Consider the following 509,254-nt stretch of genomic DNA (forward strand, 5'->3'; position numbering starts at 1 on the left):
GAAAGGTTTTGGGACAAGCTGCTTTGGCAGGGTGATATCTGCTGTATATCCATCCTCTGAAATTCAGTGGCCAGAAACGTGAATTGTGGCCTCCCAGTACCTGAAGGGAGACCACAAGATGGAAAGGGATTGTTTACAAAGCATGAAGTGACAGGACAAGGGAAAATGTCTTCAAACTGAACAGAGAATAGATTTAGATTGGATACTAAGAGAAAAGTCTTTTCTGTGAGGGTGGTGAGGCCCTGGCACAGGTTGCCCAGAGAAGCTGTGGCTGCCCCATCCCTGGAAGTGTTGAAGGCCAGGTTGGATTGGGGCTCTGAGCAAGCTGGGATATGGAAGGTGCCCACAGCAGGAGATGTGATCTTTAAGGTCCCTTCCAACCCAAAACTTTTCATGATTCCATGATTTCCCTTTTAGGAATTGCATTTCAGGCCTGCAGTGAGACCTTGCCTTGACTCTGAGCCCCTGAACACAGCCAGGGGTCCCTGTGTGGGGTTGTGGTCCATGGCCCAAGGGGTCCTGCAGCACAGCTCTGGCTCTGCTAGCTCTTGGGGTCTCCTTTGGGATCATCCTTCTAACAGTATCGCTGGAAAGGGCTGTGTCATGCAGTGCTGGGGTGTTTGGGGGTAGCCTTTCACAGATTCACAATGTCCCAGGCACTGTCTAAATTGTCCTAAAGTCATGGAGCAACTCAGATTTTGTTCATTAACATTCTTGCTAGACTAAGAAATGAATTGAATCCAATTCAATTAAATGGAAGCAAGATCCTGATACAAGAGATACTTTTGAACTCTCCAAATCTACAAGAGTTTTTTTATGTGTTCCATATGTTTAAAAACAATTATCGCACTTGAATAATTTGACACAGAGGGTGGCACCAGATCAGCCAGTACTTCCATTATGTCCCAGATTGTGTATTTTTTTGACCTGCTGTATTTGCTTTTTCTTTTTTTAAGTTTTGTTCCTAATCCTAGTTTTCAACTTATCTTAATGGCTGCAATAGGCTTTAAGGATGAACAGAACAAAAGAGTGTATGTACCAATGTTAAAAATGAACAATCCTAGCAAAAATTTGGGGTGGGGGAGGTGGGTAGAACCACAATACAGAAGGTAAATTATGACTCTATCAAGAGCAGAGTTAAGTCTGGGCAGTTATAGAAGAACATGTGGAAAACAAAATAAGCAACAGGTGGCACAGGACACAAAGAGGAGCAACAGAGGTATCTGGGCCAATGGTCTATCATGCTGTGCTGAACAGGGTGAATAATCCCTGGCATTAACTTCGTTCCCTTCCTGTGTAAATCTGTGCCAGGAGAGAAAAAGATGTTTGCAAGAGTGACAGGGAGATATGGTCAAACGCCGAAGAACAAGTGGAAAGGAGGGACAAAGGGAAAGGACTTCATCTTGTCTCATAATAATAACTGGGATTTGTTTTGGTTTGTGGGTTTGGTTTTTTCCCTGGGAGGCTGGTCTGAGAAAATGAGAACTGGAGCAGCTGGCATTTGTGCCTGGTCTGTGTCAAGCTCCTGCCTCAGGAACTTGTGAGGTTCAAAGCTGGGACCTCAGCACAGCCTGAAGTCTGACTGAATAAAACAAACCACAGTGTCCAGTTTTGTCTCCTGAGGTTCAGTGCATGTGCACCTCACAGAGGTATGAAGAGGTGTTTCACTACCTTAAAAAAGCAAGATCAGACTGTGAACAGTGTGTTTTACTGTCATTATCAAGCATAATTCATAGATGCCATAGGGCATGGCAGTGCTACAGTATAGGGTACTTAGCCCGTGTTACAGGTCTGGATTGGTGCCTCCCAGTGTTATGGGACAGTTTGTCGAGGTATGAAATTGTAGGAAGAAAATTACTTTGCACCCAGTAATTGTAACAAAGTTATCACAAAGACACCTTTGGCACTCAAGAAAAGCTAAAGCAGCACAAGGACCAAATTGTCCCTGTTCTCCACCTGCAGCCTGCAAGCTTTGTTCTTGCAAGTCCCATCCTGCATGAGTGCAGAAAGGATTATTTATGTTCAAAAGGACAAGCCCCTAGCAAATAATCTGGGACAGCTGCATGTTTTGGTACCAAGTTCAGTGGGATCAGTAAAAAGGGCATGATGGGTCAATAAAAAGCTTTTGGCTTAAACATCTGCATTTTACTCTTTATTTCAGATTCATATTGCCTTCTCAAGCTCTCCCATTCCTGCATCCATTCAAAGACAGAATATTTGCCAAATGAGATTCTTTATATGTCTCTGGAATTGCACCTATTTAATGAGTTTTAACATAATTTATTACCAGTAGAGAGCAGTCTGAGATTAGAATTAATATCAGACATTGCATGAGGAAAATACCATGGTTGAGCCATCCATACAATACGTATTGCAGAATTAAACTGTATAATTTTTAAGCATACATCAGATATATTTCTATTTTATTTTTGCCAATGTATCTTTAAAGAGAAAATATTTGAAAAATTTGTATATAGCATAAAGTGAAGGTAAACATGATAGTGTTCTTTCCAGTTTGAATTTTAAAGGTGTGACTGCTGGAGGTCACATTTCTGTCTTTGCCTTGCCTTGTTTAAAAACAGAACTGTTGTGAATAGTATTTGTGGTTCATGGTTTTCCTTAGTTTCTAAGCTTAAAACTTTCCTTGGTGGACAGTGTGTGTAGAGCATTATGTTCTTGCCTTCATTTCAATTTGCTTCCATGATTTTTAATAGTTTTCAAGTTACAAACATGAAGCCTGGTTTTCATCAGTAGCATCCTGCAGAGTGTTTAATTCATTCTGCTGAAAGATGTAAGAAATAAGAATCATTGCCAAAATCAATAAACTGAAGTATTGACTTTCAATCCTGTCCTGTTTAGAAGGCATTAATCTACATGGTACATCATGTCATCTTTGCAAATCTGGCCTTCTTGCAGTTTTCATCATTTTTTGGACCATGCCTTCTAGTTGCACTATTTTTTTGGGGTTTTGGTTTTGGGGTGGTTTTTTGGTAATGTAAGGGTTTGTCTTCAAATCCTTTCTTGTTTTATTGGTTCACCCTATATGTTAGTCAGTGCTCTAATTTTACTGCATTATCTAGCAGATATATGGGGCTGTTAAGGGTAGATCTCCCGAATCTCTAACTCCTGAGCTGGTTTTTCTGGAGGCCGGAGCAGCAGTGTATTTAGCTGCATCCAGAGAGAGATCTCCTTGTGGTGTACAGTAAGCCTCAGTGCCTGGAACTGGATCTAAACAGATCTGGGTTTATTTTTATTTGATTTTTTTTTCTTAGATTCCCACTCTCTTAGGATTGGACCTCACTTTTTGTGTGCTTTACTTGTGGTCGCATGGATGGACATCTTGTGCCAGATGGGGAAGAGCTCTCCTGCTCCCTCCTATGAAACACGGGCAGGGAAGGGCTCTGCCTGACCCTTCTGCTCCTGCACAGGGCAGGGCAGGCCCATGAAGTGCAGCTCAGCCTTATCACAGAAGCCTCACACATGTTCAAAGCAGAAATCAGTGCATGGCTGGGAGTTGATGTGTGGATGGTCAGGTGGCCCAGCAGGAGAAAGCGTGTGGGAACAGGGCTGAATGCAGAGTGTCAACACCTGTCTGGAGAGATGAAAGGGTAGGTGTGTCCTGTGCACAGTCATTAGTGTAGGAACAAAGAGGCATGACCCATCCCTCCAAATGTCTCATCCAAGCCAGCTCCTTTCATCACAGCCTTTAAAGACCTCTCCAACCAAGTTCAGCTTGCTTTCAACTCCACCAGACATCAGTAAGCCCATGTGGGTCTGCAGGGATCTTTTTAGGCATAAAAACTTACTGATAACACACCTTCATTTGCATGGAATCATTTAGTTCTTAAAGCCATGGAAGGTGGGTATGGCCTGATGAGGAGTTCTGTGTTTACAAGGCTTGGTGGGATAAAGTGATGTTTGCACATTTTATTCACAGACTTGGTGATGTTGAAATGGTGAGGGAAGAGTCCCAAATGAGGATTTGGTTTGTGCTCTGGCTGTCTGCAGAACCCCAGTGCATCTGTTTAAGGAACAGCATGGATTAGACATGTGTTGAATTGTATTATTCACTGACTTTTGTGGGCTGCTAGGAAACACACTTGGGGAGTGGCTGAATTTCAAGGGGATAATGAACAGAAGTTCTAAAGGAGTGAAGTTTATAATGAAAAGAAAACACAAAAATTAAGGGAACCAACCTGGCTTTGGTTTCAGGTTGAATCAGAATTCATAATTTTTCCTCACCATAATTTTTTACTTTATTACTGCATACCAAGGATGTACAGTGCTTGGTTTTTTTGTCCGTGTTAAATTGATACAAACTTGAGGTGTCAAGACCTTTTTGTCTTACTGCCAAAACTACTGGAGGGGCAGAGATACACTAAAATTTTTACATAATTTAACTGTGCCCATAATCTTGCACTACTGTGCTTATTAGCCTTTAGTCAGGAACTGGTTTCATCACAGTTTAATTTTGGGCGATTTTTCTGAATGTGCTAGGTATGCCATTGTTCAAAATCTATACAGCAGGTTAAATAGATAATCACCAACAATTCAACTCCATTATTGTTGTTTGTATAAATTAGCAGGTTTTCCTATTTGAATGCTATAAATAGCCAAGGCAGAGGCCCAGCCTGCAGGAGCCTATCTGGGTCTCCATCACGGAGCAGGAGCTGTCACTCCATGGGTGCGGTTCACTTGTTTCTTTCATGTATTTCTTGCTCTGGCTCAGCCGAGCCCCATCCCATGAGAACTTGTGGCTGCTGTTTTTCTCAGTGCTTCCTTATCTCAGGTTCCAGGGTTGGCTTTTTTTAGCTCTCTTGTTGTGTTGCAATCTCTCCAGGCTCCCTGAAATGCGGTGCAATAGGGCAGCTGGCGGGCATTGTTTGGCTCAGGCACATTTTACCTCTCTGGTTTTGTGCAGGAATTGATAATTAAAGATGAGAGGCTCATTGCTGCAGCATAATGTAGGAGTACTTTGGAATCAGAAGGCAAGCGTCACACTCAAGAGGAAATGAAAGTTCAATAATGTCCACATTATTAATCACTTGCATTGTTTCTCTCTGTGACAAAAACAATCTGTATTTTCTACAGCTCTGCATGAATATTTACATTAAATAAATCAGTGTGTTCTTTTAACAGTTTCCTCTTAATGGCACTCTTAGGAACTCCTGTATAGAAATATCATTTGAGGAAAAAATACTTATATCTAAATTCTCCAGAAATAAAATAAGTATATCCATTTGAAAATATTTCCCTAAATGTTATGTGTAATCTGTAGAATATAAATTCTTGGGGATGGAGATTGCCTTTTATTCTGTACCAGTAAGGTACCTAGAACAATAGTGTCATTGTAAGTGACTGTAGTTGAATAGGTATTGAAAACTAATATTTCAACAGCCACAGTACTCAAAATGTGTTTTGAAAGATGATAAATAACAGCTCTATTGCAAGTCTGTAGTTGGTAAACAATATAAAAATAAAAAATATGACACTTCTCTTGCCTCTCCTGTGCCCACATAGTCAAAGAAAATATAAAACCCTAAACCTAGGGAAAACAGCGTTACAAAATATTCTGCTAACAAGAAATAGTGTGTAGTAACTTGGCTTTATGCTTGTGTATGCACATCTTAATCCAGCCCTCAGTTAAGGCTGAATGTGATACTTCCTCTCTTGTAAAACACCACTGAAGTGTGTTTAGCATAGTTTTACTTTAAATATGGAATATAAATAGTGCATGTAAACCCAAGGGTGATGGCAAAAATTGCTGTTCAGAGGGCTGGGTAAGAGAATCAGCTCTGGGGATGGGGCAGTGGGGCTGGATCTCCATCTCCTGCTCAGGGGGCTCCTCTGTGGCTCCTCTGCTGCCTGTGCCCCTTTGGGGTCAGCATCTCCTCTGCAGGACACCAACACGCAACAGGGGGAAAGCAGAGAAGGAAGGGGAGCCAAGTATGAGGTTTCTGCCCTGGTGAAAGCTCCTGTTCCCCTGTGTACCCACCTGAACAGTGTGAGCAGCAGCCCTGGTGATCTGAGAGATCCTGTCAGGGCCCAGCAGAAGCACAGCTGCTCCATGCAGCCTGCTCCTCTGGCAGAATGGAGAAAACCCAGGAAGGAGCACATGCTGGATTTATTGTAGCAGTTCCCCACTTCCCTTCTTCGATGTCTGTCCTTGTCAAGGATGGCCAGCCCCTTTCACGGGCAATTGGCCTCAAGGGGACTGCTTGTCTCTGGGGAATTGCATCTGTTTCCTTCATCTCTCTCCAACCCACACTCGTCTATTTGCATGCCGATCAGCTTTTCCTCTTGGAGGGATATTATCTTTAAGGACTGCCCTTTTGTGCATGGCCCTTCCCCTTTCCTCTGGCCATACAGCCTTCCCCACATGGGTACTTTCTCTTTCCTTCCCAAGGAGTTTCCCTAAACAATGAGTAGGAACAGGAAGCCACTTGCAGTCTCTTTTCCCTTCCCTTTCACTGGAAAGCATTAGGGCTTTTTACACAGTGACCTTGAAGTAGCCTTCCTTTCCCAGCTCAAACTGGTCCTGGTGATTGATGTGCCTTTGAGGAGGGGGGGCAAAGGCAAAGAGGAGGTGAAATAATAAAAATGAAATAAAATAAAGAAAAAGAGAAAAGCAAATCTGCCCAGACTGAGGAATTCAGAGATGAAAAGAAAGGGGGAAAAAAAATCCAACCCAAAAAAGCAAGGAACCCAGTTCACCTGTATAGGCTTGAATGTCTGTGAATAGCTACCCCATGGAGGTGTGATTGCTCTGTATTATGTTCTGTAGGTCAGAGTCACTGGGTGACTGAGAGCTTGCAGTCAGATGCCTGGGGCTTCCTCTTCCCACAAAAGCAGTAGGAAAAGAAACAAGGATTTTTTATGAAACCAGAAAATTACAGTTTTTTTCTACGGGCTTATCTTAAAATGTTACTCCTATCAGCATCAATGGAAGAGGCTTGAGTAAATTATGGCCATTTTCAGGAGTGCACACTTATCCAAAGGTGTTCAGCTTCACTTTTTCCTTGAGTTCCTGCTGACAAAACTGCACTGTGTAATGGCTGAGTGTCAATCACCAGCAGATGCTGTCGTGTTCAGTGGAAAGTACTGAGCAGCCCTGAGAGGGGGTGTTTAAAACATGAGCAGCCTCAAGAAATAACCAGTGTGTCTTGCTCATTGTGATTTTGACTTTGCTTTAATACTTTATTTACTGGTCAATTTTACCCTCTAAGCTGCATTATTTAAAAAACACCTTTAATAAAATACCTGATTAAAGGTTATGGTAATAAGCACATTATAGAATTTCAGGGCATGTCAAGTATCAACATATAAGTCAGGTAGTTCACTGTGTCTTTGAAACACTAGAAAATTATTTCCCTCAGACAGATGAGGACAATGCTGACTAAATGACTTGCCAAAGTCCTCCAGTGTGTCCAGCTGAACTGTCTCCTGAGCTTGCCTCATAATCAGTTCATCACCTTGGTATGAATTTCTATTTAATAGAGTGTTCATTTCCTACAATGACATTTGAATTTTTCTGTTCACATCGAGTTGTGCTCATTTATCCTCTTATTTTTCCAGTATTACAAAAGTGTGTTTTACTGGGTCTGGCTGGTGTTTTGATGGCTCCCATCTCCTTTCATGCAAACAGGTGCATTCTGGAAGCAAGCAAAGAAGGAATGTTCCTTTTTGTTCCCAAAACCACAGAGATACAAAATCAACTGCCAAAAACATGTTTGCATGTGAAATTAACTTCTTGCTTGTCTTTGCTGTTCTTGACCTGACTCCATACTGGTTTTATTAATTTACTCTGGATTCTTAATTCGTCTGCTGTTAAGTCCCAGCTCTTCCACAAACGAGCTGTGGCTGACCCTGCTAAGCTGCTCCTGGACATGGCTGTCTGCAAATCTCAGAGCAGCACCCTGGATTTAAAAACAGGCAAGATGTGAGCTCTGATTATCTTCCTGAACTTAAATACAATCTGGTCTGTTCACATGCCTGTTACCAGTGTGAAGAATTTATTTCAATTACTGAAACTGGCTCCTTTTGAAATACAAGGAACATTTCTGTTTGTCATGAGACACCTTATTCCCTTTGCACCAAGCATTTTTTGTAACCTGCTTCATTATGCCAGCTCTGTGGAGAACCCTTTGGAGAACAATTATGTGATATCTAAGGTATCATGATAAATGCTGGATACAATAACTCCTGAGTCACAAAAAGCATGAATGCTGCCTTTCTTATGTCTTGTATTTCTTGCAGCTTTACATCCAGATGGATTTCCTCATTGTCCCTGCACGTTAAATTCAAACCCATAGGGATTTTTCCATTAGGCACTTAACTCTTTCTGGGTCAGTTCAGCAGGTATTTCCCTCCTGCAGCTTCCTCTGTTCCACTAGAGGTGTTTATCACTCCCATTAATTCAGATTCTTTATGTGGGATCCAAACCAAACAATGCTCTTTCCATTCTTGCGAGTTTACTCTCAGGGAGATTCTTTTCTGAAACCAGTGGCAAGCAGACCTCTCAGCATTCTGCAGAGATTAATGAATTTGTTTTCCCAATGTCCCCCAGAGGCAGGAAAGCTTTTCAGAAAAAAAAAAAAAAAAAAAGGAAACTGGGAATCCAGTGAGATAAATGGATGTGGTGAAGTTTACAGTAGGGGCAGCGGCACAGAGGTGCCAAACTCTGACTGAGCTCACAGTCCTTTCCTCACATAAGAAGTCATCTTGCCAGGAAAAATGGCTTTTCTTTTCTTAGGAGTAAATTTGCTGTTTAGCCTGGAATACAGCCCATGTGACTTTTACAAAGGAAAATAAGAACTCATCCATTCCCAAAGAAATATATCATTTAAGCCAATAGCAAATACAGAACACGAGAGGAGAGATCTTTATATTTACAGGTGTCCAGGGGAGAAGATGGGGAGGGTTGAGGTCCCAGTCCATGGATTGCTCTTGCAGACTCATAATGATGAACGAAATTTAGATCCCTGGCAGTATGAAGAGCTGCCTCTATGGAAGTTACTGATCTCCTGGTGTCTTTTTCAGACTTGGGTGTGTTGGGCCACCAAACATTGTGAGTAGGTGTAATACATTCACCAGAATATTTTTTATTCTTGCTGTGGAGGATAAGGCTGGATTTTGCTGTTCTCTGTGCACCTTTGCACTACTGGAACAGGTAGGCTGGAAAGATTTCTCATGTTTTTCCCAGGTTGATGTGCAAGTAAATCAGAAAAGATTCTTGAAGTAATAGAGAAGCAGGGTGTTTTTTACTCATACATGACTGAGCATGTTTTACTCTCACAGATTTGAAAGGTTTTTTAATAAAAAGGGACTCTGTTTTATCAGTTCTCAGATGCTACTGCATTGAATACAGTTTTGTACCCCATCTAGAAAAGGAATCGGGGGTTCAAGCTTAGCTCTGGCTATAATCTGTTTTGGCCTGCCAGCACATGCTGTGACCCTCTTTAATTACACATTTCCTCTTTCTGAGGGCTGAGGAAGCTTAGGAGCACCATTGTTTTCTGTGAGGGCAGGATTAGGCCCAAGTGATGCCATCTACTTTGTGGTGATTTTTTAATGACCTTTTCAAATTCCTCCAATTAATTAAATTTATTTCAACTTATCCTGTATCACTGACTGAAGTGAAGAACTTTATTTTTGCCTTGAAGGTGGAATATCTACTGAATAGTCTTTGCTGAAAGCTTTAATCAAAGCTGGATTCGGATTACCTTTCTTCTGTACTGCCAGAATTTTGTGAGTTTTTTTGTTTTAACCTTCCAAATGACCTCCTTTGCTTTTAACTTTATACCATTCTCCTTTTCTGAGGCAAATGCCTGGAAATTCTTGGTGCAGGTTTCTATGTCATACATAGAGTCATCTTTGCAAAGACATAAATCTGTCAGGCAAATTAAAGACCTCACTGAATTAAAATATAGGATTTAGAAATCAGTTACATATTTTCTTTAATTCTTTGGCAATTGGACTACTGTGAAGTAAAATTTCTCTATTCTTGGACTATAAAATAAGTGGCATTTTCTCTCTAGAGTCTGCAAGTGACTGCTCTAGCAATACCAATGTTTTCCTGCCAGATGCAGCATACTTAAATCAAGCATGTTTTTTATAGTAGTAAATATCAAGTCTATTAACTTTCCTGAAATGTAGATATGGAGATAGGTATCCTTATTTGAGGATACCATTAAGCTCCCCTGGTTTGTTCATCTCGTTAAGATTTATCAGGAGCAAATGAGGCCTGTGTTCAGAAGCAATTGCTTTATTTCCTGTGCCAGAGGCAGCTCCTTTGATGCTAGATGAGGTCACTCACAGTGTTGTTTCTGTCATCATCCCACACAGCTTTGCATGAGCAGCTCCTGCTGCATTAATCTCCTTTGGAGTTATTTCAACATTTAGGTTTCAGGTAGTTTTTATGCAAAATGAATTCTTCCATTTATGTAATTCCTGTACTGCTTTCTTATGCCAAGGATGCAAATCACCACCACACCCCACAGTCTCCACATTCTCCAAATTTACTTATTATTCTACTGATTTTTTTTCTCTAATGTTTTTTTAAAATATTTTTCTTGGGAGTTTTGCTTAGCTTAGTCAACTTGCCAGACTCTGTTCCAGACTATTTTAGTGTCAACCTGATCCATAAGGAGCTTTCATTCACTAGTTGTGCCGTCCAACACAATTAATTTCTCAGCCACAGCTCACCCTCTTTTCCACTGAGATTATAGATTTTATTTTTTTTCATCAAGTCCATCTTGCAATGAGGTTCTAGTGTACTTTGCCTCCAGCTGTCTTGTGGCTTGTCCCTATACCCTACTTTTACTTCCTCAAAAAAAGGCACAAACAAACTGTATTGTGCTGCTTGTGTTGGAGTGACAAGCAGAAAAAAAAGAGCAAGTATTAACTTTCATTTTATATTTCCCTTCAGTTTTGCCTCCCTGATGTTTCTTTCTCTTTGTGGTTCATTTTTCACCTGTGCTGTTCAGTATTTTAGTTTTTCCAAACGTGTCTCATGACAGGAATGACAAATGTGTTTTCTGAGCAAGGCCACAGCTGGAGTCAGCTGTGCAGGCACTGCCTGAACCACTGAAGGTGTGGGAGCACGGCAGGATTATTCCCCATCCCTCTCCCTGAGCCCATGGCCCTTGCAGGGACACTGTGCTGGTGGCACTGCTGGTGGCAGTGACAGCGGCGTGGCTGGTGGCATGGCTGGATATCGCCCTGATTTTTTAAGTTTTTCTAAGCCTTCTGATGTTTACATTCTTGTAACGAACTTTCTCACACACTTTCTGTAAATAACTTATTGTTTTGCATTCTTTTATGGAGGACGAGAAACTTGATGAACTGTTGGTTTGTCCAGTGTCATTGGAGAGGTGGCACTTTCACCCTCCAATCCACTGTCACTTTTGGAAATCCATAAATGCTAGAGTCAGAAAATAAGCTTCCCTTTTTACCCTGGGAGCAGCAGTGTGTGCTGGTGTCATTCCGTGTCCCGCAGTGACAGCGGGGGCGGCCCCGGGGCTGGCGCTGTCCCCGCCGGCCCGGAGCTGGCCGAGGTGCTGAACCGCGGCAGCCCGGCAAAGCGGCCGATGGCACTTTTAAAATCCAGGTTTTATGCAGAAAAAACCCAACAGGTGATGTATTAGATACTTGAAAACATTTCTCATAACTAGTTTGCAGAGTTAGTGAAGTGACAGGTATTTTGTTTGTTTGTTTGTTTCCAAAAGGATAAATCTTCCACCCTTTCTAAGCTTATAAGGTTAGTGAGAGCGTGCAACACCTGAACTGATATGCTGATATGCAATTTTTTAATATCTTCTCCCAGTTTTTCATACCTTTTTTTATTTATGTTGGTCAAATCAGGTGTATAAAGCAGAACATCAGTATGAGGAGTTTGACTTGAATGCGGATGAGTTGTCTATTAATTCTGCCAGCAGGTTCCAAGTCCAGTGCTATGACAGGGTTCTGCCATCTCTTCCCCAAGTTTGTTCGTTTTGGCTTGGCCAAAGGGCTACTACCAAAAATTTAGGCCCAGATCCTGCTGCCAGATTTTCATGTGTGGGATCCTATTGACCTCAGAAAGTTTTTAAGCAGATGCTAACATCAGACAGCCATGAATTTGTTATGAAATTGATCTGCCGGTTTCTTTCAGGAAACATTTATTATATATTCAGTGCCTTATGGTTTTTTTCAAGTATTAGGAGACTATTTATACTAATATAAATCTATCTGTAGAAAACAGAAACCTAATAGAGAATATTGAGCTGGATCTTCTCTTACTCTGCAAAACAGCCCTTCCATCATTCCAAAATGCCTAAGGCCACAAAATAATTCTGTAATACTCTGGAACAAGAATTTAGTATCCTAAATTCTGTAGAATATTCAGAAAGATATTGATCCATCACTCCTCGATGTGCTGTATCACTGGATTTTGCAATCCAAGAAGTTAAAAAACAGCTTGCCAACATTCCATTCAGCCAAGCTGAGAGGTGAGTGTCGATTACACTGTTTTTGCATAAAGCTGTGATGGTGACAGGAGGGTGATGCCATGACCTCCTTGTCAAGCAGGGGTGCCAGTGGAGTTAGAACACCTCTGTTTCACCCCCACCTTAGGTAATGTTGCCCACCTACTTTAAAACACATCACCTGTGAGCACAGTAGCAAAATGGGAAATAAAAGCCTGACTCTGAGATTCTTCTGCTTTACTAATTGCGTTTTCACTTCATAATAAAGAATGTACATGAGGGAGCTGTAATTTTCCCAGTCTAGCCAACAATTTTTTATTCTTGATGAGTGTATTTATTCAGCTACAATTCTGTCCCGAGCTTTTGTAATTTTATTTATTGCTATGCTTATTTGTAAAAATGAGAAAATCAATAGAGTATTGGGGCAAGGGAGGGGAAGGAAGAGAAAAAAACATCACTCAGAGGCACTACAATAAATTTGCTGCAGGATAAAAAACTCCAGAGAGAAAAAATAGATAAATGCCTGATGATAAAGACTGAAGGCAAAATCTGAATCACTCATTGATTCATCATGTCTTTTCTTCAGCATTTATAGAGCCAAACAAATAAGATAAAGGGAAGAGATAATCCCAGTAGCCTAATGAGAGTTTTACAGTCACCATAAAGACCTATCTTCTGAGGGCTGAATGCAGAGATGTGCTCTATAGATTTGTATTTAATAATGAGCTAGAGGGTGTTGTGGACTCATCTGGGTATTAGATTAGCTTAGCTGTCTTTTGAAGCTTCATCAGTTGTAGCGTGAGCCAAGTTCACCCTCTTGGTTTGTTTTGGGGTTTATGGTTTTTAAGGCTTATTTGTTTTAGAAATGAGGTTATGTGACCATGTGACAGAATTCCCCTTCTGTCCCACTTCTATTAGCTGGTTGTATTGATTATTGTAATGAAACAGAAGAGAAAATCAGCAAAGTCTGTGAGACATGGTTACTAGTTTAATGGAAGTACAGGGTGAAGAAGACCATGATGATTATCCCTCTTAAACAGGATCTGGATTCTGGGTTTCAATGACATATTTTCCAGAAAGGACAGGCATGTCAATGCCCCATTCCTCTAGACTGTTTTAGTTACAGGCTGTGTCTATCTAAGATGACGAATCCACAGGAAGCCAGTTGGCTTTGGCTCTGTTGGACGAGCAGTTACAGCACTCTTTGGGAAGGTTGCACGTGCGTGTTATTTTTGTTCATTGTGTTAAGAAACAACCTTATATTTTTTTAATTTTTGAGACTTGTCATCTAGAGAGTCACAGTTTTTAAGAAGGCCCAAATTCACTCTTTATTCGTGCACACAGCTTTTAATTGCAATCCACTGAGCTCACACATGTGGTCAAAAACATAGTAGACAATCCTTGCAGCTGCAGAGACAGCCAAAGTAAAGAAGAAAGGATGGGCTTCAAGAAATATAAACACTGTGGAGATTTCTAACCACTGTGGAAACTGGCGAGGTTCTGCTGGTGTTTATTGTTTGCAATGGACCACTGCCAAGTTATCGTTCCTTCTTGTGAACAAAACAAGAAATGAAATTTTTCCTGGCTGATGCAGAAGTGGGACTTTCCAAGAGGAGAAAGGTTGAGGATACTTGACTGAAGTTCACACTGCAGACCTTTTAAACCTTTCCTTAGCTCTTCTATTGCTATTCTGGTGGTTTCACTCCCTTGCAGAGCATATTTTATGCCAAGTCCTCACAGAGTATCTTTCAGCTTGAAATATTTTAATGGGCAACACCAGTAAGCAGAAATGTCAGGAGATGCTGCTGTGCTGGCCTTACTGTGAGCTGCTGTCTCTCCTGAGGCCCTGGCCCAAGGGAATGTGAAGGAAGGCATATCAGTTTCTCTAGAAAGGCTACTGTTTTGCATAGAATAGTTAATAACATCGAGCAAACCTCTTGGTCTCCCATGGATTTCTTTTTTTCTTTATTCTTAACATATTCTTTTTCTCATTATCTGTGCTTGGCTTTTATATAATAAAGTGTTACTAGTTTAGGGACTGGATCTAAAAAGACTGCTTATTTTCCTTGCCTATGCACACTGATTCTACAGTTGAACCAAAGCTCTTACTTTCCACTAGATTTAAATTGGATTTTTATTCAACAGCCAAATAATTTAGAAGGTTTCTCTAATCTCTGCTACTCTGGCTCATTAAGTGAAAAAGAATTGTCACTTCCACTCACCCTCATTGAAAAAACAGCTTTTAGTAACTTTGCATATAGCTTGAAGGCTGCTTTTGTTCCCCAAAATTAGTTTATGTTTAGCCTATATTAGTTATTCCCCTAGATGCTGTGTCCCAGGCAGCTTGGTATTCAGGAGTCCTTGCAAATACAGAAGAATAACACCAAAGACTTGCTACAAAGACCTCATTGTAAGACTAAAAGGATTTCCTGTGAATAAGAGCTACACATGGACTTAACACTGCTGGGAGCAAGAACATACAAGGAGAAACTAACTACACAGTGAAGCCAAGACATTACTGCTTTTTAATGATTTCTTTGTAGATAGAGAGAAGAGGTCTTTTTCCAAGGAGCTCATGATAATGCAGCGTATCCAAGAACACAAAGGAGAATGTTGTACAGAAGGAAAAAAGGGAGCCTTGAAGGAAGGGAGGAAGCTCTGAGCCTTCTCCATCCTTCTTTTCTACTCATTTAGATGAGGTGTGAATGTAACTGATAGGCAACGCACTGACTCCTCTGCAGACAGGGGCTCCAATGGGAGACAGTGATTCCTCAGTCCCACATTCTGGTGCCAGTTCCAAGGGGTAGCAGAGCACAGCTTCAAGGGACATCATCCTCAGGGCATATGCCACAGGACTGCTTGCTACAGCACACAATGAACCCCTGTAAGGAACCCCTAGTAACTGTTGCCAGAACCGTGTGGAAGGTGGTGTGTAATTTACACAAACTTCATCTTTAGATATAAACAAGTGGTCATGATAGAGGAAAGGAGTAGTAACTCAAGATGTTGATTTTGTTGAGCCAAATTTACAAATGCAATAAAAAACAAACAACAAAATAAAGTGATTTATCTAAAGCATTTTTTCCCCAAAAGTGTTCTCCTACCTTGGATAGCTTTAAAAAAACCCCATATTTGCATCAGGAGTGAACTCTATAGTTACCATACATCAGTGCAAGATAGGAGAAACTTCAGCCTGAAAATAAATAAGGGATGGAATTTGGGGGTCAGTCTTTCTCATATTGAATATTAATATATTTATGCAATTGGAGAAATAATATTTTGTTCAATACATTCAGATGGTAGAGGAAGTAGAGGAGAGGATGGAAATACTCTTTCTCTAGTGTTTTAAACATGAGATAAGAATTAGGATTGTATGTTCTGTGCAATCTGCTCTATTTGTTCAGTTGCATGACTAAAGTTGGCCAAGGGCTGATTTCTCAATCAGAGAGAATCAAGGAGAAGTCTTTTAGTCTTGGAGTATGAGAGGATTTGATACTCATTTTACTGAATACAGACACAGAGCAGTGGGCTTTGTGCCACCCTCACCTCTTCTCTGTGCAACAAAATATGACATGGATTTGCTGCAGAGCAAAGAGCTCACCTTGTGTCCTATCTCTGACCACAAGCTGTAGGGGATGATTAGGAGGAGGAGAACAACTGCACTCTTCATTTTGATCATTGTGCTGCTCAGGAGCTCCACAAAAGAGGACAGTGTCTACTGAAGTGGATTTTAATCACCTCTCCTTTTCTGTTCCACGTGTTCCTCATCTCAGTTTTGTCTCTAGCACGTGTTTGGTTGGAGCTAACCCTGGAGGTGGCATTAGAGCATTTCTGCAGTGTACAAAGGCCAGCTTTGTGTCTGTACAAGACATTTATTCTGGGCTGTACTTCACCAGTTGGTGGAGAAATTATCGTGGTATTTAGAAAGGAAGAGAGGCTCTGAGGATGACTTCTCTGTCAGCTTAAGGGCAGGACTGTCAGGCCATTTCATACCTCTTGGTTCTTTTCTGTTTTATCTAATGACACCGTGCTCATGTTTGCCCTTCCCTAAAGCTTTAGTGATGAATCTTGTAGCTGTTGGACCAATGTGATTACATGCTGAACCACACTGATCTAATCTTGCTCTTTCTCTTTCCTTGACCTTTCCACCTCTTTCCTCCATGCATTCAGCCTCTCATTTTTATAAGGAAAACCAAAAGCTGCTCATGCTCTAATCATAGTGACCTTGGAGTCTCAGTTGGTGAGAAGCTACCTCATTTTGCATTCTGAGCCATAATTAGTGTCAGTCAATGTCAATGGCATGAGAAACAGCTACAAGCAAGAAAGGTCAGAGCCTGCCTGCTCCTGCAGCCGAGTGCACAGTGGGAAAGGTGGGTGTCCACTCACAGAAATTTGTGTCTGGGAGTAATCTAACAGGATACTCGACCTCCCCATGCAGTTGCCAGGTACAATTTCAGATCACAGTTTTTCCACGTTGCAGTATTAGTTTTGATAACCATGCAGAGACAGATGGCATTTTGTCGGCTTTCCAAAGCAGAGGAATAATTTGCCGAGCTGTAGCTGGTGTAATGAGGAGCCAAGGAAGTTGAAGATGAGGTAAAACCAAAGCATCTGTCGGTCCTCGTGTGCCAGCTTTTAGATGCCGCATACAAACTAATATTTCCACACAAAAAAAAAGTGGTGACTGTTACAGATTTGTGTAAAAAAGATGGCATTTGATAACAATGCCACAACAGATGTCGTTGAGTCCATGCTTGATTTTTACTACTGCTCTGTGCATTTTTGGAAGAGATACTTGCTCTGCACAGCTTGTATGGAGTATGTTCATTATAAAATTTTATTTTTCAGGAAACAATGAGATGGAAATTCTGTAGCTAATCTGATATTGTCCTTCTTTATCATGCTTCCTTAGTGGTTAGGGAGGAAGAGTTTATTCTTGTTTGATTCCTTTTCAATCTCTTTTATGTGAGAGAAGTGTCTATACCTGTAACTATATGCTGTATATAATATAAAAATCTTAAAAGAGATCTCTCTATTAAAATACAATGAAAAATTTGAGGTTACTTGCATTATCCAATATTACATTTTTCAGCATGTGTCATGGAAAATGTGTAATTATATCTTCCCTATTCAAAGAAATCCTTCTCTTCACCTTAATCCTATTCTTTCTCATCTTCTTTGATGAGAGAACAATGTTTCAAAAGTTCCCCTTTAAGAGCAGAGCTTGTAAAAAGAAACCCATGGAATACTATAGCCTACTTGACTCATTCTCCTTGGTAATAGATGTGGCAACTTAATAAAAGCAGCTTCTATCTAGGTCAAAATTATTTGAGGCATGCATACTTCACCTAATATATATATATTTTTACTAAATACCTGCTATGATGTGGTATCCTCTGCACAGTCTGTGTTAGGAGTCTGAGGGGCTCAAGGGAGTGAACAAAGGGGGGCAAATACTCCTCAAAGGTGCGAACCTGGCAAGGGCTAAACATTTCTGCCCAAGCCTTTCTCAGAAGCAGAAAAAGCAGGTCCATGGGTCAGTGCAAGGAAGGCTGGGGAGAGAGGAACACCTTGGGAGAGAGGAGAGAAGGGAAGGCAGCTCCCCCAGGATCCTGCTGCAGGCCTGAGCGTGGCTGGGTGTAAACTTCAAAGGGACCAAAGCTAAACAGCTGCTTGTTTATACTGTGCTTCTGCTGGGTTTTGTTCCTGGGTTGTGAGTAGTGGTGCAAATGCCGCTTTGCTGGGTGCAGGGGTGGGAGCAGGGAAGGCAGGTGTAGCTTTGTGTTCAGCTGGATGTCTCGTTCCCAGGGAGCTGCACTGGCACGCTCCTGCCAAAGCCCGTTGGCAGGACTGAACCTCAGCCAAGAGCTACAAGTCCAGTCTGAGGCAAAATGGCAACAGGCAAACTGGACAGGGGTTGAGTCTGAGGGGCAAAGATATGATGTGTTGATTAAAGAAAGAGCAGAGGCTGACTGATTCTTTTTGGTACCTGGAGCCCCTAAGCAAGGAAGATGTAACTGGGATTATAAAGTGCTTTTGCCATGGGTTAGCAGATGCTCTCAGCCAAGGGAGTACTCTTAGACCTTGCCAATTCTTCAAAGCACTTTCCTTTGCCAACCAGAATTACCTCTGCCTTAGCCACGCTGCACTGAAGTCTCACATTCAGTTTTTATTCAGTACCAGATTTTTGCCAAGTATTGTAAGAGCAGACATTTTTCTCTCAGTAGATTAAATTCACTGACTTTCTCTCCATTTCATAGCATCCAAAGGGTGTTTACAATACAGAGTTAGAGGCTGAAATTGCCATATTTTATACAATTATCATAGAGTTTAAATTGATTATCCTAATGGAGATCTGCTATTTTCAAAATGTTGCTCTTTCTGGCTTTATAATGGTTATTGTTGATGCCTTATAACCCTTACACATTCTGTTTCCATTGTATTTTTTTCCTTATGAATGAGCATGAAACATTATCGAAAGCTTTGGGGTATTAAAGCCAAACCCTTTTAAGGACTGTGTTCAGTAACAAATATTAGTACACAGAAAGTGTGCAAGAATGGACTAAACATACTCGTGCTACATGAAGAGTGAAAAACAGCATCTAATATTTTACTTCTGCACCTGTACAGGAAAATCAGGCTCATTCAATATTCTTTATTGTGCTTGAATGTTCATTTATTCAATACCATCTGCAAGAGCTTTGCTTCCTCCCAGATACTCCACATAAAACCCTTCATTTGATAAAATTAATGCTGATAATATCTTTGGATCCTATCCTTGGAGACAGTTTGGGTTTCTCTGTATGAAATAGTTTTAAATGTCTGTAAAAGGCTAGAAATCCCAACAGCTTAAAATATTTGTATCTTTGCAATGTGAAAACCAAAGTTAAATGGGAAGATGAGTAGGGGTTTTCATGGAGGAAGAAATGGTGCTGTGTGTTGAGACACAGCCAGCTTGGGTTCTGCTCCCAGTCTGTCCCAGGACTTCTTACAGAATGTTCAACCTTTTTTCTCTTTGATTTCCCCATGTTGTATGAGTCTGTGTATGCTTAATTGGGAAGGGGTTTATCTTTTCTTTATGGCACAAGGCTTAAAAAACACTGACGGTTCTGAAAGACCCAGATCCAACAGGAAAGACTATGACAGCAGGATAGCAAAGTTCACTGTAACCTCTGTCTTTCAGAAATTATCAACATTGCAATTGAGTTTTAAACATAGATAACTAAAGACATAAGGGCAGAGGCAGCCAAATTAAATTATCATGCTGAAAATAAGTGGTAATAATTGGACTCTTGAATACAAAAATTGTAATACATCAAAATACAGATTTAAAATTTGCAAGTTTAATTGGTACAGGAATATTTTTAGTAGATAAGAAGATGAACACCAAATATCATACTTTAAACTTGGTGTGATTAAAGATGATCCAAGAAGCTAATGCATTTCTTCTGCATCACTTTCTTGAAGTACTATTTTGCTTTAATGCTGAGCATAATAGATGACTGTGATTGTGGTATATCATTTGTTAGAATAATGTTCTGATGAGCCACTTGTACAGTGTCAGCTTGAAGCAGATTTAATCCTTTTTCTTGAACTATCTGTTATTCCTCTGCATGCTCTCTGTACTGTGGTTTCCACTGACCCTTGTTTGCTAATGATACTTTTTATTAGTGCCAGTTAGAATAAATTGGTCTGTTAGGTTTAGAGCAAAGATGTTAATAATGTTTTCAACCTCAGTGCAATGCACATCACACAAATCACTCAGCACACTTGAAAATTCAGGGGCACTTCAATACATGCAGCTTTTGTAATTTGTGTGACTGGCACAATATTTTACAAAAATACTATTCATAAAACATTTTGGCTCCCAGGATGGATTGTTTCGTCTTTCAGATAATAAATTTCAGTTAGAGGAGCATCTTTCATACCAAGAACTAATTAGGAAAAAAACAAAGAGCAAATAAGCCAAAGATGGTGGAATGTACTCCAGTGGTCTTCTCTTTGCTTCAACAGGTGCCTGTGCTGGGACCAAAGCAAACACTGACACAAGAAAGGAGAGTCAGATCTGCTGCTCTCTCGTCACACATTCATGAAGTAGAGCAGTAATGTGAGAATGAGGATTGGGTCCACATCTTGTATCATTCTTCTGCACCCAGCAAAGTTATTGTGGGTTGATACAAATTCATAGGTAGCATACAACTTCTACTAATTTCTTTTCCCAGGAGACTAAACTGCTTTTGTGGGCACTGTGGGGATGTGCCATTGCACCTGAGGCTGTTTCAAAGCACTGGACCTAGCTGACAGCTCTTGTGAATTGGCATTAGCTGAGTTGTTGTTGGTTTGGTTTTGGTTGTTTTGGTTCAGTGGTGCCTGATCTATAGGTTGCAGTTCTACTGTTCAGAAAAGATCCCATTATCATTTTATCAGTTTGGGGTGTAGTTCATAGCTCTGAAATGAAATGTATTTAGCTGGGAAGGTTCTGCCATCTCTTTTGTCCCCTGTATCTCATTCTGGGGGTTGTGCTCAGCTGTCTCTCTGGCTCACCATTCTTTCTGTGGTTCATCCCCCCTCCTGGCAGGACCATGATCTCCCAAACACAGAGGATACTTTTCAGATTTTCAGAGTTATTTTAGGCCCAAGAACTGTATGGGTGTGCATTTTGTGCTCATTACCCTGGGATGACCCAGAAAAACATCCTTGTGGCAAGGAGGGCCAAGAGGAAAGGCCTGGACTGCCCGAGGCAGAGCAATGCCAGCAGCTCAAGGGGATGAGCTTCCCATCCCCTCAGCCCTGGTGAGACACCCCTGGAGTGCTGTGTCCAGGTCTGGCCTCCCAGCACAAGCCATGCTGGACTCACTGGAGAGAGGCCAGTGAAGGAGCATGAAGATGATTGAGGGATTGGAGCATCTGTCATAGCAGGGAGGGCCAGAGGAGCTGACCCTGCATCAGGAGCAGCTTTCCAGTCTGTGGGAATAGCTGGTGGAGGAGTAAAGAAGCCAGAGACAGATTCTCCTCAATGGTGCCCAGTGACAGGACAAGAGGCAATGGGCACAAACAGAAATACAGGATATTCATTTTCAACATAAGCAAAACCTGTTTTTCATTGTGGGGGTGACATCAGACACACGGAACAGATTGCTCAGAGGGTGTGCAGAGTCTCCATCCTTGGAGATACTCAAAGCCCACCTGGAATCAGCCTGCTCTAGCTGATCCCACTCTGAACAGTGGGTGGGACTGGCTCATCCCCCGAGGTGCCTTCCCACCTCAGCTGTCCTGTGATGAGACCTCAGACCTTGCTACTTTTGGCTTGTGGCAAATGCAGCACTGGATCTCTGGCATCTATCTGCTCCCTTGCCCATCTGCTAGAGTGGCAGTGTGCCCACTCAGAAGGTGCTATGCCAGTTTCAACAAGGCACAGGTGCCAACCAAACATAGATTTAGAAAGATACCCTGCATAAGATCCTCCTGGTAGTAAGTAATGCCAAATTAGGCCCACATGCTTCATTACGAGGGATCACATCTGTTGAGGCTTGTGGGCATTGTACCATCAATTACAGCCTTTATCCTCTCATTCTCTTCCCTGAAAGCTTTAGTGAATGGAAAGCAAAATTTATGAGCCAATCAAGTGCCTTGAGAAAATGTGGGCTTTTCCCTAGTGATCTCTGTCTTGAAATCTCAAAATTCAAGCTGCTAGTGTTTATTTCCCTCTGTTAGACATAATTCAGTATACACTAGATTTGCTTCTGAAGGCAATAGAAGAAAAAAACCCCAAAAACATATTCTTTCTTGTCACTTATTACCATGAGAGAAGGATTGTGTGCAATTCATTTGATACTTGTTAGACCCTGAAGAATTATTTGGCCTGGTAGATTCATTTAGTAGAAGAAAATGCATCAATTTGGGTGTTGTGCATTCTCAAGTTCACTTTGGCATGTAAAAGATCACAAGCCTCCATCTCTGCTGGCCACTGTTTTGTCTATGCTGTGAGAACTGGAGTTGTTGTATTGTTAAGCACATGCTATGAGAAGAACTCATAACCCACAAAAAAAAAAATTAAATGCTATAAAGCCCTCTAGCTTCAAGAAGGTTGGGCCTGTGTGGATAAAGAGGGGTGGCAAATGCTGACTGAGAGCTGCCTCTCACTCAGGAGCAGTTACCTGTGGCAGGCAGTGGGATATTAGTCCCTCACATCACCTGGGCTGGCTTTGGAGTTTGCTATGCCAGGAGGAGTCCTCTCATCCTCTCACTGTTGACCCTGAGACACCCTGATCTCTGCTCAGGGAGGCTCTTTCAGGATCTCCCTAAACAACAGCATATGATTTGCTATCAGGGAAATATTTTAGGAAGGACTGAGAAATGCCAGAGCAGGGGTAAAGAAAGCAATGCAAGAAACTGTCTAGTGAGGAGCAGTCAGGGTAACTGAGCATATTTACCATGATTTACCTTTGCCTGTAGCTGAGGGGAGGTGGGCACTGCCTTGCACCTGTCTGTACCTCATATCCACCCTGATGAGAACTGGCTTGCATTAATTGGCAGTCAGTTTAATTTGAGTGATGCCAGTTCAAGCAGCAGCCCCAGCAGAGCCCTGGGATGTGTTGGTGTGGGCTTGTCCCTGGCTGAGTCAGGAGGTTTGCAAGGAGAGGCAGCCCAGGCTCAGCCCTGGCAGCTCGGGGTGCTGCAGGCTCAGCTCTGGCACCTTGTTCCAGCCGTGCCTCCTGCTGCTCCAGCTGAGGAGCAAAGCAGCACCCCCAGAATACAAAGCAGCATCATTCTGATGGTGTTTATCCCATTTTTACATCATTAAGAGAAATATGTTCTGAAATACTGGCAAGTCCTGCAGACCGGTTTTATTCTTGTAATGATGCAAATATTGATATCAGAACAGTCCATTATTTATGCACCATTAGGAATTCTGCTCGTGGCATTTTCCCACATCTTTCCATCCCAACCTGGAAAACATGTGCTGTCATCTAGCTTGCCTATTCTTTAAGAGTTAAAACAATAAAAATAGCACAGCAGGATCTTGTCCATAAACAATGGAAACGTTGCTCTAAATTCAGTACTATTTCTGTTTTTATTATGTGATCACTTCTTTGTTGTTAATCACTTGCCCTACTTAATTCATTCATTATACTCAAAAGCTTTGAGATTAAACCCCCAGGCAGTATAGCTTCATATGAATCCTTTCTTTTTTATCTGTTCTAAGTTAGATTAAGTCTAGGTCCTGTTTAATGAGGTGCCACTTGCTGGCTTTTCATGCAGAAAGAATTCCTCATACTCAGCGGTATGTATATACCATATAAATTATAAAATATTTTACATTTTTTCCCTGAATTTCTAACTAATATGTCCTGCAGAAAACACTGTTATTACAAGTTCCCTGGGATATGGGTGGCTGGCTACTTCTGATTTGAATTTTCTTTTTTTTCTTTTAGCAATGAACCTTGCTGTTCATTTTTCAGTTATTTCATAGCATTATTAATGGCAGAGATAAGACTTCTTTGCCTGTGTCTGCAACTCACTAAGTCAATTATTGGAATGTCTTCACCTGCCATGCAAATGTTGACAGCCTGCCTGGCAGTGTTTGGTGTTTATGGACCTGTAGGGCCAGTGTGGTGTAGGCATGGTGAGTTTATGGTCAGCAACAGCTCAGGGAGAGTGAAGAGGCTCTCACTTCAGTCTGAGGGCTGAAGTACTTTAATATGGCCATGTTGACAGGGTTTGGGCTTTGTCATGGGACAGAGGTTGGAGTTTGTTCAAGGTTTGTACCTCTGCATCTTTACTGGGTTGTCTTTGTTGCACCACTCTGTCCTGTGGATAACAAATCCATTCCACAGTGGCAGACTCCTTGTACTAACAACACCTCCTCCAGGTTCATGGAGCTGCTTGTTCTGATCCAATTTGGTCTGGTAATTCCATGCTGGACAAATATATGTGCTTTTGGCTTTTTCACATTCTTTCCAATGCCAAAAAACTGTTTGGTTGAGAATGCCTTGCACATGTCATTCCCTGTGTCTATGTTCTCACATGTTGCAGGTTTCTTCATGCTAACTGTGAGTGTTGGTATTATATGGAGAGTCTGGTTACAGTGCCAAATCCCCCTTTTCTGAAAATTTGGGACATCCCTGTTTTCACCTGTTTTTATTTCAAGACAAGGAATGAGAAAACAAAGCCATAGTTCAGCTATTTTTGTGAAAGCCTGCTGCAGATAAGTGGTAGGTTATGTTAGTGGTGAAAGAGCAGCTTTGTCCTGCTGAGAGAAAGTGATCACAAATAGTCTCTATCATGAAATGGCTTCTAAAATCCCCTTTTTCCAGAATTTAAGACTGAAAACCTCACAGAAATGGATGGCAGCAACAATGTCCATCCAGAACAAATCATGGTCTCTGGAGAGTTTTTGTCCTCACATCTACCTGCTGAGTTTAAGGAGTTTGGTTACCTTGCTCCAAGATAAAGCTGCTCTTGGAATGTTATTCCAGTTATATCTGTTATTTTGAACTAAGCATAATTTATGTTGAACTAGTTATGCTATATTAAGCCAATTTAGGCAGGGGTTTTTTCATGCAGTTTCCAAATGTTTGTTCCCGTTTACAGAGAAGACAAGCTGTAATCCTCAGCCTGAATTTCTGGTGACTCTTGAATATTTCCCATGGACTAATGCAATGTCGTTCAAGGTCTGGGATTTAGGCCTTTCTCCAGCACTGGTTAACTCTGCTCTGCTGTGAAGAACCCTTCTCAACACCCTAAGTACACAAAAACTGTGGTTGTTCTGCATGCCCCTTCCATCCTGTCGTGCTCCCTGATATAAAGGTTTTGATTATTTCACCTTAAGGACAACTGAGAGTCCAGATTTAAGGAATTTTGTGTATAGCAAAAACAGAAAGCAATTAGCTGTTAACATTTTCTTCTGACTATGATTCGACTAGTTCTGCATATAGGAAGTGTTTTTATTGTTAGCAGTACTACTACTGATATTAAAAGTTCGAACCAAAGCTCCATAATGAAGATTAATATTCAGGAGAAAGAGGAAAAGGACTTTTTCTTTCCAGTTCTGTAAGTGGCCAAATTTGAGACCAGTGATGGATATTAGATGGGAGAGAATGGAGGAAACAGAGTTTAAATACATCTAAATATTTGGTGTAAGAAATGGCTTAAAATTAATTCTTTTTTCTGAAGGAAGTCAAAAGAAGTCAATACTAATCACTACAGAAAGGATATTTGACTCAGTAATACATTTAAGCATTTTTTCCACAGAATCTAATGTTAAATAACTCCATAATAGAAATTTTTATATCTATGAAAAATATGCAGAAGAAGCAGATGACTCAACATAGATTAAAATGGAATAATTTTGCATTTCTGAAATACCTATGGGTAGTCAAAAATTATGAAGGCAAGTACTGGTACATAAATATCATCTCTAATAGGTGATTGAGAGCCCTCTACCTTGTGAATTAATTAAAAAATTCTCTATATTCACATACTTAAAAAGTAAGAATTAAAAAATTAATTAACCAGTTGTTTTCCTTGCTTCTGCTCTCAGTTGCTAGGCTGTACCACTCATCACCTGTGAGGCATCCAGATCTGGAGCAGAAATAATAAAGGGAATTGCAACACTTTCAGTTCAAGGGACCAGTGGTGTTTCACAGTAGGCTTGCCCCCCACAGCCAGCTTTAGAGAAGAGATCCGTGGCTTTTCAGCTGCATAGTGTGATGTTATCAAATATTTTGAACTGTAATCTTGCAATTACTATTAATGTTGCATTAAAAGATTATTTAATGAAGGAGATCATGCAGGGAACAAGCAATATAATGGCTCCAAGCAGCTTGCCTCCCACATACCTGGAAAAACTCCCTACTGCTACAGAAGGAGGAAGAACAGTTAGTGCCAGTTCTAAACAATAGGTTTCACACTGTATCTGTTAAGACCTGTTGCTTTTGGCAACAAAAACTGACTCAAAGGCATAAATTTAAATTTTAAAAAGTGGTGTTTGGTGATTAAAGACAAACACAGAATATTCTAGCTTCTGCTGTGCATTGTTTAGCATTCAAAGGCAGTTGTGGAGGTGTTGGCTGTCTGGGTGTTCCTCTCCACCAGGCATTGTTTAACCTCTCTGTGCATTTCAGGACCAGGTCATGTTCTGACAAAATTGTGGGTGATCCAGAAGCAGATGCACTTGCTCTGCTGTAAAACTTGTTGGAGCAACTTACAAGCTGAGGCTTCAGCTGTGCCTCAGAGCTGAAGTGCATTTCATGCTGTAAATGTGTGTGGCTGTGCTGTGGTGCTCTGTTGGCAGGACCCTCATTTAGCAGATCTCCTGTGGTATCTCTGATGATGCTGCCTGGCACTTCCTTCAGCCCTCCCTTCATGTGGCTGCTTTTCTCCTTGCCACACTGAAAGCTGAGGGAAGTGTGATGATGTTAATGTGTGGCTAAATCCTGACAAGCCACTAGTTCCACATGGAGTCCTAGATCAGAGACACTTGCAGAAACTGGTCCTTTAAAGAACATGTGAAACACAGGCACATTACACAAGTTACAGCTATGATGGTCTAAGGACATAGGCAGGGACAGATTTGGAGGAAAACAACTCTTTATTTTTTCAATTTTTAAAAATTCTCCAGTACAGGATAATTGGACATCAAAAACTTGTCTCATGTTTGTAGATGAACATAAGGAAAATCCTCCAATGAAAATAAGAAAAATGAACATAAGGAAAATTCTCCATCCTCCAATGAACATGGAGCTGGAGCACACCACCATGTTTCTGGCTCAGCAATCAGCTCACAGGGGGCTGTGTCTGAAATAAGTGTTTGCTCTGACACCAGGGGCCAGGGTTTTCTCTGCAAGCTGAAGGACCAGGCTGTGACAATGTAAACATGCTCAAACACTGGTTGAATTCTTTCTGCCTTGCTTGTCAGTACCTCGCTCTATAAATCCTGAACAGATATCTGCAAAACAGCAGAGCTGAGAGTCTGCCCAGTTTTGGGTACTCATGGTTTGTGTTTTGCACCAGTGGGATTTTGGGTGATTCATATCTGGAGTTTCTTCATCTTCACAATAGAAGGTCACTCTGTCCTGGCTGTTCTCTTGCATTGCAGAATTTGGGCACGGGGTGTCTGAAATGGCCAATTTCAATCTGCTAGTGAGAAAGGCCAGGGATTTGAGCAGCCTTTTATTCTGCACCTAGAGGAAAGCTGGATGTTTTTTCCTGAAGTGCAAACACCCAGAAGCTGATGTAACCCAAAACCCAGTCTGGATTTCACCCTCCAAATCTCAGTGGGTTGCTGGTGACTCATCCCATAAAGAATTAATAGGAAAAGTCAATAAAAAATAAACACCTTTACCTCTGTTTTTCCCAGCATTTTTCTTGTTAATCTTTTATTCTGTTCACTGTGAGCAAAAGCCATGTGTGTAAAGCTATTTACACAAATTTATTACCATGAAAAAGAAAACCCTACCTCTGACAAAACCTAATTGTTAGACTGGAGATATGAGTGTTCATTTCAGTTTCTATACATCTTTAAAGTTCAGTGTTTCCATCCAATTCATTAAACCATAAGCCTGCTTTCCTCTCATCTTTATTTGTAATTGCACTTACAAACCATGAATAATTAGAAATAATATTTGAAACAAAGGCCTTTGGGGCTATATTAATCAAGGAGAAAAGTGTTACTCATGAAATTTTATGGGATAAGCACAATTATCAATAGAAGATTATTCCTATAGCACTAGTCTTTTTTCATTATTTTTTTTATTTTAAGGACTCATGACTACTTTAGAAATTTTGCAGGAAGAGAACAATATTTTCTCATTGCACAATGTATTCCTAAAATTAAAGTAATATTGTGTTTAGCCTTATAATGTCTTTGGGGAAAGACTGGTTTCATTCAACTCCTATTACATATGAGAAAGTTGCCGGAGTGATTTTCAGGGCATATGGCCTAGGAATGGAACTGCATGTCTTGAATGAGTTCCAGCAAATTTCATGTGCTCTTCTTTTACTGCATCTTTGTTGTTACAGAGGAAAAATTAATTCACTCTTCTAAGAAAGTAACTCTGAGTAGATTGAAAGAGTGCCTGACTCCTCCTCTCTAGTCATGATTTTCCAGGCTATCTGCATTCCACTGGACATTGAGATCTTCAAAAATAACCATAAATTCGTGAGCACATGAGGGAGTTTTCCTGAGAAGTGGACAAACCTTTGGAATACTTACAAGAGAGAGAAAAATATGACCATGAATTTCAATATATTGAAAAATACAGTCCAATTTCTTTTTGAATATTCTCTTCTATGACACATTCTTCTCAACAAACCACTGCTGGTCATGTGTAGTCTTCGTTCCATTTCTTACCTCTATAAATTAAACAAATGGAACAGAATAAGTGGAAAGGAGCAGCATACTGTAGGAAAACATAGAAATACATAGAGAAAGAGGAGATTGCAGAAGCAACCTGTCACAGAACAACAGCTTTCATCATCTGTTTGTCAATTCTCAAACTGAGGCAGAACACATGGAGCACACAGGAAAGAGCAGAGAGGTCCTTTGTGGGAGGTGCTGAATTTACCCAACAGCTGCCTTTCAAATGCAGTCCTCTTTCTTTCTGTCCTGAGCTTTAGAAGGTAAACATTTGGGTTTACAGATCTACAACCAGCATTATATGAGAGTGTGATTCTGCAGTATTTCTTCTGCTTATCAGCTCAGCCAGGAGGAATAGTTGGGCTTTTTAAAGGACTGTCTCCACTGCATTCAGTTTCTGGACACTGATGTATTTTTGCCTTTGTTTCTAAGCATCATCCAGTCTCCTAAATGCTTTTACAAATTAAGCTTGAATGCAAGCTTTCACCACTATCTGAAGTGCAACTTATTATTTCTAATGATTCCTCCTCCTTTTGAAATGCCACTCAACTTCTCTTTAGTGGAACCTTTAAATATAGCTAAACTAAATAAATAAATGAGAAGACTTATTTCTGGCATGCAACCTTGACAAATTTATCTGTTTATATATTTCAACAATTTTTCAGTTGGTAATGAAATGCTCATCTCTGTATCTCATTATGAAACTTTGTGAAGTTCCTTTTAACGCTGTTGGTGGTGACGTTACTGGGAAGCTTTGTTAACTAATGACTGCTACATTTATAATTTATTCTAAGCAATCTAAACTGTTGATGGAAAATAGTGTCTTCTGAAGCTTTATGAATATAGTTGCAGGTATATAAATAATTTGTAACTATCTATTTAGGGATCAGATAAAAATAATGGAAGTCTTGATACTCATTGTCATTGGAGTGACACCTGTTAAAAATCTCACTTTCTTTTTGAACCAGTTGTGATATAGACAGTAATTTTGCATGAGTGTTCAACAGAAATCCTGCTTCATAGCAAAGTGCTTCTTCTCCAAATCCAAAAGTATGTAACCCTTCTTCCATTCCTTAAATAAAAATATGCTAATCAGATGTTAATTAATTGCATTAAAATTTAAGAGGAAACGTAATTACAGTACACAGGTGCAAATTTATTAGCCAAATTTTCAGTATTATCTACAACTTGAAAACTGAACCTCTCATCATTATTTATCATTGACTGTGCAGTACTTGGATGCTTCCAGTTTGCTCTGTGTATTAGTGAATAAAAGCTCTACTTTCTGCTGCTGTTTCAATCACCCTTCTGTATTTTAATCTGTGATCAGGCTGTGTCCTCTGTTTTACACAGAGACTTTGTTCTCAGTTGTTATCCTGAAGATTTGTGGAGATAAGATGAGTAACTTCCAGCTACTGCAGGAAATAGAGTGTAGCAGGGAAAGTGAATTTCTCTGAGCTCTTGACTGTGTTGTTATGCCAAAAGAAAGCATTTGGCACCATTAAATTCCACACTGAAACAGGAATATGATTTTTATAAAGGAGTTTAGATACACAGGTTTAAGGGTTGCTGCTCTTGTTTCTTCAGGAAGTCCAAGTTCAATAATCACAAACGTTATATTTGGGTCACCAGTGCAATAATGAGATGGCAAAGGGTGGGAAAGGTTTATGGGTGGTGTAAAACTAAGCAACACTAATGTTTAGGAACACATTTTGACTCCTGCCCTCTGCCCGTGTCTGTAGAAGATTCAAGTAGGCAAGAGGACATGAATGGCAAAGACACCTGAGCAGTCCCACTCCTGCTTTTGGCATTCTCTGAAATCCTCAGATAGGATTCTTTTGCAAACAGTTGAAATTAATTCCAGTACAGTCATTAAAAATAATATAAACCAGGTCTGCTTGAAAAAACTCATCTACCTGGACTCAGCATGACCCTGAAGTGATGTGATTTATTCATGTTCTGAGGCTTTTATACCCATGCAGCAGAGTGGAGAATCATAGACAAACTTATTTTTCTTGACTTAGCATGTCTTGCACCTTTCTGTAAAAGAGAGAACATCTGGAGAATCACTGGCTGTGAGTGTTGCAAGTCTGCAAATGTACACATCTAAACTGAAACCTGAAACTTTCATTTCTTCCAACATGGCTTTTGGGAAGATCTGCACACTTATAAGTGCAGCTTCTTGTAATCTTTGTTTTGATGAAGTCAGTAAATGTGATTTTTTTTTTCCCTTTGTAAATGAGTAAATAGCTGGAAGAGCCAGGAAATGCTGCTCAAGTGGTTCTTTCCATTGGCATGCTCTGTGCAGCTTTTGCTTTCTCTGCAAACTCCCCTGCTGGCCACTGAGGTTTACTGAGAGAGTACATTCCTGGTGGTATCCAGACAGAGCTGCCCTTTAAACAAACTGTAGAAGCTTCTAGTTTTTGTGAGAAAGTAAGTAAAATTTTGCATGAAAAGCATTCTTATAGTATGATCCTAAAACTGGACTTGGGTGTCTTCTCTGCAGTCCTAGAAGAAATTGTGAGAGTGTAGGTTAAAATTCTGTACATAATATTGACCAGTCTGTTTGCTGATGTTTAGCTCATTGCCTTATTATTTCAGAGCCTGAGGCCTGCAATATTTCTGTACTTTCTGATCTGCCTTGTTAGGTCTGTCACAGAAAATTAAGAGCTGCTTTTTGCCCCTCTCATAGCTCACTTGTAAGATTTCTTTTGTCTCTCCTACTCTTCCTTCATCACTTCAATAGCCCAAGATGCATTTAATTGCAACCTAAGTACCTTGCATTCCCCTTGCACACATTAAAGAGTAAATTCTGAGTGATTGGACATAACTAGTACTTACTGTAATAAATAGCATATCCATCTCTTCCACAGTCAGACAATTTCATACTGTGCAACTTCTCTGCTTTCTGAAATGTCACCACTTAAACTGCAGCATGATTTTCCCATGAGGACACATTGAAAAGGCCTTTCCTGAAACACAGCTTGGAAATGTAACCTGTAACGTTATATTTAAACCAATTTTACAGCACTCAAAATTGGATGAGCAGGTACAATACCCACACTAGAGACAATGTATTATTTTTATTTTTTTCCTAGAAACTGGTCCTGAGTTTAATGAATTTTGAATTTGATTTTTATTTTGAAGTCACTTGCCTTCTGGGTGAAAGTATTTCTCTATTATTAGGCTTTGCAGCTGCAGAAATATTTACTTTTAGATATCTCTCTGAGATGATTTGCATCACAGCAAAACTTAGGTACTGCATGTGTCATTTCCTAACCTTGACCTAAACAGTACCAAAGTCATCCTGGTGTTTGATCAGGATCAGGATCATGACTTTTTAGGACATACTGGTGAAAGATGATGAGGTGTTTGTTTCACAAAGAACTCTGTGAAGATGGAGAAAGGGGAAAATGAATATTCATGTTTAATCTGAAATGTTTTTGATGCATTTGTCTCTGTTTATAAGTGAACCACGCAGTGATGTGTCTGCAGACAGCCAACAGAGCAGAACTGTCCTGAAAAGCCTCCACTCATTCTCATTGCAGTATTTCACAAATCCCAGAGAAACTACCAGAAATTGTTTGGAAAAACTCACTAGGAGGAGGAAAACAAATTAGGAATTAATTAAAAAATACATATTGAATTAAAAATACAAATTGGCCAAATTCTGTCAGCTTTGAACGTGGTTATTAAAAGGATCAGCACCAGATCCCCCCCAGCATGGCCACTGATGTTCCTCAGGGATAGAACAGGGGAGAAGATGAGACAACTTGGACAAAATGTGGCATCAGCTCCTGCCAAGTAAGGCCAGTGGGGAATTTTTCTTGAAATGCCTAAAGAATGTCTGATCATGCCAATAAAATAATTTCAGTCCAGAACAATTAATCATATGCAGGTCTTCTTAATGAATTTGAGTATATTTCTCCTGTGTAATAAAATACAGAAAGCACACACTTTCAATTATTTTTGTAATTAATGAAATGGAGCCACCATATTATTTTTCTGTAACGCCAAAATGGAGGAATGAAGCTGTGGTATTTGTAAACTTTCAATTGGATTCATGATTAGCACACAAAAATAGGACTAAGTTTGGACTGATCTTTCAGCTTCTTCGTTTGGGTTCTAAGTTGGTATCAGACAAAGGAAAATTGGCATTTTATAAAAACCATGTGTGACATTGCTCTTGTTTCTTATTTGAAGATGAGTAACATGTCATGTTACACACAAGTAGTAAGAGAGAAAAATCGTATATTTGTCACACAAATTACATAACTTACCAAGGCATGGCTAAATCACTAATGGTCTTTCATCAAGACTAAATCCTAACCAAAATGTGGAGACCTACAAAGGACATAACTGGTTTTATGTGGGTTATTTTTCCAGATTCCCAAGCTGCTGTAAATCCACGTGCCAGCACTGGCAGCTGTCTGGTTCCTCTGAAGGCAGCACTGCACAGAGAAACCTGCCCAGGCTGCTGGGCTGCACCCAGGGCTCTGAACTGGGGTCACCGGTGTGCCCTGACCACAGAGCAGCCACTGAAGGACACTGCAGTGTCACCAGGGTGCAGTTTGTGTCACACCATGGGCTCCCAGGGCAGCACAGAGTCACTGCTGGCAGCCTGAGGGGCTGAACCTCCTGGAGCAGGGCCAGGCTGGAGCTGCCTCTCATTTTACCTGTTTCCTTGGGTGGGTTGGAGTTCTTCCTGTTTGACCTCTCACATTGAGTTTCTCTCTTCTCAATAAAACCCAGAGATAAGTCAGATTAATGACTTTGGTCTGTTTGTCCATTTTTGACAGGAAGCAATTACAGCTAGTGAATAATACCTGGTGTCCTATGTGTGCTTTTACTCTGTGTTTATGGTTACCAAAGGAGATTTCCTCTCCACACACTTCCTTTCACCAAAGGAAGAACAGCCTGACATGCAGTTTAGTCTGGTTTAGTCATTTAACTACTGCCATATAGGACTTATTTATTTTATCTGGATTTATTCCTTCTCTCCTCTGTTCTGATGGCTGAATACCTCCAGTTGTGGTTATGTTTCATTAACTGGCATTCAAGCTGTAAGTGTTCATGGCTTTAATGGAGAATCCAGTGCTGAAAACAAAAGGGGCCTGTGATGTCCTTAGGAGTCAGGGGCTGGGAGAATTCTGAGATACCAGAGAGCTTCATGCAGGAATTTGTGGGAACTGTTGTCTAGCCCAAGGGTTGGAAGTAGGTCTGTATAACCATGAAGTGAAAATCAGGGGTGGGGCTCCAGAAACACTAAATCCTACTCAAAGCAAGAGGTATTTCTACTCTTAAGGCTCTATCTGCCATGAAATCCACCCAGCTTTGGTAGCATGACCAGGCACTTGTTTTGGGTTTGCTGAAGGCTATGTTTTTGGTAAACAGTCGGGCCTTGACGGGCTTGCCTAGTTCCTTTTACAGGTTTTAATCTTTCTTAGTGGACGCTCCTCTGTCGGGTTAACAAGATGGTTAATACTGTGCTTGTTTAATTTGTCGTATATTGGTGGTTTGTTAATAATGTGCGGATGTAAGCTTGCGTCGTAGAGGGGGGACCCTGGTTACTCATTCTAGCATTAATTCTCCTATTTAAATATAGGTTATCCTCTTAATAGGGAAGGAGTCATAAAGTTCTTATATTTTTGTAGTGTAGAGCTTTAATGCACTCTTTGTTGATGGCTGCTTGAGGGCCCATATAATATGGTATAATTAGTGTGCCTTGAGCTGACACTGAGCACCCACAGCTACAAAGGCTCTGAGCACCCATCAGTGGCTTGTCCACCAGAGTTTGTGATGGTGCATGGTATGTTGTCTTGCACCTTTGAGAATCTTCCAATCTCCCATGGAAATTTTGCCACCCAACATTTCCAAAGGTTCCTAGGACTGCCAAATCTTCCATACTCCTACTGTCCTACATGCAGTCAGATGAGCGCTGTAATAGATCCATAACCTCCTTAGAAATGGGTGGTGCTGAATTAAACCTAGGACAGATGAATTAAACCTTCCCAAGCCAAATCCCTTCCAGGGAGCCTGTTCTGCACTGGGATGTGTGTGACACCTTCTGCAGATCAACCTGCTCCAGGGAGCCCAGAAGCTCCAAGGCAGGTGGGGATGGGCACAGCTCTGTGTGTGTGTAAGGAGCAGCTCAGTGTCTGTGTAAAGGCAGCTCTGTGTGTGTGTAAGGAGCAGCTCTGTGTGTGTGTAAAGGCAGCTCTGTGTGTGTGTAAGGATCAGCTCAGTGTCTGTGTAAGGAGCAGCTCAGTGTCTGTGTAAAGGCAGCTCTGTGTGTGTGTGTAAGGATCAGCTCTGTGCCTGTGTAAGGAGCAGCTCTGTGCGTGTGTAAGGAGCAGCTCTGTGTGTGTGTAAGGAGCAGCTCTGTGTGTGTGTAAGGAGCAGCTCAGTGTCTGTGTAAGGAGCAGCTCTGTGTGTGTGTAAGGAGCAGCTCAGTGCACACCCACAGCCCCACAGGACACACTCAGGTGTGTGTCCAACACCAGCTGCTCTGGCAGTCAAACAGCCCAGCCAGAACCTCAGCAACTGCACCGTGGCTGTAATTTAAACAACAGACTCCAGCCACTTCAGTCCCCGCTGGATTTTTGTCACCCTGCCTAGGTCAGCTAAGCTGGGGTAAAAGCAGGAGTTTGTTAATTCACCCACCCCACCCCGCCTTGCCTGAATGCTGTAAACAGTGCTGGGAACAGCAGTAAGGGTTTAAATTACTCTGGTTGAAAATCCACTTCTGCAAATTACTGGGAGTCTTTTAAACAGATAAATAATGTTTTCCTAAGTGCAAATCTGTACTCCAGAGACAGAAAAGAAAGGATGTAGAAATATGTAGGTCTGATTTTGTTTTCAGTGTCACCTGTAGCAGAATTTCTGTGGCAAAATTCTAAAGCAGCTTGATGCCAACAGTTTGCATCAAGTGTGCTGTATTTGAAGCAATTGAGCTAATGTTTGAGATTCTGACAATCAGAAAAATAGGTTGGCATAATTATATTAAGATATCTGAGAGTGTCATGTACTTTGCAAGACTGAATTTTAAACTGTTGATTTAAATTAATGAAGATTCAAGAGTTTATAATTTGTTTATTTATTGAAATCAAATGCAGTCCATGTTTCTAACTAATTGAAAAGTATACTTGTGATAGAGAAAGTATTTAATTTGGGCAGGCAAGCTACCAGACTTCCAAATGAAGATGATGAATTGCAAATTCTCAATCTCAATCCCTGTAGGCTGACAGTTACCCCTCTAAAAGCAGAGTTTGAGTGATATACTATAGCTGGTAATAGCACACAGCTGCAGAGTAGGAAATCCCATTGATATTTTGCAAAGCTTTTGTTTTGCCTCATTCATTTATTTTTCAAAATGATACATTCCTTATTTAGAATAAAGAACTTTTTTTTGCCATTGTGAGTAGACTAGACCTTTAAAAAGCTGTTAATTTGCCATGTGTAAAAATGCCTGGGATCAGCTCTGAATTTTTCTCTTGCATGTGGCATTTTCAGAAGCACAAATGCACATGTGATTTTGCAACCTCTTCCCCCCTCTAAGAGTAAGTAACACATCTCTGTTATGCATCCCAACATTCGGCATACAAGATTAAATGTAAAAAGGTTTTTTTTCACTCTCTAATGTATAAAGCATGTGTCCAACAACAGCAGCAAAATCAGTGCCAGAAGAAGTAGTCCATAGGGAAGCAGTAATTTGTGTATCTGCACATTATTCTGTGTCTATGCACATATTAACCCTGGTATACAGTAAATTGTGTTACCATGGCAGCCCTCACATGGAAAGTTATATACTAGTAGGGTATCTCTAACAACCACCAACAGGAAATGTGCATGTTCTGGCAAAAGAATAAGGGTGTAGTTTCTCCCTGTGAGGAAACAATACACAATTATTAAGGATGGGAAAACCAGGTTGCAGAAACAATGAAAAAACACAGCATTTGCCCCAAATGTAAAAAGTAAAATAGAAAAAGGCCTCAGAAATCCCTCTCTCCCTTTTCCCATGCATCAGCACCACCATGGCTCTCAGGAGCTGGAACACTGTAGACTTTGCTCAGACAAAACTCCCATTAAATTCCTGTCTTATGGTTTTCATTCTGTATACTTTTCATGGAGGCTCTTACAGGGCACTCTGCTTACATTAGTTTTTGTGTCCGATTTTGAGATTGAACTTCTTTCTTTATGATGGAGCTGGTTTGTCAAGGGTGAGCTGCTACAGTTCATCAGCACTGCATGTTATCATATGCTGTGTTATATTTTTAGTTGTATATACAACTTTGCCAAACTTCAGCTCTATGGCTGACATTTTGAAGCAGATGCTATTTGCCTGAGTTGTTTCCTTTTTTAAATGCTGAAACAAAAAAAAAGAAAAAAAAAAAAAAAGGCTCAATCACATAGAGGAGTCAGATTAGAGGAAAAATGTTTTTAACCCCATTAGAAATGTTTGGACCATTCTCCTGGAACATTTCACACCTGCTGGTTTGAGTTGGAGTCTCAGCATTAGTGACACACAGATGACAGCATCACTCAGAGAGAAAGTACAATAGGAATGAGAGCCCATGTCAGTGCTCCACATGCAAAACTCAGCTCTGAGTAAAGGGTCAGCAGTTTGCATGAGTCATCAGTGGTTTAGGAAGAAGGAAAGAAAAAAGACATGACAAGATAGACACTCCCAAGAGCTACAGGCTTGTTGTATTGGCTGAAGTTTAATGGAAAAGCGGTGCTCCTGTCAGCTGGTGTACTACATAATAATGTTAACACCACTACAAACAGGTTGTGGTTTATTGCTTCAATTTCTTATGTACTGGCAAGAGAATTAACAAGATTGATGCATTAGGATCTTAGATCTCAGTCAAATTAGGTGACTAAGAGGGTGATGAAAAAAATGCCTGTTCTTTGAAGGAGCACAACTCCATCAGAAACTTGTTACATCCTAGCATCAGGCCATTTGATGAGCTGCTGATTTAACAGCACACTTAGCAGGCAATAGTTACATTGAAAGGGGCAACTACTTAATCAGTGCTTTAAAGATATTATGTTCAGAGTGATTTAAAGGGATATTGTGCTTTAGTAAGTGTGCCGTGAGTATGAATATTTTCTGCATGAAGTGAATGCAAAAATGAGGTTGCAAGTGTCATTTATATTGTCAGCTTCTTTATTTGGACATATGCTGAATAAAGAAAAAGCCAGCAAATACAAAAGAAATACTAGCATTTTGGAAATATATTTACTGGAAGGAAATAGGCATCAGTGGAGGAGAACAGGGGAAGAAAATAGTAGCTACTACATTCCATGGATTTCCAGAGCAGAGAAAGAGAGAAAATAAGGAAATTGTAAAATAGAGGAGAAATATTAGGCGTAAAGTGAACAAAGTGCTCAGTTTCCACTGTTGGAGTCCTCTGACCTTATGAGACAGGGGAGATTCAGATTAGAAATTAGAACCATTTCAGTGTTTAGGTGGTCAGGCATTGAAACAGGTTGCCCAGATGGAGTCACCATTTTTGGAGGTGTTTAAGAGGTGTCTGGATCTGGCAATGGATGCTGTGGTTTTGGTGCTGCAGTGGTGGTACTGGATGGATGGCTGGACTGGGTGATCTTGAAGGTCCCTTCCAACCTTGCTGATCCTGTGGCTTGGGACATTTCCCTCAGCACCATGAACCTATCCAGGAATGCTGACTGCCTCTCAATGCCTGCCTTGTGCAACAAGTGGCTCAAGGATTAAACCCTGTTTACCTTCCCAAACAAGGGCAAACCAGCCTGGTACAGAGGCAACTGTGAGCACTTTGAGATCTGATACTGCATTTTGTGTCTGATCAATATCTGTGGGGAATCAGCATGGGAATTGCTTCCTGAAGCCTCATGGACAGCATTGAAAATAACAAACAGAGAAAAAAGTGAGGCAGCACTATCAGTGTATTTGGAAAATCTGACACTGCAGGATGGCTGAGGTAAAGGGTGTTTCATGTCAAGTGAAACAGATCCAAGTCTGACATGACCACAGTCATGTGGGTTGGTGACTGTACTCTGTAGCTCACCTGCCTCAGTTTACCAGGATATGTGGATTAGAACCCCTTCACACCCCAGGGCCCACATGTCCAAGGCTCTGATTTAATTCTTCACAACCTGCTGCAACTCTCCACCTTTGTGCTGCAATTATCCACCTTTGTGCTGCCTGGATCCTCCCAGTAACCCCTGGTCGCTGCTGGGGCTCTGTGGTGGAGGGAGCCGAGCTGGCTCCAGCACCACCCAGGGTCCCACAGGTGGCTGTGGTACTGTGACATGATGGAATGGAGCTTTCCCTCAGCACTGAATTCACCAAATTTTGAAAACAGCCATATCTCTAACACCCATCACAGAAAGCACAAATGGAAAGGAAGGAAAATAAAAACAGGCTTTGGTTAGGGCAGGGGAGCCATTCATTTTGTTGGGGAGAAAATGAGGCAAGGCAGAGTCATTAGCAGGGCTCCTTATGAAAGCAGGAGTTGCTTGGGAAATTGCAGTGCCATTGACTAGAATACATGGAGCACAAAAGGGAGATATAATAAGAGGGAAGCAGTTATGCACCTCAGCTCTGAAATGTAGCATTACATCCATCCGGAGAGGTAATCATTCCTGTCATTACTAAGCTGTAAGATCACTCAGTCCTAGCATGGTAGAAATCCAGGAGCTCAACACATCACTCAGGTAGCTTTTCATAACTCTGTGCTTTGTGGCTCAGCTGGAGTTCAAAAAAAGCCTCAGATAGTGGCAATCACTCTTATGGCTGCTAGCAAATCTTGTAAGTAATAACTCATAAACCTTCTTAATTGAAATAAATTAAATTTTATCTTCATTACTGCTTTGCAAACTTATCTGAAAGTGCATTGTTTCTTGTTCAGGAAATGATGCATTGGTACTTGAATGTGTGGCTCTGGAACAAAAGATATATGTTATAACACAGAGTTCTGTCTTCTTTTAAGTCCCCACTGGTGTCCCCCCAGTTGCCACACCTGTGTTTGTAGCTGTGTGTGTGATCTGTATTGCGCAGCTGAAGCACATGTGTGTCAGAGACATCTTTTCTGAAAAATCCTTTCCTCAGGATTTTTCCTCCTGAGAAGCTGAGAGGCCTCAGGAACAAAATGTAAACAATGGTTATCTGCTGCTGTGGAATGCAACAGGTGCATCTGTGATTGGCCCATGTTGGATGTTTCTAATTAATGGCCAATCACAGCCCAGCTGGCTTGGACAGAAGAGCCCAAGCCACAAACTATTGTTATCATTCATTGCTATTCTATTCTTAGCCAGCCTTCTGATGAAATCCTTCCTTCTATTTTTTTAGTATAGTTTTAATGTAATATCTATCACAAAATAATAAATCAGCCTTCTGAAACATGGAGTCAGATCCTCGTCTCTTCCCTCACCCAAGAGCCCCTGTGAACACGGTCACAGATGTGTGCAGCCTGTGTGACAGAGGCAGCAGGGTGGCACTGCCACAGGGAGGGTGACAGCACTGAGGGCTGGTGCCTGCCTGAGCAGGGCACAGCATGTGCCTGCACCAGAGGTGGGCACAGAGCACAAACCCTCAGGGGGAGAGTTTGACCACCACGCTGTCTAAGCACAGCCACTAATGACTTGACCAGTCTTACTCTGAAATTATGTCTTGTTCACTGCCATAGAAACCATTCAAATTATTTCTAGTAGTGCCTTACAGGACCAGGACATGATATACTGGCTTGGAGAAAAGGTCCTGCACTCTATCTGTGAAGCAGCCAGCAAAACAGGAAAGTAAATGTTTGAGTTATTTACCACAAAGTTTGACAAAATGCAGAACCTTCTGACATCCTTAGAGGATTAAAAACTCTGGCAATCCTTGCCAAAAAGACAGTCTTGGAGAACAAGATGGAAAATCATATGTTTTGCTGAAAGATTCAAAGTAAAACTGTGACAGAAAAAATACTGCATAATGGTGCAAATAATTGAGGATTTCTCCCAAAAGATGCATAGGTTCTTAAAAATAGCTTGAACTACTGAGATGACCTTAAGATTACTGGCACCACAGGACCACAGACTTGCCCCCATTCATTTCTGTGTCCAGCCTTTGCTCTCATATTGTCAGAGAGAGCATCCCAGAGAATAGATACACTTAATGAACTCAGATGCTGAGGTTCCAGCTGTGGATGTACAGCCATATCTCTTCATTGTCACTATGAATTACCAAAAATATAAAAATTTCTTTCCTCTCTACATGAAAATCTAATTTCTGTGTTTCCACTAAAGCTTTTTTTCCCTAATAAGGATTCTTCTTCCTTACTTGGAGAGCATGAGTGAATCATCCACTGACCTTCTGTGGCATAATCTAAACAGACAGAGTTTCTGGAGTCTCCAACAGCAGGATGGGTTCTGCAGTACTGAAACCTTTGCAAAAATGTTTCTGGATCATTTCCAGCTTGTCAACAAGCTCCTAAAATGTGTGGATTGAATACTTAGAGCTTTACACTGTGTCAGAGGGCAATTTACTAGTTTCCTATTTGATGACATGTTCTCAGAGGAAGCATTAATGAATATCCTGGCTGTATCTATCCTTATCTGCTGTACATGCAGTACAGCTCAGTTTTCCAGTCACCAGAACATATAAGTCAAGCAGGCATCTGCTCCAAACACCTGCACCCCAAAACATCTGCCCTAAGCAAGCAGATGTGCCTGCCCATCTGGTGATAGATGAGCCTGTTCTTTTTTGAGTGGGACCCCTGTCCATCTCAGGCCATTTACTAGGGGGAGAGATCATTTACATTTTCCTTTCGGATTTGTTGATTGAGAACACTGAAATGACTGCTCAGCGGGGAAGGAAATGGTACTGAACCTCATCCCTATAAATGTTTTCCATCTTGGATGCTTGTCATCACTGCACATAGCTTGAGAGGGCCTGACCATCTGTGGAAGCTGGGAATCTGAACTGAAGGGCTAATACTGATTTGTAAAGGCAAAGATGGGCACCTCAGAAGGGTGTTCACTGAGCTGAAGTTACTGATACCAGCCCTCAACTGAGATGGTCAAGAATGTGTCTGAGCTCCCCAAGGTTGTGAGAGGCACTCTGTGCTACAAGCAGATCCTATATAATTTTATTCCATCCTTTCCAAAGATAATCCAATGTAAAATGTCTGAAAAATGTTGGGAGTATGGATTTAAAGTCCTGCCCTGTTTAAGGTATCTGAGTCACAGGTTTCAGTTTTCTTCCTTTGGAACAAGGAATTGGAAATGTTTTCCTGCACAGAGTTGCAGGTTCAGATTTAGGAGTGGGAGGTCCCAGAGCCCAGAAGAGGCACTGGTATTCTTGCACATGGGAGAGAGGGTTTTGGACTCCTTTTCCTGGAGGGCTGTTTAGCCTGGACCTCCTGTGTGCCATGCCAGAGGCTGAGCAGAGCTGGTGCAGGCAGGACAGACAGCAGCACCCAGCTGAGGGAGAGCTGCCCGCTCTGCTGGGCTTTTGTGTGCAATCCTCTGCATCTGTGCACGCTCAGCTTGGGCTGGGGGGCTGCCTCCAGCTCCTGCAGTGATTTGGACTGTGGTGTGACAAACTGGAGAGCCCTTGAGCAGATGAGGCACCAACTTACTGCGCTGTTCTGGGAGGGCAGCACTTCTTGACAGGCAAGTTAAATGCCTACGGACTTTAGAAATGCAAATTTGGATATCTGGGGACTCCAGCTAGGCTTTATGTAGGACGTTTTAGGAATTATGCTCTTCTACATAAATGCCTAAATTCCACCCATGTTCCACTTCAGGCTTATTAGTCCCTCTGTGGATTTAGGCCTGGGAAAATAAAAGGCAGGATGCAAGAAGCACTAGACTGTACTTAATAATGAATTTCTGAGCAGAGAACACACAGGCTTTGGTTTGAGGTCCAGCCAAAATTGGAGTAAAATAAGAAGAGAAAACACATGTCTTTGGGGATTGCAAATCAGCAAATTGGTGCTGAATAGAAAGAGAGCAATAGAAGAAGCAGCTGAGAGAGAGGAGAAACCAGGGACTTAAAGAAAATTGACCATTCTCTCAAAATCATTACCAACATTTTCTACAAGTGGGGCTATTAAAATACACACACTCAAAGATGTTCCTTTTTGTTTGGTTTGGTAGTGAACTTGAAATTGCAATTTTTATACATGATGAATGCCTGGTTGGAAACTGCCTTGTGACAGTGAAATACTTCACACCTGGATTTCATATATATTTCTTTATACAGCTGCTTTCCACCAGAATAGCTAATGAGGTGAAAACTTGGAACCTCCTCTAGAGTTAGTTTTATATTGTGCAAGGAAGGGAGTTTCCCTATCCAATGGAAATAGGGGCCACGGTCATGGCAAGGTCACAAGCAATGTTCACCCACTGTTTGGAACAAAGCAGTTGTAATCCAACTGTAAATGTCCAGATGCATTTTTTCATCTGGAAATGGTCATCTACAGTGCTTTTTTGCCCACTCTATACTGTCTCTGAATGTTGTTGCCTGCAGCTCTGGAGGTATCCTGCTTGTTCTGAGCTGGGGCTGGGAACATCCAAATCAAGGCTGACCTTCCCACCAATCCTCACCTTCCTCAGTCTTTTAAATCTAGTGAAATAATAATAATAATAGCAACAACAACAGTAATAATATTAGTAATAATGTAATCACCAACCTAAGAGCTTTGTTCTCACTTTGTGGAAGTTCAGGCTCAGACCGAACAACGCTTTAAGCTACAAATGAACTTGGATGAAGGTAATTGAACAGCAAGTGATTACTCAGAAGCCCTGTGGGACAGCCACCATCTCTGTGCTGTGTTTGCATAACACTTAGAGCACCAAGGTCCAGGGCTCCTCTGGGGGATTGCCATCTGTGCTGAGATAAACTCTAACTAATCTCTGAGGCTTAGTGCCATCAGCACTGTAGTCTGTTTTCTCTCTTCATTTCTCCTCCACCATTTATTCAAAGATCTTCAGTAAAAGCAGAGAGAGTAACAAACACAAGGTCACACAGGAGAATTCTCTATGGTTTTTGGGGGTGTGGATGTAAAGGAGGAGATCATCTTTAGCTCTGTGCTTTCAATACTCATATTTTTTTTTACCATTGGCAGAAACATAAGAGAACCTAAGATAGCTGGGCAACTTTTTCCTTTCATGACTCTAAAATTTAAGAGATCAGAAAAAAAATATTACAGAAATTGTTTCATTGCTTAGTTCTAAGAAGAAAGCAGAAATGTCAAAGATGTTTCAGGAAATAAAATGCTAGTTGTCTTGGTCACTGGAGAATAATTTAAAATCTATTTTGTTTTATGATGGCTTACTTATGTGGTTTTCAGTGACTGATTGAATGGCTTTTTATGAGAAAGACTGCATTTTTTTCCAACAACAATGTCACAATTTATTCCTTTTAACTAATAAAGATGAGTATGAATATTAGAAGCATTGAATCTTTTCAGTGTTTGGTGTATTCCCACTGTTTGCTTTGAAACTCTTCTGACTCTTATGGTCATAGATCCATAGATGCCATAATGCCAGGATACTGTGAAATTCAAATTCATAGGAGTTCTGTAGTTGTCCTGATAAATTCAGTTATGGCTGTTATGCACATGTTCTGGGGAGGGCTGGAACTGAATTGCTTGGGATGCTGAACAAATGTGGGAAAGGTGATTCCTCATCCTTTCTCTATGGCACTGTCCAATGAGGAAACAGAAATACTTTTTTGTGATTAAAATGGCCAAAAGACCAACCAAGTCAAATCTCAGATATTGTGTTTTGCAGCTGATCCTCAAAATACAAGATTGCAAACAAGATAATATATACACACATTGTCAAGTTAATTCAATTGAATAATTGGAGAAAATCAGTGTGTTTACACATGCTCTATGAACAGAAAGTGAAGCTGTATTAAATCATGTAAATTATTCCCTGTGAGCTGTTTACTCTTTTCCAGTAATGATGTTATTTGTCACCCCAAGCCCCTGTATATGTGGATGTAAACCAAAGCACATGTTAGAAAAAGGAAATAACTATGCACATACAACATGAGCTTTTCCTCTCTGGAGAAGTCTAGTGCTGCACATTTACTTTGTGGCCTTAATTAAGCAGTGATTGATGCTTATTTGGAGAGCTAAAGATAATTACTACCTTTCCCAATGTGAACTGGCTATCCCTTTGACCCCAGTATTTTAGCCAAAGAACATTGTGGGGAGTACAGTTCTTTTTTAATGCAAAATAAAAAGTGCTCTTTTCTGTTCTTGTCTTGGGTAAGTTTTGCTCCTGAGGACAAGACTCCTTCCCCTGCCAGGTGGGTGTCCTGGCTCCTGTGGGACACAGCAGAGGTAAAAGGTGCTTCAGGATGAAGGGAGATCTGCATAGAGGCTGTTCCCCTTTCAGGAGGGGAGAGAAGGAGCATCCCAGTTGTTGTCTGGTGCTTCTGCCGTGTGTTTGGTTGGCTGTCAGGGAAGACAGAGACTGCACATGGATTGTCCTTACAAGTGGCTTTCAAATTTTTTAAAAGTTGTGCACTATCAATTCTTTCAAAGAAAACTCATTAAGCATCTTCTCCATTTCCATTGTTGGATTTTTTTTTTCATAAATGCACAGGTGTGTTAATGTCTCACTTTTATGGCAAGAAGGAATAAGAAAAAGATTAGGAGCAAGATTTCTGCCACCATCTCTGCCCATCTGTTCGACTGCTGTCGGCAAAAATCAACTTCTCTCAAATACAATCTTCTTCTGTTTCCTCACTCTTTTCCTTTGCTGTTTTCCATATTGTCGTGAGGCCCTACAATGGCTATCTCCAAAACTGTTGAGCTTGCTGCCTTATCTTGATTTACATTGCATGCAGTTAAATGGGCTTTATTTCAAAACAACTGTCTGGAGAGATTTAGCCACCTCCAGCTGGCTTCATGCCTCAAATAAAATATGGCAGATACCTGGGCCAATGATGTGATGACACATTTTATCATTCCAATGGGCATTTCCCATCCTGATAACAAACAACTTCACAAGTGCCATCATGCCTCTGAGAGTGATGAAAAAATTAATTTGATTCTGATCAAAACAATGGATTGGTTTTTTGTACAAACTATAAGAAGGTTAATTGACTTCTGGGTGTCTTAAAGTCATGAGAAATCCTTGTGCCTGATATTTCGCTCCAGTGTGTGGTTTGTGTGCTCCCCTCCACAGCAGCACCTGCTTGCATTCCTGAAGTGCTGTGCTGACAGTCTAAGAAAACACCTCTTTTCAAAAGCACCTGGGGAGATTTCAAATGCTGTAATAAAAAAACTGTGGGATAGAAATTAGAAATCATACCCTAAGTACACAACTAGGGGTGATTGGAGGTCTGTGTGTATGTATGTGGTATCATTAGAAACTATTTGGATACCTTCCTGATATTGTTTTTTAATTCTGCATTCCTCACTGTATTCTGAAACAATTGGGAGCGAGAGCAGCAGATCCCATCCACAGTTAGGGAAATGCCATCACAGCCCCATATCACATAAGCAGGGGATGGTAATTGCATTTTACAAGCAATTAGAGGAACTTCTGGAGTTTCCACGTGCACTCTGTGATTTGGCAGCATGGCAGAATCTGAGAGATTTTAATGTTAGTGCTGAAAGATTGTAAAATCATGCCTTGTGATGTAGAAAATAGAAGTTCCTTTGAAAGCTGCATTAATGAGCTCATTTCACTAAACTTCATTAAACCAGCCATATAATCTGTGCAAACTTACTCTGCTTCTCAATTACAAGGAAATGGAGTGTGCTCTGATGAGTTAGGAGCCAGTGGCCATTACTGATTGTGTCATGCCAGGTAGACTAAGCTATTGCAGATGTCTTCTTTCATGATTTTTTTTTGAGGTGTAGGTGAAGGATTTGGCTGAGGAAGGTGGCACGTGGCTGTGGGTGGATAAAAGGCCTGTGGGACATGGGGCTGTTGCTTGTGTGGGCTGGGAGGCTGAGGCAGGCACAGCAGCACCACATCTGGGCTGGGGCTTGAGCTGGGTCACAGACAGAGGTACAAATGGGCCATGCACAGGGATATTCCCAGTTCTCATCAGAAATGAGCTTTAACCTGTAAAGGGGTTAGGAAGATCCTCAGGGAGGTGGGTATGAGTCAATGTATCACCTAGAAATAAAAGGCAGGCAAAACCTCTATTGGGCTGAACGCATCACTGTTTATCTCCTACCTACCCTATATGCTCTGCTGCTGTCTCCTGGTGTTTGGGGCAGGGGATGGAGAGGGGTCTGCTCTGTGCATGCCTGTGCAGGATCAAGGTCCCACAGATGTTATTCTCTTCTTTATGGGGGACTGTATGGGGTAGATGATTTGCAAGAAGGGTTTATTTCATTTCACATCCTCGAGAGATGCCAATCTATCAAATCCAAAATGTTTTGGAAAGAAATCCAGTTTTATGGAATTTCAGAACTCAAAACATTCCTGTCAAAATATATCCCTGCTACTGACAACTTTCTATTGTGAAGTTTGGGGGATTGACTTGAACTGAAGTAGAATGGAGTAACAGAAAAAGACTGAAATCAAAATATTGAATTAACCTTAGTCTTTATGGTTTTTCTGATTTCAGTCAGCAAAAAATTCTGGCAATTAAAATTTTCATCCCTTTCAAGGGATTTATTTAAAACCTGTGACATGGGAAGTATTGGAAAGAAAGCACTGAAAAAATCAGGTGCTTTGTGATGTATTCCAGCCTATCCCTATTGGCTAGCCAGATTAAATTTGTGCCTTGCACTTTTGGGTGGACTATTGTTCAACTATCTGTTTATTCAAGCTCTGTTCCAGACCTATTTTATGTATTAATCACTAATCAGCTAATCCAAATATCAGGAGCAGATGTGGCTCACTTGCCTGCTTTCCCTTTTATTGTATCAAAATGTCCTTCAAGTGCCCTGATGTTTTTGTTTTCTTTATGTACCAGTTGTGCCTTATTCTGTCCTGTGGGACACAATGTACTGTAACAATTAACACCAGAACATCAAAGCTGACTCAGCCTTTATTGGTGAGGGGATCATAATGTAAGTGGTAAAACAGCACTTCTGGGATACCCAAGATCTCCTCCAACCACAGTCACTGAAATCAAGGGACATAAAAGAGAGCTGGTGACTTGTTCCTTTTCTCAATGTCGTTTAATGTGACTTAAATAAAAATTGTAAATCTGATACAATATATATACTTTTATATACTACAAAGTATATAAAATTTTAAAATTACTCAATGGGCATAAAGTAGCTGAATTATCTAAACCAAGTTACTGGTTTACAGATCCTAACCTCAGGCACTCAAAAGGGAGGCAGCTTTTAGAGAGAGTTAAGCATCTGTCCATCAAAAAGTGACACCTTTGCTGTCACTACAGTGCTGAAATGATCTGTGCCCTCACCGTGGTTAGAGACATTGCAGAGTGGCTGATGACTGACAGGCCTGGTGGCCACCCCTGCACCAAACCATGGGCAGATTCACCACAACACCTCTAGCCAAAACAAATTACACATTTGGTACAGTCAATGTAGTATTGCAGCCTCCCTGTGGAGGATTATAGTTCCAATGCTGCATATGGTCTGATTATATCCTAAAAAAGGCTGTACATGGAGTCTGCTCTGAGGCAAAGGTTGGGAAGAGAGCTTGTGCTGAGGTTATGGAAATGAACTGGCTGTGCCTGTTCTGCCTGCATGGAGGGTGAGTGGGTTGAGGCGTTCTTTCCAGAGGAAAGGTCATCTCTTACTGAGAGCTTGCTTGCACACAAGATGCATTTAAGGACTCTCTGCAAAGCTCTGTGTGCTGTTCTCTAGGCCCAGGAGAGGCACAGCATTATAGTCACATGTTGTGGCATTATTCATGGCATTATTATTAGGACAGCAACAGCAACACTGGCTTTGGAAACACCTCAAGGCCACCAGGACAGGGAAAACACACAATATTTGTATTGGGACATTTTCAAATCCTTTTAAAACCAGGTTCCTGCACCTGGCTCAATGCACACGAGAGATTCAGGAAGACTGTTTGGGGAAAAGGGATGGAAGTGAAAGGCTGAGAGCTGGCTCCCAGGGCAGGGTGGCAGAAATGAGGCAACAGCAACTCTTTTTAAACCATTCCAAGGTTGCTCTGTGCCTGGCACAGACTGGTGTATGAAATGGGGAAACTGTAACTGGTTTGTGCTATTCCTCCAGGCCTCCAGGCTGAGCAGATCTTGTTCAGAAAATGTTCTCATTGAAGGCAGTAATTATCTGGTAATTAAAGGATGCTGTTGCACATGGTAGATTTCCAAAGCTGGATTGTTCTGGATTAATGGAAGCTTGTATATGAAGAAGGTGAGCAAAATCTTGCAATAAAATTTCCATGCACTTTTTTCTATGTGCCTTCTATAATATAAAGCCAATGTTAAATGAAACTGTAAAGTGAAACTATCAGCTATTTGGCAGTGGTTCAGGCAAGAAATACTTTTCAAGACTAAATTATATTATAAACATGAAACATCTTCTCGGAATGTCTGTGTTCAAGGAAAAACAATAGCTGTAAAACTAATAGCAATTGCATAAGAGGCAAAACAGCATTTTCAGTGTGAGTAAACTTCAGAAGCTGATGTGTTAGATACAGGGGTTGAGGTGTGTCAATAAGATATTTAAAATCCATCAGGAAACTTCTTCTCCATCTGCAATTTTTCACCTGTGCTTTTACAAAAAATATGTGAGACATATTTTTTGCTAAAATAAATTCCTGAACCCTCCTGGAATTTATTTTTTCTTTTGCAGCAGCAATAGCAGAAGTACTTGCATAGATTAATCTACAGACCAGGACATGTTAAGATCCAGGCTAGCAATTATTTTTGAACACAAAATGTAAATTTTCTTAAGGCAATGAGATGTTCAAAGACTGGCCTCAACCTGCCATTAGAGCATTTTTGGGTGGTTTCTAATTTTTACTTACTGCAGAAAGCAAGCACAATTTACATTAAGATTCCATATTAAATTTCCTTTTCTGTCCTTCCTGGTAATTAGTGCATCCAACTAAATCTTCTAATTTTTTTCTTTCTTTTTACCTTCTTTTTAAATTTTTTTTTTTACTATTTTTAACTTTTTCCACTCTGAAATATTGACATGATTTCCAGCACCATTGGATCATTATTTTGACAAAATCTGTGTGCAGATATAAAGTACTGTTCTGAAGTTCTGAAGGTCTGATATAAAGTCCTGAAGGTCTGAATCAGTGGAAAACACTGTTCCAGTCCAAGGAATGAGATGAAATGTTTTCCCCAGGGCCGAAGCCTCTCAGTGATGGGTCAGTTCTAGAGATGAGTCACTGGGGTTGAGCAAGGTCTGACCAAAGTACAGCCAAATCATGCTGCTGATGCAAAAGTGTGTGGTGAGTGATGACAATTTGGGTTAAGAAATGAAGAATGAACTATTCTCTAATCCAATTTTATTCCCAAAGAGCAACACTAAATATAAACCAAAAACTTTCTCAAGAGGTTTCTTCTGCTGTTCCTATCCAAAATAAAGTAGATATGTTGCTACTGAATAAAACCTCTCTTTTTCCTACATCCTCCAGTGCAGTTTTAGTATCCCAATCAATGCACCCCTTGTTCAGAAAATGTGTAATTTCTTCAGGGGTTCTTCATAGTTGTTTTGTTCTTTATCATCTGTGGAGCACAATCCTACTTCAAAGAGGTAAAAAGGTCCTCTGCAAGACAGTGGGGTGCATTCCTGCAGTTTCCCCTCTGTCATCATGCACTATTTATGAAGGCCTGGGTTTTCTGCAGGCTGATGTGGTGGAATATGGAATATGGGCAGGTTTTCAGAGTATTCAGGAAAGTCAGTGCCCACGGCCCCCAGCCTTAGAGGCTCCTGTTTATATCCCATATTGATTGCACCAAGTGGGGAAACAGGGAGAGGGCAGAAGGCCTGAGCTCTGCTCCCTACTGATCTCAAAACTCTATCAAAAGTCTAAAATCAAATTAAATACACTTTCCTTCTATATTCAAATTGTTGTCCACTTGGAATGCAATGGAAATGGATTGGTCTCCACTGGAAGCCTCCATTTCACCCAAAGGTCTTGTTAAAGGTCAAAATGCTTCTCTCATGGATCAGAACATTTGAAGGCAGATACTCCTCAAAGAGTATTTACACACCTCTGGTAGGAGCAGAGCTTCCCTGACCATCCAAATGGGTGGAGAGAAGAGGGTGGGATGTGGATTTTAAAGAGGAGGCATATTTGAGTCACACTCAGCTCTCTGTCAGAGAAACAGTTTTCCCTGGAGATTTAGAGAGATAAATTAAATTCTCTGTATTCCTTACTTCATTTGAAGACCGCTTCCTGATAGTCTATTTTGGCTGGAAAAGTGAATCTGTACAATTAATTCTGCTGCATTACTTTTGTTGTTCTATTTTCACTAGTGTAGCTTAAAAAATCTAGCCCTGCAATAAATAACAGCTCAGTGAGCCCTGAGCTCCCTGTCAGTGAATCTCTTTTAGTGTCACCTCTTTCATTTCTAAGGTTCCATTTTCTCATTGTGGCTTATTATTGCATTTAACTGTTCTGAAAGATGATGTAGGTAATTGTACTGGTCCCTTACCTAACTACAGATTCTTTTAATTTCTTAATAATAATGAAATTGCCATAGATGCCTTATAATCTTTTTCTTCAGAAATAAACATTTAAGTAGAAGTACACACAAAATAATCCTGGGCTGCCCTGTGGCAACAATTATAATTAAAATATAACTGTTTGATTATATAATTGAAATTTCTACCATTTGATTAGCTTGGATCCTTTCCATGGCCATACCCCTGTTTTTGAAGAACTCAGCCTCTGTAGACTGTGCTGCAGGAAATTTACTGCAGTCATGGGCTGAAAAACACCTGCCTGCTTCAACCCACAGGTAAAGAAAGCACTTGCATGTAAGAAGAATTGAATAAAATCTGGTTTGTGTGTAATTAGATGGCTGCACAGCTGTGCTAGAAATTCAGGGCCAAGGTTTAAAAAACCCCAAAAAGGTGAAGAGCAGAGTGCAGGTCTGACTGGTCCAGTAATGTGGTCAGGGAGTTGTGCTCTCCCTTGCTCATGGATGGTTTTTACTCCTGTGTGTATTTATCATGAATAGAGGTCTAGAGATAACCCTCAGAGTTCATCTTGTCCATTACTTTGCCCAAATGGCAGGAAATATGAGCTGCCTGGACTTCTTTCAGATCTGCCCTGAGAACGCTGGTGTGATGCAATGTGGCATGGCATGGCATGGCATGGGCTGTCCCTGCAAGGGAGCCAGGGGAAAGCATCTGCTTTGGTGCACTCCAGGGACCTTTAGGGAATGGAGAAACACAAATTTATTCCCTTCTGGGAAGCTGAGGCCTTGCTGGCAGTGGAGAACTTTCCCAGTGGAGCCCAAGTGGGCTTTACATTCCCCCTCACCAGCTGTGTGGTGAAAGTGTGTAGGGTTTAGATTAGGGGCCTGAATATAACTCACCCCAAATCATCCCTGAGAGCGGCACCAAAGGATAACTGGTGCTTTTTTACCACAGTACAAGTGAGCTCAAAAACTGTGAAAGGACACAGCATGTAGAGAGTCCTTGATTATTTAATTTACCCAGTCTGCAATCAAATCAGGTTTATCTGGTAGTAGAAACATAGAGCAGCTCTAAATATTGCTAGAAATGCACAGAAGGAATAAAAGAAATTTGACAGTATAATTACAGCTTCTCTTTATGATTCCATCAACATTATTTAAGTGCATATGAACCTGTGCTTTTACAAAAAAAGCTTTATAAAAATCCCAAATTGTATTGAAATTTGAAAGAAAAAGAGAAGAAAAGTCAAATTCTATGTTTTGATCATTTTATAGTGAATACAGACAGTCCTATGGTAGTGCACCGCATACAAAGCATGACAATTAAAGCATTGGTAAATGATTTCTTCATTTAGTGCCAATCATGTAAACAGAAAAGTTGGAACTTAACAAATTGAGTAAAGAACTGTGGAACAAATTTCAATTCAGGTTGAAAGCTAATGAATTGAAATGTCAAGTCAATCATTTTAAAAAATTAGAATTCAATAGTTTAAAATAATTTAATCATTTTTATAATTATTTTCTGACAAGGAAGGAGCAAGGGGTCAAAATATAAAACTGCAAGCATATTTTGGCTAATGTGAATATTGGAATGAATGGTTTAGTTGCGTTTCACCTGGAGTACATTAGTAACTTTCACAATGATTATTTTTCTTGCTTTCAAGGAAATTAAATAATCAACCAGCCAAGACAGTTCTAAAATAAGCAATTGACCCTTCACAGTATAGAAGGATTGATTATTCTATAGTCTTCATTTCACTTCACTAAATACACACCAGAGCAGAGGTGTCTAAAGGTTAGCTCAGATGTTTTGAGCCCAGCCTCGAGGCTGTGAGCACATTCAGCTCCCAGTGAACTTTATAAAAGTGAACCAGAGCTGCTGAAGCACCAGCCCTCACCCACCTGCAGACAGCGGGCACCACGTGGCACAGCTGTGTCAGGAGCCCCCAGGTCCCTTGCTTTGGAAACACAAATATTCACAGCCTTGCTAGGAAGTACAGAAATGCCAAACTGCTGCAAGAGTCACCAGGTTGCTTATTTTGTGGTTACTATCTTGTAAATATGAGAGGTGATTAATGGAGGAATGAATGGCTGATCTTCAGTGCAGAGTATGGGAGGAAATCCACGTCAGCAGCCTGGGAGCTCCCAGGTGCTGATGGCTTCCTGGTCTTCCTCTCACTAAGAGATGGAGCTCTATTTTTAGAGGGGACATTGATACCACTGCAAAACTTCTGGAAGTTTATTTGTGCTTTGCCAAAAGCATAGAGGTAATATATTCTTGGCAGAAGAGAGGGTCAGCCACAGAGGGATGTGCTTGGTCTGTGCTCTGCGTGCAGAATATCCAGGGAATTCAGAGAGAGATCTGAGAGGGGCAGCTGAGCTTTTTGCTTGTTAGGGCTCTCTGTGTCCTCCAGTATTCAGAGAATAAGCACTAGAGAACATCAAAACCATGCTTTAGTTTTGTTCTGTGTGGTTTTTTTTAGGAAAAAGAAAATGAGATTGTTTCCTAAGTAATATGATTTCTGACTGCAGTGCTTAGTGCTGGTGGTGATGTGGGCTTTTGTTAATAGTGGACAGCAGAGAAAACAGCATGCTTGCTTCCTGGGTACTGTGTGATATAATTAAGGATGTAACCACACAGAATAATTGTCATAAAGATGACTGGACAAAGCCAGACTGGTAGCATCAGTACCCCAGCACAGGAAAGCTGAAACGACTACCTGAGACGGCAAATGAGATGAACAATCTGAGAAAGTATGTCAGATACCATTCCACGTGGCATCCTCCAGCCCAAGACAGTCTCCAGTGTCACAGATGAAAATTAAATTCTATTGTACAAACCCACAGTGACCAATAGTCCCAGAACAGCTTGTATTTGTCTTGCTGTGGTCAGTTTTGGTAATTTGTGTATCCTCCACAAATGCTTGTGCTGTGTGACAGCTTACAGACTGCACCCAGGAATGACAGGAATTACAGATGGAAAGGAACTGTTAACCTTGCCCCCACAGGACTGCTCTCCACTTCATATTTTAATGCAATGTGCAATTGGCCCATTCCAGATGATCTGATATGAATGTTACTGTCACTTTCCCTCTTAGTCAGAAGAGCTCATCAATGACAATGGGATAGATTATGTTGCTGCCAATGGCAGCAGCAAAAGGAGAAATGCCTGCTGAAAATCTGCACCACGACTCCATAGGTTCTTTTCAAGGAAAAGGACTTAATTATAGGGCTAGAAAATTACCATGCAATAATTAATATGCTTGGTATTTACACTTAGGAAAGTGATTGTAAGGCATAAAATGCAGTATTAAATTGGAATTAGCTACACTTATTTCAGTTACTAATATAGCACCCTCCACACCACCTCTTGTGTGACCTCTCCAACATCTGCATGAAAAAATGAAACCAAATCAGCCCACAGTTTCTGCATGATCTAATTGTAAATCTCCAGTAACTTCTTGGGCTCTATCCAAAACAACATGAGCTTCAATTTTTTCCAGTTTTTCCTTATGCTGGGAAGTCAACCACCCATGTTATTACTGGGAAACATGACCCTATGTTATGTTCCCTCACTGAGGTCCTTGAGTCAATAATCCCAGCAGTGCCTCGGCGTTTTTAGAAGTCCTGTTCTCTTCTTTCAACATGCCTGACTCTCGACGCACTGCCAAATGTTACAACAAGTTTTTAGAGGTGCCAGAGTTATGATAATTAATGCTAAGAGAGTCGTAGAAAGGTTGTAAAAGCTCATACCTCAAAGTTTCAAACACTTTCCCACTCTTAGAGATTGAGATGAACCCATGGGGGGGCAGGGGGAGGGGCTAATTTATTCTCTTTTTGCCAGAACTGAGATTTCTTATGCCTTTAGCCAAGGGATCTGGTTCTGGCTGCTATCAGAGACAGGAAACTGGTCTAGGTGGACTCTAGCTCTGATCTCATCTGGCAATTCAAATGCTGGGAAATAAAAAAAGGGGGAACAGGCTTGTTCTGACCCCAGCTTGTGGTTTTTATTCACTTTAGCACAGAAATGGCCACAGCAGCTGCTTCCACAGAAGTAAGGGAAGGCTGTATCAGGTCACTGAGGTTTCCAGCCCAAAACTTTCAGTTTCACTTCAAAGTGTGCAGACCAGTACTTCTGAATTCCCCTTTTAGCCACATGTTTTGCATGTTGAAAAGGCTTTGCTCAGAAGACAGCAACCAAAAGTAATTCTGTGAGAAAAGAAACCCTGACTGCATTTTTGCACAAGTCAGGATCCTGTACCCCTTTTCCTCACCTGTAGCTGTGATGCTCTTTCTCTAAAGCCCCTGGGGTCTGCCAGCACAGGAGTTTGAGAAATATTCTCTCACCAGGACTTTGCTGCCTTCAGAAATGAGCTTCACATACATTTCATGTTTGTGTTTACCTTTTGTGCCTGTCTTGCCTTTCATGAAGCCCCAGAGCAGGTCCTGGTGATGATGCTGTCCTTCTCAGGGAGAAAGTGCCCAACGTGTTGTACCAGCCTTGGGCAGAATCAATGTGCACTCCATCATAGGCTGAGGGGGGTTAATGTCTTTGGAAGACTTTCATTTTATTACAGGGTGAGTTCCAACAGTTTTTCAGCATTGAGAAAGAGGTTGTGACCCTCTGACAAAATTTTGGCTGCAAAATGAAATTTCCTCTCCGTGCAGGAAACCGCTGGAGAGAATATTTCTATAATACTTCCATTTAAATAAATCCAGGTATTCCAGTAATTGTATGGTCTCCAGTAAAAATATCAAATAAACCTGTCAGAGGCTTTTCTCCCAGATGCTCAGATACAGTCTCCTTTCACTTGTGCAGCAGAACTGCAATGCCAACAGCCATCCAAGGGTACGCTCCTGTGGTTCAGGCTCCGTGGCTTGTCCTGGAAGGAGACAATGGTTTCACTATGCTCCAGGGGCTGCTCCTCAGCCCTGCTCCTGCCTGCCCACTAAACAAGGTCAGAGCAGCTCTCTCTGCTAATATCTTGGGTAACACAGCCTCTGGGAGAGTGCAGTTTGAACGTGAAGCAATCAAAGCTCATCACTATATAATTTAGTAACTTGCTTTGTAAGGCAAAACCAGCACGGCACAGAAAAGGTGTGCTCTGGAAGGAACACACAGCAGCCACAACGCTATAACAGTCTAATAAAATGTTTGTGCTGTTGGAAAGGTTTGCTGCAGAGGAAGATAAAAGACAAAGATCAATAAAATGTAAAAACCTTTACTGGGAAGCCTTCTGTCTTAAGAGGAGACAGGTCTGCTTAGCCAGGGTGCGGAGGGCACGTGCTCCCGTGGCTGCCTTTGTACTGAGCCTCAGATCTGGCTGCCTTTGCTCCCTTCAGGCTCACAAAATCTTGTCTTCACCCATGCCAAGGTCTTCCAGTGTCACACCCTGATAGAGCTCTCTTTGATAGAGAAACATTTAACTGACTGTTGGTCATTTGCTTCAATTTGCCTCCACAGCAGACCTCTCCACTCACCACCCAAATGCAGAAGGGCATTGCCAGCCTTTTACATGCAGCTCACAGCCTCAGCACAGCACCACAGTCTCAAGCCCCCCAAAGATTTTAAACAAACCACAGATGAAACACTAACACAAGCAGTAAATCTCGAAGACAGCTCAGTGATAGCATGTGCTGCTTTAGCTATGACATACAGTAGCTTAAAAAATTAGAATTAGTTACGAATAGTAGATTTCTCACACTGCCAGACTGTATCATTTATCTTACATAATTTACTATATCATTTTCTCTCATAAACAGCTCAGAAGCCAAGACTCGGTTAAAAACAAAACAAAACAAAAACCAGAAATGGATTTAATATTTAAGTGTTCCCTGGGGACCAAACTCATTCCTGATAGAAGAGAATGAGTTTGACCTACTCTGGGCAGTTCCCATCAGCTTTAATAAACTTTCCTCAGGGCTGGGCTCCACCCAATCTGTTTTTCAGCTCCTCTCTGGATGACATCCTGTTAAAATTAGAGTACCTTGACCTCAACTGGCAAGAGACAAAAGCCCAGTGTATTTTTCTTACTAATTGGCATAGCCATAATGACTTTAATTTCAATGCAAGGACTTTGGAAATATGAATTGATGGGTAGCAAAGTTCATTGATTAGCACTTGTGTACAGGAACCTTCCCTCCTGTACAGGTTTTGCACATAATCACTCAGTGGTAACCAGCATTTACTTATCAAAGAGAAATCCAGAAACATATGGCTGAACACCTACATGCAGGAAACATTTATCCAACCACATACTTGAGCATTAATTTTACATACAGGAAGAGGGATTCCCCTTTTGATGGTGATAGTTCCTGTAACAAAGAGATGGAATGGTTGGAACAGTTTATACTATTTATTATTATGAAATGGGCAGCAGAAATTGAGTGACCTTCTGGGTTAATAAGAATTTTGAGCAATGGTTTCATTGAGATATAATTCAGTGTTCTGGAGGCATAAGTCTTACACCTTAATTAATAATATAAAGATATTTTAAAATAACATTTTAGGAGTATTAAATCTATTATCACAATAAGACACTTCAGTGTGTGAACCAGTGTGAATTAATTCACACCTAGTTGTATGGATGGCTCTTAGCCCTTTGGCCCCATACTTGACAATATGTTAGGCTTGAATTAATGCACTGTAATTCACAGCTTGTCATGTCTTTCTGCTGAAGCATATCCCTGAAGTGGCTTCACCAATATATAGGCTGGCTTCACACTTCCCCATAGAAGAATGGCTTCAGCTCCTCCCAGTCACAGCTACTCCCCAAAGCTGTGACCCCTGAGACAGGCGTCACACGTCCCCCTGCCACCAGCTGCCATCCCCATTCACAGAGCTGCTGCTCAGGAGCAGGGCTTCCTGCAAAAAAGCAACAGATTTACATTCAGCTTTCCTGCTTCCAGCATGGACAGGCTGCTTGGAAAACTACAGACTCACTGGGACTGTACCTGGAGTGGGGCTCTGGAATGTACTGCATCAGCACAGGTCTGGCAAACCTGAGGGCTCACAGACAGGGCAGAGAAAGATTTCTCCTCCGTTCTTGCTGAACAGAAATAATTCTGAATAAACCAGCCAAGACAGACAGTGACTCATCCACTGCAGGAATTGCTCAAGAGAACTTCATTTTACAGTGTGGGAAACTACTGCCCCTCTAATATTGCTACAGACTGCAGCATCTTGATTTATCCTTATTCTAGAAGCACAAGTGTTATTTTTTTGCATCCACCTGAATGGTGGCCTCACATAACCTGCTTAGTTTTTTGCTTATTAATTTGTTTGGTCAGCTGGCTGCTTGGGTTTCAGATGCTGTTGATTCCATTTGACATTCCCAATTTAGAGCTTTATATGGAAATAGCAGAGTTGCTCCTGCACTCCAAAAGAGTTGAAAAGGCTCCAGTTTTGTAGTAAGTCCTCAGAAAAACAGCTGAGACAGTGAAGTTTGAGAAGGAAAAAAAAAAAGAGAGAGATAAAGAAAACATGTAAAAGCAAAGAGCTTGATAGGTGTGGTGATAAATCTGAATAAATAAATGAGAGTTGCTGCAAGACACGGAGGTAGCAGTTTTGCTGAGCTATGTTGGAAGAAAGCCCTGATTGTGTGCCAAAGCAAGAGAGCAGCTGTGAAATGCTGGGTGTGGGTACTCAGCAGTAATCTGGTTTAACCCTGTACTTAATGATATAATGCAGTGTCCAGTGCTAAAGCTCACTAAGTAGGTGCCACACAGGCATAAAATATGCATAACCTGTTTCTTCCCTTCTGCAGTAATCCACATGAAGCCAGTATTCATTTTTCTGTCCATCTTGGGAACCATGGAAAAATCAGGCTGAAGTTTTGGTGTGGTCAGATCCTCTCTCCACACCAGGTCACAGGGCTGTGCTCTTTCCTGCTGCTCTCCTCAACATTTCCATCTCATCTCACTAATAGAGTGAAGATATCTAAAAAGTTGTAAAATACAACTACAACAACAGAGTTGATTGAGTTGCAAATTCTACAGAAATATGCATTTTACCAGGGGGAAAAAAAAATCACTGTGGAGCTATTCAAATATAAGGGCATTTCCAAGGTTTTCACTTCTTGTTGTTGTTAAAATCTGTTTTCAAATGTTCATCTCTGAAATAATTTATTGGCACCTTGATATAGATGGTTTTATTTTGCCTCAACTGCCATTGATGTCACCTGTTCAGAAAAGACCTATTTTGTTAACAAAATTAAGTACATATTTAGAAAGATGGTATCAGATATTTTGCTTTGAAAGTGTTGTCAACATTGTTTTTGTTTCAAGGCACACCTCTGCTAATGCAGCCTGCATATACAAAAGCTGGTAAGTGACTATATACATCATGTCTGAATATATATACAAGTTCAATATTTCTATTTACAGGGTAAAGTAATGGAGTCGGTCTGATCTGAGAGAGCTTCTGCATGTAATTTCAGGGAATCTATGTTTAATTTAATAGGTCATGTATCTGTCTCAAGTGGGGATTACAGTATCTGGTTTAAAGTGATCTACAGTATCAGGCTTATTATGTAGCTTTTATTTTTAGCAAGGAATGGATTTAACAGTTGACAGTCCTACTTAAGTATGAAATACATCAAATTTACAACCCAGGCCAGGCTGCTGGCTGCATTACAGGCACCAGCTTACAAACAACCTTGGGACTTCCACTGGCTGGGTAGTTAGGGGCAGTGGGAAGTGGCAGGCTGGAGGCATAAAACCATCATGATCCTGCAGCAACCTGGGCTGATCTATGGAGCTGTATTGTTGGGGAGGTTGTAAAGCCGATTGGAGGACGGGTTGATCACTGCACTGGGAAAAGTTATGGAGCAAAACAGGGCAGAGGGAATCCAGAGTGAAAAATAGTTCATGCTTGAATGCCTTGAAAAAGTGTATCATGCATTCTGCTTTATGCCTGATACAGCCAGAGCTGGGCTGCAGTGAAGGAGAGGAAAACAAACAAGCAATAAAGAAATAACATGGGCATAAGATTTCTGAGGGCTGAAGGGGAGCATAAAAATGGTTGCGAGGCACATCGGGCAGAGTGAGAGTTTTCATATGATACTGTTCTCAGTTGCAACGTTTAAATGATTTGGATACAGCAAGAGATCAAAAGATTATAATATTTCCTGTGATGACTGGCCACTCCCTGGATCTCTCCTTGTCTGTACCTGTCTGTTCTTCATTACATCCATCAACGCAGCTGGTTTCCAGCTAGAAACCAGTAGCAGGAAGCTGAGTGCTGGTACAGTTTTAGCATAATGAGATGACTTTCATTTTGCTTGTGTAATAAGAGTGGCAAAACAGAGGTAAGTCATAAAGTGCTCATCTGTATTCTAATTAACTCAACTTTTGCTTCTGGCCAGGTCTGAAGGTTTTGTTGGCACAGGAATGAATCCTCTCAGGTGCAGAGAGAGAGGAGTGTAATATCTAGTCATTATAATTGTACCAGTGAAAGCTGCTATATAAACAGAATTATTCTGCTAAAATTGCACTTCTTCTAGTAAGCTTATCCTATTCTACTTCTGCAAGTGGCTTCACTGGAGTGATATGGAACTTTCCTTGTGTGGCCTGGCCACATGAATACTGCTGTGGCAGAACTGAGCAACTCTAGCTTGGCTGTATGAGCAAAAGGCTTAAATAGCAGACATCACTTTGGTCACTAGGATAAAGTTTAGGATTTTTTTTCCCCATTTATTTTAACTCATTTATATCCAGCTGGAAAATCAATATCTCATAATGAGAAATAGAGCTATAAAATTTCTAATAAATCCATTTTCAAGTGCAAATTCCGCTCCTGAAAATGACTCTGTAACAGTCATCACACAGTTCCATGTCTAGCACTGAACAAAAATTCTTCATTTGCAATTAAAATTCAGCATTTCTAGTTGCCAGCTGTAGCAGCTCTCTACCCAGCCCAGCCAGGGTCAACCTTGTTCACACATCCTTTCCTGCCACCAAGTAGCATTCTACACTGAAATAGTGAGAATGAATGGGACATGATTTCAGCTTCCACATCAGTTTTCTACAAAAGGGACTAAACTTGGTTCAAGTGCTTCATTTCTTTGGCTTGTAAGATTTATTCACTTCCATATTTACTCAGGCCCACTCTCTCCTTGGAATTGATTCTCAGGGATACCACAGACAAGGTGGCCTGACTGTTTCCATGGGATGGTCATTTTGGCAGGGTCAGTAATGGGAACAACTGAAATCTCTCTGTAGCCTTGCTCTTGTGCTCTCTGAAAGAATACAGCCCTAAACTAAACTCCAGTTTCCCATATGGGTGGCAGGAGGACACTGCCAAGTAGATGATGTCCAGGAAAGTTTAATTGGCTCCCCACAGGTCTCATACTTCCAATATCGCTTTTGTAATAAATCCAAAATGTCACTTGTTAAATAACCCGGGACCTTTCTTGTAATCACACAGGATTACATTAAAACATTAAATCAGACATAATTGGACTGTCCCATTTAGACATAATTTTAAGGTAAAAATAAAAAAATAATCAGACAGTAGTGTATTATATGTAATGAGAAATTTATTGTAGTTCCAAAAATATCTTCACTGAAAGTATAAAAGAATTTATGAGCTAATTTTTTTTCTGAATATAAAAAGAACTAACTAGAGTGTTTTAATCTACAGCCACTGAAGTAAGAACTCTTTCTGACACAAAAGGTTTGCTTTTACTAACAGCAATTAAATCTTTAGTCACCTGTAGAAGATAATATTCAAATGTTCTGTTCTTCACTGGTCTTAACTCTTTAACTTACACTTTCCACTTGTTCTTGAAATAGCATCAACATTACAGAATCACAGGATCACAGAATGCCTTGGGTTGGAAAAGACAAGTGAGATCATTTAGTCCAACCTATGACCCAACACCTGCTCATCAACTAAACCACGGCCCTAAATGCCATGTCCAGTCTTTTTTTGAACATGCCCAGGGACAGTGACTCCACCACGTCCCTGGGCAGATGATTCATTGGCTTGAATATTTTGACATATAATGAACCTCACAACTGATTTCTCAAATGAAGGGCTTAGAATTAAACTGGAGCCTGTTGAACTAAGATGTACAAAAATATCAATTTATTTTCTGTGAAGTTTATTGTTATTTATAGTCAAATACATTCACTATTAGACTTCTCTGCTGCAAAGGAGGTTCAGAACAGGCAGAACTGCTAACAGCATTGCCACTTTCCTGGAAATTCGTGTTGTGTAGGGATGTTCAGAGAAGGTTTTTACAGCGATATCCCACCTGAAAAGGGGAGGAGAATGATAAGGGGATAGGGAACTCCCAGACAGACAGACATCGTGCCCCCAGGGCAGCCCCGACACCGCCAGTGTGCCCAGATGTGGGCGAGTCCCGCAGGCTGGCAGCGTGTGCGGGGCCGTGTGCGGCTCCTCCAGGGCTGTCCCCGTGTGCGGCTCCTCCAGTGCTGTCCCCCTGTGTCCCCGCTCCCCCAGGGCTGCCCCTATGTGTGGCTCCCCCAGGGCTGTCCCCGTGTGTCCCCGCTCCCCCAGGGCTGTCCCCATGTGTGGCTCCCCCAGGGCTGTCCCCGTGTGTCCCCGCTCCCCGGGGCAGGAGCAGGGGGCGCTCAGAGCGGGCTCACCCTCCTCAGCAGGGATGTCCGTGCCCTGCCGGGGTAATGCCTTCTCATAGCTGTAAAACTAATCCGTCTGCGGGAGGCTTGGCTTCGGATCTGATGAAAATTAAACATGAGCTTGACGTTTTTGTACAGGGGCCAGTCTCTGCCTTCAAGCAGTTTTGTGCTAATATGGCTCTCAGAGAAAATTTGTGCTTCAGGGAGAGTACTGACACTTGAGTCTTTTTCTCATGCTTTCTCTTTTTGGTGTGCTTTGCATAAGTTTTAAATAAGGTGGTTTGGAACTTATGGATGTACTTCCATCTGTGTTTTATAGTCTGAAGGTTACTAAATGCATACACTTCATATTTATATCATAAATAAATATAATAACCTTGTGTTATTATCATTTATTCCAGCTTGACATAAATCAGGAGCCAAACGAAAGGGAGGACAGATTTTTTAGTGTTTAACTAGGTTGCTTCACATTGCTTGACATTCTCCATGACTTTATTTAAAAGATTCCCTCCAGCTTTGACAGGCAGAAGTTTAATATACATGTGCACACACATATATGTATGTATGTATTCATTTGAATTTGGGCTCTTTCCCTCCAGTCTCTGATAACTATGATTTCTGTCTGAAGAAATGAACTGTCTAAAAAATAACAAATAAAAGGCCATGAGAATTGAAAGCCAGTGTTCAGGTTCATCTAGAAAGAAATTAAGCAAATCAAGTTCAGGTTTATAAAGGGAAGCAAATTACCCTGGAGTCTCCACACACTGGACTAACTTGACATATTTAATTTTTTTGCAGGTTCCTGCCCTTCTAAAGAAAATTGCACCACTTTCATTACAGCCACCTGGGGAGGTGACAACGAGGTTATCAAGCAGTCTAGAACTGCTGCAACAGCTCCTTAAATACACTCAGCCAGGGAGACCTCCTCGAGCTAATGACACCTCCCTGTACCCACAAATGAGAGCCCAGCTGGCCGTGAACCATCCCACCAGTGACTGCAAACCCCAGCCCTCCACAGGTGTGAGAGGGAGGGAGGGGAGTGCTTCCAGAGGAGATAAAGGAATGGGAGGAGGCTGGCAGCCAGGAGAGCTGTGGGTCACTCCAGAGGAGATACAGGAATGAGAGGAGGCTGGCAGCCAGGAGAAGCTGTGGGTCACTCCAGAGGAGATACAGGAATGAGAGGAGGCTGGCAGCCAGGAGAAGCTGTGGGTCACTCGGGATGTGCCTCCCAGTGGCGGTGGCAGGCGGGGAGCGCTGCCTGCCCAGGTATGCCAGGAATGCCATGATCCAGAGGTGTGCACAGGAGGTGACTCAACACCGTGACCGTGATCCTACAAGCAGCCTGGGGATTTGGTCTTGACGGTGAGTTGATTATTATTTTATCTCTTACCAAACTGCATAATTTGCGGCAGTGTAATGTTTGCATGTTTTCCTTGTAAGCCGCTCTTGCTATTTCATTAGTAGCTGTGCTAGAAGAGAAACATGCCTTTCCCCCACAAAACTATTTACTCTCTTTCATGCAGACCGCTCCCAGCCTTTCTACCTCTCCACAGAACCCCGAGCCCTCTTGAAGGGTTGTGTTTCTGTAATCACTAAACAATCCATTTCAGCTGGATGCAGCAAACCATCTTTGATTTAAATTCCCCCTGAAGTGACTTAACTAGGCTCCCAGTCGAGAAAACACTTTGAGAGGTGTCTGGAGTGGTTTTCTGAACTCAACCACCCAGATGAGAAAGCCAAATTTAAAGATGTTTGTGAGTGTGCACAATATGCCCTCCCAAGCCCCCAGTCACCAGCTGCAGCGAGGGGTTGATTGCCAGCCCTGGGTGTGTGTATCTCTACTGGGCACTCTGAAACTCTGCAGCATCTCCCCCACTGCCTGCTGAGGTTCTGGCCTTGCTTTTGCCAAGAATTTGACTGAAGTAAATGTGTAAGTAAATAAATTATTGATGCAGCAGGTCTTTGCACAGTTGCCTGGAGTGAAATGAAGATTCTGGTTCTTTAAGGGTTTGATTGTGATACAGATTTTTGTGGGTGTTTTCAAGTTGTGACCTAAGGTGTTACCTGAAGCAATGCAAACATGGCCACTCAGGTAGTGACCTGCTTACCTTGCCTCAAGGAGAGGAATCAGCTAAGGTATGAACCTGTGTGTTCTCAGGCTGTTCAAGCTGCACTGTCACACTTCTCCTACCTCCAGTTAGTGATGCTGATAATATCATGACACCTTCTGTGAGTGTCCACACTGATAAATAGCACTTGGTAGTTATTTTGGCAATATTTGCCAGCATCCAAGGCCAGGTAATACTCAGCAGCAGTGCCCCTATCCTGCCACATGCTTTGGTCTAAGACAGAGGGAGATTTTTGTTGCAGTTGTTGCCTGTTTTGGCAGTTTTGCAGCACATGCAATAATAGTTCACAATTTAACATCTGAATGCAGGCTCAGAATCTGCCAGCTGGAGTACAGGTGACAGGGTCTGTACAAAAGGAGGAATGGTGAAGAATTATAACTACCAACTTTTGCTTGGTATTTTGGCAATACAGTTGTGGTAGAGCCAGGCTTTGAGCACAGCTTTGGGATCGCAGTTGTTTTCATGGAGCTTTCAGACTCTCAAACTGCACTAGGACACTGCATATTTTTTGGGCAGAATTGTACTTTCCTGAGCCTGCCTAGACTTAAGATGTCAAGGTCACTTTTTAAAAGCATGTGAAAACTCTCAGCCTATCTATCCAAAGGTAATCCACTCTGCTTATATGAGCACTGATGTAGAAATACTTTTTCTGAAGGAGAGTGGTAGTGTCCAGGCAGAACCAGCAGTTCCAAACAGCCTTAAGTATCTCAGGATAGTCATCAAAATTCTGTCTCCATTGAGGATTAGAAGCTGTTTTCAGCTCAGGGTTTGTGCCTTGACAAGCCATGGGGTTTGCTGGTGAGCCCAGCTGAAGTGTGCAGTTTGAAGAGGCTCACCCAGGTGTGCACAGTGGGCACTGTACAGGTCCAACAAGCTCGGAGGAGGGTGAGCAGGTTTGCCAGCTTAGCAAGTGGATTAACAGGGCTCATTTTGGGCCTGAGCACTGGGTGCAGCAAAACAAGGACTCTTGGCCTACAGAACATTGTCATTACCAGTAATGATAATCCACTACACTGTCCTGAGGACAGGCCAAATCCTGCTCACCCTCATCCTGTGATGAGAAACAATAACTGACAGCTGAGAAAAAGGCATGGTATGTGCTGCTTGCTTAATGGGAACATAATTTGGCTGAGTGACACTCAGCTGCTCCTGAAGGATTTGGAAAGCAATGCTGTGAATGTGCTGACTGCCAGGAAGGGTGGAAGGAGGAAGCTCCTTCTGAAAACTGGGCTCCTCTTTGCCACCTTCATCAAACGGCTGGCTCACATTTCATCTGGTTTTTGAGGAGTATTTCTGCATTTTCTTCTTTAAAAGTAAAACCACAAAAGCAGTAAAATAGTTGTATCTCATCAGTAAGAGCCATGTTCTGCTCAATTTGTTCTTTCAACTAGTCCCTTAAACTTAGTATTTACTGTATGCCCTATGAAATGTGTTTAAACTGTTCCCTTGGTTTTGGAGGGGTTTTTGTTCTGAACATTGCATATTTTTACAGCCACAGCTTGTGCCAGTTACTAGGCGTTCCTACTTTACTCACAAATGAGACTTTCACTTTCAAATTCTTTACCAAATTGTGCAATACACATTCTTTGAGACACTGAGTTAGCATTAAAAAAAAAAAGAAATTGGCAGTGGAAAGACCGTTATAGTTGTGTGACAAAATTCAGATTGGAAGGAAATAGCTCACAAAAGCATGAATTAAACATCTAATTAAAAGTGTTAAGTCTCATTTTAATTTTTTTAAAACACCAAAGACAGAAAAGCAGCTGCTTTCCTGAAGAATGTGGTATGATAGGAGCCAGTTAAGTATGAACACAGAACTGATGCAGAGTGCTCAAGGAAACATTTATGGAAAATGTGGGTTTTGGGATCCTCAAAAAACATGATTTATCACAAAGTAGATGTTTGTAAGGACTGCTTATGAAATGGGATCTGAAATAGGAGTGGCAGAATGATGTTTTTTCCTAACTTGTGGTGAACAAATATATATTTAATTAGCTTCATTTTTTTCAATTAGGGATGACACTCATGCATAATCTTACACCATGCCTCTAGTTTTGGAGTAATGGGTTCATAGGGGTCTGGCATAAATGTAAAAATATCAAGTAACTACTTTGGAGATATGTGGTTGTCTCAGGGTTGCAGTGTCCTGTAAGTAGTAGTTTGAAAATGTTGAGAAAAAAATTGGCTTATTCTCCTGTTAGAATTACAATTTGAAGCCAGAAGACAAATTATATAAAAGCCCCTGTAATTTTAGAATAATATTTTTTAGTATTTGTTATTATATGTCTTCTTAAATAGAACATACAGCGTGACCCAGGGTTGTTATCTATTGTTCAATAATGTAACTGGACAGTCTAATATTTGTTCTATGAATATAAAAATTAGAACACTAAATTGCTTGGGCCATTTTATGTGATTATGGGGAAAAAATCTCCTTGCTTAATTACAATTGTAATTCAAAATGTATTTTAAAATATTAAAAAGTTATCTGCGCTTGCAAGACTCAATCTAACCAGGAAAAAAGTGTACTTGTAACCTCCCTGAGGGCTGTATTCTGTCAGGTTCAGAGAGATGAGCAGTGGAGCTGTGTGAAATGCAGCTCTCTCCTTGTTCCAACTCCAAACTGCAGAAAGCCAACCAGTCCAGCCTGGACAGAGTCCAGGTGCTTTGCAAGTTGAAAGGCTACACTTGGATCTGCCCTCTAAAGTGGTTTTACACTGGGGCAACTGGAACGGAGCTCCTGATTTACACCAGTTGCAAAGAATTAAGAAATGGCTGTTGAAATCAAAGAATCTTTCTTTTTGAGCCCATTCTGATGTAGGGATGGCCCTGTGCTGAAATAACCAGTGCTTCTGAGGCAGCAGCACCAGCAAAGGCCTGAGCAAGGCTTTGGTGGGAGCCAAAGCACACATGCAGACTTACTTGGGTGCTCCTGTAATTGTGTGTGGTCTTTGCAGTAGGAAATTTCTTTTTTTTAATTTAAAAATGCTGTGTTTTGCTGGTTTTGTGTTGGAGATACTAAAGAAGCTTGTCACTAAAATGCTGGGCAGGTTGTTGGCACATCTGGGGGACACAGTTTGATCTCAGTTTGGAGGAGTGCATAAGCTTTTTTTGCTTTTATGTGATGAGAAATTGGAAGGCTTTGCATTTTACTTCTAGAAAATAGCTGATTAACTGCACATCAGTTGGTGCACAATTGCCACAGAACCTCTAGGTGAATTTTATTCTGTTTGCAGGCACTGAAGCCCAACAGGCCAGGTTCTTGGTTTATGCCTTGCATGTCTGAGAAGCTGTGCCCAGCAGTGAAACCACACAGTGGAACTGTTCTGCCCCAGTTCCTCTCCTCCCCGAGACAGTGATGCAGCTGCCTATGGCTGAGTGTTCCCACGTGTGGCTTGGGGAATCAAGCAGAGCAATACATGAATTTCAATAAGTGTGCCCCCCTTTCATGCACAGTCCCGCATGCCTTTCTCAATTTTGTTTCTGGTTGCAACAATTAATGTGCATGGGGTGTGTGAAGGCAGAATATGGGTGTAATTTAGCACTGCAGACACAGCTCTTGCAGACACGCCTGTCAGGCAGAGAATAAAATTCAGTTCTGTTATGAAGTTCCTGGGAAGAACACTATACAGCTAGAATACTTGCATTAAAATGCATTTAACATTATTGTGGGTCATTCTTTATAAATACTCTGATGAGGTCTGGATCTATAAGGTTGCCTTATGGTATAGGCAGGGAATACCTCATCATGCACGCCTTGGAGACAGAGGAGGGAGCACGGTGCTCTAAGAAAAATCAATGAAATATTTAAGTAGGAAAAAGTAATTTTGTCTCTTTGATTTCATCTGGTAGCAACTGAAAATACACTTTAGAAGCCTTTAAAGTACATCTAATTTCTCATTCACTGTCAAAAAAGAAATTTCTCTGGCTATTCATAAATACAAGAACAGTATGAAGTGGTTACTCATTTATTCAATATGTTATTGCACAACACTGTTCAAAAGTAAGAGGTTTAAAGGGGCTGGAAATACAAAGCATTGAAGCATGGCAATGGTAATATTAATTTGCAGAGGGCAGCTGTATATGACTGTAACAACTGAAAACAGGACAGGGGAAATGGGTTGGATAACAAGATCATTAGCTTATAAACTGAACTTTCCTCCCCCTTTCCCTCACTCCCTCAGAAGAAAAACCAACCAAAAATCTTCAATGAACCAGAAACTTCTGGAATTGAAATATCAAACCATAACCAAGAGAGGGGAAGGAGAGAATTGGCTAAGACAGGGCTGGAGAAAGGGGTAACATTTATTTCTGGCAGAATGATCATATACTCATCACCAGCAACACAAGTAAATGGCTGGTAAAATGGGATTGCTGCAACAGTTCATAAAATTATGATTTCTGGGAACAGACTGTATTTGGTTTCTGTCCATGAAGTAAGATGATCCTGATAATCCTACCTTTTCTCCCCACATTTATATAAAGACCAGTGATTAGTCACAATTATTAAAAAGGGAAAAAAAACCCAAACACAACAACAACAAAAAACCAACTAACAAAAAAACCCAACCAAAACCCCAGAATCAAATTTAGGCCAATCTGCTTTAACTTCTCATGTGTCTGTAGCTCTCCATTTTGTCTTGGTTGTTACCCAGAGGACACTACTCATAAATTGGATGGCATTTATGAGCAGGGTATTAGTTTTGTTAAGAGTTGCATACCTCATCAGAATTTAATTTGTTTTATTTGAAGTCTCACTTGTAATTAAGATGAATGAGCACAAACTTACATGTACTAGAAACAGTATCAGTGCAGACATTACTGTTTAGGAAACAACCAAATCTTTAAAGTGCTTTCCAAGCACTTGATATCTGCTCAAAAAAGGTGGCACATAAGATTAGGTACAATTTGACCCTATTATTATGTAAATGAGTATTTGAGGATTGTGGCTATTAATATATTTTTAATTGAGTATATGTTGACTAGGCAAGAAGAGAGAGGTTTGCAGAAATGCTACAGGCAGTCTTGTCTCCAAAGAGCATAAACCAGGAAAAGAGAAAAACTGGTGGCATAACAGTTTCATAATGTAGATTCATTTTGAAGTAGAACATAAAATTCAGAAAAAGCAGAAGCTTCTATTGCATTGTCTTGCACGGGCTGTTCCAAAGAGAGCAATGTAAGTCCTGGCCTGGCAAGGAGAGCAAAGGTGCCCAGGAGAATTCACCATCACTGTTGTCTCTTGTCTTAGTGTTTTAGTTTGTTCCCTAGCAGTAGCACCTTGTGCTGGCCCCTGCCCTCAAGAATACAGAAATATGAATATTTCTGTAATGTAAAGTGGTGTTTGGGGAGAAAGAGCAACTTAAATTAACCCTGACCCAAAAGTGTGTGGAGTCACTGGGCCCGACCTGCCCCCAGTTCCAGCAGAGAAATACCAGCCCCATGGGGCTGTGCTGCCAGAGTGCTTTGTCACAGCCAATAAACCTTAATGAGCACTGATGAGACACCTCACACACGTGGCTCATCCCCCTGGATCTGGGTTCCTGTGCCAGTCTGGGCTCCTCTGTTTTGATGTGCATTGCTCAGTGCAAGTACATCTGAGGTCAGGCTTTACCCCTATGAATAAACTTGTGAAGGATTTCTTTCCGTCATTCCACTTAAGGACTTATTTCAGTCTGCTTAAAGAGAGTTAAATGTGTTGCATATTGAACTTTTGTATCAATATATATGACAATAAAATCTTGATAACCACTTGTTATCTGTGTTCTAGGTCTTATACAGCATGAGGACATTACTGTTATTTCTTTTTAAAGTGTATTTTATTTTTATAACTATACTTGGCTGAGTAATTTTGGTTTTTAAACCATGACAGTTTTATATGATTATATTTTCCGGCCTAGAAAAAAAAGATGTTCAGTTGTCTCACAGTATAAAATAAAGTTACAGATAGGGCCACCCCAGAACACTGGCTCCCATTATGTTTGCTTTGGATTGTAGGAAAGGCAAAATTCCTGGTGAGGAGAGGGTTGACCCTGTTTCTGGATATGGGGGATTTCCCCAGTGTCAGGTGGAAGGAGGAGATTGCTATGTGGAAGGTGTTTGTGCCACAAAAGTTGGAAGATAAGCAAGGAAGCATTCTCCCTCTCCAGTGAAATAAAAATTCACCCTAATACTTTAAAAATTAGGCTGCAAGTGTGGAAAGTATAAGTGCTCATGGCAGAGTCTGAAGCTGCAAGGATGCAATTGTGACAGATATACCATAGGAGTAGGGAAAAATTATGATAAGCAGGGCAGAAAACGCCATAGCTTTTCCTTATAAAATGCTCATTTTCCCCTGAACCCTCCCATGGTAATACTGGATACACCATACCTTGATTTAGTTTCCTAAAGGGTTATGGACTTGCATTCTGGATAAGACAGTGGCAATAAAGTCAAGTTTCAAACTAGAACTGGTCCTATGATTCTTAGGTAATAAATCCACCTTAACACAAATGAAGCTCTGGACTAAATCTCAGCACATGTGAGCAAATGTCTTCTCTCAGTGTTGGGGTGGCTGCCTCCAAAACAGTGCAAATTTTGGAAGCAGTTTGATTTAGGAAGTTGGTGCTAGCTCTGCAGGAGGAGACAAGTGTGATAAATCAGCCCATATCGTTCTTACAAGGGAAGTGTTTATCCAAAGGATAACTTCTGCCTTTCACTGCTGGAGAAACTGGTCATGCTGGCGAAGCACTGATCCAGCTACAAAGGGAGCCAGGGTGGAGTGGCTGGGTGTGTTCAACACTGGGTATATGATAAAACTGAAAATGAATGCTTTGCTATGAGTTGTACAGCCCAAAATCAGAGTAAGAGTGAAATAGTGGTACTCAAGGGATACTGAAGTGGGACTTGAAGGAAGTAGAAAACTCCAGCAATGAAATAAAACATAATTAAGTAGAAGAGTGCTGTGTCAATGTAAAGAATACTTTCTAAATTGCCACAATATTTTGTTAAATGAGAGCAGGCCCATTAACAAAAGGGAAAGAAACCATCCTGGTTTGTAATTCCTGAGCTATGGGATTTTTATGAGGAAAAAAAAGGGACTGAACTTCAAGAGGGAATGAGGATAAGGAAGGAAAGTATTTTTATCACTGTGGAACTGCTCTGTATCTACAGCAGAAAAGTAGTTTCAATGTCATACCATTTGCTGTTTGTTGCCTAGGCTGTAGTGGTTCATATGCGGTCATATCTGCACTTTTCTGGCCTTTATTTATAAAGTGTCAGCATCTCAGTTGATGCTTCTGATCTTAAAAAAGCCTTGTTACTTTTTCTCAGTTCAACCTCTGTCCTCCTGGACCTGATTTGTCACCTCTGATTCTGTAATGTTAAATATGAATTTCCTGCATATCATTTGTGGCTTTTAATTACCTCAGGGTTAATCTGCCTCATAAAGAGAGGCCATCTCTGTTACCCAGACCATCAGCATGGAACAGAAGATGTGTTTGTGGGGCTGTTCCCTTGGGGCACTGAGGCAGGAGGTGCATGAGCTGTGCTGCTGAGGGCTCTCCTCCAGGAGCAGGAATTTGCAGGAACAGAAGCTCTGCTGCCCAACTCACCCCACTCTGCCTGTCCCAGGCAGCTGCACAGCCCTGCCCTGTCACCCACTGCTGGCATTTTACTGCTCTGTGCCTCTATCCTGGTCCCCAATGGCAGAAGGCAAGGTAAATGAGTTGTTAATTTTATCCCATGTTATGTGACTATGCAGCTAAAGAATTTCTTCACAGGAGATGCCATGAGCTAAAGGTCCTTCTGGGCTCCTTCTTTCCCATGAGCTGAATTTTAACACTATGTTTAGTTTTTTTAATCCGTGTAATAACTGATGGATTGGTTCTGGATAAGGCTATGTGGGGAGAAGCCACTTGCAATTAAAAAACTTCAGGATGCTGCTGTGATGAGAAAAGGTCACCTTGCAAAAGATTGGTTTTCTTCCCCACAATCCTATTCTGGGAAACATTACCTGGGTTTGTTTTTTCACTTGTTTATCCATTATTTGTTCAATGTAATAATTTCCAAAAGCAATAAGAGAGTAATGTGCAATTAACAATAGAAACATATAAAGTAACAAAGCGGTGCTAGTCAGAATGGTTAAATACAATTTGGCAACTCTGCTGTTACTATGGACTCCGTGATGCGTAAACCTAGGCATGAAGTTAAAAAACCAGTACCTTGATTTGCACTTTGTCACAAAAGCTTTTTCTCTCTAAGTGTGGCATCTTACAAGTGGAGTTAGAAAACTGTACTGTGAAAATGGTGACTGTGACTTTACATTACCACCAGTCATGTCAGTAGCTTCATCTCCCTAGAAGCAAAGAATTAAGTAGGATACTTGTAAAGTCAATCAAAATTAATTAACAAATTACAAATCAATCAATAACACCCCAAAAAGTCTTGTTATGACCTCAGTTACTTGTTTAAGCATAAACAAGCTAATTGGCTACATTTCCTGTCTAGAAATAAGATCATTGCCAATTAGCTTAGGACTTAATTAACTCTCTAAGGTACTGAACTTTAGATACATCATAAACTGTGTCTTAATGTTATTATTAGTTATTGCAGTGACTCTAGTACATTCTTGATTTATTGTTATTGTTATATAACTATTACATTTACACTTATGACACTATTAAAAAAAACCCAAAGCCTTCAATATTACATTAAAGTTAATGCCACATAAAGGACAGAGGCATTAAATAAAAGTGGAATTAAGCAGGATGCCATAAGTTTACATTGGGAACTCAGCAGTCCAGCTTCTGTTCTTTGCTAGGAGGCACCAGCATAAGAGATTATATATTTAAAGATTATACATTTAAAGATATCAATTTTCTTTTGCCCAGCTACAATTGCTCTTTATTTCTGGTCATGAGCTATTGGATTTGCCATCCATTTTGGCAGCTGAGAGAAGTCACAGTATGAGCACTGTAATGTAATCCTTACCTTCTTTTCAAGATCCTTCCTGATTGTCTCTTCTATAACAAAACTTGGAACAATCTTGATTTGGTTTTTTTTCTTCTCTCATGATATCCAAGCAATTTTTTGGTTTTTTCTGGCATCTCAGTGACCTGATTTTCTTCTTTTGCTTCTCTCTCTGTTTTAATAACTACAAGCTGCATGTTTTCCAAGGCTGAGAAGAATTTGTTCCAGGTTTGCCAGGGATAAACAGTCCAGCAGAACAAGTGATGTGTCTGCTGAACAGAAGAGAGGAAAAGTCAGATCAGCAGAGATATTTAAATCTGTTCCTCTGCTCAAAGTGGATGTTAACGTTAGTTTGGTGGCGTTTGATAAATGTCTCCAGAACATGGAGTGTCTGGAAATAAACCTGCACTGGGAGTGATATGCAAGTGTTGCTGTCTCCTTGGGGGCTGGCAGCAGCACCACCAGCACACAGCCTTGGGAAATGGGCATTCTGTCTTCTTTATGACCCTAAAAAAGTCACCACGAAAATATTCCAGCCTTTTATTTCAGAAATACTGTCACCTTGTCTATAAGTCAAATCCTTTTTAGGTGCCTTTATTCACTCTTTGCACCAGAAGGACTGTACAATCTAGTCTTCACTTGTGGCTTTGCCACAGTTTTAGCTGGCATCTAGGCTTTGGCTTCTTTACCACTCTATGACTAAGCTGGACAAATGAGGCTAGGAAAGCCAATGTACTTTTTGGCACTGATTACATTTACAGCAAGAGTAGGCAAACAGAAATATTTTGTTTTATGAAAGAATCATTTCAGCTTTAAGAAAAGCTCACATCTCCCAAGTGTATTACTTTGTGGGTTTGGGTTGGTTTGGGGTTTTTTTTTCTGTTTGTTTGCTATGTCCAAACTTAGGAAGTAAAACAATCTGGTGTCTGCTTCAAATCTGGCAACATAGACATAGGTGGATTTAGGATTTGAAGAGCTTGTTTTGAGACAGGAACAGGCTCACAGAAAACCGTTTGATAGGATTGACCCCACTCCTTTACAGTTTCTGAGGATCAAGAGCTTCCTTGTCCAAAACTCTCCTGGGGTCCCTGTTTGTGGCTGACAGTGACAGAGGCACACTCATGGTAAAGGAACTGAAGTTTCTGCATCTCTCCATCCACTGGTCCTAGGCTGGAGCTACAGTTAAGGTCTAGAACTCCACAGCATCCCTGAAAGGTGTTAATATATATTAAATACTTCATGCACATATTTTCCTTTAATTCATGTCTAGATTGGTGACATAATATTTTACCTGGATCCAAAAATAGACTCCTTACAATAAGGAGGGTATCTACCCAGGGAAGAGGATTTGGCATAATCTGCCAAATATAACAGGTGAGCTATTGTTTCTAAAAAAACTAAAGGAATCCAAAATGAGGTATTTGTGTCCTAGAATAGAAATATCCACCCTGGGAGTATCCTTTATGGAAGTGAGCCAGGAATAACTCCCTGGAATAATGCTCTGAGAGCTCACCCCTTTCTGTTGTCTCATGGGTTTTTCCTTCAAAATGTGAAGCAGTCAACACAAACCTAGTGCTGCACACAGAGATGTGCTTGATTATCTTAGCATACATTCTCTTCTCAGTTTCTCTCAGACTTGCTATTAAACACTGTTTCACAAAGCTCCTGGTGTTACCCAAATTCATTTCTTGAGTGTGCTTTCCACAGAGGCCATGCTGTTATTTCTTTTTTAGGAAAAGAGCAGGCAATGAAGAATGTATTTTTCTTTTCAGATGTAGTTCTAAGTGCCATAAAAAAGTGGCTAATTAGAGTAACATTATTGTGGGACAAATGGATCACTTCTCACATGCGTGTCTGCATTTGTTTGTGTGTGTGGGCTTGTTAGCAGCAACAGGGCTGGGAGAACACTGAGAACTGGTGGGGCTCATGCAGAACACATTCTTTAGTACTATCTCTCTTTCTTGTAGGTCCTTTGCCCTTTTCTCATCCGACTCTGAGGTAACGGTATCCATTGCTAACGGATCCCTCAGCCTCTGTTCTCATGCTCTGTGGTTCAGCTGCTGCTTTGCCTCAGCTTGGCCCCAACATTGGGCTGAGCAGGGAAAGCAGCTCCTGGGCAGGCTTGCTCATGGTTCCTGATGTTCAGGGAGAAAAGGATTATGTTACTGCCGTTGCTGGGTAGAGTGCAGAAGTATGAACATCTTTACAGGCATGAAAGAATTGAGTTATGCCCAGGCATTTACCAGCTATGCATTTGTTCACAGCCGTGCAAAGAGCCAGTTCAGAGATGGAACAGGGTACATCTACTCACACTGCCTCCCATTCCTGTGACTTAAAGGACACCCCTAATCATGACTTTATTATGCCTGCCACACTCTGCTTATATTCTGACAGGAGCTCAGCTGAGAGTACTGACATTTCTTAATGATATTTTGATAATTTTTCTGTAAATTATAATGTTAGGAAACATGCCATGAGGAATAGAGGAGAATGAATGGAGAATTTTATTTTCAGCTAAATTTGCATGGGTAAATTTATCCACAGCCCTGGGTGCTCAAGGTCCTTCCAAGATGTGATGAGGATATTAGGGGCCTCATTTGAAATTTTTACTGAATTTAAATAAACTTTGAGTTAGACCCTTGAATTATTTTTTTTTTTTAAATAGAACGTCACCATAGCGGCGACATGACTTCCTTTTGTAGCCTTTAGCTCACCATGTTCTCACTGCCCCATGAGCAAAATGATGTCACCACTGCTGCAGTTCAGAAGTGATTATTGTGCTGGGTACAGCAGCACGGAGTTTGGAGCTTAACCTCTCCATGCTGAGTGAGGAGGACGGCAGCCTCTGCTGGGAGGTCAGGCTGGGGGCAATTAATGGCCTTTTCATCATATTCAAGTACTTTGGTCTATTCTGGTAGCTGGTGGCTTAGGCAGGATAGATTAAATTTCTGGGAGATAAAATATAAGGGAGGGAGAAGAAAACGGGAGGCAAAATATGAGATGTGTGACACATTGCAGTGATGCAGTTATCTTGGCAGTTCATGAATGACACAGCAAATGACAGACACCAAGGTGTTGATTCTGTGGGCTGTCTGTGATACAGACTCCTCATGTTCAGCCTACCCAGATTAGAGGATCTATCATCAGCAACTGTCACAGACAGAAGCCAAATCTGTTAAAAACAATCTAACATCAATGGAAGGTAGGACTAGAGCTTGAATCAGTTTTGGAAGGTTGGTTTTATTTGTATTTTATTCCATGGTGTGTGAAACTGCATGGACCTAAATCTGAGGGTCTGTTCAAATTCACCTCTCCTACCCAGTGGTATTTAATCATGGTGCAAAGGGACTTCTGTCTGTAAGGGAGGGAAATCTCCACTGACAGAAACAGCTTTGCAAGCTGGAAAGAAACAACTGAGTCCTTTATCAATAACACACACTGGATGTCTGCAAAACCACAAACCTATCTGAAATAAGTCAAGATAATCTTTCAAAACCTCCTTCAGCATCACCCTGAGACTGGGATTTTATTGTTAACTTAATAAAATGGTCTTTTGTTTTCATGGAATGATTTACAGGGGAGACTACACAACCTCACTGGGTTTTTGGTTGCAGCCTGCATGGCCAAGTCCTCATTGCTTCCAGCCCTTGGTAAGCAGGCACAGCCTGATCAAACATGTTGGCCCATCCTGCAGCTCCACTTCTGGTTGCACTATGGGTCAGCACTTAGAATATGAAAAAGTTTGTTTTACCTGATGTGTTCCTAAATGGAGCAGGAAAAAGGTAATTCTTGACATTTGAATTCTACTTCCAGATGCTTTTAGAGAACTATCCAGCCCAGACAATCTTCTCCAAGTCATGTCTACTTAATGGCATTTAATTTAGGCACTTTTTTCCTTCCATAAGAAAATACTAAAGCTCTCAATTTCTCCCATGAGCACATTTTTGCAGAGTTCAATTCCAAACTAAAAACCACAAAAAGCTATAGCCAATTGCAAATCTAAGGAGCAGCTGGGAAATACAAAATAACTTCTGAATTTCCTAAGGGGTAACATAAGCAGGGGTACCACACCTGCAATTGTTCGATCTCAAGTCAATGTACCTATTGTCATTTGCAAGTAGTAGTTCAGCCCTTCTGATTCAAAATTCTTTAGTTAAGCTGATACATGCATAAATTGAGGTTACAGGAAACAAATACTGCCTCTCCAGTTTTACACCTTTAAACTCTTTAAATATTTCAGGTACATTTAAAATGGAGCTTAGCAGAATTCATACTGTTATTGGTGACTAGGGCCAAGCAATCAATCTTAGAATCATCCCTGGAGTGCACTAGCATTTTCTTGCACATGGGTGCTTTCAGAAAGCAAGTAAATTACCTGTTTAGAGAGATTAAAGTGAGTTGATGTACTAACCTGCAAACTATAATTTAAGGAGTCAAAAGCCTTTCTTTCCCCACCCTCTTCCACAGAAATTAACAACTCCAGTAGCATAATTTTTTTGTACTGCTGCTCTCTCTCCAGTAGAATATACTTTATTACTATTTGGAGGCTTTATCCCTTTATGACAACCAGTATCAAGAGTAATATTACGCCAATAACTTGGTTTGCTAAGTATTAATACAAGGGAAATTATGCTAAGAGCACTGTGTGAGTTTAATTGCAATTCACACTTTAATATTTTGATGCAGCTGTAAAAACGTAGAATGAGAAACATTACAATTCTATTAGATACTAATAAATTGTGTTGTGGAGGAGGATATGAGCTGTACTTGCCATAATGAAGCACATTCTACTTCCCATCCCTCTGTTTTGATCCTGCATGTGTATGATTTCATAGAGAGGTTCAGCAAAGGTTCTATAGAACAACTTAGAAATGAATGGAGGGTTGTGTGTTTTTATATCAAATAATCAGAAACAAAGTGCAAATAATGTAAATCATCTTGCTTATGAAGTGTTTATGTCAAACACTTCATTTTCTTTATATACAATGTGTGATTGTTTAGAATGGATCCTATTAGATTTAAATGTTGTATTCTTTTCTAGGCTTAAGATTTCCAGGTTTGGGTACATTTAATAAAACAGCATTCTGAGAAATATTCAGAGATTCCTCCTCCTCCATTTCTTCCTAATAGAAATGACATTTTTAAATTGCTGTGCTTTCTCTGCTCTTTCTGCTCATAATTGCAAGATGCAGTGTGGTAGTAATGCTTCCATGCAGCTGAATCATAGATTTGTTTAGGTTGAAAAAGACCTTTTGGATCATTGAGTCCAAATGTTACCCAAACTCTGCCAAGCCCATCACTAAACCATGTCCCTGAGGCCCACATCTTGTAAATACCTCCAGTGACTCCACCACTTCCCTGGGCAGCCTGCTCAATGCTTGACAGCCTTTTCAGGGAAGAAATCTTTCCCAATACCCAATCTGAAACCTCTCCTGGCACAACTTGAGGATCTTTCTTCTTGCCCTATTGCTTGATCTGACATTCAGACTGAAATACACAGAACTTTGTGATTTCAGGCAAATCACTCAAGTCCTTCTCAGCTTTTGTTTCAGTAGCTAGGAGTTAGAAATAAAAATCTTTCAGCATCCCCAGGCTATTTTTCTGATTAGGTAAGGACATGTATCCATTTTCCTCCTAGATTAGTCTATTTTCAGAGAAGTGCCTGTGCAGGTGGGAATGAGCCCACTGCCACTTAGGCACAGGGAATGTAGTCTACAGTAGCTACACCTTCCTTAATTAATCAGTCACAAGGATGAGATAGCCACAAATTATTTTGGTGTCAGCACTTTGGTGTGGCACTCCTGACAGCAATACCAGGCTTCTAAAGTGGAAGTCAAAAGCCCCAGTTCATCCCCACAGAGGCCAGCAGAGCACCACTAGAACAGATCTGCTGGCCAGCTGCATGCAGCTGATACTGAGCAGTGGTTTGCTCCTTTTCCTTTGAATGTATGTGAATCATGTGCAGGCAGGGGATGATGCAAGAGTGTGGTTAATTTGTTCTCCTTTATGAAATACGTATTCAGAGTGAAACCAGGGCTGGTCATAGCCACGTTTACCTTTTCTTATCAGGTTTGACTTTTAAAGGGCAGTGCTGTTTTTCAGTGGCCTCAGTGCATTTTTTTTTCTTTTTGGGGATGAGAACAATTTAAGCAAACACATATTTGTACATCACATTCCCAGCCTGAGTATTCTTACTTGCAAATTACAATCTTTAACATCTCCTTGCCTTTTCCTCTCCAAATGCTCCTGCCCCTCCTGATCTTGGCACTTTGTTGTACCTGGTTCTCTGCCTTCTGCCTGCACTCTCAGGCTGAGCACAGCTGACTGCACATTTCTCTCATTCTCAAATCTAAACCCATCCATGTGTCTTGAATGAGCAACTTGCACAGGGATCTTCTCAATTAAAATGTTCACAGAGTCATTAAACTAACTAATGGTGGAAACTTCAGTAGAAATGATGCTGTAATGAGACAAGCTTTCATCATCTTGCTGAGGAAAACATATTTCACTTGATTCAGATAAATTATATGCCCCCACATATTATGATCAATATTTTAGCAAGAGTTAGCATTTAACTATGTCACTTCTGAGTAATGAATAATCATGTCGAGCATATGAAAAATGAGTAATGACAGATATCACTGGACTGGTACGTTTTCTGCTTCTCAAAATGATATTTAAATTTTTACAAAAATGTTGTATAAAGGATTCAATGACTCCAACTTGTTCCTTCTAATGGGTATCTATCATTTAAAACTGTGACTGCTCTTGAAGTACAGGTTAGAATAACTAATTTTAAAATATGTTCAAATAGTTCTATATTGTGACAGAGGAAAATGGAACCCAGTTGTCAGGAAATGTATGTGATAAAACTGGATTTCAGAAATTGAGGACTTGAACTGGCCTCTAAAATTACTCTTCTTGCCATAGTGGCAGTAGTACTAGGGAGTTTGTGGCTTTGCTACTAATAGGAAATGTGAAAGGTATAAAGTACTTTTATCAAGAAAAATATCTAAAATAAGTAAAGATTTTTAAAATAACACGCATAAAACGACAGCATGACCCAAGCATGCTTTAATTTGTTTAGTTACTTGCATCTGCTTACTGTGTTATGTCTCTTTTGTGTACAGCCTTCCCACAGCCTCCTACCCTAATTTTTAAAACTTTTATGCTTGAAAATACATTCACAGACCAGGACCTAAGGAACTGTTTTGATTTTCCTCTAAAAATGCCAAGGCAGTCTCAAGCACCTACTTAAGAAAATCTTTGCCTCTTGTAAAGGCTGTTGAATGAACCATCAGCAAATGTGTGCAGGTCTTAGAAAGATCAGGAAGCATTTGTCACTGTAATCCAAAAGGAAACCTCTCTATGCATAGTATACTAATTTTTTCCTCAGTCAAGTAATCAGTCGACTATGTTGGTCTGTGGTTGACTTTTTTTTCCTCCCAACAATGATCTGTTATGCAATTTTAAGGTTGCAATTGGGGTGACAGATATTGTTCTATATTTTTAATACCCTTATGCTCGTAGTTGGCAGTTCTGCTCTTGATTGACTTTTTTTTGATGTCTACTAGGAGCCTGAAACTAATTTGCAAGTATGACCATTGACTTGGTGACTTGCTCTTGTAACTGGCTGTAGTGCTGCAATATTAGTCTTCCACCTTTCAAAAAACATAAATATGGTATACTCATGAATAACATGTTTCAGTTGCATTAAAGAAATACATCGTTGGCCCCAATTTTTCTTTCTGGGTCTTTAAAATTCAAACAGAGTGAAAAAGTAATCTAAGGGTCTGTCATTACCTAGGTCAATTCTTCCACCAGCTGCTCCTTGGTGATTTGCAGTGTTATCTGTAACAAACTGTTTGGTTTTAGTCACCTGCAATGTACAAAGAGTTATCTATTCCTAACAGTGGGGACAATAGGCTTTTCCGGTGTTGCCTCAGAGTAGCTGGCTGTAAGGTTTCCTTTCAATATTTAGCTATTTTAGCATAGTTTAGATACATTTCTAATGTTTCCATCATTTGATGGAAGAATAACGTCAAGGAGATCAGCTATAATCTCATTATATTTACATAAATACTATTCTGCTTTTAAACTCCTTGCCAAGTGTGGCTTTTCAACTCAAAGTGAAATTCTCCCTTTGTCAATATCAGTGTTTTCCTTAGGGATGAAACAGCTAATAATCTATACTATATAATAGGAAAATTCACATTAATACTATCAGAAGGATGATGATTACTGACTCTTACAGCATCAGTTTTCCACACTGACAGAATGACATTCTAAAATGCATTTTCCTAAATTAGGTCATTTAAATCAGTTCAATATGTAAGTCACGGTAGCAAATTTTTCACTTGGCAGCTCTTCATTATGTAGCTTGGATTAATTCTGATTTAAGAATTCTGTTTGGTTATTCAGTTTTTTCCTCAAAATTTAATTTTCAGTAAATGTGGTGACATCACAAAATGATCAACCATCATTTGGTGCCACTCCCCTCTTCTAGCTGTGGAGATAATTTCAGGAGGCACAGTTACTGTAAGCAGCAGAGTCACAAGTGAACCAGGTAAATGACTAGGCAATAATTTTTTCATCAGGAATGAGGAAAAAAGGCAAGTGGGAGTGGAATTGCACCCCAGACCCAATGAGGGGAGTAAATGGAAGTTATACTACTCACTTTTGGAACTAGATTTTAAGAGCATAAGTCATTTAACCACTTTTAAAGACTTTACTCTGGGGTGCCTCAGTGCTGTGCAAACACATGGTAAAAGACAGTCCATGCCCCAGTGAGCTTAATAGCCTTCTTGGTTTCCCTGCGGCAATGCCATTTCGCTCCAGCCCTCTTCTCTTGAGCAGGATGAAGGCCTTGCCTCCTCCTCCTGATTATTTTAGCAGACCTCTGGTTAGCACATGGAATGAGCCCTCCAAACTCTGCCGTCAGCACTACAATCCTTTCAAAGCTCACCTGGCAGGTTTCCCAGAAAAGCAAGACACGGTCGTTTAAGCTGGTTGCCAGGAAAAAGACTGAATAATGCTCATTCTAGCTATTTGTTTGGGATACTGGTTCTCACTTTATGGAATAAATATGCCAGACATTCATCTCTTGAATGAAAAGAAATTGCTGCAATGGTCTTGCACTGCTCTTGCACTGCTCTCAGCAGAACCTTTCCAAGACCTCTCAAAGGCCTTTGAAGGACCATCTCAGATGCTCTAATTCTGATGCTATTTCTGTATTGAGTACCAGTTGCACCAGGTCCTCCAGGGCTTAGGAGGAGTGCAAATGGGGAGTTCTATGCTCTTGTCTTCTAAGAGGGCCCAAATATTTTCTTAAGTCATAACTAGCTTATGTTTCTTATAAGAAGCTGGAAGGATATGAATACCCACAACCACTGATGGTCATGTACTGAGTTTGTCAAATGGATGTGTGTAGGGGGACACAGTATGGGTAAATGAAGGTAATGTAGAATGTAATCTTATCCCCCAATGAGTTGCAGCTGGACCCTATTACTAAAGATTAGGAGCAGGCTAGATGATAACAGGCCACACCTGTAGCAAATAAGAACTAGTGGTACAAAAGAGTGGATTGGTGGGAACTGGAGTAGAGAGAAGTCAGATGGCTGCTGCAAGGACCAAGAACAGTCAGTGCTTAGAGGAGCTGCCTGCAAGAAACATCGAGGGGGTATGAAACTCTGAGGCTATGGAATACTTGCACTATAATGGTCATAAAACTCTTGATGTATAAGACGACATAAAATGATAATAGAGCTGTTGTAATATATAAGACAACAGATATGTGGACTGATAGCCTAAAGGTGTGTTCTATACCATAACTTTTGTCACATCATAGCAAACTAGAATGTAACATCTGTAGGATCTATCCATTAATGGCCAAAATATTTGGAGGAAGCTGTGTCCATGGGCTGTGTCTGCCCATGGAAAGCTGACCCTTCTGATTTTCTTGCAACTGCCTCCCCACTGCCCCCAGCCCCTTCCCCAGTGCACCTGTAAAATGATCCACAATTACTGTGAATTTTATCAAATTTGTGAACAAAACCAGCAGGTATCTTCACTGGGAATGTATTTGTGAAAATACAAGGACCTTGCAATTAATTTGACATAATTTATTATTTTTTTTTTTTTACTAGAAAAGAAACTGTATTTATTGACTTCCTCTTGGGGGAAAGTCTCTTCTTATGAGTTTCAGTTTTGTCTGCCCTCTTCACTGCATTTGTCTCCCCTCTTCACATGGACATATCTATTTTATATATGTGGATAGTTTTTGCACTTTTTAGTGTTTTGTATTTATCATCAAATTCCTTTGTTTGATTTTAAATATGTAGACACATACCCAAGCTGTTGCTTGAATTATGTTGGCCCCTCGTGGTTATTTCTGAACAGCCACAGGATCTACTCAGAATATGTTTGTTAGCGATACCATGTTCTAATGTCAGTAGAAGACAGGAAAGTCTTATTTTCCTAACATAGGGTGACCAGAAAATTGAGGTTGAAATGGATGTATATAACAGAATGATCTTATCAGAATAAAAGAAGGGGAAAAGAGAAAGGAAACAAGATCAGATTTGTTGTCTCATATTCCACTTCCGTGCTAATGTTATGTGCCATATATTATTCTTTTTGTTTCTTTCATAAAAATGAAGCTTTGCCTACTGTTACATTTCTGTAAAGTGCATTAGAGAATATCATCATAAAAATCACTGAAGACAAGACAGTACTTCAGCAGCTTATGTATAGACATCATTGCTGTAAAGTGCTTCTGCCTTTTGAAAGCAGCATGGCAGAAAGAAAGAAACTTGATGTGAAAAGCCTTTTTACCATGTTTTTGCACATCAATTTTCTGGCAGTGTTAGTGCTTCAAAGTTGGTTTGGTAGTTTTGTTTTACACTGTGTGTGACCTTTATTTCCACTCATAGGGAACATATGGCTGTGTAATTGGTTAAAGCTACTACAGGGATTGTTTCTGTGTGCCGGGCTAGGAGATGGTGAGAGTCATGCTGAAGCTCTAAGCAATTGGTTCGGTTAAAGGGAAGGATTGCAACATGTGGCCAAGTCTTCAACTACTCCCTATGACCCATTGTTCACAATCAGTTGGTAAGCATGGCAAAGTTTTGTTCCTTAAATCTAGAAGATCGCCAGCTGCTTTAAATCCTGGTCATAAATGTCAAAATAACAAAAAAAAATAAGCAAAAGGGATGGGGGATGGATGGCAGAGAAAGATCAAACTGTGATGATTCTAATTAATTAATGAAATGTCTACTTGAAAGTCAAGTTGGTTTTGATTTTTTTTCTCATAAAGCCTCTGTACTTTTGGCCAGTGGTGCTCTCCAAATTCCTAGTTCTGTAATTCACCCTTTTGCTTTTCACAGCTGATTTGCATCTGCATTCCAGTAGATGTTTTTGGTTACTTGTTTGAAGTTACTTTATTGGAGCATTTGCTACAGTCTCTGTCTTGCCTGGTTTTGAAAGTTTAGACTATCCTGACAGTGTTGTAAGAGCTGCCTGGCTAATGTGCTGTTTGACAGCAGTGAATAGGAATCTTATTGCTATTGCCTTTTTTCCTCTTCACATTTCTGACAGTGGCAAAACATCGAGTGGAGCTGTGCCTGGGTCAGGAAGGGTCATACAGTGTCACAGTCTAAGCACCACAACACTTTGAGCACAACTGCTGAGTTATCAGTGTGCATGTCTTAAAAGCATTAGTTTGCAACCTGTATCAGGGAGGAGTTTCTCAGCACCTGAGTGGCATTCCTGGGGCTTTTGGTGGCATATGGTTGAGAAAGACAGGTATCAAAACAGACAATTGAAAAACCCCAATGGCCAATTCACATTTAATCATTGTAGGACCTTATAGTATCCACTGTGAGCCTTATAGGATCTGAGTGTGATGAAACTCAGTGTGTCCCGGCAGGTGCCTGTGGACACATTCTAACACAAGATATGTAAGAGCTTGCCATTATGAACTCCACTATAGCAAAAATGCCAAAATGCCATGTTTTCTAAAGGAGTCTCGATAAACTTACTGAAGGAAGGATTATTCAACAGGACACAAAAACATTCCCCCTACTTACTGTAAGAATACATTATCGATATATTTCTAGAAGTGATTATTGTTTTAAATTAATCTTGTTTCATAAAATAGGAGTAGCAACTCTAATAAGAATAGTTCTGCATAGTTAAATGAATTGCTCAGGCAGCACGGAGTTGATAATTACAATTAAGATGGTAGGAAAATTAAGATTGCCTATACATACACACTTGAAACTGAGTAACAACATCCTTTCAGTAACTAAAATCCTTATGTTTTTCTGAAGAGGAAATTTAGCCATAGAAGCAGAACATGATGGGTTCCTACTTTATGAATGCACATCTCAATGGTGGGGGTTTTTTTGTGATAGAGCAGCTTTAGTATATGTAAGATTTATGTGAACTCCTGCCTGTTCTCACAGAGTTGAGCTAAATGTTCTTGTGCCTACCTTCAAACAGATGCTAATATTAACTTAATTTTCAATGTATTAATGTAATCTGTGTGCTTTATCTAAGGTGTAAGTTTGTTCTCTATACATGTTTAGTTCTGTATGAATGAGGCACAGAAAGAAAAATCAATCATTGCTTCACAGAGAAATATGAACTCTGTTAGCTTCATTTTTCACACTGTGAAAATGACTTGACCTTCCTTTCCTCAGAAAACCAAATATCTCCAATCTGTATTCATAGCTAGGCACAAATTTTCCATTAACATTTTCTGGATAGAAAACTGTGATTTCATTATTCTTGTTTTGGGGGAAAATAAGCTTTTCTTTGGATAAAATGGAGTGTTCTCAGCAGAAAAGGTTTCTGTGCTGTCTCACAAGGGGTGCAGTTCAGTTAACTTGTGCCTCTCTGGCTGTGGACTGCTGGCCTCAGCCTGTGCCACCTGACCCACCATGGACAGTCTAATCTGTCCTCCTTCAGGAACAGGGACTTTGGGGCAGGTGGTGGCAGCTGCACTCTGGCCTTTGGAGCACTACATGGGCCTTGTTACTAGTTCACACTTTTCTCGTTGGCTTTGTACATTCCTTTGCATATAGATTACAGAAGTACCTTGGGTAAAGAGATTATCAAGGGATGTAGGTAGGTTTGAAAGAGAAAGGATGAGGCTGGAATGCCCCTTCCCTGCCTCAAACTCTCTTCTCCTCTCTTTGCTGCTGAACCTGATGAAGGAGGTGGGAAGTTTCACTGTTCGGGTGCAAGCCCAGCACCTCCAGTAACTTCAGTGTTTTCAGCTCGTGAGTCCACCCACACCTTGGCCAGAGCAGCCACCAGAGGGGTCTGGCCATTTGTGCCTTCACCAGAGGGACACTGGCAGGAAGCAGGACTCCTTCTCCTCTAAATGGGGACAACCACCCAAGCCACCCATGAGGAGCATTTTGCTGGGAAGACAGCCCTGGGCTGGTCGAGCAGGCCGGGCAGGGCCGGGCGGGGATGGGGCAGCAGGGCCGGGTGCAGGCCGGGCAGGGCCGGGCGGGATAGCAGTTGGCCGGTGCAATGGCAGCAGGGCCAGGCAGGATGGCAGCAGGGCTCCCGTCTGCAGCCTCGGCGGCAAAAGCAGAGCCTGCCCGTGCTGAGCCAGCACTCCCCTTTGTGGCAGGCTGCGGGGCCGGGCCGCAGAGCACAGGGCCAGGAGGCCTTGCTGATCTTATTATCCCCGTTCTGAGCTGTTGCAGGTGCTGGGAACCGCAGTTGTATTTTCCACTATAACTGTAAAAGAGGTCACGCTGAGGGCAGCTGAATTTTCTATTCCTAGCAGTTCGGGTAAATGAACCCTTCGCTGTGTGGAGGCAGAGCTGGGGCAGCCTCGTGCTTGTGTTTGCCCCCGAGCTGGGGCCTTGCAGAAGGTTCTGGATCCCTGTGCCGGCAGCCGGGCACTGAGGGAGCGGCAGCTACACCCGACATGTCCCCAGCCCTTCGCTCCTGCAGGCCAGGTCTGGGAGAGCAGGTTCGTGCCATTGCTGTGTGTCCAGGCCATGTGTAGCCAATCGTGGCTGCTGTGTCCCTGGGGACAGGGCTGGGCACGGCTCTGTCCCTGCACCCCTGTGGGAACAGATGTGTGTGGGGCACAGGGCTCCAGTGGAGCGTGGGCTGCGTGTCCCCACTGGTGGCACTCAGGTGCATCCTTGAGGGTTTGAAACTGACTGCAAAAAGCTGTTTGAAACTGACAGTAAAAAACTATTTGAAACTGACAGTAAAAAGCTGCTTCATTCATAAATTTTGTCACAGACCTGAGGGCACAGGGTGCTTGGGGAGCTCCAGGTGCCATACATGCAACTTCTGAGGAGATCCATTACCTCTGCTATTGCTTGTCAATGGGGACAGCAGGTTTGCTTGGTGATGAAGGATCTCCCACCCTTTTGCTGAAATGAGCTCCGAAAGCGTTTTCAGGATTTCTTCTGTGTATCTTTTGCTAGTTTCTGAGGAAGTAAAAAGGGTTTGCTTTAAGAAATTGAAGGTGCTTATACCTGGGAAGTGATTTTTTCCTTTCTGTTGGGTAAGAGCCCTTTCTCTCTTGCAGACTGCTTTGGTGCAGAGGTGGCCAGCTGGCAGCCAAAAGACCTTCTGAAAAAAATAGGAAGCAGAACTGCCACCTTTTGTAAGTCCCACTGCTTTTAGTAAGTCGTTTGAGTTTAATGGTTGAAGTTCAATGCACTGAAAATAGGCAAGATATTGAATGTAAGTGATTAGGTGACAGACTAGGCTTTTAGTTTTATTAATAGTAATTGTTTATTAAAAAACCTCTCTGTACCTGCATCTTGAGAAATGTGAAATTTTGAAAGTGTGACTCCACCTCCCATGTCTAAAGTATTCAAATTAGGATTTTGAATGGGGCCTTTAAACCAACATTGCTGCTAAAATGAGTGAACAGAGGGGCCCAACTCATGATATTTTAAAGCTTGAGGGCCAGAGTAGTGTGTTTGAGTCAGTGGTGGAAACAGATGCAAGAAAGGAAATGCTGTGTGCACCTGATGTTCCTGCCAGAGGGTTCACTGGAGCCTGTCTGTGGTGCCTGTCTGGAGTGCTGTCTGTGGCAGAGCTGGCTGCTGTCACCAGCTGTGTTGAGTCTCCTGGGGCTGGGACACAGCTGTGGAGACAGGTCCTCACCAAAATAAGGGTCATTTCAAACTTCACCAAGTCCTCAAGACTTGCTGGCACTCAGGAAAGTTCTGTGATTGGTTCTGTGGAAGACTGGAGTAAAAATGAAGATGGCTTTGGTCTTGTCTTTGCAAAACCAATGTATGCACTTGTTTGCTCAGTGGGTATATGTATTTGAAGTATTATAAATATGAAATGGATGTGAAAAGTCATAAGGCACTGGTTACTGTTAAGAAGGCAATTCAGATATGAAAGTGTGAATCTGGGTAGAGAATAATTTCATTTAGGGGAGGAAGGGAGCAGTGGGCCCCTTACTGCTTAAGTGTAGGGGCAGCCTGGGATTTGTGTTTGGCTTCTCCCTGAGATTGGTGGGGGAGTGGGGTAGATTCTGTAGGGAGCTCTGGGATGCTCCTGACAATGACCTGACTAATGCTCGTAGGTGAGCAGTGCCACTGCCCACCACAGGCCCAGAGGGAAGGGTCATCATCCCAGTGGGAGAGTGGGGTGCTCCCCTGGATCCAGACCTCATGGGGCTCGGGAGAGCTTTCTTCATCCCACCTTCCTGGGCTGCCCCAGCCTGACTCTGCTCTGACCCTTGCCTGCCATCCTGCATCTCGCAGTGCAGCTGACCCAGAGCTCTGGCCTTGCCATGTCCGTGCAGGCAGGTTTGTCCACACAGCCAGCAGGAGCTGGCTTTGGCAATTAAATGATAGGATTAGAGATGCCTGGTTTTGTGTGTGTATGTTTGGGGGTTTTTTTGTTTTTCTTTAAATTCTCTCCCCTATTCCCCCTTCTCTGTCCCCCTCTCCGACCCCAGGCAGGCGCGAAGCCGCTCCGCTCCCCGCATCCCCGCAGTTCCTCCTTCCAGCTAAACTTCCCCGCGCTCCCGGCGGGGGCTCGCGGCTCCGCCGGATCCCGGCGGTGCTGCCGCGGCGGCTCCATGCCGCGGCTTCGGGCCGCCCCGGCTCCTCCCCTCGCGGTGTGCGAGGCAGCCTGCCCGCCCGTCTGTGTGTGTGTGCGCCGGGCCGCCGCCGCCGCTGCGCTGCCTCTCCCAGCCGGGCACAGCCGCGCCGCGCTGCTGGCGGCGGCGGCGGCGCTCCGCCACCCCGGGCGGCTCCGCGCGGCCCCGCGGCGGCCGCCGCTCCCCGCGGCGCCGCTGCCCATGCGGGCCGGCCAGCGATAGCCGCGCCGGCTGGGCTCGGCTCGGCTCTGCGGGGCGGGGAGGGGGCACCACTTCTCTGAGTCTCCCCACCACATCGTTATGGACCTATTCGACTTTTTCAGGGACTGGGACTTAGAGCAGCAGTGGTAGGTTTTTTCGGGTGGTGGGTTTTTTTTTTTTTTCTTGGTTTTGGTTTCTCCCCCTCCCGCACCACCTCCCCTCCCCGTCTCTCCACCCCTCTCCTTCTTCCAGCTGCCTCCTTCCTACCCTTCCCTGCTCGCTCCCCCGGTGCCGTAGCCTTTGTTGAGGGGCGCAGCACCCGGTGCCAGCGGGGAGCGGGTCCGCGCTGCGCCCGCGGGCAGCGGGGCCGGCCGGGGCAGCCGGTGCCGGCCGGCTCCAGCCACGCTCCGCGGCCCCGGCTGGGGAGCAGCGCTCGGAGCGCGGCGGCGGGGGGCGAAGTTGGCCCGCAGGGCAGCGCCGAGAGGTGCCGGGTGCCGGCTGCGATCAGCGGTGGCAGCCCCCTCCCGAGCAGGGGCGGCGATGTTCCCCGGGATCGCGGCTTTGCTAATGTTGTGTTTACTGCTGTCACTGACAATGTTCCTTTCACGGGGAGAACCGCAACTGTAGTTTCGCTGTGTGGCACAGTTCGGCTGTAGCTCTGATCGGTGTGGGGGCTTCTGTTGCTGGTTTTGCTGGTTTCCTATTCTAGATGAAGCGTTATTGAAGTTAGTTTTGGAAGTGGCAAGATCAGTACCCGTGATATTATTATAACAGGTCTTTTTTTTCCTGCCCGTCTCCGCATAATTTTTCTTTTATTTCCATTTATTTTAAGAATGGAATTTTAGGTTTCTTTTTCTCTGCAAATAGGTGCACACCTTTAAAAGATCAGTGCATCTGTTTGAGTGCATTGTAAACTTGTTATCAAAGTGAATGTTAAGGAATTTTTGATGGGTGACAAGTAGCTGGGAAAGTTAGAATTTAGGTAGGTACTTAGTCACTTCTGTGGCTGGTTAATGAGATTATGCTTATTCTTTGGCTGGTTTTATTGGTTCTTTCTTTACTTTTCAATTTAGCGAATATAATTCCTTAACTATGCATGGGGAAATTCAGAGGTTGGGTACTGCTTTGTTAAATGCTTTTAGGCTGGAGTGCAGTTTGCTAAGGAAGAAAGACTAAAATACTGTATTTTGTGATCCTAATCTCTAAATGCCACACAGATTATATATGTGTATGTATGTGCATTTGGACCTCGTATTTTGCAGAGGGTTTACTTTACTTTGTTGATAATATAAAGGTATTCTAGGAAAAAGGTAATATATCTTCTTAATAACTATCATTTGGCCAAACACGGTCTAACAGCTATACTTGCAAATCCATAGTAATCAGAACCAAATACCTGTCAGGTTCCATTTTACAGCAATTGGGAGTAAATCCTCACAACCATAAATTACACTATATCAATATTAATCTGTAAGCAGGCGTTTTGGATCATGTGCATGTTTTATCAGCTCTGCATAATCCATTGTATTACATCTTTTTAATAATCATGCTGTTGTTATTTAAAAGTAATAATCACAATAAAATTAGTGCTCAATTAAATATTATGCTTCTACTACGCTATCTTTACTATGCTACACTAATTTATTTTGCAGACAACTGATAACCACCGTATTACCACTCAAATAATATTTGCATACAATTTGCCTAATTTATAATGTGGGTAACATTAATTTAATAGAAGCTGTTACAACCCAATATGTGGGTGTAGTTCAAATACTAAGCATTTATAGGTACTGAGTTTAGTGTTTGCTTAATAATTTACTTTCATTTGACCATGGTTTTATATGGATTTAGAGATGTGCATCAGAAAGAGGGGAACTCTCGTGCCTCGGTTTTTCCATAAAATATGAATATATTGCCTCTCATACTAAAATTCTATTTGCTGTTTTTTCTACTGTGAAATGTATTGTTTTTAGTGGTTTTAGGGTTCATGATGGGAGAACATTTTTACTTTGACTGTTTCTAACAGTTTGATATCTGCTCAAACTCTCTATGTGGCACAGGCGTTCACACATACTTACTGCAGAGATCAAGTTGCATTTAGCTTTTAGCAATCCCATTAGTATATGTAAGTGCATATATAACATGTGGGTACATAATCTACATGTCTACACAAATGTGACATGTATTTTATTATACATGTAAATATGTTTGTCTCTGACAAGTAGTTGCATAGCTTACAGAGAGTTAAATTTAGCTCTTCTGTCCACAAACACGTGTATGTATGTAATGTGTTGTACATACATCGTCTCCACACACCCAGGAATATGCAGGCACATCCATCAAGATTTATTAATTTTGTCTCTGTATCCAATATGGTGTGGTTGCTTTGTAATATTTGCAAATAAGTGCATATGACATGATGTGTGAATTGCTACTTCTTATTTCGAAGCTGCCCTCCTTTTGCCTGTGAGCTGGCCTTTGTAGAACGTGTTTCACAAGCATTTATAAGGCAATTAGGGACCCTCTTCTGCATTCCTTGCAAACCCAAAACTTCTCTTAATCTGTGCTGCAATCACTAAGAAGGCAAGCTCAGGCCTACTGTATGTGTGGGTGTTTGTATTATCTGTATGCAAAGTACAACAGAAACATCGTTAGCCTGAGAAATATATTAAAAAAATATTTATAGCTTGAGCAGAGTTTTTGTTTTAAAATCTGATTAAAAGATGTTAAGGTAAACTTTCTTTGCCTTGCCTTTATACCAGGAAATGACTTTGTGAAAGTTACTCGTTGATGGGAAAAATATAGTTAATTTCCCCCCACCTCCAATGGAGGTACATTTTTGTGTCACTTCTTGAAACATATTTTCTCAAGAGCTATGATTGTTACAGTGTGCAGTGGCACTGCACATGTGCTGAAATTCTCACCTGGCCTTCCAGATGATTAGTGGGAGCTTTGTCTTGATGACACAAACTGCAGAATCAGCCCTTTAGTTTCCCATATTAGGTGAGATCACAGTAGTACAAGAATGAGATGTTTCATTGACCCGTCGTTGTGAATGTGATTAGGAAGGTGGCTGAGAGTTGGTGTCGGGATTTTGCTAACATTGGGGTAAAATGTGTAAAATGAGGCCACAAATATCCTTGTGGATGTTTTGCCAGACTTGAAAAAAACTGAAAAATACCCAAAACAATTTAGGTAAATGTAAACTCAGGATGAGATGAAAGGGCCAAAGCTGAAGTCTGCTATGATTCCTGGATGAATAAGAAGTGTTCACCTGGGCTTGCATTTAATATGAGCCATTCTATGAGGGAGAAAGAAAGGGAGATGGATATAATGAAAAGCTTGAATGCCTGTGTGCACCAAGGGGACCACTTGCTGTTAAAAATCAAATTTCATCTTTTAAATCACTTTCCATGCTTGTCTGTGGTAACCAAGTAAATGAAATCTTGCTGTGGCCTGGGACCATGTGGCTAGATTTGAACCTGCTTATGGAGCAAGGTGGTGTCATTAATCAGCAGCTGGGAAACAACAAAACCCAACAAAGACCCAACCACCCTGGAATATATACTCCTCACTAGCACAAACAAAGGCAGAAAAATTCTTGGTTTGTTACCTTGATTGTCATAGGTATTAATATTTTTAAGCCCTCCAATCTTTAAAAAAGTGGAAGTTGAGAAAATACTTAGCAGAAAAATGCATATTGAGGTATGTAAATCAAAACCTGGCAAGGTAAAATAAGATGAGCAGGTAACTGTCATCTTAGCTGTGTGGTTGCAAGGAGGAAGGCTTAGCCCTGCAGAGAAACAAGCTTCTTGTTTTTTTCCTATGTTATATTATGTATCACAAGTAGCCTAATTACAGCAAAAACCAGCAAACTGCCAGTTATACAGGAAGAGGCTTAAACTCACTAAACTGTTATATAAATAGAAAGTTCAAAGGTCTGTTTGTGGCTGACAAAGCTGAGAACAGGCCATCTGTGGGCCAGGTTCCTCTCCTGTGTGAATGGAGAAACGCTGCATGCCACAGCAGCGCACTCTTTCAGCATAGTCCTCAACCTGGAGGGGGTGATCCTGCTCTCCAGACAAAGGTGAACTGTTTCAGTTCCAGCCCTGGCTATTTCTCCCTCTTCACCCACCCTCCTGCCTCCCTCTCTGCCTTGTGCCCCTGCAGAAGACCTTCTCAGTTACTGTTCTTTCATCAGGGATTGTAATAACTCATTAAATGAAAAATCTTCTAAATGTGGAAACTGTGTTGTGTTGCTGATGGGAATGTGTGAAATAGAGTAGATAAGCTCTTTGGGAGTTAGATTTAATTTTTTTTTTAATTTTCATGGGGTGATGGTGAGAGCATTAGTGTATAAAAAGGTCACATTTTGAAGGATTCTGTAAGATTTTTCTCCCTGTCCCTTTCTTTTCCCTAAGAAATATTACAGTTGGATTGCAGTTACTTTTTGGATTTGTATTACAGACATCCACGAGTAATTATTTGAGAATGTTTTGTTTTAAATTTGCTTTGAAAGTGTAAATGCATAGATTGTGTGGCCACTGGTGGGTGTGTGAGGGGGATTAGATGCTGTCAAAACAAGCAGCTGAAGAAGACCAAAAATAGTCCTGGGCCAAAACCTGTACTTGAAGTACATCCTGATTTAGTAATTGTTCCCTGGCTGATATTGAACTTCATGGAGTGTAAATCTTGAAAGAATTTGGCTGTTTGCAAACATTAAGCTCACATCTATCCTATGAGGCAAAATTACTATCAGTTTAACATCATTTGAATTGTTTTCCTAATGATTCATTCAAGAATTTAATGTTTTTTAAAATATACAAATTGGGATGGAGAGTAGATACTTCAGGTGCTGTTCAGCTATTCTGAAGCCAAGCAGAACTTGAGAGCATTTAAGCAGTTTGTACATGAATGCCAATTATATTGTTTGGGGTTTTCTTCTTAGTAAAAGATGGTACTATGATGCAGGTCCTTCAGTAAAGCAAAATTATTCCTTTTGTCTGACAAGAGTACTTCTGCAACCTGGAATTTTCTAAATAATTTAGAGTGGCAAATGTGACATTCTGCAAATTATTAACTTAAATATACTAAATTATGTTTGAGAAAATGCATGGGCACTGCTTGTCTTTTTATGCTTTTTAGGTCTGTGGCAATATGCTCCAGCATTGTGGAAGGAGTGTTGTGATGCTTTTTGTGTTACCGAAATTCTTCCTTTTTAAAGGCCCAAATTCTGTTTTTATCTAGGTAAAGAAAAATGTCCAACATTGAGATGCGATAAAATTTGTGCTAAACTTAGAAAAAGCACATGGGCCTTAATTTATCAGAGCCCATAGACAGGTATATGTCTTTAAGCACATGAGAGATCCTATTAAAACAACTCTGATTTCAGCTTAGGTTTCACCAGACTGCGTCCTTGATCACTCCCAAAATGCTCAATGTGTTTTACTAATGACTAAATCCCAGTTTTTCATGTATATGGTAGTGAAAGCAGATGTTATTTTTGCCTGTGCAGTACCCATCTATTTCCCTGAAATCTACAGCAGCTTTACATGATTGCACCAATAACTGGGCAGTCAGAAAGAATGCAAATATTAAATCTCATTAAAAAAAAATCTAGAGGAATTGAAAAAAGCATTTTATGCCTTAAACCCATGAAGCATTTAGAATAAGCATCTAAACAGATAGACCCTATCCTGTATTTTCCCTGTGCCTTTAGTTTGAGGTAATGAAATTATTTTTGTGTCGGGGACTGGAAGGATTTGGTTCCTGAATGTCTGTTAAATGCATATAGTCAATAAATGCCATGAGGAGTCTGTGTCTTCCTCCAGCCTTGGTGTGAGTCAGTGGCCAGTGATGCCAGTGAAGGAGCTCCCAGTTTACTGGAGAGAGCCCTTGATTTGCCCATTTTGGCCAAAAGGCAGACTTCTTTAAATGTGGAGCAACTCTCTAATGCCCAGATCAGCAAGGCTCCCTGCGCATGCCTAATACTATGCATGTAGAAAAACTCCTCAGAGCCCAATTCTGAACCTGTCCAATTCAAATTTACTGCCTTTCTTTTACGGAAAGAAAAGAAAAATGGAGGGGAAAGCTTGAATCTTTTCTCTTGATTGCAGTTAGCAGAATAGATTTTCTAAAGCCATCAAACATCTATTAACACTAAAAACTGAAAATGTGCCACAATTCTGGGTTTTGCAATGTTGCAAATTCTTTCTTAAGCATTGAAAAAGGTTGTAAATCAAGTAAGATGTCAAGTTAGTGTAACCTTCCATAATATAACATGGTCAGGAAGTCACAACAGTGACTCTAAAAGACAGCTCTTTCATCCTTTTATTGTTACTGAATGTTCTGTGTTGATGCTTTGTAACCAAAATATTTGTTTAAATTGTTCTAATAGCTTTGGTCAGAGGTCAGAAGGTACATTACTCCTGACTAATGGACAACTGTAGAGATTAAAAAAATGAGAGGAAGGATGTCAGTGTGTGTGTCAGGAGCTTTTAAGCTCCATTTTGAATAACTTCTAATGAGACAGTTGTTTGACCAAAGATTCTCACTAAGGCCATATGATGTTAAGCCTTTATTTGTGAGGAAATTGTCAGGGAATGAGCTCGAGGGCTTGTTTTCAAATACACTGTACTGGAGTCCAGTTTTGAAGAAACTTTATAAAAATTGTATATTGCTCCTAAATTTCAACAGGACTGCTATTGAGTGCAGTCAGTTTGATGGGTTTACAAGGCTGGGCTCGTAGTGCTGAAAAAGTAATGTGGAACAAGAGAGCTGAGGTAAGGGAATAACCCAAAACTTCCTGCAGTTAACTTCCCAGCTGTTACGAAGTGTTTTATCATGAAGAGACTATTTCTCAACTTGTACATAGCAGATCAATGACATAAATTGTTATGACTTTTAAGCAAATGTCTGTAGTTTCTTTGATAAAATTGTATATAATGTTTTAATAACATTTTATTAATATATTCAAATGAAGCCACTGAGAGAAGAAAACTCTCACTTGAAATATTTTTTCCTTGTGACCTCAGCTGTTGATCTGTGTCTTTTTGCTGGAGATTATAACTGAGTCCTTATTTCATGGAATTTGGGATGGTGAGTTTTAAGGAGAGTTGGAGATGATACCACAACTGGAAGCTGGTTTTCCTTGTAGGTGGAGCAGAGAATAGGGAATGCCATTTACTATGTGTGGTGTGTAAGACTTGTTTAGTGAGGAGCTGTAGTCAGCAGTTCAGATTCCTGACTCACATGCTGCATGGTGCTACCAGTTATAGTAAGACATGAATAGCCCACTCATAATTATATGTAGTTATAGGGGTGGGGTATTAACAACCAGCAAAGAAGAAAACAAGATAGAGCACCAAGTTAAAAATCACTGAGTTGTTCCTTTGACAAGCATTATAATAGCTATTTTTGTATGCTGTGGGTGTGCATGATGTTGTGGAATGAGTAAATTCTGTAGCTCTACATTGCCAGTGCCTGGGGCTCAAACCTGCAGAAGCCTTACTACTGAGACTAGTGCTTTTTCCATTTGGCACTAATTTACATGGACTGTTGGCAGGATTCAATTGTAGCTCAGAAGTTTTCTTGGACGTCCAAATGTAGGCTCTTTTGATAGGTGATAATATCTGCAGCCTGCAAAGTGATAGACACCTGAAAGTGACACTGGGTGAAAGCAGAGCAGTCCTTGGTGGCTTATGATCTGTGTTGAGAAGGTGGCTTCATAATGGAATGCTTTTTATTTAAAATGTTTTTATGTCTGAGGGTAACAGCATGTTATGTAAGTTTACTTGTTCTTTTTTTTGGCCTTTATTATTGGTTTAGGTCAAGATTTCTCTTGTGTGGAAAAAGAACATATAATTGTCAGTAGAGAAAGCAAATGCAAAGCTTTAAATATAAAGTCTTATTAAGGTCTCCCATTCCTATTTATTTCAGTCTCATGTCATGAGGGTAACTGAGTAATACAGTGTTTAGGTGATTCTGTTTCTGTGCTGCTGTCAGTAGCCACGCTTGTATTTGAGAATACTGTCTTGGAACATTATATGTCTGTTGGTTATGGACCTCTTAGTGTGCAGACATGCCAGAGTAAGAGATGTTTTCAGAAGTTTGCACATGCTTTAGTTCTCTGTCCTGAACTCTCAGGTGAGACCCCCATAGCTTGGGAGGCAGCCAGTTCATGTATGAGAGCTTTGGGCTGCTCTTTTGAATGTGGGGGTGATTTTTCTTCCAGTTTCTTTCCTGTAGAACAATGGAGTGACATTCTTCCTGGTGTTTCCTATGAAGAATAATGATGAGGAATTATCTTCTCTGTCTACAAGTGTTTAAAAACTCATTAGTTAGGGTCCCTGAAAGAGTTCCAATACAAGTCAGTGGGTGTGGTGAAGCCGATTGTCATGGGAAGTGGAGTGAGCCCTGGGGCTGGTGGTCAGCAGGGAGGCAGAGCTGTAAAGAATACTGTGCACATGCTATAGTAAGCATTTTTGTAGATCTCCTCTGTGGGAGAGGACAATGGCTTTGGAGCTCATATTTACTCAAAAAGCAGCCCTTTGATTTTCATGGCTTTCTGCTTGGTTGCACATTGGAAAGCCCATTTGTCTTCACCAAGCCCACCAAGCCTTTGAAGAGGGGTAGGTGAAGGAATTGAGGCATTGGCCAGTGGCTGAGGGCTAGTGGTTGCTTGGAGAAGGAACTGAGTTGCATTGCTTTTTTTTGGTGATACTGGAAAGGGTTGTTGTCATTTTTAAGTTTGTGAAATCAAGGTGAATATATCTTTTTAGGAACAGAACATGGATTCTCTCACTGGTACTGTGGCTAGCTACTTTACTGCCTTTGCAAAGTCATTGGAATCTGTCAAAGGTGAGGCAATAGTATTTACTTCTGTGGTGATTTGCCTTTTTATTTTTTTTTTTTTTTTGTTCAGGTGCAAAGCATGAGAGAGAAGGGCCAGCTGTGTAGTTACCTTTATCTGGTCTTTCTGCTCACTTTTTCATCTTCATGGGTGTCAGCTGGGAGCTGCTTTTGACATTTTCTCTACTATGAACTTCACTCTAGCTACATAGTCCTTCACTGGCTTGCTTGTACAGTGTTACCTACAAGAAAAGCAAATGGTGTTGATTGTGGCATAGCTGGTGCACAGAGATCCTTGTGTTGGATGCAACATTTGTGCTGATGATGTCAGACGCATATTTAGAAAAATGGGGTGATATTTCTAGCCAGAGACCCTTCAACCAATAATGATTTGTCTCTGCTTTACCTCCTTTTGTGAAGTGAGAAGTGTATCTCCAGTTTTTACTGTTAGACTTCCAGAGAAGTCATTGCTATCACCCCTCCTTGCACAGTGAGGAGTGGGAAGAGAGAAGTGACTTGCAGAAGGACTCGTTGTTGGTCAGGAGTGCAGCTGAGTTCCACTTCACTGCTTGCCAAGTCTGATGGGTATATTTTCCTATTCTGTGGGGGTGTGATGAGGTTAAGTCCCTTAATGTTTATGAATGTGTATGTTGATAGAGGAAGACAGAAACCTAGGCAGATATATTAGTAGGGGGAAGGCAAGCCTGTAAAGAGAAATGGTGGGATTTGGCCAGTGCAAGAGAAGATAATCAAAGCAGAGAACTCTTCTGAAGGGCAGAATTTATTTATAGTGTGTACACTTCATGTAATTTGCCCTGCTAGTATAGCTGGACAGTGAAGGCCATGGACTTTTTGGAGAGAGAACCATCTTGTCATTCCAGAAGACTTGTCATTTACCAGATCTTATAGCAAAGCTTTGTATATGCAGCTGTAGCATAAGTAAACGTCATCCCTTGGATGGCTCACTGAATAGTACATCCACAGTTTTTCAGAAGCATTGTTGCTCTTTGAGCCAGCTGCCTTTGTTTCTAGCAGATCGCTGCTGCTTTGTTGGTTAACCCTGGGCATGAGTTTTCCTCACATATGTTATTAGACTGAGCATATTTTCTATTTATACCACTTGGGGATACAAATTAGTGTGTTGCATTCAGCAAGCACGAGGAAAAGTACATCCTTGTGATTGGACAAAAAAAGAATACAGGGCAAAATTTTATTCTGAGGTCCTTTCTTTCAAGGTTCAAGGGAAAACAGGCAGCAAAAACAATTCATGGTCTTTTTTTTTATGTCCCTGAAATGTAGGAGGTATTTTCATATATGTGTTTTAATAGACTATGCTGGTGGAATTTGAATATGAAATTAACAATGTGTCTTTGAAGAAGGGAATGATTTTTGTTGAAATCCTGTGTATCATTTTTAGGCAGTTAGGGAGATGATTAGTGTCATACATACTTGGAAGCATTGTCTTTGTGGCTTTGATAGTTGTCTGAGGGCCAGTAAATTTGCACTAGAGGGCTGAGCTGGAGGCCATTGCAGCTGGTTGAAGTTTTTCATTGATTTAGTGAACTCTAAACCATACTTAGCCACAGCTTCCCTTTCTTTCTCATTTCATTTTGGGAGCAGATGAGCTTTACCTACTCTGTGGCAGAGCTCCAGAAATATTATGCAATCTATTGCCATGTTTTTGTTACTGCTCAGTCTTCCCTTCTCTCTTTAAAGAGCTCTTGCCCAAACTGACTGGTTTTTAATGTGCCCATGGAGGGATTATAGATAAGGGAATATAATTGAAGAGAGTTTTGGTATTTGTGTAGGGAAACACCTGTGCTCTCATTCAGAATTGTAGCTCTGTCAGCAGGACAGTGAGCATGTTTGGATCGTAGACCATGACTAGGTGTTATCCTCATCAGGATAATAAATAATACACTTCCCTGTCACTTCACTCTGCTGTTTCTTTCCCCATTACCCAAGACAAGCTGTTGTGTGAGAATTTTTCCTGGTTGTAGACTGCTCATGAATCTTGCAGTACGTGACATGCAGACATCTAACAAACATGACTAGAAACTGCATAAAATACACAGACATAACACAGAAGTCATATGTTTGAAAACACATTAGAGCTCCACAAATAACCTGATATCTAGGAGGCTTTTTTCTCCCCCCGTATATCTATAACCAAAAATATTCTGCTAGCTGCCTTTAAACCAGATCAGGGTTATTTTAGATTTTGTAATGATTCTCACTTGTGTAAACTCACACAATCTGCCTGCAAATTCAACTTCAATGATAAAAGGTCTCATCAAAAAATTGAGGCAGGCTAGAATGTTTGGTTAAGATTTAATATCTTTCTAACTAATTATAACGCAGTGTCTATATGCATTGTGGTATCTGTGGAAAGAAAAGGAACAAAAAAGATACTGTGCCATTGTACTGGGTCTTTTGTAAACAATTACCAGTTAGGTTGATGTCTGAAGCAAGGGTGAGAGAATTGATAAACCTGTTCTAAAGGGCTTGAAAAGTTGAATTGAATTCTAAATGTAGATTAGGAATAAATGATGACAGCCAAGCCAGCATTACCTCAGTTGATTAATTTATAAGGATACTGGTCAATGATTTTAACCAACAGCTATGCATAGTAGAATCCTAATGGGATCTGTCTGTTAAGATTACATAAAGTAGAGCATTTGATTTATTTCATAGCTTTCCAACGCGCCACTTTAACTTCATACAAATAATGCATTAGTCACACTGGATAAGATGGCGTATTGAATAAACTTGTGATTTTGTCTGCTTCTTATAATCTGATTTTATAAAGGATTAAATCTGTTTTAGTAGTTTATTCATATCATAAAAGAGATTGTTGGTTGAATGAAATCTTTACATCTGCCACTTTCTATCTCATTAGAAAAGACAGTAACATAAAGTTCCTCATTTCCTCCCCGTCTGTTTTATCCCCTGGTGTGTCTGAGTGTGTATATCTTCCCTACATGTTTGTATATTATAATGTCAGTGTGTTCTCAGAGTTGTGGTTAAGAATGCGTCACAGCTTTGGAGGGATAATACCAGGGGCTATAAATGTTCTGGCCAAGAACATAGCCAGCCAGGAGCAAACAGGGATGTGGGCAAAGGGTGACTGTCAGAAATCTGAAAGTGATGGCTTGTAGCAGCATGGCCACGTGTGTTTGTGTGTGTCAGAATTCAGCAGGTGCTCCAGTACCCCAGCCCCTCACTGTGGGTGTGCCTGTGTCACTGGGCAGTGAGTGTGCTCTGAAGGATGAGTGGGTGTTAACTCAAGGCTGATTTAAGGGGATGTGAAGGCTGAGCATTCCTCTGGACTTCAGTGTGAATTGTCACTTGTGATCAACTGTCATTCATCTGTCACACTTCCACTGGTTTTTAAAAACACTTATAGTTCAGATGCATGGTTGTTGATTTTATTAAATTAGCATTTAATGGAAATCTAGGCATTTTTTGTTCCACTGTTGCTGGGGGGTTTATTTATTGTTTGTGTATTTTATTCCTTTTGTTGAAATGTGTGTCACTGACAGGATGCTGCTGTTACAACTAGCAGTTGTAGACCTTCAAAAAGTAGTATCAGTAGATCTTTCCACATTTGTTTTCTTATTTGTATGTAAGAATCTTGCCATTTTTATTTAATCCTATTGAGTGTTTAGGGCCAGACTCGGTCTTCTGAGCATGAGGTTGTCTTGGATTCTGGTGTTGAACTAGAAGGTACTATCAAACTCTTTCAGTTGTCTTTTTAGTCAAGGCAGCTTCTGAGGATCTCAGTTCCCCCTTCTGAGGACTTGCTGAGGACAAAACTTCATTTACATTTTCATTGTTGATGCATGTTTTAGTTTTACTGTCTCTGTCATTTGAATCTTGGCTGCTTTGCCCACATACTTTGATTTGGTAGGAGCATTTTGATATAAAATGTGTGGTTAGGCTCCTTTCTGGGTCAGGGATCCTCCTGCAGGCTTTCCTTGCAGACACAGTGGGAGCACTGGGGTGGGAATGGGGCTTGTGCTGGGCTTGGGCTGCCAAAGAGTTCACACAGAACTATACCCATTTGACTCCCAGCACAGGACTGGGCCTGTCTCTGATTCCAGCAAGCTTCTTGAACAAGACTTTAAGACTCACATATTGTTCTTCATGCTTTCTTTTAGGAGAAGTGACAGCAGGGCTTAGCTCTGCTCTGCCTTGGCCAGTGTCTTGCAGCAGTGCTGTGCTCACTGCTGAGCCCTGCAGTCATGGCTGAGTCATTTTGTTCCTTACTGAAATTGAAGGGAAAGACCCTTTACTTTTCACGAAAGTGATTTGGTCATATGCATTCCCATGATGCAGAATGGTCCTCAAAAGGGCAGGAATGTTTGCTGAGGTGGAGAGTTTCTGCGGCCAGATCTGGGGAGTGTGCACAGGTTGGTTTGCTGAGGGCAAGATACAGGATACTGTACCCAAATGGAAACTTCCTCAGCTAAATTGAAGTATCCTCTGCTGCAGGGTTACTTACACACAATAAAGCAGCTCCAGTATCTGTGACCTTGCTTAAAAACTGGGTGGTCATGAGAAGCAGACACAGCTCCAGCAGCCCTGAGGGAAGCTGACTTTGCAGGGAGCCTTCCCCAGCCACCCTCCTTCCCATCAAACCTGCACTGCTGGAGGTGTCATCCTGAAGCTGGACAAGGCAGCAGCACACATCCATTGCTGCTATCAGAGAATGTCCAAACCTGACATCTGCTGTGTGCACTGATATTTAAATGGAAGTATTTGCCAGATTCCTTGTGTATATAGTAGCATCATTTTGGGGGTGAAGAGTGTGTGTTCCGTATGTGTTGTTCTAATGGTTACTCAAGAATGGACCCATAGTTTGGTAATACACTGAGGACTAATGTCACCTTCCAGCCTCCAGTTAAAAACTTACCCTGTGAGGTGGTTACAGCAATAAGACACAGCTTAAGTATTTAAATATGAAAGAGCAGTGCCACACTGTTCATTTTCAGTGAGGAGTACTGACTCTATCTCTGAATAAACAGAGAACAGCTTTTTATGAGAGATTTTTGTTGTATTTTATTTGGCAGCTGTCTTAGTAGGAATTCTTCAATAGTATTTATTGTATTTTGTGCTGGTAGGGGTGAGAGCCAAAGCGGAATCTGAGCAGTTTTACTTGCTTTACTCATGAACAATAAGAAAATATTGCTGTATTAATTACTTTTGTGCTTTATTGGCAAAAATAAAGAGATCCTATAATATGAAATTGCTAATATGAGAAAGGCTTTGATTTTCTCATTAGCACAGGATATTTTGCATCTGTTCTGGTTCACAAGTGCATTGTCGGCACTTAAATAATAATAATGACTCAGTAATGAATAAGAATAACAACAAATAAGCATGAGAGTATTCAGGCAGTCAGGCACCCTCCGGTGTTTATCAGTAGGTTGGTTTTGGAGGTCTTGCAAAATGAGCTGTTCCCATATGCCCATTCAGATTCTCTTAGATCATTGCACAGCCCAGAGATTCATTTTGCTGCTGACATGGCTGGGTTATATACAAGCACTTTTTTTTCATTGTATGTCAGTAGTAAAGTGCTAAAGTTGAGATGGGAAATGTTTCTTCCACTTAGAGACATTTAAGTCTCCATTTTTCCTCTCCATTTTTTCTTTATTCTATTTTTTTGTGTGTGTGTGAATAGAGTCTTAAGTATCTCATTGTTTTGAATTTGTGAAAATACCAGAGCACTGGATTGTTCTGCCAGTCTTTCAAGTATGTTCTTAAAAACATAGCCTGGAAACACCTTCACTAAAGTTCAACTCAGCTTGTATTAAATTGTCTCTGCTTCTGTAGATACTCTTACAAAAATAGAGAATGTTAAAATAATGTTTGCAGTCTATCTTGAACGTTAAAAAGCCCGGCCATCTAAAATGAAGGTTCAGTTTCTGATTTGAATTTTGGTTTATAGCACTGTCTCACCTTCTTTAAAGTCTCTTGCCCGCCTGTAGAATATGCCACAGTGCAATTTATGGATTTCATTTTTCTCCAGGTCTTATCTAATATCAAATATTTAAGAATAGTGATAAGTGAAGGATAGCACAATACTCCCTTTATTGTTAAAGCAGTGGCTAATTTTGTTAAAGTATATTAACTTTTAGCCTTATTCTCAGAATAATTTGGACTAATGATGTGGCTTCATGGTTATGAGTTTAAAAGGAAAGGAAAATTATCAGTTCAAGCTGGGGGAAAAAACCCAGCAATTATGCTTTGAGTAACTATTTTCTTAAAACACTGCTTTGCACTGTAAATTATACCCTTATGACCCTGCAGTTCAAGAGAGTCACAAAAAAGTGTGTATGTGTATAAGCAATGATGTGGAATTTGACAATTCTGATTAAATTCTTAAAGTTCTGGAATGGCAGGCAAGAGGGCATCTTCTGTGTGAGGAGTTTAAATTGTACCTGTCCTTTAATGCCATTGAAGGACTACCTTTAAAACAGGCTACCAAAAAGTGGCCTTATTGATTGCTCCAAGTGGTACTTGCTTAAAGAAGTCTGCCTATGTTAAAGTACACTTCAGCAATATATGTAAAGCAAAGGAAAGCAAAAGTTTATTTTTACTTTCCTTGTTCATTATAATTATTTTTGGTCCAACAGCTCTCAACTATTCATGGTAAAAATAAAACAGGAAAAGAAAAGTAATAAAAAATAAGAAAGCAAAACAAAATGCAAAATAAGTCCTCCTCCTCCAACTAAAACAGTTTAGCCTTGGATAAGCCAAAAGAAATTGATAAAGTAAGTAGTTTAATAGCACATGACCTGTAAAGTACTTAAAGTGATCTGTGAATGGAAGCTACCCTAAGCCTGCTTCTTGTCACAGTAATTTGTCTGGTTTAAGAGCAGGAAAAGTGGGTCTCCTTGGCAATACAAGAACAAGTAGATCACTAGGTGAGATCAGATAGGAGTCTCTGGTGAGACCCAACTACAACAGAGCTCTTCTTTGACACTATTTCTACTGCTGTTACTTCTCTTAGTAAGTGTGCTAATTATCATAAACCTGATAAGGCTTATATTAATTGACTGAACTAAGAGTAAATTTTGGTTAAATAGAGAGTAGTTCAGTACACTTGACAGGTGCTGATTTGCTTAACTGCTGTATTCAAAGTGATGGTATGCTTCAAAACAAAATAAATAATCTAACCCTTTTGGGGAGGCTTCAAATATTCAAGTTTTACTTCTAAAACAGAAAAACTCAAAGTTTTCAGAATATCTTCTGCCTTTCTCCCCTGTCCTGTGGCACTTTATGTGAGGACAGCTAATTCTTACAGATTTTGTGCTGCAGTGGAATCCCTCTGTAGCCATTTGTCTGGCACAGAGTAGTGTGGCCTGTTTGTCTCCTGACATTATTACAGTAGTAAATGTTGGGAAATAAATAACAGCACCAACCAGTGTAATGGGTGTAGGGTAGATGTGGAGTTAGAGGGTGCCCTGCTTTGGGTGGAACCTCTTGGGCAGATGACCTCTCTCTGCCCCACTCTGAGTGTTTGCAGAATGGACACTGGAGTACACACTGGGCTTTACAGACCCTCTGGGGCCTTGTAGTTGTGAAGATAAATAAAGACCTTTCAAATACAATTTTGCTTGGACATATGAAAGGTATCAGTATTAAAATGTTCTTCTTTTACTTGGGAGGAGGGAATTTCCTGGTTGAGAGCTCAGTATTACAAGTGGAGACATGGAAATGGACATGGAAGAAGCAAACATGATACCTCTTAGCAACAAATGTCACTGACATTCTTGGGCATGCTGGAATATTTATAGTATATTTTATGTCTACCATAGACATTGCCATTAGTGCACAGAACCTCTTCATTTTAATTGTCAGGAGAGCTGTCACACAATAACACGCTGCAAGAACAATCAGCCTTTATCATTTCACAGCTACATTTTATTACTTTGTAAGATATTTTAATTCTTTTTTCCCCATCTCCTTACTCATGGATAAGGCAAACAGCTCTGGAAACTGGTGTCCTCTGCCTATCAGAACAAGGTTCTCCCTCTGTGCTCAGGTCTGGCCACTTCCAGAAGGAAACTGGGGAATCCCTTATTCCTCTTCTTGAACACTGTCATCTCAGTCATGCTTCTAGGGACTGACTTCTGTATTCATCCTTGCTAGGTAATATTCTCCTTCCCAAAACATTCCCAAAGCAATCTCCAAGCAATCCAGAACAAGCAAATGTATCAAGAGACTTGTGCAGTGTCTTAGGTGTCTGTAAAGTCACTGAGAAGAGGGCTGGAGTGATACCTCAGAGCTGGTTTTGATGCACGTGGGATAAAAGTAGCTGAATGGTTTTCTGCCCTGTGCACGCCACCTGTTCCAGTGAAAAGAGGAAGCTTTAACTGCTTGTAATGGTCATGAAACTAGCTGCACTTTACTGAGACATACAGGTGCAAATAAAAACCCACAGTCTGAAAGTACATAAGGTAATAAATTGACTGTTGATAAATTAGAATACAGCTGCACTTCTTTGCAGGGTGAGGGTCGTTTATTTCTCTGTGTGTCCCCTTCTCCATTAATGCAGAGTAATTATCACACTTTAGTTTGGATTGCAAGATCATCACATGCTTTTACTGCAGGCAGTGCTTTATTGAAACTATCCTGCGTTATGTCTACAAAGGTTGAAAAAAGAGGGGGGGAAATAGAATTACTTCCTGCCTGAGGAACATGCTGCAGGGCTTTTTTATTTTTTTTTTTTTTTTTAGTTTTGTATTCACTAATTTGCTGTTTGTTCTAGAGCAGCAGTGAGTGGGAGTTAAACTTTAAGTGCACATTTGGCTCTTTAAAAAGACATTTAGTGTACAATTACTGCTGTTTACCATCTTATAATTGTTGTGTGTTTAGGCTTAGTCAGGCTTAGGAAGATGGGTATCTGTAATCTTTGAGGGCTACAACTCCCTGTCCTAGATTTTACAAAAGAGAAAGTAATTATAGATATTGAGATGGATACAGAGATAACATAACACTTTGTGCTGTGATGTTTTAGTGATTAGTGTAAAATAAACACATAGACAAAGAGAAGGGCTGTGGTGAAAGGTGCTGTGTGTGGCTGCAGTTTCAGTCAGTGATATTTGAGCATGATACTCAAATCGAGTCTGGGAATCAGGGCTGTTTGTCATGGAGTCCCCAGATTTGCTCTTCTGAACTTGCACAGGTGCACAGTTTATAAAAAGCTGGGTTTAAGAAAGGGGCTGTATTTGTAGTAACAACTGTACGTTACACCACATCAGAGTAAAAGTAACTGCAGTCATGCCTCAGTTGGCAGCCCGGTGACAGGGGAAGTGTCTCCATCAGCCTCTTTTGGTTGACAGCTTTGTTAGATAGGAAATAGAAACATGGATAACTGTATATCTGGGAAGACCCAGATCTCTGTGTTAAGCCTCGACAGGGCTTAAAGTGTAGTTTATGGGAGCAGCCAAGAGTCGGAAGGTGCAGCTCTCCCAGTCTGAAGTCCATCACAGGAAGAACAATTGATTGTTTCAACCTGCTATGTAGCTTGTTGCTCAGTAAAACTGTCTTTTCAATAATGCATGGACAAAGCTCTGGAGAAATATGGATGAATCCAGGTGTAAAATATGTAGACACTAGTATTTCCATTTCTCAGCCTTATTCCAGATCTCAGAGCTACTGAGATGTGGTCTTTGTGGCTTGGCAAAGGATACCTTGCTGACATACATTGTCTGGATTTTCTTCACAAGGAGATGCATCTGTGAGGAGCAGGCAGAGATGGGTATTCAATGCCTACAGTGGAAGTACAGGTGAAGTTAAATGGGTTGATCTTGCTTTGAACTTGAGTAGAAAAAGCATTTGTGTGAAAACAAAATGTGGCAAATATGTAACTGAAAATGCCATAGTATGAAAGGCATAAGAGCAAAAAAGCATCATTAGCTAAAACAGTATCTTGTTCTTTTATGACCCACTGTAATTAGAGTACATAGCTCCACTATTTTTCTTGAAACAGAATATTATTGGATTTCAGTGCAGTCATCTGAAAATTTTCACTTAAAATTAATGCTTTCAGCTTTATTTATCAGTAATGTTTTTGAATTACAGGTGCTCTAGAGAAACAAATCTGTTCGAGGGCTATTTTGTAGCTGAAAGCCTTTGAGAAAATGTTCCTATCATTCAAAAAAGATCTGAGGCTCTGAGTAGGTATTGTGACTGTCATATTAACTTTCAAACTTAGAATGCAAAGGACAACTAATCCTTTCCTCCTTGGTAGAAGTCATATGCTGCTTTTTAACTTTCTTTACCACGTTTTATTTTTAATGTAATTTTAATGAAAAGGTGGATCTGGCATTATAAAGTTGTTTGTTGCTTCTCTTCTGATGTTAGAGTGATAGGAATTCCAGCAGCGTTACTTTTTTTTTTTTTGAATAATATTATATTTATTCTGCACTTAAACTTTGATCTTGTGTTTAGTCCTACGTGTTGAAATCCATGACACTTTCTTTGGGCTTTATCTGTATCCTTTTAAAATCGAGTGATACTTTTTTAACAGGCTGTAATAGTCTCTGGATTGAGACCACAGAGCTGGAGTACTTGGGTGTTACAAAGGTGGAAAACAGGGAGGGAGGTGGTGAAGATCAAATCCACCCTCCCACTTGAAGGGTGGAGATAAAGCCTGATACAGTTCCCCACCTCTCCTTGATAAGGCTGCTCTGGCTGTGTTAATGCTGCTCCTTCTCGCCGTGTTGAACTTCACCCACTGACATTAAATCCTCTCTCATAAGTGATTGGTGTACAAGCCTACTCTGTGATTTCCAGGCGTGTCAAGGGATTTAGCTGTACAAGCTTTTTCTTGTATTTGAAATGCAACTTTTTGATAGTAATAGGAAGCGTGGATCAAAATGTATGATTCATTCTTCTCTGTACCCATAAAATCCTGTAACAATAGCCAAGCTAATTAATATAGTTAATTAATTTGTTCATAATAAGTTGTAGGAGAAAACCGACCACCCACAAACCAGAAATCCTACTTTTTAAGAAAAAAAAAGCCTTTTTTTTAATGTGTATCCAGTTGAGTTTTTTTAAGACTGAACATTTAAATGGGAAAATACGTTCTTCCATAAAGTATAAAATTTCAGCAATTTTATGTCAGTACTGGCAGAAATTTTTTTAATTTAGAAAAGGATCATTTTTGCCAGTGGAGGAGGAAAATAGTTTTGCTTTGAGAAATAAATCTGAGCATCTCTTAATAAACACTAGCTTTACTGTGGTTTTTATCTGTATGTGCTTTCATAAAAGGTTCTTTTTAGTGCAATGCACATTTGCTTAAATCCTGCAATACCTTAATGCCTTTCATGCTAGTGCATCCCAAGGCACTTTACAATCTGTAAAGTTAACATTAGAAATGCAGCACATAAAATTCCCTAAGACAATCCTTTTTAAAATGCTGAATAAAACATCTTAACTGTTAAGTTTGGATTAAATGGCCCAGCAGTTGGTGCATTTTTTCTTTCTGTGGAAAATATGTTTGAAACAAATGACTGAAATGAATAAAGGCTCTGTAAATAATATGACTTCAAATGATATTCATGGAGCCCAAAATCTGCCATTCTGCAGGAGGAAGTCTAGACATGTACAAAGTTCAGCTCTGTTAATTAAGAGGGAGCAATACACTGCAGTGAGTCAGAGCAATTTTATAATCCAAATGCTGCTAAAAGGGACTCTTGTCAACCTCAGAATCTTACTTGTTTTGTAATCACTGGGTAGGGAGGCTTGCTGGCTGAGGAGATACATGTCTCTCTTAGGCTTGAGTGCAGTCCAGCCTGGTAGTGACCAGAAGCTGTTGCCATCTGATAATTGTTTGTTAGGCTATGCTAAATAATTGTAGTCTCCAAACAGCTCCCAATGTCAGCGTCAAGAAAAACCCACCCCCACGCTTGGCACTAATGATTGCCCTCGCTGGCAGCCCCGGCGAGGAGGCCAAGGCTTGACTGTTGTTTCCCCTTTCAGTGCTTGCAGTGGTCCTGCTGAGAGTGTGTGTGTCTGGTTTGTGGTTAAACGGTGTTCGCTCGGTTTTCTGCAGGGCTGCCAGCCCCGTATCTTTTATAAGTACTGATTTTTATCATTATGAAAACAAGATCCTTCATCGTCTTCTCACTCCTTTTAGGTCTGCTGCAACCTGATTTTTTTTATTGATGCATTTTTTAAAAAAGAAAAACAAGCAGAAACAAAAAAAGAAGAAAACAGCTGAACAAAACAAAAGCTGTGGCGGATGTGAATTTGTTGTGCAGGATAACATGAGGCCAGAAAGAATCAGTGCTTTTAAAATAATATTTTTTTCCAAACTAAAAGAAATAAAATGTACACTGAAAAATAAAAACTGAGAATAACAGCCAGCTGATAGCAGTGGAATACATAAGAGAAAGGAAAAAAAACCAGGATTATGCAGCCTCAGAAAGAGCCAACAGATGTTCAGGGCGGGTTAGAAAAACAACATGATCAACAGGACGAAAGCTGCGACAGATCTAAACAAAACCCCAAAATAGATGCAATTCTAGAATAAGCCTGAAAAAGAGAAATCATTATAGGCTTTCCTCAGCACAGGCACTGGTCTCTGATAAAACAAGATTGAAACTTCTCAAAAAGGAAATTTATACTGACGTGGGTTTGCAACTCCATTGCTAGAGACTTCTTGTGCACCTCTGCCAGCGGGTAAATTGGAAACAGGCTAAAAATGAGCAGTCTGTTCCTGAGGCAGCAGAGGTGCCTGAAGTAAGAGCTAATAGCTGGCCCTGTAACAGAATGGTGTGGTTTTTAGGAACGGAGAACATAATTGCTGTATCACTTAAAATAATTTTTTTCCAGTTTACTGGATGATTTCAGGTGGAAGCAAGTCCACATAGACCATATAGTTTTATACAGTGGCCTCTTGCCCTTGGTGCAGAAAGGTGTGTTCCCAAAGCGATGCAAATGTGAAATGCGGGTGCAGCCATGTGTGTGTGATGAAGAATGATGATGAGGATGCCTTGCTGGTACAGCAGTCCACTGGGGAGCCAAATGTGGGTGGAGATGGAGCAGCCCTTTCTCATAAAACCTGTGGTTTTGGGGGCTATTCTGCTGCCTACCCTGAAGTGAGCCCACAGTTGCTGGAGGCAGCCCAGGCTTCCTGCCTGTGACTGTGAAGTGCTATTTTGAAAAGCAAGTGTGTATGGATCTGGTGAAGTTGTCTGAATTTTAGGAAGATAGAGCAATTTTCTATCTTTGTCATAACATTGAAGAAGCACCAGAACAAAGTACCTCGGCCGCATGATGTGGGAAGGACGTGGTTTGGGTGCCTGTGTGTGGACAGACCCCGTGGCACGGGCACCGTGTCAGGTGAGGCTGCCCAGGCTCACACCAGCCTTCCCTGGGCACCAGGAAACCCACTTGAAATGCTAATTGTTGAATCTACATCAATTTGTATAAATTATGCAAATCGGCAGTTGCCACCGCTGTGGTTTAGGTGGTTCTTGTGCTGTACTTACAACTTCACGTGGGGCTGACACAGGTTTTATTCGCTGTAGTGGATGGTTTTGCTGTAGAGGGTTGGGAAGGCAGCTCTTGTTGGGTGTTGGTGCCCTGGTGTGCAGACCTGGCTGCTCCCTGCTCATGTCCAGCCTCTTCCTGCTGTGGCACAAAGAGAGGAGCTGAACTCAGGGCATATGTTTCCAGAAGGAATCCAGCTCTGGCTTTTCAGATGAAAAGGTTAAAGACTTTGACACGAGATAATTATAAAAGGAAAATGAATCTTTTCTTGGATCAAAAATTATTGTGTAAAAGAGTGTGTAAATTATGGCGTGCAAGTTAAGTAATGGCTTTTATACTGAAATCTGGAATTACTGTGATGAAGGAGATGGTGTCAAACTGTGGTAATTTATTTCATTTTGGTTTCTCAGTTCTGCAATGAATTTAGGAAATTCAAATTTATAGCAAGTGGGTCTTTGTATGAATTTCTCTGCAAGAAAGAGGATACTTTGTTATTTCCACAGAGGTCACATTTATACCATTATTCTAGCTAGTACTTCCAGTTAGAAAGTTCCCATGTATGATTTGTTCCACTGGCTTCTGGAAGAGGATTTTTCAAACTTTAAATGTTACTACCTCATTTAACTTATATCACTGCTCTTCAGTGTTTGAACAGGGATATGGTGATGAGCATAATGCAGTATTTTGCTAATGAACCATAAAACCTTCCAAGCACTGTTTACTTTTTTTTTAATTGTGAAAGGTTTGGGATTTGGTAAATTTCTTTCCAAGCCGTGCATGACTGTAGTTTTTGTTACTGCACTAGAGTGCTAAGAGCTCAGTTTTAAGTTTCTCTGGACAAAAATTGAAGTTCTCAAGATATTAAGTCAGATGAAATACAAAGGCTCCATTTTATTCCCAGTGGAGGATGGTTATGAAATGGTCATAAGGATAATTCACCTGTGGGTCCCAGCACTCCATACAGAGAGCTGTTGGTGCTGCAGAGCACAAAGTCTGCCTTGTGCTAAATCAAAACCTGGGGTGCAGAGTCTTTCTGTGTTTGTTTAAAGAAAGAAATGAGCAGGCTATATATCTGCTGTATCTAAACCCTGCTCTTTTGTAAACAGAATGGCTATTTTTGAACCCTGAGCAGGATGTTTCTGGTGCAGGGATAATGCAGATGGATCCTTGCGTGCACACAGGCGCACTCCGTGTTTATCACTCAGGGAAGGGGCTGTGCTGTCGTTCATTTAACTGGCAATTCTTTTGTGGTGTCAGTATCATTTCCTAGCAAAATTGGCTAAAGGAATTGTTTCAAACACAATAGATGTTTTGAACTGGCCTAATTACTTACTCAACAGCCAATAACTTTGGGAATTGTTTTCTATGTGAATTCTAGATACAAATTGGGATATCATTCCATTTGTTTAAAAAAGATTAAGCCAATAGGAGAAAAAAGGATCTTTACCCATTTTCACTGAGCAGTGAAGTTTGAATATACAGCTTGCAATTGAAACTATTTTTTTCCCAAAGCCTTTGAGGGCTGTTTCTCAGTCTAGTGTAAACAATTTATTGTTAAAGTCCTAGAATATTTGCATTTTAATTAAAGACAATTTTAATTAAATACAAAACTTTAATCAGAAAAGCAGAGTTTAGGCAGATAGTGTACTTGCATGCTAACCAAGCTTACTCTGAGGGGACCTCTACTCTGTGTAAAACTGGTTTCTGTGGTAGTTTAAGCAGGAAAGTTGTAAATGCATCTTCCTTGCCTAACTTACCTACAAATTGTAATCTCCCTCCTGCATCTTTTAACTGCAGTAAATATTCTTTCTACAGGCAATTAAATGAAAGAGGGGGTGATGCAGAAATCTTAAAGGGGCAGGGAGCAAGAAAAAGTTCACTTGGAACTCCTAAGGATGCCTATAAAAGTAAATGTTAAAATTACTTTTGTGTATTTTGAATATTCTGCATCAATTACGTGTTCCATTCTTTTTTTGTTAAAAGCATAGGCAATTCTGGGTTCACTTAATGTTAGATAGTAAGTGTGGTATCTGGAGTGTCTGGCCTTGGTAATGCTCTAATGCTGATGCCAGAACAGCATCTGGAGTTGATACCCATTGGTTTTGCCCTGTTCTCTGTGCTCCGTCATAGAACTAATTAGGACCCTAACAGGTATTAGGGAAAGTTGCAGCCTGCCATGATGTAGTGAATTCTGAGGTCAGACTGGCAAATGTATTTTTGGAGTTTTCCTCCTTTATTCTGATGGGAATTTGCCTAGGCCAAGGTGGCACATCTGGACAGTGCGAGTAAATCCTTCCCTGATGAGCTGTGAACTGATCTGAGAGTCCCCCTGAGAGGTTTGGGGTTGTGGTTATTTTATGAGTTGGTTTTTATACATAAGGTTTTAGTATCCTAAGGTAGACAAGAAGTAGGTGATCTTCTGTATCCCTGCTAGCTACCTGTCTGTTGGAATTAATTTAATTCTTTTTACAATAACAACTAAGAACTGAAATGATAGAGAATATTTTGTGTTTACCCATAGCTACATATTTTGAAAGGAGTACCTCTCATTAAAGTCTCATCATTGACAAACTGCTCATAAAAAAAAAAATAGAATGCAGGTGTCACTCAAGATCTGTTTAGGACTGAGGCTTCTGTTGTGATTTAGTATAATATTGGCATGGAGTTTTAATTTGAAATGGATATATAGCGTACATACAGAAATATTTTCTCTTAGGCCTATGGTTACTTGCAGTAATGGCAAAGCAGTTAATATATTACCTTTGCTAACAGGAAAAGTGGTGCATATAAATATTTTCAGTCAATAATGTATTTTTAAAAAGGTTTCTCAGTGGGATCAGATTTATGTTGTCAGAAAAATTTATTCCGCTGACAAGTGCGGATACCCGGCACGTCGTGTGTGCTGAGATTTACAAAGCAGTTTCTTCCTGGACGTCAGTTGGATGTGGTTATGGCAGGGTTATGTAGAGAATTGGGGAATCAGTCCAGGAATCCTTTTGTGCAAAATCCTGCCTTAGATTGGTATGATCCAATAAAGCTCTGCCTCTACATGTCCGTAGCAGTTTTTGGTAGCGTTAGATACTCGGGTCAAGAAGGGGCAGAGCGCTGGAGTCAGGATCTGTGGTGTGGATCTGAGAACAGAATCTTGCCTGAAGCATTTGAGATTTTCCTGATATATTAAACAGACCATTTTCCTCTGCCTGTTACTTGTGTGCTGCTGCCAGCTGCAGTTTAGCAAGGTAGAAGTTGGAGCTTGCTCCTTTGGGCTCCACAGATAAAAAGTAGAGAATAATAGTACTTGTGCGTTAGATTTTGCCAAGTGTGCATGTTTCAACCACTGTTGTTAAAAAGCCTGCATGTTATTTGTTGTGCAAAATATGTATATAATGAGAAAAATACACTTGAGCAGAGATTTCACGTTGCACAGAGTAGCCAAACCATATAATGAGTAACCATATAATGAGTAAAAAAAAGCACCATATAATGAGTAAAAAAAGCACAGTGCTGCTTAAATCCAATTTAAAACTAACGATCACCAAATCATTTAAATTCAACTACTTGGAAAATTAAAAATGTTTAGCGTGTTTAAAAAAAAAAATCATAATTCCCGTTTGATTTTACAGTGCTAAGATCAGTTTGTGAACTTGTTGCATCAGGCTTGATATCTTTTGATGGAGATGCATTCAGTTACACTGAATTTTTTCCAAAAAAATTTTAATTGGTTGAATGGAATCTCTTCTCCCAGGATAGAGGCAGCTAAAGCCAAGATGGTTTTTAGCTGCTTAATTAACTTGGTTTGTGAAATGATTTGGTAGAGGGGATATCATGAAAAATGTGATACATCTGTGGTGACTTTGAGGTAATCTATCAGTTTTATCAAATAAAGAGCCAGAATTTTGGTGGATTTTTTGATGTATAGGTGTAAAGTAAGCAGATTTTTTTTTGCCCTTCCTTTTATGTCCATTTTGAGTAATTCTAGTTATCTAATCAGCATAAAATGTGCACTGCAGTTAAATAGCACTGCATGATTATACCTGATGATATACTTCTTTTTTAAAGGGAAAAAAATCTAATAACAGGATTCCGTATTGATTGTGCTGCTAATTCTGCCTTGCAGCCCAGACTGGCAGAAGGCAGGTAGCTGAATTGTATTTAACGGTTTTATTGTGATGTGACTAAGATGGATGTGACATGGTCCTCTATTATTCGTTTGAGAGTGTGGACACTAATGAAGCCATTAGCTGAGCTAAGGCAAGTGAAGAAAATAGGGAAATTACCATTATTCTGAAGCCATTAAGTTGTAATCTGCCACTTTCTCTCCTTACTCAAAAAGGCATCTTCTTTTTAAGGCCTCCCTGACTGTCCTTTAAAGATTCATTAATTCATTAACTTTCCAAAGGAGATGGAGGAAACACAATTGAAATTTTAATCAGCTCAGTGTGTCATATTATTAACATTTTGAGTGTATCTGTATTCACTGTTGCACCACATCAGGTTAAGGTTAAATAAACTACATTACAGCAAATAATGTTCTGTTTCATACTGTAAAACATAAAATGTTGAAGGCAGAAATTGGTTTCATGGTAAAATTAAATTACAATACAGAGCTCATATTATAAATATTGTCATTCAAATGTATGTTCTTTGGAGGAAATGCAATGCTATCTCCATGTTATTAACATTATTATTTTCAAAATATCCACAATTAGTCTAGTCTGTATGAAAGGTTATATAAAGCACTAAAAATTTTATTTTATACGTATCTGCTTTTACTATGTTCACACTTATGATCAATGCTTTTATTTTATCTTTTATAAAGTGAGTGACTTATTTTAATGTCTCTCTCCAAATGGGTCATTTAGACATTAAATACAATTACAGCTGCAAATTCTTCTGTTCGTTATTACTTTCATTTAGATGCTGTGTAGTGCCATTTTATCTGTCCTCACTTTTTTATTACTAAAAAAAGTTCCTTTTTGCCTCAGTTGTACTGGAATGTCCTGGAGCACAGTGGGCAGCTTCTTGTCTGTGCATTTGGACCTGATTGAGAGACAGCTCAAAATCCACAAGTGCTCTTTCTTAGATATTAAACTGCCCCAAATGTACAGAGGAGTGAGTGCCAGTCTGACTATGGGATCACTCAGTTTGATTCCAGATAACCAACAAGAACTTTTTTTTTTTTTTAAGTGAGGGGAAGCCTGTTTTGTTTTGGGCTTTTTAGTAGTGTTTTTATTAATGCCTCAGTGTAAAGAAGCCTGAGGTACAGAGACTTTGTGTGTGTTTTAAGGGCTTGAAACCCTTTGTTGCAGGGCTAGGACTCACACATGCACAAGGGTATGGAAAAAAAAGTGTGGGAGCAATAAACAGGGATGCCACAGCCTGCAGGTTGGAGGTAAGAGGAGGCATGAAGATGAAGGGGAAGGTACTGGAGGCCTGAAAGTGCTGTTACTTCTGTGAACTTGAAGTTCCTTTTTGGGTCCAGCAAATTTCTTCCTCCTCTAAGTTTTTGTTTGGAAACACTTTCCATTTGGTTTTGTAGTGTTTTGCCCTTGTGCTGTATCACACACTTTTAAGCAGTGATATAACAAAGCCTGCAAGCTTGATGTTAGTATTTATGCTAGGCAGGCAAGCCTGGTATAAATCTGAGGTGTTTTTCTTTTCTTTTCTTTTTTTTTTCCTAGCTGTGATAGTGTCAGTTTGATATATCACCTTTCATGTTGTGTTTGTACTTGAGGTCAGGAAACTTCTGAGTTGTGCCTATCATCAGCATTGTAAATACAAAGTAGCCTTTGGCACCTTAGTGTGGTGCCTTGCAGTGGATTTGTCAAAACAAAACAAAATCCCCTCTTTTGTTTTCCCCTGGAGTCAATTACACTCAGGATGAAGCAGTTAGTGACACCAAGGATAGCAGCTGAAGCATTGCAGGCTAACCTGCTTATCAGAAGTGCTGGCATTGGTATTTTCTAGTATCACTGGCCAGCTTTACTGGTCCATTGAGAACCTCTGCTTTCAGCGGGACTTGTAAAACTCATTAAAACGTCTTTGCAGATTCTTGAGCTTCCAGAAAGTAGCCACCTAAATAATAAACTGATTCTGCTGTGTCAGTGCTGGCAGTTCTGGGGGGCAGGACCTCTCCCCTTCTGCCTGTGGGGAAATCCTTTGGTCAGGGAGGTGGATCCAGCCCTGTCCTGCAAGCCCTGCTCCAGGGACATGGACAGGCATGTGCCAGCCCCATGCCATTGCCTGTCCCATCACTCTGGGGACACGCTGCACCTTTATCTGGGATACACTGTCCATGAACAGGCCCTGAGTGTGGGCTAGGGAGGGTTCTTGGGCTTTAGAGATCTCATATATAGCTCTGGAAATGTGTGCACACACCTTTGTAGCTGCTGGGATTGTGTGCTGTATGATATCATATATGCACTGTGCGTACATATGCATGCTGTAGGGCATGTATGTTACCATATCGTCTGTGTACAGTACATCTGTGTGTTCCTAAGGTGGTGATGCTTTGTGGCATCACACAAGATGATGGAATTGCAGCTGGTTTCTCCACACAGCTGGAAAATGGGCTGGTGTTCTGTGGTTTCCCAAGCTCAGTACAGCCATGGCATAGTAATTTAGCAGCAGTTGCTTTTTTGTGTCTTCGACTTCAAAATGCTCTCTCCTATGCTTAAGTGTGTATAACTCTGTAACATGAAATAGTGTAAGTAGACCTATTTCTGAACAAAGCTTTTGCTATTGTGCAGGAAAAGTTTGTTTTCATTTCCTTCTGAGATAGGTCAGCTCATTAATTTTGTTGCAGCTGCAGTGGCATAGGAAATGTGGCTCAGGTGTTCCCATATTGCTGTTATATGTCAGATACAGGCTGGCTTTTGTGAGTAGAATTAGATTTTAGTTGTGTTCTAAGGGAAAAAAAAATCCAATGGAGAAAAATTAGCTACATGCCTCCAAAGCAGGAGAATGTGCATCATGTGTTTTTGTTTGGAAGATAAATAGATGTTCATTAAACATCAGTAGGTTATAAAGCTGCTGTTGGCTTGGGATGGGGTTTCCAGATCTGTCTGCTGACATGTAAGGTTTGGGACCCAGTCACATCTGCTGTGACATGCTTTGCTTGAACAGAGCTTTCTTCCCATCTCCTTTTGCTGGCTGGAGATTTACATAATATATTCAAGTACAGTGAAAGGTCCAGACATCCTGGCCAACAAACAAAGCATGTTCTATACTTAATACTGCCTCAAATTTCTCATAACTGGTCGGTGATTATTCCAGTCACAAATAACCCTGGACAGCTTTGAGACAGAATTTTTCATTCGGTTATGAGTTCTTCTGTAAATAAAGCAAATCCTCAGGAGTGAGTGTGAGGAATGGTTGATCCTGAAAAATGAGGAATAGGAGTGTGTTTTGAAGCTGGGTGAAAAAATCCACATGTTGCAATTTATTTATTTACATCCATTACTCTGCACTTCTCTAAGCGCTGAAACTTGAGCAGAACACAAGAACTTATTGCAGATCTGCAAAGTCCTGTGCAGTGGGGACTGTCCTTAGTTATTGCTATCAGCAGCAATAAATGTAGTACACGTAATCCTCTCACGCCAGCCTAATACATCCCTCAATTTGTGACTTCTCCACCAGCCAGAAAATAGGTGAACTTTGCAGTGGGCCTGAAAAGGGGTTATCAGCAAACTCTGGATCTGCAGACTTGAGGAAAAGATCAGGTTTCAGTGTCCACATTCTATGTTGAAAATACTGTCATCAGGATCTCTGGAGTTTTTGGGGGACTGGGGTCATGACTGTCGCTGTCTTCCATATGAGGAAGGGGACTGGCAAAATCCAAACAAGCAGAAGTGTTAGGAGCTAAACCCAGTGTCTAGAAGCCTATATCAAAATTAGCCAGCCACCCATACAGACTTTGGAGCATCAGTAGCACTTCAGAAATAGCTAGCCCCAGGAGAGAAACAGCAGTATCCTGTTCTGAGGTGGAAACCACAAAGCATGGCTGCATCTGAAAAAAATCTGTGACAGCTTTCCTGAATCTTTCCAAAGATCCTTAGGAAAGCTCATACCCTGTGTGTATTCAGATGGTGTTTCCCTGTTGACCCCAGCATTCCTAACTGAGCTTCAACACCCATTGACCAAAGGGAGGTTCTGGGGTTTGGTTTTCTTCCCTCTTCCCTTGAGCACATCCAAGCAGGGATCTCAGTGCTGTGCCTGGAGTCCCCAAATATACTGAAGTTATGAACTGCCCTCCTTGTGAACTTGGTGTGAAATGGAAATGTCTGTGAATAAACAATGTGTATGATTCAATTCTCCCTCTCGTGGTCAGATGGGGCCCTTCTCACAGTCTTCAAGCACAGACATATTAGATGTGTCTGTTTGATGTAACTTGCATCTTTTAGAAGCCTCCCATGGTCGTAGTACAATCAGGATTTAGTGGGGAAGTTACTGATGGTTCTTGAAATACATATATTGACTTTTTGCCACACCTTGAGTGGACAGATTGGAGATGTGAACCCAACTGCGACATTCTGTGGAATTGTATTAACCTCTCCTGTACACACCTCCCCTAAGTGTTTCTAATTTGTCTCTGTTTAGGTGTTAAAGTGCTTCTGAAGCATAGCTCTGTTTATCATCCTCCTGGCACTCCTGTTGACTCCAGTGGGTGATACAGTGTGAGCTCTGTTGCTTTTCAAGGATGCTGCAGTGTCGTTGACTTTGACAGGAGCACTCCTCTAAAAAAACGAGAGGAGGATTTGCCTCTCTGTTATAAATCCCACTGTTTGGTAAGAAAAGTCCTGAGGATTTTGTTCAATGATATTTAAGTCTCTCCAGAAGGAACAAAACCCTATTTAAAAAAAAAATAAACAACCCTGCACAAATGTACAGGATTAAGCATTCCAAAATCAATTCTTAATTATTGTTTAATTGATTTCAGATATAAAAAAGAAATAGAAAAGAAGAAAAAATTTAAATATATTCTTTACACAGGGCTTAACAGCCATTTTCTGTCAATGTAGATGTTAGAACAATACCAAAATTCTGTCATGAACAGAGCCCCTGTACACCAACATGCCTTTTGTTCAGTTTTATCACTGAGGAGCAGGAGTTTTACTGTATTTGTTTTTCTGATTTATGTCACAAATATTTTCTGTCTCGTGCATCATTTTTAAGTGCTGTTTACACTTATTTTCATCCACTAGCATGGGAAAATAATTGCCACTCTTTAGAACTCCTGGTTAATTCTGAAGCAATAAGTTTAATTGCTTATTATGTATTTCTAAGTAGTTAGTTTCCTCTAAGAATTGGTTAAAGATTTTCCTTGCACAGATCTTGACTCAAAGATTGTCCTTTAGCTAGAAAATATTGATTAGCTTTTGTTTGGCCCCTGTGGAGAGCACCTTATCTCTAAGACTAGGTTTTGTTACTATGAGGGTTGACAGAATTCAGATTTAACCAGGTGAAGTCTGCCATGGTCAGTAAAAAGTTAAAGGATCGCTGTAATAAATTATGATATTAATCTTGTGAATTTTTTTTATTTAATCAAAAGAGATTTTGGGGACTTCAAGCTGACTGAAGTAATTCATGCTAATTGCCTCATCTGCTTAGTATGTCATTTGTCTTCTATGAATATCAATGCCTACATTCATTTAATCTAAAATAATTAATACCCAAACAATTAATAATGAGAGATAAAATCTGAATTAAAAAGAACTTTAAAAGACTTTGAAATATATTAATAATTTTTAAGACCAAATGTAAATACTGCATTACATCTCAAATTATATTATCAGAGAAAATTATATTAATAATGAATACAGGATTACATGCATCTTTTTCTATGCATGTGAATATTATTACTGTATTAGCAGGTGCACTGTGGCAGGTCAGGGGCTGGGTTTCTGAGCTTGTTCAGGCCTTGTGCAAGCTGAGCCCAGGGTCCTGCTGGCAGCAGAGCAGTCCTGGCTGTTCAGAGCTGCCTCGCTGATGTCAGCAGGGAGATAGGTGCCTTTGAAGAGTGATTCAGCAGCTCTCCGTGCTGACTAATCACTGGATTTAGCCACTAGCAAATGCAGGATACACGATGATGCCTGAGCTCCTGCCTTTTAGGGCTGGCACACGGCTCTGACTCAGGGCTGTATCTGCCCACTAATGATCTGGTGCCTACAGCCCTCTTCTGATGTGAGGTATCTGAGCCCATCTTGTCTCCTTGAAGGCAGCAAAACCCTCAGAGAGCGTGGCTGCCTTAATAGCACACTGTGGCTTTACTGTAATAGCCTGGTGGCAGAGAAAGCATGACTTTGGGACTCTCAGCACCCTGAGAGGACAGAGGCTGCTGCTCTTGCCAGCAAGAGGGTATCCTGGAGGAACCAGTCTCTATGCACCTGCCTGAAGATGAGCTACAACACAACCAAAAATGCAGCAGTCGCAGCACCAGAAGTAAGTCTGATCCTGTAGCTTTGTGGCCTGGGATTCACCTGGAGGGGATGGTTGGGTCTTTGGTTGGAGGTGTTTGTGTTTTCTGGCTGTAAAAATGTACAAAATAACCAGGATTCCTACTTCTCATGTTGGCAGACAGACGTGAGCTGCTGTTGTGCTGTGGGAGTGAACACGTTGCCTTTGAAGGGCAGCAGAACCTGGGTGGCTGTGGCTTCCTCACCATGGTGGGGTGCTTTGTGTCCCAAGCACTCCTTGCTTCCCTTTGTCACTGGCTGCTTTTAGCAGATCTTTCATGCTGCCAAGGAAAGAATGTTGAAAATGGGAAGTGGATTAAGTAGATGTGGAGGCATGAGCTTGAGGAAATGTCTCTGGCTCCCAAAACCTGCTGGCCTCACCTGTGCTCTCAGGCACGTGTGTGACCTGGTGATGTGAAGGGTTAACCAGGTGTGGCTAGTGGTGGAATATCACCTGACATACAATTTAAGCACCTTGTCTCTTGCTGCTGATACCTTCCTTCAGTCAACAGGGGACAGTACACCCTTGATCTCTTCCTTCTGAATGTTTTAGGATGCTGGCCTAGGATGTTCTTTCTCAGCAGCTTTCTGGTGGTCTCTGTACTTCAGAGAATCACCCTACCAAGCAAATTGATGGACTCTGTGCCTGTGCTGTGGATGTTAAATTTAGTTTTCCATAACTACAGGTGTGTCTACAGGCTGTAACAAAGTTTGGCCATTCCAGTTCAATAGCAATAGCCTGGTTGTGCTGCTGTTGCCTGGCACAGAGGACATGCTCATGTTTGTAGCTGTTGCAGTGATATGTTTCATGTGTGGTTGTCTGAGCCCCAGAGGTCGTTTGGATTTCCAAAGGTGAGAGTTGGAAAGCTTGAAAAGAGAAAGGGAATAATGAACCTTGGGTATTCATGTAATTGTCTTTAAAATATCTCAGCCTGGACACTGTCAATTGTAGGTGTGTTCATTGACTTTACATCTGACACATACATGACAAATGCTGTCCTGCCTTCCAGTGTTACCCCAGCCATGCATTTGTTCTGCCTGCCTTGTGCTGCTGCTGGCTTTAGGATGTCATGTTGTGAATCAGATCAGCTGAATGGTCCTGCTTATTCTCTTTTGTGGGGGTGGGAATGGGAGGGAGGGAAATTGCTTTGCAGCCAGATTAATTTCCTGGTCTATCTGCCTGTGTAGTTGCATGAATGCCACTGCCAACACAAGGAGTGGAGCAAAATTGCTGCTAAATTAAAATGTTTCTGGACTGCCATCTTTAGATATAAAATAATAAGTATGATTATTTTGTTAATATTACTTTGCTCTAGGTTTTGACACACTATGGTCTAAGACCATGTGCCTGTAGTCATTATTCACTCTTGAATTGTAGAATAGTTATCAGGCATATTTTGTGGCTTCTCTGAGTATGTATGTGTGTGCATGTGTACTGCAGTCCTCTTTGTTTACTAGATGAAATACATTTATTGGTGGAAAAATATGACTTGACTTTGCAGCACATCAACCTTTAGCATGAATGATTGTTTGGTGGTGCTTCTGAAGATGTTTTATCTAATTCTCACTGTTGCAACTCTGCAAAGGGTGAAGGTGCAGAACAACTCAGTGGCCACTACTGGCCCAGTTCCATGGCTTCTCATCTGGTCATTGACTTTTACTGTGTGTTTTTTTGTTTCTGTAAATAAATTTACCAAGCTCTACACTGAAGAGTCCAAGAGTTCTCCAAAGCAATGTACATGAATTTATCATACCAATTCCTTAGTAAAGTCACAATTATAGTAATCCTGCTGTAGGATTCTTCTTGGTCTTTATTCAGTGACCTGTATATGAAAAGTAAAGAATAAATAATTCTAGTATATATATTTTAATTTGGTAAACATAATCATAGTAGCTTGCTCACTGAAGCAGACAATTGCTTCAAATATAGCTTTTGTTGAAGTGAAGTGAGTTTATTCAGGATAAATTTATATCCATTATAAATTACTAGCTTCAGACAGATATTGTGAAATACTTAAATTCCTTCTGTTCCCATATTTTCTTATTTTATTAAGACATTATAACTTCAGTGGATGTGGGAGGCATTAGGAGAGAAATCTGAAATTCATGTGAATAAACAGGTTTCCAGACAGGATGCATTTTTATTTCTTTCCCTGTAATGTGTATTTCAAAGTATTAATTCACAAAGTACTTAATAACTTTGTGAATGCAATTAGTGTTTTATATGCCAGATTCCACTTCTTTCCTTTTTTTAAGCCTTTTACACAAAATTCACTCAGTTTACATGTATCTTTTCATAAATACCAATAATGCTTTAATTTATGGGTGTTTGCTGTTGGGCTTTGTTTAAATGAGTTCTGTCCAAAAGGAATCAGAGCTTTGTATTCTTGCAGAAATGAATAAACCACATGAGGTGAATTTTTATACAACCCATTTCAAACCTAGAGTTTTCAGGGTATAATTTAGATATTGCATTGGTGGTTTATGACCATATAAAGTGGAGGTGTGTAGGTAGGAGGCTAGATAGATGTACTTGTAAATGGCTGGGAGCAAGGAGGCTGAGTGTGGTCTCCAGCAGTGCATTTTTCAGCTCACAGTTTCACATCTCTATCCTAAGGCATTAGATGTTACTAATTCTCCAAGAGCCAAAGATTTGTTTTACAGAAGATTCTGATTTGATTAAGATATTGCTTCAAGACCTAATGTTACTTTAGCAAATCATGCCACGACTGGAAACGTACATGATTGGAAATAAACTGCATGTTATCTGAGAAACAGAGAAAGAGCCTCATGATTTGGAATGATGCTGCAGAAGCAGTGTTTAGTGTAATGACAGTACACTTAGATTAATTATAGCGCTGCTTGCAGGCGCCACTATACACTTAGTGTTGTGTCAGCACTTTTGCTGTTAACCCTGTGCTGCAAAAAATTCTAATTTGGCTCCAAAAAATGAAGAAATCCTCTGGTTTGAATACAGGCTTTGTGCTGTATGCACTGAATAAACTTCTAGTTAGGGCCTGAATTTTATTTTTGTATCCTTGGCTTTCCAAAGTATGTAGCTGTAGAAATAATAAGTTCTATTTAACATTGTGTATGTTTTCTGCTCTGCGTACTTCTGATGGAGAACTTAATTTTAGTAAATGCCTAGACTGTTGTGATCACTTCAGATGGTCTGAAATAAACCACTGAGATATTTAACCTTGAAACTGGAAGGTGCAAGTGTTAAGCCACCATTTCGCTGCTCAGTAGACGAGTTAAATTTGGCTTAATGTGTGTTTATATGATTAGCTGCAATAGCTCTGAAGGATTGTTAAAGTCTGAAATAAGCCTTGAGCATGGCTTAAAAGGCTGTTTACACACAAAAAAATTAGAAATACTCTACAGAAGCTGTTAGAATTAGTTATGTAAACACTGCAGAGTGATTTTTAAAATAAATACTGAAATATACTATAGGCAAAGAAGTGACAGTGGAAATTAGTAACTTTTTGACTAAGTCATCAGAATGCTCTTTATCCTCATTTGCGATTGAGAAGACAATAATAAATGCTGAGCAAATAAGCTTGCTTGTGCCTGGAACATGTTGTCCTGCAAGTACAGGAATCTTGACCCATTGCTTTTTAGCAGTTCTTATCCTCTCTTGTTTCTAATTTCCACTCCTAGATTGTATTTTACTTTTTTCTGAGTCGTGCTGGCAAGTGGCTCTTATCAAGAACAAATGATGCTGTAAATCAGGACCCAAATCAATGCTGCTGTGGGGTTCTAATAGTGAGATGTGGTTGTGTGGGCCTGAGTGTTTTATCTGCCTCTGAAGCCAAGAGTGAGGCCCTGGGTAGTATTCCAACCCTTGGCTTCTAACTTACTGGCAAGTGTATATATACAGCTGTGCTGTCTCAGTCTTAAATTGGAGATATCAATATAAAACTCCTGTTTTAATATGCCTTTTCTCATGATGCAAACAGTAAAAAGCAAATGGATGTTCATATGCAAGTAGAATTGCATGGGAATACAGAATGCCCTTAATCCCTCCACCCTTAATACCACTAGAGTAGGGTTTAGGACTGGCAGGGCTGGCTGGGATGCCTGGCAGCATGTACTGGCTCCCTTCTCCTTTGGAGCACACATTCTCTGTAGGTGCAAAGGACAGTGGGGGTTCCAGCAGCAGGATGGGTTCTCTCAGTTGGAGGAAGGTTTATTTGCCCAAAGCAACAGGGTCTTTAACATCATGGCTGGCCATTTTCTGCTGTAGTTACTGCTCTTCTCCATGATAGGTGCTAGTATAAACAAGGAGTGATTTGTGCCACTGGAATAAGGCCATGTGTGTTATGCCAAATATAAAATGAGAGGGCTGATACGAGTGCCTCTTGGACATGTCTTTCATTACCCTTTACGCTTCTCTTTCCTAATAGAATTTGGAGGAACCAAACACATGCTGGTTGCAGGGTTTTATTAGAGTGCTTTGCCTCGGGCCTTTAACTCCTTTAGCTGGTCATTACCTGACCAGTAAAGACCTCTAAACGGGTCATTAATGCTTAAGTAATAAACTGTTTCACAAGACTGTCTAGTACAGAACCTCTTCTATCATTTTTACAGTTACTGTTTTATAGATAAATCAATGACCAACAACTGGATATTCTTGTTTTGCTACATAATCTTGTAATAGCAGCCACAGCAAACAGGCAGAGGGTTCTTTTAGCTGTGTCACGAGAGCTGGAGGTGGCCCTGCTCAGGTGTGGCCTGGAGTTGTATGTAGGGCAAACCAGGAGTAAGATAAAGAATGAAGGCATGTTCTGCTATTCCCTAAACAAAGTGTATCACTGCATTTGTTTCTGAAGTTTTGGGGGTTTTGATGTTGCTATATTTTTCTACTTCTAGAAGTTGTATAATTTCAATAAGATGGCTTTTCTTCCACTGCCATATTAGGGACATGTGGGCCTCACTGTAGTCTAATGTTGACAAAGAGGGTCTCTGCACTTTTACAGAGATTTCTGAACTAACATAAGTCTTGCACTCCTCTACACTTTGAGTTTAGCATATATTAAATTCTTTCTAGGTGTAACAGTAATAGTTAGCTGTGCCACACATTTCTTCTGGTTCTTGGCATGAAGTTTTCATCCTCCCCCCTTTGACCAGTATATCCCTTACAATAAGTTTCTTTGCATGAAGCTCTAGAGAGCTGTTTCTCCCTGGAGAGACAGGAGGAGAAAGTCCATAGTAGGTACCGTATAATTTTTTGGTGGATTGCCAGGCATTCGATATTTCCATCGTTATTAATATCAGTGTATCATTGATGGACTGCTGAGTGCTGGAATAAGCCAGTCATATACGGCTTTTCTCATGTTAACTTTTGAGGAGTGCCAGTCTGTGCTGGAACTGCTGGAATTTTTTTGTTTGATTTTTGGCTTTTTTTTAATAAATATTAAAAAGTGGAATGAATACTGAAAATTATTCTTTATAGACACAGAATATTTTTCTATGGTGAAATGGAACAAAACCTCGGCAAATTTATGACTTCTAGCATGATTAGTGCCTATGGAGCAAACACTTCATAATTGTTTTTCCAAGAAATTGAAAATATGTTAGTTATGGGACAAGTTCTCTCTGGCAATGTGAAACAATTAATATTGAACAGCTGTTTCTCTGATAGACTGTTTTGAAAAAAAAATAACATTGGCATGCTTTTTTATTCATTACTTCTGTGTTGAATTAGTTTTGCATTTGTAGCTGCCATGTTGAATCTAACAAGAAAAAATAGATTAAAAAACATGAGACAAATTATTTACTGAAAGAGACAATAAAATAAGTGCATTTTTTTCCCTGAGAAAAAATGTCTTTTTGAGTAAGGACCTTCACAAGACCCACCAAGGGCTTTGAGGTGACTTCAGCCCTGCTCATTGTTGTGCTAGACCCTCAGAGCTGGTGCTGAAAGTCATAACATTATATATAGTGGTACAAGAATTGTGTGCTGACTTAGAGTTTAAGTAGGGAGGAATCTGACACAGCACTTTGTTCAGTTTACAACTCTCATAATATTCTTAGCACCTGCAGAAGGATTTTAACTCGTTTAAAGAAAAAAAAAGGCTAACATAGGATTATAAAACAAAAACCACTTCAAAGATTGCAGCTCCAGGATTGTCCCATTCTTATCTTTGCTGATTATCTGACAGTGCTGGTCTGGCAGCAACAGTAGCAAGCCCAGTGTTTGTACTGAATTCTTCCCTCAGACCTGTGGACAGAAGCTGTCCTGTGTGTCACTTTACTGTGTTAGTACGACATCAGGAATCAATTTGGTCCCATCTGCAATTGCCTGATATAATCAACCTCTATTCTGTTTAGCTCAACTCTCTACCTACAGTAAGTGATTTGTATGTGCATGAATATTAAACTTCCCAAGTAAACGTGTGAGTAAATATGAATTGACAATAAAAGAAAGTTTTATGTGTATGCTGAAATTGAGTGCTCATTGTTGTTTTTATAAAGTGACATTAAATTGCATCATCGTGGTGTGAATAATGATTATTGCTTCCTTTATTTTGTGATAGGAGAGAACAGTAGATCCCAAATAACATCTTTGTATACTCCTTTCACTTCTGGCTGTTGTTCTCTATTTGTTGTAAAGATTTTCTTCTCTAATTTTTTTTTAAGTCAAACCTGTGTTAGAGCAATTTTTCATGCCTCAACAGCCCTTATTTTTTTTTTATGTGACTGACTGCAAGTATATTTGCGTAATGATTACAACAAGGCAGATAGAATATTTACAAGCCATAGCAATTCCTGTGCAAATGCAGTCTCCAGAGAAGGGCAAAATAACAAAGCGAGCAAACATCACAGTTCTCTAAATAAGTTTCAGGCATTGGGGTGGTGACTCACAATGTGGATGGGAACCCTGGAGTTTTAGAATAATTTATGGGGATGCTGAGGAGATGGATTTCATTTAAATACAGTAACTGCTGAAATATTTCTAAGTTAAAAAGTCAACTAGTGGTTAAGTAAATATCCTCTTGACCCCTTTTAACTCTTGTGATGTACCGTTGTTTTAAACTATTTACTTTGAAATGCTTGAGTCATAAAATGACCCAGGAGAGATGGATTGACCACAGATAGTTAATGCATAGGATTTAGTTGCTTAAAATATAAACCCCATGCCCATTTTTTATCTAATCTATTGTTCTTTAATTGGACGAATTAGGTTAGAAATGGAGGGCTGTGAAATCTAAAAAATAAAATAAAAAAAACTTAGAAAAAAATTGGTTTCACACAGTCTGCAAAAAGCATTAGGGGAAAAATTTAGAGAAGAACAGAGGTTCCTTCTTGTTTCTATAGAAACCAATAGTGATCAGGAGGGGAGAGGATTTCTTTCAAGTGTACATTTTAGTGAGGCTGGCTCAGCAGCTCAGTGCTCCTGAGGGCCAGTGTGAAAACCCCAGAGCTGCTGAGGGTTGAGGTGCTGTGTCCCTGGGCCTGTGGAAGCAGCTGGAACAGGGATGCCACATCTCGGGGAGCCCTGGCTGGCACGGAGCAGGTGCAGGGAGCCCTTGCAGGGCCAGTCCCCGGGGAGCTCAGCCTGGCAGGAGGCTCTGCCGCCGAGTGCAGCCGCCGCCGCCGAACGCGCACGAATCCCATCACAGCAAGGGGAGAGCACAAAGGGGGGATAGGCTGGAGGAGAGTGTGTTGCTGTGTCAGAATTAGCTATGCTAATTGCCTTGAAGTAATAATCTCCTTTGGTTTTTTCGTGACAGAATCACGGCCACTGAAATAGCGTGTGTTCAAAGCATTGCAGCCAGGACTCAGTGACTTGGCATTTGAATCGTGATGATCTTCCTAGTGTACTGCATAATACATAATGCCCTCCACAACAAAATTATATTCTTAATTATGTTCTGTTTTCCTGATGTTACCTAAGTGTTGCCATAGAGAACAGACCAGGGATGCATTTGAAAACCAAATTTTAAAGCAAATCTAGGTCTTAATCAATAGTGTACCTTTAAAATAATTGCAGGATTCCTCTAAATGAAGTTCAGGTCACATGCAATGTCAAAAATAAGGCAGTTTCAATTTGCTGAAACCTGACAGATCCAAGGAGTGACTGAGGAATATCTAGTAACTGGCAAAGACACCTCTGTTTGACATTTACTTTGCATGTAAACAATGGAGCACTGTATATTGGCATCTGAATGTATTAGCTGGTGGTGATCCAAATCCTGGTATGAATTTAGATGGTTTTCCTTTCTGTTTATAAATACATAGCCTTGATAACAAGGGAACATTTACTGCAATCTTGCTCCGCAGTTGTCAGAGCAGAATGAATCATTTTGAAACATAAACCCCCTCAGATCTCAAAAATATCAAGAAAAACATAAAACATAAGGGAAAAGGATTATAAAATACAAATAAAAAAGGTTCTTAACATATTTAGAGGCCTATGGGCTGTAAACACTGTAGATTATCATTAATGAAACTCTCTGCCAAGTACACAAACCACAGTTCGGTAGCAGCTGTTAAGCAAGCATTGTTCAAAGCTGGATAATCCCTTGAACATTATACTTCGTGGCTCTGTACCTCTTCCTATTAGTAATCAGATAATTGCCTTGCATTTTCTGTTACACATTTTTCTTTTAAAATTCAGTTTCATTTCTCTTTTTGTCAAAAGGCTTTATCTTGCAGTCATCACTTAGGCAAAAATCCTGCAGAGGTCAACAGGCAAGGCTGTGATCTTTATTTTCGGGAAGTCTGGTCTAGTACAATTCAGCTCTGTGGTGTTACTTTGGCTTCACAGTGGTAAAACAGAGATGAATCCTGCTCCACAAATAAGACACTTGAATTCTTTTGTAACTCGGTTGCTTTTTGTTCTATAATATGGGTTTTTCTATGTAATTTTAGAATTAATTAAAAATGCTTTCTACCATTGAGTTTTACTTTAAAATAAGTTTGCTCTTTGATGTTGGGAGAAGAAGGAGGTGAGAGACTTTCTGATTCCATTTGTCCAAAAGTTCAGGCCTCATATGAAGGCTTCCCAGGACATCATATGTAAGTATCTTCCAGAAAGAAATTTGGAAATGATGGCAACTGTTTTTCTCCAGCATTAAAATACGAAGCCATTATAGTACAGAAATAGTGAGCCATAGCCCTGGTAATTGTGAGTTCCCTTGAGCTCCACTGGCTATTAGGGTTTAACCGAGAGAGTAGCTTATCTTGCACTTCTGGAATTTCTCACAACCCTACAACAAAGCACTATTGATTTTCCTCAGCTGGCAGGAGGGGAGGAGGGATTGAAGAAGGTCATATGTAAATGTGCTCGTCTGATAAACAGCTGGACCAAATATTACTGAGCCTAGAACCTCACCAATGCAAAGTAAATCCATTTTGTAACCCCTGAATTAGGCATTTGCTGATTCCTCTCCATTCACATATGGCGTCCCTGCACTGGAGTGTTCAGCCTTGCAGTATTTACTGACATGGGCCATTCAGTTTAAAGCCAGCACATCTCTTTGATGGGCACTGGCTTCACAAGCTGTTGGCATCAACTTTCTTTGTCCAAGATAGAGTTCCAATCCCCAAAATCAAAGCAGATGGAGACATAATTCAGAGAGCAGAAACTGTGATTCATCCTTAAACCTGCAGGTTGCAGGGGCTGTTTCTGTCTAGTACTTAAAATTATTTTATATCACATGGCATAAGCAGAGATTTGAGAGATGGTGTCATACCCCCCCCATGGGCAGGGAATAATGGATATTTTCTAGCTAACATATCTCTGTGGATGTGTAAGAAGAAGAAATTGACTTTCTTTTTTTTTCCCCTAAATTGCAACATTTTGTTTTCAAGAGAACTCTGTGCTTTCCGTTCATTGCAGAAGCAATATTATTAAATGCCAGTCGGCAGGAAAAATTAGAAAAAGGATGGCCTGAAAGACAAAAAAGAAATGCGTTTTTCTCCCATTTCCCCCAAAAAAATTACCAATGAGGCAGGAGCTGTCTTTAGGCAAGGTTTCAGGAGGCAGATTAGATAGCAAAATTATTTCCTTGTTCTAGTGAGAGGCAGTTTTCATTGAAGACACAAATTTAGGAGTATTTCTTAGGGAAAAGGTCTTGCAGCAAAACTGCAAATTGGGCAGCACTGAGGTAACTCATTGATCCTCCCAGCAAAGTAATACCAATTAAAAAGGCATCTGTAACCAACAAAGTACAGATTCACTTATCTCAGTTGCTGTGAAAGGAAGACATGTATGAAACAATATTATTATTCTCAAGTGCGGCTGAAAGGTGGAGAAAGTGTTCTTTGGTTGCTTTGTTGTTAGAAGCCCTACTTTGTGCAGAGTATCCGCTGACCAGTTTCTGATAGCATTCAGTTCTAGAATATTCTAGAAAAAAATGGCTCAGCAAAGATTCTAACTTTTGGATAAATTTACTGACATTAGGATGTTAGCACTGTGCATTTCCAGCAAAGCACTTTGACCTCTGTAACAAGGTTTTCTCAGTAGCAGTTTTTGTACCCTGTTTGGATACAGCTATCTGGGGCTTCCTTCCACTGATCCTTGGCTTCAGCTGAAAAATTTTTCCTTGCCCTTAATCATCTTTAAAGTTGCATAAAACTCTTTCAGTGTATCGGCAATTGTGTGTTGGTCTGGAATTGCATCAGAATCTGCCAAATTGTGTGTTGGTCTGGAATGCATCAGAATCTGCCAAACTGTCTCAGGAGCACTGCTGCCCAGGAAGGCCAGACTGTGTGATCAGCTGCACTTTCCTAGAGGGTTTAGTGTGCTAGTGGGATGTAGGGGTTGGGGGAGCCTGCAGGTAACTCTTGGGTGCAGAACATCAGCTCCAGTGCTAATACCACTGAACTGTATCTTCTGTTATGGCCAACTGCAAAGGTATCCTGTGGTCTGATACTTTCATTTTAACTTAAAAGAGCACATTAGTCATAAATGGTCTCTGAAGCTCAGGTAAATAGAAAATTTTGAGGAATTTTAATATTTGGGTGTTGGGTGTGAATTTGAAAATGAGCTACTTTGCACCCACAGTTATGAATTATTGATATTTTGCCTTCCATATGAGTGCAGAGGGAGGAAGAGGGCTGGTAAATGGGGAAGCAAGAAACAGGGACGAGAGCAGATCCCTTAACTATTTCTGTTGTAGAAAAGAGTAGACTAAGGGATTGAAGAGTAGCTTCTGTTCTCCACTCCTCCTCCTCTTTACCTGACCATATTCTGGGATAAACCTTGTTTCTCAGAAGTTTCAAACATAGCTGACTGAGTTGCCAGGCAAACAGAGTCTGAGACTTTTCTTAGATTTTGAAAGAAAATAAACCCCAACTGTTCACAGTTCCCCTCGAGTGGAGTCCAGGAATGCCTTCAGCATTTGACTCCAGATGATGGAGGGCTCACAGCCTCGACTAGAACCCAGTCATTGTGATTTGGGCAGTAGATTTTTGGGTGAAATGAAAGGATTGAATTACTTTTCCCCCTCATCTTATTTGAGGGGGAAAACCCATCATTCTTGTCCAAATATGGGGGCTTTGCGCATGGAGTTTTTATGAAAGGATTGTTCAAATAAGATAAACTGACTTCCATACTGGATGGAATTTGCAAAAGCAAGTAGCTGGAATTGAATAGAGTAGAACTTAGGAAGTAAAAATGGAGAAAATCCACAGTAAAATTAACATGCTGTTATAGGAAGGTGCAATTATTAAAAACCAAAACAACAGAACTATAGAAAAAATAAATCTGAAAGGAAATGGGGAAAAGCACTGCTTTCCTACTAATTTGCCCCCTTCGTTCTGTGTTTAATTTAGTAAAGCAGTCATAAACATTGCTAAACAGTCAAAAAATTAAATGTTGCTGTATAATTTATGGTGGTTACAGGATACATGAGAGTGCACTTTAATTAGCAAATTGCATGTTTATTTTATTTGCTTAGCATATAATTTAGATTGGATAAATGCGCTTTGACTGGCTATGGCACCTAGGTATCCTCATTTGGTATAATTTTTAATCACATTGTTTTGGAATTTTATTGCAACATTATACAGTTGATATAACAGTGCACAATTAAGTATGCTCAGTTCACACCTTGCTCTTGAGGAAATTACTTTTTATCTGTATTTCGATGGAGCACTTTATATGGCAAGTGAGAACTTGGGAGTAATAAAGAAGGCTCACTGTGGGCGCTAGAGCTGCAATCTGAATAGTAAATAATAATAGTAATGATGGTGCCCTGTTAGTGCAATGTGTTTGGGAGGAAGATTAAAAAAACAAACCCCTGAAAACAGGCAACTGGAAATGATGGTTGTATGTAGCAGTGTATTGGCTGTATCATAACAATGTCTTGATGCCAGAGCTGACCTGGGGGAGGGTGAGGATTGTGCTCAATGCTGTACACAGCCTGAGGGGCAGAGATCTTCATCCAGCAAACATGAGCAGTTGTGGAGAGGGGGTGAGTTGACGCTAGAGGATGTGGGAGATCTCAGAAAAAACTACCAGCTCAGTCTTGGGGTCCTGCTCCTGCACCCTCCTCTGCTCTGCTGTGGCCCAGGTCACGATGCTGACCAGCCTGGAGAATGGGATGTGCTGTAAAGATGAACTGTAAAGAGACGGGACATGTGGAGAGGTAGGCTCAGGCATGGTGGGTGTTCCTGTGGTTCTGAGACATGAAAATATTTCTGCACTTTTTGGTTTGTTTATTATTGTGTATTTGATCATGCTCAGGGAGTGTCAATCAGGGATGTGTTCATGGCATTGTGATTTCGATAGGCTTTGGATCTCGAGCTCTGTTTTCCCTGTTGTTCTCTTTTTTATGTGGTGACAGGGCTGTATCCTTGCTTTGGGGAAATTCAGATTCATCTTACCAGTTAAATCCCCACTTCAAGTAAAAGAGTAGCAGCATATGCAGCAGATATGCTGTAGATGTTGCTGGAGAACCTACTAGAGCTGAACTTGAAGGTTCTGGAAAGAAAAAATAAATACATTTTTTTTAGAAGAAAAATATTCCCTAAGCATGTAGCCAGTAAAAAAGAATATTGTTTTTGCAGTTAAAATATGGAAGGAATAAAGAGTGTTTAATTGAGATCTAGAATATATCTCAGCAGTGGTATTTTTTATAGGGGTTTGACTTACAAAATCCTGCAGAAAAGCCCTCATTTTCTCTCACATCCTATGGACTTTTTCCATAAGGGCTGCCTGAGTATTACACATATGCCAACCTGAGATCCCAGGCGACTCTCAGCAAGGCTGATGCTGGGCCAGATTACGCTCTCAGTCACACAGGTATAAATCTGGGATAACTCCATTGTTCTGCTCCCACTGGAAGAGGATCTGGCCCACTTTCCTCTCGTCTCTGCCTTTGGGTAATTGGCCCTGTAATGTGCCAGTGCTGCTGTGGTGTGATTGGCACTGATCGCTGTGACAGGCCGGCGGCGGTGGCATGCACTGCTCCAGCACTGACATTCCTCACTTTGTTACAGCGTGTTTTGATAATGTTATCTGCAAAGAATGTTCTCTGCACTGATTATGGTTATTAAAATATACAGAGATCAACAGATATGGCAAACAGCTGCTTAGCCACAGCTGATGTGAGAAATTTGATTTAATGTAAGTCTCACCATTTGAAACTATATCCTCTAGAAAAACACAGGCGATTAATCCCTCCTGCATGCAAGCTAGTTGACTTTGTTTAAAATAGGATTATATCAGGATGATAAACAGGGACTAGAATTAAAGCACCTTTTTGAAGATTGCTGAAACAGAGAAGAAAAAAAGCAAAGAGGAGAGTTTTTCTGGTTTGGAGATTTTGTTTTGGTTTTTTTCATTTTTCTTTTTGTACTGATGCACTGGAGTGTTTGGATAATATTTATGGGACCTATCATGCAGATGTCAGAGTGCTGTAAGAAAATATCTGTGGTATTTAGAGCCAGCGATGCAGTCCTTTTAAATATCTGTATTGCTCTATAAAGGCAGACAGTGCTTCCCAGCATTCCTTATGGAACATAGGGAGAATGGCATGGACCTCTTGAATAATTAATATGGTTTTCAGAGCAGTAGTCATGGAAACCCAGGCAGTGTCACATATATGGATTTTAGGAATTAGGCACGTTTTGAATTGCACATTTAGCCAAAAAAAGAGCATGCTGTAAATCTAAAGATCAGAAGCATTTTCTCAGTGAGTCTCTTGTTTACACTGACAAATACATGTATCTTACGTATTTTTTTGATTTAAATAATACTTGGATTCCTAAAAAAATTATATGGTAGCTATCTAAAGGGCTGCTAAAGGCACTACATGCCATAAGTCATCTTTTAGATGACTTACTCTTTTTTTTTTCTGGTTTTTTTTTTTTTTTTTTTCATCCTAGATGCCTGAAGTTATTAGGATGTAGGTTTTAAACTGTATGGCCAATTGCTGTTCATTTAAAGGACCACAGCTTTACCACTAAAGTTGCTAGGCCCTTTCTATTAGTTCAGTTGTGTGGCTTTTTTATCTGTCTCAAAAAATGTCTCTTCAGGATCAATATCGTCATTACCTTGGGTGTGTGTGTGTGGAAGAAGTCAACCAGGCAGCAGTGAAAAGCTATCATCCAGTCCTCAGTAATATTGTACGTGTAAAGAATAAAAATACATGGAAGTTATTTATAGACCATAAACCCTCTGGTTTCATAAACCATTTTATACTATTATTTGCCCAAGTCTACAGAGTCTCTCCTGAGTTCACAGCACACTCAAAAGCCTGTTTTTTATTTCTGGCTGTTTGAATTGGGAAATTAATTAGAAATACACTTAGCAATTTATGGACATGAAAAAGCCATTTGGCCCAGTAAGCCTGCTTTCTTTTACCTTTTTTCATCCTCATTTTGCTTTGTCGCTCTCTTTCAATCTACTCTCTACTAATAAAAATATCAATCTGTTTCATAAACTCATTGAGACTTTGTGGCAGTAATATTACTTGGCAGCATAATATGGCATATTCATTACTTTCTAAGCAAAATGATTTTTCTTTACATTTTGTGATCCAGATTCCTCAATTAGATGCACACTTGTAGCTTTCATTGAAATCAATGAGACTTTTATAGCTGTCACTGATAGCAGATACTGGCTCTTTATTTCCAAATGTGAAATGATGGCTGCAGTTTTGGCTTTATTTTACTTTAACTGGTAATGAACAAGTTGTCTCCATCTCCCACATCTCTGTGCTATATGAAATTTTTTCCTAATCTGAAATGAAATATTTCTGTTCAGTCATTTCAAAGTTTTCTCCTTCCTAGCAAGAATAAATTCAATCACTTTGGCCTGTCTTGACATGAGATAACTTTAAATACCCAAGGTTAGTCAAGGTTTCTGAAGTTGCACCCCCTCGACAGTAAAATTTGCTTATCTGTGTGATGCTTAAAATTGTGGACAGAATTCCAGTGGTGAAGTAGTTATTAGAGAAATCACCTTGCTGCCTATGATTTGTTTTGCAGCCCTTGGTTGGTGCATCTCTGTGTCCTTGTTGCAGTTTCTTTTACTGCAGCCATACAGAGAACAAATGGCTTCAGAGAATTTTCTACACTAAGCTCTAAATGCCTTCCCAGTTGCCCTGAGCACTCTTTGGCTGTTTCTTTTCATGTGTATTCTCTCTCTCCTGGCTTATTATGCCACAGCACTCCCGACTAAGTTATCCATCTGTGTACCTTCAAAAAGATGCATGTTAGTAGTGGAAATAGTCAAAAATAATCAAGAGGACCAACTCAGAAGGATGTGTGAATCCCAGCTACCTATTGGAAACCTCTCATAATTCCCTCAGGACCATTAAGACACAACCCCAGAAATTCACTGCAGTTGATATTCTTCTCAGCTGTAGTATTTGTTGGGAAGAGTCACAGGGAGTTAATTAAAATGGTGAGACTTTTAGTTAGATCAGAGAAGTTAAAGGTGGACAAGAATATGGTCCAGGACTGTAGCTGCATGAAGGACAATTCACTGATGACTAAAGCTGACATTCCCATAAAACTCTCAGCTGGATTTACATGGGAATTATAGCCAGCTGAAGAGCTTGTCTTCAGAGCATATTTGGCTCTAATTTTTTGCTGCCTTTCAGGTCCAGTACTTTGGTGCTACATACCATCCCTCTTCCATTGTGACCTGAGACATTCATGGAACCACTTCTGTCCCAAACTGTTTCCCTCTCAGGCTTGTTTTGCTTTGCAAATCATAGAAAAAGTCAGAGATAATGACAACTTTTGCAAAAATCCAATTGTCCCCCAGTTTTAATGCAGAAAGTTATTTAGCAATTTAGCTTCCTCCTCCCTGAACTGCACATATATTTTTGTGTACAGAGACATACATAAACACTTAATATTTAGTCTCAAGAAATTGATGCTGCTGTCATATCTGCAAGTAATCTTCAGCACCATCATTGCTGCAACCTTTCAGAGTACTGAATGTAAATCAGACCCTTTCCCTCTGGTGAGCTCTGTGGCACACTGAAATTGCTCACAGATTGTGTTCCAACAGTGCCTATCAAGTGAGATGACAATGCAGGAGGCATATCCTCGTTGTGGTTGCACTGGCACGTTTCCAGTGCTGTACCAACTGCAGTGTTTTACAGTGCAATCTGTGGTTTGTCGAGGAAAGAGTGTGTGCACCTCTGCTAGCTGTCACATGCTTGCTCAGAGCCATTGTGTTCTCCCTGACTTCTACCCTCTGCTGATGGAAATCCCTCTTCTTGGTCGTAAGCCATCAGATCTCTGAAAATATTATTGGCTTTGTAGATTTGGGGTTTTTAGATTGAAGTTTACAATAACATCATACCAGGTAATGGAAGATGCTTCATATACAGTGTTGTGCAAAATTTTCGTCCTGTATTTGCATAGACATTTTGAAGTCCAGGCAAATGTTTTAACACTTGGAAATTCTAAGTGGGATGCAATGCCAGGCTCATGGGAAGAAGGCAGAATGAAACAAGACAAGTGCAGAGCAGCAGTAGTACTGAAAAATTCTCCTTGTGGCTTTAAAATCACCAACTCCTAGTGTGATCATGTGCAAAGATGTAGGTTCCTTAGGTTCTCCCCTGCAGAAAACAAAGTGACCATGATCACAAGTTTCATTCATTGCTAATGAAAGGCTATGATTATAGAGAGGGAATAAGAGGATCAATAAATATGATTTCCCCAGAAATTAAGTAAGTAGATGAATGAAGAGCAGTGTGTTTTGATTCATCCACTGTTACTGTAATGGCAGCAGTCTCATAATATCTTGCCTTTGATAGGTGTTTCAGCTTCATAATTCATCAGTTTTCAGCAAAAGATCAAACAATGGGGTAAATATTTATGTAAGCCAATCTAGTTTTGACCTCTAGGGCTTTGATGCTCAGAGTACTCAAACAGGACAGGAGGGCTTGAACTGTAATTCTTATAATGTCATTCACCACCTTGGGCTTTCTCCAGGATCCCTCTCTCTTCTCAGACATGCAGTGGCAGGTAGGACATTGGCAGTCCATTCCTTTTCTCTTTCTCTGAAATTCTACATTTAAGTGGCTGTGGCTGCAGAAGTATCAAACCTTAACACATTTATTTCTGGCTGAACAGAGGAAAAAATGTGTTTGTTTGGTATCTTGGTGTTCCTAGTATGTTTTCATCTTCTGTCCAGAATTGTGTAAAAGGGGCTGGTATGAAGCTAGATTAAAGAGAACTCAAAGCACAGCTGATCTGGCTTTTAATACATTGTTGGTAGAAGGAGCTGTCTGAATGCTGCAGAGGGCTTTAGATCTTGGTTCCATCAGCTCACAGAGGAGATCAGGTGAGCCACTGAACCTCATAGAGCGAAAGAAACTGAAACCATGGTTCTTTGCCACAAATCTACATGGCACGAGGCCAGTTAAGAGCTGAAATAGGTTGGTATTAACGGCAGGGAAGTCTGGAAATGCTCTAATCATACCTCTCCCAGCAGGGCTCTTAGTGCAATGACAGGATGATCGTCTTGTCAGACTTCGAGAACTTTCTTCTTTAAACACACAGAAAATGGGGGGGGCTGAAAAGGGGAGGAGGGAGAGGGGAAGGCAGAAAAAGCTTTAACTCTGCTGATGTGGCTTCTTTAATTTGCTGTCAGTGATGCCACCGATGTTAATTCTGGCAGGGTTAATTATGAGAAATTAAAAAGCCGCTCAGAACAGACTGTACCCTTCGTACTCCAATAAAGAGGCAACTCTGGCGTGAGAAAATTTCTTCATTAATATATATCCCCAAAGGGCTACTGCATACAGCTTTTGGAATATGAATCATAAACTCCCAGGGACCCTGCAGGAAGCAGGGGAGATAGGATTCAGAGGAGATTGACTGTGTTACTTTTACTGCTTCAGGAGAATGACGCTGGGGCTGGCAGGAAATCACCATGCCGGTGACATTTGGAAAGAAAAATTTATTAATTTGCATGTTGGCATGTTACAAGTTTTGAAATATGGTTTTAAATACGTTCTGCACAGCCCCTGCTGTATCAATGTTCGGTGTGTCAGTCTGTAATACATGCAGCTGTTAACACGGAGCTTAGCATAAGCATTGTAATTGTTTACCATTTAGTATTTTGCAGAAATGGCTTTAGGGCATGCATTTATTTCTCAGGAAAATTTCTCTGGCTTCTCACAAACTAGGCAGTATATCCCTTAACCTAATACATTATACTAAATGGCAGTGTGGTCGTACCACATACGTTGTAGAAGGTAAACTGCAAAGAATACCACATACAAATTGTGCAGCTCTAAAATACAACTGAAAAAAAGAGTATATCCCAAAACAATAATCAATAATTTATATTAGTATAACTTGGGAAAGCCATATTATCAAGCAAATGTAAGTGCAAATGGAGTTAGATAATAGTGAAATACCTCAGTGATGTTAGCTTGCAGCAGAAATAAAGCCCTATTGTTAAAAAAACTATGTGCTTAAGCCATTTGTAGTGTAACTCTGATGCTGACAGGGTGTACCAAAGTGCTGGTGCAATTTTGAAGTCTCTTCCCAGAAAAGGTATTACAGTCTGTAAGTCATTACTATATAGAAAGCAGCTAGAGAAAGTTTACAGTACAGAGGTCTAAGAAGAGGCCAGAGAATCAATTTTCATGAGAAAAACATGTATTTTTTGCCTCCTCTAATATCAGTGAAGCACTGATATACAATGTGTAACCTTTCATTCGAGAATCTCAACAGTGTTCAGAAACATTAATTAATTAACCTTAACAGCAGCTACTATCCGTGGGTATTATTTTGAAAGTTGTTGTAAATGGTCATTCAGAGGACTGAAAAAATGCAGTTGAGATGGACTGCTAAGAAAAAATGAAACATTACTTAGAGCAATTGAGAGTGCTTGGAAACAACCTCATAGGAATTATTTCAGCAAATTGCCTTTTCAGGCAGGCTACATTGAATATTCCTGTGGCAAATAGCATTGTAACTTTGGGTGGGAGCAGTCTGGAGTGGAATGTTAGAACCTGTGGGTAACTTCTGCACATCTGCAGTTCCAGAGTGCTGGGATTTGTTTTTTTTTTTTTTCGACAACTTAACCCTGCCTATCAGTGCCCTGCCTATCAGTGTTTTATTTTTCTAGATGCTTTGTTAATGTGGAGCTGGAGGTATGGGTAGATAATGTGGCGCATACAAGGCACAATGTGAAGTGGTACTGCTGTGGCTGGGGAACAATGTAGGAAAACCTGATGGCCATTTTCTTTGTTCTAGCTCTGGAATCCCACTTTGTACCTATGTAACTAAACATCTGCTATCAAAACTAGGGAAAAGATTAGGTATGTGCTATAAAAATGGCATTTCCTTTGCCACTGAAAAATGACTTTAACATTTCCAGGAATAAAGACCTCCTTTGTTTTCTGCAATTCTAATCCTTGTCTCCAATTTCACCTTAGAAGTGTGTGTCCCTCCCAAACCCTGAATCCCTGCTGTCACCAGCTGTGCATTTCTTGGCAGAAACCCACTTATCAATGTTAAGGATGAACTTTGAGGCTCATTGAATCATTCACTGCAACCCTCACGTAACAAACATAACATTTCAGCAAGATTTCTAATTACCTTTTGACTGCTTTTTTCATAATGCCCTGTTGCTGTTGGAATGGCTCTCATGACATACAGAGAAATAACATTAGACTGTAAATCTATTGACTGGAGCAGTGGAAGAAAGAAAAAAATGTAGAAGGGGAGAAGGTCGTTCTTATAATTAGTGTAATATATCAACATGCTGGGAAACTGAAATGGGAGAAGTTGTTAGAAATGGAAATTTGACTGAAAGCGAAAGTTCATCTGTGAGTCTCTTCTTCCCCATTTCTCTACTGTTACCTTACCCTCCAAAGCAACCCTTCTGACAGCTCCAGGGTATGCTGTTCTCACAGGCTGGATCTGCAACCCAATCCACAGGCAGGGTGAGCTGCCTGTACCCTCCTGAAGAAGGACTGCTTTAAAATATTCACACAGGAGACTCGGGCAGTGTTCTCAAATGACTCCAAACGCTGCTTCCCAAGCCCTGAGGGGCACAAAGCAGCCGCCGGGGCAGGGCTGGGTTGTGCTGCTCTGTCTTCACTGCTTCCCATTCAGGTCTGCATCAATCCATTAGAAAGCTCTGTTTGTGCCCAGTTCTGGTGCTCACTGGTGATCAATGGACACCCAGAGTTTCCCAGCATTAAAGGGAGTCAGATCCATGGTGAGGGTGATCAAAATCCAGTCAGAAGAGCTAATCCTTTTGTACACACAGTATCAACTGGCAATCAATACACAGGCTACTGGGACTGGCAGTGGATGTCCTAAAACCTTTTCAAAATCTTTTAATTTCTAACAGTCTGTCTCAGACATCAGGATATTATCTAGGCAAAGATCACGAAAACTGCTCTGTTTTCAACTGAGTTTTTCATCTAAAATGCAGCTCACTCGCAACTTGTTACTGTCTAAAGAGAATGCTAACGCTGCCACATTTCCTCATTAGCTTTGCATAAGACAGACTCCTGTGTCACAGCTGATGGAGCCTTTATGAGCCTTTTAGCCAAATGACTGATGTTTCCCTCGTTATGTCAGATCTGAGGGCACTGCTGGCATCTTTCTTTATTCGCTGTCTAACACCATCAATCGAGCAGCTGCCATGCACCCATGATCAGGCTGATTATTAAAATGTGCTCAGGAGGCTGCTGACACCAATTTTCTTTCATCTGAAGAGGCCAATATACACTGGCTCAAGCCGACAGTTATGTACATGTAATATTTAGTGTAGGAACCAGCAGGTAAAGACTGAGGTTGATTCTGCAGAATCTGGATCCAGTCCATTGAGATTACCATTAAGACCTTATAGAAACAATGGCAATGTTTGTTTTGTATTTTTTGGTACTCTTTTGTAAATAGGGAGTTGTTCTTTTGTTGGCGAGCCCTTTCTCTAAAACACAGCCCTTTCTCTTAGACCCAGTGTCGCTGGTGATGATGGGTCATAGCCATTGAAGAGCTTGGTAAACTTGAGTCCTGCTAGAGCCAGGCTCTTGTGGGATTGCTTACCCCTAAGCTTTATCACAGTAGTTTTGCTCTGCTGTCTCTTCCTTCACTGATATGTCAGCCTTTTTCAAAGGGAGACCGCTCTTGCCTTCTTTCTGATGATAATAGTGAAAAAAGCCTTCTGCAAACAGTGTAGTTCAGAGCCATGGACTGACCCGGTGTGTCAGGGATTCATCAGGAGCTCAAGCTCACCTGGAGTTTCCCCTACCAAGAGCAAACAGCTTGGCCACATATTTAGTTGTGTGGCTGTTAATCACTTCTGCCTTTGGAGTCTCTAATCTTGGATATTCTTAATATGCAAGGAGTAAGTTCAAATCTTTATTTCTAGTGCACTTGTCATTTTGATATTTAAGGATGACTTGTGATGGTTTGATTGACTGTGGTTATTTTTTTAATCGCAAGGCCATATGTTTTTAAAAGAAATATTTGAAGTTTAATGGTTATCAGATGTAGTTATGTCTTAGTACAGCAGTGTGGTTGTGTGTGACTACAAGGTGTAGCCAAATGGGTGTCACGTTGAGATTCTATACATAGGCTTGTGTAGATATTATGAGCAGAGTTTAGCACGAGAGAAAAAGGGAAAAAACCTTTGCAGATGTTGAACAAACCAGGCTGCAGAGCAAGGAGGGCTCTCATTGACTCTCACCAAGTTCTTCTTGGAAAAAGGGGGGCAGAAATTTTGTGCTCAGCTCTGGTGGATACCCTCCTCTTGCCCTTGGCCTGCCCTAGTCTGTCAATATACCCAGACCTCCCTTTTTCTCTGATCTGCCTTGTCAATAGACCAGTATGCTTCAGAAATGGTTTCTGCCTTTGTGAGACTGCATGTTCTCTCCAGATGCTGCAGTGTTTAGACCGAATCCATAAGTTGGCTGAAGAGGAATTCTAGGAGCTATGTTGCTCCCTCGGTTTGGGTAATGTTAAACTGCCTGCTCTGGTCCTACAGGAAATGCAAACCTGAACTGTATCCCATTGTATAAATACACACATTTTTCTACAATTTTGTTTGTTGCCTTTTATTTTTTCCTCAAAGAAAGAAAAAGTATTAATCTGCCTGTGTTCTTAGGGATTGGGGGAACCCTCACAGGCCCCGTGATTATCAAAACCACCCTTAAACTGTAATACTGCTAATTAGCTACATAGCACCGCTAAGCAGTTAACACTTTTATTGTCTGTCTCAGCTCACACCCAAGAGGTTATTTCTCCTGAAAAAAAGCCCTCTCCTTAGGGGGAGACCAGAAAGGACCAGATGAGAGTGACTGAATTAACAAGATGCTTGAGAGTAAAGCCCCAAGTTACACTGAATTATTCCTGTGTACCAGGAGGAGGGTTTGCTGTAAGAGAGTGTAGGGACTTGTCATAGAGATAACAGTTGCAAAAAGGAGGTTTGATTATGGTCCTAAATGTCCAAACAGCTGTGTCTGTGGTGCCTTTATGACAGTCATTTGGCGTGGCTGTGTGTCTGTGTGGCATGTGTGCAGAAAATTCAAAGACCATGGTCCTGTGCAGGTTTTTAAACTCTTACTCTGGGAATGCTGCAGAATTAACCCAAGTTCTAATTGCATGGTATTCTATGGCATTAAGAGGATATGTTTTACGTGGCCCACCTGCTAGTGTAACTAATTAACAGCCATTCTCATTAATTACATTGATCAGGATCATAAAATAATTTCAAATTGCTGAGCATGATCAACAGGAGTAAAATGGTTTCACTTTAATCCCTTAATGATTTTTTCATTATTAATCAAACAAAATATGTAGTTATTTGATCAATTTTTTCTTCTCGGAACTGCAACTCAGGGCAATTACAGTAGACATAAAGTTGGTGCAAACAGAACTACATCTCATCCAGTAGCTAATTAAGCAGTAAGACACAATAGGGTAGGGGGGGGTGTGTGTGTTAGGAGAAAATTACTCCTCTGAGGATTAAAAAAAAAAATAAATGAGGACCTTTGCTCCCTCAGGAATCTGATTATCTTCATACAACCACATCCCTGTGACTGCCTTCTTGCTAGCAGGATGTTCTGTAAGATTTTATACAAAACTGAATTGGAGGGGTGGGAAATCTTGCCAGAATCTGAGAAGAGAATTGGTGCAGTGCGCTCTCAGCATCTAACTGGAAGGCTCACTAAATAAGAAGTCATTTACATCTCAGAAATATCCAGTCTCCAGCTTTTCTCAGTAAAACCAGCGTTTGCTGCCTGTTCTTTGGGTGTTGTATAGACCTCTCTTTTGACAGTACATAGCTCTCTTTTGATGTGCAAACAAATCTGGCCTTTGTTCACATTGGCTTCAGACAGTTGATAAACCCTGAAATCAGGCTATTGAACTGTGATGTTAAATATTGGTAGATAAGCTGTAAAGAAGCTTTGTTATGTGTATGTGCACAAAATAACATGTGAATCAAAAATAAAAAGGAAATTGTTTCTCATAATTTCTCATGATGTTATTGCTCCTCATTATCCTCAATTATTATGGTGTTAACAAGTGTTTTGCATGGTCACAGAGCTAAATGGTTTATAGCAGTACTGAGATATCAGCATATTTTAGTACATGGTAATTCACAGATAGTAAATAAATTTTATGTATGTGTGTGTAAAAAAAAAAAAAGTATAAGAGATGGTATCCTTTCTGACAGTTTTGTGCATGTGAGCAGAGTTGCCCAGACTTGGAGACTTCAGGTGCCTCCCTAAAGGTACTTCCTAAAGGATTAGCATCTCTTCTCATGGAGAAATGTGCCTGCTGATCCTGGCCATAGCTGGAGCAGGTGAGGTGGGCTGCCATTGCTCTCCCCAAGAAAGAGAGCATGGAAGGCCACGTGCTAGGAGCCCCTGGTGCCTCAGTGACCCTCTCTGGGTGGTTCCATGGCAGTCAGCCATGGGAGCAGCCTGTCAGTGTCTGTGCTGTGGGGTGGGTGGGCTGTGCTTGGCTGCTGTGTCCTCATGCGTGCCAGGGAGAGAAGGGGGTGTGATGGATGATGTTCTTATTGGACCTGGATGCCCAGGCAAGTCAGTGATTTGTTCCTGTAGAAGAGTTACCAGGCAAACATTTTGTTCTCAAGGCTTGGAGACTTTTCCCCATTTCAATTGCTTGCGGTTGGACTTACTGCAGCTTACAGAAATACAATAGCATAGTCTGTCATGGTAATGCTTTCTGTGTGGTCATAAAGATCTACAGTATTTAACCTAGTTTTGCATGAAATAACTAGATTTAGATCAATCACAGTCATTTTGTAGAAGAGAGAGAGAATATTAACTTGGTCTTGAAATGTGATTAATTCCAATTTGCTGTTTTTGAAGATAAGCGATGCTCACAATCCTGTTAATTAAAAAAATTAGACTTTTCCATTTTCCTTCATGCACCATTTTAAAATGAAATAAGTTTGTCTTTCTTATTATGACTGATGCCTGGCTCAACATGCCACAGGCTTCCTGAAGGAAAAGGAGTGTGTACTTGTTGTGACCCTATGAAATGAAGATAAATGGTTTCATGCAAGATACATTATGGGCTTTATGACGTGCATAAATATACAGTAGATTTTATCCTTTCCATAAAAATGTTCTTAGATTTCTAATATTGTGTTTTAATGCAGTTTTGTTAACAGGATGACAAATAGTGAAAATATGTAGGTATTAAAATAGGATCCCAGATTTGTGTGCTGCTCATTCAACTGTCAGCAATTGCTGCTTCTCAAAGAGCAGTCTGACTTTGACCTTGCTAAATATTCATTTCATGTCTCCAGCATTGCTTGATTAAGTCAGGCAACTTTCTGTGTGTAGCTATACTTGGCATGAGTCTGACTGCCATGTGGAAACACTTTTTTGATCAAGGTTAGGAATGAGCAAGACCTTGTTAAAAACTAAACAAGCACTGGAGTTAGAGGATTTGCATGATCTAGAAACACTGGTTTCTTATGAGAACTATTGGTTTCACATCTTATCTTTAGTGCACAGCAGTTGTCAGGCGTGCATTATATGTTAGAAGAGGAAATGTCAGTTATTAACATACTGTAAGTGGCCTCACTAGGAATACAAAGTGACCTTTAAACTAAAAACTGCAAAAAAGAGGAGGTGAAATAAAGCAGATTTACTTTCTAATTGGCTTTAGTAATTTTTATTGATAGTGTTTGACATTTGGATATTACATCTTGCTTACACTACTAAACTCAGCTACTATTAAAAGCAAGGGTGACAAAACCAGTAATAGTTCTTTTAAAAAGTTGTACTGGGAGTGGGGTGTGTGTGAGTGGGGGTGTGTATGTGCAGTTTATTTTCTGCCAGTGTCCAAATTGATCAGTCATGACCTCATAAGCCCCAATTGAAAACCACTGTTGCTGGCATGCCATACTGTGCTTAAGTGTAAGGCACCCATTAATTGATAGTTTGTGGGATGGGTTCTGAATGTGCAGAAAGTCATGCAGCCAGTACTCTGCAGCCCTCAGTTGAGTCACGCTATCTGAAATGAGCTTGGTGTCTGATCCTCTATCTTATTTGGAGGCTCTTACAGCAAATTGTGCATTTTTGAAATCGGATTGTCTAATTATTGTACTTATTCAAGAAGGCAACACAGTGTAGGAATGTTTGTACCTGGAAATATCCAGGTGTTTTGCCATTTTGAAGTAAGCAGTAGTCAGAGTTGATAAATGTCTTGGCTGGAATTTAGCAACACAATGAACCTCTGTATAGATATCCCACATGGTATCAATTGAAGCTCCATTTAAGACTTAATCGTTGGCCCATACAAGCAGAGGAAAGCTTGGCTAGACAGATGGAAAGAGCTGCTTTAAGAAGGGATCAGAAAAGGCATTGCTACTCGGCTGGCCTAAATCCACTAATCTGATGTTATTATTAGCGATAAGGAGCAGCGACCAGGATAAAATCTCATTCTCTGCAAATGTCATTTAAATAGGACTCTGATATTTTCCAGTCAAGTAGACAGGCTTTAGTCAAATAGTGAGCACTTTATTTGTAAATGCAGGAGGAAAAGAAAAGCTTTAGTTCAGCAAGTTCTTAAGATGTCAGCTTACCAGTATTGATTAATCGTTCAGCAGTGGCAGCTGCTTCTTTATTAAAAGCGTAGCTCTCCATACAAAAGATATCAGATGTAGGAAATGTTTGTTGACAATTTACCTTTTCTCACAATGTGGCAAGAGCTCAGTCTGTTACACATTCCCCTGCTTTCTGGCCCTGCAGCTCAGATAATACCCATGAAGGAATGTATTAGTCCATCTGCACGGGGTAGATTGCGGCAGCTGGACTCCGCTGCAAATGTCGTTCTGTTTGAAACAGACCTGCAGCACTGCTTCCCAGGATGGGAATTAATTCATGGAGAGCCAGTGCTACTCAGGAAAAACCTGCAGTTTGGCTGTGTATGGATGTATTTGGAGTGTACATAAAAATATGGCATGATGAAGGCAGAGCTAAGAATGAGACAAATGCCTTTCACACAATGAGAGATATAAATTGAGTGCATCATTGTCCGTTTGTGTTTTGAGGGGTTTAAAACCTTTGATTTCACCAACTGCTGAAACAAATGGTTGGTCTGATAATTTGTCACACCACCCAGAGACCTGGAGGTGTTTATGGACATGGAGACATAGAGAGCTATTGACAGGAAAATATTCCAAAATGTGCATTTTCTTCTATGTCTTGGAGTAAATTTCTCCTTAGACTTAGGACATGGCTCCTCTTGCTGAATCTATATTGTCTGATTCTGTGGACTCTGTCCATGGAAGAATATAGGCAATTAGACGCATTTCAAGCTGAAGTTATTAACTTTTGGGATCTCCCCTTTGTTGTTTGGTGCAAGGGCATTCTGTGTGTTTACTGTAGACTGCTGCTACCTCATTTCTTGAATGTATTTCTAATGAACTAATGAAGTTGAAGGCACTATTAACTGGTGATGGAAGGGTGGAAGCATATATTGCACAGGGTGCTAAAGCCAGGCCTATCCTATTCCTTATATGTTCCATTCTTGCCAAATACAGAGCTGGAGAGAGTTGCTTTTCCAAGGGATTGTAAGGATCTTAAGTCACATCAGCATACATACTGTCTTTTCTTATAATATAAGTACAGTTAATAACCAAATATTATTTTGGGAATTTGCATAGTTTCTTTGTTGTACACCAGCCTTGGCTGAATGGTGTATCTCCTGGTTCCTCTTTTTGGCTTCCTCTTTCAATCTGAGCTTTCCTGCTGTGTTCTTCAGCAGTAAGGCAATTTGACTGATACCCTGTGAATTCACCCTCAGCTTTCATGGGGGCAGGGGAATTAAAATGGATTAAAACTGATAAACTGTTGCCTTACTGTCATGGTTTGAGCCTGGCACAGAGCCAGTGCCCCCCATGAAAATGCCTCACCCTGGTGTCTGCTGTGAGATGTGACCAGGAATAAGCAAAACAGGCTCCAACTTAAACATAAAGAACACTTTATTACCTAAAACTACAGGAAAAATAGGGAAAGACTATAAGGAAAAGAAAAAAATTGAAAACCTTACAAAAAACCATTTTCCTCCTCTCCACTCCCTGACTTTCTCAATCTAATACATTCTCTCAAAAACACTAACTGCTCAGCTCGGCACGACACTTTAGTATACTCAAACTGCAGTTTATGAAGAGGAACGGAGTCTTTCTTGTTTTATAAGCTTCTAGAAACACACTGAAAACCTCGTGTGCTTCTTTGTCACTTCGGCACCGCCCGGGAAAAAAAAGTCCTTTTGCCGCTTGTGACATGTTCCTTCCATGCCCAGTGCTCTCACCACCGAGACATGGCCAGAGCTGCTTTTAGGGTGGTCTTTCAAGGATGCCTTGTCTCACTCCAAAAAGGCACAGTCTCTGCTTTTGGGACAACTGTCCCCCCCATATTTTTCCAACCCCCTGGGGCCGGGGGGTCCTCACAAATGAACCCTCCTGGTTTTGAGGCACTGCCTCCCCCTAAATGCAGTCTGTGTCACAGGAACAACTGAGTCCATGGCTACAAGAAAAAGTCCAGCCAAAAGGCCACTCCAAATCATCTCTCCCCATCCAATCATCTCCACAATCTCCGGGCCAAGTCATCTCATCTCTCATCTCCCTTCTTATTCAGCTTCGAGGAGGATTAGCATTTTTGTAAGGCCCCAATCATGCAAGAAAGGGTTAAAAGTTTTCAGTCTCTGCTGTCGGTCCCGGAGCGACTCCCACGCACGCTGCCCACACGCTGCCGCTCCGGCCGGGCAGTCTCCCTCCTTCTCCTCCTGGCTGGCTGCTCTCCTGGGGGGGGGGGGGGGGGGGGGGGGGCGGCTGGCTGCCCGATGTCTCGATGTCTCTTGGGGCTCCCCCACCCTTCCATCCTTGAAAGCCCCCTCAACCCCATCTCTGTCCAGGCCCCGGGCCTACCGCATGGCCGGCCCCTCCCCCGCCCAGCAGCAGCGGGCTGGGCGGGGGAGAGATCTGACCTCTTCGCCCGACGATGTCCAAAAAAAGGAAGTGCCAGGGCAGTGCCTTGCTTTTAACCCCTGTGTATTCTCGGAGGTGTGTCCAAACCCCACTGGCTACACCAGGTGTCAGTATGAAACCCAAAACCTTCATTGGTTTGACCACAGCTTCCCAGAATTCCCACTTCTTCCTGGTCAAACCATGACACTTACCTTCAGCAAATACATAGCCATATAAAGAAAGAAAAAAAGAAAGATGCTTTTAATTCCTTGTAATTGTTGAATACTGAACACTCCTGTTCTTGGGCTAGTATCCAGGGTTTTTTGGAGACCTCTCAGGCTCGTGCATCTTGATGAGAACATGATCCACAGACCTGAGCATATGAAGTGCAGTTGAAACTGTTCAGTATCTGAGCTATGGTTGAATAAACCCATTAGGGACTTATCCAAATTTGCACTGTCATGTCCAAATCCTTGGGACACGATAACTTATTTGATACCCTGTCCTTTTCATTTCTATTCTTTCCCTTCATACAGCAAGCCAGCTTTTAGTAGATGTCTAGATGTATGAATTTACTCCCTGAAATACTAATTCATTGTTTTTAAGAGTATCTGTTCAGACGAAAACCCAAATTAATTTTTGAACTCTTTGAGGTGTTTACCTGTGACTAATTGTTCTAAACACTTCTGCAATAGTTAGCAAAATATTTTTGTTAGTCCCTGAGGCAGTAAATGTAAATTTTCATTCTGCAATAGTATTTATACTTTAAGGTTTCAAAAAATGAAGCATCAAACACTCAAGCAGACCAGGTTTCACTTGTCTTCCCTTGTTATTGAGACTGTGGTACTGTTTGTCTCAAATGCCTGCAGGTATAGCTTGGGCTTTAGGTGTCTGAATTAGCAATTTATGGAGTCACCCAGCAGTAAATTCCCTCATTGACCTTTGTTCATGCTATCTGACTATTTATGGTTAAGAACCCAACTGGGGTGATCTGGTGGATAATGCAGGTAACTGTGGTGTGTCAGGCATTTCTTTTAATTTAGAAATCAAGAGTCATTTGTAAATGGTGTTTGGATAATGGTACTGTCTATGCTTACTAACTCTATTTACTTATTAACCTGTTACATAGAAATCAATAGGTGACACAGCTGTATCATTTTGTCCAAGATTTATACTTTAAAAAGAAGAATATTGAAATGTCAACAAAACTATTCATGACTGATTTACTAAATTGAAGAAGCAGTCCATTAGAGGTGACCATTTCTTTGCTTCATACAGTTACTTAAATTTACTGTAAGAAGTAACTTACATTTCTCACCTGTAAGTCACAGTGAGGTAAAGCATCTACTTGTCTTCATAGGGAAGTTGGTAGGATTTGAGGACTTGAATAATGTAATGTACAAAATAAACTAATCACTCCATCAGGACAATAGTATTTAGGCCAAGATTCTGTTATCTGGTTATACCTGGTAGTCCTTTGTTATGGCAGTACATGTCCTTAGGTGACCGAGGGCAGCTTGTGGTCTGTTGTTTTAGCAAGAAAAAGATATGTCAGCTTTATAACCATCCATCTGAATTTTCCTAAAAGGAACAGGTAGTTTACCTTGTCAAGAGCAGTCATTACTGACAGTTATCTGTTTTTAAATGTTGGGTAATGTGAGTACTGGGATAATGAAATGGAGCAGGAAGAGGGAAATGCAGCAGTAAGTTATTTGCCCACCATTTTTACGTGGCAGTCCCAGATGGCACACCTCAGCTCTCCTTTAGTAACTGATGAGATAATAATTACTGAAGTTTGGAGGGCCTTCTTTTCTTTTTAATTAAGAAACAATGTTTAAAATCAACAGTGTGAGGGAGGTGTTTTTTGGCTTGGGCGCAATCTGACAAATACCTTCTGCCAGCAGTGTCACTTCCTAATGGGTGTGTCCAGGAGGAAATTACTGCAGGTTTGGACTGATGTGGGAACTCAGAGGGATCCTTTGCAACCTGTGCTGATGGATTTTAAATACACAATTGTGCATTATTTTCTAAAACACATCTCAACCATAAGATGGTTTTGGTGTTAGCTCCTAGGGACTACAGGAATGCAAATTGAGAGTGCTGTATTTATAAAATAAACATAGGTGCTGGTCTGAAGCTGTCTGCTAGAGTAAAAATGAATTTTAAATTGCATGTGCCTGAGGCTTTACCTTACTTGCCGTGGGCAAGGCAGATCCTCCAGCCATGGCACTCTGTGCACAGCTATGCTACTAACAAAACACTGCTTTGGGAATAACTGAACCTATACATTTTGTAAAGCTTTTCCTTCTGCTGAAAAAATATTACCAGATGATTTTTTTTGCCATCTTTCCTGCATTTTCACTCTGTCATGCTCAAGTTAATGCAGAGTTAAACACAAGGCTGAACTTCCACTCTGGCTGAACGTGGTGCTCTGCTAATGCCATCTAGGAATCTGAAGCTATGAGCCAGATTAATGGAAATGAGATGTTCCACTTTTCCAGCAGCCCTAACAGTGATTCCCTGCTTGGCGGGGTGAGTGCAGAGGAGACTTGCTTTCTGCTCAGTATAATTATTAAATCCAACCAGAGCGGCAGGACTTGAAAATATCAGTTTTCAAAATCATCAGAATCAAAATATAAGCACAGTCATGCACACCATGCTTTTTATTTTTCTTGGAGCTCTTTGGTGATGCTTGTATTTTTAAGAGGAGGATATAAAATGCATCTGCTCTTTACATAGATTTTTAAATCAGTAGTTCTATGTGGAAACTTGTAAGCAGGCAAAAAAACCCCAAATCTTTAAAGATTTTTGTTTTCCTGACCTGCTTTCCAGTGCCTGGTAGGAAGTGTCTCTGCTTAACTGGAAGGTGCTGCAGCTGCAGACTAGAGCTGTTAGCTTGGGTGGGATTGCACAAGTGTGCCAGGGCAAGTTCAGGTCTCTTTTTTGTTACTTGTGCCTTGCTTCCTAGGAATATAAAATGTCTTTTGGCAGTGGTAATATCAAATGATGAAACTAACACTGGAGAGTTTAGTATTTACAAAAACTCAGTAAAATAAAGAGCTCCAGAGATTTGATTCCTAAGTCCTGAAAGCAAGTATAAAAACCTCTCACATCCATGAATATATGTTGAGCAGAAATGAAACATTTAGATTTTGCTTCTCTTTTTCTATTTGTGCCTTTAGGGGGCTGTAGTAGAAATGGAATACATAATGTATTGACAGGAGATATATATTCCACTTGTGAGTACAGCTCTGAATCCTCTTGGCTTCACTGTTTCTGAATCATCATGTCTTTCCTCAGTGGAGAGATAAATATGACATTCACTTCAACCCATTTAGCCCATTATTCATTTATATAAAGCAGGACCAATTAAGACATTCTTTTGTGTATTTGCACATTCTACATATGGAGCAAATGGGAGTTAAAAATATCTGTTGCAGCAAATGTGGTGGATGCTCTCTGAATACTGAACATGCTACTCCTGCAACTCCTCCGAGCCGCTAACTGACATTCGGGAGCTGCTGAAACACACAAATAGACACTTGTTTGCTTTGGTGTTTGCTCTGTTCCTGGGTAAGATTCATACCCACTCACTTATCTAAAAAAATGCATTCCTTTTCCACTTTCACAGCTGCCTGAGAGTGAGTATAGGCACAGCTCTGCAGCCACGGGCAGAGGTGACCAAAGAGTTTCCGAGGTGGATGTACCTGTGCCAGGAGGGATCTGTATTAGGTAGCACTGGTGTATCAGAATGAATTATTTTCCTGGCATAGCTCCTTTCTATCAGAACATGTGTTTTGACTTTTTGTTCAATCTCGGAGAGTTTGAGGCGAGAATGAAGTTAAAATAAAATCATAAAAAACCCCTAAGAAATTCCTGCTATCGCAGGCTTAAGGAAATAAGCCAAAATATACATTTTCAATTCCAACAGCATTTCTGAATGGTATAAGTCTCTGTTGGCTTAAGTGTTTCTTGGCACAAAATGCTGGTTATATATGTCTCAAGGAGACAATCAGCATGTTCATACAAAAGTCTCAATCCCTAAAACACAATAACATGTGGTTGCCACTAAAGATTTGCTGTCGAAATAGATAAGGAAAGTTCTTGTGGATTACAATATGGGGCTTTACATTGAAAAGCTTTGTTTTGCATTAAAAGGTAGTTTGTGGCATTGTGAAGTGATGAAATGGTATGCAGCATAATACAGTTTGAATGGAGCGGAAATATGGTAAGATATAAACTGGTTTGATGGTATTTTTCCTAGCAACTCAGTAATATTTAACTCTTGCATGGCTGCCTGAAACAAGTCATTCCAGGCCTTACTGAGGAAGATGTGGTGCAGTGCAAAGCTTTTCCACAGGGCCTCATGTACCAGCACTGTGGCCTAGTTGCAGATGGGTGCCTGCTGCTGCTTTTGCAGAAGGGGCTGCCTGGGGGAAGGCCCAATCTATATTTTGGTGGATGATATTATTCTTATGTGAATTACTACTGTTTTATGGATTAATATGACAGTCATAGATTCAAGTGCATCACATTGTATCTTTTGTGTTTGCTAGACTGTTTTATATGGGTTTTGGTCTGTTTTTTGGTTTTTTTTAATCTAAAATCCTTTCCAAATTTCTTTCCATATCATGGCTTAGAACTTCAGCATCTTCCTGTGCACATGTTTGTGAATGTCACTGTGAAGGCATGCTGGAAACTTCTGGTCCTGTGGTTTTGTTGTGTTCCTGTGATGTGAATGAGGCCATTTATAAATAGGTCTGAGTTTCTCTGCAGCTCAGGCCAGGAGTGCATCCTCGGGGCTACTCAGCTTGAGGTTTCGTTTCATCCCTCCTACCAGGGCCTGAGCCAAACCTTCTGTGCTGTAATGTACCTTTAAGAAAGATTTCCAATGCCTGTTTAAAAACTGCACGTGGTTGTGAATTCCCTGCTTTTTAGTTAAGTTCTTAAAATGGTTATTATTTTGTTATCACTGAAAATGGATGCTGCATAAACTAGTTTGAATTTGACTGGCTTCAGCTTCCAAGCACTGGATCTGGTTACACCCTTTTCTGCTAGATTAAATACCCATCTGCTCTCTGCAATCTCTTTCCTGTGTAAGTATTCATAGTCTGTGATCAGGTTGCCTCTTAACCTTCTCCTTTATGAACCAAATAGACTGAGCTGTAGTCTCTCCTTGTAAGGCAAGTTTTTCCAGGCGCTCTAATCGCTCTTGTAGCTCTTGTCTGAATCCTTTCCAAGTGTTAGAGGAGGTGGGGAACAAACCAGCTAAGCAGGGGAGGCCCACTTTTGTTTGACTGAGCAGTTTGGTATAAGGAATTGTTCAGTCCTATTGAGAAGATTGAGAGGTACATGATGATGAGGAAGGAAAACAAAGCAGCATGTTTCACCTGGCAAATGGAGGGCAATCCGTGCCTCTCTGTCAAGCATGGCTTTTCTAAGCAGCCCTGTCTTCTCAGTCATTAGCAGAAACTCAAGCTAAACTGTACTTGCTTCTCCTTCTTGGTGCCTCAGTCATGCATATTTGCCATCACACTCCAGTTTTGAACTGTGTGCATCAGGTCTCATGTCCTCTGATGTCTGGGGTAAAGTTTCTGTGCTCTGTATAATGCCAAAATTGATATTAAAATGACTGTGAGAAGTTCCCAATAAAAAAGCATCTTGATGATTCCATGGTTTAAATTCTTTTCAGGGTTATTTTAAAATAATATATATACTTTATTTTACTTTAAATATATGTAATAGATGCCCTAGCTGCTTTTGTAAAATAAAGCATCTATGCACAGCTTAGCTGGTTTATTAGTAGGATTTTTCTGTACAACTTTAAGGCACCAGTGTTGTACCAAGTAATAATATATTATTTGATATAACTGTAAACCAGTGAGTTGAGGTAATATCCAATTCCCTCTTTCTGATTCACATTTTCTAAATAGAAAAATTACTGCCTATAGGCAGATGTAGCCATGTTCTCATGCCATGCAATTAAATAATTTTTAATAATAATGTTTCATCAGTGTAAACAACAAATGTGAATAATTTAAGATCTTAGCAAAGTCTTAATGTTGATTGTCTTGCCAGTGGTTTGTTTGTGCTGAACATTTGGGATTCAATGGAAGTATGGTGTGATTGTGTTCTGATTTAATGCTGCTCACATTTAAACATGGTACATAGTTAGGATGAAGCTTGAATTATTGAAGAATCAGAAAAACTAATCCCTGATAAAAACAGAATACTTTAAAAAGTTGAAGCGAATACTTTGTCCTTCTGATTATATGACCTGAAAATAAAACTATGCAAAAGGATTTAATAAAACATAGGCTATCTCACGTGAGAGCTCTCTCAAGGCTTTTCAAGGAGTAAATGGTTACCATTACCAGAGGTAATGTACTTCATTTGCTTTCCTAAAAAGCTACTTTGATATTAAGAGAAACTCCTAAGCTAGGATTGGAATTTAAACTCCTGAAGGGTATTTCATCTTCTGCCTCAACATACCAGCAACTTATTCGATTCTGAGGTCAGCTCTATTAGTGGCATCAAACTGGCTTTAATAATTTCAGTGTTATTTCTCAATTCTTAATTCTCTTTTTTTTTTAGTTTCTGCAGCATCAGTTACAATTTCAACTGTTATGTGCTGTGGTTACAGAGTAGCTGGTGATGGCTCTGTTCAGTTTCCCATTAAAAAAAAGTGCTACATGTATTAATCATATTTTTCTCTCTTACTAGTTCCGCATTTTAAGTGCAACATTTTTTTATTGTAAATAGGAAGCTGTATTTGCTATTTCTCTTCTGTTACACAGCTGTAGTTGGCTCCCTAGAGTACTTCTCTGTGCAGAATTTCCCAAGGGAATAGTAGTACATGGGAGTTTTGAGTGCAAAGAGATTCCCCTCCCCTCCCTTCTCAACAGTGATTCAGTGGAAATATCTGTGTAAAGGAGGTAATACATAACTGGCTGTGTTTGATTAAAAATCATTTATTCTTCTGTGTTACAGTATGTTTTTTAATGTGATTTGATATGTACTGTCTCTTTGCAAAATAAAGCCATCCTTCTACGACAGTAGGGCCTGGTGTGAGGTTTGCTGAGGTCAACAAGAGCTCCCGCTTCATTTTTGAGGGATTTGGTTCTGATGCACAAAAGAGGGATAGTTTATCCACAAAAATGTTCTGGTGTGCCTGAGATAGAAAGAATAGAAACTGCACATTGGAATGTGGTACTTGTCTCTCAGCACCTGGAGGAGATGGTGACCCATGGAAGTGGAAGCAAGTATATTCTTGCCATTTTTGCCATTTCAATTCTTATGTTGTATGAGGAAGTTGTAGCCCATTACACTCATTGCTTGAACTTTGAGCCACTTTTCCTCTCCTTGTTTAAAAATGCCATACCAGTTCCAATACAAAATGTCCCTATTTGCCTCCTGGGTTTCTCAAGCACTTGCATGTATGATCTTTACATGATCTGTTTCTTCTAGATTTCCTCTCTGGTAGCCCTTGTGGTGGGAAATGTGAAGTGTAAGGTGAGGGCTCTCAGGGAACTGGTGCAGTGTAAACACATCTACACATATATACTTGCTCAGAAATCTGGCTCAGTTCAACCAAAAAACCCTCAGCAAAGGCATCCTCTTGGGTGTTTTACACCAACCCTTGTGTGACGAGTGGAGGCATGAACATTGAACATAAACATCACCTCTCCTCCCCTTGCTTTTTGGACTAAGAAATGCCATTGTCTTAATGTATAAAATTGTTTTCTTTAGCATGGCAGGCAAGTTTCATTGTGGGCCAAGGCTATGGCTGCGTTTTTTTACAGGCATGTATTGATCTCATTTATTTGGAAGTGTAAAACAGAGAGTGGAATTTCATTAGGTACCAGGACTTTATGTATGCAAAGGACTGGCAGGTAAATGCATTACATTATTCATATTGCATCCTGGATTCTTAGGTAAAAATAAAAACTATTCTGCTCTTTATCATAATCAAGTAATAGATTAGAAAATTTACTTTCAGTTGCTGAGTGAGGGATTATATTCTGACCTGCCTGTTGGCTGGTGCTGATCAGTTACTTGGCAGACAGCAGGGAAGCTCCAGTATTTCATGTTGTATGCTAATGCACAAATAATAATACTATTTCCAGTTCTCACAAATTATGATTATTACCCAACTGCTGATGACTGTTCTGTTTTCTCAGTCTTCCCTGGAAAGCTCTTTTTTGCTGCCATAGGTCTCTGCATGCTTCTCTGCAATCCTGCTGCTCTCCAGTAGGATTCTGTCAGTGTTTGCTGGATTAGCAGGATAATTTGCTTTCCTGGCATGTTTTGCTTGTCCGTGAGGACAGACTGCTCAAAAGAAGAGAGACTTAACCTGGTGCATCAAGATGCAGAAACCAGTAACTATCATTAGTTGAGGTTCTCCTGGCGCTGAACTCGCAGTCTTCAGGAGCACAAGATTGATGTGTCTGTTGCTGGTTTAACATGCCAGCCCAGCCTGATTCCAAACTGAGTTGTAGTGTTATTATCCTTCAGTGACAGATATGTGCAGCCATGGTGATCTTTGACCTGCACAAAATAAGTCAAAGGAACAAAGCAAAACTTCAAAGATCACGAGTGTGCCCAACACTTTCAAGCTTATGAGAACAAACTGTTAGCGTGAGTATTGCAAAGATTTAATAATGTCATCTGTACCTTAGCACATTTTTGTAATTAGAAATCAGACAGTCCATTTTAGACATAAAATTTCTTTTTCTCTCTTTTCTTTCTTTTTTCCCAGCCATCAATCCTACGCTTTGATTTTCTTTTAACATTTTGCATATCACATACACTGATTTATCACAAAAAAAGTATGTTGCATATGCAACTAGTAGAGAGCACTTATGGTCCTGTTTTTGACAGAACAAGTCATTTGAGCCACCTGCAGTAAAATTTTCCTGATTTGGACTAATGAGCAGGAGAGTGATTGCAAATTCGAGAATTTTCTGATGTAGGGAGCCAGGAAACAGCTATAAAACACAGAACAAATGTACCCTGTAATGTACTTTGTTCATTTATTTTGTACCATAAGGATAGTTTTGTTTTAATTATTTATGATAATAAACTTGTGAGTAAGGCATTCTGCTATATTTTGAAATGATAATGAAACTTGAGTGATGCAGGGGCTCTCCACAGCATCCTGGTATTAAACGTGTCTTGCAAACAGATTAAGGAGTTGTTAATATGCTCTTTTAGGACTTGTTTTGCTATTCAAGAAGGGTTTGAAACCTTATTTTCTCTTTCTCTCCCATCTTTCTCCTCCCTTCCAGTTAAGGGGCCTAATGCTGTTTCATCTATCAGAAATAGCCACTGTTAGAAGCTCTTAATTAAGGCTCAGTATCCTGCACCTTTTAATGGATGAGAGCTCAACGAAAGCATCTTAACATTTCCAGGCATTCTCAGCAAACTTAGAGTGAGCATCACAAATTTGCCCACTGGCTGCTTTTATTATTGTGCTAAGGGTAAGAAGGAGGAGTCGGAAATACAATTAAAATGGCCTTTGCAAGTCACCTGTGAAATCTTTATGTGCAAATTATGGCAGGTGCAGCTCAGAGACTCTACAGTAGTTCATTTCTAGTAGCATGACTTTTTTCCTCTCACTGGTGATCTATTTAAGCAAAAGTTATTGAAGCAAAAGGCATTTCCTGGGGAATTAATGATTGTGTGGGAGGAGTTGATAACCTAAAGTAGAAGTGAGGGCCATCTATCCCAGCCCATCATTAGTCTCCCAAAAATGCCCTGTACTCAGGTCCCTGATTTACTGATCTTTTTACTTTTTAATATTTTTGATTGTTCCTTTTTTAAGTGAAAACGATAAAGAGCATTTCCAATTTGTTCTCTGTGTTTTTAGTGATCCTCAAATACTGTGCTGATCCTTATTTCATCTGTTTAACCTGGTAGATTGATGACATACTAAGCAGTACTTAAAAACTTGACAAATAATAATAATGCATGGACCATTTATCAAGAATTAATGCCTCTCTACTAGCCACTTGGAGTATTTTGCATTTGTTAGTATTTCATTAATTTGATATTTATTAGCCTCCTGAGTGCTAAAATTGAAGTGTTACTTTGATGTCGGTGATAATGCAACTAAAATGTGAAAACCACTATAAACAGAATATTTATGGTAACATTAAGTTTATGCTGAAACCCTTGCAACATGAAAAGCAGGGGGTATGTTTTCTGGCAGGTATTGCAAATAGAGATGCTGTGATAGTGACTCCTTATCATTGAAAAGGGAGATTAAATACCAGGACTAAGACATGGGCAATGGGAAGTGGTTCCAGTCCTGCTGCTGCCATTGATGCATTCTGTGGCCATGAACAAGTCCTTTAATTTCTCCATGCCTCAGTTTCTCAATGCATGTTACTAATGACAATTAACTGCTTAATAAAAACAATGTTTGCATATTGTTTTGAACTAGTAGCTGTCACGAGAGCCTTTGTTGCCAAATATGTAAATATTAACAATGGAAAAAAACAGGGGGATTTATCTGATAGTTTCCAGGGTTGGTTTCCACTGTTTGGTGTGACATGCAGTCCCAGTTTCTCTCTTTGCCTGATGATTTCTGCCAGCATTATGAGATGGAGGCCTGTAAAATGTTAAATCTTCTAGATCAGATCTGACTACAAAATCCTATTTAGACTAATACTCTGATGTGATTGTGTTGTAATCCAGTGAATTAACAGGATGATTTTTAAAAAGTAAGCTATGTTTTATTCAGGGAAATACTTAACCAAAATCTGTGCAGAATTGAGGAATGTAGTAGGTAGAGTTTCCTCAAGAGGGTTTATCCTTGATGAGCTGACCTGACAGAAACCCATGAGATCAGTAAGAATTGACACATCTGCTCTCCATAAGGGCAGCTGAGATATGGAGGGACCAAGGCTATTTCTGTTCAGACTAACACAGAGAGAAAAGAATCCAATAGCCATATGAGCTGATGTTTTTATATTTATAGAGTATAATCCTCCTGATATTAATTTGGTACAATACCAGTTAAAAGAACATAAAGCTGTAGTTCTGTCTTATGACTGCTCCTTAATGTGTTTAATATCTGGCCAGCAATGGTAAAGAGACCCACACGGCCATGGCCAGATGACCTTCTTGAAGCTGAAATCATTAATTCAGATGTTTAAATCACTGAAATAAGTAAAATTAGATGTGAAATGGGGCTATACATACCCTTAGAGGAAAGGGTGAACTTTTTACTTGGTGTTTAATGTCACGTTAGGCTCGGTTCACTCTGCTCCTTCCCTTGGCTCTGTCAGGGCTCGTGGTCTGATGTTGGCATCAGAGCTCAGGGTCAGGCTGGACCTGTCAGCAGCCCTGGTTTTGTCTCTGGGATTGTCTGAACCATAGGTGGGTGTTATGTGGCTATAAAATCCACTCTCTAGGATTGTTTTCTTGAGCAGATGTAACACTGGCTTTAGAGCTGTAATTATTCTTTATTTATGTCTGGTTGCTTGAAACTGGCATTTAAAGAATGACAGGTTCTGTGGTAATATAGAAATGAGAGGGGTTGAATTACATATACAGTATATTAAGTTAATGTGAGGAGAATAATCCACACTGTGAAAATGAGAGAATCCTTCCTAGCCCAACAGAAATACACACTTGTTTTTTTAGGCTTTCAGTGTAGCAGTGCAAGACTTTCAAGTGGAAAATTGTTAATTTACTATAATGAATTGAAATGTGAAAAAAACAAATATTTAGTTAATTGCTTCATAAATCTGTCTGTTACTATCAGTGAAATTAAATTGACAAACAGTTCTTTAAAATTAATTTCCACATGGCAATGTGCAGATTTTATTTTATTCAAACCCCATTAGATATTTGTATGAAAGAAAGCATAAATTTAAAGGGTGTGTGTGACAAAACACACATTTCCTGCAGTGGGTTCTGAGGTTTTAATACATTTGGCATAATGAGGAGAACTCAACATTTGTTATTTTCAAAGGAGTGCCGGCTGAAAAGTGAAGCACGTCATATCCTTACTTTGTCCACACTTATTTACTTTGTCCATGTCTTGTCACTTTGCTGTCAATGCTTTGCTGTCCTTTTGCTGTGGGGATCAGAGGGCTGGGTGTAGGATGCTTGAAGGTCACACTTGGGTTTGGGTCTTGCCAGGGCTGAAAGAGCTGCAAGAGCCCAAGGGGAAGGTGGGATCTCTCAGGAGGACTACAAAGCTTATTCCTGGTCACTGCCAGGGTGGGAGTTCCTGCTGACAGGACGAGTTTGGTGTTCTGTGGTCCTGGGTCTGTGTTGCCTCCACAGCCACAACTTCGCTGTGCTGAGCCTGCTGTAACAGCTCTCACAGGCTCTTGTTATGAAAGAAGGTGGGAAGCTGAGTGCTCTTGTGCTTTAATCACCTAATGACATTATGCCCTGTGCAGTATCAGTTTGTCAAAGTAAGTGGGGCACTACACAAAATTAAATCATTTGATATACTCCATCCTTCCAGCAAATGTAATAAGAACATCCTTTCTGACCTCTCCCAGTGACATTCAGCAGGAGAAAACTTGTCTCACGGTGTATGACCCAGTGTTCTGGAAAGGCACATAAAGATAATTCCTCCTTGCTATGTGGTGGTGTTAGATAGTCTTGAATTTCAACTTGTGGTTGTCATCTCAGAGCTCAGAGGTGGATGAAGGGTTGCAAGTTACAGCTGGTCTTAGGGTAAAGTTTAATGTCTGGGAGCTGGGACTCCTCAGTTTTCTTTCCTTAGGCATCTCTTCTTGAATGACTGTCATCACCTCGCTTAAACTTTCATTCCCTCACTTGTTTTGCTTGACAGTAGTTGCTCCATCCCAGAGGTGTAATTGGGCATGGCTCGATCTGGTTCCTAAAGTGCTTTAAGATCCCCAAAGAAGCCAGCTAGAGGGACAAAATATTAGTGCTAACAGTGACCTGTAGGACTTCAGAGGAAGGAGGTTGCAAACACATTTTCATTTAACTTTAATAATACTTTAATAATCAAAAGAAGAAATGTAATGTTTAATATTTAAACAAAATTGCATTCCCTTTCTTCTCATGTTAAGTGAATATTAAAGCAGGATGGAAGCTAGTTTACATATTTTTACACTAGACTGTTTTATTATTAAATACTAAAATGTGCTGAAGTTGGCCAGCCTCCAATGAATATGATTCAACTTACATTGCATTTTAATCTGTGCATGTTACATAGTATAATATTTCTATTAGACAAATGGTTGATGGTAGGGAATTAAAAAAGGATGCACTTTTGTTAAGTATCACATTGTGTTCATGTTGTGAAAATAAGTGATACTCATTTGCTGATTGACAGCAGAAGAGACAGAAATAGGTTTTTGGAGTGCAAATAACTGTTATTCAGGATGCAGTAACCCATGTGTCTGGTCTTAAAAGTGCAGGGTATCATTAGTGCTGTGGAATGTGCACCTGAGGTTCTGCAGAGACAAAAGAGCACAGGAGCTTCCTCTCTGTTTGCCTGTAGTAAGTGTCAGTGCCTCAGAAATACCTGTGAGTTCTCTTCTCACATGTTCAGTAAAATGGAATCTTTTTTAATCAATGATCGTTTTGGACCTGATGTGAGCAACAGATTTCCTTTGAGTTAGGGCAGTGATTTTCAGATGAGTTGGGCAACTCCTTGCCATAGCCTATTCTGTTTGAGAGCATTTTTTGGAGAAGTCTTCTGGAGGTGCTGAATATAAACACACCTGCTCCTTTGTACTCAACACACAGCTTCATGTGCCCAGACTTTGTCAGGGCAGTGGCAATATTGTAGAGATGCTGTGCCCTGGGCCTGGTGCCTGTTGTCAGAGGCACCATGGGTCACACAGACCTTTGGTCTCACCTCCTCCTGGGAGTCTGACCTTATAAGCCTTGTTTTTTGCATTGTGATATTTCAGTCATTCATGAAGTCAGTTATACATGTGGGGTTTCAAACACATTCAAAACATAATTGCAGAGACAGATATAATTTCTGTTTGGCTCTGGGGAACTGCAGCACTGGGATAATCATTTACATCACACCCACCTTAAAAATTCAAGTAATTTCAGGCATGAGTTTGTAGTTTTAGCCAGTCTAAATAACATTTTTGTTATGATTTTACTCTGTCTGAAGAAGTATTTTACAATATTATGTACTCATTTTTAGCTTTCAAGTCCCAGAGCATATTTCAAACCTGTGTAACACCTACATGCCATATCCCTAATTGCACAGCATTCCCTTGTTGAGTTAAATTTAAAGGTGTTGTTTTTTTCAGGGAGAAGGTTACATTTGGTTTGCTTTTTCTCTGTGACAGGGTGTGTGATCTGCTGCCTGGTGTGTGTGTCTGTGTCACTGCTCATTGTGGTATAGAGGCAAATTTGATTATTCCCCAGTCAGCTGGTTGAGGTTTCATGTGCACAATCTATGACACCACTAAAACAAAATAAATTTGTGTATGTATATATAAGTGGTCTTTGGCTTAAGGTGACAATGGCCTATGTGGTAGATTAGGAAACTTATTTGGTATCTCGCTTGATTTCTGGTTTTTTTGGGTTTTTTTAAGATATTTGTACATTTTATTTATTTACCTTTGTCAACCAGAAAATCTCTGCAGTCAATACCAGTTTTAAGTAATGACCACAGAAGTTCTGTAGCTCTGGTATGTGCTGATTTGTACTTAGGAGTTTTAAAGTCTTGACATTGGATTAAAAAAATATCTTTTTAGCATGAGGAATATAACAGAAATTCTAGTTTATACCAAGAAGTTGCTGCTTAGAGCTGGCTGTGTTTTGAGACCTGGCTTTTTTGTCATTATTAAATGGCTTGGTCCCATCCAGCCCTCATTGAATTCACTGGGAAATTTGCCAGTAGCATCAGTTGAAGTTGAACTATGCCCTTAGAGAGGATATAAACCTCAGCAATGCTGATGAACTTTGTGCTGGTTTGGTTAAATTATTTTGTCATACTTTATGCTGTGTTTATAAATGAGGAATAAACATTATATGTTTGCTGAAGGCATGAACAGTATTTGTTACAGATTATCTTCCTCACTAGAAGCCAAGGATGATGATAATCCATTGACCTGCTGACTCTGAATATAGTTAGGAAAGATAAGCACAAAATATTATTGTTCTCTTCTAAGCTGTGTGTAACAGGTGCCTTGTTTTTGAGAGGTTTTTTAAGGTCTGGTGAAGAAGGCTGAAAATTTGGAGTTTGGAATGTTCTAGCTGCTTTGGATCCTGATGAGCTCTAGGTCCTACAAGCTACAACGTCATTGTATCTCCTGCAACTTGGTAGTGCCCAGGATAAGCAATATATTTCACAACAGCATTGAAAAGGGGATACAGCTGAACTTGAATTTAAATTGAGAGCACCTTGCATTTATTTGATCATCTCTGTCCTTTCCTCTGGTCGTACCAAAACACATGGAGGCAATTATATAGGATTTCAGTTGAGAGAAGAATAATTTAGGTAAATGATAATTTCTTTTGCCAGACAATGTCCTAAATAACAAACAAGTAAATTCTATTAGGCTTACAGTACTATTTTTTGTGCACTGGAGACTGAATCAGCCTGTATGTGTGCACTGCACACTGAGACCTGAGTGAACTTCTCCCTCAGTCTAAAAGTGATGAATGAAATAGTCATCCTACTGAATTCTCAATTTTCCTGTGGTGGTATTCTTCAGCACATGTTAAGTTTAAGAACATGTGGTTTAAGAGCTGCACAGCATGTGAAAATGCTCAAGGGAGCAGAGGTGCCTGTTAGTAAATGAATGCATTTATTAGAGCTGTAGGAGCACACAGAAGCATTTCTGCAATAAAATACCCAAGCAGTTGATTCTGCTGATTTATCTGTACCCAAAGTTTGTGTTAATCAGGGGTTGCTTTGTGACCCTTTTAAAAGACAAAATTTATTTCTATCTATTCTGCCACCTCTTGCAGATCATTGCCAAAGTTTCAAGCAAATATGAACATGTCGACTCTGCTTTTAAGGAAGCATCCTACAGGTTCCCTGGAAGTTTTGAATGGCAGTAGTAAAAAAAATATAATAATGAGAAAAGATAAAGACAAAACGAGAGTTCCAAAATGGTTTTTGACTTAGGTGGCTTATTCAATCTGTACATATTGAGTGATAAAGATTTTGAGTTTCTATGCTTTGAAATGCATTTTAATCTTTGAAAATGTTAGATGTACAAAAATAAGTGGATGTTTCCAAGGAATGTTTCACAATTTGAGGTGTTCAGGTGAAGGAAAAACAGACTGTAACAAGCACTGTCAGAAGGTTTTTATTGATTCAAATTAGTGTTATGTCCTGGGAGTAATATCTGTAAAATATACTCTTTGTAACGGTACTGTGCCACATTTACTATTAATGTGTATGAAGGATAATGCACAGCAACTGAACATAACTCTGTTTAATACACAGAGTGCTGGTGGGATATGAAGTAAGATGGCAGTGAGGAAGTCATTGAGAGGTGTCTCCCAAGCACAGTACAGGCTTTGGCAAAGCCTTCATGGCTTCATTGCCTTCAGAGAATTTTGTAAAAACATCAAATCCTGGGACAGATCAAAATTTAAAAAAACAAAAAAAAAACCCCAACAACAAAACACCAAAGCAAAAAACATTTAGAAATATGTTATATTGTGTTAAACTCAGGCAGTGAAATTGAGAAGTTAGGTTGAACCTCTTTTCCTATTCAACCCCCTTGCAGTGATCAGTCCCCTTAGAGTCACAGCACATTAACCATCTAATAAAGATTCCTAATCGAACTCTAGTGTCCTGAATGTAATTCATTTGATGCCAAAAATGCTCTTTAATTTCTTATTTATGTAAGTTTCTTAGAGTTTATCAGTGGTTTATTGCAAGTCATAACTAGAATACTGGATTCCAGGTGTTTCTGGGAGGTTGATATCAACACTTTAATGTGCATTCATTTATTTAAAGAAAAAATTACAACAAAAATAACCCCATAATGTTCTCTTAGTCAGCTCTTTTCTTTATGAATCAGATGTTTACTTTTATAAATACCACATGTTGGAAAACTGTTTTATGTGACTGATGTTCTAATGACTGTCTTTTATGTCCTTCTGAAGATGTGGTTATAACCATTTTTTCTCTTTAGGCTCCTTTTCCCCCCTCTTTTCTTTCAGTTTTGCTTTTGTTTCTCATACTGCAAATTTGAACTGACAGGAAGACTGTAATAGGACTCCAAAACATACCTTGAACACACATTGTTAAGCAAATTACAATTGCTGATGTCATTTACACGTGTTGCCTTTCAAAGGATGAACGTGTTCATTTAATTTGCTTTTTAAATATCCATAACAGTGTCCCCAAGCATTTTAATAAAACAGAAACAGTTAATTATTGCCGAATAAGGGTACCCAAATATAGTGATCTGCAGCTTGCATTTAAATGTCTCTGACAGCGCTTCTTCTTTGAAGGGAAAATTGTGTAAATTGCCAGTTATTATATTTTTTAATAAATAAGTCTTGACTCTATTTCTCTTTTCTTCCCCACCCCTCTGCAATACTGTTCAACAGCCCTACTTTCAGTGGGACCATTTCTATTACAGAGTGATTGAGCTCTGATTTACACATCAATTACCCAACTTCATGGAGATTTTCATGCTCCCCTAGCTGACATCAATGAAGCATAACTGCGTAAGCGCTTTATTTCATCCCACTTTTTGATAACTCAGACTGATAACTAATCATATTGAAAGACAATGTGCTATGATACAGGAAACAATAAATGCTCCCCTTTGAAACCTCATCTATTCTTTATATGCTTACTATCCAGGAGCTTATCTCTGCCATCCATTCCCCCAGAATTGTTCCTTCCAAATTCATGTTCAGGAAAGGTTTGGGGCTGCATAGGACTAAAAACAGGAGAAAACTGAAGTTAAAATAACATTTTCTCGGTGCTTGGTATGTGTGGGAATAACTAAAAAGAGTGAGGAATATGTCAAATACTAGCCAAACCCTTAGCTTACATTTCCATAATTTACCCAGGGGTCTCTTGGGCATTATTTTCTTTGGAGGCTTTAATCTTCTGTATTCTCTATTAAATCTGCTACAGGAATGGCATTGTTTTTAATGCAAATTGTGAAGAGATTTAGCTCATGTGGATAGATAACCAGTGACCATCTCAAGTGTTTCTCTGCAGAACTGTTGAACATCAAAGACAGAATATTCTATATTTTAAAATAAATCATTTATCTTGAAGTGCACTGATAGATATATTCTGTGCTAGATATTCTCAGTAACTATTCATGCTATGAAAAGGAAGACAACATTAAAGTAAACATTAAATATGAAAGACACTAAGAACTTGTAAAGCTATTTTTGCTATGTCTTGGTTTGTCCCTGTCAAGTAGGAAAATTACCAGGACAAAGATGTAAGCTCAGTGGTGATAAACAGAGGAAGAAGAATTTTGCTATTTTAAGTGTGGTAGTGCTTATATTGTTTATCATTAGTGAAACAAAGTCTTCAGATCAGCAGGGAAGATATGTTAAGTTGGCCATATTTCTGCCTAAATATCAGATTTTGAAATTCCTCTCATTTACTTAATACATTTTATGACCTGCTATGAAATTTAAGACCTGAGGCTGCTTTTCCTTTTTTTCTTTTTTTTTTTCATTTGGAATAAATGCATTAAAATACAACTGTTTATACTGGGAGAATCTGCATAGATGAAGGAAGGCAGTTCTTCCTTTGTACAGAGCTGTGGTGGTACTCTGCTTTTACATGAAATCAGTGGAGTTATGTAGAGGAGAATTCCAATTGTAATGTATTTGTTAGAAGCAGTCTTTCACCTAGTTTGATTGCCAGGTGAAATGCTTTTTGCCTTGTGCTTTTAAGTCACATTGAAGAATTGCACAGGTGTAGAAAATCAAGGATGTATTTGAAGTGTGGGGGAAATCCTCATTGACCTGAGCTGGATTTCTCCTGTAAGTTAAATAAACTCTGAGTGGGTTTTGATTTGGGATGTTTTGTACCTCATGCAGGCATATGAGTTAGTTTTTGAGGAAGCCCAGTTTCCGAGTTTACTTCTCCAACTTCCTGAGTACATGTGGGCAAAGTAAAAACTATGAAGCCACAACCTTGGGAAAGGACTTTCAGTTCTCAAATTCAAATCATTTTATATCCACTGTGTCTTAGTTTAGATGCTTGTGTTTATATTTTGCTTCCACAAATTACAAACATTTCAGTGTGAGAACTTCTTTCATCATTTAGGCATATCTGATATTTTAAGGTGGGGGGGTTGGAACTAGTACAGGGAAATGTTTGATTTGATGTAGTGTGCATTTTTGTGAATTGAGACGTTATTGAGAACACCAACTACTTTTTCCTTAAATTGTGGATAAATGCTGGCTTTTTTGAATGTCATTCATTTATTCTCATGGATGTATTCTGTCACTGCTATAAAGCCTCTCTGCTCCTGCTTTTTTATTGATTCTTTCCCTGTTGGGCTCTTGTTGTTTTGACTGAATCAACAGAGCCGTGTTCTGTTCTCATTCGTGATTTGTCTGCAACATGAGGTGTTTGATCATTTTTCTCTCTTCTACTTTTTCTTAATATCACAGAGACTACTCCTTCAGACTTGTCTGGTCTGACTTCTTTCTTCTGCTCCTTCTCCAGTCTTTCAGGCTCTTTCCTAGTCTTCTGTGCTTTGGGAGACTTCTGTGGCTTTAGTTAGCACAACTTTGAAAATGAACCCCAAACGCTAGGGCTCAGCCTTTAGCTGTTGGTCTCATTTCATCAGCTTCCCTTTAACTCTTCCCTATAACCTCTTACTTTGTTGCAGTCTGTCCTAAAAGGTTTTTTCTTTTTCCTCCACATCTTTTGCACCACATCCTGTCACTTTCACCAGAGATGACTGCACTGTACTTTCCAGTGCCCCAAATTTTATTCTCCTTCTAGTTCTCCTTTTGTAGCCAGCGCTCATCTGACTTTCATCTCTTATCTCCAGATCCACATTTTTAGCTTCTAGTCCAAAACCTGTGTGTATGTCTGTTATCTTTTGCCTTGATATAACCTCCTTCTGCCTCAGCCACCTCCTCCTCTCCTCTGTTCTTCAGGGACTGGGCTGGATTGTCCCTACAGCCATCGTGGGGTGCAGCTGCAGCTCTGCTGTCCTTGCTGGCACCCTGCGGGCTCACACAGGCTGAGCACCTGGCCTGTCACAGGGAGCAGCTCGCCCCTGTCCCCAATGGATCTGTGCTGCTCTGATTACAAAGCAGGAAATAGCCAATGCTGTTATTCAAAGTGCATTTTGACCCAATGTTAGCACGCCAAAACAACATTGTAGTTATAGTTGCTATTCTTTCTGCCGTATCCACCACACTGGTAGTTTGTAGGTTGGTGGTCTCCTGTGTTCCTGTACTGTTCTTACTGCTCACCATTCCTGATCTTCTCAGATTTATATACAGGCTTCCCCATTCAAATTCAATTATTAATCTAATAAGTGGTAACAAAACAATAGAGCTCACATATTTAAACTGCGTTGTCATGTAGTAGTTCTGTCTAGGGAGCTGCCCTGTTGAATATAGTGAATATTGTGGCTTACAGCTGTTTTCTTCTGTATCTGTTTTATAAAATGTTTATGAAAGCCTGTATTGTGATATCCTGCTCTCCTGGCTTTAGAGGAGTCATGAAGTATTTCCCATACAAGTGAGACAGACTGAACTCTGATGTTCCTCACAGTTTCTGACTATAGTTTTCACTGACACCTTCACCACTAATCACATATCTGTATTTCACAGAACATTAGTTAAGCTAAAATTTAAACATAAGTCCCAGAGATTGCATTGTGTCTGCAGTAAGAATTTCTGGAGAGCATCCCATTAGGTTCTCAGTGCACTGCAGCCTTAACATCTAATCAGCATCCCTCTTTGAATTACACAGAACCCAAATAAATTGTTATCATAATCTGTGTATGATCTCACAGTATTTGACTTCCTGTAGCCACAATCATCTCTGTGTCAAACACTGTCATAGCAAAAGTACATTTGCAGAGAAATAAACCAAGTAATGGTCTTGACAGGATGAACAACCACTTCCTTTTGCATAGATACTTTGTACGCTTAAAGCTGCCCTGTGACTCTGACAGTAAGAAGTTCAAAAGGCAGCTTTAATTTTATTCTTTGTTTTGTTTTCACAAGAGAATATATGAGAGTGAGATTTGGATTGAAGCAGAGGTAACAATTTACTTAAGGTTTTGTTTGTGTTGTAACATGGATTCTCACAGTTTTGTAATCTGTAAACATTTTTTGGGTCTAGGGCTTGAGGTGTGCATTTGTACTCACCTCTTGGGTGCCTGAAATAGAAATCTTTCATAAACACAATAAAAGAGAAATACTTCACTGTGTTGTGTTGGAAAATACTGTATTTTCAAACTTTTGATGTTAACATTCTAAACACTGCGTTAGTTTAAGTTAATGTCTTTTAAAGTGATTATGCCACTTTGAATTACGCCAGTGCTGTTTTCATAGTTTTTGAAGTTGTGGTTTTGTAATGTGTCATAAAGCATATCTTAGTAGTCCGTGGGTCTTTGCTGCTTTTTCTCAGATAGGATATGGCATAATGCCTCACTTGGTTTCCTAAATACTTTGCATGCTTGTGACCTGAGCTGGCTTTTAGATAACAAAATGCTGTAACCTCACATGAGGGGTGAGGTGTGTTGTGTGCTGTACTCTGTGATCTCTGTAGCCAGATTTTTTGATTTGAATGTGGCCAGGATTTCACCCTGGAACCCCGGGCCATGGAAGCCATTGGGAAGCTATAAAATGCAGCTCTAACTTTCATGAATAATTCTTTCTGAAGTGAATGATAGGATGGGAGTGCTTCCATAGCAAACATTGCTTATGCAGGATATAAAATCTTGCTTAGACTAGAACCGTGTGACTGGGCTTATAACATCACCATGCCCTGATCTTGCTGAAGAGTCACACAGTCTGTGGGTCAAACTGCCAGAGAAATCTCTGGAAAGATTCCCCCATGAGAGGGATAAATATAGTGTGTTCCTACTGCTCCTGGGCTGGATTATTTCTGGGTTAACCCCACCCTCTACTCCAGCAAAGCTGTGGGGAGAGATGGAATCAGCCTTGGCCCCGTCTTTGGGTGCCAGTTTGGGAAACAGCTTCTATTTGCTAACTCCCATATTTGTGGATGATAATCTTGATTTAGGATTCAAAAGGAATTCCCCCCCTTCACCTTTTAGTGAACAGGTTGCTTGTGATTTACAGTGTTACATTGGCAATGTATTCATGTGTAGAATAGAAAAGTGACTGTCCTTACAACAATTTCCCCCTCTGTCTCCCTCAGGAGACCAGCAAATAGTACCAACAAACCTTCTAATGCAAAAATACAGCATTGATTACAACACTGTTCTGGAGCTTGCTCTTGGTGTAAGTGATGTCAGTACATCAGGAGGTGTTACAAACAATTAAATTAAATAAAACAAAACATGGTATATTTTCAGCCTCTAATTTGTAGAAGGAAAATGTGGATGGCAGTCATTCAGCTCAGCCTATGTAGGTGGCTTTGCATTCAGTTTACAAGCCATAATCAAGCCTTATTCAATCCAAGTCTGAGTGGTCTTGAATTGCTTAAACCAATTATTAATTCATATTTTTTATTTAGAAATCTCATTGTGGCGTGTCTTTCTTCTTTTCTTTCCTTGCCTGTATAAAAACAAGTGTATAAGTGTAAGGCTGCATGGAGTCATCAGGCAACAGACATATGCTTTCCTGTGCTCTCCACAGGGCTTGCAGGTTCAAACACAACCTGCCTGAATCATAAGAACTTTAATTGAGTAGATAAAGAGGTCCTCATAATTATAAACTGCAGTAGGTATAACAAGAGGCTAAATACATAGCTGTGGTTTTAATTAGCTGGTGCTTCAAATTAGTAATTGTGGTTTCACTCAGAAATCAGTGACTTTATACACTGTTAAAGCCTCATCACTGTGCAGTTCATTCCTCATTATATCTCTCGGTGTGAAGCTTTCAATACAATATCATGCTGAGCTAAAAAGGCAAAAGTTGTAGATATTTGGTTATCTTCCAAGTGCAGTGGAGCTCTATGGAGATTTAATTCATTCTCACCCGAGATAGAAGAATTAAGTGTTCTTTGTTACAGCTGGAATATGTGTGTTTGTGTGTAAGCATCTGTACATACAGGCTGTGTGTGGATGTGTGCATGCACGGCCAGGATCTATCGGGGAGATTGTGCTTACTGCAGATAACATCAGGGCATGCACCGAATCTGCTATTCAAATTGTCATCTGGAATTCGGGAGCTAATTAACTGACACAAAGCAGAGCCAAAAGCCTCGTAACAAATCAAATGCGGCTTGAAAGCACAGAAGTGTCCCTTAATGCTTGTCACATGAGAGGTTGTCAGTGCAAGCTGAAGTATGCATCTTTTCCTTTCCTCTTTCCTTTGCTATTTTTCTCTCTCCTTCAGGGTTTTAATTATATCTCTTCCCTCAGAGGAGCAGGAGGTAGTTTGCAGAGCCAAGAGACCAAAGTACTTGAGTGTTATTCAGGGGAGAAATGAATGTGGTCTCTCAGCCTGTCATCTAGGTCTGGCAGGTGCACAAAGCAAGCTGACACACAGATAAGTGCCACTCACCATTGCTACACCGAGGTGCTAGATCCTTTTCTGTGTTTGTGTGTAGAATTATCTGATCCTGGCATCAACTATCCTAAAATCTTTTCCGGCAGCCTGCTTCTACAAAACCCTTCTTAACCCCTCCTTGACATCTCCAATGAAGCCATACATAGATTTTAACAAGAAGTGGGACAGAATTAGGTGGTCTAAATCACACGAGGCGAAACTGGAGCCTTGGGATGGATGTTCAGTGTAATGGATTTGTAGCTGTTGCTGTGCTTCCTTGCCTTCACATTTGCTTTCCCTGCACAGACCCGTGCTTTGTGGGCACACGTGTGTGCATTCGTGTGCAGGTGCATATGTGTTTACAGGCTGCTAGTACAAGGATATCAAAATGTATTTTATTCTTCTGCATAATGCTCTGTGAACTGGTAAACGATATTTTCATTGTTTCATTTAATCACTTTCTATTTTAGAAGTGTACTGACTGCCCTACTGCCCAATTTTGCATAGTTTTATGATTCCAGATTTAAATTTGGGAAAATGATTCGGTGGCTGTTTCTTTCAGAATTGTCCTCAGGAGTTGCATTGTTTCTGATGGTTTGTTGCTATTACTGATAGTAATAAACATGTAACAAAATGATGGGGAAAATAACGTGTTGTCATTTTTGTCTTTCTCCAGTCACTATGAGCAAGATCGGAGTGCACTTAAGAGGAAGGAATGGGAGAGAAGGAACCAGGAAGTCCAGCAAGATGAAGATCTCTTTGCTTCAGGTTTTAACCTCTTTGGGGAACCCTACAAGGTAAATTACAGTGTTACATTTTGTATTTTCAGAATGTCTTACACAAATACAGATAAAGCTTCTCATCACCTCTAAGGAATGGAAGTGTTGCATCTGCCTTGGTACTTCCACTCTTGAATACACAGATTATCCAAATCAGCATAGGGCAGCAGAGCAAACTGAATGTGCTGCCCAGGTTTCATTGGCAGAATGAGGAGTTTTGGTTACAATCCAGTTCAAGATTTCTTCCTCTTAACACACAGCAAAGTCCTGCAGTAGAAGTATGTGCAGCTGGTATTTCTACAAGTGGTTTGTACCTACAAAGCTTACAATAACTTCTTTCATTTTTAGGAAGAAAATATATCTGAGTTTTTAAAACCAATGCCCTCTCTATAAATAATGAGTCCATAATCTTTCTTATGCAATCATAACCATCCAAAGAAGTCTTTTGGGAGACTGAATCTTTGGGGAGCATAACAAGGATATGAAAGGGACTTTTGTTACAAGTCCTATTCTCTCGAAGGAGCTTTGCTGCCTGAGATTTTTATCACCAAGGGATGTCCCCCTTTATGATTTCTGCTGCTTTGATTTTCAGTAAGACATTCCCTAAAGAATTCATAGGAATGTAAATTTCCATATCTCTTTCTCCTCCCAATCAGTGACATCCATTGAAAGGCCACCACTTCATCTTTCCATTTTACATTGTTAGCAGCTGTAAGGGAGGATGAGGGCTCTTTGAAAATCACCCAAAAAGGAGGAGAAAAGACTGTCATTATTATCACATGGTGTCTAATAATTATAGACCACAAAAGTGTAGTGGATGCACTCCTGGCTGTACTTTGGTTCAGGCTGGCTGAGGAGCAACAGGCCTTTCTTTCTTGGCATGAATTTGCCAGCTGGAAAGCCCCTGGCTCATGTTCAAGACAGTGAAGGTGTCTTGACAAACATTTCAAAAGGTGGTTTTGAAACCCTGAAGTGGAAGATAACCAAAGTACAGAGCAAGATATCAGAGCTGAAGTGAAGACATGTGTCTTGTCTGTTGTATTGATTAGCAGCCAACTACTTTACCCTGTAAATGTCACCACCAGGATGAGCCCAATTTGATCTCTCCCTGAAGTGCAGCTGCCCTGCAGCCCGGGTGACCCTCTGCTTCAGCAGGGATGCCTGTCAGGGAGGGTAAAGAGTCCTCCTTTACCCAAGGCTGAGATCCCTTACCTGTGACATACACTTGGGAAGTGGCCGATGCCATGCTGAATTAATCCTATAGAACATTACTAGTCCATGTAGCTACTCAATATTTTGTAAATATTGTATGGATAAATCCGTTAGACTAATGTAAATGGTTATTTGGATTTCAGGATGTAGACCAGTATGCAAAACACTGCCAAATTTTCTGGCAAGAACTGAAATCCTATATCACCAATATCTATTGTATAATAAGAGTAACAATATCTGATTTTAGATCTAGTTAGTGTGTGTATTTGCACCAAATGTACACAGAGAATGTGGTTTCTTTTAAAAAAGTGAATGATTAAAAAGCCAAAAATTATCCTGATGGTCTTTCTGGGCAAATTTTTTTAAGTTGCTTTTCACCTACTTGGCAGAGAAGTTTGTAAACTTCTTGTGATTAAAATATAATATAATACTGCCCTAAAAAAGCATTATAAATTGTGAAAGATAAAAATTGATAGGAAATTACATGCAAAAGTAGTTAAATATTCATTAGTTAAATCAGTCTTAAATTTGAAAAAACAGGTAGAAGCAAAATGAGGTAGGAAAGTTAGATCTTGCTTTCACTTTACATTAGGAGGAAAAAAAAGGGATGAAGTGATAGACTGCTGTTTAAATAAAAACTGAATCTAACTCTTAGTGGATATGTAGGGATTTTTATTCCTAAGTGCAAAATTAAATTCAGGGGTTTGTTTGCATTTATTCTAAAATAAAATTAAGAGACCCTGATGTGAGAACAAATATCCTGCACGTGCAGTCAGAATTTCCTCTCTATTTTGAGATGACCAGATGTTTCTGTGTTCATGAGACTCAAGGCCTTGTGCAGACAAGAAGCTGCTCTTGTCTCTCCTGGTCACTCTCAGTGGGAGCAGAGCGAGATGAAACACTGCCCAGCAAAGTGCTGTGGCCTGTGATGGGCACAAGCTCCACATCCTCACTGGGCTGGCTCTGCTGCTGAGCATCAGCTCCTGGTACAGCTGGTACATTTCTGAGAGATTGGAAGGTGGGGTCTGACATGGACTCTGCAGTGGCAAAGAGAAGGTTGGGAATAGCCGGTTTCAGGAAACATCTTTTCCTTTCTCTAATTCCCAGACCTAGTGTCCTTACTTGTTTATCATTCCTTCCTCATTTGCTTCAACAGTATGCAGAGGAGGGACCAGGTAGGGTCAGGGCAGGGCAATCCACCACTGCTGTTCCTGAAGGTTTAAAGACTGAGCAACTGGCAGCTGTTTTAAGAGTGCACTAAGAAATTGATATTAAAAGTTGCATTAGAAGAGCAAGGAGCTGAGATTTTCTCATGGAGCCTACTGCCATTGTGTATCATGAGATGTGTGGAGTATCTGCCTTCATCTAGCATCTCTCTGCTCTAGCTGTTACAGCCTCTTTCTTTCCCTCTGTCAAATAAAACGTGGGTGTTCATTATAGTTTTGGACAAATGTGTGTTTCTACATTGATTCTTTGTAGTTTTTCTACATTGATTCTTTGTAGTTTATGTATGTGTGCACTTAGATGAAAAGAGATACTTATTTCTGTGGGTGTATAAAATACATTTTTCCATGCTTGTTAAAAGATAAATGTCTCCTTTTGAAGCTCCACTGTCTCATGTGGGAAAACAACACCTTTGACAACGTGATGACATCCAGCATTATTTTGGGAAGGTCAGGCAGTGAGGGTTGTGTTGCTCTTTAATGCAAGTGGGTTGCAGGTCCTGCCTTCAAACCCTGGTGCAACCTGTTCATGCTGGATTTTGCAGAAGGGATCAGAGAAGGGCCTGCAGTGTAACAGCAACAGACATTTGAAAAAGCAGTGTTGGAGCTTTCCTGAGAGAAGCTGTAATTTTACTACTGAATTGTTGATACCTTTTAATGTTTTGAATTACTCACAGATGAGGATTTTGAAAGAAAACAGTAGGAGTATTTTTGTTACTTTTCAAAGGAATTGCCTCAGAAGAGTTCAGCTTGAGAAAGAGAACCTAATGGGCAGCACTTCCATTGTGGAGCCTTTGGTGAATATTAAATCATTTATCTTTTTCAGGTAAAGCCCCTCCATGCTTTTTAAGCTTAGCATAAAAAAGATCTCAACTTCTAATCTGTGGAGGTTAGCTTAACTATGAGGCATAAGGAAGTGAATGAATTATGAAACCTCAAGTTTCACACAAATTTTCAAAAAAACCCTTGTAAATGGGGCCTATAACTTTGAGTGCATTAGTTCTTTTCTTTGTAAAACTATAATGCAATAGCTAGCTAGCAAATTAGTCTTCCAGTAGGATTCTATTATAGATAGCTTTTGAAAGAAATAGAAGCAAATGCAGGAAGATGGGCATTTCCTAAATTAACAGAAGCCTAGAATGAGGGGGAATGCTACTAGCCATGAGTCATAAACCAGGCATATAATTTATGCCTTGGAATACTCAAAATGCTGCATTTCCTTGATAGCAACAAAATTGTGATTCAGCATGCTGTTCAAAAAATAAGACATACAGAGGTTTTCTTTAGGAAATCAGCCAATTACCCAGCATATGAAGGTAGAAATTGTCCCCAGTCTGGAAGTAACAAAGAGCAAGGAGAAATTATGACTGGATTCTGTGTTTCTCATGCTGGTATCCAGGCTTGTCAAGAGTACTGTGCTTCTTGTGCCAGCCCTGAATTTGTTGTGGAAATGAAGTAAAAACATCATTGTTATGCTTTATGTCTTAAATGCAGATGGAACAGTGCACTACATTCCTGAGCTCATTCAGATTGTGGTGTGATGCCTAAGTCTGATCTTAGCTGGATGTGCTCTAATTTTATTTAAATGTAAGCCAAATTACCATTAATAATGGGGTTTTTTTGCTTTGTAGTCTGGTCCAAAGGCCACTGAAGAGAGTAATTATCTTTCCATTGACTTCAGTAACCATTGGATATGAGCTTTAGTGTACTTAAAATACACTAAGGATGTTTAAAATAATTTAATCTCCATGGTTTTCAGTAAATATTTTTTTATTAATGTTCCCTGTAAAAGACTATGAATAATAATAATAATAATAATAATACCTAACATTTATACAATGTCTTTTATCCCCAGGATGTGAACATTAGGCATAAAGTAGAGTTAATATAAAGCAAAGTTATATTTATCATCATGTGACATGTAAAAGAAAATACATGGAGAGAATTAGGTACCTCCAACATAAAATAATTGAAAAGATCTACTTTCAAGTTAAAAAATTTTCTCTGTGAGGATCTAGACAAGAGCCATTTAGTGTGCTGGGATGTTGAAGTGTTACAGTTATGATATGTTGTCAGTACCTTTATTTTTTTTTTTTTTTAATTTGTGCTTTCTGGAAAGAAAGCTAAATGCTCCCTGGAAGTGTAGCTGAACCACAGAGGTGAAAGTTGGTGGTCAGGTTTTTTTTTTGGTGCTGTTATTTCCCATGTTCTATCCCGTAAGGAGTTAAAGTGTTTGGGCAGGGAGGAAACAGAACAAGTATGTAAGTGTTTAGACTTCGAATCATAATTCCTGCTGGGCCCTTAAGCACAATGGAATCTCCTTGTTTTAAATTTGGGGGTTGAACAGAGAAAGCCTGGTTTTGGCTGCTGCCCAAACAGCTCATTGTGCAACTCAGTTGAAGGAGACTGCTCATATACAAAGAGCTTATTCTTGGCTTAGCTAGAATATAATTTTTGCCACTAAAATGACCAACCTAGGGACTTAGTGAATTAAAGTGATTCGTGGTTCTCCACAACTGGGATTATTAACTGTATCACTTAGGAGCACTGGCAAAATGTATAAAGATGGGAACAACATTGAACAGTTAATTTTTAAATCACTGCCTCAGTGCAGTGCTAATATATGTTACAATCCCTGAGAATGAGCAAAAGGAAATTTGCATTTATTATCTTCTTTTTTTAACATTTTTATGGCATGTTCAGTACTCTGCTCATCCTCTGACTAGTTCAGCAGTGTCTAATGTAAGTAGATATTTCAGGAGAAATCCATGCATGAATTTTTTCATCGCTCAAACTTCTCTTTAATATTTGAGGAAAGTGGGATCAGGGGGCACAGTAGGATCTCTCACCAAAGAACTGTGACACTCTCTAACCAAGCACAAGCTCCTGCTGCTGATTTTCCCCATCTCAATGGCCTGGTGTTAAGGCACCATTGGACTGTGGCACTCCTTGTTTTATTGAGTGAAAAAACCCCTCCAAACAGAAGTAGAGTTGGCTGTATCATGGCATAGCTTTGTCATTTAATTCCAGACTGTAGAACTGAACCATCTGCTTGAACAGGAACTGTAGTTCAGCTTTGTTTTTATCCTTTGAGTCTTGTAAAGCCATGAGCATGTGGAATAAGATGTTTTAGTTCTCTGCTGGTCACTTCAGTGGAACAGAAAGGTCAGTAGGAAGGCTGCTGCTTTGCATCCATGTGGGGTGAGTTAGAACAGGAAGAGAGAGGAAATCAGCTGTGTATTAATTATAGCTTCCAGCTTTTTACAAGTGAAAGGGAAAAGGAAAAAGAAACTTAATGCTTCAAAAGGAAAAGTATAATAGCAGTGAAACAAATATGAGTCACTATTTATTTAATAATTACTGGAAATCAAAGAAAAGCAGGATTAAGAAACACAACCAGCCTGCAGACAGCAGAAGAATCCTGATGCTTAAGAATGTGGCAATCATGTCTGTTTATGTTCTATGAGAAAATATTTTTGAATGATCTTTTAGTTGAACCTACCTGTTGCATGTGGTAGAAGCTTTTTCTTCTCTGGATTCAGATTAGATACTTCAGGTCAAACTCTACTTTCTATGGAAAAGTAATTGAAGTTAAACTGGAGTGAAGAGTTTGGTGCTATTACAGACTGTTCAGCTTCTATTTATGGCAGGACTGTGGGTCAAGGGGCTGATAGAGCAATAACATACCTATATCAACTGTGTGATTACAATTCAAATGCTCAGTAGCCAGTAATTGTGCATTCGTGTTTTGCACGATATGAAATGTACAAGCCAAACATCTCTGACATAAACCCAGCTTATTTTGTGCCTAACATCCATAACTGATGCAATTTAAACACTTCTCTGAGAGCATATTTAAGAAAATGGGAAGCAGTAGACAAGTGTTACTGATGCAAGCCTGTTTCAAGAGATTCTTTGAACACAGTTATTGATAGGTTTTTCTTACATAACATATGCAAAATGTAATTGAAATTTAATTAAATGTCAGCATGACACCATTAAACAGCTAACATTTGCCATCTTCTAAGACAACTATTCTGAGCAGTAACTTGTAAATCAGGAATTTACTCACGCTTTTCTTGTCCTTTTTTTTATTTATATATTTTAGACAAATAAAGGCGACGCCCTTGCAAATCGTGTCCAGAACACATTGGGAAATTATGATGAGATGAAGGATCTGTTAACCAACCACTCCAACCAGAGCCACCTTGTAGGAATCCCAAAGAATTCTGTCCCACAGACGCCCATTGACAAAAATGAACAGAACTTTTTCCCAGAACCGAGGAACAGGATGATCCCATCTCATCAGATCAGCAGCAACTCATCAACATCAATGCCTCCACCTTCTTCATTGTCATCTAATTCTACTTTGCTGCATGGCCACCAGAGCAGCAGGAAGTCGAGGACAGACTGGTCACGCAGTGGTCACAACTCCAGTGGGGCCCAGCCAAGCCAATCCAGTGGTCAGCAGAGTCGGACAAAGCACAGCTCTTCCCATGACCAGTCACAGGGCAGGTATGAAGATCTCTACAACTGCCAGAGTGAGCAGCATAAAAGTGGGGGAACTGAGGAGGCAAATGCTATGGCAACATCTTCACATTCAAGGAGGCACACTCATGCAAAGTCAGCACCTGGAGAGCACACCTACAAAGAAAACAGTCATTCGAAGTCACCCACAGAGCTTGAGTTTGTAGGCCATGGTCCTGGATCTCCACTTCCTTCCACTTCTTTGCTAACTGCAAATAATGGTCTTTCCACTCAGAATTTCCCACCAGGACTTCACTGTAAGAACAGCATGGTCCAGCAAAAGCCTACAGCTTATGTCAGGCCTATGGATGGTCAGGACCAGGTACCTAATGACTCACCTGAACTGAAACCCCCGATAGAAATTGAGAGTGGATATGGAAATCAGTCCTTTGGAGCACTGCTAGAAGGAAAAGTGAACACGCCTAGTTCGAAGAGCAAAGTACCAAAGCTCAACATTCCTCCTGTTAGTGAAGTAAGTGGTTTAAAATATCTTCTCTCTAGTACTGCTTGAGTATTGCATTCACTAAATATTTTTTCTCTGGAAATATGCAGTTGCATTACTGGAATAAACAATACAGTGTATTTCTTTTTCTAGAATGTGCATGGCTTCTTTCAGCAGTTTGTTGTGATAGTCCCAGTAGCAATATTTAATGTAGTTTTTAAAGCACAGCTTGGAATACTAACATTTCTTGTTTATGATTAATATTAAAAGGCTAGATCTCTGTTGGGTGTAATATATGTGTACCAGCTATACTGGTTCTGGACAGGGAACTCTAATATCTCAGTTCATCTGCAATTTTCACTCTTGAATTCTCAGTTAGTAGGTAGTTTGATAGACAGATTGCTATTTTAAATTCTAAGGAAAAATGGCAGTGTTCAAATTTCAGTGGTACTAAACAGTCCTGCCAGTAAGGAGTTTATTTGCAGAGTTTGCTAAATTCCTTTTTTTCTTTTTATTGGAATTAATATGACTTAAGTTGTGAATAATGCTTATGAAAATTTGTCCCATTGAAGCTTTTATGCATTTTGAAGAGCTCTTAATACTGGGATTCAGTCCCAATCTCTGCAACCAACAGTTTAAGCTGTTGAATTTTGTATTGCTGGTCAGAACAGTAGTCCTGTGAGGAACATTTTAGTTGGTTCATATTCGTGTCCATTCCAAGCACAAATGTATAATAAGGATATGGATTGAACTATTTATACTCTGTGTATTTTTTCTCTTAGTCTGAGTTTTTCTAAGCCTGTAACCTTTGGAAGGTAGGTGTACAGTGTACATATAAGCAGAATTGCAAGATGGGTTTTTCATAGCTTTCTGTTTTCCCAAAAATATTTCCCTGCTTGGTAATATTTTTATCCTAGGAATGAGGAGCGATGCATTCTTAAACTACTTTATTGCAAAAGGTCAGCTTTTTCTATTGGAATAATTGTTTCAAGCCAATAATTTGTTTGACTATTTAAAAACTTGATGTTATTTATTAACATTCCAGGCAGCAACAAAGACTGATGTGTTTTGCAGTAGAGCTTGGAATAATTTTCTGGGAACTGCATCTGAAAACAGTAAAAGGCCTATTTATATCAAGTGGAAGCTGAGGGTTGCTTGCAGATGGTGTTTTATTAGAAAATGTATTTGTTAATAAACGTAGCTTTCTGCAAGATTACTTTACAGATGTTTCTGTTTATTTTTACCTTGGGTTAAAAATCTGCTGGTGTAGATGACTGCAGAGTCTGCTGCAATTTGTCGCTAGCATTGTTTGGCAAGTAAATAATTGCATGCAAAGGAAATAATGATATTGCAAAAGCAAATACTTTTTCTCACTCCCGCCATCTATTAACGCTATGAGTCAATAGATGCACTTTAAAGTGCAGAATTAATGCAAAGTATTTTTGGAAATAAATTGTACCTTTTGCAATTTGTGTCAACTACTAAGAATGCATTTTTAATTTCTTTACTTTTTGAATGAAACCCTGGCGCTATGAAGTCGATTGAGTTGTTAGCAATGTTTTTTGGGTGCAGAATTTCACCCACATTCTTCTTGCATACCTCTAGGAACATCTGATATGAATTGTTGTTTTTGGAAGGATTCCTAGTTGCAAAGATGAAAAATTGCATTATGAATTTGTTGCTATTTTAGTTTATATCCTGCATAGTGAAAAGTATAGGTGTGTAATTAATTTCATGTTCAGATAAATGGCAGGCAATTTAGAAATGAAAGTAGATAATAATCATTTTGAGAGTGAACAGTAAGTTGAAGAGGGAAAGAAAACCCAAAGCTGTGAGAAAATAACTTTCCTTTCTGAGACAGAACACAGGACAATAGCCGGACTGATGGATCTTTTGCAGGCAAATCTCCTCCTGAGTTTGGAAAGTTGGATTTTTTTGCCTGTGTCAAGACTGTGAACTTTGGCCCTCTGTGTTTTTCCACAGATGGGTATCCTGAATTTGATTTACCTTGCGTTCAGCTATAAAACTCCTTCCAATCCAACATTATAGATAACTGGTTTAGTTTAAGCTTAATCAGAACTGACAGTGCACACCTGTGAAACCCATAACCTTTTCAGAATGACTGCAGTGAGTGGCTCTGTTGTAATCTTTATACAATTGATGTGGAGGCTTACGATCCTTTGGTGGTGCTTATCAATTTATGAACCTTCCCAAGCCACCTCAAGCCATAGTGATCTGCTTGAAACAATTTTGTTCCTACTCCATGGGTTTCCATCTTAACACTGTTCCATGTGCTGGTAGTGATCTTCAAGCTAGCAATAGGAGAATTGTTTTGGGGCATTTCTGCATAATTTGCTCTGTGGTTTTCCTCTATATCTGAGTCTATTTTTTTCCAGTTCCTGAGTGTATGCAGATAGAATGCATACGGAAAGGTTTTTAGTGATTCTGTCAAAGTTTTGCTTGTTCTTAAGGTGAGGAATTCTGTAAAGAAATAAAATTCCTAGGTGATGGACCTGCAATAATGGCATCCATTAGGGTATTCAGTGTTGGAAAAGAAAAAGATGGTTCTTGCTATCTTACAGAGAGAGAGGGGAATAAGTAACCAAATATTTGAACAAGCAGATTTAAAAGAAGTGCTCAGACTGATGTGGAAATATGGTGTCATTTATCATGGCTTAATGGAATGAGATGTTGAGTGCCCTGGAAACGTTCTGCCATGTGTAAGGAAGTGATCAATTTTATAACATAATTTGTGTCACTTGAGGTGTTGCTCTAAGAATCTTTGCTCATTTGCTGGGCCCAATTCTGCCATCAGAGATGCCCATCCATCTTTCAGAGCTACTCTGTGCAGACAGCTTTGTTAATGCCTCGCTGCTGGCGTGTCTCTGCCGGGCCAGGGATCGTGGGTCAGTGATTTCTGAGGTCCTGGAGATTCACAGGGAGCTCACACAGACTCACCAGGTGGGGTCAGGAGCTGGTTAGCAGCTCTTACACACCTGTGGACTAATCCTTGTCTCAGAGAGGGTGTTGCTGTGTAGATTCCCAGACCTTGGCTCACCCACACAGAGCTAGTTCAGACTTGACTGCACCATGAGTGGCCATTTCTGGTCGAGAAATAGAAGTAGCAGAGCCTCTGTAAACTTTTAGTTATGTTATGGAAGGATTTCTTTGTGATTTTGTGATCTTATTGATTTCTTTTACCTTTTTGCTTTGTTTTTCATATCAGTATTGTTTTCTAAGGGTGAAGGTAAAACATTTTATGATTTGGTGTCTTGAGCAAAACCCAGTGTAGCCAGTAGAGCCCAGGCCTGGCAGCCCCTGAGGTTCAGAAGCTGTGGAGCAGATCTTCATGAACTGGGGAGCCATAGGGCCATGATAGGAGTTCCTGGGGCACATGCAGAAATCCACCAGATCTCATGATAGCAATGGCCTTGGAGCTAAAACTGTGAGAGAAAATGTTAGAAAGCCTCATCCTGGTAATGTTATTTCCTGTTCCTTTCCTATCAACTCCCATCTCTTCAGTAGGTATTTACATGCATACTTACATTGCAGTATGTATATATTAATTTTGAACTTGCATTTAACATCTGATAAATTGTGGCAAGCGGGGAATATTGCAAAGAGCTTTTGTATTATGCAGAATTCCACCTACTTAAATCCTATGATGGCAGATGATTGTTACTTACCACTCGAAGAGAGCTGCATAGTTAAATCCTATGCATTTCTTCAAAAAAGTAGATGTTAGAGACCACAGTAACAGCTGATCCTCTCTCTGCTGCTTTAAAATCCAGAATCTTGATACATGTATGTATATTTAAACCTCTAGGAATCAGATGCTTATAAATTATTTCAGATTGACTAACGCAGCAGGTGACAGCTGAAAGAAAGCCTGTATTTTTCAGACTGGGCTGAAGCACAAATTACTGGGAGCACTGAGTAAAGCAGAGGGTTTTAAGATCTGTGGGAACATCAGAAGCTGCATTCCTGGAAAACCTTATGCCCAGTTCCCCAGAACAATGCATGGATTTCCAATAATGGTTTAGAGATGGGGAATCAAGAGCAATTGAGATAATTTTTGATTCTCAAGGCAGCTTTTAAATCTCACTACAGAATTGGCTTCATGTTCCTGCAAAGCAGCAAATGCTCATGTACAAAATTTTCCCGAAAATACAAAGCTAGGAACAAATCCAAAAGGCCTACGACATCTATGTCACTTTCCACTTATGGAATAAAAAATGGAGAACTTCTATTTTCACTTTACTTCTAGGAAAATATTTTGACGGGTTCAGTATACTGCAAAGTGATAAGCTTCTGTTACGTGTTTCAAATCATTCTGTTATCGCTGCATGTATTGATTTGCTTAGTGCTTTCTGAGCTAGCTATAAAAAAGGCTGTTCTCCTTCTGCATTAAAGAGCAAGAAAAATTGACAGGTAGATAACCATATTGATTGAACCTAAATAGTAAATGCAAGAGGCTTATATATGACTTATAAAACTCTCTATAGGAACCAAAGCCAGCATAATACCTTTTTTTTTTTTTTAATTTAATAGAAAGTAGATGTCTTTAACCAGTCCCACCCCTTTTTGATATACATGCTACTCTAGTTGCCAACTGTAGTACATTACCATAGTTCTGGGCAAATCACTTTTTTCAAATGCCAGCTTTAGCTGTCCCCCTGACTTTGAGCTTGGAAGAAGAATGGACTGAATCACGCATTAAGATGAAATCCCTTTGCTTGGTTCATATTTCAAAAGTCTGAGGCCAAAAACAAACCCTAAGAGCAGTATTTCTTGCAGTATTAGAGGTTACAGCCATATGTTTTTAATTTGTAAATACTGTGAGAAGTAATGTTCTTATGATACTTCTAAATGAAGACCATATGGCACCACTCGACTGAAGACCTCTTACTGTGGCATTTTGAAGGCTACTGTCCCATGGCCTGGACAATGGCTAGCTAAGCTGTTTTGCAAGGACAGTGAGAGGACAGCTTGTCTATTTTAAATCAAACATAAATAAGCATATTTAGGGCCTGATTTTGAACCACTGTGACCAGTCTGCATTTCAGAACAGGGCAGTTAAAGTCAATTGGATAAGTGTGGCTGAAAGAACTGACCGTGTGTGTTTGGTTTGGGAAGAGAAGGGTTAGGTTCCTTCTTTCCCATTGTTCATTCGTTAGTGGTTTTTGTTTTGCAAGCTATTCCTAATTTTGACTTGCTGTGAGGAATCAAAAAAGTCTGAGTGAAGTTAGAGTTAACTCTGGGAAGAGTCAGACCTGTGGTGTCTTGAAGAGTGATTTATTTTTTTTATAAACCTTTTTGAAATTCCCAGTGCCAGAGTAATTGCTTGTCTCATTTGGTGTCTCATGAAATGTCACAAAGTAAAATGACCTCAAAGGCTTTGGGGAGAGCTGTAGAAGAATTTGTTTGGCTTGAGCAAAGATGTGAAGGCATTATTCAAAGGCTGCAGGGGGACTGTAGGGTGTACTCATAACTTTGACAGCAAATTTGGTGCATGACTATAGAACAATCACTGTTTTAAAGCAAAATATCACAAGCTGTGTAAGACCAGAATTGAGTGTTATGTTATCTCAATGTTGACTGTTAATGTACATTTTGAATAATAACCAGGAGTTGCTAGAGCTAATTTTTCAGCACTTTGTATCCACCTATCTGGTGTGCAAATGCATAAGGAAGGATGTTCTTGGATCTTAGTATTAGTATGCTGCTTAGTTGTCAGCTAATAAGGGCATTCTTTTATGACCACCCCAGCAGGTGGAACAAAGGTGGAGCCTTTGCACTATGTTTTAATACTCTTCTGGAACATAACCTGCTGTAATAAAAATACTCTCTCTGAACAGTGAAATAAACAATGCTTGTGTAAGAAAAGATGGGAAAACACCATTTTTTGGAATGTTTCATGGTGTGTGTTCTCACTCTGGGCTGTGATCAGCCCTCAAGTAGGGCACGCCTGCTTCTTTCTGAGAACAGGATGGGCAGATATTCAGGTATCAGCATTTGGCCTTCTGTACTATGAATGGCCATTTTTAAACCTTACCAACAGCTATGTTAAATTTTATTTTACCTGAAGCAATCTCTAAAGTAACACACAGCTAGTTTGAAAATACCTACCTACATATTCACTGCTTATTCCTGTCATAACTTTAAGATTTTTTTTTTCACAACCCTTATTCTTTGTAGAGAAACTGAGGTTTTAAATAGTCTGAGAACACAGAAGTCACATGTTTTTTCAAGTGCAGGCAGGAGAATGTACACACATTTCTGCATGGGCAGTGACAGCTGTTGTGAATCATCACTGGGACTGAACCTGGGGCTTTTCTGGGCTGCCTCTACTTCTCAAACAACAGCAGGGACTCTCCCTAGAAGCTATAATTTACTTTCTCCCAGTGCCACTCATTTAGTGAACATGATGAAAACATTGCATCCAACACATACCTGTTAAATATGTAACAAGAAGCATAAAGGTAATCAGGGGGCATAAATGCAGGAGAAGAAAGTTTTAATCCTGATGAAAACAGTAGTCAAGTAGAAAATTAGACTGGTGTACCTGGTAGGTGTAGATCAGTAAGGAACAACTGGAATGCTCCTTGCAAATGCCAGGACAGCTGAATGGTGCAGAATGTGATTGGGAATTGTAGACAGAGTAGGAAATCAAACATAAAACACTTCAGATGTTACATGAGCAGTTGAGACAGAAATACAGCTAGTGAAATTTAAAGGAGGGACAGCACCATATATTAGAAGCTGAATGATGATTTACAGAGAATATTGCAACAGGTAAAATAAGACCTAGGGAAAGAATCAGAAGAAAAGGTTATTCAGACACAGATGTGAGGAGGACATGGAGGAGTTGCAGGTGTGATGTGAATGTTCAGTGAGCTCTGGCTGGGCTCTCAGCAGGAACATGCTGACCATAGGGCAGCACATGAACAGGGGGTGTAAGCTCAGTGAAACTGGGCTCTCCTTATGGGAAAGAGCAACTGCAGTTCTCAGGTGTGGTCACCTTTCTGATGGGGATCACAAGAACAGAAGTGCTTAACTGCTCTTAATCTGATCAGATCTCATGAAAAGCTGGATTGATACTGGGGTCACTGACCCCTGGTCCCAGGCAGCCTCTCCTGCTCTGTCCCTGCATTCTCACAGGTGTGAGGTGCTCACTCACATGCACACCTCAGGCTCTTTTCTGTCCTTTCTTTTGTTGACATACAGAATTACACTCAGATTTTAAATTTTTTGCAGCAACACAACATGAATCATATGTGTAACATACCTTCAAAACATGAAAATCAGAGGAGGTCTTATATGAGCATTTCTGGTTATGGCCAGAGCCACCCCACTGTGAGCTGTAGTCTCTGCTTCAAGTATGGAAAAGCATTTAGGAGCTGCAAGTGAAAACATCATATGGGAATACTTTAATAAAAAAAACCACAGTGAAAGAAAGTTGAACATATAACTTGGCAGTGCTCCATGAACTGCAGATATAGGTTAAAGTTATTTAGTTGGCAGGCAATTGCTGGTGTATTAGCAGTGTTGGGGAAAAAAATCTAATTTCTGTATTTTGGCTTGTGCAGTAAAGAAATTCCTCCCACATAAATATGTTCATTTCACCTTCTGGGAAGTAAAGAAAGGAAACTGTAGCTGCAGTCTGTTATTTAATCTTCCTGAAATTAGCATTTGGTGCTCAGGAAGATTGAAAGATTTAATGCCAATGCCTTCCTCAAAAGAAAGAAATGACACACCACATATGCTTTAGCACTGGTTAGACTGTTAAATGGAATTAATCAAAATCCATGTTAAAATATTTCCATGTGTTAATTAGCAACAGTTTGGAACATTAAAATACATATTGGCTTGGGAATAAATTAGTGAAGAAATATCAGATTGAGTTTGTGGGGTTTTAACTGCAACATAATATACTGTGTATTTTAGAAAGGTAAATGTAAATACATTCCTCTGAAATGCTGTGGCAATGTGCATTTCAAAATTGGGCAATAAACCAATCTAAACCAGGCTTTTGTTATGGCACAGTGATACCATGTCCCATTTTAAAAGAAACATTGGATTGTTCCCTCATATAATAAAGCAAGAGAAAAACCCTTTAAAAATTCTAAGAGTTTCATCTCAGGCCAAAGGAAGTTTTCAAATCTCTCCTGTGAAAAATCAGTGTGATGTAGCAACTACCAACACCAGGTCTCCTGTTGTGAGTAGAGGAATTCACTTCTGCCTTTCTCTTCCTGCTGGGTCATTGCTAAGTGTTTTTTCCATTCTCTTATACTGAATCTTTAGAGCTGCAGAATAGCATAAATTAGGGTTTGTTCCATGTAAATGGGAACAAACAGTATCCATACTATTAAATTAATATACACAAGGCAGGGAGAGATACCTGTGGTAGCATTACCGATACCAAACTCCTTACTAAAAATAAGTGGCCACGATTGGCCCACAGAATATCCATTTCTCTTCCTAGGGAGGGAATGACTGCTCTTTTTCACAACAGAAGAGCATATAGAAACCACCTCCAGGAGGGAATTCTTGGAGTTGCATTTTAAGTTTGATCGCCCACAGTCACATTAGTGGGGATAATTTTATATACGTTCAGCTCAGGAAAGTTAAAAAGGTAGGTGGTGATTTTCATTTTTTCTATGGGTGCTGCTCAAGTAGCTATTTGTCCTGTAACACTGAGCTTAAAGAAAAGGTTTGGGGAGCTGAGGGAGGAGGAGGCAAGATAAATACAGATTCAGTCACTTTCCAGGCTAATGAGCCTGGAAATTTTGCTTGGATTCACAAAGATCTCTGAGAGATGTCAGTGATCATAGGTCTAAGCCTCAATCCCCATTAATACTGCCAGTCTAAACATATTTCAGTTGATACATGCTACTTTCCCTTTGCACATGTCCTCAGAATAATTTCCCATTGTTGTATCCCCCAGATGTGTAAACTTGTTGGGTTATATTTCATGAACTGCAAGCTGTGCTGCTTAAATCCACAAGACAAGCTGGCAATTGCTTCTGCTATTTGTAAATACTCAGGCATCCATTTACATCTGCCAGTATTTTAAATATAAACATTGAGATAACTCTTTCTTAAATATGCTAAAACACTAATATATACTTTGTAAACTTAGAAAATCATAAGAATCCTCAGGTGGCTTGTGGGAGTCAGGAGTTGAATTTTATCACTTTGAGTTCATCCTGAGTGAAGGCTTCTTTCACATCCTGGTCAGTAACCATAACTCAGTTTAATCCTTTTTGATGTCAAGAAACCCTGACTTTCATGTCATCAGAAAACCTGGAACTTCCCCCAAAAATATAATTGGGACTAGCATATGCTACTTTCACTTGAGCATGGTTAATTTTGAACCTCTCTTTGCATCCAGGAGTAGCTTTCTTAAGTGCCTTCCTTGTGAAGAAAAACTTCACAGTTTATTTTGCATTGGAACAGCGAGAGATTGTAACATCTTTTCTTCCCGCCAACACATGCAGTTTCACATTGACATGAAAAATGGCACAAATTTAGCTAGGGAAATACTAAGAAGGGTACTTTTTATTCCAAACAATTATTCTGGCAACCACATCATTTGTTCCACAATCCCATGATCACAAAGGTCACCATTTCACACGGGTTTATGGCGAGCACCACGCACTGTGGTGTCATGGACCACAAATGGTTTGCAGAGCCAAAGTGTGGAAATCAGGGATTTTGAGCTTTGCCAGTATTTCTGAGAGCAAAACTTGACCATTAAAGTTTCCTGAGGTCTGTGGAGTGACAAAAAGCCAATAAGGGTGTAAGCATTGCCTGTGCCAATGGTTGATATTTTTTCATTGTCATAAATTATTTCTACCAGGTAGAAAATGACTGGGCAGAGTGGAGTGGAGGCAGGGCTGCATTCACCAACTTTCTGCATACTGCATACAAAATACAATTAAATCCCACTAATTTTTACATACAAGTGCTATTGCTTTTTCCCCTCTGTGTAGTGATAAACTGGTTTTTGCCAGTTCCTTGACACATAAGATACCCAATTCAGTGTGCTAAAGCTAAAGAAAATAAACCAGACTGAGAAGCAGACCCCTTTTTGTAGGGTGTTGAGGTGATGGTAAAATACAGCCAGACTAGATCTGTCCTACCCTTTTGTGATAGTATTGCTGTGGGTAATCCAAATAATTTCATATGATGACTAAGGCCTTCTGATTTTGATAAGAAGCAGCAAAATTTGGCCATAAATGATCAGTCTGAATTAAACTTGTTTAGGACTCAAAGCAAAACAAGGATATAGAGAATTATTGCTCTTCAGAGGAGAAGAAAAATTAAAATTTGCAAATCTTCATTTTGTAAACACGTTTTATTAAGATGTAACTGCACCTGCATTTCATCAAGAAAATTGTTTGCTAATGTTTTTAATATACTTTGATATATTGAATATATTTGATTTATTTTGATAATAAGGGGTTTTTTTCTGCTTTTATTAGAATTCTGCATGCTATAAGTTCCTAGTCCCAAGTATCAGATTTTGTGAGAGATGCCCTATTTACAGGTCCTAATAATTGTCATTGATGGTCCTTCCACCAAAAATTAGACCCAAGGGAATCAGTTTTCAGCTGAATGTTTTCTGTTCTGTTCAATGCTTAAATTTACTAGCATTGCTTGTCTGCCTCTTACTGAGTGGAATCATACAATTATTTCTTAAATTCTTCTTTGTTCCCACAACTACTTTCCTACTTAGTCCCTTTCCAAACAAAGCAAGATCCTGTTTGCCCACAGTGTTGATGTCTCATGACTCTTGGTACTTACTGTTTCCCTCTTATATACCATCAGATGCAGGTTGCAAACAGCTGTGGTGTTGTGACAGCAGCACAACATGTACTCTGTTGTCATAGAAAAGTCTGAACCTTTCAAGTTGAGTGCTTTGTACCTGAGAAGCAATCCAATATCTTCTGTTAGGGAGCTCTGAGTGAACAAGCTGCTCTTAAACCCTGAGGTGATTATAATACATGTGTATGAGGTGTTGAGCCAAAGCTTCTGTATTTATGTACATAAGAGAATGTTTCAGATGTGTTTTCCCACCATTCCTTGTGCATTTTTTCAGTGGTGAAGGCTGGACTTTGCATATGGATTATTGTAATCCTCCATCCTTATAGCAATATCCCACCTTGGATTGAGTGTCACATGGGGCAAAGAGCATTGCAGATATTTTGGAACAATTTTCCTTCATGAATGATTGTCTTCTCTCTGCTCTGAGGAAGGAAGGAGAAAAAGCCACAGGACTGCATTTTCCACAGCTTTGTGTTTGAGCTAATAAACTGTGCTGAGAGTCTCAGCTCAGGCTTACACTTTATTATTTTCCAGCCTGAAACACAGACTGAGATAACTCAGATCTGCCCACAATAGACAGCACAAATATTCCTTGAAAGGATTCCAAAAGTTTTGAGGCTTGGATAGCTGTGGCAAGAGTTTGTGTATATAAAAATATGTGCCATATAGGTTGTGTATAAAGGCACTTGAAAATTAAGCAAAATGTGCACGCAGCTGTATCAAGATTTTGGAAAAAAAATGTTAAATTGCAGAATTCATTTGAAAAGATGAAAACCCAACCTACAACAACAACCACAAAAAGAAAACAACCCACATGCAGAAACAATGAAAAGCCACCAGTGTAATTTTGCATGTGGCTGTTATGCAAGGCTCCATAGGGATTACCTTTGACACTGGGCTCTCCAGCTTGCAGCTTCTTGCATAACACACTTGCACAACAAGCAGCACTTCACAGCAGCAGGTTTAGAGCCAGGGCAGAGCTCACTGCCACTGACATTGGCTGCAGTGTTCTGTGAGAATGCTCTGAGCCATTTCAGAACTAAGGGTAGAAAATGGAATAAAGGAGACTGTTGGGGGAAAAAGGAGAAAAATACCCCACTACACATCAGTCTTGCAAAAGTAAAAGAAATATATATAATTTTTTCAAAATCTGGTGTCTAAGCTTATTTGTTTTACCAAAAAGGAACAATCAATGCATTTCCTCCATGGGGGTCCATTTTTTTCCTGCCAAAGTCAGTGTAATTTTTACTTCTGGTTTCATGGAAGCACTTTTTAGAAACAGCTTTTAGCCCTTTAGAATTAAGCTTAATAGATCATAAGTGTTCTGTATTTTTTCCCATCTCATACCTAAGGTTAATAAATCAAAAGTGTTCTCCATTTCCCTCCTCTCATATTTCTATACTTTCTCCATATTATGCCAAACAGTGACACCCAGAAATGAACCTACCCTTCCGCAGAGATATTATTTATAAGGACTGAATTCCAAACCCACAGCTGCTTATAGAAAACTTGTCATTGATTCAGTAGTGTATGAATCAAGACCTGTGAAAATAAAGTCAGAAAGGACCATTCTAAAATTAGCAGATACCAGTGATGACTGCATTATAGAGTGGACTGGACTGTTTGTGCTATCCTTTTATGTAGCACTTCAAAACACAATTTCCACTGAAACAAGCTCTTGGGAAAATAAATGGAGAAGTTTCCAAATACTATCGCTGTTTCAGTATTCATACATAATAAACCCAGCTTCTGTAAATAACTCATTTTATCTGTCAAACATTGTAGGCACATATGCCACATTTACTGTCACTGGGGTCGTAAATAAACAATGTATCTGTCTACACATTACTTATGTCTGGAGGAAGTGAACAAGTACACATGAAGAACAGTGTGGAACCTTTTTTTAATTGTGTAATAAATAGTTGGTCTTGCTATTGTTAATTACTTTAATTACATCTGAAAAAATGCAGTTCATAATTTAATGCAGGATGCAAAAGGGTAATACTCAAACAAAAAATTAGGTACGTATTTCTTAAATGCATTTCTACATCCACTCAGTCAAGTGCAACTTTGGGCTTGGGACATTTTGTCTCTATTCTGAACAGAACAACAGAAAATGGCCCCCCTCAAATCGCAGAAGCAGCACTAAAGATGGTTGACTTTGTAATTGGAATCTCCTTGAAAGGAAATTTGCAGGTTTTCAATCCCATCATAATCAGTGGGGTTCTCTGTGTATACCCATATAGAATTTACATTTGGGTTTGGAGTGTAGGCCCTGACTCTGGGATACTATATATGTGTATGCATGAGTCAGGCTTGTCACTCCTTTCTGACACACTGTTTGCATCATTTCTGGTTAAGTTTTTGCTGTGCCATTTGCTTGTGGTCACATTTAGGCACCAGAGATAGTAGGAGACTTCTAATGAGAAACCAAAATATCAAGAATTTGCCTTTGCCCACTGGCCCATCTTAACTGGTGGTTAAGATATGTTCTGAATACTTTTGTTTTCTGTAGGCAGCATTGTCACTTAAAAGACCAATTTCTGAGCCTATCTTAGGATAATTGGTTTCCTGATATATGCTGGGAAACAGCCAAATCCAAACCCAAAACCCAGATTCCCTTCAGTCCCTTCTAAATGCATTGTACTTTTCTTGGGGAAAAAATAATCAGCCAATTAGGTATGGGTAGTGGTAACAGACTTGATTTATGATAGAGTAAAAGTAAGTTAAGCTCTGAGCTAAAGTGAGAGAAGAGCTTGTATTTATATTGTTAGATCATATTTTCATTATTAATTATAGAATTATTATGCTCTAATGTCTGTACTAACCACCAGGACTGCGAGAGAGACAATGTTATAAAACAAAACAAAAGCCTTTATAAATTCTGTTGATTGGCTAAAATACACCTTTTATATTAATAGTCTTTTACCTAAGCTAATGAGCCAGAGTATTAAGATTTAAGACATTAGAGCTATTAATGTAACAGTTAATGATGATAAAATTCAGCTCTTAAGTATTTCCATGGATCTCTTGGTAACTTATGAATGAGCAGAACTTGACCCTCATTGCTTTGCTGAAACACCAAAACACCACAATAAAGGACTAAGGTAGATTTAATCCTGGGATGATTAAGTCACAGGGTAGCTGTGTGTTTGAAAAGAAACCTATTTATTTCTGTTTGCCACTCATATAGCAAGAATCTATTGTGTGCATCTGTGTTATTTTCCTTTGACATTGTTAAATATCTGATAAGTTGTTTTCTGACATGCCTAATGTTGCAAGTGGAGTGCTAGAAACCACACACATACGATCTATAAGGATCTGGATTATAACAGCACTGCAATGAGAAGAATTCCAGAGCAGGCACCTCTTGTTAACAGCCCTTCCATAAGTGCTTAAGTTCAAATTAACTGTTCTGAAACCCAAATTAGAGTCAAATCTGATGTGAGCCAATTTACTCTGCACAACAATCATGGGCAATGAAAAATGTTCAGCTAGATTGCTGTTTAAATCGGATCACTACAGCTCCCTCAGTGGGAAAGGAGTGCAGAATAACAATGGCCAGCAGCTAAATGTAATTTAATTATTGGCTTTACATATTGGTTAGTTCTTGCATTGTTTAAAAAGAAACATTTTCCAGCCAGGTGTACAATGCCTGGCCAGTGTTAGAAATCATTATAAAAAGCTGGAAGAATAATAGACTGATGATCTAACGCATTTAAATTAAGCAAGGTCTGAGTGTTGAATGTTGAAGGGTGGGGAGTTCATTTCCATCGAGGGCTGACATTTTGTCCTCTTTGTGTATTGCATCGTTAGTGGTATAATACATGCAGAAATATAATGATGAAAGGCCTGGAGACTCAGAGTTTGAAAATACAGCTTCGTTAGGGCTGAGGTATCTGTTGTTTCACACAGTTTTTCTGGTTGAAATCACATGGTGAATTTGAGACCCTCCATTTAATATTTACAAACCAAACAAAAAATCTAATAAGATGTCAGTCCAACTGTATTTTTCAGCTGTCCTGGTCTGTCTCATAACTGAAAGACACTACAGGTTGCCAAGTGTAAGGTGGAGGAGGGTGTCATTGTTCTAATACTGCACTTTTTCCTCCAAGTTCCTTCTTTTGCATCATAACAGCAAAATTCCATATCACATCCTTGTTTGATATGAAATTGCTTGATAGGGTGTGATGACACATTCATATTATGTTAGCAGCATAATTTAACTGCTCCATTTTTTTAAACCATTTGCAAAAGTGCCTGAAATGTGTGCCTTATAAAATAGGGTCATTACAGCTATGGTTGAATTGGCATTTCAGTAATAAACCCTTTGTGGAAGGCTAGATGTTAATGCAAAACTTCTATCATTATAAATTTGAATCCGTCAGCAACAATATGGAGTAACTTCAGTAAGTGGACATGGGAAAACCTGTTTTTCTTAAAGATGGCACTATGGCTCTCAAAGCCCTGACATCTTGCTACCAACATGTTTGCCAGGGTGATCAAGTGGAGAACATGGTTGGTTGGTTGAGGGAGGAATGCTGCTCGTGGATCATGCAGCACCCCAGGCTGGGCCTGGCTGGCACTGCTGCCTTTGGAGGGCAGGAGCTGAATGCATTGCTGTTCTCTAAACATAGCCCAGGCTGTGCCTGCATTTCACACAGGCACCAAAGCCCATCTCTGTCTGTGCCTTTGGCTTCGGGGATCCAGCCCTCTGCCTTTACTCAAGTAAAGCCTACTGCAATAAAAATGAGTGCTTCCCAGTAAAACTGATACAGCACTTTGTGCTCTCTTTCAGGAGAACGTTTTTCATACTGTGCTGAGAATAGCAGTCTCTGGATTGCATGTAGAGAAGTGAACAAAAAGATTTGTATGCCAGAGCTTCTTGTCTTATTCTTTTCCTGTCCTTCTTTTTTTACAAGGAAGTTACTTCAGCTGTGCTTCTCTGAGGGATAAAAGGCATCCCCATGGTAAACTGAGAGCATCTGCTGTTGCACAGAGAAGACTAAATGCTGATCTGAGATTTGGATTTGAAATATGTTAGTGAACACAAGAAGAATCCTTTAAGGGTAGCTCTCTGAGAGCAGAAACTCATGTATAGACCCACATACATTTCCCTCCTCTTTTTCCCAGGATAAGGGATGGAAGGAGCAGTTGCCTCAGCTTCAGCACCAAAGCTTAAGTCCTTAAGGAATTTAAATACTTGCATTGACTTAGGTTTTTTCAGAATTTAGACTTTTGGAGGAGTACCTGTTCCATGCCAGGAGGGATGCCAGTGTGGCTGGAAATACAAACACATGCTCACAAAAGCTGCGTGAGCAGGTGGGGTGGGGAGAGGGCTGTGTGGATCCTGCCTGTAACAGGGCATGAATGACACAGGGGATAGACATGGTGCAAGCACTGCCTCTGTTAATTAGTACCGCAGATATCCACCTGCCAGTAATCACACAGTTTATGCTGTCCTTAGGAGATGGAGCTCCCTTTTTGCACCTCCACTAATTCTGTTTTACAGTCTGTCCGTGACACCAGTTAGTAAACTCAAAAAAACCCCCCAAAAAACCAAAAGCTTTTACTGCTGAACTTGTTCTGTCTACTTCTTTGTCATTTAGTAGTACCTTTTGTAACCTGTCTTCTGTGTTCTGCAGTATGATCCCATAGGATTGGTCAATATTTCTTTGGTAGAGGCCTTCTCAGTTTGTAGGCTTAATGATTTTCTGCATCTTTGTCAGGCAATGGTGTTCGTTACCTTCAGTTGAAAAACCACCAATAAAAATGAATTTTTGCTGTGTGACAAAATTTTGTGTTGGACAAAAGAGGACATTCATGAATGTTCATAAGGAAGGTCCATTCTCTACTGCAAGTCCATTACAAAATGAAGTGGCAGAATCTGGTCTGTTTGTACATTTTATGATTTATAGAAATTTTAGCTTTATAAGGTCTGTCTTTTGTTATTAGCAAGGCTCTTGTGGTGGAAGCACAAACTGGGCACTTGTGAAAAAGCAAATGACATTTATCAATTTCAGTTTATTTTGTGTAACTTTAGAACAATTTTGGATGGCTTTTTTGATATTTGTTCGCACAACACGCGTGTAAGTCACATCTCCCTACATGGTCTATTTACTTTTTAGGTCAGATTTGACACATATATGTGTTATTTCAGGAATGTAATCACTCAACTTGTTGCTGGTTTCAGGGAATTCTTTTACACTCAGGTCCTTGTGAATTGCTTTAAATGGCTAAAAGATTAATTTATTGTGGGCAATAAACAGACTGATGGATATAATGCTCTAATTAAACAGGTTGAAACAGGGAGATGATTCTTTGTTATGTTTTTGAGTGAAAGGCCTGATGTTCCAAATGTTTGAGCCAGCCAGTTCTTATCATAAATTCTAAGAAGCTGAAATTGGTAGGGTCCTTCTAATGCTGCTGAAGATGTGCCTGACCTCTGTGGGATTAGCAGTTTGTGAGTCGATATTATTGAAACATGTACTTTAAGTGAAGTAATTTTCCATGTTGAAAAGGAACAGAGCATTTCTAAAATTATAATACTATAGTATGTGTATGCAAAATCTATAGGTGTTCTTGATGAATAACAATGCACTCTGACAGCAAAGAATCAACACAGAAAAATTAGGTCACAGCAGCCTGCTTGCTCTTTACACTGTCATGGTTGATTGGTTATTCTCATCACCCTTTGTTTAAAATCATTTCAGAATTAATTGGCGTTCATTAACGCAAGTCTTTGTAGCAGAATTGCAGAAACAGTCATTAATGTAGCTAATAAACATAAAAAAGAAAAAAGGATCCTATTACCAGGTCCCTACAGGCTGTTAACTAACATTTTGAATAAGAATACATAAACATAAATTAAACATTTTTACAAACTGCTAAGGATGTGAGAATTTAGCACGGTGGTCTGTAGCAATGCTTTGAACCAATTTGTTATATTATGTCGATTTTTTAAGGTTTTTGCTGTAAACGTAGTGGTGCTGATGAGCTTAGATTTTCAGTGTAGTCATGCAGGTTTCTTAAGAGGTCTGTCTGCCTCCACCAGCTACCACAGATGAGGCTCTGATCCTTCTCCCCTGAATTCAGTGAGTGATCTTCTTGTGGAATGTAGATGTTCAGGTTTCATTTGTGATATTTTGAGGAGACACAGAGCAAATTTAGAAGCCAGAAGTTTTGGTTGGGGGCCCAAGTGCAGATACTGCCTGGTGCAGTTGTCACCTGCTTCATTTGTGTGGCCAGAGGTTGTTTGCTGACTTAATGGGGGTGCTCTGTCATGTAATTTCCATCTTAGTGTGAGCTAAACTCAGTAAAATGCACTTTAAATTTAATTGTGTGTTAATTACAGGATTTCCCTTGTTTGTGCTGTTGCCCTGATTTCATGGAGAATGCCATTTAGAATCTCTTAAGCAACCACCTCCAGCCTTTTTTTCTAATGGATCTCCCAAGGTTAAGAGTCAGTAATGGCTGAGAGCGGGTGATGTAGGAGAAGTCACCCGTGCCCTGGCACACGTGGGAGGAGCAGGGATGCAATGGTGTGTGCCCAGCTCTGGGTCAGGCCAGGGCTCCTGCCTGAGTCCTTGTCTGTGTGTGAGGATGCCGCAGTGCTCAGGGTTTGTTTGAGGAAGATGGGTTCATCCCAGTGCTCACAGACACTTGTTACCCATAACAGAGCAAGGGGATGCTTGCACTGCCTGCTTTTCATGGAAGGGAACTGTGTTTTTTCCGAGGGTGATGAAGGCAGCCGTGGTGCTGAGCAGCAGAGGCTCCCACACAAGCCCTGGCTGGCTCTTCAGGATCTCCTTCCAGCAGAAAGGGCCTGCTCTCACTGCCCATGGCTTGGCTGGAGCACGGAGCTGGGACAGGGGCCAGGCTGGCCACGGCCACCTGGGCTGGCACAGCTGCCCTGTGGGCACCCTTCTGTCCCTGGAGGGTCTGTGCGACACCTGAGTCCCCAGTGTGCAGGCGTGATGAGGTACCTGAGCAGCCAAGTGAGTGTGGCCTGGGAACAAGTGAATAGAAATGGCAAATTATTTATCCTGAAGGGTTGTAGACATTGAAATGGAGCCCTAGTGAGGGGCAATTGGAAAATATGTCCCCTACTATTTAATTTTCTAATATCTTTGCTGCATCTTACTGAACATAAAGAGGGCAATTTTTAGATGAAGCACTGAAGGTAGTTAGTTGGTTTATATTGAGGGCACTATAATGGCTGAGCAGCACTGACTGATGTACTTTTAACTTTGTGTAAATGCAGTCTCCATGCAAATGCAGCCCTGGCATACACAGTAAGTTACAAAAACACTCCAACTACAAAATCAACTAGACAAATATATTGCTTTGTATGTCTGACTTTTGATACACGGTGTCTATATACATTCTGACATGCTCAGAGAAACATGAAGGCTTGCCAGTGATCCATATATATTGCTTTTTATAGCATACAAGTTAAAAGAATTCAAACCTTAAGTAGGATACAATTGGTAAGGGGAAAAAATATATTTACCTCTGCAATTAAAATATAATAACAGAAAGACTAAAAATTGTTTTAGTCTAACTTTTGTTTATTGACTAGAACATATAAATGGCTTTAGGCACTACTAAACAATAAAAAAATGTGGCTCACTATTGGGTCTTTTATCCATTTTAATTTATTTTGATGCTGCATGCAGTTTCTGAATATATTTTGTGGGTTGTAATAAAATAGCCGCAGTGCAATTTTGCATGTATGTCAAGCGGTGCGTGACCTGATATGCAAATTTAATACCAAGGTGCCAAAACTGAATTCATAATGTTTCACATCTACAGAGCTGTTTAAGGCAGTTTAGAAATCAATGAATATGTAATATGAAGGTGATAAGACCTAAATAAAAACCTTATTTATCTACTATGAAAAGTATTTATACACAGAATATTTAGCACAAGCAGAAAATGGACAGAGTTTCCAATTATATGGTTTGCATAAACAAATGTTGAACCATGTGCTTAGAATAGATAATAGCACAGCTAGTTCCTTTGCATTATACTTTAGAAATGTTTACAGATGTCTCTCTCTTAGTGTATATATAAAATGAAACACTAAACTGAAGCAGCTTTTCAAGAAAGCCTCTTTGAGGTCTCTTATTTATTTTTAATTTACAGTATATGGGGTGCTTCATTATAGGTTTCTGTTACCGGTTTTCAGGTTATTAAAGATCAATGAAATAAGATACACTTTTGTGAAGTCTTGCAGTTTATGGTGAAATAAGGGACATAAATTTAACTGGTAATAAATAAGAATCAAATGTTTTCCATCTGCTTACCTTTAAAAGCAGAGAAGATCCAATTTTGGAAGCATTTAGACTTTCAAGCTCCTTTCCTACATTGATGAACTGATTATTATTTTGTCTAAAATATTAATCTAATAAAGTTTCAGGAGTTTACCAAAGTATACTGAGTTAGATTGGCTTTTCACTCAGCATGTGTATGCTGTGGAGATGGACTGGGAATCCAAGTCTTGATTGATGGCAATCAGTCCCAGCTATACCACTGAAAATATATACTGTCACCCCAAGGAGGAAGAGAGAGTGTGTGTTTGATTGGCTGGCAGCGTTGTTTCACAGCACCCTGCCAGTCAGCACAGACAGACATTTATATCTCTTGGCTTGAAATAAGTTGCTGCAGTAATGACTACCAATGTGTTGAGCAATCAAGAAAAATGTAGGGGTGCAGCAGGTTTTGAAAAATGTCCATCATGCCATATTGTCTACTGCTGGTATTTGGAAGCGGTTTTTGTATTCACCTTGGTAAAGGCCAACATCCATGGTAGGAAAAGTCAGAGCATTAGACTGACAGATGAAATAATGATTTTAAATAGATATTAATTAATCCTTTTTCTTGTGTAAAAAACTAGAGAAAACTGAGCCCTGGGAGAGTATGCCTTTTTCCCACTCCTGACCATAAACCATCTCAGGTATAGCTCTCCACTCTTGGTCAACAGCCCATTGGCTTAAAGTCTTGAACCTCAACAGGGGTTTAAAGTTCTAAATAAATTTGAACATTTTTTCTGTCTGATGAGATACAGATGAGCAGAACTAGGAGGTGGATAATAATGAAGAAGATCTTAGTTTTTGTCCCTTGTGTGGCTACTACCCCGTGAAATTGCTGCCTCCCTCTGAGAAATGAGTGATGGGGTAATTTTTTGTTTCTGCATGAGGGATTGTCTACGTTTCATTAGGAAGTGCTAGAACCATTCATTTTTATGAAGTTTTCTTTGGCTTTGCCACTATTTATGAAAAAGAACTTGTATAACAAACTAGTAGCCAGCATATTGTGTGTTGTTTTTTTTCTGGGCAAGAGCCTCAGGTTAATTCTCTCTATGAAAGATGCTGCACTCACATTCCTCAACTGAGAGCGTTGTGCCACAATTCTGAGAAGGGAGGACATCTGAGTTTCCCTTGCTCAGAGATGCCCATAAGAGGTTTCTTTTAAAAGAATCCATATGGAAATGGAAAGATCCCTGAAGCTCCCTTCACAAAATTCTCTTTGCATTGTCTTCATGATCCTGGGGAGTGCTGAGCTCTCATAGGAGAGCACGTTCTTTCTGGTCCTAGAAGAAGCCCGCAGCATAGGGCCACATTCAGATGAACCCTGGAATGGGGCTGTGGAGAGATCTTCCTGCCTCCTTGGTGTGCTTGTAGGAGCTGTGCAGCTGTGTTCCTCTTTGCTTTTCAGACAGAGCTGGTGGAGGGGCTGAAAGGCCAGAATTTAAGAACTGATAGAATAAATAACTGAAATGGAATACATGTGGTTGAGTAAACCAATGAAATTGAATATATTGGTTTTTTTCCAAATTGAAGTAAAAGACATTTCATTCTCAGAAATATTTCTAGTTTTGAAATATTTTTCTGAAACATAGTATCATAGAATTTGTGAATTTACATATAATATTAATGGACGTTATAATAATTTCCTGAGAATTTTTATTTGGATAGTTTTTTCCTTTCTGACGCTTTTTTATTTTTTTTTTTTTTAGAAAACAAAGTTTTCCATTGAGTGCAAATTCTCATTCCTAACCAAGTCACAGAGCACAGAATGATGACATAATAATCAGCTTGGGTTGTTTTTCTCCACAATTGTAATTTCCCTTTGCAGCCTCCTTTACAGAGTGTGGAGAACAGCAGAAAGAGTTGGGGGTGCAGAAGGACTGGGATGGGGCAGGAGACCAGCACTTGGCTTCGTGCAAAGTCTGCCTCTGAACTGTAATAGAGCTTGAGCTTTAACTTTTTTTCCTGGGTTCATCTTTGGGGTTAGATGAAAACTCCACTCTCACACCAAAACAGAGGGGTTTTGCACTGACCTGAGCACTAAAGCAGAAGTGCTAGCTTGGCTTTAAATTTTTCATTCATTCTGGGCAACTGGTTGGACATGGACATCAGTGCAGTGACTGATGAGTCAATGCTTCTAAAAATAAACAGGAAGCCTTAGTCCATAAGGGAGAGCTGGGACCTGATCTGATACTTACGATGTGACACTTGACTTCCCTTGGGGTTTCTTCTTGTGCAGAGAGATAGAATGCACCCTTTATACTGATGTTGGCATAAAGACTTGAGCTGCCAGCTCAGGGAAGGCTGTGCTCAGAAAATACATTTCTGTGAAGTTCATTGTGTCATCCTGGATTCTTGTCCACTTTATTATTCAGCAGTATCTAGACTAAGAATTAGGAAAACTGAATACTTCCTAAAACTGGGAGTATTTTTGGGTTGCAGATTTGTTTAGTGACAGTTTTGCTGCTTTGGAGAATATCCATCCAGGATGACTGTATTAATAAAGAAATAATTCAGTACTTAAAAACATCATTTTCTTGGCAGCCTAAATGTCTTTATTTGTGATTTTCCTGTCTGTCTTTTAATCAGTGTCATGCTGTGAAATCTGCTATTTTTGCCATGACAAACCAATGAAATTTGTCATTGCTGTTTCTGTGATTTGCATGGGACTTGCTTTATGAATAGCAAGCAAAGTTCACAAGTGTGTCTTTTATTTGCATGGATCACATATCTCGAAAAAATGCATGGCCTCTTTGTCTGGCCCTCCAAATAAACTGTAGACACAAGGCTTAATGTTTCTAATATTAAGAGAAAGTTATTTCAGGTGATCTCTGAAAGTAGAGATCACCTGAAATTATTAGGTTGGGCAATGAGGAGCTATCAGTGGAGCTCCCCTGAAATGCTTGAGTTCATCACCTTTGTTTTGCAACTTGTATTTATTCAGGTATGGAGGGAAGCAGCACAAGAAGCTCTCTGAGAACAGAGTTCAGACACTTCAAGTGTGTTTCACACAGCAAAGCAGATTTACTGTAACAGGCTCAGCTAAGGGTTGAATCCCCAGTTTGGAGTGCAAAAGAAGAAAGTGAGGTTATTACTATTTGATATGTAGTGATTGTACAGTGAGTTATACTGATATATAGTCTGTGTGTGTATATATATATATATATATACTGATATTTTGCTCTAAAGCACTGTCTTGCGAGTTTTTTGGCCCAGCAAAAGATAAGTTTAGTTTAGCAGTTAAATGATACTTTGACATTTATTAAAAAACCCAACAAGTTTGGCTTCATTTTAAGTGTGTGGTCAGAATGAATTCATTTGCTCTTACTGGAAGAATACTTATCATAATGGATTCATGTGGTATCCATGTGCTCATCACGTGCTCTTTTTTATACACATCCCTCTAGTTCCATTCCAATGCCACTTTAATTTAGGATTAGTTAATGGACTCCATATAAAGGTTGCTCATTTTTTATCTGGATTCTCCAGCTAAATTCCTGGTTTTTAAAACTGCTAAGCTGATGAGGAGAGCACTAAATATTAATAGCAGCACTTTGAAAAATTAACAGAATTATCTTCCTTTTTGTCTGTTGATTCCTTTTTACTACTTCAAAAGTTAATAGGCAAAACAATAAGGAATAGAGATTAGTCATGGCAAATAAAATATGTTGTTGGAAGAGAGTGTGCAGATACCTACACACACCAGTCCTGAGTGAGTCTTGGGCAGAATGGGAAGATGTGCAGATCACCAGGGATGGGCATGGTGGAACAAGAGTGAACAGTCGCCAGTTCAATAGACCAGAGGTGCTTATACTGGGAGCTCACCTCTCCATGTTTTCTGTAACTGGCAGAAGTCAGCACTTGCTGAGGTTGAATTAGGAGCCTTTCTGCTCAAATTGTCTTGAGGTCATTTCTAGATACACCATCTTACCTTAGACAGACACCCACCTAACACTAAAGTGAATGGTAGGAATGTCTCCACAGAGATCCAGGGGAGTTATGCAGTTTAATTTAGTTAAATCTAGGTTTTCCTCAAAGGTTGAGGACCTGAAATTCTTGAGAGGTTTTTCCTTTGACTTCACTAGAATTTAGCATAGGTTGGATGGGCCCACGGTGTGGTGTGAGACAGCTCAACACAAGCCAAGGTAGAAAAGTTCCATTGTGATAGTCAGGAAAAGAAAATACTTCAGTGTGTAAATTTGCTCCAGTTTTTTATTATCTATTATTTATTATCTCAGAAAAAGGCTTTATCCAGTAAGACTGTAGCTGAATTTTCATAGGGTGTTTGAAACAAAAGTGGCTTCATGTCAAATTTATGCTGGAAAGGTCAACATTAGTTTACATCAAAGGTTTGGGTTGTTGAGAAACAATAACATAAGGTCATAATTTCAGCTTGTTTGAAGAGCTGCAATGAGCTGTTTGCCAGAGATTTGATCTCTGGTAAACAGGCCCCTCTAGGCTCACTTGGAAAAGCTTGCAAATGCACGGACGCTCTTTGCCCGTTCGGTTCAGGATGAAAAGCAAGCCTGAAAGCTGCCATTGTTTATATACAGAATTTGGTTCTTGTTTCTTTTCTTTTTCTTTCTTTCCTCTTTTCTTTTCTTTTTTTTAAACTTTTTTTTTATTTTGTCCTGAGTAAAATCACTTAAAGACAATCAGACAAATCAGATGGGAGATGGAGAGGAGGGAGAGGAAAGGGTCATGACATTTAGACCCCAGCTTAATCTGGCTTTACAAGAGCACAGTGCAGCTGAAAGTTGCAATAAAAGTTGTTGATCCTACAGGGCTTTTTTAAAATATATATTATAAAATACAGACTGGAGCCCCTTTACATCAGGTTGAGAATGGGTCAGAATTGAAAGCTTCCCACTATAGGGGAGGAGGAAGCCCTTGCTTAGCTGAGGGAGGGTTCTCTGGCACTACCAGGCTGGCACCGCTTCCCAGGGCTGGGAAGAGCCAGCTTGGTCTTTCCTGTAGGCTGTCCCAGAGTGCCTGGTTTGGGCTGGTGTACCCTGGGCAATGGTCATTCTTGTTTGGGAGGGGGGAACTCAGCTGCTTTGCAGCGTGTTTACCCCTCTGTGCCTCTGCTCATGGGCTCATGGAATGGGTGACCTGAGTGCTCGGGTAGGAGCAGGTGAAGGCATTGCTCTTTCTTAACATGCTCAAGGTCTCTCACCATCCACTGAGGAGTAATATTTCCCTTCCCACCTTTCAATTGCTTGGAGACCATTGAAATGTTTAAAGAACTTTAGCACAAATACTGCAGCTGTTTGTCGGGCTTTAGGAATCCATGTGGCCTTGCACATTTGGTTATTGCAGTGATGTCATTTCCATGCTTTCACACACATGGAAGCTATAATATCTCATTACAGATGGAGGAGTCCAGTGATTGACACACAAAAAAAGTTTGTCTAATTCCATGCTGTTTAAGAACCACCTTTAAAAAAAGAAACAAGAACAATAGACTTGTGATGCTGTCTTTAACTCTGAGTGAACTTTGTGAGCCTCATTTATTGGGGTAGAATATTGGGCCTCTGGGGCTTGTTGAAGCCTTAGAGTCCCTCAGGATCAAGTGACAGACCTTATATTGGGAGTATCCAGTAATTACCCAAATCCTCTGAGTACTGTTACTTACAGTTCTGATTTTTACTCTAACATTGCTAGTGGTACTAATTTTTAGGTTTCTTCACAGACTTCTATTCATTACCCCTCAGTGATGTGCTAATTAGAGCAGCCAAATGCTACAAATGAGTCTGTGTTTGCGATTTTTCAAGGACTGGAGTCTAATAATTTTCTCCACCACTATAAAGATGTCATGAGGTAATGTGTAAAGTTATGCTGTGGGAAACCAAACACAGAGAGAGGGAGATAAAGCATTCAAGGGTGTCTGATTTACCTCCTTTGAATACAGTCATGCTCCTGCACTCCTGGGTTGGAATGGCTGGTGTGCACAGAGTGCTCTGCTGCCTTGTGCTTTCCGTTGCATCAGTGGTTTTTCCTTCCTGAGAAAAAGACATACTTTAATACTCATAAACATCTATTTAATCATTTGAGTCTGGAAAGGGGCACCTCCAGAAAAGTTCCACACAAATGTCTGTTTTTTCAGAATAGGTAATAAACAAAGTCTGCTGTGAGTCTGCCAAAATCCAAGGTCTACCTAACTAGACAAAAATCTATGAATAGGGAAATGCCCAAAGAAAATACATGGATTCTGTCTCTCTTCCCCTAAAAAACCTTCCACAATAAAGCAAAAATAATCTATTTTCTTTCACAAACAAGCATTCCAAAGCAGGGACACCTCTCTTGCAAGCCTGGCACAAGTGTTTGGAAGCAACTGAGCACAGTACAGCAGCTCTGTGATGCGTGGCAATTCCATCAGCCTTTGGAAAATAGAGAATAAGGAAATTCTGCTTTCTAAAGTTAGATTTAAATTCTGGCAATATCCTTCATCCCAGCAGATTTTTAGTCACTTAAAATATTGACCATTTTATCCAGGGTTAGGCTGTCTCAGAGTGAGAAGTGTAGGTGAAAGATCTCACCTCTGTTGTCAGTGTATCTTGGGACTACATTTCAGTGTACACTGACTTGGTACTACAACTTCTAGTAAGAGTTTAAAGTTCTAGATGAGTTTATTCATAGGAAGTAGCAGTATCTTTCAACAATGCAGATAACTGTTCTGCCTGAAGAAGGTTGGTGGGATCTGGCTCCCAAAAAGCTAAGCACTGACACTTTGTTATGGGTTTATCAGTGCTTGACCTAACGGCACAAAGCAGCCCTGTATGTGTATTCTAGAAGTTTTAATTAGAGAAGTGAGCCTATGCCTCAGCACAGAATGCAGACTTCCCATTTAATGCCATGGGAGGCTTGCCCTCAGTGCATTTACCCTATCCTAGAGCATCACACACACACAAAAGATACAAAAGTGAAACTATTTGCTCATCCACTCAAGGACTGAGCAAAATTCTTTTGAAAAAAAGTCATCCTGCTTATCTGGAATGTATTGGGAAAAATTGCTCTCTTCAGCAGTTCAGGATTGAAAACTTGCCTCTCTATTGCCCTTTTCTGTGTGTTTCTTGATGCTTTATAAAAGGGTTCCAAATCTGTTCTATAACACTATTTGACTAGATCTATGATGATGTATGCCAGAACGTGTCAAAATAATTGTGTGGTGACTATTCTGGGTTAAGAAGAATCATATTTAATGTTACTAATTTTCACATTATTTCACCCATAAAAATCTTTCCAGCAGCAAAAGTTTTATTGCACTGTAATTCAGAGTCTCTAATTTATTCATGGGATAAATGTTTCATGTAATGAATTTTCTAGTAAATGTATTCTGAAATTCATGCAGAAGCAGGACCACTGTAAAACTGCACACATTTATGCTAAAAGATATGGATTTCCCCCATTGGAAAGTTTGGAGGGCAAATCCTGTAGCTTACTACCCTTAATTCATCTTTTTTTTGTGCTAGTTTTGCCTTTTATTAAGGTTTTGTTGGACTCTTAGAAGCTTGATAGTAAAAATGCTACTGCTATGTAATGTGCAAGTTAGATTTTGAGTTGGTTTACATGTGCAGTCCTTTGCACTAACAGAATACTTTTAAGCCTGGTGTTTGTATTGATGTGAGGCTTAACCATATTTCTAGTGTTTATTCTGAATTGTCTTTGTTCCTGTTTCACATCTTGGCACTCACAGGTAGGGAGCAAGAGGTCTCGAAAGCTCATATTGGTGTTGCTAGAGTAAGGCCCTCTGTTAGAGATATGCTGAGTGTTTAAAGAGGAGGCAGGGAAGAGCTCTGTAGAGACTGATTTCACAGTCTGTTGGTGATATCCTGGTTTTTTAATGCTAAAAATGGCACCTCTGTGGAGTAACAGGTACAGAGGAGCAAAGGACAGATCTTAAGGACATAACCACAAATAAAATGTTAGTGACCTTAGGTTTTTCCCTGAGCCATATGAAGTCTCTTGGCTAAACTCTCTTCCTGTGTAGACCAGATAAACTCAGTGTTTCCAGGGATCTAAAAACTTCTCACTATTACAGCAGAGAAGTAAGCAACAGATGTTTCTCAAATGTCTCACCTGTTGGTACCAGCTAAAATCCTTACCTGAGATTGAGCCTCTCAGGCATTACTAAAAAGGCAGCTGCGACCATGTTGTGCTGGATAGGTGAAAAAAAGTGTGGGTAAACCTGCTTCTTGAATAATAAAATTATGTCACAGGGGCACTTTTCTCAAACTTAGTTAAGTTTCAGGGACAAATCCACTGCCAATAAAAGTGCCTGTTAACATTCTGCAGCAAAGGAAGTCTACACTACTGTCATGTCATATAAAATACACTGTGGTCATCACTGACACAGTCATTAACTACAGTTACCTCTCTAGACAGAAGTAACAACCATGTATTTTTGACTCTAGGTATGACAAAATTCTGAAGTGCCACTATTTTAAATGGTCTCTAATAGGGTTAAAACTAATAAAGAATCTAGATCCTGAACTGGAATGAGTCACTGTCAATGATGCTAGTTGAGTTTATCAAAAAGTCTACAGTCCTCTGTTCCCAATTAGATGCAGTGCTGCGCCATAATCTACAAAATTGTCAAGGCAAAAGAAGTATTGCCAGTCTCTGTGGTGAATGGAAGGGACATCTGTAATCTGAATGGGTATAGTCTCCTGATGTCTTTTCTGTAAAATTGCTTCTTAAATAAATGAGGTAACCTTAGCCCATTCCAGGGCTCTGCTGTAATATTCTTTTTAGGGTATGGAAATCTTAGATGTGAATTTCTGAGTGACCAGATGCATAGGAGCAGGTATTAAACTGCTGCAGTCTAATTGATATATGCTGCCATCAGTTCTGACCCAGGTAATAGCGCAGCTAAAACAATTTTGAGTGGGTCGAAACATCCCTGGAGTACTTACTGCAGTGATATAAAAATCTTGAAGCAATGTGTCGTAAGTCCTGTAAATCATGTTAGACTTAATGAAAACTCTGCAAGAGTATTCTGTATCCATAATGCATTCAGCTGCACTCTGTTGACATTTTGTGTCTGATTTTAAGAATTATGTAAACTCTTGATGATGTGCTGTAGCTGATAGGATTGGAAAATTGCTTTTTAATGGTTCATTTTTGTGCAGATCCTAGTAGTTGCAAAGGAAATTCCTGAGATCCAATGTATTTTATCCCAATGTTTTGATTTCTTTTGCCCAGAGGAATTTTTTCCTTATGAAAACTTTGAAACCAGAGATGTGTCTGTTGTGTACACAATATCTGTTTCAGCTGGTTTGATACAATTGAGTCAGACCAACTTCACACTCATGTTGCTTCAGTACATAAAATTTATCTGCCTTATATTTACCAGTGAGCTATAAATGTTGTCCTTTGAAAGGGAAGTTGCTAGATAATGGCAAGAGAAAGATAACAGGTGAGACTGCAAACACATAGGCATACATTCTTGCTCCATGTGCACACATAAATCCTTTTGACATTAATGAGGACAACACTGATGTAGAGTGAAAAGCAGGCAGGACTCCATAATAAAAGTTATGCAATGTAAAACATATAAAACACTATATCAGGCTTTCTGATTTCACAGATTTTCTTACAATTATTACTGTGCTTTAAATATAGAAAAGTCCCTGCATCTTATAAATTAGGGTTATGCTCCAGATTTTCCTAATTTGTCCTTCCACAGTTTTTATCAGTAGAATCTTGCTGCTGGAAGAGATGCAAATTCTGCTATGTTACTGCAGGATACATCTGAAATAGTGGATTTCACCAATTCCTGGCAATTTTTTTTTTTTTCCCCCAGGGACTCAGGGCTGTATGATTGAGAGCTGGACTCCTCTCTAATGCACGCCTCTGTCCCATGTATTTGGGTACCCTGGGCAATTTCAAATGCTTATTTTGGGAGGCAGTGGAACAATCTAAGGGATTATAAAAAGAGCTTTGGTTTTATGGAAACCATTCAGTAATTTTGAAATTAAAGTTGCACTTCCTCTAATTAAGCCACACAAACCAATAATAATTTTGGAAAATGTGGTTTGCAATGCCAGTTATCCTATGCTGCTTTTGCAACCAAACATTTATCAAACTGGGTGTTGTCACTGACACACAGTTGGGAAAAAAAAGGGGGAAAAAATGAAAAAGAAAAAACCCAAGACAAAGGCTCTTTCTTAAAAAACCATGAGACTGGCATCGTTATCATGACATTTTAAAATGTAATAAGTTCTTATGTGCTCCTGTTTGCTTTCTGGTTTCCAAAAGAGTAAGAATAACATTCTGAAGCTTTTCTTTGGGACTGTGTAAGCTAGAAAGCTCTTAAATAAATTGAAACTGTGTTCTTCATGTGAATAAATTATGTAGTAGCTTAGGCTTTAGGTGAAACACCAAATGTCTCAGAACTCTTTGTAAATCTGGTGGACTAGCACTGTTTCATCAAAGTTGGTAGATTTATTCTAATTCTTTTTAGGTAAAGGCAAATACCTTTAAAAAAGAATGTCATTGCTGTCTTAAAAATAAATTTCCTTATTCTTGCAGTCAAACTGATAGCAAACAGATTCTGCTTGATTCCATAAATCAGGTGTTTTGTTTTATAGAGGGTCTCAAAATGCATCTTTTCTTCTATAATTACCTTAATCTTAATGAAAGCAGATGCTTTACTGTGTAACTCAAAAGCTGTTGTACACTGAGCTGTTCTGGAGTGGACATGCACATACATCTCTCCAAGATGTGGAAAGAATCTGCTAGTTAATGGAAACCAAGATTTTGAGTATAAAGCTTTCCAGTGCTATAAATATTAAGCTCATAAAAACAGAGCCCATCCTTAGTTCCTCAGTGTCTCACTGAGCTGTCTTTTTAGAACCATTATGCCAGTACTCCACATAATCTGACTTCTTGTCATAGCAGTTTTGCTCTTGAGCTCTGCTCATGCACTGTCAGGACGTGGCCCTGGCTTTGCATGGTTGCATCTGGCAGGGTCAGAAGAGGGAGGCAGCAGTGGCAGAATGGCAGAGGCAGTGTTGCAATGCAGGAGGATACAGCACAGATACCTGCTGACCTTATGAAGGCTGTGGGAAAGGCTGACAGCTCCCAGCACTCCACACTGGCTGGAATTTCTCGTCTGTGTAGGCTTTATTGTCCCACTGCCTTCATCAATGCTAGATGAGTTGGTAGAAAGTCTTGAGCTACCAGAAGAATGCCAGCTATATCAGAGAGAGCACAAGTCACTTTGGTTCTCCTGGCTCAGTGGCCAGCTGAGCTCTGCTGGCTTCTCTCTTGCACAGTGCTGAGAGCCTGGCTGGGGCTCTGCTGTTCCTCCATGGGCAGGAACACAGCTGTCCTTCAGCTGCTGGCTCTCCCCAGGTGACACCCTGCACTGCTCTGGCTCAGGCAATGAGTTCTGCCTGGAATTGCCATCAGGGGGCTTAGGGCACTGGGTCTCCTTGAGTCTGTGCCCAGCTGTGACTGTAGTAATGAGACAGCCATTACTTGAAAGCAAAAGTACAGTTTGTTTTAATAGTATGTGAAAGTGCTCAGAGAAGAGTGTGGAACAATCCACATGCATTTCCATCTAACCATGGGGCTTGTTATCCCCTTGCAGCAATCCAGGCTGGCCTAATTCCTTTAGTCACCTTCTGTATATGTAAAAGTCAATACAGAAATCTGATTCCCCTGAGCAGTTACCACTCTGAAGGGAAATCCTCCTTCTAATCAGCAGTGGTTTCATGTTCCTGGCTGGTCTGGGAGAAACCTGTCAAGTGTGCTTACTAGAGACAGAACTGTGGGATCTCAGCACATCAGTGCTGTGTGGCCACGGCTGACCTTGAACACTTTCCTTTCTTCTCCTGTGTGTTGACATCACCTTACACAACCTGAATTGGCATCTTCATACTGTAAAATTGCAAGTGAACAATCTGGTCAACTTAGAAAATCCTTTGTGTTTCTCTCAGGTTTAGGTCCTCAGTAGCTGTTCTTGGGTGATCAGGCCTTCTTTGAAAATCTGCCCCAGCATCACCAGTGAAATGTGCTGATGCTGAATGTGTTTGAAAAGCTGGCTCTGATGAGAAGGCCTTGCAGTAGAAGGGTTCTGTGATGGAGTGTTGAGGTAGTGATGTCCAGATCCAGGTCCCACTGTGAGCACAGCTGTAACTGAATTCTGTAGTACTGTCCTACAGAACACCTGGTTAAACACTGAGTTTTATAGTTTCTGGTTCAAGCTAATTAGATCCATCCCAAATACAGTTAGATGTAAGAGATCTCAACAGCTTTGGTAGAATGCATATTTGAAAGCAAGGAGACTTTCTGCATAAATGCTACCATTTTAGTTCTTTTGTCAATCAACACTGCTGACAGCTGATGTTGCTCTCCAGATATTTCTTGCCAAAAGCAGCTGGACCCATTAATTAATAGCAGGGATTTACAAATCCTTCAGTCATTGCATTTTTAGCAGTTCTCTTAGCCACAGAACATCACTTCTGCCTTTTCTGCCCTGAGTCCCTGCCAGGCTTGTAGTGGGGTGACCTGGTGGGAATTGATCAAAATGGGTGGAGGCAAACAAAATCTCCTTACCCACAGATGCAGAAAAATGGTTTGAACATGTTGGGGCTTGGGGTAGTAACTCTCTGAAAGCACAGTAATGCTGTACTCCCTTCCCTCACTTGGGAAATCCTGTGAGAAATATAATCACCATCCAAAAGAGTAAATCCTCCCTAAAGCCCATTCCAAAGGAAGTCAGTCACACTCAGACACTGTAAACACTGACCTCCTTATCCCAACCCTCTCTGTGTACCCCCTCCACATCCCCATCCTCTTCTCTGCTCATGATATCCATTTTTATCTTTCCTGTTACATCACTCCTGCCACACTGTATTAATCATCTGGCCACTATCACATTACACTTAATAAATGAACAAGATCTAATACAAAAATCCCTCCAAACCAGATGACTTAATACTCTTTTATGCTTAACTCTTTTTTTTATTCTACAGATGTGTTGCAAACACTCATGAGTGTTCTGTAGTAAATGAAATGGTTTTTTTAGCAAAGATAGTTGAAAATAGATATAATTTATATAAGCTATTTAAGTTCATTTCTGTTTGATGAAGTATTGTACATCCTGTCTTCATTGGAAAAAGAGAGAAAATTGCTATTTTTGTGTGCAGAAAAGGACAAACCCCACTAAGTTATGAGCCTAGCTTAACATGCATCTCTAAGATTAGGAGATGTTCTCAGGGCAGTCTGTGTCAGAGCTGGGACAGGCACCACTAATCACAGCCACAATATTCCCTTTTATCTAAAATACCCTGTTTTCAGGGGCACAATGAATCACCTTCAGGAGTGCAAGTTCAGCTCTGGGGGAGCCATAGGCCCCTGGCTGAGCCTCTGTTTTGTTCTCTTTCATGTTCCCTGACACAGAGCTGCCTTCTCGTGTGTCTTTTGTACCTCATGCAAAGTTGAAATTGCTTTTGGTACTTCTTGGCCGTACAAAGCTTCCATGCCCAGATGGGATTGCCATCCCTAAAGCCAGACCTTGGGCTTTGATAGATGGATATGCTATTCCATTCACCCTGCAGGATCTTGCAGCTGGATTCTGCAGCCATTTCTGACCTGTTTTCTTTCATCACAGAATCACAGAATATGCTGAATTGGAGGGGACCCATCAGGGTCATCAGAGTCCAGCTCCTGGTCTTACACAGGATACCCTGACAATGGTACCTGAAAGTGTTTTCCAAACACTTTTTAAGCTCTGTCAGGCTCGGTGCTGTAACCACTTTCCTGGGGAGCCTGTTCCACTGCCCAGCCACCCTCGGGGTGAAGAACCATTTCCCAACATCCAACCTAAACCTCTCCTGACTCATTTCCATGCCATTCACTTGAGTCCTGTTACTGATCATGAGAGTGAAGAGATCTGCACCTGCCCTTCTGCTTCCCCTCATGACGATGCTGAAAACCTCAGTGAGGGCTCCCCTCAGTCTCCTCCTCTCCTGGCTGAGCAGACCAAGTGTCCTCAGCTGCTCCTCACACAGCTTCTCCTCCAGACCCTGCACCATCCTTTGGTCCTCCTGGACACTCTCTAACAGCTTGACGTCAGTATCTCATGCACCTCACAAGCTTTTTCTCTGGGAACATTCTGCTTTTTAACTTTTCTTTCATGGGTGCGCCCAGGTGAGCAGGACCCCCTCGAGGCCCATCTGTGCAGCCCACTGCAGTGTCAGCCAGCTGTGCCCAATGCAGACCAGGGCCAGGGGAGGTGCTGGATGCTGTACAGCGGTGTGAGCTGGGTGCTTGGCCTGGGCTGATGTGCCCCCTGCCCCAAGTGAGCTGATTCAGACAGGTGGCTTTAGCAGGTATCTCTCCATCCTCTGTTACTGTGCTAGGTAGGTACACAACATCAACAGCTCAGCTGCTTCTCAGTGTTGATTCCAACTTGTCAACCCTTACAGTTTCATCCTGTAATGGGTGTAAAATGAAACATGAGATGATGGAAATTTTGGTCTGAAATAGATGCACAGAGAAGGCCCCAAACCATTAAAACTACCAACAGGATGTATATAGACATGTTGTGAGGACTATGGCATGTCACCTGTGCTATGGGAAATAAGTCATTAATGAGGAAAATGCCTAGGAGAGAGCAGTAATAAGGATTTCTGAGCAGGATTTTGATGGAGCTATAATAGGAGATTTTAAAGCCCCCAATAATCCCCTTTATTTACTCACAAAAACATAATTGCTTTCATTTTTAGGCAAGAGGATTGTCATTTATGTGAAACACACAAATCTCACTGTCTTAGGTTTGCCTGGAAAGTCTTGTCTGTCATTTGCTAAAATAGACATGAATTTTCAACTTTCAAATTGTAATTTGTTCACCCCAAAACATTCTACAGAATATGTTAGCTTTCTAAATTGAAATAGTAATGACCCTTGTATGACTGTGAAAGATTAAGCTCTGGGCTTTGAACACATCAGAGGCTTAAAAACACTGGTAAGTAGCTATAGTATTAGGTGATTAAGAGAGTGAGGTTGAACTTTGCATCTGGTGTAGCTGCCATAAAGCTTTCCTGGAAAACGCAAACCAAATTACCCGAGTACTGGAAAATTGCATTTGAAAATAATAACAGTTTCATTTATTTTTATCATCAAGACTGACAGCTGGAGAAGACTCGGTCTGTTGCTGAACCTCCAAATCAACAAGTTTTTTCTCATGACACACGCAGGGGTGGGAGAAACTGCTCATTTAAGACCAGTAAACAGCCACTGCTGTGAATTTCTAATCCTTTCATTAAGTCACGCTCCCTGATTGCTGGCTACATCCGCTTTCTTTTCATTCACTATCTCTTAAATTATAATAATTGAAAACACATTAGGACCAAGTAAGGGAATGGAAAAAGCTAAGTAGACAATCACCTTGTAAACATCTTGTGATGGTGATGGCTATTTAACAGGAATGCTCAGTACCAACTGAGGCACAGGCGAGCTTATCCAAGCAAATCAATGCAAGTTAATCTTTCAGTGTCAGCTGGCTGAGTTTTGGACTAGTGATGAATGCCTTGACTGGAAAGATGAAATGCTGGAATGCCAGGCACTGCTCTGACAGCTACAGATGGTGCCAATTACTGCCAGTAGAGCCTGTCCTGCTGTGAGCCCAAGATGTCTGATTTGTGGTCACAGAAAAATGAAAAAGAGGTTTCCCAGCTGGGCCTGTCACCTGTCCTATATTGCTCTGTAGCAAAAATGGTATTTGTGTTCTAAAATCAAATTTCTTTGTATATTTATGCTAATGATCCCACCATGCTAATTACCAGACATATGCCTTGGAAAGATGCAGGCACTATCAGAAAGCAGAATTTTTCTTTCTCTGGTTTAAAATAAATTTCAGAAATCATAGAAAAGTTAGAATAAAATGCAGTGTCGAAATAAAGGGGAGGGAGGTGAAAGGAGGAGGAATAAGCAATTCAATAGAGCAGGCAGACATTCTGTGCTTAATTTTTCTTCATGCAGTTGAAAGGGATTTACAGGCTGTAAATCAGAGCAGGATCTAGCCCATGGTCTCCAGTCTTGCCATACTGAGCTTGAATGTTAATATAAGCCTTTATTTTTCCTTTGTACATTTGAGCCTTTTTGTGTTTGTTTTTCATGTGCCGTCTTATTCTACCCCTACCCAAACTATACAAATTGTCATTTATTGCACTTTCACATTATTTCCTGCCTCTGTGATATTTAAAAGGATTAGTCGAGACATCTGTGATCTGTAATTGGCTTTTTCCATGAAAGGGGATCAGCTGTAAGAACTTAAGCAACCCAGACTTATTTTACTTGTGATACTTGAAAGCCTTCTGGACAGAGCACCTTTGCTGCAATGATTTAACACCAGGTTTGCTCAATGTGCAAATGCAGCTTCAGTCAGTCCTTTGCCATTGAATCCACTGTGATTTTATCCACCTGAAAATAGCCCATGTGTTTTAATTAAAATATATATTGAAATAACTGGTTCCAGGTTTGGCTTTCTCCATCATTGTGCTGTGAAAGGGGACCCTATAGAATACTCTAACTCTGAAATATATTTCCATTCTGGTTTTATTTATATATTAAATTAACAATACCAGGGTAATTATCCTTATTGGAGCATGAAATACAAATCTGCCTCTTTTCCCCCTGTCCTTGGAACTCATCTACCACAGTTTGCCTAATTGTTAAGAGCTGGTAGGTGGGGAGCAGACGGCCTATTTCCATTTTATTAGACTCAACCTTTGCTAACAAAGCTATTTTTCCCTTAACTTCAAACACAAATGTTTAAGCAAATTTTAGAATTCATTTAACAATAGTAGTAAATCAGTAGACAAACTGATTAAAATAACTCTTACAGCAGCTGTGGGATAGATTGGACCAAAGTACCTTTAGGTCTTGGCTTGAATCAGGGTGTATTTGGTGCTCTCAGATAAGCACTTAATTGCCAGTTGTCATTCTACCATTTAACTTGGAAGAACTGCCTCCGTGAGTTCCCAATAGCTGTGAATAATATATAATAAGTTTTTAAGTGATCAGTTATTTAAGTATTTGTGAACTAAATGGTGGTGATAAAATGAGAGATGGGAAGACACCACACTTCCCTTAATTTTTGTCTTTTTACATTTTGTCAAGCGATGAGGAAGGTGAAAACACCTGGCAAGTCTGGTAAGACTTTCAGTATGTCCATAAATTGCTGTAACTTTTATGTGTCTCTTTGTTTGAGAGAAACCATTTGTTACTGGGTTTGCTTTCCCCTAGCCTTAATTATTTAACTCCTAAAATCAAATATATAGGGTTTTTTTCTGCAAAAGGTCTCACCTTCTTGCAGAACCTCTTATTTTAGACCATACCAGTGAAGTCAGTTTTCATGGTTGCCTTATTCTGTGTAGGTTGCCTTAATTTAAAGACACTATCACCAGTATAAATGCAAAGGGAGTTTGCTGGAAGAGCCCATAAAAAGCCATTATCTGAGTGGGTAATATCCATGGAGTCATGCTCAGGTACAGCTGTTGGGATTATAGATTTGAGAACATAAAATAAGGAGCCTCCCAAGTTTATCAGCCAGGTGAAGGTGGCGAAGCAGAGATGTGCTGCCTTTGGGCTCTCTCCCGCAGCCCCTCAGTGCCAAAGCTGTGCCCTGCCCTGGCAGGGGCTGTGAGTGTGGCACAGGTGAGCTCGGGGCAGGGCTCACCTGGCTGCTGCCAACCTCCCCTTGTCACTGTGTCTGCTCTGCCCTGCTCCAAATTATGTAACAGCTAAACCCAGATATGTAGGGTTTGCTGCCAAGGGCCACAGCTCCTTGTAGAGAATATTTTGGTTTTTCCTGAGCTGCTTTTTCATTTCCTGACTGCTGGGAGAAGAAGGCTATAATGAGTGAAAGCCACAGCGGTGCCCTCCCCCCTGAGTACAGCATTTTTGGGGGGGCAGATAGACTGTTTTGTGTAACATTCAACCTGGGGAGATACTTAACCACTTTGCCTCAGTTCAGCATGTCTAATACTTGGCACAATTCAGTGTATTCGTGTTTCATTCAGCTTGGATAACAGCCAACATAGAGACTCTATTTTCATTTTTGAATTTCACTTGGCAGATCCTTAAAAGTCACTGGAGAACTTTGCCTGGGTAATAAAAAGCAACTTTTTTTTTATTGAAAACTAATTATTTTTTCAGCTCCATGTGCCAGCTGTTTAAAAACGTTGTGGTCACGTTAGCTCATACTTTAATTACAGAGTTCTAGAAAAATGCAGATTCTATTGTGAAATGTTCCTCATAGCAGCTAATAAGCCACTTTTTTTCAGCCCCATCCAAGCTGTTAAAATACACAGATAGTTTTTGCAACTATAATTAAGTATCATTTAACACTAAATGCAGAAATACCAGGATAAAGCATCTATCTGTTTTGGGTAGGAACTGGTGAGTTTAAGGCCAGAAGACCAAGCTTGTGCATATATGGAAGATGTGGTTAATGCTGAGTGAGGTTTTCAGGAGTGCTCAGGACTTTCCAAGTCACTGGGAACACCAGGCTTAAGGTGTTGTTGAAATTTCTTTTATTCCTCTGCATCCTGAGGTACCTAAACACTTTGAAAGCCAGGCATGGAAAGACCCCTGGGATGCTGTAATGGGCTCTGCTGGCTCAGGACACAGCACTTGGCTTGGGAGGAGTGCAGTGACACAGACCTCAGTGCCAGAGGCTGTCTGCTTGGCAGCTGTGTCCCTGACTTTGTTTGGGTCCCTAAAAGAATAGGGTGGGAACAAGAGATCAGCAGGGAGCACAGGCACTGCACGAATCCAGCCAGGAGGTCTGTTCTCCTTTGAAGTGAGCACCACAGGGATGGTGGGAGCTGTGTCCCTCCATGCAGCTGCAAATCCCAGCTTTCCTGCATTCACCCTTCCTGTGTGACCTGGCTTCCTCCATGAAAGAAGTGTTTCTTCCAACATTCTGTGTCGTATGAAACTTCATGTTTCATAGTGCCAGCATTTGCAGAGCATTTGGCCTGCCAGATGCTGCTTCAAATTAAGGATGGTTTTGAGCCAAAATCTTGGGTTCAAACACCTTCAGACTTTGGGAAAGTTTGTATCCCAATTTTATGGCTTTGCTCTATTCCTGCTTCATTTCAGTCTTACCTAGTTACAGTTTTTATATTCTCCTGCAATCAGAAGCTGCAAAGAAATGTAACAGGAACAGAGTGGGTGGATGTTTCATGGGAGAATAGTAAAACTTTGCCTGGCTGGAGGCATGCTCAGTTTCCTTGGTCAATTTATTGGACATATAAAAAGGATTATTCAATGGACAAGAACAGTCCTACATCCCTACCTTTCTTACAGTGTATTTCTGGTCATACCTTTCATATAAAAATAAAGTACCTTTTGCTATTATATTTGATCCATTCCTGTAAAAACAAATCTGTTGCTTATATATAAGCAGAATTTTTATAAAAGTATATAAACACTAAGGGAAAATGACAGAACAGATGGCAAGTAATAAAGCCATTTAAAGGTATTTGCTGGACATGCTATACCAGACATGTATGTTTTTCCTCCATAGCTTTTTAAATTATTCTTTGAGCTTGTTTAGATTCCATTGGACATCATTTTTCCTCTCACTGTTTTGAAATAGATTAAAGATGTATTTCTACTATATTCCCACATTTTAAGTGTAAGCATGCAGTAATAGAGTATGTTATCACAGCAAACTGTAGATACAGTATTTGCTTATATTAATTTAGATCTAGTTTGTGTCATTAGAGACAAATGCAGCTGATATAAGTAGCCTGTTCTAGGAATAAACAAAATAAAATGGAAATGTCATATCTTTCTAAACATGTGAATTTCAAAACCATTTCTTTAACCACAAAATGTGTCAGAATAATGCATCTAAGGATGTCTTAAAAACAAAAAAAAATCAAACCGGAATGGCTGTTTTGATACTGTGCAGCTTGACATTTTCTTCCCCAGTGTGGTAAAAACCAAGGAGATTAACCAGTTTAAGGTAAAGAAGGAAGAAACAAAAAGTACATTTTAATGAGACATTTACAAATCGTTCAGTACAGAGAAAGGCGCATTATGCTATCACTTTGTCACTGTAAATATTGCAGATGTCGTTCGTCTGAGTTTGTCCTGGAGCATTATTAGAGCAAAATATACAAACATACAGCCAAATCTTTTTGTGTTGATATTAATGCTTCTGACTCAGTCAGGCTTGAGCAGGGAATCCAGATCTGCCCTACAATCAAATAGTCATTAGAGGCCAAGACTAATTGCTGCAGTGATTAATTCTGTGCAGACACCCGTGCTGCTGTGGTAGGTCCCGCTGGGCTGGTGCTGGGTTTTGCCTGCAACACCCAAATTAAGCAGAGCTGAAACCCACGGTAGGTGCTGACTGTGGATTCCCTGTGTGCCCTACACTGCTGGCAGGTACCCTGGGTGTCCCCGGGGCAGCCGGGCATCCACCAGCCACACTCACACTGGCACCTCGCACACCCTGACACTGGCTGCTCTTGTCAAAAGGGAAGTTTTATTCTACTGCTTGTCAAATGTCCCAGGATAGACCTCATGTCCATAACTCTATTCATTTATTTCATCATCCTTCCATGCTTTATTACCAGGTATTTTAGTTAAACAGCAGGGCCCTAACAGGTTTTGTTCTTGTTCCTATCTCCATCAGGCCCCTTTGCCTATTTCTTTCTTGGCTGTACTGGTTCAACTGGATTTGAGGGATGTTGGAAAATGTACAGGCATAAGGGGAAGCAGGAGTGAGGATGGGAGATCTGGTGGTTGCTTGCCTGGCTGCATTTGGCATGACTGAGTGCTCTGTAATGTGGCACAGGGAGCTGTCCTTGCTTTGGGGTGAGCTTTCTCCTGAGGTTTCATGAGGTCCTGCTGTGCATGTCCTGCAGGCAGCATCACCAGCTCCCCCATGGTAGATGGCAGAGCTCCAGCTGAGTTTCACCAGGGTGAGGAAGGTTATTAGGAGAAAAACATAATGTCTTTGTTGGGCTCCTTTTTATCAGACACCCATGGTTTCATGACAGCTATCAAAACCAGTCTACTGCTGGATGTTTCAAAAGCCCCATTTCCCTCTGCAGATTTTGCCAGGAAGATCAGGGGGTTTTTATTCATGCTGCATTTTAAAAATGCATTAGAGCAAAAAGTTCTTCTTTTCTTAAAACTCGGAAACATTCTTTATAAATTACAAATGTTTAAATTTTTGGGCTGCTAAGCGTTTTTGGAAAGCTGACAGCTTCTTAATATATCAGTGTGTATGTATGTACTCACTACCACCAGTGAATGTAGTTAGTGTTTGAAAATTGTGGCTCTCTGTCTCGCAAGCATAAAGAAATGTTTGAGTTTGACAATATGGCCAACAAAATACTAATTTGTTTTGGGACAGACCCTCACCTACTTGCAATGGAGATAAATGCAAAGAGGAAAGAGTGGTTTCCAGAGTTTACAGCATGAGTAAATATCAGATTGTAACCTGTATTAGCAAAAAAAAATCTACATCCATTTTAATTTGCATTTGTAATATTAGCAATTTCCAGTAGTAAAATTTGCTAAAGCACAGTGCAATTAACTATTAGGGAAGAAAATTAAAATTAAGAACAGCCTTTGAGAGACATTTGCTTCTTTTATCTAAGGCATTTTGGTGTGTGCATGAAAAATAAATGTATATTCCATTTGTAGTACAATGAACCAAAGCTAGGTGAGTGGAAACACAGAAAAATATAAATTTTGTGTGTAAGATATGATGGACTGTTTTCAGGAGTCAAGGTAATTGTAAAAGATCTATCTAGGCTAATGTGACTGCTTTATATTTTTGTCATGCCTTTGTAACACTGAAGATCATTAGGAACTGTCTCCAGGGAAAGGGACCTGTGTCTAAAATCAGTTTGGGCCCATTATCTTCAGTAAGAGACTGTCTATACCCCAGGCATCCTGAATCCTCTATTTACTGGGGGAGGAAGCACATTATGGAATGGGCATTAATACAGTGGGACCCCACAATTCTAGAGCTCATTAATTTGAATGGCTCAGAGAGTTGAACGTCAGTGTGTTGGTACCTCTGCTGTGCCTGCTGCTCCTGCTGCTCTGTGGGGCTTTTGTGTTTCCTGCTCTCGCTTCAGTTATTGTTTCTTCTGTTTTGTCTTCTCCTGAAACACTCATTGGCCATGAAAAATCTTCAGTATTCAACTTAAAGGCTGTGTCCTGGCACACACAGGAGCCACGGGATGAACTTTGGCAAGAGCGTCCCCAGGTTGTGCTGTTAATGAGGTTCCTCTGCTGCTGGATGCATTGCACGAGGAGAGGCTGGAGCCCAGGCAGGCACATCCCTTCCTGATATGGGCAGCCAACCAGCTGCTTTAGGTGTTGACTTTGAGGTTACCAACAGCCTAATTTGTTATGTGTTCACAGGGCCAAGTTTCTTCCTTTGCAGTAAGCTATCCCTAAACACATTATTTTTGAGCTATTCCTCTGAAAACAGTTGTAATGTTAAAATAATGTAATCTGCAAATATGCTCTAATGTATTCTGAAGTAAAATATTGCTATGAAATGCTAGCAGAAATGTAAAATCCACATTTTTGAGGTATTGTTTTAAAAACTAATATAGCTTCTGAGGCTTTTTACCTCCCTCAAAAAAGAACTTAGATGTGCAAACAAAACAAGAGCTAGAGGTGACTGTTAAAGATATGACTTTTCAACTCTCTGTTAGGAATTTTGTGGTTTACAGACAGCTGAGAATGTCTTCTGCTTTTCTTTTGAGGCTGTAAACACTATGAAATAACAAGTAAAAACTTAGTGGTCCCATGTTTAGTAATCCAGATCTGTAAGAATTGGCACAGTGTTATAGAATCAACATTTAAAAAACATAAACTTTGAAAGACTTCTTTTTAACAATCTGACTATATTGCTTTATGTGCCTCTAAACAGTTTTAATAGCTGTGGAAATAGACCTTTCAATGTCACAATGTCTTTAAATACTGCAGGTTACGTCATCTGGCACATTAGGTAAAGGTGTAGATAACATTAAACACACCAGCTTTATAATGACTGTACAAATATGTACAAATGACACAACTTGAGATCACACAGAAATTATATGTATAAGCATTAGCTAGATGTTATCTCTACTCCAAAAATTACCCTAAATCTGGTCAAATAGTTATTCACCAGAAGTACAATAAATAACTACTGGGTTTATCTGTTACAAAGATCTCTTCTGAGGTCATCTGTGCAGATGTCTGTGCTTTTTCTTGTAATTTGATCACTGCATCTCCATGGGCAGGCCCTGGGAAGTCTTCATTGCCCTTCTGACAGGTGCTGAGGAACTGCAGGATTAGTGGAGCTTCAGTAAATTGAAATGTTGGTTATATTGCTAAATTCACTCATCCCCTAAACAAAAAGAAATTACAAAGCTAAAAAGTATGCCTCTAGATCAGTTTAATGCTGGATTCTTTCACATAATTTTATTTCTTCTTCAATTTCTCATCTAAATGATGCTGCTACTAGCAAAATCAGAATAAATAGATCTAGGTGTCTGCATGCTAGGCAGGCATATCCTCATATGATTTTTATAATTTTAATTGAACTGCTAAAAGAGATTCGTGTGTTTGGCCAGGTCATGGGGTGAAGTCCAGCAAGTGTTTGAGTTCTGGTTTGTCAGCACCCAAGGTTCCATGCTAAGTGCCACCTAGTTTTTGGATTATTGCACAAGTCTGCTCTTAAAAAAGTAGTGTGAAAGACACAGCAGCCCAAAAGGACATTTGATTTCAGTAGCAGCTTTCTATCAGAAATGTGAAGTCTGATCTTTACAATTCAGTGCTCCGAGCTGATTTCTTTTTCTGCTCAAAGAAATTGAGGCTCAGTAACTTCAATTTCTCTTCTTTAGCTTTCAGTTCAAGTCTAAATAAAACCCAAAACTGATCTCTTTGGACTTATTCCATGCTACTGACCTCATGTCCATCTGTTCACATACCCTCTCTCAGCATGGTCGCCTCCCTGTGACAGTTTTCCCTCTTGTGTTTGAGCTGGTGCAGTGAAGAGAGGTCATTTTTCCTCTTGAGTTACCCTACAAGTGGGGGACATAGTCTATCCACTCCCTTCAACTACAGGACAAGGTCTTTTCTTCAAACATCATCTTAGTTTTTTTGTTTGCAGCTATTTCTAGTTTCCCCCCTTCCTTTCTCTGGTGTGCCTGTGAGATAGTGTCTTCTAAATACAATATAAAACAGAACGTGTTGTAATGTTGTAAAGAGAGCTGCTGCTTGAATGAGGTGCTTCCCAAGGAGTAACAATATTTGTTGAGCAGATGTTATTTCATTCTAAATAATGGAAACCATTTGGTGTCCTTCAAAATCATCATGAGGGCAGTAGATGGGAATAAAGAAAAATTCAACAGAGACATAACAGCTGGAGAATTTCTTCCCCTCTCCCTCCATCCCCTGAATAGTAGCTATTGCAGATGTTTCAGAATGGCTGAGGTGCTGTTCAGGAGAAAATCTCCACAGCTTTCTGCACCATGTGAAGCCATGCAACTGGCTCCTGCACCCTGCTGAGCTATTCAGTAGAAAGCTCAGCTGGGTCACGGAGTTCCTGCCAAGGGGCCAGAGGGCAATTCCTGTAGAGAGCATCAAAATCAGGGCAGGAAACTCTACTCCCTGCGCTCCTCTGAGCCTAATGCAAAATGTCCCACAATGGGCAGTTTTGTTTTTGCAAGGCAGAAATGCTTCTCTGTGCCAGGAGATCATCAGTTAGGTAATTTAGCAGGTATGGTTACACTTAGTTTACCAAGCTTATTAAAAACTAAAAAAAAAAAAAAAAAAAAAAAAAAGATTTTTTTTCTCTGCCATGGATCAGAGGAAAGGCAATTTGAATTATTTTTACTTTAAGAAGCTTTCAAAATACTTAACACTGCACGGCTGATTGGCAGCTTTCTGCCAGCCAGACACTTGCATGCTTTCCTGCCCAGGTATTTGTGAAATCTGGAACTGTTGGACTGTTTTCCTAAGACATACTCCAAGGCTCTGTGGTTGTGTCTAGCTCTGTCTGATGGAGAGGGATCAGAAAGTTCTGTAAAATAAACAGCCTGGTAGCTGGAGTGATTTATGTCAGGAGTCCCATTAAGAGAGGTTGGATCTGGTTACCCTCAGTGTCCATACGCCAGCTGAATTTGCAAAGATTTACTTGGTTGCCTGCACTAAGCAATATATTCACAAACCAACTTCACACCTAGTGTCTTCTGTTCAGGAGTCTGACATTTGTGAATGTAAAGAAGTCATAATACAAATTTGTGAAACCAACTTTGTATAGGGACATTTTGGTTCTCCTGCAGCTCAGTAGTCTGAAGAATCTCTAGGCTATAATGAAGTGCATTAATTTTATCAGTGTCTTTTATGTTACAGGGCAGTACTGAAATAACACATATTTTCATGTCCCTAACTACAGGATCACAAAATATCTCTTCAATTAAGAAGTGGTAGAGCAGCTATAATGTAAGAAATATCAATCTTTAGGAGATAGAGTCAGAAGAAATGGCTGCTTTATTAGCAAAAGTTTGGTGATACTACAGCCACTCAAGTAGAATATTCATGTACTTTAGATCTATTCTTAATTAATTCTTGAATACTTGACAGGCTTTTTCATTTAAAATTCTGTTTTCCCTCTTTGAATATCAGTCCTTGTTTGTGCATTGGTACTTAATTTTCTTACAGCTCAGCCTAACCTTTCTTTTTGAGACTTTTTCTTTTTTTGAATGAATACTTTATATCATCAGGCTCTCACACAGAAGTTCCAATGTGGTTTGAAAGTAAAATAAGAAACGGATGGTGCTTTACAGCAGAGAACAGCACTTCTGACACAGTGAGTTTCATTGCATCAGCCAAACCAGAGTCCAGGTTATTTTCATATTAGGAAAAAACCTTTAAGCCTGGACAAGTGAGATTATTCTACAAAGTTAGTCTTATGATAGTCTGAGAATACTGCTTCCAAGTGATGATGGAAGAACCAGTTTAGGTAAAATCCAAAAGGGACCTAACCCAACCTTTTTTTGATGGCTGAAGAAATGAAAGTTCTTTTTGGTTAATTTTCCTGAGGGATAGATGAGGTATGGTCAGACCCTCTGGAAATCCTCAGGGACTGGAGCAGTTGTGGCTTTGGTAGCACAGGTTGGGGTGAGCCAGGGGTGCTGCATGGGCTTTCTGCCCAGAATGAGTGGGGGGGGCTGGGCTGTTGTGCTGTGCAAGGAGTGTGGGCCACAAACCCAGCCCTTGGCCTTTCCACAGCTTGTGGAACAACCTGTTCTGGTTAGGAAAAAAAAAAGGGAAAAAATTATTTTGAACAAAGAAAGGGCCTCCACTCAAAAATAATGGAAAACCTTGGCTGGATGTTCTTCCTAAACACAGTTTATTTTTTGTCTTGTGTCTCTGTCTGGGTGTGCATACGTGTATTCCTTGGGCAAGGTGTCCTTCACTGTAGATTCAGGGATCCCAGTGCAAAATGGGGGCAGCTGGGGTGGGACATTTGCACTGCTGAGCCCTACCCCCTAATTTAGGGGCTGAATTAGGTTGAATCTCCTTTGCTGCCATAGATCAGTATCAACAGAGATGAGCATCTCTGCAATGGGAACTGGAGCAGCCAATTCAACTCCTTATCCAAATTCCTCCCTGGAATTTGAAGAGAGGAATTCCTCCTCTCTTCCAATAACTCTCTCGGTAAGGTGGGGGAGGCTCAGTCACATCCCAGCTTCATGCCTAAGCCAGAAAACCTTTGGTGACCAGAGCCCCAGGTTAAGCTCTTTGTGATAATTTAAAATAGAAGTGGTTGACTTGGAACCCTAAAAGGTGACTATATGATTTCCTGTTTTGTTATTCTAAAGACAGGGAAATTTCTCTAATACTTCTTACCGAGTCTCCCAGCTTGTTGTTTATAGCTTTTGCTGTCATTTTCATTAACAGCAAATTGTTCAATATAATGCTAAACTGAGCTATATCAGATCAGCTAGAAATCTTTGTAGGCTCTCAAAGCATGGGCATTATATATTCAAAACAGGACCTAATGTTTCAGAGATTCATATTCTACTATAATTATATGGTTCAATGCAAGTGATTATATCTCTTCTTCAGTATCGGACTGAAAAGTTTTGGTTTGCTGGCTTCCTCATAATTTACTGCCGAGGCATAATAGGCCAGTCTTGCGGAAAAAAAGATGATAAATGACGCTGGCAAGGATTCATAGATTTATTAAATTTCTATCAAACACTGCAACAAAAAAAATCTGCTTAAGTTAGAAATGGGCTCAAATTTTTTAATCAAAATTCATGAGTCCTGATGCTTGGTTCAGTAGGTCCAAGGAAGGCTTGAATTGAGGACTGATTAAAGAAAATAAAAGGCTTATTTGAAGTAATTTTTCAATGATGGCTTTTAATTGGATGTTAAATCAAATTCTTATCTGCTTTTCTGCAGATAGCACATTATATAAAATACAGTTAGTGGCACTACCACTGTAACTGATACACTGAATAACAATTGACTTCTTACTTTACACCAAGAGGATAGAAGGACTGCAGTTGTCAACCTGTCAGAAATTAACTATGTAAATTAATGCTTAAGTATATGAATATGAATATGATTTACAAGAGGCTCTGAGTGCTGTCAGTAAAAGTACTGATTTTTTTCTCCTCCAAGGTTAATAATTATTCTCTGACCTTTACAAATTTGGGCTATATTTTTTCTTTTATTTCTGATACGATGTTCCACAGATCTCAATAATGCCAAAATAATCTGAAGTAATCTGTCATCTACCAAAAGAAGTATCGTACTAATACCTATTATATTTCATGTGTATAAGGCAATACATTGCTGAAGATAATAGACTTATTATTTAGTTTGATGGTTACAGTAACTGTGAAATTTGTTGCTTGCTTTCTTTGCAGAGTGGTAGGGTAGCACTCTTTATTATGGGGATGTATTCCTAATGGGCTGTCAATTAATTCTGTAATGTTTTACTGCTGAGAGTAACATCTGATTTCTTTGGCTTAGGAAAACTATCCCATTATCTCACCTACACCAACTAGGACCCATAAAGAAAAGTAAAATATGCTGTAGAATTTATGTAGTCCAGAGTGTGGGATGAAGAGGAAAACCATCAAGGATTAAGCCTCAATTTTACACTTAGCTTTTCTTCAGTAGGAGAAATGCATATGTGTGGGTTTTCTCTGCTGGAGTTTGCATCGTGCCCAGTATAATCACTGTGTTGAACATTATGATTATTTGTACCACTGGAATTCACATCTCGTTCTTATGTATTCCCCTGCCTCTTCCTCTACAGAAGTGTTCCCACAGGAAATAAAACTCCATATTAGGAGATACTCCATAAGATTTTGTTTTAAATTCAGAGAAACTGTTCTGCAAACCCAGATCCAAAGCTTCTCTGAACAATTAAACTTTGCCATGTATAACAGCATTTTTCCACAAAGAGGCAGTATCGAACACAAGTGTATCTGAATTACAGGATCCCCAGACCCAGCATGGAAAACTAGACTCTCCTCATGGTTTCCATGTGGTTTCTCATGTTCCCCCCATCTCAGATATCCAGCACATTGGGATCCCAAACCTCTGGGCTTGGAACAAGAGCACTAAGAAAGGAAAGCACACTGTAAAATTGCTGCATGCTAAAATGAGGTTAAGCAATTGCAGCTTCTCCCAGTGCCTCGTAAAACAGAGCCCCTGAGTGGAGAAAAACCATCTTCAAAAGATTCTGAAGTTTGGTTCAGATAATCGTCAAAAAATGCAGCTTTTTCAAAGCTTTGAAGTCCCATATTAGTCATGCCCCAGAGCACATGGAGCTTCAGTGGCTCGTGGGCTCCTGTAGGTGCCTCACACATGGCACTGTGGAACTGATCTGATGGCCTGGCAGGAATGGCAGAGCCACCGTGTCCTGGGCTCTGCCATTGCTGGATGTGAGAGGAGAATCCAGCACATTTCCCTTAGGGATGACCAGGATGGCTCAGCCAGTGCTGGATGTGAGAATCCAGCTCATTTCCATCAGGGATGACCAGGATGGCTCTGCCTGCTCCCTGCCAGCACCAGCCCACAAGGGACTGCTGGGAGGAGCAGATGGAAAGGTCCTCCCTGAGCAGGAACACTGCTCACATTTGGGAGTCCCTGGAGTGCTCAGGTTTGGGAGTTCAAAGCTTTGAAAACTACTGGCCAACCACGTGGTTCATTCCTCAGGGCTGTGTTGAGCCTGGGCTTTGCTGTTGCCCAAGGAGAGAGGCTTGCTGTGAAAGTAGCTTGCATTCTCCTCAAATGTCTTCCTGTATCATGGAAATGCCATTTAATATTTGTGTTCACTAGCTAGGAGGTGTGAGCTTCATTTTTGAGACAAATTCTTACCATTTTACTACTTGCAAGGTGTCTGCATCATAATGCATGATAGGGATGCCCTATTTTGTTGTGTGTAGATGAAATTTGGGCTCCCTGTCGCACTTCTGGCACGTTTCCCATGTTCTACTTTAAATTCCAGGCTGTTTCTCAACTGGTGGAAATTAAGCTGTGCTGGCTTAACTGCACAGAACTCTGACACCTTAGTGGGGCAGGCCTGAGTTTGCATAATTGGAGGGGGCCTCGGTCATTGTCCCTGTAAAATAACATAAACATCTGGGTTTGTGAGTCAAGTTACTTGTGGGAGGTAAATGAGTATCAGACAAGAATCTTTCAAGGTACAGAGGAGGATGCACTTTTTCACTTAATCTTTATGGTAACAAAATTCATCTTCTGGCCAAATCTGTATTATTTAGTAAATACCCCAATAAATACTGGCAGCAGTTCATGGGGATTTTTTCTTCTAACAGCCTGGAAGACAAATAGTATGTTGCTCAACCAGATATGGTTCTAATTATAGAGTTTGCATTATACTGTTTTAATTGTCCTCTTAAATGCAGTTCTTGACATCCTGCCAAGAACTTCTCAATGATTTCTTCATTGAATAGAGGACTTTTAGTCATCCACTACATTTCTTAAGGCCATAATTTTCAACAGCATTAAAATCCACTTTTTCTTCCTTGCCTTGTGCTGCAGTTAATATCATTCATCTCAAGAACAATTGTCCTGTCACACATTTACCTGGGAAGCACAGTCTCCTTTTTTCCATTAATCCACAAAATGTAGTTCAGGGAATGGGTAACTCTGCCATCTTGTTTGGCTGACAGCAGGGAGATGGTGAAGAGTTAGCTTTTTGGTCCTGGGGTAATAAGGATTTAATAAATAGGAATATGATGGGATTCATTAATTAGCATAGTTTCCATACTGTGCATTTTTAATTCTATTTCTTTGTATGCAGAAGTTATGGAAAATATTGTTTACTTCTGTTTTATTTTAAAAAACTGCTTTAGGGTGACAGTATTTTCAGTTCTCCAGGAGAAACTGAATAGAAACTATTTCACTAGTTATTTTAGCTCCGTGGTTGCTTTGTAGTCCATGTTTTTTGCACAGAAAATTACACACTATGGGGTAAATTTTAAGTGTGGTTACAAATTGACAGAGGAGACTACTGCTGCAAATAATAAGAATGAATTTAAGAGGTAGCTCAGTAGTTCAGAGCAGGGGGCAAGGCTGTAGCATTAGGAAGAGGCATTTATGGTCATTCAGAATCAGTCAACCTTCATCAGTCCCAGATACTTTTATTGTGTTTTTCTTTCCTCTCAAAATATATTTAGGAAGTAGGGGCAGCATAGCAATGTTCTTCCCATTACATCTGCATCAGTCCAGTGGTTCTCCCCTGAACAGAGGTGGCTGTTGAGTTAAAGCTGTATGGGGAGCTACCCAGAACTCTGGACTTTATCTTTTCATACAAATTGATTAGCGCCTTTGCTAAAGTTTCAATTATTATTTTTCTGCTCATATCCTTCCAAACATTCGCAAGATGAAAATGTGTGTTAGCCCCCTCTCCAATTAAATACTTGACCTAAAAGTTTAACTTGGAGTAAACGTGCTGTTGAATTGAAGTCAAGTGAACGATATTTTTTTTAAAAGTCTACAAGTACTTGTCAAATCAAGATCCTAATGTAGAATTCATATTTGTTGGAAAGAGCACTCAAGCCTGTGTTTAAATGCCTTCCTAAACCAATACCTTGTTTCCAAATAATGTATTTTCTAACAGATAGGCCCTAACAAATTCTAATGGCCATTCTGGTTAGGCAAGAGCTCAGCTAATCAGGTCTGCAGCAGAAGGTAGCAAGTATCCTGAAGCTGGTCCCACTGCTCATTTTTTAATGATGTTTATAATGTTTCAGAGATATTTCAGTGTAAAAATGTACATTATAAAGTTATGGCAGACATTTTTACTAATGTGTTCCTTTTTATCACCACTTCAATCACTTTATTGCATGCTCTCCAGGAAAGCACATGCAGCCAATATTCATTTGCAGATGGATACAGTCCAGCCCATTTCAATAAAAGTCATTCATTTATTAGGAATGGTTGGATTTTTAGGTAAAACTTTCTCCCCAGTACGTAGAATATTTTTCTGTTAGCAATAAGTATCTGACTGTTTTTAAACTATTAACTGGACTAAAATTAATAGGTAAATTTGGCTATTACAAACACTTGCTGCAGTGCCTCTTACTGTCTGTTGTTGTTTGATAACAGAAGTACTGCTTTGGTGATATTGTAAAGTGTTTGCACACACACGCATCTCCAGCTGGATTGTTGCAGCAATGAACAATTAATTGGAATTTGATCACTGAAATTCATTAATTGTAGCCTAATTTGCCACTAGTGAAAGCTGACAGAGATCTGTGAGATCAGCATAGTTCTGGCAGTTTATGCCAACAGTGGATTTGACCCATTATCTTTTCTTGTTAAAGCTTTATTTCTTTTGAAGTAGTTTTATCCTTTGTCCGTAGTTAATTATGATATTAAATTACAGGGGAATGGTTCCATTTTCTCCAACTGCCTAATCTGAGCCTTTGGTCTGACACTTCAGATTAGTGGAGATTTAAACCAATGACCTCCTGGCTCTGGATAATGTCATGTAGGTTCCTATACAAAATAACAGGGCTGTCCCTGTTCAGGTTACACTAAATCACAAGCTGATGAGAGGTGACAGGTTCTGCAGCAGCTCTGAATCACATGTTGTTTGATTTCTGCTTCTCTGGGCCAGATTCCTCCAGATAAAAGGTACTGAAGGTCACGCCCTGTCCGGAAACACTGTGCTGAGATCACTGCAATATTACAGTAGTATATTTTTGTTTTGGCAAGTGAAACAGCAACATTTTTATAAATGAAAACAATTGGAAAACAGCACCAAACCAAACAATACTTTGATATGCATCCTCTCTTTAATTTATAAATGAAATAGTATGAAGTGGTGAGACTTTTCATAAAAACGTTTTTAGTCTTAGTTTTTCTCTAGGCCATAGGATGGCCAGAAGATGTTGTAAATATACTCTGAAGACAGTAGCCAGTCAAAAGTACTTATGTGCCAATTTGCAGCTGTGGCATGCTCAGAAGTCAGCATCTAAGACAGCAGTTGGCACAGATCAAGTGGGAAGTCTAAATGTCAGTGAGTGCTAAGTGTCTAAATATCAATCTCTTGAGTTGTTAGATTGTTTATCTGAGTGGTTTCCCCTTGAAGTGGACAGAAATGTCAGGAGAAAACTGTTCAAAGAGATGTTTCTCCATTGAGCTGTTGGATAACAGCATTGTTGAGTCTTGACTGTGGCTGTAAAATTGCCATAAGCATTTTTAAATATGTTTTTTAGTATTTAGCTAAAAATATTTTGATTTTTAGCTTTCTAAAAAATCCTAGAAATGCTATATTTTTTTAAATTATATGCACACAGCTCTTCCCTGAGCTGTGCCTAAAGACCTGACTGTGCAGCCAGCTAGCCCTCACTTGTGACGGCTTTGGTGAAACCCATGTCATTCTAGGATGTGAACATAAGCAAGGTTAGATACAGTGGGCTTTGGCAATATTTGAATCACCTCTTTGCCAAAACATACTCTGTTGCTGCCTCCAGAAGAGCTTTGTCAGAAGACATGGCCAGTGGATCACATCCCATTTTCATCAAACCCTAATCTGGACTAATCTGTGTAGACTTGGGTGTAGACTTAGTGCAGGCCCCACAAAACTCAGTATTTAATTAGTTTTAGGTGCTTGTGTGAGACTTCAACTCTGGTCTACGGCAGCAGAATTACCCACTCATTATTTCTGTTACCTTCTTACAGGGATGTCCACACAGCATGGATGTGCTGAATGATATAAATCTCTCTAGACTATTCCTAAAACCTTGACTTCCAGATAAGAAAATATCAAGGAGATATGTTCCATGTCAGAGATAAAATGATTTTTCTGTGCTTGTTAAATCTCCTATTCTGACTGTGAGGTACTATTCTGTATTTTCAGTGTGCTCAGGTTCAAAGCCCATAAAGGTCATATTTCCTTAGGAGTACAGAGAGCAATTAGGGCAACAAGTTTTATTTCATTTGATAAAAGTTCACATACTTTAATAGTTAAGTAATAATTACAGTAATTCGTGCATTAGTCATCTAAAATATTAATTCATTTGGCACAGTCCTAGCGTACACTGTCATAACAGTGCCTGACAGGACTAGATGAAATCCTGTAGTTACCTTTTTAAATACCAAAGAATTTCTTCATTGTTGTGATAAAATACAGATGTGCCTTCAAATGAAACTTGCATGGTGAGCAGAAATAGAATATATAATTAGAACAAAGAGGGCTTAAATCAAATTAATCTTTATCTGACAGGAACATTTACATTTACATCACTGACTGCAAAGTCATAGCCAAAATTGAAATTAGAAACAGATAATTATGATAAGAGAGGACACTTACACTGACTTTTCTCATGCATAATTGGAAAGCACACAAAATGCACTGCTTGTTATAATTAGAATTAGTGTTAAAAATACACCACTTTTGATGAATGCTGGTTTGCTGCAATAAAAAGTCGCTTAAATACTTGTCTAGTAAAAGCACAAGTTGATTCTGATTAGAAGACCATAAAGAGGGAAGATGGTTTACTATCTTTTCAAAAAAAAATGTAATAGAAACAGACTTGGCAACATGAATTCTAGTGTGTTGCAGATCTTTGAATGTGCAGAGTTTTTGATGCAGGGCCTGAGTCTTGCTCCTGAAGTCCCAGGGAAGAAAATATGTTTTATGAGGTTGCTGCAAGAAAAAAAACAAAAACAAACTAGCTTGAAGCCATGGAGGGTGTCAGTATCAGCCCAAAAATCAACACTGAAAATTGTAATTCACTGGTGTTTAGCTCTACCCTTGCTCTACAGATCAGTCATCCTTTTACAAGTGGTTGCAGATTGGAAGGCTGGGTTGGTTTTCAGGTGCTGTAAATCCAATAGGACTCGCTTGACATTGTCAAATGTGACTAATTTAACAGGGAGCTGAGGATCAGAGCCTGTATATATATAACACTGTGAATAGACACACATTTATGGTGTTGGGAAACAGCACTGTAATTGCCCCCAGCTGTAAAAAAAAATCCAGATGTTTAATTTTTTTTAGATTTCAAAAGAAGTATAGCTGGAGCTCTAATGATGTTTGTCTGCTTAACACCTCCCTGGCACAAGGGAAGCTGTTCCCATGGCGTTAAGGATGGTGGGAAGAGCTGGGATGTGAGGTGCAGCCTTTGGGTGGATTCTCACTGGCTATGAGCAGTTCCTCCTTCGGCTTTCACTTGCGACTTTTATTAATGAAAGAGATCCAGAGGGTCTCTGGGAATTCACCACCACAATAGTTTAGCATGCTGTCAGAAAGTAGCTTGTCAGATGGCTCTATTGTACTGGGATGTGATTTTTAGTAACATGCAGGATTAGGGAAGCGATTCATGTGTTGTGCACTGTTGAAAAGAAGGGTAATTTGAGGTAGCAGAAAGGATTTTCAATGCCAAAACAATAATGATAATTCATCCTGTGGTAAGGAATTGTTATGACACGTTTTCTATTATTAATTTGGTTAGAGGGTCTAGGTTAAATGACTGCAGTCGATTAAAAGATATATAGATAGAAAAGCTTTATGTATTTATTACCTGCTTAAAGAAAAGGGAATTTATCTGAGTAAATTACAACATGGAAGAGTGCACAACTGTGATTTAATGAGCTGCCTTTACATGAACATCTGGAATTACTATTATTATAATGATTATTATTTTACATAAAAACAAAATAGTGACAAATATGAATGAGAAGGGAGATTTTTATGTTAGCTGTAACAAAAATAACCATTGTGGTTAAAACAAATGTAAACTGTAGCATTTCTATGGGCCCTGTGCTGCCATAACTGCTGTAAATTAGTGCTTTTTCCCCTGGGGAGTGTCCCACTTAAATCAGGGAGTGCAAAGACACTTGGTGCAGAGTTGGTACAATATAGTCCCTAAATGATAAATATGAGCTGTGGTAATTTTTGAAGCACACTTTGCTGAAGGAAGTAATCTAGCAACTAGGAATTTCATTCAGCTGATGCCATAAGATGGTTTGTTGGAGATCAGCTCAAAGTATACACAGTGGTGTTAGCTCACTGAGTCTGGCTTTTGTCAGGCACAGTGAAGCATAGTCTGGGCACTGTTCTTCTGTGTAAAACCAAAATTTACTCTTGCATACATATTATTTGTCCAAAGCCCAAAAATGGCCACATTTAAATTTATACAGCTGCATAAAAGAGGGCTGTTCTTTCAATTCTCATTTCCCTACATTTTCTCCCAAAACAGAACTTCACTGTAGCTGTAAAACCTGAGTTAAAGCCTAGGTATACTTGCTTGTGAAACTAATCAGCTAATTTTCAATGTGTTTTATTGTTATACTGAATGGAGATTTAGAGTGATTCTCAAGTCTTTAGTGTAGAACACAACAGTAGAGACAACAGCATAATTCTCATTAAACTGTCATCTTGCAGTTTCCTAAAGTGTCAGCCTGGTTACAGATGAGACCCAAAACGTAGACATCCTTATGCCAGCAAGAGTTCATTGATCAGAATGGTCTATTAAGTGTCTTGGTTTCTTTAAAGCCAACCTGTGTTTGTTGACTCTTGAATTAAACCTTGCCAGGAATGCGTATTTTAAGATACACTATAAAGAGCTGAGGAAAATAAGATGAATTTAAATGGCGCACAACTAGAGTAAACATGAATGTGAAAGCATTCTTCTATTTCTTTCTATACTCACTGGCTTTGCCCTGTATGATAAACTATTGTGAACACATTTCTTTTTAGTTGGAAAACAGGACAAACATCCACTAGGTTAATTTAAAACCCAACGAATATCCCTCAAGGATAAATTATATGAATATTTGTTACAGTATTTCACAAATCAAATTAGCAACTCAACATTAATAGATTTTGATTGACACATCTGATATTAAACACTAGTGTCTCTATGGACATTAGCTCTTCCTCATTAAGTGAATTATAAAATTTCACTTCTTGATCAGAAGAAGAGTCTGTTTTGTCTTTTTTGAATGGAAGCAAGGGCAGATCTTTAGCTGACATAAATCAGCCCATCACCATTGAACCTGACTTGAGGGAGAGGTAAACTGGAGAACTTAACAGCAAATGCCTCTTTTCCCGTGGAATTCATTTTGCAGGACAGGACTTCCTGATAGCTGAAATTCTTGGGATTAATGCTTATCAAATACAGGTAAAATTATGGCAAACAAGATTGTTACCTCTTGGCTCACACACCTCTGGCTGGTTCTGACCTTTCCATTTCACTGGACACCCCAACAGCTGATGCCACTTTGGTGTGTGGCATCAGCAAAGTGACAGAAGAAATGAATTAATTAATTGAACAGCAGAAAAGTACAAGGAATTGCCATTGTAACACATGTCCCTGTTTGGGCAGGAGAGGGACTCCTTTTTGGTAGAGGATGGTGAGGAACCATGCAGCAATTGGAGCACTCTTGTGGGGTGGATGGCAAAGCTCCAAATCTCTTGAATTCAACTGAGAGTCTTGAACCTCTTTGCTGAGCAACTTGGAACTGCTCTTCTCTGTGCAGGATAATTAAATGTGAGCTGGGACTGGAAATTTCGAATTAGTTGTCCAACTTGTAAGAGACCATTTTGGCATCAGTACTGGTCTGGTGTGAATGGAAGGAGAAACTCTCTTGGCTTTGTTCTGTGAAACTTGAAAATGTTTAATTCTGAACTCATCTAGAAAGGCACTTCAACAACACTTGGAAAAAAAAAAAGAAAAGCAGAAGAATTAATAGCAATCAGGGCTCCTTTCAGAAAAGTGAATCTTGTTTAGATGCTACCTACTGGTTTGTGGAACTAAAGCCTGAAAGCCATGAATCTATTAAAGAGAAAAGATGACATAGGTAGGGAGAGAATCAATACCTAATTTCTTCTCTGGAATTGCTTAAGAAAAGGAACACAGAAGATAGTGTTGCTATCATCATAACTATATTAAGTGTGTTTTTCTGAAAGGACATGTGTGGAGATACAGATATGCATAGAGAAACAAATAATAGATACTCGATTTGTTAAACCTTTGCTGGTTGGACTTCTGAGTTACAAAAATTATGTTTCCTTGAAGAAAACTTGTTTTGATTTCGTGTTTGCCCAACAATTTCACCTCTGTGATGATTATGAAGGTGACTTAATCCCTTAGGAATAATGTCTTATATGACACCTGATGTGTCTTACAAATTAAGGTAGATGAAGTGGGCAATTTATCTTGGCAGATATCTCTGCAGAATCATTTCACTTTACTGACCAATACTTTAAACTTCTCCTGCACTGGGTGGGAGGCTTCTCAATTTCTTTTGCTGTGAGCAGCATGCCGGTTAACCCAAAACAAATTTATATGATAGATGAGACTAATTCTCCAAAAAGGAGCTCAGCCTCACACCTGCTGCAGACAGGTTTGTGGCCAACCTTCCTTGACAGAGCTGGTATGAATTCACATTCAGCAAAGAGACTGGAACATCTCTGTGCTTCCTTTAATGACTGTTATTTTTAGAACAGTTAAAAGCCTGCTATGCAGCGTGAAGGATATAAAGGAGTATGGAGTATGTTAGATAAGAATAAAAATATAATAACTCTGAAGGAGACAGAGGTGGGCTTTTGTCTGCTACCCAATAAAACTGCCTAGTCCAGAAAGCATCTGGATGCTTTCCAGTATATAGATGTTTTTCCTCAAAATGTATGCTCTTTCTCTGATGGATACCTTAATCAAATCACATTTTTAATAATGTAAATACATTTAAGGATTAAATACTTTGGCCCTGGCTCTTTACCTAAATGTGTGGATTTTACACCAGTCATTCTGGTGACTTAGTGTGGGTTCCTCATGATTTATGCCTGTGTTGCACAGATTGCAGTTTGTTTCTGTGACCCCTTCAAGGGTGAGACCCTTCACACTGGTCATCTGGCTTAGCTCTGTTGCAGTGACTGCAGTCAGAACCAGTGACACAGCACCTCCATAAATCAGAAGTGCATCTGCTTCCCACACTGGGACAGTGCAGCACTGAGGTGAAACTGTTTACAAGGCATCAGTGTTTCTGCCTCAGTCCTGTACACCTGAACGAAGGCAATACCTTAAAAATTTGCAAGTTTAATTACAGACTCAGTTCTACTGGGATTGCCATGAAAGAGCTCTGGTGACTTCTATTTAATTACTTCTGATTAGACCTCTGGTGCAAGTGACAGCAGAATCAAGCCCAGTATAACCCAAAAGGTTATCCAGAGTGATCCCAAAGGAGCTGGAAAGGAGAGGCATTCTGAGAAATCTGATACCTGTATGTTTTAGCATGTGACGTAAAGTAGACTTTTTTCAAGCCATTAGTTGTAGTGAGTACAAATGAGGCAAAATATAATCTAAACTGGTTCAATGAGGTCCTTCAAGTATTAGAGGTGCTTACTGAAAATGAAGTGGTTTAAATCAATCAAGGGGAACATCACTCACAAGTTTGTCACAGACAACGAAAGTTGCATGCTAATTTTATTTTTAATAGCTTCAAGTTAATGTTAGAAAAATTCACAAAAAAAATTCAGAACATTTAAAAGATTTGTATTCGTCTTTATAGACAACTGGGTCAGATCTTGAACATCTAATGTAGAATAGATACTTTGTGTAAGATGACAGGCTAATGCCATTATGGAAGAACCAGTAAAACAGCAGGGTATTGATATTCTCTTGGGTTTTCTTTATTATTTTGTGTCATATTTGCTGTTTACCTGCTCATATATGGTATGCTTATCTACATAATTTTGAGGAGACATTTTTGTGTGTCCTTTGCATGTGTGTGTTGAGTAAAGAGTGTGTGGAAGGTAAGAAGACATTAACATGGCAGGAATGAAAAGGAGAGATGTCATGTTTATTTGAAAAGGACACCTGCAGAATTCATGCTAGATTGGCCATTGCCATGAGCCCGTTGGCCCTACAAATGTGTTTTTTGACCCATAATAGGTTACAGCTTGATTTAATAGGTCACATTTCACTGCCTTTATGGACACCTTTACATCTTCTTTTCAGGGTAATTATCTTTACACACATCTGATGTGGCAACGTAATTGACTCCTGCTTTTGTACAGCTATAGGTTAATGAACCAAACTGATAATTTCTTTAAAGCAAGTAAATCACTTGTGTATTGTTTTTGAAGTGATAGTGAAGCTGCATGTTTAGAGGGCTGCTTTTGATTTAGAAAGAACACTTTGCAGAGAGGCAGCCACCATCTGGGGCTCTCTGCTGCACAATGCACAGAAGTGTCCTGGAATGGTATTGCTGTCCCCAGTGGGCTGGATCCTGCAGGGCTAACACCCCTAGAACTGATCTGAAGTAAGTAAAATTATGGCAGTTCACATCCACATGGATGCTGATCTGAAGACTGGCTGAGGGAAAAACCTTCTAAAAACCAAGAATCTATTTTTTTAAAACGAAATCACAGCACTCCTAAAAAAACATGGCTTTTATTCCAAAGCCAACATTTTCCCTCACATTGTGCACCAATGTGAGCTCATTCATTTTTCAGTTCCTCATGTACTAAAGTGTGCAGTTTACTGTTTTGACGCTGGTTTGTTTTCATACAATTTAAAAGGAGTCTTTGATTAACAACGATCATTTGGCAGGGTTTCTTAGCTGTTTTAGAAATCTGTTTGAACAGTGGAAAAACCTGAGCAGGAAATGCCAAGTTTGCAGGTGCTTTTAGCACTTTTCAGGATTTTAATGGACACTGCACAATGTCATTATACCTTTTTTTTTTTTTTTTTTTTTACCATGGCCTGAAGAGAATCCAGAAAATCCTATTTATTTTCTTAAGAGAGAGGAAGGATATATTTATGGAGGAAGGGAAGCATGCTCTGATATGAAATATTCCTTTTTTTTCTGAGAATATGCTGCAGCCCAAGAAAGTGGTCAATGTCCACCATATGTTAACTTTTTAACTTGCAAAACTTCCATTTATGGTTTTATTTTACATTACTGCTTTTCCTCTTTGGCTTAAAGCTCAGTTTTGTGTCAAGCATTGGTTACAATCTGTGCACAATGTGTCCAGAAGCTGATTAATCAGATGGACTTGAATGTAGATTTTATGCATATTTGTTCATGTTTACTGAAATAGCACCTCTGTTTCTGTGTAATGTATTTTGGGTTTTTGAGGAGCTGAAGACAGGGACTAGGAGTCTAGAACATCCTTTTACAGATGTTACTCACATGAATGGGCCTGTTAACTTTAGAATACCAGTCTGAGGAAAGACAACTTGTAGGCACGGTCCATGCTGAGGGCCCTAATTAGTGAATGTGTGAATGCAGAGCATGTGTTCCAGCAGCCCATTCTCGTTACTATTCAGGACATGTTGGTCTGTGTTAATAAAGATGTCACTTCCACTTTACTATCCCTAATTTACTTTATTACTGATTAAGAAATATCTGATAGATTAATGGTACATAGAGTGCCAGAGCTTGTCTGGCCTTTTGATCAGAAAGAAGATGCAAAAGGGTCATAAACCTCTGGGTCTACCCAGCAGAGAACAGGTGCATTAGTGGGGATGCAGCCAGGTTGTCTGGCTTTATTTGGTACCTTAGCAGCTCTTGGAAGTGAGAGGCATCCAAGAGTTTTGAGGATGGAAATGAATGGAGTCACAACTGGTTTATTTACACCTGTCCCAGCTGCTCACTGGGGCACAGCTGAGGATGTGGGCACTGGTGTGTTGGGTCTGCTGAACATGCACTCTTCAGACTGTGCTTATGACTGTGTCACCAAATCCCACCCCTGGCTGATGGGAATGGGGACTGTGCATTTGAGGGGGATGGTGTTTCTGTGGCTTTGCCACCCAGCACCTCTTGACCAATTTACACCAAACTTGGAATAGATGGCAGTGCTCTCAGAGTGGAAGGTTTTGTGAAGAGCAGCTGGGAAAGAGAGAGCCCAGCGAGGCTGGGATGGGGAAATGGGACATGGTATGAGCCCAGCTCTCATCATTTGTTAGAGAACCCAGTCCCAGAGGAGGGGGCAGGCAGATGGACACTCAGAACTGTGGGAAATCCACCTTTCTCTCACTGATCAAAGCACTGGTGTCTGCAAGCTTTCAATAACCTCCTTTGTCTTAATTTTTGTACTGTGGCGCAGCTTCACATATAGGACTTAAGAAAGGTATACTGTAAAACTTTGGTACAGGGTATTTTGGAAAGTAGAATTTAGAAAATATCTCTCATAAAAAACATCCAAATGCAAATCCAGGCACTTTCTTCTGCCCTCCATCACACCCTGCTCCTTGCTGCGGTTCATCTCTCTGAGCAGGCACAGCAGCAAGCCAACAACTTCATGTACAGGAGCAGAACCTGCTGAGTTCAAAGGAGCTGGGTATATATATGTAAATGTTTGCAGGATCAGGATCCTATGTGTTGCATGGAATTTGGCCTGGCTTTCTGCTTCCCTCTAGGATTTGACCTATTGTTTTTAAACACCACTGTAATTGATGCATTTTAATATTGCTGTGATGTTATCCTGAAAGGCAACTGGGAATTAGCATACTGTATTTCATTATTTCATGACTTTTTATATATTCATATTTAGACTGAGCAGTGTTAAAAAGAATGTTTTATTTCATTATGCAATTTTTAGTGAGCTTATTATCAGTAATATGTTTAGCATAAAATTTATTAGTGACATGCCCTTTAATTTAGCCTGTCTAATTGGTGCTAATTTAGTTAGATTGCATTAAATTACACCCTTTAATGTAGCTATGTGTGGGTCAAGAAATCCATTCCAACAGGTTAGGTAATTTTTCATGCAGCTGAACAGTAAAAATGGTATTAAGGTAGCTGAAAAATGCAATCATGTTCCAAAATAATAGTTTTCCTGGATATTATTATCAGGGAAACAGGATTTCTGTTATAAGTGTTCTTTGTTTGAAGACTTACAGGGTTCATCTTCCATCTAAACTCATGTCCCCAATCTTCACAACAAAGACAAAGGGTGGGGATTAAGATCATTACTCTTACGTGAGGGGGAATTATTAAGAATGATCTTTATTTCAGCCTTCATTCCTTCTTTATCATGCTCAGCACAAAGATAACAGTGAAAAATATGTTGTCCCTTCTTTTATCTGAGTTTCTGCTCCATTAGAATTACTTTGGTCAGATGGTTGGAGTGGAAAGTAATTGATTTGATCTCAGCAGTGTACAAAGAAGCAATCTAAGCCTGACAAAACAAAACAAAAAATCTGACCTGTAAGAGTCATCAATCTCTAGCAGCAAGAGCAGAGGGCACGGGCAGGACTCCTGGGGGCAGGTCCTCAGCTCCTGTAAATTGTCGCAGCTGTTACGAGTCAATGGTGTTTGAAGTCGCTGACAATTTTGCCAGTGGAGGTCTTAGACCCTGGATTTGGTTCCCAGTTTCCTGCTCAACCTCCAGAAAACTCTCCCTGCTCTCTGCTCCCTGCGTGTGCTGCTGCCTCCGCTCTATGGAGCCACTGTTGTGTCCCTGCGCCTCCATTCTCTCCCTCCATCCCAACTCATCTGCTGAGAATTAAGTCCAAGCCCAGGGCAAACCTCTACAGACCTTGGAAGTGTTTTAATTCCAGTGCATCAGGAAGCCCCTTCACATCTTGGTGCTGTTGGTAGCAATGGTTCCAAGAAAAGGTAGATCAGGAGCAAAAGACGTTAAGGCTTTCTCTGAATGAATGTGTGTCAGTTCAGCATACAGAGTGTGCTCTCAAAGCCATGGAAATCAATAAATTATCTCCTTCCAACTCTTTTTTCTTACCCAGAGACCTTTAGTCTTATATAAACATGTTTTGAGCCCATGGATGACCCATGTAGCACAATGGTTCCCTGAGCTGTCTCTGCAGTTGTTTGCTGAGGTTATGGTATGGTATTGTCAGCATTGCTGAAGGACTTCTGTTGTTAAACTGCACTTTCCAGATTTATTGTCATCATCCTGTTCTTGTTGAGCTTAGTTTTATGATATACTGCTTGAATAAGTAGAAACACTGGTTCTGTGTTCCTGTATAAACCACTCCTGACAGAGCCTTTACATTTATAAACCTACATTTGTAAAAGTTTCAGGTCATAATCTCAGGTGCCCACATCCTTGGAGAGCATCCAGACCACCAAACATACGGGAACTGGGTGAGAAGGAGCAGCCAGTAGGAGCTTAGGTGCAGAGCACCACTAGGAAGGAGTAACAGGGATATCAGCTGGTTCTTTACCCCTGCCAGTATATATGATATTATTGCAGCTGAGTCACAGGTTATTGGGATTTTCCAGGTAAACTGCTATCTACACTTAGAAATAAAGCTGTGTCTCGTTCAACTCCTTGCCTGTCCTGTATTTAAGTGGTTGCAGTTTTCCCCTGCAGCACCAATGAGAAAAATAACTTGAAGGAACAATATTCATAGCAATTTTCTCTTCCTACTAAGTGCTAATCCATAGGGTATCTTCTTGGCAAAAAAGAGCCAGTTATACCAAAATATCAGCCTGAGTTTCCTAACACAGCCAATTGAGCATTAAGAACAAAGTTAAATGCCTGTTAGGTCTGATCCAGAAGGCTTTTTAATTCCTTGGAAAAGACTCCCATTCAGATGTTAGAGCAGTTGTAGGGGATCTAACCCCCAGAAGGCATAGGAAAAGCCCTTTTTGGAACTGTTGTCTGGGCTAAGCTTTTACCTGTTTGATTTTGGGAAGGATGTGGAATCAACTTTGCCTAACAACCAGCTGTAAAGCTGGCAGAAAAAAAGAGCAGCAGCAATCCAATTGCCAACATCATACTGAGTATTATGTTTTGGGTAAATAAATATAGAAAAGAATAAGTGGAAATCTTCCTCTAATAGGAAAATACATCAATGATACTGTAATTAGAACCAACATTATTCAACTGCAAGAAAGTATTTATTTTACTATGATTACTACAGTTGTTTATTCTAGGGAGCTGTATCCAGAAGCAGAATATCCAAAGTGGATAACCAGCAGAATATCCAGCAGCTGTCTAAGACAAGTTTCTTGAAAATTCTGCTTAGTGGCTCAGTAGGTACTTATCAGGAGAGCCCCAAGACAGTGGGCAGGGCAAGCCCAGCAGTGCAGCTGGGTCACAGCGCAGTTACAGCTCTGTGCCTCTGAGTGGGAACCTGGAGAGCCTGAGAGATGGAGCTCAGGCAGTGCAGAGAGAGCAGGCACAGGGCTGGCACAGCTGCACACAAAATTAGTCTTTTCCAGCATTGCTATGCTCCTGCCATGCATGCAGCCATGACAGATTTTTATCCCAGAGATGAGACTTAATAGCCTGGGTGTGTTTTCAGAGCTTTAATAAAAAGAGTGGATTTTTTAAAAGATGTGTGTTTAGGTATTGGCTTTCAATCTAGAACAATAAATGCTCTATGCACACTGGGGCAGAGCATCCTCCTTCCAGCTCTTTAACATTCCCAAACTAAACACACAGTTCAGACCCATTCCTGTGCTCTGTCATCAGGAGAAAATAATCAGCTCCAGCAGCAAAGCCAAGTTTACAGCCAGGCTCATGAGGCTGATCCCAGCAGACCTTGCTCAGTAGGCCTACTGAGCAAGGCAGTAGCTTCCTAGAAGGCAGCTGCTGAGGAGAACACAGTGTCTGGACAGACTGGCTGGGGATCTCTGGCAAGGAAGGGAGAGACCAGTTATCTCTGCTTCATACACTCCTGCCTGAAATCTGGAGGTCCTGATTACCCCCAGTCATTCAAAATATTCAGAAACATTAGCAGGATGTTGGATCTAAATGAGCAGTTTAATAAAATGCTATGGGTTAGTTCTGAGGCTTCATGTCAATGTAAGGGAAATGAGTCTGCCTGTGTCCTCCCCCTCTGCCCTGCTGTGAGTGTGGTGACTGGGCTGGTCACTCTGGGCATTTGTGGCACTCTGTGTCCAGTGCCAGCCCTGCCCATTGCTCTGACAAGAGCTGAGCATGCTGGAGCTGGAGCCAGGGCTGTGCTTGCCAGCATTAACTGCATAAGCAGAGACCCTGGGAGGTGATGCAGGGTTGTGCTGGGACACTTCTGCTACAGCCGTCTAGGTCTCCAAGAGTTTCCTCAATCTCCGATTAGCTTTTGGGCTCTTGCTGTAAAGCCAAAGCTCTCCCAAGGAAATGCTCTGTGGCTGGCTGTGTGCCTGCAACCAAGGTGCTGGTACAGGGAATCCTGAAATGGCTTCCCCCTGTCAGATGTGATGTGGTGTTTGTTTGATGTGGTGTTCCCAGAGGCCCTGGGCCATTGTTCTGGCCTTTGGGAGAGCGGAGGGTCAGACAGGGAGTGCAGTGTCCTGGACTGCATGGGAAGCATCTGGTGGAGCAGCCAGCTGGGGTCTCCTGGGAAGCCTGTGACACGTGGCACGGCCATTCAGGCATCAGGCAGCCCTTGGGGAAAGCTGCAGATTGCCCTGGATTGGTTCCTATTGCCTGCAAGTAGCAGGCACCAGCTTCTGGCACTTGCTCATTGTTTGGAGTGCTGTTAGGTGGGACACTGCTGGGGGGATGCAAGCCAATACTTTGTATGAAAATATTTAGAAAGAGATAAGAAGAACCTGCTTTTCATCTCCTCTCATTCTTCCCTGCCAGCCCGTGCTTTCTTTCAGCTCAGGAGACTGAAATCTTCTGTTCTCTCATAAAAAGAAGTCACTCTGTGAGCAGAGGAGCTAATGAAGGCTGGCTTGTAATGTCTCTCTCTCATGTGGATCCTCTGATATCTTACAAAGAGTGAGCTTTATTAGCTTTTCCTGAAATGGGACAGCAGTAGGGTCCTTCTCCTCTCCCCCACTGCCTTCTTTTCAAACTCCGAAGAGTTTCTGTATCTTTTGACCTTGATGCTGGACAGCAGGGGTGAGCTGAACACCCTTTTTGTATGAGAGCACAAACACATGCATTATTTCAGACTCTCATGACTACAATCCGTGGGTGTCTCTTCTGTCAGGAATCAGGCTAAAAATAAAACAAACAAATCCCCTGAAATTAAAAAGAAGCATCAGTGTTCAGATGACTTCATGGTATAAACTGAGGAATTGTCTAAAAAGGTGCAAAATAAGGACTGCACACAGCTAAGCTGAAATCTGCTCACTCATAGCACAACAATAATTTATTAGAAGATTGGGATGATGCTCCTGAAGCTTATATATCTGTTAACACATAGACAGGAAAACCTTCTCTGTTTAGTCCATGTGTCAGCTTTCCCGTTTTTTAGGGTTAGAATTAGTGAGGCAGGAAAGAATGGTTCATCCCTGCCACTAACAGGTGGACGGAGTCAAGGGAAGCTGAGTGGGTTAAAATCAATGCTGGCTTCAAACATCAGATTTTCCTTGTCAGTTTGTCACAAACACAACCATTTTTAAATTCAGCTGCTTGGGTAACACCCAAAAGCTATCACTGCACTAATGCAATTATGATAGTGCATCAATTGCTGTAAATCACAAAGCTATAGATAGGGTGTAGTTGTCATGTTCTTTGTGATTAAAAGATGTAGAATCTCTAAACACTGCAGCAAGAGAGTCTGTCATTGATAAAGGGAATCTGGAGCTGGAGAGCAGTATTGATCGTGCCAAAGAATTTGCAAACTATTCCTCAGCTTTTGCACATTTTGAACAGCCTTTCAAGATGCACCACCAGCTTAGTACACACACCCCCACACCCACACCTCCTGGCTGGGTACCACATGAGCAGGCTAACATCTGCCTTGCTCTGGCTCTCTAGCAAGAGGACATTCAGGAGATATGATTTTTTTAGCAATTTCCTGACCAAAGGGGCATGCTTTCATATGTGACAGTCAGAACTGGTGCCCTGTATTTTTCCACTCGGAGGGAGTAATGAGCATTCCCCAGCACAGCCTCACACCATACTGGTGTTGGGGGTCTCAATCTCCCCAGCTGTGCTGGTGCCAGCCCCTGTGAGCTCTGTGTGCTGGCAGGGGTGACCTGCAGACCCCACAGCCTGGCCCTGTGCTGGGCCCAGCTGCAGCACAAACCAACCTTTTCTCTGTTGTGGCTTTAAATACCTCCTTGAACTTCAGTGCAGATGACATGACTCCTCTACCTCTAACTGAGAATCAAGGCTTTACCTCGTGCCAGGATGTCAGTTCTTACCCTCCATGTTCCTCTTCTTTAAGAAAACAAAACCAAAAACACATACACAATAACCCCCCAAAATAATTTATGGCCAATATTCATAAATTATTTACATTCACACTGTAGAATTGTAGGAAAAAAATTAATATTAAGAGATCAAGTATGATAAAAATGGAAGGATAGTACTGGATTGTCAGGCTGCTTGGTTGATTTTTATGCATTTGGCTGTTTGCTTTTCTGTCAAGAATCTTCATGAATCAACATACAAAAAAATGTATGTGATTTTTTTATTAACATGTAGCATGTAGTTAGAAAGCTTTTACATGCTTACAGCTTTCATCCAATTACACAGTTCCTTGTATTGGTCTCTGTGCATATGGCTGTGTGTATATGCACAATATCTCTATATAAATGTTTTTAAACTCATATTCTTTGTATAGAAATACTATACCCTCATGTTGCAATTTTTCTGGTTTTCACCACTCTCTTCTTTATGCTTGGGTGGTCATATTTTGAAATTTCCCCAGGACCAGTTTTTCATGCAGTCACGTTTCTCATCACATCTGAAGGATGTTGTGCCTCGCATGGTAATTAGGTCCTCTTTGTTTCATCTGCTGAGCTGCTCTCTGTTACTTCCTGCAGCACGCTCACGACTGGAGGCTATTGCTGAAATGTTAGAGCAGTGGAGATTCTCTAGGAGTAAACAGCTTCATGTTAACTTGGGGTTTTTTTGTGTTTTTTTCACACTGATTTACATCCTGTTTAAACCTTGTGCAATTATATTTATCCTTCTTGCTTTCTTAGAGTAATGTCATTTATTGAAATAATTTATTATTGCATTGTGTGGCTAGTGGGCATATATGGAAATCATCTGAGTATTTACACAAACCTATGACTTTTTATATAAAATCCCACAAGTATCTCTGTCCCTCCCTAAGGCTTGGAAAGGCTGATGGCTTTGCCGGGAGCACAAGCTGCTGTCAAGCATTGCAGAGTTTATGCTTTCATGGCTGAAAAGAAAGCTCTGATTGTTAGTTTTCCTGACCCTGCTGAGGGCAGGCTGAGGGTGGCTTGGGGCTGTGTCTGGGGGCCTGAGCAGGCTCTGGGCAGGGGTGGCAGGGACAGGGACATGGCTCAGCAGGGACTGGCAGCCCTGTGAGCTTGGCCAGGCCATCTCCGAGAAGGGAGCTTTTGCCAGCACAGTTTTATTGCCTCCCTTCTGGCTGTCATGTTACAACAGAGAATCAACTCCTAAGTTTTTCTCTTTTGTTATTTAAAAGAAAACTTTCCAAAGCTGCCTGACCCCTTTTGCTGGTGTGGCCAGCTCCTGCATTTTAGGTTGGCAGGTTGCTCCAGTGGGAGCCAAAGGGCAGCTCAGGTTGTGCTGCTGCACCAGTGAGCCCTGATGGAGCTGGGGAAGGCAACAGAAACCAGGTCAGGTTTGCCCTGAGGCTGCTGGGGAACCCCTGCCAGGGGTCCCTGCAGAGAGACTTCCAGGGCAGGAGCACTGGAAATGCCTACGGTGCCTCAAGAAATGAGAAGTGATCTAGTAACTGACCCTGAATTCCCTTTGAGTCAGAGCAAAGCTCTGGAATGCCTTTTTGCAAAACCTGCCCCAGTGCTGTATCGGGAGCCATCTCACTGCCTGGCTGCTGGAGGCCAGGGAGGGTGGATGGGCACGAGCCCTCCAGGCAGCTCCTGGTGGCAGGGCAGAGGTGGCAGCAGGAACGTTTTTCACCTTGTTTTATTGAATAGCACACAGGGCTGGTTCGTGTTGGGTACACTGCTGGCCCAAGTGGGGCACATGTATAAACATGGGGCTGCAGATAGGCTTGGGAGAGATGTGAACAGTGATGATAGACACTGGGTGCTTCTGTCAACATGGAATTCCTATGGGTTGATTGTCCTTTCCTTGTTTTTTCTCTCACAATTCATAATGCTGCAGTTACTCTGGTTATAATGACTACATATCCCTTTAAGTGGTATCTAGATTGAGATTTACATGGCATTTTTTTCCTTGTTTGTGTGTTCTGCAAGCATATTAAGAAAGCCTCTGAAATAATATTACCAAACATCAAGTGAAATCCTCTCTCCTGAAGGGCTGATGAGATCATGTGCATATGACTGTGTGTTATCTTGAGCTGACACATGGAATTAAGTCTTGGACTCTCCTCACCTAGGAAGACATCATTCTGCCAGCTCCTTCTCTCTTCTGGCCATTTCAGATACAAAAGCTTTTTCTCTTCATCCAGTTAAAGCAGGGTTGTTCTCTGGAAAAGCCAAAGAGAAAAATCTGGCAATTTGATAATATCTGAGAGTTTCTTCCATTTCATTTTGTTGAGCTTACTGGTTGCACACAAACAGAAGCATTTGTGACAAAACACCACCCACACATTTAGCCCTGCAACAATGCTGTGATTTTAATAAACTGAGTTGTATGTGGAAGGGAAACTGGATTTTCTGTTATCCCACTGGCAAAATTGTTGGTGAGGAAAGTCTGAAATTGAGCCTTGCAGCTCTGCAACTTGTGGGACACAGTTTCTACACTGAAAGATCAAATTTAGCAGTGCTGCCTCTTCTTTTAATATCATTTTATTTTATTGTGTTTTAAAAATTCTAGGAAATTGTGACAATCAGGAGCAGACATTTCAGGAGCAGACATTTAGGCATTTTCCTAATTAGCTTTAATATTTACTAAAACAAATTCTGAATTGTTTCTTTATGGAGCTTCTGCCATTATTTTGTTTTGTTTCCTTCATGAAAGTGGTTTAACAGGTTGAAATCAGTTAAACCCCTCCATTTTGTTTTGTTTGGTTTTTCTTTTACTAATCAAATAACTTCAAAATTTCATCTTTCTGTAAGGTTTTAAAAATATTGTTTTAAGTCCAAATCAAAGCAATTCCCCTTCCTCCCTCCAATTCAAAATTATCATTAAGCAACAAATTGCTCATTGTCTGGCTTAACAGGAGTGGTTGGCTCTCAATCTTACATTCAGATCTCCAAGTCACTGTCTGATGGGGAATTTATTCCCCATCTGTTTCCATTTCTACCCTGCGAGTTCAGCCTGGCACACGAGCCTGCTGCACAGTTGTGGGGTTTGTGATCCATGTTTAATTCACCTAACTTTCAGTCCTTAGCTGAGACTCCCCAATTAAGCCCAGTGCTGACCCTGGCCTCTGTCTGTAGTCAGTGCAGAAGTGGGTTCACCCAGAAGGTGACATTGTCCATGGAATATCTCAATTAAATGCCTAAAGAATGACTTCTCTAAGATCAATCTGCTATGTGCTTTAAGCAGTTCCACTGAAAGAAACCTCCTTGGCTTTCAGAGCATGCTGATAATGGGCTCATTGCCTTGTTAGGTCAGCCAGCAAACAGATGCTGGAGGTCCTTGGGGCTTAAGCACCAAGACAGCATTGTCCTTCTGGGGAGATGATGCATTTCAGGGGTGTGATGTGAGACATGAGACTGCAAAGTCATCCCCAAGCTGCCTTTATTCCCCTGAAATGCTCTGTGTGTCAGACCTGATTTCAGTCATAAAATGGAAATAATAGATAAAAAAGGTCAAACTATTTATTGAGGATTGACATTTACAGCAGTCAGGAATCTCCAGTTGTATGCAGCTTTGTGTATGTGTGTCACTCCTATATGACACCATCCTGCTCAGCAGCTCCAAGCCACTCTTTCTTGCTATACCTAGGTGATGGCAAGTTATCTGTTGCTTCTTTTTGTTTCTCCAAATGTCTAAACATAAAAATGCAGCATTAATTAACTGACTAACCCAAAGCTGCAGTACACATCTAGCAAAATGAAAATTCTCAAATTCTCTCTGTGGCTTCAAAATGATTTTATCTTTTACTGTAATAAATTCTATTAGAATATTTTTGTGAAATAAAACTGTTTGAAATTGACTGTTTTCTTTGATGTTAAAGCACTCGTGTCCTGATCCTGTTGCAGGCACAAGAGTTGTGCCTGGTCACTGACAGAGTTTGTGAGTTGAGTGCAGTGCAGGAAAGTGGGTAAGAGCCCAGATCCAGAGAGCAATTGCTGCTTGTGCTGCATTCAGGACTGGACACAGAGTGCTGCAGGAGCATCACACTGTGTGTGAAATAACCCTAGCAGCAGCCCAGAGATCCATAGGTGATCCTTGCCACTGAGATCTAAGAAGGAGGAAAGGAAAGGAGAAATACACACTCAGTTAGACACACAAATAGCCAAGTGCAGAGTGGGAGACACCTCAGATAGGCTGGCAACAGCAAAGTAATTAAAGGTGCTGAGGCAGGAAGTGCCAAGTCACCCTTCACAAGGGTACAGAAGGTTTGCTAATGTCAGTGCTTATGTCCCAAAGGTACCTTGCAATTCTGGTATTTGTCTCCAATGCCCTCTGTGAGATTTGCATTGCCCTGGTCTGTTTTCTCATTGCCTTAATGGTGTGACTTTGAGAGCTGAGCCCTGAGATGGCTGTGCCTCAAGGAGACCCAGCACCCTCCCTGTAAATGCGGCTTTCTTCCCACTGCTCATGCATTGCTGCAGAATTATTTCTCAGTGCTTTGAATTAACGGGTTCATATCCTGGCACTAAGGATTTAAGGGGCCTTGTGCAGATAAAGACTGTAGAATTTATAGAGCAAGTACAACAGTAGTCTAGAAAGCATTGATAAAATGACCCATCATTGTATAACAGGTATTAGAACTCATGTTCCCTTTTCTCCCTTCCTCCTCCCAAACAGGAAGCCTTTTTACCCTCTGGATAAGATGCCAGAATTAGGATAAAAATTACTACTCAATCCCAACTTCAAAAATTAGGAAAAAAGTGTTTAGGCTTTATGAAACATATCTTCTAAGTTAACGTAAATGCTTGTCTAGATAGCTTTTGAGATTAGTCTAAGACTAAAAAAACTGCTCTTTGTATGGAGCTTCCTGGCCAGAGACCTCTGGGCAGCTCCAGAATACCAGAACAAAGGATTTACAGCCCACTGACTAGTTGAAGTGGTGCTGTTATGTTCAGATTCAAAATTTCAGATTCCTTTTGCCTTTATGACACCTTATGGTGAAGAGGAAAAGCTGTCTAGTGATCCTTCAGGTTCTGGAGGTACTCTTGATAGTGTGGTGCACATAGGTCAGTTATTTAGCTTGAATTTGGACCTCTTACAGACCTCTGTCATGTCTTTTGTGCAGATTTGTTTTTCTGCTTATGCCATTGGTCAGAATAAATGGAGGGATGGGATCTGCCCTGGTTGCTGTAGGGGCTTTTCTTGGGGTGTGCCCAGTCTCCTAAGAAATCAGTGTCTTTCCTAGACCATTCCTGATGGGATTTGGCAGCAGGTCAGCATCCTTAGGTAAAGAAAGACTTCCTGAAGTGAGCAGCAGTCACAGAAAGTAAATTAATGGAAGCAGGCATCTGCTGATCTCTTTGACAATAAGGAATTTCACTGCCAGCATTTAAAAACCATTGGAAATGGTCTCCATTGGAAACCAGATTTCGACTTTCTGCCCTGGGCTGCCAGAAGTATTTCAGCATAAAATGCTAAAGTAAGTTGAACTTTCAATTATAATTTCAATGACTGTCTAGTGAAATGGATTAATGCTCTGGCACTGCACCTTTGAGGCTTTGGCTCGAATCTTGTAGGATAAAAATCTGTCTGCTTTGACAGTTGAAAAGGTCAGAAGTGAAATAATGTCAGGTGGTCTTAGTCCAATTCAATGTCTTGATTAAGAAGTAGATGTAAAAGTTGTTGATGTGGGATATCATATCAGATTGTTTTCAAAAATATAAATATTTTTATTTACATTTTGTGATCAGAATTAGATGCAGACAGCTGCATTTGGGAGAGCTGGAGCTTAGTTCAGCATTCAGGAACACTGCTTGCAAAGTGAGTAAAATACAGGTTACAATATGCAGTACCTTAAGCACAAAAGCTTGATTTCAATCAGCTTGAAATTGATTTCCTGATATTTCACTGTGTCAAGGATAGTTCACTTAAATATTTTTAAAGTTTAATTTGGGAATTTTTATTAGCTGAGAGTGTATAGAAAGACCATGTTTTTCTCACTGTTGAGGCAGGGCAAGAGGTCTCTTCAATTTACTTTTTTGAAGCTGCAATCCAATTCCTAAGCTTATTAAATAAGATTGTGGTTAAGGAGCAAATACAGATATTTGCAGAATGCATTTTTCTCTTATCTGAATACTTATATAATTTTGTATGATGATAATGTATAAATATAAATTGCTTCTCCAGACATCCCTGTGAAAATGTCACCATGCAAAAATTTGTAGCGATAGTAACAGGAATTTCTGTTGGGAAAAAGAAGCAAATGTGGGCTTGGGGCTGTGTCTCAGTTCTGGGGACAGTGGGTGACAGAGCTCCAGAGCACCTTTGCTGCCTTTGATCCATCCCCGTCCCATTTGTCCCCAGCCCTGCTCTCGTGTCAGGAGCCTTGGCACTGCTCCACCAGCACAGTCCCAGATTTGCTTTGCTTGTTTCAATAAGAAACACACAGGACAGTGAAAATTGAAAATCAGCTGTCATGGCACGCTACATAAATTACACAGTTCTGCTTGGTAATCCATTACAGATGATTAAATAAATGAGTGGTTGTGTCCTGTTCAGCACTGGTAGATCTTTGTTTTATTTAATTCCTTGTTCTGTGTGTGTGTGGGGGGGTGTCATGGGATTTTTTCCAGTTGGGTTTCCATCTTTAGGCAAAGAAACCACAGTGTCCACGTGATCGTGATGCAGTGCAAGAGCTGGTGAGACTGTCCATATGTTGTAAAGATTAATTGGCATTCAGATAGGCCCCATAAAGCAGGGTGTTAGCCTCTGCTTTTCCTTCAGTTCTTGGAGTGGGCACAGACAAAAGTCTGTTTCTGACATGTGACATGTACTTTTTAGCAGGCTGATCCTCCCAGTTGCAAAACCTTCAAAGAGTTTCAGAGATTCAGGTACTGCTTAATGTGGGGCAGTTGTAACATGGTCTTGCTTTGCTCTGCTGAGATCTGCTAAGTGGGGCCCAGGGGACCATTGAAACCACAGAATTATCTTTTATTTGTTCTATAGATTTTTCTGACCAAAAAAAAAATGTAATACATCACCATCTTCACCCTTCCAAGACGTGTGGTTTAATTGTAGTGTGCACTCAGAGGGCTGTCTGTGTTGCCCGTGGTGGGTGCCAGGGGTGGCAGAGGCCAAGTGGCCCCACTGCAAACCATTATTTAGAAAGGAACAAAGTGGCAATTTTGCAACTATCACAGCTCAAATATGGGGCCGTTTCACTGGTAATAAAACTATTACTCTGTAACTGTTTACTTATCAGGAGACCATTATGTGATTGATGACCTGAAAATGGAGGTTATCTTTCAATTCATTTGAAATGCAAACTGACTAGAAAATCTATAGTTATTGCATCGTATTTTAAGCAAAATCAGGCACCTACATTGACTTCCTATTTACATTTCTTTGAGAAGAAAAATCACATAAAAGCTATCAAGAAACACATTTCACAGCAGGCAAATTAATTGGTTTTACTGTATTTGAATGGAGGGTTTGTCAAATAAAACATGCCATGACAGTTAATAGTGTCATTTAGAGGCAGAAAATTATTGGCTTATTTGTTATTGGATAAAAGGAAGGCAAACACTTTGTATTAGGAAGTTTTAATGTGTTTAAAATCCTCATTAGGGATTTATGGACATTCTTGCTTAGCATAGCGCCTCATTAATTTGAGGCTAAACAGTTACTTCTGTGTTTCAATTGCAATTTTTTTTCCCTTTTCTTTAATTAGATCTCGCATTAGAGTTTGGTCTCTACACCACTGGAGATGTAGAATTAATTAATGTGATTTATAAATCTAATGGAAGTGAGTTATTCTTAGATATCTTTTCATTTTAGTGAGCAGTTTAACTGCACACAGCATAAGTGCACACAGATCTAAGAGATTTGGGGAGCTCAGGAAAAGTATGCAACTTCTGCATTGAATACATTTAGCAGTGTCCCTTGGCATTAATAGATCAAAGCATTTTAATTAGAAATGTAACTAAAAGAGAGGCCATAAAGATCCCATTCAAAATTAGATTTTCGTTGTTCTGAGTTCTGTACTGTCCAAAAAGTGTTATTTAACTCCCCTTTGTAGATAACCATGTCATTCAGTGGCAGTTGGGATAATTGTGTGTCTCACTATTTAATGAGCATAAGATCTGGCTCTTAATGTAGTCTGAGTTTGGATGCAATCACAATAAAAACATATTCAATAATTGTACTACTTTATATTAATAAAATGAAAATAGCTTTTATTTCCTATAAGAATTCAATTTATTTGATTGAAATTTGTGTTAAAAATGCATCTCTGTAGATCAGTTATGCTAACAGATTGGTATTTAAACTCTAAGATATTTCAAAATATATTTGTTTCCCTCAGAGCAGGAACAGCCCTGCTTTGCCCTTTGAATTCTGGCCCTTTATTTTGAAGACAGTCTGAGGTCATGGCTTGCAAGTTGTGACTGTGGTGGAAGGATGTATGAAAACAACTAATTTGCAAACAAGCTCTGAGCAATTAGTTTGGGTCCCAGCATGGGCCTCGCAGCTGTGTGAGCTGCTGTGCAAATTATACCCAGGAGTGCATTTTTCTGTGAGGACATTCATACCTGCTTTAAAAAGCAGAAATGAAATAGGTAACCAACGCAACACCCACTGCATCCTTGTAGCCACAGTAGGGGTACTGTCAGATGTAAACACACATTTAAGAAGGTTCCTCTTCAAAAACTCCAAAGAAATGTTACAGTCTGAATTCCCAGGGTCAAATAATGCTTTAGGTTACACTGATGGAGCCTCACTGGCATCAGGAAAGCTTTAGTCCCATTGCCAACACCACAGTCTGACCTGGTCACTTTGATACTATTTTAGCAGGAATTTACACAGCTCCTGCCTGATGCTGCTCTTGTGCTGGCACATACTGGGAACAGACACCACATTCCACTAATGTGAAATAGATTTAAAGGAGATCCAATTCCAACTTATATTAAATTTAGACAGCTGTGTCTGTACAGTAAAGGATTTTGCATGATTTCCAAGAGGTTCTACCCAAGGGGTTACACTGAGAATAAATATGGTGTCTAATTTACATCCCCCTAACTGAGGGCAAGTGGACTTGTAAGCCAAGCTCCCTTCATGCCATTTATACTGCTTTATTGTCTTAGGAGAAGTTACATTTCATTCACACTGGCAAAAGGAAGACAAGAAGCAGACACTTGATCATTATTTCTGCCACACCACATATCTCACTGCAGCAGAGGGTTGCACAGTCTGTTAGTCAGGCTTTGATGTTTCAAGTGGACAAGTGCACGGTGGCATTTTAGGTCAGGGCACCTTTTGTCATCACTTTAGTGGAAATGTATAAGGTAATGTTTTCCAGAATAAGGTGAAAATGCCAAAGCACATAAGAAAATGTGTGTATTTTATGTAAGTAAATAGGTACTTGAAGTTGAAAGAAATTAAGGAAGAAGAAGAAATTTGGCATTCCAAATTTCCTTGCTCTTTGCCAATATTAAATGGTTGTAACAGCCTTTATGCAAGCCAGTGTTTTGATCATAAATTAAGTACTGCAAAAGTCACTTTTGTTGGGGCCTGGCTTAATACTGGCATTGTCAGATACTCTGGTATTATCACTATGCTGATTTTCTAAAATACTACATTCAGAATATTCCATAAGTAAAATGTGCAGCTTTACCTACATTAAGAAACTCCCTGGAGACCTTGAAGTAAGAGATCACTTTATCAGTCTTCCCTCTCTAACAGAGTTTGGCAATTTACTGCATGAAAACAATGGTGAACCATTGAGTTTAAATTGAGCATCACTATATTGTACTTTCATGGAAGCTGTTTCCTGCTGATCAACACTGAAATGGTGTTGTTAAAAAAAAAAAAACACTAAAGAAATTAAAAAAGAAAAAAATGAACTAAATTCAACACATACTGAGAAGAACAAGAAAAGTATAATTGTCACATCCAGGTCAGTCTGGTTTAAGAGTTGCTGTAGCAGAACTAAATGCCAGTGAAAAAACATTGGGCTTGCTCAGTGGAAAAACATATAGTTGGGCTTGCTCAGACTGGTAAAAAAGGTCGTTGTAAGCTGAGTTCTTTGTAGGGAGATGAAACTGAATCCCTTTCAGTGTGGGGTTAGTCACCCTCTGGTGTGACTGCACAGGTCTGTCTGGCTCTTGGAGAGGAGCATTCAAGAGTCACTGGGTTTTGAATGAAGCTAAAGGTACCCATTGTGAGCAGCTTTGGCTTCTGGGCTAGAGATCTTTTAGGAAGGTCACTGAAATCAGTGTGAGTCTGATTCAGTCATGTTTTGGACCACACTAGTAAGTTGTTTTTCCTAGATAAGGTACTATGGGGAAAAGGCATAAACTTCTCTGACCACCTCTGGACAAGCAGCTCTGACTGCAGGCCAGGCTGCCTTAGCTTAACAAATGAATTGGCTCACTCCTTAAAACTCCTCTGTGTTTTCAGGTTCTCCAGTAAATGCATATTTTACACAGTTTCTGCAGTATTTGTATTAAAGGAGAACAGAGGAGCAGCGTTCTGTATTTTGTTTTAGGCAATAGTTTTTCTTTCTCTACTAATTTTTTATATATGAGAAAAGTATCTATTTCCACAGACATTTTAATAAGCCCCAGGAGATATTTCTGGGGTTAAAATAATGGGAAATGTAGTCTTCTCGTGGTATTTTGGTTCCAGGATGGTGGAGGCACTAAAAGAAAACAGCGCATATGCATTATTTAGGACCCACAAATGGCTCTCTTGAAAATGAATAAGCCTGTGAAAAACACATGTATGTATTTGAATACCAAGGGAGCAATTTTGGGCTTGTTTGTTTTTTCTTTTAATACCACCATGTTTGACTTCATTCAGTTTCCTCTAAAATGCAAACATACAGCCCTAAAGTATGCTGGTGATATCTCCACAAATATCAAATACACCAGAAAAACCCTACTGTCAGCTTGCAATATTCATTCCTTGCTCTTTTGCTGCTTCCATTCTTACACACTTGCACTGAGGTTAGTAAGGAAGAGCCAAGAGCCTCCCAGCGGGTGAGATTAGCTGGTATCTATTCCAGGTGTCTTTAACATGAGTGACACTTTTTGGACACAGTATTGAGAAAGGAAGCAAGATCATGAGCTGTGAAACATTCCAAGGAGCTTTGGGCAGTGGGCTCTGAGCAGTGGTGTGAACTTTACTTGAAGTAAAAATGGAACAATCTTCTCAGGAGGAGAAATGTGTAGTCAGATGGCAGCTGAGGGGAATGTGGGAGCATTAAAGTGGAGAAATGAAGCCTGAGTGTGCAAGAAAATACTGATGGCAATCAAAGGAAAGGTGGTGCTGGAAAGACATGGGTGTGTATGACAAGTGCAGCTGAAGTATTGCATGTTCTCAGATTTGTAATGGGCATATTGCAAGAATTGAACCATAGGTTCATACAGGTTGGGAGGATGTTAAAACACCATCCAGTCCAGTGTGTTGTATCTGGAAATTCTGCTTGTCTTAGTACTGCCCCATTCATTTCCCACTTGTATCAATCAGAAAAAAATCAGAGAAACCAAGCACTCTCTGTTAATTAGAAGCCTGGCAGGAGCTGAAGGCACTCAGAGGACAAGGCCTCTGCTGACTATCCTCCTTTTGCTGTTTCTGGTTTTCTAAGTGTTTTCCTGATATCACTGTGTGATGCACACTGGAAATGATCAATCAAGGCTCACACACAGGATCTTTTCATGCTGGCAAGTGAAAAATCAATTTGTGTTTGAAGGAGTAAACAGTAGCACGAGCTTCATTTCCCCAGAGTCAAAATGGATTCCTTGATAAAGGAGATGACAAGGAAAGCTGAGCTCTTGATGTATAAGCACATAGGTGCTCATGTGCAAGAAATGAGTGGACTCCTACATTCATTTTCCATGCTACACTTACCTTTTCAATAAAACAAAGATAGGAAGAAGAGATTACTTGTTGAATGCCAATTGTGTGTCAATAAAACCAGGGGGATTGTTCATGAACAGTTTATACAGATGAAAATGTAGTCGGTCACTTCTGGCAAAGACATTATTCATGGTGTATTTCTGCTTTATGGCACTGCATTTGAATTTTCAGAACTATTTTCACACGTCTGTTGGAAGATTGTGTTGCTAACATTTCTGAGAAATATCTGCTGCTGGATGTAAATTACAGGGAAAAGAGTCTTTGTATGATATTTCTGTGCCATGAAAACAAAATCTGATCTCATGCAGGTTATAAATTGTCCAGGAGGTAAGAGTAGTCAAGGAACTGTAGAATGAATAAATGGAAGGTTAGACCAACATGACTCATCAGATATTGTAACCATTCACCCAATGTCATTTGATCTGTATAACATTAAAGGCTACTATTCCCTCGCTCTTAGATTTCTGCCCTCCTTCCTTCCCTTTAAAGTTCAGCACTGAGCCACCCAAGCCATACATTAAACCCTTTGGTTCCACATCATTTAAGCTCTCTCCTCTCTCCTGTGAGACCAAAAAGTGAAGAAAGCTGTAGAATACTGGCTTGTATTAGGTGGAATATTTGACCATCTGACCTTTCCTTTTTTCCTTTTTTTTTCTCTTTTTCTTTTTTCTTTTTTGCTTTTTATTTTTTTAGCAAGCAATATTTAAAAGTAAACATGAAGCATTTTGATGCAAAAGAGGTGTGCCAGATTAAAAGGAAATTGGAAGATGAGTTCAGTGTAGCATGTAGCTGTTGTGAAATCTCCTTGCTTTGATTGAAGTTTTATTACCTCAGGACGTCTGTCTGCAGCTTATGTGCTGTTCTTCAGTCTGGGGTTTGTGAATGCACTGCTGGCTGAGAGAAGAGCTCATGATGTGAATTGCAACCACTCAGTCTTGCAGAAGCCAAATTCCTGGAATCTGTCCTTTCAGCTGAGCTAGCCCACGCTGCTCATAAAGGAATAAAAGCACCCAGAGCATGCACAAGTGCAAACTGTGCTCTCCTTTTTAGACTGATTAGTGATGAAAGCTGAAGAAGAGAGGGAGGGGATGGAGAATCATGTAATGGGTCCTAAAATGCTTGATTTTTATTAGATTAGGAAAGTAGTAGTATGGGATGAATGTCCAATCTTGACTAAACTACAAGAGGATCATGGCAGTTTATTAATGGCAGTTCTAATAACAATTTGTTGTAGCACTAGCGCTTGGGGAAGTGATTAATATTGTATCTGCTCTATTTCATTCTGTCCCAGTGAATCTGTGCTTGGATGCCATGGTGTGCCATGTGGGCCCGCTCACACTTGTTAGCTGAACATGAGTGTTTATGGACAATTAAACTTGCAATTTTTAATTCACACTTTGAAAGGTTGAGAGGTTGTTTTTTCTTTTTTTTTCCAAGACACTCTAAATTTCTAATAGATCTGTGCCTTTCAAGTCTCTTAGAATGTGCAACTGCAGCATGAATTTAGAAAAATGGTCTCATTTCTTTAGAAATCCATTAATAGTAATGTACTGAAAGACTCTTACATTGATCTTCTCTCTGATAGCCATGTTGTAATAATTATTCTTTTAATGTTTGCATCAATCTAAATGTTTTCCTCTTTGTGCTCTCTTCTACTTGGATCTCCCTATATGACAATCACAGCACTTTGACATCTTGCATTACTTTTATACCAATGATTCAAAACAAAGCAATGCCAAAGGGAACAAAAGTTCTGTCAAGCTATTAAAATCTTCTTTGCCATTAACACAATTAAATTGATGCATGAGCATTTAAAGTTATTAGCAAGTGCTGCCAGCAGAAGCTGGTTACCATTGCATAATATATAGTGGGCTTTATTAAAGTAAAATTGTATGTTTACTGTTATTATCATCATTAGTTCTGAAGTAACATAAACAGGGCTGTGAGTTGGGAGAGGGCTGAGAGACAACCAAGAACATGCTCTGTCCTGTATTAATAGTGAGGGATACAGTCATCACTTTCCTAAACAAAGAAATACACGTGGTACCTTGGCTAACCATTGCAGCGGGCATGTGTAATGGTAGGGAAGGGTGTTAAATAAAGAGAGCTTCTGTACCTCTGCTGCTCTCACTCTTCCCAGTCTGACTCACTCAGCTGGATTTGGGGCTGCTCCTGTTTCTGTGGTGAGAAATTTTGTGGTTGATGTGTTCACTGTGAGCTTTTTGGAGGACTGTTTGTTTTGTTTTCTCATATTCCAACATATTAGTTTTTCAATGAAAAAAAATGAGGCGTGTATTGGAGACACGTGTTCTGTCCCACTGCACAGTGCAGCAATACCCCTGCTTGCCAACCTTTTGATTAACCATATTCCTCACTGAATGGGAAGATGGCATGAGGAATGGAAAACACAGAGGAGCAGAGAACTTCAAAGTATTGAGAGAGAAAAAAGTAATTTAAGTGAAAAGTAGGGAGAGGAAGGAAGTCCCATCAAGTCCAAGTCCTGTCGTGTATGGGTGGACTGCATGCCTGTTGCAGTTTATGCTGCCCACATGTGGGCAGTTCTCAGCCAGGCTTTTTAGGTAATTTGAGCTGAGTAGAAACTGGGGACAAAAGGTAAGGCTCTTTTTTTGGTTGTTTGACAGTTTTAAGGTGATATTGTGGAATATTATAATCTACAATAGATAAAAATCATTAATATCCCTGTGGTGTAGTCAAATTCACTTGGGTAATCCTTTACCAAGATACTGCTGAACTGTTGGGAATTCAGAGAACAGTGATGAAATAAGCCAAAGGGGAGGAAAATCTGGTTTATCAAGAAAGAAGGTAAAAGTTGAACATAGAGCACTTGAAAAAAAGTTCATGTCGTGTCTGTGTATGGTGTAAATGTGAAGGGAAGTAATGGATTACTTCTGGTAGTGGGAAGAGCTCTACAGAAAAGCTGAGTTGACACTGAAAACAAAATTTTAACCATGATAAAGAAAGTACCAAGTAGTTTACAACACTCCATACTTTATTAAGGGAAGGAATGGGAGACCCATTTCCCTGCAGTTTTTGGGTCAGACTAGCCACAGTAATATAAGAAATGGGGAAAATCTGCTACATTAGCAGAGCATGAGCTTGGTGATCTAAGTGGTCTGTGGTCTTTGACTTCTGTAGCTGTGTGGATTTATCCATGAAGCTTAGTGCTGGCTGAAATGCAGGCAGAAGGCCATGGCCAGTGCTCTGGTCAAGCTCCATAGCAGATTAGGATGACAGGGATTAAGTTTAGTCATGACTGTCTTTCACCAAACCAGTTACTAAGGGCAATAAGGTAGAAGAACCAGACAGAAAAGTCTCACTGAATATTTATGGCACAAAGGACTCACCTGTGCTTTGGTCCCTTCCTGAATATTGTCTCTTCCTCTCCTGCTTTACCCCATGATAAGAGCCCGCCACAGCTCTCTGCAAGTGCCACAGAGTGGCTGCACACACAGGTCACACCTGCCTGTTGTTTCTGTAACTGTTCACAGTATTTAAAGGTTTTGTGCTCTTTCATATCCTTAGAGTGAGGGATTGTGGTAAATTCTGTAAGTACCATTTAAGAAGTATTTTTTCAACTGGAATATATTAGCAGCATCACTGTATGTGTGTGGGTGTGGTTGGGTGCAGAGATAAATTGAATCTTTTTAAGGGGGGAAGGAGCAGCTGTCAGGCCTCTCAAGGTGGATACCTGTGTGCTGTGCAGGCTGCAGCGGACACTGAACCTGCAACAGGCTGATGGAGTGAGGGACAACAAAATCAGCAACCACCCTTACAGTCCAACCAGTATTTTACTACAGTATATATTTAAGTTTTAAGAGCTGTCTGGGCTGTTAGCCTATTAAGCTGTAGGATAAGATAGTTGATGATAACAGCTTTCTCCTGTTATCACCTCTGTCCTTCTCTGCAGCATGTGGCAAGTTAAAGCAAACCTCGCCCCCTCTCTGAAGGCTGCCGATAGGAGTAACAGTGGGATCTTCTTCAATTACAGAAGTTTCAGGCAATTCCACTGCCAGTTCTCAACTGTGAGGAAATCAGAGTACTTTATTGCTTCAAAAGTGTCGTTAGGAACACAAAGCAGTGTGGAAGAAAAAAACAACTTTTGACAAAATGGGTCCTGCTGATGATTTATGTTGATCTGAGCTGGAAAATTTGGTAGGCAGCAAGCATGGATACAGCAGTCTTCAAACAGAGGCAGTTGCTTGTTAGCTGTTCACCTGTGTGGTTGAACTTTGCATCCAGCACCTGACTAAACATTTCTTTTTTTTCTTTAAACCTAGGTTGCCCTTCCCAATGACTCCAGCTGTGTGGAAGAAATACTGCGGGTAAGTAATACCCTTTGCTTTTTTATCTCCTGTATAATTGTAGTGCTGTTATTTTCATCTTCCAAGGAGAGGGTTTATAGGGCTGTCTTTAACACTGTAGTTAAATAATAACATATCAGTGAGTCTGTATTAAGAGACACAGACAGGGGGTAGGCCCAGGGTACTCCTTAGTGAGATCAGTTCACCTAAGACTCTGCATCTGCCAGCTTATTTCAGTCAGGATTTACACGTGTTCCTGTTCTTTTCAAGCTCTCAGTCCCTGAGTCTATCCAGGACACATTTCTCTCCTACCCTGAGGTGCAGTTGCCTTAATTCTTCTACTCACAAGCTGACCTACAGCCTTCCTCCTTCCTCTAGACTACAATTGCTCATCATTCATGGTTTTGTTAAAGACTTACAGACATGGTTTTTTCTGTGATCTTTGGTCAGTGGTTGAATACAGAAAATTGCAACTCCAAACTCAGAATGGCTTAATTGCAACAAGATCATGTAATAAGAAAAAGGGAGTGTGCACAAGTTGTATGCCTTACTCTAAGTATAAGATGGGCTTTTCCTCAGACACCCCAACTTTGGGGTGAGATTTGCCGGGGCGTGGTTTTGCAGCCCACCAGTCCCTCTCTCAGATTTAGGTTTTTCTCCTTATGGGTTGAGTTTCCCATCTGTCAGAGCTACCTGCCTGGGATTGCCAGCCAACCAGCTGATTTTTGGTGTAGAAGGGATTAAAATTTCAGTGGGAATTTGTGCCAGCCATGTCCTTGCTACTGGAGGTAGTGCTGCAGACCTACCCAGACCTGAAATCATGTATAACAGTCATGCCAACTTGTTTGCAAAGACTTACTCTGCTTATAAAATAAAATAAGCTTCTCACTATTCATTGCAATTCAGAGTTAAATAGCTTGGAAAACTTGCTCCTGGTTTCTGTACACACATTATCTTGGGCTGCTCTAGATGTACTTACGGGGTGGCAGTGTTGCTGTAGATGTGTGTTGAGGCAGCAGGCAAGCGTGTTCCTGTAGACCTGCCTTGAGGGAGAAGATCCTGCATGAGCACCCAGGAGCAATGAGTGCAAGGAAATAAATAATATTTACTTTCAACTTTCAAAGTGAACAAGAAGTTTATTACCTATAGAACACTAAGGGAGCAAAAGCAAAGGAAATGTTGGAAGGCTCTGCAAAGTACTTGGTACAATTAAAATGTCTTCTTCCATTTATATATTTCAATTAGGTTCATTACTATATTTGGAATGAATGACTTGTTGACTGGGGAAAGCCGTTGTTTTCAGTAAAAAGCATCAAAAGAAAATGTGATGGGGGAATTTCAGGGATCAGTCATCCAGGTGACACTTTCAATGTGGAAACAGCTCGTTTAATCACAGGAAGCAGAAATGTCTTTTTTCTAATCAAGATGGTGACCCTATTTCCTACTCCATGACTGTCATTTGAGTCAACAAACAAGCACAATATGCTGGGCTTCCTTCTGAAACCTGTTGAGATTGGAGCAGGATTTTCTGTTGCCTTTAGATAATAGGGATGACCTGCAGAGTCCCTGCTTCTGCCACCAGTGAGCCATTGAATTTGGGGGTGTGCTTGAGAGCAGGGATTTAGCAGGATTCCATGTCTCTGGGGATCTCTCTCACAAGGACATTAATGGGCCTGTGAAGAAGGGATACAAACGAGCAAAGACCCAGCAGACCCCAGCCCCAGCTGGATGCCCTCAGGGCAGCAGCTCAGGATTCCAGCCACATGTGGTGCTGAAGCACACCTGGCACTCGAAGTACCTGGGTTTTCTCAGTGTTTTACTTTGTTCTTCTCAAATTTATGCTGCAGAACAAGCTAGCAGGAAATGTGTTTTGGCTGCATGCGGAGTATCATATTCTACTTGACAGGCAATGGAGAGAAAATAAGTAAGAGAATGCGATGCTCAGCAGTGGTCAAAATCCAGTCTTTGGGCTCCCCATGGAAACTGTGTCAGAAGATTCAGGTTGGCTGCTCCACATGAAAGAATGACCCTTGGTTTCAGCAGAAACTTGCACTTTGAGAACCTGGATTAAGTTTCCAGCCCTGACAGATACTTCTTGGCCTTTCAGGGCCTTTTACATAGGCTCTGATGAACTTTTGGGAGTGTGGATCTCAGCTCCCTCATGGCAGCTTCTCTCATTGAAAACACCATGTTATTCACATTTCTGTCCTGTCAGGGACGTTACAGAGGTAAACACAAAGGATTCCAAGACAGTCAAGCCCTAAAAGTGGACAATTGGCTGTAATTGTGCATTTTGCCCAATCAAACCATTGGCAACCCCTGGCAGTTTCTGCTCTGGGCTGTGTTTGCTGTCTCCTCCCCAAAGAGCTGAAAAAGGGTGCTCTGCCTGGCACTCACCCTTGGAGCAATGCATACCTTGAATTTTGCTTTTTCTTTTCTGGTTTTGATTTTTTGTTTGTTTGTTTGTTTAAGTTGAAGAATTAGTTCAGTTCCATCCCTCAGAAAGACACAGTAACTCTCGAGGGTTTCTTGCTAGACTTTACAAGAAAGAGGTGCTCCTGCAAAGATCTGTGACCTCTGATTTTCCATAGCTCTTTTTTCAAGCTGAACTTGATTAATGGTTTCTGTAATTGTAGAGGTTCGTAATTCCTAATCTGTCTTCTTCTTTTTTCTTTTTTCTTTTTTCCATCTTGGAGGAAAAAGGTTTAATTGAATTTATATTCTAAAATTTTCAACCAAGTGAGGGGAAAGGTCTTGACTTCATTTAGACCCCTTGTCTTCAGAGACAAAATTTCACAGTCCTTTAGATTTCCTGAAACACTTAGCTACTTATGTCATCTTGTGTAAATGGTTTAAGGACTGCTCCCAATACTACAGCCAAAGGTTAATGGCAGACCAGTCTCCTGCTGATTTTACTTTTCTAACCAGGATGGCTGAGAAGGTTGTGAAAAATAATAATAAAAAATAATAATAGTAATCATCATCCTCATCTCTTATACAACTAAGGCCAAAGAGTAATGATAGCACAGAGCGCATTTAATACAAGTTGCTAATACCAAACTGAAAGATAAAGGCAAATACCTGGTGGTCCACACACTTTTCTGTTCCAAAATGTGTTGGAGTAATTTTTCCGGCCAATGCAGTGGTTTTGAAAGTGTAGATAATATGGAAGACAGGCAATTAAAAGTATGTCCGTGTAATTCACATTTTGTTAATATAGATTTAAATTAAGTTGTCACTTGCTATGTGCATCCACTGAAAAATGAGTTCATTGAAATGTTGTGATCCAAAGTGCAGATGGGGCGGGAGAGCTGACATTTACAACCAGTCTCCAAAGCTGTTACTTGTGCCACTTGTACCAGTGCTTTCCATCAGTGTGCCTTGCTGTCACTGCCTGTGATGTGAGCCATGTGCTGGCCCGGGGAAAGGAGGTGTGTGGGTGACACTGAGGGGGAAAAGCAGTGATCCTTTTCCTGTCTGTGGAGAGCACAGAAGGGACCTTGGCCCTGGTTTGCCCTGGTAAAGAGTTGATAACCACACAACACCGCATGGGAGAGAAAGGAAATTATTTTAACTACATGTTCTGGAGGACTCAGAGTGTAAATTGGAAATTTGGGCTGGGTGTTCAGGCAGTCAGTTGGACATAACCCAGCACTGCAGCTCTTGTGGCTGTGTCATAACCACCCGGGCAGGCTCTGCTGTCTGCAAATCCGTCCCTGCTTAGAGGAACAAAAGAATTCTTGTACGTGCATATTCACAGTAGGAAGGCATCAAGTAACTAGATGGACTTCTGATGGTATGTGGACAGCTGTGATACTAATTAGAAGCTTTCCAGTCTGGAAGCAAAACAGATCCCAAATATAGTTCAGATTGTAATAAGTGTAAAAATGACTGGAGTTAAATGAGCAAAGTCTGTAATTTGTATGGTCGTCTTCTGATGACTAGCTCCTGTCTAATGACATGGGAGAATATGTAAATTGATCAGCAGGTGAAAATGCCCTTGACTCTGCAAATTATGTGTAGGATTACCTTCCTCATGCCAATTGAAAGCTCTAACGGATTTAATATGTCTCACCCTCAGCTGAAGTGAGCTGTTCACATAGCAAAATTAGACTGTAACAGATACAGCCCATTATTTGCCCCTCAGTAATTGTTTTCTCTTCTAAAATACAAACAACATTGAAGAATGATGCTAAACCTAATTATAATAATTGTAATTTGAAAAATACAGGTACTCTGTCCAGTGCGGTCACAAATGCACTTAGTAGCTGACGGATAGTTTAAATATTTTCATGTGGAGTCTGGGGGCTTGCTGGGGAGGACATGATGTGAATTTAAAATGATTATCCAGACGTCACTGGACAAGTGAATAACGAGCTGACTGGCCTAGTAAATCATGTGAACCTGTCAAATGTGGGAACACGTTGGGGAGGAGATGATGTCAAGTAACAGTAACTTAGCAACCTGGCATTTAGCTGTCCAGAGAATGAGTAAGAGTAGCCACTTTTAAATAGCTGAGTAAATAAATGAATCCCTATACGTCTTAGGTGTGCTATAAAAATAGCCCAGCACCGTATGTTTTGTGTCAAGCTGCTTCTTTCTCCTGGATAAGGTGATTTATTATTTCTATTGAAATGAAAAAATGGATTGAAAAGTTAACCCAAGTGTAAATGTGGATCTGTGGCCTTTGTCCCTGCTCTGGCGTGCAGCCTTTGAAAGCATGCATGGAACGGGTAATAGCCTGCTTTGAGAGTTGTTTTTTTCCTTCAGACTTTGCTTATGTACACAAAGATTTGGATGGATAAAAACAATTAATTTCTTAGCAATTTCTAAGCCATTGCATTTTCAAGCTTTTTATCAGCATTTTCTCAATGGAGGCAGAACCAGTTTCTGCTCTCACATCAATATAAATCAAGGGGTAATTCCACTGACCTCTGATCTCATTTGAGTTCATTGAATTCTTCTTCCTCCCACACTGGTATAAATTGGCAGCAGTTCCACTTACATTGCTGCTGCTGTTATAAAATAAAAAAATAGTTACCTCTGCATTACTTTAGGTATTCATAAAGGCAGAGACCTGTTCTTTGTTCTGATGAGCACATCTACAGATTTGGTCTCACTCCAGAAAATGGAAATGCTGAGTATTTCCTTGAGAACAGCTCCTTCCTGGTTTGATAGGTGATCAGCTCAGTTTTGGTCTCAGTATCACCACAAACATTATCACCACAGTTGTTGCATTCAGCAGCAATTCCAGGAAGGTTGAAGGAATCCTTTCCCAGCATTTTGTGCACTGTCCAGAATGCACACAGGAAGGGTGACATCAGTAGTTGGAGTCATTTGAGGACAGCCTGTGTAAGCTTGGAGTGCAGAAGGCTCTTTGGGAGCTGGAAAAGGCAGTCTTAGGTCTTCCCAGCCCAGAGCACACCCTTGGCCCCCGTGTGCTGCCCCTGACCATGGCAGAAAAGCATTATCCAAATTTTTGACCATTCACCTTTACAGTGACACATTATGGTGGCACCTGTGAGAAAAGCACTTGAGGAGCACAATCCCAAAGCTGCCTGCATTAACTGGAGGGTGCCTCATGTGTAAAGCTCAGAGCTGTCCTCAGGCTGCAGGGTGGGAAGCTGGTGAGTCGATGCCCAGTGCTTGGCTGAGCCCGTTGTTTGTGGGTCCCCATTGCACGGCTGGATTGCACAGGTTACATCTGAGGTGATCTACACTTGTGGTGTAGATCTATAGCATAAATCTGCTTGGTGCTGCCAGCTGAAGGCAAGGCTGTGCTGCTGGGGAGGTGACAGGGAGGAAAGGTTGGCTGTCTGCTCTGACAAATGTGCGTGGGTGTGCAGAGTTTCCTGTGCTCGAAAGCTGGTGTTCTGCACCTGCCTGTTACGGGGATAAATGCCTCTTCAAGATGTAATGCAGCAAAAGATTAGACCTTTGTCAGGACAGACAAGCAAGGTCTGATTCCAGCTTGCAGGCACATTTATCAAATAAAGGTTTTATTTTCATAGCAGTATTAAATAAATTATTTAGCAAAGAACTTTGAAATGTAAAATCTGATCATTATGTGGGTCTATTGCAGCCTGTCTACGCTGTAACAATAAAAAAAGATTACAAAAGGTATTCAGGAAAAGAGAGAGAGATTGCTGTGCACCTGTTTCAAACTCAGTATTCAATTCTGTTTTCTTATCTCCTTTACCATAATATTTTAGCACATATTTTTGTACAGCCAAATTGAAATATTGCTGATTTCAGTAGTATGATATAATTCTGCCATCATTGCCAGATTTACCATTGCTACTAAAATTACTGTAAAGTGAGCTGCCATCACAAGAGTTTGGACATGAATTGCTGCTCCTGAAGAGAAACAAAGTACTCCCATGATAAATGATAAGTGAATGACTGCCAGTGAAGGAGTGAAGTTTGTTTTTCAAGCTCTTCAGCATCTCTTTTCGCCAAAACAACCATTTGTAGTTTCTCTCCCTCACTGAAAGTCAGCTGAGAAACAATCCACCATGCATTGCAGTGTTACATGCTCAGCAACCTCACTCTGATTAAGTACTCTGTTATGATAAAAATAATTACTGTTTATGAGACTATACAAAGTAATTGTTTTAAAGGCAGTTCAAACAAGAAAATAATTGAAACAAAGTTATTCTCTTAGAGGAAAAGATAGTAAGTTTTGCAACTCTTGGGGAAGATCTCTCTACAGAACTTAAAAACATTCATTATTTTATATATTATTTTTTTCAAATACCACTAAGTTTTGCAGTTCCAGAAATAAGTGAAAGAGATGAAAAATGTGGGAAAACAATTTGGTGGAGTCTTGTAGTTGAGTGGAGAATGTCATAAAACTAAGATTCCTACTCCCAATTTGGAGACCCGTGGGACCTGAATTCCCATCCTTTTACATCCTTGTAACTAAAGAGTAATTCCCTTATCTTGGAGTGAAAGTGTGAAAGAAAACAGACCCAAGGAATCTGGCATGTCAGATCAACTCTGACCTTTTCTATGCTCCCATGAACAGAAAAAGGCCCCAAGTGCTGAACTGGATGGAAAATTTGAAACATTACTGTGGTGTTACAGTGTTTGGCTCCAGCTGTACCAGGTATCCTCTCCTAAGGACCTTGTGGGCTCATGAGTTTATGTTGTATAAAAACATGATTAAGAACTCCAGAGCCTGTTGTGTGTCTGTCCTGGAGTGCTGCTGCTGATTCCAGAATGACAGTCTGCAGCGTGGCCAAGCAGAAAAGCCATGTGAAGCTCCCAAACTCCACTTACACAGTTACTGACAGAGCATTAAGCAAAAAAATCTAGTCCTGTTTTGAGATACAGGTAGTAGAATATTTCTCTGGTCTCAGATTAATCATTTTTGTTATTTCATCTTGTCCTGTCAAAGTGAAACATGGTAAATATGGGCACTGAGTGTTTAAACTGCTAGCAATGTTACCTTTCATTTAAATAGATTAAGAATGTGTAGTCTACATTACAAATTGCTTTCGGCACAGAATGAAGACATTGAAAACATATTAAAATTGTGTTAGACTTTCTGAAACGAATGCATGCTTTGGAAACAATTCTGGTTTGAAATGTCTGTAACATCTTCTGTGGCTCTTTCTCTCACAAATGGGAAGAGCTCCATTTTTGCAGCCCTGAGGGCAAATGTTGCATGCCTTAAATCCTGGTAGAAATCTTCCCTGTAAGCCAGCTCTGCTGAGGAGGCTCGTGGGGTCCATGAAGGATGACTTAGTCTAATCACAATTAGTCAAGAGAAGCAGACTAGGAAAGGGCTAGGACACTTGCAGTGTCCAAGGGAAGACTGGACTGGGAGATGTAACTAAACAAACCAGAAACAGTTTCAAGAGCTTACATTTTTGAAATTCCTCTCTGAAGTTTCTGGCTATGACAATAAAAAAATAATTGATGGTTAAAAGAAACATATGTAAGGAAAGCACTAGGGAAATTAAAGTGATGGATCAAAAAATACCAGGTACTTGAAGCATGCTCAGTTTCCCCCTTTATGCTTTATATACACCTGCATGTTGCAACTTTTGATGCTTTACTGCTCCGAGCTCCTTGAGGAAAAGTAAAGAGTACAGGACAAAGTTGACACCTGGAGCAAACCTGAAGTTTCAACTTTGAATCCCATTGTTGAGCTCAGAGATGGGTGGAAGAGTTTTGTTACAGCAGTAACCAGGAGTGCTTTGCCATTTTCATAATGCACTGAGGTCTGAGTTTAACTGAAGCTACTCTTAACTTCTTAAGGCAAGAATGCAGACACCAATTCATGTATGGACCAAAACTTATTTTATTTCCTCCCGAGAGACCCTGTGGACAAGCAGGTGGACTTTTCCTTGGGAAGTGTCGTATGGTGACACATAGTCAGACTTGCCAGCCCCCACGAGGTTTGTGGAAGGAGCCTGATGTGGTCAGGCAGTCTTGTGATCCTCATCTGTCTTAAGTTCAAGTTGTTCCACATTCTGCAGTGAGAGTAGCTCTAGAATCTGCCTTTTGGGGAGGAGAATTCCTGTGTTTGCTGTGTGCCATTGGTCTGTCATGCTTCACAGTCAGCAGAGCTCTTTCTGAAGGCATCTTCCTTCTTACCTGTGGAGATTGTTCCAGCTGTCAGTCTTCAGAATACACCACTTCAAATCTGCCAGTGAAAGACTGGTATGGTTCATGTCCTCATGTCTTTGAACACCCTCTCAATAAATGCTTGAATACATAGACTCAGATAAAACACCCTACATTTGATCTTCCTGAATAACCTTGAGATGCCCCTTTGCTCCACTGTGTCTCCTTCTGTGAAATGGTGAAATAGAACCTCACCCACACTGCCATTGTTGAAAGTTAAATTAGTTGTTAGCAAAATGCATTGATGTTCTCAGCTGGAATTATTGGTGTGATAATTGGGCAAAAGCAAGGCTCTATCAGATATTTAAAATTATGCTACATACTGTGGCTTATCTGAATTTCTAACATTTCTTTAAAAAAAGCGTGTCATTGAATTTAATATTCTGAGAAACCTTATGAACTTCCAATCTATTTTAGCTGTACATTTCAAATTATGCTTATAATTGTGTTTTTATTGAATATGTAAGTTCCTTTCAATTTCTTATTACACTACACGGATTTTGATATACATTTTAGAAGAATGCACACTGTGGATAGGTGACACTTTTGAGTGTTTTCAAATTGTCACAGTAAAATTGTCACATTTGTTTAATTAGCCAGTAGATCCTGCCACATTGATTTGTCAGTGGTGTAACAATTTCTTTGGATTACTGGAAAATCTGACCAGGATGTTTTTTGTAATTTTCTTCTTTTTTTTTTTTTTTTTCCTTAATGAATTTCTCACATTTCTCTTTGATTTAAAATCAGTCATACAGGCACCCAGCCCTGCAGACGTCAGCTGAAGAAAATGTCAGGTTCTAGTGTTAGAATGAAGATTATTTGATTTCTTCAGGGCCCTGAGGTGTTTGTTGACCATTGTTCAGAGGCAGGAGGGAAAAGCTGTCTCCAAACAGGAATCTGAAGGTCTGACCCAAGTGCCCAGATTTGTTTTAAAACATTCTTCATACCCTGTGTGTTCTACCTGCCCAAAGTGTCCCTGCATGGCCTTCCAGAGCTCCTGAGGCCAGGGCTTGGTGTGGCTGTCATTAGAAACCTGTTATCAACACTCTACAGCTCTTGTTTAAATGTTTTCTCTGTTCCGAAATTTCTGTTCAATGTGTGAGCAAATATTGTTGGGGAGGTGGAAATACCTACTGGTACTTTGCAGGGTGAAACAGGAGCAACAGGAACCCACAAGGGCATAGCAGACTGGCATGGAAAAAAAATGGGCAGAGTTGTATTCATTGTCTTTGCTGTGGGTTGATAGAGGGGTTTAAAGTGTGGACCAAATGTCACCTCTCGAGCCAAGTTAGAAAATGGCAGGTACTGATCTTTAGTGAGGGATGCTTTGAGATCCTCTGATGGCATTTATTGCACAAGCATTGAGTGTTAAAAGCCCCTTTGGGCTTTGTAGTCTGTTAATTTCTTTGCCATGAGTATATCTTACTAAAGAAAATGTTGTGTACACCAAGGTACAGTAACCTTTAAAAATGCTCTTCTGAGCTTTAGGATACAAACACTTCATGTTTGGTTTGTAGGCGCATTCCCAGTAGTAACTTGATTTTTTAATTTTTTTTTAAATTAAGCCAATTAATCCCTTCCCACTTATTCCAGTATTTTATCATTTCCAGCCTCTTGAGTCTCTAATCTTTTCAACAAGAGGTCTGAACTGCCAGTTATCTGAAAAAGTAATGTACCAGTCAAATGGAAACTGGTGCTTAGAATTTTTTTGAAGAGCAGCCCCTTGTCATTCCTGAGTTCAGACAAAAACAAAGAACATAGTTTCAACAGTGAGGCGTTCACTGGAGGCTTCTTTCCATGAAAATAGTTATCACTCCTTTTTTTCCTTGGCAATTGAGTCATTGTTTCTTTTAAAAGAGGTTGTCATGATCTCCTCATTACCATTTTTCTTAATATGATAAGTGTAAACTACAAGAAAGCGATCATGTTTGAAAGGATACAGGAGCCCTAAGGAATGTTGCACTAACTGCTTGTGTTCTTTGAAAAGGCTTAGACTGGGAATTTGACTAAATGTATCATTCTGTCTACTTTGCAGCAGCATTGTCGTTTTCTAGCATCTTTCACTTACAACACAAGTTACCCTTCAAAAAGAATGCCATGTTACTGCATCCAGCCTTTGTGTGTCTCCAGCAAAGCGAGATCAACAACTCCTTTTGGTAGTTGCTTGAATATAATAATACATTGCACTTCGTACTTTAAAAAAAACAAAAACAAAAACAAAAAAAAAAAAAAAAACCAAAAAAACAACAAAAACCAAACCCCCCCTCCTCCCACCATCCTTTGACATGTTTACTCGAGTTCATCTTTCCTTGGTAGCTGGTAGCTGTCAGTTTGACACCAGCTGGAGCTGTGTCACTCCAGCACTGCTTGGAGCTAACCAGGCAGCCATGGCTCTGCTGGGTGGTCTTTTCTTGGGCTTGCTCCAAGTTTGTTCCAAATTGCTCACACAATCCCTGATAAACTATTACTAATGAACACTTTGCTATTCCTTTTGGGCCATCTAGAAGCAGAAAAGACAATACATGTCATCGTCTGGTAATGTAGAGATCCGATGTTTAAATGCTGGAGCACTGAATTTACAGCATTTCAGTGCTGTGCCTTTTGTGTCCTATTCATTGATTTTCCTGTGGGAAAAGAAGTAGTGTAGTGCTTTGAGACAGGAAGGTTACAGACTTTGCCCTTTTTCAGCCCTGTTTTTAGGAGTTAGTTTGTTTCAATGTAGTTTGCTGTCAGAAGTTTTTAAAAATGCAGACACAGGAGGCTCTATCAATCTGGTGCACAGTCAGAACACACTGATTTCAGGCACTGGGACTGCTCTGTGTGGGACCAGGCATCCTCAGCTGTCGTATGTCTTAATGGCAGTCCCAAGGATTTAACATTTCCAGCCTCCAACTAGCTTTGTAAGAAAGAACATGCTGGGAAATGAGGAATCAAATGTATGCAACAGTGGGAATCTGTCTACCAGAAATACTCTGAAGTCTCCATACCTTAAAGGAGATCAAAAAAGACCTCAGCATGATTTGGCTTCAGTTTTCTTTACTGTTTAAGCTGGTTTATTTGGATAAGGCTGACATGCCAAAAAAAGTATATGTTGTATCAAAACATCTTCTCTAACATACATCCATTTTTTCTACACCTGTTAGCTTAGCAGGAGTGGATCAAAGGAGAGTGTTGGCATGATTTACAGGACACACAGATGCAGGAACAGACCTGCTTCAAGGTGCAAGTGAGGAAAAGGAAATTCAGACTGAAATGTTTGTTCTTTTCTAAAGGCTAAAATTACTATAATAAATGCCAGGTTGCATGAGAGGGTTTCAGGTGTCTGGTTAGGTCTTTCTGTAAGAGAACAGAATTAAAGGTTTGAGCATGAGAGGCAGCAAGGACTCCACCTCTGTGTTACAGATGAGGACCCACAGTGTATTGTATGGCATGCATCCTAAGCTTTTTAGCTTTACAAAAGAAACTGAGGTGACAAAATTAGAGGAAACAATCATCAGGCTTTGTATATCCAGGGCTTGCTGAATTCTGATCAAGCTGTGCCTGTGTTATCCATACCTTTTGGACACACCCATTGGATTTTTCAGCCCATAATCTCTATTCCAAATTTTCAGACAATATTCAGAAGTTTTACTACTACCCTAGGCATTGCATAAGACAAAATATGAGACAGTTTGTGCCCCACAGAGCATTCATAGTCTCTGAAGTAGGCACTTATGGGAAGATAACCATGCTTCACAGGGGAAAGTGAATTCTTCGTGCATGAAGGGAGAAGCAAGTTCTCAACTGAGACACATGGCAGGGAGAGCATCACATAGCCAAGCAAAAGGAATGGTGAAAAAAGCTTTGTAAGGGCAGGTTTCAGCCTTTCTAGGTGTTCACTATGTCTGCAGCCTCAGACTGCTGGTTTAGCAGCATTACAGTGGAGGTCATGAGACTGTGTAAGAGCAGCATCAAAAACAAATGCTACCCTGGCACACCCCCGCAGGAAAACCCTGCTGCAAAACTGCTTGTGTGGTAAGCAGAATAAGAGATCTGGCAGAGTCTTGGTTTGGAAGGCAAAGAAACAGCTTTTGTAAGGACTTCAGTGTGTATTGGACAGCAGTGTGTGGTAGCTTCATTTCTTTGTATTTGATGAGTAACAACTCAGAGTCCAATTTTAATGAAAGCAAATCATGGCTTAAACAAAAGAATTGGGCTTTAAATTTAAATGAGTTGCCTAACTTGGTTTCTTAATTTCCCCTATATGCTGTTTCAGGTAATTAATGCTCCTGTTTTAAGGCCAGAGCTGGTATTTTCTGGCACAAGTTAATGCTTTCAAATTCCTCATGATTTTTGGACTCAGTTTCATCATATTGTCAGGATGTAAGTTATAAGCTGGTTACATGGGTCTGAAAATTATTGCACAATATACAACTTACACAGTTTCTGTGCTAAGCTTACAGAGCAAGGGGGCTTGTGGTTTAGCAATCTAATTTTGCCTGATATTGAATTTGGAGATTTTATTTTTTCACTATGCTGCCTTAAGTTGCTTCAGAAATTTAATGCATTTTATAATAAATTCCATTGATAAGGTCTTGTCCTGTAACAATATAACACCCTGTTGTACTTGTATGAAAAACCATGAATTGATTACATCTGGCAATGTAAAGGAGATGATGTAATGTATTGTATAAATGCACACAGTGGAGTGCCTTAGGGTAGGAGTAGTCTTGTTTTGTAACTGTAAATTATAGTTCTGCTCTCTTCTTGGTGTGAACCCTAAGTTTCAGAGAAGAAAACAGGCAATTCAAGACATGCTTTCTTGCTTGTGAAGCTGAGGATGGATGGAACAAATTACCAGATTCCCTTAAACAAGTGCCAGCAGTGAATAGTTTCAAAACACAGTTGCTTATTTGCTTGGAGAACGGGGTTTTTGCCAATGTTTTTTAAATTGCTGAGATGAAATTATATGTTGGTATTAGTAACTTTTGAAAGAATTAGCTTTTTATGACTTATTGTGCCTTTGTTTATACTATACTCTTGCAGTGCCAGGATGTTATGTTGTATTTAACAGTTCAATGCATACTTCCTACCTCGTGGGGCCCTTGTGACAATAAGATGTGCCATCCCTGGGGATGGTTACCAACAAGTATTATTTTGAATAAATAAAATCAGTGGGATATGGCAGTGCATCTCAGTGGGGTTGAGAGGCTGCCAAGAGCAGGAGGCATTGCACTGGACATACTGTCCGAAGCAGGGCTCTGGTTCTGTGTGCTGGGCAGCAAAGGCATTATTTCATTAGTTCAGTTACCAGGAGTGACAGCTGGAGGATGCCTTTGACTTCATGAGTTCTAATGTCCATTTTCCACTGAACTCTTAATTCTCTCATCACATAAAATCCATCAAGAAAGCTGTCCCATGTGCTTGCTACAAGGTCCTGCTACGTTTTTTGTCATTTTTTACATTGTGTGATTTTTTTCTGCCAGTTATACTCTGTGAACTCCCCATGTCCTACATGCACTTTACTCATACTGGGAATCTAAGCCTGGCAGGAGTAGGGATTCAGATCTCTGGCTCTGTGCAGCTCATCATAATGGTGCTTTATAGTGGGTCCATAGGGGATTGTGCTGCATGCTCCTGAAACTAAGAAAACATGAGAAGGCACTGAAGGGCACAAAACCTGCTTGGTATCGAGCTGAAGGATTGATTGTCCTAGGCAATGTCATACATTCAGGCCAGTTTTTGACCATTTAATCTTCCTGAGGTGGACCCTGAAGAAAACTATCCTGATCCACCTTGGAGAAAAGCATTTTCTGTGTTTGACAGAGGAGCCTTGGGGTGAGCTCCTGTATGCACAGCATGGACATTTGGGGCCAGGCCCAGCAGGGAGCTGCATCCTTGGTCAGGGCACACACACTTTTACAGGCTATGCTTTCCTTAGGACTGCAGCAGACTTGCGAAATTGAATCCAGTGTGGGTTCATGTGCTGTGGCTTCATTACTCTCCCCCTGAAACAGCCTCTTGAACTGAGATACCTTCCCACTGTAATGGAGCTTTGTTTTTCTTCACTCACATGAGATTGGTTAGAGCAGTAAGTGCATCAATCATGATTTACTTTTTTTTTTTATTGTCTTGTAAATGCTCTAAGCAAAGAATATGAGTGTTATTAGTTATAAAAGCTACAGTGTGAGGAAAATATATTGAAAAGTTTGAGGTATACAGGAGTCATAGAGTACTGAGAAACTCAACAGAAAAAGAAAATACCCATATTTCTTTGTGGGTTTCCAAATGCTAACAAAGTAGGAAAGGAAAACATATGCAGTAAAATTTATAGTCAACCACAATTGGCTTCTAAAGCAATTTCTATATTAATTTTCAGAGAATAAATTTTTTGTCTGTCCCCTTCTTGTTAAAATGGAAAGAAATATTAATTTACCATTGGATGATATGGAATGCATCCTATTCCCTAGCTGGCAAAGGGAACTTATTAGTCATCATTGATAAAACCCACAGGTGAACACTGTGGTTTAGGCTGTGGTCATAAAAATGGTTGTTTTTTATGGAATCAACTCTAGTTTCTCAATAATAAACTCAGGCATGTATGCACTGTATTTCCAATTGTCTTTCAAGCAGTTTTTGAGACAGTAACAAGATAAATTGTAGTATGACAAAGACATTATTGTAGATGCCACCACATTGTTCCTCAAAATATATGTGCTGGCACTGGCCACTTGTAATAAATTTGCTAAAACAATTGCATGAATAAAAGGTTTTCAGCTTTAACATTCATAGCATGAAAAATAGCTTTCTTTGGAGGCCATCACCAAAGTATTTTAATTTTTTTTCCTCTTATAGGGAAAAAGGTGTGGTATCCCTTTGATGAGATTTTTTTAAAATGCTGAAACATCATAACCAATGTATATTAATGAATTTATCATGTCCATGTCAATATCAAAAATGTATCAAAATCCCTTCCTAAAGAAGCCTTTGACCCAGTATAAAGCAGGTCAGATTACTGGTCAGGGTATTTCCAGCTGCTTGTTCAAATTATCCATTCCTTCTTAAGGAATATGAATAAAAACAACCCATAGGCTGATTGCCTTTGTGTTCCTTTAGGCTTTAGTGTAATTTGCTTGTCATTTCTATATATAAATATATTTCTCTATATCAATTCTTTCCTTAGCCTTTCCTCCAAAGCTGAAACAGGCTTAGATCAGCATGCATCTCACACAGAAAGTGTGGCTACCCCTCATGCATTACTGGCTTCCCACCAGAGAGAGTTTGATCAGTTTTGTATAAATGCAGAAACCAGAAAGATGCTGTGAAACAAGACAGGCTTTTTACAAAGGTTACATTGATAAATAGTTAATAAAACATTAATAAATCATTAATAGAGTCTTTAATAAATGGTAAATCACTTGGCTGTATTTATTCCTATCTTTATTCAATCAAGGCAGTAGGCTGCTTAGCACCAGCTGTAACATCAAGTTTGTAATAACCTTAGAACATCTATTCTTCACATATTATTTTTTTCTGAATACAACTTTAACATGCTGTGCCTCCAAAAATTGGAGGAAGTTTAAAGCAATAGATTTAGCTAAGATTTAAAAGTACTAAAAGTCAGCTAAGATTTAAAAGAGAGGATCATTTGACAGAGAATATCACAGGTAAGGTCTCTTTAGCAGCAGTGGCCTCAGACTGAATTTATTGCTAGAGATGTGTGTGGGGCTGGTCCTCCTGCTCCACTGGCTGCCCTCTAATGATGTGGGAAAATGTTGGTCCTGAGACTGCCTTTGTGGCCACAGAAGAAAAAAAATGGGATTGTTGCTTTGTTTTCTGCCTCTTTGTGGAGGTATCCAAAAGAGAAGCACTAAGGGTAGGGCTTGGCCAAACCAGTTGTGATCTATCAAAACTACAGAACAAGAAAAGAGCTGGGAAGGGTCTTAGAAATCTCATCATCTCCTACAGATCCCTGTCCCAGTGCAGGAATCAGTTCTGCCTAAGCCATGCCTGACTGATGTGTGCTTATCTGTTCTTAGGGATGTTCTTGCACAGATGGAGTCCATGGAGCCCTCTGAGCAATCTGTTGCAGTGCTGCAGGGTCCTTACCATTAAAGAGCTTTCTCTTACCTCTAACTGGAATTTTTCTGGCTGCAGTTGAAGTTCATATCCTCCATAAAGCTGGAGAACAGATTATTCTCTCCTTTAGGAACAGCTCTTTCTGTAATTAAAGGCTGTTCTCATGTCTCCCCTCAGTTCTCCCAAGGGAAGTAGCATGAGCCCTGTATCTTGGGAGGCTTCAAATTAGATCAGGCTAAGCAGTTCAGAGCACACTAGGAAGGGAAGCTGCCTCAGTAGGAACACAGAGTACACAATCCTGCTTCTTTCTTTCCATAATGGCCACTCAGAGCCTGGCTCAGTGCTTTTATCTGTACTTAAAAACACGGTACGCTTTCTTTTGAATGAGAAGGAAATGATGGAAAAATGAAATACAGAGACAGGAAATAAATCTTGAAGGCAGCTATTAATTTTAGGGACTGGTTTTGTAAAGCTATTTACCATCTGCCCCATATCCCCTGTACTCAATTCTCTCTCTGCCCTCTTCCTTAAAAACTTGCAAATTTAAATTCTTCCCCAGTCCTCTCCTTCCATTTAAATCATTATTTGGCCTTGTACCTCTGCATCCCTTGGAAGGTTTGCTTGGGGTATTTGTGTTTTGGGTGATTCATTAGATCGTGTCTGCATGTGTCCTTCTTAGTTACTTACCTGAGGGCTTTTATAGCCAAAAAAACCAGACTAAGCTGAAGAGACAAGCATGTCTAGCTCTAATAAATAAAACACATGGAGTCAATTAAAACAATGTTTAAATAATTTTCAGAAAGGAGGATGCTTGATGTTACTACATCAGAAGACCACAGTGACTTTTAAGCCAAGAAAGAGTGCAGGTTTACTTTCTCATTTAATCTTCAGGTCTATAAAAAAATGCATGCTTCTATACCAGTCATCTACCCACTCCAACAGTTAACATGATTTTGGAATTATTTTAAGTCTAAACCATGTGAAAATAAATCCTAACTCAATTTTGTGGGATTACTTTGTTTCCATTAAATTCCTCTTTAAAGTGTTTCATATGCTTGCTTTTATTATTTTTACTTCCAGGAATTTCTAAATACTTCCAAATTTGGATTGATTAAAGTGTTTTAACTTTTCCTGGAAAAAAACATGAATTTAATTCCCTGTCTATTTTCTCAGGTATTTACAAACTGAGGTGGTTACAGACACGTCTTAATGGGTGTATACACAACACACACCATCTGTGTGGCTCTTTATAGTCTTAACGTATTAGAAGGTGAATATATCAGATTTCACAAGCTAAACAAAATAGATCTTAGCAAGTACTTAAAGATGAGGGACCTCCAGAAGAAACCGGGGCACAAGGAAGAATGGTGAAGTCATGTGGATGATTAAACAAATGACATCTTTTCTCCCGATGCTGCAGAGTAACCTGTCTGTGCCGAACGAAGGGAGCAGGACCGAGCTAAGCAGCCGCATCCCCACAGGGTGTGGGGTTTGGATTTTGACCCTTCCCTGGCAACAGTGCAGTGCCATTTGTGCATGTCCTTCTGTGGCTCAGCTCTCTGTGACTGGAACATGCAGCTCTGTGGTGGTCACTGTGGGGTTGCTGCTCAGATATTTGGAAGTGACATTTTTCAGATGAATGAACTCAAAACTTTCTCTACCACCACTCAAGATTCTTTGGTCAGCAGTGCTCTGGCACCTGTCTGTAGGTAGATGTAGGTCTGTTTCTTTAGCTAAATACATACTTTCTCCCTCCGTCCATACACAGTTTTGGTTTATATGGTTTAGATGAGCTTCGAATGTTTGTGTTACACATGTGTGATCCTATCTGGAATTTTCTATCCAATAAATTTCATTGTAGTGAGAATTGAAGTGAAATGCCTCCATCTAGCTAGGTTGTACCTTTGTAAGAGGTTTTGGTGCTCATGAGGTCACTCTGTAAACACAGAGATTGGATAGTCCTAACATCAGTGGAGGCAGAATGTCTTACCTTGTAATTGAATTTCCTCAAATAATAGCAGGCTCCTTTTCCCCTGTTTTATATTCACGTGTCCCCTAATAGAGAGATGACTAGGTTTGCTTACACTTCAGCCTGCCAAGTGGGTAGGCAGTGGATACTACATGTGTTTTGACAGGCAATATTCTGAAATGTTTGCTAGCATCACCTCCCCATGAATCCCAGGCTCTCTGTGCATTTTCTGTGTGGGCAGGAAGAGACTGAGGTCAAGCCTATAATTGTAGTTCTAGAATATTCTTTATTTCTGCCTTCAGTCAGAATGCCTGGCCCTCTTTTAATTATGTGATATATTCTCTGTTTAATCATTTTGCTATGAAGAGATTTGCCACAAAGCAACCTCCATGGCACAGGCTTAGGCCAAGGCATGCAGGATTTGGATTACATTATCTTATTTGAGTGGTTGTCATGCTACCTACAGAGACTGGTCTGTTTATAAGCTTCATTGTGACTAGCCCTGGGTTTGACCAGTGTGTAATAGCAGCTGGGAAGTGTACTTTACTGCAGTCAGGCCAATGTACATAACATTTCTGAGATTGCATGCTCTTCTGCTCTTTGCCTCCCTTGTCTCAAGAAAGAATTCTTTCTGAGCTTTTTAGTCAAGGAAAAACAACCAAGAAAAAGATGCAGCAGAATGCCAGAGAAAACGATTACTGCCTCTCTGGATATTTATTAAATTAAAAACAAAGATAAGCAAGAAAGAAGCGGTGTCTCCATAAAGCACACTCATTAGAAGGGCATCTACAAGCTCTGCCTAAGCCAGCACTTGTGCAGTTCCTTGGTTTTAGTGATTTTCCCCCTTCTCCAATGGGCACAAACCTCAGTGTGCTCCTGTCAGGCTTGCTGGGGCAGCAGCTCCCTGCACTGGGAAGGAGTGGGTGTGTGCTGCTCTTCTGCTGGGGCTTGGTAGCCATGGGCACCCAGGTTGTGTCTTTAAAGATAATTGGGACATGAGTGTACAAATGATGAATACACACTGAAAGAAAATGGATGGGTTTTGCTTAGATGGTCTGGTAGGCAGGTTTCCCTGGATTCACCTGATTTCTCAGTCCCTCATTTTAAAGTGGAATCAGTAGTGCTCTGGAGCTGTGACATTGCTAATCACAGCAAGAGCCTATGGCCAGTGCCACAAGAAGATGCTGTGGTGCTGTCCCTGCTCTCTGCTACACTGGCATTCATGCTGCAGGCCCATTCCAGATTTTTCTAGACCTGCCTCTTGTTTCTTTTGCCACTCTGCAGTCTTGAATAGGGCTGCATCTTGCCACCATGCACTCCCCTGCAGGGTTGGAGAGGAGGGTCCCCTTCCTGCCTGGGCTTTGCTGGTAGAACCACCCTGCTCTATTCATACAGCCTGGCAGGCTGACCACAGAGGAGCCAGTTGCCCTTTGATGCTTGGATGGTCACAATTTTCAAGAGTAAAACCTGTCCTCACTCTCATTCTGAGTCCTGCCTGTGGAGTTGTTTAAGTGTTCATCTGTGACCCAAGGGTGTGAGGTGGTGGGGCGGATTCCTTGAGCAATTGCCTCTCCACGCTCGGTGGAGCAGATGGGACCATTTTTAGCTCTCTTTCTTCTCTATGTACATGAATTTGTTTTCTAATCTTTTTCTTTTTTCCCTAGGAGATGACCCATTCCTGGCCTCCTCCTCTCACTGCTATTCACACTCCGGGCAAGGCTGAGCAGAGCAAGTTTTCTATCCCAAGCAAGGTACAAGTGGGCTGTTACCAGTGATCTGATTAGCATTCTGTTCTGTTCTGTTTTGTTGAGTGATCTTTGCTGGAGAGTTTATTTTTGTAATTGGTCCCACTTAAAAAAAATTCTGATACTATTTTTAGTTGGAAATTCCCAATCAGACTGTTGCTACTAGTAGAACTGCTTACTTAAAGCTGCAGAAGACCCAGTGGAAGCAAAGTGAACTTTTTATCTCTGTTGTTATGGGAGTCTTTCTATGTCAAGTAAAGTATATTTTGTTTGGTTTTCTTCCATTATTAATTGTGCAATGAAAAGGTTTGAAATGGACATTTTTTCTCATTTACTTATTGATTGCATGGTGAGGTTTTGGCTGCATAGTCAACTTATGGTGGCTGAAAGGCCACCATGTGAAGAGCGTGGTGGCATCTGTCTGTGTCACACCCCAGAGGGAGGCACAGAGTCTAGGCACAGCTCCCTAGAGAGTGCCTCTAGTTCATGTAATCCACACTGAGTTGTTAAATTGTATGCTCTGAAGATGCCCTTGGCCCACATTGCATTGTTGCCTTCTGGCTGTGATTCCAGTAGCACTGCTAGGAGATCAGACTTATACCTGGGACAGGTTCTGCCAGAGGTATCCTGTGCTGGGACTTGAAAACCTGAGCTGATGATGTTTGGGGAAGAAGAGAACTTCCCCAGGAAGGGAAATTTACACCATTCTGTCATGGAGCTACATAAAAGTTTCTTCCCAATGACAGGATCTTGAAAAATAGCTTATTAAACTGGTGCTGCTTAACAGTTTAGTTTAAGCAATCATATCCTGATTTAGAAGCTGGAATGTGATTTTGCTCTTACTGATTTCCCCTGTCTGAAATATAACCACCATACTTAGTTGGAAAGAAATTAAATTAGCAATATCTGTGGCTTCTTAAACAAAACCAAAGCCAGTGCCCAGAATGTCTTATTTTAATGGAATGTGACTACTACTGCCCTAGCACTGCCACTTTCACTGCACTTTCCTGCAGGACTCAAACCAGTTTCTGAAGGGCTCATCAGAAACAGAACACTAAATTAAGAGATGATATAAATTAAAAAAAAAAAAAAAAAAAAAACCAAAAAAAACCAAAAACAAAAACCCAGCTTCCAGCAGGTAAAAACCTGTATTGACACAGTTCACCTTAAAGGGTTCAACTGACACTATCTCCATTGGTAGCAGTATAAGCAGAGGTTCAGAGAAGCTAAGATTTTGGGTTTGCTTTTCTGTTTCTATCAATTTGGCTTTGAACTTTGAAGATCCACATCAAAGTTAATTTCTGGGCACATTAAATGTTGATCCTAAAATTCTTGACCATATCACTTCAATACAAAATATAAATTTGATTTTTTTTTTGAGCTAGCATTGCAGGAAATAGGCAAGCACATAAATGTTTTCATGTTTGCTAGTCTTACTTTAAAAAATACAACAGAAATGTCTCTGGAGAACATCACTTTAAATCAATTATGGCTAGCCAAATTATGCATCTAGGACATAATATGGCTAGGTTGTGCAGCCATATAAACCAGGCACTGTTAGAAGTTTTCAATTTAGCTATTAAAATAAAGGTATCCTCATGAGAAACATACATTTAAAAAGTGTGATAAAAGAGGTGGAGCTTATCAAAACAACTTATCCCTTTGACATTCAAATTTAAAGTGCCATGTTTACTCTTAGGGCATTATTTACTTCACAAGGGACTGACTGACAGCACAATATAATATAAGGGACTAATAATGCCCTAAGAGGAAGTGCAGTGAGGGCTTTAATGACTTTAACATCCTACAGAACTAACACTTCCAGCAAAGTAGTGCCTGGCTGTAGGATGAGGTTGTAAATAACACCTTAATTTCAACTGATCAAACTCAGCTTGGAAGGAAAGCTGATGACAATCACTGTGGACTACAGAGCCTAGAGAAAAACTAAGCCAGAAAACACTGTGACATTAAAGAAACAGCTTAGTTATTGTGAACCAACAAGAATCCTGGCATCAGCATGCTCAGTGTTGCAAGCCAGACTCTTTGCTGGTTGTAAGTTGTTGTACTTCCATTGATTTCATTGGATTTGGACCAGTTTCCATCAGGTGAAGATCTACTTCCCATGTCTTTATCAAATCCCGTGTGTCGCAGTCCAAATAAAAACAGTGACTACCAATAAAAGGTTACTGTAGTTCCAGGCAGTGAGATCAAACAGCAGAAAGGCAATGGCACTAAATTTAATGCATAGCTGCAATCATGCTGTGTTCTAAATTGTACATCCTGCATGGCTCCTGCACACATCCCTGGCCAAGCCTGGGGAAGGCTGGGGCTGCTGTGGGTGTAAATCTGTGAGGTGTCTCCATAAAGGGGGGTGCAGATTTACAGCAGCTGAGGACATGCTCCTGCCTGAGCTCTGAAGGGTCCCTCAGTGGTGCTCTGTCTCCACAGTTAATGCTTTTTTTAAACTAATGTCACTGGTGCTGCCTTAACAATGCTGAGATCCCTTCCCTGTGCCATCCCTTCCCTGTTGGTGTGGTGCCAGTGCCCTTAATCTAGCAAGCCAAGATATATCTTACCTTCTTCATCTTATTTAACTAATGCTGACATTTTGTGTGTTCTTCTTTGTAGGACTCCCAACATCTGACCTCAGGATACAATGTACAAAGTAGGTCTTTATCATCCTAGTCCTTACAGTCAGGGTTGGGTATTTTTTTTGTCTGCTTAACATCATTAAAACAAAGGCTAAAAAATTAATTTCTGTGGTGCTAAAGCAGATCAGTTCCATTTTTTATTACATGTTATGCATTGTGGCATGTTGTGAAACCAAGTATAATTAGATGGGCTGACAGCTTTGGGTGCATTTTAATTCTACAGTAATCTTTTGACATTTGAAAATGTGTTTCCTTTGTTTGCAGAGTGGAGTGATCCAGCAGGGAAAGTTGCAACTAAGTCAGTGCCACAAAAGTCGTAAGTATTATTATTTCCAGCTTTAAATCTCATTTTAAATTTATCATAAAGCATGAGCTTATTTCTCCAAAGGTAACTAAAACCTAGCTCTGCTCATAATCTTGTCCTGGTGTTCAGGTTTTCTCTGTAGTCCTTAAAAATTAGCCATAAACCAGTTTTATGTTTCCAGTGCTTATTACTGTTTCTTCTTTTTAAGCATTAGCTAACAGAGGTATGTGTGAAAGATGAGTTTATTAAGCAGAAATAATGCTGATTTTAGTTCTACAGCTTGCCAAAATTAAATCACTTTTATGCTTCTCTCATCAGATACTAAGCCTCTTACAATAGAAAATGCAACCCAATGAACAGATGATGCAGGAATTTTTACATTCATACAGTGAGAGTAAAACACATCATACAGAATGATTCTGCTAGCTGGTGTTGAAAAGCAGGTCTTGAGTTTCATACACTTTGAAACAGCTGAAAATCACAGATGATCTATAAATGTGACATTTGAAAATTGTGAAAGAGCTAATTCTCCATTGTGTTAAACCATTTTTCTTTGGTGCTTCTCTAGTGTAAGGCTGCAGTAGTGTAGCAGTGAGTGGAGAATGAATTGTTTTTCACTTTTATCCCAGGTTCTCTAATTTGAAAACAGGAGCTGAATAGCAACTTAGAACAGTAGGCTATTGTTTTATATTTATGAAAATGTATAGGTCTGATTTCAGTTCAGAGCTGCTGGGTTTTTTAGTGTTAAGTGTTCTACAGTACTGAATGCAGAACTGCACCAGCTTAAATGACAGTTGTGTAAATACAGTATGTTCATTTAAAATTACTTCAGAATTATTCTAGTGGTTGCCCTTAATCTACTAAAGACATAATTTTAAAAATCCCTATAGGGGAAGAAAAATCAATGTGGAAATATCTAGGCAAGTTTTAAAAATGAATTTAAATATACTGATTTTTAGTGCAAATTTGTGTATACAAAAGGGCTTTTTGGAGTTCAGTGATGTGTCTGTGGGTGTGTGGGGGTACAGGACTAGTGTAGATGTGGGTGCTGAATCTGTTGATGTACTTAGCAGGCTCTGAAGGTCCCGTTCTTTGCTCATAAACTCAAGTCATGGAAGTGCTCATTCAAATACAGTTGGTTGAGTAAACCTTTACAAAATTGTGGCTCAGCAAATGGTCAAATTTTAAAATTAATTAGGTTTTTTAAGATTAAATGAGAATTGGAGAGGAATGCTAATGATATTTAGATTAATTTGCATGAATAGCATTTATTTCTTAAACTTAGTAACAAATTAATTTTTGCCCTTTGCTGTTTGGCTTCCAGTAATGACTTGGTTTTTTGTGAAGACTCTAGCCAACTCTACCCACAGTTCTTGGTAACAGGATGGGCGCATTCATGTTTCAGAACATCAAAGGGATCCAAATCTACCATCAAGCACTTTCCATAATAAAAAAATAAAGGAAAAAATATTATTGCATCTTAAAATTATTTTTCGCTAAAAGCAAATGTATTTGGATTCCACTGTGAAAAATATTTTAGTGAGTGTACCATAAAATACAATATTTCAATAGTTTGTAACCAACAGTAATAGACTTGTCAATCATGGTTTATAGTTATAAGCCGAATTTCAAAAGAACAGTGCTTCAGAGCTCAGTGGTATATAGTGCATTTAATGGGACCAAAGCTCTCTATAGGAAGCCTGATATAAAACCCGAAGACACTGAGTACATTTTATGAACCAGTTGTTCTCTGTTCTGCTGCTTGATCTAAAGTTCCAGTACTATCAATCAGATTTCTGCTGCAATGAACTGCCTTCTTACGGTAGGTGATAGATTTTACACATGAGAGATCAGAGCTGCAATAAAGCTACTTTTATTTTTAGCTTCCAAATGAAGATCAGCTAACCCATTACTATCACTTTTTCTCTTTTACTGCAGAAAAATTGTTAAGGCAGCTTCTAAGAATTTCCACAGGGCTTTGGGAGGTTAGAAGGCAGTCCACTGTGAGGCTTGGAATTACAAGGCCAATGTGTTTCTTTAGATCTGTGTGTGCAGTTACCAGCACCTTCATGGGGAATTGCAGTACTTGAGCACATAATGAAATTAAAGCAGGAGTGGGACAGAAAGACGTAATGGTATCCAGGAGAGCTGGATAGTGCAGTCCACACAAACCCCGAGAGGTAGGCAGCTCCTGCAGTCATTGTGTATTTTAATGATAGAGTGTTTATCAGATTGCAGTTGTATAAAGGAGGATTTAGTCTCTCCAACACTGGTGGATTTTGGGGATATTGCAGTGTGTGAGTGAAATGACAATCCAGCTTATCCCCAGTAACATCTGCTGCTACGCTCTCAGCCACACACTATGGTCTCACTGACTTCAAAACTCTATCCCCCACCAATTACATAGTTTGTCAATAGGATCTGTTATCCATATTTCAGTTTGATCAAATCTGGCTGAATTTGACTCTGTTCATCTGTATGCTTTGTTAGAGTCCATTTAACCTAGATATGTTTCTAGCTGTAACCCAACTTTCATGTGCAATTTAAGTGAAACTTAAATTATCTTTTCCATTGGTCCTAGTGACAGTCCTGTAGATTCCACTGGCATTGTTAGAGATCCAAAGAGTTGGTAATAATGTGCTTGGATTCACCATATTGCTGAGTCCATGACTACTTGAGGGGTGAATGCAGCACAGAGATAATTTACCTTCATGATGCTGCATCTGCTCCAGCGGCCAAGCTGTCTGTATGTCATTGCAGGGTTCAGGTATAGGGACATTGGGGTCATAGAACATCAGACCAAAGGGACTGATGATTTTTGCAAGATAACCTATCAGGTGCACACTTCTGGGGGAAAAAGAACTGCAAGGTGGATTAATTTACCAGTGTGTTGCTGTTGTAGAGGGATGCAAGATGCATAGTATCTTGTCCAAGTAAAGCTTTCCGAAATACAAATTTCAGCCTTTTTTTTTTTTAATAATGTTTGTTACATCCACATGCTAAATAAACCAAATCACCAGTGCAGTGGGTAAAATAGAAGCTAGAATAGTTAGGATTTTTTTCTAAATTCTGCACCTATGCTCATGAGAACATGGACTTATAACTAACCTCAGCTCCTAAGTTACACTCAAAAATCTTGAAAGTGAAATTTTGGACACTGATGTCCATGCATGTGTGTGTACTGTGGTGAATTTTTACAGCTGAAATCAGGCTATGTAAAACTGCAGCACTTGGTTTCCCTTTTTGTAATTTCAAATTCACTGTAAATCTCCGCTGGGCATTGTGCGGTCAGTTTTCAGCCAGTCTGCTCTGATTAGTTTATTATGAAGCAGAGTAAGCAGGAACAGATAAGGTGCAACCAATTGCACTGCAAAGGATTTTCTGTCAGCTTCCATGAATTTGAGGGGACGGACTCAGCTCATGACTTGGGTTTCTGTTGTATAATTGCCATTGCAAGTATGTCATCCTCAAACATGCAGTCCTTTTGTTCTGTTTTGGTTGTTAGCATTTGGCCTTTGTCCAGTTGGAAACTACCCAAAACCTTTTTAATCAAGCACATCCTGTGTTTTGAAATCATACTGCAGAGTAGTCTTGGGTAGTTTCCATAAAAGCCTAGCTAAAAAGAAGAATGTAATCATAATGGTATTCTTCCCCTGTCATAAAATTACTTCCTATACTTACTGTATTAATACAGTATTAAAAGGCCCTTCTCATGGGCTCAGGGAACTACCGGAAACCATTAAAAACTTAGAGCAGCACATTTTTATAGATCAGACAAAACCAACTTGTTTTATCTTTATGGGGTTTTTGTTATCCATCATACTTAATGGTACACAACCTGTGTGCGGAGTAGAGAGCAGCAAAATACAGGGAGCTTAAAACTAAAGCAAGCAGCTGAAAATCTTTTTGTGATATTTCAGCAAGGATTTTCCTAAGTGTGTTCAGCACAGGTTTCAGTTGGACCAGGATTTCACTTCACAGTTCCAAAAAAATTCAAATAAATACCAGTACTTTCCTAATCCCAAATATTATCATAATACTTGATGGAAGCGTGTTTGAAAATGGAAATGTGCTTCTCGACATCTAAATACTTTTCATAAGTATCTAATAGCTTTTTGGAAGATCTCCTCTGTGTCAGGGACAGCCACCTGGGAACATAGAAAACAAAATTTGGCAGCATGTGCAAGCTATGAATTAAAGGTAATTCACGGTTTGAAATGAATCAGCATGAGGTCCTTATGGAGAGTAATCAGACATCAAGAGGATTTTACACCAAGTATTAGATATTGCAACAACAAGTAATGTTGTTATTCAGAACTATTCAGAACATTCAAATCAAGAAGCACTGATGAATTCTTAACCTGGAAAGAAATCAGTTAAAAAAAACAACAGCAAAAAAAGGGATTCATTCCATCTTTATGCATAATTTCCAAAAATGTACCAGGAACCAAAAATGCAAAATTCATCTCCAACTGGCATAGGAAGCAGATTTCATATTTATGTATCAACTCTCTATCAGTGTTGCAGCCACAATGCAGCCCAGGTGTAACACACAGGGGAAGCTGAAATGTTTCTATTACTAATTACAGTTTTTAGCTGACCATAACAAAGCTTGAGAGCACCAGTTGAGCGCTCCGTGGTGACAGCCAGCTTTTTGTCACAGCCTACCTTCACGTGGCCAGCCTGAATCATTGCACTGAGTGCTGCCTGGTTGTTAGAAGTGGGAAGTTCCAAAGATATTCCCTCTGGGTAAACTGGGAGAGTCATGACTACCAGGGCCTCTCACTGCCATGTACAAATTATGATAAGTGAAACAACAGTGGCATGTAATTGGAACTCCATTAATCTTTAGAGAGCTCCAGTGCACTATATTAAAAGGACAAATAGCAGATGAAAATAGAAGAGTCTCTTTTGAGAAATGTCACTCATCTTTCATATTTACTGTTTTGTTTTGTAAGCTAGAAGTTTTCTTTGAATCCTTTTGCCTTGTAAATTCTTGGGTTTGAAGCAATGATAATCAGTGCAGACTGTTGCTTTGTTCCTCACTGCTGCAGGCTTTGCCTTTTGAGCAACATATGAAGTAATTTGGAATGAAGTATACAAGTGTTTCCTATGGACAGTTGCCTATAGAAGCAAACTTGCAAAATATTTGAGCTGATGTGAAATACGTGAAAATGCAGTGTCATAATTAAAAGCCCTTCATCTTTGAAGATAAGCCCATAATTCAAAATAATTTCTAAATTAGGCTTTTAATTTGTTTTCATTATTCAGCTGGCTCACATACAGTTTAACCTCCCTATCAAAATTAAGTTATTTCCTAATACATTCTTTTCCATGATCTCTTTCTCCTGACATGTTTATAAATCAGTTTAAAAAATTGTGGGAACGGAACTAAATTAATTCTGTGATATTTTGCTGATCAATTTTTAATAATTTTTCTTGCCTATCAGAGGATTCTGCCTTTAAGGCTGCCTGAAATAAGCTAACCCACTGCATTCTTGCCAGCATTGCTGATTGTGACTCAAGTGAGCACTGAACCATTTGAATTTCCTCTGATACTGTATAACCCCCCATTAAAAATTCAACATTTATTTGCCCTAACTAACGAGTAGCAGTTGAAATACTTTGTTCTGAAGCAGGATGCACTCCTGTGTCAGTGCCAAGTGCATGCAGTCACTGAACTGCGACCACTGAAATGTCAGCATTAATAGAGAGAGGTAAACGACACGCAGTAACATGTTTGGATTCCTGATGTATTTCCCTGTCTGCTACATATCATTTCCCATTTTGGAAAGTGGTTAGACTGCAAATCTGCCACAGGTTTCCCTGTATTTAAAGAGCTTTTTCACAGGCAGCAGCATATGTTGTGCCTTTATGGCTTAAGGCCAGTCTCAAACTGACCTCCCAATTTACATTTCTGTGGGATGGAGTCACTTCCGAACTTCAGTGCAACTTCAAACATTCATTTTGAAAAACAAATGCACTCAGTAAATCTGAACATTTAAATCAGGGTAGAGCAGAGGAAGCCACCACACTCAGTCCCTCTCCCACCATTTGTTTTGTGACCTGCACTTGCTGATAAAAAACATAAAAATGAACTTCTTGCTTGGCTTTCTGGCTCCCATAATTTGGACCTCACTATGTTCCCTTTCTCTTAACGCTGACCTGTCAGTGAATTTCTGGCCCAGAGCCAAGCCATTTTTCTCTCTGTTTTTTTTTCTTCTTGATGCCCTTTGCTCCAATCCCTTTCATTCTTTCTGTCATGGCTTAGACTTTAGTAGCCTGAGACAGAGAAAATTGTCACCCAGATTCATCTGAACCAGGCTGCAGAATAGTCATAATCAGAAATGGGTGGTAAGTTTGAGAAAAGAATGGATTTTGCCAGGAAGCTTGGCATTCATGATACCAGAGTGGTCTTGAAACTCCCAATTTGTGTCCTAAATACTCTAGGTAAGATTAACAGCCACTTTTCCTAATATACCAACTTAATCCTTTGCATCTTTCCTCTGAATCCCTCTGACAACCCCAATAATCCACCACATTTTTCTCAGCTTCACAGTCTCTATCCAGAGGAACTTCTATTGCTACCATTATCCTTTGGGCAGAGGGCTCAGCAGGGCTCCAAAGCCTATCAATTTTCTGGCCAGAAGGCTTATTTTTTATGAAGTGAAGTTCTCACAACACCCCACGGGGCAAGGCCACGCTCACTGCATTGTGCTCTGCCTTGGATAGCCCTTGGAGCCACAGATTCAGAATGGTTGTACCTTACAAATACATCCTCCCAAACGATAAAAAAGGAAAATATTCCCCAATGCTGGGCTAATTATTGCTTTAAATTCCCAGAGGAGGAGTTGCTTCGCTCACTTGTGTCCATACATCTCAGAAAATTCGTTTTGAGACTTTCCTAATGCTGCAAATGCAGCTTTCTAAGAAAATGTAGCCCAGGAGGAGGAGGGAGATGTCTATAGCCTTACCTCAGTAGGTACAAAGCAATTGTTTAATTAATATCCATCTTGTGGAAACACAGGAGGAAGTGATTTAGCTTTAACAAAATTATCCCTTACTGGAAAGTTTGTTTATTCAAAATGCTTTACAAAAAGATCCTTACAGGTTTTGAAAGAAAGATGTTGATTCATGTAGCTGATATTGTCAGGGAAGATGTAAGTGCAGCTGTCAGGCTCATCTGAGCCTGCAGAAGCAGTAAATGCCTGCAGTAATGAGGGGATTGCTTTCACAGCTATTTACCTGTTAGACTCTACTAACTGTTTGCTTTTTGGATGTCCCTGCTTACTTAAATGCACACAACTGTGTTTTAAGGACGTAGATATGATTTTTTTGCAGAGAGAGGAATGTGAATCAGTGCTGCCCATATTTGATTTAGCATGAATTTCAATAGTTCCAGACAAATTCAGAAGCCCATACAAATCATAGAGCTTCAAGTCTGGCTGTGTGCTAGACTGGAATTTTTTGTTAGGTCAGACCTTTATCTCAGCTTCTTTTTGTGGCTCCTTATGGGGAGATTGAAGAGGAACTGAAACTGGTGACCTGTCTTGACCTTTAGTACTGGATTAAAATTCCAACTTGCTGCCATGGCAACGGGCCTTGAAAATTAGATCCTGACAGAAGCAGGGAGAAACTTAAAACTGCAACTGCTGCACTGAACTGAAGAAAGGTTGCTTACAAATGTCAGTGACAGGCTCTTAATTGAAATAATCTGCCTTTCCCTATAACAAAAAGAAAATAAAAAAAACAAGGAAGAGAGAAATGAAAGGCAAAACCCAAACAAACAAGCAAAACCCCCAAAAATTGTGACTTGATTTTTTTTTTTTTTAGGCAAAAATCTATTGCAATTCAGAGCTCATGCTGCTGAATAAAGCAGACTGTGACATTTGAAGTGGCAGCAAGTGAACCTGCATGGTGACAAGCGAGCCAGACATGCACTTGCAAAGGTCTGAACCCCCCAGACCAGACTGGCAGCAGGGGCCAGACAGTGGCCAGTGTTAAATCACAGGTTAACTTTCTATTTTCTTCTCCTTTAACCTGACACAAGGGATCAAAAGAGACATCACAGTGTCTCCTCTGACTCCAAGGATCCATGCAATTATCTGTTCTGTAGATGGAAAGGGATAAACATAAGCTAGATAGTGCTATTTCAGATCAAGTGTGATAAAAGTTACTCATTTTCCAATCTAATCAATGCAATAGTCAGAGGGAGATAATAGTGCAAGTCCTTCACTGCCTAAGGAGGTTAAGTTGTTTTTTTCCCCATGGAGAGCAGAATGCAGCAGTAGCCTGAAGGGAGAAGGTGCTGAGGGTCACCTAAAGGATTTCCTGCTCTTTTTCCCTTTATCTGGGAATACCCCTCACCCCAAAATCAAACAATCTTGTAGATCAGTTTGCAGCACAATCTCCTGTAAACCTGTGACTTTCCTCACTCTCCCCACGGTCCTGAGGATGCTCTGAGGGCCTTGCTCAGCTTCCCAAGGTCACAGAGGAGCAGAACAAGCCCCCTTCACACAGGGGAATGCAGCATCCTGTCAGCAGCTAGGCATGTCTTTCTGGTAGGGATTGCTGGCTTCTTGGGGGAGGGGAGGGGGAACAACCACAAAAAGCCATAAAAATGTAGGTGTTACATATCAGAAAAAGGATGTTTCTTAATGGACAAATGGAGTTGAATTGGATTAGCTGTTGTGTAGAGTTAGATAACTGCTGTGGAAGCAGAGTAGTATCATGTAGAGCTAGGTGCAAATTTAACAGCTATGGCTAAAATTGTGGAAGACATTGTTTTGCCAAAGCTTAGTGTCCAATTCCCAAGGCCATGTTCGGAGTCTTAATTCAAGCAGAAGGCATGGAAAAATACTACCTTTGGTTTTTTTAATACTGTACTGCCCAAGTACTGGATTTGTTAATGTTTGGTGTAGTTTAGAATTATAGGATCAGAGGAAATGTTGCAGATGTTTACAAATATAAAATTTTGCTTAATGGGGTTTGTATTGTTCCTTGCATGGTTTAGAGAAATGTTTATCACTAATAGTGTCCATTATCCAGGCAGATAAACATTAAGCAAGTGCAGGTTGCATTGAAATAGTACATTATATTGTCTTAACAAATAATGTAAGATTGTCTTAACAAAACCCCCCATTTCTGGAGTAGACACTTGATACACAGTGAAAAGCAAGTGAGTAGATGAGCAGTTTTCTTACAAAGGAAAATAAAAGCCACTTAACATTTCTCAGACTCTGAGTTATGTGCTTCAGACAGTTAAAAATAGAGGCCATTATTTGAAATTTGAAGTGTCGAATTAATTCCTAGAGTAAGTTAGTTACTTCAGAGGACTTGCTGTCAGAGATGAATTTGTCCCATTCAGCTCTACACTTGCCACAGTTATCATTTCCTGCAAAACACCACTAATTCTGCCTTAATTACTGTCAGACTGGACTATGGAGCCCTGGAGTATCTGGCAATAAACTTGTGTTTTGCTGGGAGGGCAGGTAAAGAACCATTTAAATTGGTTTTTGAAATAAGCATGAAACCTCTGAAGATGTACTGTGGTAGTGCAGACTGTATATCAAAATATATAAGCATCCAGTTGCAACAATGGCTTTGTAAACACATTACTGAGCAAACTATGAAAAGTAATCCACCAAGGGGCTGTTTCCTTAACTCATAAGCATGAAGTTAAGAGACTAGTGCCATAAAGTAGATGTGTGCTGTTAAAAAATACTTCCTTTTATGTGAGATTGTTTTGTGTTAAGCCAAATAGATGATTCCTTTTTTATTTTGAGATGCCTATCTTTTAATACTTCAAAATACTTGTGTTTAAGAGAAAAATCAGCTGTCCTCAGAAAATCTATGAATAATTAATTAATTTGTGAGCATGGGGCAAACCATGCTTGAGGGTAGGATGAAGGTGCCCTGGTGCACCTCAGGTGGGCAGAGTGCAGCATCCTGCCATGGCTTTTTGTGGAATTACAGAATTGTGAGGGGTGAGGAGAAAAGCCTTCAGCACTGTCATTCCTTTCAGCTGCCTGCAGGCATGGCCTGAGGGTGGTCAGAGCTCCCCTCCTGGGGCAGGCAGAGCTCCTCACTCTGGAGCCCAGTGGTGCCTTGGTGAGCTCCAGCTGCTCCAGGGCAGCAGGGCATCCCCGGCAGGAGCACAATGTCTCACAGATGTTTTGGAGGCCACCGTTCCTAACTGATCCTGGCACATCTGTCAGTCATGTGCACATCACTGCCCTCCCTGTCAGAGCCCTGAACCAGCTCAGAGCAGCCTGCTGTAAATAGCAAAGGCAGGAGGGAAGCTGTGCCACAGGAGCAGCTCTGAGCCCCCCCTGCCATCCTGCCTGGCTGGGAGCCCTCCCACCATCAGCAGCCAGGGATGGTGGCAGGAGGGAGCAGGAGAGCACAGCCAGGGCATGCTCTGAGCTGTGGGTGGATGAGCTTGTCTGCATTTAGCCATCATGTCTTTCAAAGCAAATAGCAATGCTCCTGGAGACAAGGGGAGTGTGCTCAGAGAGAGTGCAGGTCCTTTGCAGAGGGATTTTGTCCAGGAAATTTCAAAACTTGAGTGAGAAAGGGTGTTAAGGGAATTATATACAGTCTGGATATGGAATTAATCTGCTGTAGCCAAAACCTGGTAAGAGCCCATGTATTGCCAATTGCTGGATTTTCTTGCAGTTTGTGCAGCTATGCAAACACTGACCCAAAAATCCAATATCGCCTTCCTTCTCCAAAGGACAGAACTTTCTGTGCTCTTTTGCTTTAGCCAAAGTGTTAACCACTGTTCTCCTTATTTTTAATTGACTCTTGTTATTAAAAAAAATAAAAACACCCAAGGACTGATGTTGCTTGGATCTCTGGTAATACATGGTACACAACTCACACCGATTAATACCAGCAAGAGAGCATTCATCGATTTTGTTTGCTTATTCTAAGTCACTAGAAAAAGCACCTTTTTAGGAGATTAGAGAAAATTTATTTATAGAAAAACTTTATTATTCATTTAAAATACTCACAAGTATTTTATAGTTGAAATCTCAGGTGTGATTGGTTGAGGTGCTGTCCTTAGAAGTAATGGGAGACTGAGACTTTTCAGAAGAAAGTCCAGTATATTTGGTTATGAAGATTTTCAGGGCTCATTTATTAGTATGATGACACAGTGTTCCTGCACTGTTGTGTTTCTGGAGACTGGAAGTCTTAATAATCAGCTGCTGTTCTCTAGTAAGTTTTTTTAAAGTCCAGTCTGATAGGTAAAATTACTTCATGTGTAGCCTGCAGAACATGTACCATGCATTGTATTAAAAAAAGAATAAAGCAAACACAATGAATCTGTTAAATCATAATGTCTCCCAAACGTGAAAAATTTGCAGATTAAAGCTCATTGAATACACATTTAAATGATAAATGATAATGGCTTGGAAAGAGTCATTATGATCTATTTCATCAATAATCCACATTTTTTGCCTTGTAACTACACCAAGGATGAATATAATGAATACTGCCTGATGAAAAAAATATTTTGTTTATGAAAGGGAATCAGAGAAAAGAAATTCTCAAATTAACAATTTTAAATGGTTGTTACTGTTTGCTTGCATTGTTTATACATAACAGATTTATCCCATTATTAATATTAATAATTTACAGCCTCAGAGCTTGTACTCAGGAAAAAACCCTCATGTTTAGACTTAGTATCTGGATACTCAAACTGCAGTTGATTTCACTGGGTTTTGAGCAGCATAAGTAAGCAGAATGAAGCAGGGGTGCAGAATTAAACATTCAAGGTTTTCAAGTGCAGATTATTCAGTGAGTACCAAGCCCCATAAAGTTTCTGAGCAGAGGGCAGTAGATTTGTCACAGATTTGTCATGTTTCCCTTGCAGAAACACATTTTCTTTATTTACAGTGTGCTGGGACTTGCTGTGCCTGCCCAGGACAGCCCCCAGGGTACTGCAGCAGTTCCAGAGTGCATTCACTTCAGTCCAGATGGTGCCAATGTGTTCTGGCACTCTCAGCCATACACCTGTAGGAGACCCAGTGGGGTTTGGTCAAGAAAATCTCCAAATTGTGCTAAAACAAAATGTCCTGCTGGGGAAAAAGGAGGGGTGATGGTAGACAAGTGTGCTGTGTTGCCAGCTCCTGGTTGTAACCTCATGTGCAAGTGATCTCATGCCTGACCAAGGTAGCACTTCAGTGTCAAGGGCCTTTAGGATTGAGTTCCTGAAGGCTGTTTATAAAGCAAAACTCTGTTTGCTATGAGGGATGACAGATTGTTTCTTTGTGGTCTATTCCAACTGGAATCAGTGGTTAAATCTGAAATTTTTGAAATCAAGTTGGTATTTTCATATGTGACACCCAAGAGCTGAATCTGCTACAAGTATAAACTGTGGTGGGCTGAGTGTGTGCTGGATAAACTGGATGAATGGAGCAGGATCCCAGTACCCTTAGTCATAAATGTAATCTCAGAGAATTTACCAGTCATTCATCTGAAGGACATGAAGGTCCTTTTCAGGAGCCATGTTTATCAAGTGTTTCTGGGCTTTTTCTGTTTTCTGGTAACATACCATTGCAGATTAGCACCCTGGAGCTATTTAACAACAAAAGACTGTTGGAATGTCATCTGCAAAAAAAGACCAAGATCAAGTTCTAGGGCCTGCATAGTCCTCTTAAAAACATCCATAATTTAGGTAGTTCTCTTTTAAAAATTGCTTATTTTGCTCTTTGATGTTAGGTAGCAACTCCCACTCTTCCTCTTAGATATTTTCACCATTCAAGTGGCAATCTCAGGCAGTGGGTACCTGTATAAATGCATCATTAATCATGTCCTGTAGTGCCACAATATTCTGAATTACAGAGATGGAGAGCTTTTTAACTTTGACTACTTGCTTTGTGTAAATACTCCAGTAAAACATAAGCTTGCAATGAATTTTTGTTCTCTTCTCCTCCTGAAACCATATGCCAAATTATTCCTGAAGCCTGTGGCTGAGCCTCTGGCTGTGGTGATGTCCCAAAGCGCCTGTGAGGACGAGAGCCATGGGAAGAGCTGTGTGTCCCTGTGCATTAGAGCTTCCCAGGGCAGGGCTGCTCTGTCCCCATGGTGGCCCTGGGAGCAGGCCAGGTAAAACACCCTTTTAGCACCCCGGGACGTGCTGGGGACACAGCCTGACCGCCTCAGAGGTGTGAAGGTGAGCTGGCACAGAGAGGAACAACTCCTGCTCCTTCCTGGCCACCCGTGGGTGCTGCTCCCACAGCCCCTGCTTGGGTGACCTGTCATTCTGTGTGTGGCCAGCTCCAGCTCAGCCAGGCCCTGCAGCCCAGCCAGGCTGGGCTAATGACTCAAAACCCTCTCATTAAATACTCCTCTTGGCAGAGTTTGGTTCATAGAGGGTCCCAGGGAGGAAAGAGGTGGGGGGGCTTCAGTCTCGAGTGTTAAAATAACAGCTTTACTTTTAGGCCTTTTCCATAATAAGATTTTGTCAAATGACTGCCTTCTTTTTTAAATTTGAAAAGTTCAATCCTAAGTTCAGGGGTAGCCCTTGGGCACTGGGGTGGAAGATCCTTGTACATATTACAGAGTGATTATTGACAGAATTTAACTGTATTGACCCTGCTCTCCGAATTCCTAAGAAATTTTCTAAATATGCTCTTTAAAATCCCTACAAAACACTGCAGATTTTGGGTAATTCCAGAGCAGGACCTGAGATTATTGCTTTATTACCTTCTTTTCTACTATCCCTTTTGCCAGACTGACCAGTGCTCTGACATTTCTTTTCCAATATATTCCAAGCAGAACGTGTGTGTTTATCCTTCCTACAGCTTTCCCTTAGTGTTGATCCAGCACATCAGATCTGTTCTGTTGATTCAGGCACTTTCCACTCCTGCTGTAATCCATTTCAGCAACGGGCTTGCTTAGGCTAAAAATACTAAAATAATTTTTTTTTCAGCAATTTGATAGCTTTGCCAATGGGTTCAGTGAAAACAGATGACATATTTATTCTTGTATTGACAACTGAGAATGCTCTGAAAGTCTGTAAACTTTCTACCTCTCTGACTTCTCTGCATCTCTCCTCCTCCCAGCACCCTCCATGATACAGTTCCTTGCTGGAAGATTGACTTGACTCATTTTCCCCCACTGTTAAGCTTGCACAATTGAGGGATAAAAAATCCTGCTTGAATTAGTAAGGAAACACTGAATATTTAATTTCTGCATGGGATTCTGGGGTTGATAACTTATAGCTACTCATCATATAAATTAAGTACAGTTTGTGCTTAAGTGGTTTTTTATTAGGCACTGCTGAGATTGTTAATAGCAGGTAGGTTCTTTAGGTTTTAGATAAAGTTACTTGCTATGAAGCGATTGAAAATCAAGTGATATGTGTATCTTTAGGTAGGAAATCATTCTAAAAATTAGGAGAGATATTTTTCCTTACTTACCACCTTCCTTGGAAATAACTATGTCACATTAATACTCAATATACCTAGGAAATTACCAAGGCATTTTTTTTAATTTCAATCTTTTGCTGCAATGGCACATTAGATGCTTCTTTTAAGGGTTAACCTTATTTCATACCAAATTTTAGGGTTCCCTCATATGTGAGTTAATAGGAAAATATTGTCCATAAAACATTGCCTAAATTTTTTTTTGGTCAGAAATTGTCACAGAACATTCATCTGAATATTAAGAGGAAATATTTACTTAGAGAAAACAATTAGGTACTTTGGGTGTCTTCCTGCCCCCTTTTCCATTTGTTTCAGGGGAAAAATAAAAGCAATCTTAGGTCAATTACAGAAATTCTCCCTAATTTTGACCAAGAGGGATGTGTGGTTGGAGGCACAGAAATGTGCAGAGCAGCTCCTCTGGGTGGTGGAGCTATTTCAGGTTGAACTTGGCAGCATAGGAGGTTTGAATGTTGCCTGTATAGGCCTCCCAAGAGTCATCCTGAGTCACAAGATGTTCAAAGATGAAAACAGGGGAAAAGCAGGAAAGAAAACAGGAAAATCAGCTTAACTGTGCCCAGCCAGCATCGGCTCTGTTCCTGTTTCTGTTGCAGCTTTGTGAAATTGCCCTAGGCTAAGGTTACCAAGTTTAGGTGCCTGGTAATGGTTCTTGTGCAAAACTGAGCTGTTGTTTCCTGATACACAGACTGCCTGACAACCTTGTCCATGCCCCTCATGAGCTGGCTTGTCCAGGTGTGCAGGGGGTGTTGTGATGCTTTAAACCAAAACAGATACTAATGATGTCACAGTGCTAGACAGCGACACTCGCATGGTACAGGAATGCGCATGGAATGCAGTAGATGAAGAAATACACAGATGTTGGGGGAAGATGAATTTGTTGTTAAGGCATTTGTGCTTAGGAGAATTTAATTTTCATTCCAGCCTTAACAGGGACTTCCTGTATGACCTTTAGGAAATTATGTCTCTGTTCTCAGTCTGCAAATATGAACAATGTTTTTTTTCCCATTCGTTCCCTGCCCTTTCAGTTTAGAGAGCAGAGTTGCTAAAGCAAGGACTGCTGCACTCTGTGTTTGTACAGGGCCTCGTGTCTCTCTCAGTGCAGTCACATGTCTGTGATACTACACAAACTTCTGTGTAGGGAGAGGAAAAATGTAAAATTGCAGAGAGGATATGCATGTCACTGGTTAAGAATTTACAGAATTTAATACAGGATGATTAGGATAAACCTAATGAAAACATTGCCTGTTACAGACTAAGATTTTTGTAATTTCTGTGGACCTCTGTAACATAAGAGGCTTCTGTAAAAAAATCTGTTAGTTTAATCTCTGTTAAATTCTAATAGGACTTTTACATAAGCTGGTGTTTAGCATGCATTTGGGATGAGTGCATTACCCACGAGTAGTGAACTCACAAGTGAGTTATGTGGGTAATCCCAAATGAGTGCCAATAAAACTTTTATAACACATAGCATCGTTATGGAATTCGTTTATGCCACATATTTTACAGGGGGAAAAGCTATTTTGGTCATATATTAGAGAGTTTGTAATTTTTTTTACTGGTGCTGTTTTTCACATCCCTCTGCCTCTAAAGCTGAGCCAAGTGAATACCAGCAATCCTAGAAGGAAGGGAAAATTAGAACAAACACATGTTTGAAATCTCTCTGAAAATAAAGCAAGGGCCAGATTCTAATCTCCTTACTCATACCAAACATCACCGTACCCCTGAATAGCTCCATAGATTTCTTTGGGACCATTTGTCAAGTGAAGTGCAATTTGACATGTGTGGCAATACCCAGAACTGGCTCAATCTAAACTAGCTTTTTCCATTTAAGCCCTCCAAAGCTTGCTGTCTTCAGTGGTTAGAAACACATATTTACGGTTTTTATCGCATCGAAAAGAATTCTCACACTGCTTAGAAGGGTTTTTTGAGCCTCTTTTTAGAAGAGTTGGACGATACAGAGCAGAATCCCAGCACTTTTCTAAAGCTGAGACAGAAAAGCCCTCCTTAAAGGGGGGCTGGCAGACTAAGCACGCTGCTTCCCACCCGTTTGACAGGTCATGTTTGGGCAGCAAAGACTGAGGAATTTGGGCCTCCCACTCCCCCCTGCTGGGATCACAGCTTTGCAAAGGCCACCTCGTACAACTGATAGAGCTCATGCAGACCTGTTGCACTGGTGTAACACCCTGTCCCCACCACTTCAGCCCATGGGCTACCATGTCCCATATCCAGTTCCCCTCCTCCTGGGAGCAGTTGTTTCACCTCAGCCTTGAATCCTCTGTCTTCCTTAGTGTAAACACAGAGCGTTCTGAGAGAGAGATTTTCTGTCTCTCTTTGTTGTTTTCTGTTGCTGTGTTAATTTTATTGCCAAGATCAAAGATCCTGAACTAGTAAGCATAAGTCAAGAGAAGAGCTTGACTTGACTTTATTGAGAGCAGGATCAGGCCATAAACACATCCTGGGTTTGTTCTTTTGTCTCACATAAAATAACTGCACTGATAAAATGCACTGGCTGATGATGGCTGATCAAGGATTGCTGCTTCAAGCTCCACATGTAACCTAGCTATCTTCACATTAACCTCCTGCTTTCATTTCCTTGCTTATGTTGAATAGGAAACCTTTATTGAGCTGCAGTGTTATGTTCATAGAAGCCATTTGATTAATTGACTGTGTTTTGAACTCTTGTGACCCGAGGCTAAAATGTAGCTCAGACAAAAGTGACAGAAGCCCAGCAATGGGTTGGGAGTTAAAAGAGTGCCAGTACACTGTCCATGGGGCAGCCCACATTCATGTTCATGTTTATCCTTGTAGAACTTGCTAAAAGTAAAGACAGATGTCCAGCTTATCTCATGTAGTCAGTATCAATAATTAGCACGGATGCTGCTTGCTGCGAGTTGAGCCTACTCCTGCTGTCACTCTGTCTTTATGTATCCACAGGGAGAAAACCTGGAAGGCAGGCAAAAAAAAAAAAAAAAAAGTATTGCCAGAAATCCCCGTAGGCTATCTGAGAAGGAGCGGATGTGTAAAGCATTTCTTTCTGCATAAACATTTAGAAATCAAGCTCTCATAAGTCAGGGATTCACCAAATGTGGTGTGAAGAGGCAGATGAAGCCTGCCTTCTGGCATGGTAGCGTTTGCTGATTGATTTGGAATGCAGAAGGACCCTTTTTATTTTTATTTTAAAATTTGAACCACATCTTAATACAAATCAGGTGAAAAAGAAATTGAAAAATAGCAAGCCTGAGATTACAGATGTGCCAGCTTCATATTGTTCAGTTTAGCTGAGGTCATAGTCAAGCCCATCAAGTTCACATCGTTTAGTGTGCGGCCACTGAGGCAATATTCAAACAAAAGAAAAGCAGTCAGAATGCTGATATGCTCCTACTTTGCCAGCTGGCCTCATTCAGCTGTGCAGAGCACACTGGCTTCAGCTATGTAAGGAACTTAAATCAGAAAGGAATACAGGTTTTTAAAAGGATATGCTGTTCCAAACAGCCCATTCATTCTCCAGCTCTCTGATTTTAGATCAGTCATAAAGAGGAAATACCTCTCCTAATATGCAGTTTCATATTCTGAAATTTAGAATGTAAGAGCTATGCTAATGACAGTACAATTAATTTAGATGGAGGAATTTGGTCAACAGGGGACATTTGTACTCTGCCCAGTAATTAGAGAAAGCTTGAACTTCCTAGAAAGCCTACAAGTAGAATTACTGGCATCCATTCCTCCTCCATGCTGGTGATGTTACCGTGCTGGTTCCCTGCACACAGGTATAGATTTATGTAGATTAATTTGGTATAGTACAGTGAATTGCCACTATGATATATATTTTAGAATTACTTCCTAGCACAGCCTAATGGCTGGAATCAAATAAAACATAAAAGTAGATTTATATAGATTGCTATATAAATCAGATAAAGCTTTATGTTACCTGGCATTGGTAATGGAAGCTTTTCCTGCAAATAATATAGAAGTTTTTCATGTAATATTTTCATTATTTCAGTGAGAGTAAAGCAACAAAAAAGAAGAAAAGAAATAAACAAGTCTATTGGGCTTAGCCACCATTAAACATCATTAACTACAATTTTGCCTGACAAGTTCTCTCATCTTGTGATGGGTGAAATGGTAGAAAAGTAGACTGAACAATTGCATAAACCCAAATGAAATATGCCCTTGTATTCTAAGTGTGCACAGTTCAGTCAGTTAAAATAGAGCAATTTATTATGCTTTAGCAGCTTGAGCTTAATCTAGTTTTAAATAGATCTCTTTTTTTTTTTTTTACTTCTTGCTGAGTTTTAACTGGTTTGAGAAGACACATGATATAGTGCTACACAGTCTCTGCTCTCTCTCTCTCTAGTTTACTTTGAAATAACTTTAATAGAGTGCTGCTGATGAAAATAGCTCACAGGAAATGTAGATGAGCCTTTACACAACAGTGAATATATTTGTTTTGTTTGAAATGAGTGGATAATGGAGGAGATGAGTGCAGAGAGTGGGGAGAAAGGAGCTGGGTACAGCAGGCAGAGTGGAATGGTCTGCAGCCACCTCCTGGGGGTCTGGGGACTCTCCCTGGCAGTAGTCCCTGCCCAGGGCATCCCATTTCCAGAAGCTACTCAAGGTTAATAACTCTCAGCATTTTGGGCCAGCCTATCAAATTTCTTACTGGTCAGTTTTTAATATCAAACTGCTACTGTGAACCACAGTGAACCACTTTGCCATATTGGCCACCCGTTGTCAGAATAGGTTGGAATGTTTATCAAAATCTCCTCACATGATATGGGCAAAGCTCTCACCTGCCTGCATTCAAAGCCTGCTCTGCTGTTCCTGCAGGCAGGGAGTGTGTGACCTTTACCAAGTGGAATATTTTGACTGTAGACATTTTGTTTGATATTACACTGTAGTTTTCCACTTATTCATTAGATCCCTCAGCCTTTGTGGGTTTTCACAGGTAATTCTGTAATTACACCAGCTGTGATAAATAGTTTCTTGAAATCTTGCTTGAAGAAATTTAGCTAAGCCCCTGTGCATGTGGGAGGAAACAAGGATCTAACTTGGTGTTAGTGGTGTTGATTGATACAAGCAGCTATGCCAGACCCACAGAGTTGAGTGTTTCTCTCAGAGCCCTCAGGGATGGGAGAGGGCAGTGTTTGCAGGGAATTGGGTGTATGTAAGAAGTTCAACCGCCAAATGACACCAAATTCATGGTGTAAAGGGTATTCTGGCTGGCACAAACTGCCCTAATATTGGGGTGATGGATCCTTTCACCTTCAGGTTACCAGTTCAAATTCAAGGCAGATTTGTAGGGAACAAAACTCATCACACTCTCAGAGCTGTTCAATGTCTGTGTGAAATGAAGTTCTCCCTTGGAGTCTAATGAACATGTGTCCAAATCCAGGAGCTGTAATGCTAATTGGCACTCTTGGTAGGGGTGGCATAGAGGCCAGCAGCTCAATGGGCACAGAGGCAAAATTTCTTCTCCTTGTCCAGAGCTGGGTTAAAGCCCAGTAGGGTGTTTGTGTTACTGCTGCACAATATATGAATGTTTTTTGGGTTGAAAAGGGACTGCAAACTTCAAAAGCATTTGTGGAGTCTTAAGGCTTCCAAAAACCCCTAAGCTAACTTTTTTTTTAATTTAGAGAAAGAAAAGAAAATTGCTAGCAGTGTTTGTTGAGCTGAAGCTTTGAGGTGTCTTGAATAAAAAAAAAAAGGAGGGAGAAAAATTATTTAATTAAAAGTCAGAGAATACTAGGAAAATCAGTAGAGAGAGACTGTATGTACTATTCCTTCTCATGAGTGACTGTTTAAACAGACCAGATTCTCTGGTTTTTAAAATGTTTTTTCCTAGAAGAAATCTGCTGTTTCCTTGAAAAATTAAAAAAAACCCCAAAAAACAAAAGCCAGCACCCCCCAGCTGACTGCCTGCAGCAGCTCCATGACCATGAGTATGTATTGTGATCAGAGACCATATATTGCTGAAACTCCTTGATGGAATGAGTTTTAATTTGGTTTACAGAAAGCTTTAGGGGATATGGCTCTCTACAAATTAGACCACAGGAGCTATAAAATGAAGGATGTCGTCTCTAATTAGAAACAGTGGAGCAGTCTGGTGTTCCTCCTAGCTGCAGCCTCGTGGGTGCTCTCTCACAAGTGAACTCTGGGCAATAGATTCCTCTCCAGTAACTATTATCTGTCTTTCTACTGGAGTTTATCTGTTATCTGATTTTCTGTCTCTGTTTCTGTACACACCTTTCCACATAGTTGTGGTAATTTCTTCACACAGTTTTGAATGGCTGCTGCAAAACAGAAGTTCATATGTTGTTCAGTGATTATACACCACTACCAAAGTGACTTATTTATTTTAAATACCAGGAAATTATTCTCAGACTCAGGTGAATGTACAAGTCAGTTTAGTGGGTTCTTTTTCCAGCATGCAGCTCTACAACTTTGTTTTCTCATGCCTCTTCTGATGAAGTTAAATGAGAGTTAAAAAGAGGCATAAGATAGACTGAAATAAATTATGCTGTATGGTAATCAAATTCAATTTCCTAGACACATTTTTTAGCAAGAGAGCATTCATCAAACTGGGAACCAAGATTTTGGACAAGAAAATAATGTTACTTAACTGGCTGGGAAAAAAATGGTGCCTGGAAATCTAATAGTGGGATGTCTGCAGCTTGTCATTTATGCCAAATGATAAAACCAGATTTAAGCTTAAATGCAAAAGGGCATTTAATGCTCAACAACTAAAAATCAGCTAAAAATGTATTTCCATGGCACATGTGAAAGGAAAGCTGAGCATGGAGCTGAGCTGGGAAGTATTCAGAGGCTGTGCTAAGGCAGCTATAATTTGACTTTTTTAGTCATCAGTAAGGGAGGACATCCAGGCTCTTAATTCATCAACATCTTTTCATGTAGACTTACATGGACCAACGACTAATCCAATGAAAGCTTTAATTTACTTGTGGGATATTGTTTCCACTAGGAGCTCTTGTAGATCAATCTGAGAACAATTACTAGGTGAATAAGAGGGGGGTGGAAGAAAGTCAAGTATTACTCTGAAATGTAAGTAAAAAATGGAAATTTAGAATTAGTCAAAATATTTATTTTGCTGCCCAGCATGGAGTATTATTGAAGGAAAGGGCTGTATTTTTAAGTGTGATTGCTGTTTAGATTTTGCCAGAATGTATAACTGAACATGTCTCATGACCGTCTTATTTTCATGTAGTATTTCATCCTCCAGCTTTGTAGGGGAACTTTATGCCAAGAGAACTCACTGGAGACTGAGTGACAGATCAGGCTGTTGTCCCACATTCCCTTTCTACTAAATCACAGTTTTCTTTAGATGGAAGGTGGCTATTGTGAAGCTGTCAAACTGAGGAAAGTTAAATGGGCTGAAGTGAAGGCTCCTGCTAACAATAGCAGCTATCTCTGTCAAATGAAAGCTCAGCAGACAGTTACAAGGCAATTCGGCACTGATGGGTGGTCGATTAAAAACAACAAAAGGCAAGATGAATGAAAGGGGAAAATCCCTATTACTTTGTGGTAGGAGCTAGGGGAAAACCAAAAATAAAATAAAAAGCCCACCTCACCCAACCCCGTAGCAATTGGAACAGACTTGTAGTTAGCATGACCTTCATCATCTCAGATATGGCACAATAAAACTGACAAGATTATTTTCTCTTCAAGCAGTGCTGAGGTATTTTCATTGGCAAAAATCTGGAAAAGTAAAATAAATGCAGAGTTCAAGGCAGCTGAAAAATTCTTGAATCTGATAACAGCTGGAACCTAGTGCCACCAGGAAAAATAGCTAGGTTTTGTGCTAAAAAATTATTACTTGATCATTTTTTTACAGTGTCATTTCTGAGATTTTGAAGGTTACCCTATAGACAAGCAGAAGAGGATTAGAGAGAAATTATCTTTGAGCTCAAGGGAGCACCAATTTAAATTGGATTTGAGATATAACTTTTGCATTACCTTAGGAGATGAAAGGTGGTGTTGTGCCCTGATAGTTACCCAACTGCCTGACCATATGTATCAACTGGATTAGTCTGTAGATTAGCAGCTCGTGCAAGGTGTATTGTGCAATTTCCTCTTGGTGGGACTCATCCTTTTTCAATTGAAGGAACATCAAAACTCAGAAACGTGGGGAGGGCTTTGCAGCTTGCAAGTTAGGCATAAGGTGAATGTACACACTTGTTCCTCTGAAGATAATAGTCACTAAGAATTAGACTTGTTATGGCAGCTGTGTAGAGTAAGATGAGAAAGTATAAAAGAATAATCTTGGGAAAAAAAGGTGTGTTATGTCCTTATAACTGTTCTGATAGAAAATCAAGTTTTGAAATGTAATGGGAGGCAAGCACCTAGACTCACTTAGAACCTATGAAATTCCCATTTATTTTTCTCACAATTTAAATGTTAGGATAAAAAGGCCAGGAAAAACAAATAGGTTCTTACAGAACCTACAGTTAGGACTTTGGTTCCTGCCAGCAGTGGAGTCAGGGTTCAAAGAAACTCTGAAAAAAGATTGTAGTGAAGAATTTGGGGAGGCATAGGTGCTTCATGAGCATAATGAACCCGTTTTTCATTCCAGCTGTGTTAGGAAAAGTCATTCAGTACTAACAAATTGTTCCATTGAACAACCTTCTCTGACAAAATGTAGAACTAGATGTTCCACAGCCCAGATCAAGTCTGACAATTTTAGCATATCATTCTTCTATTATTTGTCTTTGTAAAGTCATGATGTCATTAGACTTTATCAATTAAATTAAGTTTAGTCTGCGTCATCCTTAAGTTTTGTCCTTTGAAGAAAACACTGAGTATCCATTTATCAATTTCATGTACTAATTTTCTTGTTTATTTGTCTGATAGTAACGTTGAGGTACTTAAGTCAGGGACAAAGAAACCCAGTGCCAGACATTATATAAATGGTCAAAAAGGAAGGCAAAAAAATGGTACTCTGGAATTTTCTTGTTTGTAGTATTTTTAGCACTGAGGACCATATTTTGAGGTTTTTTCAATGGTAACATGTGTTTCATCTCGTAACTAATTTTGTATGAAAATAATATTAACCTGCCTCTCAGAGAATCAACCACAATGCTCCTCAAAGGCTTTGTGGTAGAGGTAGATCAGGGTGGTCTCAAGATGAATTTGGGAGAGAGATGTTAAATCAGAGAGGACAAGGGACAGAGGGCACAAACTGATACACAGAAAGCTCCATCTGAATAGGAGGAGAAACTTCTTTAGTGTGAAGGTGACTGAGCACTGGAACAGCCTGCCCAGAGAGGTTTGGAGTCTCCCCCATGGAGATATTCCAAACCTGTCTGGATGTGACCCTGTGCAGCCTGCTCTGGGTCACCCTGCTTTGGCATAACTTTCATAACTTTCTGCTTTGTGAAATGTATTTCAATAAATAGTGTGTTTTTAATCTGTGAGTTGGTCATGTCTCATGGTCACGTCAGCATGCTAACTTAATCTGTGCTGTCAATCAATGCACATGGCTGATACAGTCCCCTCATAGACTGCTCAACATTGTAGGCTGGAGTCATTTACACCAGCACTGAAAGATGGAATTGCTAATGTTAATAAGTAGTTATGAGCTGCCACAGTAAGAGCATATGCACAAGAAGACATGACAGGGTCATTACTGTACTCCAAATATTCAGCAACTGAGCTAGGTGATCTCCAGAGGAACCTCCCCACCCCAGCCACTCTGTGGTTCTGTAAATTGGACATAAACAGTGTCTGTGCGTATCCCTAATGCAGCCATTTAAACCAACCATTAGTGTTCCTTTCTTGCTTCTTCACAGCTTCATTCTTCCAACTCTGTAGAGGGCTCTGCAAGCACAAATTAGTAAGAGCTCAGAAGTACCCTGGTCCTGGGGATTGTAAAGATTGGAGGGTGTGTGTACGCAGGGTGTGTGTGGCTGTGGGGAAATGCTGGCTTCTCCAGAGTTACACCATTTGCAGTGATTCTAAGAAAAAAAATCCTCAGTTTTCAGGATGAAGAATGGTGTAACCATGTGGCACAATTTATAGGGTAAGCAAACTTTCAGTAAGAGCTAACTGTATCAGAAAACTTGTGTAACATGCACAGAAGGCACTGTTAAATTATTTCAGTGCCATAATTCAAAATGCTGAGGAGAATTCTCCTGTATTATAGCCAGAGCAAGATTGGATCTCTAGCCAAGTACATCAACGTAAATGTTCAGCTGTCTGGGGAAATACAAGTCTTACACTGTTACTTAGGGGAAAATGTGCACAGACATGGTGGAGCCCCTTATGAAACAATCCTCATTCTGTTAAACAATAGGATCAAATTTTCAATCAGGTTATCTAGCATATTGCATTCTTCAAGCTTGCCAAGCAAAGAGAACTATCAGCATGAAGATGGATATATTTTTACAGAATTAATGATGTATGAAATCTAGAAGTGGAAACATACATTTTCATTTTATCCTCTAATTTTTCTTTTTACATTATAAGTGAAAGGAAATGCTTGGAAGTATTTGCAGTTATTCAAATCTGTTTATCTTAGAGTGATTATCAGAGCAAACAGTGTCAGGCATTGTGTTTGGATCTGAGCCTGAAAAATAGTGCTTGCAGGAGCAAGGATTATTTGCATGAGTCAGTGTTTTCAGCACAGTGCTTGGTACTTGATTTCTCTCATGCATATGCAGTGCCTTATAAATCATCCAGATTCAGAAATCATTTAAGTATTTTTTTCATTTATCCAATCTATTTATATTAGTTTTAGTCTTGCTTGGTTTTATCCCCTATATTTATGTTAGTTTTAATACTGCTTGGATTCATCTGTTTATACATTTTTAGACTGATCAACAGAATGTTCATTTAGGGATAGAAGTGAACATTCTTACTGAAGATTCATTTGTCTTTGAAAGGCTGTATCCGATCTGTGGGATAGCTATGGATTCCTGATGTAGGATTTTGCAGGTACAAAAGTGTCTTTAAGAACTGATCACAAATTAGGGCAGTGAAAATGAAGCTCACCTTCCCCAAAATCCCTTTATCTTTGCTTTCTGTGGGGATTTTTGCTGATGATCATCCCTGAACTACCCTGTGCACCAGGCATGGTCCAGCAGTATTTTTTGTAGAGGTATAGTACCTTTGCAGCCTGGAAAGTGCTGCTCAGTTCTCCCATGGACACACAAGACCCTGGTACTTGCTCATCTTCCCTGTGGCCAACCCCTGTCTTTATTCACTGTGCTCCATCAGCAGGCCAGTACAGAGGACTTGGATTCCTGCTTGGAATTCTGCTCTGCTAATGCACACCCCTGAAATTCTGGAAGTCAGGCACTAAGCTCACAGCATTCTTTAAAAACCTGATGTGCCGTTTTCTTTCCTCCATATGCACAAAGATTGTTTCTGAAGCTAAAGCTCCCATTCTCCATAGCATACCATGAAAGCCATGTCACAGCTCAATGTGTTGCCTTTTCAGTATCTTCAGCCGGAGGACCTCCTTCAACCAGTCTTTATTAAACATCTCGAGTCTTCCTTTTGAACAAGTAAAGAATTCCTTTACAGTTTTATTAAGTTGTTGTCCTTTTGCACAGAAATGAGGGAGCCAGACCCACCTACAGGGTCATATGCACTGTAGAACATTGGATGGATGAGCCAGTCCTGTGTTATTGCATTCCTTGTTGAACAAATTTCTTTAATATATTTACTGGTATGATTTTTTAAAGTCACCTTTGCAAGTTGTGGTAGAATTATCAATCACTGTTTAACTGTGTGCTAGGGTCCTATAGCCTTTGTGTGTAAATATGCCAACTGAAGGCTTGTTTACCAGAGAAAATACTGGTGCTCTGGCTAGGAGACAGTTTTAATCAAATATGGCTGGAGTAAGCAGGTGTTTTTCATGTGGAATGTATTGGAAATGAGTATGTATCACAGAAATGGCTCTTGGACTATATATTGCTCTTGATAAATAGCAGAACCCAAAATTATATCAGCCATTGCAGTTTATCAAAGGGAAAATAGTAAAAGCTTTGTGCACGCTGTCAGAATTGAGCACACTAAAAGAGGTGGGTACTCATTTTTATTCTTCACAAATTCTAAGAATGCACATTTTATGCTGGCATTTTTAGAAACTATTAGTCACTCCCTGTGTTTTTCCTGGACCCATACTTTCCTTTGTTCTGGTCTCTCTTTTCTCTCTTTTTGCTTCAGTGATACATCATGCTCTGGACTTGCCAAACAGAGATGTGTGTGGTACTGAAGAGTCACTGGGCAGTGAGGGACACACAGGGTGAAGGAGATTTTCTAAGGCAGAAGGAAAACCCAGTGCTATGAGAGTTATTAAGGCAAAAAAAAAAACAACTCACCAGCTCGAAACAGAAGGATTCTGCTTTCTGTGATTTTTTTTGCAATTTCCTATTACACTGTTAAAATATTTTGACCCAGTTCTGATCCCATTCTGTTGGAAGCATTGTTTGTAAGCAGAATTGAAGCTCAATAGAGAGATTAAGTTACTGGATATACCAGAATATTATTTGTGCTAAATATGCCAATTCCCAAAAAATTTGGCTGCAGGTTTCTCCCTCCTCCCAAAGTTCTTGTCCCAGCTTTAATGAAACACAAAATGCCTGTCAACAGAGCAGTTGTTATAATGCACTTAGGTAGCAACTTAATGTCTTAGTTGCCTTGAAGAGCTTTTTATACATAGACATTAATGGGTGGCTGGATAAAGAAATTCTTCTACTGAAAGAATTAATTTTGCTTAATCCTTTTGAAATTAAGAGATGATACGGAGAGATGAGTAATGAAGTGCACTCTCTAATTGTGAGGTACCTAATAGAAAACCACAGGGGTTACCTCTCTCTCCCCATCTGTAATTACACTAATTACTGATATGGTGCCAGGAACACTAAGGCAGGCTGCATGTGACAGCACACCATGGAGTGTCCTAGCAAGCCATCGTTCTCCATCAGTGGCCAGGAGGAGGCTGACCATGTCAGGGAAGAGAACAGGCACCTCTGTTGCTCACAGGTTGTTTCACAGTGAAAACACAACTTGACTTTAGTCCTTTCTGAGGGGAGGTGATTTAAGGCCAGAGGCTGAGGAGTTGATCTATACCTTAAGCAAATGAGCCCTATTGAGGCCACTGAATCTGCTTTAATGAGCACAAGTTACTTCTGTGAGTAACAGTTTGCAAGACTGACTTCATCATTGACAAAAATGTAATGAAAGAAAATGGTGGATGAGGAGAAGGGAAAATTAATAAATTATATTTAAGTATGTATAAAATTGCTGGACAAATGGTCCTGACTATTAAGGTAAATGGTGCTTGTAAATTCCATTTAATCTTCTGAGATTTTCTTTTACCATAACTCTTACAGTATCTCAGAGGAAATAATGTAAGGATGACTTGCACATTTCAGAAAAAGAATGAATATAAGGTTTCAAGATTTATTGATGGGATGTTTTAAACAAAAGATCTTCTTTTTTCCTTTGGAATTACTCTACCGTTTATTTTCATTTCCTCAGTTTTTTGTTCACTGTATTATGAACTTCTCTGGGGAAATCTATTGTTAGATGTTTTCACACACACAGGCCCCCTTCTTCCCCCTTGATAAATGATAAAATTGTGCTCCAGTGTGTGCAACACATTCTTGAAATACATCTGAATTCCATTATACAGTTTGTCATTTGCATGATACCTTTTGAGTTACCACTCTTGGAGAAGCCTTATATACTACAGAGAAATGCACTAGGAAAATGAAAAACAAGTTGGGTATGAAGTCCATGGGGTAAACCAGCAGAGACTGTGTTGAACTGATGGCCTTATTTCCATGCAAGTTCAGGGGTAGAAAAGGTGCATCTCAGTGCTAGTCACTATTTGCATGGACCGTGTTCCCTCTGCAGGAATATTGCTGCAAGCAGGACTGACAGGGCCTTCATAGCTCAGGCTGCAGTGTAGTACCTTTATCACCCCAAAGACATTTATTGGATTCCTGCCTGTTCTGCATTAAGTCTTAATAATTTTCACAAGTTTGACACTTGCTCTAACAATCTAACCTCTCTTTAATATCAAATGGAATAACCAGTTGTAGCACAGAAATCTTAGAAATGCGTTCCCATTTTACCAGAGACAAACCTGGCAAGAAAAGAATGGCATGTGTGTATGTCTGGTTAACACCACTGTCCTCTTTCCTGCAGAATCAACACTTGCATTTGCTGTGATGTGATTCAGATGGGATATGCATTTTGTACAGATTTGGTTTGACATGAGTGAGTTAATTTTCTGGGCAGCTCAGAATTAGAGGATTGCCCAGTATTCCCTTGGCTGGCTGCTTGCAACACCCTCTTCCCTTTCCTCCATCCTTTTCCTTCCCACAAGGCTTTTTTCACATTGGAGTGAGCCCCAGTGCAGTGGTGAACTGCTCCCAGAGCAAATTAGACATGCAGAGCCTTATCCTATCATGCTGCCTTTTAAACACCTCCTCCTTAAGGAAGCTGCATCACCAAACATGTTGCTATAAACACAGAAGATTCCCATCCCAGCCCTCCACAACCAGAGCAGGAAGAAATGCAGCATTCCCAGAAGTCTACCAGTGATCAGGACCTTATTCACTTGTTAAAAGCATTTAAATACATTATATAATAAATGAAAAAAGAAAAAAAAAAAGAAAAGAAAAAAAGGATGCAGTGAAAATCCTCCTTTGAGACATTCAGAGTCTTCTGTAAAAGTAACTGAAATGGAGTAATACTGTGGCAGTGCTTTTTCAGGAAGTGAATTATCTCATGTCTCCAAATCCTCACCTGCTTGTTGAGAGGATCCCAAATCAGCAGGTCTGGTGTGCACAAAACATCCACTAAACTGGAAAGTCAGGATAGGCTACAAGTCCCATTTCAGTCTCCATGTTCTTACTGTTTTTAGTGTGACTTTTACAGAACCCATCCTAATAAAGCCCTTGTTCAGCCATTTGTCTAGCTAAATTTGTAATGTAGGAACAATCTGCTTTGGGAGCAAATGCATCCCTGAAGGAAGTGGGTATTGTAGTCAGTCAATGAGATTGCCCCTACTTACACCACAGATAAATGTGTTGCTTTGTCCTAACATTTCTCCTTTGCAATAATTTCACATTCCAAATTACAAACCTCTGAAAATTGTAGATTATAATAAATGTGCTGACACAACTTCAACTGTTATAGTAAATGGCATTGCTCTAATAATGAAATAAAAAATCCTACTTAATCCTATTCTTTCCCTAAAGTGGTGTTTTGCATTAGCTATGGATGAAAAGACAAACAAGTACATGTATATTCAATAATAATGTCAGCTGGGTCAGAGAAGAATAGGAAATAAAATGAATTCATAACACCCCTGGAGGTAGCTTTCTGATACAGGCAGTTTTCTCTTTGATTTGCCCTCATTGGCAGCATTCATTGTAATTTTAACATAGCCTCCAAATTGGCCTTTATTAATAGCTGTCCTGATCTTAATAACAAATACACTCTAATCTCCAGTCTGGGTGCTTCTGAGGTGAACAATTACATAGAGCAGAATAGATCATATGGGTATTTAGAGGCACCTCTCACTCAAGAGAGCCTAATTTCACCTTCAGACCATCCAGACAGTGTTTTGGAGAGCTGTAGATACAGAGCTCTTCTGTCTCAAGGCTTTGAAGCTAAAATACCTTTCTAGATATGATAGTGAAATAGTCACCTTGAATTAAGGTTGCTGGCAATCTTAAAAAGTCCTTATTGAGCTTTGAGTGCAATCAGATGGTACTTGCTTATAAATGAGAGTTAATGGAAACATTAAACAGTACAAGCTACTGTGACCCATGCCTTCAGAATATTAAGCACATTTTAAAATTGTGGAGCATCATCTATTCCTTTGTGTTCTGTAAAATAATACTTTTTCTAACCAATATTCTCTGGGAGCAGGTTATTTGAATTGTTCAGCATTCTACATTTGCATGTACTGTGTATTTCTAATTTATTTCCTCACTTATCTGGCTACTATATATTTCTGCTTGATACTATACTCAGTTTCTCTTTAATTATTCCATCTGCCAGAAGTGTGTGATGCATTTTAGAAGCTGGTTGGTTTAGTTGTTGAAGCTTTGAGTTTTGGAACTGAATGGGATGACATATTCTTCATTTAGCAGAACAGGCTAAGAAGAATTACATACCCCAAGTGATAAGCTTGGAACTGCTAAAGAAATGCCAAAATCCAATTTTTTCCTCTCTTTAGTTGTCTAAACATCTATTAGTCTCTTGAAGGGAACTCATAAATCCTGCAAATTTAGTTTCTCTGAAACCAACTCTAACAGTTGTCCTTCCTACTAATCATGTTTTATATCAATTTTATATTTTTCAATATTCAATAAACATGTCTTGTGCTTACTGTACTTGTTAGAAAGTATCTGCAGTATAGGCTGTTATGGGGACAGTTATTAATCAGCCATTTCAGATGGCTGTAGGGTTAGTTTAGTAAGTGTATCCATTTATCTTTTTTATGTTTTCTTCTTTGTTCTTTCCATTTATCCAATATGGAATTTCTTTTGTCCTTTTTGGTTTATTTCTACCAGGGTATGTCAGAAAGAAATTTAATACGTAAAAAATGAAAAAAAACCAAAACCAACAAACAATAAAAAAAAAACCCAAACCACCCAATAGCTGAAAGAAAGAAAATATACCACCCTTTGGGTTTCATTCATGAAAAGATCTTTGCATTATATCCACTTAAATCTGCATTAAAAAATAACAATAGAATGCATTATCTAGCAGTGATTCTTTAAAGCAGTGGATAATTTACACATTAAAGTGAAATGTAGGTTTAAAAGCAGGAGTGTAGGATTGAATTAGAGTGAAGAGTCAGAATGATATAGTCCTGTATGAAAATGGTCTCGGTTTCCTGGGGGTATTGTCCTTCTGGTGTAATGAGACTTGCAGATAACAATCAGGGACTGTGGATAGATCAAGGCACAGCGATACATTGAGAATGGCACAGCAAGTAATGGCTCTGGGGAAACAAATGAATGTGTCTGCTAGATAAACAGCATTAAAAGTTTCTCTTCATCGCCAAAGTCCAGGCCTCTAAAGATTAATAATCCCTGAAAAATTGAGTGTTGGGTTTGAATGGCAAGGTTTTGGTAGCAGGGGGCTGCAGGGGTGGAAGCTGGAAGCTTCCCCCATTTCCAGCAGAGCCAGTGCCAACCTCCAGGATGGACCATAGACCTGCCACCAGCCAGGCTGAGCCCAGCACTGACAGTGACAGTGCCTCGGGCATAACAGATTGGAGAAAGGGAAAAAACTGCTGTGCAACAGCAGCTGGAATAGAGGAGTAGGAGTCTGTGAGAGGAGCAGCCCTGCAGACAGGCAGGACAGTGCAGAAGGAGGGGCAGGAGGTGCTCCAGGTGCTGGGGCAGAGGTTCCCCTGCAGCCCCTGGTGCTGCCATGGAGAGGCAGCTGTGCCCTCAGCACAGGGGGGCCTGGCAGCAGGGATCCAGCTGCAGCCCGGGGAGGAGCCCAGGCCAGAGCAGGGGGATGCCCACAGGAGGCTGTGACCCGTGGGAAGGCTGTGCTGGTGTCCTGGTAAAGAGAGAAGCCCATGCTGGAGCAGGTTTGCTGCCAGCACTTGTGACCCCATGGGGGACCCACACTGGAGCAGCCTGTGCCTGAAGGGTGTACCCACACAGGGGATGCACTCTGGAACAGTTCCTGAAGAGCTGTAAGCTGCAGGAACACCAAGTTGAAGAAGTTCATGAGGGGCTGGCTCTTGCAGGAGGGACCCCGTGCTGGAACAAGAGGGGAAGCATGGGAGGAGTCCTTCTCCTGAGGAGGAAGAGCCTGCAGAGACAATGTGCAGTGAACTGACCATAATCCCCATCCCCTGTACCACTGTGAGGGGGGAGACAGAGAAAATTGTCAGTGAAGTCCAGCCCAGGAAGAAGGGAAGGGTGGGAGAAAGGTGTTTTATCTTTTTTATTTCTCATTGTCCTACTCTGATTTCATTGGCAATACTTTGAATTGATTTCCCCAAATGGAATCTGCTTTGCCCATGACAGTAATTGCTGAGTGATCTCTCCCTGTCCTTTTCTCAACCCACAAGCCTGCTGTTAGATTTTCTCTCCTGTCCAGATGAAGAGAGGAGAGATAGAGCAGCTTTGGTGGGCACCTGGCATCCAGACAAGGTCAACCCCTCACAAATACTAACTTTTAGAAGATTTTTTTTCTTTTAATCCATGCTGCAGTTGTACTTTTATAGGTTCACATATTGCAGGGAGGCACTGGCCATTTATCAGGATGCTAATGACTGGTAGTTATGTGTCCAGGTACTTTGTAACCACTGGGTTGCCCGACAACAGAGGTCACTGGAAGACAGATGGCTCACAAACCAGTTTAAAGATCTCCTTCACTTTTTCTTTTTAAGGGCACCATCAGGGCTTCAAATATTCTAAAATTTCCACATTGGGATTATTGTCCCCTCTTTAAAATTCCATGTGTCAGGAGGCTTCCATGATTTACTGGTAGTCTTCAAACAAAAAAAAACCCCTTCCTAACAGAACTTCCATTGATTGCTAGAGTTATTTAAAGGCTAACAATAAAAAATCATAGACTTCAGGCCCCATCAAGGCTAAAAGGAAACAATAATTGCAATTTGCAAGCCTCCTGCCGTGGGTAAAGGAGCTGGGGCTGGCAGAAAGGAAGATCTGAGATTTTAATGGGTGCTGCAGCAGGTCAGGGGAGATATGCCAATTCTTTCCTACATCATCCCATGATAAGACAATTTGTCAAGGTGAAAAGATGAGCGTGAGGTAGAAGTGTGCCCAGATGACTCTCAGCTCAGATAAAAGCATGAATATATGGGAAGCTATACAGGAGCTTATTTGGTGACTGCTCATCTCTCTAGGTAGAGACATCCCTAAATGAGAGACCTTTTCTGTCTTTGTAGCACCAAATAACATGGTTTCTTACCCCATGTATTTTCCTGTACCCAAGTCTTGGACAGAAAGAAGTCATCTGAGTGTTAATACAGTAATTTGCAATTCAACTCTTTTGCCAAAGGAAGGGAAGGAGGCACAGGGACAGCCACATTTTCTAGAAGCTTTCCTCCCTTTATCCAAGGGCAGGGCACAGGCCTGTGAGATTTCCCTGTATTAAAATATAAATAAATAAACAAAAATGGGGGTATGAACTGGCAGGTTCCCAGCTTGGAAAATTTTTGGTCTGTCTTTGGACACTAACAACTGTGAGGTCCCATCAAACCTCAGACAAGCACCTCCTCTTCTCGCTGTTACCCACTTTGCATTCTCAGTTTGATAAGGTACCAGAAAGGAAATTTGCGGTACCCAAACTGAGAATGAAACATGGACAACTTTTTCTCAGAGCTGAATTTCTCTTCTGATTTAGAAACACTTGTAGGTGTATATGGACTAATCCCTGTGAGACAATGTGGAAATAAAAGAGGGCATGAAAGAGCAGCTGACTGCCAAACTTTATGATGGATGAGTCTGAAAGTCATTTGTTCTACCCTAGAATCACAAAGAAGCGCTAATACATACATACATGGCTCAGGTCTGATTTTGCTGTTGTTGAACTGAAAGAGAGTTTTTCCTTTGAATTTGCTGAGGTGTAGATTTGGCCCATTGTACATAAAGTTAACTAATTAAATGTAATTCTGTATTTCTCCTTTTTTTTCAGAATGCTTGAGGATGATCTAAAACTCAGCAGTGATGAAGATGATAATGAACAGGTAAATACATCTAATATAAGTGTACAGACCATTTAAACTAACAAAGTTATTTCATAGGTTGGAACTCTTTGTGTGTTGACATACTGTATTTGCATGAAAAGCATTTTGGTGTGCTGCAGAATCCATTAACTTAAACCTTGTTTGCCTCCTCATTAGAGGAAACAATCTCAAACAGGAATGTGTTTTCAGTTGTGCTGGTTCACTTTGTGCAGTGGGTTAAACTAAGCCAAAATATGACTAATTAACCTTTGAATGAGAGACCACACAGAGCATCACCCAGGAAGAGCCAATGTGTTCTGAATCTCTGTCCTCCATTGTACCAAGCTAACTGTGGAACAGCCTCCCCTTGCTTTGCACCCATTTTCTGAATTTATGAGCTTTTGGAAGTGTGTGTAAGAGGACCACATAAGAGCACCAACACAAGCACAGAGTTTGTTTGTACTTGCAATCCATTTATACAAGCCCACACAAGAAAATTTGGTCTGTAAGTTTTTGTTCCAGTCAAAGAGTAAAGGTTTGGGAGTCCACAGTAATCCAGTGACTCCTATTTGTGAAAGGGAAAGCCCTCAGCATGTAGCTCTAAATCAATACTAAAAGTTTCTCCATGTACTTGGGATATTAATGAAGAATCATTTTCAGAAAACTGGCTCATGTCATTCTCTATCCTTCCCACTTTATAAATATTTATGTATAATGCTGGGAAAGAAAGCTGGTGAAATTCATATTCTCAACATTCTTATCAGAAAAAAAATGAAACTTTGTGTTAAATTCATCCTTCATTTTACTTTATATATGCAATAGGTTCAAATGTTTAAATGTCTGCAATAGAGAGGAAGGTAATGCTATAATTCAGCCTAAGATCATCTGTTCAGTCTGGGAAATGTTAATTATAGGCCAATCGTTCTTTCTTATTTATTTTTAAACCACCTAAATGTTCTCCTTCAGCCTACCTCATCCATCCTTAGGGTCATGCCAGGAAAGATTTACCTTCTGGTGAAAGTTGACCCCTTAGTCATACAAGTCAGTATTTTTTAGCACCGGCAAGACTCTTAATGTCTTCTGAAGCCAAAGGGTCAAAATCCTTGTGCAATGCAGTGTTGTGCAAACACAGTGACTAATGACACCATAAGATTTGCAAATTTGCCCAAATGATCCTGTAAAATGACATTGTGATCCTGAGATGCCTAAAATACAGAAATGGAAATATATTGTCAGGTAGCAGTTACTGTTGTTTTCCCACAGTAACAGTTTTCTAGTGACTTAAGTAGAATTTGCAGAGTTTATGGATTTCAGCTAGGCTGAAATCCCTTATCACTGGTGAATGGAGAAGCAGAGACCTGGACCAGTGTTTGCTGACATCAAATGGATAGCCCTGACTGACTTGAGCAGATGTCATCTCTGATGTTAGCCCCAAGCAGGGAAGAGCTCAGTGCACAGAGGGGTCCTGACAGCTCTGGAGCCCTCCCTGCTCAGTGTGGGATGTGCCTGTCACCCAGCAGCATCCTGAGGGTGAGCAGTGTCCCTGCTCCAGGCCAGGGCTGCAGCCTGGGCCCTTTGTGGTGGGGCTGTGGAGCTGCAGGGAGCCTCAGACTGCTCCAAAGCTCCTCGTGTCTTCCCAGAATACATGCACAGCTTGGGCTGCAGACAAACAGAGAGCGCCACAGGGACCATCCATGGAGTTTCTCAGCATTTTGTACTACTTAGAAAATTTTGTGATTTTTTCTCATACAATCATGTCATTTAGAAAATTTCTTCTAAGATCATCAAGTCCAACTCTTAACTGAGCACTACCAAGCCCACCACTGACTGCCCAGTTTGGTGTCACCTATTAACTGACCTGTATCCTTAGGGATTCCAAATAAAGCAACTGGACACAACTGCACAGTGAGAACATTTCTTAAATGCCCTGCACTTCAAGGGATCCTTCAGCTCTCCTGTGTACCCCACAAAAGTATGGTTGCTTCTCTTCTATTTGTTTTACAAATAGAGTATAGACAAAATTATACAGCTCAGTCAGGAGTTATACATTCCTCATTTAGGAATTTAGGTCTCCTGAATTAATGACTGAAAGTTTCTGCCTGTGTATTGCTGTCAGGCTAAAACCTTGCAGGACTCTGCTGCATCTCTCATTCATTACACCTCAGCAGCCTCTGCCACATTTCTTTAAGGAGAGGGGATTGGAAACTGGAAGAAAGGTTGATCTGGCCCACTGGTCAGACACATAAACAACAAAAAAGTAACTTCAAGGGCTTTTTCAACATAAATATTTTGCAGTCAAGTGACCGTTGTTATTCAGGTGTACACATGTGCTCATTCTGGCAGGGAGAGAAAAGATTAAAACTCTTAGCTCAAAACCATTCTAGAAGTTTATGCAGCATTTCTGTAAGGAAATGGAATCACTGTCTTTACAGTCTTTATGATTTTTTCTGCTATAAGCCTGCAGCCAGTGTGAAGCTTGAGCTGGGTTTTACTCACTTTTATTCAAAAAACCCCAACACAGTACATAAAAATAAAGTTTGTTGCCTTTATTTCTACTCTAATTTTAAGGAAATCAAAATTCTTTGGAGCAGTGGTCAGCAGGGAGCCCTAGGAGTTCTCCTTTGAGAATTGCTATGGACCCTTCAATTTTTACAGGACAGTAGTGACACTGATCCATAACTGTACTTGGAAAGAAACTTTTAGTGAAAGTCTGTAGAATGTGGGGAGAGTTTGATCTATCAGCCCATGTTCTAAGACTAGCAGTAGTCCATTTATCAAGGTGGAAGATTGTTAGAAACATGGCTGCAGGAAACAAAGCTCTTCTGTTTTGCTCCTTCACTCCACGAACGAGCACCCTTATTAATGAACTGTATTGCATTTACTCGGGTGTCTGTGGGCCTTTACTGTTTCAGGTGTTACAGATCTCCTTCCTTTTTTCCCCTCTGCTGAGGAGGAGCACAGCCACACAATAGCTGCAGTCAGTCACGTAACTGAGAAGTTGAGCTTCATTTCTGGATAGGATAGGACCTGGCAGGTTGAAGTCAATGGAAGGTATTTATTCTACAGATAGCATCAGCAAGGCTGTTACTGATTGTGCTGCCCAGTTTTGGCATTCCCTTTTCAAACAGAATTTTGAATAACTGGAAATTGCTCCTAAAAGTTATAAACATGGAGAACCCTCCTTAATGTAAGTGTTATGTTTACTTTGGTTAAGGCACACATGCTGATGGCCTAGCAACATGTCACCAAGAAAATGCTGAAGGAGACTAAACACTTTAATTTCACCCCAGGGGTTTTAAGACACTTCAGCAACTGAGAGCTGACTGTAAATTCAGCCTCCTAGTGTCAAAGTGCTGCAAATTGCATGGAGACTCTCTAGGTTCTTTTCCTTTTAGCCTTCTGGCAGCTGCGTGCTTGATGCAGAAATGGTTGAGTGAATTTCTTTGGGCTGCAACCTGCAGGAAGCCCAGTGAGATGTTCATTGTGGGTGCCTTCAGATTTCAAATGTAGAGTTAAGGCACCCTAGGGATACTGAGAAGTTTGAGAGGGGGGTTTGTTTTTTGAGGATAAGTGTTTGGGCTATTTTTGAGATTTCTAGGGCTAGGAAGATGCCTAGGGCTGTTACGATTAGGGCGGTTATTTTGATGGAGAGTGGTATGGTTGTTGGGGGGGTTTTTGTGGGAATGGTGAATGAGGTGATAAGGAATCCTGCTAGGATGCTTCCTAGTGCAAGGTGAGTGCATTGCCATTTTTTGGACCATGTAGGTCATTGCAGTAGAGCATGGGGCAAGTTACAAGGACTGCAGCCCAAACTCCTGTCAGCACCTTCTGGTGCAGCAGTGAGGGGCTGCATTTACCCACACATGGAAACACAACCTGCACCTACACCTGTAACACAACCTGCACTACACCTGTAAACACACCCACAGTGCAGACACTGTGGAGCTGGCCATGTGACACATGCTTTGTCCCATAGACAAAATGCTGATTCTCACGTCTCATTGTGGGTGATTTGAGATTAAAGACACACAGAAAACGATGGGTTAGATCTGGAATCAATTTTCATTTACAGCTGAGAAGCAGTTATTGACGCTGCGCTCACAGTTCAATAAAAGATCTAAAGATATAGACCTTGTGTTTCTCTTTCAATATAAGCAGCATAATCAGTGTCAAATGTTTTTACAAAGAAAATTGTATTGACAGTTTTATTAAAATTGCTGTCTTTAAAGTTTTAAGTTATCCACAATTTGACCTACTTGAATGGTTTTTTAATATGTACGCTGACCAACCCAATAGATTTTTATGTCACATATTTATAATATCAGGTACACATCTGTTTAATGTATTATTTGAGAGGTACTGTAACATGTAAGCATTGCTTGGATTGTGAACTCTCTTGGTGTTGTCAATTGGCACATGCATCAGTATTGCTTTCAGTGTGGCACAGGATGTGGCTGCGCAAGAGGTGCAATCAAGGCAGATGACAGGCATGCTGTTAGTAAACCAGGAGATGACAAGGCATTTCAGACATGTTAATGTTAACACTCTTCTCTGAGGAAGGACACAGCTTTTTAAATGGCTTTATTACTCTGTTAAAAAAGTACATCAGAAATTAGGAAGAGTAATGAAGATTTTTAATTAGTAGCTCAGTTCAGCTGAAAGAGCTTAGATAAAACACAGGTTAGTATTTTTGTTCTCTAAAACACCTCTGTATAATTCAAATAAGCTTTGAGCTCAAAGGCATCCAAATGAGTTGTGCCTGGATACAGTATTTTAAGTAGCTGTGGTGTACCCAATTTTCTTTAACCAGCTCGTCTTTGTTCTTCTGCCTAAGGAATAGTCCTGTTAACCTTTTAAATGTGTACTTAATTTAAAGCACATTGCTAGTGTTCTGTGTGTTTTTGAACCAAAGAAACTTTGATACTAGTTACAGACCTGCTCCATTTTCAGTATTTCATGTATATAGTGGTTTTGGCAGAACAAATCAATAAGATATTTTTCTTTTCTACTTGATTTTTTTTTTCTTCTCCCCTTAGTGATTGCCACTTTTCTGAAAACCCTAGAAACACAAGACATGCATGTAGTCCATGGCCCTGCTCTATTGTTTGTATTTTACATAAACATAATTCTTTTTTGCTAGGTTAGTATTAGGTAATTAAATTCAAAATGTTTTGCTTTTTAGCTGAGCCTTAAAAGGTAATCAGCCATAAGCTGAGTTTTATATTCTTATAATACATGCTGAGCTTTCAATGCCTTTATTCACGTTCAATTTTTTAGAATTTATGAAGTTCTAAGGCATAATATGCCTTCATTGTATCATGTAAACATTTTTTAAAGTGCAACAGTGATCACTTTCCTTGTAACAATAGATATCCTTACCTGTTGTATTTTTTCCCATTTTTTAGCTGGATCCTGAACAAGCTGTTTACCTCCCCAAGGTTTCTCTACATTTCCATTTACTTTGTTATCAGCAGAAAGGCTGAAGAACAGCTCTTCAGTAATGACATCAATACTGCACACACAGTGAGAGAGGTCATCTTGTCAAAGCTATAGAAAAATCAGATGGATTAGGAAGAAACTAGGTGCAAAATAACTTTGATAGAGTCTTTTAATGTAAACAGTTTATCTGTCATTGGGTTCCATTGAAATCCCAGAGTGGTGCAGCATCAGTTGTAGCCACAGCAGTGTGTGTGTGATAAAGAACACACATTCCAGTGTCTAAGATTTGCAGTCATGCTTTATAATTGTAGGGAAATGTTTTCATTAAGCCATTAATGAAAACAGAAGCTATTAGGATAATACAGTCATTCTCCAACCTTGCCATGAAAAATCCTTTCATGGATATATGTCCCTTCTTGCTACCTCAGTCCATTTTAATTGTTATTCAGATTATTTCATTGTGCACAACACTGGGTGAAACAACAGTATATTAGCTGTGTGAGTTAATACTCCAGCTTGTATTCAGCAGATCTTTGCTGCTGAGAGATTTGATGACTGAGGTATCTAAGGTTATAATTCACCAGGTAATAATGCAGGTTCATATCATTTGTTTATTATCAGCAGAAGCTTTCAGTAGCCACCCTGAGATCTGGGCTGAGCTGTCTGCAAAAAGCATAGCACACCACTAAAACACAAAGTATTATCAAAAGCTTTTAACTTGTTCAGATTCACAGAATCACATGTAATTTTTTCTCACACATGTTGTTATTGTGGAGGTCATCCATCAGTGAGGAAGGGGATTAATACAACCAGGAAGAATGGTTGCTGTAGAGATCAACAAGAAGGACTTTGCCTCTGGAGCTTGCAGTGTGCTCCTGCCTGGGCTCTGGGGCAGCACCTGCCCAGACCAGCACAGGAGCTGGAGGAACCCCATCCTTCCCACTTCACCTTTTCCAAGTGTTTCCATGGCCTGACACTGGCAGCTGTGTCAAAAACCCTCCACTACAGTAAAGAAAAAATAGAGGAAGAGAAATGCTGGCAGGCAGATAGCCCTAATAAAGTGGGAATGACATGCCTTAGCTGAAAAATTTCACATACATGTACATCTTCAAGAGGCCTTTCCCTCTCTTCCCCACAAGAAAGCAGGCACTCCACAATCCCCCGGCACTCTAACAGGGGCTGCTCTTGGGTTCCCTTCTGCTGCCAGCCTGAGGCTACCAAGCTCTGTCAGCCCCACTGTCTGACACAATTCCTGTGAGAGAGAAGCTTTAGAGCCCCTGATGCCTCTGTCACTACTTAAAAAGAGATCATTCCTCAGGACAGCCATAAGAGCCTGATGCTGGAGATCTGCCAGCCTTTTTGGGGCGGGACAGAAGAGGGAGATCAGGCTTTCAGTCCACAGGATGGGCCATGTACTCTGTGTGTGTGCATGGCTGCACACAATTTTTTTAAAGGAGTCTTTATTATAAGCATGATGAAAATATATTTCACCAGAGCCTCTTGCTATGTATGCTACTTATGCAAAAGCCCTGTAGTGTTTTGGCAACAAAGCAGAGGCAGGAGCAGGTGAGAGAATTGATCAACCCCAGCATTGTTGTTGCTAAGAGAAAAGCCAGCCTTGGCCATACTGTCCTGTAAAATAAATCTGAAGTCTGTGATACCTGCAGGCCATCTCAGTGCTCAGCACTCACTAATCTGACCACATAGGACACATTTATCTCCCTTTTCTCCTCAGGAGGAGAGTGGGATTTTTATCATGAATGTCTCATGAAGCATTTTGGTGAAGAAAGTGTCTGGTTTTCTTACACTGGCCATCTGCAGCACTGCTCCTCTGTAAAAGCCTAAGCAACTGTCTATGAACTTCAAAATCTGAATTCCTGGGAGTTTTTTACTCTGATAGAGGATAGTGCTAGTGTTGGGTTTGAGACAGGGAGCAAAAGGCTGAAGGAGGGACTCATAGGTGACCAGAAAAACCATAAAGTAGGTGCTGGAAAGGGCAGGATAAATCCAGTAATTAGCCTCTGTCAGCCAGAACAAGGAGAGAAGTGAAAGTTGATCTCTCCTGGAGGTATTCCAGAAAGAGGACAGTAATGAAAGCTAAACACCCTAATTTTTCTTAGGATGAATTCATCTGCCACGGCAAGGTTTGCTGGGGTTGTAGGTGCTCTGTTCTGTGCTGGCAGGATGAATCTTCCCTGCCCACAGGGACAGGTCAGGACCACAGTGTGACAGTGCGATTGATTTGAGCAGGGTGTTCTCGTGGAGAGTGTGCTTGCTTTTCAAAAATTCCAATTTCATGGCAATACTATTAAGTCTAATTTTTGGAACTGTGCAATTTAGTGATCAGTCATGTGAGCAATGTACTAAACCAGACCAAGGTCTGCAGAGTTATTTCATATGTGTTTATTTCTGTTGTCTGCTTGTAATACATTTAATATTCAGCATAGATGTAATGTTCAGTATAAATTAAAATCCTCAAAGTGTTTATTTCCTGCACAGGAAATAAATGGGCAGCAGGAACAGCAGCAACATCAGTTCACTGCCACTGCTGTGACTCTGCCCTTCTGCTTCTCAAGTCTAGGGAACCATTCATTTACTTAAAGTAGGAGAAGACTAAGGACAGGCTGGATTCCCAAAGAAATGAGGAAAAGGTCTTTATCACAAATGGAAGACTAAGGGCACAAACTGCAAATGAGCAGGGGCACAAGGGGCTGTATCTGGAGGTGTCTGCCTGTCCATTGTGGCAGAGCAAGGGAACATTGAAAAACTAACAGTCAGGCACTGCACTCTAAAACTACACCTCGTACAGAGAGAGAGACAGACTTTAATAATAAAACTATAAAATATCAGCACTCTTCAGATAAGTTCCAGGGATTGAAAAGATGGTTCTCCTGCTAGAACTGGGAAACTGAACAATACTCAGTTTGTGGTGGCAGTCTGCAGCTGGACAGTAAGGTCACAGGATATTTTTTTGAAACAAGCCTTTTGCTGCTTATTCCTTGAAGGAGGTTGTGGGAAAACTCTTTGTTTCTCTTAAAAAGGATTCTTGACCTTTTCTATGTTTCTTCTGCCTCTTCAATTCTTTTATCATGTGATTAACACTATGAAGTGCAGCTATGAAGTAAACCTAGCATTTTTTTTTTCTTTATTCTTTATTAGCCTTCTAGAGGGTTAAACCAAGGACACATTTTAGAAAAAATCATCAGTAAATAAGACAATGACATATACTGAGTTTTGGTTACCAATAGATCATTTCTATTTTCACAATAGGGTTATCATCCACTAAGCCTTGGTCATTTGTGATCAGTTTGTAACAAATTAATTTCCAGGAAATGATGTTTCAAACCACAATTTCAGTGTGGATCTTTTTTCTTAAAAATGGACCATTCAGTACAGTTTTCCAAATTTCTGTCACCAGGGATGTATAGTTGTTTTCCAAATAAAACAATTGCTATGAAAAATCAGGTCTAGCTCTAGAAAGAGTTCCATTCCCTGCCATGGTTGGTACTGTAAGAACACTTATATGTGCTAGGTTTGGTGAGACATTGGTGAGCATTGTTAAATTAACTTGGCAGGCACAGAATTCCAGGGTTGGAAGGGATCTCAGGAGATCATCAAATCCAACTCCTCTGACAAGGCAGAGTCACCTGGGGTGGGTTACAATGATTCTTAGGACTGCAAAAACAGAATAAGTAGAATTTTTAATGTCATATTACAACTTCTCCTTTGTTGGATTGAGGACTCAAAATTAGTACAAATAGCGGCTTCTCATCGAGAGCATTTTTATGGGAAAGGAAGACATTGTTTCAAGCCTCTTTTGTCAATGTACATTAGTACTGAAGTCCTACAATAAGCAAACATGTTCTGTGAGTTATCTTTGCAGCAGGGCTGCTCACTGACAGATAGCTGTAACAATTTCTATTGTAAAGTTCACCAAAGACACTGAGTAAACTGAAACCTGTGTGGTGACAGCAACAACGCTCACAGTATCCACAGTGGCTAATTTAAAACCAGCTCAGATATGTCTACACAAGCATCCAAGCACTCCTCAGAGTACAGTGTGCACTCACAGTATGTGTTGCTCTTTTCTGTTTAAAAAAAAAATAATAGAATAGTTCTTCAAGAATTGGAAGTGGCCACATTTGTTATTGCACACTTTCTTAGTTTGATTTACACGATTACAGTGATGGAAAACAGGGTTTTGGAAAAAACTGCTGATAGAAGCCCAAATATTTCCTTGTTGTTGCTCAATTAAAAACAGTTCATGTTCATCAAGGATGAAGGTGACTGCTAAACCAGACAGACTGGTTTAGATTTCGTCACTTAAACTCTTTTTTTTTGTTTTACCCATTAAACTCTTTTTTTTTGTTTTACCCAACTTCCACTGCAATAATTGAAATGAATTTTTCAGTATTTCAAGTGCTCCTGAGTCTGTGAAGCCATGAAGGTTACAGCATTGCTCAAAGCAGTGATGGGAGCTCTCTGTGCCTCATGTGCAGCGAGGGCTCAGTGAACCATTCTGATTTGCTGATACCACATGCTTGGTGACTTGATATTATAAAAAATGGGTTTTGGCTAATCCATTCCACACATTTGAATCCTGAGGGGGAAATATGCATTTTTTAAGCTGTGACATGAGGAGGACAGTATCTTTTCCATTGTTTTTGGTCCTAGATCCAGTAACACTGGCCTTTTTGTCCTCGAGGTGAGGCTGATTGAGAACATCACACACAGAATCTCAAATGCAAGGTTGCCAACTTCATGTCAAAGGAAATTAGCAAGAAAGAAATAGAATCTCCTCTGTTGACATTAGGGGACAGGTAGAGGAGAATGTAACCAATGAAGTAAAGAATAAAAAAATTGAGGAACACAACACACATATTTATACATACACATACTGATCCTTCAGGCCTTGGGTTTTGGCTTTCTGATTCCAAGCACAATTCTGGATGTTTTGTTTGCTGCACACCATATTCTCCTCCAGAGGAGGCCCAACTGTATTTAGCACCAACTATATCATCAGAGAATCAGAGCACAGCGCAGCCAATCAGTTGTGGTTCTCAGCTGGTTACCTAGGATCATAGAGAAGGCATTCTGTATAAATAAGAGCATGGTGTAATTTCCAAAACAAACTATAACCTAGGAGGAGATATAAACTATATATATAAAACTTAACTAATGTGGAAAGTATCTTTATTATTACTGTACTGTTGAATCGAGTCTCTGAGGAGTCTCTTCTATACCTACAGTACACGAGAAGAGTGGTGGATTATAAACTTATTTGTATAGTCACTTGGCTGTTCAGCCAAGCAGGCAGAGCTGGTTAGAAACTGGGAAATAAATCTGAGTTAGAGTTGCAGCAGCTCATGGAAAAAGGGGGAAAGTTTGAGCATGAAGGCCTGCCTTCTTCTGGCAGCACATTCAATGGCATGAAGTGTCCTCTGTCTCACCCTAAGAGATTCTCTAAGGCTCAGCAAGTGCCCTCTTAGCTGGCTCACCAGTGCTTCTGAATCAAGAGGGTGAGGGGGAATTCTTGACAAAAGATTGTCTAATCTCACTTTCTCAAAATCAAATAGTTTTCAATGAAAATTGTGGATTTTCAGTTATGCAATGGAAAATACGTATTTTCTTTGGATAGCAGACCCTTTGCCTGTAACACTTCACCAAAAATATAACTTGCATTTTGCAGATGCCAGCTATTTTACTTGGTTATTTTTGAGCCGTCCTCTTGTCAGTTCATTCATCTCTCCTTTGTGATGTAGAAAAGTTGTACTGACTGGAATACTTTTTCTGGTTCATTCAATCCAAAACCCAGTCAGGTAATAGATAGTGATGAATAAAAGTATCGTTTTCACATTTTGCAGTCCTTGTTCATAATCTAGAAGTAGTTTGTGCTTATTCCCGTGTTTAATATTTTGTGTAATAATTAAATAGCTTCTAACAAAGTAAATTTATGGGTAAATCACACTACAGAACAAGTACAGCACAGTGCAGGTGCCTTTTCAGCTAATGGTAAAACAAGTAGCACCAAAATCGGGTGTAGAGGTAGGAATCATTCACAGCTACAAGAATCAGGGTAAAACATCCCTGGGCAAAATCTCTCTGATGGATGAGCCTCTGTGTCTTACTGCTTTTCACACATCCCTTGTCTTCTTCCTTCTTATTCAAGACTGGAGTCAGCTGTTGAAATAAGGTCTTAGGGAGCAGAAGCACAATTATTCAGAGGCCATAATTGTTAAAAAAAAATCAGAAGAAAATTACAAATTAAAGTGGAATGATTGTCTGGTTCACTCTGACTTCCATTTTCTAATCATCCTAAATTATTTTAATGCATGTTTTCAAGCTCAAAATTAGCAAAGGTCCCATGATGTAATTCTCCTAACACCCATTGAATATTTCATTGTACCAGTCCAATTTCATTTCAGTCTTTGGCAGCAGCATCTGTCACTCAGGGCACATATATGGGGGTTTAGGGACCTCCCACCTGTTCTGTTTCTAGATAGTACTTTTAATACATGAAGTTCAGGAGTCATTGTGAAGTTAAAACCAATTTCTTACTTGTAAAGGCCTAGGAATATAAGATAAAAAAATAACTCTTAAAACATGTTTGTCTTTGAAATATCTTAAATTAATAATCAAAAGCTTGCATCAAGTCTAAAACAAATCAAATTCAGTGGTGAAGATGAGAAACAGGAATTATTAACTGAGTAGCAAGGCTGATGGAGGCTCAATGAGATCATTTTGTTCAAAGATTAAAGGCGATGAACACTGAAATAGTTGAGGAGGATGGCTATGAACACATCTGACTAGAGCTGCTAAATTCAGTAATGATCAAAAGTTAATTATCAAAGCAGAGAGAACTACTCAACACAGACAATTTGAGTCAATAGCTAAGCAGCCGAGAAAAGAAGTAATTTGGAAGAAGTATTTTCCTATAATGAAGTTATATAAAAGACGTACATTTCAAAGAAACCTGCCTAAAACAAGATTGCATTCTTCCTGATCAGAGAAAAATAATTAGCTCTAATTGACAGACCTGCTGCACACCAAATATTTTCAAACAATATGTTTCTGCATCAAAGCTTAATGTGTAGAGTTACTCAATGTCACTTTGATTTTGCCTTCCTTTATCTTCTGCCACTGGGCATGCTCATGATATCGCAACAAATACTCTTTGAAAAATGAATAAGCAGCACCTACAAAACAAATAAAAACACAAGGACAGATCCTGCATTTCTTTCCCTGATGGAATCCCTGATGCATTGTGTGCTGTGTTTAACATCCCCCTGATCCCACTCAAAGTGAATCCTTTGTAACAGGAAATGACCACTTGTCTGGTGATCCAGCATTAAACTGGGCTGGCATGTAGATTAACCCAAGAGCTTGTAATGGTTTTTCAGTTTTGTATAAGCGAGCATGTGTGTGAAGGACATTCCTCCAGCATGTGTCTCTTCTTAAGAGTTAGGAAAGCGTGATTTTCTTGTAACAAAGGGGAAAAAAAAGGTGGAAATTCTCCATGTGAAAATCTACTGAAAGATATATGCCAGAATGTTCGCAGTCCAAGTAAACAAAATATATCTGTAGTTCTTTCTTCCTGAAACTACTACCTTTCTTTCAGGGTAAATGGTTGTGATAGACATAGCTAAATGGTCAAAAATCAAACATGCAGTTTAGACTCTGCTCTTAAATATTCTGTGACTTTGACATTGCCGGTTCTCACTCTCTGAAATATCTTCATCTTCTTTAATCTTTCATGTAAACAGTTTAGCTCACACCATCATGCATGGGCTCTCCAGAATATATTCTGCTGTACTTTGTATTAAATCAACTGCTTTATCATTATTTACTTGTGATCCTAGACACTCTCCTCTCTGCTGTTTCCTCTTCCAATCTGTATTTTGATACCTGTTTTTGTGTAGTGATTTTTTGAATAATTCAGGGAAAAACCTTGATTTAGATGCAAGTTTCACATGCTTGAACTCAGAATTGTTAAGGTCCAGCTATTTGGTATATAGAAGAGTCAAGGAAAATACCACTCTACAGTCAAAAAATATTCTGACATTGTAGAAGAATGTTTTTGAGTTTAAAAAATAATTTTCGTTTCCTGTAGGATGGAACTGAAACTTGGATTTTAGTGGGAAGTTTGAGAAACTAAAATGCCATTTTGGATGGTGTTTGAGTTCTTTTTAAATTAAGCATTTGTGTGTTGTTACATGTAGTTTATTACTTAGGAAGTTTCTTAATAGCATAATTCTGACTCTGCATTTGCAGAGAACTATTGGAAAGAGACACAATCACATTATCTCACTGTTGAGGCAGGGACCCCATTTCATCATAAGCTTGTTTGAGAAGGCGTAATTAGGCTTGGGTTTCTCTCAATTACTTGTGCAATCTGAAGTTGAGCATTTCCTGAGGTTTAAGTTTTATTTAGCACCCCTACTGTACAATTAATGTAATTGATTCCTATCATGCATTTGTTGATTTATTCTTCAGATGGAAAATATAATCCAAATGAAACAAATACATTTTTCTTTGCAAGCTGGGAGCCAGCCCAGAGGATTGCTGTTACACCATCCAAGCTCTCACAAGCTCTCATTCTTTCTCCCAAATCTTAAACTCATTATTAGGGATTTTCATGGATTTAAATGCAGATATTGCCTTTGCTATGATGGGAGGCAAAAGTGCCAAACCAGCAGGTATTTTGAAAAACTAGCCCTATCATAGAGCTCAAGGGAAAATTCATTCTGGCAAAATTTGGAACCCAGTTGTGCAGATCCCAGAGGTTTCAAAAGTTCATAATTTTTCATAAAGGATTTAATTTGTCAAGGGCTTATATGAGCATTTTCTGAACCACTAATATTCACACTTCTTACGTAGGAACCATTTTATTTCCATCCCTAAGTATGGCAGAGGTTAAAGTTCCTCACCACAACCCTTCTCCTAAATGTTGGCAGGCTTTGTAAAAATACCTCTGGAGGTAATTAGGCACTAAAACTTTCCTTTCTATAATGGGTTTATGGATCAGTTGCCTTAATTCTGCCTCTCACTACTCTCCGTGCTTGTAATCTCACCAACCATCTGACCACTTTCCACATTTAAATCTATTACAGCCTTGTTCTGCAAACACCAGGAGGAATTCTCCAAAATGATACAACACCGACTTTCTCTGCCAGTTTTATTTCCATCCCTCTTCCTTTAAAATATTATTTACCTATTCCCAACAAAACAAGAGTGGGATGCAAGGTCGGTTCAGATTACATAATTATCGCAGAGAAGCATTAAAGGGAAGAGTCTCCCCTAACATCTCGAGCAGCTTAAGCGGTGTGACTGACTGGCGCGGCGCTGCCATCGCTGCCCCCAGCTGTGTTGCTTAGCAACATTTTAATTCAAGAAGAATCGAAGGAGATGAAATCCCCGTGGAGAGGGAAACAGAAATAAGAGGGCCGTTGACAGATGATCTGAGTTGTTTCTTCTAATATACTGTGAAGATCACTGGCTCTTTTCATGAATGATAAATGGACTGTACACAGATCAATGGGTTCAGCAATAAACTGGAACCAGGCTCCATGTCTGAGGTGGTGCAGGCCGAGGGGCCCAAAGATTTACTCATTTAGATGATTTGGAGTGTGTTTTCTCAAAGGTTTCACAAGAGGAAATTGATCTGAACATTTGGTCATCTCTTGCCCTTTTCTGTTGCTGGTGAATAAAAACAGTTTTGGAAATGGAATCCTTTCTTCCCTCTATTTCTTCCTGTTGTTGTTCTTACTCTTGATAGGGACAGATAGCTTGTGACAAAGGGGCCAGACCTCAGAGTGGGAAATGAAGTAACGGTCCTGAATGAGCAGCTGCTAAAGGCTGGTGGCCATTAAAAATAAACAAACCCCACTGATATCACAAACTGGGGCAGGACCATTTCAGACCCAGCACTGTCTCTCTGAATGGTCCTCTCTGAATGATCCCATCCAAATGGGATGTTGCTGGTGAAGAGCTCCCATGAGCTGATGTTTGCTTGCTTTGGTGTGGCTCTTGCTTAATGACTTGTTTCCCCCACCCCTCTTGTGTTTACAGGCTGCCGAAAAGACAAAATTGAGAAACATTCCTGTAAAGTAAGTTATTTTTATATCCCTTTGAAAATGCAAGTTTAATGACACCGTTGTATACAATGACTAAAAAGACAGTAAGAGGGGTGATGAAGGAGATAATAGAATTCATGTTGCCCCTAATCATAGTAGCAAAAAGGTCAGTATCATTGAGGAAAGCTTTCGATTTCTCTTGTGTCCCTAATGATTGCACTCCTCAAGTTTCATCCAGTTTCCATAAATTAATGTGTTGTCTATGAATAGCTGCCAAATAATCACAATCATGCTCAATACATAGTGCTTCTAGCCTTGGGGAGGTTTGTACATGCGAAAAAGATTATGATTTTTAATTGCAATCCTCGAGAAGGTCTGACGGGGGAAATAACTAGGAATGTGCCAAATAATTTCTGGGCACTTGGGAATTTTTTTTTTTTTTTGCACCTATGTATCAAGGCTTTGCTGTCCTGTTGATTAAGAGCAGCTCTTTCTCCCTCTGTGCATGTGCCTCTCTCACACCATACACACATGCATGTTTCTGCTCTTTGCACAGGGCTTTGTGAAGGATGAGCAAGCTACCAGGGAGCAATTTCAAGGGCATTTTATGATAAGTTCTTAAATCTTAGGGCACTAGCAGCAACACTCAACCATATATCATTGAATTAAGGAAGTTGCTGTATAGATGTCCTGGCTCTTTGAGAAAAGGCACTTTCAGTTAAAGCTAACAGCATCAGTTATTCTGTTTAAATAATGAATACTCCAGTCCTAATGGGCTCTTATGTACCAATAAAAACACATATTTAAACTTCAGTAGGTATTCATAGCAGTTTAACTACGTCCCAGTAACTGTATATTCCTGTTAAAGACAGAGTTCTTATTTTTTTAGTAGTTTACCGATAATGCTGACTTTTAGACTGGAGTGGGCTTGTGTTTGTAAGAACATGCACTGGCAGGACTCCCTAGTCATTGTGTCCTAGCACACATAACAGAAGAGTACAGTTCTATTTGTCACTTGGATTCTATCATGTATAGTCATTTACACCTTATAAAGTGAACACAGAATGTGTGTGAACACTCCTTGGAGTGATTAGGGGATATGTCAGATGAACATAAATCACTCTCTCCTTATGTTTCATTCAGTCTGATAAAAATTAGAAATAGGATCCAGCAAGGACCTGATAGCATGTGAAACTTGTAATAAGACTAGGGACCTTTCTTGCCTATAGGGCTAGTTCAAATTCAGTGCAAGCTGAATTAAAGTCATTGTTAACTGGGGGTTGTTTAATAGAGAGTGAAATGAGCTGTGTTTTCATCTCATATTATACAGGATCCAGGAGTTGCAAGGTGATGAAATTCCTGGGGAACAGCTCCAAAATAATCATTTATCATTCATACACTTTGTTATATATTTTGGGTCAAATTCTCAAGAATGACTCAACTGAATTGTATCTTCCCACTTATAACAGAGGCATTGAGCACTGCAATTATTAAACAGAATGCATGTGCTATTGATGTCAAATTAATCCACCAGAAAGATTTGGGAGTTGGGGGGAAAGGGTGATTTAGGTTAAGATACTTTTTATTGGACTTGAGTAAGGGTAATATTTTGAGATGGAAGAAGGACAGATGGACAGTCTCACTCTTTCCACTTACATGTGTGTATTTCACCCTGTCATGTTTCCCCCAACTGGTTGTTTAACTTCTCCTTGACTATGTTCATGGTGGCAGCTTCAATTAGTACCCTAGGGGATCCATTATACACATTAATTACACTGTGCATAACAAAGCAGCTGAAAAATCTGCCTAGTTTTGTTCAGTGACATGTAACTATTTAAGGTACCTGTGTACAATTATGAGTGTATGCTAAAGCTCTCCAGGTAAAAAAAAAAAAAAGAATACTGTCTTTAAGATAGCAGTAGTAGCCATGGATTGCATTTATGTCAGAGCCACGCTTAGTACAGCTCAGGCTTGGCCAGCTTTTAGTAGCTGCTTTTGTAGCTCTCAAATGTCAAGGAGAATTTCAGTTGAATTTTAATGTTCTTCAGCTATGCAAAATAAAGTTAGTAGCTTCCATTGTCATAAGGGCTGAAAGCTGTACAGATTCCTTCTACCATATGTGACTTATCACATACATTTTTAAAAACACATTTTTATTATTAAGACATATGTGATAGTACACTTCTGCAAATGTGAATTGCTTTTGGCTAAAAGCCATGCACTAATAAGTAGAGTTGAATCTAACTGCATTTGACATCTGCTATAATATATATTTTTTTTACATATATAAATATATATATAAAATATTCGCAGTTGTCATTAGCATAAAAAATTTCCTTGTTTTTACCTTATGCTGACATAGTTCTTGTGTTCCAAAACTGAAGGAAAAATCACTTCCTTTTAGAGACTGTAGGTTATATAAAGTCCTTGGACAGAGCCAACAGTGACACCATTTAATGTATTAGTTTAGGAGCACGATGAAGATTTCTATAGAAATGCTCTATTTACTTTTCATTGCTCAGTTCATTAACATTGCTGGTGTAATATTTGGTAGGAATTTTACTGTTCTTTTATGTTCTCTGGAATCCCTACAGCATTAAATAAGGCGGAAATACAAGGAATGGGGGGAAAACAAGGAAGTTTTCTTTTTGCAGTTCAATAAGGCAGCCAAGCAGCTGGTTTCTCAATGTCCAAGGGGATGTTGGTGCTCAGACTATCCTGTGGGAGCTTCCTGATGGCACAAGTAGGTGCAGTGGCACTTGGCAGCTTCAGAAAGAAGGCTTGGCTTCAATTCCGTGGTGTCTGTAGTACTGGAAGGCACAAGGCATTCTCAGAACTCATCTTTATGTATTGGTAGCATCATCTTACATAATATTGCTATAAATAAGCTCTCAGAAAATAGCTAAGAAATCTCTGTATCTGCAGAACTGATTTTTTCTTTCCAAAAGCATAAGACCCTTTTCTGTCGATGTATGACACCAAGGTGGGTCCCATATTTGCTGAATCCATTACATTTAACTGGTTTATGCTCTCCTGGCCTTGTTATGGAAGGAGCATTTGCTTTCTCCCATTGGTTTTATCCACGTTCACACCAAGAGTTTGTGGTACAAAAGAGATTCTTGTAAAGTCCTACATGCTTATTTACTTGCTGGTCCTTGTCAATCTGTTCCAATCCCTGCATCTGAAAGAGGTAACATGCCTTAAACAATTTCACTCTGTGGAGGGTTTCTGATTTCTAAAGATCTGTTACATGAGAGAAGGTTTTGAATTAGAGCAGATCCAGAGGAATTAATCTTTTATATATCCTGTTATTTGATGCAAGAGGGGAAAGACAGTGATATCATTAAAACTCCCCCATAGCTTTGTTCTGAAACCCAGATTTCTTTCTGAACTTGTGTAGACAGTGGAAGCTCAGATCAGCATAAACCTTAGAGGAATCATGTTCATGTTGACTTGGATCACATCACTTGTCCTGAGGTGGGCTGAGCTGCAGGATCCCCCCAAATCAAGGGTAGTCCCCACTCTCAAATACAAATGCACTTGGCTTGGAAGCCTCTACACTAACATGGACTGGAGGTCAACCAGCCCAGGGCTTCATGTCTGCCAGCAGCAGAGGTGGGGGGCAAAGGACAGCAATTACAGGGACCTCCTCCGTGGGGAGTATCCTCCCACCTTCCTGCACACAGCATTTTGCACTTCCACAAACACACATCCTGTGTTTAGGAGGCACCAGTGGACTTACTTTCCATGCAAAGTCTTCCATGAAGTCAGTTTATACCTCCTGTCACCACAACACTCTGTGACATTGAGCACCCCAGTGTGGGGGAAAACAATCTTTTTTGTTTGTTTTAAACCCTTTTCCTCATATTTTCACTGGAATCCACTCAAGTAGTTATTCTTTCAGAAAAGAGCAAATGATGAGTCACTGTTCTTCATTCCTGATATTACATCCCTCTGTTGTATAGACCAAGGAGTCTTCCTACTCCAGATCCACTAATAATGTGGATTAGCCCACCAGTGAGCTATACAGACACAAGGCAAGTCTCCCTGCAACTGGAAAGGAAGACTCCATGTCAGCTGTGTTGGGCAGAAACATTGTTAGGAAGATAAACATGTTCTTTTCAGGTTTTCCATACAAAGAGATGAGTTGTTTGCATGGCAGTGCCCTTCTGACTATGGACTGGATATAATGTCACTCTAAACAAATGTCTCAGATTACAGTCGTTTGTGAAAATGGCCAGATGGATTCCTTGGGAAAATGTGGGCAGGTGAGAGAATGGTTTGGCTAAAACTTGATGTCATCCAACATTATAAAATGCAAGGGTTTTGTAAGAAAGAAATTAGAATTTTTAAATGGAAAATGAATGCTCTTAAGAGTGTAGTCATGTAGTCCATGAAATTCTGTAGAACTGTGAAAATATTGGAAGCGACTTCTTGCTTCAGGGAAGAAAACATTGCTTTCCTTGAGTGTCCTTTATACTCCCTTCTTTTATAGTCCCTTTTAAAATCTTCAGTAGAAAGTAATGGCATTTTCCCCAAACACCTGCATATGCTTAAATTTGCTGTAGTTTTAATGACTTCCAGATACATGTTTTGAGATTATAGCCTGTGTTAAAATCCTGCTGCAAAATATATTTGTTTTCCATCAGCCACAAGTTTGTTAACCAGCAAGATTTCTGGTGTTTATTGTCTTTTCCTGCCATAAAATTCATCTTCTCCTCTGAAGGGCATCTGACTTGACTTGGTATGGTTTTCTGTCCCAACCATCATTGGAAATGCAATCCATTAACATTTGATATCTTGACATTTCAATTGACCTCTCATTTGCAAAGCGCAGTGGTATTTTTCGTGGCCTTTTCATCCTTGATTATACATGGGATAGGAGTGCCTGTTTCTCCTGACTGCACTTTAAAAATATCTTTGTTTTACCAGCTGGAGTGGCACCTTGGTTTTTGCCTCCCTGGCTAGACCTTATTCTGCATGGAAGGTCTGAGGTCTAAGCAAGTCATGCAGAGCCAAAGGATTTTCTTATTGACTCACTAAGCAGGAGGGCGAGCAGGTCAGGCTCCGAGGGTCAGGTAATGTATGCAGCAATAGCAGCAACCATAAACAGATCTCCTGCTCCCACTGGCAAAAATGCAGGCCAGTGGGCTGACTCTGAAAGTTGTTTTGTTTTTGACCAGCCAGATCAGGCATTTGTCCCCAATAAGCAGGGAAGAGGCAGCATGCTATTGGTACGCATGCAGCTCTTCCACTGCAGGGTATCTCCTGACCTGTGTTTAAAAAGGGATGAAAAAAGTGTGTCATGACAAGGTTGAAAAAGCCTCCCATTCATGGCTAATTGTATGGGAGGATGGCCACATATAAGTATGGGAAGAGGGTCAATTTTACTTCAATATAAGGAAAAAGTTATAAAATGAGGGTGGTGAAATACTGGCACAGAGAGGTGGTGGATCCCTCTTCCCTGGAAGCATTTGAGGTCATGTTGGACTGGGTTCTGAGTGACCTGATCTAATTGATGTTCCTGCTCAGTGCAGGGGATATGGGCTGACCTTTGTAAGATCCTTTCCAACCCAAACTATTCCATCCTTCTGTGTGTGTGTATATATATATATATATATATATATATATATATATATATATATATATATGTACATATATGGATACACAGGTACCTGTGGGCCATAGGTGCCTATGGACATTTCTCCTTATGTACAGAACATTTACTAAAGGACTTAAACCACTTCTAAAGAAACAAAACCCCCAAACCTGCAATAAGCAACTTCCACATGCCGCCTGTTTATCTCTGATTCTAAACCGTCCTTCTTGACATTTCCTTCAGACTATTTCTGGCCAACTACTAAATCAGACAGCACCAATTCAATTAGTTCTGAAAATCCATTATAACATAGTGCCTAAACTGCCTGCCCATATTCATTTCTCAAAGAAATCCATTCATATTTATGTTTTAATACTTTAAGTCTAGCATGCAAAAGCACTCAAATCCCCAGCAGAAATCCAGGAAAAAGCCCACTTACAGGCAATTATAGACAATGTTCTTTAGCCCCTGATCTTCCTAGGCTGTCCACTTAAGAATTCTCACAGGTGCTGTGATTGGTCAATGGGGTTGGTTTATTGCACCAGCAATAAAGCTCCTCCAAAATTTCACAAAATGCCCCAGACTCTGCCAGCTGGGCCCCATGGTGCAGTCTGTTCAGACTCACCATCCTCCCAGCAGGGTCAGCACCTGCAGTGGAACCAGGAGGCACAGGCTGCTGCTTTGTCCAGGGGCTGCATTTCCTCAGCAGAATGTGAACTCTAGAAATGTTGCAAAGGATTACTATACTCTCACAAGTTAAAGGTTAGTGTTGGAAATGGATTATAGAACTCCTGCTTTTCAACTGTTTGCAAAGAAACGCACATATTAAATCTTTTTTGATGATATTGCATTAATCCCTAAATACTGATTTTTATGTAAATTTTGACTCTTGCAAAGCTCTGACAATTCAGCTATCCCCATGTGGTTTTATCAGAGTTCAATTGCTCCTTTAGATCTTTTTTCCTTTTTGCAGTACCATTTGCTTTATTCCAAAGTCATCACAGCAGCTAGAAGATGTAGTACTTTAGACATAAAATAATAAGTCTATTTAATATTTTACCTTTATTTTCTGAATTTGTTCCTCTGATACATCTTGTTAGATAAATTTTTATCAGTCCAAAGGATAACCACAGTAGGGCTATTTTTATTCCTAGTGAAATGATGCATGATAACTACTGGCAGGGCCCAAAGCAGTAAATCAGTCCTGTTCCAACCACAGAATGTATTAAAAGTCTGTAGCCTGTGGTAATAAGTTATAATTTAGTCGACTAGCAGTTTGTTTGGACTTAAAACTGTACAAATGAGTCACATTGGTAGGCTCTGAAATATAAAACAGGTAGTGCTTTATTAAGGTTTCCAGCCACCACCACAACAGGTACCTGGAGAGAGCACAGGTTTTTCAAACAGGCGCGATGCATTTTACAGCGAAACGCTTCCGGTTTGATTGTGTCATTTATAGGGGATGGTTAAATTACCACATGGCCTGGTAGTGCACTGTTTGCTTAGAGACAATGAGATGGACAGACCCTGAGAGCTCCTCCAGCTTATCTCTTACAAATCTGGGTGCACACCATCAATATCAAGCTCTGCTGGCTGTACCCAGCTGTGGGACACCCCTCAGCTGCAAAGGTGCTCAGTGGAGAATCCTTATATTTGGATCTTTGTACTTACACAGACATGTATATGCCAGACAATCAAGGCTGATCATGCATTTCTGTAGTGTTTATCAGGACTCTTGCAGCTGATGGGAAAAAAAAAGTATTTTCGTTGTAACTGGGTCACTATTGTTATTTTTCAAAACATTTTTGCACCTTCATTGTGATGCAGCTTTTCAGGATTAAATTTAGGTCCATTTTTAAAAGTTGTGAAAAAATGAAGGTTAGGGCCAAACAAAACCTTGTTTTTCCTGACTCTTTTTGATGAGGGAAAAAAAGTTAGTTAATGTCAATATTTTTTTTCCAGTTTTAGCATGTATCTGCTGTTGATCAAAGAAGCACCCGTTTGTTCCTCCTCATTCATCCTGTGGTTTTGATCATTTTAGATTTTATATTTGTCTTCCTGGATATTATTTTTAATTTTAAATTGCTTAGCATTTATTCAAACCATTATTCAAAGTGTTTGCTTAGGGTGTTGCGTCAAATAACAGCTGTTTTCTAACTACCCATGATCTTTTTTATATTTATGCTTTAAAAATATGTTTCCAGTATTGCAACCAATCAACAAATGCTAGGAAAACTGAAGGAAGGTCCTGATCCTGATATAACTGGGAGAACCCGTCCTGCTGGTTTCACTACAGAGGACTGAATCCAGCACAGGAACCAGCATTTAGATCTCATACCCCTGAATTTCACTGCTAGACCATTTTTGTGTTGCTGGAGGATAAATAACCAGAGCAAAACTGTAGCTGTTAGAGTATGTATAAGATTATATGGTTTAGTGAGATTTCAGCATGTTCTAGACACTCTCCAGATGAAGATCCCTGCCTTGGAGAGCTTGGTAAGAGGCAGTGGGTAAAGCTACAGTGATGTGGGATTTCACTGAAGCTGTATCCTTGTAATCTGTGTTTCCCCAGCTGTAGCTTTGAAATCTGTGAGCCTGTGCCTTCTGTCCATTGGACTGTAAAATCCACACATTTCTCTGGCATTTCTCCTACTTCTTGTTGGTGTGCAAGGGGACAATGAAGATTCCTTTTCTTTCTGGTTTGTGGCCTTGTGATTATATATATATCTTTTAGGTTTCCTCTGTTTAGCATGATCAAGAAAACAGGACTGAGTAAATGTGGTCCTCCTTGTTATCACCTTTTAAATACCAAAAAAAACATGCAGCTATACAGTAAAAGGTCCTTTCTTTTGTCAGTAAATTAAATAAGAGGAAAGCAGGTGCCTTTCAAGCATTTTATTTAAATACAACTACAAAAAATAATGATCTTGTTCTAAGTGAAAGAAGAAGAAAAAAATTCCAGTCATTTATGATCAATGAATACGAAAGAAAGGCAAAGCTAGATAATGTTTCAGGAAATAACACTGCTACAAGGTTAATTTTGCCTAGTACAACATTTCCTAGTATTGAATTGCCTGATATACTCCCTCAGGGATTGCTCCTGCGCTTGCAATAATCGAGGCTGATTTTATTGGAAAATCACCTCTGGATGAAAGACATACTCTAGAGAGAACTTTGCATGGGTACAAATAGGTTTTTGGTGCCAGTGCCATGTTGCCCAGGCCAGCACAGTTATAGTTCCCAATCTGTCTGTGCATTCAAGCAGCAAATTCATTAGCAACCCTTCTGGCAGGATAGAAAAATAGACGTATTAGGGAAATTTACTTTGAATTGTTTTCAGGATTTGTTGGATAACAGTTCGGTAATCAAATTGCGCCTCCTAACAAGAGTATTAAACATTTTTATCAATAGTGGCAGGAAAGCTGCAGATATTCCTTTAAGTGCAGAGCTCTTTGCTGTAACACTATGTGACTAGCAGAGATCATGGATGAAAGAAGAGATCAGCATAGTTGGAGGTGCTTGCGATGTCGGGGCTGATTTCTGTGATTTCCGTGCTGTGTTCTGTGCGCAGCTCTCCCATTGCTCTGTAATTGGAGCATCAGCTCCTCAGCAGCCCTGTCACTGCAGAAGGGCCATGTCGTGACAGCCCCACGCTCTCTGACCTAAGTTCAGATCTGTGCAGAGGCTCCCAGGCCTCTCCAAGTGGAAAGTGAGCATATTGTAACCTCAGTGCTCTGTGCCTCCAGCTGGAGCGGGGACGTGCAGACCAGGGCCCGCCGCTGACCTTGGAGTGACTTTGAGCCTGGGGAGGCTGCAGGAGAGCTGGGGAAAGGCTGATTCACTGAGACAGATTAGTGAGGAAGAAAAATCCAGGAGATTGGCACAAGGACGGTGGAAAAAAAATCTTTCTAATGAAAGAAGGGAAATTTTTTTGCACTCGAGGCCAACAGCAAATCCTTATAGTCAGGCTCATCTGGCCACACACCAGCAGCAGCAAGAGAAAAAAATACTGGGTGCAGCTTGCACACTAAGGTCTGTGCAAAAGCTAGTGTTCTGCTGGGAAAATACAGAGCATGGGCTAGAATTCATTAAAGAATAAATTACATTAAGCTCAGGGAAGCGACAGGGTTGAAAATTAGGATTGTAAAAAATAATCTGTATCCACTGTACCCTAATTCCTGTTGTTTTCATGATTGTTTCTCTGTGAAGAGGAGAGCCACTCTCAGTATCAATCACAGTAAGCTATTTAGACACAGAAATAAGTGGCATATGGCTTAGCACTTTTGGGTCTAGCAATCAAGTAGCAACCTCCTGCAATACAACTGTAGTTTGGTTCCCAATGGGCTTCACTTTGATGATTAGATATATTGAGTTCCCTGTGTCATTCAAAGACAGCAGAATTTCATACAAGTTGGTGTTAGCTTCCTTTCACTTCATTTCAATTTTCAATAACCAGTGTCATCACATGTAACAGTTTCTTCGTAATGGAACTTCATGTCGAATCAGATTTGTCCTTCAAGTGAAAGAGGGCTGTAAAAAGTCTTCTGAAATACTGATGTCTGGAAAAATTCCTACCACAATGAAAATGGGAAGAGAGTTTTTATTCCTCCTAAGGATGCTTCAGTGCCCAATCCCCAGATCATTCAGGATAACTCAAAACAAGGCTTTAGTACTGCATTTGGGGATGGTCTTAGAGTGCTTCACAGGATTTTCCCAGGCGCTTGCTGAAGTCATTGTTGTGATAAGCAAATAGAAAATATTTGGTCAGTCATATTTGAAATCAAAACTATGATTTTTAAAGACAAGTTCTATATAAGTGGAGTTAGAGAAGAGTTTGGACTTCAAATATGAATTAATCCCTCTGTATTTCAGCATGGCATCTGTTCAATACGAACATGCTTCACTAACACAAAACTGCTATTTTTCTGGTCCTTACCTTCTGTCCATCAGCTCTGGCCCATCCCTGGGCAGTGGAGGGATGTCCTTGCAGGCAGAGGGAGGGAGCCAAGGGCTTTGCCTGCTGGAGGATGAAGGCATGGACCCTGATGGAGGTCAGGATAGGGGGAAAGGTGGGAAGAAAGTCAGAGTAAAAAGCCCAGAACACGGAGAGTGGTGAGCATAAACTTGCTAGACAAGTGTTAGTCTTTTCTGCCAGGGATATTTCTGGAGAAATCTAGTGTCTTGGAGAATGTTCTGTCCATTCCAGAGCTTGCAGCTGTGTCCTCCCTAATGGGCCAATCCCATTCTCTCTTTGTTGCCCTTTCTCTGTAAATTTACAGAATGGAGGAATTCTTTCAAGATCCGCCAGTGTCACACACAACCTGTGCATAGAGACCTGGCAGCTTTCCATATAGCATGTCCCATGCATGTGGATTGTGCTAGAGAGTGTAACAGCACAAGCAGTGTCTTCAAAAGGAAAATTCTGGGTCACACATTTACCACAAAGTACTTGCTGTAATTCACAATTAGTCTTAATAAGCTGTAAGAAGAGCAACTGCAGACAAATACCTCATAGCTTTATAATCCTGTATGTACCAAGCAGCAAAGATGATATGGCTGCCTGCATCACATACCCAAGACTGCCCATCCCAGAGTTTTATTTCTTGGCAGTTTCCTGCAATTTTGTAAAATATTTTTTTAATGTGACAAAGTCACTTCAATTACACAGTCATTATAAGTTTTGCCAAGGTTGACTATGGATCGTTTTGTGTTCATTAGAGCACAAAATTAGAATTTTCATTGCAGCAACTGTAAACAGTATTGGCTCAAAAGAGTGCAGCTTTCTTCCCTCCATAAAATCTTGGATAAGCTATAACTGAGGACTTCCATTTTTTTTGACAGATTTTAATTTTTTTTAACTGCCTGCTGGGTTGTTGGATTTTTTTCTTCTTCTTCCTGGTTCTTGATGTATTTGTTTAACTGAATAACCAGTTCCCTTCATAATGATGACATTGCCACTGTGTGCATGAACAAGCAGGTGCAGTCCGTGTTTCTAAAGCTATGAATATATTATTTCTTCAACTTCTTGAATGTACAGCTTGGTGCTTGTCACTTTAGACCCAGTCAGGGCTGTAAAAGCCATAAACAGGAAATAGCCATTTCAAAAATTCTTCATCATCTCCTTAAGTCCCACTAAGCCCCATTAAGTTTTCACTTAACTAATATCAGACTTTATTACTTAAGTAATAATTAACGTTTCTATTTTGTATTCTCATTAATTTATGGATATATGTGATTGACTTTGCTCATCACGCTGATGTAAATATGAAGATATTGCATTGAAAAAGATCATTTTAATATATGCAAAATTAAGCAAATAGCAAGTAAATCTAGCACACAGTATTGCAAGCAATGGAATAAGAACCCAAATGGTTTCTAGAGAAGTCCAGGCTTTTGAAAGCTATTTAGAAAGTATAAGACTGCTGCTTTTTGCATCTGTCTTTAGAAAAATAAAAGAGAAAAGCATCTTGGAGAGAAGGAGATTACTTTTTTCCCTTGATTATTTTAGTAATTTCTTTTAGGTTAATTTAACCTTCATATTGCTAATTTAGCATATTAGAAACAATGGTGCAATAAGTAGTGGAATACTGCTCAGTAGAAAATAAAACCAAATTGCTTCCTCTGCTAGTTCTTTGGGCTGAACGTGAAGCTATGCTGCTCTACCTTCCTTTTCTGTCTGTTGGGATTAGGGAGCTTGTGTGGCTCCTCACTTGTGCTTCACTTGGAGGAATTCCCAGGCTTTGTTTTTAAGCTAATATGTATTTACAAGGAAGGAGAGACGACAGAGACTATTACAAAAGTAGCAAAGAACTTCAACAGACATCTCTGTCAGAGCCTGCACAGAGGCAATGCTCTGCCCTGCTCCTACAAATCCGTGGAGTGCATGCTTCTCTTGGCATGTGGCAAGTTCGTGTCTTGCCAATGGGATGCCCAGTCCTAAGCAATTTATTTATTTTTAGCTGTAATATGTCATGATAATGTCATTCAGGATAAGATATGTCAGCAAATGCACCAACAGGCTTTATCAACTTATACCTCTTAGCAAAACCTGGAGCTACAGTGAGTGGGGACAGCAAACATACAGCAAAGGCATATCTCCTGCTCTTAAGGAAATGTATTTAACAAGGTTATATACTATCTGCATTCCACATTTGCAATTATCACCCCATGAACACACAATGAAATCATCCAAGTGACAGATAATGTGTTAGATATATGTACTTAGACTTTTTGTAGATTAAACAAGCTGTTAGATATAAGGAGGCACAGCTACAGTAATATATTTTGTAGGAATCAGTGTAGTCTGAATAATGTGAGAGCTCGTTGAAATACCATTCTCTTGTGTGAAGGATGTATGTTTGTGAATGCATGTGTGTGCAGGCAGGAATGCAAATTGCTAAGTGGAAAGATTAGCAAATTGGGGATTGTGGAAGTCTGACTGTATATAGCAGAAAATTTTCCTTCAAAGCACATATAAAGGTTTGATTCTGCAACTTTATTCTCTACCCTATAATTTTACACTAGCTGGCATAAATTAGCAAGCTAGGAGTCTAAATATATGTGTCTAACATGCTTCTCAAAAGAAATAAGATAAATGCACATGGTGAAACAGGAGTAGTTGTGTGTGTAAAATATCTATGCTTTCTTGCACATAGGTTACATTTAAGCCAGGGAAAGGAAAGAAAAATCCTTCAACTGCACTTTATCTGTGTTGATTGCAGTCTGGAGTTCTTGGAATATATTTCTTTTTAACTTCAGTGTTAAGAAACTGGCAATGCCAAACACTTCTTCTCTAGCAAATGTGATAATTTCTGAATCCAGTCAGAGGGTTACTTGCATTAATGTGCTCAGTGGTCTGGTGGAAATCAGTAATATGATGAGGTACAGGGGAGGGGGAAGGCGGGCCTTCCACATTTATTTATTCTGGATAAATGGTGCCCATTAATCTATCAGGAAAATATGGAATTAGCAGGGAAGAAACCACAGTTGCAAATTTGGCAGTTGCTAGCATGCACAGATGGTCTTTCAGTGTTTTAAGATTTTCCAGTCTTTTGATATTGATACCAACATTGAAAAGTAGCCCGTGTGTTGCTAATATTTATCTGGAATAGCCATAGAAAATTAACATTGTATATTTTGGATTGTTCAGTTTCCTCTTGGTGTATTTGCATAAAGTTTTTTAATCTGAAAGGTAGAGCTTTTATGCTCTGTCTTTGGTTATTTTAAGAAGCATAACTGGAGTTTGATTTCCTAAAATAAGGACAGCCAGCATATCCAGACAAAGGCACTGGCTCAAAAGAGACTCCTATATGTGAATTTGGTTGAACAAATTTTGCAGGTTGGTAGTCCAAACTGCCTTCCTACTGTTACAGACAGAGTCCTTCTTTGTAAAGTGGTGTTCTCAAAGCCAGGATGTTGAGTCCCTCCTTGACAGAGTGTTATTTATTCTTATTCTGCTGACAGGCACTGATTTTCAGTCCCTGTATCTCCACTGGAGCTGGGAATCTGACCCTGGCAATGTCTCCATTCAGTGTTTAAGGGCATGAAGTCAAGAGGGAAGGATAATGTCATCTGCTTAATTTGCTTTGGGAGTGTTTGGTTGAATCTTTAAAGACCATGTTGAAATATTTCACAGAGGAAATCACAGAATAATTCTTGCCAGCTCTACTTCTAGTTTATTCTCAGCTGACCCAGGGGATGTAGTACCTTAATTCCTGTTCTGAAATGTGCCTTCAGCAGTCCAGTAGTGCACAATTGCATGGGCACAGGACAAAGATATCTTTGACTACACACAGCACAAGGTGCTTTGTATGAAAAATCAGTAAAAACTGTTGGGGGAAAAAATAAATTAAGAAAAAAAATTTCTAAGTGCAGTATGAATTTTAATCTGGTGAAAAAAGGTCTGAGATGATAAGTAAGATGAAATATTTGGGTGTGTTATAGAAACACTGTATGCTGGTGTTTCCAGTGTATCCAGTTGTATAGGTCTGGTTTGTACAGATCTCTGTGGTGCCAGATAGACAAGCAGATGGGCAGTCAGACAGGTAGCTATGGGCATTAGATAAAGGTGACACAGATATATGGGACACTAGGGTATGCAGGTGTGCTTTTTTCTTTTTTTTTCTTTTTGTTTTGCAATAAAACAAGGCAATTGAGAGAAACAGGAAGAATTAAATATTATCTGCTAGCAAGAAAAATCTCTAATTATGGTTCAGCAGAAATCTTCCTTAGCATCTGTGGGGATGCCACAGAAGAGACCTGATCTTCTTGCTCTGGACAGTAGTTCCCATTTCTGCAGAGAGGCAGATTTCATGTACCACCCAAAACCAGAACCTGCTTCTCTTTTACAGGCAGGAAGGCAAAATTTAGTTTTATTTCCCAGGTAAGCAGGTTCTTTAGCTTAAGCCATACCTGTGCTATTGGTTAGAAGAATTATACCACAGATTTTGGAAGGTACACTTTCTATTTTTTCATCCCAAGAAGGTGTTTGCAGTCAACCTGACATTGTTGTCTGATGTGTAGTGTGTAATCCATTATAACCATCTGATCTTTCTGTACAAAGCAACCTCATTGGTCATTCCTTACCTTGTATTTTGCTGTTGAATTTTTGTGATAAGCTTTAGTACCTTGTGCTTGTCCACAGTGAATTTTATATGGTTTCGTTAGGAAACTTCATCAGGACCTTTTCATATTCTGACCCATCCTCCAAAATACTTGTACGCCTTCTCACATGGGTATTGTTTGCTAATTTAGCCAGCTGGTCTCCCATCCAAACCAGTCATGGTATTTTGAAATGTTCATGTTTATTGTTTAGTTACTGTGGCATTAGCTAGTCTGTAGTTTTGGAAGTTATTTCTTGCCAGATCTATAATACAAAAGAGATAAAATGCTGATGATGGTTTGGGTGATTTATGTGGTCTGTAATGGACAGTTTACCAGAATAGATCAACTCTGAACTCTTGAAATGGCTGCAAATCTTACAGGACTTCTTATGGAAGTATGAAGATCCTGGAGGGTATGTGCTTTTCAGCTTTTTTGCACACATGTGAAACTTTCATTTAGCAAGCCACAAAAATGTACAAATGCCTCCCTGCAATACATTTCAAAGTCCCTCACCAGCAATTAAAGGCTCTGCAGCTCTGACTGTTTTCTAACCTACCACATAAGAATTTCATTAAATACTGCCCACTGTCAGTGTTCTTGCAGCACTTGGCAATTCTTTAGTTTTATGTGTACCTTTTTGTCATGAAAATTGTATTGAGAAAAATCCCAGATTTCTAGTCTACGTGACATTTAAGAGATTAGTGCAGATCCTATACCACTGAGGGACAGAGATGCAAAAACATAGCAAAAAAATAAATAGTGCTGACTGGAAGCAGAAAGAAAGAAGTCAGACATTAGGCCAGACTTAGAAATGAGCATACAAGATTGTTGTAAGCAAAAGCTGACTCTGGTCAGCTCTAACTGGTATTATCTTCACTTATTCCAGATATTGCTAGAGGAATTTCTTCATTTGTTTAATATCAACAAGCAATTCATCCAGACTTCACTCAGCAGTCATATGTAATCATATCATCACTCAGGCACACGCTACAAAATACATCCACACATTTCAGTAATGAAGCCATGCATCTAATAATATATGTAGTGAATTGTTACAAACCTATACTCCAGCAGACGTTTTCCAGCTTCTCTTTTAAACCATTTAATTCTGGGAATTTTTTGAGCATATAACTATGCAACAGTCAAATGATCTCAGATTACTACTCTTAAGTGTCTTACCTACAGTGTAAAGGATTTCCCACTGTGTCTGTCCTGTGTACTCCACTGCTGTGAATTTCTCAGTTCTTCTCCCTAATTTGCCACTTACAGGTCTATAGAGACCTAAATACTGCCTCCACGTAAGAAGCTGTCTCAGACCCTCATTCTTCTACTTTTGCACCATCCTGCAGGAAGGAGTTCACTTGCATTTGAAGAAAATTGGAACACCCTTGGGTATATGTATATATTGATGTTCATATTTATAGCATCGATTTTGCTCTATCTTCTAAACAAAATGTCCTGGAACTCTTGTTAGGACAAGAGTTCCCCTGCTCGTTGGGTGTTCCTCACTACATTTGTGAATACCTGATGGTTTTATTTTCCTGTAACTGGGTTGCCTGGGTCCATGTCTTACATTCATAGCATTTGCCAAAGTAAAGGTAGAGCCACGGGCTTGTGGTTTGGCCCGATAAAGAACTGTCCTTCTGTGCATAAACGTGTTTCTGACTCATTGTTAGGTTATAACTCCATCAAAGACTGTTTCTTCTTGGCCTGTAACCACTTTACAATGATCAGTCTTTTAAGGAAAAGTGTCCTGGAAAAATATCTCCAACACCAACACCCGGAGAAGTTCATTTTATTGTCAGTTTATTAGTGTCCCCAGGAGTAAATCTATCCTCTGCCATCCCTGTAAGTGGGAACTCTGGGAACAATATCACATACATTTTTCCATTTAGGTTCCCATGTGCTTTTGTGTATTTGCTCTGACCTTATGTTGGGAAGATTTACAAGTTACTGGCAGTCATCTTCTCCATACTTTTTCTGTGGCCATAATTCAGTGGAATGGAAACATTCCAAGACAATTAGAAACACAGTCCATATAGCAACCTGCCTTCAGAAATTCGGGGTAAAACACTAACCTTCTTTAAAGAGGCAAACCCCATCAAGAAAATGGGGTTATTGAAAGTCCTGGATCTCCTCTTCATAAGCTTTACACTTTGCTCATATACTAGATTGCATCTTAAATATAAACCTATCATCAGGTTTAGCAAATCAATACCATAAGAGTGTGAAATGGTCCCCAGAAATCTCCAGAATGCCATTTCACAGTAAAAGCAATTGAAAAAGAAGCTGCAGTGGAATATCTTATGAGATAGCCATTTAGATCACAAAAGGATCATAAAAGTCAGAAGCAGTTTGTTTGAAGCAAGGTTCATAATATAACCATACAGAGCTTGCTGGGAAGAAAGAGGAAAATTGCAAACCAATTTGTGGTTACAGCTTTTTCTGTCAATTCTACAGGGATTTAAAACTTGTAAAAGGTGGAACTTCTGCCATCTTACATTGCTCAACGAGAAAGAGATAGCTATAATCATAGTAGCTAAACAAACACCAATTATTGAAAGGCAATATAGTCTTCATTAACTTCAAAGCAATTAGCACTTCTTTAGTTCATTTACTACTGAGCAAGGTGGTATCACACAGTGGCATTTGTCAGTAATAATCTGAGCATCTTTTGAGACTTGCTTTCCTATAGTCTCATAATATTTCTTCAGTGAAGTTTTCATACTTTATGCACAATAAGGACACTATTGAAAATATTAGAAGGAATTTTTCTGTGGGCAAATGCCACCTGAGCATGGCACCCTGTCTCCAACATGGTTGTATGATAAAACTACATCTTTTTTAAAAGGTGACTGTGTTTTAGTGCAGGAGAATAGAAGCTGAGCATTCTGCAGGAAGTCGTATGTTACAAAACAAAAAAACACAATTAATTTGTTAATTAATTTTGTCACACCCATTCAATTTTACAAGTGTCTTGTACACATCCTTTGAATTAGTGTGTAATCTTTGTCCTTTGGTAAGAGCTAACAGATTACCTGGACATCTAGAATGGTTCAAGTCAGACTTACACAAATCCCCCCCAGAGGTTGAAAACTTAATTACACTGCAGTTGCAAGTCCTTTAATATTTTTTCTAAAAAGTCTTCATGATTCATCGTGGATTAGAAGCTAATATGGAGCCAGTCTACCTTCCTCTTTTCTTCTTTTTTTTAAAACCTAGACAATAAAAACAGTTTCTGTTTAGTCTTCTGCTAACATTTCTCTTTAAAGAATGGCACTGCTTTAATAAAGATATAGGAAATGAAATTTTAGCTATGTTGCACTCAATCAGATTACTTTCTACAAATGAAAAGTAATGGTGGCTCCTTTAATACCATTAGAAGGATGGATATTGCAGGATTCTTTTCATGCCCTGGCCATTAGAGGCCCTGTGCCTGTACCCTTGTGACACCCCATGCTGTGTCACTGGGAGGTCTCAGTGCTGAGCCGTGGGCACTGGAGGGGCAGGGATAAGGTGGAGCGTTTCTGTTTCCTCCCTGCTGCCAGCTCAGGGGCGCCCAGAGCCCAGGGCAGGGCTGTGAGCCAGTGTGACCTGTGCCCAGGGATGCTCCCTGCAGTGCTGCCAGTGGAAGGGGACACAGCCTCAGCCTCTCTGACATCCAGGAGATTCTGAAGGATTATTCAGTTATGCAGGATCAGGTTCTGATTGCAGTGTTTTAAGTAATGTCAGTTCCCATCTCTACAATGGAATAAATTCATGGTGGCTGCACTTTTTCCCTTCCCTTCTGGATGGCCACCCCAGTGAGGACATGCGGCTCTCCAGCTCCAGAGCCTGTGTGGCTGCCCGGGGGTGGCAGCACTGCACGTTCCTGCTGCCTGCCCCGGGTGGCATTGCCAGGGTCTCTTCTCCGTGCAGATTCCCAGTTGCTGCCGTGCTGGGACTCAGCAGGCACCGGGAATGAGGCACAGCAGCTCCACAGTGGGACAGGCACTGCCCCGGGATCAGGGTAACAGAGTTGTGCTTTTGGTTTCCTAAGCTGCTGCTGTTCAAGTCCTGGGCTGAAGAACACTAAATGAGTACTTGAAGTGATTAGCCATTATTTATCTACATTTATGAACAATGCATTTCATTCATGTCGTCATTTGCTGCACATATTGGCAAAGTTATTGGGCTCTTTGTGTGACTTCTGTTCCAGGAAGTTAGTGTGGCATTTTTTTTTCTTATGTAACCCTCCATTTATCTCCCAGAGCCTGCTTTCTGCATCACCACTTTTTTATTTCAGTTTTACGCATATTTTTGTGTGTGAAGCAATGAGAAAAAAAAATGACATTAAAACATCTGTTGTAATCCATTTATCACACAGGAACAATTACAAATAGCACTTTACCAATTAATTAGTAACCTTATTCATTGTGTATACTCAAATCATTCTAAGGCAGCTTCTTTTCCCTTACATGATTTGCACCATTTTTATCATCTTATATGACTGATGCTACTGAAATAAATTTCTCAACGTGGCTCAGAAAGACAAAGGCAAATTATCTCTTTCCCCAAGTGAATGTTAATGAGCAGAAGGCTGGTGTGCATCATTGCTACCACTTCTAGCAGTGTCCCTTGTTGCAGGCTGGAAAAAAAAAGAAACCTTAATTGTTAGATGCCACTAGAATGTCCTTTGCTCTGGTTTGTGGGGAGCCAGAGCACTTGGTGTCTGTCTGGCACATCAGGGAGGTCAGTGCAGTGCTGCAGGTGGGCTAACCAGCATGTGAGAGAAGCTCACTGGTTTTGATAGCAGCAGCAGCAAATTCTCCTGACTACCTGAAGTTGCCCACAGGCTGCTTGCAAAGGACCCCAGCTGCTGCTGATAGTTTCTCTGTCGTTACACAGCTGATGCATTTGCTTTATTAGGTTTGCATCATCTTACAGCAGTTAAGGGTTTGCCCCATGACAAGGGGTTTGCACCTTTTCTGGTGTATCTCTGTTAATTTCTTTGGAGTTACCCCAGCAAAGAATTTTGCTCCAAAACATTGCAAAAGTAGAGAAAGCTGACAAGACTATAAGAGGAACTAACAGCTGAAGTCATGAGGTACAAGACAGAGAAAAGACAGTTTGTGACTTTGGGGTAAGCAAGCTAATTCTCCAATGAAAGATTTTGAGTTTTTTAATCCTACTTATTTAATGTAAATAAAAGTTTGTCTGGCATAGCTAAGCTTATAGCCTTAGACTTTCTGAGTTGGGCCAGGAGTCATAGGAGTCAAGCTGGTGTAATCCAGAACAATTTAAGTTTAGTGAAGGAAGTATCTATTACATTTTAAAAAATGTTTCTTTCTAACTCAGTGTTAGGACTTCCTGTCAAAATAAACTTTTTAGTAGTAACATTGACTTCAAGACCCAGTGTTGGCAGTGAGGAATGGGCCTAAGGGACTGTGTCAGTGACATGAATCTGTTGCTCATGTTTTGAGGTAAAGTTCAGCCACTTTACAGCCACCAGAAGGATTTGGAGACATATTCTCATAAAGTGGTGAATACTTCCAGTATGGCTGAACTGAAAGAAGGAGCAATGGTTTGATGCTACCCATGAAGTTGTGGAAGTTTGGTGGTTTTGCATTACTTTTTTATATTTCAGAGCAGCAACACTTTGGGGTATGGTTTGGGATCAGCTCCAGCTCTCAGTCAAACTAATGTGAGCTGGATCAGTTCCTCCACAACAAGCAGTTGTAGTTCAGTTCTGGGTGGAAACAAGCAAATGTGATGGAACACATCCCAGGCAGCTACACGGGACCTTCACACTTCTCATTTTGCAAAAGGCAACTCTTTACTGAGCATGTAAAAAAAGTCTTTAAAAGTGAAGTGAGTGTAACTGATACAGAAGTGTCTGGCTGGGTTGTGAATAGCCTGAAAACATTTCTCTCTGAGCAGCAGACAATTCTGGGCAGTGCAGTGCAGGCTGCTAGAGATGGTGACAGGGATGTTTCAGGGATCAGCATCTGTTACCCAAAGGATCAGCATGGCCAGAAAGGAGGGAGCATTCCTCCAGGAGATTGTGTGGGCATTTTTAGTTCTGCCTATGCTGTGAGAACTAAATCTGTGGCAAGGTATCAGTATGGTAGATACATGTGTGGGAGAAGCTGGACATGAACATGTGCAGGCATTTAACAAGATACACATGTTATCCTGGATGTCCCTGGTTGCATTTTACTGCAGCAGCATTCTGTATTTGCAAAGTAGGAGAGACTAGAAAAGTCTAGTCCAGTGGCCTAAAAACAAGACTTGAAATAGGAATCCTAATTTTCCATGCTTGCTTTTTTTCCCAATAATCTCTGTAGTATTGGTCAGACAATTCAGAACTTTCCAGCCTGTGTGCCAAGATGTAGAGATCCTAAAAACATCTACAGAAACAAGAAACACCAGAAGACTCACTTGGGGCTTGGGAAATTGTTGTGGGAAATGCAAAGGAATTTGGAATAAGGCATTTTGTTGAAGACTTCATATATGAATAAATGTGTTCTCATATATGTGAAATATATACATCCTGAATGACATGCCAGTGTGCACTAGAAAAATACTTGAATAGTTACATCACTGCAAAACCTAGAATAGAGAAGAGCCTAGAAACTCTGAGAAGATTCTTTTTGGTCTTTTTGGGAAAGTGTGTGAAAAAACTGTAACTGTTGATCATGCATAAGAACGAGGAAAATTCTAGTGCAGTCTGAAAAATTGACAACTTTTTACAGAAAAGAAACAGAAACATATGAATTCAGCTATATTAAGTGTTTTTTCATAAGTATCTCCAACGAAATAAAATATTTTGACAGACTTGAAAGCAACACACTTTTATTAAATTGATGGAAAGGTTCCTCTGGCTTTGCATTGCACTGCACAAGACATCCCTCACAGGCAGGATGCAGCCAGCTTAAAGCTCTCAGCAGGGACTGCACTCTGGGCTTAACTGATTACATAAAACATTTTAAGTCATTTTAATGAAACAAAATATTGCATTGCAGATGAAATTAACTCAAAATATTTTACTTGAATTTTCCCAATAGAAGCATGTTACTTTGGAGGGGAGTTTGAAATTTTCTTGTGCATAGTAATGCTGATTTTAATGAGAATTTGTTTTTTGTCAGGTTGTCTTAGGGGAGAATTTTTAAGAGCTCTGCCATGTTTTCCATAGAAGAGCTAATTAGGATTGTACTTCTCAAGTCCTGCTGGGGGGACAATCTGTGGTACAACCTCCTGCATCACTGGTGGAGGTGCAGACCTGCAAGTGAGTTATAATAGATGGCAGTACCCCCATTGTACAGGATCAGGCCAGGGGCTGTGCAGGGTGAGGCTTGGGGCAGAGCTTCCAGGTGATTCCGCTTTGCCACAGTGGAGGGTGAGGAGCTCTGCAGATGCTCAGCTGCTGCTCAGCTCAGGCAGCTGGAGCTGATGTGACAGAATAAAGAGGATTTCTTTCAAGCCCGTTGGGCCCGGGGTGATTACTGAACACTACAATCAGGGTCTTTTACTTTTTCTTGTTTTTTTAAAGTTTGATTGCCCTCGCATGAGGCTGGAAGGCAGAGAAAGGGCTGTGGCAGTAGAGATTCCTATGATCTCCCCTTGCCATGCAATCAGAAGAGCTCTGCAATTGAATATTTCGCAATAATCACTGCATTTTCAATGGGGATGATATAAAAGCAAATATCAAGGCCTCTGGCTGACAAAAGCTGAATACAGAGGGAAAATATGAAAATAGCAACTTACTTCAGCAATAAAGAGAGTATATTTTATACTGCAGTTTTTCTTTTTGTTAAATCATGACTTTCTAGTAAATGACATCCCAGAAGATATTTATCAAAGCAGGAAAGCACTAGAAAGGAGCACCCTGCATTCACTTTAATATTTCTCCTTTTCTTCTGACATTTTCTTGCCTAGAGATCTAATTCCATTAAATATGTACATTTTTGACTGGAAGACTTCTTCATGTATCTTTCAGATGAATCTTAAAAGTACATAAGGTCTGTAGGGCAGGTTTTTTTAAGTGCAAATGAGGTGCACAGTAGAATATTGTCTATGAGGCTTTTCAAATTATTTATATTCCTGCAGTGCTTTACCTTTCTCTTTCTGTGATAATGATAAGGAAGAAGTGAGACTCCAATGCACATTCTGTGGAACACTGTCAAACAACATTAGTCATATTTAATATCTGACATGCAGGAACTTACTTTGGCTGCTATCCATTTTTATTTGATTTATTAGACGTTATCATGTGTATAACTTTCTCTGCTCCCACGGCGTTTTCAAGTTTTAAAGCCTGCTAGGCCCCCGATTGGTCAGTGTTTGAGCCCCACTATGCTCTTGTGAGGGGATATAAATTAACATTCCCTCATTAGGCCTACTTTGCAGTACATAGGAATCTGCTGTAGGGATAATGACAGCTAAATGCTCTGCTGGCTCCCAGCCATGCCCACCTGTGCTGTTCTCCTCCAGCCTTTTTTTCTGGGGCTGTGTAGAGCTGGGTTTGGCAGGGCTGGGGCTGACAAAGTGGCTGCTGCCCCCATGCCACCTTTGAAACAATGTCCTTCCATTGTGTTAGAGGCCGCTGTGCTGTAAGAGTTGCTGCTTCAGATGTTGTATAAAGCAAAGGTCCTCCCATTTAAGATTTCATTGCTTTCTCATAAGAATTTGAGTGAAGGGTGTTAATCCTGTGTCCCAGCCAAATTGCCACTTAAGTAATTATAATCTGCCTGTGCTGCTGTTAGTGTCACCCTCCTCCATTATCTTTCTGCATCTCCAGCCTTATTTTAGATCCCACATTTAAATGACTTATCCTCTCCATCATGCAGTGATCCTAGCTCTACTCTACCAAGAACTCTACAGAATTATGCTGACACAAAGATGGTGATGGTAATACATTGCTTTCACTGGCTGTGTTGAGATGTTTAGTGAATAAATTTCTGTAGAGTAGGGAGAGTCTTCAGCAGAAGTGAGGAGTGATAGAGTGACCTGTTAAGTCTCACTAGCAGGAATCGGAGGGCCAAATAGGTCTTCCCATAGCTACAAAATATCTTGTTGTCAAAGGCTATTTAACATGTAAGGCCATCTTCAGTCTACAAACTGTGGGCTACACTTTCCTATCCAAACAAAAATGGCAAATTGTTCAAGAGTCTCTACTTCTCCTGCCCTGGCTGTGGCTACTCATGTTCTTGTATCTCCTGAACTCTCCTCTTAAGACGTCATAATAAGAAAAAAGAAATGGCAGTGGCAAGTTGTCTTGCCTATCCCACTTAAATATTTGTTCTTCAGGGGATGAGCAGCTCCTCTACATGAGACCAGCAGTGACTAAGCTGAGAAAGATCTGCAGAAAATGTCTTTTTTCTGAGTCTCTTTATTGCAGTACAGAAGTGCAAGTGACTGTGGGGATAGCTACACTAATTGCATGTTTTTACAAGTCAAACAAAATGCAGTGAAAATCAGGACTGTACCTAGTCCCAGAGATTTGGACTCTCAGAGTTGATTGCTCTCAGAGTTGATACATTTTCCAGGAATTTAGTTTACTTCTTGCTTACAATATGCAGCCCAAACCCCAAGTAATTGACACCAGTGTATTAAAACATGGCACACTCCCATAGAAAAACAGAATGTAGCTTTGTGGTTGCTCTTGGAGCTTGTCTCCATGTTAGACTTGCAGCTTGAAGGCCAGCATAATTCAGGTGTCCACCTTTGCCAACAAAACTCCTTTTGTTTTTCATCCTTGCATATGTTGTTTTGCTGTTGAACTTAATTCCATCTGTAATCTGCTATTATAATATTGCCTTTGCCTCAAGGTCCTGAAGTGGATTTGGACTGATGAGTGCTCTCAGCTTCCGTCAACTTCTTCTTCATCATTTTCCACTCCCTTTTTTTCCTTTTTTCTTTTTATACTTTTATTCCTCTTTCTTCTTTTCCTTCTCCTTTTCCCTTCCATTCTCCTTTTCCTTTGTCCATGTGTGGCTACTTGACCACACATCTGGAAGGAATTATCTTCTTCTGTTCAGAGTCCTTCTGGTTCCCTGGCTGGAGGAGGATTCTGCCATTCATCTAACTAACTCAGACACTGTGAATGCCACTTTGTCCCTCACTACCAGCTCAACCTCCTTTAGGAGTCTGTAGGTTTATCCTATGTCAATATGGTCCCCTCTCTCCAGTGTGACCAGCCAGTTTCTATTGCAGTGTTCAGCCCTGCAGCCCACTGAAATCCCAAGCCTTCTTTCCTGAAGATCTGTTTTTCCTGAAGTTCAGGAAAGTAGTTGCCTTTCTTCAATTTTTTGTTTCTTGTATGGTATTATTTCTTCTTCCCAGGTCTTAACTTGACCTTCAGGTGGCACTGAGATCTGCTGCTGTAATTGTACATGGCTTGTGACAGAGGTTAATTCAGAGAATAAGTCATCTAACTTTGATCGCTGTGAGTTTTGAGAAATCATATTGCAGGTGTTGAATTATAGCTGAATCTTTGACATGCTCAAGGAATTCTTGTGCCTGCTGACTTGTGCAAAGTGTAGTCTGATAGCATCTCCTAACAGCTCAGTATATTCCCAGGAGTACTTGAACTGAGGCAGTTTTAGTTGCACTCCAATCAGTGTAAGGGGAGGGGGTAAAAGAAAACCACCTTTAACACTGAGACTGGTGGAAGTTCCCCTCCGTGTTTCCTTCCTTTGGGCTGCCTGCAGCTGCTCTCCACATACTCCATCCCCAGATGTTTTGATAACATCTCTGCTGATAAGTACCAGCAATATATCAACAAATAAAAGTGCAAAGTAAATAATCACTGTCACCAGAAATCTATAGTTGAGACAGCACATTTTGAAACATGCTGTCATCCTCAAAAAGCCAAGACCCACGTACATGCAGCCATATGGCTGCAGGCACCTGTGGGACCCTATAGGAAGACTGTCAGCAGTTTTTCATTTGCAAGGTGCATGCACCTCTTCGTGTATTCCCTGTAAAACATGTGAAGAGAGTGGGAGAGGCATTAGCAAGATAAATACATGGCCAAACCACAAAGAGAGAATACAGATTGGTGTTAGGAGAAAAAAATTAATTCTCTTTTATGCTTAACAGCCTACCACAGGAAACTGGTTGAGAGGGGGAATGATGCTAAGTGTGAGAAGCAGTTCTTTTTTCACAAGGTTTTCCCTGCTGAAATCTCATCAAGCCAAAAAGGGCTTCTCTAAGGCTTCTTGTCCCCACTAGATAATGGTTTCATCCTTTGTTTTCTTTTGTTCCTACTTCCACCATTGATAGCAGCCTTCAGGAAGAGGGGTGGGGAAATATGTTGCTTCTGCAAAAAAATCACTGTAGGAAGAATAGCCAGAACATAAATGATACTGTTTTGGCTTCAAAAGGGTAAGCAGGTGTCTTAGGAGTCCCAGAAGAGCGATGTGCAAGCTTGTACAAACAACCTCCGAATCACGCCTGTTTGTTATTCACACAAAGAGTTGAAACCCTCTGAATTCCTCAGTTCCCAGAATTCAGATGGTGCACAATGGCCCATAATGAACAGCACCTGTGCTTACCTCAATTACTACACTGAGCTGAACAACAGCAAGAAGGGCTTTCAAGAATATTTTTTCAATAATAGATTTAGTTATGTCTTTCATAATTGGATTCAAAAGCTCAAAATTTCATTTTGCAACTTGTTCATGAAATTTGTATGAAAAAGTCTGGCATTTATTCAAAAGAAATACTCTATGAACAAGAAATTGCAAAACAGCCAACTGCTGGTAACTAAGCAGCCAAATTATAGTCCATGCACTTGGCAAATACACCATCTTTTTTATTATTTCAGTAATTGAATTTCTGTTAAAGCGTGGAGCATAATTTAACATCAGGAATTTATTTATAATACAATAGTGTTACAGTAATAAATGCATTATTATTGTCACTTTTAATGGAGTCTTATGTATTCCCTCAGAGACTATGTGGCAGACTCTGAGACAACCACTGCATCAGTGTTGTTTGTAGACAATTGAATTAATTGGAGACAGGGTCATTAACTCGACCTGAATACCTCTGATTGCTTCTGTAAATAAGGTTAGAGAGCAAATGGCTAATCTTTGTTGTCATTATAGATTCTTTTTACATTTTCACACTGCCTTGTATATTAAGATCATTTTGCTAAGCAGCTTTCCAGGCTGTCGTCGTGTTTACGGTATTGTCTTGCACGGCACACAACCATAATTGTATCAGACTTACATTTCATTTCCCATATCTATATAAAACATGATACTAGAGAAAGGCCTAGTCTGAATTGTAGCACATAAAAACCATTGGACCAACAAATTAATAAACCAAAATGAATAAGCTGTGGCATTAAAAAATAATCAAATCACAAAACAAAAGTTGATTTTGTTTGCTTTTGTTTGAAAATTCCAACCTGCAAGACTCGCCAGGGATAATATAATGAGTCCATTACTCAGCTGGGAACATGACCTGCAAGGCCAGCTCTGTGTATACCAGCCTGTGAGTTAAGTGTTATCTGGACTTTTTGGCATGGCTTTTCTTGGAAAATGAGCAGCACGCTGTCATTAAAGCACAGATAGAACACAGATATTTCTTAAGGAGAGATCCAAAAAAAGGGTTGTGAGCATACTGTTCCATTTCTCAACAAACTTAATGAAGAATGTGGCCTCAGAGGCCTAGGAAAGCATGTGTCAGGAACAAGAGACACCCTAAACTTGAGAATGTCAGGTTCACATTGAACCCAGGGATACCAGCTTGTCATCACTCCCATGTTCCACCCTATACTTAAACACTTTGCTTTCTCAGAAACGGCCTTGTAAGTAGAAGAAAACAGCTGGCAGTGCCTGCTATTTGCATGTATTTCTTTCTTTCTAAACTTACATTCAAGATGGGCTTGAACCCAAACCACAGATATGCAGTGTGAGTTATCTGCAGTCAGGAGCTAAGTGTGGGATCCTGAGTCCATCTGTAACCTAGACGTTAAGCGATGTTTTATGACTTCAGATTAAAAAAAACAGCCTCTCCACTTCAAAACTTGCAAGTAGAGCTTTCAGCTTCAAAACTTTGCCCAATGCAAACTCCCATTGACAGTCTGTTGGTGCAGGAATCCAGCCTGACTGTGGTGGGAGGAATATGCTGCCACACTACATTTTCTCTCAGCAGCCTCTGCACAAATCACTTACAAAAACATTTAGAGATGTTGCTTCACTTAAAAAGCAAAGGAGGAAACAAAGCAGTGAATAGATGCTGAACTGCTCCAGCATGTTCAAGGCATATCTGAGTTTACTGACTGGCATTTGTAGGTTTTGCTCTGCAAAACAAGAGGGATCAGCCAAGCAGTGTTATTACTGGACAAGATCCAGCTTAGTACTGATCTGAAATTCAGGGTGAGCTTTTTAGCCCTGGGCCAGTGTGTCTGTGTCTCTCCCTGCATATTTTCAGGGGTGCAAGCACTGATGGTGTTCACCTCAGACCTTGCTGTTGAAGCAATTGGTCATGCTCAACCCTGGACCATTTGTGTTACCATCTGCTGCAGGGGCTGACTATAGAGCACTGTCCTTCATTAATGCAGCTTTATTGCCTGTGCTATCCCAAATACTGCAGGTAGAATTGGAGAGGATGGGGTATTTTTTAAGTGTAATTCTGAAAATATATCACTACTTGTCCACTTCTCTGCTGGTAGGGTGACATCTCACTACTGATCTTTGTCATTAACAAACAAAAGAGTTTCTTGTAATCAGTAACCTCCATGCCACACTAGAACATTAAAAGATCCAGGCAGATGTGTGAAGATATTTGCACCTTACTAAGGGAATGATTATCAAGTGGAAAACAATAAAAAGTGCAAGAGAGATCGAACTTTGCCTATTTACCTCTGTGTCCATGAGGGGGTTGGGTTTTCCTGACCTTTGTTTGTTGGCAGACCTTCAGCAAATCATTGCTGATAGAATAACCCTTCTTGAGTCTGGGGAAAATGGATGGTGGTAATGTTGAAAAGTCCATTTCTGGTCACTCAGGAACATAAATGTCCAGAAAGAAGGCATCCTAGGTGGAAGGTTTTTAAGAAAAAATAGTATAACTAATACTAAAGATCTAAATATTTTTGTCCATGCTGAGTGTTTTTCAGCACTCCGTTGACAAAACCCAGTTTATGCTCAGGATTATGGTCACTCTTTTCCAGCAGCCCTCTTGGGGAATACAATGTTTGCCCACTCCCAGGCAGATGTTTAAGTGCCTCTGCCAGGCATCCCAGTTTCTCAGCCTGTGTTAAGAAAGCAGGCAGTATGACACTTCAGGAAGGCATCCAGTGTTAATTCTGGCAGTCCCAGTTATTCTTTCCTGTCTGAATGAAAGCTGGCTCCAAACTTGCCCTCATCCTGACACAGGCAGTGCAGTCCCTGTGTCTGCAGTGTTCTGACTTGGCTCCCACAGTCAAGTGCTGCTGAGCTCCACCAGCTCCCTCTGGCAGACACGGAGCTCTGTTTGCCCACAAGATCCCAGCAAGTAACTGCAGAAGATATTTGGATCTTCCTTTTATTTTGGGGTTGATGTAAAAGGCTGAAAGGAAAGATTTTCAGCCAGATCAGGTTACAGAATTGCAGATTCTCTGTTTCCTTTTGCTGTCATTCAAAATAACAAGCATAGAAAATTCTGTTTAAAATAGATGAGTCTTTTTGACTTAAAGGGTTTTCGTGTCAAAGATTTAAGATGTCAGGTTTAAACATGACAGTGATAGTATTAGGCAGAGTATGAGAGCAGATACTTGTAGCAACTGTCATTTTTTTTCTGACTGTTTATTAATGGTCTTTTGTGATTTATAGTAAATGTTGTGAAGGATCTTTAGGTCCATTTATCACTCAGAGGAGCACCTTTTTTTCCTTAATACCTACGTGTGTCATAATTAAGGGTGGATGCTGCTTAACGATTTAGCTCTGTTCTTAACATAAGAGCATTCAAGATGATATTTAATCCTAAGTAGATTTGATACCTTTTTTAAGTCTATAAAGTGAAGTATTATGTAACTGTCTAAAATCAGCAGCATTAAAAGGAGATCATATTAAACATAAATATACGGAAGGTTAAGATTTTCAGTCCAAATGGAGCCTTCTACCCCATTTTAAAGTGAATTGTAAGGAAGACACCTGTGTTTCAGCATTCAGCTTTATTAATATTTTACTAGACAGCTTTCTCCTTGTTCAAAAAACAAGTCATGTGTGCTGAAGTACATCTTTATATCCATGAAAGGCTCTGGTGGTGTGCCATAAATTCATCATGTTCCTTTAGGAATACTTCTTTAAAAACTATTTCAGAGTAATTGCCCATTATTAATAATGATGATTCCTTTTTACTGTTATGGCAGTAGCAGTGAAACAAAGTGTCTACTTGTGGTTTTCATGAGTGCCTGTGTACTTCTGTGGTCCCTGTTGTTACAAATTCAATCTGATGAACGTAAATATGCTTGGAGTCTTGCAAAAGTATATGTATTAATAACAGGGGAAAGTGTCAGGAATTCAATTATTTTACCCAATGAATGCCAGGGAGACCCAGAAATTGAACATGTATTCTGAAGTGTGGGACTGGTTCTGTAACCATGGGGCTGTCCCTCTTTACAGAGGTGCACTCATCTCCACAGAGGTGGATTATTTGTGCCTCAGTCATTTGAGTACCTGCCTATGACCAGCCATGCCTGTAGCACCAATCCTGCTGTTTCATTCTTTCTACAGTGCATAATGCAAGGGGATTGCTACCAGTTTGTGAGCAGCTGAAGCTCATTTAATGGAATATTACCCAATTTGTTCTGATTATACTCAGTTTTTATCTCTGCCCCCTTCTGTGTTGCTTGTTTTACTCATTGTGCTCCTGATAACAGCTACAGTTGGAGCCATCTTGGGTCTTTTCTAAAAAGGACAGCTTTAACATCCTGCAACAGGTTTTTTCCCTCCTCTGGTTTTTGCTTCCAGTTCCTCCCCTTTGCTCTGGTCAGTAAGATCAGTTTTACTGCTGATCTGCTCCCCGTGGATTCCCCAGGAGAGGAAATCCTCCCATGGTTTCATGAGCTCATGTTGGGACACTTGTTCAGTGCTGAGGTGTAAAGGACTGTGAGCATGCCATAAAGCTTTGGAAAATCAGGAAATGCCTTTTGGCACCTTTTCAAGCTCAAAGGTGTTGTTTTACATGGAAAGAGGAAAAAACCCTCCAACTTTGTAATGGGTTCTTATTGCTTGGCTGCTCAGCATAGTAAAATTAGCTTTCTTCAGATAACAGATGAGACTGTAAACATTGAGGAGTTGGAGGTGTCATGTGGATCCATCTGCACCAGTGTGATTTGGTCCCACAGTTCTCTTCCCACTGGACTCTGCAAGCTTGATTCTGTTTACAGTTAGAACTGAAGCAGAACTGAGTTAGAATGAGAAGGGTAGCTCATTTAGAACATTATGTGCCTAACTTTCTGCCACACATGAATGAGAAAAAACACAACACTTTGCTTTCAGAGGTCCACTTTGAATGTTTTTTTTCATGACCACACTTGGACTTTCTGCTGTAGTAAATAAAATCAAAGTGTAAATAACAGACTCCTTAAAAAACATTGTATGTTCACTTGAAATTGTGAACTGTAGAGGGGCGAATATGTGCTTCTGCACTTCCATAGAAGATTTGCAAAGTGTACTGAAAAATGCAGTATTCCAGGATTTCCTTTGCGGAAAATAAAGATGTTTCTATGTATCAATCCTCATATCTAGCTTGATTCAGTGGGGCAATATGGATATAATAAAGTGGTTCCATTTTTATCAAATGAGACCCTTTGGAGTCTCACAGTAAGAGAGAGTATTCTTGTTCTTCCAGATGCCAGGCAACTAGTAGCACATCAGGGCACAGTACAAATAATGCTCTCTGACACTTGAATGTATTCACTAAAATATTGTACATCAAAAAGCCTACATACATTGCATTCCCTGAATAATATCATGCTCACAAAATTGTTTCTAAACTCTGAGGTGAGCAGAGTGATGCATGCAGGAATCATGGATACAATATTGCTTTTAATATGCAAAATACCCTTCTCTTCCACATCAAGTGTGTATAACAGTGCTGTGATACTGGAAGGAGAGTGATTACCATACCAATAGTTCAGAAAGTTTTTTTGTGCACCATTACAAATGTAGCATTAAAATTCCTCCTCTTCTATTTGTTTTTTTATAATGTCATAAATTGATACCTTACACCTGTTGCAGGTGTGATGGAGTCAGAATTTCCTGAAGCCCAGGAATAAAAACTGGAGAAGAGTCAGAATAGGACAGTAGAAGCAGTGCCATGGTTAAAGTCACATTGCAGATGTATATACACAGTTCCACCTAGGATTTGTGGCTAATGTAATTCTTTATTGGAAGGCTTTGACCTTGTTATGGATTCTTGGCAGCTTTTCCCCACTCTATTCATTACTAATGCAAGCTGTCAATCACTTTAGTTCTGCTTTGACATAGATTGTGGCTCATAGGAGTTAGCTCTGTCATTCTTTTTATTTCTTTCATCTTTACTATCCTTTTTTATGGTCTTTAAAGCTGGAAGTATAAAAGGGTTATATGTATATGAAAAAAATCTGTTTCAGTAACTATCAACCTTGTTATAAACAGTCTTTGATTAAAACAGTTACTTTTGAACACAGTAAAATGAGGCTGTGGCTTTTTACATACAACATCTTGTAAATTACCCTCCCCCTCAAAATAAATCAGAGCTCCTACTTACATTACAGTGCTCAGGATTGATACAGGCAGATCAGCTGCCACATCCTGAATAACATATTAGAGAGGTTTTCCCTTTCCATGTGTTTTGAAATGAGAGAGCTATCATAAGTGATGTCTTACTACACGTGCTAATGTTAGCTGAAGCAACAATTTCCACACCTTATTTCATTTCATTGACCTGGGTGCTGATTAATATTTTAAAAGCCTTGATACAGGTTTTCAGTTCCTGTGTCAACCCAGTCTTTGAAAGTTTAGATTTTAATTCTACCAGCCTGACGTTAAATAATTTAATACTAACCAATGGAAAGGCAGTGAACAAATCATCCAGAGCAATCCTTTTCTTTAAAAAGCAATCTAATGGTAGGCATATATAAGTTTGAAGATAAAAATATGAACAATTCATTATTGAAAAAAAATTGCAGCTCCCTTTCAAATTAGAAGAGAATATTACTTCCTGATAATGGTGTAAGAATAGAAGAGAAATAAAACTTTGTTATTGAACAGTTATGGTATTAAATTCTGACACTAAATATTAATCTGCTAGGTGCTGCACTATTATTATCTGCTAGAATAATGAAACACCCTTTTTAATGCAGAATTCAGTGAGTCCAGCAAATCCAAGTAATGCCCATCAGGTGTGCAGTTTTTCTGTAGAAACAGATCCAAAAGAGAGATTGGGCTGGATCTGAACAACTCCAGAGGGTTTTTTCCTCTCTCTCTCTCTCTCTCTCTTCAAATGAAATGTAGGGAGTGGGACAACAACAGTATCCAAATAAGAGAAGTGTTGCTTCTGCTCTGGTAGATGCTGCAGTGTAGTTGAGTGCACAAAAGTCTTGCTCAGAGCTGGGCACCCAATTTTGCACAGTGCCCTGTGCAATCAGACTCTTTGTTCTCAGGAATTTGCATTTTAAATAGACAATCCAGATTAAGGATAGGCCGCATAGCCTGTCTTTTACACAGCAGGAACTGTTGCACAGATGTATTTTCTTCTCAAACAAAAAGCAAAATTCATCTCAGTCCCAATGCAGTGCCTCAACAGGAAGATCAACTACTCTGTCAAGTTTGTAGTCAGTTTTCCAGCATAGACCTTGCTCTTTCCAGATTTCATTGGTTGAACTTTCCCTAAATATAGGCTTGTGCAATAAAGCAACCTTTGTAGAGTGCTGCTTCTAATGGAAAGACATTGCCAGCCTGGATGTACTGTTGACTCACTGGTCAGTTCCCATCTACAATTTCCCACTGTCCAGCAATGCTCTGCTCTCTCTGAGTTTACATTTTGATTTCTGAGTAGAACAGTGAAACAAGTGGCCTATTCATCATTACCCTAAAAAGGAAGGGTTGAATGAATAAACCTATTGTTGGAGAGCACCATCTATTTGCCAAATTCTCCTCACAGCAATTAACATGACTACATCTAATTGGGAAAAGGTTCAGGGAGATAGCTAAGGACTTGTTAGGAGGTTTTGTTCCTTGATGAGGTTTACTGCTGTAGTCAGAATTATAACTTTTTTAACATCTGTATTTACAAGATTAAAAGTTTATTATTTTTCTTATTAGATGTTAATGAGTTGGAGTACTTCGTATTATCTTTGTTGTAGCTACCAGGTTTAATTTTGAAGATCATTTATAACAACAGTAGAGTAAACTATATGTTGAAAACAATATAATGGTCCAGATGTCAACAAGAACAAAAAAGTCTAAGCCACACATCAGGCCTTTGGTTCTCTATGCAGCATAATGATACAGCCACATAAGAATGCCATGTCTGCTTTAATTGGCTTTTGAAAAATAACCCATGAATTGGAAAATAAACAAGCTTCAGGGTGATTTGGGCAGATGACCTCTACCAGTGGACTGCAGTAAAAGATGGTTGGTGTGTGATGAGGTCAGTGCAGCTCCTCACCTGGAGCCATCAGCAGCCACACACCTGCAAGTCCCAGCTTGCAAGAGCTCAGCAGGAGCTGAAAAATACTCCAGGTACTGATGGTACTGGTGTTTGTCCCCTCCTTCAAGGCATTTCTCATCTCATACTTTGTGGCCATGCTGTGCACAAGCATCAGGGACTGGGGAAATGCTTGCACTGCAGAAGCACAAGAAGGGAGATGGGTGTAGGTGCTGCAGAAGAGTTTCCTTCCAACTGGCTTGCAGAAGTGCAGGTCTCCTCTGTCAGAAGGGGTCCCAGCTCCCCAGTCTACAGGCAGCTGGATGGAGACACCCTCCTGGTGACCTTAGCAAGGGACAGAGGCCTGGCTGCCCTTCCCCTGAGTGGGGATGTCACCCCAGGGCTCCCATCCCCAAGCACAGGAGGAGCTCCTCAGGAGAGGGGTGAGCAGCCACTGATCCATCTGGCCTGAGTCATGGGCTCTCCCTGCCAAGTGATTCTGCATCTGTGCCCCCAGCCTGCTCGGGGCTCTGGGTCAGGGCAGAGCATGTCTGGCTGCCCTGCAGGACTCTGCTCAAGTGCTCAGCAAAATGAGAACAAACTTAAAAGGAGGGCAAAACTGATGTTTCTATTAGCTGTGGAGAGGCCTTGCACTTAGAGAATGTGACAGGCCCACACTGAGTATGAAGATGACTGTAATACCTCTGCTGTTTGCTTTGTGTGTTTGCACTGCAAGCTCTTTGGCCCAAGGACTGTGCCTCATCATGTATTTACACAGATCCAGCACAGCGGGTCACTGGTCTCAGTAGGGGCCCCCAATCTCAAGTGATAATAATGAACTGGCTTTCTTCTAAGTGTTATTTACCCAAACAATGCTGTGTTCCATTGTGCAGCATTGTTTTTATTAATTTTTTTTTCAGTTCACATGATATAAAAACATTGTCCACCCAAACAGTGAAGAACAATATGAGTGCTCATCTCCTGCTGGGAAATAAAAATTCAATAGTTTCAAATATCAGTCCTTCCTGCCCCCTTTAGTCACTTTGAGGACTTGGATCTGATGATAAAATGCTTTAAATCCATTTTAAACCTTGTCTGGACTGGCATTCCTTGTCTGGATCTTAGCAACATAACAAAGCTTGCTTTGAAAGTCTCTTCAAGAGGCAACCCCCAGTTCATGCAGTTGAAACCTATGTGAGGAAGGCCAGTTTATTTGTATAGCAGCTGCCTGAATTGCAGAATCTAGCCCAACATCTTTCAAAACATGATTGAACTTCATATCTGCAGAAATCTCTGGAAAGAGTGCAAAACCAAGTATTTCTGAACTAAGAGATGCATTTTATTTAAGGAAAAAATCACAAAAGACAATCTAAAATATCTACTAAACTTATTTTATTGGAAGCAAAGATTCATTTTTACACACTTTTATGCTTTTGTTAGCTTGTTTGTTAAATGTATGTATACCTTTTTCTTCTCTGCTGAACTGCATTGTAAGAAGTTGATTGTGCTTGTAACTATGTACTACATCTATCTTTAGTATGGTGAGATGCTAGGAAAGGCATTTTGGGTCTTATCTGATTGTTTTGCAAAGCATACACAGTTGCTCTCAACCCAAACTACATGATGAAAATGAATGCTTCTACTTTAGTAATGAGGATCAGCAATGATGCCTTCAGCATGAAACTGCCCAGTGTAGCCAAGGCATAATTTTATTATCCCAGATGAAAGAAAAATATGACCTCATTGTGTTTTGTATGAAAAACATTATTTTGAGCCTGTCTGGTTCCTGCATGCTTGCTGAGCTGTGTTACTCAGTAATGTTTGGCACATGGTAGCTTTTTCTGAGTGAGGCTGGTGTGCAGAAAGAAAGAAAATAAGGCCAGGTTGGAGCTGCTATCTATTTCCATGGTTTTATTCCTGCCCTTTGAGTTCTTTGTCAGACAGTTGCAGTCTGCTCCAGAATGACTCCTGTTGTTTTGTGAGCACATCCCAGCTGCAGTGTTACTCCCAGAGTGCTAAGAGAGGTAAGTTGTGTTTAGAGGTGGGAAAGGTCCAGCTGGGGCACTGCCTTTCCCTTCTTTGATCTAGGATAAGAGTTGTTACTCCTTATATCAGTTGTCTTAATGAGAGCAGAGCATGTCCTTAGGCAGATGTGCACAGCTGTGTGTGCAGCCCCACACACACCCCTCTGGGTGGAGGTTGCCTGGGCACAAACCACTCCAGAGAAGCTCTCAGATTTAGGGGGAAAGTTGTTTTTAAATTAAAAACAGTCTTGTGATAATTCTATAAATAACACCTTTTTTCCCAAGGCTGGGGCTTCATTCTGGCATTACAGAATAGAATTACTATGTTTGCCTCCTCAGTCTGGGAATCCTTGTGGTGTTTTCTATTTTATTCTTCCTGGAAACATTTGCAATGAAATATGAAAGCTCAGTTTTCATCTACTATTAGTGTTTTCCAAGTAAAAAATATAAGACCAAAATTACTAGATATTGATGAGAACGGCAAACACTCCTACAAACACATTTTATTTTTCTCCACTTTTCTGTTTCCTTGTTTACTGTAAAAATGGCATGAAAAATGTGTTTTCTTGTACTTTCTTGAGCTTCACTAAAAAGAAGGGATAAAGGAAGAAATAAAAACGGTTTTCAAAAATAATTTTATTAAGTACAAAATGTAAGATCCATTTTAATTCAGTGGTTAGTTTTCCATAATACTTTCAGAAATGCCTGTATGTTTTCATCATCTGCTCTTTGAATTGCCTTCTATGTCCAGTTGAAATTTTCTAAGTAGCTCTACTTGAGTCAGTTGAGTAAGGAGCCACTGAAAGAATTAAAAAAATAAAAAGTGTATGGACTTAATGAGCAACAAAGTTAGTGATCTGTAGCAATTACCCAAGTGAGTAATTTTGTTTCATTAATGCACCCTAAAGCACCAAGCTGTTTTGTCAATGGGCACTGCAGGGCCATTGCCAGGCTCAAAGAGACAGTTTTGTTACCAACTGCGGCGCAAGCGATAGGTTTTACCAACAAGGAGGCAGAGAAAGTAGCTCAGTGTAGGAAGAAAATTAAAGTCCATCTATTATTGTCATGGAAGCCAGTGGCAATGCTTGTGAAGATTCTAGCAGAGCAGGGTCGCCCATCAGTTTGTTCTGGCTTTTCCTTTTTTGCCTTTTCCCCCTGGCTTTTCCAGTTTCTTGGTTACTGTGGTTTTTTAAGAGGGCATCTTGATGCACCGAGCATCATGGTTTGAAATGGGAAGGAAAGCATATTCCTGGTTTAGTTGAATTCTTCTTGGAGGAAAATAGAAAAGCAAATAGAAACAGAGGCAAAGCTGTGTTATACCTTGTAGGCACCTCTGGATCACTCAATATGGGACACACACAGTGTATGATATATTAAGGTGAAGTATTGAATATCCATAAAGGCGTACTAGCAAATGGTGTCAATTTTCAAACACTTTGCTTTGTCAGCTTCACAAATTTAAAATCAATCATCAAAAAGTCCCTGTATAGATCAGCTGAAGAGACAGATAACCTTATGGTTATCTCCCTGACGAAAAAGTTGAAATTAAAGATGAGTTTATAAAGAGTCAGATTGGCAGAATTCTGTAGTGCTAAAAGCTGGGGTCGTCTGACCTCTCAGATTAGAAACAAATGATGAGGAGCAACAAAGACACACAGTGCACTGCTAATAAATACATCTTGGAGGACAGTTGAACACACAGAAAAATAGATTTCACAGAGAAGCTTATTTTCAGCATGAATGCTATTTTCTCACTGCATTATCATAAATATGAGAGGGGAAAAAAGCTATAAATAAAAAATTCTCAGGCACTCCCTGGAGACTTGTCAAAAGTACGTAGTTTTTGTACACTGCAGTGTAAAAGTATTCATTAAAATTAATTTTTAAAATGTCCTGTCCAATATTAGTTGCCTGATGTCCTTCTTTGATCATAAATTATAAATGAACTGGCAAAAAATGAAGAAACCATGATTCCATTAATGAATTATTTAAGTGTGATTGTTAGTTTTTGCAATCATAGGCCTAATAAGCTCAGGCTTATGACACTGAAGTGTTTCTTACTGGAGGGTGATGATGATGGTAATGCTGTTAACATGATCAATGTGTCCCATGAGTCACGAAGCCAACCAGTTCCTTGGTGGCTCCATGGTGGCCCAGCCCCTGGAGGTGGCACAGGCCCCTGAAGGTGGCCCAGCCCCTGGAGGTGGCACAGGCCCCTGAAGGTGGCCCAGGCCCTGGAGGTGGCACGGCCTCTGGAAGTGGCACGGCCTCTGGAGGTGGCCCAGACCCTGGAGCTCCCGTGGGCCGGCAGGAGAGGGAGGTGACACTGAGGACATTCGCTGGGGTTCACTGGGCAGCAAAAGGCCAGGAGCACACTAAGAGAGGATCTTGTCCCCCAGCAGCCTGCCAGTGCCCGTGGCACACGCTGCTGGCTTGGCCCACTCCAGTGGCGGCTCCGGCAGCTCCAGCGAGTCCGAGAGCAGCTCCGAGTCCGACTCCGACAGTGAGAGCAGCTCCAGTGACAGCGAGTGCAACGAGGAGTCCCGCAGTGCCACGCCAGAGGTGAGCCCCCCCTCAGCTCTGCCCAGGGGGAAGGGTGGAGGGGAGCAAAGCCCCCTCCCTGCTAGGGGGATGCTGGAGTTCTGTGCTGTTTGATGCTGTTGACTTCTTTTCCCTTTGCCTTTTCACATGTATGACCCACATACTCATTCTAGCTTTTGGAAGAATCTTTCTGGCCTACATTTGAGTTGCTTTAAAGAAATATTTAGATTTTTGCCAGTAGCTAGAGAAGATTTTATTGACACAGTATTCAGCTGGGACTAAGGAAAGGCAACATGACAAAACTATCTCTTTAGGGACTAGCTAAACTTTTTAGTTGTATTAAATTTCTCCAGGGTTATGTTGTAAACCAGATAAGGAAGCCTAATTAACCATAAATACTCCATAAATACTTCCATAAAACTAGCAGTCACCACTAGTTGACTGAAATAAAAGGGTACATTAAAAAAGTTCTCTTTTAAAGGGAAAAGCACTGCTTCTGTCTGAGATTTGTTCCTTGTCATTCTTCAATCTGCAGCCCGAACCCCCCTCAACAAACAAATGGCAGCTGGATAAATGGCTAAATAAAGTGAACCCCCACAACAAGACCATCATCAACAATCAAAATGAGCCTCACAGCGAGAGCAGCTCCCAGGCCCAGAGCAACCAGCAGGCTGAAGGGCCAAACAAAGGGAAGCTCAACAGCAGCCTGCCCCCGACCGATCCCAAAGACCGGGCAATCCTCAGTCCCATCCGAGAGAAAGCCAAACCACGGGTTGCCCAGAAAACCCCAGAGGCAAAAAGCTCCAAGCAGAAGTCACCTGCTCATAATGAGCCAACTTCACAAAGGACTACTGGGAAAAAGCAACCCAAAAAGGTAGAAAGGACTTCCAGTGTAGAAGAGTATAACTGGCCCAAACCAAATAATACCAGCAACACTCCCAAAGAAAAAGACACACAGGAACCCCCCGAGCAGCCAAAGGTTCGAACTAAAGCAGCAGTTGGGAAGACAGCTCCAAGGAAAGAACCACGAACTAGCACAGGTCTCACTTCAGAGAAGAAAAAGTACAGAGGCCCCAGCAAAATTGTCCCAAAGTCCCGGGAGTTCATTGAAACTGATTCATCTACTTCTGATTCAAACACAGACCAGGAAGAGAGCTTGCAGGCCAAGGTGCTGCCAGCCTGCACTGGGTCTGGCAGTGGTGTCAAAGTGAAGGACTCTGGCAGTAACATCCTCAGCGTAAGTAGCTTAACCAGCAATGGCAGCAACACATCCATTGACCAGACCAGCAATGACCTGGAGGAGCAGCTCTTTTCTCCTATCCCAATCGTACAAAATGAACTTCTGTCCCCACTGAGAGAATATGAAGAACTCAAATCTCTGTGGGTGAAAATAGACCTTAGTTTACTCTCTAGGATACCTGGACAGGAAACTTTTGAGACCACGTCTGTGAAAAATGAACCAAGAGAGGCAAATATGAAACACAGGCGACCATCTCGAGAGTCCCCCACCCCAGCAGCTGAAAAACCCTCCACAAAATCCAAAAGGAAACACAAGGTAAGTTATTCTCATTGTTTAAAGGAAAACACTTGTGTTTCTGAGCACCCTGGAGGTCAGGACCAGAGGCAGTGATTCCTCACTGCACCTGCAGCCAGGCTGTGGGGAGGCATCACAGCACTGAGGCTTTATTGGCTTTACAAAGGACTGACATTTACAAGTGCACTACAAATTAACATCAGAAACTAGCAAAAAGCAAACCCCAGCTGAAAAAATCAATAAACAATGTCTTTTTTGAGATTTTTCTAACAAGTTTTTCACTGTATTTGCTCACTCACCTATTAGTTTCCAGTGTTCTGTAATCTGCAGAAAGTGATGAGTTCGTATTAGTGCAGTTTCAGCCATACTCAGAAAATGTGACTTCTATTTGGAAGAAAGGGGTTTATTGTCTGCAGAATTAAGGTGTTTTCACCACTGATTTAAACAGGCTTCATCAAAGTCAGTGGAATGGTGCTTGCTTATGCTCCTGGTGAATTTAGTTTTTGTATTGTTTTGTGGTATGAACAAATATGATACATAGAAATATAATTTACTTAACTAGCTGCTTTCTCTGCACAGCTTCCCAAAAAACAAATATATTTTGACTGAAGGCATTATGTTTTATCATGTGTTTCATGTTATTTATGCCCAAGGGTATCCTACCTTGTGGGATATGACATTGCACTTCAAACTAAATGTGTTTTCAGAAAAGAAACTGAGGTTTTATATCCTAAATGAATTTTTGTAGTCAGTTTTTCCAGCTGAAATGCTTGTACTCTGGTCTGCCTGTGAAAAGTCATCAGAGTGTATTTTTTTATACTCCAAATTTTATAAATCATTGTGAATATGACTTCAGCTGTCTGTTTTGGAGGACTTCTTGAAATCCTGAGTTTGAGGAGTCCAGTGATACAAGAGAATTAATGCAAGACAAAGACAGACGATGCCAGGCAGACACAGGGTCTACACCCCTGCCCAAATGAGTCACTGCACGGGCTCCTTCCCTGCTGAATTAAGTGAAAGTAATCACATGAATAAACTCAGCAGGTTTTTATTCAATTTATATTCTTGCTGCACACTACAGAGATGCAAGAAAGGAGAAAAAAAGAGGAGAGGGATGTATAAATGTCCATACTTATGTATGTCTAAGTACACCAGGGTGCATATTAATTATACCAAAAATAATTCTTGCTGGGTAGCTTAGTGGAGTGTCTGTATCATGGAGAAGGAATTGTGACTAAAACACAAGGATAGTATTGGCAACTAAAGTGAGGGCTTTCAGGGAAGAAAAATAAATAAGAGGGAGTTATATGAAAGGTGTAACCTCATCATTTTCGTGACTGAAACTTTGAATCAGAAAGTAACAAAATGGAGAATCTTGCTCTGGGCCTGTGCTAACATAAGCTGGACTCTGAATCAGCCCCTGTAATGTTGTAATGTGATTGTTCACTGCTACCCAAGAAACAAGCCAATTAGGATGACTTCAGGGTACACCAAGAGTTAAAGCAGGGTAGAGAGAGACTAATTTCTAAATCATGCTATTAAAAGATTTATTTTAGCCATCTACTAGTGGACTCGAAGACTGATAGGAAGGTTGCAGTGACAGAGCAATAATCAGCTTTGTTTGTCCTGGTTCAGGCACAAAAGTCATGCATCAGGGAGTCTTCCAAAGCAAATTTCAAATGAGCTAGTGCTGTTAATGACTACCCCAGCTCAGTCCTCCACTCCTAGTCTTGTGAGGAATACTTATTCAGAGAAGTTTTCCCATCAACTTCTATTAGGTCAATGAGTAAAAGCTATTTACTTGAATAAGGTTTGGTGCTATCAAATCATTGCATCTAAATTATTAATTAAATTCTAGTGCACTACAGAAGATAACTTTAGCACATGAGACATTTTGCTTCCTAATTACCTGCTATGTCACTTGTTATATAACTCCATGTCCTGGGTTTGGAGCACGTTTAGCCCTGATTTCAGGTGACTTTCACTTCTCTTAGACCAGCAGTTCAACTGCTGCTATTGTAAAGGAAATACACTGAGATTCCATAGGCCCTCTGGATGGCCAGTGAAGCTGTGCACAAGTGCTGGCTCTTTGATGCTCTGCCATGTTTTGTTACAGCAGACAGAAAGCCTGGACACCTTTGTGGAAAGCAAGAAGCAGCGCCTGGAGGAGCCTCCAGCTTCCTGTCTGCTCCCACCTTGTATCTCTCCAATTCCAAACCACAGAATAACCAGCACTAAAGAGTAAGTGGATTTTTGACATCACATTCCTGAGGGATTTCACAGTACTGTTCTGTAAATATCTTTGCTGTAGAGTCAGGTGGGCTTTACAGCCCATCAGCATAAGCAGCACAGCCTTGGCATTCCCATCCATGAGGAAGAGGAGCCATGTGGCTTTGGATGAGATTCATGCCTCCTGCTGATGGCCTGCCAGACTTCAGAATGCTGCCATAATCCTGGTGTACTCTTCAACCTCCCTTCAATGTTCTTTCTTGCCTCTATTACCTTGAACCTCTGTGGACAGAGAATCCTGCTAAAATTGGGATTTATTTGATTGCCTGGAATTAATTTTTTAAATCATTTTCATGAGAGGCAGTTCCCAGTTTTACTGAAAAAAATAGTGACATTGCCTCTTTGTTTTACCTGTGTAAACAGCAATGCCAGGGGCCACCATCCCAGGTGTCTCAGATGTGCTTTGTATCTCAGCAGATACACCATCCAATAGTTTGTGCCTTTCAGAGTGTCTTTCAGAGGTGGCTATAATGCTTGAACAAACAGGTGCCACATAAATAATGATTCTGATTATAGAGTCACAAGGTTAACATTCTATAAATAGCCAAAGAGTCCAATTCCCTTTTGTTATTTCGTGCTTTTATGATTTTGAGATGAGATGCTTCTTTCTGCTCTGCACTAGGATAAGCAAAGAATCAGAATCATAGTGTGCTTCTAAAAACAATTTGAGGATAAAATAGGTAAATTTTGATAAAGTTCAAAAACAAGTTATGAAACAGCACACTAATTTTAAAATCCCTGAAGAAAGGTTGAGCATCATTTTATTTATTCTGGTGTCAATAAGAAGTAACATCACTCTGTGAATTAGCCACTCATTCAGCCACTGAGAAAATCAGAGTTGGAGTCTGGAAGAGGAAGATGAAAATTACAGTGGGATCTGTAACATGTTGCACATTTGATAAACATCATGATGGGTGTTGCCTAATTGTCATTGCTGGATATACAATGAGCAGAGATGTATTGCAGAGGGAATCAAGGATTATGCATCCCCAACACCTCCACAATCCATTAAAAAAAATCTTTCTATTCTTGTCACCATCAGGCCCTAAGGATCCACCCCCAACCTGATGTTTCTTAATTTGAGCTTGTTTTCCAGGTCGTTAATTTGATTCCTTAGAGCTTTCAACCCTTGGGTATTCTCTGTTAAAACATAATTGTGTCCATCAATAGTTATTTCCATATACTAGCCTTTCCTTTCATCTGCCTGAAGTTTTGAAACAGAGTTTTCTGACTATTTTGCCACATCAGTGAGACCTGGATGACACTGCCTTTGTTGTTACTACTGTTTTCTGAGTTTGCTTGAAGAAAATGCAATACTTTTTTTGATTCAGGTTTTCACTTCAGGTTTTCAACTCCCATAGACATGCAACTGATCATGTATTTCCCAAAAGATCAGGGAGCTGGATGAACTGTGTGAAGAAAATTTCCTAGAAATTTAAACATTCATTTTTAAGCAGTCAGGAGTGATTCTGTTCTGCAGAAGATTGAGTAATTTTTTAAGGGGAGGCAGAATAAAGTCCAGTGTTCAAGGCCATGGGGGAAAGTAACACTTCAGGGGTAAAAGGTTGAAAGACAGGCTTTGCCATTTGGCTTTTTATTCCCAAAAGTTCTAAGTTTCCTTTTAGAACTCTCTATATAAGGACTTTAAGAAATGAGGGTGAGTCAGCTACAGGTGTGATGATGATCTTCATCCCTTAAGGAGGTGTTAAGTCCCATGGTGGATGTTGTCACTTAGTAGGAACCTTAGGTCTCTCCTGTTAGAACTTGATCCCTGTGCCAATAAGCCAAGTTCCCCAAGGCAGACACGAGATTTTTATTAGGCTTTTTTAAAGGTACAAGAGTGTTTTGACAGAAAAACCATGATCTGGGCCAAAATTTGGAGGCATTCAGGAGTCTGGAGCAATCAGCAAAAGACAGGTCACACCTGTGCTTTCACAGCTCCCATTGCCTGCCTTGCTGTGGTTGAGGCACTTGGGTACATTTCTCTTTAATCTCCCCCTAAATATATGGGCTCAATAAAGCAAGCAAAGATGGACAATTAATCTTTAAAGGGTGACATGTCTAATAAGGGCCATTATATGCCTAATTTCCACAAGTTTCTGGGACTACATGTACTCTAATTTGAGTTTAGAAATTTCAAATGGTCACTTGTGAACTTAGAAGGCATTTGCACTACCAGAGAGTTTTGTATTGTGTAGTCATTGCATAAGTCATAATTACCTCTCTGTTTCTTCCCTCATATATTCAGGGGCTGATGCCTTTTCCAAAACCTGACCTGACCCTTAAAATATAGTGTTCAAACTATTGCCACTGTATTTTCCTTATTTCTGGTACTTACAGCAAATGAAGGAATAGGTGTTTCAGTGTGTTTATAGGAATACATTGAAGCACTTCTGTGAAGCTGAATTTCTGTCAGATCAGCTGCCTGCTTTGCAGCAGAGGATTGCTTATTTATATTTAGTTCCTTGACAGAGAAATTTCAATTTAAGCATTAATTGTATGTGCTGCTGAATCCCATTGATATATGAATATTTGATTGGTAGAACCAGTCCAGACAGAGACTGGACTCACCAAATACTCACCAGTATTTGGCTTTTTGTAGCAACACGTTTGTAGCAACAGGGAATTATTTGCTGATGCAAACTGTGAGTCAAACTGGACTCATACCAGTGAGACTTGCCCACCATTTAGCAGGCATGCTAGAAATCTGTCTGAGGCAAACATTTCTGCATTTTTGTTTTTCAAAATTTCCCGTTCTCTTTTGTTTTCAACCTTTAGCAGAAGATGCACCTCTCCTTGGCAATACCTATTAGTTGCTCCCTTGGGTAGTCACAGCAGCATTCGCTGGGGTTCTTTCATGGCACAGCAGCCTTCACATCTATGACAATGACTTCAGCTCCATTCAGGTGCTGCCATATGGCCCAGGCCAATGTGGGAGTGACCTTTCCCTGTAGAGCCCTGCAGAAAGTCAGATACACCTTCAATTGCAGCATTTCATTGTGGGCCAGGGAAGGAGAGGCAAAGGAAAGCCAGGTTCCTGGCATAGACAAAGCCTGGGATGGCTTTGTGTCACTACCAGGCCAGAGACAGCACTGCATACCACAAGGAGTGGATAAAGAAAGGGCAAAGAAAAGCAGCTTGAAACATGAGAGAGCTGGAAATTCCCCCTTCTTCATGCACTGACCTCTTGTTGCTTGCTTGCTTGCTTTCTTCCCTAAAAAAAACACGCTGGAAAAAAAAAGCAGATGGGGAACCTTCTCCTTCTTTGATAATTGGCCTGTTTTAGACACAAAAGATTAAAACCCTGCAGCCAAAAGACCATCAGTTCTGCTTGTAGTTTTTCAGTGCACTTTGTGTTTCTCCCTAGATTTTAAATAATTTTAACTAACAATCATGTCAGCAAATTAAACCATTGAGTCTCAGTAATTATTGCAATAAATTCATTCAAAATTAGCGATTCCTGCAATCAAAGACCAGTTTCTTAGGCCATTAACAGCCCAAAGCAAAGTGACAATCTGGTTAACTGCTGGTAACAACCTATTTCATGGAGGTTATTGTTAGCATAAATGCTTTAGTGTAAATCTGAGGGAGGTAACATTGCTAAATAAATTATCAGCTTAATTCCTGCAAAACTTATAGAATTAAGTGGGCAAGGGAAAGAAAAGAAAAAAAAAACCCAACAGAAAATTAAAACTCTATTTATGGGGGGCGGGGGTGGAGTTAAACGTAAATTATGTAGAAAAAATATCCTCTAGAGCCTTTTGTTTTGTGGTTAATTCTTCCAAGTCACAGAATGATTTATGTGCCGGAGTTGAGTAACTGCACCTGTTCTTTGGTTTGCCCCGTCTTATATCTGAGCCCAAAGATGAAATGAACTGGTGAAGTTTTAAATAGTGAAGAGCTGCAAACTCCTACGTGCACAGTGGCACAGAAAATCACTTTGCTCTGTGCTCCCCCTGTGAGTGCATGTTCAGGGTTCCCTGTGTAGGGCATGTGCTTTGGGAGGCAGAGGTTCTGCCCCTGGGTGCTTCTGTGGGTAAACTGTGGCTTCTTTGCTGCTGTTCAGTCCAAGAACACGTGTGTGCTCTGTTGGGGCAGTGCTCACCCTCCTTTGGAAAATTTTCCTCTGGAAAAAGTTCAGAGTGTTGTGAGCCATAACTATGGTAACTTGTCTGAGTTCCAAAATGCCCTTTGGGGGTCAGAAAGCAAACAGATGGAGCTTTGAGTGAGAACTTTCTGGAGGACATATTGCAGGACCACATGTGCATGAAATCAGTCTCCTCCAAGAACTGCTGGTCTAGTCCAACATGGTTGTTTGCCTTTGATCTTCTTCAGACCCATGTGTTTTCCAACAAGGACAGCATCCATCCATAAGGCAATATGAAGTTGAGCTTGTTTTATTTCTTCAGTCTGAAGATCTTTAATATCAGAGGGTTTTCAAATAAGATATTTTTAACTCTGCTTCAGTTGAATTAAAGTAGTTTTGGGTAGAGGAGCTATAAAACATGAAGAGTTTGATTTCACTCTGTGGTTTCACAGATAAGGCTAAAATATTTCTGTATCACCAAAGGTCCAAGTAGGGCAGTGACTGAGGTGTAGATATTGATACTGTCAGTGAAATGCAGAAGAGGCCAGGCTGAAATGAGAGAGAGCTCCTAAATGAGAAGTAAGGAAACCTGAGTCGCCTTCTCCTCTTTCCCTGGTTACTTTGAGGCAAAGATCAATAATTCCTGACACTGACTGAAAATGGGAACAAAACATAAATTATTGTTGACTTAATTTGTTATTGAAATTTTAGTCAATAATCATGAAAAGTAAATGATCATGTAATGCAATATTAGATGTCTAACAAAAGATTAAAATTCAGGTTATCTACATTGACTGAGCTGGGACAATACCTAAAATAAAAATCTATGAGTAGATTAACATGTTAAGCAGTCAGTGAAGTCTTGGGTTTGGTTTTTTCTTTTTTGATGAATTTGAGTGGAGAAAGGCCTACCAGGTTGGAGTTTTTTTTCTGGTTTTACTGTGCATCACAGCTGCCATTGCTAGCCAGCTAACAATCTCTGTACATAAAACAGACAATAGATTATCATGTTACTTGAGCTTTCATGTCAAAACCACATTCATTTTCTGAATCACGTTCAATTCATCAACCAATATTTGCTCAAGGGCTTTTGCCAGCTACAATGTATCATTTTAATATAGTGTTGAATGTTGGCTTTATTCTAGAGGTTAAATAATTATTATCTTGTTATTGTTATGGTTATCATTTTGTAGTTGTTATAAATTCTATTTTTGGTTCATATGCTGCCATGTGTTGTTTGGGGTTTTTTGCAAAGGTTGCTTATGTAAGCCCTAATCCACCTTTTAAAAAGACGCTTAATGTTAAACACATAAATAGTCATACTTGATGTCAAAGGAACTAACCCCGTGCATAAAACTTTCCAGCACTTTGCTGAGTCAGAACCTCTATGACCTCTCAAATGAAGACTGACTCAAATTAGCATTTAAATTGGGTGCAATTTGTACTAATGCACTGCAAGTTGTCCTCCAAAGCAGAAGGTTTCTGCAGTCATTGAAAAGGCAGAGGCAGCTCTTCCGTTTTCACTGCTGTCCCCTTGTGCCTCGCCACGGAGGGCACAGGACTGCAGGACAGATTGGAGGGCAGAGCTGGCTTCTCAGTAAATGAAATGTGCAGCTTTGTGCTGTGGAGAATTAACCAATATTCTTGAAGTGCAACTGGTTTTTCTGTGTGTCCCAGGAGCAGCAGTAGCTCGGTGAAGAAGGTGACAAAGAAAAGAGAAGAGAAGCTGTTCCCTCCTCCCTTGTCCCCGCTCTTGGACGACCCTGTGCACCGGCGGCACAGCAGTGACAACAGCTCCTTCAGCCAGGAGCCCACGGTCACCAACACCTCACAGACCAGCAGCTCTTCCTCCTCTGCTTCTAAACACAGAAAGAATGAAAATAAATCTTCTTCTAACCCCAAAGGAATCTGTGTAAGTAACCAGCCTCCATTGGTGGCGGTGAACGAGATAAAATGAAATCAGTTCAGCTTTATTCTGTTAGATTTTTTTCCCACAGAGTACGTGTTTCTAAATGCTTATGTAGCCCCACTCAGGGGGAGTGGATCTTTGCAAAGCCAGGCATAAACAGCTCTTGCAAGCTCCATTTTTAGGTCAGCATTAGGCTTGGTGTTGTCTATCATTTCCTGAAGCACCTGAACCCTGAGCCTCAGAGAAGAGCCTTTGCAGCCATCAGCTAGCTGACAATAGTCCCTTAACTCTGTAGCTGCAGCATTCACATTTTCAAAATAAAACTTCCAGAATGTTACCTGAATTACTGCCCCAAATTCTCAGCCAGAATTAAGCACTGTAGTCATACTGAATATTATGGCCTAAACTAAACAGACAATAACAATATAACAAAAAATTCCTCTCCATAGTACACTCAGCATGTTAATAACCGCTCTCAGGTTTTCAGGCTCACAACAGTAAGGTTTATTTATGCTTAATCTTAGTTAATTATTTGTAAGCTTTTAGACCATTTGTAAATTGGGAGTTTTTTCCCCATAGAAGAGTATCACACTCTTAGGCCCATCTCCCCATCAGTGGTTCTCACAGAGATGGTTCTTTATTGCTTGTTTTTCACCAAATTCAGGTAGGGTTTTTTTCTGAAAATACATGAAAAAGAGCCAAAACTGCATATCAAATTCACTAAAACAACATAAAATTTCACATTGGTTTGTCACCCTCTTTTTAGGTTAAACAGAGAAACTCCAGGGTTTTGGCCCATTTTAGAAAATAGTCCTTCCTCTAGAGTTTCAAACCCATCCTTTCTTTATATTATCAAATTGTATCTTAGTATCACTGTCAAAATTAAAAAACAAGAAGAAAATTCTGCCACAGAAAAGGCCATGCATAGCCCCATTTTTCACAGTTCACCACTTTGAGAGAGGTCGTTACCCTGCACTGTAATAGTAAAACTCACAAGTTGCATTGAATTGTAGGTGACAAATCACTTCACCTTATTCATTCATCCCTGTTGCTTTCTGATATCATTGTGTCACTTCAAGCTGCGCCAGTAATACACACGCCTTCAACTGAAATCAGTGCCAAAATGAACTGCATATGTCAGCAAATAAACAGAGCTGTGTAAACAGCAGGGCCTCTTCCTCTCATCCCAGCATCTCTAGTCAGATTTATCCTTTGTTAATCTATTGTCTTGATGCAAGAAATATTTTTCCCCTAAAATATGTTAGACTTCTTTCCCTAGTTCATTGGTTCATCTGTAATTTAGTTTATCTGGTTGGGGACCAAGCTTGCAAGTTGCAATTGCCTGATTTAAAATCTTCTGTTATGCTTCTGGTTTTAATCATTGCAAAGTCACAACTGACTTCTGCTTTCCATTCTTCTTTCTGTAGCAAGAGAGGAAATTGTTCCCTGCTGAAATCCAAGCAGACTCTTCAGCCTGTTAGCTCCTAGTAATATAGAAAAAAGGTTCCATTGGTGTGATACACCTCGAAGAAGTTGATTTTAGATCTAGCCTGGCCCATTAGATCTCCCCAGCCTTGCTTTAACCAGTGCCTCTAGTCAGTAACAGCATGGTATCCACCTAAACCCTGCACCTCCAAGTGTAAATTACTGAGTTCAGGTGAGAGCCCAGAAGTGGAGCTGTACTCCCTAATTAATCTGTTAGGCTCATGTTACAAAGAAGGGAAGGGTGGTTTGGTGAGGTGACATGAAGGTAGGATGGGCTGCTTGGTGCCTTAGCCTTTGGTTTGTTGGGAATGGTTTTTGGCAGGGAGGGTGGATGTGAGCACTTACATGGTCGGAAAGTCTTTGTTTGAACTGTGAATAACAGTCCTCTGTTTCCTAGGAGGAAGAATCTCACAGTACACCCACAGCCAACACTCTTCTTGACACCAGCCATCTAGAACCAGACATCTGGTCTGCAATGCCAACGCTTTCCAATGGGAATTCTGAGCCCAGAAGACCCAAAATAACATTTGATGATGTGTAAGTTTTATTGACTTTGTGCTCTGTGATTGGGATTTTTGTGCAAGCAGAGGTCCCAGTGAAGGAGAATATCTTTGATTACAGTGCTGGCATTGGGCACCTGTGTGCATAGTGCTGCACAAAGGCACACACAGTTTTAATCTTGGCAAATGAACTGTTGTCACTGATTAATGAAGATTCTGTTGATAAATGTTTTCAGATCATGAATGTTGGTTCATGGTAATTCTTCTTCATTTTTTTTACTTTAGCTCCTCTAATGGAAACTTCTTATACTTAATTAGTTTAAAATATTTTTCCTTTTCCTCTGTTCAGCACACATTAATAGGTCCTTTGGGCAACCAGTTTCTACAGCTACTTATTTTATATTCTGGTCACCCATCATATCTCTGCATACAGCAGCTTGAGATTGATATCAGGTTAAGATTTAAAGAGATAAGTGGGCATATATGTCAAAATTCTTCTTTAAAGCAATCAGCAATATTTTCAAACAACATTTGTCCAACTGTATGAAAGCAAAGACTTTAATTAATTGATTTTGTCTCTCTAGGCTGCACAATGCAGATTATTACATGCAAGAGGCTAAGAAGCTGAAGCATAAAGCAGATGCACTGGTAGGTTATCACAGGTTTTTTTGTCTCTTTCCTCTGTGGAACTCAGTGTTAAAAATGAACATTATTGCACAAGATCTAAAGCCTCTCAAACCCAGAGGAACTCTGCTACTGACTAAACTGTGCTTCAGTTTGTGCTCCATAAACACTGTGCACAAGTTGAACCCTGAATGCCATTCCTAACTCTTAAGTATTTGTTCCCAAAAAAAAGCTACTTACAATAGCTGCTGTTTCTTCCAAGGGGGAGCAACAATCATGCTGTTTATGGAGTATGTAAGATGGTTTTATGAAAGTTGATGTGTACTTGAAATTTGTTTTTCTATTCATTTTGAGCTAAAACAGAAGTGATGAAATATTCCATAGCAGAAAGACAGGCAAATCACCTCACACCCCATTATCATGTGGTAAAACTGTTTGATATTTCCAATCTGATTGTTTAAAATCTGAGACAATTCATTTTTATGTACTACATTCATTTTTATTGCATGGTTTTAGCCTGATAAAGAAAGTCTCAACACACTTATTCCCAAAAAATCTGGTAGTGAGGTGGTTCAATGCTGGGAAAGCTTTTTTGCTTACTTTACCCCAGAGGAAATTCCAGTAAGATGGGCCTAATTTTGCCAAGTGTTTGGATTTTGATAAAACTACATAATCTGACAGATTGTTTTCTGCCATGGTTTGCTCTATATGAGCTATTGCCAGTCCTGGAGTGTCCTTAATAAACATTTGCTTTGTAGGAAGGGACTTTCCCTCCTGTGTGCTACATAGGGTGCAGAACAGAGGGTCATTCAGGAACACTTAGTGGAACTTGACTCCTCTACTTAATTTAACTAAGATGTCTAAAATGGAGTGTGGCCATCCACTTTGCCCCTCAAAGAGCTGGGTGATTATTCATTTCTCAACTTTATTATTTCTGGGGGTTTTACATGTATATTCTATCATTACCCATTAGAGATTTTGCACGTAGAAAAAAAAAATTTCCAAAACAATTCCATGCTATGTTTTTAAAAAGCAAACTAGCCAAAGTCTCTCCCTCTGCTGTCAGTGAGCTGAAGGAGGAATGACATTTCAAGCTGTCTGCTTCAGCTCTCCAGGCTCCCTTTTGGCTTGGGGCACAGTGTTTCCAAGTGTGTTTTCTGTGTGAGGTGGGTTGAGGGTTTTGGCACCTGTTGTGGCTGTCAGCAAGGTGACAGTCATCCCTCCCAGCGTGCCCGTTTGCAGGAGGTGGCCTGATGGCTTCCAGCCAGCTCAGCAGGGCACATCCAGCCCCAGCCTGGCTCTGCAGGCTCACAACACCTCCCACAGCTGGGTGACCTTTAAACAAAGCACACATGGTGCTGGCACAGGGCTACCTGCTCCATGCTAGCAAATATTTACAGGCTCAGGCCCCGATGATCTCAACACGCTCCATCAATTCATCTCCCTCTGCAGCCAGGCACACTCACTAGGTGCTGCCCTTCTCTGTGCTCTCACCTGTGCCTGTGCCTGCAGGATCTGGGTGTTTCTCAAGCAGCACTAAGAGGAGCAGGCACAGCCCATCCCTCTGCTGCCTGCAGGCAGGTCCTGCCTGCCACACACAGTTTGACACCCCGAGTGCCCCAATGTGAGACCGTCCACTGTGATCAACTTGTTGGCATGCATAAATATCCATGAACAAAGTATCTGCTTTTTCTTTCTGCTATTTAGGTCTCAAGTCTTTTTTTTTTTTTTTTTGCCCGCCCAATGCAGCTGCACACAAATAATCTCCATGTAACACATTTGGTGTGCAATCCAGTAGTGTTACTTGTCCTGTGGAAACAATTGCTGCTGGTTACTTGGTGCTGACATGACAGAGCACAGGCAGCATTGAAAGATGTGTTGCAGTGGCTAGAAAGATAATGCATGTGACCTCAAAATGTGTCAGCAAATGTTAATGAGATTTGTGGCAGCAGTGTTCCTGAGCTTGTAGAGAAAATAGATTTCTGCTGAAGGGCAGGACGTTTCATGTCTTATGGGAGCGACCCATGGAAACCTCTCCTTGTCTGGGGCTGCAGGAAGGGATCAGCTAATTTGGGTGGGCTGGCTGTACCATATGGAAGAGATCTTGGAGACCTCACTGTGTGCCTGTCTGAGATGTGATGAGCTGGAATAATTCCACCTTCTTCAGAGAATCAGATCCCGTTCCTGGCTCAAATTCTGTGTCTCTACTAAATCTGCTTGCAGCCAGATTCTTTTTTCCATACCACAAAAAAAGTCATCTTTGGAAGACTTTTTGTCTTCCCAAAGAAATGGAAATTCTTCTGAAGTGAAAAAAGGAATTTGAAGAATATGCTGAGAAGCAGCCACTGGAATAGAGAGAGAGAAGTCAGAAACGTTTCCATTTTCTGATCATTAAGTTAATACCTATCAATTATACAAAGGCTCTGTATGTAATCAGTGCACAAGAGCAGTACTTGTAATTAAAGGTGGGCAGAGAGAACTAGTTATGGCTTAGCAGGAGCCACAAAGACAAGTATACTGTTATCTTAGACCAATAATAAATGTTATGCTTAGTATGTTGTTAGAACAGGCTTCTGTTTTGTGAGTGGAAACATATGCAGATGCATCAAAAATATTTTGATAGAGGCATAGAAAGACATTTTTAAATTATTTAAAGTATATTGGATACCCTATATCAAATGCCACATTAGTGGAATTCTTACATTCAGCTATCAAAAACTGAAAATGTTAAATACTATTATAAAGTGCGTACTATAAAAATGTCATATATAATATTCATTACACATAAAAAACGAAATCAGTATGTCTAAGTCAGTTTAATCACAACCATTATGAGGGCTAAAACCTTTTGCAATAAAATCCTAGTAAAATGAAATATTAAGCAGTGCTATATTGTCTCCCCTTTTTTTTCCTGCTCTTTTACTCATCATATAAGTGATGTGATTTTTTTTTGACCAACAGTGAACACAGAATATGACATCAGCCAAGTGGCATGGAGTTGTTACTTAACCCTTGCATAGTGACACTCAAACTTAGCTCATCTGTCAAGGAGCAGTATGGATGTGCACAAACATGCTTAGTGCCCTTTCTTGCCTGTTTAAATCCCTGGTGTCAGTGGGTGTACACTGGTTTTCCTCTGTGGAGCATTCAGCCACATACTGCCCTGAAAGGATTTGGTAAAAACTTATCCTTCCTTAATTACTGTATGAATTCATTCCTAACTACCAGTGTCACTTTGCTTTCATCCTAAAGCTAGTGTTGCTTTGTAGAATAATCTGCCCATCTAGAAATCAAAGCTGAAGGATTTTCTTGACAGTGTCCTTCCCATTTCAGCTGGAGAAGTTCGGCAAGGCAGTGAATTATGCTGATGCTGCCCTCTCCTTCATCGAGTGCGGGAACGCTATGGAGCGAGATCCATTAGAAGCTAAATCTCCATACACCATGTACTCAGAGACTGTGGAACTCATCAGGTTAATGTCCTTTCTGTGATCATTTTCATCATCTCATTTCAGTCATAATTAGAACCTGCTATGTTTTAAAAAATACCATTTCAACGTATTAATGATTTGTCCAAGGCATCTTCATCTCAGAAGTCATCATAATTAGTTCTTGCCATTTTATTAATGTCATGGAAAATTTATAATTGATGGACACTGCTTTTATAAATTATCCCCTTTAGAGGTTATAATGTGAGTGTTATAATTTGCAATATTCATAAAATTAAAATTGAAATGTAGTGGGTGGAAGTAAAGTATAGTAATTTCACTGTTTGGCAATGACACTTGTCTTTTAAAAGGTGTAGTTTTATAATTCAAAACATTAAAGGGAGTCTATCAGGATTTCTATTAGAAACCCTGGTTTTAGAGGTTTATAACTTGGCTGTTAAAAAAGACAAAAACTGAAACTTGGGATATAAGATCAGAGCCAGAGAGGAAGCTTCTGCATATATTGTCTTGAAAACAGTATATTTTTAATGTTACAGGAATGTGCACCAGCTGAATTAATTTTAATACAGTTTTGTAGACTCATAGGATAGAATATGGATAAGAGAGTCTTTACATACTAATAAAATGTCTGAATTATTATTCTAAAATCTGCTACTGCTCCTTATAGCTGCTTCATAGTCTTGGGTCCATAGAAATAATAATCTCCTGAGTAACTAAGTTTGCTTTACCTGAGCAAATTATCAAAGTGAAATCAAGCAGGATTAAATTTACCTGTAAGTAGAGCAACAGGATTTTTCCTCTTCACTGTGATGCACCTTTGCTTTCCCCAGTGTATGCTGGGAATATCCTTGTTAATGTCAGTGTAATTACTGGCAGTTTGCAGAAGTGAAAGAAAAAGAGGCAAATCAAGCCCTAAATATTTGGTTTCTAATATGTCAACCGTGGTTTTTTTAACATGCCAGATTAGCTATTAGGGACTGCCAAGATAATGCATGTTTTACATTTTGAATAAGTAGGTATTTGCATAATAAAATGTATCAAATCTTAAGCTCTTACTCTCAGGTAAATAATATGCCTGTTAAATATTTAAAAACATGTTTTTTACATTCTACACTTCATAAAGGGAAGAAAAAAATCTAAAGAAATCACTCAAGAAAAAAATTATGTTCACTCAACACTTGATCCATGTTAAACCCTGGAGAGCAGAAGACTTAGAAAAGGAGCCACCTGCCTCTGCTCTGCTGTGCCCAAATCATCCTGCAGTCTGACAGCATGTCCTGAACTACACAGATGCAGCTGCATGGCAGAATAAATTGTATTTAAAGAAATATTATTTTAAAAAGAGAGCCCTTTTTCTTAGGAGCCTATGTTTACTTCTGGTTTTTTTAAGAAAACCACACAGCCCAGTTGTAACCATTGCTCCTCAGTCCAGCAGTTTGTCTGTTCAGAGTGCACAGAACAAAAAGCTGTGTTCACCCACAACATGTGAACCACTTAAATCAGGGAATGGCAGCTCCAGGAGTGGCTCACAAAAGGGCAGGACCTGCAGGGAGCCAGGTGAGGGCAGAGCTTATCCTGGGGTGGCTGGCACTCCTCAGCAGCAACAGCCCTGCTGCCTTGCTGCTCCTGGCACAGTCCTGCTGCAGGCTGGGGGACAGGCAGACCTTGGCATGGAAGCAGCACCTGAACTGCTTCTGGAACTGTTCTTGGCTGTGAAAGAATCTCGAGAATATGTTATAGATCTCCAATATATAAATGGCTCAAGTTAGGTGAGATTAATTCCACCACCTACCACCAAAAGTAGAGTTGAATTCACCAACTGTTGCATGCAGCATCTTGTGGCAGCCAGTGAGACTGATTTGTCCATTTAATTGCTGTCAGGGGTCAGACATGGACAAAAGGTGATTGCCCAGATGAGCAGCAGGCTCAGTAGAGCTCCATGGACAAAAACACAATTCTTGTGGGCAACAGTGGGTGCTGGATGTACAGACAAAGTATGTGCCTGTGCACACAACACTTTCTCAGTGTAGCTGCTAATATTAACATAGGTTTTTACTGTGAGATAACAAACAGAGGGAGATTTTCCTCACTTTTACTCCTCCCTTCATCAGAAGCACAATATTCCCCTTTTGCATTTTGCTGTGTCTGCCCTGACTATCTGCATCAGACACCTATTTGTGAAAGCAAGTGGAGCACCAAAGAGATTGGGACTATCAGAAATCTGACTGTCAAATGTGTTTTAATTTAATGGTAATGCTGAAATCCCGAAGAGCCACAGATCTTTGTGTTTGATCACATTCATCCAGTCTGACTAGAACCCCAATAAAGAGCAGGTGGGACAGGATGTGGAGGAAGCTCTCCAGCTGGGTAGGATGGGTGCTGGGAGCCAGGCAGGGCAGAGCAGCTCCGCTCCCTGCACTCCATTACCTCCTTGTAAATGGGAACTCATCAGGACTGCCTGGATACCTTAAAACTTTCTTACGCAAGGCTGAACCCTATTACTTATTCTAACACAAGTACCTGTGAAATTGCATTAGGGCTCAGAACAATGATTTTATGCGATGAATTGATTTTCAAGAGACTAATGCATAGAATGGAGTGTGCTCAGTTAAAGGAAAAAAAAGACAGAAGAAAATAGGAATACTCAATCCTTGATCATCCAAATGCTGAACAGCAGCAATTAAATAGAGAGGGAAGACCAAGTACACAAGATTCATAAATTAATGAGCCCAAGAATGAAAAAAGCTGTGAACGTGACCTTTCCTGTATGTAAAACCATTTTCTATATAAAATATATTTATGAGAACGATTTTGAAGATATTATTCAAGCCCAAAGTACTATATGTAAAACATTATACATTACTTTACACTTCAGTACCTATAGGGCCAAGATCTTATGCTTCTGTTCAACACTCATCCCAAATGTTTGCAGGACTCAGCCTAGTTGGCTGGATATAATATCATTAATATGCCCAAGAATAGTTCACCTTCTTGGCCCAAAAAATTGGTTGGTGATTTACTTAAGGCCTCCAGATTTTAAGTGATGCTTTTTGTGGAGTTTTACATTGATCTCTTCATTACAAAACACTGTGACCAATAACTGTTGCAGTTGGAGAAGAATATCTGATTGTTTTTAGAAACATCTTAACTCTCAATTTCTTATCTCTCACCTTTCTAACAAGGTATGCAATGAGACTCAAGAATTTCACAGGCTCTTCTGCCACAGAAGGGGACAAGAAATTAGCAGTTTTATGGTAAGTCCCTTTGCGACAATGAGAGAAGCAGCTAAAATCTTAAGGAGGACTTTAAAAGTACTGAATTACTTAAGCAGCTTACAGAAGATCATTATTCTTGTTTTCCATTAAACTATTAAAGGATAACTAATGGATTTTTTCAGCAGCTGACTAAACATTTATTCTTCTAATTTATACTCTTATCAAGATGGGATTTTAATGCTTTTGACCACTTTTTTTTTTTCTCTCAATTTGCTTATGTTTCAAAATATAACCTTAGAACAGAGACTGCAAAATATAGGTCAGCTTTTTTTTTTTTTAAGTTTATAGGTTTCATTAAGCAATGGAATTAACATAATCCTTTCCTAATTACCACAGCTACCGATGCTTATCACTTCTCTACTTGAGAATGTTTAAACTAAAGAAGGACCATGCTATGAAGTACTCCAGATCTCTGATGGAATATTTTAAGGTAATCTTTATTCTGTTTAATTTATTGATGTGAAATGAAATTCATACCAACACTGAGAGCTCTCACAAGTATAACTGCATGCCTTAAAAGTCCCACATTTAACCTCTTCCCTGGGAAATGCAGGCAGGATGGCTGCCAGGGAATGGGGACAGAAGTGATTTGGGGGATTTTTGGATTAGTCACTTGATTCAAAGGACCATACTCAGTTATTCTACAAAAATAACATTATTCTCAACACCATGTAATGTTTATGCAAGTTTCTGATTCTTTGAAGGTTTCAATGTGCAAGTGATTATGAACTGACCCCTAATGAACCATAATAAAGCAATTATTTGGGCTGTAGTTAGTTAAGTTTAGATTTTAGATTCAGTGAGATTTCCTGAAGCTTATTGCAGTTTCACAGATTTCTTCTTTTATTCCTGTGGAACTTCAAATTACCTTATCTACATCTTGAAGGTTTGCCTTTACCTTAAATTGAGTGGAGATCTGATGGTCATGACTTGGGGATGTTTCATTTTACCTTGTCAAATGCTGTTTACCCACTAAGAATGACAAATCCTCACTGTTCCTAGATTAGGAGAGAAATAGAATCTTTCTTCAGCTGTGAGGTTTTGATATTTATATTTCACTGGCTAATGCTGTTTGAAGCATACATTAATTCTTTCACTTTATTGCTACATATTATTCTATAATTATGTAATTATACTGGCTTGTCAGCCCATCAGTCTTTTGTTGTTGGTGTTTTCAGCCTCTGAGTTTGTTCAAGGCTTTGACATATTGGTACTGCAAACCAGTAAAAACCTCTAACACTGCAGTTTTCATGTTTTCATGTAAATGGTGATAAAGGGGTCCTTCTGCTGTAAAACTCCAGTTCTGAGATGGCAGCAGCCACAGTCCTGACTACCCATGTGTCCCCTATGTGTGTCTCTGTGCAACTCCAGTAATGTTAGTCCTAATCTTGTGCTTAAATGGAGACTCTCTTGTACCATTAGGAGTGCCTGTGTTGTGCTCATGGAGGTTTCAGTCAGGGATTTGCACAACAAATTAAATTTGAGCTACACACATTTGTAACCTCAGCATTTTCATGAAATGTATTCCAGCCACTTCAGATTTTATCCAGGTTGAATGCAGATTGTATCTTAAAAAAAGGATTATTAGACAAATAAACCTTTTCTGCAGAAAGTAATGATTTCTTAAAAAAAATAAAATAGGTGGGAGCAGGAGAGATTCTCTGTCCTTAAAGCCACTTTATTTTCACTAGCTGTGCAAGTAGGTAAGATAAAGAACATATTTACTACTCCCAGCATAAGAAAATGTCCTTTAATGTAAATTAAAATAAGAGAAAAAAATAAAAATTTTAATAAAATAGAGGAATCAGGAATGCCAGGTATAGGCATGCAGTAGAAGCAAAGTGCTTTAGTTAATGTTACAGTGTGTGTGCTGTGGGCACTGTAACTCACCTGCTAGAAGCAGGGTTTGAGTGTATACAGATTATATGTTCAGGTTCTTTCTGTAATAGAGGCACAGGAGGAGAAAAGAAAAGAATGGGAGCTATTAACTATGTGTTAGTTTTGTATTGCTGCACTGTGTTCTCTGTGTTCACTAGCAAGAATCTGTAATACAAATGAAACAGATTAACTGTTTGAATGGAGTTGTTATTCAAACTTTTACACAATTTCAACTGTGAAAAGCAGCCCACTGTTTACAGCAGAGCTGGGGAGGATTTTTTCAGCTAAATTGTTCTTTATATTTTTCCTCACAAATGCCACTTTATCCAAATTGAAACCATTTGTGGACAGAACCGGTTCTGATTAATTTCCAATTAAAAGCTTCAAAATGATACTTTTAACATTTCGAAACAGAAAATAGCCATTTAATCATGAAAGCAATTTTGAAATTTAGAGGCAACTTGGAGTAAAATACGACTAAAGTGATAATTTTTTTAAATTGAAATCAGACCTTTTATGATCACAAAAAGTGACATCCTGTCATGCATTTCCTCTGAAAGTTTGAGGAAGATTTTCATGTTTTTTAAAATGTGTTGCCAGTAGTCACTGAAATATTTTTGCTAAATATTCTCATTATCAAATAACTGCTTCCCATTGAGATCTAGGCTTAATCTTGACAAAGCTATTATTTGTCTCCAGGTTCTGTTGGGAGCAACCCCAGACAGGAGAAATTAATAAAAGCTTCTTCTCCATTTCTGAAGAGTTTCCAGGGCAGTTTATGTCACTCTTTCCTCATGAGCTCCATGTGCTCTGTGCTGTGAAACACCCCAAGTCATGCTCACATCCTCTGTGACAAGCAGTGGCTGCTGTGCAGGAATGCCAGGCCAGTGCTGTGGGTTGGACAATGTGTTCTGCTTTGGTCAGAAATGTTGGGCTGTGAGCTGTGGTTTAGAGTCAAGGGTGCTGTCTGTGCTCCACTGAATCTCTGTGCCTCCCATGCAAAATAGTGATTACAGTAACCAGATGAGGGCTGCAATAATGTGGGTAATGCTTTGCAGAGAACTTGTAAAACTTGATTGAATTTTCACTGTGCGTGCTGACTTCTCAGCAAGGGAGCTGAATTATGTTTTCAGAGGGCACACACAGATAGCCTCAGCCCTGATACTGCCACTTTGTATGGGAACTAAGATACCAGTCAGTCTGAGCAGGGCTGGAAAGACCTGGGCTTTATTGTTGCTCGGCAATCTTTTTGTACAGGGTTTTACAAGGTGCTACACAGACGTGAAAGGCAGAATGAGTAAGCAGGTAAGGAAAGTCAATTTGTGCAACTAAAATATATAAAAACAAAAACATCCAAGCAGATCCTTACTAAAAATTTTATTTATACTACTGTCTGAATCCCAAGCCACCTTCCCTAAGCAACTTGGGAGGGATCAATTTCATTAAAGCATCAAGCCAAATTATCTTTCTTTCTTATTAAAATATTGAAGGTCCCTCTAAAGATAAGCAGTCATTTTCACTCTAAAGAACTTACTTTGTAGAATAAGTTTCAGTGGTAATTAAACCACTTCTTTGTGACTTACATCTTCTTTTACTGGAATTTATTCTCTCTTTTATGAAATGATTTTCAAGCTACTGGTTGGAACCTACCAATCATCCACCAGCCACTAAATTATGGGACCAATGTGCAGAGCTTTTCTGCTCCATGCACTGTAGCTCTTGCACTGAAAAGGGGGAATGTTGAGCCTTGTGTCATCAGTATTCATGTACTTGCATCACCTGTATTTACATTTTGGTTTTGTACTTACAGAACTCTTCAAAAGCCTCACAGGCCCCCTCCCCTTGGGGCGGCAATGGAAAGTGAGTATTTTCTCCTGAGTACTTCTGTCTGGGAACAAGTGGTTCCAAGAGGAGAGGAAGTGTTTTTTGTCTCTAAAGGCAAAGGACAGGTCATGGGATCAGTGTTTTGGGAGCTGCTGGTATATTTCAAACATGTATAATGTATAAACTGTTCTGGGCTACAGAATTGGTCATACAGCTGCCTTGGGCTCTTGGGGGCGAGGGGCTCCCACTGGACTAAGTCAGATTCCCCTGTGAGCCATCCAGTGTGGGTAGGAAGGAAGAGCTGAATCACACCTTCATCCCTGCAAAGCCTCCTTAAGTCTAAAATCAGACATTGTGGGTCTGTGCTGAATTCTTTGACAGTTTACTTCTCAAGCCAAATGAAGGCCATAAAAATATCAGTTAATTAGCTGGCAAGTACCATGACACTTTAGGAAGCCAAAGTAAAGTTAACCTTCAGTGCAATGATTTTTCAATGATTCGTTCAGCAATGAAAGACCAATGAATATTTCATTGATATATGGTAAGTGCTGTTTAATAAAACTGAAGGTATAATAGTGGTGAAAATGTGAAGGCACTTAGTCAGCCAATTATCAGTGGCTTCATAGTAACGTTAAAACACCCTCACCTCAGATATGAAGTCAGGGTAATGCAGTTATGATCAGAGGAGGTGCATTGCTGCTGCCTCCTTGCCTTTATCTTGCAATGGCTGTTGCCAGCTGACACACATTTCTCCTGCTTTTTGTCCTGGTCACACATCCAGACACAAGTAAGACAAAGGTGAAGGACTTCACCTTTTTTCCCATCTTTATTTGAGCAGGCTAAATTCTAGGTGAAAATTATTATTGTTAATGGTCTCTTTCTGGTGGTTCAGAAGAAGAAATGGCTATTAGACACACCAGGGAAACAAAGAAGGAAGGGTTGAAGTTTAGCACACAAAGAACTGAAGTTTTCAAACAGACTTTGTTCTCAATTAGTGCAAAACCAAAAATTCCAACATTTTGCTTAAAGTGAAATATTGCCTCAAATAATTGAAAATATTTTGGGGTACAGATATGTATATATTCACACTCCAAACACTCAGTTATTTTTAATTGGTATATATAGAACTATTAAAGTACAGATTGTAACACAAGCTAAAGTGATTAAATAAGAAATCACTTTAAATAAAAACTGAAAAGATATTTTAACACTGGAAAAGCAACTACTAAATTAAATTATTCATTATGTGCCGGTTTTTCCAGGCATTGAAGTGTCAGTGAAACCTTGTATTGTAATAAAAATACATAAATGTTAACATAAAATTTTAGTGATCAAATAGACCACTGGAGCATAACATCTCTTTTGTTCCTTAAGAAGGGGCTTGTGCATAAACATTTCATGAAGCAGAAGTTATCCTTTTATTCCTGTCCTATAATAGACCCCTATGAAGTGTGTGCTCTGCAGGTGATGACATCTCCCTCACTATTTAAAGGAGCTATTAGGTGTCCAGGATTGAATAAGTAGGTTTTGACTGGAGGGGAAAATTCTTGTCTGGCCACAAAGCAGGCAGCAGAAACCCAGCCCCCAGGTCAGCATCACTTCTAACATAACACCCAGCTGATCAGTCTGTTCCCACTAACTTTGGAGATAGGGAAGGAAAGCTCTGAAAGTGCACATCTCTGTCTTCTATTCAGAGCAGGAAGCACTTGACATGTGAGAGTAACTGAGTGACAAGGCCGTGTTATAACAGCATTATTGTGACACCTGTGACCCAGCACACAGAGAGCACAGCCCACACTCAGGCCTTGTGTCCCCTCTGTGTGGAGTCTTGGAAGAAAGCAGCTCTCCAGCTGGCTCAGAGGTGCCATCTATCTCAGGTGGCTCCTCGTTCCTCCAAGGTTTGTCACAGACCTGGTGCTGCCATTGGCAGCCTCTGCTCTGCCTTCCCCAGGGCTACTTGCTCTACAGTTTCCTCTTAATCCCTTGTGAATTTGTGTCAGATGGGAAGAGAATTCACACACCACAGAAAAAGACCAAACACCTTCCAGCTTATGGCATCACTGGAGATGAAGCAGCAGCGTGGTGCAGGATGGGGGGACAGTGGGGTAATCTCAAGTATTTTTCTTTAACAAAGCAAAGCTTATCATTGCCATGGCATGTAGTCTAGTCAGGATCTCAGATCCATCAAAAATCACAGCTTGGCTCACTGGAATTTCTGCCTACTTGTTTGAAAGGGTTGTGAACCTCTACAAAGTTGGCCCAGGTTCCATCCTGGCAATGAAACAAATTTTCTCTGGTTTCATTACAGAAATGTTTCCCACCTCTAGCGACAGAAAGCACAAAATACAGAGATTTAGTAGACTCACCACAGTAATAATGGCTGTGCACAACAGGGTAAATCCAATGAACAATGTGCTTTATTTGGCAGAAGTGCGTCAGCTGGTTGTAAGTGGCTCTAACAAAATACTCTTGGTCTCCTCAGATACTTATCATTTTTAACTGCTCCCAGACCTAATCTAGTATAGTTCAGCTCTTCTGTGCAATACAGACACTGTGGCAAGTCAGGTAACCAGGATGTTTTGAGACTTTAAAATAAAGCATTTGTGCATTAGGACATGGTTAAACTCTAACCCATAAGCTGGGTAAAAAGCTACGAGCTGCCAAATCAATGTGATCTCCAGCTCTGGAAAAAGAATGCATCACAGGAGCCTGTTGCTGAGCACAGGTAATAGCAGGGCACTGCTGGAAAATCTGCAGCAAATCTGTTGCCATTGATGCCTTTCAGCCCAAGGCTGTGTCGCGGTGTCAGTCTGTCCTGCAGCACCTGGAGGTGTCAGCAGGTCTGTGCCCAGGCAGAGCCATTGACAGTGGCCTTTAGAGCCAAGAGGCCAAGCCCTTCTGTCCTGGGCTTTGGATCAGGCTCAGTGACTGAGCTTGATGCTGTTGCACAGCATGAGGCATCTACAGCTGCATGTCCAGGGAGGGGTTGCAACATCCCTGTCTGGAGAGTTTTGGTCTCTTTGCTTCATGCAGAGAGTGCCGGGAGTGTCTTGGCCCTGCATCTCAAGTGTGTTCACAGCAAATAGAGTGCTTTTGTTTAGGCAAGTGCTTCCAAATGGGTGAATAAAATTACATCCAGCTGGGGCTGGTCACCAGTGATGTTCCCCAAGGCTTGGTACTGTTTCATGTCTTTATTGATGATCTGGAGCCCCCTTGATCTTGAAGGGGATCAAGGGCACACTCAGTCAGTTTGTGGATGACACCAAGTTGGGCAGGAGGGTGGCCCTTTTCACTTCTCCCAAGTAACAAGTGATGAGACAACAGCCTCAACTTGTACCAGGGGAGTTTTAGATTGAAGATTAGGAATAATTTCTTCCCCAAAAGGGTTGTCAAGCACTAGAATAGGCTGCCCAGGGACTTGGTCAAGTTGCCTTCCCTGGAGGTATTTCAAAGTGTCTTGATGTTGATATGGTGTGTAGGGATATGGGCTACTGGTAAACTTGATAGCTCTGGATTAACTGTTGAACTTGATGATCTTAAAGGTATTTTCCTGAACAAATCCCTGATCCTATAAATTTTCAAAGAGAATAGCTGTTCTGTGTGCATTCAGCACTACGCAGCTCTAAACAAGAGCGTGCTGTGCTGACCGCTGCACTGCCTGCAGCCAGCAGGTGATTCCTAATTGATGGTGTTAGAATTAAAGGAAAATCTATATTAGAACATTAGTGCCTCACTAAGTAGGTAACTTAAAACACTGTGCTGTGCAGAACTGTGTGGATGAACGGTAGGCAATTAGAACAAATCTCCATAGCCTTAAAGAATCCTATGGAGATATTCATAATCCTGCAGTACCCTCAGGTCCTAATACTGCTCTACAGGGTGCTTTTAAGACTTGCTCTTTACTTATTGTGGTGACTGTTTTTGGAGCAAACTGTCATTGTGGTTTCCAGAAAATACTTTGATAATAAGCCAATATTGCACATTGAGTGTTTTCTAACTGCCATTGCAGCTTCTGGCAGCAGGTAGAAAAATCATTACAGCTATGAGATGCTTCTTTCTCTGAAAGATTGCTCTATTTTTATGATAGATTTTTTTTTTTTAAATAACAGGTTCATTTAAAGGGAGAATTAAATCCCTTTTTATTTTCAGTCATTCCCAGTTGATAAGCTGTCCTTTCTCATAAAGTCAGGCAGTACCCCTGCATGCTTCCCCTTTGCTGGGGTGCGCTTTTCAGGTGCATTTAGGATGGCAGTGAAGTGGGGGGTGTGAGGGGGCCTCACTGTCTCTCTCTGCCTCTTTCAGGAGCACAGAAACCCCCTCGCCCATGTCCCTGAGCCCGTCCCCTGTCAGCTCTGCTGGGAGCAGCTCGGGCAGCGCCGGCTCGTCCTCGGCCGGGACCATCACCATCCCCCAGCGCATCCACCACATGGCTGCCAGCCACGTCAACATCACCAACAACGTCCTGCGCAGCTACGAGCACTGGGACATGGCTGACAAGCTGACCAAGGAGAACAAAGGTGCTCCCTCTCTGCTTTCTCTGAGTCCCCTTTGGCTCCCCAGCTTTAGCTTTCCCGGTGCTCTCTGGATTCAGACCCAGAACCAGCACATCTAGGAGCACAACTGTGACAGCTTGAGCAAACAGACCAAATCTGCTTGCTGGTGGCTGTAGCCAATGCGTATCTTCTCTTGTCAGGCACAGAGGGGGATGTGTGACACACGCTGAACATGGGGTTATCAGAGCAGCTGGCAAATAATTTACTGAACACAAGCCCCAAGTGATGAGAGCTTTTAAGTCTGCAAATTCGTTCACAGTTTCAGCCTCTCATAGAGCACCGAGGTTATTTTCAGATTGCTCTGTCAACGGGTTTAAGACTATTAAAATGCTAGCTAGGATAATAAGCAAACATTAGATGTTGTGTTTGTGTGGGGAGTCCGATTAGGAGATGTCCACTGAAAGCCGTGACCTTGACTCTCCTTTGATTGGATTGCAGATCTGTTTGTTAATTCCTAACAACAAAATGTAAGTCTTTACCACAGTCATTTCAAAGGAGTTTTGGCAAGCAGTTTGTGACTGGATTGTATCAAGTATAGTGGAGTGACTGAGATATAACTAAGGGACAAATTTGGCCTGTTGTTGGCCAGCTGTGAATTTCCCCATGACAATATAATTATTCAGATTCCAGCTTTGTGCTTACACAAATCACTAAGAAAGCTTCCTTTGACACTAGAGGTACAGAGCCTAACTAGGAAATAGTCTCATTGTGAGTTGGCTCATTCTCTTAAATTATAGTGAGATTTCAGATGGCCGACTTGTCCTGACAAATGTGCTTGCTGTATGCAGTTTGATCTTACTCCCATTAATGTCAGTGGCAAATTTCCACTGATTTAGAGAAACTGAGCTTGAGATTTATAGAGTTTTATGTCTGAATGGTGGGTCATAATGATCCATCCCTGGATGAGGAACAATAATAGAAGTTCTGTCCAGTCCTCCCCACTGCTTCTTGTCTTTGTTCACATTGATTAATTTAGTAGCAGTGCAGTCATTTTGGATTTTTTCCATAGCTGCATCCATTTTCACAAAATGTGAAAGCGATTCCCTGTCAAATGTAATGCAGAATGTTACAGTGGGAATGCAGAAGGATGCCCTGATAGGAGGAAGAGATGGTGATAATCTTGTAATTAGCCCTGTGTGTTGTGGAGTTGTTAAATGTTCTACTTGGTATTAAATCAAAATAGCTCAGGCATTCAGCCAGCAGACAGAAAATGTACCCAGCCACTGCTGTTATCAGTCCTAGAGCTGGATGAGAAAAAACCTGCTGATTCTCTTTCTGCATTTTCCTCCCTGCTCTCTTCTTTGTTCTCATTTTGATTTATGATCAAATAAACCCAATTCTGCAAAGCCATATAGGAATACTCTTTATTCAGATGAGCAGTCCCTTTGACTTTACTGGGACTGGATGCATGAATAAGGGTTTCTCACATGAGCAAGACATTTAAGGTTGTGACCTGTTCTTTCATATCTTGTTTCACAACTTGCAGACACGTTACAGGGAATGCAAAGTTCATGTTACTTCAAATTTCATTTAAGTATTGTAAACCATTGGAGAGAGATCAGAGTTTCCTACATGCTATAGCATGTCTGCCTTTATATATTTTCTGGAAAGATACCTCATTTCTAATTAAGTACTTGATTTAAAGTTGCATGCTTAAACACAAATTGCAATTTGAAAAATTCATGGTGTAGCAAAAAGTATACGAGAACTGCTGTGGTACTCTGCAGGTCTCCATCATACCACATGAGGGATTCTCTTTTAAAAAGGATGTAGTCAAGACACTGACATGAGAAATGGTGCAGTGTTTCATGAAAACTGGCTGTAATTGTTTCACTAGATGTCATCTGCACCTCTCACATAATTCAAAGCACCTTTATCTGCTTGGCTGGAACAGGACTCACACTTTCTCTCTACTGATCTCCAGTCCACCTTTGCCAGCTCTCTCAGCTCTGCTGCACTGCCCAAGCTCTGCTGCACTGGCCTGTGGACTCAAAACTGCCCCCTGACAGCAAACAGGAGACTGCAAACCCCAGACTGTGCTGTGAGTCCCAGGTCATCATTTGGCCTCTCTCTCAGGAGCTTGAGCAGTCAGTTCTTTATAAAAAATGAGATTTTCCCCCCTCCTGTTGAAATAAAAATGATGTCAAAACCAAAAAAAAAACCACAAACCTGAAAAAAAACCATGATAAGATAAAAATTTTGTTCCTTAAAAAAAACAGAACAAAACAAAAACAACCAGATTCAGTCATTTTTGTGAGGTTTCTGTGGTCAGCTCTAATTGTTTCTGTTGTCTTCTGAATCACAGGGTGAGTCTTGCATAAGAATATGTCCTTGATGATCTGTCCTGAGATGGGTATAAAGCTGTGGCCTAATAGCAATTACCTGTGGCTCTTACTGCTGCCACGAATGTTTCTCAGGTCATGCCCATGCAGCCACAAGGAATTTCCTGCACACTGTAGGAGCTGTGCAGCCGCCCCTTGTCCACGGCTGTCAGCTTTGCTTTTGTGCTGCTCTGAGTCTGCTGCACGCTCCCAGTTTGAACTTGACTCATGTTCAGCTGGCTCAGAGCAGCAGACAGAAGCCTTTCTTTGTCAGCCTGACAAAAGATGTGCCATTAAAATAAAAATGCATAGCAAGAGGGAGAGCAGCAGAGCTGTGACCCGCCAAGCTGATCTGGTTTGAAGAGGAAAACAGGAACATGCTGCCATGTACCTCTGGTGGAATCCCCTGGTCCATGGAGTTGAGAGTGTGGGGAGAATAGATGGAGTTTGGCTTAAACCTGTGTCTGTAACAGGCCAAACTAAACTGCAGATTTCCCAAATCCCAAAGGATGGTTTGTGTTGGATCACCTAAAGTGGTGTTGTTCACCATCTATAACATCAAACTCTCAGCTGACTTTATAAGAACGAATCTTTTTTTTTTATGCTTCTGAAGAAAGCAAGACTTCTTCTCTGAAGTAGAAAACTTCCAGCTCTGTAGGGAGCAAGACCTGTTCTCTCATGCATAATAAATTTATTAAGTGGCTTTAGTGCTTGTAGCTTTTTCTAGAAATGTTAACCTGAAATTAGGCTTTAAGGTGAATTCTCAGTGTTTAAAGCAATTATTGTTTATTTGAGCCTAGAATGAGATCTCTAGAATTCAAGCAAGATAGTGCACTATTTCATTTCAAAATGTATTGATTTTACACTGGAGGAGATGAATGAAAGACAGAGAAAGGAAGATTAAAAGTAGCTGCTGGCTGCAGCATCTGAACAGCACTGGTGCTAGCCCTGAGCTCTCATTATGCTTGCCTCCAGCCAAATCACTTTGTGCTCTGATACTGCTGGAGCTCCCAAGCTGACCAGGGTCAGGCTGTCAATACTTGGATAGAAGACCTCAAAGCAGCACTTACTCGCTGAAGAAAGTACTGATAATGATTTTGTACCCAGCATCTGCTTTCTTGAAGTGCAGCCAATGCAGCGCTGGCTGGCTCAGTGCACTGGATTGCAGACAGGGTGAGAATGTGAGGGCTCAGCCATTCCTCACTGTGATTGTTGGTTGTTATCTGAGCTCTGAAGGGCTTTAACTGAGAGCGGGTTCCCACTTGCCTAAATATAGTGTAAGTGTTGGATATGTGGGAATGCCTGTGCCCCAGCAGGCACAAAGAACTGTGGGAGAATACAGGGCACAATTCAGTTCTCCATTGACAGCAATTAGGAAAGGTCTGTTGGCCCTAACAGGATTAGTCTTTCACCCAGAGAGCATCTAACACATGACATAAAATAAACTGGTGTGTCGCTTCCTAACTGGGGCTCTCTGTTTAGTGACCTCCTGTTAACCCTTCCTGACCAGGAATCCCAGGGTTGGGATTCTCCCACCCTAGAAGTTCCCATCTCCAAGGAGTTATTTTCCTGCTGTGTTGTCTCTCTCCTCTTCCTCGCCAGCTCCCATCCCACACTCATCCTCTGGGGCCTGCAGCTGCAGCAGGATGAGCAGAGGGCCAAAAGTGCTGCAGTGTCAGTAACAGAAATTAGAGGGTGGGGAACAGAGCAAGAAAGGTCCTCTAGTCTGGAAAGATCCAGTCTAGCCCTTCATGTCTGGAGAAGAGTGCAGCATGGAAAAGTAATGCAAGATTTCACTGCCAGCTATTTAAATCATAGTCAGCAAACCTAATCTTGTAAAACTGACTGTGCAGATGATCAGAGTTAAAGGAAGACTACTGACAACCACTCATGCCATCCTGTGGTAGACTTCCACCATGGATAATCTAATTTGGTTTGTTTCAATATATTGTTGTAATTTCAATTCTTTCTTACACACCACGTGCTCATGTGCACAACTGTCCTTAGAACCCACGAATTACATTGTGCTGCTTCTGAGTGGGAAATCATGGTGATACCTCTATTTCTATACCATTGCCTGAAAAACTGCTTCTGTTTCTTGTGTATTGCAGAGTTCTTTGTAGAGCTGGACTCAGTGATGGGACCCTTAACACAACACAGCAGTATGACCAATCTGGTTCGTTACGTTCGCCAGGGACTCCACTGGCTCCGCATCGAGGCTCATTTGTTGTAGTGACTGCTGCCCTGCTCATGACATCCCCATTCTTCTACCTCTACCAGCGCAGAGACGATCACTGGTGGAACTCCACTCATTTTTGGAAGTTTATTCATGTAACTTCATTTTTATTGCCTTTTTTAATATCCTATCTATTGGAAGTAGAAGTCACCATAAATGAAACTTATGACTCAAGAGCAGTATGTGTTGTACCATCTAATCATCTTTGACAATTTTCTATGCCTTGTGTCTCCTGGATCCTGCCATCCTTATGTGCTTTATGGAACGGTACATTCCCTGCAGTGTTGTTTTAAGTCCATGCTGCCTTCAAGTGAAAACAAAAAAAGCACTTTGAGAAGATATGGATTCCTGAGAAATAGTACAAAGCGTCTTAAATATTTGAGGGTATATATGAGAAGTCCCTTCTGAAATAAATTAGTAGAAGTTATAGCTATTCATTCAAAATCATCTTCTGAACCTGAACCAAGCTTTTCGACGCTTAATTCTGGCATCATTACCTGACTCAGTACATTCCTAAGATTTCATACTCCCTATGGGTTTAATCTCTAAAAGAGAATGTTGAATATCTTACAGGTACATAATGTAAGATCACCAAAGGTGTTAAGAGGTAAAAGGTTGAAGGAATGCCTCATTAAAGAATGATGACACACTATGCAATGAGGTTTTAATATTCCATTCTTCCTGTTTATTGTTGGCTTAATAATTTCAGTAGGCAGCAGAATTTATTGCAATTTTTAGGCAGTTTCAAAATATTAGCTTTCTTAGTCTTATCTACCATTCCTGTACTGAATCTGTGAATTTTCTTTCTGTTTTACTGTTTAATCTCAAACAAATACTTATCCAAGATTTTTCTTCATAGAACAATCTCTCCTTGCATAGTGACTCACTGAAAGCAGATTTTAACAGGACTGCTGCACTCTAAGCATTGATATTGTATGTAGAAGTCCATTAATAAGTGTATGCAGATTCTTCATGAACTATCTAGAAGTTTAACTAACCAGCTACTGTTGAAACATTATAATTCCATGTGGCATCAATTTTCACCTGTTTTGTTCATTTCAGAGCATTAGAAGCGAACAGTATTATCTTGCTATCTTGAAAACATTGTCAAATTAAATAAAATCACCAGATTTACCCAAAAGCAATATAACATTTGTTTAATAATGGCCATGAATACTTCAGTCAGATTACCTTTTTTCCAAGCTCTGCATCTGTTTACCCATGCTGTCATGTTTTGGACCATTCCTCTAATGCGTGAATAATAATGAGACAATTCAGATAGAATTTCAAAGCAATTGTGAATAAATTGCACCATTTCACATTTGCTCTTTCCTCTTATTTTTTTCCCTGTTATAAACTGCACTGCTCTTCTGGTGCCACTGCAAGAAGCGCTGGTGCATGAAACAAAACAAAATGAATTTATATCAATAATTCACAAGACTTTAAATGGTCTCATCTCATTCTTGATATAACGCCTGCATACCTTACTGAACTGTAAATTCCATTTCTATAAACAGAAAATGCTCATAGCAATGTAAATATTATTCTGTCTCATCTCATTGAAATAATACAATATGTGTATTAAATGCCATCCAGATATTAGTTAATTGCAATTACCTTCTGCTATATAAATCTGTATATTCTTTAATCTGGTGAGTTATTGGATTCTACTCACTGGGTTGTGACCAGATAAATAGGACAAATTTGCATTTAAAAGGTTCAGACTGTTAAGATTTTTAGAGCAGGCCTTGGATATTTGCAATAAGAGCAGTTTAAGGACTCTGCCCAGTGCACATTTGAGACAAACATTTCAGTAGCTGTTGGATATTAGCTCCCTGTAGTACTACCTTTTCTTAAAAACCAATAATTCCTAACATTTTGTTCCACAAAACTGTATTGTAAACATAGCCAACGTGCATCATTAGAGAAATCATCCAGTGTAGGGTTTCTGCAAAGGACATTTGCAGAACATGCCATCCTGTATTATCTGCACATTCCTGTTTCTGAAGTGGTTGATTCACCCTTATCTGTTCTCTGAGGGTTTCAGTAACACAGCTGAAACCTGAATCTGACACATTGGTCACACCAGCCTGGCCCCAGGAGCTAATGAATAAAACCACAGCAGTGAGAACTATTCAGAAATGTAGATGAATGGTGGTGGTTGGGGTTTCTTTAAAGAAAATGGAAATGAAACATTTTAAATATTTTTTTAACAGGTTGAGTACTTGAGATGAGCTAAGGTTGGGCTGATTTTGTCATAAGCCAGAGTTTTCCATTCTTTTTGCAAATAACAATTTAGTCTAATTCAGTGCATTGTCATCACTTGCTCCTTTAATGTGGATTGAAATCCAAGACTTCCATGCATTTACAAGGGATAGCAATGTTTTGAAAGAGTCTTCAGACACAGGACTCGTCAGAGTTTGCTGCAGTCACTCAGTGATCACCATATATTATCTTTTCCCTGTTGCTTGTGGTAAACAGACTCCTATCCCTAAATTTACCCCATGTTCACAATCTTTTGCTTAAACAGCTTAAGGAATTAGCCCTCCTGGTTTTGTATCCTGTGACTTAGGTTGAAATGTATGCTGAATCAATGGCATGATGATAATAAGTCCAGCAGTCAAGTCTAGGATCACAAGCCAACTTACTATTTAGCAGTCTTGTTTCAAAAGCAGCTTAGAAACAAATTAAATATGGAGAGTAAATTACTGTCTTATCCCTGGGGATGATGCTTCTTTTGGGTTAGTTATTAAGGATTATTGCACTTTTACAGGCACTATATTCATCTCATTTCAATTGCCAACATGTCATCTTCGTGGAATCATTTTACCCCTTAACATATTACTTCCAGCAGAGCTAATCAAATAAGATTGTTTGTTTGTTTCAATCCATGGGGAAGCAGCATGTCTGTTTTTGGGCATTTGCAATGTCTGCACTTAAAATTGCCCAAATTAAGCTTTCAGACTCATGAACCAAGCACCAAAAATTACAAGATTGGCTTAAAATTGTGGTTTGGTTTTGTTGGTTTTTTTAAATAAACTCTTTGGTTCCTGTATTGCCTTCTGGATTATGAGCTTTGGGACTGGTTTCATGACACATTTTCAGGCATTTTACAAGCGTGCCAAGGGCTGGAACTGACACATTTCTTTTTAATAGTGATAAACTGGAACAGTGATGTAATCTCTTGACTCCTGTAGCTGGATTTAAGAAGGACATCAGGCTTTGTAGAACACTGCCAGAACTGACAAGACTGTCATTTGTGACCCATGCCTGAGGTTTGGAGCAATATCAGGAGTTCAGCAGTGAAGGGAGCAGGCCTCTAAAGGGCTAAACTCAGGCATTTGGGGTGCAAGACCCAAGGGTAACAAAATCCTAAATGCTCAAGAGAGGCATTTCCATAGCACTTAACCTCCACTTCAAGGGCTGCAGCAGGTCTCAAGTATTTGACAATGTGCAGGCAGAATATCCAGCTCCAAGTGAACATCTCCAGCCATGTGATGTGTGTTGGGTGCTCTAGAGCAGGGAACTGAGGGAAAACCTTTTTGTGATCCTGTTGGTGGCAACTTTCACAGTTTACATCTTAATTTCACTTTTTCTTACATGTTCTTTGGACTTTCAATTATTTAAATAGTCTCTCTGTGAATAGATTGTCTCATTTATAAATTATCTCCTTTGAAAAGTAGAGACCAATCTGTTGATAGTTATGGGGGGGATTTTAAAAAAGAGGATTGGAGATTTTCATTCCTCCTAAAGAAACAAAATAAGCCAATTGAATCTGAAATTTAATTTCCATGCTTTTTAAAATTTCACAGATTTTATTATGTTCTTCTGTTACGACAGTTTAAATTCACTGATGGTTTTAGGTACTTTGTAAAAACTGTTTTTATCAGCATTTAATGCTGTCTAAATCCATGTATTCATTTTTTGAGTGTAAATTAACAGATAACAAAAATGGGGCTGGTAGGGATTCTGACTTAAGTATTAACATACTTCATTACTTGGAGTTCAGAAGAAACTCCATACAGCATTAAAGCAAGCCCAAGAGTGTGAGTGTGTGTGCACATCTGTGTGGATTTATGTGTGGATTTCCAGCAGAAAGTTCCTGCTCATTACTTCATAGCACAGGAGAAAAGATATGGTAGCTGTAAACAGAAAACACTCCTACCACTGCTAGTGGTAGTGGCATTATTCAAGTGTTCCTCTGTAGTTGTGCATAGTCCTGTTTGCATCTACTGCCTCTTGCAGACAATGAAGGTGTGGCAGAAAGTAGCAACAACTCTGTCATTTTAGTGCTGTGGTCCCTAAAGTCAGTGTAAGAATGAATGTGCTGTGTCAATGTGCTGCTTTTCAGGTTAACTCCTTTGCCATAGACCAGTGTCTTGAAGTTTTAAGACAGACAAAATATTTAACAAGACACCAAAGAAAATCAAGTTGCCATTCTGGAGCAAGTGTAGAAGTGTCCCAGCTGTAGGCAGGCTGCAGACCAAGGGCTCTTTGCAAAGGGCCTTTCCTTCCCAGCATCTCCCTCACCTCACCTGAGGGCAGTGGGAGTGAGGCAAAGGGGATAAAGATGGAAAACTGATCTACTGTCCTTATGACATCTTCCAACTTTACTTTACAGCTACTTTATAAATACAAATAAAACAAGTCTTCATCTTGGGAGAGCTCAATTCCTCAGTTTCCAACAATCCTCCTGAACTTCCATAATGTAACCAGGGCACACCAATGCATATAGGCATTCTCTGTTGTCTAATGAGATAAGTCCATATGGGGGCATATTTTGGTTATGTCACCTGATATTTAGCCTAAATGTACAGGATAAAAGCTGTTAGGGTCTCCTTCATGACTGAAACCTCTCTGCCACTGAATGCAAAATGCTCCTGCCTGACTTAGAAGTAGTCATCTTCTCCCCAGTACCCTTGTCAGACCAGCCTTTCTGATGGACTTCATAGCTTTCCTTAAGCCATTTTGTGTCAGAGATGTTTTGTCTTCCAAGATCAGTTATTCTGATCATCTCACACCACTTTAAACTTCTTGTGGTGGCTGCTGAAGCCAGGATAGATTGTGTTCAGGTCTTGTGTTCAATTCAGGGGAGCCTGTGGCTCTATAGAGAGATGAGAGCAGATGAGTTACTGCATAAAGCTGGTGTCACATGAGAATCAAGCCTGGCCTCATCAGAGGCACAGCAGCAGAAACACTGTGATGAAAGCTGTTCCCAGAATCACAGGGTGTGTAGTGACATGTCAGGCAGCTCACTGGCACTGTAGTGATATTAGGAAATGGTAGAGATGTCAAGAGTGGTTTAAAGGAAGTGGGGCAAGCTGCTGTGCTCTGGCATTGTGAATTTAAGCTGAGTATGTTTCTTGGGAAACGGAACTTATTACTGTTGATGTGTCCTGCAAAATAACACCTATCCCATGGTATCCTGTGTACTCAGAATACAGCACCACCACTGCCAATTCTTCAGTGCACCTCAGAGTGCCACCTCACGTCACAGAGAGGTAATTCTGGTCACTACCCAAAGTCACCATCCAGTTAAACCTTTTTTTTTACTTTATTTTTGCAACAGAAGCGAGGACCAAGCTTAAAGGCCCAGGAGGCACCTTGGGCAGCATTGTCTGACATGATGTTGCCTCCCACAGGATGTGGAGCCACACAGAGCTCCTGAGCCCTCAGCCTGCCCTGGGTGTTGGACTGCTGCAGGTCTGTGCGGTGTGGATCCCACCCAGCCCTGTCTGCTGCACTGGGGGAGCAGGGCTGAGCCCAGGAGGGATCCCAGCCCCACTGCCTGGTGAGCAGAGCTGGGGCTCTGCATTGCTTCAGGCCTTGGTCCTGTGCAGCTGCAGCTGCACTGGGCTTTGAGCACTCCCTGGTACCTGCAGTGTGTCTGGAAATGCCAGTCAAGCTCACAGTGACAGCAGAGAACTCAGCCCATACCCACTGCTCACAGAACTGGAAGTTAAATCATGGTGAACACAGGACCACTCATGTTTACAGGACTCCACTGAGTCCCACTGATGCCAGTCTCAAAAGGCATAGAGTGGACAATGCAGCTGTTTGAGGCTTGTTTTCTTCTTTGATTTTAACTGAGTTCCTCTATCTGCAAGTCCCATAAGCTCTCTGTGCTAGATATGTTTGCTCACAGCTGTGTGAGTGCCACCCTTTTGTACTACCATTGAAAGACCCTTAAGGTATAGATAGCCCTAATTTCCACTCAGTTATTTTCTTCTCAGAATTAAAAGAAGGTCAGATTCTGAGATGAATTTAATTGTTTTATTGAACAACAGTAGCTATAGTGGACCAAAATTTGAGCTAAGCAAATGTAAAAAAAACTTGGCTCAACTGGTGGAATTCATGGGACCAAATTTGGCTGTCATGTGGCATTAGTGCAAGTCTTACAGAGCTTGGTGAATACTGTTTATCAAAGGAGAAGCTGGATAACAAAAATGGCATTGCCTTACTGGAGTTGTGTGTCTTAGGCCAGAACTTGAGTTGCATTAACCCAATTAATTAATGGAATTCCATCCATTTTTGTTCTGGCTGGGCACTCAGTGAAAGTAGTTCAGGGTCTGTGTACTAGAGCTGGAATAACTGCAAGATTTGCTCTTCAGCCAGACCATGTGCTGGCTCAGCCCTGGCTCAGGGAAACCACCACTGACTGCATGACCAGTAACGATGCTGTGGACTCAGAGAGGCTTTGACCCATGGCAGGAAACATTTACCCTTGAATTTATGAAATAACTGAGTAGTGGATAGCAACACAAATGTTTTGTTTATAGCAGAGGTAGAGTACAAGTTCTTCAGCTGCTGTAAACTGGTGAAGGAGTACCTGATTCCAGTGGAGTTAATCCAATATGCACACACCAAGGAGCAAACCCTCTAATCCCAGACAAATTTTTGCCAGTATATCTCTATGCAGATAAACTCCCAAAGCTTTTATCATCATGCCTTTTTACTGATCATGCCATTGAAATGATTAACATACCATAATCCTTGCCTGTGAGAAAGTATTGTACATTGCAAAGCTGTGCAGTGTACAGCCCATCATAAAACTGCTTTAGACCACACAGTCTGGAGATGCATTTTCAGAAACGAGACAAGCAGAGCATCTTTTGATCGGATGTCAATTACACCTCACTCTGCACTTCCACAGCTGAGCTTTTCATACAGACTGAGTGATGGCTGCATGCTTCTGATGACTGTGGGCCAAAGCTTCAGCTGATGTGCCTCTGTGGATGTCAGTGCTGATTTACACCAGCTGAAAAACCAGTCCTCTCCCTTTTCATACTGTGCTGTTTCCCTAATGCAGCTTTAGAAATGCACACTGAGGCTGGGCCTATAGTGAACTATTCTGATTCAGCACAAGATAATCCCTGCTAAAAAAATTGGAGGGTAATTTCTTCTTGCCATCTAGGCTTGCATATATTTTGGTTTTTACTAAAGGCATGTTGCAATTTCATTACCTCCCATTTTAAATATTTACTGGCATCAGCATTAGCTTGCATAGAAAAATGGCAAATAAATTCAAACATGTCATAAATGCTCTCAGTCTAGAGATGGAATCTGTTACTTTAGTTCAAAGACATTGCAGCAGGCTAAAGTGGTTTTTCTAAGCCAGTTGAGTTCTGTACATTTAGAAGTCATGGCAAATATTTATCTAGGCCCAGTTTTGCTGTTCTTCCCCTGAGCATCCTGGTGAGCAGGTTGCTCCACTGAAGTCCACAGAAGTAACTGTGAGAATTAGTGCTCAGCACACAGATTGCAGGAGCAGGCACTGAATATGTTAGGTTGCTGCAATCAGGGTTTTAATTTTAGCCATATGTATCATTTGAGGACACTTAAAAAATATGTACATTTTATCCAAGCTGACAGTCCTTGTATTTCCATAAAATATTGTATAACTTATTCCTGTCTGTATTTTTGACATCTCTGGATTGCATATCTTCTACTGAATCTTAAATGCTGTTTTATTTTAAACCCACATTCAAAAGGTCTAGGACATACCATCACAGAATATAAAAACAAGTCAAAGATCTGGTGATGTTTTGCTTTGGTTTTGAGCTCTCCTTCAGTTTGTGTTTTTGCTTGGCTGTGGTACTCCCAGAATTTTTGGAATGGCTCAACTCAATTCAAGTTTCTTCCTGTCTTTTAGGAAAAAAAAGAGCAAAATACGACTAAGGTTCAGGAAAAGCAATCCTAGCAAACTTGGTGGCTGTTTGCTCTTTCTAGCTGTCCTGGTTTTTTAACCCTGCCATGTTGGGAGTAGTCTAGTCTGTGGGTTCTCTCACCCACCATTTCTGGCTGTTGTGGCAAATACTTTATTTTTAAATTTTTTTTCTTTTGTTTGTGCGTGTGTGTGTGCGCATGTATAATTAACCAAAATATCAGGAAAATTTATATATGCTTTCTTCTGGTTCCTGGAAATAGAGCAACATTATGACCTTATGGTCTTCCAGCAAAAGTCAGATTTAATTTCTGCATTGCAGTGCAACTTAATTAGCTATCGGAATTAGATTATGGTTTACTAAATGGCCTTTTACCTTACGTTCTTATGTTCTTACTTTTTATTTACTATTGAAAGTAGCCTCTTCTTTTTCTCATGTGTGCAAGTATCATATCAATAATCATTGCAATTCCACAAGGTGTCTTTGTTCTGAACAAGCATGTTATTCTTGTAAAGTTTTAAGTATAAGTTAAGATGTTTTGTACAGACCAAGGTAACTGTTAAACTGTCAAGCAATTACTGAAATGTTGTATAGTTAAAAAAGTTTGATTTCTTTTGCTTTATATGTATAAAATTGTATCTTGCCTGTTTTGCTTTGTATTTCCAACGTGTTGCACAATTATGCATTTTGTTTACATTTGTTCCTTCTTCAGAAAAAAAAAAGAAATAACAGTAATACTTTATGTACAAACATTTTAAATGTACTTTTGTTGTTTTTAAACACAATGTCTCTGTATAAATAATATTGGTTGAACTGGTACATTCGTGTCTCTCATAGAGGGATTAATTATACTGCCAGTGCATTGAATTATTTAAAAAAAAAAGTAAAATAAAATTTTTATGAAAATGTAACCCATTTTATCACTATAAATTATTCTGTCTTCTTCTATTTTCTCTTTCTCCTCCCAGGACAGAATAAGTATGGTACAGTAAGTACTGTTTGTGGGAGAACCATCATTGGTTTTAATTTTTAATCAATGTGTTTGTGTCATTGTGGCAACTTGAAATGACTTGATGTTAGAAAACAATGCAGTGCTGATACCAGTGTGAGGTAACAGGATCAATAATGTGCTTTCCCCATCCCTGACGGCCTCAGCTGCAAGACAGCAGCCGAAATCTGTCTGTCCCAGAGGCAGCCAAAGAGCAGAGGGGCCAGAATCCCAGGGAGGGGTTTGGACAAGCCCAGGGCTCCAGTGTGACCGAAAATGTGTCACCGAGTGTCACTGTCCCTGCTGGGGTGACCAAAGCTGTGCCATCCATGTCACTGACCCTGCTGGGGTGACAGGAGCTGTGCCATCCATGTCACTGACCCTGCTGGGGTGACCAAAGCTGTGCCACTCAGTGTCACTGTCCCTACTGGGATGCCCACAGTGGTGCCACTCAGTGTCACTGTCCCTGCTGGTGTCCCTTGTTCCCCAGGGGTTTCCTGGCATGGCAGAGCTGGGAACAAAGGCCAGGTTTTGTATCCTCATTGCAGGATCAGCTCTGAGAGCCTCAAGTACCAGCTGGGAGGAGATGTGAAGATGTGAAGAGCTCCCTGGAGATGCTGGCAGAGTGATGGGGCTGCCCAGGGCCAGGCTGAGTGCTCGGTGCTGCTGCTGCACACTGAGGTCACTGTGCCTGCAGGGAGAGAGGAACTGCAGCTCTGTGACACAGAGCCCATCTCAGGCTGCTGTCCCCAAGCTAAAGAAGCCATTGCTGTGGTTTCTCTGTGGCCTCTCACGCTCACAGTGCTGCTGAAACATTTCCATCCCAGCCTGGAGAGCTCCGGGGGTGCTGCAGGAAGGCACAGCTGGGAGGCAGCTGGAGGGGACATCTCACCCAGACAGTGCTGGGGAGGGGGTGCTGAGCCCAGGGTACAGATGGTGTCACAGAACAGTTCCTGGAGAGCCACAGCAGGTGGTGTTAGCCTGGATTTGGGGCTGAGCATCTGTTGTAATGTCCCCCCTAAAACAAATGCCCAGTAGTTGATGTATTCCAACTTCTCAGCACCGCTCCAACATCATGAAGCAGATTAAAGCTCTCTGGCCTGACCAGACTGAGGCTTTTGCAGTTCATCCCATTCATGTGAATAGTTACCTGTAAAATGGGTGCTGGAGCCCCAGTCCTTGTTAGGCATAAGTGACTCCAGAGGGAAATCTGGAATGGGGTGTTTGGAGCACAGTGTGTGTCACAGGTGCCCATTCTGTGTCCAAGGAGACAGCAAACATCCTCTGTGGATATCTCAGAGAGACTCTTGTGGGTCAGCAGGAGGGAGGGCAGGTCTGATGCTTCCTGTGCCATTCACTCCTCCCTGAGTTCTTTTCATCTCCTGGGTGTGCCCAGAAATCTGCTTGAAGCTTGACTTCAGACTGGCAGTTCATGTCATTCCCTGCATGTGTAACCTTGTAATCAGCTGTGAAGTGTTCTGTGATCCCAGCTATGAATGATGAATGGCTCCACATAAACCTGTGCTATACAGCACTCTTAGTGTGACTGCTCAATTCAGAAAAAAACCCACAAAACCTCTGGAAATAAAAAAGGGATAATTTTTCATACAACCAGTACATGGGATTCCCACAGGAGCAAAAGATGCCACCCTGCTGAGCAGGGGGAGAAATGTCTCCTCCAAGTATGGCAGGGATAATGGAAGATGGGCATTTGGATGCTCATTTTCATACACCATTTCACAACAACCTCAGGCAAGGTACTGTGTGCTCTGTTCCACAGCCAAGGATTGATCCTCCCTCCCTGGCTGGGGCTGAGGCAGTGCAGCAGGATGTTCCTAAGAGCTGGGAAAGGCTCTTTGTGCAGCAGGATGATCCTAAGAGCTGGGAAAGGCTCAAGTGAGAGAAGGCAGCACTACAGGCAGCCAGATGATTCAACTGCACAACACCTTCAGGAATGAGTTTGGTCCATGACAAGCTGCTCTAGACCACAGGATGTTCCACTGCCAGAATGAAACATGAAGAGCTTTAGAAGCCTTATTTCTATCTAAAAAGTCAGGCTGAGATTCCCATGGTCTGTAGGGCTAAGGAGGAGAAAGCACAGCCCAAACACTGTCACTGCTCAGCCCCTCCCACACATTGGCCAGCAGGAAGGCAATGCAACATCAACTCTACATTTCACTTACCAGCTGCCTTTCAAAGTGATTTTAGATATCTTTTATTGAAAAAAGCTCATGTGCATGGAGGGATTTTTCCCTCCATACTGTGTCCATACATTTAGAAGGACTTTATTAGAGCCAATGTAAAGTGTTCAGCAAACAAACCACACATCAATTAATGCTAAGCAAAATTTTCTGGTCATATGAGCTACAGAAGAGCTCCTCTTGATATTTTTTAGCATGTGTGCAGGCTGGCCTTGAGAAAGAGATGTGTTCTTCTCTTATTCTCTCTTGCAGGGACCTGTACACCTATGGACACATGAGACCAGCCAAACACAAGACATGAGTTGCACACCACACCTCAGGAACTGGACTGCAGAAGAAAAGACACTGTCATAGAATCACCTGAGTAAGAAGGGACCCATCAGGATCATCAAATTCCAACTTTATCTGTTTGTAGGATTATTTGCTCAAGGAGTTACATTTTTGAAAAGAGTGAAAAAGTAAAACAAATACCCAACAGCCACCACTACCACCATTTACTCCCCATTTCTCAGCCAGCTCCAAGCACATGGGGTTCACCCTTTTGGCAGGGGGTGCTGTGAGAAATGTGTGTGGCTGGAAGTGATGAAGGCACATGAAAAATGCTCCATTTTCTGCTGAGAGCTGAGCCTTGCAGCCAGAGCACCAGGGTGTCAACTTCCCCCTCAGATTCAGCAAGCCAGCTCTGATCTGTGGGGAGAGTGAAGCCCTCAAATGGCTGCTGCATTTGAAGGACAATTCCCAACTCTGGCAGGGGCTGCTGGAAAATTCAGCACACCCTGAATACCCTCAGTGTTGGTCCCAGGCTTTGGGGAGCATCAGGAGCTTTAACTCTCCATTCCAAATAATTTCATCCTTAGAGAGGTGAAACAGAGAGCAAATTCTGCAGCACGTTTTTCTTTTTAGGATTTTTTGGGGGTTTTGATTTTTTTGAGGAGTTGCATGTGTGTGTGGTTTGAGGTTTTTCTTCTTGCAGCTCTACATTCACTGACTATCAAGCAGGAGCTAAATAAAAAGGCTTCATGCCATCAATTTAAGAGCAATCACCTGTGTGTTCAGGATATGCTGGCAGGGAGTTATCTGCAGTGAGAAGCTGCTTGCCAATCAGCCCTGTGAAACTCCATTGCCTTTATCTGTGCCTGGAAATGGGTGCCACTCACTCAGCTCAGCACAGCACTCAGATCTGTAATGCTCTCCATGGTCTGGGAGCTGATTAGCCAAAAGAAGCCTCCTCCAGATGGGTGTCCAGGGCATTCCCAGGGCCCCAGCCCTCACCCAGCACTGCCAAAGCCCTGAGCCTGGGCTGCTGTTCCTGAGTGTCCTGCCTGGTTCCACACACCCAGGGTCAGAGGCAGAAAATGTGCCACAGGGAAATGCAGGAGCATTTTCTCCCCACAGGGGAGCACAAAGGCTGCAAAATCCTGACTGGGACTGGACATGTCAGGGGAGCAGTGTGGACAGGAAACTCTGGCATTGAGAAACCCCAGAGGAGCTTGAAGGAAATGCTTTCAAATGGAATATTCCCCAGCCAAGATGACATTATGTCTCTGGCTTGGATGAGGCTTTGGTGAGCCTCTGCCAGCCTCAGGCAGAGAGATGAGTTTGTCCCCAAGGGCTCCTGTCACTGAGGGTCACCTGGGTGTCCAGAGATGGGATGCAGACATTTTCACAGCAGGCTCTCTCCCACACTACACAGATAAATCCCTTCTTGGCTCCATGGAGCTCATGCTGGCTCAAGCACAGACTCCATTTGCCCCAGACTGCCCCAGTGTGATGGTGGGGAGGGACTGGCCCTGCAAACAGTCCAATTAGCTCTACTCTAGGCAGGCAAGGCCTCCTTCAGTGCTCAGCACAGCAGATTGCTCTGCCATTGGTGCCCTTGTCCCCAGTGGCACTGGGAATGTGCAGATCCCCACGGCCAGGGCTGCCCCATCCTTGTCCCAGCAGTGCTGCCTTGAGGGAGGAAGGGGCTTGCTCAGCCAGTGAAGGAAGCTTTGGACCAGGACTCACCAGGTGAACTTCGTGGCCTGTTGGCACTCAAAGTAGATGACCACAATAATCTATCAGTTTATTAATCAGGTTACCTGATCTCAGCACAGTGAGAGAGACAGAGCCTAAGCCTAAATGCAGGTTATTCCACACTAACTTGAAATGTCAAATCCCAGGGTAAGTGAAAACAGACTCGGGCCTTCAGTTTTGTAACAGCAGCATGAAAAACAATGCAGCTGCATTGACCACTCAGGGTTTACACAGGCACAACTATGATTTCACTGTCAGAACTGGCATCTCCTGTGGTGAGGCTGGACTCTGCATCAACAGAAACGTCACCTCCGTGTCTCAGGGAGGCACTTCAATCTCAATCATCTCTGAACCAATCAATGAACAAAGCACATCTATGTTAATAATGAGGCACCACGGGCCAGCACAAAAGCTCCTGGTGCCTGGCACTGGGGCTGCCCACGTGCTGCCAGCCCACGGCTCGGGCCCCAGCTCTCTAATTGCCTCTGCTGGTGCTATCAGCCCCCCAAAGTTGCTGTTTGTCTGGGATTCCAGGAGGGTAATTTATTACCCTGAAGAGCCTGACTCTTCTCCCCCATCCATCTACATCCCTGGGTTAGGTTGTTTATGTTAGCATAATCATTTCTCATGGAGAATGTCAATAAGTGCTGGAGACAAAAGGAACACCAACACCACCACCAACAAAAAGCCCAACTGCTAAATAATTCCTAGAATGAGTTGTCAGAAACCTTTTATTTACTGATTCCGTGCATTTCATTTATTCCTGGCAGTAGGCCAACCTCTCTGACAGTTAAGATTTATTGATTTAATTGCCTAGGGTAACCATGCAATAAAATCATCTCAAAGATAAATTTTCATGGCACTGTGCAGCATTGAAGTAATTTTTCAAGTGCTATGGCTATATTTCTGCAGGTTACAGGTGCAAAATTTGCTTAAAGCAGAAATGTCTCATTATTGTAACCCCAGCACATCAGTGTGGTCCCTCCTGTGAAACTCTTTTCTTCATTTCTTTCCCCTCTCTCCTTTCCCTCTCTTTCTCTGTCACTGCGTCTTCCTGTATCTCTCTCCTTCCTCTTTTTTTAAAAAGGTACAGCACAGGTCTCTCAGAAAACAAATTATATTTTCTTAATTGGTTCATCTATTCAATGCCCAGGAGAAGAGAGGCTTCAGTTTAATTAGTAGTGGGCTTAGAGGTTATTTACAATGTTATATAGGAGCATTTGTTTCCAGCTGTGAGATGCTTTTTAACACTGAGGCCTCACAATGTAGCTGATTGCCATTTGTGACATTATAGTTTATTGAATCTTTAGATCTTTTTATTTACACTGTTAAAGGGCTCATTATAGTACAGAACAAGGAGCAAATGAAAATCCCTGATTAAATCCCAGGTTAATGGCAACATGTCTGAAGTCAGAGATAGTCTAAACTTCTAAAAATGTTAAACATTTTCTCCTTCCTTATGATTTATCTGGGGAGGGAGAAGCTGTTTGGTTCCAGTGTGGGATTTGATGACACATTGTTCTGGCAGCCCGGGCAGTGTCCCTTGCCAGCCTGGAGTGTTTCACTCCCTGTCCTGCCCTGCTGAGGACATTTGGCTGCAGGGAGGGCACCAGGAGAGGGAGGGCAGGGCAAAGCGTGGCTGCCAGGGCCAGGCTGAGCCCTGCCAGGGCTGGGGCCAGCAGCCCAAACCTCCCGAGGCAAACCAAGGAGGGTTTGGCTCTGCCAGGCCGGCACAGAGAGGGCAGGAGGGAGCAGTGCTGTGCTGTGCAGAGCTCCCAGCCCCATCCTTGGGGTGTCCCTGGGGATCTGTCAGACCCTGCTGCTGTGGCTCAGTGCAGCCTCCCCAGCAGCTCTGGAGGTCTCTGGAGCCTTTGGCAGGGCTGCCCCCAGGTTTGCTCATCTTGAATGGCTCCTGCTCCTGTGTGCCAGTGCGCTGACCCCCACACCAGTCTCATTCTCTCCCCTGCACAGCCCCAGTCCCAGCCCTTGGCACCTCCCTGGACACTGAGCACTGCTGCTTCCCCAGCTCCCAGCTGCCCTGCCCACAGCCCTGCCTGTGGAGAACTTGTTTCCTGCAAGGCTGCAATGACTTTCCAGCCTTGCAGGTGTCTGAGGGCACAATGTGTGACCCAGTGGCTGTCACAGTGTCTGAGTGAGCCCCTGTCCCTTCCCTGGGTGAGGGTGCAGTGCTGTCCCTCCAGGAGGCAGGACAGTGCTGTGCCTGCATCAGTGATCACTGCAGAGCACTCCTGCTGCTGCCACTGCACTGGAGGGCTGGGCTCTATGCAGAAACTGCCACAACAGCCACAAAAAACCCAACCCTATATATAGAAAATGCACAAATGATCTATTAAAGCTGAATTTAATTTACAAGCAAGACAACTGCATCTTTGGTCTGCTCATTTGGAGTAACTCCAAGACAAACAGCAAGCATTCCTATCTCTGAGGGATAATTTGCTCCTTCTTACCAAAGATGGGCAGATTAGGGTCTGTGTTATCATTGTTAATCCATAAATGTATCAGATAAAGCAGTTTGCAAAATAATCTCCTCTTATTTCAAATTATTAGCAATAAAATGTGAAATTGACTTGATGGCTTATATTTTCTGGTGGAAAAGAGAGCTTGGACTTGCAGATTTGCTCCACTGACAAGCCTGTGGGCCTCCCATAGCAAACTCTGACTTTAAAGCCCAGGACCTTTAAGCTCACAGTTTAACCTCTTCAACCTCTACCCCTCTGACTTCAGCCTTTCATTAGGTGAAATACAAAGGCAGGTTGGATACATTAAAAAGAGAATTAGTGAGAAGAGAGGCAGTTGAATCAATAAAGTCAGTAAAGGTAGACCTATTTATAGAGAAACAATGTCAGCATATGATAAACCTGTAAGTAAATTGGCTGAAAGCCCAGAGCTTTGTACTGGTTTGGAGAGCTTGAAGGGATCTGAGCAGCAACAAGCACAATCAGTGATCCCAGGGCTCTGATGGCAGCCATGACAAATGGCAATCAGAAAACCCAAAAAACTGTTCTGAGATGGGAGAGGGGAGTTGGAAAGGTGAGGGGAAATTGTCACAGTTCCAAGTGTCACCAAAGGAAAATGCCAAGTTCTCAAGCAGGCAGTGATGGGCAGAGCTGGGTCTGTGTGTTCTCTGTCTAGAACAGGGGATGATCAGGCTGTGAGCTGAGCAGACCCCACACCCTCAAACACACAAAAGCCTCCAGGCACCCAACATCAACAGGCACCTCCAAACTCAAGACAAAACCTCCCCAGGTATTCAGAAAAAATGTCCCACATTTATTGACTGGAAACACAAGTCCTTCCACTGATCACCAAGAGAAGAAATTTGGCAACTTCCAGAGAATCTGGCTCACTCTAAGCAATCTGGTTTTGCTGCAGTAGCCTCAGTGTTCAGTCTGGAGCCACGCTAGCCCAGTCCTGGTCACACAGTGAGTGTGCTAGAGGTCCCAAATAGAATGTAAATAAAAATGGAAAGGACTATCAATCATGTTAAGACCCCTACTGGCACACACTGTGCTCACACACATAGTATAAACATCTCTAAAAGGCACATTTTTAAAGAACCAGAATTACAAGCTGTTTCAAAACTGCTGCACTTTATTAACATTGAGAATGTGTCCTTTGATATAAACTTCTCCAGAAATTATTCAGATTAATTAGCACAGGAAAATCTTTCTGGGTTGGAAAGCGTTGAATCGGAAGCAGGGCAGTCAGTGAATAATGAAAGTAAACCATCATTCTGAAGTATGACTAATGGTGACATGGCCTGTCTAGAAGAACAAACAGCCAAGACATACTGCTTGGCCCCAAAACTGGGCTGAACATCTTTTGAAATTACTTCATTGCTGTATGAAGACTATTAACAAAACAGGGAAACCCTGCCAACTTGTGGACTACGACTCCAATGAGAGAGAATTTCACTTGTCCACAGGAGAGACAGATGATTCACTCTTTAAAGGACTGGGACTTATTACTCTTAGAGGCAATATTAATAGATCCATCCAAAATCACCCATGGAACAGATCTATTGACGTTGCCAAGATCTTCAGCTGAAAAATGTGCAGAGAAACTTGAATCTGCAATGTAGAACGCTGCAGTGAAGTGATTACATTCCATGGCACCTAAAATGCTTTTATCAAAGGATGACTTGACAAGACATCAAGATAGCTAAATGCTTAGAACTGCATGTCAATCAAAAACTTACATGTATTATTCAAGGTGCAGACTGAGCTTCAGCGAGGCAAAGGGAAAATTCTAAACTAAGGCTTATGGAGAGTGTGTTTGTGTAAAGATAGGAGATATCTTTTGCAATCTAAGTACATTCATTCTGCTTCTGGGGCTGGATGCATCAGTGTGACTTTACCAACTGCATGGAGAGTTAATTTGATCCATAGTGTCTCACTGAGCAGGTGGGGTAAATGCATTGTCTCAGCCCAGGGCAGTTGCAGCTCCAGAAGTGTTAAATTCCCAATCATTCCATTGGCATTTTTTTCCTGCAGACCCCTCAGAGCATCTAAAATTAAATTATTTTTTACTATGGAAGTGATCAAAATACTGGCAAAAGGATGTGAAGAAGAATCAATGATAGCAGAGTCCAAGCTTTGGAATAATCCACCACAGAAAGGAGGAACACACACTTACACCTCCTGCCCTCTGTGTGGCACAGCTGAAATATGGGGCATCACCTGAGAAAAGGACAGGGCTGAATTATTGCACTGTTAAAGCCAGGAGTGAAACAAAGGCAAACACAGCTCACGTTTGATTTGCCATCTCCTTGCAACTGTCTAATTACCTTCTATGCTCAAATGGTTTGCAAGGCAAGAGTGGGAGCAGACTGAAAGAGAACTGCCTTAAAGATGTTAAACATACCTATTATGGGGGTAAAAAGCAAATTTTTCTATAGGACACATGTATCAATTAAACATTTCAATGGAAACACCTCCCTTGTGCTCCCAACATCAGCCCTGGCTATGTTACACAACTTTATTTACGCCCTTAGTTAATATGAACGAGCAGTTACCACAGCAATTATTACTTTTTACGGTGTACATAAAGTTCTTTTTACAGTTAAGAGATAGGGTCAGTGTTTAAGCTTAGCTCAGCATTTAGCAAGCTTTCCTTCCTGGATGTTTTGATTACTTAGGAAAGCTTTAACCTCTACAACGTAATGAAGGCTGGGAAGTTGTAAGGCAATTTGTAGGAGAAAGGGTGTGCATGAGGATATATGCACTATTATGAAGCTCAATAAATAATCATGTGAAATTGCTGGCATTTAGGAGCCTCCAGAGAGGAGCTTTCCCAGCCGGCTCCTGATCCCTCATACCCTGAGTAATTCCAGATTAAACCCACTGCCTTTGTGGAAGTGTGTGTGACATCAGAAAGCAGCCCCATATTTCTGCAGTGCATGTTAATTGTCTCCAGACTGCAGCAAGGGGCTGTGCGTGGCTCCAGCCCTGCAGGGAGGGCTCCGAGGGAAAGTGGTGCAATGCCCAAATGTCAGAGTGTGGGAATGATGCAAGATGTCTTCCACTTGCATTTCACTGAGAGAGCTTATAAAATCCAAAATGCAGCTGTGTGGGTTGGTTGGGTCTGCCTGTGAAAGGGGCAGCATTTCTCCTGCCTGTGATTGATATGGTTTAGGCACATCTGTGTACTCACTTAACCCTTCCCTCCACCCTCTCCATCTCAAACCACTGCCTAGACACGAAAAGTGGGAATTTGTCTTTTGTACATGAGGGTATAGAGAGCTTCTTGACTTGCACTGAAGAACAATGCACTTTGATTCCCTCTCAATGCTAATTTATCTTAGTTTTATTCAGGGAAGCCATGGAAGCCCACGCCAGGATAACCAGCCCTTTTTCCTTCTCAGCCTCTGAGGCACAGGAAAGGAGCAGCTTGGTAAAATGACCTGGACACATGTTACAACAGATAATCAATGGCTCTAGTAAAATGCACAAGAAAGCATTCCAAGCCCACATTTCAGTAAACATTCTCCAGAATCTGTGGCTATTTATCAAATATGAATGCACCCTTCAGGATGAGGATCTCATTTCCCCCGGTGTTTTTGTTCCAAAAATAATTGGAAGTGACAATACAGAGAGAGATGATGTTTCAACTTCATGTTTAAAATAAATATAAGGCTGTCATCAGAGCTGAGCTGTCTTGTGAAGATCCCTCTCACAGGAGTCAACAGGCAGCTCTACTGATAGAGAATCGTGTTCCATTATTGATTAGCTTTTAAGTTCTTGTTACATATTAGATTAGGATCACTGTATGCATAGGGAATGAATAGCCCAATTACAGCCTAAAATAGCTCATCTCAAAGTGGTTTAGGATTTTGATATTAGAGAAAGAATTTTAAGGAAATTACAGGGTTTATTAAGAAAGCCTTTAAGGGATATATTTACATTTTTATTGAATGGATTTTTAGGATGGGGAGGGCAAACTATCACTCCTTATTTACATACAAGGCTGGTTTTAGCTCCCTCCCAATTCACTTTTCCAATCTTTGGGAATTAGGAGTTTGCTATATTGGAGTTTTTTTCCTGCATAGAAAACACCAGATTAAGTCCTGGAGTTACATCTCCAGACTCCTCCAGTTTAAGTGAGAGTATCCCAGGTACACCAGGCTCTGCTCCAAGTGCAGCTGTTGAGACTCCAGGGCTCATTTCAGAGGCAGTGATGGTTCCTGGCAGATGTTGGCATTCAGATTCCCAGGAGGAAACTCTATCAGTGGTGCTAAAAGAAACACTGATCCCTGATGTTGGCACTGAGCATTGGCCACAGGTAGCTTGGGGTGGACAGGGGCAGCTCTGCCTCTGCAGGGCCAGAGAGCCCGGGCTGGCTGCAGGGTGCTGTGAGCCAAGGTGTGTGTGGCACTCGGCATCGGGCACAGGATGGGCTGCTGGCACGACTCAGAGCCACCTGAGGCACTCTGAGAGATGCCAGGCCTGGGCTCTGCAGCAGGGTGACAAAGAGCTGCTGCCCACTGCCCTGGCACACACAGGCACGGGGAGCCACGCCACCCTTCACCCTCCCTCACTACCCAAGCTTTAATGTTGAAAGACATTTTCTACAGTTGTCCAAGACTCAGTCATCTTTAATTTCACAACAAATTATAGATTTGAACTCGAGCAGAGAGGGTACAGAAGCCCAAACTCAAACCTCAGGTCTCACCCATTACAGCACTGACAATATCACATTTCACAGCTCTCATTCCATATAACCACCCTGGATATTTTGGTACACCAATCAACCACCCTTTTTCTAAAGAGAATTTCCACTGTTCAGCAAGGTGGGACAGTTTAAAAATAGATCTGACTTTCCCTCAAATTTGCCTAATTAATTATTCCCTTCATAGGTTAATTTGAGGCTAGAATTGACCACATCTCCAACAAAGTATGGAGAAGGTCACCAGAAACAGATTGCCAAGGCCTTGAAGGGACTCTGGGGACAAATGCTTGCCACTATCCAACACTGTAAAAATATGATTAAGGGTAAAAGAGAGAACCAGGTGAAAGAGTTGCATGACCCCAGGATCCTTGCCAGTAAAAAAAACACAGTGAAAATATTCAGCACGTACTCCAGGCCCACTGACTCCTTTTGGAAGGTAATACATTAAATCTAAGGAAAATTCTGCTCACTGAGTTGCACAGCACTGATAGATCCATAACATCCATACTAGACTGCTACATGAGAAGCCCAAGTTTCCTTATTTTTCCATAGCTGCAAGCAATGCAAGCACATGGAAGGCTTCCCTTCAGGAATGAGTGTCTGATCCCCATATATGCCTGCACACAGGGTCACGCTGGCCACTCAGGTCAGATATCTCTCTGCCTCACCCCTTCTGGTCTGTATGCCAAGATATTCCACATGAATTCCCAAGTAAGGACCAATTCTGTGAGGTTCTCAGTACAGTATTTAATCCCAGATAGTATTTTTTTCTACCCACACATGTTTAAAATTAAACAGGCTCAGACAAATCCCCCTATACCATCCCAGAGATGGACACTTGCTGGCTGCAAAATCCAAAATGCAGCCCTAATTGGTGAGTGCTCTGCTTTGTGCACATCTGCAATTTAACAGGGAAATCTATAGCTTCATGCAGGAAAAGTACAGCTGAACTCAGCAGGAAAACAGGTTGTCTTGAGCCCATGCAATTATTTTTTGAAGCTGGGACACTCCCATCTGAAGTTCACAGGTACAAGCTGCAGATCTCAAGGAATGGGGGGTGGAAATGCCTGGTGGACATCCAGAAGGAGGGAAATAAACTACACAGACTACAAGAGAGATGAATTCCCAGCCCAACCACTTGTAGAAGCAATCCTTGGTCCAGGACAGTCTGTGAGGAAATGCTTTCACTGGGTTTGCATCCTGCTGCAAGGACCCGCACAGGGAGTGGGCAAAGCTCCCCGGCCTTGCTCTGCCCCAAAAGCTGCCCAGAAGCTGCATTAGTCCCTCCAGACCCTTGTGCCTAAATATCCCTTACTCAGCCCACAGTGAGGATCATTGCTGTTAGACAACAAAATCTTTAGAAGCAAACAGACCAAGCTGACAAATGCCCAGTGAATGTGCTGCACTCTCACTACAGCACCCTGCCCTTGATGTGGTCCATCATCTGCATTAAATAACTTTAAACACGTGCACAGTACTTACCTATCCAAGACTGTACTTTGTTTATAGTTGTACATTTTGCAGCCCTAAAGCAAGACAAGGGTGCTCTCTTAAAAAAGAAAACAAAATATTATCATCATTATTATCATTATCATGCTATTGCTATCACTATCATATGTTTATAAATGTTCCTTTACTTCAATAAAGCAAGAGCAATTATGCAGGCTTCATCTATTTCTCTCAAGGGCTCAGGAAAAATGTTGCTTTCAAGAAAAAAACCTGAAATTTTTTTACAAATATATAAAATAAAATACTCAAGGCGTTTTTGAGAGGCATTCTCACATATTGCCGAAATTACACGCAATGTGTGAAAATTTGCATAACAAATGTGACAAGATGGTTACTTAAGGGACTGAAACAGAAGGAATAAAATATATATTAGATACCTCAGTTCTCATTAATTATTATTCAGAATGAGAAATAATGCCAGGAGCAAGAGGGGTGCCAGAAGAAAAAATGGGGAAACATAATGTATCTAAAAACCTTTAAAAGGTATAATAATAATTAGGAAATTATTGCACTACTGATCATTTTTAGTAGCAGAGCAACCACCTGTTAACACTTTTATTAATTGCTTGCTTGCCTCTTCCTTAAAGATGGCCTGTGAAGATCATTAAAGGAAAAGCTACCTGAGCAGAAAGGAGGAGAAAGCAGCACAGAGTTTCCTGTTCACTCCTTGCTGCAGCCAAATCTTGTCTTGGGTTTCCCCAGAGCTTTTGTTTTGGCCTTCCCTGGAATCATCATTTCCCATAGCCAGCAGCTTTGTTTAAAACCAGAAGCGCCTGTTCATTTTCCCAGTTAACCTCCCTTATTTTCTATTGCTGCTATTTCCTTTTATTTCCTCTATTTCCTTTTATATTTCCTTTATTTCTATTTCCTCTATTCTTTCCTTCTATTGCCTTGCTCGAAGCTCTTCTCTCTCAGCTTCAGCATCTGGAGCACATTTCCCCATTGTCTGCCCTAGGGAAGCTCTTTGGATGGAGCTCCTTTGCCTGTGTGCTCCACTCAGGAGCTGCTGAGCACAAAACTGAGTTCAGCAGGGGCATAGAACAGGCACTCCCATCCCATCCCATCCCATCCCATCCCATCCCATCCCATCCCATCCCATCCCATCCCATCCCATCCCATCCCAATCCCTTCCCATCCTCCTAGCCCACCCTCATGTGGAAGGTGGATAAAGCAAGCTCAGCATGGTCAGGAATAGGTAAGAGCAGCTCTGCACAGCCCTGAGCCACCCCCGGCACCTTCACTGAGAACCTCAGGGGTTCCTGGGCAGGGCAGAGCCTCAGACTCCGTCAGGGGGCTGGAAATGCAGCTTCACCTCACAGCCTCCCATGCTGAACGTGTGTGAAACGCTACTGAAGGCTAAACCCATCTGAAATCATTTTGAGAGGGAAAATAAGGCTCTTTCTGGAGATATTATTCCTAAGTCATGCTTTACTCTGCCATTAATGTACTTTTGGAATGCATGAGAGCTCCTCACACCCAAGGCAGGTAATAATGGTCTATTAAAAGACACCATCTCTGTTTCCTAATGCTCTATCAAAGGTTCATTGATGAAAATAGCCATCTGGCTGCTCTCATCAGCTTTAAGGAATTCCATAAAAGTATGAAATATGATTTCCTCATAATTGCTTTTCTGTAAGATTTATGACAATGTGAGTAAGGAATAAACTGGGCATTTGCTGAACAAGACTCAGATTTAAGATGTGCTGATGCAAATGAGGGAGTGGCCAACTAGGAGATGCATTTCTTGGGAGAAATTTGAAAATGTTTGCAAAAGCCACAAGTTACCACAGGCACTTGGCTGTGTTCACTGCTGGTGTAAACATATACAGCTCCAGGGAGGCCAAAGGTACTGCATCAGCCCTAGCAGTAAATTTGGGTCATAGAGACCAGACATGGAACAGTTCACAGCTGAAAAGAGGAGCCTGACAGCAACTGGGAGATGCCCTGTGTACAGCAGCATCAGGTTCTTTTGCCACCTGCACCTGATGATGTTCTATGTGCAAAGAATATCACATGTTGGAGGGAAAAAACCAGGCCCTTAATGCCTGGCAGCACTGTTCATGCTCCTGCCAAGACTAAAAGTGGGAATGGACTGTGATGAGTGTTGTGGGATATTTAAATCCCATTTCCCAGCTATTCTTCTGTCAGAGGTGCAATGGTCATCTCTGTGCCTGTTTGCCATTATGTCAATTATATGGTCCTGTGACCTTTTGACTTCAGGACCATCTAAAGCATAGGATTAACACTGAAAAGTGTCAATGTTTACACGTCAAAAGTGTCAAAGTTTATTCCAACTTTGCTTTTGTTTGGTGCAACTTAACTTTTTGGTCCTCATCTTTTCCATCTCCAAGACAGGAATAATCATAGAATCATTTAGGTTGGAAAAGACCTTTAATGATTCCTTGCCCAATTTCCTTGCCCTTTGGGAGGCAATCAGACAGTGCAGATTAAGAGCTGCTTGAATACCTGTAAACATGCCTGGATGAAAGGGCAGTCACCAGCCTGTCCCTCAATGCAAGAAAACTGTTTACTCATGTGCACTGAGGACCTAAAATTGCCAATGGATGCTCATGTCTGAGGCTGTTTCACCCCTGTGAGTGCTTTGAATGCCCCCACACTTGTCACCAGCCAGCTCAGGGGCAGCCCAGGCCCACAGAGAAGCTGGGATGTGAGTGATGTGAGGTCAGATGCTTTTTAGATTTTGACTCTGCCAAAATTTGAGTCTGTACAAGTACACATCCTGCCTCAAGCACTTTCTCTCTTTACCACCACATACCTTATAAGACTTTCTGCATGCATATATTTGGGGATTATTTGCACACAGAAAACCTAGAAATCAGCATCAAAAATTTTACTACATTTTTACTAAATTTTGACTAAATTCTATTAATTATTTGAAGCTTGCCAGAGCCATAAGTGAGAACAGAGCATAAAAGGGCAAGAGCCAGACTTTTTGATAAGAGTCAGTACTACAGCCATGCTCTTAACATCCCAGTTAAACTCCAATTTGGCTTCTCCTTTTAATTTTTTTTTAGTTAATTATACCAAGAAGACTTTATAAAAACTGTTGCCAAATGTTTAAAATTAGAGCAGTTCAGTTCTTATTTCAATCCCAGGTTACTGTGCTAAATTGCACATGCTCACCTTGTGCATTCATTTGTGAGCAGTAGGCATATCAGTGATTAATTAATATTAATGGCAGAAATCACTTCAAACTTGCTTTATGCTAGAAATCACACACAATCCTGACTCTAATCACTTGGCACATAAAGAAACTTTAATTGATAACCCAGGTTTAATATCCATCAGGATTGGATTCTGTAGGAGGAACAGAGCAATGTTCCCTGTAATCATCCTAGAAGAGATGGAAAGCTTGTTCTACCAACATCAAAGAAGATTAGGCAGCAGAAGCCTGATAGTAAAGTAGCAATTATGGAGGGGTTTTTTTAATTCTGTGCACCTGCTTCATCAAAATAATAGGCATCTTTTAGCAAAATAACCTGGAACTCAGTTCACTGACTTTCAATTATCTTATGCTGGGAAATGCATCTGGAGAGACATGAAAAAGGGTGATAGACACACAGGGAAATAAAGAGAAGGGGGAAATTAGAATGAGGGGAAATATGAGGGCCTAAGTAAGTGGGTGTTATAAATATCCTGTGCCTTGGGCTGAATATAGAAAAGGAATACTTTTGCTGAGTTAGGACTGTGGCATCAGGGACATCTGACCAAACCAGTCCCTGGTGGAGTGCCTGTGAATGCAGCAAACAGCTTACACCAGGGACAGGCTTGGCTCACTGCTTTAAAAGGGAATTTTAGATACCAAGCCTTAATGCCAGCAAGGGAAGCAAATGGCAACTTCCCTCAAACATTTCAGGCTAACTCAAAGGAAAATTACTATCCTCAAGTTCCCCTTTATCAGGTGACCTTGCTTTGCAAAATGAGAAATTACTCCATAATTTTCATTCAAAAGGTGAACCTAAACCTAGACTAGAGGCTGTCTTCCATGAGGATGGGAAGGAGAGGAGAACCCACACACTCTCTTGGTTTTACTTAAGGAACAGCATCCTCATTTCTGAAAACGAGGAAGGCTCAGGAAGAACCTGGGCTTAGGAAGCCTGCCTGGGGCTTGGTACCCCTTCCTTGTTAGGCAGGTTTTTAATACATCCAAGTCTTCTCTGAAAACAATTTTTCAGAGATCAGTGAGCAATTCACTTCAGCATCTCTTGGTCTGCAGCCCTGGTGCCTCCCAAGGCAGAGCACAGCAGAGCTCTTGCCAGAGAAAAGCCTCATTACCAGCCCCATTATCATGGGGAGCTCTTGCCAGGCTCAGGTCAAAATCAAAGACAGCATTTTCCACCTTCTTGTCCAGCTTTACAGTGTTGAATTCACTGTGCCCTCTTACACACACCTCAGTCTGTCCTCCACTGCACACTCCCATCTCCCTGTGACTCAGAAATGATCCCGCACAGACACTGGGCAGGAGCCGCTCTCCATTTCATCTCCTGGCTCCACCTCCCTGCAGAGGACCCAAGGAAGAGGGAACTCCCCATCCCATCCTCCTCTGCACTCTCCAGCCTGACCCCAGCCCTGCCTCTAGAGCTCTGTCTGGCAGCTGGGTGCCATGGATGGGCAGGGGCTGTGGGCACCTGCAGCCCTGTGCATCACCAGAGTGCAGGAGCAGACTCTGTGTGACACAGAGCGGGTGCCCTCCTGCATCCTGGCACACCAACATGCAGCAGACACAGCTCTGAGCAAGAGGCTGAAGCTCAGAGGATCATGAGCAAACACCCATGACTGGCAGAGGCTGATCCTCCAGCAAGAATCACAGCACATCCCACTCCACGTGGATGAAATGGGAGTAATTCCATTGTAATTAAATGGGAATTTTTGTGTCAATTCCAAATGAACCTTTGTAACATTTTCATTAGTCCTCAATACACCTCTTACTTTACCTCATTAGAATTATTGGTAATAAATTGTAGTAACTGAATTGTAATTAAATAGGAATTAAAATTTGACTTCCTAATGAACTACAGCAAAGCAATCACTATTTCAATATACATTAATTGCTGTTCTGTTAGGAATACAGACAACTTATTTTTATTGAATTGCTACAAATTATAATGAATATATGGCCTGAGCTGACAGAATGGTCTCCCATCAGCAAGTGTACCTGTAGATGTCAGCCAGCTGTGCAGTCAGAAGGTTTGCCCAAGGGACTTGGGACATACAGCATACCAGTAGGGAATACACTGAATTATGACATTTCAAGAATAACTTTGTTTCAGAATCTCACAATTAATTTATAAACACAACAGACAAGATGCCATTGGGAGTGCCGTTGGAGAGGTAGGCTAAAAGGTGTGAGAAACCAAGAGCAATAATATCAGCCTAGTGCTTTTTTTGTGTTATTGGCTCCTATTTGATTATAATAAAAGTGCTTTGTAATATGTTCTGGGCTGGAAAAATGCATATAGAAAACCCCATTTTATTATTTACACATTTTCTCTCTGTAACTAGAGATATATATGTAATATTCATATGAATAAAATTTCACTTCTGTGACTGTTCTAGTATTAAAAGCCACAGAGAGCTGTTTCTTTGCATTACTGCTGCAGATGTGGCAGGCATTTGGTGTAAGAAGGAGCAAGTTATGAGAGGCTTACCTGTGTAAGGGAGTGCTGAGTGCCCAACAGAGGCTGCTCTCTGCATGCAGGGCAGACATTCCAGCTCAGTGGAATAGTGGGGGAATGAACCCAAAGCTTTCTGTTGTCACTGTGAAAGCTGGCAGCCTGCCACCTCCAAAGGGATGGACACTGGACTGAATTCTCTAGGCTTTCACAGGGTCTAAATTCCCCCATTATGTACTGAGTTTTCTCCAGGCAGGCTCCTCATCTCTGACCTATCATTGTCATCTCACGTTGTTGAATTCTAGGGGACAGCAGCAGCCAGCCATCACAAACATGGGACGGAGCTTCCTTCGACACAGCGTGAGCCAAACACACTGATGCGATCACAAGGTCTGTGTCAATGTGGTTTTACATGCCCAGAAATACCTTCGTGTCTCTGTTTGTTCACCATTGCTATCATTTTACCTCTCATTGCACTGCAAAGTCAGCATCTGACTGACATGTAAAATCCCCTTGGATTTCCAGACCCAGCAGGGGAAATTCAGAATCAGGCTCTGTTTAGGAACTGTGAGAGCCAGTGTGGGCTTGGGAGAGGGCAGCTCCCTGCTTAGGCATCTTTGTTATACTGAAATTTAAATCACAGAGATTGAACAGGGAAAGCAAACTCACTTTTTCAATTTTGTTACCTAATCAAAACTCTGAAGCTTTCTAGTGCTGGAGAGTGTTCACATATCATCCACTTTCCATATCCAGTGCTGACAAAACAATAAGGCAGGAATAACATAAGTCGTGAGAAAACTAGTCTGTCTCATAAATCTTCACAGGAAAGTAGCTGCTGTTTTATGTTATTGCAGTGTGTTGTTTCCAATGAAGTGATTACTGTTAGATGTATTTTTAAATTGCTTTTGGTATTTTTAAAAATACATGACTTTGAGAGTGATAGAAATGAGATTGAGAGGCGGTAGGCAGTGCCTAAAATATGATTAACTTTTTCCCAGACCAGCTACTTCTGAAATTAAGGTTACCAACACAGCTGTTGTCAACTTTCCCCTGGCTGCAAAGGGCTCACTGGAGTCTGTTTGATGTATGCAATTATCCATCAGCCCACCCAAACCCTCCTCCTGCTTCAGACATTCTGCTTCAAGATGTTTGATGAATATTTGCTGGTGTCATTTCAAAGTGTGAATGTGCATGTTTGTGCACTGAAGCCCTGTAGCACAGAGTCTCGAGTTACATCCCATTGTGCCTGGATTGTGGTTTCTGTCCAGGGAGGGGCAGAACTGTTTGTGTGTTAACAGCTCCAGCCAAGGCTTCCAAAAAGCTGAGCTACATTTTAGATAAAGTTCAGTTGGAAGACTTTCAAGGCAATAAATATCAAGTGAGAGGTTTTCTCAGGGCTTTACAAGTCATTAAAACTCCAGGTAGGTTTTACATACCAAAGGCTTCACTTGTGGCTTGCTGAGTTCACATGGCCCTTTTCCTGCATATTGTCATGTCCCTTCCAGGGGCTAATGAAGCCTGTAACCATGCCAGGGCCCACCTACAGGGCCCCTGAGATTGCTCTGTGCTCCACTAACCAGGCACTACAGGGTTAAATTTACTCAGACAAGAGACTCAATAAGAGTCAAAAGGAAAATGAATTAGGAGAAAATCAACAGGCAGCAAAGGAAAAACTAAATTACATTTCATGTACACACATGCACTCTTTTGGCTGGAAGGGCAGAAAATGTAGCCAAAACCAGGCTGTTTTTATTCTAAACAGTGCATCAATCCATTGATTAATTTTACACTTTGTTCCTTATGAACCTGGGCTGGGGCCATGAATGCTGCTATGAAAAGAAGAATATAGCCAAAAAGGAACTCTTAAAAAGTTGGCAGCCGTTTCAAGGCAATGTGTCTGGCCAGCAGGAAGGAGATGGCTCCTCCAGGGAGTGTATGGGACTGTAAAACCATTTGTGAACTGGCCCTGCACAGTTTATAAGGTGTGTGACTGACTTAAAGTCAAGTTTCTTGCAAAAATCTGTGACTTGTAAATCGAATTATAAAAGTAGTTTTAAGTATCATTTTTCCAAAAAGGCATTACAAGATTGGTTAAGAATGACTGTATTTCCTCACTAATACCATTAACTTTGGAATTGTTTCCATCCATCACAGAGCAGAACAAGGACAGTTTACTGTAAATTGCTACATCTGTATGCTTCAGCTCTATGGTATAGGAAGAGTAAACTAAACAAAATCAAATAAAGGAATACAATAAAACACCATGGACCATACACACAGTCTTGGTGTAATCAAATGCAAATGGAAATTAATGGAGTTGCATTCACACCAAGGCTGACACATCCCTTGGCCACTGAGCAAAGGGAGGCAAACCTCAGCTCTCTGTGGTGCTTCCCAGGAACAGCCAGGCTACACCAGCTCATCATTTTCCACTTACCTGCTATCTCATGTCCAGGTGCTTTCATGAGAAAACTAATCTGTCTAGACTAGTTTTGACAACTAACTTTGATTTTTTTTTTTTGCTGCCTGGGCAAAAAAAAATAATTTACTTGTGATTTCTCTTTCATATGTATTCCTTTCAGCAAGTTAGGAGGTTAAGGAATGATTTGGGAAATAACTCTAAAACCTCTCCAGGATAAGCTAGGAGTGACTTTAAGTAGGTAGAGGTCTGTGTAAGATCCCAAAAAAAATCAGACAGAAGGAAGGGGGAGGGACTCTGCCAGTGATATATCTTGTCATCCAGATCACAAACAGGGTTTCCAAAATCTCTGCACAGAACCAGTTCTTTCCCTTCTCACTGCATTTCAATATTGCTAACTGCTAATTAATCACAGATTTTACACAGCCTCCCTCTTGCCCAAGTTTTATGGCTGAAGTTTCATTTGAACTGTGCTTCTCCCAGCTGAGCAGTGCTTGAGGGTCAACAGAGCTGTGCCATGTGCTGTGAAAAGTGATGCTTCTTTTAAGAGGCCTCATTATTGAAATAACTTTTGAGTTAATGTTTGGAAATAACTCTGAAATGAGGACTTGCACAGATTTGTTTTCTTAGTGCAGCAATTAGCTTCTTGAGCAGTGACTGGCTGCAGCACCTTCTGCCATGTCTGACACATTAAATAAATTATTCACTCAGTTCATTAGTTAGGAATACAGTTTGTAATACCTGCTGAGTTACAGGACACACAGAAAAGTCATGAATCACTTCAGCTAGAAAAATGAAGTCAGGTTTTGCTGCTCCTGCATAAACAAAAACAAGGATGAGAGGGAAAAGGTAAGTAAGACACTTTTTCCTACCCCTTGGCTCAATCAGCTTGTTTCAGAACACTGCCTGTCTGCCCTGTTCCCTTTTTAATGACCAGGTTGTGATGCTCTCCTTCCCACCAAGTTGGACAGCCTCAGCAACATCTCCCATTGCTTTTGGACGAAATATCCTCAGAATTGGTTACTTTTTAATGAAAGTACAATGTCACAGACTCAAGAAACAGCAAAGTATTTTTTTCTGATAGTCCAACTCACTGTTGCAAGCAGGACTTTTGCAAGTGGTCTCTCTGTCAGGCTTTCCAAGGGCAGGCAGCAACCACCAGACACCTTTGTGGAAAGGTGGAAGCTGGGGCAAGAAGTGTTGTCACAGCATACATCACAGCTGGGACAGCCACAACGCACAGGGTGTCACCATACAATTTCAGAAGACTTTAAGCATTTGTCCATATACAGTAACACCTTACCACAGCAGAAGGCTTCAGGCATCTGCCCATACAGAGGAACATCAGAAGGCTGCAAGTGTCTGCCCATCTTGTTCTTTGCCCAGCCTTTTTTCTCCTCATGTTAATGCACTGCCCCTGTGTGCCCTCTGTTCCTTTGGTGGCTGCTCAGTGCCCCTGGGCACTCATTGCTGTCAGTGCTGCTCACCTGCTGCTCACCCATTGGGGATGAGGCTGGGCCAGCCCCATCCCAATGACCACAAACTGTGTTCCACACAGTGCAGGCTGTCCTTCATGCTTGCTGCTCTGCAGTCAGTGCAGTGGGACAGACCCAGCACCAGCTGCTCCCCTGGGACAGGGATGAGCTGTGGAGGGAGCCCCTGCTGATCTGACAGCATTTCACCCACCCAGCTCCATGGGAACAGGGCCATGGCTCGGTCTGCAGCTGTGCACAGGGGATGCAGGCACAGCTACAGCTGGTGTGCGTGCAGAAGAGGCTTCCCATGAGTGGTGAGCTCAGGGTAGGGGCTGCACAGGACCACCCAGATCTGCAGGGCTGCCACCCTCATTGCTGTTCAGCACCCTGTGCAGTCAGTGCCCTGGCCTGGGGCGAGACAACATCCAGGAGCTCACCATGCAGGGCATGACATTTAAAGAGAGAAAGCGACTTTTAAATACCAGTTAGCAGTTGAGCTTAACTAGAGATGGCAGGGCAGGAGGATGGGGAGACCCTTGAAGCCTTATCCTGCTCTTCCAAGCCTCATCATTCAAAGCAGCCCTAAAAACAAAGCCCAAACCAGCCAGCTTTAAGTACACCCTTGAGCTCAAGATTTCCTCACCCAAAGGACAGTCCTTTCTTCAAAGACACTAGAGCCAGTCACTAATGGTCACTTGTCAGGAAACACTGTGGGATTCAGGCCAGAATGCTGGGACGCATTTTGCAGAGATTAGTGCCTGTAATTAGGCTCCTAAATACATATTCAAGCATCAAAATTGGTGACATGACTGTGCAGAAGTGACAAGCAGTGATGTCAGTGGAGGCACTGAGGGGAACCCCAGGACATGTGGCAACCATGTGCTGACCCCCAACAGAGTTGCCACCCTCAAACAGGCCTTGGATGACTTACTCCTTTATTTTGTCCAGTCAGATTCCCCCAAGCAGAATTAAAAGGTTTAGCCACTGCAGGCCAGCTGTGCTCTTCCCAGTCACATACCATGCATGACACAGGTCTGCTGTGCAAAAAACAATGTGTAAAGAAGTGGATAAAGGAGAGAAGAAATCTAATAAATACTCCATTATCTCCAGTGTATATTATGGAAAATTTGGCATGAAATCTTTACCTCACATAAACATGAAGGTCACTTATTTGTTCATTAAATTCTCCTCAGTCTACATCATTATGCTCATAGTTTTTCTTATACTTAATGTAGTAGGGGCCTGCCAAACTCATTAGACATCAGCTGATAAATGGATTTGAACTCACAATCTGTTAAAAATCACACAGGCACATTACAGCAATATTTTCATGGCTTAGAGACTGTGTACATTTAAATCTTCCCAGAGAGGATTTTGAACATTTTTGATCCAGTGCAGCAGACTCAACACATAATTCAAGTCTGCTTGCTGTAAAAATTTACAGGCTGGGATCTTAGTATCACTAGTCATAAATCAAAGCTGCACACTTAAAAATGTGGTAGTGACAAAGCTGTTGGATAGGGTGTAAACATCATCAAGCTCATTGTCATGCAGCACTTGCACTGGAATAATGGGGGAGATATTGTTAAATGTTGTATATATTTTCATTCTTCTGGCAGAATTTGTACACATAACATATAAGCCTGTGTAATTTCCAGCCTGGGAAAATCCCTGGATGAGAAAGAGCTTCTGAAACTTTCCTGGATTCTCACCCTGGTGCCATGAGCTCAAATAAGCTTTTACATGAAACGTGGACAGAAGGGAACACAGGGCATGTTTATGCCATGGTTTATGTTTCACTTACTCATTGCTCTTTATTGTAATTTCCCCCAACTGATGATAAAATGCTTATAAAGCATTGGGCTGATAATTTGCAGGCTCTCCTGCTGCTCTGTTTGTTATAAAGCTACTCATGTCTCCAGGAGAGTCTTTCTTCCTTTTGGATTTATGAGCTTAATGAACCACTGTTATTCTCCATCACAGGAGCCAGTGATGCCATGACATTATAGCAGAAAGATTTGAAAACTTACGAGAAAGCACTTGAAACAAACTGCTGCTCTTAATAAGTGCCTCTTGTCTTCAGTGTGGTCTGAGGAAGATCTAAGAAAGCTAATGAATGAAAAGAACAAACCAAGTCCTGCACTAATCCTGCAAGCTCTGCTGCAGGGTAAGCAGTGCTAGTGAGACAAATCCTCTGCTGGGAGGAGCAGTATTTATCAGTGGCAGAATGCTGATTCATGGCTCCACAGACAGGCCCATATATTTGCATAAAGCAGCCCGAGTCCAGATCTGCTTAGATTCTCCAGATGAGGGCAGCTGGATGTGTGAGACTAAGTACAATTAAATTTAACTTGAATTAATATAACTTTCACCTTACTGTGTTGCCTTTCACTGCAGCTCACCTGTTGACTAAGGCAGCCTTTTACCCCTAGGAGCTCCACTCAAAATACATTTTTTTCCCAGGGCCATTCTTGACATTTTCTTTCTTGATAATTTCAAACCAAAGAAGAGGAGGTGAGGGAAAAGAGACTCCTTCCTTAAGACTGGCTGCAGACTGCTGGTCATCTTGTTATTTCCATTTAGGAGCACATTTCTGCCTACCATGGCAGGACACAACACAGAGAAAGGCAGTCCCACAGCTAGGCCAGCCCCAGGCTATCTAGGAAGTTATAGGTCATAACCCACACCTTCATCTCCACCTGGAGACCATTAAGAAGCCCATGTAAAACCTGGAGCACATGATTCATTGGCTCCCAGTGAGAAGCCCAGAGTTAAAAGCGTGTCCTGTTCAGAGCCCCATTGTATAACCTGCTGTTATCAAAGAGACAGTTCTCAGTCCCAGCTATTCCTTCAGCTAGAAAAGCATGGAGAGCAGAGCAGGAGGGACCTGCCCAGCGCTCAGCAGTGAGCCAGCAGCAGCACCAGCACAGAGCCCAGGCGTGTTGGCTGAGCCTGCAAGTGAGACACCAGCGTGCTCTGGCAGGGCTGCTGCTGCCTTTGGCTCCTCTGCTGGGCTCCCAGAGACAGGGGGCTGAGCCAGTTGGGCCGTGCTGCCTGTTGGGGCACAACTTGAGAGGATGCCATCCCTCCCCACCCTAAGTGCCCCTGCCTGCAGAGCCAGCTGGCTCCCTCCAGGCTCACAGCAGAGTGTCAGACAGCTCCTGCACAGCCTGGCTGCCAGGGCACTCACCTGTGGGGCCACCCCACACCAGGGGTGTCTCTGACAGCCCTGACATCCCCGGTGCTGTCCAGGGGGGAGGCTAGAGGGGGCTGGAATTCATGTCTGTAGGTGAGCAATCTTGCCAGAACAATCAGACCTTCCACCACACACAATCCTCAAGCAATGCTGTCAGCTCTGTGTCTTATTCACAAAAGCTCTGCTGTCTTCTGTTATTCTGTAATCATCACATCTTTCATCATGGCACACATATCTCAGCAACTGTACTCATTACAAAACCACCATGGCAAGATGGGGAACAATGACATGCTCCTTCTTTTTCGCTGTGATTTGGTGGGGTTGGGAACTCAGTGAAACAAGGATCATTCAGGCAGCAGTGGAAGATGGATGGCAACGTGCCAGGGGGTGCTGTGAAAAGCTCAGCCTAGGTGACTCTGTCTGTTGAAAAGTATTCAAAAGCCCCAATTACAATCAGTTAAAAGCAATAAGCATGCAAATTATTTTAAAACAAACTTTAATTAATTTCAGCATATGTTTCACTTAGGCTGATTAGTTAAATCTGATTTTCTGAAAAGAAACAATAAACATATGCTAATGATGATTTACATATTACTGCTCACATGGCCTGCAGTGTGTTCTGAGGTTCTGCACAGCACAGAGAAGCAACATCTTGCTGTGGCAGTGACCCCCAGGCTACACCACCAGGTACAGAGAGCAACAAAAAGAATTCTTGGGTAAAATGCCTAGACATGTCCTAAAAGAACATGAGATGTTGGTATGAACAACTGTCCTGGAAATGCTTTCCTTTTTTTTTGAGTGCTCTTTGAGAAAAACAGGTAAAACAACCTGAAGTCTGGGCTCAGGGGACCCCAAAGTGAAGCTCTGCACAGCCTGACCTTGGTACAGACCTGAACTCAAGGATGCCAAGTGAGAAGATTTTCAGGTGGCTGCATCTAGAATAATGAGAAGGGCTTAACCTATTGTTCAGACACCACTTCCCTCTAAAACCAGTGGAAAAAAATTATCATTTGCTATAAACACATAATTTAGCCAACAAAATCCCTTATTCTCCATTCATTATATAGGGAGACAGGATGTGATAATCCTGCATAGTCAGGAAGCTAAATCCCTCTTTACACCCAAGACTCCATCGTGGGAGGCCTGAATACAACCCCCTCATACCTTTGGGCCTGAACCTTGCAATAATGTAAATATTTAAAAGTCCATGGTATTTTATATTCACAAGGCTGATAATGGAATAGCTTTAATATCCTTTCAATGCCAAATCCAGATTAACACAATAATAGTGGCTCCCAAGCAGTTTATTAGCACTCATATCCAATATGTAGAAATCCTGGAGGGGAAAAAAAGGAAAAAGAGAAGTCCTGCCAACATATACTGCACACCGAGCTGCAGGATGTTGTATTCCAAGAGTTATTTCAGTTGTAGAAAGCACGTGGCACCATTACTTGGCATGAAGAGAGGATAAAGAGAGAACAGCCTATGACAGGTGTTGCTTTAAATATTTTGAAGATATGCATCAGGAATAGTTCATAAAAGTGCTTCCAAAGTAGCTCTTACACCCACAGGGCTTGGCAGTCCTCACTCTTAAAAAACATGAACTTGGCACAGCAGTTGCCTAAATCTTTTAAACTGGCTTAATCCTCCCAGTAATGAAACGTGCAGTCAGCTAGATGGGTGCATTTATCTGAGACACACTTATTTACAAGCAACTAAAACATGAAATTAGCTGCTCCCAGAAGGCAGCTTTGTACTTCCCAACTCCTCTTCTATCATAAATCAACCCATTCAAGAGGGTGCCACATTTGTTTTTCCCATTCTCACATTCTGTATGAACATTTATATGCCAAAGATGATCCTCCAGAGATGTCTCTGCACAATTCAGTGATTTCTGGCTTCTGTGGGACAGGACTAGAAGTGCATGTGTGTTGGCAGACATCAGGAGGTTTGCAAAATCAGGAGTTCTGGGAGCTTCAAAAGGAGGCTCCTTTACCAAACAGTGCTACTGAGGTGCAGGCATCCAGCATGGGCAGTAACACCACATTTCCACCATTCCCTCTCTGCAGAGAGCAACCAGTGAGCAGGAGATTGAGCTCTACTCCAGTTTGCTCCCTTTGTACCCACTGAGGAGGCTCCAGTGCCCAGAGCTACGTGCACTCATCACAAACACTCCATGCATTCTGGGAATGCTGATTCTGCACAAAATTCTGGAATTTCCTACATAGGGAGGGAGACCAGCCTTCTTAACCTGTAATGCAAAAGATTTACTCCCAGCTTTTTGCCCAGCTTGGTGAAATAAAGGATTTTCCAGGATTCCTCACCATTATATGCCCTGGTGTCCTGGCCCCATTTTGCTATTTCTGCATAAGTGCTCAGTGCTCAAGTAGCACTGATATATATAAGATATTTTCAGCTTTAGGATTCAAAAGTAGTATTGCATTTTCCCTTTAGGGAATTCCTTACAGAAATTGTACTACCACAGCAGGGATCACCAGTTCATGATGGGAGAAAATAACACACCTTGGAAGGAGGAAACACTGGAGCAACAGGAGATCAAGGCTCACAACTGGCAGCTGAAAACAGCATCACTCAGCCAGCCAGGGCCTGGGCCACCACAGAGCTCCTCCATGCTCCATCTCAGACTGGAAGGTTATGCCAGTTGGCTTCTAGCAGAAAAAGCAAGCAGCTCTTGCAAGGGTAAAACATTTGATGCAAAGTGGTCTGGAGATCAGAATTAGCCTTTTTTTTTTTTTGCTCTTTTATAATGCGGCACATAAGAAAGTTTAAAAAAAAATAAAGAAGGGCTGCTTTTCTCACTTTCCTGAGAGAATGGCATATTCACAAATACACCTTCATTTGCCTTTTTACACCAAATTATTACCTGTCACCTGCTCATTTCAGCTGCACAACTACTATAAGGATTTCCCTTTATTCTGGAAGCCTTTCAAGTACAGGATTTAAAACAGCACAAAGAGCAGCAGCAGGCTTGAAAATGCAATCAGGACCACAGAAATAGGAAAGAATCTGTTTCCACATAAACTTTTAGAAAAGAAACAGCAACTCTTCATTCATTCCTGTATCCTCTTTGAGGTCTGGAGTAAAGATTTGCTGGAAAAATGAGTTACATGTGGATATACCATATGATGAGTCAGAAAAGCTCTGGGCAAGAATTCAGCAAACCTCAGTTTTACCAGTGTTCATATGCTTCTAAAACAAGATCCCAAGGAGCTTGTTGTCAGGCATGGAAGCAACAGAGCATGCTGGATATGCAGCTTTTGTCAGCCAGCAAACGGGATGCATGTGTGACATCAAGGTGGCTTCTCACAAATTCTACTCTGCCCCAAACACAGGGGTCCTCAAATGTTGTTGGCCTGGGAACAACTGTTAACAAAAACCACTCTGCCAGAATCTCAGCCTGTTCTCATCTTGCTTGCATCAATTTGAATGTTTTAATTCCCTGATGGAACAAGCAACACTGGAGGGTCTCAAAGGCGACACAAGAAGCCGATGCTGTAAGAGATGAGCCCTTTTCTGACAGGTTTCAAAAAACACCTCAAATCTACTCTGGAAAAAGCAAAAGAGTGGAACAGAGTAAAATATACAACGTGATAGCAAAGCTCCTTGTCTTTGAGAGCAAAACCCCTATCCTCTGTGAAGAATATGAAGGAAACAGATGTTCCTGTGTGGAGTTTAATGGATGGATTGTTAAAGGAATAACATCATTTCTCCTCATATGCATGTCCCTTGCTCAGACTAGCAGAGCAAAACTCTTTACTCCTGCCATAATGATTCTTGATTAAGGACCAGATTCCAACCAGTTCTTCCATAAGTACCCTGCATTAGAATCTGCAAAATTAGCCCATGTGCCCAGGAGAGCACAGACACTTTCCCCTGTGAATTTCTGGAAGCATTTCCTGGTAGGAATAACCCTACCAAGGACAGGACAGAGGGAAAGGGGTTTCTGGGCAGCTTCACTATAAGCAATTCTGTATAGGGGCCACATCAGTTGCAAACCCCAGTTATGCAATTGAGTTTCCACCAAAGTGCCTTTGAAGTGTCCTGACAACAGACAGGCTCCTGCCCTTAGGTCTGAGAGCCAACAAGGCTGCAAGCCTCTCTGAGCCCCTAATAGAGCAGATGCACAGCATTAAACCCTCTGCGCTGTTCCATGCTCCCTTAGTAATCCTGAGGCACTAATGAACAGAGTCTGCCCTCTGGAAGGTCACAATTCAGATTTTACTGCCAGCCCATCCAGCCTCTCTCAGTTTTTCATGTTAGGTTTTGAGCGAACACATTGGGTACTTCTCAGGTCAGCTCCTTTACTCTTGAGCAGACCCAAATTTATTTACAAACAGAACAGAAAACACCAAGCACATTGCTGGGAAATCAGTGGTCAAGAATCATCTACATGACCATGCCATGGCCACGTCCTAGAAAAAAGGTCACCATGTATTTATCCAGCTGCACACTCGGTAGGAGTGTGCTCTGTAAGAACTCCTTTTAGCAACAGTTAACATTTTCAAGACAATATGTCAGCTAACATAACCTTTGAGAGGAGGGTTCGAAGAAAGGTTAAGGGAAGTTAACCTAAATAGCTTAAAGAAATAAAAAGAAGTGTTGGAGGTAATTAATACTTGAGAGGAAATAATGTAAAGGAGAAGAAAGACTTATTTAAGGTTGGCCAAGTGCAATGTACTACAGGAGGTAATGGCTTTAAATTTAAGAAGGGCAAGTTTAGATTAGATAACAAGAAAAAACTTTCCAACAGGAACAGTAATTCAACAGTGTAGCAGTCTGAAGAGAGAAGCAGCACAAGCAGTATCAACAGACACATCCCAGCTGACGCCACCAGCACTCTCAGAGGGAAAATACCTGGGGTAAACCACAAGAGATCCCAGGGATTTGACTCAACAGTCTATAAAGGCTATTCCAAACCCAACATCTATGATCCTGTAATTAACACACACATCACCTATTAATCTTACATGTTCCAATGGCTACCACTTCCCATTTAAAGCACACTGACCTGACAAAGATGGATGGGGGATTGCAGAACCATAATGTAGCCCTACCATGGATTATTGGGCCGATCCTCCCCTCAGCCATGCATCACATCTCACCTCATATATGTTATGTTACAGTAAATTTTCAAAGACCTGCACCCTCCCCCAGAAAAGCCAGATGCAAGAACTAAGCTGAAAAAGCTAAAAAGTGTTTCAGGTATTGATTTAGCAGCATGTTTAGCTGACCACAGTTTGTAAATGTGCTGAAATTTTTCAAAATGGAAATTATTGGATCTTCTAACAACATGGCACCAGCTCAAATTTTATGAGTATTTGCCATGATTTTTATAATTCTAAAAGATTCATATTTTCTTCCTCAATTTCATGATTTTCCTTAAGCCTAGAATATCATGTTAACCTCTTTTTATTTGCAAGGACAGCTGAATTTCAAAAAGATTTGATGGCTTCTGGCAGGAACAGAGAACACAAAAGTTCACATAGTGTGGAAGAGAAAACTGAACAAGATCTCCTCTATCACACATACTACACAACACAATTAGCAGAAGCTTTGCTTCACTCTGATTAAAACCATATTCTTCACAGCACAGTTGTTCTGCTGAGCATGTCTCTAAACCCAGACATTCCCTAAAGATTAAAACTTCTCAGAAAAGTACAGAGAATTTGAAGACATCTCACAGCAAACGAGTAACTGGCTCCAAAATACTGTGAGGGTATGAGTGGGGCAAAAATCTGTGGGATTAGGGCCAGATGAACTGTGATATTCTGTGCCTAGCCACTACTGAAATCTGAGAGACACTGCCGTATGCTGGGCTAGAATGGCAGTCAGAAATCCAGCCATGAATGAGGGCTCCTAGCTTTTCTTCCCAGCTTCACCATTTGCTACCAACAAGGCTGTGTGCAGGACAATTCAGTGTAGGCTTGCAATAGTTGGCTTATGGACTTTGAACCACTTGACTTAAGGCTGGGTCCTGCCTCCCCCACAGCTGTGAGATGAGGCAGAATGAAGGGTTTGCCTGGAGGACTTGGACACAAGATGTGTCCTTGGCTCTCACCTGAGGGTTGAAGCCCTGATTAGGTCCAGAACCACAAAGCTTTTCACTGCTGAAAGTAGAGGCTGCGCCTCTGAAGCAGATAATAACAACATCATCAGCTGGTAACAAATAATGAGCTTCTGATAGGCACTCATGCTGAGCTGCTTTCTCTGTCATCACACAGGCAATGTCTGTGTCATGTCCCTTTCTTCATGGGCTGTCCCCCAGAGCTATCCTGGGTTTGGATTCCCAGATGAATTTCTAGATGAATACAATTCAGCTTGCAAAAAGAAAAATTTAAGCTGAATAAAGTTGACAAAGAAGTATGTTTAATTTCTGCAAAGAAACTCATGGATCACTTCCACTGGCCAAGACTGTCTCAACACAGCACCTCATCATGGGTCTGCTAAAGAAATTGTTCCTTTACAACCTCTGTTCCCTCAGAACAGGTGTCACATTCTGCCCCAACTCTGTCACTCTCTGTGGAGAATTTCACATGCTCCTGTTCATCCTTAGAGTGACTGGAATCATTCACAGGAAAATAAAAGAGAAAAGCCCAAGGCTCCAGGTTCCCCTGGCAAGACTGACACACTTGCTGGTCTGCTCAGGGAGTCAGAAACCAGTGCTAAAGTATAAAATTCTTTCTCTAAGTTAAATTACCTTTCCTCTGAGGAAAAAAGCTGCACAGAGTTGTATTAAATATGGCTGTCTTCAAAAACCACATGACCATACATTTGCCAGAAATTTAATGGAGCTAAGTTGGCTATAAAGTATGAGCTGGGTATTTGAAGAGGTTTCGGCTCATCAAAGGAATAAGATATTTAGAACAGCTGACAGGGACAAGAAACCAAACCCACATGAAGGGGTTTGGTTTCTTGTGCTCAATAAATGAATTGGAGAAATTGCACGATTAACTTTTCTGCAAGAAGATTGGATTTGGGAAAATAAAGTTTTCTTGTAAGTCATTGATTTGATTCCTGGCAGCAAATTCAGAGGTCGAGCAATGTTACAAGGTGCTCTGTGATTTCCAAGTTTAGTTTAAAGGTTAGAGGTAACATAGTCTTTCAGAATAAGAGCTCTATTTGTGGATATATCCAGCTTAGACTTTGCCCACATTTATTTTTAGATCTTCCTCATCATCCCAGATGCTAAATGCCTTGAACTGCACGTGTGAAAGGTAGGAGTCAAACAAGCATTGGTGACATTTCAGGTTTCAAAAAGAACTATCCAAAACCCACATCCACCCCACAGTTCCCTACACCCACAATTCCAAAAAACAAGCATTCATTCACCCTGTTGCTCCCAGATGACTCTGGCTGAAGTAGATGAGGCACTTTCTCCATGGCTGCATTGGGATCTGGCATCAGCTCTTCCTTCCCTGGGAAACAGTGGCAGTGCCATGACTGATTTTTCTGCTTTGTCTTCTCAGCAGTGCCATCACTGATTTCTCTGCTTTGTCTTCTCAGCAGTGCCATGACAGCTTTGTGTGCTTTCCCCACAGCCCAGGCTGTGTCTGGGTGTGCCCAGTGCCTGCAGCAGAGGGTGGCTCTGTGTGCCCGCTCAGGGCACAGCTGGGGCACTGCCATGGCCTGTCCAAGGGAGGAAAAGGGGCAGCAGGGCTCTGGTGGCTGCAGGCAGTGCCTGTACATCCCACACACACCCCTGCACGGAGTGACCCCTCACCGGTGATTCCTCCCCACTGCCCCTGGCCCCAGGGATCTCCCTGCCAGGCTGGAGATCAAAACCCACCCCCTGCCTGCAGCCACATCCAACACCAAAGGCATTCACACTCCAGAGCAGGTTTCTGTGCGCCTTTTATTAATTCTGTACATTCCTTTGGTGCCCGGAATTACTCAGTTTCTACCTTACTGTCTTACAGCTCACAGGGGCTTATTATTAATGGCCCTGTAAAACAATATACAGCCTGTTGTATCTTAATTCAGTAGTCGGTAATGACCAACTTAGAGAAATTATTTTAGACCTATGGGTTTTCTAAGGCCTTTTGAAGGTAATGGCAGTAAAATATGCATATATTAATGTTACTTTCAGAAGGCAGAATATAGTGGCAGTATGAGCAATAATGCAGCACTGCATAATAAAAATTGAAAATTCTTTTCCCTAAGTGTAAATATAAAATACCTCTGGGGGACATATCTAAAGGAAGAGTGTTTCAATAACACATAGTTAAACTCAAAATTATATTTTTCAAAGCTATCCAAGTATAGTCTAATAAATAAACCATAAAATAAAACAACATTTTACAAGGAAGACTCATACTGTATTTCAAGCTTTTTGCCACTCTTAAAATCATTATTTAATACAGACAGTTTTAGTCACAAAATTTCAAGAGTTTATTCAATATCTTTTATGTGCTTTACAAGGTTATTAGAGAATTTATTTTCTCTTTCCCTTACAGATTGGAAGGTGGGCAGTGATATATGAGCTTTCACATTTTATTTATTCACCAAACTGTTCCAGATGTGATCCCATCATTTATCCACTGACACATCAAACCTGCTGCGTGACCTTTACAGTGACCTCTTTACAACATTTGCTTTCATGCTCTAAAAGTTATAGCAGCTTAACAGTGCTTGCTTCAGTGGGAAGACAAGAGAACTGATATTTTGGAAGGGGGGGGAGCTGTAATTTAAAAATAATAAAAATTTAATTACTCTCCTACAATATGAAAACTAAGTCCAGGTGGTGAACTAGCCAGCAGAGTTATATTTCCAGAAATGTTTCAATCATATTTCACTGCAAACAGTATTTTACTCCATGGATTTGGAATGAACTGGATTTGTACAGGCTAAATTTAGCAGGCACTGTCTTGCTCCCCTTCTTGTGATTTGTCACAGCAATGGGCATTCTTGGGGTGATACACCTTTCCTTATTATATACCAGCAAATACAATGAGAGTCCATCTGTAATTTTCCCTTTTAAAGGGAAAAATTGCTTATAGTGCATCCAAAATTTCCATTACCTAAAAAATATCTATATCACTGCGACCTTAGCATTATGCAAAAAAAAAAAAAAAAACCAAAAAAAACCAACAATTTTGGCATCGTATCTTAGGGAGTCAGTGAGTAGACAAAATTATTCCAGGTACAGATCATTCATTCCAGGCAGCTCCCAAATCCCAGGCTTGGCCAGCTGGGACTTTCCAAGTGTGGTGAACTTTTCCTTAGTACATTTTTTGTTTTATGTACTTCCACACTTGGGCTGATACCAACAGTAGACAGGCCCCCGTTGTGGTTCACACAATATTTATGGCCCAAGAGGTAGCAGAGAATCTCAAGAAGCAAATGCACACACACACACACACACACACACACAGAGGCAGATGTACCCACACACAGTCTGAATCCAGGAGAGCTGTAGCCAAGGGATGAAGCTTTGATAGCATGAAAAAGATGCTGCAAGCCTTCCAACTAAAAACTCCCCACATTTCAATTTCACTTAAAAGAATTCCCGCTGACTTCAAGAGAAATATTCAAGTAATGTGCAAGTAAGAAACAAGTAAAACCAGGGGAAGGCTGTATCTAGAATTCATGGATAGCTCTTGGTTTCCATGTCATCAGCTGCTTGCTCTACCCATACACACTTCAGGTTCATTTCACAACAATGTCTGGATTTTTGAATTCCTATCAAAGCAAAACCTGAAATGTGAGGTGCCAAAGAACCCCACAAGCTTTTTACTGGTCTCCCTTCCCTCTCTCCTCATCACAGCAATGATCACAGGGGCCATGTACCACTGCAGTGCACACATCTGGCCAGTCAAGGTACCAAGTGACCTGAGCCCACACTGCAGAATCTGGCTGGAAAAAAACAGAGGAGCAGAATAACCACAGAAAATCCTCCCAGAGATACACACAGACACCTGTGGTTAATGCAAACACAGGCTTCTATTTCAGGGACTTTTAGCACAGACCTAAAAACTAAGCAGAAGCTGAGCCTGGAAGATCTATGCTTGAAGTAGGAAATAAGATTCACTCCTGCAACATTTACCCCACCTCTGCAACACAATGTTCTGAAGCTGGGGTTTTTTTTATGTTTGGTTTTTCAGAGGGGGGGTTGGTTTGTTTTTTGGGTTTGGTTTGGTTTTTTTGTTGTTGTTTTTTTTGGGGGGTTTTTTGTAGCGGTAACAGGGTTTCTAAGTAAGATCTTAAACAGCCTTGGCTTTGTAACACTAGTTCAACAATAATGGAAAAATTATATCAAAGAAAATATACCTGTTTCTTTAGGTATAAATCAAATCCAACTAAAGATGGCAGAAAAACAATGCATTAACCTCATGTGCTGTGAAAATAGGTGAATGGTACAAATAGTAGATCTGAAGATGCCAGCAGGAGAATATTCCAAAGCTCTCTGGAAGTACTGCTTTCAGGTTAAATGATCATAGAACAATTACAGTAACACACCACCACTGAGTGATTAATTCTCAGAAAAGAAAAGAAGGTGCAGTCCTGTTTTGATCACTTCTCTGGTTAACAGACTTACATTTCAGCTGGAGTCCTACTTTAAATAAACAGAGCTGAGATTTGAAACTTTTTAAATAACACTCAGAAATAAAATTCAAGTGAGCTCCCCTGCTCGCTTCCTATCACTTATCCCTGCTGGCAAAGGAAATGCAACTGTTGGCTTTTGAAAGCCACAAATTTGCAAGGGTCTGGGGCATGAGCTGGCAGGAGGCTCAGACTCCTTGATGTTTATAATTGAAAAGGACATGAAGTAATGAAGTAATTTCCCTGTCCCTATTCTCCATGTTTATCAGAGGCCTGTCTGCAGTGGAGGAAGGGTGACAGGGTAATCTGAGCCTCCACAGAAAACCTGCTTTTTCTCCAAAGTTATTTAGATTTCCATGAGCGCTGGCAGAATTTTGGAAGGAGTCCAGGCGAATGAAGGAATTTGGCTGCTCTGAAAATATCATACAGGAACTTTAAAAATTGAACTGATTTATGCCCTGTAATGTTTTCAATACTGAATAAATTAAGTTTGAGTTTCTAGCCTGGATTTTAAGAAGAAACTTTATATGTTATGAGCCATGAAAGAACTAGAGGAAAAAATATTTTGTTGTATGATAATTCTACCTCTCCCATAAGAAGTGCTAGACTTTGCATATATAATGTGTTCAAAGGAATAATATGGAAAATGCATTACTTTGTAACATCAAAGGATGTTCCAGAATACCTTGAGGTCCTGACAGCTATTTGGAATTTGCTAATATCACACAGCACTGTGAAATATATTAGCAATAGAGAGTTTGTATGTTCTGTTCACCAGTGACTGACTGTAGAGCTGGGCTTGGGAAGAGTGTAGGCTTCTGAAGTGCAGCATCTAGAAAGTGTAACCTAATTGAGGGAGAAAATTCTCTCCTGCAGAGGACTGCTGGGAGCCACCTTCACTCTTTCATGTGCAGATGGCAGTGCCTGGGCACAGCCCCCTGTGGACATGCCTGTGTCAAACACTCCAAGCAGAGATGTCCCGGCACAGTCCCGGGAAGTTCTGCAGTGTCAGTAAACAGCCCTGTGCTTTCCGAGGCTTTATGATAAACTGTGAGGTTTTCAAAGGAACCACAATTTGCACATCTAACAAATATAAATATGTTTATCCATGGTGCCTTGTCCTCTCACAGAGGGAGATACAGCTGTAAATAGCTAAATATATTTTCCTCTTTTAATCAGCCATGGACACAACCTCAGCTGGGGATCTGAAGGTTGAGTCACAGTTGGTCCCTGATTTGATTAATAACCAGTCTCCTCTGAGGTTTGAGTCTTGTTTCTGGTTCAGAGGTCAGCACACACAAAAGGCCATCAGCAGTGAGCCATCCTGCTCTGTGCTAACAAACACCCACTGCAGCCCCTGGCACAGCTGCACACCCGAGAGCAGCAGCACAGGCAGCCTGGGGCGCAAGCTGGTCCCCAGCTTCCAGCCCTGAGGAGGAGCATCAGGAGGCTGGCATGAGGAAGCTGCCTTCAGAAGTGTGAAAAAAGAAGCTTAGGAGGAGATCACTTTCATCTGGAGCCTGAAAGAAAAATTGTGAAGTTAGCAGAAACTAAGGGAGACACCGGAGAAGTGAAATTATAAAATTAAAGCAGTGCTGGCTGTCAAACTCCCCTTCAAAAAATAGAAGAGTGAAGCAGGTAAGGAGCCATTTACCAGGCAACCTAGAAAGAAGAAAAGTTATTCATCAGCCACCTCTTTCAGAAGCAGATGTGTACCTTCAGCATGTAGACATGTGTGGAGTTGTCACTGACATTCCCTACAGAGTGGAAGGGAGCAGAATCTATTGTCCATAAATGATGTTACATACCACCATTCTTCTGTTCCTGCTCTTTGAGTCATCTTTGAACAAAAGAGCTCTAAATTTTCTGGTTGCAATCTTCAGTCCATGATTGCTTGTAACCGCTGTCATCACCTGGCACATTTTTGTGTGCAAGCATCCAACTCCGTGCCTTTCCACATGCAAATGAGACAGCTATTATACCAAAGATTTCATACAAATGATTGTGCATGGGCAGATTAATTATTAAAAAAATAAAACAATAAAATTAAATTTTAAAAAAAAGAAACAAACAAAGCCAAGACGACAGATGTTTTTCTCTCTTTTTCTATACTGTGGGGCACTCAGAGTGTTTAAAATATATATTGTCACACAGTTCTTTGAATCAAGGCAACAACACATCTCATCTTGCCTTTTGTGACATTAATGGTTTCAACCCCTTTTTGCCTGTTGGGACAGGCAACAACCCCAGCCTTTCAGCAAGCCACCACACTAAGCATACACCTTTCTCTTTTTCCAAAGTGCAGAATTTCTTTCCCCACCACATGTCCATAATCCAGGAATGCCTGAAGCATGAGCCACAACTAACCCTGGACAAAACCCTCACCTTTCATACCCATGAAAATGGAACAGTGATAAAATCCAAAGCTGTTCTTAGTTCTGTGGAGAAACCTAGAAATTTAACCTATTGGGAATGGGTGTTTTCACAGACACTACCAGCAGAGTGGAGAAAGCCACAGATTTACAGTGTAATTAAAATTGTATTTTTCCATTTTATTTTCCACTACATAGCTTCTTTTCTTCCTCTGCTGTGGTATTCTGTGGGCCTTAAAGAAGTGCCTCTGTATCTTAGCACACCGAGGTCTTGGGATATTACTTGAAAACAGTACACCAAGAGGAAATTGTGCAATCAATTCCATGAGAATGCCTCCCTCAGCAATAAACACTGCCTGTGCCAAACAAATGGGTGATGTGCGTCATAAATTTCCTTTTCCTGTCAGAGCAGCCACAAGAAATGGATGAAGTTATGTACATTTGTATAAAAATAAAAATGTGTTATTTGCTCTAGCACACAGTGCGGACGGGACATGGGAGCTGCACCGTGCCTCCCAGCGCCTCCCAGCCCAAGGCACAGCTCCTCACACACAAAGGAAAGCACAGTCAGTGTTTCTCACAGCCTCACTGTGCCAGTTCCAGCCCAACTGCTCACAAACAATGAAGGAATGCCTGATTTTTCTGTGTTCAACTCAAGCCCCTGTCAGAGACCACTTGTTAAAGAAGAGGTGTTTACCACTTGCTGCAAATCAGACCTGGGCACGCAGTCTTGGCTGAACTGCCCGAGCTTGCCATTCCAAAACCACTGGCTGCAGTGGTCTCTTTTTCCTTTTTCCTAGGTAGTATTTTTCCTTTTTTCTAAGTAGTATTTTTCCCATTGACTGAGCGTACAGAGTGAGAAACTTGCCTTACATTTACATCCCAGCAACCTCATCCACCACCCTTGCACAAATTCAGCTCCTCATCTGGCATAGATACACACAGGACACCAATTTAATGCAACCCAGAAACCTCACTCCAAGTGGGGATTCAGCAGCAACATAATTTTGGATTACTTTATTTATTTTAGTATGTTTATTGTACCCCATTCCAGTGATATTCCCAAGTGCAGAAGTGTCACACACTGCAGCGAGAGCCTCTGGCCCTGAGCCCCTCAGGGGCTGGGCAGTGACACCATCCACATCCCCTCACTCAGACTGCTCTGCCCAGAACACACGCTGACACTAATCTGGATCAATTCTGCCTCTCCATCACCTCTGCTCACATTCCTCCTCAGCTCTTCCTTACCAGCCACTTCTATAAGAAGGGTCAACTGAAGGAGAGAGCTGTAAACACTGATATATTAGAAATACAATTCAAGCAGCTGCTATTTGTATTTTATTTTTAGACTACTTTACTTTTTTCCCCCTCAGATTCTATAATATTATTCTTTCTCCTGGGTCAAACAACATCTGTTGTATAAAAAGTAAACTCATTTGGATTATCAAGTTTGCATCTTTCCATTTATATTTTACTCCAGCTGCATCACTAGGAATTGTCCTCTGCTGCCCTCCGGTATTTCATGAATGGGTCCATAGGAAGATCCTGGCATGACTTTAGTGTCCATAACCACTCCACAGGCCTTAATGTGATAAACTACAACTCCTCCACAGCAGGATTTACATGTCCAAACTGCCCTGAGAAGCAGGGAGCAGAGCAAAAGGGGTGCAGCCACTTCTTCCCAGCTTTGCTGCCTCCTCCATAGGTGCAAGGGGCTGCACTAAGAACCTCTTGTACTGCTGCTTGCTCTGGCCACAAAAAAGTCACCAGTGACTGCCTTTAACAGTCCAGGCATGTATATAATCTGTGCAGGCATGATATAACCTGTCAAAAAACATATAGAGCCAAATGTCAGCAACTGTAACCTGGCTCGAGTCTCTGAGGTTTAAGGTCACCTACACCAGCTGGACATCTGGCCCTGGGCTGGCTGCAGGTCCACCAAGTAAGGGCTGTCTGTCCTGTTAGAGCTCACAAACAGTGAACCAAACCAGCCCTGAATGTGAAAATCGAGTTCCTACGTCCAAAGCTGATTTAGTCCTGCAAGAGTAAAGCTATTCAAACTCATGGAGGGCTCTGCAGCTCTGGCTCCTGTGCCTGAGGACCACTGGCAGCACTCAGTGCCTTTGTTTCATTCTTCTACTTCCCAAAGAATAGAACTAGAGAAAAAAAAAAAATTAAAGAAAAATCCCAACTCTTTGGAGACACAAGATTAAATCAATGCTATTGATTTGATCCCAGCTGGCATTTCATACACTGAAATGCCAAATTCTCCCCCTCCAAGTCAAGAGTTAGGGCAAGCAGGACAGACAAAGATGACAGTGGTTGGCCAGATGTGATCCTCACAAGCAAAGTCATCACTCTCATGTTTGATTAGTACTGAGAAGAGTTTGTTCAGCCATCAGAGGACACATCCACACAGGAGCCAATGAAGAAAGAACTCTCTTGCCTGGAAGGGCAGGGAGGGACCTCAGGAAGCCAAAAAAAACTCTGATGAGGCCACATCATTTTTCCTGTGGCTCATACCTGACCTTTAGTGCTTACTTTCCTCTTCTGTTGCTACCTCTGTTTTCTAGCAAGAGTGAGAATTAGAGCTGTAACAGTTTCCATCACATCTTTCATGAAAAAAAGCTTGACTTTTCCATAAGGCTTTGCTCAAAAAAAATGACAATTTACAAACATGAAAATCTTTGCTGGTAACCTTCTGGTTAACCTTCCTAAGGTTAACAGAATAAAAGGCTATCTCCAAATGTTTGCATTTGTTCTTTTAGGTAAGTCAGTGTGTTCCCTGTAATTGCCTCTTTCTCTTCTGCTTGCTTCAGCCCATGGCAAGGCAAGAACCTCCAGACTGTTGTGTCCAAAGTCTCCCTCTGCCAAGGCACCCAAGAAATCAGGGAGGATATCTTGGAGGGAGAGTGTGGACTTGCATCTATAGCCTAGAATTCCAGTGCTCCTTGTCTAGAAAAAACTGCTGGGAGTTGTGAAAGAGTGGGATTTTGTACAATGGTTTGAATAGCTGATGGTTCCAGTCCAGTCAAAAAGCCGCACAAGAAGGGCCTGACTTTGCAGCCTGAAGTATTTCTGTTCCCAAGGGGCATGGGGGTATGGAGAATCGTGACACAGTTTTTATGGTTAACTGAATATTTCTGCTCAATCTCTGAAGGGCTTGGGGTTGGTTTGAATTGTGAATGATGGCTCCTATCCCAGCTCTGTGTGTGACATACTCCTCTAGTGACAGAGCTCACACACTGAGCCTCAGTCAAGAATCCACACATACCCTGGAAGTTGCTGGCACCCACAGTGTATAATTAAGATCATATGAGACTCGGCATTTCTATCCCTTGCCCAGCTACAGCCAAGAAAAGGGTCAAATAAATCTCTTTGCCCTTAAGAACTGGAAGGCAAATCCTATAATTTGACTTTTCTTACATGCCTTTATTTCTATCTGTAATTTCTATTTAAATGTTTCTTTACACTCTCCACAACCACCATTGTCATGGCACATTATAGCATCTTCATTTCCTGCAAGTTAGCAAGTATTTAAAAATAAAAAGCAGCTAAAAGAGTTAAAAACAACATGTCCCAGTCAAAATCAATCTGGGATTAATGGTTCTCTAAGCAGGGAAGTTACATGAGCAGCACAATGTGGATCCTCACCTCAGTGGTGCCAAGAGATTATTTTGGCAAGTTACTCTACAGACCTGAACGTAAAGGGATAAAAGGTTGATTTGGCAAGTTTAAAGAGAAAGGATAACTCCACAGATTTTACCGCAATAACCAGTCCTGCTTCAGGGCATTTAAAAAGCAAGAATAATAGATTTTCCTTTTCTTATTAGAGGCCTATTTTATCATTTTGTGCATCAGTCTGTTGATTGATGTATCAGTCAATGAAGAAGAAAAAAGCCCCATTTTTGAGAAATACTAATTGCTGTCACTTAGGGTGTTGTCAGAACTGTGACTTATAACTTCCAGCTTAATGTACATACAAGCCTAAAATGCTTAGCCTTCCTTCAGTGGTCAGGGCTGGTTACGAGTGGGGCAGAAGAAATGAGCCTTTTGACAGTTTGACAAGTGCATTTCTTACCTGGCACAGCTGTGTAGTATGGACTGGCCCTGGGCATTGATTGACATGCTTACCATAATCCAAGAGATTATGAAAGCAAAATAAGATTGCCTCTTGTATGGCTCAAATGAAATCAGCTGTCTTCTATAGCTGGGTAAATTCAGAGCAACTTGCTGAACTTGCTCTGAATATATACCAGAGGGGAAAAAAAGGAGGATTTTAGTACTGAATTTTTATGATTTGAAACAGCCATCACATTGTGAACTCCTTCGAGTGTGGAAGGAAAGCCACATCTGAGAGTTTCAATGGCCATTTTGTGTAATATTCCATGTCCTGCCTTCAGTTTGCTGAGCTTTTCCTCTTCTACAGCAACAAATTTGATTTCTTCTCATACAAATCTATGTGGAAAAAATTATTATTCATCCTGCTGCCCAGCCTGTAAGTAACAACCCCTTCACTGGAGATGTGGCTTCTTCAGGACCCAGAAGCAAGTTGACTGAATAGCCTCTCTTCCCAGGCAGGGGCGGAGGAGAAACAATGCGTTAGGGAACAATAAATCAACCCTCAGCTGGGGAGAGGAGAGAAAGAAGGAAGAAAATAGGAAAACTGAAAAGAGAAGAAGAAATGGATGGAAGAGAGAAAAATAATATAGTATATAATATATACAACATATAATTGTATAAAATATACAATATAATTGTATATTTATATACATTTATAGAAAAATACAATTGACTTCAAAACTCCCAGCCCTTGTTAAAATTAAAGGGAAACACTTTGTGCTTCTCAGATTCCTCTTCAGATGATGAATGCATGGGGTGGGAAGAAGCCTGCAGAGGAAAACCCAGCACTCTCACCTCTGTGCCCAGGTTCTGCAGGGCTGCTCTTTGTTGCCTTGTGCTACAACACACAGGTACAGTGACCAGTACTGCTGACAATATTCCAGGTGGGATCCAATGCCTTTGCCAGCCACAGACATATTGTCTCTTTTGCTTTTTTATCCTGTCTGTCCATTAATGCAACCTTGTTTATTGCTTTTGCCACGGGGGCAGTCTAGGCAGAGAGTTCCAAGGGTTTTTCCAAAGGAAACTAACCTCCAACACATCAAATCGCCCTCTTCATCCCACTGCTGAATGTTTGCTCTGTTCAGGCATATTCCCCAGACTGATCCCCCCTTCAAGGTTAATTACTCTACATTTCTCCACATTGAACTCCCCTTTAATTTGTTAGCAGAGTCATTGAAGAGATTGTGGCTCTGGTGAATCTGCTTAGGCTGGGCCCAGTCATGGGGAGAGCTTACACGAAATTATCTCCTCCCTCAGCCCCTGCAAAGCCAGAGCAGCTCCTCAGACACCATCAGTGCACATGCACCCAGTGCTCCTGAAGAGCAGGCTGGCTCTTTGCAAGGGCCGGCAAACCCAGGCTGCTCTGACACAGTGGCGGCACAGCAAGGCTGGCAGCCCCTTGCACAGCCCAGGGCACCCAGGACTCCTGACCCTGCTGACAGCTGCTCCCACCCAGCAGAGACATGAAAGGACTCCGGGCTGGTCAGGCTGGGAAGGCAGAAGGGGGTCTTAGGATGCTGCTGGTGGTGCCAAATCTGGGCTGCCTTAGAGACATGAGCATGGTGGGGCACCTTTGTGCTGTCAGGATTATGCATCACAGAGATCCTGAAACAGTCCCAAGAACAGCCTTCTGCCAGCTTGAAAAGTTTTCATCTGTGCTTATTGTCTCATACCTGCCCTCGAGCTGGTTTTGATCCAACAGCCTCTATTACCTCCTCTTCCTTTACCTTTTGCCTTAGCTATTAATCTCTGATGTGGAACTTTGTGAAATGCTCTTTGAAACTCTAAGCACACTGCTGAATTCCCCTTATCTAGCCTGGCAGTAATATCTTCAAAGAACTCCAGGAGGTTAGTTAAGTATGACCTCCTCTAGCTTCAAGCTCAGCTTCCCAGCAAGCCCTTCACTCCTTTGCTAGAGATGAGAGGAAGAGGACAGGGAACTCTGGGACAAAGAGGCACATCACTGTCATAATGCCGCCAGCAGCAGACACAGCACCACTCCTGCTGCCCAGCACATTTTTAAATTACCTTGGCGACACCAGGCTCTCTGAATGCACCTTCTGTTCTGCCAGGACCCAATGCAAATCATGTCTCAAAGGCAAGCTGCCACTACCCACACAGGGGAGAACTTCCAGAGGGGCACCAGGGATTTCTGCAATTAAGCTGAGGACCCAGCTGCACATTCTGCACCTTTGGGCACTGCCTCAGGTCCCTTTAATTTCTGCCTATTGTTCTCATCTTTCATGCCCTCCAACCATGGTGCCATTTCAGACTTATGTGATGCTACAGCAAATTTTCACCATGAAGTTGCCCAGACACTAGAACAGGCCTTCCAAGAGAGCTATCTCCCTCCTTGAAGACAACTGAAAATCAGACCAAGTCCTGAGCAACACTGCCTAACTTGAAAGCTAGCCCTGATTTGAGCAGAAAGGTGGACCACAGAATCTATCAGAATAAGGTTTATTGGGGATTTTTATCTTCCCTTTGGACACAGGGGCTATCTTCCAGCTCTTGACTAGTAAGCTCAGGCACCCAAGCCTGATTGCAACCCAACCACTGCCCTGCCAGAACACTGGGTGGAGTTAGATGTAGGCTGGTGAGTTCCCTCCCTTCTGCATCAGCCCAAGCAGTATTTAATGTTTATCTCTACAATGAAGTGAGTCCACGGTTTAATTTCACCTCCACTAGAAATGTGCAGAATTTCCCCTTGCACTGTGCTTCCTGCTCCCTCAGAGCACCTTGCTGTGTTTCCATTCACACATCATCTCTTGCTGGTTTCTCATTTACATCATAATACTGGAGTTGCTGTTTACACTGAGCTGCACAAAGGTATGTTTTACATCTTAGTGTGGTGTGATCATTAACATCACACTGCTGGCCCCAGGGAGTTTCATGACTGGATTCAGATCCATCTGTCCTGTGTTCCCAACAGGGGTTCCCGCTGCAGGCCTGAATATTTTGGCAGGAGACAATTCAAAATGTGCAAAACACTACATGTCAGGCAGAATATGTTACCTTAAATGATGATCTATTATATGAATGCTCTTGTTGTTTTGTATCTCTCTTTAAAGAGCAACCTCTTCAGAAATCATGGTGCAGTCTATGCTCCATCACAATAAAAGTGCTAGGTACACCTGCAGTGAGGTAAACTCCCTTAACATTCTCAACCTATAGATAAAACTTCCTCAAAAGAATAAAAAATACATGACATACCATTCCTTATTTACAACTGATACAAGGTTACAAGATTTTGGTGTATTCCCTTTATAGGTGTGCTTCTCAAAGGTATATATATAAAGTTTCTACCACGTATATCTGCATAGCTTGTCTGGAAACTAAAATACAGACACACATGGCGATGCTGCAGATTTCACCCACAGAGCCCCAGACAGCTCTGAGCATTAACCATGGGGGAGCCAGGTGTGTGAGAGTGCCAGCAGCCAGGCTGTCCACAGGCAGTGGGATCCAGGCTGGGGGAAGGAGACATCTGCTTAGGAAGTAAACATCCACCTGGCAGCCTAGGTGAAAGCATGAGATATAGAGAAAAACGAGATGGTGAACATTTTTTCCTTTTAGAAGGTCCTGTAGAGGTCCTGTCACTTTGAGGGTTGCCTTCATTGGGACATTGTCTTTTTCTAATTTCTCTTCAGTTGTATTTACACCTAGGGCTCACTGCAGCTGCCCTTGAACTCCCTCCCACCACATCTATCTACTTTTTGCTCAAGTACATTAGAAAAGATACCTCGAGATTAGATTTTAAGGAACATGTGTGGATGGAGAAAATCTGACAACTTTTTATCTTCAAGTGTGAGAACAGAATTTAGTTCACTTTCTGCCCTCTTCTCCTCAATATCCTTGAAGGGAAGCGACACTTTCATCTGCATTGGTGGGAAATGTCTCCTCAGCACTGAGGACAAAAAGTCATTCCTGACACTTGGCACACATTAAAACTACAGTCTGAAAGTGACTGGGTTCTCTGAAGAAAATATGAAAAAAAGAAATTACTAACTGAATAATAAATATGACAAAACTTATCCTAAACAACAGCAATCTCTGTAGGCTTCTCAGAAGTTGCAAGGCACACATTTGCAAACAGAGGTGCCCTCAGGAGAGATCCACAACACAAACTGGGCCCCTAGGCTGGCTTTGGGCTGCACCCTTTCATCTGTAATACACAGCCCAGGCTGACCTTTAACTAGGAAAAATAAAAAAGGGAGGTGACTGTTACTGAGTCACAGAGAGGGGAAAGAAATAAGGTGTGAATTACGATGGGGACGAATGGAGAATATTTAGAAAATCCTAGGAGGCAGAGTATTTTGAAAAGGCTTCTGGATAGGGCAGACACACTGGCAGCACTGGCTTTGCAGAAGTAGTTGCTTTGGTGCAGGTTTGCCAGTGGGTTTCATTAGTTTTTTTCAGGATGGATCCCTGAAGTCTGAGATTTCAAAATCCACAGACACTTTTGAAAATCTTGGTTCCCTATATATTCCCACGATGCTCCAATAACTGTGTAGCCTTGAATTTCCATAGCACTAAGTGCTGATACAAGAGTCAAGACAGGTATTGCTGGGTCCAAATCTGGCAGATTCAGCCCCAGGATATGGCAGGGGAACTCCATCTCACCCTCTCTCCCCCATTGCAAGTAACAAGCCCAAAGAAAAGGAGAATCCTCAGCATTTGACCAATGCTCACAGACAAATATAATTTTAAAAATCTCCAGATCAATCTTTTTTCTTCAGTGTAGGACTACAAAGTCAATACAACCGTATTGCATGGACACCCAACCTGATTTTTAACAAGCTGTGGTACAGCCAGCAGCCTAGTGATGATGGAAGCACATTATCCACCAGAGGCTGGATAATAATCACCTCCAATTCATCCAGTAGCTTGGGAGAGCTTTGCAGCCAGTGGTGGCCACTGTGTGTCCTGCACTTCTTCGTTCACCCTGCACAGGGTATGTGGCTTGAAGTGAGTTAAGCCACACTTGCATCTACTCATGGCTACAGGAGGAACAGAAGAACGCTCTCAGCTGACTTATCTCTACATGTACCACCCACTTGGCCAACTCACACAAGGCTCCAGGATCCTTGACCTCACCACCAGCTCAAAGCTGCCTTTACGTGGGCCAGCAGGGCAGAGCCCAGAGGCTGTGCTGGCTGCAATGTAACTTCATGCCACTCAAAAGAGTCGTGTGGAGGAAGATGGAGAAAAAAAATCACTGAAAATTAATCAAGCCATCATCAGTGGCTCCAGGTGCAATAGCTGTACAAGAAAAACAAATAAATCAACCCACGGTTAAAAATAGCCTTTTTGATTACTGTCTTCAGTCTTCGTCTAACGACAGAGTAACAACATAGCGTTCTCTCAGGAACTAACCCCTGGCCAATATTTTACAGCTCCTTCCCTTAGAGCAAGTCAATATGTGCGGAGGATAGAGAGGCAGATTGATGAGAGGTAAAAGATACCTGCACTGTACCGTGCACATTTCCTCCTGCTGGGCCCAGGACACTGCCCATGGGGCACAGGACAAAGGTCCAGCATCTCCATGGCCGTGCACAATCCTCCATGGCCAAAAAAGCCATGTCAACTGAGTCAAGCCATCAGCCAAAGGCTGGGAGTGCTCTCTTTGTGGCACTGATCCCTTAGGAAATGTTTGTATTGATGTCGTGTCTCAAACAGGGGCTGCAGCCCCTCTGGGCACCCCTGGATCTTCCCTCAGCCCAGGCGCGTCCCTCCCTCTGGGGCAGCCCTCGCTCCCGGCGGGCTCTCGGGTCCTAACGGCGTTCATAAAATGGCACAGACATCAAAGATACACAGAAAGACTACAAGTAACACATTGTTTATTTTAACTCCTTTATAAGAATTGTTAAATGTCACCCTCAATAGAAAACCCAGTGTCAGAGCGCTGGCGTTTGCAGCAGGTTTTCACTGAGGATTCCATGGCCGCAGCTGAAAATCTGAGCTCAAAGCTCAACAAGGAACCGCTCTGCTCCCGGATCGGCTCTGCGACTGTCGGGATCGGCTCCGCGGCTCCCGGCCGCTCCCGGATCGGCTCCGCGGCCCCCGGCACCCTCAGCCCCCGGGCGGCCCCGCGGCGGCACCGACGGGGGACAGCGCCACCTGCTGCCCGCACGCCGCGCTGCAGCCGCGGCCCGAGCCCCGGGGCGAGGGCCGGGCCTGTGTGAAGCCGCCGGGCCTCAGCTCATCGGAACCGCGGCTTCTTTTCCTGTCAGTGTCTCCTGGAGAAAGGGCAAACAGGAGTAACCACCGCCTGCATCCGTCTGCATGGCCCCTATTGTGATACGGTCCCTGTTATATTTGCTTTCTTGATCATCTCAGTCAATAGTCACGGAATAATAGAACATCCTGAGCTGGAAGAGGCTGATGGGGATAATCAAGTCTGACTCCTGGCTCTGCACAGCACAGCCCCAGGAATCCCAGTGTGTGCATTGTCCCAACGCTTCTTGAACTCTTTCAGGCTGATGCTGTGACCACTTTCCTGAGAAGCCTATTTCAGTGCCCAGCCACACTGTGGGTGAAGAATCTGCTCCTAATATCCAACCCCAACCGTCCCTGACACAGCTTCATGCCATTCCCTCGGGTGCTGTCACTGGGCACCAGAGACATCAGTGGCTACCCCTCCACATCCCCTTTTGAGACCATGACGAGGTTTCCCCTCAGTCTCTTCAACTACCCCAGACTTTTCAGTCTCTCCTCGCACTGAAGTTTTCTCCTGAGCTTCTGTTTAGAGAGGGAAAATCACTCTGATTATGCTTCTTGCTTTCAGTTTGTGTTTGGTTGCTCTGGCATTCCTCAGCAGCTCAGTGTTTACATGGGATACACAACCTGTAAGTCTAAGATTTAGTTATACAGAAAGATGTTCCAAGAATGTTACACATAAATACATGGACTCAGTGTAGTCTGATTCATCCAGATTAATTTTTTCAGACTTTGGCCCACATCATCTGCCCAAGAATGTTCTCATTTGACCAAGAAGCACCATCACTGACAGCAAGAAATCCTCATCCCATAACTATGGGGCCTCCTGCTGGCATCTGGCTCAAGGAGTCTCTAACAATTATGAAGAATGAGAGCTGAAGCATTTCTGAGCCTGCAGGGAGAAGGTACATGGACCTCAGTGGAAAACCCTGAAAACTGGGTAGCTCTTCTGAAATCATACTCCAAAACAGGTCCTGTGACTCAGTGCATGTGAGTCACTGACCTGGCTCCTCCACAGAAGGAGCCACAATCCTGCTCTGTCCGGATCTTCACTGGCTCAACACACCACAGCCACCCAACATCAGCAGCCTCATCCAGCCAGAAACTCACTGCCCAAATGTCTCAGGACCTGTGCAATGCAATCTCCTGCCTTAGACCAGGTGAGTCATGGTTATGGATGGTTTTCTCCCATCCTCCATCCATTGAGGACAGAGCAGTCTCCTGGAAAAAGTGCTGAATTCAGTGTGAGGATAATGGGAAAAAAATAAGTAACATTTGGCTATTTCCACAACATAACAATTAATTGTGATTGTGTAGCTTGTAAACAAACAGCAAAAAACATGCAGTTTTACCTGAGCATGGTAAAAAAGTCCCATCTGTGGTTACTTCTTGCTTTTTAATCTATGCAGGTTCATATAACCCACCTCTGCTGTAAAAATCCACCAAGATGGCACATCCATCTAGGGACTGACATCTCCACACACTTCTACTGTTGAAATAAAGACAGGAAAGAAAGGCATTTGGAAACATGTCTCAAATCTTAAGCATAACTTGACAACTAGTGGGCAAAAGATAACAGAGTGACATTTCCAGAAACTTATACATGATGCAGGTGTATATGAGTCAAACCAAAAAAGGCACATTGTGGCAGCAGCTCTGGCCACAGAGAGCAACATATAAATTTCCCAGGCTTTCCTGGGAAAGACTGTGAGAAGATCAGAGAAAAGAATGAGAAAAAATTCTTATCTTACCTTGCTGCACCTGTTATTATGAACATGTGGAATGCATTATGGAGATTTGTGTACCAAAGGATGGTTTCTTCTTTCACCAATGCTGATGGTGTTTGGATTGGAGGTCCAGGTGTATTGTAACTGTCTGTAAAAGCAATGGGTTTCTTAATAATGTTATATTATAATAAAAATATTGATTAGCCTTCTGTGAATCATGGAGTCAAGCCTAGATATTACCCAGCCAGGGGCCCATTGCAACGACAGGACAAGGCTCAGCTCTCCTAATTAGAGCTGGTGTGTTGCTGGGAAGGTCTTAGACTCCAGAGTTTTCATGTAGTCAGTGGAGCAGCTATGTGACTGCAACTTGTGAAAGTATTAAGAAAGTTTTTAGAAAAAAAATATACACCTCTTCTCAGAGGCTGCGTTCTCAAATTGTAAAATCCAGAAAGACTTTCTGCCTCACTAGGCTGCTAGGAAGAGAGAATCACTGAAATCTGTGATGCCATGGTAATGATTTTTGGCTACTTCCTTCATCAATGGGCTTATTACTGTAGAAAAATTAAAGAGGAAAAGAAAATACAAATATTATTAAGTGTGTTCCATTAAAAATTCAGAATATTACCAATATTTTTAACTATGTTAAAAACTGCATATATTTTAGAGAGGGATCACTTATCCATCTTTATTAATAATTCCCTATTGTGAACAGAAGAGTATCATTTTCCTTACACCTTTAGGGAACAAACAATTTTCCCATTTTCTACGACACTAATACACTTTTAATGGCTGTAAATTGTGCACACATAAGAAGTGAAAGATTCCTATCATTTCAATCTACATGAAAATTTCAGCTGCAGCATTTACCTTATTCTGACTCACTGTTTTTAAAATTACACAAATGCCCCCACAGATCTTTTGAATTAAAATAAGATACAGCTTCTGGTTTAGAGCGTGAAGTTAGCCTCCCGAGGTAGGCAAAGTAATACTGTACAAATCCCAATTCTAGCATTTTTTACACAGCATTTCTTGAGAAAATCTGACTGGTGCTCACCCACAGCCCACAGGTATCAAATGACCTATCTGGAACAGAACATTGATTCATCACCACATCAGGAAACAAATTTCCTTGGGCCACACCAGCAGCAAGGGTAGCTGAAACAGGGTCAGTTGAATGAACCTATCAACCAGTAGAAAGGAGAAAGCAGCAGCTTTGATCAGATTCAAGGCTACACCAGTTTCTCTGAAGACCATTCACACTGCAAAATAAAATCCACACTTTTCATCAGAATTTATATTGCAGTCAGAGGCCAGTCTAGTGTTAGCTTGTGACAGTAGATCTGCTGCTGCAGTCTGCAATCCACCATTAGCACATTTCTCTCTTCGCTGCCTTTCTGCAACCTAATTGTGAGACACCGACTGTCGCTAATCAAATTATTAGTAGCTGGAATAAATGCACAGCAATGGCCCTCCTAAAATCTTTCTGTTAGACAGACCTTGCTGAAGATGAGAATAGACAGCTGTGTGAGCAATTACAGCAGCATGGACAAAGTGTTACTACTGAGTCTCAAACTTATGGTTTCCAAAGCTTCTCCCAACACCCTTTTTCAGCCTCCACATTGTGGAGTAAGAGGCACCTGAGATGTAGGAAGCAGGCATGGGATATTTGCACTCAGTGCTCGAGGAATGTGCCTCCATAGTGAACCTGTGTCCTTTTATTAAAGGTCATTCATCAGGTGCAATGTCAAAACACAACTTGTCTTCTTTGTACCGGCGGTACAAAATGTCTCAGAGGTACCTGTGAAACCTCCCAGTAACTGGGGAGGAAGAGCACGTTCCATTTTGGGGGTTGGGAGAGGAGGAAGAGAGACAGACAGAGCCAGATGTCACCACAGAGCAGATAAACTGAGAAGGTGCAGCTTCTGGAGGAGAACAACACATTGGTAATACAATTATGGCAGAATGGGTAAAAGACTGATAAACTAAATAGCCTTAACTCACTCCCTGAGTTCTAAGTGGTGATGTGTTCACTGGTTTAACTTTCCACCAAGATTACAGCTGTGTGACATTGGAGCCTATGAATTTAGATAGCTCATTGGTTGTAGGAGACTAAACACGTACCCATATCAAGTATGTTTTCAGATCCTTCAGACATGAGGAGAATTCAGGTAGAGTATCATGTGCTGCTGCTGCCTTGAGTCCCTGACACAAGTCTGAATTTCTATTACAGCTTTTATACATAACTTTCAGACTTCATTAATTCTGGTGGAATTATGATTCGTCTTTCACTTTTTTTAAGGTTATGTGTGACAAAAAAATTATGCTTTCAATTTGTAAAACCAAATACCTACGTGGGACCTGTCGCCACCAACAGAAGCTCCAAACAATCACACTTATGGGGTTAATTGGCATTTTAAAATAAATCACTGCCTCCAGATTGATTTATTTTCCCCCCTCTCTTTACACAACATTACAGCATTTCTCTATAATTATTCAATGCTAAGTTCATGGGTTTGAGGCAGACGACTGCAGACTTAGGAAATGGTGTTTGATTTGTTGCCATGGAAACATCTTGCTGTAGATGTACTCTAATCCCATGACAACTCTGTCTCTCAAGAACCATTTTTTCTGACATAATAAAAATCTGATCAAGGTCAGATTTAATAACAAGCTCAGTTCCCAGACTTTATTTCGTAAAGCTTTAGCAGAGGTGATTTTTTTTTTTCTGAAGGGATTTTCTGGAAACTTTGTTTATTTTCATAGCCAGACTGGAATTTATGCCCTAAAATACATAAACCTGGTGTGGTGTCATGTTAATTTACAGTGCACCTTTTGTTATGGTTTAATTGCATCATTAAAAGAAAGTTACTTATAATTGTTTATATTGTCTTGACAGATGTTAACATTTTACCTAACATTGTTCCCACTAATACATACATTTGGGATATCAATAATGCTTATCGTTTCCTAACAACTGGTGTTTACATAGTAGCAAATGCCAATGTAGCTTAACTTTTTGTTGAGCTACACTTTTCATACTATAACGTTTTTTACTAACTATTTATCATGGGCACATTCAAACCTGCAGGACTGGAGACAAGCACCAGTGCTTTATGTGTTCCACCAAAAAATAAAACCAACTTACACACAGGAGAGTCATATTAACATGAAAGAAAACGTGACTTGGCAGAGGGGAACTTGTCAAGAGCTCAGGCATGAGTTTGGGAATGTTTTCCCCCCTTGCCACAAGTGTATTTGTCCTTTGGCAGTTGGGTACCACTGACACCTTTGAGCAGGACCAGTTCCATGGAAGAGAGACTAGCTAAAGCAGCTCAGCCTCACACTCAAGTCTGGGTTTCCAAAAGACTGGAAATGCTAAGAAACAAGGATGTCTCAGAAACACATTTTTATTAGCTCCAGTCCAGCCCCTGGGCAATTGACTCCTGAGGATTATATGGTCCCAACAGGTGGGGGAGGAGCCAAACTTGGATTGCCAGCGGGGACTTCTCCATTCATGCTTCTTGTCCAGTATGACTTTATAGCCCCTAGAGAGAAAGACTTTTTACATGTTCATCTTGCCCTAAAGTGCACATCAAAAGGACTCAGGTAAATCACAGCCTAGCAAACACATTGTTTCTGTAGATTTTAGAAGTAACTCAAACTAATTCAGAAGCAAAGATCTCACACCTTCTGTCCCAGAAGCATTGTCTGCAAACCAGGTCTGAGACAGTGAAGAGAATTTTTAGAAAAAATACATCCTTCCTACAGCAGAAATTTATTTTCCCATATCTGTGTAGTCTTTGCCTATCAATGGTTCTATCAAAGAAAATTTATCTTCGACTTCACACTGTCAGTGTGAATAGAGATCCTGGGATTCCTTAATACAATGCATCATAATATTTTGCATCACAACTACCTATATTTTTTGTTATTTGCCCAAGCACAGCTTTGCCTTTTTTTGATCTCTATCTTTTTAACCATCCAACAGTGGACTGCTTGATCTGCTCTGGAAATCAGAATCCCATCCCTGTGACAGGCATTCACCAGCCTGTGTTATAGCCCTGCTTTGGATCCATGGTGGATTATACAAGGTATTCTACAAGATACATCACAGAAGGTCCAGCAAAAAAAGGATGGGTGATGGTCTCTGCCAGGTGTGGTCTCTGGAATTTAGGTTCAACCAGCAATCAGTATCATGGCAAAGACAATTCCTGGGACCAATGTAAAAATGTGAGGATTTTGTTCACAAGAGTTTTATACTGTCATGCACTACAACCACAAAGATACATGAAACCACAGAAACCATCATTTAACATAAGGATTGTAACAAATTTTGTACATTATTAACTTGCTCAAAACCAACAGCTTTTCCATATTGATTTTCAAGTGTGGCACCACAGGAAGGATATAAACCCTTCTTATAGCTTAGAAAAAACTGAGCTACATCTGTTCTTTGACATTACAGGTGATAAAGCATCACTTTGATGGCTCAGCTGAGATCAGAGCATATCCTAGGTACCACATAGACACACACTAAGATACAGCATCTGCCCTGCAGAGCTTTCATTTTAAGTACTGCAAGATGCAGTGAAAAAGGAATTATTCATATTCCTGTACTATAGGTCAGAAAGCTGAACTTTGGGCTTTAAGTACAAGACTGCCCTTATTTTTTTGCATTATCAGTATAAACAAGGATTATTGTCAGTATTATTGTGACCAAATAAGAAAATCCGAGACAGCTTCAGTGAAGATTATATTGTGGTACACAAACAATTTAAAGCATTCATGGCTGTCCCACAAGCATGGAGACAGAAAATACTGATGTTACTACTGTCAAACTTTAGGTGCTGATCACAAACCCTGTGCCCTTGCTGCAGATGTTGTACATCAGACATTTACACACACCAAAAGATGGTTTCTGCTCTGGAAAGCAAAGGGTCCTGTGAGGGCAGAGCTGCAAGAGCTGTGTGTCAGTAAACACAGCAGCACAGGCTGTCACTCTCAGTGCTCAATCTGCAGGTGAAAATGCAATATAACAGAAAAGGCCACCCAGCAGACAAGTCAGGCAGGCACTCTGCAGCAAAGGGAACAGCAAATCCCCCTCACCCAGGCTGCCCTGCCACCCTCTTCAACAGAGTCACCTAAGGATTTGTGCTCTTCTCCACACTTACCTTCAAGCCTAAAGAAAGAGGTTTTTAGTGACTTATCTCAGTGAGTGGACAAAGATTCTACAAGAGCTGAGTGGTGTGCAAACACAAAACAAAAGGATACTATTGAAACTAAAGAGTTCAGAAGTTGCTTCTACATTAAAGATTATCAATGTCTATTTTTCTTAGACTTTTCTTAGACTTTTCTCAGGGGATTTAACAGGATCCCCAAGCCACCCTGTTAAACACTAGACCTTAATCACTAACTACCAAGAACAAGTAACAGACAGAAATATCAATTCCAAATATTGGCTGATTTTTCATTATTTTGTCTTGGAAAGAATGTCAATTTTCAGTTATTTTTACCCAAGGTTTTTCTGTGGAAAAATTGAAATTATCTAAAGAAATCTATGTGGGTTGTTCTTGGGTTTTGGGTTGGGTCTGGGGTCTTTTTTGGGGTGGCGAAAGAGGGGGAGGTGCAGGGAAGGAAGGGATTTCAGAGCCCATATTTGGAGCACTCATAAAAGCAAAGTTGCCTTGACAACTGTAGCCATCTTTACATAGTAATTCCCTTTGAAGAGTAGAAAGCTGTTTTAATTCCTCATTTTTCCTCTCTGTCTACAAGGAGATCTCCCCTCCCACTCCCAGGTAAGATTCTGTTGTCATACACAAGTTTCACTTCAGTGTATACCCAGAGTACAGCCTGTTCTCATTTACTAAATCTGGAGTTTTAATAGATGTTATTTGACTTTTAAAAGCATTTCATATTAAGATTTTCAGATTTAATTGACAGATATTCAATTTCAAAGTCCTACTCTCCTCTTCATAAATTGCTAATAGCATTTTATCCTAAACAGAGCTAACCTAATAAACAGATGAAACTTTGTTGTCATTTCAGCTGCTTGGGGCTCTGGGCTGTGTATAATTGCTCTCTTCATTTTACAGTTCTTCTGCTTCAGATTAAACTTTTTCAGGATGTTGCAATGCCAAAACACACGTTCTGACAGGAAACTAGCATCAAAGGTAAAGGGCTCACAGACATCTTTGGTGCTTTGAAACTGTAGGAAGAGAAGTAACTGCTTAATTTACAACAGTTATTGCAGGGGAGCAGAGGAGGGGAAGAAACAAAGCTCTGGGACTGAGGGACTCCAGGATGCTCAGCACTGGCAGTCAGTGCCACATGAACAGGCTGCCAGGAGAGTGCTGGGTGCCCCATCCATGGGAACACTGACAGGGAACTCAGCAACAAGATCTACATGAAGGTGATGGACTAGGTAGCCTTTAAAGGTCCCTTCCAACCCAAGCTGTTGTGTGATTCTCCCTGTGGTATTCTGAATATTCTTCAGATTGAAATAAACCAGTTAGGGAGGGAAATTCTTTTCTGTAACAAAATAAAGATAAGCCAAATAAAATAATTCATAGTGATAAAAACTGCTCTGTGATGGAGGTTGGGAGAGGTATGTGTGTGTGGCTTCCAATAAGGAATTTGAATTTTTCAAGGAGAACAGATATTTTTCACCAAACCTTTGATGCAATTTTCCACTCAGTAAAAAACACTTTTCACAGATTGTCTTTCAATAGCTCTAGTTATAACAACAGCACCCACACATCTTCATGCTCACCTTTACAGGAATGAAGGTATACATTTATAAAAGAGGAATAGTGGAGATGTATGTTAAACCACTCAGTCCCAACCCTTCCTGCAGCCCTCCCCAAGGAATCAGCCATGGCAGCTCTTGTTACACACACACGTGCCTCAAACACAGAGCCAGATGCTGCATTATGGGATGGGGGTACATCATTCCTTCTCCTCCACCTCCAACACACAGGGGCAGCACTGTCAGAACACATTCATGCTAAACCTGGCGCTTTTCACCTCAATATGCAGAGCTGGAAATTCAGTTTCCTCAGATTGGAGGCTTAAGGCAGACCCTTGTGGGTTAGTCAAGGGAATTTGGTGGCAAATATGGTGAAGAAGGGATGTTCTCACCACTGGCACCTGCAGCCAAAGTCACCCTGTAGTGCACTGCTGGATCCCCACGTATTATTGGAAAAATCAGTGCAGCACCAGTTGAGAATGAAGCCAAAGTAGGTTTATGAGTGTGTGTGCACATGCCTAAATGCAGACAGAAAAGCAAATATAATGATCAAGCACATGAACTTGAAATACAATTTTAAAATTATCAAGAAGAATTGTAGAATGTCCTTCTACAATGGTTAAACACCAGTTTTGTTCAATGAAATATTTTGTTGCCATCAGATTTTGAATAAGCAGAAATTTATTCATTGCTTTTTTTTCTCCGCAGTTCAGAAATTCATGGGCAAATATTCCCATTTTTCCACATTAAAAAATATGTACTCTACTTTAATTGAAATTGGTGAATAATACAGAAGTATATTTATATTTTAGTAATCATTTTTAACCACACTTTAAAATACTTGAATGAAGAGTGATCCCTAATGAACTGGATACCAATATAATTTTTTTTTTTAAATAGACTCTTTTCTAGGACCAATTCTTTGGTCAAGTGACAAGGGAATCTTTGGATGGCCTATGATCCCCTGGGGCTTTTACTTGAACATGTTGAGTAACTGCTACAGGACCCTACATCACTCTGAGCCTCAGTTTCCTTCATTGTAAAAGGCTGCAATGAGTCTGTCTTTAAAAAGCACTCTGAGGTCTGCAGATGAAGCAAACCATACGATAATTGCCATCAATCAGAGCAGCATCCAAGCAATCAACAGCGAAATGTGGCTCATCTCCCAGATTAGTATCTGGATAAACAAAGATAGAAACAAATAATTAGACAGGAGAAACCTGTTTTCATAGGAATCACATGTAATAATAAGAATATTTATTATAATTTTGGGAGGATAAAAGGAAATAAAGATGAGTGGATGGATATCTAGAGCTTTTTTTATAGAGTTGTATCTTGTTTGTAAAATCAACTGGCCCCTATTCCTCCTATTCAGAGGAATCTTTGATAATTCACATGTGAAATTAAAGGCATCTTATTTATTCAGTTATTTATTATTCTCTGTAAAATTAGTTAGGAATTTGTCCCTGTGAATAATGTTAGCCATAATAGTTAATTTACTCCTATTCATTGGCAGTAATAAAAATGTACAAGGGGATGCAGAAACATTATTATTTCTTGCTTGAAGTGCAATTTCATGTGGTGAGAAAAACATGCTAATATGCTGCAAAGTGCTACAGGAATTTAGTTCTCAAAGGAATGGTGGTATTAAATGTATTCTGACAAGAAGGGGCTTTGGAAGGGAAACATTTATCTTCATAGAGTCATTAAATTTACTGAGCAGCACCGCATTCTTACTGCAATCTGCTCACTCCATTAAAGGCAGAGCTGTGGAACAGTCTCTTCTGTATTTGGAACATTTAGGAAATATCTACATTTTTGAAAATTGTAATAATGGAGGGAAGGAAGACTCAAGGAGGAGGAAATAATATGTCCTTATTTTAAAAAAACCTTCTGCATAAAAAAACCCCAAAACCAAAACAACAAAAAAAAATCCCAAATACCAAGAACTACAAACCCATGAAAAGCCTTAGAAATCGACACTCAAAAAAACCTAGTTTCACTGCCTGCCTCTGGAAAGAAATATAGTATAGGGGAACTTTGAAAGATAAGACTTAAAAACACTGCAGTGAGGACTAATGGCTTTCAAGGCACTGGCATGTGAGGGATGCTCAAAATCAAGGGATGGGAAGAGCAGCTTTGCACATTCATATTTGGCCTATACATTCATATATGCACATTCATATTTATCTGCTCATGTCCACACTTATGGCAATGAAATAGAATTGGAGCAAGTAGACAGCTCCTGAAATTGGAGGTCCTCTTCTCAGTGACATTTCCCATGCATTTGTTTATTTCTCTTTGTCCTTGATTGTTAGGTTTATTTTAAGTGAAAAGATAAAATCTCTGTGCATATTGCAGTGTTTCAGTAACATTTTGGATGAAGCACAATGTTCAGACAGCCCAATCCAAAAGCTTGGGTCAAAGTCACACCACAATAATTTGCACAATTGAATAAGCAAATCCTTCCTCCAGAGGAAGCAGGGAACTTTCTCTGGTCAGGAGAAATCTAGAAAGGGTGTTTTGAGAGAGACATTTTGAGAGACTAACTCCAAAATGAACACAATCCTGAAATTAGCTGTGCCTCAGGTGTGGAAATGGTTGAATAAAAGGCACCAGAACCAGGACACACACATTATTCTTTTCTATTCCCGTCATAACCTCATTAATGACCTCCAATGCACCCACAGGAGAAGGAAACTACCTGTGCATGTTCTGACTATGGCAAACATCAGGAACAGAAAGTTAATTAAATACCAGTCAAATATGACAGTAATCCTGTAAAACCATATTTCTGAACAACAGCCAGAGCCATCATTACTGCAGGCTTCATGCATCAATATTACAGAGTGCCAAAGCTCTCTGGGAATTCATTCAGAAACAAAGCAGCACAAAACCTTAACAGAACCACCACAAACCCACCTGCCCTCCTAACCACAGAACGACGTGGCACAGAGAAACACCTCCACAAGAACAAATGTACAAGCTCAGTACAACAGAACGTAAAACCAAGGAAGATCAACATTCTTAGTACCTTTACACACTACAATGGGGATTATCATATGCCCCTTAATTGAATTTGTTATTATCACACCCACAGATTCTCTCAAAAACTCAGACATGTTTTTGCCTTGCTCGTGAAAGCAAACCAAGATGTTGACAGAACCAATCAATCCCATTTTCACAGGGATTGAATGCAAAAGGTTTCAAGTGGGGCAAGTAAACCTCTCCTCAAACTTTTCTTTTGTAAGCAGACAATCTTGATCAGGGCCCAGCAGTCTAAGTAGTAACTTATTTCTGGATTTAGTAGGTCTGAAGAATGACTTTCTTATGGCTTTACACCACACTTCTGCAGATTAGCATTCTTCCACACAACAACACCTGGGTTAAAGGTCTGAACCTCCTGGCTTTGTTCTGTCTCTAAATGTGCCAGATAAATATAGTGGACAGAAGTCAGACAGCCTGCAGAATAATTGTACAACCATACCAATTTCTAATATACTTGCAGCCAGTTGCAACCTTGCTGTAACACAGGAGGGGAAAAAAAAACTGCATCAGGAAACCACAGACTTCCCTAATGGGTTACAGTGCATAATTGAGTATAAAGAATAGTTATTGCCTGAACTACAGTTGAACTGAGATTTCCAGCTTCCCTAGCAATTGTTCTGCTACTGCTGCTAAGCTATAGCAATAATTTCTAATTGTGTGGGTTTTAAGTGAAAAGAGGAAGAAATGCTGTTCGATTGGTTACCGTAAACTACTCCTGCCAACAGCAGCAGGTCATTGGAACAAGCCCTGGAAATCAGAGGTCTGTTACCCAAATAACAGCAGCAGAAGCTGGAAACTAATGAAGCAGTGCTGCAGCAGCATCACGCCCATTACACGATTAGAGGGACAGCATTGGACACCACGAGATTGTCACACACCTTGCTAATGAACCATGTTTTACACACATTTAATTAATTAATTATGGCTGAAGTCATTCACTGCTAGCCAGCAACTGCTTTATTATACACAAACCTGACCACCTTACCGGAGTGCTAATGAGCTATTAAGTGGGACTGCACATTACCAGCAATTTTGTGGGAAATCAAGTAATAAGAGATCAAATATCAAATAAAAGAGCTTTTAATCCAAGTGAGATAATTAATTGCACCTCCTGTCTCACAGCTTTCCTAGTACTTTACAAGAAAAAAGAGCTTTCTCATCAAGTTAATTTGATCCTATTGCCAAAAACTTTTTTTAAATTATGAGTGCCATTTAGCATGTATGACAGGAATTATTATTATTTACATAGCAGTTTCTCCTTGGAATTCCAATATACTCCACAGCCATCACTCCAACACACATGGAAAGAAGTTCAGCAAACCCCAAGAACTGAATAGGTGTGTGAGGAAGCAAAGAGGGGAAGGTTCACTATGCTTAAAGGTCTTGTTATGTTTTAGTCCACTGCCTCATACCTTCATCCCTGTTATCCATTTCCTTTCTACATCTTGGGGTTTTTCCCCTTAAACCTTTCAGCATTCTACAGCCTATCATTAGTTAATTCCTGTTGAATTTTATCATTTGTACTGTCCTTAATTGGTTTGTCACATTCCTATTTCTTCCTCAACCCCTTTCCATTTTCCTACATTCTAGCTTCCTCATATTTATTTTCCTCCTACACAAACAATGATATTTATTGATGCTGAATTCAGCCTGCAGGCCAAAAATAATAGTCAGTCCAAAACCAAGTGGTGGCAGTTCTTCAGTTTTTCACATATTAATTTCAGAAAAGAGGTTCGATTTGGCTAAATTCCCTCTTCTATATTTCTAGCTACTGAAGAAGCTGCACATACAATAAATATTTAATAGGAAATCCCCTCCAGCTGAATTCAGGCCCCACAGCATCTCATTACCATGTCTTGGAATAGCATCCTCATTGTCACTTGCTTAATTATGCTAAGAAAGAGTTGAATTGTGTGGCTGTTAGGATCAGAAAGTGATTAAATTCACTTGGCAATACTTTGGATATCTCATTATGGTCCTCATTTAGCATTTCTAATTGAGTCCATTTTTTGGGTTTTTTTTTTTTTAGTTTTCTAGAATCATGATTTGGAAAACATATTCCCAACAACAACAAAAAATACTTCCTTAACTTTTCCTTATTTAATACAAATTTCTGCCATGAAGAAGAATCATATAAAGATTAAAAGCAATTTGATGGCCTACTGCATCACTAATCCTTTTGAAAGACTCATACCCCCACTGGAAAGGGGACAGGAACTCCCTGGAGTAGACACCTACTTTCACATGGAGTTCTCTTTCCTACCCATTACCACTTGCTGAGGATCTTGCCCTCTATAAAAGACCACAAATGACAGCTTGCTCCCAAGCAATCCCCCTGACCTCTGCTCTTCAACAGATTTGTGAGAGCTTGTCTCCTTATTTCAGGTGGGAGCATCAGCACTCTGAGGGTGAAGATGAGGATGCTTCTAGGAAGGAGATGATTTCTGTATGAGAGCTGCTACCTAGCTTGCAGGAAATTCAATTCTCTGAAGTAAACCAGTAGAAGTATTAGGTATCATCTCAATCACAATTAACATGTCAAAAGGCAAGTCGAGTGATGCACAAGTGCCAGATATCTGCACAGGGGGTTAATTTCATCCTGAGAAGTCAGATGACAAGAGAGTGCTTTATTAAAATCAACACACACACAGATTACCAGCAGAGATACAGTTCTCATGTTAGTATTGGGAAAGCCTCTTAATAGCATCATAAAACAAATTCTCATTGCAATTGTTACCTACAGTCAGAAATAGGTTGTTCACAGACTCTGATTTGTATGAAACTTTGCAAAAGCAGCATCAAGAAAACACACCTTTGCAGGTAATGTCTGGGCTGAGTCTGATGAAAGCCTCTCCCTCACAGTGAGATATAAATACCATACCTATAACCTCTGAAATTAACCATAATCAAAGAATGAAAGACTTTAAAAGTCAAAAACAAGGACTGGGTATCTTTGGACTTCTCCCTCCAAAAGAAAACAAAGGAAATAATTCCTAGAAACATCCTTACCCGTCTTTACAACCAAGCCCTTGATGTTGAACTGTGGTTGCCACAACTTCATTTTGCAGAGAGGTGAAGGTACTTTAGGAAACCCTGAAGCAATTCTTCTGCATGAATAACAAAAATAAGTTATACAAATGAAACATATCATCATCCAATAAGGATTACACATTTCTAGTTTGTAGATGCAGAAAACAGAGAGGGGAAAAGTTTATGTGACTGCTGAAGCCTACACAAAAAGGCCAATATGAAACAGGCCTTTAATTAAGCCCTGGTACATTCAGAGCCCTATTGCAAGGCACAAGCTCTGCTTCAGCACAGGACCATCACCTTTAGTCTGCTCCAAAACCTGCTGTGCTAAAATGGCCAACTCCCCTACTCCCAAGCCTCAACCAGAGAAGGGTACTTAATTTTCCAAAATCTAGTAATTTCTTTCTTTCTTGTCCTCGTAGAAAGACTTCTTTTTTTGCAGAATATCCCAAGCACATGGTTTCTTTTTCAACAAAACAAGAAACTTTACAGTTTCCTTCTTTGTGGGTATGAACTCATCCCAAGAGGGTCAATGTCTGTCCAGCACATCTGGGGATTTGACCCTGTACTTCTAGCACAATTGCCACAGAAATGTTTCTCTTCTACAGTATCCCAAAAGTGTCCTACAGACATTCTTAGCTACTGCAAGGCCTGGGTTTTGGTAGTCTTACCTAGTTTTGTGAACTGTGAAATATTTACCAGGCATAAACCTCTCTTCTACCAGCTCTTTAAAGTCTATTCAGAGAAACCAAGGAAGAAAAGAAATGGCAGAGAAAAGCTCAGAGCCTCAAGGCCACCATCAGCCCAAGGATTTGTGGTTCTCCTGAGTGCATTTTTTTAGTCTCTCCTCAAGCTGGTACAGGAGATTGACTTTTAAGGTTGATGGTATTGATCTAATTCACAGCCCTATACTCATTTATCATGATTCTTTAATCAATAGCCCAGCTACTTAAGATACTAGGAGTTTGGGTCCTTATTTATCTAGATGACATTTTGATAGCACCTATCTCCTCAGGGGCTCTTGTCTTCTAGGTCAGTGCTTCATTACACCTCATCTTCCCCCAAGGTGTGTGAGCAGGGGGAAGGCATTAATGTCTCTCACCCCAGCCCATGTTTGGGTGTGGCAGGAGCAGGTTTTGGATCCCTCAGCAGGTTTTGTCATTGTCAGGGCAGATGGATCAGGTGCTGAGCTGGTCAAAGCTGGCATTCTCTTAGCAGAGTCATTCTGATTTTCACCAGTCTGAGCTCTCTGTCTCACAATTCACACAGGTGCCTTTGCTTCTGACACAAAAGGAGCTGTTGAAGTTTAACCAAAAGACGCTCCCAAGTACAGCAGGTCTCATTGTTTCATCTCTTCACCTTTTCCTCCCTTAGCATCAAGAGTAAGCTTCAAGAGAGAGCTCACTGTCAGACTCCTCAATGAGAGCTTCAGTTCTCCAGAATGAAGCAGCCTACCTGGAGCATTCAAATGTCCCTGCTTTACACAGATCCTTTCTACCATGAAGTTCTATCAAAATACATGCTGGCAATAAGATTGTGACAAAACCACACTTGTTTGTTTAAGCACAAGTTGCTGGCTCAGTTATTAATTTTAAAGATCATTGCTATGTTCATGTTTTCTGTTAGGATGGAGGATTTTTGCTTTTCTTCCAGGAGGAGGCAAAGGTTATTTGGCTTTCATTGTAAAAGCAATGCACCTGAACTGCAAAAGACAGCTGAACACTTCAGTGAAAGCAAGCTAAGAATAAACAGAAACCTTCTGGTCCTTCATGCTGAGAAATACTCTCAGTCTCTGAGTCTTCAAAAATTTGTGTGCTGCAGCTCGGTCCCAGTGTACAGCACTGCATCTTCAGTGGGAAAATTCATTCATCCTGGAGGGAAAGCAGGGAAGCAAGTGCAGTTTCATAGAACATCTGGTTCCTCAGACAGGGTTTGCATGTCCCTGGCTGCACCTCCCTCAGCTCCTGCAGCATGCAAGGCAAATAGGACAAGGAACAGAAGTTTGGGCCTTGAATGTGGCTTTGTCATGAGCCCCCTCAAAATTTGCCCATTTCAAAACAGAATTTAAGTTTGCACATATCAGAGTAACAGAGCCAAAAATATCCTGCAGCGTTTCCCCCAGCTCAGGCCTCACCAATTGCTGCCTAAGCAATTCTCTGACTGATTGCATTCAGACCAGAGCCAACACTTCCTGGTCTCCAATCTCTTCCAAGATCAGTTGGGAACAGAACTGCTTCTCCCCAAAATTAAGCTTCACAAGCTTCCAAGACATGAAAAAATTCTGTAAGTTGCAAGGGAGAGTTTCTGGGGAGAAGGCAAGAGAGCAGAGACAATGAGTTTTCACAGCTCTAAGAAAATTGCCTTTATAAGCTTTTACTATTGCTCATGAGAAAACCTTGCTCTACAAAAGAACCCCAAACTTCCAAAAGCTTCCTTTGATTGGATAAGTGTTAAATAATCATAACTTATAAATGTAAATGTATACACAAGGATTAAAATGCTGTCAGTGGTGCTGCTGTCATTCTGAGCATTACTTTGTTTTGGAAGTAATCCCACCTGTAACACTGCAGTAACACTGCAATCCAGAGCTGAGGGATTCCTGCCTCTCCGCTTCTCCCCTGCTACAGACAAGTTTTCTCTCCAGTGTGGTGGCTGTAGAGTGTGTCTGTGTGGCTGCTGCTGAGTTTTCAATCTGTTACTATAATGGCTGTGTGCCATCACAAGGCTCACTCAGGACCAAGTGTCCACACTGCTCCCTTGGCACTCTGAAGCCTTCCTATCCCATAAACTTCTTTGTTTTCCCTCCCTGTTAATTTTAATCTCACAGCACTAGAAGGCAGGATTATTTCCACCAAGGTCTCTGAAGTGGCACAGTGTGGTCATGCTGCATCCAATCCACTTGTACCTATGAACTTCAGGTCTATTACACCTGGAAAACAGATCTATTGCCTTAGACAGAAGAGCAAACATAGTCAGTACCCACCAAGAGACTTTCCCTAAACTCACCATAATGCTGTGGATGAAATCTAATCCTGTACACAAGGTCTTCACAATCCCTTCCATCATTTAAATGGGTTTATCTGTGAGGGAAGTGGCACCTGAGCTTCTCTACAGAGGGGTGAATTTCACCAGACTCTTTACCCAAAGCCATTGCTTCCCAAATCAGTCTAAGTACAGCTGCTCCCTGACATGCAGGGAAGTGCTGTATTTCAGAAGGGCTGCTGCAGCTTGTATCTCAAAGGCAGAATAAGTAATGTGGGGTGACAGATGCTTTCAGAGCTGTTTTTGCATTGTAGAACTTACACAGCACATACATAAATATATCTACCACGCATGCAAGAAAGACTTTATTTACACATTTCCTTCTTGTCATATTTAATTCATACCCGCACACACTCAGTCTGCTGTGTTCCAACTTGGCCAAATCCTTGTTCACCAAACTATCTTCCCTCAGCACTGCAACATCCTAGGGGCACACAACTGAGAGAAGAGGGAAAGCCTATTAAGTGATGAGGATGCAGTGTTTATAAAAATTAAAATGTGAGCTGGGTGTTTGGGAAAGAATGAAAAAAATTCAAGAGCAGTATTGAAGTATGCTGAATAAATTTAAAATATTAAATCAGAGCCTTAATTACTATGTCTCTAATCTCATACAGTCACACTTCACTTTGAGGCAATTTGTGATTAAATAATAATACTTTAAGGCAAATAACAACACTTGGCACTTTTATAGTGCCTTTTGCCTAATTAGTTTGGGATTAGTTCCTTCGCATTGGGTATGGGGCTTTGAAGATATAAAGTGCTAAGTATCATTATGACCTGAGGATCTCAAAGCATTTTACCCTGCGCATTAATTAAGCCTCAGAGCGCTCCTGTAAGGTAGGTAAGTATTATTGTATCCTTCTGCATTTGGCAGGCCCAAATGGAGAGAGCCTTGGCCAGTGTTTTCAAACTTGCAGGCACATTCTGGAAGCACTTCTGTGCCCTAGCTGAGTTCCTGGGCTGGGCACTCCCATGGCCCTCAGCCAGAGCAGTGCCCACATGAGCATCCTCACATCTCACTGCAAGGCTCTCACCCCCATGAGCATCCTCACATCTCACTGCAGGGCTCCTGTAGAACACAGCCCTGCAGGGATGGCTGGGCATGCTCAGAACTTCTGGGAAATCAGATCCCACTGCACAGGAAAAAGCCATTAGAGTGCATTCCTACCTGCACAGTGAGAAAACTATCCTCAATTTCTTGGTCCAAAGAGTGAAATTGAAATACTGCAACAACTCAAGTCCAAGGATTTCTGTGGTGGAGTCAGACACAAAGTCGTGGTCCCCACTGTAGGTCATGCAGCCCTCAGACCCTCTCTAGAAACCAGTTCCTTTCCTTTTGTTTGTTTCCTCCAAACACCAAAACTCAGAGGCAGACCAGAGATCACAGGCTGTTACCAAAGCAAAAAAAGAGGCAACTTATTTCTTCTTAGTTCACCCATTATGAAAACATAAATCAGCAATAAGAAGCTACAAAATCTTCATTCTATTTATAATTAATATTGTACCTGAAGCAGTCACCTGCAGAAGAAAGAGGTTTGAAAGGATTAAAACGTACTTTGATAATTAAGGGTATTTAGTGTCCTTTAAACATAAAGTTTAAAAAAGAGGAAATCCACAATCTGCCTGAATGTTCTTAGTTCAACAAAGTCTTTGAGTTGACAGCTAATAATTAATTAACAATGAATGGTGTCTTTCAGGCTGTCACGGTGATTGACACTATCATCTTCTGAAAAGTGAAAGATTTGTTAATGTGGCAGACTACAGTCTGGGAAACATTAAACCTTCACAATTCCCACTGCTTTCAGCTAAACGCTTGACATGACAGGTTACCAGCTTGAGAAGAGGAGGAGGTGAAGAGAACAGCAGCAACCTCTGCCGGTGGAAGCTCGGTTTCCAAGCACTCATTTCCTTCAGAGGAGAAATGAGGGATAAAATCCAACGTGCTGGATCAGCAGGGCTGGGCAGCAGCAGCTCTCCCCTCGCTGTGCTGGTGCTGCCCTGGTCCTGCTCAGAAGCCAGGCAGGCTCTGGGGGGGCCCTGCAGATTCACTGGAGGGGCTGCTCCAACCACTGCTCCCCTCTGGGGTTACTGCACCAGCAATGGGCAGCGTGGCTCCAGGTTTATCCCTGCATTCACAAAGTAAACACCAAACAGCTGTCTAGGTTACTAACTGAGAGCTCATTTGCAATTATACATATTTGTTGATTTTTTAAAATCCTACTTTTACAGATACTGCCAAAAACTATGAAATATGTGTTTGAACTTAAAAAACAATTGATTAATTAAGAAGCAGAGACATACTTAATTTTTGTAAACAAGGAGTCCTGCCATCTCTCCTCCTCACTGTTGCTGTTGGCTAGCTTAAATCCAGCTTCATCATCCACCTTCCTGTCGCTGACTCTTGGCTTTCCTTCAGCTTAATTCAAGGACAGCTTCTGTACCAATGAGCTCTCTGTGCTTATTGTCACCATCTCCTTGGTCTCCCACCTGCAGGTCTGGCTTGACCCTCCTGCTGCAGAGCCCTTGTTCTACAATGCCTTCATTAGCACTATCTGCTTTCCCCACCTCTATCCCACTTCATGACTGTCATCTTTTTCACAATTCAATTGCTTCATGTGTCCAGTACACAGGAAAAACTTTTGTTTGCTTTCAGCCTCCCCCTCACTGCCTTCCTTTCCATTTATAAGAACTCTCTCACTCTTTCTCACTTAACAAGATCTCATTTTCCAAGCTTCCCTCACAGATCACCTCCATTTACACCACATCAGCTCAGTTCAGAAAAGAAAGAGGTTCCAGTAGAATCGTGGAAACCAGAATTACCTGCTCCATCAGTTTCTCTGGCATGTCTCTAACAAAGTCTGCTTTTCTGATAAAAATAAATCCACCTCCACAATTTATGTTTTATAAAATACAGGATTTTGCCAACTATCTACCAAGAAAAAGAAAGGACACCAGACTTTTAGACATTTGAATGTCTTACTCTTTCTTTTCCCTTCTTCCTTTTTTTTTTTTTTGCCATGAGACATAGAAATTACTTTGCTTCTGCCAGCTTTTAGTTCTTCAGGAATTGTTCTCATCCTCACCTCATTTCCTATTTTCCTCTGTGTCTCCTTAGACTCAGCATTACCACATTCAGTTTGTCCCTGCTCAGGAAATCTCCACTGTGATTCTGCTTGTTTCTCCACCTGTTGGTTCCTCCCTGCTCAATTTTCTTTTTCTGATTCTGTCTGCATCATGCTGGGGGTTTTCCCCTTGCTTTTTCACACAGGAATCAGTCAATCCTGTCACATCAATGTTCTTCTCTCTGGCCTTCCTAAAATGATTGCTCCCCAATACCCTTCCCTCCCAAATCTTGTGGCAAATACCTTTTTTTGAGTTCAAATCTTGCTGGTTTCCCCTTCCTCCTTCAGCTCTCCCTTCTCTATTATTTATGAATTGCTTGCCTTGAGTTTTAAGGCTGTTCATAATTTACTGACACATCCCATTTCCTCTCATCTGCTCTCAAGATGTCAGTTCTTGCCTCCAATCAGCCCTCGGCACCAAACCTCTCCATTTGCTGCTTTTAAAATCAGGCCTTTTTTTGCTTTCTTTCCTTTGTCCCCTCACACAGGAAACAATCTAAAAATTAATTCATTCTGGTTTTCAAGAACTTTCCTTTCCATTAATACCTAAAGAAAATATGAAAACAATAGATCACTTTTTGCTCAGCTCTCTTCACCTAAAATATTATTTCCTTATACTATTTACACTGCTGCCTACCAGGAATGGTCAAAATCCCTAAGTGGATTTTCTAGTTGCTATAGAAATAGAAATACTAAATAACAAAAAGAATTTGGAACTAGAGTAGGCAAAGTACACACAATTTATACCAGTTGCTCCTTGCAGAGAAAACTCCAGAGAGCACCTGCAAATAAACTAACAACCCCACATGCCTGGCAGGCTTACATGCCAATATTGATGATGGAGATGCCCAAGCTCTATACATTAGTTTACCATCCTCCTTCAGGTGTTATTTTCTTTCTCATTTTAAAGGAAGGAGTGAAGGGGAGAGAGAGGGGAGAATGTTGCAGACACCCCTCAAGACAGAGCCTCTCTGAGGATGAAACTTGGGGAGCCTTGCATTAAGCACATTCAAACCACTGTGAGATAACAGATGCACAAGAGCACAACAACTTGACTTCTGTGGGACTCCTGCAAGCACAGTCTGCTTAGTAAAGGCCTTAATTAACAACTTTGCAAAGGACAATGAGATTATAACAATTATTCACTGCAGGCAGCCTGTTTTTTCCTCCTCCAGTCTCCAGCATTTGCTTTAGCCTGCATTCCAGATAAATATTTTATTCTGTGCAGGCAGAAGGTTCATTATGTAAGTGACAAAGAGAAAGCATCAATTGCCATACACACAGATCCTAATGCACCTGGTTAATGTAGTTATAATATGTCACTGCAAAACATCTTGTCAGCATTTTGTAATTAAAAAAGAAAAGCTACTACAATAATAAAGGCAATGCATTTAACAGAGACAAATATCACATGTAAGATGATCTTTCAGAGCAAAAATAGACATTACCAAAGCAAAGCCTTGATAACCTTGCCCTACATACTCCAGTACCCTCGAATGCTCTTTGGCCCATAAAGAATCCTTTTCCTCTCCACAATAGCACTATTCAGATAAGTAACACTGACCAATCTACAGGGCTGCAACATTTTTCAAAGGACAAAAAGCATTTCTTTCCCATTGAGTCAGCAGGATATTTATTTCCTTATAACAAAGAGTTTTCTGAACTGCTGAGAGATTTGTCAAAACGGAATTACAAGTGATACATTAAACAACCAGAGGGGAGAACTTATTATTAGGCATTAAGATAGAAAGCTGCAAGTTTACAAATAAGAATAGGACTGTGTACTTGACTTTGTAAATTCTCAGTTAATGAGAAATCAAACATGAAAGGCAAACATTTAATCTAGAGTAAATTTAGTCATTTAAATCACAGCCACTCACAATCCTGCTGTCTTACACTTCATAATACACAGAAAAGGGCAACTGGCAGGGCACAAACATGTGCCTGCTCAGTGCTCTGGAATATGCTGCAGTTATTTAAATATCAGTTATCAAACCAGCAGCATAGACTGTCTAGATTTTCTATTATGAAAATGCCAGCTCCCTGCATTGCCACCCAGCCCCCCATAAAAGGCAGGTCACAGCCCTGGCCTCAGCACTCCTGTGGCAAGGCAGCCCCTTTGGTTTTCCAAGGACATGTTTGCTCACAAGGTGGGAAAGCCTCATTGCCTTCCCCCAGCATGATGACCCTGGGTGGGGAGCTGCAAACACCCAGCCAGCACAGCACACTCAGCGGGATTGAAAACTTGCTCAGGAAAGAAGAAAAGGTGGGTTTATCTTTTCACCATATCAAGTCTACACTCCAGATTGCAGCCATGAGGAGGGAAAGGCACAGTAAGTTTGTTTCCTCCATCAGAGTATCACGTACTGTATTTTAGCATGGCACAACACAATGCAGACAAGCTTCACTGTACACTGCTCTGACACTGCTGCTTTCTTGCTGCACAACTCCAGAGAAACAGAATTAAGATTTGCCCATTTTTGAGCTTTTCCCACTAGCTAAATGAAGTACCCCCCTGCTCAGCCAGCCCTGTATCCAGGGCCCACTGGGGGACATGAAGCTTTTCCTGCCCAAGCTGAGACCCCAGGGTCTGCTCAGGATTGCACCCCTGAGCCAGGCATCTCTGTGATTATCCTGACCCTCCTTACAGACAGCACAGCTCTGGAAAGGCCTCCTGGGTCACAAGCTTTCAAATTCATAGTCCTGGAAGACACCCCAGAAGGCCATTTAGTTCATCTTTCTATTCATGGTGAGATGAACTGTAAATATGGTATTTGCTCTTAAAGGTCTCCAGTGATGCAGACATTACAATTTCCCTGTGAGTCTCTCCCTTTTTCGCTGTCCTTTCCATCAGTGAGGGTTTGGTTTTTTCCTTAATATCTAGTTGGCAGTTTTAGCTTCAGTTTAAGGGTGTCACTTCGTGCCCTCTCTTCAAGGACAAGAGATACTTTTTTTGAAAATACAAGCTTAAGGACAATAGTGCACTTCTTATATAGAGAAAATGGTTTGCATAAGCAAAAGCCATAGACCTATCTTCTTCCAAATTTAACCTATTAGTTTAACACAAATGAAAGAGTCTTTTAGAATTAAAACTCTTAAACTCTTTTTTGTTTCCAAAACAAGAATTACGTGAAATGAGAACAGGATGAGGATCTGAGTGCAGAGAGGGGAAATACAAAAGGGGAAATACTAACTTCACCCTCATGTTTCCAAATGCCTGTAGATGGCAAAGACACATGCATATCTTAATGATGGAGAGCAAGATCAGCAATAACACACCATTATTGACTTGAACAGTTTCTTTTATTTAACTTTAAAAAGGGACTCATGTCACCAATTCAGAGTTTCTGTCTCTGTAGTGAACCATGCCCTCGATTATCACACAGTAACACAATTATCCTGCAGGCAGTCAAATTTAAGCCTTGCTCTCCTTTCCTGTTCATTCTCATGTACATCCATGAGCACACAGGGTGTTCCTCTCTAATCTGGTACCCCCAGCATAAGCAGTTCTTCATCTGTTTCTGCAGTCAAGGCTGGAGGATAAAACAAAGAGAAAAACCAATACTGGAGCTTGGGGAGAACCAGTCTGTGCCATGAGCATTGAATGACAACCCAAGAAGGAGGGTATTGGTATTTATTGCAATCTGCCCATGGCCACAACAGCTGAATAGTCCTTAATATATATATATATTTTAAGTGTTTTATGATTTTAAAAAAGCATTGAATATACAGGCTATTCCCAAAAAGATTAATTTAATACAGTATTATCATGTGGCAGTTGGGAACATTTCCCTGCTAGGGACTCCCTCTATCCTAGATGCTGTAACTACTCCAAGAATATTTCCTAAATGGAACACTTGTGGCTTTGTTTTGGTTTTATTGGGGTTTCTTTTCTTCTTTCTTTCTGTTTTGGGTTGGGGTATTTTGTTGTTGGTCGGGGATTTTTGGGTGGGGGGTAATGGTTTGTTTTAATTTTTTAATTCTGTCATGTCCCCACAGCAGCAGAAAGTTAATCTTTATTTGACAAATGCAAAAGCTTAGACAAATCACAAACACACTATTCAGCATGTCAGGCTTACAAAGAAAGTTCTGGTTCTATCAGGTTTCCACACCACATACAGCTGCAACATTGCCTTATATTACTAATCACTTGCAGTGTTTGTGTCTTGGGTTGTAACAGATGGTGTTTGTGAAGCATGCAAAAGCTTCAGATAGCCAAATGGTACAGCAGTTGAGATAAGGAAAAAAATCCTCAAAACAAAATACCCATCCCTACTGTGGAGGCAGGAATGTGAGCAGTGTTTAAATTATTCCTGGTCTCTGCAAGCACAGTGGATTTACAGACTCTTAACCCTAAACAGGACTAGAGTCAATCTTTCATATTTCATTACCCCGGTAAATCCACACAAGCTCGTAGATGTGATGCACAGCAACACCAAACAAACCCCAACACAGGGAAGTTCTGTTCTTGGCACTTCCTAGGCTGGGCTCCAGATCACACCAGTTCAACTCAGGTGTAGCACACAGATGTTTATGTGGCATCTCAGATCTGGTGGCAAAATGCAGTGCCCCATATGCTAGGGCACCTCAAAATTCATCAGGGATGCACTGTTAATGTTAATGCAATCCACTCCTGGGCAGAGTGTAGTAATCTGCTCCACAGTGACCCAATAAGCCATAATTCTCAGTGCTGAGGTGTTGGCAGGTAATTTTTTAGGGGACGTGTATAAGCCTCCACCTCTGGGGAACTATTTCCAGCCATGAGCTTTTTGTCTGTGTGCTGACCTGGCTTTACAGACATGGAATGGATGAGGGACACAGGGCACATCTTCACAGCAGCACTTGACTTCCTGACATCTCAGGAGACCTCTTGGCAGCTCCTCTTGTTTAACAAAGCAAGAAGGATGCTAAAGCCCAGGGGAGCTGCCAGTCAGGACCACCTAGGCTTGTTTTGAGATGAAAGAATAAAGACAACAGAACTAATTTCTGTGAATGCTTCCCCGCATTCAAGGCATTTCTAATAGCATTCTCAGATAATATGGTTAAAAATTATGACTGCCTGTTGCCTGGGGTTAATAATCATTCAACAACATAGTATGAGTATTAAATGGATGGGGAAAAGCATGCTTCTTAACTAAAAATTGTGGCTGAGACAGGATCTTTTTGGACAACAAAAAAGCCCTCCCCAGTTTTTATTGTGCTTTCTTTCTTTTGCACAAAAAATATAGGAAAAAGACAAAGATTAGTTTCTCTTCATTCAATAAAAGGGAATGTTTCTAAAAATAATTTGGAAGAAAAGTTCTTTTTTATAAATAAAACTTTTAGAAGATACTCTGACTACTGCTCAATACCATTATGCACAATTGACTCACATTATATTGAACCCAGCTGGGATCACTTATTTCTCTATTTCTGAGGGGTTTTAGCACTGAAAAACCATCCTGCATTGCTTTTAGAACTCTTCCAACATACAGGCTTCAGATTCTCTCACCACTGGCTAGTGGGCTTAATTTTATGGTGATATTCATGCTGCCTTTCCTTTTAGAGCTGCCTAGTTTTGTTTAAATGATGACAGTATTTAAGCACAATGCCAGCCTGAACAGCCCTTACTGGAGGTTTTTATGACCTTGACATGCAGCAGCATTGACATTTATTATCAGTGGCACCTGGATGATACTTTTGATGTCTCACTATCAAATTTGGAAGCACTGAAGAGAAAAAGATCTTACTATTATACTTAATTGAAGCAGGACTTGTTCCACAGAGGGATGCCCAAGAACACCACTACAGAATCTTGTTACTGCAGAACTCGAGGCACAGAAAATTAATATAGTATTAAAATACAGAAAAAATGTGTTTGACTGGGACACTTCAGATGGTGCAGAGCTGGAACACAATATTCAGGAAGGATTCATTTGAGCACCCAAAAACCCCCTTAAAAGGGCATTGAATATGTGCTGCTTTGCTCTGTGGTAGCAAAATTACAGTCACCTGCCCAGCTAATCAGCACTTGCCTTTCTTTCTCTGCATGTCAGGCCCACAAAGCAATCAGTCATTTGATGCTTCTCTGAGTGCTTTCAAAGGCCCTGATCCTGAAAGCAACAACGTCTCCTCTCCCACAGGCCAGAACAGAGCTGAGATAAACCTCAGCCCTGCACAGGCTGGGACATGATGCAGCTCTATTTGCTTCTGCTGTGCCACAAAATAATGGAGGAAGTCCATGGGAGTGGGAAAAAGAGGCTCAACATATACAGCCCACAGGGAGGCTCCCAATAATGTCAGTACCCACTCCTACAACAGCCAGAATCCTCAGGCAACTCCTCTGTCAGTCATGTCCTCCACTGCCACCATCAGTGACTGAGTGGGCATTTCAAATTTGGGTTGAAAATCTCTCTACTTGCAGAGCTGAATGTGGAAATAACCTTTTGCCTTAGAAATGCACCAAATACTGGCCAGAGGTTGTTGGCAGATCTGAACTGGAGGCTTTCCTACGTGGCGGAATCTTGCAATAGACATATCAGCATCTTGGGAGCGCCAAACTCTAGAGATGCAAAATCACATGCTATGGGAACACAAGCGACATTCTTAGTATTATTAGGCAAAATCCTGGGTAATTTGATCTCTGTTAATGGTTAAAGAAGGAAACAGCTTCTCAAAGAGGCAATCAGTCTTGCTAAAGTACATGAGCATAAATTGAATCAGAGCTTCAGAAACTCACTTTACATTTTATGTAAAAATAGAAAAAGTAATATATGCAATAGAGCCATTAAAATGCATGTGCATTTGTGTGCAAGTTCTCTTTCTTCTCTTCCTTTCCTCCCCAGCTTGATAGCTATATTGTTGATAGGAATAAAATATCAGCCTTTACTTGTACACATAGCCGAGATCTTGTAAGTCATTACAACGTGTTTTTGAGATTTGCCACTTCACTGCTCTATAAAAAGCTTCCTGAAAAAGTATTAACAGATGGCCTCTTACTCTCTGAGACTGTTCGCAATACACCAGATGGCAACCTGAAAGAGAAAATCCAACTTACATTTTCAAAACTGAAAGAAATGTGACAATATCCTCACAATAAATATACAGCATGAAGGTAGCAATAAATGATCCATTTGAAGCAAACTGGCTTTCTTTATTTAAGCAGTGAATCCAGCCCTCACTTTAAAACATATTGCAGAATGCTTCATATCCAGTGCTGGAAGTAATTTCTGATGCAAGCAGAAAGTTTGCTTTAAATGAGCAACAGATTTATGAGAGGCAAGGTTATTTGAAAGAGTGAAAAAATGGCCCAATAGCCTTGGGCATTAAGACTTACTTTACTGGATGCCTGGTCTCTGGTTTGTGTCTGAGAACTAGTCTGTAAATGGCAGCATTTTTGCTATTAATGTTGGAAGTATTAAACCAAACTTACTGGTCAGGGTCTTGTTAGGGGAGGCAGCAACTCTACCAGATCCTCACTGCTCTCAAGCTTTCGGATTCACCTGCCAGGCAGAGCTCAGCTCAGCTCACAAGGCCTGGAGAGCTCTGCTCAATGCACTCAGCCTTTCCCACTGCCAGGGGCTGCTCTCTGGGACTGGGACCACCACTGGTGCATCAGGGCATCCTTCAGACAGAGACAGCAATCCCTTCCCCACAGCAAAACCCACTGAAACACAAGGACCACCAATGGGGTTAGACATGTCTGCCAGCACACGTCAGGAAACCAAAAATAGAGGTTTTGTACTTGCACAGTATCAGCATGATGTGGCTTCTTTTCTGGATAAACTTTTGAGTTGTTGCTGCAATTTCATTAACATTGATCCAAGCTGTGATCCTATTCCTGATGCCAAAGACACAAGGTATTCTGAAGAGATTAAAACAATTCTTAAGGGGAGGGCAGGTAACTTTCCAGCTCTCTCACACTGTGGATCATTGTAATTGTTCCTAGAAAGTTCACCTTTCCCATGCAGGACACACCTGGAAATCCCACTGATCCTCTAAAGCCTCCCCACAGAGGCACCCAGGGATCTGGCACTGGAAACACAAATGCCTACACCTGCCTGCATGGAAATAGAGTGAGCAGGTTTTAAGCAGAATTCCCCATTGAAGTCAATATGCCATAAGCACAAAATTGCCTGTAGGACAAATTATAAAACTACAAGCTAGACAGATGTCCTACCATTGCCCATAAAAGGGAACCAATTCTATAAAACTGCTATTTATTATTAATAATATAAAATATTTATCATTATACCAGATGTATGAAAATTGTCACAGAGAGAGTTTTGCTCTTTGCTTTCACATTGGCAATAAGCCTGCTCTCAAAAGCTGTAAACAATAACGAAATGAGTCTATGGAGATAAGACAATTACAGGACTAAAGCTGGGCTTTCTGAGACAGTGCACTACCACAGACCTAAAGACCCTTCTTTGCTAGTCCAAGACAGAGGATTGTAAGAGCAGATTGTAGAGTTTCAGGGAGAAGGAGAAGAAATCTGCTAAGTTCCAAACTACAGATTCCACCTGGAGCTGGAACAACTCATTCACCCTAAAGCAAACATTGGCTTAGTTGTCTGCTAATATTATACAACTTTATAATTTTCTGATTAAACGATAGATCCATAATGGTAAAAACCATACTGTACAAAAAATAATCTTCAGAACACGGGATAAAGCAACATATTCCAATGGAAATATTAATAAATTTTTTTCAGTTGTTGTCCAAACCACCAGTAATATGCTAAAGCAGCAGTGTTTAAATGGTCTTTTATACCTGACAAAAAAGTCTGGTTTTGGATCTTGAGACTGCCAACTTTGAAAAGTGATAGTGTCACTGTATGAATAGCTCATCCAGTCCCCACCTTCTGAATTCTGGCCAGGCTACCACCTTCACCCTGGCAAGAAAATACTAATGCACATCCCAATTGCACTGCTGCCTCCATACAGCCACCACACTCCTTGCCAAGCCCTGGAAAAGTTCAGACACATTACCAGGAAAAGGAAGGCAATTGCATTTCTCTTTTTCACATAGGTGCGAAGTCCTGCAAGGCCAGAGATGTGTCTCAGGCCACTCACTCCTTTCTGCTCCAGCTCTGCTCCTACTCTGACTTACTGGTGAGCTAAAGCAACAGGAGGAAGGGGAAGAAAGTGTTTCTTGGTGGGTTATCAAGCTGAACAGGTTTCCAGGGAATCAGACATGAACCAAAAAAGGGCAGAGGCAGCCAGCTGTGAACAGCAGCTCCGAGGTGGGACAGTCCCTGGTGCTGGCAGCTGGCTCAGCCACAGCTCAGACCTCCTCCCTCCATGGTTTGTACAGTGTCTGGCACTGCAAACAGGAGATCTGAAACACTGAACATTTTCTAGGAAAAAGCCCAAACCAGAGCACCACTTAAACCTGCCTCTGAAATTTGAGTGAAACAATGCAAATCTGCAAACCCAGTGCCTTTCATGCAGTCACACAAGCAGAGAATTTTATTTATTTTATGAAGAGGCTAAAAAAAAGCAGAGTTCCCATTACATTTCATTTCCCCAACTCATTCAATGACCAAACATGTGAGAGTCCTGGATTGTACCCTGCAGCTCAGGGTTCCACTTTAAACCCCATGGAATGACAGGGTGTAACAGATGATGATGATGATGATGATGATGATGGCCTGTCACCTTTCACTGTGGAGCTGGCAGGCTGGAGGGAGCACTCTGACAATGTGCAAGCTCAAGAAACAGGGATGCCAGACCTGAAGTGATGACTGCCCTGGGCTTTTAAAAGCACTTAAACCATTCAGCCCCCAGTCAGTGACTGCTGCCTGTGAAGATTTTTTGCTTTGCTGGTGCTAAAGAGGGAGGTGCTGGTATTGCACCAAGTGGGTCAGGGTCACTGCCCAGGACATAGGGAGCATGGAAGGGCAAGCTGGCCACTGCAGTGAAGGTGCTGTGCAGCCCCAAGACTGTCTGAGAAGAGAAATGAATGAAAGGGCAAATCTTTACAGCCTGATCCCCATTCTAAATGTAACTATTGTTAATAACATCCTTAGAAAGCTAAATACCATCCCTCAAACTCATCTTCATGTCCTGCACATAACATTTCCAAGGCATAATCATTTCCTAAAATCAGCCACTGTTAGACTAATGTATTTTGCTGCTCCAGCCCAAGAGGTACCTGTGTTTTCAGTTCACAACAGGAGCCCCACTCACCTGGTTTTACTTCTTTAAATTTTCACTTCAAGATACACTGGGAGTTTTTTAATGCAAACATGACTTTATATTTTCACTATTCAACAGGTTCCCTATGACCTAATCTGTACAGATAGTACTTTTTTTGATTACTATTTTTGGTTCCACTCTTCCCAACTGTAGCATAAATGTATCATGCAAGTGTAAAAGGACTTGAGTAACAAGACTATAGAAATGCCTTGGTCTAGGTTTCTGTGTGCAGGGGAAAAAAACAACTGACACAAAAACACTGGAAACAGAGATGTCTCCTTCATAAAGACCTAGAGCACATCTCCTAGGGGTGCAGTATTCAAACAGGAATCAGCATTTTAGCTGGAGACAAATGCACTAATCACAGTCATGAACACAGCTGAACTAAATGCCTCAGCAAAACCACTCAGTAGTGGCACTAGTCATGATAAAGGAAATGAGTATTTTCAGGATAGGATGCACTCAAAGAATACAAACAGAATCCTTTGTGCCTCCTTTTATGAGGAAATAATTCAGAATATATATTTGACCAGCTTGCTATTAAAATGGCAGCACAGCTCAAGGCTGTGCTCTAAAGAAATGTGTCTGGATGAGAAAGAGATACTCCATAAATTGCTTTTAATTGTCCAGATGACCAATTCCTCTACTAGTGAGTACAAACAGTTCAGCAGGGAAAAAAATCAGAATTGAATTATTACAGAACAATAAAGGTTATTTTTAAAGTAAATTGAAACAAACAAATCTTTTACCTTTATGCATTCCTAAACCAGTCCTTTATTAAATAGTGACAGATCTATTCTACATTTGAAGCTGTAAAGACACAACAAATTGGACTCTGAGCCTATCTATAATCTACTTTTAACCACCTCTGCTTCAGACACTGGTTTTCTCTTCCAAGCTAATTAGCTAGCCCTGTCAGGAGAAAATGCCAATGCAGCTAAAGTGACTATATTAACAATAAAATTAGCATTAAAAATTTCTGAAAATCAGATTTATTTTCTAAACTACATATCAAGTCAAAATGTCCAACTTATTACATAAGACCAAGTAATATTAAAAGGGTGATAATTTTTCTTATTGTTTAAAATTTGGAAGCACTACTTACAACATACTTCTAATACCAAAAAATGAATTTAAAAAATAGAGAACAGAAGCACTCCACTACTCTTATCCCATAGCTGTAAGACTTATAGCTGCTGCTGATTAACCAAATCACAAGCCTTTATTTCAAATGCAAAATGAAATGCTTAGTGGCAGCTCATATCCCAAAGTTTCTGCTTTTCAGGTTGCTGTTCTATGATGTGTTACTGACCTCTAGTCGAGAAACTCTGGAATTACAGAGCAGAGCCGCTCCCACATTGCGGATGGCATGGAAGGAAGAACTCGTTCAACCCTGACAAAGGCGGGCACAGCCAGGGAATCCTGCCCCTAAATCCCAACAAAGCTGGGCACAGCCAGGGAATCCTGCCCCTAAACCCTAAATCCTGCCCCTGAACCCTGACAAAGCTGGGCACAGCCAGGGAATCCTGCCCCTAAACCCTAAATCCTGCCCCTAAACCCCGACAACGACGGGCACAGCGAGGGAATCCTGCCCTTCCCAGCTGTGGGATCCAGAAGGGGCGATGCAAAGCAGAGCTGGGCACTCTCTGCAGGCAGGGGGAAGGTTTACACCGGGTTTGTGGGGGAAAATTTATGTAGAACATTGTGTGTTTCCTAGTTTTCAGCTTTAATGTCTTGTGACTCATTTAAACCTCTCAGGAAAAGTGAAGTACTATGGATCTGTAATCAAGGATACAGGAAATTTTGAGAAATCCAGACCTGGCTCTTCTTTTAAACTAAAAACTATGAGCAAGTTTGAAGGGAAATAGATGTGGGAGCCTTATGAAGCCCAACTAGCACAGAAATCCCATCCTGTGCTCCCAAAACCTTGCCACATTTACCCTACACATTCCTCAAAAGTGAACAACTGACCTGAAAACACAGAGCACCAAGAGAGTTTTTCCTAGCAGATATGAAACCCTGCTGATCAACACTCAGGCAGCTCTCCTCAGCCCCTGGCTCTTTGGTGGCACTGGCATGGCTGTGCCACAGAATTCTGGCCCATCAGAGCATTTTAAACACAAACTCAGCCAACACACGTCAGTGTTCTACTGACTAGGAATGAACTGAAGTGCATGGCTCAATGCTTCACCAGGTCAGCCCTCACTGTATTTGATAAAGGTAAATGAAGGTTAGTGCTTATTTCTTTCACAAAGTCAATCTTAGAATCCTTAGACAAACCATCTCTTATTAAGGCAGTGAAATATTCAAATCTCATTTGTGTGGCTTTATATCAGAAAGAACACTGTTGCTTTAACTGAGCAAAATGGAACAAATACAGAAGATATTTGGGTGTTTCCACTAAGTATACTCTTGGAAAAGAGCAATTGCAGGCAAGAGTGGCAGTTACAGAAACAAACAACCCTCAAAAGAAATGAAAATTTGCAAATTTGTAAAATATGAAGATCCTTTTACAGAAAAACTCATCACAGCTTCCCTGACCAGAATGCTATACCTCCAAAATAAATAGCTTTAATCTCTGCTAATCTTATTTCAGCAAAGAAAAGATAAAACTGGTGACAAGAAAATTATTATTCTATCAAGTCCAATAAATCAATCTATTTTTACCATCTCTGATCTTGATTTTGTTTAGTAAAACAAGGTATCCAAGTTTTCCAGCAGAGCAGATAAAGGGAAAAGATGAGTATCCCACAGCTGCACATAATGAGGGCTCCTGAAGTAATGGATCACATCCTTCTTACTGTGAAATATTCAAGAGGGCTCAAGTAAAGAAAATCATTTCCTTCAGCACAAGATCAAACTCACTTTGAAACCAGGAAAATGTGGGAAGTATTAGGCTAGGCTGTAAGTTCAGTCAAGGACAGGTATTATACACTTCATACCTGCCAAGATTTGTCTTCTAGGAATTATGTCCTAATTCTATTACCAAGAAAATATTTCAGAAAAGGCTCTGTTCTTTAAAGCTGGAATAGCAGACTCAGAGATCAAAACAAACTTTTTCCAGACATGTGATTAATATTTGCCCTCTTATTAGGCAATTTGTTGGGGGAAAAAAAAAAAAGCCCTGCTTAAAAGTCACCACAGATCTCTTGCCAGGAGAAGCATTTTTTGGCTGTGCAGAGGCCGTGCAGCCTGGCTTTCCTGGAAGCAGAGAAGTGTCTGACAGCAGCAGGGGTGAGCTGTGAGGCACTGCAGAGAGCTGGGTGGCAGTGAGATGGAATTGGAACAAAAAGCTGCTGCTGCATTCTCAGAGAAGAATGAGAAACACACAATGCCTGAGCTGGAAGGGAGCACAGGGAACATCCAGCCCAGCTCCTGGCCCACTCTGCACAGAGCACTGCACACAGAAATGGCCTGAACCCCATTCCAGCCCTCAGCACTCTGCTAATGTGAGTAATTATTCGTGAAGCCAGATTAGAATTGGCATTTTAATACCATAAGAAGATACATGAATTGGGATTTTCCATCACTTTCTTGCTGCCAAAACTTCAAAGTTTTCCCACAAGACAAAAATCACAAAAAAAATCTGGTTCAGAAAATTGAATTGACACTTGTGAACAGAGTGGCTTCATTTTGATGCAGATGAACACTCTCCTTCAGAGATCAAAATTGTTTGTTTTGACTTTATTATTCTTACAAAGTAATTACATTCTCATTTGTTATAATACCCTTTTAAATTATGTCAAAATTATGCAATATAATAAAAATTGAAATAAAATTGAAGCAAAGGTCCTTGATCTTATCAAAGCAAAACTTTTCAATATAGCTGTCACCAAAGCAATATCTCTACATAAGACAGTTTGATTTAATCAAATCAACACTTCTCTGACAAAAAAAAAGAAAAAGGCTGCAGTCAGATAATATTCAGGCAGTTCTTATAAGGTCTGCAGAAGGTGTACAAGCAGGACTTTGTTGGTGAGATGTGCAGCCACACTTGCAGCCCAACACTGCAGCATGACCACTGATGCCATTTGTCCCCACCGTACCCAGCAGCCTCAGCAGAGTCCAACCCCAAGGCCTGCCAGACATCCAGTGCAGGGTGGCCATGGAGCACAAACCAGGGTGGGTTTGTAACCTAAGGTAACTGCTCCTCAGTCTCACAGCACACGGGGAATCTCCAGCACAAATAGCATACTAGAAATTATAGACTTCAATTCTACTGTGGCATTGGGAGCAAAAGAAAAGGGCAAGTGTTTTGAATGCATGGATAATGCCAGATTTGACATTGGGACAAAAGTCACAAGATACTAAAGCAGGTTTTCAAAAGTGCTTCAGAGATAAATTCAAAGAACTTGTGCAAACAGGTTTACAAAGCTCATAGATTTTAAACTTAAAACACAGGAGAGAATTAGAGCAGAAAGAGGAAGATCTGAGTTCCCTTAAGTGTCTGCAGAAACTAAAACCAGAGTTATAAATATTTCCCCTCCCAATCTTGTTCTCTTTAGATTTCTGTTCTGTTTTCTTGCTTGATCCTAATCTTCCAGGTCATCACTTACATCTGATTTCACTGTTCATTGCATCTTACTGTTCCTTTCTCTCCTACTTCTCTATTATCCTGCTCTCTGTCCAACTGCACCTACAGAAACATCTCAGACTTTGCCATTTCCTCCTGCTTAGTCAAAGCTCCATTATAGCTGGTGCCTTCACACACTGCTGCATAGAAATGTTCTTCTGCTACTCAGCACTGAGACAAGTTTTACAGATAGAGGGCAAAAAGCTCTTTTTGCTGCTTCATATGGTAGATCTTGACATTGGTAGTCTATCTTCTTTCATAAGCAGAGCTCCCACAGACTTTAAAAGGAGACCTGTACATTTAGGCAGAGAAGAATATTGGAGTCAAGATCCACCCATGCAGATCTGAAGATAATTTTCATTAGCTAGGAAGTCAAACACAGAGACATAAAAAGTTTTGACACAGAGTCAACTTGGTTGGGAGTTTCTGATGTGTAAAGCAAGAAGTTCTATAGCCTAGAAAACTGTAAAGTGCTGGAAAACCTAGTTACCAGGAGGGCAATTTCATTCTTTATGTAGCGTTTCACATTTGAATGCTAAGTAACCACTGGAGGGAAAAAAAAAGAAAGAATTATACATCCAACAAAGGAACTCAGCTGCACCTACCAGGCACTTCCCAAGTATATGAAACCTGAGCTGTGCACAGTGCCCTGCAAGTCTGGGTGCCAGCCATGACATTATGGTCCTTTTGCCACTGGTGATATTGCTGCCTATCACAGAAAATGCACATTAGCACCAGGAATTCAGAAACATCCCTGATACTGAACCATCACACCCACATCCCATCCTTCATGCTGTGGAACACTCGTTCCAGCAGGGGACTCCACTTGACCAAGGCAACACAGCAGCAAGTCACTAATACATAATTAACATGCAATGGTGATTAATTAGGTAACATCTGACCAATAGCTAGGACTCTCAGCTGCCTTTGCCTGCCTCAGCACACAAACACACTTGCAACTCTCACATTAGTCCAAAATGTTACCCCATTTCCCCCAGCAAGCAAGGCCAAAGGGGGGATTCCAATCTGTTGCACAGCACAGTGTGGAGCTACAGCATTTCCATCTACTCCAGTGTGCACAGCATGCCTGAAATTAGACCCAAATCTTTGCTTTGCAAACAGCATGCCATAAACATTCCTGTAGTGCTACAAAGAATACCCAGACACAGCCACCTCCATCTCTTTTTAGATTCCCATTGCTTCTGCTTTGTACATAGTGTTTATTTCACTTTCCTTCAAAAAGTTTGATTTTAGGGTTCTGTGCATCTATACACTTGAAAAAACATCATGAGTTATGACTGACTGATGTACAGCTGTTTAGGGACCAAAATCTTAATTCCATTGCTTAATCACTGCTGTACATTAGCTTATTAACAGAGCTGTGTTTATTGACTCTGCTTTGTGCCAAGTGCTTACAGAGGCTACTCTGCAGTCCCCAGTGGAGGCTCTCCATCCATGTACCACAGGTAACAATTCCTGCTGAGGCAGCATCCTGCTGTTCTTCCAGCTGTTCTGGTGCCATCCTGAGAAACAGGGTCAACACTGGCATCTCATTTATTTCCTGATGCTTGGCTTGCAACCTCTTCCCTCTAGAGACAGCGCTGCTCACAAGAGCACTTTACTTTTATTGCTCCTGTTAAGCTCTTTTGTTCTTCAGTGGAGGTTGCTCAGCCCAGCAAGACCCACAGCTCAGGTTCTCCAGCAGCTGCAGTGTTTTGGTTTGCTTGGAAAAATGGTCATTCTCTGTTTGCCACTGCTGCATTTTCCCCTTGCTCACCCAGTTCCATAACAAAACTAGCATGGCACTTACCAGGGCAGAGGATTTTTACTGCCGTGCCTCTTTGCTCCCCAGAAACACCCTGCCCCACCTCAGCAGCAGGCAGGAGGGCCCAGCTCTGCAGGTGCACTGTAGAACCCTGCTCAGGGACTTCTGCAATTCCTCAGGAACGTCCTTGCCCTGAGCGTGCAGATACATCTTGATTCACTGGCTGTCAGAGACAATTCTGTTTCATGTCTCCCCAAAAGATTACTGGATTTTGATTAAGAAAGGTCAAGGGCAGCTTTTCCCTTTCAATATAAAGAGAATGACTTGAGGAAAAAAATACTCATCACCTAGCACCAGGACTTTTATCTCCACTTGAAAAATTAAATTGCCTGAAGTGATGGAAGGCTTAGGGCAGAGTATGCACAGAAATGTTTCCATGCAAATAAAATCCTAAATAATTTATCTACACACTATAATTTTACATCCCCCAAAAAATGGGGGTTTTTTTGCAGATGTCTTAGTAGGAGAACAAAACACAAAGCTCACGTAGCCAAGTCTCAGGTAATACCCATTTGCCAGAACAATTTTAAATGCACATTGTATTACTGACCCAGCATACCAGAGATTTAGATTAATCCTTAACGCTTCAATACATTCCCCAAAATAACTTCCCCAATATTTGATTTTCCTTTGAAGGAAAGTGTGTCAGAGATATAATTAGCTCTAGCTGCAGACTCCAAATCTGTGCCTGGCACTGCTCTCAGTAAAACACACCTTCAGCAGTGTGAAATTGGTATAGCTACATTGAATCTGCTACATGCAACTGAAGTGCTTCACACCAGCTGAGGATCTAAGTATATATCCATAAATGAGGGAAAAATACATTTTTACCTGGAATAATAATGCTGCAGAACACACAGGATCTCAGGCTGAGTAAAACAAATGATGAGTTCATAAGAAATACATTCTTGTAATTGAGTTTAAGGCACTAAATAACCACTGTCTTCTAACAGAGAATCAGATGCATGGTGGGTATCCCTACATTAATTAGGAATAAGACTGTCACATGGATTTTAATGAAATAAAGTTATATCTATGCCTTTTCCAGGATATTAAAGTCAATTTATCTGAGGAAGACAAGTAATGGCTGGCTTTTTGTAGGAATTGGAGCAGTTCATTAGGGAAGGTAGCAGGAGTTAACACCATCTGAACAAGCTCTTATTTTTTATGGTACAAATTCTAAGACTCTCGATTACCAAGGCAGAATTGCAGAAATCCAGCAGGTTGATAGAAAACAACACAAATTACTGCCCTCACACTGAAGCACCATGTACCTTGTGGCTGTGAGCACAAAGTACAGACAGCACTTACATAAAATACTCAGCAAAACCGTTTTTCTCAGATACAAGCTCCCAAACATATTTACCTTAATGCATTTGGCCATCTGGACATTATCTACAGCATAGCTCAGGACAACTAATGCTCTGCATCCTGTGTTGCTAAATGCCACACTAAAAATTTAAATGGGAGGCTTTTAGTTCTCCTAGTCCAAAACAGAGAATGCCAAGCCCATTAGCACCTAGGAAGGCAAACATCCAGGTCTGTCACTGGATGTGACAACCTCAAGTGCACTGAGCAGTTCTGCAATGAGCCAGCTCCAAAAGCTGAAGGTTTCCATCTCCTCTCACCTGTGGAAACTCATTAGACCAGTCCTCAGGAAAATCCACAGAA

At 40.7% G+C, this 509,254-nt stretch overlaps 1 protein-coding gene across 11 annotated transcripts; it reads left to right on the forward strand.

Moving 5' to 3' along the window:
* The first annotated feature begins 64,075 nt into the window (after window positions 1-64,075).
* AFF2 (ALF transcription elongation factor 2) lies at window positions 64,076-421,303 on the forward strand. 11 transcript variants are annotated; one of them, XM_064713251.1, is made up of 24 exons: window positions 83,662-83,740; window positions 84,993-85,170; window positions 88,628-88,705; window positions 176,379-176,499; window positions 183,025-183,915; window positions 267,843-267,887; window positions 288,192-288,278; window positions 290,901-290,937; window positions 291,188-291,239; window positions 325,349-325,400; window positions 340,887-340,924; window positions 380,125-380,287; window positions 380,802-381,821; window positions 383,917-384,041; window positions 389,854-390,088; window positions 391,968-392,107; window positions 392,655-392,718; window positions 396,028-396,164; window positions 399,323-399,394; window positions 399,752-399,845; window positions 402,551-402,598; window positions 403,104-403,153; window positions 407,420-407,634; window positions 412,103-421,303. In XM_064713251.1, exons 5-24 carry the CDS (start codon window positions 183,085-183,087, stop codon window positions 412,222-412,224), a joined length of 3,627 nt encoding a protein of 1,208 aa, XP_064569321.1. In that variant the 5' UTR covers window positions 83,662-83,740; window positions 84,993-85,170; window positions 88,628-88,705; window positions 176,379-176,499; window positions 183,025-183,084; the 3' UTR covers window positions 412,225-421,303. The 11 variants fall into 11 exon arrangements, with proteins under 11 accessions (XP_064569320.1, XP_064569322.1, XP_064569321.1 ...); XM_064713252.1 differs by lacking the exon at window positions 88,628-88,705 and having other exon boundaries at window positions 83,642-83,740; XM_064713254.1 differs by lacking the exon at window positions 84,993-85,170.
* The last annotated feature ends 87,951 nt before the right edge of the window (window positions 421,304-509,254 follow it).

The sequence above is a fragment of the Zonotrichia leucophrys genome, chromosome 4A (assembly GCF_028769735.1).
Source record: "Zonotrichia leucophrys gambelii isolate GWCS_2022_RI chromosome 4A, RI_Zleu_2.0, whole genome shotgun sequence".
Classification (NCBI taxonomy): domain Eukaryota; kingdom Metazoa; phylum Chordata; class Aves; order Passeriformes; family Passerellidae; genus Zonotrichia; species Zonotrichia leucophrys.

Excerpts from the sequence above, each read along its gene's own strand:
- AFF2 (XM_064713245.1), top strand. The coding sequence starts at position 90,467 with ATGGACCTATTCGACTTTTTCAGGGACTGGGACTTAGAGCAGCAGTG. Across the intron at positions 291,240-325,348 it reads AAGTCAGTGCCACAAAAGTC|AATGCTTGAGGATGATCTAA; the intron begins GTAAGTATTATT and ends CTTTTTTTTCAG. Across the intron at positions 384,042-389,853 it reads AGAATAACCAGCACTAAAGA|GAGCAGCAGTAGCTCGGTGA; the intron begins GTAAGTGGATTT and ends TGTGTGTCCCAG.